The following is a 576716-nucleotide window of genomic DNA, read 5'->3' on the forward strand; positions in this document are numbered from 1 at the left end:
GGAGGCATGTCCCTCCCTTGTGGTGGTGGGAGGTGATTGGTGTGTCTGCTCATGCAGCCTTGTCCATGAGTCATCTCTTGTCCATGACTCATGGACAAGCCTGAGGCTGCTGCAGGAGTGGTTAGTGCCCCAGTAGGTATGGGGACCCCTAGTGGTGGGATTTGAAGAAGCTGTTTTCTTTGTTAAATATTTAAAACAACCATATTACAAAAGGTCATAAATTTTCATCAGTAACAACATATAAAAAGCTTTTGGACCTGACAGTACCCATTTAAGTGCCTTTAAAGAAGCCTTCTTGGCAAGCACATTTTTACTGGCCCATGCACCAGCACTGATCCATTGCTATAATGATTTTCACTTTCTATGTGATGGATTTTGCCATGGCTTTGGATGCAGATTAGCCTCATGCAATGAAGCTACTATATTCTGCATTCTCTCTTCCCAATGTTGCTTCTGTGTAGAATATTTGTGGAAACATGTCAATAAATTATATGGCATTTGCAAATCTGCGCATATAGACCACAATGTGGCTTCCTACTAAACATAAGAGTGCATGGTTTAGGAGCTGAATTCCTCTAAATTTGTTGCAGAATAGGAGTGGATTGTAAGGCCTAAATCTGTGTCAAAATGTGTCATATTAACATTCCACTATTTTAAGAAAAATTCCAATGGCCAGGAACAAGGGTAAAAAGAAAACTTTACCCATCAATTCCCTGCTGCTTCAACACTGTTGCCAACAAATTTTGGGGGTGAGTAAAGAATTTTTTTCATGTACTCAATGTACAGGGATGTACTTCTGCTGGGGGACTGTGGAGTGCTGAGTACAGTTTCTTTTCCATCTATTTCCCTTCGTCTATGCAATAAAAAAAAAGGATGGAATACCCTTTTAAGAATATGGTTAAACATAGTAGATTCCCTGTAAAAAATCTACAATGTTTACAGTAGCAACAAAGTGGAGAAGACTTTAAAATTATCAACCACGTGCTTTGGAAAAAATCTGTGTGGAAACGGACCTGTGGTACAGTTTTTATATCCACAGCATGTTAAAGGGGTTATCCAGGAGCACCACACCTGTCCTCAGATTGTGTGTTGTAATACTATTTGGCTCTGTTGACTTCAATGGAACTGAGCTGCAATACCACACACTACCAGAGGACAGGTGTGGTACTTTTTTTTTGGATAACCCCTTTAATTTTTTTGTTGGACCTGCTGTGAAGTTATTGAACCTGCTGTGGATTTATTGCAGGTTGCATTGATTTTGACAAAAAAGCCTAAATCTTTAAGGTATCTATTGAATATTCCACTGTAGATATGCTGTTCATCTTCTGCAAAATTCATATCCGCAGAAGTGGAATACATTTAGGGTTGGGGGGAGGTGGAGGCTTTTTGCATAGTTACATACATAGTTTATAAGGTTGAAAAAAAGATAACAAAGACAAAAACCTTAGGCTATGTTCACATGCTGAAATGTCCACATAGACATTCTGGGATGCTGGCATAATCTGCCGGCACTAGGACCGTGTGGGAATGTGCCATCTCATAGTCAACTATGCATTCTGTGCAGTCTCTGCACAAAGATTGAATGTGTTCATTCTGTAATGTCCCAGTACCGCATTTCATACGGTACTTATTTATCTATGGGTCCCCGTAGCCAGAGTCCCTAGGACTTAGTAATCTCTGTTAGTCAGTCCGCCCCTAGTCGCCTCTATTATAGTATATAGATTTCTAATTTGTCCATAGAATAATGTATATAGTATTATTTCTGTATATAAATGGTTAATTACCTGTTTCTATTAGCGTTGCAGGACCTGCGGGTCATGTGACAAGGTGAACTCTATGGTTTTAGCTTAAGGACCTTTGGAGGCCCTCTCACGTCAGTAATCCCATCATACCATGTACTGGTGAATGGCAGACGTTCGGACCAATCAGAATAGCCACGCCCCCTGCCCATATAAGGGAGCGGCGGCCATCTTCTCGCTCTCTTTCTCCTGGCTCTTGATGAGAGAAGATTTATATCGCAGTAATCACAGTGAGTTAGGCCTGAGCCTTGCGGCAACGGCTGAATGATCTAAATTATAGAGTGTGTCATCCCCTAAGCACTCTGCAGTATCACCGGACCCAATATTTCCCCTAAATCCGGACGGATGTGCACATCACTCCCTAAATTCAGAGACTACAAGTTTAATGCAAGGTCCGCAACTTCTGCCAGTTGCTAAGCAATCTAAGAACTGTTATATGAGACTGTTACTACGCATTGGATATTGCAAGCACTGCAGTAAAGTTATTCAAGTTCAAGTTCTATCTGCTTGTGGACCTTCAGTCATTTCATTGCACCTATCACTTCTGGGAAGGGCAGAGATAGGCCAGAACATAGATTCAGCATACCTGCCCTCACCCTGGCGTCACGAGTGACAGGGTTAATATTAACCCCTCATATACCAACACCATATCATCCCTACCACACACCCCCCAAGGGCTACTACAATTCTATGTGCGGACACGGAAAATGGAATTTCCTTGCCAGAAACATCTGTCACGGAAATCCCACCATGTGCACAGCGTAGCAGAATCCCATTGAATTCAACAGGACTCTGCTGTAGCGGAATCTCCGTGCCGGATTCCAATACCTCCGTGTGAACATGGCCTTACTGTGTTGATCTGGAGGAAAGAAAACTGTTATGAGGCAGATATCAATTGCCTAATTGCCTATAACCATAAATAACTTTTTTGAAGAAGATGGGAGGAAGTACCCTACATATAATCAGAAAGTAAATAATAATAGAATGTTATGAAGAGATATCTATATATGTTATCCATGGCTGCCAGGTTGCATCAAAAGCAAGAAGGCTGGTCAACTTATCATTTGCCATAATCCAAGGAAATTTTCGACCAAGGGGATAGACTGAATCTTTCAGCTCGACTCCTTGAACTTGTTTATTGAGTCTGCCATCACAACATCATGAGGCAGAGAGTTCCATAGTCTCATTGCTCTTACAGTAAAAAATCCCTGTCTTTGAAGACGTAGAGGATTCCCCTTGTCATGGTTACTGGCCTAGGTATAGAAATATCGCTTAACCCCTTAAGGACTCAGCGTTTTTCCGTTTTTGCATTTTCATTTTTTCCTCATCACCTTCTAAAAATCATAACGCTTTCAATTTTGCACCTAAAAATCCATATCATGGCTTATTTTTTGTGCCACCAATTCTACTTTGCAGTGATATTAGTCATTTTACCCAAAAATCCACGGTGAAAGGGAAAACAAAATCATTGTGCGACAAAATTGAAGAAAAAATTTCATTTTGTAACTTTTTGGGGCTTCCGTTTCTACGCAGTGCATTTTTTGGTCAAAATTATACCTTATCTTTATTCTGTAGGTCCATACGGTTAAAATGATACCCTACTTATTTAGGTTTGATTTTGTCGCACTTCTGAAAAAAATCATAACTACATGCAGGAAAATGTATGCGTTTAAAATTTTCATCTTCTGACCCCTGTAGCTTTTTTATTTTTCTGTGTATGGGCTGGCATGAGGGCTCATTTTTTGCACCGTGTTCTGAAGTTTTTATCGGTACCCTTTTTGTGTTGATCGGACTTTTTGATCGCTTTTTATAAATTTTTTTATGATATAAAAAGTGAGCAAAATACGCTATTTTGGACTTTGGAATTTTTTTGGCGCGTACGCCATTGACCGTGCGGTTTAATTAATGATATAATTTTATAGTTTGGACACTTACGCATGCGGCGATACCACATATGTTAATTTTAATTTTAATTTACACAGTTTTTTTATGGGAAAAGGGGGGTGATTCAAACTTTTATTAGGGAAGGGGTTAAATGACCTTTGTTAACTTTTTTTTTTTTTACTTTTTTTTTGCAGTGCTATAGCTCCCATAGGGACCTATAACACTGCACACACTGATCTCTTATGCTGATCCCTGCAAAGCCATAGCTTTGCATGGATCAGTGAGATAGGGGCTCGATTGCTCAAGCCTGTAGCTCAGGCTTGGAGCAATCAAACCCCGATCGGACGCCGCAGAGAGAGGTAAGGAGACCTCCGCATGCATCCCAGCTGATCGGAACATAGCGATTTTATCTCGATGTCCCGATCAGCCCGACTGAGCTGCCGGGAAGCAATTACTTTTGTTTTCAGACGCGGCGATCAACTTTGATCGCCGCGTCTGAAGGGTTAACAGCGCGCATCACAACGATCAGTGCCACACGCTGTTAGCCCAGGGTCCCGGCTATCGTTAGCAGCGGGGACAGACCCGGTATGATGCGGGGTCACGGCGTGACCCTGTTTTTCACACCGGGACCGGGCTCGGGGCGTACAGGTACGCCCTGAGTCCTTAAGAGGTTAAAAGATTTTAGTACTGTCCATTCATATATTTTTACATTGTTATCAAATCACCGTCTTTTCTCAGAACTAAATAACCCAAAGCTTGAGAACCTGTTTTGGTACTCTAATCCACATATTTCCACAATTATCTTGGTTGCTTCTACTCTGTAATCCCTCTACAAGGTCATTAATAAACATATTGAAAAGGAGTGGACTCAGTACTGCCCCCTGGGGTAAACACTGCTTGTTGGGTTAAGCAGATGAGATATGCTGGAGAATTTACATTTTCCCTATTCATGTCGTCTTTCCTGTGTAAATACAGTAGAGAAGAAGGCATTCAGTAGATTGGCATTTTCCTTATCCTCCTCCATTATTACACCCAGATTATTTTTAAGTGGGACAACACTTTCAATTTTAAGTTTCTTATTATTTATGTAGTTGAATAATATTTTGGTTTCTTTTTACGTTCTGTGACAATTATTCTCTCTGTTGTAATCTTTTTTGCTCCTTTTTTGTATTTTTACAGAATTTATTATTTTTCTACACAATTGTGAGAAAAATGTCTACTTGAAAAGTCACAAAAAGTAAGTCGCAAAAAAGGAACAGCAACAAATTTAAAATAAATATATAGTCTACATACAATGGTAAATTGCATGCATTGTGCGGGACAGGTGCAGCACTACCTGATTCTTTAAGAGGCTGTAGATTCTTAATGAATTAGTCAAATGTTATGGCTGCTAGAGCATTACTAAATAATGGTGTGTGAAACGCCAATCTTAAACCAACCCTTTTTTAAATTTAGCATATTAGCCTGTTCATCCCTAAAGTTTAAATAACAAATACAAAAAAAAAGCTTGCACAATTTAGTGCAGCTTTGATGCTGTGGAATTTGTAGCATTTCTGCAGCATGTGGCTATATCCTTGGGCCTTGTTCACATTGATTTCAGTGGGATTCTGCTGCACCGCGCACACAGCAAATTTTATTTTTCATTGGTTCAGCAGATTCTGCTTGGAAATACACTGCCATCTATGCATTTCTGAGTGGTCCTAGTGCCGGCTGAAAATTAAATGCAAATGTGCAGAATGTCCACCCATGTTTACCGGGCGGACATTCTGCACATTTTCCGCCATGTGAACATAGCTTTAGGGTTTCCTTCTCCGCTCAGAGGCAATACTTTGTCCCCACACAACTGCACATTAGTGAGATTGATATACCTATAAGCAGAAAAGTCCAATTCAGGGAAACACCAGCTGTAATTATACTATGCTGCGCTAACTCCCACACACTATGCAGAAGGTAATTAAAGTGCTCGGTGGTAAAATACATCTAGAATCTGCTGCGGGCTGCACAAAAAGTTCTGTATAAAACCAAAGTTAGAAAACAAATTTCATACATATATCATTGCGCTTAAAATATTATTTCTGATTCTGTCACAATGTTGCTTTTTATTTTATCAATCATCTGTGAAGCTCTCTGTGGAGCTGTCAGTCGCAGTAAGTACGCGCAGAGGGCCGCACCTGGCCGACAGGCTGCAATTTACATAATCATGTGCTACATGATGAATGTAATAAATGTGGAGAGGATCTGGCTCTTGAATTGGGTTTTTAGAGATTATATGTGCTTTCATCAGCAGGGGGCGATAATGAATAGATAAATATTTGCTCGCTAATGTAAATGAAATCTTCGCAAATACTGTATTAACCCATCTCCTCGCAGCTTAGTAGAACAACCATACGGCAAATGTTATTGACCAGAACAGAAATGTAGCTGTGAAACTCACGGATGAAAGAGCAAATATTACATAAGAGTGAACAGAACCCATTGGTTTTAGCTGGGCTGGTTAACTAATATGTATTTAGGTTTCCCAACTCTTCCTTAAAGGAATGTAGGGGAAAAGAAGGATTGGGTATGTTGGATATTAACATGCCTGATTCTTTGCTTCCGTATAAGTCACTGCTGGGGCTGGGTTCACATATGTCCGGCCTAAATCTTGACACAACTGATGCCATAGCTGATGACAACTTGGCATCTGGCATCTTTTGGTTTCTGGGCACTGGACAGAGGAACCCATCCTGTGCCCTCCGGCGTGTCCAACCATCCGTTGTCAAAATTGAGATGCTGGATGATTGTGAACTGTTCCATTCAAATGAATGGGATCAGTTCTAGCATCATTTTCCTTAGCATGCCGGAGGGAAACTTTGCTGGACGCCGCACATATGTGAACCCAGCTCAAGAGGGTTTTGATACTTGAGTCTCTTTGGCTGTCTGGGCATGCTGGGAGGAGGTGTAGATTTGCAACAGCTGGAGGCACACTGGTTGGGAAGCACTAGTCTAGATGAATAAAAAACTATTGAAGTATAATATATAATTGATGCTTAAAGGAGAACTACGGGATTGAAAAATGTATCCCCTATCCTAAGGATAGGGGATAAGTTTCAGATTGCGGGGGGTCTGACCGCTGGTACCCCCCGCGATCTCCCGTACGGGGCCCCGGCTCTCTGGTTAGAGAGGGTGTGTTGACCACCGCACGAAGCAGCGGTCGACACGCCCCCTCCATACACTGCTATGGGAGAGCCGGAAATTGCCAAAGGCAGCTCTCCCATAGAAGTAAATGGAGGGCGCGTGTCAGCCGCCGCCTCGTGGGGTGGTCGACACGTGCTCTCTATGCAGAGAGCCGCGGCCCCGTACGGGAGATCGTGGGCCCCAGCGGTCGGACCCCCCGCGATCTGAAACTTATCCCCTATCCTTAGCATAGGGGATAACATTTTCAATCCCGTAGTTCTCCTTTAAAGTTGCTTTTAATCATAGCTCAAAAATGCATAAACATAAGCACTGTATTAACAGGTTGGCCATTACCTGTATCCGTGACATGACTGACGAACAATGAAACAATAAAAGATAAGCTGCTTTGCATGTGAGTGCCATCTACGTGACTGTTTTATTTGAACTGTATTAATAGGTTCAACATACTAAAACACAACAAAGCATATTAAAAACACTACTGAGGTGCTGATAAATACATATTACTCCTTACCTCTTCGCAGGTTGAGATTAGAACGGATTGCAAAATCTTGGCTGATTTTTACTGTAAATTTCCCATTGAAATCTGCGACAATTCACAGTACATTAACCGCTTAAGGACCAGGGGTTTTTCTGTTTTTTGCACTTAAATTTTTTCCTCCTTACCTTTAAAAAATCATAACTCTTTCAATTTTACACCTAAAAATCCATATGATGGCTAATTCTACTTTGCAGTGACATCAGTCATTTTACCCAAAATTTTACAACGAAACAGGGAAAAAAATATCATTGTGCGACAAAATTGAAGGAAAAACAAAATTTTATAACTTTTGGGGGCTTCCGTTTCTACGTAGTACATTTTTCGGTAAGAATTACACCTTATCTTTATTCTGTAGGTCCATACGATTAAAATGATACCCTACTTATATAGGTTTGATTTTGTCGTACTTCTGGAAAAAATCTTAACTACATGCAGGAAAATTAATACGTTTAAAATTGTCATCTACTGACCCCTATAACTTTTTTATTTATCAGCATATGGGGTGGTATGAGGGCTAACTTTTTGCGCCATGATTTGAAGTTTTTAGCTGTACCATTTTTGTATTTATTGGACTTTTTTGATCGCTTTTTATTCATTTTTTCATGATATAAAAAGTGACCAAAAATACACTATTTTGGACTTTGGAATTTTTTTGCGCGTACGCCATTGACCGTGCGGCTTAATTATATGTTAAAAAGAGAATATCCACAGCACACATCCAATGGTGAAAAAATCAAAAGTGGTTTATTCCATCAAACAGAGTGTCCAGAACAACGTTTCAACCAGCTCTCCTGGTCTTTTTCAAGCTCAGTATATCTAGTGTCACACACATCTTATATAGGGGCATTCATCAAATGCCATCAATAACAATAATCATACAATTAGTGCAAAATTATACAAAATTACTCATATAAAAAATAACAACGTGCATACATTGTGTATATAAATATTAAATATAGAAAAAACGTGCAAAAATTACATGGATGTCATTCATGATCACAACCAATAGTGCTACATTACTTGATTGGACATTATTATATAAATCATAACGCCCAGGTGATGGTTAAAAACAATTAAAAACAAAATATACAGTGTCTATGGGAGCGCTCACTCACCGGTACATGATTAGGTGTTCCTGGCTTGTAAACATTACAAATGCGCATGTCTGTCGCACTATCTAACAAATTCGTCTCATCGGCGTCACGTCACATCCGGCCGGGGCCACCAATGCCGGAAGTGCATCATCCATCGTCATGGCAACAAACCAACTGCATACTGCGCCTGCGTGCAGTGTAGTATACTAATCTGGCGCACGCGCACATCGCCTGCATATGCGCGGCAGCCATTTAACTTAAGGGAAAGGTTCCATATATGAATACCATGCGTTCATGAGCGCACGGCGGGCATATTAGAGACTGGCAAATCTGCCCTTACTCCGCTGTTAGCCATAATCAGGGTATAGAGGCAACATGAGAAGGTAAGGTAAGTGTATTGGCTCGGTACCCGGCACAATGAAGTGTCGGATGCCCAGACATATACCCGGCATCTCAACGGTCACCATCAATCAAGTGGATATCCGGAGAGGTCAGGTTTACACTACCTCAACCCAATGACCCTCACGGTCACTACAAGTACAAAGTATTAACCCCTATGCATATGAGCAGAATTGTGCATGGACCAAATGAAAAAATAAATAAATAATAAATAAAACAAAAAACCTTCTAGTTGCCATGACACAGATGTGCACCACCCAGATTGAGGCTCATCCTCATGAATGTGACAACACCTCGATGATGTAAGTATCAACAATTTTATTAATGAGCAATATTACATCATAAATATATATCTTCCACTGTACTATCCGGTGAGCGAGGAGGTCTCCACATCAGTACACTATAAAAGGAACAAGAAAAAAATTGTTAATCAGAATATTAACACATTCATATTTATAGATCATACTGAGTATACTCAAACTGATGTACGAGGACATGGGCTACATCCTAAGGTACCTATTTCCCCACAATCCTAGAAGATATTTTAAAATCCACATTTAGACCCTTTGGTTTCAAACTATCCAGTTCAAAGATCCATTTCAGTTCACGGCGCTTCAATAATGCCTGTCTATCCCCTCCTCTCTTTAGTGGTGGGATATGATCCACAATCATGAATTTCAGTTCACTTTCACTATGTCCCAAGTCCAAAAAATGTTTTGGTACCGGGAGATCCATTTTCTTTTTTCGAATAGTGTACCGATGTTGGTTTATCCGAGTTTTTATGTCCCATGTGGTCTCACCTACATAGATAAGACCACATGGGCACCAAAGTACATAAACTACATATGAGGAGTAGTGTTGCTCACGAATATTCGCAATTCGAATATTATTTGCGAATATCGCATATTCGCGAATTCGCGAATTTCGCGAATATAGCGCTATATATTCGTAATTACGAATATTTGTTTTTTTTGTTTGTTTTTTTTCACAGTACACATCACAGTGATCACCCCTCTCTGCTTCCAGCTTGTGTGGTGTAAAGAAGGCTGTAATACTACTGTGTGAGACTGGCGTGCGAAAACTCGCATATGCGAAAATTAGCATATGCTAATTTTCGCATATGCGAATTTCACGTATGTTTATTTTGTATATGCTAATATGCATATATGATAGTTTTCGCATACGCGAATGTTCGCATATGCGAAAATAAAACGGGAATATAACGAATATGCGAATATTCGCGAATATATTCGCGAATATTCGCGAATTCGAATATGGCCTATGCCGCTCAACACTAATGAGGAGTTACAATTAAGATAGTACCTGATAGGATACTCAAGGTGTGTAATAGGGTGTTGGAATTTTTCACCTTTCACTAGATATTTACAGTTGACACACACTCTACACGGAAAGCAACCCTTTCTGTCCACCGAGATGTATTTTTGTGTTCCCCCAGTTTTTTTTGAAATATCAGCCACCACGAGTCTGTCTCTGAGATTTGTTGTCCTCCTGTATGACATCAAAGGAGGAAGAACAAATTCAGGGACATTCTCATATCCACTTAGTAAATGCCAATGCTTGCGCAAAACTTTTGCTATCATTGGTGACAGGTCATTATATGTACTTACAAATGCTATCCGTCTGCTTTGTGTCCTTATAGGTCCTTGTCCGTCTCTGCCAATTGTCACTCTCCGTCTCTGTCTCTCTAAAAGTTCATGTGGATATCCTCTTTGTCTGAAATTAAAGGTCATCCGGTCAAGAGCTTTGTGCAATTTATCAGGGGTGTCAGTAATCCTCCTTGCCCGCAGCATTTGGCTGTAAGGCAAGGAGTTGACCATAGCCCTTGGGTGGCAACTATCATACCTGAGTATGGTATTCCTGTCTGTGTCCTTGGTAAATAAGTCAGTTGTTAAATGTCCATTTTCTACTGTCACTAAAACGTCTAGGAAGCTGACCGATTGAGATGAATGTGTCAGGGTGAAACTTAATTATATGTTATATAGACATTATATAGACATTTCCACACGTGGCAATACCACATATGTAAATTTTTATTTTCATTTACACATTTTTTTTTTTTATGGGAAAAGGGGGGTGATTCAAACTTTTATTAGGGAAGGGGTTAAATGATCTTTATTAACTTTTTTTTTCACTTTTTTTTTTTTTTTTGCAATGTTATAGCTCCCATAGGGAGCTGTAACACTTCACACACTGATCTATTAGATTGATCAATGGTTTCTCATAGGAAACCATTGATCAATGATTCTGCCACTTGACTGCTCATGCCTGTATCTCAGGCACTGAGCAGTCATTCGGCGATCGGGCACCAGGAGGCAAGTAAGGGAACCCTCCTGCTGTCCTACAGCTGTTTGGGATCTCAAACAGCCTGCTGAGCTAGCCGGGGGTAGTTTAGTTTCAATTGCGACGCGGCGATCAACTTTGAAGCCCGCCTCTAAAGGGTTAATAGCGCGTGGCACCGTAGCAAACCTCCCCAAAGCAAACCTCTCCTGCTCTGAACAGTTCCTGACATGGACAAGGGTGTTAGCAGAGAGCACTGTGGTCAGACAGAAAAGAACAACTCAACTTACGCTGTAGTATACAGCAGCTTATAAGTACTGGAAGGATTAAGATTTTTTTATACAAATGTCAGTAGGCATCCCAGACCATGTTGGCGATCGCCGCAAATCGCTGATCAATTCAGATTGACAATTTGCGGCGATTCCGGGCTGATCTGTTCTCTGGTAAAAGGATAGGAGCGAGGTGGCCACCTCCTCCTGTCCCCTGCGACTGACCGGCGAATCGCAGGGCAGGTGCGAGGGGGGGGAAAGTTCATTTCCCCCGCTCTGCCCACCCCTAAAAGTCCGGGCAGAGTGGGGGAAGATGGCGGAGACGGCTGTGGAGGCCGTTGATGCGGGGGGGGGGGGGGAGGGGGGAATACCGGCAGCAGATTCCTGGAGGACACGCTGGGACCGGAGGCAGAAAGGAGGCGCAGAGAAATGGATGCAGCAGCGGCGACGTCAGAGGCAACAGCGAAGATCACTGTGAAGTGATCTTCACTGCTGCTTCTAGGGGTTTCAAAACTACAACTCCCAGCATGCAGATGACAGTCTTTGGCTGTCTGGGCATGCTGGGAGTTGTAGTTTTGAAACATCTGGAGGGCCACAGTTTGGACACCACTGTGCAATGGTCTCCAATCTGTGCCCCTCCAGATGTTGCAAAACTACAACTCCAAGCATACCCAGACTGTCCATGCATGCTGAGAGTTGTAGTTCGGCAACATCTGGTCCTTCAGATGTTGCCAAACTACAACCTCCAGTAATGCCAGACAGACATTGGAGGCACCCTGTTTTAGGAAACACTGCCGTAGGGTAATTTTGGTATCGGAGGCAAGTGTAATTCTTGCATCCGGGTCCGTCCCATGCAAATCCCTAATTAAGGCCTCAAATGCGCATGGCGCTCTCTCACTTTGGAGCCCTGTCGTATTTCAAGGCAACAGTTTAGGGTCACATATGGGGTATCTCTGTACTCGGGAGAAGTTGCCTAACAAATTTTTATTTTTATTTTTTTTTTGGGGGGGGGGGGGGGGGGCTTATTCTCCTTTTACCCCTTTATGAAAAGGTAAAGTTGAGGTCTACTCCAGCATGTTATTGTAAAAAAATAAAAAAAAAGAATTTACACTAACATGCTGGTGTTGCCCCATACTTTTAATTTTCACAAGAGGTAAAAGGAGAAAAAGACCCCCAAAATTTGGTACGCAGTACGGAAATACCCCATATGTGGACATAAAATGCTCTGGGGGCACACAACAAGGCTAAGGAGTGAGAGCACCATGTACATTTGAGGTAATTTGCACAGGGGTGGCTGATCGTTACAGCGGTTCTGACATAAACACAAAACAAAAGCACCCATATGTGACCCCATTTTGGAAACTACACCTCAGGGAACGTAATAAGGGGTGCAGTGAGCAGTGAAAATGGGATATTGTGAGCCTTAACACCCCACAGGTGTTTGAAGAATTTTCGTTAAAGTTGGACATGAAAATGAATTTTTTTTTATTTTTTCCCTAAAATGCTGGTGTTATCCCAAATTTCATTTTCACAAGGGGTATTAGGAAAAAAGTCCCCCAAAATTTGTAATCCCATTTCTTATAAATAAATATTTAAATACCCCATGTGGACGTAAAGTGCTCTGCTGGCGCACTACAATGCTCAGAAGAAGGAGCGTCATTGGGCTTTTGGAGAGAGAGAATGTGTCTGGAATTGAAGGCCATGTACGTTTACAAAGCCCCCATGGTGCCGGAACAGTCGGCCCCCCCACATGTGACCCCATTTTGGAAACTACACCCCTCACGGTACGTAATAAGGGGTGCAGTGAGCATTTACACCCCTCAGGTGTCTGACAGATTTTTGTAGCAGTGGTCTGTGAAAATGAAAAATGAAATTTTTCATTTGCACAGCCCACTGTTACAAAGATTACCCCTTGTGAAAATGAAAAATTTGGGGTAGCACCAGCATTTCAGTGAAAACATTTTTTTTTTTCATTATCTTGTCCAACTTTAGTGGAAATTTGCCAAACAACTGTGGGGTGTAAAGCCTCACTGTACCCCTTGTTACGTTCCTTGAGGGGTGTAGTTTCAAAAATAGTATGCCATGTGTTTTTTGTTTTGTTTTTCTTGTTGCTGTTCTGGCACCATCGGGGCTTCCTAAATGTGACATGCCCCCCCTCAAAAACCATTTCAGAAAAACTCACTCTTCAAAATCCCATTGTCGCTCCTTCCCTTCTGAGCCCTCTAGTGCACCCACAGAGCACTTGACATACACATATGAGATATTTCCTTACTCAAGAGAAATTGGGTTACAAATTTGGGGGGGGGGGGGGTTTCTCTCCTTTTACCCCTTGTGAAAATTCAAAAACTGGATCTACAAGAACATGCCAGTGTAAAAAAAATGAAGATTTTGAATTCTCTCTTTCACTTTGCTGCTATTCCTGTGAAACACCTAAAGGCTTAAAGGGGTTATCCAGGAAAAAACTTTTTTTTATATATCAACTGGCTCCAGAAAGTTATACAGATTTGTAAATTACTTCTAATAATTTTTTTAATCCTTTCAGTACTTATGAGCTTCTGAAGTTGAGTTGTTCTTTTCTGTCTAAGTGCTCTCTGATGACACGTGTCTTGGGGACCGCCCAGTTTAGAAGAGGTTTGCTATGGGGATTTTCTTCTAAACTGGGCGGTTCCCGAAACACGTGTCATCAGAGAGCACTTAGACAGAAAAGAACAACTCAACTTCAGAAGCTCATAAGTACTGAAGGGATTAAGATTTTTTAATAGAAGTAATTTAGAAATCTGTTTAACTTTCTGGAGCCAGTTGATATATAAAAAAAAGTCGTTTTTTTCCTGGATAACCCCTTTAACACACTTACTGAATGCCATTTTGAATACTTTGAGGGGTGCAGTTTTTATAATGGGGTCATTTATGGGGTATTTCTAATATGAAGGCCCTTCAAATCCACTTCAAAACTGAACTGGTCCCTGAAAAATTCTGATTTTGAAACTTTTGTGGAAAATTGGAAAATTGATGCTGAACTTTGAAGCCCTCTGATGTCTTCAAAAAGTAAAAACATGTCAACTTCATGAAAATCGAAAATAATCCAGCTCCGATGCAGATCGAACAAGTGCAGCTTTATTTCACATCACGCCAAAAGCAACAGGTACAAGTCGGAAATGACGCATTTCGGCCAGGTGCTGGCCTTAGTCATAAGGTCAAACGCGTCATTTCCGGCTTGTACCTGTTGCTTTTGGCGTGATGTGAAATAAAGCTGCACTTGTTTGATCTGCATCGGAGCTGGATTCTTTTCTATTTTCCTATTGTGATTGAGTATACGTCCACACTTTCTCCGTGCTCGATATCCGGACCAGGGGTGAGCTGGCTTTGCCTTAAATTATGTCAACTTTATGATGCAAACACAAAGTAAACATATTGTATTGTATAAAATTTATTTGGAATGCCTATTTTTCTTACAAGCATGGAGCTTCAAAGTTATAAAAATGCAACATTTTCAAATTTTTTACCAAGAAATGATGCAAGTATCGGCGAAAATGTTACCACTATGTTAAAGTAGAATAGGTCACGAAAAAACCATCTCGGAATCAGAATGAAAAGTAAAAGCATCACATTAAAGAGTTATTAAAGGACATGTCCGGTGCTCACTTTTCTTATTGTATCCGTTCCGGGCTGCAAAAAAAAAAGAAAACAAACTTTCTCTTACCTGCCTACGCTCCCCCGGTGCTCAGTTACGGGTGTTCGGTCCCCGGGCTGTATTCTTACTTCCTGTTAGCCCGGCACGTCACACGGAGCTTCAGCCTATCACTGGCCGAGGCAGGACATCGCTGCGGCCGGTGATAGGCTGAAGCTCCGTGTGACGTGCCGGGCTAACAGGAAGTAAAAAGAATACAGCCCGGGGACCGAACGACTGTACCGGAGCTCCTGGGGCGCAGAGGCAGGTAAGAGAAAGTTTGTTTTCTTTTATTTTGCAGCCCGGAACGGATACAATAAGAAAAGTGAGCACCGGACATGTCTTTTAATGCTTAAAGTGACAGTGGTCAGAATTGCAAAAAATGCCCGGGTCCTTAAAGGGGTACTCCGTTGAAAACCTTTTTTTCTTTTAAATCAACTGGTGGCAGAAAGTTAAACATATTTGTAAATTACTTCTATTAAAAAATCTTAATCCTTCCAGTACTTATTAGCTGCTGAATGCTACAGAGGAAATTCCTTTCTTTTTGAAACCCTGATGACATCACGAACACCGTGCTCTCTGCTGACATCTGCTGTCTATTTTAGCAACCATGCATAGCAGATGCATAGCAGATGTATGCTAAGGGCAGCATGGTGGCTCAGTGGTTAGCACTGCTGCCTTGCAGTGCTGGGGACTTGGGTTCAAATCCCACTAAGGACAACAATAAATAAAGCGTCATTATTATTATAATATCTTCAGCAGAGAGAACTGTGCTTGTGATGTCATCAGAGAGCATTCCAAAAAGAAAAGAATTTCCTCTGTAGTATTCAGCAACTAATAAGTACAGGAAGGATTAAGATTTTTTAATAGAAGTAATTTACAAATATGTTTAACTTTCTGCCACCAGTTGATTTAAAAGAAAAAAGGTTTTCACTGGAGTCTCGCTTTAAGGTGAAAATGGGCTGGGTCCTTAAGGGGTTAATACACCTTCCATCTTACCCAATTCCCCATACATTAAAACGATCAGCATGGCTGAACATTAATAACAAAAGTTAAAATCCAACATGTCCTGCTGTTCTCTTCCCTGATATCATCTGTCTGGGGAAAGGCCACCGTACCCTTTAGAGAGCCATCTGGTCCCACCAAAGTTGGTGGGTTTGGCTGACTTTTGACTAAGGTGGTTGGGGACCTCATGGGTAATTTCACAGTGGGTGGAAATGCTACATACTCACATAGCAGAATTTCCATGCAGAATCCGGGGAGAAAAAAATTCTACTTGGAAATTCTGCAATTATTAACATTGTGGTGAATGGAATTTCTGCTGTCCTATTCCCACAGCAGATTTTCTGCTACAGAATTTCCACTACATTCCGGATTCTGCAAAAACATTGAACTTGTCAATAGTTTTTTCAGAATTCCTCAGTAGAATCCCATTGAAGTCAATGGAGCTCTTAAATCTGTTCGGAATCTGTGTGTTGAGTGCAAGAAATTCTGCATAATTTCAGCAAAAAATTCCACACACATTCCACAACGGAATCTGCACAACTGGGAAAAATCCGCTGCCGGCTTGGCAGAAAGCAGTCTGAGTGGAAGCACAAAAATGTCATCGTGTGAACATAGCCTAAAGATTTGCACAGGTACCGTCCTCAGCATATTACAGTACTAATGGATACGATTTTACAGGTCACATCTAGGCGCTGCAGACTTTTTCCATGTGGAAATTGACACGTGCGGATTATAAAATCTACAGCCTGTTGGGAATTTTCACCACGGATTTCACCCCATTCAATGGCACAGGGATGAAGATCATCTTGACCCTGCAGCACAATCTGTATACAGCACATGTGGATTTTGCCATTCCCAGCTATTTGTCGTGAAAACCACTGCTGATTTTGTCGGAAGACAAAATCCTCTTTATTTGGACTTATCCTGAGTGTATGTTCACACATGCCTGATTTGTTGTTAAAAAAAAATTATGGGACTGTCCCATATATCAGAATGGTGTTTGCAAGAATCTACGCACAATACAAAACCCCATTTTAAAATGTACATTTACAGAAATTTCTAAAACAAATCTGCCAGGTGTGACACATGATCAGAGAAGGTTTCTAATGTCTAGATCAAGGATTCTCGACCCGGGTGCCTCCAGCTGTTGCAAAACTACAACTCCCAGCATGCCCGGACAGCCGAAGGCTGTCCGGGCATGCTGGGAGTTGTAGTTTTGCAACAGCTGGAGGCACCCTGGTTGGGAAACACTGGCTTAGATTTCAAAAATGCCCCAATTTGTTGACAGGAAGAAGAGATTTTGATATATATATATATATATATATATATATAGCTTCTTGTGAATATGATATATGTATGTATGTATATATATATATGTATATTTTATAATATATATATATATATATATATGTATATTTTAATATATATATATATATATATATATATATATATATAACAAAATACAGTATTAAAACATATTCACTGGCAAAGGCTGTCAAGATAATTTTTTGCAGTTTTATGGAAAAGCTTTCAATATGAAATGAACGTAGTGAACGACTCTCTGGGACCGCCCCAGCAGGCTAAGAGTTAACCCGGAGTCCTCTTCTGCGGTACCCAGAAAGACCAGCTCCACACTGCGCATGCGTGCAGCATCCTTTCTGCTTTTCAGAGCCCCGTAGGGATGCGGTGACGTCACAACCCATCCCTCCAGCTCCCCCCTCCTCCCTTCCCTCCCCAAATGCTGAGCTGAGGAGGCAAGAGGGAAACATGAGGATGGAGTGAGTGGGAGCAGGCATAGTCCTCCTCCTCCTGCACCCTCCCACCCACCTACCCATCACCTCTCAGCCTACCCACCATCTAGACAGGCAAGGAATCTCTACAGTGAGCAGCACACAGGAGAAGCAGGAACCATGCAGACATCAATGGAGTTAAAGAAATCCATTTCTGCCACCTCAGAGACAGACAAGCCAATGAAGAGATATGGAGCAGTGGAGGAGACTGACTGGAAAGCAGGGGGGCTGGGGAGAAGTAAGTACAGCTTCTTCTAATGATAAGCTTGCAGATAAGTGTAACACCTTGATACAGTGATATATATATATAAATATATATATATATATATATATATATATATATATATATATCCTGTTGTGTGTATCCAGTATGCATGGAACATACAGCAAAACTGCAGCTCTGATCTGTGCCCCCACACGCTGAGAGTGCCATTCTCTGCCCATCTGTTTTGCTCTGGTGTTCAAAAGATGCCAGGAGCCTCTTCACCCCCAGCTCTCTGTATCCCGGCTCTCAGCCCTGTGCATACTATAGGTACAGAAGTGCATACTATAGGTCAGTATTTCCCAACCAGGGTGCCTCCAGCTGATGCAAAACTACAACTCCCAGCATGCCCGGACAGCCGAAGGCTGTCCGGGCATGCTGGGAGTTGTAGTTTTGCAACAGCTGGAGGCACCCTGGTTGGGAAACACTGGGCTAGATAAAAAAAAAAATGCCCCAATTTGTTGACAGCAAGCAGAGATTTTGATATATATATATATATATATATATATATATATATATTTATATGAAGCTTCTTCTTGAGAATATGATATATATATATATATATATATATATATATATTATGAAAACATATTCACTATGCAACAGCTGGAGGCTCCCTGGTTGGGAAACACTGGCCTAGATTTTAAAAAAATTACCCAATTTGTTGACAGCAAGCAGAGGTTTTGAGATATATATATATATATATATATATATATATATTTATATATAAAGCTTCTTCTTGTGAATATGATTTTATATATATATATATATATATATATATATATATACACAGTATGAAAACATATTCACTAGCAAAAGCTGTCAAGATGCAGTTTTGCAGCTTTGCAACAGCTGGAGGCTCCCTGGTTGGGAAACACTGGCGTAGATAAAAAAAAAAAATGCCCCAATTTGTTGACAGCAAGCAGAGATTTTGATATATCTATTTATATGAAGCTTCTTCTTGTGAATATGATATATATATATATATATATATATATATATATATATGTATTATGAAAACATATTCACTATGCAACAGCTGGAGGCTCCCTGGTTGGGAAACACTGGCCTAGATTTAAAAAAAAATTACCCAATTTGTTGACAGCAAGCAGAGGTTTTGAGATATATATATATATATATATATATATATATATATATATAAAAAGCTTCTTCTTGTGAATATGATTATATATATATATATATATATATATATATATATATATACACAGTATGAAAACATATTCACTAGCAAAAGCTGTCAAGATGCAGTTTTGCAGCTTTGCAACAGCTGGAGGCTCCCTGGTTGGGAAACACTGGCCTAGATTTTAAAAAAATGACCCAATTTGTTGACAGCAAGCAGAGGTTTTGAGATATATATATATATATATATATATATATATATATATATATACACAGTATGAAAACATATTCACTAGCAAAAGCTATCAAGATGCAGTTTTGCAGTTTTGCAACAGCTGGAGGCCCCCTGGTTGGGAAGCACTGCTATAGGTGTATAGCTTGTGTGTGCTTTCATATACTGGGGTCTGTTAGTAATGTTTTCCATATACATTTCTCCACTGTTATACTAAAAGCCTCTTGTCAAGGTGATGCAGAGGATTATGCTGGGCATTGTGTTAGTGGTGTATTCAGCTAGATTATATATATATGTGTCTATACAGTCATATCCCTAATATTTACAGAGACTGTTTATATAACTGCTGATGTTACACTCTGTACATAGAATCTTTACTGGGTATTTTGTTCCTACTTTAGACTAGTAGAAGTGATGTTATTGAGTGAGTTATGCAAATATTTAGGATTACTGAATTAATTTAGTAAAGCGAATTAAAATGTGAAGTAGAGATTAACTAATAGATATGGCAGGACTTGGATTTAGTTGGAATTTAACAAAAAAAAATAAATGAGTTTGTTAGAATCCAAACTTTTTGTGTTTTGTTTTGGACTTGTTTCGTCCCTGCTCCTGTACACTGCTATTTGCATTATAGTTTCCCCTTACTATATTTGCCAGGCTGAGTGATCTGCACTAGAGATGAGCGAACTTACAGTAAATTCGATTCGTCACAAACTTCTCGGCTCGGCAGTTGATGACTTATCCTGCATAAATTAGTTCAGCCTTCAGTTGCTCCGGTGGGCTGGAAAAGGTGGATACAGTCCTAGGAAAGAGTCTCCTAGGACTGTATCCACCTTTTCCAGCCCACCAGAGCACCTGAAAGCTGAATTAATTTATGCAGAAAAAGTCATCAACTGCCGAGCCGAGAAGTTCGGGACGAATCGAATTTACTGAAAGTTCGCTCATCTCTAATCTGCACCTGATCTAGCTGTTCAGTATACTGTACAGGAGCAGGGACTCCTGTTTTTTTAGAGGAGTCCCTGTTCCTGTACATACTTTGCATGGACAACCATAAGGCTAGGTTCAGACTACGGAATCTCCTGGCAGAAAGTTTCCGTCCGGAGATTCCGAGTGCGGCCTGAATCAGCGCTAGGACCGTGCGGACACTGCAGTCTCCAATAGACTGCAATGTGTTCCGCGAGTATTTCCGCCTGACGAAAGAGCAACGCCATTCTTCAGGCGGAAATTTCCAAGCGGATTTTCCGTTCACAAATTCCGCTTCACAAATTCCGAAGTGTGAATTTGTGAACGGAAACCCATTCACTACACTATACATTTTAGCAAGCCGAATTTCTGCCAGCAATTTCAAAGCGGAATTGCAGGCGGAAATTCCGTAGCGTGAACCTAGCCTAAGGCATTTAGGGCACATCTGAATCTCAATCAGGAACCAAATCCAAAATGAATCTGGCTGTCTGATTCTCTGAGTCTGACCTGAAACAAATCTCTAGTTAGAAACTGCATTAGAAAATTAGACCCTATAGTTTGCCAACTTCACTTTGTTACATAGTTAGTACGGTCGAAAAAAGACATATGTCCATCAAGTTCAACCAGGGAATTAAGGGGTAGGGGTGTGGCGCGATTTTGGGGAAGGGATGGGATTTTATATTTCTTCATAAGCATTAATGTTATTTTGTTCCAGGAATGTATCTAATCCTGTTTTAAAGCTGTTAATTTTTCCTGTTGTGACCAGTTCCTGAGGTAGATGTTACGCCGAGCGCTCCGGGTCCCCGCTCCTCCCCGGAGCGCTCGCTTCACTCTCCCCGCTGCAGCGCTCCGGTCAGATCCACTGACCCGGGGCGCTGCGATTCCGCTGCCAGCCGGGATGCGATTCGCGATGCGGGTAGCGCCCGCTCGCGATGCGCACCCCGGCTCCCGTACCTGACTCGCTCTCCCTCGGTCCTGTCCCGGCGCGCGCGGCCCCGCTCCCTAGGGCGCGCGCGCGCCGGGTCTTTGCGATTTAAAGGGCCACTGCGCCGCTGATTGGCGCAGTGATTCCAATTAGTGTCTTCACCTGTGCACTTCCCTATATCACCTCACTTCCCCTGCACTTCCTTGCCGGATCTTGTTGCCATTGTGCCAGTGAAAGCGTTCCTTGTGTGTTCCTAGCCTGTGTTCCAGACCTCCTGCCGTTGCCCCTGACTACGATCCTTGCTGCCTGCCCCGACCTTCTGCTACGTCCGACCTTGCTTCTGTCTACTCCCTTGTACCGCGCCTATCTTCAGCAGCCAGAGAGGTTGAGCCGTTGCTAGTGGATACGACCTGGTCACTACCGCCGCAGCAAGACCATCCCGCTTTGCGGCGGGCTCTGGTGAAAACCAGTAGTGGCTTAGAACCGATCCACTAGCACGGTCCACGCCAATCCCTCTCTGGCACAGAGGATCCACTACCTGCCAGCCGGCATCGTGACAGTAGATCCGGCCATGGATCCCGCTGAAGTTCCTCTGCCAGTTGTCGCTGACCTTACCACGGTGGTCGCCCAGCAGTCACAACAGATAGCGCAACAAGGCCAACAGCTGTCTCAACTGACCGTTATGCTACAGCAGTTACTACCACAGCTTCAGCAGTCATCTCCTCCACCGGCTCCTGCACCTCCTCCGCAGCGAGTGGCCGCTCCTGGTCTACGCCTATCCTTGCCGGATAAATTTGATGGGGACTCTAAGTTTTGCCGTGGCTTTCTTTCCCAATGTTCCCTGCATCTGGAGATGATGTCGGACCTGTTTCCCACTGAAAGGTCTAAGGTGGCTTTCGTAGTCAGCCTTCTGTCTGGAAAAGCCCTGTCTTGGGCCACACCGCTCTGGGACCGCAATGACCCCGTCACTGCCTCTGTACACTCCTTCTTCTCGGAAATCCGAAGTGTCTTTGAGGAACCTGCCCGAGCCTCTTCTGCTGAGACTGCCCTGTTGAACCTGGTCCAGGGTAATTCTTCCGTTGGCGAGTATGCCGTACAATTCCGTACTCTTGCTTCAGAATTATCCTGGAATAATGAGGCCCTCTGCGCGACCTTTAAAAAAGGCCTATCCAGCAACATTAAAGATGTTCTGGCCGCACGAGAAATTCCTGCTAATCTACATGAACTTATTCACCTAGCCACTCGCATTGACATGCGTTTTTCCGAAAGGCGTCAGGAACTCCGCCAAGATATGGACTCTGTTCGCACGAGGCGTTTCTTCTCCTCGGCTCCTCTCTCCTCTGGTCCCCTGCAATCTGTTCCTGTGCCTCCCGCCGTGGAGGCTATGCAGGTCGACCGGTCTCGCCTGACACCTCAAGAGAGGACACGACGCCGTATGGAGAACCTCTGCCTGTACTGTGCTAGTACCGAACACTTCCTGAGGGATTGTCCTATCCGTCCTCCCCGCCTGGAAAGACGTACGCTGACTCCGCACAAAGGTGAGACAGTCCTTGATGTCTACTCTGCTTCTCCACGTCTTACTGTGCCTGTGCGGATGTCTGCCTCTGCCTTCTCCTTCTCTACTGTGGCCTTCTTGGACTCTGGATCTGCAGGAAATTTTATTTTGGCCTCTCTCGTCAACAAGTTCAACATCCCAGTGACCAGTCTCGCCAGACCCCTTTACATCAATTGTGTAAACAATGAAAGATTGGACTGTACCATACGTTTCCGCACGGAGCCCCTTCTTATGAGCATCGGATCTCATCACGAGAGGATTGAACTTTTGGTCCTCCCCAATTGCACCTCGGAAATTCTCCTTGGACTTCCCTGGCTTCAACTTCATTCCCCAACCCTGGATTGGTCCACTGGGGAGATCAAGAGTTGGGGGTCCTCTTGTTCCAAGAACTGTCTAAAACCGGTTCCCAGTAACCCTTGCCGTAACTCTGTGGTTCCTCCAGTAACCGGTCTCCCTAAGGCCTATATGGACTTCGCGGATGTTTTCTGCAAAAAACAAGCTGAGACTCTACCTCCTCACAGGCCTTATGATTGTCCTATCGACCTCCTCCCGGGCACTACTCCACCCCGGGGCAGAATTTATCCTCTCTCTGCCCCAGAGACTCTTGCCATGTCTGAATACGTCCAGGAGAATCTAAAAAAGGGCTTTATCCGTAAATCCTCCTCTCCTGCCGGAGCCGGATTTTTCTTTGTGTCCAAAAAAGATGGCTCCCTACGTCCTTGCATTGACTACCGCGGTCTTAATAAAATCACGGTTAAGAACCGCTACCCCTTACCCCTCATCTCTGAACTCTTTGATCGCCTCCAAGGTGCCCACATCTTTACTAAATTGGACTTAAGAGGCGCCTATAACCTCATCCGCATCAGAGAGGGGGATGAGTGGAAAACGGCATTTAACACCAGAGATGGACACTTTGAGTATCTGGTCATGCCCTTTGGCCTGTGCAACGCCCCTGCCGTCTTCCAAGACTTTGTTAATGAAATTTTTCGTGATCTGTTATACTCCTGTGTTGTTGTATATCTGGACGATATCCTAATTTTTTCTGCCAATCTAGAAGAACACCGCCAGCATGTCCGTATGGTTCTTCAGAGACTTCGTGACAATCAACTCTATGCCAAAATTGAGAAATGTCTGTTTGAATGCCAATCTCTTCCTTTTCTAGGATATTTGGTCTCTGGCCAGGGACTACAGATGGATCCAGACAAACTCTCTGCCGTCTTAGATTGGCCACGCCCCTCCGGACTCCGTGCTATCCAACGCTTTTTGGGGTTCGCCAATTATTACAGGCAATTTATTCCACATTTTTCTACCGTTGTGGCTCCTATCGTGGCTTTAACCAAAAAAAATGCTGATCCCAAGTCTTGGCCTCCTCAAGCAGAAGACGCCTTTAAACGACTCAAGTCTGCCTTTTCTTCGGCTCCCGTGCTCTCCAGACCTGACCCTTCCAAACCCTTCCTATTGGAGGTTGATGCCTCCTCAGTGGGAGCTGGAGCTGTTCTTCTACAAAAAAATTCTTCCGGGCATGCTGTCACTTGTGGTTTTTTCTCTAGGACCTTCTCTCCAGCGGAGAGGAACTACTCCATCGGGGATCGAGAGCTTCTAGCCATTAAATTAGCACTTGAGGAATGGAGGCATCTGCTGGAGGGATCAAGTTTTCCTGTTATTATCTACACCGACCACAAGAACCTCTCCTACCTCCAGTCTGCCCAACGGCTGAATCCTCGCCAGGCCCGGTGGTCTCTGTTCTTTGCCCGATTTAATTTTGAGATTCACTTTCGTCCTGCCGATAAGAACATTAGGGCCGATGCTCTCTCTCGTTCCTCGGATGCCTCAGAAGTTGAACTCTCTCCGCAACACATCATTCCACCTGACTGCCTGATCTCCACTTCTCCTGCCTCCATCAGGCAAACTCCTCCAGGAAAGACCTTTGTTTCTCCACGCCGACGCCTCGGAATCCTCAAATGGGGTCACTCCTCCCATCTCGCAGGTCATGCGGGCATCAAGAAATCTGTGCAACTCATCTCCCGCTTCTATTGGTGGCCGACTCTGGAGACGGATGTTGTGGACTTTGTGCGAGCCTGCACTATCTGTGCCCGGGATAAGACTCCTCGCCAGAAGCCCGCTGGTTTTCTTCATCCCCTGCCTGTCCCCGAACAGCCTTGGTCTCTGATTGGTATGGATTTTATTACTGATTTACCCCCTTCCCGTGGCAACACTGTTATTTGGGTGGTCGTTGATCGATTCTCCAAAATGGCACATTTCATCCCTCTTCCTGGTCTTCCTTCTGCGCCTCAGTTGGCTAAACAATTTTTTGTACACATTTTTCGTCTTCACGGGTTGCCTACGCAGATTGTCTCGGATAGAGGCGTCCAATTCGTGTCTAAATTCTGGAGGGCTCTCTGTAAACAACTCAAGATTAAATTAAATTTTTCTTCTGCATATCATCCCCAGTCCAATGGACAAGTAGAAAGAATTAACCAGATCTTGGGTGATTATTTGCGACATTTTGTTTCCTCCCGCCAGGATGACTGGGCAGATCTCCTTCCATGGGCCGAATTCTCGTATAACTTCAAGGTCTCTGAATCTTCCTCCAAATCCCCATTTTTCGTGGTGTACGGCCGTCACCCTCTTCCCCCCCTCCCTACCCCCTTGCCCTCTGGTCTGCCCGCTGTGGATGAAATTTCTCGTGACCTTTCCATCATATGGAGAGAGACCCAAAATTCTCTCTTACAGGCTTCATCACGCATGAAGAAGTTCGCGGATAAGAAAAGAAGAGCTCCTCCCGTTTTTTCCCCTGGAGACAAGGTATGGCTCTCCGCTAAATATGTCCGCTTCCGTGTCCCTAGCTACAAGTTGGGACCACGCTATCTTGGTCCTTTCAAAATTTTGTGTCAAATTAATCCTGTCTCTTATAAACTTCTTCTTCCTCCTTCTCTTCGTATCCCTAATGCCTTTCACGTCTCTCTTCTCAAACCACTCATCCTCAACCGTTTTTCTCCCAAATCTGTTCCTCCCACTCCTGTTTCCGGCTCCTCGGACATCTTCTCTGTCAAAGAGATCTTAGCTTCCAAAAAGGTCAGAGGGAAAACTTTTTTTTTAGTGGACTGGGAGGGTTGTGGTCCTGAAGAGAGATCCTGGGAACCTGAGGACAACATCCTAGACAAAAGTCTGCTCCTCAGGTTCTCAGGCTCTAAGAAGAGGGGGAGACCCAAGGGGGGGGGTACTGTTACGCCGAGCGCTCCGGGTCCCCGCTGCTCCCCGGAGCGCTCGCTTCACTCTCCCCGCTGCAGCGCTCCGGTCAGATCCACTGACCCGGGGCGCTGCGATTCCGCTGCCAGCCGGGATGCGATTCGCGATGCGGGTAGCGCCCGCTCGCGATGCGCACCCCGGCTCCCGTACCTGACTCGCTCTCCCTCGGTCCTGTCCCGGCGCGCGCGGCCCCGCTCCCTAGGGCGCGCGCGCGCCGGGTCTTTGCGATTTAAAGGGCCACTGCGCCGCTGATTGGCGCAGTGATTCCAATTAGTGTCTTCACCTGTGCACTTCCCTATATCACCTCACTTCCCCTGCACTTCCTTGCCGGATCTTGTTGCCATTGTGCCAGTGAAAGCGTTCCTTGTGTGTTCCTAGCCTGTGTTCCAGACCTCCTGCCGTTGCCCCTGACTACGATCCTTGCTGCCTGCCCCGACCTTCTGCTACGTCCGACCTTGCTTCTGTCTACTCCCTTGTACCGCGCCTATCTTCAGCAGCCAGAGAGGTTGAGCCGTTGCTAGTGGATACGACCTGGTCACTACCGCCGCAGCAAGACCATCCCGCTTTGCGGCGGGCTCTGGTGAAAACCAGTAGTGGCTTAGAACCGATCCACTAGCACGGTCCACGCCAATCCCTCTCTGGCACAGAGGATCCACTACCTGCCAGCCGGCATCGTGACAGTAGACTGTTCCATAATTTCACAGTTCTCATGGTAAAGAAGGCGTGTCGCCCCTTGAGACTAAACTTTTTCTTTTTCTTGTTAATTTATTTCTGCCCTGTGCTCCTAGTTAGGAGATACATCAGAGATTTCATTTTGGTGTCAGATTATTAGATTTTCTGGACTGTTGGATACTGGACTAAAGGGAATGTACCGCACATCTGAATGATATCATCTTACATACTTTTAGTCATGGAGGGTCCAATTTCATTATAAGGTTTTTATTAGGCATCATCTTTTAATGTCAAAAATGTTACCGTAGTGTAGTGCAGTGTTTCCCAATCAGGGTGCCTCCAGCTGTTGCAAAACTACAACTCCCAGCATGCCCGGACAGCCTTCGGCTGTCCGGGCGTGCTGGGAGTTGTAGTTTTGCAACAGCTGGAGGCACCCTGGTTGGGAAACACTGGTCTAGTGTTTCCCAAGCTTTTGCTCTTGAGCTGTAGGAAACTACCTCTCCTATCATGCCAAGATGGGAGTTGTAGTTTTGCAATAGCTGGAAAGCCACAGTACTGGGGACCCTGCCATTATTATTCTAACCATGCTGCCAATAAACAACAGAAACTTAATGGATCAGAAGCCAGCATGAGTGTGAAAGGAGCCTTAAAGTGTACCTGTCAGATCCAACAAAAAAACTTTTTTTTTCAATGTATCATTCAGTACCTAATCCTGACCATGTACATCAAATTTTTATGTGTCTAGCACCTTTTATTTATTTTTTATATTACACTTTTAATTTAGCTCAGTAGTCTGAATTCATCTCAAAGGGAAGGGGTGTGGCCTCACTGTGCAGGTCTCCGCCCCCTCCCTCTGTATGCGGTCTGCTCACATCTCCCCTGGCATTAACAAAACTACAACTCCCAGCCTTTCCTCACTGACAGTAGCGGGACACAAGCTGACATTGGGAGGATTTTCCTCCAGCTGTGAGTCCTGCGCTCACAGCTGTCAATCAAGGAAGTGTGTCCATGAGACAGGTGATGACGCATGGACACAGCAGGACTAGTTTGTGTCCAAGCAGGCAGAGGGGGCAGTTGTTTGACTGTTTTTTTCAGTATGAAATACTGAAAATTTTCTAATGAAAGCAATTGCAAAACCTATTGGTTATACATGCTTTACAACATATCAAAAGTTTTTGTATCTGACAGTGCCCATTTAAACAACATGTACTATTAGGTTCCAACAAGTTAAAAAAAACATGCAAAACATGTAAAAAAGATGTAGTAATACTGTACATACTGTAGTAATGTGCCCTATAATAGTGGCTACATGTAGTGACTATATGCAATGCCCCTTTACTAGTAGAATAAGCCTAAAAAAATAGACTCCAAATTAATAATTAAATAAACAAATGGATGAAAGAAATGGAGCTACTCAAAATATTGTGAATAAATAATGAATCTTTATTAAACATAAAGTAAAAAAAATGCATGATTAAAACAGGAGAGAATCGACATAGACAGGCGGCTTACCTGGGACATGTATATATCAGGGCATAAATAAAGTGCAAAACATACTAGCACTGAAAGAGATGATGTTTATAGCTGCTGAATGAGGTGAACTACTACAAGCTCAGGCTTTGTCCAGAAGACCAAGAGCAGAGGGAAAAAAGTGCAAGTGCAGAATAATGGGAAACTTAAATGGGAACCATACAGCAGTAAACAATAAATGAATACATACCTCAGTGCAAATGGAAGTACTAGAAGTCCCAGGATGTCGCCATCACTACACCTGTTTCGGTCCGCTGACCTTCGTACGGGGGTTTTAAACAACATGTACCTTAAACAACATGTACTATTAGGTTCCAACAAGTTATACATATCAAAAGTTTTTGTGCCAAAGGTCTTGTCCTGGTATTTTAGGGATCATATTTATGTCAATTTTCCATTTTATGCTGGGTAAAATGTAGTATTTTTAGACAAACTAGCAGTGGATCCAGATGACAGAAGATGCAGATCTTTGTATTCTAATTGTCCACTCTTGGCTTTATCTAAAAATACAGACCAAAATGCAACATGTAAAATAAAGCAGAACTGACGGCTCTCCTCTGCTGAACGCTCACACCTGTGCCCGGATTAGTCGGCAGTGTTCCCGGTCCTCACAATAGTGCAAAGAAGAAAGTATCCAGCGCAGGATCAATGCAACAGGTTCTTTATTACGGATCACATGGAATACACAGATAACACCAACGCGTTTCGGGTCAAGCTGGACCCTTAGTCATGACTAAGGGTCCAGCTTGACCCGAAACGCATTGGTGTTATCTGTGTATTCCATGTGATCCGTAATAAAGAACCTGTTGCATTGATCCTGCGCTGGATACTTTCTTCTTTGCAAAATGTAGCATGTGATCCCAGCCTCTCTCTTACCCTTTATTGCAATGGCTTGCGTCCTGTACTTTTTTGATCAGTGTATGGCATTACATTACATTGGTCCACTTTTACATACTTTTCTAGACTTGTGGTAGTTTTGCAGTTACAAAATCTTGCTGTCAAAATGACAACTTTCCCCAGTGTGATGACTTGTAAAGCCTACACAGCAGTATTGATACTGTACACATGGCCAAGTGTTAACTTCATTGACATTAACAGCAGTCCAAACAGCAGGGGGCTGACAGTCCAGAACAATACATCTGTCAAAGTGGAGAGCAATTTATTACAGAATAAAGACATGTGGAGGAATTGGTCTTAAAAGTGGTGTATAATTTTGCTTTTTGTTAGAAGGATTCTGAAAAAACATAATTGCGTTAACTTTCTGATCAGCTGTGATCTGCAGAAGAAACCTTGCTGCAGATGTCTGATTCCCCTGCAGCACCTCCACAGGGGGAAGGAAGCATTACATGATGCTCTTGGTAATAAATAGTTGTTTTATGCATTGGACAGTTGGGTCTCCCAGAGTAAGGGGTTTCAGTCACTATGGGGAAGATTTATGAAAACCTGCCCAGAGGTTAAGTTGCTGAGTCGCCCATTGCAACCAACCAGATTGCTTCTTTCATTTGTGAAAAGGCCTCTGAAAAATGAAAGAAGATTGGTTGCTATGGGCAACTCAGTAACTTTTCCTCTGGACAGGTTTTGATAAATCTCTCCCTATATGTTTCCCAAATGTGTGACTCTCCTTATAATTATTATAATAATAATAATATTATTGTTTTTATTTTAATGCTCTAATAGTATATTTGAAAAAGAAAAGTTTTCAGACAACTTATTTAATTTCCATTCCTATCTTCATGGTTGAAGTCCTCCACTCCTTGGTTAAACTCCTCCCCTCCTTGCTTAAACTCCTCCCCTCCTTGCTTAAACTCCTCCCTTCCTTGGTTAAACTCTATAGACGTGTCTTTTTTCAACCATACTAACTATGTAACTATGATGGCATATGGCTAGAATATGACATTACTGTATAATCAGTGTGGGTCCAACCTCTGGAACTACTTTTGATTGTGAGAACACCATTGCCATGTGCCCATCACTGGTTTGCCATGCATAGCCAAGTGTAGGGAAGAACTCAAAAGGAAATGCAGTGTTACATCAGTGCTATGTCCCCATGATTCTCATAATTAGTGGGGGTGCCAGGGTTTGGTAGCGGTAACAGATCCTAGTGATATAGCATAAGATATGAAATCCCCTGTGAACAACCCATATGCATCACGGGGCAACTACAGTGTTATCTGATCAGTCTATTAACATTTCCAACAATATATATTCTGAATAATCAGGTACAGGCTTTATAAGAAGAAAACCCACCTCATGACAACATGTGATGAAAATTCCCTTCGAAATAAATTTCATCAACCTGCAGTTGCCCATAATGACTATATGCTAAAGGTTCCTACAAAGTAACAGCTAAGAATTTTTATGTACAGTAGTACATCAATGTGAGCACATGGGGGGTATTTATCATTGGCTTTACACCACTTCAATGTTCTAAATGTCCCTGCCTTTTTTTTTTTTTCACCAAACCTATACCACCTAATGGGACATGTACAAGTGTCAGATGCCAGAGCCATTAAACCTCGTTCTGCAGCTCACTGGTTTCTATAATTGAGCAAAATGTATGCGCCATATTGATAAATTTGGAGCAACAGTGCAATCATGGCTTTTGTATCACATGTTGTTTATCTTGTACCTGTCATAATAATTGCGGGTAATTTTGATGATCAGTTAAGACTTCAGTAGGATTTTGAATGGACTGTGCCGGTTAAGTGTTATAGCTGGATTTATGCTCATGTTACATATTTAATCAGCCTATTTTGTGTAAATTCTTCTGATTCCTGTATTTGCAGCACAGTGAGTCATCCAGACATGGGATCAAACACGGTAATGAGAAACCATTAGATTAACACTTTACTTTACCAGTCATGAACAAACCCCTAACAGAGAATTATATCCTGTTGTGAAGCTAATTTCTAAGTGGTGGGAGGACTTTCTAGGCTGTTTCCACACTGTGTTTTGCAGTGTCTGAAAAAAAAGAAAAAATCTCCAGCTCACCAGTCCTTGTATACCCTTCAGACAGTACCTGCATGGTGTCAAACGCCACACAATATGCACATGATCACGTTATTGCGGGAATGTTTAGGGTGTACATATTTTGTACTCCTTGGCATTAGAGAAGGTAACGTCCATGTGGAAGGGTGTGTTATGCACCTGAAATGCGTTGTATGTTCCCTTGCAATAAGAATTCATCTGCTGTATTGTTTTACTATAAAGTGATAAAAGTTCTGTTTGGCAGTGTTCTGTTTGGCAGAAGCTTGCAATGTATATCTCATGTGGGTGCCACTTTATAGACATACAGTGCCATCCATTGCCTAAAGGCTCCCTTGTTAAAAAAAAAATGTATGCCTTGAAGTATAATTTTTTTTACTGGATGTGTTCGTATGCAATACAGCAGTCTTCTGCGCTATTCCAGTCAACAACCAAAAATCTGGATACCTGATGCATAGCTTTCTGATGGAGGCCAAAAAGACAATATTTTTGCCTTTTTGGGGTTAATGGGGGATACTGTACATGAATAGACTCTAAAAAATAGTCTATACGAAGGCAAAAAATTGTACAAGGCACCTTGAGATATGTTTTTTTTAATCACCTTCCCCTATGCATAGCGTTCATTTCCTAATAGTTAAGCCCCTGGGATGATAAGACAGATTTAGAAGATAGCATTTAACAAATAGAGTTGAACAGTATATTATTTTCTTAAGCCTGATCACCACTTTAGGGTATGCTTACCACTGCTGAAATTGTTCAGCGCAAAGAAAGAACATGTTCATTCTTTGTGCGGAAGTCTGCGAACACTGCATAGCCGTCAATGATGATGGCGCGGTGCCGCGCGGTCCTACAGCCGAAGCATTGTGGCGGTGGCCGCCAGAATGGAATCTCCACTCGCGGAATTCTGCAAGCGGAGATTCGGTTCATAATCCGTAGTGTGAACATACCCTTAGTGGTTTTATTTGTGTAACACAATGGAACCTCACTGATCATGAAGTGATGGAGATCCTAGCTATATGCCACCCTTCCTAAAGTGAGAATACCTCTTTAATGACTACAGTTTCTCCTCTGATATATTATGATTCTGATGCTTAGTTACATGAGTTGTCTGAATAGCCTTCCATAATGGGAGGTTTCCCCTTTCTTGGATCACCTATTGGTTGTAGCCATTATGTCCAGAAGCAGTATTTGGTGCTGCTTGGCCAAATATAGCCTTGCACAATAGATAAAGTGCAACCAATTATGGGTCAGATCTTCTCAATGATCAAAGTGCAAGTTGTGTCAGAAAACCATAGAAAGGCAACAGAATTGAAAGTTTTTTGTTTTTTTTAGCTGCGAGGCCTTTGGACAAGGAGAAGAATTGACTTTTTCTTATTTATACAGGTGAAACTCAAAAAATTAGAATATCGTGCAAAAGTTCACTTATTTCAGTAATGTAACTCGTCTGCAGAAGAAAGCATGAAGTGCTCCAAAATCTCCTGGTAGACGGATGCGTTGACCCTGGACTTAATGAAGCACAGTGGACCAACACCAGCAGATGACATGGCTCCCCAAATCATAGTAATTGGGGGGGGGGGGGGCGGCTTTGGGGTTTTCATGAGCTGTAACCATAATCATCACAATTATGACAAATCACGGCTTGAACTATCTTGCTCTCATATATTGGTTTCACCTTTTAAGTTGCATTACTGGAAGAAAAGAACTTTTGCACAATATTCTAATTTTCGAGTTTCACCTGTATGTTGATGAATATTTGTCCTCAAATATTCCTGAGCACTGTATGCAGAATGCATTTTCCTCAATTCTATTTGGAACTGAAGACACTTCCACAGTTCATTTTGCAGTGTCTCGTTGCCTTATTCCCCCATTTGACAAACATGCTTATAACTGCATCTGTTTGACCACCATAAGGCAGCTGTACATGGGGGATACTGACTGTTTTTGTTTTTTTTGCTTTATGCTTAGTGCAGTAGACTTCTATTTTATATAGAGGCACACAGTAAAAATGGACTGGGAGGCATATATTTTTCTGATATGGAAGCCTATGACCAACAGATGCTACTGTAAGCCAATTATGGCATCCATTAGAGTTATACACTAGAAAAGTATGAGAACCTCTAGCAGACACTGCAAAAATAGTGTGAACAGAGCCTAAAGCTAAGTAATTCCTTATCCAAAACACAAAACCTTAAGCCAATTTAATGGAAAGCCAACTGTCTTAAAGGGGTATTCCGGACAAAAACATTTTATCCCCTATCCAAAGGCATGAATGGAGGGGGCGTGGCATGACAGAGTAGACTAACCGACAGCTCACCTCCGCCACCTGCACCTGTGCACGGGCCTGATCAGCATCGTCCCTGACCACGTGTGTGCAGCAAACGAAAAAGGACGGTCCAGCTCAAGGTTGCAGGTAAAAGCAGTACTTTCTTTATTGGGTAGTATTCAGACAGAACAACAGCCGACGTGTTTCGGACCTACACCCGGCCCATGCCATGACTAAGGACCGGGTGTAGGTCCGAAACGCGTCGGCTGTTCTGTCTGAATACTACCCAATAAAGAAAGTACTGCTTTTACCTGCAACCTTGGGCTGGACCGTCCTTTTTCGTTTGGGGTGTGGCATGACGTCCGCATAGAATGCGGATGCTGCAGGGAGATCGCGGGGGGTTTCAGCAGCGGGCCCCCTGCGATCGGACATCTTATCCCCTATCCAAAGGATAAAATGTTTTTTCCCGGAATACCCCTTTAACCTCTTAAGGACCCATGACGTATGCGTACGTCATGAGTCCCGGTCCTGCGATATAACGCGGGGTCACACGGTGATCCCGCATTATATCGCGGTGGGCCCGCCGTCATAGTGAAGTCGGGACCCGCCTCTAATAGCGCGCGGCACTGATCGCTGTGCCGCGCGCTATTATCCCTTTAGCCGCGTGCTCAAAGCTGAGCCGCGCGGCTAAAAACGAAAGTAAAAGTGCCGGCTAGCTCAGGGAGCTGTTCGGGATCGCCGCGGTATAATCGCGCCATCCCGAACAGCTGTAGCACAGGAGGAGGTCTTCTTACCTTCTCCTGTGCTGTCCGATCGCCGAATGAATGCTTCAAGCCTGAGATCCAGGCTTGAGCATTCAATCGCCGAAAACACTGATTGATCCATTCCTATGGAGATGGATCAATCAGTGTAAAAGATCAGTACATGCAATGTTATAGCCCCTTATGGGAGCTATAATATTGCATAAGAAAAGTGTAAAAAAATCATTAACCCTTTCAATTATCCCTTCCCCTAATAAAAGTTTGAATCACCCGGCATTTCCAAAAATAAAAAAAACATTATGTAAATAATAATAAAAATAAACATATGTGGTATCGCCGCGTGCGGAAATGTCCGAATTATAAAAATATACCACTTTTTAAACCGCTCGTTCAATGGCGTACGCGCAAAAAAATTCCAAAGTCCAAAATAGCGCATTTTTGATCACTTTCTATATCACAAAAAAGTGAATAAAAAGTGAACAAAAATGGTACCGCTAAAAACTTCAGATGACGGCGCAAAAAATGAGTCCTCAAAGCGCCCTGAACACAGAAAAATAAAAAAGTTATAGGGGTCAAAAGATGACCATTTTAAACGTATACATTTTCCTGCATGTATTCATGATTTTTTTCGGAAGTGATACAAATTCAAACCTATACAAGTAGGGTATCATTTTAACCGTATGGACCTACAGAATAAAGATAAGGTATCATTTTTGACAAAAATGTACTGCGTAAAAACAGAAGCCCCCAAAACTTACAAAATAGTGTTTTTTCATCAATTTTGTCGCACATTGATTTTTTTTCCCGTTTCACCGTAGATTTTTGTGTAAAATGACTAATGTCATTACAAAGTAGAACATATTTAAGAGTTATGATTTTTTAAAGTTAAGGAGGAAAAATTGAAAATGAAAAAACGGAAAAAGCCCGGGTCCTTAAGGGGTTAAGAATGTTTTTGGGTTGTAGTTCTATCCATTAGTTCATGTAAACACATGGAGAACATATGAGACATGCCAACTGAATGCATGACCCTGTTCCCTTAGTGCTCACTAACATGGCATATTATGAAATAACCTGCACAGCATTGGTAAAATATTTAGTCACTGTTGCATTTTGTCATTTGGTGGATTCCTTTGTGTGTTTACAAGCTCTGAACAGTAACTTGTCTGCTGAGTGCGGAGATTTTCGGCATTACAGCTGTCACATACAATCTCACGCTGAGGACACTATGTAACAACAGCAGCTCCTTACTTCTATTAGCAGCATTCTGGGATTTGCTGGCCTCCTTTTCAAAATATTAACAGCTTTGCTGCAAATTTCACAAGAACATTATGCTTCAAATCTCATGGAAATGTTTGCTCTGTAGATATTTTGAACAGTGTGCCATGCATCCTACAATGGAAAATAGAAAGGAGACTATGCTGTATCCATTGGGTTGTCAGGTGGCTTGCCCACAGGGGGGCATGACTTCTAGTGTTTGTGTATCAATAATGCATCAAAAGACTATAGCCCAGACTCAGCAATCTGCTGGAGACCAAAACTGAATATATATATATATATATATATATATATATATATATATATATATATATATATATATATATATGAAAGCCTATAGCATCCAATCACAGCACAGGTTTCATATCTCAATGCTCTAGTAAAATGAAAGCTCCAACAGATTGATAAATCTAGGCCTATGTTTCCACAGTGTTTTTGCTGCTTTTTGAGCCATAATAAATGGCTGAAGAAGAAATAAAATAAAAATGGCTAAAAAAAAGTTGTTCTAGCAATGTCCTTGTCTTGGTGGGCAGAGCCATTCAAAACTTTACTATGGTGCCCAGCCTTTTATAGTTAAACCCCTGGGCCTACAAATGTGATGCTGTGCACTAGGCACAACGTTGTGCATCACTCTGGCCTAGAGTCTTAGGCTTTGTTCACACGGTGGAATTTGTGAGCGGTATCACCTGGGAAGATACAACTTGGAAATTTCACTGCAATTTCAATGGAATTCCGCTCCACTGTGCAGACGGTAGAATTCAGTGAATTTGGTATTCGCAGAAACAATGAACAGGTTCATTATTTCTGTGGATTCTACTCAGAAATGCATTGCCGTTGAGACGGCAGATTTCCAGAGCAATTCTGGCGCCAAAGGAACATGCAAATGTGCAGAATGTCACTCTGTGTTTTCTGGGCGGACATTCCACACATTTTCCGCTGTGGGAACATAGCCTAAGGGTCTATTCACATGGCAGAATGTCCGCTCATCCACCCCAATTCCACTTCCCCTTGTGTGGATTTTGTGCTGAATTGGTGCGGAATCCAAGCGGAAATTCTATATTGGGCTTTCATTTGAGGAGGAATTTCTTAAGTAGAATTCCGCTTGAGGAAATTCTGTTGTGTAAATAGAACCTAAGGGTTCCTTAAGATGGATATGAAGATTTTCTTCTGCATTCGAGGATGTAAAATCCACAGCATTTCTGCAGGGAAATCCACAGTGCCAAAACATTCAGATTTGTTTGACAAAACCTATTTAAATTCACACTTGCAGATTTTACTGCAGATGCAAAGATAATCTGTCTGCAACAATACATTTTATTGAGAAATATTTACTGATTTTGGCTCCCCCATTGAAACCAATAGAGAAAATAAACATGTAGCATATCCACCCAGTGTGAACATGTTCAAGTTTATTTTTCTTCAAAAGTATGGAGAATTCCATTTGACTAGCCCAGTTTTTTGTAAGGAATTTCACATATGAGTAGAGCTGATCCAAATACTGTAGTTATTCTGAGCTAGTTAGACATGTCCAGGAAACAAACTTACATTTCTTAAAGGGGCATTCCCATCTCCCCTTATGGCTTCCTGCCCCCCTCTGGACTGTTTTTGACTGCAGGAGATGTTTAGGAAGTCAAAAACAACAGAAGCCGATGAGTTATGCAGTTTACCTTACTCCCATTTATGGAGCTCCAGGAGTTATGTAAAAAGCATAGCTCATGGGGCTACACCGATTTTCAATGTGAGTAATCCAAGTAGTTATGCAAACCAACTCTGACCAAAGAGGGCCAGGAAGCCATTAAAGGAGTAGTCCAGTGGTGACTCAGTGGTGAATAACTTATCCCCTATCCTAAGGATAGGGGATAAGTTGCAGATCGCAGGGGGTCCGACCGCTGGGGCCCCCCCGCGATCTCCTGTACGGAGCCCTGACAGCCCGCGGGAAGGGGGCATGTCGACCTCCGCACGAAGCGACAGCCGACACGCCCCCTCAATACAACTCTATGGCAGAGCTGAAGCACTGCCTTCGGCAATCTCCGGCTCTGCCATAGAGATGTATTGAGGGGGTGTGTCGGCCGCCGCTTCATGCGGGGGTCGACACCCACTATCTGGCCGGAGAGCCAGGCCCCCGTACAGAGAGATCGCAGGGGGCCCCAGCGGTCGGACCCCCCGCAATCTCAAACTTATCCCCTATCCTTAGGATAGGGGATACGTTTTTCACCACTGGACTACCCCTTTAAGGAAAATGGGAATACCCCTTTATGTCCTTCCAATAAGATCTTCCTTCCTTAGACATAAAATAAAATTATATTGACTAAATTTAATTATGTACAAAAAAAAACATAAACTGGGCACTAGTACCAGTGCTTCAGTGAGTAAAAACATGCACATAACTGTTGTATTAGTAGTCAGGTAATTTTTGTTTAAAACCCAAGCTTTATGTAATGGCAGTTTCTACGTAGAGAATTTGGTTTCCAGCTACAGGCAGCTGTAAAATGTGACTGTTGTCAATGGCAGGACACATAGAGCATACAGCGCAGAATCGTTGTCAGAATGCTTATTTTCCAAGCATTTCAGTTATTGTAATGTATTAGAGACTGTTATATTAAACATTATTTAAACCGTGATAAAAAAAAAAAAATACTATATGGTTAAGTTAGTCCCTAAGAAATAAGCCTAGAGAGAGTACAGTGATCCCTCAACTTACAATGGCCTCAACATACAATAGTTTTAACATACAATGTTTTTTTCTGGACCATTGTAACTTGAAACCAGACTCAACATACAATGTTATGGACAGTCTAGATCTGTGAAACGTGTCAATGAACCAACCAATCAGAATGGGTATTCACTTGTAAAACCCCTGTATTACTGAAGCGTATGCACTAACTGGTGTCTGGTAGCACCCCCTACAGTACAGGGTGGTACTACATGTTCTGTACTACTCTTTGGGCCAGGGTTAGCTGCTCCTTTGGACACCAGGTGAGGGCGACTCCATAACTTTTTTTTTACGACATTGCGTGTACTGTACAGGACCCTGAAGAAGCTCCTGTCCTCTACATAGACCAGTGCTTCCCAAGCAGGGTGCCCCCAGCTGTTGCAAAACTACAACTTCCAGCATGCCCGGACAGCCTTTGGCTGTCCGGGCATGCTGGGAGTTGTAGTTTTGCTACAGCTGGAGGCTCCCTGCTTGGGAAACACTGACATAGACAGTGATTTACAGCTCCCAGCAGATCTTTCTTACTTTTATATGTAATGATTTGCTATATCTTTATTAGTTATTTTCTACTAGTAGTATTTACTACTTATTTTCCTTTCATTCTCACTTTTTCCTATTTTTGGATGACATATTGGTGGCTTCAGAACCAATTACCAGGTTTCCATAGAGTTCTGGTCTCAACATACAATGGTCGTCCTGGAACCAATTAATATTGTAACTTGAGGGACCACTGTAACTATTGACAACTCCACTCTGATAGCGTGTTTAGCCTAAAGACATTTTCACACGGCAGGATTTCCACGTGGAAATGGTGCGGAAGAATTCCACCGTAAAGTCTGCTAAAATGTACTGCCTAGTGATTTCTGTAGTCCCATTCAGACAGCGGAAATTATGATTTCAACATTTAGCCAAATTCAGCAGCGGAATCCCATTGAAGTCAATGGGGCTTATATTTTAGCAGAATTCCGTGTTCTGAGAACACATAAATTCTGCCACAATTCTGCCGTAATTCTACTGCAATTCTGGCTGTATTCTGCAATTCCTTTGCTGAACAGAATTTGTGTGGAATTATGAAAATTCCACCATGTTAACATAGCCTAATACTTCTCAAACTGTAATGCCGCCACGTCCGGTTGTCGATGAGGCATGGCAGGGGTGGCAGTTTTGATAAGGGATGCACATGCCTTTTTAATAGCCACGCTCATGTCTGATACGTATCATTATACTGGACTCAGGGGAGGATTTATTGAGGATAAATATTAATAATATTTGTCATTTTGGCAACTCTGTCCACTAGTTAGTTAGTAATTTCTTTTTTTTTTTCTTCTAAGAGTGATCACTCTTACCGTATATTTTACCATCTACAGAGCATATGAGGGCTTGTTGTCTGGGAAGTTTTTTTAAGGACATCCTTCATTTTACCATAAAACATAAAAAAATATTTTATTTATTTGCTTTAAATCTCCATATTTTGACCCCTATGGAGATAAAGCAAAACATGGCAGTGCTTTGGCAATTTATGGCCCTTTTTTTTTACACTGTGCAAACATGGGGTTTTGGTCCCCCATAAGATAAGCAGCCTTCCATAGTACTGTAAGTGACCCCTCTTTTAAAAGCTGACCACCCACACTATAATCCAATATATTGGGTTTTGTGAGGGTAAACAGCTGTCAGTTTTTCTTTAAATAACATTGTCACCTCCTCTAAAGGGTTAACCTAACAATACCATCCAGGTTTTTAAGAAGAAACAACAGGTACACTTTAACATTATGTTTTAATAGTTTGGACATTCCCGCAAATGGCGAGACCACCGGCCGCCAAGTTTAATCATCAGACCCCTACTATCACGCTGCGAGTGGTCCTATGAGTCTCACAAAGCACCGACATTACTTTAGATGCCGTGATCAGTATTGGTCATGGAATATAAAGGGTTAATGGTGGGCATCAGCATGATGTCCACCATTACTGGCAGGCCACAGCTCCTGTGTCTTGATTTCTTTAAAGGGGTACTCCACTGATTAACATTTTTTTTTTTAAATCAACTGGTGCCAGAAAGTTAAACAGATTTGAAATGTACTTCTATTTAAAATTCTTAATCCTTCCAGTACTTATCAGCTGCTGTATACTACAGAGGAAGTTCTTTTCTTTTTGAATTTCCTTTCTGTCTGACCACAGTGCTCTCTCTGCTGACACCTCTGTCCATTTTAGGAACTGTCCTGAGTAGGAGAAAATGCCCAAAACAAACCTCTCCTGCCCTGGACAGTTCCTGACATGGACAGAGGTGTCAGCAGAGAGCGCTTCCTGTGGAACACAGTAGCCAGGAGCAGTTGTGTGTGAAGCAGCTTTGGGTGTGTCCCTTTTTGTGTTTCTCCAGAGTTCCAGAGGCAGAGCAGGTGATTCACCAACCTTTCCCAGGGGTGTGGCAGGCTCCTTGGGAGAGTTTTCCCTGCATGGAGCCCCTGGCCTCCACTCCCCGTTCTTCCAGGCTGGCGGGGGGTGGAGAGAAAACAGCGACAGCCATTTTTCCGGCCGGAGGAAGAAGATCTGGCAGAGTCTGCAGCAATGCAGGCTCGGCTCCTCCGGCAATGGGTGCCAGCCAGAGATCCAGTGGAAGGAAGGCGAGGAGGCAAAGTATTGAGTTGTGGGCTGAGAGAGGGCCCGAAGAGTCCAGCGAGACCTACTGCTCCCGCATGACCGCACGGTTTGCGGAATACGACCGCTGCGGTAGGGAGCTTAGGTTGATGAGAGAGGACCTGCGTGGAGCCCAGAATCTGGCGTGCTCTGGGTCCAAAAAGAATAAACTGGAACTGAAAAAGAGGATTGCAGCCCTGAAGAAAGACATTGCAAAGATGGAGGAGAGGAGAGCAGAGATCCTGGAGGGAAGCGGTCTCTTCAGGGAGAAGATGGAGAACCGGGATCGGTTTGCCGCCATGAAATCCCCAGGTAAGGTGGAGGTGGATGATGGGGAGAGTAGTGGCGGTGAAGAAAGAGAGGATGGTGGTGTTGGTGTAAAGGAGGAGGAGGAGGTGGAGGAGAAGAAGTTGGAGGAAAGTGTACAGGTTGTGGAGGATGATGTATTGCCTGACCCTACTCCCTGTGACACCCAGACCACTAAGACTCAGGACAGCTACATAGAGCCGGCTCAGGTGGCACTACCGCTAAGCGATAGTGAGGATGATGATGTGGAGAGTGAGGCTGGGGGATTGCTGAGGGCTATAGTGATGCAGGAGTCCCCAGCCCACCTCCAGAATTTTACATTTGGTGATGACCAGTGTGATGACACATTAGTAAAAAGAAAGGCAAAAAACCAGAAGACCCAGGAAACTGTGCATTATGTGTTCCGTCCTTTCCAGCAGTCTGGGCCAGCTGCAAAGCTGATTCAGGCTGCTGGGTCCTCTAAACTGCCAGACTCCGTTTCTGTGGTGGAACAGAGCCAGCATGGGGGATACAGCATGGCGTCAGTAAAAGCTGCAGACGCAATAGATGTGAAGCCCACCCATCCTGCCGGTAGGGAGGGGCAGGATGGGCTCATGGTGGGCAGCGCGAGTTATGCCCCTGGGTGCTCGGGGGGCGGTTCCCCGAGTACTGTGGGCATTACCGGCACTGCAAGGCACTCCCCTGTGAGGGGGGGGGAGTGTCCGGGCGCCGGGATTATCCACAGAGCCTGTGAAGTCGGGTGAAGCAGGTGCTGGCGCTGTGGGAGGAGCTGGGGTGCGCCCGGTGGGGCAGTCCCAGAATCAGGATGTGATAGCAGCCATGAAGGAGAAGCCATCGGCGTCGACCCCAGCAGCGGCTAAGCCAGCACAAAGGGCTTTACTAAAGCCAGCCATACTACAAGTCCCAGCCAGCCCAGAATTTGTTAGTCAGGACAAGAATGTAGGATGTGATATTGATGGGTGTAGTAGTGTTGTGGGTGAGATGAGTGTATGTGGGAGTGTCAGTGGAGTGAATGTTGATGGGAGTGGTAATAGTATGGCTGGAAATAAAGAGGTTGAGAGTTGTGGTGTGAATGGTGTTGTAAGTGGTTCTGGCTCTGGGTCTGGTCCGGCTGCCCCCCCGGCAGTGACTGCTCCCAGGAGCTATGCTAATGTCGCTGCCGGGGGTTCAGGGGGGTCCCCGTCTCCGTCCGGCCCTGGGGGCCATTTGCAACAGCGCCTCCTGGAGGCTCTACGCAGGGGTGACAGGTCGATCCAGGTAGAGGGAAGGGGTGAGGTCGACCTGTCTTTCTGGATAGAGAGGCATGGTTTGGGGGCTTTTCGAGAGAGAAATGGGGAGGTGGTCTGGTCCCTCCCGACACCCGGGCAGGACAATAACCGTAGGAATGTGGTCCGTCTGATTTGGAGGGGCGAGGATGCGTGCCCACCTCGCGCAAAAGTGGTTGAGCTCCTCCTTCAGATGGAATTCAGGGCGAATGACATCTTTGCCCTGATTCACCCCTATGGTTCGTCTGAGTTTGACGTCAGTTTCGTTCGGCCAGGGGGTCTTGAACTCTTCTGGTCGAACTACGAAGTGGCGAAGAACGAGCCCGGCTGGCGGGATTTCGCCGTAAAGGCGATTTCCCGTCAGAACTCTGTCAAGAAAGTGACCGTTTTGACCCGTAACGAGTCGCTTTCTTGTTATGACATCATGACCTGGCTTGGTCGGTATGGGGATGTGACGGACATGCCCAAGAAAAACTTAGATGAGCACGGGATCTGGTCCGGGGCTTGGACGTTTTCCGTCAAACTCAAGCGTTCAGGGAGTACAGTTGCCCACATTCCGTCAGCCGCCTTCCTTGGACGTGATAGGATCCAGGTCTTCTACCAGGGGCAGCCTAAGGTCTGTCACAGGTGTGGCAGCCCCACCCACTTTAGCGCAGCCTGTACTGTGCAGGTCTGCGCTTTGTGTGGTGGGGTGGGTCATCTGGCCGCATCCTGTAGGCAGATCCGGTGCCACCTGTGTGGTGTCCTCGGACACCCTTTCAGCCATTGTCCTAGCGCCTTCGCCCGTGCAGCGGCCGCTCCGGCTGAGGAGAGCTGTGAAGTTGCCTCAGCTGGGGAGGGCACGGGCAGGGATGGGGGCGCAACAGGGCTAGTGAGGAGGAAAAAGGGCCCCGCCAAACTAAGGCGGGAGGAAAATCGGAGGAGGAGTAGGGAGCTGGAGAGTGCCCAGGTGGCGGGGGTAGCTCCGGCCCCTGCTCCTGAAGCTGGCCCTGTAACCACTGAAGCCCTGGAGGAGGATGTGCTGGATGAGGAGGTCAGGAGACTGCGCAAAAAGGAGGGCAATATGGCCGGCACTTCCGATTCCTCCCACTATGAAAGTGTGGATGAGGAGAGTGGAGAGAGGCCTAAAAAGAAAGACAAGGGCAAAAGGAAAGGGAGAAAGAAGAGGTCAGAGCCCTCTGTTCCCTGTACTACGGGCCAGGTCCAAAACGGAAGCCTGATTGCCCCCCCTCTGATTGACCTGTCAAACCGGTACCTCGTCCTCGATACCATCTCCTCCCCCTCCTTGGAGGGGGAGGGTGAGGGCGGGGTGCCTAGGGAGAAGGAGCCTCTGGGGGGAACTGGGCCCTGTCCTATTAAGGCTCCTTCCTTGGAGGGCAGGGCTAGACCAGGGCCAGACGTAGACGGGGATCAAATGGACCAAACTGAATCAAAAAAAAGAACTAAGAGTGGTCCGGCCCTCTCATCTTCTTCGGGGGATGAGGGGGCTAAAAAGAAGGGAAAGAAAAAGTAAAGGGTGTGGCCGTCTAATTTAATCACCCTGTATGGCGGCACTCACCCCATTGACGCTGGCATCTATTAACTGTGCCAGCATAAAGTCAGATACGGCTAAATTCGCAGCCTTTGATTTTCTCGGCCGTGTTGAAGCCGATATTTTCTTTTTACAAGAGACCAGGTTGTCAGATCTAGCCTCTCTGGTAAAAGCCAGAAGAGAGTGGAGGCGCGGTCCCTCCCACTGGTCTCTTGCGGCTGAGCCGTATAGTGGGGTGGCGGTCCTTTTTACCGCTCCTGTTGAATGCCGACGGGTTATTGAATTAGAAATGGGGAGGTGCCTGATCTTAGATGTCTTCATGAAGGGACAAGAGCTTCGGCTCATTAACATCTACGCCCCGCAAACTAAGCGGGGCCGTAAAGATCTCTTTATGAGGATTAAGCCCTTTCTTTTTACAAGTCGGCAAGTGATCTTTGGAGGGGACTTCAATAATGTCACGAGGTCCCAAGATAGGAGAGGCTCCAATAGTCCGCTGACTTGTGATAGTGTGGCACTGATTAGCATAACTAGAGAAGCTCGCTTAGAGGACGCCCACATCCGGAGCCCCTCGGGCCACGCGGGTTTCACCTATCATCAAGGTAGTCGCAGGTCTAGGATAGATAGGTTTTATTTAAAGGAGGAAGCCGTTTCTTCCGCAGTGTCCGTGGTTGAGGTGGAGTTCTCCGATCACTGTATGATTTTGTTTTCCTTGAATGTTTCAGAGACCCCCCGGATGGGTAAAGGTTATTGGAAGCTGAATTCGTCCCTCCTGGAGGAAGCGGAGGTAAGACAGTCCTTTGAGGATTTTCTTCAGAGTCAGGTACCTTTACTGGGCCTTTGTAGTAGTAAGTCAGAGTGGTGGGAGATATTCAAGAAGCGGGTTGCGGGGTTCTTCCGCCAGCTCTCGAGCCTCAGGTCCCTGAACAGGTACCGCTTGTATCAGGGTCTGAGGAGGAAACTCGAGCTCCTTGTCTCGACTGGAGGTAGCCGGGAGGATATCTCCAGAGTGAAATCCTTGCTGATGAGGTGTCAGTACGATAGGCACGCATCTTTGGTTTTTGAGAGGGATTTCGGGAAGTACCGCTCGCCCGACCCTTACAGAAACTGTAAGATGTCAGTGAGTAGTAAAGTCATTTCAGGACTGATTGATAGTACAGGATCTCTGAATCGGTCCAGATCAGGGATCTTGGAGGTCGTCAGATCCTTCTACTCGCACCTCTTGGGGAGGAAGGATCTAGATCGAGACAGGATGTCGGCTTTCCTGGCTGAAACCATTCCTGAGCCAGGGGTAGACCCTTCTCTTGATGTTTTGGCAGAAGAAATCAGGGAAGAGGAAGTGAGACTGGCGATCGAGGGGCTCGCCCCTAAGAAGTCGCCAGGTCCGGATGGCTTAACATCCGAGTGGTACAGGACCTTTAAGGAGTCTTTAGCTCCCCTCTTGACTGAGGTATTCAATGAGTGTTTCTCCTCGGGCACTCTGCCAAAGTCAATGAGGAGGTCAGCCCTGATTCTTCTGTCAAAGGGTAAAGATCCTAGCCGTATTGAGAATTGGAGGCCCATAGCTCTTCTCAATGTGGACAGGAAGCTTCTGGCTAAGATAGTGTTTAATCGGCTGGTGAAGTTTGCACCCCGGCTCCTTTCGGGGGCCCAGCACTGCTCTGTTCCAGGCCGAAGCACCTTAAGTGCTGTCCTTAGTGTCAGGGAGGCAGTGGAGCGGAGTAGTGCAGGTCTTTGGAAGGGGTACTTGCTGTCCTTGGATCAGTCCAAAGCATTTGATCGGGTGAACCACGAGTACCTCTGGTCCGTCCTCCTGAGATATGGCTTACCGAGTACTTTTGTTAATTGGCTTAAGATCTTGTATGCAGGGGCAGAGAGTTTCCCGCTGGTGAACGGGTGGTCTGGCCGCTCTTTTGAAGTGGGATCCGGAGTCCGTCAGGGTTGTCCTTTGAGCCCGCTTTTATACGTGTTCGCAATCGATCCCTTCGTCCGGAGGGTAGGTTGTGGGCCGTTGGCGGGAGTCGGGATGAGTCTGGCGGAGCCGGCTGTCACCCAGAGAGTGGTGGCGTACGCTGACGATGTCACTATTTTCGTCTCCTCGAGAGAGGAGGTCGATGTGGTGATGTCGGAGGTGGACTGCTACTCGGAGGCATCCGGGTCTAAGATCAACCGGGATAAGTGTGAGAGTCTCTGGCTGGGAGGGGGGGATCCCACGTTTGATCTCCCGGACACCCTCTCAGGGCCCCAAGAATCAGCAAAAGTCTTAGGCATCACATTCGGCCAGGATGATTATCCCACCAAAAACTGGGATGGTAAGCTCCAGGATGCCGCTCAGAAGGTGGACCAGTGGAAGGGTTGGTCTATGACCCTCAGGGAAAGGGTACACCTGATCAAATCGTACCTGCTCCCCTTGTTTATCTATCTGGGCAGCGTATGTATCTTGCCAGAGGCTTACTACACTAGGATCTACAGCCTGTTTTTCCAACTGTTATGGGGGAACAGGATGAACCTAGTCAAGAGGGAGGTTACTTACCGCACGAGGAGACTAGGGGGTTTATCTATGGTAAACCCTGTGGTGTTCTTTACGAACACCTTCTTGAAAGCCAACATCGCAAACCTCTGGTCAGAGAGGGCTTCTCCGTGGGTACTCTCCTGCAGGGAATGGTTTCGGCCTTTCTTCCAGGAATGGGAGAGAGGAGGGCGAGTGAAGGACCTCCGTACGCCCCATGGATATCTTCCGGCTTACGCTACCCCGACTCTGAAGGCGATACGTCGGTGGGGTCTGGGAGTGTGGGAGATCAGGACCCAGTCAAGGCAGTTCCTTGACAAACGGGTTCTGTTGACCCACTTCCAGAAGCCTCTGGCGCTCAGGGACTGCCCAGGTCGGGATCTGAGGGTGGGGTTGTATCTTTTGAACATGAAAAGGATCCCCCAGAAGTTTTGGGACTTGGCCTGGCGCTGCTTTCAGGGGAAGCTATATGTAAGGGACAACCTGAAGTGTAGGAACTCTGATGACCGGGGATGTCCCCGAGAAGAGTGCGGGGATACGCTGGAAAGCATGGACCACTTCCTGCTTCATTGTCCCTTTAATATAGGGGTTTACAACCGGGTGGGCGCTTCCATCGGCTGGAGTCAACTTGCCGGCCTTACCTATCCGGAGTGGGCTTATGGGGCATTCAGGTCCCTGGGTGGCCGAGACCGGGGCACTTTATTCTTAGTTAGTTTAGTGGTTAGGTACTACACGTGGAACGCACGGTGTTTAGTGTCAACCCAACAGAAAATCCTCTCCGAGGTGGAGGTCTGTAGGAATATCACCGGTGACCTTGGGAAGATTAGGTCTTTGGAGTATGGCAGTCTTGGTACCAGTAGGGCTTCTCTCCTATGGAGAGGTTTTTCTTTTGATGTGCCCTAGGTACTAGGCCCTTAAGGTGAAGTACCTTATTTTGGCCAGGGATAGTGTATATATCTTAGGGTGAGTATAGGGTCAGTTTCATGAAGGGATAGTGATAGGGTTAGAGGTTGAAAGGGAGAGGAATTTCAATTTAATTTTATCAGGATTGCCATCCTTCTTCCTGGTGGGGGGCTATGCATGTCACCTTAGCCTTTTGTTTTGTTTTCTATGGATGGATTGTAAAGGGCTTGCAGGCAGCCAAACTTGGGCCTTGTGGTTTTTGTGTATTGTATTGTTAATATTGCTTTGTTGTAGAATATGTATATATTGTTTTGTATATATTGGTCTGTTTACATTAGGTGGGTAGGGGTGTATTTTAGGTTGGGTGGGGGGTTTTTGGGGGGTGGTGGTGGTGTGTACCCAGGACTGGACTGTTGCAGTGGGTACTATTTTGGGGGTCCGGTATGGGTCAGTTGTGGACAAAAACTGTGACCTATGGACTCTGACTCATGTCCAGAGGGAGTGGTGGGTGATGGGATAGTTTAGTATAGGTTGGTTGTTTTTCTGTGTTATTAAGTTGTTTGTTATGTATATTCTGTATAATTTTTAATTTTTTTTTTTTTTTTTTTTTTTATATAATGTCATAATTATTTTGTGAGAAAGGCAGTCGGACCAGTTTTCAGTTATTATAGCATTGTGTTAAGAGTACACTATATTTATGTCTGTGTTTATGTTTATGTTTGTGTCCCAGTGTGGATTAGTTTTAGTTTGTGGGTATATGTATGTGTGTTTGGGTGGGGGTGGGGGGGTGGGGTGGGGGGGGTTGGAGGGTAGGGGAAGTTAAAAAACAAAAAAGAAAAAAAAAAGAAAAAATGTGTGTATGTATATATGTATGTATGTGTGTATGTGTATGTATGTGGATATGTGTATGTATGTATATATATATATATATATATATATATATATATATATATAGTATATAAAAAAAAGGAAAAGAAATATAGATGTATAAAAAAATAATATATATTTTGTTATCCAAGTTGGATTATTTTTGTTACGGCAGCTAGCCATTTTTTTTTTTTTTTTTTTTGTCTTGTTATTAGGGGGGGGGGGGGGGGGGGCAGTGTGGTTATGTTTCCTAGTTTGGATATTTTTAGTTTTTGATCCCAGCGAGGAAAGCTTTATTTATGTTCATTAGGTATGTGTGTGTGTGTGTGTGTGTGTGTTGGACTATAGTAGGTAATGATTTATTTATTTATTTTTGGTTTATCTGGGCTGGCCGGTTTAAGTTGTTATTTTGAGATGAATAGTTTGTTGTTATGTTCAGTTTTGTTAATTTTGTTACAGTGAAATTAACTTGTTTTGTGTTTTGTACTTTTATAATAAAAAAGAGTGTCAGCAGAGAGCACTGTGGTCAGACAGAAAAGAACTTCCTGTGTAGTATACAGCAGCTGATAAGTACTGGAAGGATTAAGATTTTTTAATAGAAGTCATTTACAAATCTGTTTAACTTTCTGGCACCAGTTGATTTAGAAAATAATAATAATAATGTTTTCCAGTGGAGTACCCCTTTAAGGACCTGCAGTACATCATGGTGCGCTAACATCCTAATGTATGCACCAACATGCCCATAGACTTTAATAGGCCAGATTTAATATGGCAGATTAGTCTCCTTTTGGCATACTATATGTTTCGCTCGGATATTTCTGGATCCTGCAATCCCCTACTATATTGAAAATTTTAGATTGTTATACTTTTGAGTACAGCTGTATACAAAAAATGTCAGATGTTTGTAACTATATGAAATTCCTTAATTACTTGAGAGAATGAGAAAATACTGATATATTGTATGCTTCACAGGAAAATTCTGACTTTTCCTGAGCAGACCTGCTTCTATTATGTTTATTATATTTGAATGAAACTCGAATTTGGCCTCAACATTGTGTAAAGACAAATACGATTTTTCCAACTCTCCACACTACTTGATACAATACCAACTTTTACTGTAGGGTAGGGTCAAGGAGATACAAATGTTTAACATGTTTTGTTTCTATGTTCACAGATGTTTCGTTCTTTGCATACTTCTATGTCTGCTACTGTTGGGTTTCGGTTGCATTTGGCTATGGCAATGCTCCAATTTTACTAGTAGTTATTACAATGAAACTGAATTAGCTGAGCAAACCGAAGCCAATGACATGATACAGTCCAGTGAAATTGCACTAGTTTAGCAAATTACGTGTTTTCTCTTGAGGTGGTGGGATACTTGTACAGACAGATCACATGATTTTTGAGGATAAACCAGCAATTGGGTTACAAGGCTTTCCTTACATTTCCATCTAAATAATGGAAAAGCATTCTAATGTACATAAAGAGGCATTGTCTTTCATCAAGTTACTAAATAGACATTGATGATGACAACAAAGATGCTTCCATATAGATTGCCACTCAGTTTTCCTGACCACTGAATGGCAAATCTGTTGCACTATACAGTGACCCCCTGACCTACGATGGCCCCGACATACCATCATTTCAACATACGATGCTTTTCTATGTCGGGGCCATCGCATAAATGGTTATCTGGCAGCGCAGACTGCTTCAGCTGCCACCGGATAGCCATTTACGGGGCCCTGTTTGGTCCGCTGACGATCACTTACCTGTCCTCGGGGCTCCGGCGTGTCCTCTTCGGGATCCCCTGCATTGTCAGCGCTCTCCATCATTGTCATCACGTCGCTGCGCATGCCGTCCCATCATCCAATAGGAGCGGCATGTGTAATGACTTGATGGCGGCGACGGAGAGCGAGGATGCCGGGGAAGCAGAGGCCTTGTCGGAGCGTCGGGGACACCCCGGGGATGCGGCGACAGCGATGGAGGGCGACATCCAGGGTAGCGGTGACAGTCCGGAGCGGCGGGGACAGGTTAGTATAACCTCCAATACCAGTGATCTTCAACCTGCGGACCTCCAGATGTTGCAAAAATACAACTCCCAGCATGCCAGGACAGCCGTTGGCTGTCCAGGCATGCTGGGGGTTGTAGTTTTGCAACATCTGGAGGTCCGCAGGTTGTAGACCACTGTCCTATACTTTACATTGCACGGATCCCTCAACATACAATGGTTTCAACAAACTATGGTCCATTTGGAATGGATTACCATCGTATGTTGAGGGACCACTGTATACAGAGATACATCCAACACAGGAGTATTTCCTCATAACTAGGCTCAACTAGGCTCATAACTATTGGAGCCCAAAGTGATGACCACTGAAACCAGTGTCAGGTTTTTACTAGTGGGAAATATTGTTTCAGACTTGCAGGATTCCACCTTATTTACTATGGGGATCACAGATATACAAGTCAGGAACATTTTCTAACCAACTTTTCCTAGGTGGAAATTTCCAGCCATTTATCCACAGGATTTTCTGTGAATTCAATAGTAAATAGGTATGGTTGTGAAACCACGCCCCTTTTTGGACTGACCACACCCCCTTTGCGGCAGACCATGCCCCCTTTTAGGCTTTTCACAGTGCAGTGTCGGGTTTGTCAGATTTTCCTGGCACACACTGGCGCAGACATGTCACAGACACTCTGCACCAAAATAACCCAACTGTCAGGATTCGGCAGGCTGGAGGTGGATCCTCTGTGTCAGAGAGGGATTGGCGTGGACCGTACCGGTGGACCGGTTCTAAGTTGCTACTGGTATTCACCAGAGCCCGCCGCAAAGCGGGATGGTCTTGCTGCGGCGGTAGCAACCAGGTCGTATCCACCGGTAACGGCTCAACCTCTCTGACTGCTGAGACAGGCACGGTACAAAAGTACAAGGCAAGAGCAAGGTCGGATGTAGCAGAAGGTCAGGGCAGGCAGCAAGGGTCGTAGTCAGGGGCAACAGCAGAAGGTCTGGAACACAGGCTTGGGACATACACAAAACGCTTTCTCTGGCACAAGGCAACAAGATCCGGCAATGCTGGGAAGGGGAAGTGAGGTTATATGAGCAGGGAGCAGGTGGAAGCTAATTAGACTGATTGGGCCAGGCACTTAGAGAGCTGGTGCGCGCGCCCTAGAGAGCGGAGCCGCATACGCCAGAACGTGACAGCCGGGGACTGGGACAGGTAAGTGGCTTGGGATGCGATTCGCGAGCGGGCGCATCCCGCTATGCGAATCACATCCCCGTCGTCAATGTCAGTGCAGCGCTCCCGGTCAGCGGGTCTGACCGGGGCGCTGCAGAGAGGAGAACGCCGCGAGCGCTCCGGGGAGGAGCAGGGACCCAGAGCGCTCGGCGTAACACCAACAAAAACTGGTCGGTTTCAGCTTAGTAAATGAGGCCCACGATTTGTATCCCAGCATTCCCAGAAACAGATTGACTAAGAAAGAACATGATGAAAAGAATTTAGGGCAGATACAGTAGTACATTTTTTTATACATACATGTCTCGTTTTAGCTTTTTTTCTGTCTATCTTACCTGAAGATTCTTTTGCAGGAGAATCAGTGTTTCTTTAAAATTGATACATCGAAATTGAGTGACTGTGATTACAATCTGTCTGTCTATTGCACTAATATTATCCTTCCCAATTAACAGAAATTTCCTCCTTAAAGAGAGATATCTTTATATTAGGGTATCTATAAGATTCTAGAATAGCACTTCTCTTGTGGTGCCACATCATCTGCTTAGTGTCCCAAAGATCTAATGAAACAGAAACACTGTAGTATACTATTCATTCAGAAGGTGGCAGTGAGGAGACATGCCTCTTGAAATGTATAGTGTAATATACAATAAAATGCATCACAGTGGGTACTACTTAAGTTTTTTTTATGTATAGCGAAACCTTTCCAAAAGGCCATCCCTTTGAGAAGACACCCCCCCTAAAAGACCAATTTTGAATGGTTGTCCCAAAGAGGGTTCACTGTATAATGTTTACCTGCATTACAGTGGTCCCTCAAGTTACAATATTAATTGGTTCCAACCTGGGAATTGGTTCTTAAGCCACCATAATGTCATCCAAAAATAGGAAAAAGTGAGGATTAAACTAAAATAAGTAGATAGCTAATGTAGATAAAGCAAATCCTTACATATAAAAGTAAGAAAGAGCTGCTGGGAGCTGTAAATCACTGTCTATGTAGAGGACAGGAGCTTCTTCAGGGTCCTGTACAGTACACGCAATGTCCTAAAAAAGTAAAATGGAGCTGCCCTTACTTGGTGCCCAAAGGAGCAGCTAACCGTGGCATAAGTAAAGAGTAGTACAGAACATGTAATACCACCCTGTACTGTAGGGAGGAGCTACCAGACAGCCAGTCAGTGCATGCACTGCAGTAATACAGGAGTTTTTACCAATAAAATGCCCATTCTGATTGATCAGTTCTTTCAGCCATTGACACTTTTCACAGATCTGGACTGCCCGTAGCATTGTATGTTGAGTCTGGTTTCAGGTTACAATGGACCAGAAAAGACCATTGTATGTTGAAACTATTGTATGTTGAGACCATTTTAAGCTGAGGGATCACTGTACTAGGAAAATGTAGTAATGAGTATGCAGTATCTATAAGCATAGTCTAGTATTTATAGAGGCACTGTCATCACAAAAAACTTTTTATATTTTGTAGACCTAATGATAAAATTACTTTCTTAAATATATTGTTATGTTAAAAAAAATGTCAATTTTACCTAAAAATTAAATTTCAAAATTGTCGCCACCAGGGGTCGCCTATCATTCTGCAGACAGACAACACTGTATTTGACTACATACTGGATACTGAAAACAAATTCACTGAAATTGCAACAGATAGCTGATTGTGACTGGAGCTATTAGGACAACGGTTCACAGAAGTAGAATAGTAAGCTCAGTTAAAACTTAACCTCAAATAATAAGTAGTGATAAGATAAGTAGTCCTCCAATAACAAATACAAATTAAATCAGGTCTAGATCAGACGGATGGAGTGCTCAGACAAATAAATGGGGCTCCAATACCATCACCTATCGCAACAATATTATCCTACAATATGCAACCTGTGTAATTAAACACTAGGAAGAAGTAAATAATCCCGACCCGTTCCCCTCCCCTCCAAAACAGATACAGTGGAGCAATACGGGGTTCATCAGGGGATACAGGAAGTAGGAAGAAATAACCAAAAATGATACAGCTGGTCAATAATCACTACAGCTACAATTAGATATAAGGTCCGATAAGGACCACTCACTCAGACCCAAAGTCCTTAAAATGGAGTGGTTGTCAGGGTAGCCACATGATGACGGCAGGTTCCTTCCTGGCAGGGCACCGGTATTCAGTATAGGACATTACAGTGATACTGGCTGCTGTGTCTGTGCAGGCATATCCTGCCTGCGAGCGAGAGCAGGGAGCGCGTTCACACACAGTCAGTGCAGGACATCCCGCATGTGAAGACAGAGCTTCCGACATGCAGAGAAGAGAGCCCTCCACTCACAGCCCTCTAGAACTGATACCGTTGTCTCTCCTCTGCCTCCGGGACACCCTCCTTTCATACAGGTTAGTCATAATGTCCCGGACTTCTCCTGGGGACAGAGGCTTCACCCAGTAGCATGTAGTGCTCGGCAGGAGGAGTCTCCTGCCAAGAGATAAGCCTTAAATGTTCCTGTGCACATGTGCAAACTAGAACTCCCACACAATCTTTGGCGGTCCAGGCATGCTGGGAGTTGTAGTTTTGCAACAGATGGAGGCAACACCGCCCAGGCTCGCTCCCGAGACTTAGAGACTAAAGCAGAGTATGGGCAAGAAAGGGACACGCCCTCTCCACAAAAGACAATCACAAATATATTTTGAGCAACAGAAAAAGAGTATTTGTAAGAGATATATAGGTCCTAGACACAGAAAAGTTATAAGCATGTGATTAGGTATTGAGTAACATATTGTCATCAAAAAAACGTTGTATATGTTGTTTATTAACCTTTTCTAAACAACTTTTTAATTGCATTTAATTAAAAAAAATTATATTTCTACATTTTTTTCCATTTCTAAAAAATGACCACTAGGAGTCTCCCTACATGTCCCGGCCGCAAGCCTCTCATAGAGTTTGGACTCATGCTGGCCTGGCATGAGTCCAAACTCTCATAGTGCAGCTGGGACACTGAAAAGCACAGTATAGCTCCCTGCCTGTCAATCAGACAGGCGGGAGCGAGCGCTGTGCCCACAATACAGGGCGCTCCTGACATGGCTGGCCGGTTCCTCCTCTCTGTATGGCACTTTCGGTGCTAAACAGAGAGGAGGAGACTCAGCAGCTGCCAGCCGGGCTGTGTCCTGACTCTTCAGTGCACACTCCCGAGAAGGAGCACAGCATAAAGGAAGAAGGGTGGAAGTGAGCGCAGGCAGGCTTCAGATGACATCGTGCCTGCTGGCCCAGGCCCCCTTCCTCCCTCACACATTGACTGAACACTGAGCAGCCATACAGGGATAAAATGAGGTACAAAGACGGGGTTTAAAAAAAAAAAATGCAGGATTAGTTTCAGGGACAGATTTGGGGGGTGGAGGGGGGATTAGGGACAGATTAGTTAATGATAGGTTCTCTTTTAGGGTCTATTCAGATGTACAGTATCCTGCGCAGATTTGATGTGCAGGATTTGTAACTGCAGATTAGAAGCAGAAAATCCTGCACATCAAATCTGCGCAGGATACTGTACGTGTGAACACATCCTAAAGGGGTACTCCTGTGCCCCAGTGGGTGACAGTGGTTGTGGCGTCAAGGCCACGCCCCTCCTTACATAATGCCACATCCCGTCCATTTATGTCTATGGAAGGGGGTGTGTCTGTCATCACGCCCCCTCTCATAGACATGAATGGAGGGGGTTTGGTGTGACATCACGAGGGTTGTGGCCGTGACACCACGACCATTATTGCCGGAACCTGGCGTTTGTTTAGAACATCGGGTGTTGCGGGAGTTTGTAGGGGGCCCCAGCGGCGGGACCCCTGCGACCAGACATCTTATCCCCTATCTTTTACATAGGGGATAAAATGTCTACCAGCAGAGCACCCCTTAAAACTGCTTTGTAATAAATAGAATAACATGAAAGAAAATGAAGAGAAATTGTTATTGTCCTAGGGAGAATTTTTGCTTTAATGGACTGCACCTTCCCATTGTGTACTAATCAGAGGAGACAATCTCTGTCCATATGTTCTATTATTGTATGTGGCTGCCATAGGGTGTCTCCTACAGACTCACTACAATGCAGTATTAAATTGTATAGTACTATATCTCTCCTGCATAAGAAACTGGGTAACTAAACGACTGCACACTGTTTTCCTTAAAGGGGTACTTTGCTGTTAGACATCTTATCCCCTATCCAAAGGGGTATGATGTCACGAGGGGATGGGCCGTGACTTCACCATGCCCCGTCCCCTGCACCGCTCATCAGCCTCGGAGAAAACTTAGCTCCGGGCTGCTGAGGTACCGGGCTGCTGCAGGGGGTATCACGAGGGTCCCCAGTGGCGAGCCCCCATGCAAACAGACATCTTATACCCTATCCTTTGGAGCAGAGTACCCCTTTAAGGATTAACAGAGGTGAGAGAAGAAAGACCTGCAACAATCAACTGTTCAACTCAAGGGAAACTTTATTCGAAGGAGAGATTTTTCCGGGCGGTACAACTTTTTTAAGAGCACCAATTTTGCTGATCGACGCTCATTTACAGATGGACCACATGAATGAACATTGGATCATTTGTGCGGCCCATTAGATTCATCATTGTCAACCATGCCCATTCACACAGGTGATATGTGTTCGATACTGATTATTTAAGCAGCCACACAAATAAATATTCACTTATAAATGTAATGCAATGACCATAATTTTGGCCACTTGTTGTGGTCTTTTGCACATATTGTAACATGATAGTCATACATTGAAAATTGGTCAATTAATTGCTTTGGCTGCTTGTAAATGGATCATTACCACATTGCCACAAACAGATAAAAAAAAAACAAAAAAAAAACATATGCTGTGCATTGTACTTCTCCATTAACAAAGCATTTACGATAATGGTCTTACACCCTAATTCACCCACCCACCAAAACACAGCTTTACTGCATTATATCAATGCTCGCTATTGATTTACCCTTTCCCCTTGGAACAGATTTTAATTAGAGCCATGCAATTATTTGTTCTACTACTTCTAGCTGATACCATAAAAGCAGCTGTATGTGCCTTGAGATACATGATCTGTGGAGTGAGGAGCTCTCTTTATAGGATTTACATGTTCACCAATGCATTCATGCTAAAGGCATTATTGATTATGACATTTTCTTGTTGAGCATAATTTCACCCTACATCATGTACATAACATATTCGATTAGTTATTGATGAATATGGAATAGATTCAAGCATACAAATTATTTGCAACTTTATAATCTAGATCAAGTCCAGTCCTCAAGACCCCCCAACAGATCATGTTTTCAGGATTTCCTTAGACTTTCACAACTGTGGTGAATCCTAATTATATCACCTATGAAAGACTAACGAAATTCAGAACACATGACCTGTTGGGGGGTCTTGAGGACCGCTCTTGAGAAACATTGCTCTAGATTGTAGTCACGGTCTGTTAGTGGCTAGTGATAAGCGGCATAGACCATATTCAAATTCGCAATATTTTGAGAATATTTGGATGAATATTCGTCCTATATTCACAAATTTTGCATATTCGTTCACTTTTTTTCCATGCGAAATTCATAATAAAATTTGCAAAATGCGCATGAGCGAATATATCTTTCAACCAACTACTTTCCTATTGGTTGCTAGGGATGTTGCAAACCTCTGGCAACTGTATTTGCATCCCCCTCATTGGCCCACAAGCTAAAAGCAGGCGAGGGATCAGTGTCCGCTGGAAGTGCCGATATTTGCATAATTTTCGCATATTCACGAATTTTCGCATATTCGCTTTCTTTGGACCACAAGCTGGAAGCAGGGAGGGATGATCACTTTTTATTTACACAGTAGACATCATTGTGATGTGTACTTTGAAAAAAAAAGAAAAAAAAAACATTCGTCATAAGGAATATAATTTGCCATATTCTAAATATTCGCGAAGTCATGAAGTGCCGATATTCACAGTAAAAATTTTCTATTCGTGCTCAACACTATGTGGCCACAATACAACTGTTGAATATTACCAGTATGTAAGTTTATTGTAATTTGTATATAATGTTGTGTTGTAATACACCAGAAAACAGCAATATTTTTAGTAATATTTAAATGTGCTGTTTCTAGTCATATATTTTTGGTCAGTGTACTAGTATAACTATGATTATGTGCCCCAAAACAGCAACACCTGACAAAGCGCTAAAGTGTACCTCCAAAGTTTCTAACTCGATCTTTAGCTCCTGCCAGGAAAACATAGTTTCATGCTGGGTGGTCAGTTTGCCGCTGTACAGAACACTGTTGAGACCTCACTTGGAGTATTGTGCGCAGTACTGGAGACTGTATCTCCAGAAGGATTTAGATACTTTGCAGAGAGTTTACAGAAGAGCTATTAGAACTAGTACACGGATTGCAGGATAAAACTTACCATGGAAGGTTAAAGGACCTTAACATGTATAGCTTGGAAGAAAGGTTTTCCCTTCCTTATCCTTGTTGGGGAGGAAAAGCAACAAAGGAGGAAGCTTTTGACCTCATATCCCATCCTCATATATTGTCCTCATATTCCATCCTCATATCCCATCCTCATATCCCGTCTTCATATCCCGTCCTCATATATTGTCCTCATATCCCCTGCTCATATATGTCGTCCTCATATATCGTCTTCATATCCCAATCTCCTATCCCGGCCTCATATCCTGTCCATATATCCCGTCCTCCTATTCTGTCCTCAGGTGGGACTGAGTTGGGATGAAGATATTGTAAGCCGAAAATAGAAGAAGACGTGGCTTTGTGGGAGTGATTTGCAAGCCAGACTCGAGTGCTCTCTCCCGATGACCCCATTGCTCTGTGATAAGAAATGGCGAAATACTTTTTGCCTCTAGCATTACGCCGCGCACTGGGGCCATCGGGAGAGGGTGCTCGCGGAAGGAGGCACTCAGGCACTGACCAAGCCTGAGAAGGGGCCCGCCACTGCCAGCATTTTCTTTAACATTGTGGGCCTTTTAAATTCAGCGCAGGGGCAGGGGCCGCAGCAGTGCCGGGAAAAGTGCAGAGAGGGACGCTCATGCCCCTCCCCCCCTCATGCTCCCCTGACGTGCAGCTGCAGCCCTATTAGGTGGATCAGGCGTTTTCTTTATTTCCTGCTCCATCAAAGAATCTGACACCCGCCCACGCCACTGCGAAGCTGAAGACTTCCCCTGCCCACCGCTGGTGCCTTCCATCTGGGAAAGTAACTTTCTGAGGTTGGGGTTCTGTGAGAGGTTAATGGCCAATTTACGTGTTTCCCAGCAGGGTGCCCCGAGTTGTTGCATAAGTACAAGTCCAAGCATGCCTTTGGCTGTGTGGGCTGCTGCTGTAGTTTTGCAACAGCTGGAGGCACCCTGCTGGGGAAACATGATCAATCTATCTGTCTTTCTATCTCTTTCATATCTATCTATCTATCTATCTCTTTCATAGCTATCTATCTATTTCATATCTATCTATCTAGTCCAAAAGAACAGCACATCCAGCTCTTAGTAACCAGGTATTTAGGTGCACTCCATCATATGGTTCCTGGTCAGGGAATCCAAGACTTCAATCCAATGGAAAGGATTGCAGCACACAGTGCAGTGTTTATTACATCCTCAGCATAACAACGTGCAATGTTACTGCTTGAAAAAAGCGGTGAGAGACCACAGAAATGTTGCACGTTGTTATGCTGAGGATGTAATAAACACTGCACTTTGCTGAAATACCTGTGTGCTGCAATCCTTTCCATTGGCTATCTATCTATTTCTTGGATAAATGCAGCACACCAAACAAGTATATCCGTGCAACTGTGATTTATTCCATAGTGTATACAAGAAATACTAGTGTATACATAGTGTATAGAAAAAAATAGTATTTTTTCAATACACTATGGAATAAATCACCGTTGCACGGATATACTTGTTCGGTGTGCTGAATTTATCCAAGAAATATTGCTCTGGATTGATTTACCACGATCCTATACCTGCGTGCACGCACTACTGATTGAATACTCTGGATGTGCTGCTTCTATCCTATCTATCTATCTATCTCATATCTTATCTATATCTATCTATCTCATATCTTATCTATCTCATATATATATATATATATATATATATCATATCAATCTATCTATCTATCTTTCTCATATCTTATCTATCTATCTATCTATAGATCTATCTATCCATCTAATATCTATCTATCTCATATCTATTTCATATCTATCTATCTAAAAGGCAGGGGCGGAGGCAGCACAACCAGGTATAATCCAGGATGTATTGGGGTGCAAAGCAGGAAAATAACACGGTCCCAATCGCAGACCATGAAAGTAGATCCAAAAAGAAAATAATCCTTTAACCCCTTGGGGACAGAGCCCATTATAACCCTAAGGACGGGAGCATTTTTTGCAATTCTGACCACTGTCACTTTAAGCATTAATTTTTTTTTTTTTTCGTGACATATTCTACTTTATGTTAGCGGTAAATTTTTGTCGATACTTGCATCATTTCTTGGTGAAAAATTCCAAAATTTGATGAAAAAATTGAAAATTTTGCATTTTTCTAACTTTGAAGCTCTCTGCTTGTAAGGAAAATAAACATTCTAAATAAATAATATTTTGATTCACATATACAATATGTCTACTTTATGTTTGCATCATAAAATTGACGTGTTTTTACTTTTGGAAAACATCAGAGGGCTTCAAAGTTCAGAAGCAATTTTCTAATTTTTCACAAAATTTTCAAAATCGGAATTTTTTAGGGGCCAGTTCAGTTTTGAAGTGGATTTGAAGGGTCTTCATATTAGAAATACCCCATAAATTACCCCATTATAAAAACTGCACCCCTCAAAGTATTCAAAATGATATCCAGTAAGTTTGTTAACCCTTTAGGTGTTTAACAGGAATAGCAGCAAAGTGAAGGAGAAAATTCAAAATCTTAATTTTTTACACTCGCATGTTCTTGTAGACCCAGTTTTTGAAATTTTACAAGGGGTAAAAGGAGAAAAAGCCCCCCAAAATTTGTAACCCAATTTCTCTCGAGTAAGGAAATACCTCATATGTGTATGTCAAGTGTTCGGCGGGCGCAGTAGAAGGGAAGGAGCGACAATGGGATTTTGGAGAGTGAATTTTGCTGAAATGGTTTTTGGGGGCATGTCGCATTTAGGAAGCCCCTATGGTGCCAGAACAGCAAAAAAAAAAAAACACATGGCATACTATTTTGGAAACTACACCCCTCAAGGCACGTAACAAGGGGTCCGGTGAGCCTTAACACCCCACAGGTGTTTGACGACTTTTCGTTAAATTCGGATGTGTAAATGAAAAAAAAATTTTTTCACTAAAGTGCAGTTTTTCCCCCAAATTTACCATTTCTACAAAGGGTAATGGGAGAAAAATCCCCCCAAAATTTGTAACGCAATTTCTCCCGAGTACAGAGATACCCCATATGTGGCCCTAAACTGTTGCCTTTAAATACGACAGGGCTCTGAAGTGACATAGTGCCATGCGCATTTGAGGCCTGAATAAGGAATTTGTAGTAGGGGTGAACTCGGTTACAAGGATGGGGCTTGTCTCCACCAAAACCCTACAGCACTGTTTCCCAAACAGGGTGCCTCCAGCTGTTGCAAGACTCCCAGCCTGCCAGGACAGTCTATGGCTGTCCGGCAACACTGGGAGTTGGGGTTTTGCCACAGCTGGAGGCGCCGTTTAGGAGACGTTTTTCATTTTTATTGGGGGGGCGATGTGTAAGGGGGTGTATGTGTAGTGTTTTACTTTTTATTATTTGTTAGTGTAGTGTGGTGTAGTGTTTTTAGGGTACATTCACACAGGCAGGGGTTCACAGTAAGTTTCCTTGTAGGAAACCCACTGTAAACCCGCCCGTGTGAATGTACCCTGTACATTCACATGGGGGGGGGGTGGGGGCCCAAGGGGGGGGGTGGCGCCCCAAACCTTCAGCTGTGGCAAAATGACAACTCCCAGAATGCACTGACAGACCGTACATGCTGGGAGTTGTAGTTTTACAACAGCTGTAGGCACACTGGTGGAGAACCACTTAGTTAGAAAACAGACTCTAGTTCAGTGATTCCAACCCATGTGCCTCCAGCTGTTGCAAGACTACAACTCCCAGCATGTACGGTCTGTCAGTGCACTCTGGGAGTTGTAGTTTTGCAACAGCTGGAGGCACACGGGTTGGAATCACTGAGTTAGGAAACAGACTCTAGCTCAGTGTTTCCCAACCAGTGTGCCTACAGCTGTTGCAAAACTACAATTCCCAGCATGCCCGTACAGTCAGGGATGCTGGGTGTGTAGTTCTGCAATATCTGGCCCTTCAGATGTTGCCGAACTACAACTCCCAGCATGCCTGGACAGTCTGGACATGCTAGGAGTTGTAGTTATGCAACAACTGGGGAAGAACAGTGGTCTCCAAACTGTAGCCCTCCAGATGTTGCAAAATTACAACTCCAAGCATGCCCAGACTGTCTAGGCATGCTGGGAGTTGTAGTTCTGCAACATCTGAAGGGCCAGATATTGCAGAACTACACGCCCAGCATCTCTGACTGTCTGGGCATGCTGGGAGTTGAAGTTTTGCAACATCTGGAGGGCTACAGTTTGGAGACCACCATATAGTGGTCTCCAAACTGTGCCACTTCAGATGTTGCAAAACTACAACTCCCAGCATGCCCAGACAGTCAGTGCATGCTGGGAGTTGTAGTTTTGCAACATCTGGAGGACCACAGTTTAGAGACCACTACACAGTGGTCTCCAAACTTTGACCCTCCAGATGTTGCAAAACTACAACTCCCAGCATGCCCAGACAGCCTTTGGCTGTGTGGGCATGCTGGGAGTTGTAGTTTTGCTGCTTTTAGAAGGCCACAGTGAAGATCACTTATTGCGATCTTCAAAGGAAACTTCTCCGCCGCACTTTCCGGCCGTCGCTCTTCCGCCTGTCGCTGCTGCTCCTGGATGCCGCCGCCTCCTCCGGTCCGGGTAAGCTGGGCCATGTCCCCCCACTCGCCGCCCGTGTTCCCCCCGCTCTGTACCGACTTTGATCGGTGCGCAGAGCGGGAGGAAATCAACTGTAACCCCCCGCCCCCCTCCTGCCATTGGTGGTCAGCCTGACCGACCAATGGCAGGGAATAGGAGGGGGTGGCAACATTGCCACCCCGCTCCCATGCTTTAGGCTGGTCGGAGATGTCTCTGACAGCTCCGATCAGTCTTATTTTCCGGGAGATCGGGTCACCAGTGACCCGATTTGCCCGGATCGCGGCAAATCGCAGGTCTGAATTGACCTGCGATTTGCTGCGATCGCCGATATGGGGGGGGGGGGGGGGTCTCAGGACCCCCCTAGGCATTGCCACGGGATGCCCGTGATAGATATCAGCCGGCAATATCAGTGATAGATATCAGCCTGGCGAGCGGCAGTGATCGAAAACACGGAGGGCGTATGCATATGCCCTTCGTCCCCAAGAAGTTAAAGGATAAAGTGCAAAACAAAATAGGTTTATTGACCCATGTGGACAATACAACGTTTCAGCAGTATCACATGCTTGAAATGGCAGTGTGATACTGCTGAAGCGTTGTATCATCCACATGGGTCAATAAACCTATTTTGTTTTGCACTGTATGGGTGTGCTGCAAGGATTTTCTTTTTGTATCTATCTATCTATCTATCCATCCATCTCATATCTATCTATCTATCTATCTATCTATCTAGCAATAAGAAGATGAACAGCACATCCAAAATAGTAAAAAAAATCTTGGTGGTGCACGCAGATATTGGAGCTGTGGTCAGGAGCTCACCGCTCATACAATCAAAAAAAAGGAGAAATCCGCAGCACACGAAATAAAGTGAAAAAACTTGTGGTTTATTCCAGACTGTTGAGACCCAATTAGCTCCTAGCAGGCTATAACTACCCCTCCCCCTTATTACAATAATTAATTAAATAATAACTGACACAACAACAATTTAACTTTTCCGTGGGTGGGGATCGGCCACAGCTTTATTTATAAAATTACTTATATAAATAACAATTTAACTGTAACAAAGACACCGATTGGCTTCTTACCAACCCGAGAGGTGCTGCCACACCGTCCTGTGTGGAGGTCTACCCCGGGTTGACCCCGCTTTCACCGTCTTCTTACCGCCAAGCTGTGACTTACAATAAACAGAGATACAAAAAGGGAGGGAGGGAGGGCAAAACTCCGGGTCCTGGGCAGATTGAGGGGGGAAGGGAGGCACCACAGCTATAAATACCCAGGGGAGGGCCCCTGAAAGCCCGGGAAACTATTGAACCCCTGATTGGTGCACTCCTTCCCCCCTACCCATGGGACATACCACTGTAGCCACTGGCAAGTTTTACAGGTGGGGGAGGGGGCTAAAACATTGCCTGTATATTTCTTAACCCCTTACTGCTCACCAGTCAGGGGGCAAGCTAGTTATGCACAGCTTGCCCCACCAGACTGTTGAGACCCAATTAGCTCCTAGCAGGCTATAACTACCCCTCCCCCTTATTACAATAATTAATTAAATAATAACTGACACAACAACAATTTAACTTTTCCGTGGGTGGGGATCGGCCACAGCTTTATTTATAAAATTACTTATATAAATAACAATTTAACTGTAACAAAGACACCGATTGGCTTCTTACCAACCCGAGAGGTGCTGCCACACCGTCCTGTGTGGAGGTCTACCCCGGGTTGACCCCGCTTTCACCGTCTTCTTACCGCCACGGAGGAGCCCAGTTAGCCCTACACTGGGCTCCGACCCCCACCCAAGAGATACTGGATAGCCAACACCTGGGGCCACCTCAGCCCCCCGGACACACACAACACATTTCCTCTCCAGGAAATCCGCTCAACACATTTCCTCTCCAGGAAATCCTCCCAACACATTTCCTCTCCAGGAAATCCGCCCAACACATTTCCTCTCCAGGAAATACACCCAACACTTTTCCTCTCCAGGAAATCAGAGGTACCTGCCGCCAGGACCATTTTTTTTTTTTTTTTTTTTCTTTTATTAAATAACTCGTGTGAACTCCACTCTCAGACTCGCCCATACAGCGAAGAGTGCCGCAGCACTCGTACCACCTTGTGGAAAGCCGCTCTCAAAACAAAAACACATATGGGAAAAATCAAAATGGGCAAAAATAGCAACACAACATGCAGATCGCCCGCGCCCCATGCACAGCGCTACCCTCTCCGGAAACCCAGCCACCTCCGCCGGCCCCGATACAAAAAGAGAGCAAATCCCGAACTCACAAAAACCCCATCCTATCAAAGAAAAGCCAAAACCCAAAACAGACAAAAAACCTGGAACTGAATAATCGGGGGCGGGGAGCAAAAGAAAAAGGGGGAGGGGCCCCACCACCGCCCAGGCAACAATAGGAGGACAATGGAAAAAACAGTCATCCGCGGACCCTCATGCAGCACAAGCTGCGTGACCCCGATCGCCTAAGCAGTCTCGGACCGACGGGCCTTTTTTTAAAATTTATTTAATTTATTTATTTTTTACTTTTTCCGTGAAACCACAAGATAGGTGCCCAAAAACACAGACACCCAAGTCCCATGGAAGGGGACGAGGAGAAAGGAAGTGCCCCATCCACATAGCCCCGAAAAAAGCTAACGCAAAACCTCGGATCAGAGAAAACGACGCAAAAGCGACAACCAAAAAACCCGACCCGCAGCCGCCGCCAAGCGACCCAAAAAACTGATAGGAAAAACCGGTCGCCGACAGCAAGGCCACCCACTCACGGGCCCAGCCCCGAGGTATACACCAACCGCAAAACAGAAAAGAAAACACCCCCGCCATGTGCCATGCGGCAACCGCACCCCACTGGATCGCAGCACAGCGGGAAAGCCACCCAATTTTTTTTTATTTTTATTTATTTATTTTTTTATTAGCAGGTGATTCACATGAACAGGTGAAGATACCCAGCGTCACATACTAAGAATGTTATTTGGATTCACGGAGAACACCGTCCAAATCTCGAACCTCCTTAGAGAGGTGACACAGCAGTTAACGTCCGTTAACACAACCTATTAAAACGAAATAGGAAATCAAACATCAGAGCCTCGTAAGGTTACCACAAGGGGCATTCCAGGTAAGAAAAACAAATCCCCTATCCACAGACCATTGGGAACCTCCGGGACCCTCCTCGGCTGTAGACATCCCGGCCTCCACACCAACACCAACCACTCGCAAGCGCCTTACCGTGAGTCGCAGGACCCACCAAAGCGGACCAAGAAATACACCACTCTGCACAATGACACATGGGCCAGCCACACAAGCAAACCTTCCAACTCCACCCAAGGGAGCAACCTCCGGAACCACTGCCAGAGAAAACGGGACAAAGCATCAACACCCAGTACCGACCCCAAGGAGCATAGCCCCAAAATAACTCGTAACTCCAAACAGCGAAGAACTGGGTGCAACAAACCGAGCACAGGAAGAAAGCCGAAAAAGAGATAATAGCAGAGACAACGCCCCGAATGTCAGACCGACAACACACCACGATCACTCAAATCACACCCTAGAAAAGAAGAAAAGTATCACCAAATTAGAGCGCAACCAAGCGCAAAAGAGTCCTCTTGAGTCTGGCGCCTTAGACCGCTCGGCCATGTTTTAGAGGCCACGCCAACCCACACAGTACCGTTACAATTCTAGAACATGAGCTGCTGAAGCAAGCACCCAAAGTCCCCACAACCAATACCAAGGGAAAAACGCATACAAAACCCAAGCATGGCAGAAACCCCCCGACTACTAAGACCCAGGGGTAAACCACCCCGCAGCACCACTGGGAAAACCAAACACCACACCAACAACCAACCAAACCAGCCACATCTGAGAACAGAGCAAGCTCCCCGTGAGCCGCAACCGGGGACTGAAAGCAGGCCTGTCCACTGCACAACTCACGAAAAACCCCAAGCAACCGAAACGTCAGCCCTTAGCGCACCCGGGGCACATATGCAGGGGCACAGACACCACGCACCCTCGGCAGCCAGAGACAACCTGGAGGAAAAAACTCCACCCAGAACCATAGTCCCCGTGTAACATTCAGTAAATTAGCAAGGACCGGAACCAGGGCACCTACAAGCCCAGAGGAAACCAAAAACAGAGAATTTATTTTTTTATTTTTTATATTTTATTTTTATTTTTTTTATTTATTTTTTTATTTTTTTAAACTATTGAACGCAATCACTCCCTAACCACAGGAAAGCAGCAGACCAACACCAACGCGGCATGCGGAAGCCATGCTAATCTTTACTGTATCGTTCCAATTATAACATACGTGCTGCCGAAGCGAGCACAAAATATGGAACACTTCACAAAGTTGCATGTCAGCCGTGCAGCAATAAACCACACCCCAACAAGCGTAGAGCACTGGAAAATCACCCTCCGGAATACCACCACGAAAAGAACTCACAAGGGTGGACAAACGGCTACTCAAGCGAAACCTATCCACTGAAGACTCAAGAAAAATCTACCCACCGCCACATCAGCTAAAGCACCCAGCACAACATACAGGAGTCGCAGCGGAGAGAGACTACAACCAAGATGGAGAGATAAACCAAACAAAGGGGGAGAAAACCAAAAGAAACAAAACCGTAACTCGGTGGCAACCATTGATCCAGGATAAGGAACAAGCCTCGGGAGCGAAGTCCGCCAAACCCCGGCCACCCAGAGTTTAAGGCCAAAAGACCACTCACCCAAGTGCACACCGCGCAAGATGAAACCCTACCAAAGCACCCCGTCAAGAAGAGACTTACCCAACTCACCACCAGAGACCAAAACAGACATACATCCATATCCGAGACCCAAACACAACAAACGCACGGGAACAAAAGGACGAACACTAAACAGAACGTAGCCATAAGCACACAAACCGGGGAAGGGGCCAAGCCCCACAGCAGAACACTCACCAATTCCAGAAGATGGAGAAGCACAACAGCTGGAGGGACCACTACACCACTGCCGCAGGCATGGGACAAGGCACGCTGGAGACCGCCGGGTAGCAGGCACTCGGCCGCCGCCCGAAACGGTGCTGGAAACCATGCCGGGAAACCAACAGTAGAGGACTCCGAGGCACTGTATGAGGCAGAGGAGGATGAGGGAGAACCACTGCGGGAAGAACCGAAACACCTACTCCCTGCAGGTGAGCAGAAGGTCCAAAAATAAATAAATAAATAAAAAATAATAAATAAATAAATAAAAACGCCGCCTCCCAGGGCCAGAGCGAGAGCGGCGACGAATAAGTCTATGCTCCCATCCGGCCCCAGAGGGGGAAGAGCAACATGAAATCAGGGGAGCACTCCCTACCCCTCCACGGGGGGCACTGGAGAGGCAGGAGGAAGAAGGACAGCAGCGGCAGCAGGGGGGGGGGAAGGGGGGGGTTGGGAACTTGGGACGGGGAGGTAATGGGGAGGCGGGGGGGGGGGGCCGTGGCTGCAAGGATATGGGGAGCACTAGAAAAGCAGGGGGAGATAAGGGGGGGGGGCGCTAGTGTGGTGGGGGTAAGGAGCTGGGTAAATGAGTGGGGACGATATGAGGGCTCATACAGTATGCGCTGTGATCTGAAGTCGTACGTGGTACCAGCGTCATTTTGATCAGATGATGAGATCACTGTTTATACATATTTACAGTACAAAAAGCGATCAAAAACACGCTAATTAGGACTGTGAAATATGTTTATTGAATTATTTATATTTGTAGCTATTTATGTATCGTATTTATTTAATAATTTATTATTTTTTTATTATATTTCGGTCATGTACGCACGTGGCGATACCAAATATGTGTGTGTTTGTTACAATATACAGTACTTAATTTATGTGCACACACACACATATACACATATACATATATACACATATACACATATACACACATACATATATACATATATATATATACATACATACACATACATATATACACACATATACATACAAACTTTTATTGAAAGGGTTAAACTTAACTGTTGAAATTTTTTTTTTTTTTTTTTTTTTTTTTTTTTGCACTGACATAGCTCCCACAGGCAGCTATGTCACTGCACTCACTGAACCTGACACTGATCACTTGCCATGTATGAACATGGCAACGATCAGTGCTAACAACGATCGATTGCTCAAGCCTGAATTTCAGGCTTGTAGCAATCAATCACGAGCGGACGCGCAGGAGGCAGGTGAGTGACCCTCCTGCTGCGTCCCAGCTGATCGGGACATCGCGATTTTATCGCGATGCTCCCGATCAGCCCGACTGAGCAGCCGGGATGCTTGCAATCGCCACGTCTAAAGATGCAATGCCGGACATCTGCCCGATCGGCGATGTCCGGCATAGCATGAGTCCTGGTTGCTAATAGCAACCGGGACTCACGGCTATGATGCGCGCTCGCCTTAGGAGCGCGCATTACAGCTGGGGACGCGCAAATGGACGTTAATAAATCTTTTGCGCAGGAAAAAAGGGGGGTTAAGCCAGCAGCAGCCACCCAGGGGCCGCCACCTCCAGAGACGGAGGGGACAACAGGGGGGGGGGGGACAACAGGGGGGACCAGAAAGAAACCAGAGCATGCTCATAAGGAGCATGCCTGGGGAGAGGGATGAAGGTACAGGCAGGGGAGAGGGCTCGGGGCAGGGAAGAGGGCAAAAAGAGCGGGTGGGACAGGCCGCACAGGGACTACAGGGGAAAGGAGAGCGGGACTGTGAGAGGTCCGCCAGCCTCCCGAACCCAACACCTGCGCAACAGGAGGGGAGGCCAGCTCAGCCACAAGGGAGCATGCCAGCCCTCACCCTCCTGCTCCATCCAGGCCATAAATAAGGGGCAGTAACATACCAACCAGCAGACAAAACTCCGGGTCCTGGGCAGATTGAGGGGGGAAGGGAGGCACCACAGCTATAAATACCCAGGGGAGGGCCCCTGAAAGCCCGGGAAACTATTGAACCCCTGATTGGTGCACTCCTTCCCCCCTACCCATGGGACATACCACTGTAGCCACTGGCAAGTTTTACAGGTGGGGGAGGGGCTAAAACATTGCCTGTATATTTCTTAACCCCTTACTGCTCACCAGTCAGGGGGCAAGCTAGTTATGCACAGCTTGCCCCACCATATTAAAAAGTGTTTTCACAGCAAGCTTTTTCATATGGAATAAACCACAAGATTTTTTCAATTTATTTCCTGTGCTGCAGATTTCTCCTTTTTTTGATTGTATCTATCTATCTATCTATTCATCTATCTCATATCTATCTATCTATTCATCTATCTCATATCTTATCTATCCATCCATCTCATATCTATCTATCCATCCATCTCATATCTATCTATCTCATATCTATCTACCTATCTATCCATCCATCTCATATCTATCTATCTATTCATCTCATATCTATCTATCTATTCATCTCATATCTATCTATCTATCTATCTATCTATCTATCTATCTATCCATCTCATATCTATCTATCTATCTATCTATCTATCTATTCATCTATCTCATATCTTATCTATCCATCCATCTCATATCTATCTATCTATTCATCTCATATCTATCTATCCATCTCATATCTATCTATTAATCTCATATGTATCTATCTGAAAAATTGCCCAGTTGCCCATAGCAACCAATCCAATTGCTTCTTTCATTTTGCAGAGGCCTTGTTAAAAATGAAAGAAGCGAGCTGATTGGTTGTGTGGTGCCAGGGTGTTGCAATGGTGTAGCAGGGTCTGGTGGTATTAACCCTGTGGGGTAAGGTGTTATTAACCCCTGATTAGTCGTGACGCCAGGATGTGATTGTTTCGGTGTAAGGTCCTGCCGACAACCAACCCAGAAACGGCAGGCAATAAAGGAATGTCCACAGCAGGAATTGTGAAAATAACTGGAACTTTTACTTGGAATTCTTATTGAACAGTCTTTACAAATATGCAGTTTCTCTAGAGGCAACCGGGATGCAGGATACCTCACAGGCTTGCTGGGACTTGTAGTATTGAGATGACTTATGCAGGCCACTGTGCTACTAATATTATTCTTGCGTTGAGTAGTAGTCACTAGAATTGTAGATAGAGCTTGATAACTCACGTTTTGAAGTGGCTGCAGGTTCTTTAGGCTTTGGCCTAGATGAGATGAATTTAGATAGTACAGGTATTGTCTTTCTTATGAATCCAGGAATCAAGAGAGAGAGTTTAGAGACTACAGCCTCTTATATACTAGGGGGGCTGGAGTAAAGCCCATTGGTTGCTAAGCCTGTGGTTCCTGTGCCCTATGGCACTCTGGGTAGTGTCACATGACAGTGGTTCACATGACTAACCTCTATACATTTGTAAAATGTTATGCATAATGAACAATATGTACACAACACATTTACAATGCATTAACAGAAGGTGAGCAAGGGGTGAACCCTGCAGGAGAGCCCTATGGACTGCAGAGACCCTAGAGGAGGGGGAGGGGACCTAGAGATGGTACAGGACCATGTCCTGTACTGCGACACCACAGTTGCTATGGGCAACTGGGCAACTTTTCCTCTTGACAGATTTTAATAAATCCCCCTTGGTCTAAGTATACAGGATTTGGTCAGTAACAGTATGGTGGCATTATGTATGTTGATAATATTCCTTCTTTCTCATTGAACTAAAGGGCTCTTGTTTTTCTTGTCCTGTTTTAAAATATGTTTTCATAGACAATAGCTCTGTGAGCGGAGCGAGCCACAGAAAGTGTGTGTGTGTGGTGGTGGTGGTGGGGGGTTTGTCGGCCTTGAGCTGTGTAAGGGGCTCCAAAATTTCTGATGGCAGCCCTGTTTCTGGCTGATCAGGGCTGCTAGAAAGTAGCAAAATGTATGCCTGAATAGTAATTATAAAGAACTTTGTCATCCTGTGATTAGTTTATGGGGGTACATATTCATGACAATTGCACTTTAAGCATGCATGGGGTAGGCATAGGGCTATCCTTCATAAAAGATAGGGCCAGGGACTAGTGATAGTATTCAGGATCTTGGGCAGACTAGATGGGCCAAATCTTCTGCCATATTCTATATGGGAGATTTATCAAAGTTGTTTATTTCCCGCATCATTATAGACCAAACTGTAGAGTGTTAGGCTGGTCTATTGTGTGCCTAATTTATCAAAAGGCGCACGGCTCTTGATAAATTCTGTGCACAGACTTCGGGATCTATGCTTTAGACTGTATTTAAAGGAGTAGTCCGGCGCGCACTTTTCCCATTTTTTCCCGTCCGGGCTGCAAAATAAAAGAAAACAAACTTTCTCTTACCTGCCAACGAGCCCCCAGAGCTCCGGTACACTCCGGTACAGGTGTTCGGTCCCCGGGCTGTATTAGTCTTACTTCCTCTTAGCCCGGCACGTCACACGGAGCTACAGCCTATCACCGGCCGCAGTGATGTCCCGCCTCGGCCGGTGATAGGCTGAAGCTCTGTGTGACGTGCCTGTCTGACATTTCAGCGTACTTTCAGCCGATGCGACTTGTCGCTGAAAAGTCTCATGATAAATTCAGCACCAATGCATTTTTCCGTCTAAAATAGACTAGAATGCATCATTTTCTGAAAATCCTCTAAAGCATAAGTCGCAAAAAATTCGCACATATTTAGACTACGACTTTCTGTGAGACAAATATAGATGGGAAAAACCAGTCTAAATCCTTTGATAAATCTCCCCCAATGTTTCTATGTTTATGCTGAAGAGTATTATTTTCTAAATAATTTTACTTATACTCATTTCTCCGCTCCCTGATGCCACTGTTCTCACAGAGCTTGGTCCAGTTGCACAGCACTTCCTGGGGCATGAAGAATTTAAGAATTGCCCACACAGCCAATTAGTGCCTGAGGTGGGACACTGCTACTCCATGGAATAACTATATAAAGTTTACATCAAAATATGCCACTTTCTAATGAACCTTTTGTATTAATTTATCACAGATCTGCTTGCCCTAGACCTATAAAGTACCCTTTGGAGATTTTAATTTCTAGAATATTCTATGACCACATTCTAAGCAAAAAACTATTCAGACCAATATCTATTTCATAATAAATGTTGTGTCAAGGGGGATGCATTGGTTTTAGGTTTTAAAATCAGTGGGAATACAAGTCAGCATGCTTCATGATGTATTCTACTCATATACCCTTCATCTGGAGTTTCCAACCAATGACACTCCAGTTGTTGCAAAACCTACAACGCACAGCTGACTGGGAGTTGTGGTTTCGCACCAGCTGAAGAGGCACAGGTTGGGGAGCACTACCCTGTGGTGTCAGAAATGCATTTTGGTTGTGTATGCCCTTTTAGGTTACCCTTTGGCCAGGGACGTGCACACATAGGGTTCAAAGGGGGCTTCAGCCCCTGCCCTTTTTCGCCCTTGCTTCTTTAATGCCCTTTTTTTATTTTTGCAAAACTGGTAGACAAAGTGAGTCTGCTCACTCTATAGAGGTGCTACTTCTCTGCAGGGGTCACTTGTATAGCCCTGGCACAAGCCGCCCCCCCCCCCCCCCTCCTGTTCTGTTGCTGAACGATCTCGCACAGTGTAACTTCCTGTCGGCTGAGTCTGCAGGGACCAGGAAGCACAAAGTCCTGCCGAACATCCAGTTACTGAAGTATTCCCTGCACCCAGCCAGCTTCCTATAAAAGAGAGTGTATTCATATATAGTGTGCAGATGTATTGTGTGAACATGTCTGTGAAGCCTTTGTGTATAGTGTCGTGTGTATGTACAGCATGTATATACACATGTATGGTATATGTGTGAGTATGTGTATGTAAGTGTGTATATGTATAGTATTTTATGTATGTTATATGCAGTGCTGTATCTGTCACTAGGCCAACAAGGCCCAGGATTGATGCAGCACTTATTGCAGTGTTGGTCACAAATCGCATGGCGCCCCTGAAGTACACTAATGTTTGTGTATATAAGTTTTTATATTTGTCTGTAATCAGTGTTTCCCAACCAGGGTGCGGCCAGCTGTATTGGCTGTCTGGCCATGCTGGGAGTTGTAGTTTTGCAACAGCTAGAGTCACCCTGGTAGTGAAACACTGATTTATGCATGTGTGTGTATTTATCAATGTCTCACAACCAGAGTGCCTCCAGCTGTTGCAACTGCTGAAAGCACTCTGGTTGGGAAACACACACACACACATATTTATATTAAGGGATGTGGGACTCCTATCACCCGACACCAGGGACATACTACTGGTGGTTGTAGTCGTGCTATTTTCCTTTACATACTGGTGGTTGTAGTAGAGCCATGTTCCTTTACATACTGGTGGTTGTAGTTGAGCTATGTTTTGGTGGAGGTGGGGGGTATGATTTTGAGGAGCTCAAGCATATAATGGCCTATAACCAAACCAGTGTTTCGAACCAGGGTGTCTCCAGCTGTTGCAAAACTACAACTCCCAGCATGCCCAGATGAGTTTTGCAACAGCTGAAGACACCCTGGTTGGGAAACTCTGAATCAAACATTCCCAGAAGAAAATAAAAGAAGAATAGAACTACAGAAGTAATTTTTTCACGTTCGTGTTTTCCTCCTCACATTCTAAAAATCCCGCTCCTAATACCACACATCGCCGATCGTGGCAATGTGCGGTATTAACCCTTTAGAAGCGGTGGTCAAAGCTGACCGCCGCTTCTACAGCGAAAGTGAAGGTATCCTGGCTAGTCAGTCGGGCTGTTCGGGACCGCCGCGGTGAAATCGCGGCGTCCCGAACAGCTTACAGGACACCGGGAGGGCCCTTACCTGCCTCCTCGGTGTCCGATTGACTGACAGGCAGGAGCAGTCAAGCGCCGATATCACTGATCACAGGAGTGTTAATACACGCCTGTGATCAGGATGAGAGATCAGTGTGTGCAGTGTTATAGGTCCCTATGGGACCTATAACACTGCAAAAAAAAAAAGGAAAAAAAAAGTGTTAATAAAGGTCATTCAACCCCTTCCCTAATAAAAGTTTGAATCACCCCCCTTTTCCCATAAAAAAATAAAACAGTGTAAATAAAAAAATAAATAAACATATGTGGTATCGCCACGTGCGTAAATGTCCGAACTATAAAAATATATCATTAATTAAACCGCACGGTCAATGGCGTACGCGCCAAAAAATTCCAAAGTCCAAAAAAGCGTATTTTGGTCACTTTTTATACCATTAAAAAATGAATAAAAAGTGATCAAAAAGTCCGATCAAAACAAAAATCGTGCTGGTAAAAACTTCAGATCACAGCGCAAAAAATGAGCCCTCATACCGCCCTGTATATGGAAAAATAAAGTTATATTTTTAAACGTATATATTTTCCTGCATGTAGTTATGATTTTTTCCAGAAGTACGACAAAATCCAACCTATATAAATAGGGTATCATTTTAACCGTATGGACCTACAGAATAAAGAGGTGTCATTTTTACCAAAATATTCACTGCGTAGAAACAGAAGCCCCCAAAAGTTACAAAATGGCGTTTTTTCTTCGATTTTGTCGCACAATGATTTTTTTTTCCGTTTCGCCGTGAATTTTTGGGTAAAATGACTAATGTCACTGGAAAGTAGAATTGGCGACGCAAAAAATAAGCCATAATATGGATTTTTAGGTGGAAAATTGAGAGGGTTATGATTTTTAAAAGGTAAGGAGGAAAAAAACGAAAGTGCGAAAACGGAAAAACCCTGAGTCCTTAAGAGGTTAAAATTGTCATCTTCTGACCCCTAAAAGTTTTTTATTTTTCAGCATATAGCGCGGTATGAGGGCTCATTTTTTGCGCCGTGATCTGAAGTTTTTATCAGTATCATTTTTTTTTTTTTTTTTTTCAAATCAAAAGGTTTATTGAAGTTTTTCATAAACTTTTACAGGCACGAAATGGAAAACAGTTCAAAAAGTAAGCAAGGGAGTGCCCTTTCACTCGGTAAATAAGAACAGTCTAAACAGAGTGTCTATTGGTTAGTAGGAGGAAGTCACACAAAAATAAATTTCTAGTATTAGAGCAATCTCACTCCGTGCAGAGTGGCCTAAGGCCAAGCGGCTGGGAGGCGACTCCCATATCGTCATTGTCTATAAGAAAGGAATGGGAGAAGAAGAAGAAGAAGAAACAAAAGAAGAAAAAAAAAAAGGGGCTATGTCAGGGGGAGCGGGTGGGAGGAAAGAAGGAGTGTGGGGTAAGGATGGAGGATGGAGGGGGGGGGGATATGTTGGAAAGTGTAAGGACCAGAGAGAGAAAACTATGGACTAACCTCCGAGCCCGGAACGACCTGGAAACTCCGGAGCACCCGGGTCTGAGCTGTCTGTCAGTCATGGGATCAAGGCGTCAGAATGTCCAGAGAGTGAGGAACGGTCAGCAAATGCAGCGGGACGTAATGGCATGGAGAGTAGTCAGTTACTGAGGTGTAGTGTTTCATAATCTGTGGAAGTAGCGAAGGTGATGCTACAGCAGCTACTACCACAGCTTCAGCAATCATCTCCTCCGCCAGCTCCTGCACCTCCTCCGCAGCGAGTGGCCGCTTCAGGCCTACGACTATCCTTGCCAGATAAATTTGATGGGGACTCTAAATTTTGCCGTGGCTTTCTTTCTCAATGTTCCCTGCACTTGGAGATGATGTCGGACCAGTTTCCTACTGAAAGGTCTAAGGTGGCTTTCGTAGTCAGCCTTCTGTCTGGAAAAGCTCTGTCATGGGCCACACCGCTCTGGGACCGCAATGACCCCGTCACTGCCTCTGTACACTCCTTCTTCTCGGAAATTCGAAGTGTCTTTGAGGAACCTGCCTGAGCCTCTTCTGCTGAGACTGCCCTGTTGAACCTGGTCCAGGGTAATTCTTCCGTTGGCGAGTACGCCGTACAATTCCGTACTCTTGCTTCTGAACTATCCTGGAATAATGAGGCCCTCTGCGCGACCTTTAAAAAAGGCCTATCCAGCAACATTAAAGATGTTCTGGCCGCACGAGAAATCCCTGCTAACCTACATGAACTCATTCATCTAGCCACTCGCATTGACATGCGTTTTTCCGAAAGGCGTCAGGAGCTCCGCCAGGATATGAACTTTGTTCGCACGAGGCGTTTTTTCTCCCCGGCTCCTCTCTCCTCTGGTCCCCTGCAATCCGTTCCTGTGCCTCCCGCCGTGGAGGCTATGCAGGTCGACCGGTCTCGCCTGACACCTCAAGAGAGGACACGACGCCGCATGGAGAATCTCTGCCTGTACTGTGCCGGTACCGAACACTTCCTGAAGGATTGTCCTATCCGTCCTCCCCGCCTGGAAAGACGTACGCTGACTCCGCACAAAGGTGAGACAGTCCTTGATGTCAACTCTGCTTCTCTACGTCTTACTGTGCCTGTGCGGATATCTGCCTCTACCTTCTCCTTCTCTACTATGGCCTTCTTGGATTCCGGATCTGCAGGAAATTTTATTTTGGCCTCTCTCATCAACAGGTTCAACATCCCGGTGACCAGTCTCGCCAGACCCCTCTACATCAATTGTGTTAACAATGAAAGATTGGACTGTACCATACGTTTCCGCACGGAGCCCCTCCTAATGTGCATCGGACCTCATCACGAGAAAATTGAGTTTTTGGTCCTCCCCAATTGCACTTTCGAAATTCTCCTCGGACTACCCTGGCTTCAACACCATCCCCCAACCCTGGATTGGTCCACTGGGGAGATCAAGAGTTGGGGTTCCTCTTGTTTCAAGGACTGCCTTAAACCGGTTCCCAGTTCTCCTTGCCGTGACCCTGTGGTTCCCCCTGTAACCGGTCTCCCTAAGGCCTATATGGACTTTGCAGATGTTTTTTGCAAAAAACAAGCTGAGACTCTACCTCCTCACAGGCCTTATGACTGTCCTATTGACCTCCTCCCGGGCACTACTCCACCCCGGGGCAGAATTTATCCTCTCTCTGCCCCAGAGACTCTTGCTATGTCTGAGTACATCCAGGAAAATTTAAAAAAGGGCTTTATCCGCAAATCCTCCTCTCCTGCCGGAGCCGGATTTTTCTTTGTTTCCAAAAAAGATGGCTCCCTACGTCCTTGCATTGACTACCGCGGTCTTAATAAAATCACGGTAAAGAACCGCTACCCCCTACCTCTCATCTCTGAACTCTTTGATCGCCTCCAAGGTGCCCACATCTTTACCAAACTGGACTTAAGAGGTGCTTATAATCTCATCCGCATCAGAGAGGGGGATGAATGGAAAACGGCATTTAACACTAGAGATGGACACTTTGAGTATCTGGTCATGCCCTTTGGCCTGTGCAACGCCCCTGCCGTCTTCCAAGACTTTGTTAATGAAATTTTTCGTGATCTCTTATATTCCTGTGTTGTTGTGTATCTGGACGATATCCTGATTTTTTCTGCCAACCTAGAAGAACACCGCCAGCATGTCCGCATGGTTCTTCAGAGACTTCGTGACAATCAACTTTATGCCAAAATGGAGAAATGTCTGTTTGAATGTCAATCTCTTCCTTTCCTAGGATACTTGGTCTCTGGCCAGGGACTACAAATGGATCCAGACAAACTCTCTGCCGTCTTAGATTGGCCACGCCCCTCCGGACTCCGTGCTATCCAACGTTTTTTGGGGTTCGCCAATTATTACAGACAATTTATTCCACATTTTTCTACCATTGTGGCTCCTATCGTGGCTTTAACCAAAAAGAATGCCAATCCTAAGTCATGGCCTCCTCAAGCGGAAGACGCCTTTAAACAGCTCAAGTCTGCCTTTTCTTCGGCTCCCGTGCTCTCCAGACCTGACCCATCTAAACCCTTCCTATTGGAGGTTGATGCCTCCTCAGTAGGAGCTGGAGCGGTCCTTCTACAAAAAAATTCTTCCGGGCATGCTGTTACTTGTGTTTTTTTTTCTAGGACCTTCTCTCCGGCGGAGAGGAACTACTCCATCGGGGATCGAGAGCTACTAGCCATTAAATTAGCACTTGAGGAATGGAGGCATCTGCTGGAGGGATCAAGATTTCCAGTTATTATTTACACCGATCACAAGAATCTCTCCTATCTCCAGTCTGCCCAACGGCTGAATCCTCGCCAGGCCAGGTGGTCTCTGTTCTTTGCCCGATTTAATTTTGAAATTCACTTTCGGCCTGCCGATAAGAACATTAGGGCCGATGCTCTCTCTCGTTCCTCGGATGCCTCGGAAGTAGAGCTCTCTCCGCAACACATCATTCCTCCTGACTGCCTGATCTCCACTTCTCCAGCCTCCATCAGACAAACTCCTCCAGGGAAGACCTTCGTCTCTCCACGCCAACGCCTCGGAATCCTCAAATGGGGTCACTCCTCCCATCTCGCAGGTCATGCGGGCATCAAGAAATCCGTGCAACTCATCTCTCGTTTCTATTGGTGGCCGACTCTGGAGACGGATGTTGTGGATTTTGTGCGAGCCTGCACTGTCTGTGCCCGGGATAAGACTCCTCGCCAGAAGCCCGCTGGTCTTCTTCATCCTCTGCCTGTCCCCGAACAGCCTTGGTCTCTGATTGGTATGGACTTTATTACAGACTTACCCCCATCCCGTGGCAACACTATTGTTTGGGTGGTCGTTGATCGATTCTCCAAGATGGCACATTTCATCCCTCTTCCTGGTCTCCCTTCAGCGCCTCAGTTGGCAAAACAATTTTTTGTACACATTTTTCGTCTTCACGGGTTGCCCACGCAGATCGTCTCGGACAGAGGCGTCCAATTCGTGTCAAAATTCTGGAGGGCTCTCTGTAAACAACTCAAGATTAAATTAAACTTTTCTTCTGCCTATCATCCTCAATCCAATGGGCAAGTAGAAAGAATTAACCAGGTCCTGGGTGATTATTTACGGCATTTTGTTTCCTCCCGCCAGGATGACTGGGCAGATCTTCTACCATGGGCCGAATTCTCGTATAACTTCAGAGTCTCTGAATCTTCCTCCAAATCCCCATTTTTCGTGGTGTACGGCCGTCACCCTCTTCCCCCCCTCCCTACTCCCTTGCCCTCTGGTTTGCCCGCTGTGGATGAAATATCTCGTGATCTTTCCACCATATGGAAAGAGACCCAAAATTCTCTCTTACAGGCTTCATCACGCATGAAGAAGTTTGCTGATAAGAAAAGAAGAGCTCCCCCCATTTTTTCTCCTGGAGACAAGGTATGGCTCTCCGCTAAATATGTCCGCTTCCGTGTCCCTAGCTACAAATTGGGACCACGCTATCTTGGTCCTTTCAAAATTTTGTGCCAGATTAATCCTGTCTCTTACAAACTTCTTCTTCCTCCTTCTCTTCGTATTCCTAATGCCTTTCACGTTTCTCTTCTTAAACCACTCATCATCAACCGTTTCTCTCCCAAACTTGTTTCTCCCACTCCTGTTTCCGGCTCCTCGGACATCTTCTCCGTAAAGGAAATACTGGCCTCCAAGAAGGTCAGAGGGAAAACTTTTTTTTGGGTCGATTGGGAGGGTTGTGGTCCTGAAGAGAGATCCTGGGAACCTGAGGACAATATCCTAGACAAAAGTCTGCTCCTCAGGTTCTCAGGCTCTAAGAAGAGGGGGAGACCCAAGGGGGGGGGTACTGTTACGCCGAGCGCTCCGGGTCCCCGCTCCTCCCCGGAGCGCTCGCTACACTCTCGCTACTGCAGCGCTCCGGTCAGATCCACTGACCCGGTGCGCTGCGATACCGCCTCCAGCCGGGATGCGATTCGCGATGCGGGTGGCGCCCGCTCGCGATGCGCACCCCGGCTCCCGTACCTGACTCGCTCTCCATCGGTCCTGTCCCGGCGCGCGCGGCCCCGCTCCCTAGGGCGCGCGCGCCGGGTCTCTGCGATTTAAAGGGCCACTGCGCCGCTGATTGGCGCAAGTGGTTCTAATTAGTGTGTTCACCTGTGCACTCCCTATGTATACCTCACTTCCCCTGCACTCCCTCGCCGGATCTTGTTGCCATTGTGCCAGTGAAAGCGTTTCCTTGTGTGTTCCTAGCCTGTGTTCCAGACCTCCTGCCGTTGCCCCTGACTACGATCCTTGCTGCCTGCCCCGACCTTCTGCTACGTCCGACCTTGCTTCTGTCTACTCCCTTGTACCGCGCCTATCTTCAGCAGTCAGAGAGGTTGAGCCGTTGCTAGTGGATACGACCTGGTCACTACCGCCGCAGCAAGACCATCCCGCTTTGCGGCGGGCTCTGGTGAAAACCAGTAGTGACTTAGAACCGGTCCACTAGCACGGTCCACGCCAATCCCTCTCTGGCACAGAGGATCCACCTCCTGCCAGCCGGCATCGTGACAATTTAGTACCTGTTAAGCTGTCAAGGTGCTCCATACCGTCAAAGTCCAAACAATAGTATCCACGGGCTGGTGTTTTACAAAAATACAGAGTTTTTTCTGCTAATAGGCCCTCATCAGTGCATACCGCATATGTACATCCAAGTATTGTACCATTTAGTAGCTGTCAAGGTGCTCCAAACTGTCAAAGTCCAAACAATAGTATCCACCGGCTGGTGTTTTACAAAAATACTGAGTTTTTCCTGCTAATAGTTAGGCATATTACTTCCCTCATCAGTGCATATTGCATACGTACATCCAAGTATTGTACCATTTAGTAGCTGTCAAGGTGCTCCAAACCGTCAAAGTCCAAACAATAGTATCCACCGGCTGGTGTTTTACAAAAATACAGAGTTTTTTTCTGCTAATAGTTAGGCATATTACTGCCCTCATTAGTGCATACCACATAGGTACATCCAAGTATTGTACCATTTAGTACCTGTTAAGCTGTCAAGGTGCTCCATACCGTCAAAGTCCAAACAATAGTATCCACCGGCTGGTGTATTACAAAAATACAGAGTTTTTTCTGCTAATAGTAAGGCATATTACTGCCCTCATCAGTGCATACCGCATAGGTACATCCAAGTATTGTACCATTTAGGACCTGTTAATCTGTCAAGGGCCAACATACTGTTTAAGGACAGCCGTAAGTAATCACCTGCTGCTGTTCTAGACAAATACTGTTTAAAAAGTAGTGTAGCGTATTGTAATACCCTCATAAACGCACTAAGTATGTCAGGCAGCGAAGTGCCAGGACGTGCACAGAGGAGTGACAGCGGCCTAAATACTTCAGGCAGAGTTGGCAGCAGACTTGGGGCGAGTGGCAGCAGGAGTCGCGGCGAGAGGCCTGAGCTCCCGTTATCAGCCAGCGGTCGTGTCTCCACCAGCAACCCATCTGCCGTCGTCGATTGGTTAACGTGCTCATCCACATCATCACAAGTGACATCTGACACCCCTAGTCAACAGTCAGTGGGTTCCTCAGACACAACCCTCAGTTGGCATGGCCCGGGAGCAGTCCGTGTCCTCCCTTTGCCTTTGTCCTATGCTGTTCCCTCTCCTAAAGAAGTATCTTGTGCTGTGGGTTCAGCTCCACTATTTACTGAGGACGATCCAATAGAGGACAGTCAGCAGCTACTGGACAGCCAAGAAGGGGAGGAGACATGCGCCGCTTGCTCCGCTAGGTGGCCAAGTAGTGATGCGGAGAGTGACGTGGGAGGCGGTGTTGCAAGTGTTCAGGGTCCTGAAGCAGACACTGTTGGGGAACCTGAGGAGGACATCAGTGACGTGCACACAACTGTTGATGATGATGAAGCCGATCGCAATTGGGAGCCGGGTGCAGAAGGGGCTTCATCATCATCAGGAGAAGAGAGTTGCAGGTTGCCCTTGAGGCAGCAAGGCGGTAGCACGGTTGGCAGTCAGCGTGGTGGCAGTAGTGGAAATTCAGGAGCCAAACGTGCCCGGGGGAGACCACCTGCTTCGCGGCAGCCTACCTTTCGGGGAGGTAGTGGAACAGGGGTTCCTGGAGACGGCGCCAGTAGCAGTCAATTAGTGCGGACTGCGGGTGGGAAAATCAGCTACTCGGCGGTGTGGAAGTTTTTCATAAGGCATCCGGAGGAGGTTCACGTAGCCACATGCAAGATCTGTCGGCAGAAGGTGAAGCGTGGCCAGGGTCCCAATGTCGGCACCACGGCCCTGCGTCAACACATGCTTCGCCACCATAAAGCAGCCTGGGAGAACCGTGGCTCCGATGTAGTGGTCCAGCCTGCTGCATCACCCAGTGGCCATCCGCTCCCTCCTTCATCCAGCCAAGGCTCCACCACCTCAGCCGAAGGGAGCTGAGTCAAACCCTCCTTCTGTCGCTCCTGCTTCTCCCGCTTTTAGTCAGCCATTCCACCAACAATCCATCGGCGAAGCCATGTCCAAGAGACAACAGTATGCGCCCACTCATCCAACGGCGCAGAAGTTGAATGTGCTCCTGTCCAAGTTGCTGGTGTTGCAGTCCCTCCCTTTTCAAGTGGTGGACTCTGCACCTTTCAGAGAATTGATGGCTTGTGCCGAGCCGAGGTGGAGTGTCCCAAGCTGTCATTTCTTTGCGAAGAAGGCAGTACCAGCCCTGCATAAGTTTGTACAAGAGAAGGTGGGCCAGTCCTTGAGCCTGTCGGTGTGTTCAAAAGTGCACGGCAGCGCCGACGTGTGGAGCTGTAACTACGGGCAGGGACAATACTTGTCTTTTACGGCTCACTGGGTAAATGTGGTTCCTGCATAGCCACAACAGCAACTTGGACAGGTCACACCGCTTCCTCCTCCACGCTCTCGCTCACAGGCAGTTACAGTGTGCGACGCCGCCTCCTCATGCTCCACCGTGTCCTCGGCCTCCACTGCACGTCCAAATCTCGGTGGCCATTCATCGTACCATGTGTGTAGGGCACGGCGGTGTCAAGCTGTTCTTCACATGGTTTGCCTTGGCGAACGTAGTCACACAGGGAAGGAACTGCTAAAGTTCATTCGTAAAGAAAACCGAGTATGGCTTACTCCACGAAATCTGGAAATGGGAACCATGGTGACAGACAACGGGAAGAACATCGTGTCCGCGCTGCAGCAAGAAAGTGTGAAACATGCGCCCTGCATGGCACACGTGTTGAATCTGGTTGTCAAGCACTTCCTCAAGTCTTCACCCCATTTGCAAAACATCCTGAAAATGGCAAGGAAACTGTGCAAGCACTTCAGCCACTCGTACACCGCCAAGCACACCTTCCTTGAGCTGCAGCGTCAGAACGGTATCCCACAACATAGTCTTATTTGTGACGTTGCCACACGTTGGAATTCCACTCTCCATATGTTGCACAGACTATACGAACAAAGAAAAGCCATCACCAATTTCTTAAGTACTCCCCTGTGTAACTTCAATGTGAACCAGTGGCAGCTCATACGTGACACCTTCCGTTTGCTGAGGCCCTTTGAGGAAGCCACATTATTTGTGAGTCGCCTGGATTACGCCATGAACGACGTAATTCCACTCCTACATTTCCTACAACAAATGATTGAAACCATGGCTGGTCACGGCAATGGAGACGTTGCGCCTATATCTCAAGGCTACATGAGCCCTGTGGGGGCTGAACTGGAGAAGGAGGATGATGAGGGGCAGAGCGGAGCACAGTTTAGGTTGGATGAGATGGCCGGTGTTTCTAGTCTTCGGACAGGAGAGGAGGAGCAGGAGCAGCCAGAGGAGCTGGAGGGTTATGAGGAAGTGGAGACAGAGGACCCTGACACACCGTGGCAGTATGCAGTGGAGATGGAGGCAGGTTGTCCCTCCGAGTCACTGGCGCAAATGGCACGATGCATGCTCAGTTGCATGCGTAGTGACCCCCGAATTGTCAACATTCGTCAGCGGGATGACTTCTGGATCTCCACCTTATTAGACCCTTGCTACTGTCCCAAAATGGGGGCCTTTTTTACACCCACTGAGAGGGAGGACAAACTGACCTACTACAGAGAGATTCTACATAGTCAGTTGGCTGATGCCTATCGGCCACATGGTCCATCAACTCGCAGGTCTGACTCGGGGGGCCCTCTTCCATGGCTGCTGAGGAGGGGAGGGGTGGGAGGAGCAGTACCAGCTCAATCAGCAGCAGCCTGAGTCTACAGTCGCTGATGAGTAGCTTTCTTCACCCGCATAGTGAAGCAACTCATCAGCAGCAGGTAGACATGGAGCAGGACCTGAACCAGCAGGTGGTGGCATACCTTGACATGGCCATGCCAACAACCATTGAAGATCCGCTGGACTTCTGGGCAGCCAAACTTGATTTATGGCCACAACTAGCAGAGTTTGCCCTGGAAAAGCTGTCCTGCCCGGCCAGTAGTGTGCCATCAGAGCGGGTGTTTAGTGCGGCCGGGGCCATAGTCACCCCAAGGCGAACTCGTCTGTCCACTAAAAATGTGGAGAGACTGACGTTTGTCAAGATGAATCAGGGATTGGTCAGCCAAGATTTCCAGCCACCAATGACAGATGGGTCTGAGTAGATTGACCGTGCTCCTACAACAAAATTTTCTCTATTATGGTTGGTTATGAAACCCTCTGGGGCAGACCTGGGCATTGTATGGCCCGCTTGCCACATACGGCCCTTTGATTGGCTCTGACCTGCCCGCGCTGACTGGGGGACAACTATGCTGCTTAATCTGGGGGACAACTATGCTCCTAATCTGGGGGACAACTATGCTCCTAATCTGGGGGACAACTATGCTCCTAATCTGGTTGACAACTATGCTCCTAATCTGGGGGACATCTATGCTGCCTAATCTGGGGGACAATTATGCTCCTAATCTGGGGGACATCTATGCTGCCTAATCTGGGGGACAATTATGCTCCTAATCTAAGGGACATCTATGCTGCCTAATCTGGGGGACATCTATGCTCCTAATCTGGGGGACAGCTATGCTGCCTAATCTGGGGGACATCTATGCTCCTAATATGGGGGAAACTGATGTTTCTGGCATTGGGCCTGTAATTTTTTTAAGTTTAGCAGTAGCTAAATACATGCTTAATGCAAATGTAAACATTGATCTTTAAATGTCAGGGGTTATGAAACCCTCTTGGGTACTGCGAATGACTGCTCCAGACTCATTCTGTGTCTTTCACAAACTACTTGCCTCCCTGGTGCCTCTGGCCTTGGGCCTTAAATTTTTGGATGTTTAGCAGTAGCTAAATACATGCTTAATGCAAATTTCAACAATGATCGTTAAATTCTCGGCGCTCTGCCAGGACTTTCTCCTACCCCGCCTGGGCCGATCCGAGGACCTCACTAACCAATCCAATCGGTTGTAGCGACGGGCGGTGTGTACAAAGGGCAGGGACTTAATCAACGCAAGCTTATGACCCTCACTTACTGGTAATTCCTCGATTTAAGGGTAAATAATTGCAATCACAGATCCCTATCACGAACTGGTTTCAGCGTGTAACACGCACCTGTCCTTGAAAGATAGTGACACGCTAATCCGTTCAGTGGAGCGCTAGTGCGGCCCAGGACATTTGAGGCCATAACACACCTGTTATTGCTCGATCTCGCAATTGATCGGGCAAGGTAAGGGGTTATTAAAGCCTCTTGGGTACTGCTGAGGCCTACTCCTGACTGTTCCTGGTGCAATGTATGGGGTAATTAAACACTCTTGGGTAATGTTATTGTTAAATTTACTGATAATTTTATCAGTAATAAAATTGAAATTTGCAAAATGCTAACCGTTACACAACAGAACGCTTGTTGCGTGTGATTTTTTAATGAAGATAAAAAAAAAATCCGGAGAGGTTTAACTCTACTTAATCATTTTTGGCGAAAAAAATCCTTTCGTGATCCGATCTTTTAGAGACAGATGCGCTTACACACATATGTAATAATTTTTTTTAAATAATTTCAAACATTGTGTGGTTTATTATTTTTGAGAAGAAAGTCTTTGGGTGGTCCACCGTCCTGCATTATAGAGTCTTCTGAAATGTTGGATATGCGCTTGTTCTTACACAAAGGTATACATTTTTTTTAAAAATGTATACAATTTTGTTGATTTTGGGGTGGATTGTGAAGCCCTGTGTGTACTGGTGCATCAGCCAACTCCAGACTGTGTCCTTCAGGCAATATATGGGCTCCTGATGCCGCAGAGGTGGGGCCTGGGTCTGGGAATTTAACATTTTTGGATAGCGGGTGCTACCTATGAGAAATCTTTGTCAAACATTTCTCATTTTGTGTTGTTTTTTGGGGGGGATTGTGAAGCCCTGGTGTGTAGTGTACTCGTGCATCAGCCTACTCCACGCTGTGCCATTACATAGTTACATAGTTACTTAGTACGGTCGAAAAAAGACATATGTCCATCAAGTTCAACCAAGGAATTGAAGGGTAGGGGTGTGGCGCGATATTGGGGAAGGGATGGGATTTTATATTTCTTCATAAGCATTAATGTTATTTTGTTCCAGGAATGTATCTAATCCTGTTTTAAAGCTTTTAATATTTCCTGCTATGACTAGTTCCTGAGGTAGACTGTTCCATAAGTTCACAGTTCTCATTAGTAAAGAAGGCGTGTCGCCCCTTGAGACTAAACTTTTTTTTCTCCAGACGGAGGGAGTGCCCCCTCGTCCTTTGGGGGGGTTTAACCTGGAACAGTTTTTCTCCATATTTTTTGTATGGGCCATTTATATACTTATATACGTTTATCATATCCCCCCTTAAACGTCTCTTCTCAAGACTAAACAATTGTAACTCCTTTAATCGCTCCTCATAGCTAAGATGTTCCATGCCCCATATTAGTTTAGTCGCGCTTCTCTGCACCCTTTCCAGCTCCACAGTGTCCCTTTTATGGACAGTTGACCAAAACTGAACAGCATATTCCAGGTGAGGCCGTACCAATGCTTTATAAAGGGGGAGTATTATGTCCCTGTCCCTTGAGTCCATGCCTCTTTTGATACATGACAATATCCCGCTGGCTTTGGAAGCAGCAGCCTGACATTGCATGCTATTCTGTAGTCTGTGATCTACAAGTACACCCAGATCCTTCTCTACCAGTGACTCTGCCAGTTTAATCCCCCCTAAGACATACGATGCATGCATGTTATTAGTACCCAGATGCATAACTTTACATTTATCCACATTGAACCTCATTTGCCAAGTGAATGCCCAGACACTTAGTCTATCCAAGTCATCTTGTAACTTATGCACATCCTCTATAGACTGTACCGTGCTACAAAGCTTGGTGTCATCTGCAAAGATAGAAACAGAGCTGTTAATGCCATCCTCTATATCATTGATAAATAAATTAAACAACAGCGGGCCCAGTACAGAACCTTGGGGTACACCACTAATAACCGGGGACCAACCAGAGTATGAATCATTGACCACCACTCTCTGGGTACGATCCATGAGCCAGTGTTCAATTCAGTTACAAACTAAAATTTCCAAACCCAAAGACCTTAACTTACCTGTCAGACGTCTATGAGGGACAGTATCAAATGCTTTAGCAAAATCCAGAAACACTATATCCACAGCCATTCCTCTGTCAAGGCTTCTACACACTTCTTCATAAAAGCAAATTAGATTGGTTTGACAACTTCTATCCTTAGTAAACCCATGCTGGTTATCACTTATAATACAATTATCCCCCATGTATTCCTGTATGTAATCCCTTATAAGTCCTTCAAACAATTTACCCACAATGGACGTTAAACTTACCGGTCTATAGTTTCCAATAGTTTCAGCCACTATATGGTGTCCTCATGCTGCCAACACCTCCACGCTGTGCCATTCAGCCACTTTATGGTGTTCTCATGCTGCCAACACCTCCACGCTGTGCCATTCAGTTGATGGTTGACAACATTTATTTGCATTCCCTTAACCCTGTTACTAAGACCTGGGGTAATGGTTTTCTGCTGTGAAATCTGGATGGTCTTGGTAATGTTTATGGATGGGGACCATTGAGCCATGGCGGAGTTCATAGTGATGGCCGGTGCGCTCCTCTTCAAGCTGATATTTTCCCGGGCGTCCATCAATTTTGGCGGTTTTACTGCAAAACCCACCTGCTGCTTTTTAGAATTCAACATCTCTCGGGCATCTTGCACTTTACCCTTTATTCTGAAACGTGCATCTTTGGCGACCATTTTCTCGCGGGCATCCTTCATGCCTAGCTTCAGACGGGCATCTGTCACGCCAATCTTCTGACGGGCATCAAACGTTCCCTGGAAACTTTTTTGCAGGGATGCACGTTTCAGAATAAAGGGTAACGTGCAAGATGCCATTGCAAGCCAGCTTGTCCTGGTATGGTATAGTAAGTTTTATCTTCCGAGGATGTCCTACATTTGGGGAAACAGGGTAATAAATTTGAAATTTCCAGAAGGATAACCATTACACAACGGAACTCTTGTAGCGTGTGATTTATTACGTAAAAGTTTACTAAAAAAATGCAAAGAGGGATTAATTCTGCTTCTTCATCCTTTTTGGTGAAAATTATGATTTTTGGTGGTCCACCGTCCTTAATTTTGGGGCCTCATCAACTCGTTCATTTGAGATTGTTTTTATAAAAAAAAATTTAAAAATCTTTGTCAAAAAATTATCATTATGTTGTTCTTGGGGGGGAGTTGTGAAGCCTTGGTGTGTACTCTCGAATCAGCCAACTCCAGGCTGTGTCCTTCATGCAATATATGGGTTACTGATGCTGCAGAGGTGGGGACTGGGTCTGTGAATTTCAAAATTTGGGATAGCGGGTGCAACCTATGAGAAATCTTTGTGAAACATTTCTCAAGGTCTTGTTTTTTCGGGGGGATTGTGAAGCCGTGGTGTGTACTGGTGCATCAACCAACTCCAGGCTGTGTCCTTGAGCAAATATATGGGTTACTGATGCCACTGTGGTGGGGCCTGCGTCTGTGAATTTCTATTTTTTGGGATATCGGGTGCTACCTATGAGAAATCTTGGTCATAAATTTCTAATTGTGTTGTTTTTTTGGTGGGGATTGTGAATCCCTGGTGTGTACTCTTGCATCAGCCAACTCCAGGCTGTGTCATTCAGGCAATATATGGGTTACTGATGCCGCAGGGGTGGGGCTTGGTTCTGGAAATTTCAAATTTTTGGATAGCGGGTGCTACCAATGAGAAATCTTGGACAAAAATTTCTCATTGTGTTCTTTTTGGAGGGGGGATTGTGAAGCCCTGGAGTGTACTGGTGCATCAGCCAACACCAGGCTGTGTCCTTCAGGCAACATATGGGTTACTGATGCCGCAGAGGTGGGGCCTGGGTCTGTGAATTTCAAAATTTTGGATAGCGGGTGCTACCTATGAGAAATCTTTGTGAAAAATTTCTCAATGTCTTGTTTTTTTTTTTGGGGGGGGGGGGGGGGATTGTGAAGCCCTGGTGTGTACTGGTGCATCAGCCAACACCAGGCTGTGTCCTTCAGGTAATATATGGGTTACTGATGCCGCAGAGGTGGGGCCTGGGTCTGGGAATTTCACATTTTTGGATAGCGGGTGCTACCTATGAGAAATCTTTGTCAAAAACTTCTCATATTGTGTTGTTTTTGGGGGGGGGATTGTGAAGCCCTGTGAAGTGTACTAATGCATCAGCCAACTCCACGCTGTGCCATTAAGCCACTAAATGGTATCCTCTTGCTGCCAACATGTCCACGCTGTGTCATTCAGCCACTATATGGTGTCCTCATGCTGCCAACACCTCCACGCTGTGCCATTCAGCCACTATATGGTGTCCTCATGCTGCCAACACCTCCACGCTGTGTCATTCTGCCACTATATGGTGTCTTCATGCTGCCAACACCTCCACGCTGTGCCATTCACCCACTATATGGTGTCCTCATGCTGCCAACACCTCTTCGCTGTGCCATTCAGCCACTATATGGTGTCCTCATGCTACCAACACCTCCACGCTGTGCCATTCAGCCACTATATGGTCTCCTCATGCTGCCAACACCTCCACGCTGTGTCATTTTGCCACTATATGGTGTCCTCATGCTTCCAACACCTCCACGCTATGTCATTCAGTCAATATATGGTCTCCTGACACTGATGCCACCACCAGGCTCTGTCATTGTGCTGCTGTGCGGCAGTGATTCTAAGAGCGATGCCGGTAATCTTCATGCTATTCTGAATGACAATATTATTTCACTACCCCAGCACACTTCATATGCGTTTTAGGACACAGCAAAGTGTTCTATACCCCTATAGAGGCTGTATGTAGGCTCGTAATAGCCTTATTTAATATTGATTCGCCGCAAACAAATTTGGATCGAAACTAACTTTTTCAGAAAATTCGGCGAATCGGCCGAATCGAATTTTTGAAAAGTTCGCTCATCTCTATTACCAAGCATTACTACCTGTGAATATAATGTGACCCATATCTGCCATCTCAATTACACACTCTTTTGCTGACATGCTTAGCATACACTGCATTAGGGGCATGTAACAGAAATAAATCTTGCTGATGTCTCGTAGGAATAAGATGTAAATACAGCAGATGTTAATGTCAATGATTGACTGCTGGCTTAAAGTCTACAAGGCAAGTGAAGCCCACCTCTGCCAACTCAACGCGCCATATGGCATTACATGCTTCAGCATCACATCCGGATCTCGGCTGCCAGCTCATGAATATAGGCAAGGTAAAAAACAAACCATTTCTGCACCGAGATTTGAGTCAGAACTATCAAAATTTTAATAAAATGTCTAAAAATATTGCTTTATATTGGAGTAAAATGTTACAAACTTTTGAGGCATATGCCTTCTTAATGAATTTTTATCATTTCTGGTTGTTCTTACTGCAGAAGTTAATATCTACACCTGGTTAAGGTGTAGATTGGTGCTATCTTTTTTTTGCGATTTTCAGATATAACAGTAAACATCTTAGACCAATTAACCCCCCTCCCCACTTTCAGTTTTAAAAAGTAGCAAGATGTGAGAGAAGTAAAAAAAAAAAAAAATATATATATATATATATATATATATATATATATATATATATATTAGTCCAGTAATGCAGATGCAAATCATAAAATGTTGCAGTATCTTGTAATACCTTTCTTATTGGACTAACAGAATTTTGTAGAGACAAGCTTTCGGGATTCCTCCCTTTATCAAGTCCAAAGCAAATCTTTTGCTTTGGATTTGATAAAGGGAGGAATCCCGAAAGCTTGTCTCTACAAAATTCTGTTAGTCCAATAAAAAAGGTATTACAAGATACGGCAAAATTTTTTGATTTGCATCTGCATTACTGGACTAATACGGCTACTCAAATTCACTATACATATATATATATATATATATATATATACACCATAATTGCCTCTGCTTGCTTTACAGTCCTTGAATGATAGATTTCTCCCTACACCCAAACAGGAAGAGATATATTAAAGGGGTACTCCGGCGCCAAGACATCTCATCCCCTATTAAAGGATAGGGGATAAGATGCCTGATCACGGGGGTCCCGCCGCTGGGGATCCCCGTTATCTTGCACGCTGCACCCCGTTAGAATCAGTCCTCGGAACATGTTCGCTCCGGGTCTGATTACTGGCGATCACGGGAGCCGGAGCATTGTGACGTCACTGCCCCGACCCCCTGTGAGGTCACGCTCTGCCCCCTGAATGCAAGCCTATGTGAGCTGCCCCCTGAATGCAAGCCTATGCAAGCCTATGACAGCTGTCACGCCCCCTCACATAGGCTTGCATTCAGGGGGCAGATCAGGCATCTTATCCCCTATCCCGCGATCAGGCATCTTATCCCCTATCCTTTGGAAAGGGGATAAGATGTCTTAGTGCCAGAGTACCCCTTTTATCAAGGTTAGTGAAGCAAAGAGAAGCTGCAGAGACCAACCTAATGGTTGGGGCACATGAAAGTGGTAATAGGTTCCCCTCAATAATTTCCCTTCAGTGTGTCTCTCTGGCACTCTAGTGAATATATGGAAGTCCATTTGAACTATATACTGAATCATCACTGCCTTAGGAACATTGAATCAAGAACAGTTGGTCCACCTTTTTGGTTGATCATGGCTGATCACAACATCAGGGAAAAGATTCCACAGTGTAGTGAACATCCTCCATACTTGTTGCTCATTTTCAGAGAAGTGGAAGGAGATCTTACAGTTCATCCAGCATATTCCTAACAGGTTCAATGGAGTTACAGTTTGGTGAGTTTGGGGGCCAAGGCAGTGTTTAGATTTCACTGTCATGTCCCTAGTGATCTGATGGCATGGTTGTCTATAAAGACCTTATAAAGATGTAGGTGCAAATGGTCAACCAAAAATTTACTATAGCATTCACCGAGAATTGTGGTATGATTGTTCTATGACACCACCACTGGCCTGTTAACCCCCAACAGTGCACACGTGAGATATGGCTTCACATTGTTTATGTCAGATACCGACTCCATAAACCAGGAAACAGAACCTGTCACTCCAGATGACTTTCTACCATGCATTGATGTCTTTCTGTGGTTTATGGAACTCATTATTTGTGAGTCATCAGGGGAAACATTGTCGGCCTTTGGCTATTGAACACCAGTTGATGGTTATTGTGGGAATGTGCCTTACTGATTGTTGGACTGAAAAAGAAAGAAGGAAGGATACGCTCCGTGGTGTAATATCTTCAGTACAGTGGGAAACGCTAATGTGAACTGCGCTTACCATGGGTGGCTGTACTGATGACCAAGTACAACAATGGTCTCTGCAGCCACTCCACATCCCAGTGTTGGAGGAATCTTGTCTGTTACTGACTGTTGGGCCAGTGTGCCTTCTATGGTACATTGTTGCTGAGACACCAAACGTGCCAGACAACACTCACCTCTTGCATCAACCACACATGTCCTGCTGCTGTGTGATCTTCGCAGATGTATGCATGATTCATCCAGTTTTGGTACACTGTTGATACTGTGGTTGAAGAGCAGCCAATAAGTGTGGCTGTTTCAGAAATACTGGCACCTCACCTTCAGGTCCCATGAATCTGCCAGTGGTTAAGGACACTCAAACCCCTACATTTACCCATGACTGGAAAATGATGCTCTCTTGTATGCACAGGAGAGTTGATATTTGAGTGTTGATCATGATGCACTCACACAATGTAGGATTGTATTATTGGTTACAAGATGTCAAGTGCCAGATGTTCACACAACAGCATTCACCTCTTGAATATGTGCACTTTCTGCTCCATGGTACCTGAGCAGAACTGAGGCAGAATCGCCGCTTGTTTCCGAGATGAAATGGCCGCTTATTTTCATGATGCTTACTTTCCTAGTGGAAATTCTGTGGAGAATTTCTGTACTGTGAATGAGTCCTAATACTGTTCTTCCGCTCCTTTTCTGGAATAAATGAACATTAAAAAGCATTAGTGTTAACCAGCAAGACCTAAAGAAGGCTTTCCTAGCAATGAAAAGCAGTTTACCTGATATTATTGTGTCATTGCACTGGCATTTTCAAATAACTAAAATGTGAATAAGAGCTGAAGAATAAGGAGAAACTGCTAAACAACACAGCACACTGACAAGTGGGAGCAGCCATAGTAGAGCAGCATCAAGGAAAATAGGCAAAGTAAAATTGACACAGAAGGAACTAAGTGAAAAGAGTTTGAACAAAAAAATAGATAGCGAAACTAATAATATAGAGATAATAATGAGCACATATAAAAGTAGTACTTTACTATAATAACCACATAATTTGATACAAGTGGCTTTAGTCTTTTCAATCTTGACTCTTGACTTTACTGTTAAAGAGATTAGACATGTGGATGTCATGAAAAGGGGTTCCATGCATGCCCTCAACGTTGATGTAATGTCCTTAAAACAAGTCAAAATGAGGCTCAGTAGTGTGTGTGGCCTCTTTGTGCTGTGTGTGACCTCCCCCCTTCATCCTCAGCAGCAGTGTTGGCAGCACTTATATGTCTATTTGCCAAAGACAACCTCTTTGGTTGACAATGGCAATGCCTGTTCTGAGTGCAACCTGTCTTGTAAATTTGCTGTATGGTCTTGTCCAGCTTGCTGCAGCTCAGTTGCAGGGTCTTGGCAATCTTCTTAAAACTTAGGCTATCTTTATGTAGAGCAACAATGATTTTTTCAGATCCTCACAGAGTTCTTTGCCATGAGGTGCCATGCTGAACTTTCAGTGACTATTAGAGAGTGTGAGAGTGATAACAACAAATTTAAGACACCTGCTCTCCATTTACACATTAAACCTCATAACACGAGTCACATGATATCAGAGAGGGAAAATGGCCAGTTGGGCCCAAATTGGACATTTTCACTCAGGGGTGTACTCACTTTTGTTGTCAAGGTGTAGACATTAATAGCTGTCTGTTGAGTTATTTTGAGGGGAGACACAACATTACACACTGTTATACAGACTGTGCACACACTACTTTACATTGCAGCAAAGTGTCATTTTCAGTGTTGTCTCATGAAATTATACAATACAATATTTTGTGCGAGGGGTGTACTCACTTATGTGAGATACTATGTAGGGGTTTGCACACTGCTTTTTTTTAAGAGCAAAGTAATAACAGACTTGTACTGCCCATTGAGTGCTTTTACTCCTTTGTTCCTTCAGTCAGTGGTGATCTGGAGACCAGCTGGACCACCATAGATGAAACTTTGAGGTGAATTTTTTTTTTATGTAGGTGACCTTTAAGAAATAGCTCATCACTCAGTTTTTAACCAATTTTTCTAAACATTATAAATGGAGGGCATATATATATATATATATATATATATATATATATATGAAATACAGAGACCAATATCAGATTGCTGAAGTCTGACTGCAGGTACCCCCCCTGATCATCTGATTTAAGGGGCCATGGCACTAGTCCAAGTGCTCACCTCTTAGCCAGCATAGTGCTGTACACTCAATGGTAAATGCAGCTGGTATTGTAGCTTGTCCCAGTCAATTAAATTGGAACAAGCTTCAATACCAGGTACAGCCATTACTGAACATACGGTGTCTGGTAGGTGATGAGTAGACTGCAGTGCTTGGATTAGTGGTGTGGCCCCTTTAGTCAGCAAATTAATAACCCCCCTCTGATATATTTACATAGTTATATAGTTCATAAGGTTGAGAAAAGACTAGAGTCCATCAAGTTCAACCTATAACTCTAATGAATCCCTACTGAGTTGATCCAGAGGAAGGCAAAAAAAAACTCACACTCGATTTAAAAATTCCTTCCTGACTCCAAATATGGCAGTCAGAATAAATCCCTGGATCAACGTTCTGTCCCTATAAATCTAGTATACATAACCAGCAATGTTATTACTCTCCAAAAATGCATCCAGACACCTTTTTGAATTATTTTACAGAGTTCACCATGACCACCTCCTGAGACAGAGAATTCCACAGTCTCACTGCTCTTACAGTAAAGAACCCCCGTCTGTGCTGGTGTAGAAACCTTATTTCCTCTAAACATAGAGGATTCCCCCCTTGTTAGTGATACAGTCCTGGGTATAAATAGATCATGGGAGAGATCTCTGTACGGCCCCCTGATATATTTATACATAGTTATTAGGTCGCCCCTAAGCCTTCTTTTTTCTAAACAAAAAAAAACACAATTCTGAAAATCTTTCTGGGTACTTTAGTCCTCCCATTCCCTGTATTACCCTGGTTTCCCGTCTTTGAACCCTCTCCAGCTCCACTATATCTTTCTTGTACACTGGTGCCCAGTACTGTACACAGTATTCTTTGTGTGGTCTGACTAGTGATTTTATACAGCAGTAGAATTATTTCCTTGTTGTGAGCATCTATGCCCCTTTTGATGCATCCCATGATTTTATTTGCCTTGGCAAACTCAAGAAAAAGGCATAAATATTTAAATCCTGGAAGACCCTTTAAAATGTGATACTACATGGTAATGCAACCATTTTTACTCAACGTCAAATGTAGTTTAAAAAAAAATATTCTTTCAAACCAAATAAAGAGGTATTCTTAAAATATGAAAGAAATAGTGAAATTAACACTAGGAATGAAGCCATGAAGTTGTAAATCAGGCTTTACATCTGTTACTACCAACTGACATTTATGCTTAGCTCTAAAATCGGGATATTGGATGGTGAAGAGTCAGCAAATCTGTAGTGTAGATTGCTCTGCAATTATTATAATTTTTTTTTTTTACAGATGTAACGTATGGTAATTGAACAAAGGCTATATATGGCGTATCACATGAGAATGAATTACTGTGCAACAAATGGTTTTTTTTTTATTTTTCAATAAAAGACATCAGTAACTTCTCAGAAAATGCCGACCATCTGTCATCTTGTCAGCTTGTTCTATGAATAACAAAGTTTTTCCAATAAAGCTGTTCTTGCTGTTGTCACTTTTGACAAACATGGCCACCACAAATAAGTAAATGTCTATATCTTTTTTTAAATTAAACATAATCACTATTTATTAAGCTGAAATACACTGCTCAAAACAATAAAGGGAACACTTAAACAACATAATGTAGCTCCAAATCAATCACACTATTGTGAAATCACACTGTCCACTCAGGAAGCAACACTGATTGACAATCAATTTCACATGCTGTTGTGCAAATGAAACAGACAACATGTGGAAATTATAGGCAATTAGCAAGACACCCCCAATAAAGGAGTGGTTCTGCAGGTCGTGACCACAGACCACTTCTCAGTTCCTATGCTTCCTGGCTGATGTTTTGGTCATTGTTGAATGCTGGCAGTGCTTTCACTCTAGTGGTAGCATGAGACAGAGTCTACAACCCACAAAAGTGGCTCAAGTTGTGCAGCTCATCCAGGATGGCACATCAATGCGAGCCGTGGCAAGAAGGTTTGCTGTGTCTGTCAGCATAGTGTCCAGAACATGGAGGCGCTACCAGGAGACAGGCCAGTACATCAGGAGATGTGGAGGAGGCCGTAGGAGGACAACAAACCAGCAGCAGGAGCGCTACCTCCGCCTTTGTGCAAGGAGGAGCAGGAAGAGCACTGCCAGAGCCCTGCAAAATGACCTCCAGCAGGCCACAAATGTGCATGTGTCCACTGAAATGGTCAGAAACAGACTCCATGAGGGTGGTATGAGGGCCAGACATCCACAGGTGGAGGTTGTGCTTACAGCCCAACACTGTGCAGGACGTTTGGCATTTGCCAGAGAACACCAAGATTGGCAAATTCGACACTGGCGCCCTGTGCTCTTCACAGATGAAAGCAGGTTCACACTGAGCACATGTGACAGACGTAACAGAGTCTGGAGACGCCATGTAGAATGTTCTGCTGCCTGCAACATCCTCCAGCATGACCAGTTTGGCGATGGGTCAGTAATGGTGAGGGGTGGCATTTCTTTGGGGGGCCGCACAGCCCTCCATGTGCTTAGCAGAGGTAGCCTGACTGCCATTAGGTACCGAGATGAGATCCTCAGACCCCTTGTGAGACCATATGCTGGTGCGGTTGGCCCTGGGTTCCTCCTAATGAAAGACAAAGCTAGACCTCATGTGGCTGGAATGTGTCAGCAGTTCCTGCAAGAGGAAGGCATTGATGTTATCAACTGTCCCACCCGTTCCCCAGACCTGAATCCGATTGAGCACATCTGGGACATCATGTCTCGCTCCATCCATCAACACCACGTTGCACCACAGACTGTCCAGAAGTTGCCGGATGCTTTAGTCCAAGTCTGGGAGGACATCCCTCAGGAGATCATCCGCCACCTCATCAGGAGCATACCCAGGCATTGTAGGGAGGTCATACGGGCACGTGGAGGCCCCACACACTACTGAGCCTCATTTTGACTTGTTTTAAGGACATTACATCAAAGTTGGATCAGCCTGCAGTGTGGTTTTCCACTTTGATTTTGAGTGTGACTCCATATCCAGACCTCCATGGGTTGATAAATTTGATTTCTATTGATAATTTTTGTGTGATTTTGTTGTCAGCACATTCAACTATGTAAAGACCAAAGTATTTCATACGATTAGTTAATTAATTCAGAACTAGGATGTGTTACTCAGTGTTCCCTTTATTTATTTATTTATGTTGAGCAGTGTATTTTTACTATCTGTGGTCATTCTGAAAAATAGATACAAACATAACAACTCCACAAGAGACCTCTGCCCCCCAACCAACTGTTGAAACATATTTAATGGGAACATCTGGTAGTACTGGTAGATAGAATTATCATTAATATAGAGGTGTAACTTGAAATTCCTAGACCTCAATTCCGAATCAGTAACAGGGGCCCCACCTACTAAGTTTTGTTTATAATAAACTGTGTCTTCTCATGTAGCAGAGAGGCCTTTGGGTAGTCACCTAAACTTAGGTGTGACTAACCTTTTTTTTCCCCCCTGACCATTCTTTGTACAACAGTGTGATTTGAAAAGGATGGTGCAAAATGATTGCCTCAGTACTCAACTTAAAGAACATAACACAAATTTATTAACATAAAAAGGTGCACTATCTGTCCAAGTTTTATCTATACACTTACTAAGTTCAGAATGATTTTCATTGGTGACATAGAAGATGCCTAGGTGGTAGTCCAGTTCCACCAATATATCCTCGGACTCCACTGTTTCAGTTATCCATTGTCAGGCTGTTCACATTCTGTGTAAATTAAGAAAGCCCAGCACCCACCAGTTTTGAAGAAAAGGTGAATATTTATTCATATTGTGTCAGGTAGCAGGACGCATTTTGGTGGGATGCCGAAATGCGTCATTTTACGTTACACTATGTGAATAAATATTCACCTTTTCTGCAAAACTGGTGAGTGCTGGGCCTTTCTTAATTTACATTGATCTCTTTTTGCCACATGCACCACCACCATCTACGGAAGTGCCGACCACTATGTTCCACATGTTCAGATTCTGTGGCTGGGGGATTTAGATAAAAAGTAGCCCCACAGAAAGAATTCACAGGGTGTTAGATCTGGCAATCATGGAGGCAAGTACAACATTGTTAAATCATTGTATTGGCGAACATCCAAATGGAAATGTGGAGTTGAACCATCCTGTTGTGGTATGAGCCATTTCTTTAACATAAGGTTGGAGTATCCAGTTACAGTATCATTGGCAAAAAAAAAAAGAAAGAAGATGCCATTTTGTTGAGTTCCTAATGTGCTTCATAAGGACAAATGGTTTATCTGAGCCCCAAATTCTAACGTTGTGGCTCTTGACCTTCCCACTGAGGTGAATGGTAGCATCATCACAAAATAACACATTGTTTTCCTTTTGCAATCCATTTTCCCTATAACCTCATTCTACCTCTCCCACAGGCAGAACACAGACGGTCCTGAAAGTACATCTGAAATCAAATTTCACTGGCAGTTTAATGAAATGGTAATTTGGTTCTCGAAAGAATGCAGGAAAACTTCAGGTTGTCCATGCATCATTGCATCAGACAGTTTAGCTCACAGCAAAATAAATATATTACAGAGTGTCTGGCATTGGGAAATCCTCTGGATTAGGAATGTGTGCACATGATGTTATAGAACTAGCAAGTTATGGCTTTAGGCATTCCTTTTACACCCTTCAAACATTCACCTCTATAACCTCTAGTAAAGAGCTCAATCATCTTCAAATATGTAATGTCATAGGTGTTGTACGCAACACTTCTACCTTTTTTAGTCCTGATAAGTAGGAAAAAACTTTAGTTATTTTTATAGCAGTTAGGACAAGAACACAGAAACCAAAGTTTTCTTGGAAATCAAAATCCATGAGTAAGGCTTCTTTCACACCACACTTATGAGTTGTCTGGTAGGTGTATACCTCGGGGGACTCTCTATTGGATACCTTTGCCTTATAGCTTTGATGGCACATTGACATTTAAGTGGCATATATCATACATAAATTCCCATGTTAAAAAACTTATACCACATGGTACATATTTTCTACTGGATCCTGCTCTATGGAATAGTGCAAAGGTGTGCACTAGCACTAGAAAAATGGAACCCCCATGAAAAGCATCTTGATGCCAAATTGACACTCAGGCGATTGGGGTCCATGAAAATGTTTCCTCTACAGGATGTAGCCATACACTATTGTTGGTCATTATATATTGGTATTCTGTTGCCTCAACTGTTGTTGAACATACTTTTTAATACAACTATAAGAAAAAAATTATTTAAATTGTATTCAGCATTTACTTTCTCTGTAAGTTTTACCAGAAAGACTGAAAAATTAGACTTAAAAATGGGTACAACCCTAAACCTAGGGATAAAATATTTGATTCCTAGGACATAACTTTTTGTTTGCAATATGAGCTTCTTTTGAACAAGTATAAAGCCCGCAGGGCTTCATTTGTGCGAGGGGCAGAAGTAATTATCGCTCCCTGCACTTCCAGGTGGGGCTTATTGGGAACAGGTGGGGGCGTGTGTATATAACCCTCCCCTCTCCTACAGGGGTGGAGCACGTGTCGTTTGTGGAATCTCTGCTTCCTGTGGCACTCTGGTGTGTGAATCTCCCACAAAAATCTTCAGAGCTGCTGCTCACGGTGCTGAGGCCTTGCTGATCATGAGTCTGGCTTGGGAGGTGCAGGCGAGGCATCCCTGGCAGCTCCGCTGGCTGTCTCATCTGGGGATGCTGTGTCTCACTCTGATTATAAGGTAATATAGGGCAGGTATGGTTCTGGCTGGCTCTGCCCGCAGCGGTAGTGGGGTCCAGGAGCGGCAAGCAGGTGAGTTAAATCGGTGCTGGGGGTCGCGTTGCCTCAGCATTTCGCGCAGCCCGCTAGCTGCCTCATGGCTGCATGCGGACCGCCCGCCACCCGCACAGCTACAATTGTCTATGCCCTTGGGACAGGTTGCGGCAGCTGCCCACCGCTCGTTAGGCGGTCCTGTCAGCTTGTCTGCTATCGTTAATCTAAAGTATAGTGCAATGCTCTGCGGAGGGTTGTTTCAATATAACTTTTGCTGTGTGCTGTGGTGCTCTGCGGGGTATACGGTGCCCTTGCAGTATACGGTACTGTGTAAGGCTCTGCAAAGGGTCTTGTTACAGTATATCATGTACTGTATAATGGTATAGTGCAGTACTCTGTAGATGGTCTCGTTACAATATAGTATACATGATATACAGTTATGGTGCAATGCTCTGCAGATGGTCTCGTTACAATACAGTATACATGATATACAGTTATGGTGCAATGCTCTGCAGATGGTCTTGTTACAATATAATATATACTATATACAGTGTAGTGCAATACTCTGCAGATGGTCTCATTATAAACAAACTTTATACAGTTAGTGCAATGCTCTGCAGATGGGATGGTTTCAATATAACATACTATATAGGGTATAGTGCAATGCTCTGCAGAGGGTCATTACAGTTAGCATGTGCAGTGTGGTGCAATGCTCTGCAAAGGATCCCATTGCTGTGTGTGGTGATGCAGTGCTCTGCAGAGTGTCTTGTTTCAATATAGTATACAGTAGGGTGCAATGCTCTGTAGAGATATAACATAGGCTACATCTAATTAAATAATAGTATACACAGTGTAATACTCGTTATTTGCACGATCATGGTATCCATACAGTTGATACGCTTGGTTTATAATGGGCATACACGCATTACTGGTACAAGGTGCACACGAGTAGAGCATCTTCACGGTTTGATAACTCCATGAGTTTCTTATCGTCCGTACTCTCATGGTTAATTCATACGCTTATGGCCACACTGCTCGTACGCGCATAGTGTATACAGTTTCATGTGATTATATTATTATACGGTACATATACTCACTGACGATATATTCACAGCATTTATACTGTGCAAACTCGTTTATGCTGTTCACCTCATGGTTATTCTCTCACTCGCTGGTGTTATACACGCTCCACAAACTTATGCTGTTCACATGTTCATGGTCTTACGTTCTTTCTATACCATGTTACGTTCATGGCAGTCAAACACCTCGTACTTATCACTGGTTCATACGCTCAAAGTGTCATTCGGTTCATATGTTAATGGTATTTCATACTGGTTACGGCAGTATACTACCTATGGCAATTATACGGTTCATACACTCATGGCAGTTATAGTGGTCACACGCTCACGGTTCTAAAGTTGTTCACGTTCACCGCATTCATACACGCAGGTTCATACGGTTCTCACACGTAGTGTCATGCTGTTTCGTGCGGTTGTGGCCACGCGCTCCTAGCTTGTTTACAGCATTATACTGCTCATAGTACTCATACCTCATAGCGTCATACCACATATTAATTCATAGCACTCATGCCGCACATGCGCTCGACGGTTATACTGCACATGTACTTGTAGCGTTTATACTGCACATACACATGGCCTACATCAGGCACATACACTTTTAGCATTGATACCGCAAGTATACTCATAGCATTATACTGCTCATTGTATCATACCACTATACACTCATAGCATTTATACCACATATACGCTCGTTGTATTCGTACCACAGACATGTTCACGTCATGTATATTGCACATATAATTGTAGCAGTACACTACACGGATATTCGTAGCATTCATTCTGTACATACGATGGTAGTAATTATTATGCAGACACGTTGTAGTACTTATTCTGCGTACATGTAGCATTAATTCTGTTATGTTGTCTGCACTAACATCCATAGCGTTTACTGCACATGGGTAATGGTATTTATTCTGCATGTTCATCCGTAGCGTCTACGGGTCAATGTCGGTTGCTACTGACTCGTTCAGAGCAATCGCATTGTTGTTTATTGTCATGACCTGACACATTCTCAGGTCAGATACAACCTCCTCGGTTGTATTTCACAACTACGTTATCAGTTAGTTATAGTACACATATTCAACTATCCGGCACAGGTACTCGTTCAAAGGGTGGTCATTCATTTTAGTGGCACTAATTGGCTGTCCAATACCCGGTCACCTGACTTGTTCCTTCAGGATCAGGGGTTGAATCGCGGTTGTTACTGACTCACAGTCAGAGCAACCAATTTCAGGAATACTCACAATGTTACCATGTTGCCTGACTCGCCACTGCTGGGCTCCGATTGCCCATAGCAACCCCAGCGGCGCCCCCCCCCCCCCCCCCTTTGTTTCTTCTTACCCTTCAGGCTCTCAGGGCATTCAAGTGGCCCACGGACTCAGTAGAGGGTCAGTGTAGCCACTGTCATTCAGTGGCCAGGTGCAATCATTATGATTTCATTTATGCAGTTTTCTTCGTGTCAACATCGAAGTTCCTAAGTGCTGCTAAGGTGTGTGTAGTTACTATCAGGGAATTGGTAAAAAAAAATAAAAAAATAAAGTTTGGTTTATTTTTCATGCATGTGTATTTGATTGGCCAGGTGCAAAAAACAAACAAAAAAAAAACCCTGGTTTCTGGCATATGTAAACTGACCGTTCCGGACATGTCCGCAGTACACTCATAGGGTCGGGATTTTTTGTTTTGGTGGCTTGGTACTGTCACGTCCTCAGAGCAGGCTGCCTTAAGTCACATGTTCCCTCACGTTTTACTCAAGTATTTCAAAGCCAGCATGCTACCCACTTTTCTGACTCTTCTGTAGATCAGTCACAGTCCCCATAAACACAGCAGCACACATTTGTTACTGACCCATCTTCAGAGCAATGCCACACAGTCGACTGGTTCTGACTCTTCTTCAGAGCAGTCTCAGGGTCTGGGTGGTGCACAGTACCACGGGTCACGCACACGTCCACAGAGCAGACCACGCAAACAACTAATTTGATTCCTTTCTCAAATAGTCTGGGTAGGGGTATCAATGCACATGCTTGTTGCTGACACATATTCAGAGCACGCCACGTAGTCTACTGTTCCTGACTCGTCTTCAGAACAGTCTCAGTTCTTTTAGTATTGTATCACATGCTTGTTGCTGACACGTCTTCAGAGCAGACCACAGTCTACTGTTCCTGACTCCTTTTCAGAACAGTCTCAGTTCATTTAGTATTGCATCACACGTTTGTTACTGACACGTCTTCAGAGCAGGCCACGTAATTCCACTGTTCCTGACTCATCTTCAGAACAGTCTCGGTTGTTAAGTATGTCATCCACAAACTTGTTACTGACACGTATTCAGAGCATGCCACATAGTCTACTGTTCCTGACTTGTCTTCAGAACAGTCTCAGTTCTTTAGTACTGTATCGCATGCTTGTTACTGACACATCTTCAGAGCAGACTATGTAATTCCACTGTTCCTGACTCGTCTTCAGGACAGTCTCGGTTGTTAAGTACGTCATCCAAATGCTTGTTGCTGACACGTCTTCAGAGCAGGCCCCGTAGTCTACTGTTCCTGACTCGTCTTCAGAACAGTCTCAGTTCTTTTAGTAATGTATCACATGCTTGTTGCTGACACGTCTTCAGAGCTGGCCACGTAGTCTACTGTTCCTGACTCCTCTTCAGAACAGTCTCAGTTCATTTAGTATTGCATCACACGTTTGTTACTGACACATCTTCAGAGTAGGCCACGTAATTCCACTGTTACTGACTCATCTTCAGAACAGTCTCGGTTGTTAAGTACGTCATCCACATACTTGTTACTGACACGTATTCACAGCATGCCACGTAGTCTACTGTTCATGACTTGTCTTCAGAACAGTCTCAGTTCTTTAGTACTGTATCACATGCTTGTTACTGACACGTCTTCAGAGCAGGCCACGTAATTCCGCTGTTCCTGACTTTTCTTCAGAACAGTCTCAGTACTTATACTACAGCATCACGTACTTGTTATATAATACGTTCCCGGAGCAGCCCACGCAAACCACTGTTCCCGACCCATTTCTCAGAATAGTCTTTAGGTAGGCGTAGCAACATTACATGCCTGTTGCTGACGCGTCCTCAGAGCAGACTATATGGTTGATTGTTCCTCACTTGTCCACAGCAGTCTCAGGGGCCGGAAGAAGAAAAAATCAGATTAAAGGGGTAATGTCAGTTGTTACTGACTCGTTTTCAGAGCAATTTTGTCTTTTGTTATATTTGTTATAACCTGACACGTTTTCAGGTCAGGTACAACCTCGTCTGTTGTATTTCTCGATTACGTTATCATTTCATTGTAGTACACAGATTCAACTATCCGGCATAGTTGCACGTTCTCTTTTAAGGAGGGTCGGCATTTAGTTGCAGATATATTGTGTATTTAATACAGTTACATGACTCATTTCTTTAGGATCGGGGATTGAATCGTGGTTACTGCTGTCTCATTTCAGGGAAATTGATTTTGACATGGTTGTGTAGGTAATCTGACACGTTTCAGATCGCTTTTACAAAGACCTGTTACGTTTACAGGCACGATGATTTCACACAGACCTGTCATGTCTACAGGCTCGATGGTTTCGCGGGGACCTGTGACGAGTTCAGGCACGACTGTGTCACAAAGACCTGTCAGGTCTACAGGCATGATGGTTCACCTAAACACTGGTCACGTCTACAGGTACGTTGCTCATGCAGGGAGCTGTCATCTGCAACGGGTCATTACTCCCAAGTCCAGTTGGGTCAGTACATTGGCTAGTTAGGTTTGTCTGTTGTTACAGTCTCAATCAGGTAAGGTGCCTTCATGAACCTTGTCAGGCGACATGATCCACACGGTCTATCAGGTAGATAGGTATTTTTTGTCATTTACCTATCAGTTTAGTTTTGCCTCATAAATAGCAGGGGATTGGTGCTTTTCAGAAGCTAGCCTTTCAGTGTCCATTTGAAGTAATGTCACAAGTAGGGATGGTAATAGGTATAGTTCAGTTAGTATTTGGCAGGGAATGTTATCATTCTCAGGTCGTTTCTTTACAGATGGACGTTACTACCACAGTTTCCAAGGTATGGTTACCACCTCTAGCAGTCACTAGTTGGTCGGGGCTACTCTCTCGGCACACTAGGTATAGTCTACTTCGGGTATGTGAAGATTGATGCTGGGTGTAGGATGTGTTATTTCAGGAATTGTATTTATCCTAGCATGGTTACTTTTTGCCCTCTATAGGCATACCCTCATTGCGCGGTTATGGCACAACTCAGATCGCTATGCTAGGGTAAGATCTTGTATAGGTATGTAGGCAATCTTTCCTGTCACTAGTACATGTATGGAGCCCTGAACACAAGTATAAAGCCCGCAGGGCTGCATTTGTGCGAGGTGCGGAAGAATTTATCGCTCCCTGCACTTCCAGGTGGGGCTTATTGGGAACAGGTGGGGGCGTGTGTATATAACTCTCCCCTCTCCTACAGGGGCGGAGCACGTGTCGTTTGTGGAAAACTCCCAACCCTCCCTTATTTTATTCCTTCACCATAGGGCATGCCCTCTATAGGCGTGCCCTCATTGCGCAGTTATGGCACAACTCAGACTGCTATGCTAGGGTAAGATCCTGTATAGGTATGTAGGCAATCTTTTCTGTCAGTATTACATGTATGGAGCCCCGAAAACAAATAAAGTAAGATGTCAATATGTCTGCCTAAAGTATTATTTATCATTATTTATTGTTCAAAATGACATCATTTGTAAATGCTGTAAAATAAAAATATATATACTCAAACAAAACAATACTGACAATCTGAGTCTTTGTTCACACACAGTATTTAAATCAGTATTGCTAGCCAAAACCAGAAGTGTAACTGACACAGAGTAAAACTATATTAGAAAGATGATGTCCCTTTGATAAAGCTAGTTTTAACTAGCGAAAAGTCAGGGCAGGCATCTGATTTTAAATACAGTTAGTGATCTCCATGACTGTTATAGAGACATTCTCTATGCCATAACAATAACAAAATAGTGGCAAACTGAGCAGAAGGAGAGCAAGATCTCTAAACAGCTATACAAAAGCAACACTGACTGATCTTTTTAATTTCACTGTGTATAAACAAGGAATTTCCTTTAACCCCTTAAGGACTGGGTTTTTTTTCGTTTTTTGCTCCTTACCTTTAAAAAATCATAACTCTTTCAATTTTGCACCTAAAAATCCATATGATGGCTTATTTTTTGCGCCACCAATTCTAATTTGTAATGACGTCAGTCATTTTACCCAAAAATCTACGGTGAAACGGAAAAAAAAATCATTGTGCGACAAAATTGAAAAAAAAAACGCAGTTTTGTAACTTTTGGGGGCTTCCGTTTCTACGTAGTACATTTTTCGGTAAAAATGACACCTCATCTTTATTCTGTAGGTCCATACGATTAAAATGATACCCTACTTATATAGATTTGATTTTTTCGGACTTCTGGAAAAAATCATAACTACATGCAGGAAAATTAATACGTTTAAAATTGTCATCTTCTGACCCCTATAACTTTTTTATTTTTCCGTGTATGGGGCGGTATGAGGGCTCATTTTTTGCGCCGTGATCTGAAGTTTTTAATGGTACAATTTTTGCATTGATAGGACTTATTGATCGCTTTTTATTCATTTTTAAATGATATAAAAAGTGACCAAAAATGCACTATTTTGGACTTTAGAATTTTTTTGCGCGCACGCCATTGACCGAGCGGTTTAATTAATGATATATTTTTATAATTCTGACATTTCCGCACGCGGTGATACCATATATGTTCATTTTTCTTTTTATTTACACTGTGTTTTTTTTTTTATTGGAAAAGGGGGGTGATTCAAACTTTTAATAGGGGAGGAGTTAAATGATCTTTATTCACTTTTTTTTTTCACTTTTTTTTTGCAGTGTTATAGGTCCCATAGGGACCTATAACACTGCACACACTGATCTTCTATGCTGATCACTGGTTTCTCATAAGAAACCAGTGATCAACGATTCTGCCGCATGACTGCTCATGCCTGGATCTCAGGCACTGAGCAGTCATTCGGCGATCGGACAGCGAGGAGGCAGGTAGGGGCCCTCCCGCTGTCCTGTCAGCTGTTCGGGATGCCGCGATTAGCCGCGGCTATCCCGAACAGCCCGACTGAGCTAGCCGGCCACTTTGGGTTTCACTTTTAGCCGCGCGGCTCAGCTCTGAGCGCGCGGCTAAAGGGTTAATAGCGCGCGGTGCCGCGATCGGCACTGTGCGCTATTAGAGGCGGGTCCCGTCTTCACTATGACGCCGGGCCCGCCGTGATATGACGCGGGGTTACACAGTAACCCCGCGTTATATCAGGAGAGCAGGTCCAAGGGCGTACCTATACGCCCTTGGTCCTGAAGGGGTTAAAGGATAGTAATAAAAAATCAGTTTTAGGGATAGACTATGTTCCAACTCAGTTTTTTGTTCTGCATCATTGCAGCAATTTTATTGGCCCGTTGTTTAAGCCATTTGATATGCAAAAATCAGCCCATAATGGGAGAGATTTATCAAAACTTGTGCTGGGAAACGTTGACCAAGTGCCCATAGCAACCAATCAGATTGCTTCTTTCATTTTCAAAAAAAACCTCTGAAAAATAAAAGAAGCGATCTGATTGGTTGCTATTGACAACTGGTCAACTTTTCCTCTGCATAGGTTTTGATACATTCCCCCCATGGTCTTGGGCTGGATTTGCACATAATATTTTGGGCCTCATTTTGATCCTTCTTTGGGTTTAGGAAATTGGTCTCCCGCCTGTCCCTGCCCCCTCAGGTGCCTAAATGTTATCTGCAACAGATTTTCCACTACAGAATGTCTTCCAAAGATTAAAACCACAGTGAGAAACGTGCAGGATCCCCAAACATGTAAATATACCCTAAAACTGCCACTGAAGCTTTTGAGCCAAACACAGAAGTGGATCCATGAGGAATAAGAAGGAGAATTGTTTCCTTAATATTTTCCATTCCTTTTAAATCCACTTCTAGTTTTGGCTTCAAAACTGTTATGGCAGTTTTACATAAAAACTGCTGTGTGTGAAAGCAGTCTTAATCAGATGATGTTAACAGCAAAATGGTAAGTAAAGTGTAGGATGGGTGGAGATTGTACCACAGGTGTGTAATGCCTAAGTACTTTTCAAACAATTGAAAAGTTCCATTTTGTACAATGATTTCGCTTCAGTTATTTCTCACCAGATTATATGCTATCTTTCGGGAGATATATAATTTGTCTTCAAGCACAACGTTTTCGAGATTTTCTTTAAGCTGCCAACATTTTTCAAGTGGCAGCTGCAGAATAAATACCATAATCACTGTGTGAGATGTATAACTACCTTCTGGTCAGGTGGATAAAAGAGTCAGATAAAGAAAATGTTCATGCATCCCCTTTATTTACGAAAAATTGTCTTTTACGCTTCTTTTCTTGAAAACCTTATGTCCTGCAGGTGTTTGCTTGTAAATCAAAAGCAGTTACGATACAAACATGTTTTACTGCAGACAACTGGCATGTGATGCACAAATGCATTTTTAGAGATACAAAAAAATAAAATACATGTCTTCCTAAAGTAACTTTGCTCATTTGTCAGTGACATTTCATAGAAGCATCAATTTAAAGGGGATAGAACTAGTGTGTATTTTAGGTCTGGGGTAGGGAAGAGTGCAACCTGGATTTTCCCCCAACCACTGTCCCTACCCACTTGGACAATCCACCATATATTGTGGCCCCCAACTGGATGACAGTCCCTACACCTACCTAAGTCAGTGATAGAATAGTTAGACAGTGAAATAAAAGTCAGACAAATCAGGTCAGCAACACACAGGCAAAGCAGTACCAAATCAACAAATGAGGCATTAATCATAAAACAGGCAAGAAATGAACAGAGCAGTGCAGTACAAAATCACAAACCAGAGAAGAGTCAGGATAGATAGTGGGTCAAAACCCTAGCAGTGTAGTACACAACCAGCAGACTGGAGAATGAGGAAGACAAAGGTGAGGTGACAGAAAGTCAGAATAATTACAAGGCAAAGAGTACAGAAAAAAGTGAGTGATGGGGAAAATCTCTATGACAGGCACAGGTTTGAAATCAGAACAGGTATATATCCCTAGCCTCTGGGAGGTATGAGTACCAGCACCAAGATAGTTGGTCTGGCACTCTCCTGATAGGCCAGCCCGCACAATACTCAGCGATGAGGGAAGCTGCTGGGCATGCTGAGAGAAGGATGGATATGGTGCTGGAGCCGGCAAAAACATAGGATTCTTCTCTGCACTTGGTTCTAACAGAAAAAATAATCTATTCAATAGCTGTTGCATAGCTACCAAGTTGTCATATAAACCCTATTGTCAGCAACACAATAAGGCATCATGTACACTGCATAGGTAAGGGCTTTGAACTTGGATAATAAAATAGCATGTAAAAACAAAAAGCAGTAAAACAGTACACTCATAGAACAGCACACCCGTTCAAAATGGAAGTAAGATAAGACAGAATTCCCCTTTGGGGGCACTGCTCACCTTGTTTTGTTGTGTATTAGTCACAACAACTTTATAAACTTTTTTTTTTTATCCCATAGTACTTCACGTGGTGCCACCTCCAGATATCAAATGGAATGGCTCAAACCAGAACGGTATGGCTTAATTAGGTACCTATCATCATGATGTGTTTCTAAGCCAAGTGTAGCCTCTTCCTCAGATGTCAGATAGCATGTAATTTCCTCTGATGCACAGCTCTGTCCGTATCCCTCTGGAGAAATTGACCCAGCACTGTTCATTGGTTCACATTGCCGTGTCAATTCCTCCACCAAACAGAGGAATACACACAAAGCAGTGCACTCTGGGCAGGCACATCTGAGGCACCCTGTGGGTGTCTTTCAGCAGAGGATCCGGAGCGTAAAATACACTGTGGATCCGCTCGTCTGAACGTACCCTTAAACTATGTTCACTACAGTATATTTTTTTTATAAGTTATAACATTTAATTCTGTATCAAACTGGACACACAGAGACAGAGTATGGACTTATATATTTGTGTGGGTGCTGAATAAGGGCTCTGTACAACTGGACACTTAGGCACCCTTCACATGGCAAAGTTCAGCACTCATTTGGACACAAATATGCGTACATTTTATGTTCAAATTAATGCATGTCCACCTGCAAACCACTTCTTGTGGATTTTATTGGATGACAGAATTATATTGCACATGATTTTTCAATGAACTGTTTTAAAAATAGCTGGCTATGACTAGCAGCCGGGACTGACCTGGTGTGATGCGGGGTCACGGCGTGACCCCGTTTTAAACACCGAGATCGGGCTCAGGACGTACAGGTACGCCCTGAGTCCTTAAGAGGTTAAGCAGAGAGCACTGTGGTCAGACTGGAAAGAACTATACAACTTCATGTGGAGCATACACAGCTGATAAGTACTGCAAGAATTAAGATTTTTATATAGAAGTAATTTACAAATCTAAAAAAATTGGGGTATGTGCAGCTCACAAAATAAATTAGTCGAGACTATATGGAATGTACTTACACCAAAAAAGTACAAATGTAAAATAATTTGTAGAGAGAAACCTACCTTTTTCTCTCTACAAATTAATTTACAAATCTGTTTAACTTTCTGGAACCAGTTGATTTGAAAAAATTGTTTTCTACCAGACTACCCAGTTACTGCTAGTTAGGGTAGGTTCACAACCACGTTTTTGCAATACAGTTTTTATCAGGTTTTTGATTAAAAAAAAAGATTCCTCGAAACCTGACTAAACTGTATCAAAACGTGTGAACAAAGTTTTATCTGTATACGGTTAAAAACCATATACGGTTTGAAAAAATTATTTCCGGTTGCATCTGTTTTTTAAGAAAAAAAACATATAAGTTTTGAACTTTTCACTCCATTATGAATAAAGTTTTACTTGTTTGATTGAAATTCCAAGAAAAAAAACTGCAAAGTCAAAAACCGTATGGTAAAAACTGGATGGAACCGTATGCACATACGGTTCTGTATGGCTCCCATTGACTCCCATGTTAAAGAAAACCGTATACGGGTCAATACATTTTCTCACCTGGACCAAAAACCGTGGTAGGTTTGAAAATCGGAGACAACCGTGTACAATATGGTGCATACGGTTATGAATGGAAAGTCTATGGCCACGATTTGCTGTACAGTTGCATACGTTTTTTTTTTTTTTTAAACTGTATCCAAAAACTGTGTAGAAAAATCATGGTGTGAACCCACTCTTACACATAAAACTATCTGGCATGGCATAGGACGGAGAAAAAAAAAAAAAAAAGTACATGTGAAGTTATCCTATAATTTTGTTGAATATTATATCTTTGGCTGGTAGCAACAAACGTACTGGTTAGTGGTTGACATGTCTGAATGTAAACACATCTGCTGTTTAATCTGACAGAATAATGTGACTAGGATATTGTGCTTGTGCACAGATTTGATTTAGTCATGGCCCAACGCTATTTGTTACAATGTCTCAGCTCATGTCAGATGTAAAGCCATCTGCCTACTCAAATAGACAATTAAAGTGAATAACTGTTCGCAAGAATATTTGTTTTAATACAGATAATAGCCGGCTTGTAAATGCCAGACAAAAATCATACAATAATGAGTCAGGGTAAACACAAACACCAGATAATGGCATTATTGCCATAATATTTCATTATTTTTATACAGTATATATCTAGTTGGTTTTCTGATTGTCCCAGAGGGCTTATGGTTATGAATGTTGATTTGCATGCTGCTAATCGAAACCTACTGCCAAGGAGGATGGGGAGGAAGATCTTAAGGGGCTTCAGATGCACCAACAAAATGTCTAAAGTTAGGGTATCTTAGGTTAGCAAATAAACGAAGCAAATGAATCCGGCAAATCACCTCAACCATAGGTATTCTATAGGAAGTGCTATTGCATGAAACCTACCGGTTCGTCACCTCTGAGCTTCCCGCACCATCCTGGAAATCCATAGCGGCCGCACCATCCTGAATACCTATGGTTGCGGTGATTTGCCGGATTCATTTGCTTCGTTTATTTGCTTATATGTGTTTCTGGACGTCCAGGCACCACTGTATTTTCAGCATTTTTTTGTACCGATTAATTCCATAGACTTCCATTACATTGCAGAATGAGACTGTGTTAGTTAGGTGTTAGTTAGGTGCCTCCTATTTTTGTCTTGCTTATCCTGGTATCTTAGGTTAGGTTTACATCACCTTTATGCACCCTGTTGGATGCAACAGGAATGTTTTAAAGATTAACTGCCCACTCTTTTGACAATTATTTTGCATCAGTTTGTATCCTTCTTTCAATTGCCTTTTAATAGGTGTTAATCCCTTCCTGGAGAATGATGGACAGGGAACATTCAATTGATCAGGTATTTCCCACAGTTCTCAAATTTACTACTGATGTAGATCTTCACTGGTTAGCTTACTGTGGTGCCATATGTAGACTCCCCTTTACTCACATCACATATGGAGTGTATACTTTTGATCCTAGCAATCTAGCACTAACTCCGACCATAGGCCACTGTAGAGATTAGTGTTTTGCAAACAGACCCTTGTTCAGCCTTATTCTCTCTGACGAAAATAAAAAAGCATCCTTACAGTACTTATCAGCTGCTGAATGCTCCAGAGGAATTTCTTTTCTTTTTTAATTTCTTTTCTGTCTTACCACAGTGCTCTCTGCTGACACCTCTGTCCATGTCAGGAACTTTCCAGAGCAGGATAGGTTTGCTATGTGTATTCATTCCTGCTCTGGACAGTTCCTGACATGGACAGAGATGTCAGCAGAGAGTACTTTGGTCAGACAGATAAGAAATTCAAAAATAAAAGAACTTCCTGTGGAGCATATAGAAGCTGAGAAGTACTGGAAGGATAAAGACTTTGAAATAGAAGTAATTAACAAATCTGTTAAACTTTCTGGCACCAGTTGATTTAAAAAAAAATGTTATCCACCAGGGTACCCCTTTAAATACAGTTATGCAATATGCAAAAACCTTTTTCCCTTAGCCACATAACAACGTCTTGTGGAAAGTAGCTGGACTATTGGTATTGTGACACTAAATATATACATACATATTTGGCATTGCCATGTCTGCAACAACCCTGCCAATAAAACTATTGCATTGTTTAACTAGAATGGTGAAATAAAGTTCTCTAAAATTACAACTGTTTGTTATTTTTTTAAATTAAATAAAAAGTGATACAAAAACAAATGTACCACTGAAAATGTCAACTCGTCCCTCATCATTTAGATTACTAGAGATCACAGCAGGCTGCTTCTTTAATTTGCATATGGTGGGAGTGTATACAAAAACAAATAAAATCTCTTTTTTGGGTAAATGTAAGTTTTCAGTAGATTCCCCTCTTGCTTTATTGTCATTGGAAATGTATACATTACCCACCTCCTGGGCTGTGTTCACATGTTCAGGTTTTTTATTGCAATTATTTATTACAAACCCAGGAATGGATCTGACAAGAGGCGAAGTCTCAGTCTTTTCTTTATATGTTGAATGTGTGAACCTGAATGTGTGAACAAAGCCTTGTAGATCCGATATCATACACAACTTAAAGGGGTACACTGCCCCTAGACATCTTACCCCCTATCCAAAGGATATGGGATAAGATGACTGATTGTGGGGGTCGTAAAATAGCATGGTAGAGTGCTGTTTGTCCAGTGGTAGTGACTGTGTTAGGGTATATTCACACATGTCATTTGTAGAAATTTTCACAACAAATCTGCCAATTATTTTAAATTTGGCGCCTAGATTTCTGAATGGAATATGGTTCTCCCCGCAGTGTTTAACTGTGTGCTATGAGATAGAGCTCCCCAGTCTGTCTCCACAGCACCCATCTCCGGATGAGATCCAGCGCCATAGAATCACATTCTACTGGGTCTCACGCTGTAGTAGGGTGAAATGGAGGTGGCACAGAAACCTCTGTCTCATAGCACATAGGAATATTTAACAGAGGGAATAGGGAGAATGATTTTAGGTGCTGAATTCAAGATGAAGGTGATTTAGACAAATGACTATTGGGCACAGTCCTGCCATTTGTCTAAAAACCTTTAGAGGTACATATTCATTTTATGTCTATCTCAGCATTTTCATCAGATTTGATAGCGAGAATAGTGCTGCATACCAATGTCCAAATGTGAACAAAGCCCAGACCTTGGTGTTAACTATAAATGTATCCTAATGGGTCATGTTATATTGTAGCAGATGTGGTCATGGATAATGTAAAAATGAAAAACTGAAAATGGAAACTGTGATATTAGTGCTTCCGACTGTTTTCATATCTTTAATGCATTATCAAAAATGGTAATCACATATTTTATTGCCACTTTTCCTCTGGTGCCATGTTCTGCTCCACTGACATCATATGGTACAAAAGACGTGTTTCAGCCCTCTTGTTTCCGACAGGTTGTGTGTCCTCTGCAAATGCTCTATGTGTGTCCGCTGTACGTCTATACATGGGAATTTAATTGGCTTCACTCATTTGATGCGTCGCATCAGACTCCAAACTGTCCTAGACCTAAACACAGATATCTATTTGCAGTCAGTATTTGTTCCTATATAGTCTATGATTTGCCTGCCCTGTACCCTAAAACTAGCCCCAAAGCAGTGACCTTGTGTACATTATAAAACATTAGATACAGATCACAGGGGCAGTTTGACAGGTAATTGATCTCTCAAGAAAACACGATGGTGAATTATTAGCTGATTGGCTGAACACAAAAGAGGGGATCCATAACTTTAAGATTATGGAAAGTGATTGTTTAACAGCAGTGAGAGATCATAGGAGATACTCCCATAGAAAGTGACTGAAAATCATTCCTAGCATGGTGATCTTATGTACTAGATTAATGTTCTGCCATTGAGCAATTCATTATCACTATGAACACCTTCACAGCCAATTCATTGTATTGCTCTTATCCATGTAATCTGGAGAATTAAGCAATGTTGCAAATAGCTTTCATTAAGCCTTCCAAGATTGGGCCAATTTTAAGGGTTTTTATTTTACTTCCTATTTTAAGAGACATAACTCTTTTTTTATTTTCCCATCCACAGACCCTTATGAGGGCTTGTTTTTTGTAGGACTCTGTTATAATACATAAAATTTTACCATGAAATGTAGAGATGTCATTTGTGAAGGTGTACTTCACAGTAAAACTGCCATTTTATCGGTCTGTATGATTACAACTATACCCATAATTAGTCAGTTTTTTGTACTATTCTACTTAAAAAAAAAAAAAGTTAAACTTTTTCCTTGCAAAATAAATATGCTTACAAAGTCTGATTCTGACCACCATAACATTTAAAAGGGTACTCCACTGCCCCAGCGTCCGGAACGTTTAGTTCAGAACGCTGGGTGCGGGGGTCATGACATCAAGGCCACGCCCCTCTTGACGTCACACCCCCTCAATGCAAGTCTATGCATAGACTTGCATTGAGGGGGCTTGGTGTGACGTCATGACCCCCGCAGCCTGTACCCAGCATTCGGAATTAAATGTTCTGGACCCTGGGGCAGTGGAGTACCCCTTTAAAATTTTCTGTAAGGTGTTGAGAGGCATATAATACATTTTATATATCAGTTTGCTTCCATAACATAGAAACATAATTTTATTCTCTGGTACAAAAAGTCAGAGATACATTGCCCCTGAAAAGATTGACAGTCAGGACTCAGCCTCCAAATCTCATTCCAAATTTGTGGCAGGTGTGAGATTTGAAACCAGTGCTTGTCTTCAAGCTTACTGTCAATGAAGCAGGGACAGGGATGGGAAGGAAAGCAAGGAGGCGTTCCAGCCCTCAGCCCTTCAGGGGCTTGGAAACGTCCCTTTGCACCAGAGAATTAAAATATGAACAGAATAAACACACACAGCTGGTAAACAATGAAAGAAATGTGGTCCTCTGTGATCAGCACACACTGAAATGTGGTCCTCTGATCAGCACACACTGAAATATGGTCCCCTGGCGAGTGTACATTTGATGCCAGCTGAGTTTGGTATTGCAGTTTATTCCCCATTACTCATATGTAACTGAACTGCAGTGAGCTGCAGTTAGAGGCACAACCAGTACTAAATGAACGGTGCTGTGCATGGTAACTAAAAAAGGGGGCATTTGGAGTGCTATAGCCACGTCAAAAACCTGCAGAGGACCTCAAAGTTAAAAAAAATTGTAAATTAAAGAAATATTAGAGAGGCTCTTATCTCCCAGACAACCTGTGACTCGGGCTGCCCAAATAACACCTGTACCCAAGGCGCCAAAAATTATACAAAATATATAGAAAAATTGGGGCTCAGAGTCATGAATATTAGATACAAATTAATTTATTGATAATAAGATATTCGTAATATTTGTGTCTTTTGACCCTCAGGGCCCTTGTGGGTCAGCAGAAATACACTGATATATTAAATAGTCTAAACATAAAATATTCAATGCATAAAATATGGCAAATAATTATTTAAAACTAATAAAATACATAAAATGAAAAAACTTTAAAATTATTTGCTAAGTGTCCACACAGTCTGTAGAAATAATGCAGGTAGATAATGTGAATAAATATCTCAGTTGCAGCAATAAATCCAGATGATTTAACTTCAATTATGGTGTCTGTAGATATTGTTTCTAACGGATACAGCGATTGATACAATAGTAACTGGGCAAAAGATGAAACAATTTGTAACCTTATATGAGTTTGTGATTCTAGTTCTCTGCACCGCGCGCTACTAGATACTTGGCGGTCTAAAAAAATGTGCAGCGCCGGTAATTATTTTTGGTTGCTACTGGTTACAGTATTTGAAGTGCAATATGGTAAAAGTTGGTACCTTTGTTGTATGCTGGGTTGGTTGCCGGACAGGTCCCAGTTTCCCAAGCAGTAACAGTGCTGCTAGAGACACGGCTGTCTCACAGGTATGCAGCATACCTGTGAGACATGTTTCATGTATCATGTTTTTGATGAAAAACGGATTCCTCAAAACCTGACAAAACTGTATCAAAATGTGTACAAATTTGAACCCGTATATGGTTTAAAAACGTATACGGTTTGAAAAATGATGTCTGGTTGCATCCGTTTTTTAAGAAAAAAAAAATAAGTTTTTAACTTTTCGGTCCATTAAAAAAAAAGTTTAACTTGTGTGATTGAAATTAAAAGAAGACTGTGCAGTTCAGATGGAACTGTACGCACATACGGTTCTGTATGGTTCCCATTGAGTCCCATTTTAAAAAAAAGTATACAGTTTAATATGTTTTTTCACCCGGACCAAAACCGTGGTAGACTACTGTTTTGGGTAAGGGTAAAAAAACAGACAAACCGTATAAGACGCAAAACGGACTAAACCGCATGATGCGTTTCACATACAGTTTACAATGTTAAGTCAATGCATACGGTTTTCTATACTGTTCTGCACGGTTTTTAACTTGAAACCGTATATGGCAAAAACTTGGTGTGCATGCACCCTTAGGAGAAGTTAGGGAATATAATCTGAGTTAGTTTAGAAAATATGATTTGTGACAGGTATTCTTTAAAGGATAGCTTTTTGTTTATTTGTGGAAACCTCAGCTCATTCAGGGATAAGTAGTCAAGTTATTGATAGCTATGTGTGCACATAGAAATGTGGTACCAATGAGGAGGATGGGTGTAGTAGTTGGGTAGTAGTCCCTTGGGTTATAGTGTCACTTATGGCAGGATGGTCTGGCAAACCTGATGGGTCCCCCTGAGGGGTGTACTAGTGATGTGTACAGCAAAACCACTGCAAACACGGTTAAAATGGGAAAACAGTATCCAGTTTTACTGAACTCCTCTAAATAATACAGTGTCATAAGACAGTAGTAGAGAATTCCAAGATTTCTGGTGAATCAATAGAGCTTGATCACAATTCCCTTTTTAACTAGCTTTACTTCTGGTTGAATCCATAGAGCTTGGTCACAGTTCCCTTTTTAACTATCTTTACTCTTTAGTATTCTTTACAACTTTTCAATGGGATTATGTTGCTCAGTGCACACAACAGAAAATTCCATAGCGGCACTTCCAAATGCGTTTCTAAATTCTAACAAATGAATGAACGTAATCATTCTTTTAGCGGAATGTGCTTGGAGAAGCCCATTAGTTAATAGGACTTTTATTTCTGATGTTTATTTTCATGGTAAAATTTCACTTAAAATAATTGCTGATTTCTGGCAACCTGGATCCAATGAGGAAATTTAGTGAGAATATTCCTCGTTTAAATTTCCTCAGTGTGCATGGGCCTTTAAAGTTGACAAATGTCTTCTCTAACCTTTGTTAGGATGCTCTTTGGACAGTATTTTCAGTGTTATAATTCCATTTCTGCAGCACAAATCTCCCTCCTGAAGAAATGTATCCATCTTTCAGCCTATGGTAGGACTTGATTATACCAGAAAATGAACTTTACAGTTTTACACATCCATGAGAAAGCATTGGCACTGTTAATTCCCCCCATCGCCAATTTGAATTTAGCTGACAACATTTCACTTTACCCTCAGCTATAATAAAGAATACATTCTCTCCTATACTGTTGCTTCTAGGAGAGAATATAGTGCATTTCAGAATCCCCATACAGTGCAACCTGGAGTGCTTCAGCTTCCACAACTTCATGGTCATAGTGTATTAGTTAGCATTGGAATCCTCATCCAGACAGACTCCACAGGAAGGCACTGCGAGAAGCAGTCAAGGGAGACTTTTACAGCGTGTCATAAAGAATGTCGCTACATTTTTCATTTCCATGATTCAGATGTCAAGTCAATTTCAAATAACAGCTCCCCTGCAGAATATGTATTCATCCTTAGTGAATAACTGTTTTGAAAATGTCTACAGGGCACGTATTAGATTTTCCCAAATCATCACAAAATAGTAATGAGGAATGAGAGCCAAAATCTCAGGCTAAAAGATTGATATAAACTCTTTCCCATGTTCCATGGATTCTTCGGAAATCTCCCAAGTCTTTGACAGTTGTGCCAAAGATGTATTAGTAGCTAAAGGACATGTTCACATTATGTACTTTTCCAGTAGCGGAAAAACATGGTGTGAGATATGTGTTAGTAATTCCAAGGAACATCTTGGGATTCCTCAACGTATTTACCAATCCCGACTGCTTTTTAATCACAGCATTGTGTACCAAAATACATGCCAAAAATTCAGTGTAAAAAACAGCCTTTACCCCTTAAGGACTCAGCCCATTTTGGCCTTGAAGGGTAACTCTCATTAAAATAAATTTTTGCTGTTGCACTCCTTATGGTAAATAAAAAATATTTCTAATATACTTTGTTTAAAAAAAAAATGAAGTTTTCTATGTTTTATTTGTGCTTAAAGGAAAACTGTCAGCATGTTCTCCCACACTAAACCCAACACACTGGGTTATAGTGTGGGTGAACAGGATTCCATAGAGGGGGTCACTTACTTAAATTGCTCCAGTAGGTCCTGAGATACAGACTTCCGTAGCTCCCTTGCTTCATTCAGAGAACTGGATGGCAGCCCCCCCCCCCTCCCCCCGGCTGGCCGCCTCTGCCTTCCTCTGTTTCCTCCTTATCCCACCTCGCTATTTGAATAATCATATTCTTCAACTTCACGTCCTAGTGATGTGGAGTCACCAGTCACGTGAGCGCAGCACTCTCTCGACAGAGCGCATGCTCCGGAAGATTTCATCAGGGATAATCTTCCAACACATGCACTCTGCCAAGAGATCGCTGAGCTCACGTGATTGGTGACTCCACATCACTATGATGTACAGTTGAAGAATATGAATATTCAAAATAGTAGGGGCAGTATGAGGAGGTGACAGAGGGAGGCAGAAGCGGCCAGCCAGGGGGCACAGTTCCCTGAATGAAGCAAGGGAACTTTGGAAGCCAGGACCTACTGGAGCAATTTAAGTAAGTGACCCCCTTTATGGAATCCTGTTCACCCACACTATAACCCAGTGTATTGCATTTAGTGTGGGTGAACAGGCTGAAAGTTTTATTTAAGGAGAGTGTGGCAGATATGTATTTTTAGTTTTGCGGATAATTAAAGAGAACCTCTCATGATCTTGTTACATTTTTTAATTCTCCCAGTTTACTGCCCCATCATGATAAACCACCCCTGCCTTTATTTTTGTTATTTGTTAGTTTTACACCTTGATATTGCTCTGTATTTTCTGCTCAGTCAGATTCACAGACTAGGAAAGGGTCTTCCCGAGCAGGCGTGACATCATCTGAAGCCATACAGGGTAGAACTTCCTCCCTCACTCTGCTACACACAGCCCAGAGCAGTTCAGTGTGAGGTGAGCTATGATTTGCTAAGGCTGCACACACACCCCTCAGCATTTCCTGATTTTGGACTTCTGCCAGGCCAGCAGGAGTCCAAAGTCTGTGCAAAGGATGGGGAAAATATGCTCTGGGCAAGTAGGGAGACACCTAGTTGCAGCTTTTTTTATTCAAACACAAATAAAACATAGGAAACTTCTTTTTTTTTTTTTAAGTACATTAGAAAGATTTTTTATTTACCATAAGGATTGCAATAGCAAAAATTTGTTTTAATGAGAGTGCCCATTTAAGCTGACATGAAGCCTTGTTTTCTTATTTTTAACTGTCCATTTATTAGTGAAAACAATTGTACCAAGAAAAACAGTGTAAGTAAACCATCAACAAAGACCAATAATTGCGTTCCTGTGTGTAAGTCTCCCCTCAAAAATTGCCCAGACTAAGTGTATGTTTTGCAACAGTACAAAGATCAAGTAAAAGAGATTGGATCCTCTCCTACAGGTTGTTTCCTCATATACCAGTTTGTCATTTGCAAACAATGATGTAGTGTATGCCTTGTGAACAATGGTTGTGTGTTAATAAAAGCCTTCTAACATGAGGCTTCAGATGTAAAATACATGCACAGAACTTTCTCTAGGACACAATGGGGGAGATTAATCAAAACCTGTGTAGGGAAAAAGGGGTGCAGTTGCCAATAGCAACCTATCAGATTGCTTTATTTTCAAAGAGGCCTGAGAAAAATGAAAGAAGCAATCTGAATGCTTGCACCACTTTTCCTCTACACAAGTTTTGATAAATCTCCACCAGAGCAAACAGATCCTGCAAAGAAAATAGCAACTCTAACCAATGAGGAATACATCACACCAATATATCATTAAGGGGGCACCAATACAATATTGTTAGGACTATGGAAGAGTAAATGTACTCTGTAAAATGTTTGTTTGTTTTTTGTTTGTTTTTTTAGTATTTCGGAGTTAATTACAGTGATCTATTTAGTTCATGTCTTCTGAAGACCTTTTCCATTTTTAAAGGGGTATTCCGGGACCAACGATTTTTTGAATATATGATGGAAAGTTGTTTCATTTACTAATATACATCTATCATTATGAATGCCCTTTCCTGACCACAGTGTACTCACCCCCCATTCCTCCTCAGATGTTCTATACTTTCTTTTTGATATGACTGTCCACGTTGCAGTGCTGGCAAGTTGACCCATTCCCACTCCCATCAAAATGTCATCATTCAGGGTTAGGCAACAATTTGCCTAAAGCCAACTCCCAGATGCTGATTGCATGATGGGAGTTGTAGGCATGTGCAGAGCTGAAGAAGCACTTTGAAGATTTTTTTTTTTTGTACAGAAAACACAGTGACAGAGTGACAAGAATGATGGTCGGGAAATCTTATATTTCTCCAAGGTACCGGACATACATAGCTACCAGGTTTCAGGAAGTGCATGTCTCATCTAGGGAAAACTGCATGAGAAATAGGAAATCCAGCATAGTTAGCACTCCTAACACAAAATAGCACCAAAAACAGTTTTTAACCCCATAAGGACTGAGCCCTTTTCCACCTTAAAGGAGTAGTCCAGTGGTGAACAACTTATCCCCTATCCTAAGGATAGGGGATAAGTTTGAGATCGCGGGGGGTCCGACCGCTGGGGCCCCCTGCGATCTCCTGTACGGAGCCCCGAAAGCCCGCGGGAAGGGGGCGTGTCGACCTCCGCACGAAGCAGCGGCCGACACGCCCCCTCAATACAACTCTATGGCAGAGCCTAAGCGCTGCCTTCGGTAATCTCCGGCTCTGCCATTGAGATGTATTGAGGGGGCGTGTCAGCCGCCACTTCGTGCGGGGGTCGACACCCGCTATCTGGCCAGAGAGCCTGGCCCCCGTACAGAGAGATCACAGGGGGCCCCAGCGGTCGGACTCCCCGCGATCTCAAACTTATCCCCTATCCTTAGGATAGGGGATACGTTTTTCACCACTGGACTACCCCTTTAAGGACTGAGCCCTTTTTCGCAATTCTGACCATTGTCACTTTATGTATTAAGAACTCTGAGATGCTTTTACCGATTATTCTGATTCTGAGATTGTTTTTTCGTGACATATTCTACTTTATTTTACTGGTAAATTTTCGTCGTTACTTGCATCCTTTCTTGGGGAAAAATCCCAAAATTTACATTTCCAAATACATTTTATATTGATTCACAAATACAATATGTGTACTTTATGTTGGAATCATAAAATGGACATATTTTTACTTATTGAAAAAATTAGAGGGCTTCAAAGTAGAGCAGCAATTTTCAAAATTTTCATGAAAATTGCAAAATCTGAAGTAACAGATGTTACAGAACTAAAACTTCCAGCATGCATAGGCAGTCTTGGCATGCTGAGAATTGTATTTTGGCAACAACTGGAGGGCTATCGTTTGGGCACCACTGTAATAGTGGTCTCCAAACTGTGACCCTCCAGATTTTGCAAAACTACAACTCCCAGCATGCCCAGACAGCCAAAGGCTGGGAGTTGCAGTTTGGCAACCACTAGAAGGGCAGCAGTAAATATTGCTTTACTGCCACTTTTCTTTTTCCTCCCCACCGTCGCCTCCCTACCTGCGCCGCTGATCTCCGATTTCTCCACCGATGATTGGCGGTCCCCACGGCATCTTGTCCTCAGGTACTAGCCGCCATCTTCTCCCCCGTTCTGCCCGACATCCAGGGGTGGGCAGAGCGGGGGGTTTCCATGAGAACCCGCTGTCGTGCGCTGCCATTGGTCAAAATTAATTTCTGACTAATGGCAGGGGATAGGAGGAGATCGCACCACTGCGACCTCGCTCCTATCCCTCACTGACAGCTGACAGCTCTGATCATCCCTATTTTCTGGGCGATCGGGTCACCAGAGACCCGATCAGCTCGGAATAGCAGAAAATCGCATGTCTGACTTGACATGCGATTACCTGCGATCGCCGACATGGGGGGGACCCCCCTCAGCGATGTACCGGGATGCCTGCTGAATGATTTCAGCAGGCATCCCGGTCCGGTCCCCGACCGGCTAGCGGCGGGACAGGAATTCCCACGGGCATATCCATACTCCCTCAGTCCTTAAGGACTTTAAAACGGGGGCATATGGATATGCCCGCCGTCCTTAAGAGGTTAAGCTTGGAATGTTATGGAATGTCAGGCAGATTAGTTGTGGGGCCTGTGCTTTCCTTCTTGTTCAGTCCAGGTTTTCAGAATAGCCCAAATCAGCCTAAATGCTGGAGACAGTTTATTACTGAGCTTTAAATAGGTGTAACTCTGTAGGCTGAGGCTGTGAGGAACTTAAACGGGTACTCCGCCCCTGGACATATGATTCCCTGTACAAAGGATAGGGAATAAGATGTCTGTTTGTCTGTTTCCACCTGCTTTCAAAACTACAACTCTCAGCATGCCTAGGCAGCCTTTGGCTGTTTGGGCATGCTGGGAGTTGTAGTTTTGCAACATCTGAAGGCCTACTGGTTGGGGAACATTGCCTTAGAAGTTACAGTAGGAGTAAAGATAGAGGTACAGGTACGCCCTTGCCACCTGAGACTTAAGACCTGAGACTTCTAAGGCTATGTTCCCCAACCAGTGCTCCTACAGATGTTGCAAAACTGGGGGCTTCAATTTCTACACAGTTCAATTTTTGTTAAAAATTACACCTTATCTTGGTCCATACGGTCACAAGGATACCGAACGTAGAAAGGTTTTATTTTATTTTACTACTTTAAAAAAATTATAACTACATGCACCAAAATTAGTATGTTTAAAATTGTCATCTTCTGACCCCTATAAGTTTTTTATTTTTAATCGGTACCATTTTTGTTTTGATGGGATTTTTTGATCGCTTTTTAGTCATTTTTTTATGTGACCAAAAATGCACAATTTTGGAATTTGGTATTTTTTTTACGTGTACACCATCAACTATGTTGTTTAGCTGACCTTATATTTTAATAGTTCAGACATTTACACACGTGATGGTATCACAAATGATAGATTTTTTCTTATTACTTTATTTAAAAAAAAATGGGAAAAGGGGGTGATTCAAACTTTTATTAGGGAAGGGGTTAATTCACTTTTATAAACTTATTTTTTACACTTTTTTTTTCTAGCCCCCACAGGGGCCTATAACATGCAATCTTCTGATTCCATATACTGATTAATTCTGTGCCATAGCATAGCATTAACCAGTGTTATCGGTGCTCTGCTGCTCAAGGTGGCTATGCAGGTTAAGAGCAGCAGCAGAAGACCAATCGGATGGCGAAGAGGGAGGTAAGGGCCCTCCCGCCGTCAACTCACCTGATCAGGACCCGCAATATCGTTGCGGATGTCCTGATCAGATCCACTGAGTTACCGTCACCGTTATCCCCGCATTTTAGAACCCACAACCCGTACCTGTACACCGTTCATTCTGGTGGGGTTAAAAGTGACCCAAAAGTCCCTTCTAAACAAAAATAGTACTGATAAAAGCAAATAAAAGAAGGAAAAAAGCAAATGGACCAAACTTCACACCAAACTTAAAAAATTGGCAATCTCCGGCTCTGCCATAGAGTTGTATTGAGGAGCGTGTCAGCCGGCTTCGTGCGGTGGTCAGCACGTGCTGCTTTTTTTCCTCCCTTTTTTAGTTTAGTTTCAATACACACAAAGGGAATAAACATGTGTATAGCAAAACACATGTTACTGCAATCCTTTTCTCTTACAAATACTTCATTTTCTAGAAGAATTTCAGGGCTGCCAACATTTACAGCCATGACTGTACAATATATATGGGGGTCAGAAGAGGACAATTTTAGGCATACTCATTTTGATTTAAAAAAAAAATGGACAATATTGGAAATGTATAGTTTTTCATTTTTGTAAATTTTTTTAAATCAAAATGAGTATGCCTAAAATTGTCCTCTTCTGACCACTATACTTTTTTTTTCCATATGCAGGGCTGTATGAGGATAATTTTTGCACTGTAATCAGTAGTTTTTATCGGTGCCATTTTTGTTTAGATGGGACTTCTTTTGGATCACTTTTAATTCGTTTTTTTTCTGCTATTTGATGTGACCAAAAAAATCTGTATTTCTGGCATTTGATCCGTGCGGGATCAAACATTATATTTCAAGATGGGTAGGAGAGAGAGCAGCTTCCAGTTATTGCTGTGTGTCTGTAGCTTCTAAAGCACTGGTCCTCACCCAATATGTCGGTTGCAAAATAACAACAGCATGCCCAGACAGGTTTTGGCTGGCTGTGCATGCTGGGAGTTGTAGTTTTTAAATATCTGGAGGCCCACTGCATTGGGGAACACTGCCTTTGCAAGATCATGCCTGTACCTCCTCACAACCATCTTTACTTGGATGGAAGCAGCCCTGCTGTTATAATCGGTGTGTTGGATAGGAGGTGATTATCTAGTTTCGTTTTTTTACCTTTATTTTAACCTGGCACAAAGGGGAGGAGGGTTGGAGGCTACCATACTACCTTCCTAAATACCTGTCTACCTAATTACCTAGTTAGCTACCTACCTAACTACTCGCCTGGGTACCTACCTGCCCTTTTACTATGCAGGGCACCAAGAAGGGAATTATTACAGTTTTGGGGACCTATAGATGGGGAGATTGTGTAAATGAGGGGAAGGCACTGGAAAAATGGAAAGAGTCTAACATATTTATCCTGCAGATGCTTAAGAAATGAGTTTTGGTTGGAAGAAGTTGTCATGGCAGTCTTCTCTGGACAGAGAAGAAAAAGAAAGAGGACGCTGCTGATCAGAAAATACATCACCTGGAGGTAACGGTAATCAAGAAAGTTCCTGGAGGGAACGATAATCACTTACATGGTATACAGATCCTGTGTACAGCCGGAATCTTCCTCTATATGGTCCTGTATATATTAACTTATTTGGTTTACAGATCCTGTGCGGTTCACTCCGGTCAGCTCATAGACATGCATTAAATACGGTTCCCCTTCATGGCGCCGCGATTAAGTCCCCCCCCCCTCCCAGCCGTATACGGGAACCGTAAGTACAAAACGTGGTTTGAACCCACCCTAAGTCTTCACAAGGTTTTCACACACTGTTGCTGGCATTTTGGCCCATTCCTCCATGCAGATCACCTCTAGAGCAGTGATGTTTTGGGGCTGTCGCTGGACCACGGGGACTTTCAACTCCCTCCAAAGGTTTTCTATGGGATTGAGATTTGGAGACTGGCTAGGCCACTCCAGGACCTTGAAATGCTTCATACAAAGCCACTGCTTCGCTGCCCTGGCAGTGTGTTTTGGATCATTGCCAGCCACGTTTCATCTTTAATGCCCTTGCTGATGGAAGGAGGTTTTCACTCAAAATCTTACGATACATGGCCCCATTAATTCTTTCCTTTACACGGATCAGTCATCCGGGTCCCTTAGTAGAAAAACTGCCCCCATGATGTTTCCACCCCCATGCTTCCCAGTAGGTATAGTGTTCTTTGGACGCAAATCAGCATTCTTTCTCCTCCAAACACGACGAGTTGAGTTTTTACCAAAAGGTTCTACATTATTTTTCATATGACCATATGGCATTCTCCAAATACTCTTCTGGATCATCCAAATGCTCTCTAGCAAACTTCAGATGGGCCCAGACATGTACTGGCTTAAGCACAGGGACACGTCTGGCACTGCATGATTTGAGTCCCTGGCGGCTTAGTGTTACTGATGGTAGCCTTTGTTACTTTGGTCCCAGCTCTCTGCAGATCATTCCCTAGGTCCCCCTGTGTGTTTCTGGGATTTAACCATTCTTGTGATCATTTTGACATCACGGGGTGAGATTTTGCGTGGAGCCCCAGATCGAGGGAGATTATCAGTGGTCTTGTATGTCTTCTATTTTCTCTAATAATTGCTCCCACAGTTGATTTCTTCACACCAAGCTGCTTGCCTATTGCAGATTAATTCTTCTCAGCCTGGTGCAGGTCAACAATTTTGTTTCTGGTGTCCTTCGACAGCTCTTTGGTCTTGGCCATAGTGGAGTTTGGAGTGTGACTGCTTGAGGTTGTGGTCAGGTGTCTTTTATAATGATAACAAGTATCAAACAGGTGCCATTAATACAAGTAACAAGTGGAGGACAGAGAAGACTCTTAAAGGGGTTCTCTTGTGCTAACACATCTTATCCCCTATCCAAAGGATAGGGGATAAGATGCCTGATCACGGAAGTCCCACAGCTGGGGACGCCTGTGATCATGCATCTTATCCCCTATCCTTTGGATAGGGGATAAGATGTGTAAGCACCAGAGAACCCCTTTAAAGAAGAAGTTACAGGTCTGTGAGAGCCAGAAATCTTGATTGTTTGTAGGTGAACAAATACTTATTTTCCACCATAATTTGCAAATAAATTATTTAAAAATCAGACCATGTGATTTTATGGATTTTTTTCCTTCTCATTAGGTCTCTCATTGTTGAACTATACCTATGATGAAAATTACAGGCCTATCATCTTTTTAAGTGCGAGAACTTGTACAATTGGTCGCTGACTAAATACTTTTTTCTCCCCACTGTATGCGTGAACAGTGTCATGGAGAATTAACTGCTATATGTGAATCCTAGTTATGATCCCTAGAATGAATGTAGTAAGCTACAGTGAGTAAACAGAGTTACATGTGAACAGTGGCATAAATGAGAGCATATTGATACGTAAAAGAATTTGTCATGCAACAACAAAAAAACTCAACTTTGATAAAAGAATAAAAGATAAACCTGGACCATACCTCCCATTGGAATTTTTAGTGTATATATCTTGTGTGTTTTTATACACTGTTTTAGCACTTTAGAGATGGAGTTTCACCTGAGAGACTACTTATACAATTATATAAGTAAGTGCAATATGATACAAGTGTGCTAAACCATAGATGACCAGTGGCGGCCTGTATATTTAGTAGTGTAAGTGGATATTTTTGTGGAACGTAATAAATGGTATATTTTATCGTATGGAAGGTCCCTATTCAAATCAGTGTCTATATTATATTAAGTCTTTGCTTCAGCCAAGTCTTCCTTCAGTGCTACAGCATTTTTGGATTCTGGATCAGCAGGTGACTATATTGATGCTTCTTTGGTCCACAAGTATCATCTTCCTCTTACTCGGCTTGCCAAGCCCTTGTTCATCTCCTCTGTTAATAGACAAAATCTGGACTGTATGGTTCACTTCCATACAGAATCTTTCATCATGCAAGTGGGAGTATTGTGTAAAGAAAAGATCGAATTCTATGTTCTGCCACACTGTACTTCAGAGATTCTTCTTGGCCTTCCTTGGCTGCAACGCCATTCTCCGCAACTGGATTGGAGAACTAGAGAGATTATTCATTGGGGACAATCCTGTCAAAATCTTTGCCTCCAATCAGTTAGTCTAAAATTGTTTCTCGTCCTCTTCCTTTACCTGGCCTGCCACCACCTTACCAAGATTTCTCTGATGTTTTTTTCTACAAGAAACAGGTTGAGTCTCTGCCTCCACATCGTCCTTACGACTGTCCTATTGATCTTCTGCCTGGTACCACTCCTCCTCGTGGAAGGATATACCCTCTATCGGTTCCTGAGACCAAAGCCATGGCTGAGTATATTCAGGAGAATCTCCAAAAGGGATTTATCCGTAAGTCCTCTTCTCCTGCTGGAGAGGCTTTCTTCTTTGTTGGATAGAAGGAAGGCTCACTCCGTCCATGCATTGACTACAGGGGACTTAACAAAATCACGGTCAAGAACCATTACCCTCTACCTCTTATCTCAGAACTTTTTGACCAAGGTCTTCTCCAACTTGGAGTTATGTGGAGCGTATAACCTCATTCGTATCTGCAAGGGAGATGAATGGAAAACGGCCTTCAATACTCGTGACAGACATTTTAAGTATCTCGTAATGCCTTTTAGTCTCTGCAATGCTCCAGCCGTTTTTCAAAAGTTTGTCAATGATATCTTCCGTGATCTTCTCTACATCGGTGTTGTCATATACCTAGATGACATCCTGATCTTCTCTTCCAACTTAGACAAGCATCATACTCATGTTCGTCTGGTTCTTTAGCGACTACGGAAGAATCATCTCTATGCCAAACTGGAGAAATGCCTGTTTGAGAAATCTAGTCTTCCGTTTCTTGGCTACGTCTCTCATCAGGGCGTGCAGATGGATCCAGATACATTTTCTGCAGTATTGGATTGGCCTCGTCCTTCAAGTCTATGTGCTATTCAACGCTTTCTGGGATTCGCAAACTATTATCGTCAATTTATCCCACATTTTTCATCCTTGGTTGCTCCAATTGTGGCTCTCACTAAGAAGGCATCTTATCCTAAATCTTGGCCTCAAGAGGCTATAGAGGCCTTCTCCCATTTAAAGTCTGCGTTTGCCTCTGCTCCCGTGCTGACCTGATCCAGAGAGGCCCTTTGCTTTGGAGGTTGATGCTTCATCTATTGGAGCGGGTGCCGTTCTTACTCAGAAAAATGCCAAGGGTAAGACTGTTACTTGTGGGTTCTTCTCCAAGACCTTGTCTCCTGCTGGGAGGAATTACTCCATTGGAGATTGTGAACTCCTCACTATCAAGCTAGCGTTGGAGGAATGGCAACATTTATTGGAAGGTTCTTCTCATCCGGTCAGCATCTACTCCGACCATAAGAATCTTCTGTACCTTCAGTCTCTTCAGTGTTCGAGCCCCCCCAGGCAAGGTGGTCACTGTTGTTTTCTAGGTTCAACTTCTTCAATCACTCGCCTTCAGCAGACAAGAACATCAGGGCTAATGCTCTCTCCGGGTCCTCTGATGTCATTGGTTTGGACTCCACGCCTAGGCATATTATTCCTCCAGACCGTTTGATTCCTGCCGCTCCTGCTGAAAATCAGCAAGTTCCTCTGGAAAAATCCTTTGTGCCCGCCAGATTGAGATGCAAGGTACTGAAATGGGGTCATTCTTCCTTGACAGCAGGTAATCCTGGTATACAAAAGACTACTTCTAATCTCCCGGAACTACTGGTGGCCCCAACTTGAACGTGATATTTCTGATTTTGTTCGTCCCGGTGAAACACCTGCCCATGACAAAACCACTCCTCAGAGACCTGCAGGACTCTTACAGCCTTTACCCATTCTGGATACTCCCTGGTCCCATATCGCCATGGATTTCATCATCGATTTGCCACCATCTCATAATAATACTGTCATTTGGGTCATTGTAGATCGGTTTTCCAAGATTGCTCATTTGATTCCTCTACCAGGTCTTCCATTTGCCCCTCAGCGTGCGAAATACTTCTTGTTGCATGTCTTTCATTTACATGGTCTTCCTCAGCATATCGTTTCAGATCATAGTGTGCAGTTTGTCTCTAAGTTCTGGCGAGTCCTTTGTAACCGTCTGGAAATCAATCTGGACTTCTCCTCGGCCTACCACCCTCAGTCACACGGTCAGGTGGAGAGGTTTAATCAAATTATTGAGACTTATCTTCTGCATTTTGTTTCAGCTCGCCAAGATGATTGGGTCGACCTTCCCCCTGGGCTGAATTCTCATATAATCATAAGGATTCCGAGTCCACGAGGTCATCTCCCTTTTTTGTTGTCTACAGACTCCATCTCCGTTCTCCTCTTCCTCTCCCCGTTTACGCTTACCGGGTTATGGTCCTGAGGAGAGATCTTGGGAGCCTGAGGAGAATATCCTGGACCGTGACCTTCTCAGGAGTTTTCTGTATCGTAAAAGGAGGGGGGAGACCAAAGGGGGGGGGGGGGGGGTACTGTTACATTATGCGCTCCAGCCGCCCACGCTGGCCGCGAGCACATGGTCCCGTTTCCTGCTGCCGGCGGGGCTGGCAATCGCATCGCGGAACGTGCCTGCATGCGAATCCCAGACCGTCACTCACTTGGTGCTTCTCCTGCCCCAGTCTCTGCCTCTCTGCTCTGGTGTGCAAGTCCCCATCCCCTAGGGCGCGTGCACTGGAGCTTTAAGATTTAAAGGGCCAGTTCGCCCATTAGTGAAGTAACATTTGTGGCTCATTGATAAATTCCTCCACCTCTCACACTTCCCTGCCAGATCTTTGTTGCCCTAGAGCCTTAGAGAAAGCATTCCTGTGTCTTGCCTTGCCGTGTATCATACATTTGCTCCGTGGCCTGACCTTGCTCCTTTGCCGTCTGCCTACTGACCATTTTCTACATTCCTGACTATGCTACTGTGCCACCTGCCCTGACCTCCTGCTATCCAGACCACAAGTTGCCTAATCCTACCTGTGCCTTGAATATCCTCAGCCACCTGTGGGGTCAAGCCATGCCAGAGTTAGCGACCTGGGTGCCGCCTGCCCCAGCAAGTCCATCCCGCTTTGTGTCAGGCTCTGGTGGAAACCAGCAACACCTTAGACTCCACTCTCTGGTACGGTCTGAGTCATCTACCACACAGGTCCAGCGAATCCACTATCATCTGTGTTCCAGTGTACTGAAATGTGAGTGTTACAATCACTTCACCCATTGAATCAGAACAGGATCCCTGTCATCACCTAACTAGTGATGTCAGGTCTCGGCCACACTGCATCCTGGGAAATACCCGAAACAGGAGTCATTTTGTATGTTGTTAAAAATGAACATCAGGAGTAAAGATCACATAATACGAGACCAGCCGTTAGAGACAAATACAGACACTATGTTATGAACTACACTAACTTTTCAGCCCCTGTGGCATAGTCAAATAAAAAAAATCCTGCAATACCCCTTTAATGTTGCCAACACTGACCCCTCGTCCTGACCTCACACACACAGCCTACTTCCCACAGTCCTGACAAATGCCAATCTTTGTGATGAGGAGCCTGTATTGTCATGTAAAATTGAGCGGTCCTGCCCCCTTTAGTCCCTTGCCTTGTATGGATCTGCCTTTTTCATAGCCACACCCAGTTACAATGCTATCCCCCCCAGATTTGTGGGGTTCCTACTGCCCTGTACTGGAGTAGTGAATATCCATCGTTTTTTGGGGGACCCTAACAATAACTAAAACTGCAGGAACGTATACCTGAAATTGTAGCAACTTGGCATAGACAGAAGATTGTACCCACGAGAAAGAATAAAAACCACTATGTAGACCATAAAGTTGAATAAAATTACTTCATTTTATTAGTAACACATAAAATTTCACATACAGCAATGGGCACAGAAAGACAGATGTGTGTACTGGGGAGGGGGGTATTACTCTACGGCACACAGATAAAAAGCCCTGTTTAGCATGCGTGCACTGAAAGTAGCAATTCAAAAAGTACATAATGGTAAGAAAAAATGCATAGTGCATCGTATAATAGTGGCTGTGATCATGGGTGAGCCTATACAAATATACAGCCTGATTATCACTCGTGCCCTGACTATATTGCACATATCCCTTAGGCCATACAACCACTGTTGTACTGAAAGTAAAATGAATAGTGCACACATGAAAAAAAAAATGTAAATGCAAGTGCAAAAAAGGGCACCATTGTGCATGGCACGGTGATTCCTTGCACCTCTTACAGAGACCTGATACAGGTGCGTGTCCTTGTCTCCATTGGCTCACTCCCATATATATTCTGACCCCACCAGTTGCCCTAAGCCTGTAAGGCGAAACCTGTCGGAGGTGTGGTGGGTAATTGGGACTGGGGCTGGGGGAATGCCACTTCTGGTTGTTATTTACTCTGCATTCTTTCCTTCCTCTAATTTCTGGAAGAACTTTTTTTGCATTTGCTGTTACATCTTTTTGTGTGCAATATTCACTTTACTCATTCAGTACAACAGTGGTTGTATGGCCTCAGGGAGATGTGCTATATAATGAGGGTACATGAGTGATACTCAAGCCGTATATTTGTATAGGCTCACCCATGATCCCAGCCACTATGCACTTTTCCTTACCATTATGTACATTTTTAATTGCTACTTTCAGTGCACGCATGCTAAACAGGGCCTTTTATCGGTGTGCCCATAGAGTAATGACCACCTCCCCAGTACCCACGTCTTTCTTTCTGTGCCCATTGCTGTATGTGAAATTTTATGTGTTACATGTGAAACGAATAAAACAAAGTGATTTTATTCTACTTTATGGTCTACATAGTGGTTTTGTTCTTTCTCTTGGGTACTATGTTGTTGTATGCCACTAGACCAGTGATGGCGAACCTATGGCACAGGTGGCACGCCGAGCCCCCTCTGTGGGCATGCGGCCACAGGCCCCCGTCACATTCCGGACATCCCTGTGTCCCGAAAGGTCATTTCGGGACACAAGGATGTCCCGGTTACCTCTCTGCGGCCCCGCGTTAGCTTTAAAAACGCAGGGAGCGCCGGGAGGTAGAGCACGCAGGGACGTCACTGACGTCCCGTGCGTGCGCCCGTTAAGCAGAGCGGAGCTTTGGGGAGGACCGAGGATGACGTGCGCATGGTAAGTGACCAGCGGGACGTCATCTTCGGTGTTCCGACACAGACATACAGCCTCCAGCCATACACTGTATATGGCTGGAGGCTGTATGTCTATGGGGGAACACTGCCTGTCAAATGTGGGGGAACACTGCCTGCCTAATGTGGGGGAACACTGCCTGCCTAATGTGGGGGGGAATTATACTGCCAACCTTGTGGGGGGAATTATACTGCCAACCTTGTGGGGGGAATTATACTGCCAACCTTGTGGGGGAGAATTATACTGCCAACCTTGTGGGGGGAATTATACTGCCAACCTTGTGGGGGGAATTCTACTGCCAACCTTGTGGGGGGAATTATACTGCCAACCCTGTGGGGGGAACTATACTGCCAACCCTAATGTGGGGGAACTATACTGCCAACCCTAATGTGGAGGAACTATACTGCCAACCTAATGTAGGGGAACTATACTGCCAACCTAATGTGGGGGAACTATACTGCACCCAATGTGGGGGAACTATACTGCACCCAATGTGGGGGAACTATACTGCACCCAATGTGGGGGAACTATACTGCCAACCTAATGTGGGGGAACTATACTACACCCAATGTGGGGGAACTATACTGCCAACCCTAATGTGCGGGGAACTATACTACACCTAATGTGGGGGAACTATACTGCCAACCTAATGTGGGGGAACTATACTGCCAACCTAATGTTGGGAACTATACTGCCAACCTAATGTGGGGAAACTATACTACACCCAATGTGGGGGAACTATACTGCCAACCGTAATGTGCGGGGAACTATACTGCACCTAATGTGGGGGAACTATACTGCCAACCTAATGTGGGGGAACTATACTGCCAACCTAATGTGGAGAACTATACTGCACCTAATGTGGGGAACTATACTGCACCTAATGTGGAGAACTATACTGCACCTAATGTGGGGGAACTATACTGCACCTAATGTGGGGGAACTATACTGCCAACCCTAATGTGGGGGAACTATACTGCCAACCCTAATGTGTATTCTGATTTAATTGCTGTGCTGGCACTTTGAGGGGAAAAAAGTTGGTGTGCATTACGGTTCGGGCACTGGGGCTCAAAAAGATTCGCCATCACTGCACTAGACCTAAACTTACAAGCATATGACTGTTTACTAGTCTTATACTTCCTAAATAGGTGATTTATAGACAGAAGATTACACACTAAAATCTTACTTTAGGCTGCTGCGGTGTCCCTTGCACACTTCAGACCTACGTCTGAAGATACTACAACCTGTACATTACATATAAATATGTCAAATGAGGACATAATATGCTGGTCATCCCTAAATAAAGCCACATATATTAGATAACTATATATGCTTATTTGTAAAAATTCACTGAAATATTGATTTCAGTGGACTCAACCTCACAGGGCCTACAGGTAGTATAGAACCATGTACCTGTATTGGGACATTACACATGGTCAAAAAGAAAAAGTTCTACGGGTAGGCAAAAAGAGTGAAAATTACTATATGAAAAGACACATAAAAGTCACCAAATATGCTGCTTGCGCCTGAACTGCGCCAAAACATAGACAAAAAAAAGGTCTAAAAGCAATGACAATTCTCCCCCATAGTTTTTAAAAAATGGCTGTTATTCCAACATAACACATTATTAGATTTTAAAAACAAAACTGCCATCTTTTATATCTATTTTCATTTTGTTTTCATTTAACATTGTGTGAACCATGCCTAAGACATATGACACATTTAGATAGTGATCAAACCCTTAAAAGCTTATTGCAATGTACAGATACTTTCAGGATCAAAATACACATTAGCTTGTAGCGTACAGTAGGAATCGACTGCCCTTGAATTCAATCAGTGATTGTGGGTCAATGCAACTTCGATGGTGTTATATATACAATTCACTAACTACAAAATGATGTCCTCACTTTCCCCAGCATTTGATTTTATTCTTGGCAACCCTCCACACCATTTCTTATCAGGTTGCATTCCTTTTGCCTGCACCAAATTGGGTAATCTTCTAATTTCTTGGCTATCTTCCTACTTCTCCATTAGAAAATGATCAACAAACAAGCAGAGAGAATTTCTGTATAGAATATGGAAAAAAGGAGGGGATTTTTTTAGTGGATTAATTCCTTAAAAAGGGACATATTGTGCAGAAACATCTGAGATATGGAAAATATAAAAAGCTATTTATTTGTGCAGCCATTCAAAGACAAATTGAAAACTGTTAAGCAACAATACAACATAGAGTTATCTGCATATTGTGTCATTTGGTCATTTTTTTGTACTGGAGTAGGCAATTATTAGGGATGTTTATAAAAAAAAAAATCTATATATATATATATATATTTATATATATATTTTTATATATATATATATATATATATATAAATATATATATATATATAGGGTGGGCCATTTATATGGATACACCCTTAATAAAATGGGAATGGTTGGTGATATTCCCTTCCTGTTTGTGGCACATTAGTATTTGTGAGGACATGGCTCCCCAAATCATAGTAATTGGGGGGGGGGGGGCTTTGGGGTTTTCATGAGCTGTAACCATAATCATCACAATTATGACAAATCACAGCTTGAACTATCTTGCTTTGCATATAATGAGTCACTCATATATTAGTTTCACCTTTTAAGTTACATTACTAAAATAAATTAACTTTGCACTATATTCTTAGTTTTTGAGTTTCATGTATAGATATAGATAGATAGACATATATGAATTTATAAGACCCAGGTTTAACAGTGGTTTTTACCATGCTTTTGCAAGTGCAAGGGTTTTCCATGATGGATTGTTCCATTTTGGGTTTTCAATCTCAGAACATTTGGTTCTTGAAGTGCACTCTAATAGAGAGCAATATAAATATTGTGTGTTTTGGGTGACTTAATACAAAGCTTAATGGATCGAAAAGTTCTTGTTACGCCGAGCGCTCCGGGTCCCCGCTCCTCCCCGGAGCGCTCGCAACATCCTCGCTACGGCAGCGCCCCAGTCGGATCCACTGACCGGGTGCGCTGCGATACCGCCTCCAGCCGGGATGCGATTCGCGATGCGGGTGGCGCCCGCTCGCGATGCGCACCCCGGCTCCCGTACCTGACTCGCTCTCCGTCGGTCCTGTCCCGGCGCGCGCGGCCCCGCTCCCTAGGGCGCGCGCGCGCCGGGTCTCTGCGATTTAAAGGGCCACTTCGCCACTGATTGGCGCAGTGGTTCTAATTAGTGTGTTCACCTGTGCACTCCCTATGTATACCTCACTTCCCCTGCACTCCCTGGGCTCTGGTGAAAACCAGTAGTAACTTAGAACCGGTCCACTAGCACGGTCCATGCCAATCCCTCTCTGGCACAGAGGATCCACCTCTTGCCAGCCGAATAGTGACAGTAGATCCGGCCATGGATCCCGCTGAAGTTCCTTTGCCAGTTGTCGCCGACCTCACCACGGTGGTCGCCCAGCAGTCACAACAGATAGCGCAACAAGGCCATCAGCTGTCTCAACTGACCGTGATGCTACAGCAGCTACTACCACAGCTTCAGCAATCATCTCCTCCGCCAGCTCCTGCACCTCCTCCGCAGCGAGTGGCCGCCTCCGGCCTACGACTATCCCTGCCGGATAAATTTGATGGGGACTCTAAGTTTTGCCGTGGCTTTCTTTCACAATGTTCCCTGCACTTGGAGATGATGTCGGACCAGTTTCCTACTGAAAGGTCTAAGGTGGCTTTCGTAGTCAGCCTTCTGTCTGGGAAAGCTCTGTCATGGGCCACACCGCTCTGGGACCGCAATGACCCCGTCACTGCCTCGGTACACTCCTTCTTCTCGGAAATTCGAAGTGTCTTTGAGGAACCTGCCCGAGCCTCTTCTGCTGAGACTGCCCTACTGAACCTGGTCCAGGGTAATTCTTCCGTTGGCGAGTACGCCATACAATTCCGTACTCTTGCTTCCGAACTATCCTGGAATAATGAGGCCCTCTGCGCGACCTTTAAAAAAGGCCTATCCAGCAACATTAAAGATGTTCTGGCCGCACGAGAAATTCCTGCTAACCTACATGAACTCATTCATCTAGCCACTCGCATTGACATGCGTTTTTCCGAAAGGCGTCAGGAGCTCCGCCAGGATATGGACTTTGTTCGCACGAGGCGTTTTTTCTCCCCGGCTCCTCTCTCCTCTGGTCCTCTGCAATCCGTTCCTGTGCCTCCCGCCGTGGAGGCTATGCAAGTTGACCGGTCTCGCCTGACACCTCAAGAGAGGACTCGACGCCGCATGGAGAATCTCTGCCTGTACTGTGCCGGTACCGAACACTTCCTGAAGGATTGTCCTATCCGTCCTCCCCGCCTGGAAAGACGTACGCTGACTCCGCACAAAGGAGAGACAGTCCTTGATGTCAACTCTGCTTTTCCACGTCTTACTGTGCCTGTGCGGATATCTGCCTCTACCTCCTCCTTCTCTACTAAGGCCTTCTTGGATTCCGGATCTGCAGGAAATTTTATTTTGGCCTCTCTCATCAACAGGTTCAACATCCCGGTGACCAGTCCCGCCAGACCCCTCTACATCAATTGTGTTGACAATGAAAGATTGGACTGTACCATACGTTTCCGCACGGAGCCCCTCCTAATGTGCATCGGTCCTCATCACGAAAAAATTGAGTTTTTGGTCCTCCCCAATTGCACTTCCGAAATTCTCCTTGGACTACCATGGCTTCAACGCCATTCCCCAACCCTTGATTGGTCCACAGGGGAGATCAAGAGCTGGGGTACCTCTTGTTTCAAGGACTGCCTTAAACCGGTTCCCAGTACTCCCTGCCGTGTCCCTGTGGTTCCTCCTGTAACCGGTCTCCCTAAGGCCTATATGGACTATGCTGACGTATTTTGCAAGAAACAAGCTGAGACTTTACCTCCTCACAGGCCTTATGACTGTCCTATTGACCTCCTCCCGGGCACTACTCCTCCCGGGGCAGAATTTATCCTCTGTCCGCCCCAGAGACTCTTGCTATGTCTGAATACATCCAGGAAAATTTAAAAAAGGGGTTTATCCGCAAATCCTCCTCTCCTGCCGGAGCTGGATTTTTCTTTGTGTCCAAAAAAGATGGCTCCCTACGTCCTTGCATTGACTACCGCGGACTTAATAAAATCACGGTAAAGAACCGCTACCCCCTTCCTCTTATCTCTGAACTCTTTGATCGCCTTCAAGGTGCCCACATCTTTACCAAACTGGACTTAAGAGGTGCTTATAATCTCATCCGCATCAGGGAGGGGGACGAATGGAAAACTGCATTTAACACTAGAGATGGACACTTTGAGTATCTGGTCATGCCCTTTGGCCTGTGCAACGCCCCTGCCGTCTTCCAAGACTTTGTTAATGAAATTTTTCGTGATCTCTTATATTCCTGTGTTGTTGTGTATCTGGACGATATTCTGATTTTTTCTGCCAACTTAGAAGAACACCGCCAGCATGTCCGCATGGTTCTTCAGAGACTTCGAGACAATCAACTTTATGCCAAAATGGAGAAATGTCTGTTTGAATGTCAATCTCTTCCTTTCCTAGGATACTTGGTCTCTGGCCAGGGACTACAAATGGACCCAGATAAACTCTCTGCCGTCTTAGATTGGCCACGCCCCTCCGGACTCCGTGCTATCCAACGTTTTTTGGGGTTCGCCAATTATTACAGACAATTTATTCCACATTTTTCCACCATTGTGGCTCCTATCGTGGCTTTAACCAAGAAGAATGCCAATCCTAAGTCATGGCCTCCTCAAGCGGAAGAAGCTTTTAAACGGCTCAAGTCTGCCTTTTCTTCTGCCCCCGTGCTCTCCAGACCTGACCCATCTAAACCCTTCCTATTGGAGGTTGATGCCTCCTCAGTGGGAGCTGGAGCGGTCCTTCTACAAAAAAATTCTTCCGGGCATGCTGTTACTTGTGGGTTTTTTTCTAGGACCTTCTCTCCGGCGGAGAGGAACTACTCCATCGGGGATCGAGAGTTACTGGCCATTAAATTAGCACTTGAGGAATGGAGGCATCTGCTGGAGGGATCAAAATTTCCAGTTATTATTTACACCGATCACAAGAATCTCTCCTATCTCCAGTCTGCCCAACGGCTGAATCCTCGCCAGGCCAGGTGGTCTCTGTTCTTTGCCCGGTTTAATTTTGAAATTCATTTTCGCCCTGCCGACAAGAACATTAGGGCCGATGCTCTCTCTCGTTCCTCGGATGCCTCGGAAGTAGAGCTCTCTCCGCAACACATCATTCCTCCTGACTGCCTGATCTCCACTTCTCCAGCCTCCATCAGGCAAACTCCTCCAGGGAAGACCTTCGTCTCTCCACGCCAACGCCTCGGAATCCTCAAATGGGGTCACTCCTCCCACCTCGCAGGCCATGCGGGCATCAAAAAATCCTTGCAACTCATCTCTCGTTTTTATTGGTGGCCGACTCTGGAGACGGATGTTGTTGATTTTGTGCGGGCCTGCACTGTCTGTGCCCGAGATAAGACTCCTCGCCAGAAGCCTGCTGGTCTCCTTCATCCTCTGCCTGTACCCGAACAGCCTTGGTCTCTGATTGGTATGGACTTTATTACAGACTTACCCCCATCCCGTGGCAACACTGTTGTTTGGGTGGTCGTTGATCGATTTTCCAAGATGGCACATTTTATTCCTCTTCCTGGTCTTCCTTCAGCACCTCAGTTGGCAAAACAATTTTTTGTACACATTTTTCGTCTTCACGGTTTACCTACGCAGATCGTCTCGGATAGAGGCGTCCAATTCGTGTCAAAATTCTGGAGGGCTCTCTGTAAACAACTCAAGATTAAATTAAACTTTTCTTCTGCTTATCATCCTCAATCCAATGGGCAAGTAGAAAGAATTAACCAAGTCCTGGGTGACTATTTACGGCATTTTGTTTCCTCCCGCCAGGATGACTGGGCGGATCTTCTACCATGGGCCGAATTCTCGTACAACTTCAGAGTCTCTGAATCTTCTTCCAAATCCCCATTTTTCGTGGTGTACGGCCGTCACCCTCTTCCCCCCCTCCCTACTCCCTTGCCCTCTGGCTTGCCCGCTGTGGATGAAATAACTCGTGATCTTTCCACCATATGGAAAGAGACCCAAAATTCTCTCTTACAGGCTTCTTCACGCATGAAAAAGTTTGGCGATAAGAAAAGAAGAGCTCCCCCCATCTTCTCTCCCGGAGACAAGGTATGGCTCTCCGCTAAATATGTCCGCTTCCGTGTCCCCAGCTACAAATTGGGACCACGCTATCTTGGTCCTTTCAAAATCTTGTGCCAAATTAATCCTGTCTCTTACAAACTTCTTCTTCCTCCTTCTCTTCGTATTCCTAATGCCTTTCATGTCTCTCTTCTTAAACCACTCATCATCAACCGTTTCTCTCCCAAACTTGTTTCTCCCACTCCTGTTTCCGGTTCTTCTGACATCTTTTCCGTAAAGGAGATACTGGCCTCCAAAAAGGTCAGAGGAAAAACTTTTTTTTTGGTTGATTGGGAGGGCTGTGGTCCTGAAGAGAGATCCTGGGAACCTGAGGACAATATCCTAGATAAAAGTCTGGTCCTCAGGTTCCAAGAAGAGGGGGAGACCCAAGGGGGGGGGTACTGTTACGCCGAGCGCTCCGGGTCCCCGCTCCTCCCCGGAGCGCTCGCAACATCCTCGCTACGGCAGCGCCCCGGTCGGATCCACTGACCGGGTGCGCTGCGATACCGCCTCCAGCCGGGATGCGATTCGCGATGTGGGTGGCGCTCGCTCGCGATGCGCACCCCGGCTCCCGTACCTGACTCGCTCTCCGTCGGTCCTGTCCGGCGCGCGCGGCGCTCGCGCGCGCGCGCCGGGTCTCTGCGATTTAAAGGGCCACTTCGCCACTGATTGGCGCAGTGGTTCTAATTAGTGTGTTCACCTGTGCACTCCCTATGTATACCTCACTTCCCCTGCACTCCCTCGCCGGATCTTGTTGCCATCGTGCCAGTGAAAGCGTTTCCTTGTGTGTTCCTAGCCTGTGTTCCAGACCTCCTGCCGTTGCCCCTGACTACGATCCTTGCTGCCTGCCCCGACCTTCTGCTACGTCCGACCTTGCTCTTGCCTACTCCCTTGTACCGCGCCTATCTTCAGCAGTCAGAGAGGTTGAGCCGTTGCTAGTGGATACGACCTGGTTGCTACCGCCGCTGCAAGACCATCCCGCTTTGCGGCGGGCTCTGGTGAAAACCAGTAGTAACTTAGAACCGGTCCACTAGCACGGTCCACGCCAATCCCTCTCTGGCACAGAGGATCCACCTCTTGCCAGCCGAATCGTGACAGTTCTGATATATTATCAGAGTATGATATATTTTCAGTACTGTTAGGCTAGGTTCACACAGTGTATTTTTAGACATATTCCATTGTAAAAATGCATCTGCAAAATCACGGACAAATTACAACTGTATTTTTAACATTTGCTCCGGGTCTGATTACCGGCGACCACAGGGCCGACGGCGTGTGACGTCACGCCTCCACCCCTGTGGTCGCCAGTAATCAGACCCGGAGCGAATACAATCCGGGGACTGATTATAAACGGGGTGTGGCGTGCAAGATCACGGGGGTCCCCAGCAGCAGGACTCCCGCCATCAGGCATCTTATCCCCTATCCTTTGGATAGGGGATAAAATGTCTAAGCCCCGGAGAACCCCTTAATTCCTTTAAAACACGGGGGTGAATGCCTTTTGGACCTGGTGATTTGTCTAATTAGATTTTTTTTGTAGGCGGCACTGTACTTCTTCCTGGGTCAGACTTGAGAAGCTGTAGTAAACTGTAAAACCAGAAACAGACATTACCGAAAATACAGAGCTGTATCTGTTAAGCAAAGAGGACACTGTACTGTGCAATACATTTGTAGTGTGCCATACATAGTGACTGTGTCTAGTATTGCAGTTTAATACCATTCACTTGATTTAGGATACGTTCACACGTACAGGATCCTGCGCAGGTTTGATGTGCAGGATTTGTAACTGCCGATTAGAAGCTGTGCTCAATCATTTAGTTTACATTGAATCTGCAGCAGAAAATCCTGGGCATCAAATCCTGCGCATCAAATCTGCATACATCTTAACGTACCCTTAAACAGGTAAAAGATCAAGAGCATGTGGCACTTTTTGGAGCCCCAAGAGTCAGACCCTACCAACCACTGTATGAATTATCATGAAGATAGGTTATTTTGTACCAGAAAACACCTATAAGCTATTGTTTACATTTTATAATACTTGGAATCAACACTGATATAGTGTTAATAGGCAGCACAGTGTGTGGGAATTTCTTTTAATGGCTTGCCAAATGTAGAAGGGTAATTTGCAAACTGTGTATTCACTCACAACTATTTAATAATCTCTGTATAATGCCTCATATTATAATCCACAAATATGCTATAAAATCAGAATACTTTACCTACAACAGAACAGGATGTTGGAACGTCTAATTTCTCTCATTTCAACGGATAAACAGCAATGGGAAATTGGATAAAGATGCAAGTGCAACCTAAACAGTATTACATCTGTCTCTGTACTGTGCCAGAGATGTTCATTATAAGGAAATCAGATTGGGGAAACAGTGTGTTGTATCATTAAAAAAAAAAAAAAAAAAAAAAAATCGCTGGGAACACCGGCTACAAAAAAATGTCCCAGAAAGTGTGAGGCACAGAACTGAATTAATATTTTTCCCTGCATATGTGGGAATGTGACTGGCATCAAGTGGGGTTGGTGTTAGAAGGGAGAAGTACTGTGTGTGCAAAAATAAATTAAGCATATTGTGTAGTCCGGAGATTCTTGACGAAATGTGTTGACTATATATGTATCAATATTTATATCCCACATGTAAATAACTTCTGGTGTAAAAGAAAACTGTCCAATGTAGTACTAATTTTAGGATTTAGTCAGCTTTGAATACTGACAACACTATTTAGCAGCTGCATAATGAATTGCTCTACGTTAAAATAAGTTTTTTTACGTTAAGAAATTTTGCAAAAAAATAATCATAATAATTATATATATTTTACCAATCCTGAGTTAAAGGGCTTATCCAGGTCTACAAATACAGAGCTGATTTCTTTCAAAAACAGCACCACACCTGTCCTGGTTATGTATGGTACTGCAGCTCAGTTCCATTCAAGTAAACGGAGCCTAGTTGTAATACCACCAAAACCCGAGGACAGGTGTGGTGCTGTTTTTTGAGGAAATTAGCTTTTTTCTATTACTGGATAACTTCTTTAAATGCTGTATCATAGACTGGAACTGTATTAACACTTTACAGGCTTCAGTGGTTTGATCTTCCAGTAGTCTCTGTTTTTTCAGTATCTGCACACAGCACACATAGTGGGCTAGTTGTGATACTATGTACTTTATGGCAAAATACATTAGAAGAAACTACATGCACCAATGTATTATAGAAACAGATACGATGTTGCCTTAAAAAAGGGCATGAATATGAATAGCTAAACAACTCCCCGCTGGACATAATTATGGTCTGATGCACACTATGCCGCCGAATGCTTTATACCCACGTTTGCTTATGTACCGATGTATGCGCCATTTTATGTATTTTTTTCTAGAGAATACCTCTGTAACACTGCATCAGACCAAACATGCCATGTTTATGTATATATGTGACAGAACATCTTCTATGCCTACATGTTAAATTGGTGCAAATGGTCTCAGACTTCTGAGGTACGAGAGGTTGTATGGAGCGGCTATATGCTCTGTGCCCGGTAGCAGACAGGGCCTATTTATTTCCAGGCTGAACAGAAGACTTGGGAAGAAAAAAAAATATTTTATTATTGTACATTGGCTTGTTTGTCCTATGGTTAAGCATTTATCTAATCTGTCTGTATAAATAGATCCTAATTGTGAGGTTTTGGCACCTGTTAGAAATGGAAGCCATTCTTATTTTCATTCCAGTCATATTTTAATGCATTCAGATGGGTTCTTCTGGTATTGAGAGTAATGCAGCACATGAACTGAATATGAGAATGAGCCTTCTGCAACATTTTCCAAATGTTCCTAATTTTTTTTTTTTATGTATAGGTGATTGGCATGTGAGGATTGATACAGTACAATCCATTGAATAAATGACTGATAGAGTAAAATAAACATCTAAATATTTTTCTGTCACATGCCTTATTTTTATAGCGATTCCTAAATTCACTATATAACAGCATAATGTATCAATATATATATATATATATATATATATATATATATATATATATATATATATATATATATATATATATTGTAGGGAACAGCTCACACGGTGAGGTCAGCAATGACAGTATTCACACAGGCAGTAGGTTTCAAATGTCCAAGAAGATGTTTATTTAAGTGATTTTCAGCACAAAGCACAGTGCAAACAAAACCTAAGCCGGCTCTACCTAAACATCAGGATACCTCACTATCCTACAGTGGGCCTAACGTCTGGCCCCAAGCAAACTCACAAAAGTGTCCATAGAATAAAGTTCCGACCTGGTAGGTTTTAGCTGCAGTCCTGTTTGTGGCTGTTTTTTCCTCTGTCTTTCCAGCAATCAGCAGCCACTCAACCTCACCTGAGGACACCTTGAAATAGGGAAACCCATAGTGGACTAGGGGTGTGGACTGGAGTATTCCCACATCCAACCTGTCCTCCAGTCCAGGAAATCCAGCCCATGAAACTTAACAAGAGAGCCATAGCAGACTATGTCCTGCTAAAGCAGCATACAACCTTCTGGATTATCTTTATTGTGCCTGGCTGAGAAAACCAGGTAAAATATACAATCCATTCAACACTTTCCCGTATGTACACTTTACCACATATTCCCCCCCCCCCCCCCCCCTTCTTCAGACCAGAGGTCTGGGGATTTATAGTTACCATACAGTACACCCTGGACAATGCATCCGTGTTCCCTTCTCTATGTTCCACTTTAAAACTGACATTTTGTAAGGAGAGAAACCATCTGGTCACTCTTGCATTTCTCTCTTTATTTTGTTTCATCCAGGCCAGATGAGCATGGTCTATCACCAACACAAATTCTCTACCGAGCAGATATTTCAGGGACTCCAATGCTCACTTGATGGCAGGACACTCTCTTTCCACTAATTTTCCTCTGGTGGGGTCAGTTTCCTACTCAGGTACATTACTGGGTGTTCTTCCCCATTTATCACTTGTGACAGGACTGCTCCCAACCCTGTATCAGATGCATCCGTCTGGACCAGAAACTGTTTGCTGAAATCTGGGGAAAGAAGCACTGGCTGTTCACACGGGGAAGACTTTAGGCTCTGAAAAGCCTTTTCATCCTCTGGGGTCCACTTTACCATTATTGACTTACCACCTTTTGTTAAGTCTGTCAATGGTGAAGCAATTGAGGCAAAGTTGGGCACGAATCGACGGTATCCGGTTATGCCAAGGAAAGCTTCACCTGTTTCTTTGTTAATGGCCTGGGCCAGTTCTGTATCGCCTCAATCTTATTGATCTGTGGGTCAACCAACCCTCTACCAATAATATGACCAAGGTACAGTGGTCCCTCAACATACAATGATAATTCGTTCCAAATGAACCATCGTTTGTTGAAACCATCGTATGTGGAGGGATCCGTGCAATGTTAAATATAGGAAGGTATACTCACCTGTCCCCGCCGCTCCGGACCGTCACCGCTGCCCTGGATGTTGCACTCCATTGCTGTCGCCGCTTCCCCGTGGTGTCCCTGCCGCTCCAGACTATCTCCAGTGCCCAGGATCGTCGTTCCTTATGGCCATCATCACGTCGCTGCGCACGCCACTCCTATTGGATGATGGGACGGTATGTGCGGCGACGTGATGACGACGATGGAGATCGACGGCGATGCAGGGGATCCCGAAGAGGACGGTCCGGAGAGCCGGGGACATGTAAGTGATCGTCACCGGAGCACACGGGGCACCTTAAACGGCTATCCAGCGGCAGCTGAAGCAGTTTGCTCTGGCGGATAGCCATTTATGCGATGGCCCCGACATACAAAAGCATCGTATGCTGATGCTGACTTCAACATGCGATGGCTTCTGAGAGGCCATCGTATGTTGAAATTATCGTATGTCGGGGCCATCGTAGGTCGGGGGGTTACTGTAATTTGCTTCCTCTAGACCCACTGCACCTTTCTCTGAGTTTATGGTTAAGCCTGCATCACTGATGGTGTCTAACGCAGTATGTACCTTACAGAGGTGATTTTTCCAGTCAGACGAAAAAATTACCACATTGTCCAGGTAAGCAGCAGCATAATCACGGTGTGGTCTCAAGATTAGATCCATCAGCCTCTGAAATGTAGCAGGGCCCCATGTAACCCAAATGGCATCACAACATACTGAAACAGGCCTTCTGAAGTGGAAAATGCAGTCTCCTCTTTAGCCTCCTCAGATAACGGTATCCGCCAATAACCCTTTGTAAGGTCAAGTTTTGTGATGTACCTTGCTCTCCCAAGCCTCTCAATCAGTTCATCTACCCGGGTCATGGGGTATGCATCAAATTTTGCGACCTCATTTAATTTTCTGAAGTCATTACAGAATCTCCACGTCCAATTGGGCTTTGGGATTAGCACAATGGGACTTGACCATTCACTAGTAGACTCCTCAATGACACCAGAGGACACCATGTGGTTGACCTCAGAGGACACTGCCTCCCTGCGCGCTTCTGGAATCCTAAATGGCTTTACATTTATTTTATCGTGAGGCTCAGTTTTAATATGGTGTTTTATTAGGTGAGTGTGGCAAGGTAGGTCAGAAAACCTCCCTCACCTCCTGCTTCTGGTGCACTGACAATGTCTCACCTATTGTTACTGGGCGAACACATAATTTAAATACATTACTGATAAAAAGTTTCATAATTTTTACAATGAAATGGCCCTTTTATACATTTTTAATATTGTCGGCTACATTTTAGGTCACTGCCCGCCCACATAAATTGGTCCCTGTTTAAAAATTAATAAAAATGTTGTTCTAAAAAATATAAATTTCGTTAAATACAATTTTTTTACATTCCTACTGCATCCTTTTTTTTTTTTTTTTTTTTGGTACCTAACAAATTCTTTAGCCCCTTAATGACAAAGGACATAAATGTATGTCCTGGTGAGGTGGTACTTAACGCACCAGGATGTACATTTACGTCCTATGCAGAACCGTGCACACAGGTAGGAGCAGGGTTGAAAGAAGAGCCGTGTGAACTGCGCTTTTACTTTTTAAAGCAGCGAGCGGTCGGGCAATAGGGCAGGGAGGGGGGTGATGGACCAGCCTGACAGGGGGAGAGATTTCTTTTAGGGGACGGAGCTGCACCCCCATATGGAGGAATGCAGCCTATGCCTGGCGCCAGGGGCAGACACAGACAGCAGAGCGCCTCCTATACTGACAGACAGACAACATTTTTATCATTACCATGACAGACCATAAAAGTTATTACAGTGCATTTATATCCAGTGATGCCCCTATATAAAGTCCTAATAATACAGCCAACATAACTGCTAACATTACCACTACAGACCATATAAGTGATTAAAGTGCAGTTACATCCAATGACTCTATTTTTTTTCTCCATCTAGCTCAGAGCATCATGACGATTTTTTACTGCCACAGCTTGTCTCTGCAGAACTTGCCAGACAAATATTTTAAACTGTGCGACTTTCTGACATCTATAGTTCACAATTAGAGTGGGTAGACAAGTAGCTAGGTCAATCCAGTAGGTAGATAGATCCTTTCTTGTAGTTTCCCCCATTACATAGATGCATCAGGAAGAGAGGTCACGAAGTAGGTGTGTTCCCCCTAGATATAGTTGCCCACTGTAGAACCCCTGGAGATAGTTACCCCCTGTAAGTAGAGCACCCCCCCCCCCCTCCCTTCACCCAGCCTGTCTGGGGATAAAAACCAGCCCTGGAGATAACTACATACCAGACCCACAACATTGTATAATTGTGCCTAAACCTAACAAGTAACCCACACAGGTTAAGTATAGAAAAACATAACTTTTCATGGATAGCAAGCCTTGACGGATCAGTAGTTGGTTAATGTTTGAAATACTGTTGTTTGAACCTTAATTGGATTACTCTAGGGTAAACCCCAAGCTTCAAAAATACTCTGTATATTTTTAAGCTATACATCTATATTTTATGGGATCACTTATTAGTGTTTCTCAATGTTTATATTCCACATATTATATAACTTAAGCAGCTGATGACTTCACGTTGACACCGAAACCAGTGTGAAAGCCCATACAGCTCTCAGTATCCTCAGATTAGTCATACACTCTGAATTCAGATTTATAGTGTGTATCTTAAACAGAATCCTTATTACACAATTTTAACTTGCACTAAAAAATAAATGTCTACTTACTACATGTTTTGCCACTATTCTGTGGCTTTCTAAAGGAGAAAAATGGACAGCACTTGATTTACATAAAATGCTTAATAAAATGTTACTATGCAAAGCATAAATTATTTATTTCTGTTAATCCATGTAAAAAAATATAGGGAAAATACAGTATGTTGTGAAAGGCTGGGTGAATGAAGCAAAAAGGAAAGGTCAAAATTATACTTTCAAATTTTAATATATTGTGGCCTATTAGCAATTTAATGTAATTGATAAGCCATAATCTTGCAAAAGCAGGTCACTGACATTTACATGATTTGTCAGATCATGTCAGGTAATAAAAAACTAAAGTTGAACCTGTTCAGAATTAACTTTTAGACAATTAAAGTCTTGTCTCTCCTGGTGGTTGTCTAAAAGGAAAGCAATGAATTGTAAAACAGTGTGTATTTGGAATGAGAGTGAAATTAGGGAAATAGTGTGTTTTTTTACCCCAATTCTTATTGTATCTTGAAGATACTGTAAAATATGTTGATGTGTTGTGAAAGGTGATTAGAGATGAGCGAATTCGATAAGTCGAATTCGCTCCGAATTTCATGAAAATTTTTTATTCGGACCGAATCCGAACTTTGACTTGATTCTAAATAACGAATTTCTTCATTAGCGACATCCCTGCAATCGCCCTGTATAATGTATTGATGCAAGCGGCTTTCTCCTGTGCTCGCATCTCTGCAATAGATAGGACGATCGCAATGGGTGTATTTTTAGGTAGTACTACTACTCCCAGCATGGAACACACTGTTCCATGATGGAAATAGTAGTACCTGTACTAATTGACAGATCGTCAGTGTCACTCCTGACCAGAGAAGAGTGGCCAGCCGCCCGCATCTATACATTATACAGGACGATCACATTGGGTGTCATAAATGACACTCGCTGCGATCTGTCTATTAATGCAGGTACTACAGCTCCCAGAATGGAGCAGAGTGTGCTCCATGTTGGGAGCAGTAGTACCTGCAGTTAAGGACAGATCACAGCAGGTATTACTCCTGACACCCGATGCGATCGTCCTATCTTCATGCGAGAAAGCCGCCCACCAGCTTCCATGCAGTGTGAACTGCAACTAGCAAATCCCCCTTAGCTGGTAAAACAGGTTGCCTTTAAGGCCAACAAAAAGGCAGCCTGGATTGTGGGGAATGACCCCCACCATGCACTTGGTCATTACCAGTAAGAGCCGTCCCGGATTGGCCTTCCAGCCATACTATGGCCATAGTGTCAGTCTGCATCGCAGCACAGACACTGAATGAATACCGGCTCTTACTTCACCAAAGCCAGGAGCCTTGGTGACACATATTGCCCATCCACCACGATACCTTTCACCTTCTCACATAGCCCCCCCCCTTTTGTTCAAGCCTGAGGGGGTGAACACTTGTACAACAGTGGACTCGTGATAGGGCATTAGCATTGCCTAGCAAACGATCAGCTCTGTGTTCAACCCTATACTTGAAGTTCTGTAATGACAGAAACCACATAGTGACCCTGGCATTTTTGTCCTTGGCTTGACACATCCACTCAAGGGGGGAATGATCCGTGACAAGACGAAATTTCCTGCCCAACAGATAATAGCAGAGAGACTCGAGTGCCCACTTAATGGCCAGGCACTCTCTCTCCACTATACTATACCTGGTCTCGGCCGGGGTCAGTTTTCGCCTGAGAAAGACAACGGGATGCTCTTCCCCGTTGACTTCCTGGGAGAGAACAGCACCGAAACCTACCTCAGAGGCATCGGTCTGTACCACAAACTCCCTTTTGAAGTTGGGTTTCACCAACATCGGAGACCCACATAGGGCCGACTTCAAAGCAGAAAATGCCTGCTCTGCCTGTTCGTTCCAACGCACCATGACGGACTTGCGTCCCTTCAGGAGGTTTGTTAAGGGTGCAGCCACCGTCGCAAAATGGGGGATAAACCTCATATAGTAACCCACCATTCCTAAGAATGACCTCAGTTGTTAGGTAGTGACAGGTCGGGGCCAATTCCAAATGGCTTCTATTTTGTTTACCTGGGGTTTGACAACTCCCCACACAATGACATACCACAGGTATTTGGTCTCTTCCAACCCTATAGCACACTTTTTGGGTTAGCAGTTAACCCGGCCTTCCTAAGGGAGTCTACCACTGCCTGTACTTTTGGAAGGTGACTCTCCCAGTCTGTACTGTGGATGATTATATCATCCAGATAAGCTGAAGCATACCGACGATGTGGCTGAAGTACAATATCAATGAGCCTTTGAAACATAGTGGGAGTGCCATGTAAACCAAAGGGTAATACCTTGTACTGGAACAAACCTTCTGGTGTGATAAAGGCTGTTTTCTCTTTGGCAGCCTCCATCAAGGGCACCTGCCAGTACCCTTTGGTGAGGTCCAAAACAGAAAAATACAGAGCCTGTCCTAACCTTTCACTAAGCTCATCAACTCGGGGGCATGGGGTATGCATCAAACTTGGACACCTCATTAAGTTTGCGGAAGTCATTACAGAACCGCAACATACCATCTGGCTTGTGTATTAAGACTATCGGACTGGCCCACTCACTCTTTGATTCCTCGATGACATCCAGTTTTAACATCTGCTGTACTTCCGAGATGGCTTGTCGCCGCGACTCAGATACCCGGTATGGTTTCAACCGTATTTTTACCTGGGGTTCTGTGACAATGTCATGGCGGATGACAGAAGTACGCCCAGGAAGGTCTGAGAACACGTCGGTTTTCCTACTCCCTGGCCTCCTGAGTCTGTGCAGGGGAAAGGCTGTCAGCAATTTTCACTGTGGCAACTGCTTCCCTCGCACCAGACTGAGGGACGGGAAACTCCCCCCCTAACAAACCTGGCTGGGGGCTATCATCCACACTAGTCTCCCTATCTTTCCAAGGTTTCAACAAGTTTACATGGTACACTTGCTCTGGCTTTCTTCGCCCGGGCTGGTGTACCCTGTACGTCACCTCCCCTATCGATCACTTCGTAGGGACCCTGCCTCCTGGCCAGAAATTTACTGTCGACCGTTGGTACCAGAACCAGAACACGATCTCCCGGCGTAAAATTCTGAACGTGAGCCTGGCGATTATAAACTCTGCTCTGAGCTCACTGAGCTGCCTCCATATGTTCCCTCACCAGGGGCAACACTGTTTCCATCCGTTCCTGCAACTGAGTGACATATTCAGTTACACTTTTATTCAGCATGGGCTGTTGTTCCCACACCTCTTTAGCTATGTCTAACAGACCACGTGGATGTCTGTTGTATAGGAGTTCAAAAGGGGCACTTCTGGCACTGCGAACATGAGATAGGGCAATAAAAGTTCCCAATTTTTTCCATCTCATGCCACCACCCGCTTCAACATATTTTTTAATGTTTGGTTAAACCGTTCTACCAGGCAGTCCGTTCGTCCGTTTGCGGGTGATACACGGAGGTCCATAGGTGTTTTCCCTGCAGTAACTTACTGAGCTCTTTCATTACTTTTGACATAAACGGGGTGCCCTGGTCAGTCAACATCTCTTTAGGTAAGCCCTCTTGGGAAAACATCTCCATTAGCTCCTTAGCTATGAGTTTGGCCAAGCTATGTCGCAGAGGCAGCGCCTCGGGATACCTAGTCGCATAGTCCATGACTACCAGGATGTGTTGGTGCCCCCTAGCGGATTTTGGCAACGGGCCTACCAGATCCATAGTGATCCGTTCAAATGGGACCTCGATAATCGGGAGCGGAACCAGGGGACTATGGTAATGTAGCTAGGGGCTAGTTATTTGGCATGTTGGGCAAGATTCACAATACCTCTCGACCTCTTTATACACACTGGGCCAGTAAAAACGCAGCAAAATTCAGTTCTGCGTCTTCTGCTGGCCCAGATGCCCCCCTAGAACATGTTGATGGGCTGTAACACCAGTCTCCGATATGCTTTAGGTACCACCAGTTGTTCCACATTTTCACCCAACACCTGATTTACCCGGTATAACATCCCCTGATGGACCGCAAAGCGGGGGTACATAGTATCGGCCCCGGTTGTTGTGGTGCACCTTCTACAATTAAGACATTCTCCCAGGCTCGAGATAGTGTCGGGTCTTGATGCTGTGCTGTACCGAAATTTTCTCTGGAGACATTGAGGTCTGCCAACTCGGGACCTGATGGCAGCTCCTCCACATCTCCTACCGTTACATGCAGTGGAGACGTCTCTGTCTCTTCCAGTGTAGGAGTAGTCACCCCAACTGTGGTTGCTTCCAACTCAGGTTCCCAGGGTTCTGGGGTCACCCCTGAGTAGGGCCAGTCTATTGGGGACACCCCTGCCTCCCAGGTCTGGGGAGCTCTTATCTGGGGCCACAAAGACACAAACCCTGGAAAATCTCTCCCAATAATCAGTATGTGTGGTAACTTTGTAGCCACGGTCACCTCATGAGTCCATCGGCTGTTTTGGGGTTGACACGGTCATCAGTGCTAGTCTTTGAGGTCACCGTGGATACACAATACCCCAGCCTGTCGTCCTGTGTAGTCCGTGTGCGGCACCAGGTTGGACCTCACTAGGGTCACCATACTCCCCGAGTCCAACAACGCCTCCACAACACAACCTCCCACCTTTCCCTGCGGAGGTGACCCGAGTTTCTTGCCCTGGGGATACCGGTGGCACACAGTCTCTGGGCATACAGGGACGTCAGGAGTTCATAGTTTATATCCATTGGTTCCTGCCGCTGGGGTCAATTAGCCCTAACATGTCCTGGTTCGTTACAGTCCCAACATAGCAACGGGGCAGGGTTTTTAGGGCTTTCCAGGTGCCTGGGCAAAGGTGGGGACCTCCTGGGTTTATCCACCCCTCACGCAGTTTTACGGTGGCCTCGAACCTCTCTACAAGGTCAACCATACCCAGTGCGTTGCTAGGGGACGCCTGGCCAATCCAGCTCTGGAGGGTGTAAGGTAGAGCCCTCCAGAACATATCAGCCAGGAGACGGTCCAGCATGGCAGTGGGACTCAGGACCTCCGGCTGTAACCACTTCTGCAGCCGCTGCAACAAGTCATAATATTGCGGCCAGGAAGGCTAAGGCGGCTTATATTCCCACTGCCTTACTCTCTGGGCCCGGACCCACATACCAAGAAAACATTTTTTTTTTCACTAAAATGCATTTTTTCCCCCAAATTTACAAGAGGTAATAGGAGAAAATTACCCCAAAATTTGTAACCCCATTTCTTCTGAGTATGGAAACACCCCATATGTGGATGTCAAGTGCTCTGTTGGTGCACTACAATGCTCAGAAGAGAAAGAGCCACATTTGGCTTTTTGAAAGCAAATTTAGCTGAAATGGTTTGGGGGGGCTGGCATGTCGAAGTTCCATAACAGCAAAAAACAAAACACATGGTATACTATTTTGGAAACTACACCCCTCAAGGCACATAACAAGGCATTACATTGAGCCTTAACACCCCACAGGTGTTTGACAACTTTTCGTTACAGTCAGATGTGTAAATAAAAAATGTCACTAAAATGCTGTTTTCTCCCCAAATTTACTATTTTTACAGGAGGTTATAGGAGAAAATGCCCCCCAAAATCTGTAACCCCATTTCTTCTGAGTATGGAAATACCCATTTGGATGTAATGTAAAGTGCTCTGTGGGCGAACTACAATGCTCAGAATAAAAGGAGCTTTTGTAGAGAGAATTTGTTTGGAATGGAAGTTGGGGGCCATGTGCGTTTACAAAGCCCCCATGCTACCAGAACAGTGGACCCCTCCCACCACCACCACCACCACTGTTCCAAAAATCTGTCAGACACCAGTGGGCTGTACATTCTTGTTACATTCTTTGAGGGGTGTAGTTCCAAAATGGGATCACATGTGGGGGGGTCCCACTGTTCTGGCACCATGGGGGCTTTTTAAACACACATGAACTTCAATTCAAGCCAAATTCTCTCCAAAAGCCCAATGGCGCTCCTTCTCTTTTTAGCCCTGTAGTGCGCCAGCAGAGCACTTTACATCCCCATATGGGGTGATTATATACTCAAAAGAAATGGTGTTATACATTTTGGGGGGCTTTTTTCCTATTACCCCTTGTGAAAATGAAAAATTTGGGATAACAAGCATTTTAGTGAAAAAAAAAAAAAAAATTTCAACGGAAATTCTTCAAACACCTGTGGGGTTTTAAGGCTCACTACACCCCTTGTTATGTTCCTTAAGTGGTGTAGTTTCCAAAAAGGGGTCACAAGTGTTTTTTTTTTGCATTTATGTCAGTTCCGCTGTAACGATCAGCCACCCCTGTGCAAATCACCACAAATGTTATTTTACAATAACATGCTGGAGTAGGCCCCAACTTTACCTTTTCATAAGGGGTAAAAGGAGGAGAAGACAAAAATTGTTAGGCAATTTCTCCCGAGTACGGAAATACCCCACATGTGGCCCTAAACTGTTGCCTTGAAATACAACAGGGCTCCGAAGTGAGAGAGCGCCATGCGTATTTGAGGCCTAAATTAGGGATTTGCATAGGGGTGGACATAGGGGTATTCTACGCCAATGATTCCCAAACAGGGTGCCTCCAGCTGTTGCAAAACTCCCAGCATGCCTGGACAGTCAATGGCTGTCCGGCAATACTGGGAGTTGTTGTTTTGCAACAGCTTAAGGTTCTGTTTTTTAAACAGTGCCGTACCTGATGTTTTTTATTTATATTGGGGGGGGGGGGCTGTGTAGGGGTATGTGTATATGTAGTGTTTTACTTTTTATTTTGTGTACTGTAGTGCAGTATATTTTTTAGGGTACATTCACACAGGCAGGGGTTCACAGTGAGTTTCCCAGTGGGCGTTTGAGCTGCAGTGGGAAATTTGCTGGATCTCAAACTTGCTGCTAGAAACTCGCTGTACACCCTGGCCCGTGAGAATGTACCCTGGGTGGGGCAAACCTCCAGCTGTTGCAAAACTACACCTCCCAGCATGCCCTTTGGCTGACCTTGCATTCTGGGTGTTGTAGTTATGCAACAGCTGGAGGCACACTGGTTGCAAAACACTGAGTTTGTTACTTAACTCAGTGTTTCCCAACCCGTGTGCCTCTACCTGTTGCAAAACTACAACTCCCAGCATGCATGGTCTGCCCTTTGGCTGACCTTGCATGCTGGGAGTTATAGTTTTGCAACAGCTGGAGGCACACAGGTTGGGAAACACTGAGTTAGGAAACAGACAATGTTTCCTAAACAGTGTTCCTCCAGTTGTTTCAAAACTACAACTCCCAGCATGCCCAGACAGCCACAGGGCATGAAGGAAGTTTTGGTTTTGCAACAACTGGAGGAGAACAGTTTGGAGACCACTGTGTAGTGGTGTCTAAACTGTAGCCCTCCAGATGTTGCAAAACTTCAACTCCAAGCATGCCCAGACTGCCCAGGCATGCTGGGAGTTATAGTTTGGCAGCATCTGAAGGGCCAGATGTTACAGAACTACAACTCCCAGCATGCCTGGACTGTCTGGGCATGCTGAGAGTTGTAGTTTTGCAACATCTGGAAGAGCACAGATTGGACACCACTGTCCAGCAATAGGCTGTCTGGGCATGCTGGGAGTTGAAGTTTTGAAACTCCTAGAAGCAACAGTGAAGATCACTTTACAGCGATCTTCACTGCTACCTCAGATGCCAACACCGCCTTCTCCACTTGCCTGCCGCTGCTGCCTCCTACACTTGTGCCTGCCGCCGATCCCCGGTCCCCACTGTCGTGCCGATCCCAGGTATGTGCCGTGGTCCCCCCCCCCCCGAAGCTCTCGGGATCCTCTTCCCTGCTCTGCCCGACTTCTAGGGGAGGGCAGAGCGGGGGAAATGAACTTTAACCCCCCCCCGCAGTCAGCTGAGACACTGTGATTGGTCTACAAGGACCAATCCAAGTGATCGTGTACCAGGACATCCACAGATGGTCCTGGGGGGGGGGCTTGCAGAAGTTGTCTCCCACTGGTGACAGCGGGACTTCTGCCAGTTAACCCATGCGATGCCGCGTATTGCCGGGATAACTGAATGACTTATATAAACGTCATGATGCACGAACTACCAGCATAACATGACATTTATATAAGTCATTGCGGGAAGGGGTTAACCACATTATGAAAATGCATTACTTATAAAAATTCACCGAGAATTTATCCAAATCAAATAGTTTTTTTATTTTTTATTCGGCGAATCAGCCCAATCAAATTATTTTAAATTCGCTCATCTCTAAGGCTAAGTTTCCAGGGAACAGCAAATAATTCAATATATGAATTCGCTATGAAAATCACCTTTAGGCTAAGTTTCCACTTGTTTTTTTTCTGGCAGTTTTTGGAAAACTGCCACTGCAGTTTTTGAGCCAAAACCAGAAGTGTATTCAAAAGGAATAGGATATATGAAGGAAGGACTTACACTTCTCCTCCCCTATGGCTCCACTTCTGACTTTGGCTCAAAAACTGCAGTGGCAGTTTTCCAAAAACTGCCAGAAAAAAAAACAAGTGGAAACTTAGCCTAAAGGTGATTTTCATAGCGAATTCATATATTGAATTATTTGCTGTTCCCTATACACTGGGTGTAAAAGCAACATGGTACTAGGGAATTCCAGCCTGCACCATGCTGCAGTTAAGAGGTAGCAGGGGCTGGCTCTTCTTAGGTAAGAGCTGATTGGTTCAGTGACCAAGTGATTGTTGTTGTTAAAGCGTACCTGTCAGATCACCCAAAATATATGTTGCTCAGTATCTCATCCTGATCATGTACATATAGGGGGACATTTATCATTGTTGCTTTGGTAAGCAAGTTCTGTAGGCATTTTTTTCTTGCTTTTGGTTTTGCTTATGTGTGACACATTTATTATACTATCATGGTGGGTTGATAAATTTGGCTTACATAAGCAAAAACCAATAAATCCCTTTTGAATACCATTTTTTTTAGCACACATAAGCAAAAACCAATAAATGACTTCAAAACACAAATTTGAAGCTTTGAAAAAAATGTGATATATATATATATATATATATATATATTTTTTTTTTTTTTTCCATTTCTTACCGCTTTTTTCCCCCTAAATGTACTAACTAATTTTTTTTCTTCTCATTTCAGATCTGTGTATCTTGTGGATTACTTTAGATTCAGGGGAGTACAGTGATCAGCATTTTTTTGGTTTAATGTTAATAAAAAGGTTGATGAGGACTTTTGGGGGAGTGTTTTTTTGGAATAAAACATTTTTTAAACGTGTTTTTTATTTTATTTACTTGACAGGCTTAGTATTGGAAGCTGTATTATAGACAGAGTCCATTACTAAGCCGGGGCTTAGCATTAGCCCCCAAGACAGCTAGCGCTAACCCCCAATTATTGCCCCGGTACCCACCACCACAGGGGGGTCGGGAGGAGCCGGTACCAACAGGCCCGGAGCGTCAAATATGGCGCTCCTGGGCCTAGGTGGTAACAGGCTGTCATTATTTAGGCTGGGGAGGGCAAGTAACAATGGTCCTCGCCCACCCTGGTAACGTCAGGCTGTTGCTGCTTGGTTGGTATTTGGCTAAAAATAAAAATAGGGGGAATCTTTTCTTTTCTTTTTTTTTTTTTGCATAAATAATTAATTATTTAAAAAATACCCCCCTATTTTTATTTTCAGCCAAATACCAACCAAGCAGCAACAGCCTGACTTTACCCGGGTGGGTGAGGACCATTGTTACTGGCCCTCCCCAGCCTAAATAATGCCAGCCTGTTACCGTCTAGGCCCAGGAACGCCATATTTGAGGCTCCGGGTCTGTTGGTACTGGCTCTTCCCGGCACCCCTGTGGCGGTGGGTACCGGGGTAATAATTGGGGGTTAGCGCTAGCTGTTTTTGTGGCTAACGCTAAGCCTCAGCTTACTAATGGACTCCGTCTATAAGACAGCTTCCACTACTAAGCCTGTCAAGTAAATAAAAAAAACACAACACCCCCACAAGCCCTCGTTAACCATTTTATTAACATTAAACAGATTTAAAAAAAAACGCTGGTCATCGAAGCAGTCCACCGAATCCGAAGTAGTCCACAGGATACACGGATCTGAAATGAGAAATAAAAAAAAGAAAAATAGGTTATTACATTTATTGTCACCCGCCCATGACTACAACTCCCAGCAGGCCCTTACAGTAAGGATATGCTGGGAGTTGTAGTGTGGGGGGGAAACAATCTCCCGCACCACATGACTACAACTCTCAGCATATCCCCACTGTAAGGGCATGCTGGGAGTTGTAGGGGGGCGGGTGACAAGCCTGTCACCTGCCCCCTGCCGCACAACTACAACTCCCAGCATGTCCTTACAGTAAGGACATGCTGGGAGTTGTAGGGGGTCGGGTGACAACTACAACTCCCAGCATGCCCTTACAGTAAGGACACACTGGGAGTTGTGGGGGGGGGGGGTGACAATCTCCCGCACCACATGACTACAACTCCCAGCATATCCTTACTGTAAGGGCCTGCTGGGAGCTGTAGTTGTGCGGCAGGGGGCAGGTGACAAGCACCCGCCCCCACCCCCCCTACAACTCTCCCAGCATGCCCTTACTGTAAGGACATGCTGGGAGTTGTAGTCATGCCAGCCAGGGAAGCGGGTGGTAATGCGCTCCACTCCCTGGCTGCAGTGATCAGAGATTCACTGTAATTTCATATTTCCTGCCGGGTCACGTGACACGGGACCCAGTGGGAACTATGAAACTACACCAAACTCCACGGCACTGTGGTAAGGAGCCTGTGCTGACATAATACTGCAGCCGCCCGGGACTCCCGTAGCCGGGCAGGAAGATGTGCAGAAGCCATCCCTGCCATCTCTCGGCGTGTACCGCAGTGCTGAGGGATGACAGGGACGGCACCTACACATCTCATGCCCGGCTGTGGGAGTCCCGGAGGGGCTGCTGAGTTATGCCAGCCCGGGCTCCTTACCAGGCGCTGCTGAGATAATAGTTGACGGAGCCCTTTCATCTGGCGGAGCCACGGTATCCGCGGCACCGAGGTATGTTAAAAGGAGCCCGGGCTGGCATCACTCTGCAGCCACCCGAGCTCCTCTGATTCTATCCCCGCTACCCTAAGATAATGATGGGGATGGGGACACTGCTGTACATACCCCCACCCCCCCCTTGTCTTCCACCCGACCGCGCCGCACATTGTCCCCCTGCTACAATACTACATCCCCCAGCATGCCCTCACTGTACGGACATGCTGGGAGTTGTAGTCTTGCAACAGGTAGCAGACAGATGGGAGATGTGCGGCGCAGGCGGGTAGTAGCTTTTTCTGCTCCATGTTTGAGCTGGAGTAAATTTAGTAAATTTTTAACCTTGTTGCGACTTTTTTGCGCAGTTGCGACTGTCGCAGTTAATAAATACCAGACTACCCGTAGTCCATTTTAAAATTCTTACTACGTAGTTAAGTTTTGGAAAACTTGCTTTTCTTGCTTTCCAGTCAAAATGTTGCACGAAAAATCGCGTAGTCGCAGGTGCGACATTTGTGCAACATTTTTAGTAAAAAAATTTACTAAATCGCTTGATAAATGTCTGTCATAATTTTTATGTGTCTATGACTATATTTCTCTCAGGTGATAACCACTCCCCCTCCCTCACTCTCCTCAGTCACTGGTACTGGTCTGGGGAGTGAGCATCTGTAACCTTTTCCTTTCTAGTTTTATGCTATACACACACACTGTGTGCTTACAGCTTTTGCAAAACTACAGCTCCCAGCAAGCCCACACATCCTTTGAGTTGTAGTTTTGCAACAGCTGGAGGCATATGATTGGTAAATCTCAGATTTACAGCAGTGCTGCTGCAGGCTGAGTTCCTCCTACTGTTGCAAAACTACAACTCCCAGCATGCCCACACATCATTTGGCTTCTTTCATCATCTGCTCACAGGCAGCAGTGTACTCCCGCCCCTCCCCCCCCTTCTCCTCACACAGGAGACTGTGAAGTAAACACAGACAGTGAGGGAGCTGATCAGAGCAGTTTTAGATCTGCAGACCTATCAATCATGAAGTGGGTCCATGACATAGGTGATGATGAGTGGACACAGCAAGGCTGGTATGTATCCCAGGAGGCATGAAGGCAGTTGTTTGACTGTCTTTTTTTTGTATGAAATACTGACATTTTTTTTAATGAAAGCAATTGCAAAACCTATTGGTTTTGCATGCTTTACAACATATCAAAAAATTTGTAGTCTGTAGAGTTGGTGCCCAAATGCTGAGCTGTGCTATGTAATGCTGAGTAAAATTGCTGGGTAAAGAAGTAGTGAGCAATGATAAGCAAAGGTAAGCTAGGGAAGCTTAAGTTGTGTCCTGAGAGTTAATGGCAAGCAGAGTGTGGTGCTCGGCCATGGGAGATACAGTGTATGAAGCTGTGAGGTGCTGAAAATGACTGCTGGTCTACCTCAGAGGAATGCTGTGTGCGGGGATTCTCACTGAGAGAACACATGGTCAATGGCCTCAGAGCACAGTTGAGTGTGTTATGGGCAAGCGGCTGTGGTTTAAGGATTGTGCCTACCCTGGAGAAGTGAGTGTGAGTAGCCTTTGAGGGAAAGCCATGAAGTCACAAAAGAGGAGTCTCCGTCAGACAAAAGCCTACTTAGGTCCTAGTCCAGAGCTATGGGGTCTTTGGGTGAGATTTATTAAAACATGTGGAATAGTTGACCAGTAGCACAGAGCAGCCAATCAGATTGCTTCTTTCATTTTTCATAGGCCCTTTTTCAAATGAAATAACCAATCTGATTGATTGCTATGGCAACTGGTCTACACAGGTATTGATAAATCTCCCCTTTTGTGCATATAACCATACCCCCCCCCACAAGGCTATGTTTATTGTATGCCTGTCTGAATTAAACTCTTTTCTCAATTCCTCTCTTCCCAGAGACCTTTTGGGCTAGGTTAACTCTGCCTTCCTTTTAAGATGGTTTCTACAATGAGTGTGAATGTGGGCTAACCATTTCAGAGCTTTCAGCCTTGTCTGTTAACAGACTCACATCTAACCACTGGCTTTCTAGGGGTCTCTGTGAGATGCTACATAATCAGCTGAATGGAGTGCCCGAATGACATAGAGGTTGTGTTTTTTTGTTGTGCCCCGACTGGATTAGGAGGCCTTTATGGGTGCAGGAGCACCCATTTGCTTTTTTGTCTTAGGGCATCTGTTGGGGATAGCAAAACTTTTTACATGAGATTTACTTTTTGTGTTTGTATGAGGTGATCTACATGGGGATCATCAACGGATACACTTGGCATGAGGAGGACACTGCAAATTTTCTTACACCACTCCTTTTTCAGATATGCCAGTGCCCCCATTATAGTCATAACAGTCAAAGTTAGTTACTCACTGCCTTTGCTTTACAGTCATGCTTCTTTACAGGTATTTTGTATTTACATAAGTTATTTTTTGTGATTTTTGACATGTTGTTTTGCTTAGTGTTCCTAAATTGCTGCAAAAAAGAATTGACTCCTTTTAAATAATCTAAATTACTGGGTTTAAAATTATATCATATAGAGTTATTATATGTCTGATAAGATTATTATTTCTCTTATAACATGTCTCATGTAGCCTATTCCTTTCTCTATAGATATATACATTTATAAATGATGACATGATAGCTAGCTAAATGAATGAGGAAGGAGAAAATAGCAATCTTGGCACTGCACTGCTAATGTCCGTTCTGATTGTGATGCATTCATAAGAGGTGTCTGCCAGCGTTGTGCTCGAGGTGCTCTTACACAGACAAAAAAAAAAAGGATTTGATACAAGTAAAAATAGTAGAAAACTGCAATGCAGCACTCACCAGGTTAGATGCATAAACGCTTTATTTTAAGTTCCACAGATCATGCACAGCAAAGGGATAGAGGGAAGGAAAATCACTGGATCTCCGCGGAGCTCGTGGGTATCGACGGTCCCATTTTGTGGTTAATCCGCTTGTACAGTGTCCATTTTAGGACAGGCAAAACACCGTCCCACCTCCTCCCTTCTCCCTCGGACCAATCTCCATCAGGCATCCCGCAACTCCCTCCTCCCTCCTTTGTCAGCCTAAAGTCTCTCATTCAATACTCTGTCATCCTAAAGTCTCTCATCGAAAACTCCGTCATCCTAAAGTCTCTCATCCAAAACTCTGTCATCCCTCAGATGAAAAACCTTCCTGCCGTGTAGCAGAGCCAAGTCAGTGTCGTCTCTCTGCTATACGGGTTCTGCTGTACATGCTATTCAATGTCGGCTCTACTATACAGTGCTGTGCAGCATCGGCTCTGCTATGCGGCAGGAAGTTGCGTCTGAGGGAGAATCGTCTGAGACATGACGGCGTTTTGGTTGAGGGACTTTTGGCTGAAGGATGACAGCGATTTGTATGAGGGAGAAGGCGGCACGCCGTTTCGCCTGAAGGAGGACGGAGTTGCGGCTGACGGCAATTGGTCCGAGGGAGAAGGCGAGATGCTGTTTTTCCTGACAGAGGACGGAGTTGCGGCTGACAACCGACAATGTCCTAAAATGGACACCGTACGCTTGGTCATGCATGGGGTGTTAACCACAAAACAGGACCGTCGATACCCACGAGCTCCGTAGAGCTCCAGTGATTTTCCTTCCCTCTACCCCTTTGCTGTGCATGATATGTGGAATTGAAAATAAAGCATTTATGCATCTAACCTGGTGAGTGCTGCATGATAGCTAGATAGATAGATAGACAGACAGACAGATTTATTTTTGGATTCAATAGTTCCTGCAGAAAATTTAATAAATAGAGACCTAATCTGAGAGCATGATATTGTAAATTTGCAGAAGGAAATAAGCTGCGTATCTGAACAATCTGCCAGATAAAATCAGTCCAGTCAGGGTGAAATTACAGGCTGCTTGGATGACTGGTAAAATGATGAATATTACAGGAGCTCTGTATTTGTGGCCATTATAGCAGCTCATGTAACTTTAATTAGCAAATGTGTGTTGGCAGCCAGCTCTCGCCCATGACGTAAAACATTGCTCCTGGTCCAGAACTGTTCAATTCACTCATGAGCTCCAGGTCACCAGTAAAAGCTTGGAGGCAGGCTGTTTTCTGTTGTATCTAAGAAATGTGCTTCATAAATTATTTTGGAAATTGAACGGAGAAGAAATAATCTAATGAGAACAGTTATATTGTTTGATAAATATAAAAAGGGAAAGGGGATGGCTCAACAGATGTTGAAAGCGGTTTTTAGTGAGTACAGGTATAAGGTTGAGTACCTAATACAATCTCCTTTAAGAAAAAGGAGGGTATTACCGTTCTCAAGCTAAATCCTGTAAATGTGTCCATATGTGTTAGTGACAATGGTTAGGGCAATGAGTGCTAAAGAAATGAGTTTAAAATTATTTATATTTATTATTTTATAAAAAATGCACATACATAAGTGCTTTATGTGTGGTGTCTGCAGGGCCCATGCAGATCACCAACAAAGCAGTGTACAATAAAAGTTTTTAAATAAAATCTAAAAGATATAGTGCAAAATATGTACACCGCTGGCTATGAGCCTGTATACTGTGGAGCTGTACGTATTTGCCGCAATGAGTATATATTGTGGAGTTTGTTAGTATACCATGTGTACCGCATTTGTTTTGCCGTTAAATGAGACTACTGGTGGTTAGCATATTTAAATATTCAGGTAAAATATGTAAAAATATGTAGTATATAAACCTCTTTTGTTGTGCCAACATTCAGGATGACAATTAAAATTTATAACATATAGCTCCTTCTGGGTAGACAATTTTCTGACACGATATAAGTCCTGGTGTCTGCAAAAAATGGAAGATGTCTTTGAGGTTGCTTAATAACATGTGTGCACACTAAGGTACACTAAGCCTGTAAATAAAGAAAGTCATATGGCATTGTATGCCAACTCCAGAAATGCTGTGGAGTAAAAGGACAGTAAATTCCTGTCTTCCGTAGAGGTTATTGCATCGGCGCTATGCGCCGTTCCTTATGAGTACGGAGAGAAAGTTCATGCATATATTTAGTGTGATGGATGTGCGCTGCTCACCCGATGCGCTAGTCCTTATGCATACGGAAGAAAAGTTATGCTGTATATACAGTTATTAGATGTGCGCTGCTTGCGCTGTTCACCCGATATCCTGATCTTTACAAGTGTGGAATAAAAGAGGGCAGGTGGTGGAGGTCTGTCGCTGGAAGTAGATAATGATGTTTACAGATGATGATCGCTCTCCCACTTATATGGAAATTCAATTGTGCTTCTTGATAGATATAAGTGGCTATGTGCTCCTGATATGGTGGTGTACTGAGTAACCTGTCTAGATGCGTTTCTAGACTTCCCTGGTCTCTTTTTCAGTAGCTGCTGATGAGTTATATTGTTTGACATTCATTTAGTCAGCTAGAGAAACTTTTCTCTTTTTTTTTTTTTTTTTTGTCTAACTGGGGACATTGACTGATACAGGTCATTCTTATATCTGCCGAAAGAGTTGCAGAACCCCAGCCAGGTGCCCCTTGGGGTTCTAACTAGAAGCCAAATGGCGTAAATTAGACAAAAAATGTAATAATAGGGAAGGGCTAAGAGGGGAAAGCTAGAGGGAGGGATGAGAGGAAAGGGGTTGAGGGGGAGGAATGGGACAAGGGCAGGGGATATTTCTTTCTATTGTGGAGGGCCAGGTAATAGGCAAGACTCAAAACTTTGTGTCGCGGAGTTGTCCCTGTAAATGCGGGACAAAGACACACAAAAGCATTCAATCAAGAGAGAGAGAGAGCGCACTTAGCAGCTCTGCACCTTGGAATTGCACTCATTGAGTCAAGGTCCGAAATAAATGATAATGAAAGTCATTGATGGAAAAAGTCTGGTTCTCTATTTGCATAAGATTGTTAACTTTGGAGTCCGACACCCAGAGACATGGAAGGAGCTGTTGTTTGTTTCAAAATTAAAGGGATGCAAGCTCTGGCAGACATGACCAGAAACCAGAGAAGAGACCTGTTGTACACTTTGTTGGCTATCTCACAGTAATGCAGTAGAAGGAGTGCAGGCATCTGCGCCACCGCAAGCCCAGTAACCCTGTGGATTACCTGAGAATCTCTTGCCCAGTAGGAGGAGAGAGTAGAGCACAGGGCCGGACTGGGACTGAAAATAGGCCTGGGCATTTTTGACTAAGCAGCCCATTTCGGTAATGGTTGTGACCATGTAAAGCCACAAGGGGTGGGGGCAATTGTCAACCATAGTTGGGTATAATAGGGTACATAACGGGGAAAATAATATATATATATATATATATATATATATATATATATATATATATACATACATACATATATATTTAGATATTTATTTTATATATTTATTTATATATACTTATATATTGAGGCCAATAGTACCAATAATACCAATACACAAGGAGGAATATTATCACCATACAAATGACCCTGATAGGTAGTTCTCTCCCATTAAGTAGTTAGGTTGCTCCGGTATGTTTTTTTACATCATGCAGCTACCCAGAGTAGGTAGGTGCCACCTGTAGGTAGATTGCCCCTATAGATAGCTGCCCCCTGTTGGCAGTAGCAGCCCCTATAGGTAGGGGTTACTCCCTGTAGGTAAATTCCCCTATAAATAGTAGTCCCTTGAATATAGTAGCAGCAGCCCCCCTATAGTTGGTAGTGGTAGTAGTAGTAGCAGCAGCAGACCCGCTTTAGGTAGTAGTAGTAGCAGACCCCATTTAAGTAGTAGTCCCCTTTACATAATAGAAGCAGGACCCTTTTAGGTAGTAGTAGCCCCCTTTAGGTAGTAATAGTAGCCCCTTTAGGTTTTAATAGTAGGCCCCTTTAGGTAGTAATTAATAGCCCCCTTAGGTCCAAAATTGCTGCTTTTCGGTCACATCCCATTCCCAATATTTTTTGTGGTTCACCGTACATTTTATGGTAAAATGAGTGATGTCATTACAAAGTATAATTGGTCATGCAATAAACAAGCCTTCATATGGGTCTGTGGATGGAAATATAAAAGAGTTATAGATTTTAGAAGGCGTGAAGTTAAAAACTAAATCGCAAAAATAAATTGGCCTGGTCCTTAAGGGGTTAAGGTAGAAAAAGGAGCCCCCTTTAGGTAGCAGTAGCCCCCTTAAGGTAGCTATAGGAGCCCCCTTTAGGTAGTAGCAGTATCCACCTTTAGATAACGATACCCCCTTTTAATGGTAATAAGAGCCCCCTTAAGGTAGCAATAGGAGCCCCCTTTAGGTAGTATAAGTAGCCTCCTTTAGGTGGCAATACTCCTTTTAGGTACTTATAGGAGCCCCCTTTACGTAGAAACAGTAGCCCCCTTTAGGGAGAAATAGTAGCCCTCACCTTAGGTAGAAAAAGTACCCCCCCCCCCTTTAGATAAAAAATAGTAACCTCGACCTTAGGTATTGATGGTATCCAAGATAAAAACTTCAAAAAAACATACGCACCTGGCTCCAGCGTAGCGTGTCCAATCTTCTGTCTTCTCTTCCGATCTGTGCTTCAACGGGATGACGTCACTCATGTGCTAGAGCGCAGAGCAAGGACTCTAAGGACTCTTGTTGGCTGCCTGCATATCATGGGCAGCCACAAGAGAGATTGACAGGAGGAGAAACCAATGGCTCTTTGCTCTGACAATTAGGCGAGCACCGCAATTAGCCATAGGCGTGTCCTTAAGATGCACTTAAAGTTAAACGTCTGCTGCACCAGCCAGTCATGTGGAATACCCGGCCCACCGGGCAAATGCTCCGTGTGCCCAATGGCCAGTTCAGCCCTGGTAGAGCATGACCAGAAATTGTGGAGAAATTAGCTATCAAAGGAACCACAGCACCAGCAGTTAAGGCACATATGATGCCAAATGGCATGAAGGCAGGTGGGCACCCTATACCACCTAAACAGAATTTTTGTGACCAGCCAGTCCTGTTTTGATTGAAAGTTACTCACCCTGACCCACTGGCTCTGAGCCATTGATTCCTCAACCTGTGGGAGAAGGGCAGGGTTACCCAAATCAGGACCATGGGGGAGCACAATAAGACCATTTTAGAGTGGACAAGGGACTATGCACACAGCATAAGACTAATGGTGGCATGTGACCATAGATCAGGATTCTCAGAGAACATATACCAGAGACAGTGGAGTGGACTGGGAGTGAATAAATGGTCAATGGACTACCAGGGCTTGGAAGCCTCATGGCGGCAGCAATCTACCACTCTAGAGAGAAGGGCGGATAGATAGTATGTCCAAAGATCAGGTAGGTCCACCACTCCTTCTGTCTTCAGACAGTATAAAACCATCCTCCTAAAGTGGGCCAGTGCCCCCTGCCTTGCAAAACAAAGTGATTCTGAAGAGAAACAAAGGTATGGAAAAAGGCCAGAGGAATGCACACTGGGAGGCATAGAAAAACTTTGTTGAAGACATAGAAACATTTTGGGAGAAAAATCATTTAGAAAATCGTGCATCTATTAAACCAGGTGAACGTTTCCCATGACCAGGCGGAAAGGTGTGTCTGAATAGCAAAGAGCAATGGGAAGTCAACTAGCCAGGTTAAAATCCAAGATGACTGCAAAGGTACCAAACCATAAGACAGAGAGAAACCAAATAGAAAGCCAAAGTCAGAAAAAATGTTCTCGAGAAGAGGGCTGGGTCTCAGGGAGATTGAATAGGACAGGGCAATAATAACTGCTGCTACAGATATTTCTGTTAGAGTATTAGTGGGTAGGTGCTGGACATCAGTAGTTGAAACAAGCCACTGCAGTAAGGAGTGTCTTGAACAAGCATGTATACAGGAAAGTATAACACAAGAAGTTCCTCTGCCTATAAGCCATTTCCGTGACCCTCCCTGTCATAACTGTGAATGGGATCCCAGCCAGAAGGACAGTCTCTGAGAGGAATATTAGCATGTGATCTGGTGGCAGAGAGAGAGGGTGAAGAAAATGTGAAAAAGTTGGGTAAACTAATGAAAATATGTTATATGCAACCAGTAATGGGAGGAAGGTTGCAGCCAGAAGTGTCGCGGAAAATTCCCAGAGAGAAGAAAGGATTATTAGTTGATAATAATCTGTTTTAAGACGGCAGAAGCATGGTTTAATACAGCAAAATTTGTGCACAAGGAAAATTGGTTAGAACAAGAAATAGAACAGGGGGATAAGAAGGTATATGTGTACCATAAATGTCTTAATGCTGATGAAATTCCCCCAACCCCCATCAATGTTTTAAGTCAGCCACCACACTATAATGGCAAACCAGGGTGGATATGTTTTAATTGTGGTGCCCAGAACGCCCTCTGGTGAGATACGTGTTATAGTTGTGGTGCCCATAGGCCACACCCAGTTTCCGTCCCCAGTTATGACCTAAAAACACCTGCCCCTTCCGTATCCGGAACTGGTGGCCATCTTGGTATACCCGGAAGTACGGGTACTCCTACTTCTGCCCCTGGCAGCCATCTTGGGTCACCCGATACTCCTACTTTCCCTACTTTTGGCCCCACCCCTGGCAGCCGTCTTGCTATACCCGGAAGGCCTACTCCCATGTATCCTGTGCTTAATCCTGATGGCTCCTACCATGTTCCTCCTACACTCATCCCACCCTCACTCTGTTAATGGGGGAGGAGGAGAAATGCTCAGAGGACAACAAGACCAATGTAGCTACCGGAGGGATAGAACCAGCCCTAATGCAGCCACCTCTAGTGGGCGTCTACGCTTCCACGAGGGTTGCCCTCATAGCAGATGCTCAAGCACCCGTGACCAGTCCCAAACAGCAGGTAGACCTGATTACACCCGGTTGTTTCGGCATGTCACCCTTCAATCCAGCCAGCCTTTCCAAGACCCCTATCAGAAATATCTTTTATACCCCAAGGCGGCTTGATGGACATGCACGGGGCAATGCCCCTCCTAATGCCACTACTATGTATATTACTTTTAACCCATCCCAAGCAGCTACCCTTGTATCTCAACTCCCTGACCAAGAGAAACAACCAATCCCCTTTTACTGTAAGATCAGGGAAAATCAACAGTCTTACTCTGCTTCATTTAAGGATCTACAGAGCCTATGTCAGATTAAGGCTGGTGATGCTTACTGGCCAATTATGGAACCGCATCTCCAGAGAGGAATTTACCCTGAGGAAACTACCTACCAATCAGGCACCTACTTCTTTGAGCACCTATTAAAATGGACCCAAGACAGATTAACAGATCAAGCAACTAGTGTCCATGATATTAGCCAAGACAAAGGTGAATCTGTTGAAAAATACTATGCCCAACTTAAGCAACTCTTTCGTGAGCTTGGATTTGACTCATCCAACAAATCACATTCACTAATGTTATCCTCTGCTGACACCTGATACCCTACTCTTAGTGGCAAAAGGCTTAAAGTCAAGCCAAGCTCTCACCCAGAAACCTGCCCCTCTTATGATGACTGGGGATCTCCCCACCCACCGGAAGCCGCCAGGACGGTACCAACTTGTAGTCTGCTACAACTGCCAGAAGCCTGGCCACTATAAACATGACTGCAGAACGCCAAGAAGATCAGGACCTCCACAAGGTCAATACTTAGCCAATTACCAATACCAACAACATAATGGGCCATATGGCACTCAAGAGCCCTCTGGATACTCCCGAAACCAAGGGCAAAGACCTACCCAAGATCATCTGGATCTGCTACAATAGGATTTGGTTAAGCCTGTGTCTCACTCACCTTCTATGGCAGTATCATCAACGAACATGGATGGCCCTCTGGCTAAAGTGACACTACCCATTGAAGGGCACCCTACAACCTTTCTTATAGACACAGGTGCAGCCAGAAGTGTAATTAGGGCCCAAGACCTGCCAACTGAATCTTTTCTCTCAAATATAGATTCGTCATGTGTAGGGGTTGATGGTGTCCCCTGAACAAATCCCCTCACAAAGCCTCTCCGCATAGCCAACTTCCTACTTGCCAGATTTCAGACACTTTCCCACTCAACCTGTTAGGAGCAAACGTTTTCTCCAGACTCCAAGCCTCCATTAAATTTAGCAAAGATAGAACTATATCCATCTCCTTCCCTCTAGAGATTGAGGATGTCTCTGCTCTATGCTCCATCCCGAACATGTTGGCTGTCCATAAAACCACCACCTCCACAATCCCATCAGATGTACTTGCCCGCATACCAGTCAGTCTCTGGTCAACTGGTCCAGAAGCCATTGGCAAACTTAAGGTCCCACCTGTCATGGTCACTCTCAAGCCAGGAGCCCCACTGCCTAGAAAACCCCAGTACCCACATAAGATTGCCCAATCTGAGGTTATCGGTAAACAAGTCCAGACACTGGTCAGCAATGGGGCTCTCATGCCATGCACCTCCCCCTGCAACACGCCCCTATTCCCGGTCAAGGAAAAAGCCAGCCAAAGGGGAACCTGAGAAGTACAGGATGGTTCAAGATATTAGAGCCATGAATGAAGCCACAGTACTAGACACCCCTATTGTCCCCAATCCCCATACTCTGCTGTCAAGGGTGCCCCTACTGCAAATTATTTCACGACCTCAGCAATGCTTTCTTTAGCATACCTTTGGATCCCAGATGCTGGTATGTATTCGCCTTCACCCACAAAGGACAGCAGTACACTTGGACTGTCATGCTCCAAGGATCTCAAAACTCACCCAGCCATGACTCTCATCCTATCCACCTGGCAAGAATAGAACCCATCCGTGGTACTTCTTAGCTATGTAGATGATCTTTTATGTGCTGATGACCTCCCATCTGCAGAAAAACATTCTGAAAGTCTCCTCTGTTACCTAGCTGACTAAGGCTGCAAAGGCTCAAAACAGAAACTTCAGTGGTGTTCCACCTCAGTTGTGTTCCTTGGCCACTGCATCTTACAAGGCACCAGACACCTTACTCAATACAGAATTTAAGCCATACAGGATATCCATGTACCAGCAAGACCCAAGGCTTTACATGCCTTCCTCGGACTGATCTCCTACTGTTGGTCATGGATCCCAGAAGCCTCTCTCTTTTGATGCAATCTCCCTAAGATGCTTTGAAGACAGATCCCTTTGACCTCTCTGAGGAGGCTATCTCAAGCTTCCTGAAACTCAAGGATGCCATCTCCTCAGCACCTGCACTTGGCCTGCCAAACTATGACAAACCCTTCAAGCTCTTTGTCTCTGAATGACAGGGACATGCCACTGTTTTTTTTTTTTTTTTTCAAGACCCAAGGAACATACTCTCGAATGACCCAAAGTTCAAGAAAAAGTGCAAACGTGTTACACAAAAAAAAAAGTGTTCAAAGGATGTGGTCTATCACAAGCCCTTCTCTGACAGGAGAAAGGCCCCCCAAGAAACCTTACCCTTCGCTTCCGGACCAAAAGGTGCCTGCAAGGTTCCAGGTTCGATGTCCCTTTTTGCTGAAGCTACTAAGGGACCACAAATGCTCCCGGCATCACCCTTGGTGTTAGCCAAGGTATCTGCCTGCAGAGCCGTAAACGGTCGGTACCCTACCCATGCAGGAGTACCCAGAGTTTTTGCAATGAGGTGAGGAACCTGATGGCCACACACATCTCCCCTAGACCACTAGGAGGGACACCTAGAAGGGCTACCGCATCCTAACAATCCTGTGAACACACAACATGCATAAAGTGACACAGTGAAAAAAAGAAAGAAATAAGTGAATGTGAGCAGGTATATGGCCCAGACATCCGTCCGGATCTATAAAAATTTCTCTGATCCTAGCCAGAAGGCCTGGAATCAAGAGGTGAGTGCCACAAGGTGAAGAGATCATGGTCCCCGTGCTTCCACTCGGTGAGCCAATACTCCCAGGGAGTTCCGGCACCTCAGGGTCACCACTCCCCAAGGCACTAAAGTACCTCGGCTCTAGACCCTCTCGGGGAACAGGTCATATCGGGGCAGCCGTCGAGCTGACTCCTCAGAACCAGCCTCGGAACGCCCTGGTACACGCCACTGGTGTCCTAGCCCAGTCTCACGGCAGCAGGACAAGACCTATTGGATATTACTCTTGCAGACTCAATGCTGTGGCCAGAGGATATCCATCCTGCCTTAGAGCTGTCTTAGCTGCAAAGGCACTCCTGGACAAAACTTCTGACCTAGTTCTTGGTCATGATCTCATTCTTCTGGCTCCTCATGACAACTTTGCAATTCTTAACCAAACTCAGCCAAAACATTTCTCCACAGCAAGACATCTCAGACTACAGTGCTCACTCTTGATACCTGACCATGTCACCCTCCTAAGATGCAATGTTCTTAACCCCTCCACCATTTCCACTTCCTGAGGGGGGAAATGAAGGTGATGAAGAGGATCAGGGTAACCACTCCAATGATTGTTTTGAGCTGATGAAGATGGAAACACACTTGCCATCTGTAAGTGAGACTTCACTACCCAATCCAGACCTCATCATCTTTGTGGATAGCTCAAGATTTGCAGACAAACATGGGAATTACCATACAGGATATGCTTTCACGACAGAAGATACAGTCCTAAAAGTGTAGGCCCTACCTCCTACTGTCTCTGCATAGGAAGCTGAACTTCAGGCCCTTATCATGGCATGCAAATTGGCAGAAGGCCAAACAGCGAATATATATACCGATTTGGCTTATGCGTTTGGTGCCACCCATAATTTTGGATTACTGTGGAAAACCAGAGGCTTACTGACAGCAGCACGAACACCAGTAAAACACAGCATGGCCATCAATAATCTGATGGATACCTTACTCCTCCCAACTCAAGTAGCAATTCTGAAAGTGAAGGCCCATGGTCAACTGAACTCTAGGGAAGCAAAGGGCAACAACCTAGCAGACTCTGAGGCCAAACAAGCAGCCAGAAACTCACAGGAAGTGAAAAGCAGAGTGGAGGACACCCAGACGTTGGCCCTTCAAACCCTACCAGTAGACAAATCCCAGTTGAAAGAACAAGAGGCAGTAAGACCTGAAGAAAAGGACATATGGAAACAGAAAGGAGCCGTGTTGATTAGGAATGGTCTTTTTGAAAATAACAGGAAGCCCTGCTTACCAAGAAGAATGTACCCAGCAGTGGTGCAGTGGGCACATGGAGCTGCCCACTTGTCAAAAACTCTCATGAATGCCTTAATTCAAAAGTACTACACAGCACCAGGAATTACACCACTAACAGACAACTACTGCAAGTCCTGTGCTATTCATGCAAAGTGCAACCCAGGCCGTATGGAGAAAACACCCCAGAAACACTTGGCCAGAGCACAATACCCGTTTCGAAGGATACAGATTGACCACATACAAATGCCAAAGGGCGGAAGATTTGAATATGCCCTTGTGGTGGTAGACATGTTCTCAGGGTGGCCGGAATCCCTATCCCCCTATGAGATTTTGTTTTGCACTGCCCCAAGATTAGGGTGTTACTATCCTCAGCAGTTACAAGTACAGTCTGATGCACTAACTAATTATGTGGCCCCATTATCAAGGGAGGTGACTAAAATACATGCCCGAGTGTTTTCTTCCATTCCAAATCCTGAAGCAGTTGCTGGGACTCACAAGCTATTATTGCCTGGTGATTGAGTACTAGTGAAAAAGTTTGTGAGAAAAAATCCTCTTGAGCCCAAATTTGATGGTCCATTCCAAGTTCTGATGACCACATCCACTTCAGTCAAGGTGGATCCACACTTCCTACTGCAAGAAGGTGCCAATGCCAGGAGACGAAGGAACCAGTCAAACCCAATCATGAAGATCATATATATCCTTTGTCTAGTATCAATGGCACTAGGCGGCCCAGAGATAGCCATAACTATGAAAAAGGGACGAATACAGTTCTGGTTTAATTCAGTAAATACCACTGTAGCCACATATGTTTTTAATACATGTGCAATGTTAGCTTGCCCGAGGGGAGCCAATCAATGGAAGTGGTATCGTGAAGGACATGGGGATGAATATGTCACTGGTGGCCCATGGGGAGAAGATTGCAAGTCCTGGTCCGCAGCGGCCTGGAATTCTGGGCCCCCATGGGGTTACAAACCTGAACAGTCCACAGCTACAGATAGCAAGGACAAGGAAGGTAGACCTTTGTTAGACCGCATGAAGTTGGTTAAAACAGGGCCCGATATTTGGCTAGCAATAAACATTCAGAATCCAGTTCCCAGTGATGCAGGGACTTATTTCCTTGGTTGGTGGTTTGGAGGGACTACCCAAGGTCACCAGAAAAGGTTTTAAATCAAGAATATATATATCTCAGGGGAATGAAGAGACCCTGATGCACCCTAATCCATTCTATAGAACAACATGTCCAGTCCTACAAGAAAATGGTAGCTATAGCAAATCCCACCTTCGTAGAAACAATGACCATAGAAACAAGATATTCAGATGTTAAACTTTGGCTTGAGTGGATGAGGTATACAGCAGGGAAGAGTAATAGAACCAATTGATATGTTTGTGGTAGCGCCAGGCCTGATCTAGGTACAGTCCCATTATGTTTGCCAGAACAAGCAGAGGAATGCTTCCTTAGCCTATATACGTATAGCTCCACAAATCATACAAATTGTGAATGGTGGAAGAAGGAATATCCTATAACCACCAAAACCCCTAAACTGGGAGAAGGTATCACCATTTACCCTGGGAACTATACTTGCTATTCCATCCCAGGTAACCAAGGCAGATTCATGGGAAAATTTACTGATGATTACTGTTCCTCATGTTGAGTTATTGATAAAACCAAAGTACAAGGCCATGTCCAGTCTCTAGGTGATATTTACTGGTTGTGTGGAGATATGAAGCTTAGAACCCGGTTAGAAGGAAACTGGACTGGAGAATGCACATTGACTAAAATCATTATGTCTGTGCATATCTTTAACCATGAACCAATAGCAGAACAAGAAACTCACCATAGGAACAGGCCATTGGAGTCCCAAGGAGGGTCCCAGATGAATTTAAGGCAAGAGACCAAGTAAAAGCAGGATTTGAATCTTTCCTGCTACCCCTAGTCACCATAAATAAGAATGTAGATTGGATGAATTATATCTATTACAATCAACAAAGATTTGTAAACTTTTCATTGGAAGCCTTCAAAGGACAGGCAGAACAGCTTAGTGCCACATCTACTATGACGTAGATGGCCTTAGATATGATCTTTGCCGAGAAAGTATGGGTATTTCAAATGTTTGGGGATACCTGTTGTACATACATTTCAGATTACACAGGACCCAACAGTAAGGTAACCATAGCCATAAAAAAGTTAGAAAGCCTTTCATTGGAACTTAAAAGAAATTCTGGAGTGTCAGCCTCCTGGGATCAATATTTTAATGGAATGGGGTTTGGCAAAAGATGTTGATTCAAATAGGAATAACAATTGTAACAATTGTTATCATCCTTGCATTTATCATCTGTTGTGTGCTGTCATGCCTGAAGAAGATGTGTGAAAAAGCCATGGACAATGGTTCTCCTATAATGACGAACCTCAACTATGAAGAATACCATGATGGACCATATACCCCATTACAGAAATTCCCGATTACAGAATCATTATATATGTAAGGGAAAGCATCTGAAAATCTATGTATAAAGTCTGTGGCAAGGGGGGTCATGGAATAGCCATGACTTATCTAACATACAGCAAGAAGAAAAAGAGTTGTAGAAGTACATAGGACAGATCAAATAGGACTACATGTTAGGGAAAGATTGTAAAAATAGCCATTTTAAGGGGGGAAATTGTAATGGATTTAATAAATATAATCATATATATATATATATATATATATATATATATATATATAGACAAAGAATAAGTCAGCCAGCACTTTAGTTGATACCAAACTATTATATGGACCTGGCCTACAGGTGCACGCTACTAGGCTAGATATACAGCAACAGAAGAATGCAGCAGCACACTGCCAGCACAAGGATATAGGTGAAACATGAAAATGCAGTTAAAACATGGAGAGCTATACAGCTATGGTGTAATAAATGCAAATGTGAAACTATGAAATAGTGAGGCACTTAGCTCGCAAATTTGTCTCCGCCGGCGGTCAAATAGCTTGGACCGTCCCACCGCGATAAGGTAGCCTCCTTGGGACGGACCCTACACTGTGAATATGCCTCTGTGTGAACAGTTCAGTAAGCATGGCAGGATCTGGAACATCCAAGACACCTTATATACACACCTGATAGAGGTGGGTGGGGTGCAAGGCCAACATGGAGGTAGCCACTCCCCCGTATGTGCAATACAGACAAAGAATTAGTCAGCCAGCACTTTAGTTGATACCAAACTATTATATGGACCTGGCCTACAGGTGCACGCTACTAGGCTAGATATACAGCAACAGAAGAATGCAGCAGCACACTGCCAGCACAAGGATATAGGTGAAACATGAAAATGCAGTTAAAACATGGAGAGCTATACAGCTATGGTGTAATAAATGCAAATGTGAAACTATGAAATAGTGAGGCACTTAGCTCGCAAATTTGTCTCCGCCGGCGGTCAAATAATATATATATATTATTGGTATAAAATGTCATATTTTACATCTGCTTAGTTCTTTTGCTCAATACTAGCTCACCTGATAGAAATCATAAGCCTTTCCTCCAGTGCAGCGTGACTATCAAGATTGAACTGTTTGCAGAGAGATAAGGTAATGTCAAAATGACATTTGGATATTTGGGGAGAAGTACAAGGTTAATAATTGCTTAGTGCTTAGAAGTCAAACTTGCGCATGACAAAAAAAACAATGTACACATATTTTAAACACACACACGCCACTAATAATTAATAATATGGGTGGTAATTTATGTTAATTCTGAAGTCTATATAAACCCCTGTGAAATGCTGTAATAAAGAGAAAAAGAAGGAAGAATTTCTGTACTGAACAACGTGTCAGTGTGTTATTCACTTAATTTGATGCATGCCTTAAATAATATTTGATTTGGACGGGAACAGATATTCACTAGGCCCTGAAGGAGAGTTCCACTTCAGTGCCCACTGACTGTATGCCGTAGAATTTATTCCTGCTCTATATGGGATAACAAACAGGGGTCAGACACATAGTTGTTTCATATTAACACACTTTCTCAAGGCTTTTTTTTTTTTTCTGGCTGGACTATAAATGGGGATCTACCTAACTATTATATGGGATCACCAAGGGTGCTTTATTACCTCATAAAACACTATACATGAAACTGTACCTACACCACATTTATTACATGGTGCAGGGTATGTGATAAATCTGGTGGTGATCACATTTCTTACTTTAGTACACTTTGTTCTGCCACTTTTTGTGCGACTTTTTATCCTGTGCGACAAAATGTGTGACTTTCTAATAATGCTGTTTGCAGTTAGTTTTGTAAGCCAAGTCAGGGCTGTTGTAGATTTGCGCCATAGTAAGGGCAGTTGCGACAAAAGATGCGACAAACTGAAAAGTCGCACATGATAAATTCCTTACCACTGCATGATTCCGACTAATATCACGACTGGGTATGTTCTTTTTGAAAAACCTTCTAAAGCAAAAGTCGAATTGAAAAGTCTCACAACAGCATTTGAGACAAACTGTGAGACAAATGTACACCACAATACCAGGATAAAACCAATGATAATTTCCCCCCATTATGTGTGGAAATGGTGAGAAGCAAGATTAAAGAACAAGTATATATATATATATATATATATATATATATATATATATATATACACACACACACACACAAATAATGAGTATATACACAAATAATGAAGCAGCTCCCTAGGCAGAGGAAGGGAAGCAATGTAGCCACTTTGAAGTTAACGACGGGGAGGCCTTTATGAGACGTGTAGTCCCACGAAAATATTGATTTTATATATGCGTTGTAATATAACAGAAAGAACAGTGAGACAAACAATAACAAGTAAAATGCATTTATGTGATATATAAGAAAATATACTCGTATCATATTATATAAAGACAGCGCAATATGGGCATTATTAGTAATGTAAAAGACCATCCTGTCTTTTATTAAGTCCATCCGGAACTCATGTGGCAAGCTTCATGGTCCAGAAATTTCTCGTGATAATACTTATTGATGGACTGACTCAGGTGCATGTCATTTGTATCAGCCTATTTCCTCTATTTAACCTTGAGAAACTCATGTTTACGATGAGAAACACCCGAAACGCGTGACTTATCAGAGAACATGTCACCTGTGAGTTCAAACCTTTCCCAATGAGGGCATTATTGCACAGGGTATCTATGCAGTGGACATGTAAATATGTGTGCATTTTTGAGAACCTGAGATTTTGAGCATCCAGGCATATACTGTAAGCTTAGTCACTCAGCCCTGGAAACAGTAAGCAGTTAATATGCACAAAAGGAGTTAAGCCTCACCATTCAGCTTCTTACATTGGGCGTTGCTATGGGATACAGATACAGTGCAGTAAGGTACTACTCAGTAGAGTGTACCTTACTGGGCTGTATCTGTATCCCATAGCAACACAAAAAGTGCTTAAAGCAACAGAGACTTACTTACAGTATTTCTGCTGTAAAAAAAATCTAAAAGGTCCACCTACTTGTCTGAATCAAATCATTTGCACATACCAACACATGTTCACCACTACCAAGAAACCTCAGTCCTCAGTCAAGGACTTTCCTAATTATGCAGACCCCCAATTACAAAAGTTTCAATGGCCCACAGGAGGAAATACAGGGTCAGCCAAACCACAAAGCTACTGTAACTTTTTTTTGAAGGACTTCTTGACGGACTACACCCCCAGCTGCCCTGAACTACTCCGCCTATACTCCTTGCGGGCACCAAAAGCTGACAAATTTCCCCTCATATTTCAAGTTTGTGAGAACTGTTAAAGGACTCTTTATGCTAAACTGTTTCAGGAATACTAGCAGAGAAATACATGATGAACAAATTTTAAAAGAAGCTACACATTCTGCATTATTGTTTGTATACTGAAGTTACGATAGCTGCAAACTGTCATGCTGATATGGCTTTTGTTGTGTTATTGATGCATAAATGAAATGCTCTTTAGTCCCCGACAGGATTGTGAATGTGTGTATTTACCATTTTAGACACTTTTCATGAGAGTTCTGTTTCTCAGTGGGCAGCATCACAGTGGACATATGTCTATACAGAGTCTACTTGGGCAACAAAGCAAACAGGCCTTGCAGCTAGGTCACCCGTGATCATAGAAAAGTCTAAAGCAAATCCCACAGCTAGTACTGGACCCAGTCAACCAGGCAGCTAACATGAAACACAAAGGAAGAAATAGATTATTGCTTGTCTTTATGTATGATTCAGCTTCCAACTACACCAAAATAGTTACTTTATGATGAGTCTGGGCACATACATAAGAAAGTGACCTATAACAATGTTGGCCAGACTACAGTATATCAGCATTAGAAATGAGCAAACTTTTGCAAAAAATTGACCACACTGGATCGGTCAAAACCTGTATTTTACCAATAGCCTATAAAAGTGTGCATACCACTATCGAAGAGCCCTAAAATCCCTATATAAGGTGACCTAGGAGAGTATCCAAGTAAAAACTATTTTTAATCAAAGTTATGGTAACATGTATGATTATGAGTAAATGGATGGTACCCGGTGGTAGTTAACAGCTTGTTTAATAACACACTGTGCAAGCAAATCTGGTATTATTTTTCAAAAAAAAAATTATAAAAAAATTTGAAATGTTCCCTTTTTGATGGCAGTTGTCTGCTAGTGTTTATATGCCCATGGACTAAACAGAAGAAGCTATGGCTTTTTACAAGTGGTCCAAAAATTATCCCTTTTTGGGAGTAGCAACAGGTTTTGTGTCTGCAAATTTAAGAAGCAATGGCTTTTACAATCTACTAATTTTTTCCCCATTTTAAAGGGGTACTAACAACTTATCCCCTATCCACAGGATAGGGGATAAGTGTCTGATAGTGTGCGGTCCAACCACTGGGACCCCTCGCGATCTCCTAACCGGCGCTCCGGCTCTCCACATGCACTGAACTGTGTCCACCACAGCACGAAGCGATGGTCGACCCACTCCCCCATGCATTTCTATAGGAGGTTCAGCTTGCTTATCCCTCATCATCGGCATACTATAGAATAGGGAGAGATCTAGACAAACAAGCTGGTTGTAAATAAATGGTAATATCACTGCATATAGGGTTCAGTTTTTTAAGTGCTAAAATGCCTTCAAAAATGTTACCAAGGAAGTCAGCTTTATTGAATCTGAGTTCACACTTATGGTTATGACTCATAAATAAGCACTTATAAACACATCACTGGGCCTGTGTCTAAAAAGACCTTGTTGGAAATAGCAAAAAGCAACATTGTTATTTCATTAACAAAGCTTTCTTATAGAAAGTATCATCTTGTAAAGGCTGTGGAGGCCATAACACCGTTATCTCAACTATTTACCCCCATAGTGGATGACTGAAAGACAAAAGTATATACACATTGGCCCGACATTTATCATTGTCTTTAGACTGTTTTTCGTGTCTACAAACGGTGCAAAAAAGGCACAAGCAGGGTTTATTTGCACCTTTTGGTTTACACATTTCTGGTGATTTTGAGCTGCAATCCACTGATTTTGGCAATACACATGATATGGAAGGGTTTCATGAACTGTGCCTTTTTGTGAAAAGGCGCAAAGCCACTGAAAAGTCTCTAAAACTACACCAGCCCAGACTTAGCTTAGCTTTTTGGTGTATGTGAAGACTGAAATTTCAGAAAATGTGACCTGCACAACATTTATCAAATGCTCTGTGACCATTTAAAAAATTTGGTGCTCCTACACATAATCAGCACACAAAAGAAAAGGTGTAAAAAAATGCTTCACTTACACCTGCAATGATAAATGCCGGCCATTATATTTGCCAGAGTCTTTTCGTATGTAGGTCACTTAACCCCTTCACGACCACGCACCAGGACGTACATTGTCGTCCTGGGTATGATCGCGAGCATCGGAACCGTGCTCACGTCATACACGGCAGGTTCTGGCTGCTAGAAGCAGCCGGGGACCCTCCCGTAATGGCCGACATCCGCGATCGTGCGGATGTCCGCCATTAACCCCTCAGATGCCGTGATCAATACAGATCACGGCATCTGCGGCATTGCGGTACTTGGATTGGATGATCGGATCGCCCGCAGTGCTGCATGGCGGCCGGAGGTCCCCTCACCTTGCTCCGGCCGTCTCCCGGGGTCTTCTGCTCTGGTCTGCGATCGAGCAGACCAGAGCAGAAGATCACCGATAATACTGGGCAGTGCTGTGTCCTATGCATAGCACTGCACAGTATTAGCAAATAAAGAATTGCTATAGATAGTCCCCTATGGGGACATAAAAAGTTGAAAAAAAAGTTGAAAAATGTAAAAAGTAAAAAAATGTGAAAAATCCCCTCCCCCAAAATTGTCCGTTTTTCCCATTTTTCCCCCAGAAAGCGTCAAATATATATATTTTTTTAAAACATATTTGGTAGCATGCGTAAATGTCCAAACTATAGAAATATAATGTTAATGATCCTGTACGGTGAATGGCGTAAACGTAAAAAAGTCCAAAAATGCAGCTTTTTGGTCACATTTTATTTTAAAAAATTAATAAAAATGATCTAAAAGTTTTATATATGCAAATGTGGTATCTTAAAAAAGTACAGATGACGGCGCAAAAAATGAGCCCTCATACCGCCCTATATACGGAAAAATGAAAAAGTTATAGGTGGTCAAAATAGGGCAATTTTAGATAACTGATTTTGTACAAAAAGTTTTAGATTTTTTTTTAAGCGGTACAAAAATATAAAAGTATCTAGCCATGGGTATCATTTTAATCGTATTGACCCACAGAATAAAGAACACATGTAATTTTTACCGTAAATTGTACAGTGTAAAAACGAAACCCTCCAAAATGTGCAAAATTTTGGTTTTCATTTAAATTTCCTCCCTAAAAATTTTTTTGGGGGGGTTCGCCGTACATTTTATGGTAAAATGAGAGGTTTCATTACAAAGTACAATTGGTCACGCAAAAAAAAAACCCTTATATGGGTTTGTAGATGGAAATATAAAAGAGTTATGGATTTTAGAAGGCAAGGAGGAAAAAACGAAAACGCAAAAAATAGAATTGGCCTGGTCCTTGAGGTGAAAATGGGCTTGATCATTAAGGGGTTAAAGTTATAGTACAACTGTCAGACATTCAGAAAATGAAATATCTAGTTTTTTGTTAAAGTTTTTAGTATTGTAGCTCTTGATTTTTCAGCAATTTCTCTGAGGATTGCATGAGCTGACCTTAATGAACTTTAGATTGTTTGGAAATAGCCTTTTAACACTTTTCAGCACCAATTGCTTCTTTAAGAGCATTGTTTATGTCGTTTCTTCTTTGCATTGTGTTAAAACATGCCTGAATGCTTCAAATCAGCAAATGACTAAAACCTCTGCTTTTGTAGAGGTTGTTACATTTACTGATGATCAATCAAGGGCATTCGATTAGAAGCACCTGGATGCAACTTACCCTTTTCATTTCTATTGAAGAAATAAGGGTGTACTTAACCCATTTGGGCCTTAAGGACGCAGACAATTTTATTTTTACGTTTTCGTTTCTTCCTCCTCGCCTTCAAAAAATCATAGCTCTTTTATTTTTTCATCCACAGACTAGTATGGGGGCTTGTTTTTTGCGAGACCAGTTCTCCTTTGTAATGCCATCACTCACTTTACCATAAAATGTATGGCGCAACCAAAGAAATACTATTTGTGTGGGGAAATTAAAAAGAAAACCGCAATTTTGCTAATTTTGGAAGGTTTTGTTTTCATGCCGTACAATTTACGGTACAAATGACATGTGTTCTTTATTCTTTGGGTCAATACGATTAAAATGATACCCATGATAACATACTTTTCTACTACTGTTGCGCTTAAAAAAAATCGCTAACTTTTTAACCAAATTAGTACGTTTAAAATCCCCCTATTTTGAAGGCCTATAACTTTTTCATTTTTCCGTATAAGCGGCGGTATGGGGGCACATTTTTTTTGCACCATTATCTGTACTTTTTTATTGATAACATATTTGCCTATATAAAACTTTTAATCCATTTTATATTAATTTTTTTGGGAATAAAATGTTATAAAAAAGCAGCTATTTTGGACTTTTAAAATTTTTTTATGTTCACGCCGTTCACCGTACGGTATCATTTACATTTTATTTTAATAGTTCCGATATTGACGCACGCAGCGATACCAAATATGTATATAAAATATTTTTTAACACTTTTTGGGGGTGAAATAGGGAAAATGGGACAATTTACGTTTTTATTGGGGGAGGGTTTTTTTCTAATTTTTTTGTACTTTATTTTTTTACTTTTATTTTTACACTTTAATAGTCCCCATAGGGGACTATTTATAGCAATCATTCTATTGCTAATACTGTTCAGTGCTATGTATAGGACATAGCACTGATCAGGGTTATCGGTCATCTTCTGCTCTGGTCTGCGGGAAGGCAGATCAGAGCAGAAGACGCTGGGAAGACAACAGAGGCAGGTGAGGGCACCTCTGTCTGCCGTGCTGGATGATCGGATCGCCGAGGCAGTGCTGCGGGCGATCCGATCATCCATTTTCATGACCGTGATGCTGCAGATGCCGTGATCTGTATTGATCACGGCATCTGAGGGGTTAAAGGCGGCCATCTGCGGGATCGAGGATGCCCGCAATTACGGGTGGGTCCCTGGCTGCGATCAGCTCCGATGCTTGCGGTTATGCTTAGGACGTAAATGTACGTCCTGGTGCGTTAAGTACCACCTCACCAGGACGTACATTGACTTCCTGCGTCTTTAAGGGGTTAAAGAGGTACTCTGGTGGAAAACAATTTATTTTAAATCAACTGGTGCCAGAAAGCTAAATAGATTTGTTAATTATTTCTATTAAAAAAAATCTTTATCCTTCCAGTACTTATCAGCTGCTGTTTACCACAGAGAAAGTTATTTTCTTTTTTAATTTCTTTTCTATCTGACCACGGTGCTGACACCTCTGTCTGTCTCAGGAACTATCCAGAGTAGAAGCAAATCCCTATGGCAAACCTATCCTGCTCTGGACAGTTCCTAAAATGGACAGAGGTGTCAGCAGAGAGCACTGTGGACAAACAGAAAAGAAATTCAAAAAGAAAAGAACTTTAGTAGTAAACAGCAGCTGATAAGTACTGAAAGGATGAAGATTTCTTAATAGAAGTAATTTACAAAACTGTTTAACTTTCTGGCACCAGTTGATTTAAAATAAATTGTTTTCCACCGGAGTACCCCTTTAATTTTTTACACTCAACTTCTGCATTTCGGTCTAGTTTTTGATGCATGCTATTACCAACCTGTTGTTTATGTGAGGTTGTATGACCAGATATTTTTTATGTCCTAGTATGTAAGAACATAGGGGGATTCATTTTCACGTGACAACAGAAACAGGTATAAAATAACAAAGAAAAAGCCTTGAACCTTTCCATGAAAATGTGCAACTTTTTTATGCCTTTACTTTTTAACTGGGAAGCATTGATAATTTCTTCCAAAGAGATCAGAGGTTGTATTTTCTTTTACTTATGACTGTATGCCTCATTAACAGTGCAGTCAGGCTCTCCTATGTGCCTGTCCCTACTGCCTGCTGTTATTGTACCACCAATGCTATAATGACCACAGTCAGAAAAGTAGCAGTTTCCCTTAGTACTGTTACTTTTTTGGCACCTGGGCACAGGTGCTACATGCTCAGTTCTGCCAAGGAGTACAATCACCCTAAGGCTAGATTCACACTGTGGAATTTCTGGGCAGAATTTCTGCCTGAGATCGAGCCAGCGGCACTAGGACCGCACGGACTACATTGCCATCCCCATAGATGGCAATGCATTTCTGAGCAGATCTCCCAAAAGATCCACCCAGATCTTTTGCATGCATTGCAGTCTATGGGGACAGCAATGCAGTCTGCTCGGACCTAGCACCACCGGCTCGGTCTCCGGCAGAAATTCTGCAGTCTTAATCCAGCCTGAGGGTCTATTCACACAGCAGAATTTCTGCTTGAGGAATTCCTCCTTAAATTATAGCCCATAGACTTCTATGGGATTCGGCACTCCCATTCACACTTCTGAATTTCCGCTTGCGGAATTCCACTAGCGGAATTCCGCAAGCAGAAATTCAGAAGTGTGAATGGGAGTGCGGTATCCCATAGAAGTCTATGGGCTTTAATACGAGGTGGAATTCTGCAATCGGAAATTATGCCATGTGAATAGACCCTTAGGCTAGGTTCACACTGCAAACTTTCTGGGCAGAATTTCTGCCAGAGATTGAGCCAGCGGCGCTAGGACCGAGCAGACTGCATTGTTGACCCATAGACTGCAATGCATTTCTGGGTGGATCTTTTGGAAGATCTGCTGAGAAATGCATTGCCATCTATGGGGACGGCAATGTAGTCCGTGCGGTCCTAGTGCCGCTGACTTGATCTCCAGCAGAAATTCTGCCCAGAAATTCCACTGTGTGAACCTAGCCTTAGGCTGGGTTCTTTTCATGCATTGTTAGTCTTAAAGCGGTACTCCGGGGGAAAACTTTTTTTTTTTTAATCAACTGGTGCAAGACAGTTAAACATATTTTTAAATTACTTCTATTAAAAAATCTTATTCCTTCCAGTACTTATTAGCTGCCAAATACTGCAGAGGAAATTCTTTCTTTTTGGAACACAGAGCTCTCTGCTGACATCACGAGCACAGTGCTCTCTGCTGACATCTCAGTCCATTTTAAGAACTGTCCAGAGTAGGAGAAAATCCCCATAGCAAACATATGCTGCTCTGGTCAGTTCCTAAAATGGACAGAGATGTCAGCAGAGAGCACTGTGGTCGTGATGTCAGCAGAGAGCTCTGTGTTCCAAAAAGAAAAGAATTTCCTCTGTAGTATTTAGCAGCTATTTTTTAATAGAAGTAATTTGCAAATCTGTTTAACTTTCTAGCACCAGTTGATTTAAAAAAAAAAAAAAACAGTTTTCCACCGGAGTACGCCTTTAAATAAATTGTGATGGCTTAAAAATATATGTTTTATTTGATTCAGAATATATTGTGACCTTTATTTATGTAATACGCCTTATATAATGAGAGAGATTATCAATCTTTATAAAAAAAATTAAAAAATGGGTGGCGGTGGGTGTTCCAGCAATATGGACTACACTATAACTTTTATCATGAATATCTTGTCTGCAGGTTTGACATTTGCGGTTTGCTGAGCATTTGAACTGCTCTTAACTATCCATAAAAGTTGGTAGACTAATATCTAATTAGTATAATATATATTATAATATATATATAATACATATTTTCCTTTTACTGTGATTGTTTTTGTAAAGCTGCATAATCTTATTTATCTCAAAGTTTCCCAGAATATAAAATACATGGAAAATTGTGTCCCAAAAAGATAATCCCTTATTTCCATGCGACTGGATTCCACACTGATACGTTTATTCTAGTTTGCAACTTAGAAACCTTGACACAAGAAACAGCTCCTAAAGGACATAAAGTCAGATGTTGGAGATATAGCTACCAATTGAACATATACACCTACAGGCGCCAGATGGCGCACAACAAAATCTCCAGACCAAATAATTATATAAAAGTAAAATACTTTATTGAAAATCACAGTTTATAAAATACACAAAATATAGTACACAAAGTGGGAAAAAGATAGTAGACGGGAATCCTGGGGTAAGACAAAACTGTACACCTCAATAGCTGTATGTCTGTGTAGACAAAGTGGGCTGCACGAAGTATAAATATCAATATAAATAGTACAGATAGTGATAAGAAATGTATGGCAGATGAATAGACCAACAAAAATGCCTGTAGAGTAAAAACAGGCTAAACAAGTAAAGTGCACAAAGTGCTACAGTACGAGAAAGCCAAGAATAAAGTATACTTGCAATGCAGCAAACAAAATCATGCAGCGGTACAGGACTTACCCCAGTTGGTGTGGAACTGGGGTAAGTCCTGTACCACTGCATGATTCTGTTTGCTGCATTGCAAGTATACTTTATTCTTGGCTTTCTCGTACTGTAGCACTTTGTGCACTTTACTTGTTTAGCCTGTTTTTACTCTACAGGCATTTTTGTTGGTCTATTCATCTGCCATACATTTCTTATCACTATCTGTACTATTTATATTGATATTTATACTTCATGCAGCCCACTTTGTCTACACAGACATACAGCTATTGAGGTGTACAGTTTTGTCTTACCCCAGTATTCCCGTCTACTATCTTTTTTCCACTTTGTGTTCTATATTTTGTGTATTTTATAAACTGTGATTTTCAATAAAGTATTTTACTTTTATATAATTATTTGGTCTGGAGATTTTGTTGTGCGCCATCTGGCGCCTGTAGGTGTATATGTTTATTCTAGTTTGGTGAAAGGCTTTGTTATACCACACATCACCCACCTGACATGTCAATTGTGCGCACCGTATATTAAAACCAATGTTATATGTAGTAACAAACAGGGGACCATTCCATACATTATGCTTATCACTATATGGCGAGATCCAGTGATGGCAGAGAACTGATTATGAGGTTATTTGTTCATTGCAGAAGATCTGAGATGCTGCACTGTGCTGTGAGTCATTTCTCTGCAGTACAGCAATGTCTCCACACTTGTCATTAGATAAGATACTTTTATCAGCAGGAGAATGGACAATGGTAAAGCCATTAAAAAGTTCCTTTTCAGAGGAAAAAGACGTTTTATGTTATTCCGCTCTTGAAGATTCAGTGTAGAAGTGTATACAGATAATATAGAGATTGCCTGTGCTTGGCATCCTTTGAAGTTTGCCTCAGTGTTCAGTGTACAGAAACCTTTTTATGTACATATAAGAAATTACACAACATTCCATACAAGATTGATCTGCCGAAACAACAAGAGATGAACTGAATGTATATAAATAGGCAACCATATATGATGTTGACAGTCATACTTTCATATAATAAGATATAGTCTAAGTCAGATGCATAGATTGCCCTACAGTGACATATTGCAATTCAATTGTTACACAAAATGTTTGTGCCTATAGGGATCAGGCATTATTTACTGAAGAACCCAACGCATTGACACATTACATAGTCAACGCAGCTTTCTGCTGGGACTCCTGTGGTTTCCCTTTAGATTACAGCTGATCATTGAGGAACTGATCAACTTGTTTTCTGTGGATTCTTCCAACAAAAAAGGATCAAGTGGACAGCCCCTTTAACTACAATGTTACGTCAAGCATGCCAAATTATAATAAACAAAAAGAAAAGGGGGTAAAGAAATAAAAAGACACTACCAGTATTGAGTTAAATTATTGTAACCACAAGTGATAGGAGTTAAAATTTGCCCAAGTTTGCATTTATATTTTCTTTGTGCTATATATATATATATATATATATATATATATATATATATACACCCATTTTTTTTATAATCAAAGCAATTTTTGAGCATTGTCCATTACAAGAGCAGTGCAGATGCTGTCTATGTAACTTGTGTATATAACTTATTGATTTAAGGACTGAATTCGGGAAACACTAAATTACTACCTTGTAGGTGTTTTTCTTTTGCTGCGTTGGCGTCTTTGTCCTAATATTTATCTTGTATGCGTAAATGTTCAGCTTGCAATACATTTTCTTGAAAATTGCTCATATTTTTTTTTAAATCACTGTTGACTTAAAAAAAATATTACAGCTGAATTAACATGACAAAACAAAAGCATGATTTGTTCTTTATACGGTTTAAAGTAAAGTGTAAGTGGCATCTATGCTTCAATGTTTTATGTCCTATATACCTTAACTCCTTGCATTAAAATTGTAATACATCTCCTGAAAAAAAATCTAAAATATACCTCTTAAGTAAATCTAATGGGCACATAACTCGGATTCCTTAAAGGGGTTATCCAGGATTTGAAAAACAGAGTGTAATGTCTGTTTTTCTGTATTTGTATTTTCTGCTTTGGGTCCTGTTCAGACATTGTTTTTGTCTGAACAGTTTCTGCGTTAATTCTCCCTGGTTTGGGAAGAGTTAATGTTTCCAGCCTATGGGATCCCGGGTGGGGTTATTTAGACCCTATCTCTGCTGGAACTCTCTGCTGGTTATTAGACATGTACTCTGACCATTTCTTGTTTATGATGTACCTTAGCTGTGTTTGACTGAGCACATATCCTGAGTTTTAACCGTGGTTATCTGTCTTGTTTGCTATATAGATTTTAGCCAGCTTTGTTTTAGTACATTTGCCAGGTTTTAGAATTTGTGTATGTTCCAGTGTTTGCTTGTATTTAGGATTTCTGTTTGCTCCTAGGCCAGTATCCTGATCACCCAGTGGAGAGTGCTCGCTGGCTAGGAGCCTATTTGGTTTTGGTATTGATGTCCTTCCATGCTTGGAGAGGGGTGTCTAGTGTGTTCCTTGTTCTGAGTCCAGTGTGAAGAGTGCTCTTGATTTCCTGACCTGCTTAGTATTCTGACATTCAGTTAACCCGTTCATCCCCTGCATCTCCTGGTTTTATCCTCATATCTAGTCTTGTTCATATTTTCATAGCTGCCGTTAATTTTGATTCCGGTTTCTGAACTGTATGTTAGTATGCTATATCCTGCCTTGTTTGTATTTATATATCTGTTTGTTGATTCCCTTATGTTCCTGTACTTTGTACAGTTCAGTTTGATTTGTTGACGTCAACGCAATGCACTTTAGCGCAAGGAAGGGACCGGTTCCAAGTTGTCGATCCGTCATTTAGGGTGGATGGGCAAGTAGGCAGGGAGAGTGGTTCAAAGGGAAAGTTTTAGTGCTTACTTCCCCCCTTCACCCCCTTTCATGACACAGAGCTTTTTTCTTTCACAAGACATTCCCTGTCTGTCTCCAGGTTGGATGTGGTTCTGCAGCTCAGTTCTGGTGAAGTGAATGGAGCCAAGTTGAAATACCACACCCAACCTGGAGACAGACAGGGAGCGTTTTTTGAATTAAATTAGCTCTGTTTTTCGATTCCTGGATAAATCCTCTATTTTAACACTATTTTTTTTATTTGCTTAGTTTTTCTTTTACAGCCTCAGCAGTTTGCTGTGTCAACTCTGTTTTCTCTATGCAATTGTGATTCTCTCCTGCAAATTGCCTATTCTCTATGTAACATTTCCTATTTAAGGGTGCGTTCCCACCTGGTGCATACGCAGCGTATTTCACGCTGCGCAAAATTTGCCGCAGCAGTGTGAAATACACTGCGTATTCCTCGCTCGCTATACACACAGGGCTTTCCGGCGGCAGCCCCATGTGTGTAGTGAGTTTTGGAGGCGGAGCCGCCTGTCACAATCACCGCCCCGCCTCCAAAACTCACTACACGCATAGTGCTGCTGCCGGAAAGTCGTGTGTATAGTGAGCGAGGAATCCACAGCGCATTTTCCGCTGCTGCTGCAAATTTTGCGCATTGTGAAATACGTTGCGTATACGCCAGGTGGGAATGCACCCTAACACTGAGCACTTTTCTTCCTGGAAGAAAGCTATTGTACTTTGCATTGTGAACTAGACAAGCTTTCCAATTAATGATTTTCGTATGTGGACTGCAATTTATAGTGCTTGCCCCATATTTACTTAACTGAATATACACTCAAGAGCTACAGCAATAAAAACACAATGGGGCACATTTATAAAGATTGTTGTTTTGCACCAATTTTATTAAATGTGCCCCATTGTGTTTTTATTGCTGTAGCTCTTGAGTGTATATTCGGTTAAGTTACAGCTCATGTTCCAAGCAGTGCTCCAGAACAGTAATTTAGCAGAGCATAATGAACTACAGATTATAATTTGGTGTTAAAGAGTAGGTAGGAGAACAATTATTGGCAATTATTAGTTCAGGTCTCAGCTATTCTGTTTTCTTAGTCGTTCACTCACAAGGTACATGAAGCATGTTTTAAACCATTTCAGCTTGCGCACTAAGCATATTTAAGAAATGGCATTGGTTTATTAAGTAATCATTCTTACTGTCACGTTGCTCACAATTTGCTACATGGAACAGTAAATAAGAGATATTTATTTATCTCAGTAGTTTCTATATCTAGAAATGAATGATGACTTAACCAGAAAGATAACATGTTTTCCTGTCTGCAAGACATGTTTCAACATATAGGGGGAGATTCATCAAAACCTGTCTAAAGAAAAAGTTGCTAAGTTGCCCACAGCAACTAATCAGATCACTTCTGAAAAGGCCTCTGAAAAATAAAAGAAGCCATCTAGACAGGTTTTAAAAACTCTTCCCCAATCTTTATAAATCTGACAAAATTGATGTATCTTTCCCTCTGGTCATTGCCATGTATGATTTGGAGAAAAGTTGGTGAATGCAATTTAGCTATTGAAAGTATATGGAGAAGTAACTAATTTGTGCGGCAGATGCCCTCTAGTACAATTACTTTACTTTGCACCGTTCACGAACTTAGGGGGTTCATTTATCATTCACTGCATCAGTGCAGAGTGGTAAAATTGTGCAATGTTTTTGCACAAGCCCGTATTTGTGCAAAGAATGTTGCACAAACTTGCAAGTTCTCACAAGATTGAGCTTGCACAAAAAGATAGCTTCATGTAGTTACCATACATTAGATAGCTCCCTTGAGTCTTGCGTTTTTGTTTCCCTCAGATAGCAATGGTCATTGCTCTGGTCATCTTCTGTGCTAAGAAACAATAAATTCAAACATGTTAGACTGGGTTCACATATGTCCGCCATCCGACATAGTTGAACTCAGCCTAGATTTCAACATAACTGGTGCCATAACTGATGACAATGTGCATCAGTTGTCATTAGTTGTATGGCATCCGACGTTCCCCGTCTGGTGCTATCCAGCATGTCCAACCATCCAGCTTAAAAATTGAGACACGGGGGGTGTGGCTTGCTCATGGCGGCGTGAGGCAGCATCTTCCTCCTGCTCCGCTTTCCTGCCCGCCAATCCAGCACTTACCTGACTCCTAGCGCTGATATCAGGCTCCATTGATGCCTTTTAGGAAGAAGAAAGCAGATTCTTCTACCAATGAACCCAGCTCCATCGCTCAGTATTTCTGCAGCCAGGCTAGTGTGGAGCATGGGCCTGTACTTTCCAAGATGGCAACGCCGGCCAGAGTACGATCCTCTCAGCGCCAAGCTGGCTGCAGCATTCCCTCCTCTCCACTGCTCTCTTATGCATCCCAGGGATCAATCTGTGAGGACTCTGAGGAAGAGGGTGAGTGGGACTTAACCCCTTAACCCCTTCAGGACCAAGCCCATTTTGGCCTTAAGGACCGGAGCGTTTTTTGCACATCTGACCACTGTCACTTTAAACATTAATAACTCTGGAATGCTTTTAGTTATCATTCTGATTCTGAGATTGTTTTTTCGTGACATATTCTACTTTAACATAGTGGTCAAATTTTGTGGTAACTTGCATCCTTTCTTGGTGAAAAATCCCAAAATTTCATGAAAAAATTGAAAATTTTGCATTTTTCAAACTTTGAAGCTCTCTGCTTGTAAGGAAAATGGATATTCCATTTTTTTTTTTTATTATTCACATATACAATATGTCTACTTTATGTCTGCATCATAAAATTTATGAGTTTTTACTTTTGGAAGACACCAGAGGGCTTCAAAGTTCAGCAGCAATTTTCCAATTTTTCACAAAATTTTCAAACTCGCTATTTTTCAGACACCAGTTCAGGTTTGAAGTGGATTTGAAGGGTCTTCATATTAGAAATACCCCATGAAAGACCCCATTATAAAAACTACACCCCCCAAAGTATTCAAAATGACATTCAGTCAGTGTTTTAACCCTTTAGGTGTTTCACAGGAATAGCAGCAATCTGAAGGAGAAAATTCAAAATCTTCATTTTTTACACTCGCATGTTCTTGTAGACCCAATTTTTGAATTTTTGCAAGAGGTAAAAGGAGAAAATTTTTACTTGTATTTGTAGCCCAATTTCTCTTGAGTAAGCACATACCTCATATGTCTATGTTAATTGTTCGGCGGGCGCAGTAGAGGGCTCAGAAGCGAAGGAGCGACAAGGGGATTTTGGAGAGAACATTTTTCTGAAATGGTTTTTGGGGGGCATGTCACCTTTAGGAAGCCCCTAGGGTGTCAAACCAGCAAAAAAATAACACATGGCATACCATTTTGGAAACTAGACCCCTTGGGGAACATAACAAGGGGTAAAGTGAACCTTAATACCCCACAGGGGTTTCATGACTTTTGCAAATGTAAAAAAAAAGTAAAAATTTTTACCTAAAATGCTTGTTTTCCCAAAAATGTTACATTTTCGAAAAGGGTAATAGCAGAAGATGCCCCCCAAAATTTTAAGCCCAATTTCTCCCGATTCAGAAAACACCCCATATGGGGGTAAAAAGTGCTCTGCTGGCGCACTACAGGTCTCAGAAGAGAAGGAGTCACATTTGGCTTTTTGGAAGCAAATTTTGCTTTGGAGGCATGCCGCATTTAGGAAGCCCCTATGGTGCCAGGACAGCAAAAAAAACCATATGGCATACCATTTTGGAAACTAGACCCCTTGGGGAACATAACAAGGGGTAAAGTGAACCTTAATACCCCACAGGGGTTTCATGACTTTTGCAAATGTAAAAAAAAAGTAAATTTTTTTACCTAAAATGCTTGTTTGCCCAAAAATTTTACATTTTTGAAAAGGGTAATAGCAGAAAATGCCCCCCAACATTTGAAGCCCAATTTCTCCCGATTCAGAAAACACCCCATATGGGGGTAAAAAGTGCTCTGCTGGCGCACTACAGGTCTCAGAAGAGAAGGAGTCACATTTGGCTTTTTGGAAGCAAATTTTGCTCTGGGGGCATGCCGCATTTAGGAAGCCCCTATGGTGCCAGGACAGCAAAAAAAAACACATGGCATACCATTTTGGAAACTAGACCCCTTGGGGAACATAACAAGGGGTAAAGTGAACCTTAATACCCCACAGGGGTTTCATGACTTTTGCAAATGTAAAAAAAAAGTAAAATTTTTTACCTAAAATGCTTGTTTTCCCAAAAATTTTACATTTTTGAAAAGGGTAATAGCAGAAAATGCCCCCCAAAATTTGAAGCCCAATTTCTCCCGATTCAGAAAACACCCCATATGGGGGTTAAAAAGTGCTCTGCTGGCGCACTACAGGTCTCAGAAGAGAAGGAGTCACATTTGGCTTTTTGGAAGCAAATTTTGCTCTGGGGGCATGCCGCATTTAGGAAGCTCCTATGGTGCCAGGACAGCAAAAAAAAACACATGGCATACCATTTTGGAAACTAGACCCCTTGGGGAACATAACAAGGGGTAAAGTGAACCTTAATACCCCACAGGGGTTTCATGACTTTTGCAAATGTAAAAAAAAGTAAAATTTTTTACCTAAAATGCTTGTTTTCCCAAAAATTTTACATTTTTGAAAAGGGTAATAGCAGAAAATGCCCCCCAAAATTTGAAGCCCAATTTCTCCCGATTCAGAAAACACCCCATATGGGGGTAAAAAGTGCTCTGCTGGCGCACTACAGGTCTCAGAAGAGAAGGAGTCACATTTGGCTTTTTGGAAGCAAATTTTGCTCTGGGGGCATGCCGCATTTAGGAAGCCCCTATGGTGCCAGGACAGCAAAAAAAAAACACATGGCATACCATTTTGGAAACTAGACCCCTTGGGGAACATAACAAGGGGTAAAGTGAACCTTAATACCCAACAGGGGTTTCATGACTTTTGCAAATGTAAAAAAAAAAGTAAAATTTTTTACCTAAAATGCTTGTTTTCCCAAAAATTTTACATTTTTGAAAAGGGTAATAGCAGAAAATACCCCCCAAAATTTGAAGCCCAATTTCTCCCGATTCCGAAAACACCCCATATGGGGGTAAAAAGTGCTCTGCTGGCGCACTACAGGTATCAGAAGAGAAGGAGTCACATTTGGCTTTTTGGAAGCAAATTTTGCTCTGGGGGCATGCCGCATTTAGGAAGCCCCTATGGTGCCAGGACAGCAAAAAAAAAACACATGGCATACCATTTTGGAAACTAGACCCCTTGGGGAACATAACAAGGGGTAAAGTGAACCTTAATACCCCACAGGGATTTCATGACTTTTGCAAATGTAAAAAAAAAGTAAAATTTTTTACCTAAAATGCTTGTTTTCCCAAAAATTTAACATTTTTGAAAAGGGTAATAGCAGAAAATGCCCCCCAAAATTTGAAGTCCAATTTCTCCCGATTCAGAAAACACCCCATATGTGGGTAAAAAGTGCTCTGCTGGCGCACTACAGGTCTCAGAAGAGAAGGAGTCACATTTGGCTTTTTGGAAGCAAATTTTGCTCTGGGGGCATGCCGCATTTAGGAAGCCCCTATGGTGCCAGGACAGCAAAAAATAAACACATGGCATACCATTTTGGAAACTAGACCCCTTGGGGAACATAACAAGGGGTAAAGTGAACCTTAATACCCAACAGGGGTTTCATGACTTTTGCAAATGTAAAAAAAAAGTAAAATTTTTTACCTAAAATGCTTGTTTTCCCAAAAATTTTAAATTTTTTAAAAGGGTAATAGCAGAAAATACCCCCCAAAATTTGAAGCCCAATTTCTCCCGATTCAGAAAACACCCCATATGGGGGTAAAAAGTGCTCTGTTGGCGCACTACATGTCTCAGAAGAGAAGGAGTCACATTTTGGCTTTTTGGAAGCAAATTTTGCTCTGGGGGCATGCCTCATTTAGGAAGCCCCTTTGGTGCCAGGACAGCAGAAAAAAAACCACATGGCATTACATTTTGGAAACTAGACCCCTCGGGGAACGTAACAGTGTTACAGTGAGTTCTTACACCTCACAGGTTTTTTGAAAAGTGGGCCTAAATTGAAAAATTAGATTTTTTTACACTAAAATGCTGGGGTTACCCAATTTTTAACATTTTCACAAGGGGTAATATGAGGAATTGGGTTACAAATTTTGGAGGGCTTTTTCCCCTGACTATAAAAATCCATCCACATATGGGGTAACGTGCTGGGCGGGCGCACAACAAGGCTCAGAAGTCATAGAGGTTACTTTGTATTTGTGGCCTATGGCATATCAGTAGCTGACGGTTACATACATTCCGAGGAAAATACAAAAATGAAACACCCACACGTGACACCATTACAGAAAGTACCCACCCTGAGGAATGGGTATAGGGGTAAAGAGGACATTTCTAACGCACAGGGGTTTCCTAAATTTATTTTCCAGGAATGGATGAAGGGTAGCTTTTGAAAATTGCAATTTTCAACCTATGCTCTGCTTCATCTTTTTGGGAACAACTAACATGTGACTCTGAATTGTCGCCTGGAAATACGACAGAGCTCAGCGAGAACTCTTCGCATTTGAGGCGGATGTTTGTTACGGACCTAACAGTTACATACATTCAGAGGAAAATACAAGAAAGGAACACCCATATGTGAGATTATTACAAACAGTACACCCCCTAAGGAAGGTGTATAGGGTGAAGTGGAGATTTGGAACAGATGGGTGTTCCCTTCATTTATTTTCCAGGAATGGATGAAGTGTACTATGGGGGGAAGAAAATTGCAATTTTAGAACTGATATGCCAATTATTTTCCCAGAATGATGACCCAGAGTACAGCCAAAAGTAAAAAGGATGCCCGCCCCAAACCCTATACTCTGAATCATCATTCTGGGAAGGGGATGTGTGGGGCCGTCCCTATTCTGTTACCTCAAATGCGCAACCCGCTCAGGTGGGGAGAGAGAGCGTTGCGCATTTGAGGCAACTGCAAACCTCCAATGCTGTTGACTCTGTGTCCCATGACCCATTTTTTAGGGGGAAGAAAAAAAAAAGATATTGGGGGTATTGAGAAAAAGGTTATTTTTTTTTTTTGGGGGGGGGGGGGGGGGGTTTGGTATAAAATTTGGAAGACAATGTACCCTGGACTGGTACATTGGAGTCGAATTGTGGGTAATTAAAATTAGGGCAAATGACGGAAAATTTAGTACTCCATGGAAGTGTGATACTCCCTGAAGCAGCCTATGCAGAGGCCCGGATGATCGGGGCAAGTGTCGCATTGAGTGGTGGTGTCCTTCCGAATCCCCCTCTTGCGACACACTCTGCATTTCTTCTGAGATCGTCCCTTCTTTCCAGTGTGGGGGATCACACATGGAAAGTGTTGGCCGGGGACGATCCGGGGACCTGAAGTTACAGAGGTGCTCTGACCCGCTCTTTGGCGGTCACCATAGATGAGGGCCTTTAGAACTTCCTCTTGGAACTCCAGGTATGTCCCTGTGTTGCCAGCGTTCTTGTACAGTACAAAAGAGTTGTACATGGCAACCTGTACCATGTAGACCGCAACTTTTTTGTACCATATCTTTGTTTTCCGCATGGCATTATATGGCTTGAGGACTTGATCAGAAAGATCAACTCCCCCCATATACCGATTGTAGTCCAGAATACAATCGGGCTTGAGGACCGGTCCCACGGTACCTCGCACAGGGACAGGGGTGCTGCCATTCCCATGAATTGTGCTGAGTATAAGGACATCCCTCTTGTCCTTATACCGGACCAACAACAGGTTATCATGGGTGAGGGCACGGGACTCACCCCGGGGGATAGGAGTCTGCAGGGAATAGGAAGGAAGGCCTCTTTGATTCTTCCGGACTGTCCCACAAGCGAGCGTGGATCTGGCGGCGAGGGATGTGAAGAGAGGGATACTAGTATAAAAGTTATCCACGTAAAGGTGGTAACCTTTATCTAGCAATGGGTGCAAAAGGCCCCAAACGATTTTCCCGCTAACACCCAGAGTGGGGGAACAATCTGGGGGTTCAATGCAGGAATCTCGTCCCTCATACACCATAAACTTGCAAGTGTACCCGGAGGTACTCTCGCAAAGTTTATACATCTTCACGCCATACCGCGCTCGCTTGGTCGGGATGTATTGCCGGAAGCTGAGTCTCCCCTTAAAGCTGATGAGCGACTCATCAATAGCGACCTCCCTTCCAGGGACATAGGCCTCCCAAAATCTGGCCCCGAAGTGATTGATGACCGGCCTGATTTTATACAGGCGGTCATACGCGGGATCAGTTCGGGGGGGACATGCCGCATTATCAGCATAATGCAAACATCTCCGAATGGCCTCGAACCGGGAACGTGCCATGGCCATACTGTAGAGGGGTGTCTGGTAAAAGACGTCCCCACTCCAATATTGCCTGACACTGGGTTTTTTAACTAGACCCATATGCAGCGCAAGGCCCCAAAAGGTCCTCATTTCGGCTGCATCGACTGGAGTCCAGCCACCGGGTCTAGCTAAAAGTGTGCCCGGGTTAGCGGCGACGAACTGTTGGGCGTACAGATTCGTCTGTGTAACCATTAGATTAACAAAGTCGTCACTGAAAAAATGACCGAAAAAGTCCTTTTCAGTGAACCCGGCGATGTTAATCTTGATTCCTGAGTCGCCAACAAACTCAGGAATCACGGGCTCGTGGTCCGCTGGCTCAGCCCAGACAAGTTCTCCGGTACGAGGTACCAGTGACCTTGGCAGGGGGGCTTCACTAGTATGAGCGCCAGGGGGACTCATACTAGCATGGGGCACAGGGTCAAGGGCAGAGGAGGTTTGCGGCACCGCACGGCGGCGTCTCCGCCGCCTTGGTGGCTCATCATCTGAACTAGATGATAAGGAGGACGATGAAATAAGGAAGGTGGGGTCTTCATCGTCCTCTGAGCCGCTCTCGGTGTCGGAGGCAATTATGGCATATGCCTCCTCCGCCGAAAACGCTCTGCGGGCCATTTCCCTACTCTAATGGGGATACGGGTATGTGTGTGTGTGGGGGGGGGAAACTTTATTGGTGTGTGTGCTGCGTGTGGTGTGGTGCGATACTACCTCCCTAACCCGCCCTAACCCGCCCTAACCTAACCTAACTAAACTAACCCGCCCTAACAGAAAAAAATATAAAATAAAAAGGGGACTTTTAAAAAAAAAAGGGGGGACTTCTAGCGCAAAAAAAACCCTGCGCCAAAAAAATAAGCGTTTATCTAATCAGTGGTGTGCGCACTGATTAGCGCTTGTGGCGGCAAGGGGCGCAGAAGTCAGAGGGGGGTCCGGCCACTCAGCCCAGAACAGTGGCTGGTGGCTTGTACTCAGACCCCCACACAAAAAACCCGAAAAATAAAATAAAAAAACGCTTAACCCCGGAAAAAATGCACCCGCCTGAACAAAAAAAAAAAACGCTGATCAGTGATAAATCACCGACAGCGGTGGGACAGGCTGCACACACAGGTACGGTCCGTCCACACAGTACACGCCTGCTACTGGTGGCACGGACCGCCTATGGGTGCAAAAAAAATACGCGTTAACCGAAAAAAGTGCCTTTACCACAAAAAAAACGCTGATCAGTGATAAATCACTGACAGCGGTGAGGCACGCCGCACACACAGGTAAGGTCCGGCCACACAGTACACGCCTGCTACTGGTGGCACGGACCGCCTATGGGTGCAAAAAAAGCGCTAGAAAACGCGTAAAAAAGCGCCGGCACCACAAAAAAAAACGCTGATCAGTACTACGGGACTGATCAGCGGCGGGTGGGCTTTAACAAACGGTGGCGGACCGCTCTTTTATAACTAAGAGGGTCCGCACACACGCTTAGGGAAAAAAGAAAAAAAAAAAAGATCTGCGCCAAAAAAAAAAGGCTGGCGGCAGACCGCAGCGACCCAGCAGGGCCGGGGTCACGCAGCTAAAGGTGCTACGGACCCACGGACACCCACTGAGGTACGCCGAAAAAAGAAAAAAAAAGAAAACTTTTTTTTTTTAACCCTAACCTGTCCCTACCTAAATCTAAAGCTATCCCTGGGGATTTCTGTGCCAAGGGGCCACAGAAAGGGGGCAAGGGGCACTTTTTTTTTACTGAGGGGATGGTGGGCAGCACGGGGCTCCGTCCTGCACACTAGATCTCTGTGGCCACCCCCCTCACAACTGTACTGAGGGGGGTGGCCACAATGCCAGCCCCCAGTACAGTACGGATGGTGATTGGTGGTGTATACTACACCACCAGTCACCATCTATATCCGGGTAACAGGGTCACACGTGACCCTGAGGACCCGGAACCGCTGCAGAACGCCGGTTAGTAGTTACCGGCGTCCTGCAGCGATCGCCGGTATAGGAGGTCCTCCGGACCTCCTCCGGCACACTGCCGGGATGTCTGCTGATAGAAATCAGCAGACATCCGGCTCCGATCCCCGCCCGGTGAGCGGCGGGGAACGGAATCGCAGCGCATCGCTCATCTGAATTGATGAGCGATGTGCTGCGATCGCCGACATGGGGGGACATAATGACCCCCCTGGGCGATATGCCGGGATGCCTGCTGAACGATTTCAGCAGGCATCCGGCTCCGGCGCCCCTCCGGCTAGCGGTGGGGGCCGGATTTCCCACGGGCGTATGGATACGCCCTCGGTCCTTAAGGACTCGGAATGCAGGGCGTATCCATACGCCCTATGTCCTGAAGAGGTTAAGGACCAAGCCCATTTTGACCTTAAGGACAGGCCAATTTTATGTTAGCATTTTCGTTTTTTCCTCCTCTCCTTCTAAATATCGTAACTCTTTTATATTTTCATCCACAGACTAGCATGAGGGCTTGTTTTTTGCGCGACCAGTTGTCCTTTGTAATGACATCATTCATTTTACCATAAAATGTATGGCACAACCAAAAAAATACTATTTGTGTGGGGAAATTAAAAAGAAAACCGCAATTTTGCTAATTTTGGAAGGTTTCGTTTTCACACCAAACAATTTATGGTAAAAATGACATATGTTGATCTGTACTTTTTATTGACACCACATTTTTGTATATAAAACTTTATTCATTTTTTTATAATTTTTTTTTAAAATAAAATGTGACAAAAAAATGTGGCAGCAATTTTGGACTTTTTTTTTTCTTACGTTCACGCCGTTCATCATACGGGATCGTTAACATTATAGTTTAATAGTTCAGACATTTAAGCATGCGGTGATACCAAATATGTTAATTTTTATGATTTTTTTGCACTTTTGGGGGTAAAATGGGAAAAAGGGACATTTTACATTTTTATTGGGGGACTGTATTTTTTACCTTTTTTTTTAACTTCTTTTTTTACTTTTACTTTTTATGTCCCCATAAATACTTTTCAGTGCTATGCATAAGGCATAGCACTGATCAGTGTTATTGGCTATCTTCTGCTCTGGTCTGCTCGATCTAGAGCAGAAGAAGCGGCAAAGGCAGATGAGGGCACCTCCATCCACCATGTTAGCTGATCTGATCCCTGCGGCCGTGCCGCGGGCACTCAGATCAGCATAAAATGTAGCCGCGCTACTGATCACAGCATCTGAGGGGTTAATGACAGACATCTGCATGATCGCAGATGTCGGCTATTATCAGCTGGTCCCTGGCTGCTATCAGCAGCCGGGACCTGACACACATGACCCGATCATCGATACGATGCTCGCGGTCATGTACAGGACGTAAATGTACGTCTTGATGTACGAAGTATCGCCGCACCAGAACGTACATTTACCTCCTTGGTCATTAAGGGGTTAAAATCCTACATTAAAGCTCTACCTACTAAGAAAGACTTTGAATGCTGTGTTCATAGGCTCGAAACCAGCTACAAGAGGGGGCAGGATTCTGTTAACCCCCTAAATGGGCACTGTCAGATACAAAAACTTTTGATATCTTGTAAAGCATGCAAAACCAATAGGTTTTGTAATTGCTTTCATTAGAACATTTTCAGTATTTCATATTGAAAAAGCCGGTCAAAAAACTGCCCCCCCCCCCTGCCTGCCTGACTAGTCCTGCTGTGTCCATGCATCATCACCTATGTCATGGACACACTTCCTTGATTGACAGCTGTGAGCGCAGGGCTCACAGCTAGAGGAGAAATCCTCCCACTGTCAGCTTGTGTTCCGCTACTGTCAGTGAGGACAAGCTGGGAGTTGTAGTTTTGCTAATGCTAGGGGAGATGTGAGCAGACAGCATATTGAGGGAGGGGGCGGGGACCTGCACAGTGAGACCACGCCCCCTCCTTTTGAGAGGAATTCAGACTAGTGAGCTAAATTAAAAGTGTAATAAAAAAAAATAAAGGTGCTAGACACATAAAAATTAGATGTACATGGTCAGGATTAGGTACTGAGGGATATATAAAAAAAATTTAAGGACCATGCCCATTTTGGAATTAAGGACCAGGCCAATTTTTTTTTTTATGTATTTTGGTTTTCTCCTCCTCGCCTTCTAAAGATCATAACTCTTTCATATTTCCATCCACAGTCCCATGTGGAGGCTTGTTTTTTGCATTACCAATTTTACTTTGTAATGACATCACTTATTTTACCATAAAATGGACAGTGCAACAAAAAAAAAAATTATTTATGTGGGGAAATTGAAAAGAAAATCACATTTATTCTGTTGGTCAATACGATTAAAATGATACCCATGATACATGCTTTTCTATAATTGTACTGCTTTAAAAAAAATCTCAAACCATTTTAACAAAATTAGTATGTTTGAAATAGCCCAATTTGACCACCTACAACTTTCTCAATTTTCCATATACGGGATGGTATGAGGGCTAATTTTTTGTGCCGTGATCTGTAGTTTTTATGGGTACCACTTTTGCTTAGGTTTTACTTTTTATACATTTTTTTTTAAATTTGGAATAAAATGTGACAAAAAAGCAGCAATTTGGGACTTTTTAACTTTTTTTATGTTTACGCCATTCACCGTACTGGATAATTAACAATATATTTTGATAGTTCAGACTTTTATGGATGTGGCGATATCAAATATATTTATTAATTTATCCCATAGGGAACTATTTATAGCAATCATTTGATTGCTAATACTGTTCAGTGCTATACATAGGGCATAGCACTGATTAGTGTTATCGGTCATCTTCTGCTCTGGTCTGCTCGATCTCAGACCAGAGCAGAAGACCCCTGGAGACGGACGGAGGCAGGTGAGGGGACCTCCGTCCGCTATTATGGATGATCGGATCCCGGTGGCAGCTCTGCGGGTGACCCGATCATCCATTTAAAGTACCGCACTGCCGCAGATGCCGTGAGATCTGAGGGGTTAATGGCGGACATTAGCGCAATTGTGGATGTCTGCCATTACCAGCGGATCCCTGGCTGCTGATAGAAGCCAGGACCTGCCGCGTATGACGCGAGCACCGATTGGGTACTCGCGGTCATGGTGGAGCGTAAATGTAAATCATGGTGCGTGAAGTACCACCGCACCATGACGTACATTTACATTGTTGTTAAGAAAATGCGAAATGCGCCATTTGGGTCAGCATATGGAAGAGCTAGATAAGCAACAAGAAGTGCTGCATGACAGATTAGATCTCCACCATAAAGTTCTGCAAGAGCATTCTGCTAAGATTCGTGATCTTCTCTATATGCAAGAGGACATTGAGAACTGCCATAGGCGGAATAATATACTGCTCCGTGGCATCCCTGAGTCTTTCCTCCTGCCAGATTTGGATCTCACAGCTCAGAAAATATTTGCTCTTCTTCTGGGGTCGGAGGAGCTGACTACGTTTGTATTGGATCATATTCACCGCTCACTGGGCTACAAGCCTCTGGATAATGCTCCACCACGTAATGTTATATGCCGGGTGCATTTTTAGAAAGAGAAAGATAAGATTATGGCTGTGGCCAGAGAGGGTGTGGTGGGGTTCGTATTTTCATTGTCTAGTCCATGCCCTCTAATCGGCTGGCACTGCTCCTATATTGGGTTGGCAGTAGTTGGGTTTGCCACTTTCGTTCGGGGTCTGTGGCCTCGGGTTGTTGGCCTTATCGTGATCGGTATATGTTTTCTTTAGTTGTTTTGTTTCTTTGTTCTTTTCTCTTTCGTGTTTCTCCTTTTTTCTGATGTAGGTCTTCTTTTCCTCTCCATCTTCCCTTCTTGTTCTTTCCCGTCCCCCCTTTCCCTCCCCCTCCTTCCCTACCTCTCCATCCCTTCCCTTTCTTCTTACCATACCATGGATGTCCTTTCCATTTGCTCTTTTAATGTAAAAGGTCTTAACCACCCTGAGAAGAGGCAGCAAATTTCCAGTTATCTCCAGCGTCATAAGGTCTCAGTAGCTCTCTTCCAGGAGACTCACTTTTGGACCTCGGCTTGTGATGTCATACGGGACCGCCAATATCCTGTTTGGTTTCATTCCACTAATGCCAAGTCCAAAGGTGTATCTATCGCCTTTCATAGGTAATTTCAGCCCTCTATTCTGAAGTGTTCTATTGACCCCCTGGGTCGTTATTTCTTTTTGCAGTTTTCCTATGCCTCCCGTCTGTTTACAGTTGCCTCTGTTTACTTCCCAAACCAGGTTCAAGTGGCTTTTGCCTCCTGAGTTCTTAGCATGCTGGATGAGTTCGCTGGATCTTCACAGATTATTCTTGGTGGTGACTTCAATTGGGTGTGGAACCCTGCCCTTGACTCTTCGACTGGTAAGTCTTCCCTGTCCTTTGCTGCACTCCATAGACTCTGCAAGGAACTCCTTGACTGCCTTATGGTAGATGTGTGGAGGGTGGTTCATTCGGATGTCAAGGACTTCACTTATTTCTCACCTCCACATAATTCTTACAGTCGTATAGATATGATTTTTGTTAGCCATTCCTTACTATCTGCTTCCCCCATGGCTTCTATTGATTCTATAGTATGGTCGTACCAAGCTCCGGTGGTCAGTGTGGTCATCGTGCCTTCTCGTGGAGACTCAATGACAACTTTCTCCGAGACACTTTATGTGCTGCTGAGGCGGGTCTATCTCTGAATTTTTGCAGATCCATCGATCTGACTCCATTACACCGCTTCTCCAATGGGAGGTTTTAAAATGCACGATCCGTGGTATTTTTATAGCTCATGGGACTCATCTGAAACAGGCTAATGGTCAGAAGTTGCGTTCCCTGTTTGAAATCTTAGCCTCTTTAGAATCCTCCAATAAGCATACTTACTTGGATGTGACTCGGTCTCAGATTTCGACAGTATGGACGCAACTGCTCAACTGTCTCGATCAACGGTCGCTGTGTCTCCGGGAGAGGGCGCATTGTGGCTGCTATGAATATGCCGATAAATGTGGCTTCTGGTTGTCCCGGGCCTTGCATCCCAAGACTTCCTCTTCCTATGTTCTCTCACTTAATTCTCCTACCCTGGGTAAAGTTCATGTTACGCACCATATCGTAGCTGAGTTTCAAACCTATTACCAGCCATTGTATAACATAAGGGGTAAATTTACTGATCTCCCCCCTTCTGCCATTCATAGTAAAATTGAGCAACATCTTGCTAAACATCGTCTCCCTTCTTTACCCCCTATAAATGGGATCACCTTGAAAGTCTGCTGGAGTCTGGGAAGTGTTGAAAGTCATCAAGGCTCTCAAAAATGGGAAGAGTCCTCGACCTGACGGCTTTACAGTCATTTCCATCAGATGTTCTCGGAGTTATCTCCGCCTTTATTGCGGGCATTCAACTCCATTGTGGACTGTGCTTCTTTCCCCACTCAGGCTCTATTGGCCCATATCACCGTGATTCCTAAGCCCAGCAGGGACCCCACTTATTGTAGCAATTATAGACCCATATCTCTCTTAAATCTTGGCATCAAGAGATGCTGGCTCTTCATCTAGGTCCCTTGCTCCCATCTTTTATTCATTTTTTTTAATCCACTGATCAAGTGGGTTGTGTCCTGGGGAGGGAGACTAGGGACAATACCCTGAAAAAGTTTTCCCTCATTCCACTGCCAGATCCTGTGGTCTTCCCCTCAGCTTGCTTTCTATCCAAAAGGCCTTCAATAGGGCAGGGTGGGATTTTTTAAACTTTAAACCTTAGCTCATTTAGGTATGGGTCCCCGTTTCCATGGACACATTATAGCTCTGTATGGTAGAGCCACGACTCAGGTTAAAGTGAATGGTGCCCTATCAGCGCCCTTTCCCATTCATAATGGGACGAGACAAAGGTGTCCCCTTTCCCCCCTTCTTTATGTCATTGTCATGGAGTATCTGGCTATGGCACTGCAGCATAACATTTCCATTCCTTACCTTTCTGCTCTTATAAGGTCTCTCTATATGCAGATGACTTGTTGTTATATGTTACTTCTCCCCATGTTTTTATTTCCGCGGTCCTGGCGGAGTTTGAGCAGTATGGGGACCTCTGTAATTTCAAAATTAATGCTCACAAATCTGAACTCCTTAATGTCTCCATGCCCCCTGAGCTCTTTGCTTGGATTTCTTCTCAGTTTCCTTTCTGCCCCTAGACTCGTTCTCTCCGATATTTAGGAAAACACTTGGTGGCTGACCTTAGCAGCTTGTTTAAGGTCAATTACTTACCCTTATTGTAGGATCTAGAGAGGATCTTTCCTCCTGGGGGGCGCTCCCGCTTTCTTGGTTCGGCAGAATCGCGATGGTTAAAATGTATGTCCTCTCGAGGCTCCTTTATCTGATGCAGACTCTCCCAGCCCACATACCCACCACCGCCTTTTCCAGACTCTGTTCCCTGATGACACGCTTTGTTTGGTCCCCGGAGTGTCCCCGTTTACGCTACCAGTTGTTGGTTCAGAATAGGGAAACTGGGTTGCCGGACTTTTGCATGTACTACAGGGAAGTGATTTGCTCCCGTCTTCTAGACATTTGCCACTACCAAGCAATGGGTTGGTCTTGAGATAGGTTTATCCCCTTTACACCTTGTTGCCCTCCCATGGCTTCCCCCTTCCTCCCGCCCATCAGGTTGTGCTCTCCCCTATCTTTCCAGGGTTTTGTTTTCTGTTCAGGATTCATTATTGGCTTCCCCTGTTATTTCTACTTGCCCTGGCCCCCTTACCCCCTTGGTTAGTAATTCGGCATTTTCAGCTGGCACTGATGAGTTGGCTTTGACGGGCCGTGAGCCGCCTGCAATTCTTTGGCTCCGGGATGTCACTTCAGGTACATCATTGTTACCCTTGTCCTCCTTCTCCTCAGTGCCACCTGGAAGCTAGTTTACTTATGAGAAGCTCAGGTATTATTTTTCTTCCCTATCCCCTAAGGAACAGCTTCTGAGACCCCTCACGCCTTTTGAACAGATGTGTGTTCTTTCCTCCCCACCCACCTCTCATACAATATCTGCGATCTATGGAGTGCAGCGGAGTGCGGTGGAGCAACCGGCTAATCCAGGTTTTCTTCTAAAATGGGAGTCTGATTTGGGATGTGAATTCGCTACCAAGGATGTATGTCATATGTTCCTGCTAACCCATAAAGCATTTATTTCTTCCAGGATTCAAGAACATAATTTCAAGATCTTATCTAGGTGGTATTGCTGCCTGGTACGTGTTCATGAGATGTTTCCATCTGCCTCGACCACCTGCTGGCGCTGTAATCAGGCAGTGGGCACATATATACATACATAGTGGGACTTCTCTCTTCTCTTACCTTTCTGGGATCTGTGTTTGAGCTCTATAATAAGGTGTCTTCTTCCTCCCTTCTGCCTGACCCTATGGTTGTTCTCCCTTCTCGGCTTCCGGGATCCATTCCCTATGCCAAGAAAGGTCTTCTGAGACACTTCCTGGGAGCTTCGCGGGCTGTGATCACTCGGCACTGGAAGTCTTCTGTGACGCCCTCCCGGGTGGAATTTGTGGAGACCTTGAACAGGGTCCACAGATTGGAGGAACTAGTAACCTGTGATTTGGATAAGTTTGATGTTTTTGTTAGTGTATGGTATTCTTGGGATAGCTTTTGGGAGTCTCAGGAATTTCTTTTGTGGGTGGATTCTCCCCCGTAACAGCCCTTTGTATTCCGGGATACGCCCCCCTTTATGGTGCGTTATTGTCTCGTTTACAGATGGGTCACTATTTTTATGTTGTCTCTCTGCGGACAAATACTTAGGTACTGATAGATTGTGGATGTTGGGAGTTGTGTAATTTTATTGTATGTGTTATAGTGGGGACTTGTGCTATGCCTTCGTAGTATCTGTACTGTTTTTGCTTCAGCCCTGCATGGCCCTATATGCTTTATCATTCATGTGTGACCTTCCGTCTGTACCATTTCATTGTTGTTCTCTTTTTGATTGTGTTTTTTGAAACTAATAAAAAACAGATTTGCCTTAAAAAATTGAGACACTGGAGGACTGTGAACTGTCCCATTCAAATGAATGGGATCAGTTCCAGCATCAGTTTCCAACCGGTGAATGCCGGAGGGAAACTATGCCAGACCCCGGACATATGGGAACCCAGCCTTAGTTGGAGCAGCAGAATTATATTTGGCTGCAGTTTATCACAGTGTATGTGCTGGAAACTCTACCAAATTGTGCAGCTTCCCTAATCCCTACTCTATTATCATTACAGGTAAAATGGCTTTGAAAAGCACAAAGCAAGCTTCTTGGGGTGTACAGACTTACTACTTATTACATCTTTTCCTATTTTTCTACACTACTGTGAGATGCCATCAAATGCTCCTATTAATCCATTGCTAATATCCTTACAGTCTCTGCCCTAATAACTCTCTCTAGTATGCTTTTTATTGGATAAACATCCTTATGTTTTGCTAATCTGTCCCTAATCCATTTATACTACCAGATCATTTCCACAGATCAGCTCTATGATCTACCCTTTATTTGTTTAATTTACTTGTTTTTAAACTTTAATATTGTATCTCTGTCCCATTGCTTTATTTTACATATTTACTGTCTAGGCTCTTTTATGTATTACAGTGTATTTTTTATATACCGTCCTACCTCTTTTAGCCTGTAGATTCGAAAATGTGTTGTATGAACAATTTGTCAAACTAGAGGTTCAGAGTAACAGTAAAATAGACACAGTACTACAGTATACCAGTGCTGCATACCCGTTGTTCTCACAATTGGTCCCAGAGTTTGAACTTTAAATAATAAGGTGATATGCTATCAGTTTATGACAGGGTTGCATTTTCATATTGTTCTACCCCAAGGGACCACAATATAACTTTTGCTTCATCAGTTACATATATAATGAATTATTTTTTGCAACATGAGTTGTAAATAGAGATGAGTGAATCTTAGAAAAATTAGATTTTGCCAAAAATTAGGTTCAATCTGAATTTATTCACAGCGAATCACTATTAAAAATGGCCATTTCTGGGCAACAGAGAGCCTCAGTAGGGGTGTAGAACACTTTGCCTTGCAGTAACACGCATAGGGAGTGTGCTGGGTTAGTGAAATAATACTGTTATTCAGTATGACATGCAGATTACAGGCGTTGCTATTAGAATCATTGTGGCAGCAGGGTCGAGAAAACATATGGCTTCACAATTGAAGAGATTAAAGAGATTTTTTTAATGTCAATTGAAGATTTTGAAGAAATTAATGAGTTTAACCTCTTAAGGACTCAGGGCGTACTTGTACGCCCTAAGCCCAGTCCTGGTGTAAAAAACGGGGTCACGCCTTGACCCCGCATCACACCGGGTAGGTCCCGGCTGCTAACGATAGCCGGGACCCTGGACTGGATTGTTGTGCCGCACGCTGTTAACCCTTCAGACGCGGCGATCAAAGTTGAACGCCGTGCCTGAAAACGAAAGTAAACGCTTCCCGGCAGCTCAGTCGGACTGATCGGGACATCGCGATAAAATCGCAATGTTCCGATCAGCTGGGACGCAGACGGAGGTCTCCTTACCTGACTCTGCGGCGTCCGATCATCGATTGATTGCTCCAAGCCTGAGCTACAGGCTTGAGCAATCAAGCCCCTATCTCACTGATCCCTGCAAAGCTATGGCTTTGCAGGGCTCAGCATAGCAGATCAGTGTGTGCAGTGCTATAGCTCCCTATGGGAGCTATAGCACTGCAACAAAAAAGTGGAAAAAAAAGTTAACAAAGGTCATTTAACCCCTTCCCTAATAAAAGTTTGAATTACCCCCCTTTTGCCTTAAAAAAAACTGTGTAAATAAAAATTAACATATGTGGTATTGCCGCGTGCGTAAATGTCCGAACTATAAAATTATATTGTTAATTAAATCGCACGGTCAATGGCGTACGCGCAAAAAAATTCCAAAGTTCAAAATAGCGTATTTTGGGTCACTTTTTATATCATAAAAAGCGATCAAAAAGTCAGATCAACATAAAAATGGTACCAATAAAAACTTCAGAACACGGTGCAAAAAAATGAACCCTCATACCGGAAAAATATAAATGTATACATTTTCCTACATGTAGTTATGATTTTTTTTCAGAATTGCGACAAAATCAAACCTATATAAGTAGGGTATCCTTTTAACCGTATGGACCTACAGAATGAGGAGTCATTTTGACCAAAAAATGCACTGCGTAGAAACAGAAGCCCCCAAAATTTACAAAATGAAATTTTTTCTTCAATTTTGTCGCACAATGATTTTTTTTTCCGTTTCGCCCTGGATTTTTTGGTAAAATGACTAAAGTCACTGCAAAGTAGAATTGGTGGTGCAAGCAATAAGCCATCATATGGATTTTTAGGTGCAAAATTGAAAGCGTTATGATTTTTAGAAGGTGATGAAAAATGAAAATGCAAAAACTGAAAAACGCTGAGTTCTTAAGGGGTTAATGTGCCAGCAGCATGAGGAGAAAACATGGCGGCACAATGACAGAGCCTGGTAATTGGAATGAGAAAACTTTCAATCCTTTTTTGAGGACCCGTTGGAGGGCAAGTCTGGTGCCAGCAGCCGCGGCAATTCCAGCTCCGATAGTGTATCATTTCTGTAGTGTATAAGTTGCTGCAGTGAAAAATCTCGTACTTATATCTTAAAATCGAGCTGGCGGTCCACCACAAGGCAAGCTACCACCTGTTCCAGCCCCTGCTTCTCAGCACCCCCTGATGCTCATAATTGAGTGTCCCGGGTGCCCGAAGCATTTACTTTGAAAAAATACTGGATTACTACAAGACCAATATAACAAGGAGATCACATGATGGCACAATGACAGAGCCTGGCAATTGGAATGAGCAAACTTAAAATCCTTTTTTGAGGACCCGTTGGTGGGCAAGTCTGGTGCCAGCAGCCGCGGTAATTGCTGCAGGGTAAACTATGAAAAAACCACCGCGAGGCGAGCTACCACCTTTTCCAGACCCTGCCTCTTAGCAGAAGAAACCCATCTCTTTTGTCAAAGTGTTGGTGTGCACAAGTAAGTATTGAGGATATACATTAGCTAAAACTTAACTTTTAATAATATACTTAGGATAAAATATATGGACCCAAATTTTTTTTTTAAATCAAACAAAAGGAAAGGTGTGCAAAAAATACCATGTGCCACCTACACCAAGTATTGATGTGATGCAAAAACCTCTAAAAGGTGGAAGGGAACAACATATGGTCCATTGTAACCAGTGGGGTAAAAACAGACCCTGTAAGGCCCTACTCTCGCCCTATTAATTCCCTTCTTGGCAAGTGTTACTTGTCCTAAAAAGGGCGGCCCCACACAGGAACCTCTCCCTATTTCCACCTAAGAACCCTGCTATTTCCCAGGGGTTTTAGGTGGAAATAGGGAGAGGTTTCTGTGTGGTACCACCCTTTTAAGGCGAGTAACACTTTCCTCTAAAGGGTGAAAGGGAACAACGTATGGTCCATTGTAACAGGTGGGGGTAAAAACTGACCCTGTATGGCCCTACTTTTGCCCTATTATTTCCCTTCTTGGCCTAAAAAGGGCTGCCTCACACAGGAACCTCTCCCTAGTTCCACCTAAAAACCCTGGGAAATAGCAGGGTTTTTAGGTGGAAATAGGGAGAGGTTCCTGTGTGGGGCCAACCTTTTTAGGGCGAGTAACACTTACCAAGAAGGGAATTAATAGGGCGAGAGTAGGGCCTTACAGGGTCAGTTTTTACCCCCACCTGTTACAATGGACCCTACGTTGTTCCCTTCCACCTTTTAGAGGTCTTTGCCTCATATCAATACTTGATGGTGTAGGTGGCAGATGGTGTTTTTTGCACACCTTTCCTTTTGTTTGATTTAAAAAAAAATTGGGGTCCATATATTTTATCTTAAGAATATTATTAAAAGTAACATTTTAGCTAATGCATATCCTCAATACTTACTTGTGGTCTAATGCGGAGGAATTTCTGTAACTGGGGAGCACCACCTACAATATTTTTTGCTGTATCCATATTTGTGAAGTGTTGGTGTGGCACCATGGTTAATCTAGTCTGATGCATCAGGCATTGGTGGGTGGAAATTGTCACGGAGCTGGATGTGGATCCTCTAACCTGTGTGGCTGATGATTCGGACCGTATCGGGGAGCGGAGTGTAAGATGTCGCTGTGGCAGGCGACACCCTGGTCGCTACCACTGGCTCGACCACACAGGTAGCTGGGCAAGGGGAGGTACCAAAGGATAAGGCAGTAGCTTAGTCAGACGTAGCAGAAGGTCAAGGCAGGCAGAAAAGGTGCGAAGTCAAATAACGTAGTGGGAAGATCTGGTTACACGGATAAAGCAAACAGGCAATATGGAATGCTTAATCTCAGGCTAGGGGCACTGAAGATCCGGAAGTGGGGGAGGTGCATTAACTTTATAATGTAGTGACAGGTGGGACAGTAATTATGGGCGTACTGGCCCTTTTAATTTCAGAGCTCCGGCGCGCGTGTGTGCCCTAGGAGACGGGGACCCACGCGCTGGAGCTGAGACACAGAGGAGGAGGCGGCAGCGGAGCATGGTGAGTGACTGGCTGGGATTCTCATGCGGGTGCGTACTGCGATGCAAATCCCAGCCCTGCCGGCAGACGGGGACACAGGGACTCTACGCTCACGGCCAGTCAATCCTGACTGATCCATAAGCAACTGTAGACTCAGGCTGCTGCTGATGGTGCTGGTACTGCTCCTGCCACCATACCCCTCCCCAGCAGCCATGGCAGTAGAATGTGAGTGCAGAGGACCCCCCAGTAAGACCTGCGAGGGGATTGACGATGGCGCAGATAGGCATTGGCCAACTGACTATGTAGGAGGTCTCTGTAGTAGGTCAGTTTGTCCTCCTTCTCAGTGGGTGTAAAAAAGGCCTCCGGTAGTGAGGGTCCAACAAGGTGGAGAGCCAGAAGTCATCCCGCTGCCAAATGGTGACAATTCGGTAGTCACTACGCAAGCAGGCGAGCATGCATTGTGCCATTTGTGCAAGTGACTTGGAGGGACCCCCTGCCTCCATCTCCACTGCATACTGCCATGGTGTGTCTGGGTTCTCTGTCTCGTCTTCCTCATCATCCTGTAGCACCTCTGGCTGCTCCTGCTCCTCCTCTCCTGTCAGATGTGTATAAAAACCACCCATATCTCTATTGCCCGTGCTTCACTGTCCCCCTCACCCTCCCCCTCCTCTTCCAGTTCAGCCCCCACAGGGCTCATGTGGCTGTGAGATGTAGGCGCCACGTCTCCAGTGCCCTGACCAGCTATTGTTTCCACCATCTATTGTAGGAAATGAAGCAGTGGAATGATGTTGTTCATCCCATAATCTTGGCGACTGACTAATAATGTGGCTTCCTCAAAGAGCCTTAGCAAACAGCAGGTGTCACGTATGAGCTGCCACTGGTTGACATCGAAGTTACACAGGGGAGTACCCCTATCCGCTTGGATCATCAAGAAATCGTTGATGGCTTTTCTCTGTTCAAATAGTCGGTCCAACATATGGAGCGTGGAAGTCCAATGGTGGAAACGTTGCATATCAGACTATGTGGGGGGATGCCGCTCTGACGCTGCAGCTCAAGGAGGGTGTGCTTTGATGTGTACGAGTGGCTGAAGTGCATGCAAAGTTTCCTTGCCATTTTTAGGATGTCTTGCAATTGTGTGGGACACTTTAGGAAACACTTGACAAAATTGAACACGTATGACTCAGGTTTCCTTGACACAGCGCAGACAGCATGTTCTTCCCATTGTGGGTCACCATGGTTCCCATTTCCAGTTGTCGCCGAGAAAGCCATGATCTGATTTCTTGACGAATCACTTTCAGAAGTTCCTCCCCTGTGTGACTCACCAAGGCAAGCCAGGTGAAGAACAGCGTGACACCGCCGTGCCTTGCACACATGGAATGCAGGAGGGGTACTGTGACTTGTCTGGGCAGTGGAGGCTAAGGACATGCTGGAGGATGAAGAGGCAGAGTCGGACATTGTCGCAGGGCCAATGGTGTGAGAGCATGGAGGCGGAAGCGGCGTGACCTGGCCAAGTTGCTGGTGTGGCTGTGCAGGAACCACATTTGCCCAGTGGGCCGTAAAGGACATGTATTGTCCCTGACCATAGTTACAGCTCCACACGTTGGCGCAGACGTGCACTTTGGTACACACCAACAGGCTCACGGACTTGCCCACCATCTCTTCTACATGTTTTTGCAGGGCTGGTACTGCCTTTTTCAAAAAGAAATGATGGCTTGGGACTCTCCACCTCGGCTGAGCACAAGCCATCAGTTCTCTGAAAGGTGCAGAGTCCACCATTTGAAAAGGGAGAGACTGCAGCACCAGCAACTTGGACAGGAGAACATTCAGCTTCTGCACGGTTGAATGAGTGGGCGCATACTCCTGTCTCTTGGACATTGCTTCGGTGATGGATTGCTGGCTGAAAGACTGATGAGAAGTAGGAATAGCAGGAGCATCTGGACCAACAGAAGATGGGTATGACACACAGCACCCTTCGGCTGAGGTGGTGGAGCATTGGCTGGCTGAAACAGGGAGCGGAGTGCCAATGGGTGATGCAGCGGTTGCTGCAGCAGGCTTGACCACCACATCGGAGCCACTGTTCTCCCAGGCCGCTTTATGGTGATGCTTCATACACAGGGCCGTGGTGCCAACCATTGGGACCCTGGCTACGCTTCACCTTCTGCCGACACATCTTGCATGTGACCATTTTAACATCCTCCGGATGCTTCATAAAAAAGACTGCCACGCCGCCGAGTAGCTGATTTTCCACCCAACAGTCCGCACTGACTGACTACTACTGCCGCCAACTCCGGGAACCCCTGCTCTACTACCTCCCGGGCAGGTAGGCTGCCGCGAAGCAGGTGGTCTACCGTGGGAACCTTTGGCTCCAGATTTCTCACTTCTGCAACCATGCTGACTCCCAACCATGCTACCACCTTGCTGGCTCAGGTGCTGCCTCACGGGCAACCTGCCACCTTCTTTCTGCACCCGGCTCCCAAGTGCGATCGGCTTCATCATCATCAAGTTGTGTCTGCATGTCACTGACGTCATCTTCAACCGTGTCTGTTTCAGGAGCCTGAACGCTCGTAACACCACCTCCCATGCCACTCTCCTCATCACTAGTGTTGAGCGTGAATATTCGAATTGTGATTTTTTTACCGCGAACATTGGCACTTCGCGATTTCGTGAATATTTAGAATATAGTGATGTAAATGATGGATATTCCTTTTTTTTTTTTTTTTTTTTTGCGAACATGGAAATGTAAACAATTATATGAGAATTTGCAAATATTCACGAATATCGGCACTTCCAGTCAGAGGACACTGATCCCTCCCTTCCTTTAGGTCAAAGATATAATCGTGCATGCGTACTATGCAAATTTCATTACGAATTTTCACAAAAAAAAAAGAATGAACTTAGCAAATATGCTAATTTCGCAAACATAGGACGAATATTCATCCATATATTCGCGAAATATCGCAAATTCGAATATGGCCCCTTCCGCTCACTACTACTCATCACTACTTACCCGCCTAGCGGAGGAAGCGGCGGATGTCTCCTCCACTTCTTGGCTGGGCAGTAGCTGCTGACTGTCCTCTAGTTGATCGTTCTCGCTGTATAGTGGAGCTGAGCCCACAGCATACAATACTTCTCTGGGGGAGGGAACAGCAGAGGACAGAGGCAGTTGGAGGATAGGGACTGCTCCCGGGCTATGCCAACTAAGGGTTGTGTCTGAGGAACCCACCAACTGTTGGCTGGGGGTGTCAGATGTCACTTGTGATGAAGTGGATGACCGAGTTTACCAATCAATAATCGCAGATGGGTTACTGGTCGAGACACGACTGCTAGCTGATACCGGGAGCTCAGGCCTCTTGCTGCGACTCCTGCTGCCACTCGCCCCTAATCGCTGTGTCCTCTGCCTGCGCCTGATGAATTTAGGCCTCTGCCACTCCTCTCTGCACGGCCTGGCACTTCTCTGCCTGCCATACTTGTAGAACTGCTGAGTGCGTATATTTTTCACTTATTTGCGGATAATACGCCCCTAAAAGGTTGTACCAGAAATAAGCGTAACTATCTAGTGCATAAGTGTTTTAGTACTTTTACACTAACTGCACCTATGAGCTTTAACCAGAAAAAACATAGAACTGCTGAATGCGTATATATTTCACTTATTTGCGGATAATATGCCCCAAAAGGGTTGCACCAGAAATAAGCATAACTATCTACTCCGTAAGTGTTTTAGTGTTTTTACACTTACTGCCCCCTGTGAACTTTAACCAGAAAAAACACGTAGAACTGCTGAGTGCGTATATATTTCACTTATTTGCGGAAAATACGCCCAAAAAGGTTGCACCAGAAATAAGTGTACTCTCTCACACTCTGAACTGTCCTTGCCTGTCTGTAGTGTTGCAGACTTGAGGTAAATGGATTATCTGCTGTGAAGAATAAGATCTGTATTGTGATTGTCAGTAACACACACTGTCTGCTCTCTGAGCTAAAAGTCCCAGAAATGCCTGTCTTCAGCAATGGCTGCCGAATATATAGGGCTGTGACATCACAGGGCTGGCTGCTGATAGGCTGCATGCTACCATGGGATTTAGGGTGATCCCTCCTACCCACCTTCCCAGAATTCCTTGCCCCATGTCCTCACGTGTAGCCGCCTTTTTAGATCCCCTGGCCCGCACAAAGTGGAGTTGATGAAGTGATTTGTTTTATCGAATAGCGGTGATATTCGGATTTGATACAAATTGAATTTTCCAGGAAATTCGGAACGAATTCGGATTTGACCGATTCGCTCATCTCTAGTTTTAAACATTTTTTGCATTAGATTTTAGATACGTCATTGGTAGTATAGTGGCCAGATTGGCACCCTAGTGATGTAATGGTAGGGTGCTGAAAGGTTTTCACGGTGCCCGTAAACCTCTGCTAGGCCTCAGTGGCTGCAGTGACAGATCTACTGATATAGCCAGGGCTAAAAAAGTGTTGGTATTGTTGGAATTGTACTGACCGTAATATAAACTTGGCATGTTATGGGTCTGAGTTATAAGGTAAGGAGAAAGAAAATGTAAGCCAAAAATCGAAACTGGGGGCGTTGGGGAGTGGTTAAAAATCTTTTAAAACAACAAGTACACTTTATGGTTCCTAAATGTCTTTTATACCCCCGCTTGTATATTATTCAATCATTTAGTGCAATTTGGTTTATATCATTTTTTATTTTTCAATGATCAGATCATTGTGCTTATATTTGGATGAAAACCTATTTAAAGGGGAACTCCAGAGGAAGAATTTTTTTTTTAAATCAACTGGTGCCAGAAAGTTATACAGATTTGGAAACAGACAGCTCGCTGTCTGTGTCAGGAACTGTCCAAAGCAGGAGAGGTTTGCTATGGGGATTTGTTTCTGTTCTGGACAGTTCCTGACATGGACAGAGGTGTCAGCAGAGAGCACTGTGGTCAAATTGGAAAGAACTACTCAACTTCCCCTGGAGCATACAGCAGCTAATAAGTACTGGAAGGATTAAGATTTTTATATAGAAGAAATTTACAAATCTGTATAACTTTCTGGCACCAGTTGATTTGAAAACATTTGTTTTCCTCCAGAGTACCCCTTTAAGTGTATAGATATGCCTAAAAAAAATATATATATATATTTCGCTCAGTTAACCTTTCTTGGAAACAAGGGGTATATATCAGGGCATCCAAGGCTACTGACCACAGGCCTTCTTTACACGGGTATTCCTACTTAAATGGTATTATATACCATCCACAAGAGTGTGAGATCCCAGGAAATCCAACTGCTGTGGATAGGGGATAAGATCATTTAAGTTGGAAGACCCCTTTAAAGCGGTACTCTGGCCTCAAGACATCTTATAGGATGTGGGATATGGGATATGATGTCTGATCGCAGGGGTCCTGCCGCTGGGGCTCCCATAGACTTGCATTGAGGGGGTGTGGCATGACATCAAACGGGCGTGGAGTCGTGATGTCATGATACTCCGGCCCCGTGGTCATGAGGCTTCAGACTCGGAGCCTTCAGCAGTGTGTGCAACTCACACAGGTGGGTGCTGCATGAGAGATTGTGGGGGTCCCCAGAGGCGGGACCTAGGGGATAAGATGTCTTAGGGCCGGAGTACCCCTTTAATGACAAATTGGTGATTGGCAACTGGCAAATTCACAGTACAGGATTATTAGTTTTTTTGTTATTATGTTAACCCCTTATGTACTCAGGGTTTTTCCGTTTTTGGACTTTTGTTTTTCCTCCTAACCATTAAAAATCATAACCCTTTCAATTTTGCATCTACAGACTCATATGGTGTTTTTTTTACATCAGACACATTTATAATGACTTCAGACACATTTTACCCAAAAATCTGCGACGAAACAAAATCATTATACGATAAAATTGAAAACAAACCTGCCATTTTATACATTTTGGGTGCTTCCTTTTCTACGCAGTACATTTTTCAGTAAAAATGACATGTTATTTTTATTCTGTAGGTCCATATGATTAAAATGATAACCTACTTATATAGGTTTGATTTTGTCGTACTTCTGGAAAAATCATAACTATATGCATGAAAATTAATATGTTTAAAAATGTCCTCTTCTGACCCCTATAACTTATTTATTATTCCGAATACGGAGATGTAAGAGGGCTCATTTTTTGCGGCGTGATCTGAAGTTTTTAGTGGTACCATTTTTGTTTTGATCAAACTTTTTGATAGATTTTTATAATTTTTTTATGGTATAAAAAGTGACCAAAAATATGCTATTTTGGACAATGTGTGCCATTGACTGTGCAGTTTAATTAACAATATATATTTTTATAGTTTAAACATTTACGCACACAGCGATAGCACATATGTTTATATTTATTTTTGATTACATAGTTGTTGTTTTTTATGGGAAAAGAGTGATTCAAACTTTTTTTTCATGGGAGTGATTCAAACTTTTATTAGGGAAGGGGTTAAATCACATTTATAAAAAAAAATGTACACTTTGTTTTTTGCAATGTTATAGCCCCCATAGGGGACTATAACATGCAGTACATTGATTGCAGACACTGATCAATGCTACACTATAGCATTGCATTGAATAGTGTTATCAGCTCTCCACTGCTCAAGCCTGGATCTCAGGCGCGGAGCAGTGAATTGACGATCGGACAACGTGGAGGCAGGTAGGGACCCTCCTCGTGTCCATACAGCTGATCAGGACACCTCGGTTTCACCACGGTGGTCCTGATCAGCCCGACTGAGCTGCCAGGAAGGTTTTACTTTCACTTTAGACACAGCAATCAACTTTGATCGCTGCGTCTAATGGGTTAATACCGGGCATTACTGTGATCGGTGATGTCCGGTATTAGCTGCGGGTCCCGGCCATTGATAGCCACCGGGACCGACCCAATTTGACGCAGGGTCACCGCATGACCCTGCGTTATATCGCGGGAGCCGGCGCAGGACATAAATATACATCCTGGGTCGTTAAGGATTTAAAGAGTACCTGTCATGATCTTGTTAACATGTTTTATCCTCCCAGTTCATTTCCCCAATAATGATAAACCCCCTCCTGCCTTTATTTTTATTATTTTTTAGTTTTCTTCCTTGATATTGCTCTGTATTTTCTGCTCAGTCTCAGTCAGATTCACTGGGAAAGGGTGTTACCCAGCAGGTTTGACATCATCTAAAGCCATACAGGAGAGAACTTCCCCCTCACTCTGCTACACACAACCCAGAGCAGTTCAGTGTGAGATGAGCTATGATTGGCTAAGGCTGCACCCCCCCCCCCCTCCCCTCAGCACTCCAGCCTGCATTTCCTGATTTTGGACTTTTGCCAGGCCAGCAGGAGTCAGAAATCTGTGAAAGAGATGGGGGGGGGGGGGGGAATGTGCTCTGGACAAGTAGGGAGACACCTAGTGGCAGCTTTTTTAAACACTCATAAAACATAGAAAACAAAGTACATTAGAAAGATTTTTTATTTACCATAAGGAGTGCAATAGCAAAAAAATGTTTAATGACAGTGCCCATTTAAGCATGTGTGTAAGCAATGACCTGTGAAGCTGCTCTCCAAGAATTGTACATGCAGTTCTGTCTAGACATGTGCTTTGAACGTGTGCTCTAATGCTAAGGCTATGGTTGGATGCTCCAATGACTTCACATGACTACATATCCATGTATTATGAAATAATATCTTGGATGCTTTCAGTCCTACCCTATTTTATCTGGAAATGCCCCTCAAACTTCATAGCAAATGCTTTATAGACAACTGGGCTAACAAATAGAGACAGTCCTAGCAGAATCAGGACCCATGGCAACTATGCAATTTGTAGGCGTCCAAATGTCTTAAGAAACAGGGAATCCATGTTAAGTTTTTTTTTTATAGAAGAGGATGTTATTTTCAAGAGTAACTAAAAGAAACTTAAAGAATGCATTGTAAGTACAAAACAAATGTAAATGAATAAAAATGAAAGGTTTAATGTGTTAATTTCATACTCAGCTGGAGATGATGCTTACTAAGTCATTTTGTGTTTCCGCTTACAAGAGGATTTGGAAAATTGGGCAATTACTACTCTAAGAACAGCAAATAATGCTTTCTGCTATTTAGATATAACAAATGTGCATCTGTATAAATATGTGTGGGCATATTGGTAACTAGGAGAGAACATTTCAAAATTCAGTTTTAAAGCTTTGAAGGCAGACGAATGTTCTTTAAAGTAATCTCTTCTATAAATACACAGGTTCTCTCATGGAAGATTGATATAATTGACATGTCAACCTTTCAGTAATGGATTTAAGGTGAATGAGGTACTTATGTGACATTAAGATTTGCGTCTATCAAACAAGGGCCCATTGAGACTTTTCAGCAAGCCGGCAGCAATGAATAGCGCGACGATAGAACAGATGTGCCCTTGTCGTTAAATAAATTGAATTTGCTTCTTTTAAGTATCTCTTCATACTAGATGGGTCATTGTTTCACAAAATACATGATTTATTCTTGTAACGTGTTATGCTTCTCTCCCAGGCCACCTTTAAAGAGATTTGAAAGATCAAACTAAGCTCTTCATTATGGTATAGTGTATTTCCACCCTGGACAGAAGGACCTGATGTTTTTTCTCCTCCCTAACTATACCCTTTATATCAGTTCCTGAGTCCCTTGTTTGCTAACATTGAAGTTACTTTGGAGCGGAGAGTTTTTCTGGTGGTCTGTAGCCGCCTCATGACTGAATTTACCGTATTTTTCGCCCTATAAGACGCACCGGCGTATAAGACGCACCCAATTTATAGGTGCAAAATCTAAAAAAATTAAGATTTTGAACCCAATAGTGGTCTTCAACCTGCGGACCTCCAGATGTTGCAAAACTACAACTCCCAGCATGCCCGGACAGCCGTTGGCTGTCCGGGCATGCTGAAAGTTGTAGTTTTGCAACATCTGGACGTCCGCAGATTGAAGACCACTGCATAGGAGGTAATACTCACGTGTCCCCGCCGCTCCGGACCTGTCACCGCTGCCCTGGATGTCGCTCCATCGCTGTCGCCTTGTCCCCGTCACTCCGGAACGTCTCTGCTGCCGGCTGGGTATCCTCGCTCTCCGTCGCCGCCATCACGTCGTTACGCACGCCGACGCACGTACGCGACGACGTGATGACGAGGAAGGAGAGCGCCAGCCATACAGGGGATCCCTGAACGGAGAAGACACCGACAAGGCAGGTAAGGTCCCTCCCGCTGTCCTGTAAGTACTAACACGGCTATTCAGTCGGGCTGTTCGGGACCGCCGCGGTGAAATTGCGGCGGTCCCGAACAGCCCGACTGAACAGCCGGGTTAGTGTCACTTTCCCTTCAGATGCGGTGGTCAGCTTTGATCGCCGCGTCTGAAGGGTTAATACAGGGCATCACCACGATCGGTGATGTCCTGTATTAGCCGCGGGTCCCGGCCGTTGATGGCAACAGGGACCGCCGCGAAAGGGGTGTATTCGCCGTATAAGACGCACTGACTTTTTCCCCCCAGTTTTGGGGAAGAAAAAGTGTGTCTTATACGGCGAAAAATACGGTACTCACTTGGCTGACGTAGAGAATAACTTTAGACTGCGTCTTATACGGCGAAAAATACGGTACTCACTTGGCTGACGTAGAGAATAACTTTAGACTAAACATGTACTTTTTGGTATAGCTAATAAAGGGCCTCAAGCATTAGTGTATGAAACAAGTATAAAAAAGTGAGAATCTGTGTATCATGCACAACCCCCTTAGGCACTGCATTTGTAAAAATATTGCAGTGTGCCTTTCATTTTATATATCCTCTCTATATCTTATATTCATAAATAATAGAAAGATGCTATTCTGATTTGACAACAATTCTGTTAGCTTTGTTACCATCACCTTGTTCCAAGCAAGGACAAAACTCTCTAAATTGGAGGTAATACCTTGCCCATTCAAAGTATGCATAGAAAAAAGATTTTTTTAACTTTGATATTGATGGCCCCTTATATTAGGCCATCAACATCAGATCATTGGGAGTCCAACTCCTGGAACCCCCTCACCTATCGATAGACTGAAGTAGCTGCTGCACTCTAGTGACTATCCTGTCTTCTTCCTTTATTGTGTACAAGATAGAGCGCTATATATGTGAATGTGTAATCAGAAAATTACCTATTGTTTAACCCCTTAAGGGAACAGATCATTTTGTCCTTGTGGACACAGCCAACTTTCGTTTTTGCATTTTTGTTTTTCACATTTTAAGAGACATACCGTATTTTTCGCCCTATAGGACGCACCGGCATATAAGACGCACCCAATTTTAAAGGTGAAATTGCGGCGTCCCGAACAGCTTACAGGACACCGGGAGGGACCTTACCTGCCTCCTCTGTGTCTTCTCCGTGCCGGGATCCCCTGCATGGCGGCGCTCTCCTTCGACATCAACACGTCGTCGCGCACCCCGTCCCGTCATCCAATAGGAGCGGCGTGCGTAGCGACGTGATGACGGCGACGGAGTGCGTGGATCCTGGGGAAGAAGACGTCCGGAGTGATGGGGACACCCCGGGGACGCGGCGACAGCGATGGAGCGACATCCAGGGCAGCGGTGACGGGTCCGGAGCGTCGGGGACACGTGAGTATTACCTCCTATCCAGTGGTCTTCAACCTGCAGACCTCCAGATGTTGCAAAACTACAACTCCCAGCATGTGTTGCAAAACTACAACTCCCAGCACAGCGTTGGCTGTCCGAGCATGCTGGGAGTTGTAGTTTTGCAACATCTGGAGGTCCGCAGGTTGAAGACCACTGGATAGGAGGTAATACTCAGTTTCCTGTTCTGTACAGATCATTCTCCTTCTTATCATCACTTACAGGATTATGGTGGAGTCACATTTGCCGTATTTTTCTGCATATTTTCTGAAGCTGATTTTGCTACCCATTGACTTGGTAGGAAGGTACGCAGCAGCAAATATGCAGCAAAATACGGCATGTGTGACCCTACCCTTACAGTGTAAGGGGACATCAGTAGATAGATAAGACAGCTTCTTCACAAAAGCTGATGCTCAGAGATCAGCCTCCCCTACTTGTTCAATGACCTCTGCAAAGGTCACAGAGTGTGCTTTGGAAACCATTTCCATACAAGTGAATAGGGTCTAGACCATACCATTGTGCCTATGTCCATAGGGCTTCCTATAAAGCATATCTCTAGATTCTGTTCAAACAGATGGCAAACTGCATATGATGCAATAAAAATGCAAAACAAAACAAACAAAACACATATTTCCTTTTTTTTATAACAGTTTTTTTTATTAAAGAATTTTTCTTTAAAACAGATATTTGAGAATAAGAAAATAAAAGTACATAGAATCATAAAGAGAGTCATTACATATTAAAAAGACCAGGTTACAATATGATAACATAGATCCGGCTGTAAAGATGTTGTGAAGTCCAGATTATTTCAGGTCGGCTCTGTGAGTATTTGGGGAAGACCCCACATCAGAGACATGAAGCTTAGATAAAAGCCGTTATCTAACAGATAATAAAGAATGAAGCGAGGATAATATGAAGTGCTATTAGAGGATACTAATAATATCTCTTGACTCCGGATCCATTACACCTCAGCTTATGGTCAATAATCCAGGCAATATGCAATGAAGAAGATGTAAAATAATGTAAAAAAAAAAAACAGGAGGTAAAAAGTTTGTAAGAGGTAGAAAGTTAATAGAGAAAAAGACAGGTAAGTATGGAAGATAAAGATAAAGGGATGGACAATTCCATATCTGGCTCTAATCAGTTAAAAATGATAGTAACTCCAAGGTCACTATTACACAATGAGCCCTTTTGCCATTGGGTTTTTATTTTAATGTCATACTAAAAAAAAATTCCCAAATATAAAAAAAAAAAATAATTGTCGTGTCATTATAAAAAATGCTCAAGTGAAAAATCTTTTTTGAAGACAAAGCTCAACTGGAAGGTGGAGAGTTCTATTATAAAAAAAAAACTGTCCAGTCTTATTTCAATTCTTCATCAATTAAAACCTTTCTTGCTGGCATTGAGGTCTAGTCTTGCTTTATTGTGTTAGTGATCCTCTATCAGTTAAGCATAAAAGCAGCGCCCAACGTTATTTTCTATTGGCCCCTAAATGTACTTACACATTAAAGTGGTTTGTAGCTGTTAGCACTAGGATGACAAAATATTCAATGTTGCATAACTTTGCATTATCCAGCGATAGGCTATTGTCTTGCTTGCTTCAGTTTTTTGGTTTGGATTTTGTTTTTTTGTCCACATTCCCTTTTAATTTACATTTGCCTATCCGATTTAAAGGGGTACTCCGGTAAAAAAAACTTTGTTTTTTTTTTTTTAAATCAACTGGTGCCAGAAAGTTAAACAGATTTTTAAATTACTTCTATTAAAAAAATCTTAATCCTTCCTGTACTTATCTGCTGAATACTACATTGTGGAAATTCTTTTCCGTTTGAAACACAGAGCTGTCTGCTGACATCATGAGCACAGTGCTCTCTGCTGACATCTCTGTCCATTTTAGGAACTGTCCAGAGTAAAACGAAGTCCCCATAGCAAACATATGCTGTTCTGGACAGTTCCTAAAATGGACAGAGATGTCAGCAGAGAGCACTAAGCTCATGATGTCAGCAGACAGATCTGTGTTTCAAAAAGAAAAGAATTGTATTATTCAGCAGCTAATAACTACAGGAAGGATTAATATTTTTTAATAGAAGTAATTTACAAATCTAAACCAGAAAAAATTGGGGCTCAAAGGTCAAGGATAGTGGACACAATTGGTAGGTAATTATAAAATACTAATAATTTATTAATGATCTAATAAGATATAGTTAAGTAGTGGTACCAGTGATTCACAGGGCCCTTGTGATATCACGGTATATACTAAATATATAAATGCAATAATTCAATAAATAGATGTGACCGTCACTAAAATACCAAATTCAACGTCATGTATGAATATTGCTGCTGAAGAAAAAACTGAGATAGTTTTGAAACGCGTCCAGCACCCCTGTAAAGGACCGTGTGACCACCATAATACCATCTACTGCCCTGTCACCACGCTGACTCAAACAGAGGCATATACCCGCTACCTAGCCTGTCACACGCGCGCCTCACTGCCACGAGGACGCCTCCGCCATCTGCACTTACCCAGCCATCGAAGCGCCTCAGGACCGTGATTGAAGACCCACCGCTACCTGATGCTGCAGGACCGAGACCGGAGGCCCTTCGCCACCTAACACATATTTAGTGTATACCGTGATATCACAATGGCCCTTGGAATCACTGGTGCCACTACTTAACTATATCTTATTAGATCATTAATAAATGATTAGTATTTTATACTTATCTACCAATTGTGTCCACTATCCTTGACCTTTGAGCACCAATTTTTTCTGGTTTAAATTCTATTATCTTTTTGCACCTTGGGTATAGGTGCCAATATTGGGTTGCCCAGGTCTATACTGGTATAAGCATAACAGAAGCCACTCCACCCCCAATTTTATTTTAATTTACAATTCTGTTTAACTTTCTGGCACCAGTTCATTTAAAAAAAAAAGTTTTTCACCGGAGTACCCCTTTAAATGGGATTATTTTGACGAATATGTGGAAGGTGCCATGCAGAATTTCAATTGGACTTTTTTTCTCCACAGGCTAATAATGGGTCCCTTTCTCATTCTGGTACTCATTTTGATCCTATTATGCTATTATGTTTTCGCTTTGCTTTGAGAAGAGGTATAAATATGACATCTTTCCATATGTGACACATGTTGTTGTCTTCCTTTCAGATCATCTGACTAATTCTGGCAGAGTACATGGAACGTTGTGAGATCTGCTGGCTCATTGTCAGCTCTGCCGTAGCATTTAATCATGTAGTCAGCACTAATAGGCAGATGATAAGCATGCTTTGTACATATGGAAATAACCGCAGATTTATGTAAACATATGCATCAGAAGGTGTTTGTTGTTTGACAGTATTACATTAAAGTCTTTATTTTGTTGAATTGCATTAAATGAAATAGATTTTGTGATCTTCATATACATTGCTATATTGGACATTCACCACTGGCTTTATAAGTTGGCTGTTAATGTAACATTGGGAAAAGAATGGTATTTGCAGTAGTTGGAATAATTTACAGTGGGTTATGTGAAAGCAATCTAATGCTGAATTCATATTACACATTTGTCTAAACTGTAAAGAATCTATAGGTAATTTCGTGACTTAGGGTTCTGATCATATCTGCATCATAGTTTCCCTTATTAATATCTGCTTCATAGTTTCCATTATTTCCAAAGTTTGCATCATAGTTTCCATTACATGGTGGACATTGGAAGTATTGGACATCCCCATCGTGCTCCATGGAGTTTCCCATGTTTTGACTGTAAAGTTAGTGCTACATGCAACTTCTGTCAAAAATAGCAGAGTCTGTGATGGAGGCTCCTACTGTACCCCCAGGTCCTGAAGAGCTTGTGGTGGGCTTGTGTTTGTAACTACACAGAGATGTATAAAATATGGGAAAACACTTATGTAGGCACACATGGAGTGGAGTGAAACTGTGCAAAAATTTTGCAAATAAATATATTTAAAAAACATACTCCAGCTAAGCCATATTCCCAGCATTTGTCACAATTAAACTGGCAACTGTCAGAACCTATAGGGTTAAAAGGTTCTTTGTTGTTTTTTGTTGCTGGTTTACTCCCGGCTGTCTGGACTGGTCAGCTGACCTTGATTAGAGCACCTGCTCTGGCTCCATATAAGCTGTCAGTCTACTCCCAGTCTTTGCCTTTTAAAGAGCTCAGTTTGTACTCCTAGCTAGCTTTCTACTGTATCTGTAATATCTGGCATTTTGACCCTTTGGCTCCGCTCTCTGACTCTTCTCTGGTATTAGCGATTTTGTACTTTGACAACTCCTGTGTTTTTTACACGGATAGTGGACTTTGACTTATTGTGTGAGTGTGTTAGTTTTGCTTCTGTTAGTTTGTCTGCTCCCTGTTATTTTTCTGTTATTTTCTTCCTTCATTAACAGTCATAACTAACTACACCTCATCTCTGTGTGGTGACATAGTAACATATAAGGTTGAAAACAGACAAATGTGCATTAAGTTTAACCTATATCCCTTTTGTGTCCCTACTGTGTTGATCAATAGGAGGTTGATGGCAATTGCCCAATACAGGGAAAAAAAGTTCCTTCCAGACTCCAATACGACAAATAGAAAAAAGCCATGGATCCACATTGTGTCCCTATAAATCTAGTATCCAAAACCTGTGATATTATTCTCCAGAAATGCATCCAGGCTTCTTTTGATCTCTTTTATTGTGTTCCCCATAACCACTTCCTCTGACAGAGAGTTACATAGTCTCACTGCTTTTACAGTAAAGAACTCCCATCTATGTTGGTGTAGAAACCTTCTTTCTAGCCATAGCCATAGAGGATGCCCCCTTGTTATAGATACAGTCCTGGGTATAAATAGGTCATGGGAGAGATCACTGTACTGTCCCCTGATATATTTATACATAGTTAATAGGTCTCCCCCTAAGCCTCCTTTTTTCTAAACTAAATAACCCTAATTATCTTTCTGGGTAATGTAGTGCTCCCATTCCTCATATTACTCTGGTTGCGCGTCTTTGAATCCTCTCCAGCACCACTATATCTTTCTTGTACACTATTGCCCAGTACTGTACACAGTATTCCATGTGTGGTCTGTACAGTGGTAAAATGATTTCCTTGTAATGGGCATCTATGCCCCTATTGATGCAACCCATGATTTTATTTGCCTTGGCAGCAGTTGCCCGACACTGGTCCCTACAGCTAAATTTACTCTTACCTAAAGCTCCTAAGTCCTTTTCCATGTCAATAGTCCCCAGTGTTTTCTCATCTAATACATAATCCCAGCCTGGATTTTTCTTCCCATGTGCATAGCCTTACATTTATCAGTGTAGTACAGAACCTTACATTTATCAGTGTAGTGCAGAACCTCATCAGCCCATACCTCCAACCTATCCAGATCCATTTGTAATAGTGCACTGTACTGTGCAGTGTTAACCATTTTACAGAGTTTAGTATCATCTGCAAAGATAGACACTTTACTACATAATCCCTCTACAAGGAATATATAAAAAAGAATAAGACCCATAACTGACCCCTGGGGTACCCCACTAGTAACAGTCACCAAAACAGAGTAGGTGCCCCTTAGTTGTTATGTCCATGCTATAAACAATGCAGACGAGTACCATCAGATCTTATTGACTTAAATGTGGTCCATCGGGTGTTTGTGATTTTAGAGGAGTTCAGCAAAGAAAAATACCAGACATGCAGTATTTTTTTCTCCACTCAGCACTTTTTGCGATGGAGTTCCCTTTAGTGGAGCTCAGCGGGGATGTAAAGAAGCCCGGGGCTCCACTGATTAACCATACATACAGTATGCCTTAATGAAGCAATAATGATACTAAAATGTAATAGGCAATTTGTTAAATTCTTTTAAGAATTGTCCCATCTTAAAACATTAAAATCACTTACAAGGCACTCTACAAATCTTTCTTTGGTGATGACATTTCAGGTGTTTCATTTCTGTTTTATGTTAAAACATTTTTTTTTTAAGTTTCCTGAGAGTAGTATTTCCAGAAACTTTGCCCCTCTAGTCCATGACAGCCTTGTCCTATTTGCTTGAATGGATGAATTACAATACCAGGCACAGCCTATAGACAAGAGTTGAACTGTTTCTGGAAAAATTTGAAACAATACTTTTTGTATTCTCAGACAACCCCTTTATATACGGCTTTCACGTGTCACATAGTACCTATAACTGCACTATGGTAATGTGATCACAGATGGCAAGAAATGAATTTTGCTTTATAAAGATGTTACTAATCTACCTTGCTTGTATACACAATAAAATATGAGATTATTATCGCGTATCTCCCTAATTGTGTATACTAGGGCCTTTACATTAAAAGGAACTACACAGGGATTCTGCGATATTGAAGGCATAATGCTAGAAGTAATAAGGGGCAGGATGTGTCAGTATAGCTAAATTATTTGGTTTATGGAAAACAATGTACGTTTTGCTGAGCTGGTGGTCTCTGTGTCTCCAACATTGTCCAATTGCATTAAGCTACTTCTGAGTTGTCTTGGTCTCCTACATGGGTAACAGATGCTAGGCAACAACCAATAATGGTAGCTATTACCGTGCCTATAGGGTTTGTCACTGAGCTTTGCACAGAGCTGACAGAGATGACATATATCTACATCTGAAAATATGCTGTTTAGGGACAACTGACAACCCTTATGGGTATTGTAAAGGTTATTAGTAGTGGTTGTCATGTAAGCATCTGTTAACGGGTAGAAGACATAAAATATAACAATAAAAAGCTGAGCATTTAAAGCCTTTGCCTGGGAAGCTGGAAGCAGTCAGTGAGCTCAGCATAGAAATGGTGCGGTTCAGTGCGTCACTTATGATGTCACTAGATGCACTACTGCAGCAGTTGTCCGAACAGTATGCAACTAATGACATGAAGGATGTTACACAGGGCCGCCATCAGGGGGGTACAGCCAGTACAGCAGTAAGGGGCCCTGGCTCCCAGGAGGCCCGGACCCCAGCTGCACCCCCCTGCAGCAGCCCCACACAGAACCGCTGAAAAGCAGTGTCCTGCTCCCAGAGGCAGACTGACGGTCGGGCACTTCCTGAGCCAGAGGGGGCTGCTGCTGCCAGACACATTTTGTCTTTACACCTGCGGCATGCGGGCCCTGTGATATCAGCGCAGGGGCTGCACTGTCTGCCTGGGATGAGAAGAGCAGAGAGGTCCGGCCCCGCCCCCCTCACACTATTGGTGGAGCAGGAGCACATGACCTTCTCCACAGACTGACACCAGCTCACCGAGGAAGCCTTCCAATACCTACAGCTGGGTCCTGCCCATCAAAGTAAGTAACTTTCTAGGAGGAGGAGGGGGGGGGGGGTCGTGTTGTGTGTGCAGGATGCAATTTGGGGATTATTGGGAGGTATATAGGCATTATCTCATGCAACAGATGGAGGCACCCTGGTAATTAAACATTGAGATAATGTCTATTTATCTCCATCTCATTGTTTCTTAACAAGGATGCCCCCCAGCTGTTCCAAAACTGCAAAACTACAACTCACAGCATGCCCACACAGCCAAAGATATGCTGGAAGTTGTAGTTTTAGCCAAACAACAATACGGCAAACAATAAGCGCCGTATGTAGGTCCCGGGGGTACCGATATATAGCCAAAAACAAAAAGACCCACAATACTAATATTATTTCAAAAAGTATAACAATCTTTATTAGACAATAAAAAACAGACAATTTAAAAATAATTAAAAGGCAGAGGATGACCTTACGCAGGAGACAACAAGTGCCAGTGGACCTGGTATGGGCGATGTAGGTATTCAGTCAAGAGCATACACAATGTAAGACTGGCACGGCTGCACACTTATAATATCGTAAAAATAGATATAATATCTAACATACATTGGTATAACATAGGGAGCAGCAATGCGATATAACAAACGTGAATAGGGACCCAAAATGGGTGATACCTAAAGAGACTACCTGTCATATACCCAAAGGCCAGGAACACCAAGCACCAACACCCCAAAGGGGTGTTCCTGGCCTTTGGGTATATGACAGGTAGTCTCTTTAGGTATCACCCATTTTGGGTCCCTATTCACGTTTGTTATATCGCATTGCTGCTCCCTATGTTATACCAATGTATGTTAGATATTATATCTATTTTTACGATATTATAAGTGTGCAGCCGTGCCAGTCTTACATTATGTATGCTCTTGACTGAATACCTACATCGCCCATACCAGGTCCACTGGCACTTGTTGTCTCCTGCGTAAGGTCATCCTCTGCCTTTTAATTATTTTTAAATTGTCTGTTTTTTATTGTCTAATAAAGATTGTTATACTTTTTGAAATAATATTAGTGTTGTGGGTCTTTTTGTTTTTGGCTATATAAGTTGTAGTTTTCAGTTGTAGTTTTCAAGCAACAAATGACATAGCTAGTGAGTATTTATGGTCACGCAGGACCAATACAATGATTAAATAGTTAAGTGCAAAAACATTATTATAAAACATGGTCATGCTGTGGGGGTATTATTCTCACATTTATACTGGTATTATTATTGTATAATTGGCCTCAGTACACAGGATTTGGTCAGTAACAGTATGATGGTAATATGTACAGTGATCATTTTCCTCCTTGTATACTGGTATTATTGGTAATATGGGTCTCAGTACACAGCATTTGGTCAGTTACAGTGATGATGGTAATATTTATGGTGATATTTCCTCCTTCCTTCCTCTTTAACCCCTTAAGGACCAGGCCATTTTACACCTTAAGGACCAGAGCGTTTTTTGCAAATCTGACCATTGTCACTTTAAACATTAATAACTCTGTAACTCTGGAATGCTTTTAGTTATCATTCTGATTCCGAGATTGTTTTTTCGTGACATATTCTACTTTAACTTAGTGGTAAAATTTTATGGTAACTTGCATCCTTTCTTGGTGAAAAATCCCCAAATTTGATGAAAAAAATGAAAATTTAGCATTTTTCTAACTTTGAAGCTCTCTGCTTGTAAGGAAAATGGATATTCAAAATATATTTTTTGGGGGTTCACATATACAATATGTCTACTTTATGTTTGCATCATATAATGTATAATATATTATGAGTTTTTACTTTTGGAAGACCCCAGAGGGCTTCAAAGTTCAGCAGCAATTTTGAAATTTTTCACAAAATTTTCAAACTCACTATTTTTCAGGGACCAGTTCAGTTTTGAAGTGGATTTGAAGGGTCTTCATATTAGAAATACCCCATAAAAGACCCCATTATAAAAACTACACCCCCCAAAGTATTCAAAATGACATTCAGTAAGTGTATTAACCCTTTAGGTGTTTCACAGGAATAGCAGCAAAGTGGAAGAGAAAATTCTAAATCTTCATTTTTTACACTCGCATGTTCTTGTAGACCCAATTTTTGAATTTTTGCAAGGGGTAAAAAGGAGAAAATTTTTACTTTTATTTGTAGCCCAATTTCTCTCGAGTAGGCACATACCTCATATGTCTGTGTTAATTGTTCAGCGGGCACAGTAGAGGGCTCAGAAGGGAAGGAGCGACAAATGGTTTTTGGCAGGCATGTCACCTTTAGGAAGCCCCTATGGTGCCAGGACAGCAAACAAAAACACATGGCATACCATTTTGGAAACTAAACCCCTCAGGGAACGTAACAAGGGGTAAAGTGAACCTTAATACCCCACAGGTGATTCACGACTTTTGCATATGTAAAAAAATATATATATTTTTTACGTACAATGCTTGGTTTCCCAAAAATTTTACATTTTGAAAAAGGGTAATAGCAGAAAATACCTCCCAAAATTTGAAGCCCAATTTCTCCTGATACAGAAAACACCCCATATGGGGTGAAAATTGCTCTGCTGGCACACTACAGGTTTCAGAAGAGAAGGAGTCACATTTGGCTTTTTGAAAGCAAATTTTGCTCTGGGGCCATGCCGCATTTAGGAAGCCCCTATGGTGCCAGAACAGCAAAAAAAAACACATGGCATACCATTTTGGAAACTAGACCCCTGGGGGAACGTAACAAGGGGTAACGTGAACCTTAATACCCTACAGGTGTTTCACGACTTTTGCATATGTAAAAAAAAATATTTTTTTTACCTAAAATGCTTGTTTTCCCAAAATGTTTACATTTTAAAAAGGGTAATAGCAGAAAATACCCCCCAAAATTTGAAGCCCAATTTCTCCCGATTCAGAAAACACCCCATATGGGGGTGAAAAGTGCTCTGCTGGCACACTACAGGTCTCAGAAAAGAAGGAGTCACATTTGGCTTTTTGAAAGCAAATTTTGCTCTGGGGGCATGCCGCATTTAGGAATCCCCTATGGTGCCAGAGCAGCAAAAAAAAAAACACATGGCATACCATTTTTGAAACTTGAACCCTCGGGGAATGTAACAAGGGGTAATTTGAACCTTAATACCCTACAGGTGTTTCACGACTTTTGCATATGTAAAAAAAATATATATATTTTTTACCTAAAATGCTTGTTTTCCCAAAAATTTTACATTTTTAAAAAGGGTAATAGCAGAAAATACCCCCCAAAATTTGTAACACAATTTCTCCCGAGTACGGCGATACCCCATATGTGACCCTAAACTGTTGCCTTGAAATACGACAGGGCTCCAAAGTGAGAGCGCCATGCGCATTTGAGGCCTAAATTAGGGACTTGCATAGGGGTGGACATAGGGGTATTCTACGCCAGTGATTCCCAAACAGGGTGCCTCCAGCTGTTGTAAAACTCCCAGCATGCCTAGACAGTCAGTGGCTATCTGGCAATACTGGGAGTAGTTGTTTTGCAACAGCTGGAGGCTCCGTTTTGGAAATAGTGGAGTACCAGACGTTTTTCATTTTTATTGGGGAGGGGGGTTGTATAGGGGTATGGGTATATGTAGTGTTTTTTACTTTTTATTTTATTTTGTGGTAGTGTAGTGTAGTGTTTTTAGGGTACAGTCGCACGGGCGGGGGTTCACAGTAGTTTCTCGCTGGCAGTTTGAGCTGCAGCAGAAAATTTGCCGCAGCTCAAACTTGCAGCCGGATACTTACTGTAATCCTCCGCCCATGTGAGTGTACCCTGTACATTCACATTGGGGGGGGGGGGGGACATCCAGCTGTTGCAAAACTACAACTCCCAGCATGTACGGTCTATCAGTGCATGCTGGGAGTTGTAGTTTTGCAACAGCTGGAGGCACACTGGTTGTGAAACACCGAGTTTGGTAACAAACTCAGTGTTTTGCAACCAGTATGCCTTCAGCTGTTGCAAAAGCTACAACCCCCCAGCATGTACTGACAGCGGAAGGGCATGCTGGGTCTTGTAGTTATGCAACAGCCAGAGGCATAATACTTTGGCTGGGGATGCTGGGGATTGTAGTTATGCAACAGCTGGAGACACACTGGTTTGCTGCTTAACTCAGTGTGCCTTCAGCTGTTGCAAAACTACAACTCTCAGCAGTCACCGACAGCCAACGGGCATGCTGGGAGTTGTAGTTATGGAACCACCAGATGCACCACTACAACTCCCAGCATGCACTTTAGCTGATTGTGCAAGCTGGGAGTTGTAGTTATACAACAGCTGAAGGTACACTTTTCCATAGAAAAATGTGCCTCCATCTGTTGCAAAACTACAAGTCCCAGCATGCCCATAAGGGAATGCTGGGAGTTGTGGTGGTCTGCCTCCTGCTGTTGCATAACTACAGCTCCCAGCATGCCCTTTTTGCATGCTGGGAGCTGTTGCTAAGCAACAGCAGGAGGCTGTCACTCACCTCCTGCTGCTGCTCCACGCCGCCGCCGCCACCGTCGCTCCTGGGGCCCGATCCCAACAGGAACGCCGGGGATCGGGGTCCCCAGCACCCGGGGTGCACGTCCCGCACCCACTCACGTCCTCCGTAAGAGGGGCGGAGCGGGTTGCGGGAGTGACACCCGCAGCAAGCGCCCTGATTGGTCGGCCGGTAATCCGGCTGACGAATCAGGGCGATCGTGAGGTGGCACCAGAGCCACCTCACCCCTGCTGGCTCTGGCTGTTTGGGGCCGTCTCTGACGGCCCCGATCAGCCAATGATTCCGGGTCACTGGAGACCCGATTGACCCGGAATCCGCCGCAGATCGCTGGGCTGAATTGTCCAGCGATCTGCGGCCATTGCCGACATGGGGGGTCATCATGACACCCCTGGGCGATATGCCCTGATGCCTGCTGAACGATTTCAGCAGGCATCGGGCACCGGCTCCGCTCCAGGTGGTTGCGGGGGGGCCGGTAAAACACATGACGTTCTCATACGTCATGTGTCCTTAAGGACTCGGAAATGGAGACGTATGAGAACGTCATGTGTCCTTAAGGGGTTAAATTAAAGGGCTCTTGTTTTTCTTGTTCTGTGTTTTAAAATATTTTTTTCATAGACAATGGGTAAGATAGCAGGCGGGCACTGGGGGCAGACTTGGTAGTGGGCTATGGGAGGGGGCCCAAGCCTTGAGCTGTGTAAGGGGCCCCAAAATTTCTGATGGCAGCCCTGCTTGTAGTTATAAATACTATGACAAGGTAGCACCAGAATCTGTTTTCTTCCAAAAGGCTTTGTGGCTTTTTATGGTGTAGCTTTGGTCAGAGAGGTCTGGTGTCAGTACTGAGATGATATGCCTTTCTGTTAAAGGAGATCTGCAGCTCTAGATACTTATCCCCTATCCGCAGGATAGGGGGTAAGTGTCTGATCGCGGGGGGTCTGAACGCTGGGACCCCTGCGATCTCCTGTACGGGGCCCCGGCACTGCCGTGGCTGTCCCATTCAGGATGATGCCACACCCGACATGCCCCTTCCATGAATCTCTATGGGAGAGGCTGAGATTCAGTGTCTGTGCATCCCCGCCTCTCCCATAGAGCTGTATGGAGGGGTACATGTCGTCGACCTCAGTGAGATCGACGACACACGCATTAGCCGCGCAGAGTCGGTGCAAAGCCGGATACCGGTACGGGAGGGTCCTGCAGACAGGTTATAAGTGTCTAAGACTGCAGTACTCCTTTAAGATAAGAACTCATGTCTAACTACATAGTAAATGACATTGACCATTCTTCTGCATTTTGTAGTTATGTGCTGCCACCTAGGGTATGTATTTTGTATGGCAGAGCTCCCCAACTTTTTGTAGTTGGTGATCTGCTTAACTACAGCAGGTGGTGTTATGTTAAAGTGGGTTATCCAGGAATAGAAAAAAAAGTAGCTGATTTCTTCAAAAAACAGCACCACACCTGTCCTTAGGTTGTGTGGGGAATTGCAGCTCAGTTCCATTGAAGTGAATGGAGCCAAGTTGTATCGAAAGAGTCTGTTACAGATGTGTGTGTTTGTTATTTACCTTTTACTCTAGTGGTCATTGTCACTGATAGAGTTGTGATGCCAGTACCAAGTGCTTGTAATGCTATAACTTCTCTAATGGCACAAATTCCTAATAGCATCTGGAAAGCCTCATGCAGGGGGTCACAGAACTATTGCTTGTATAATAGTAATAACACGCTGTCACTGTGTATAACTACATTTTTGCTGTACACTGTCAGCTGGAGTAATGGCTAGCAGCCAGTGTCAGCTATGATTCATAGCTGTGATAACACCTCACGTCTGATGTGTCCTGTCCTCTCATTATATCCAAGCATATGCTTCAAGACGTCTGCTTTGGAAATGCTGAAGACTTGTTTACCGTGAAATGCGTTACGTCAGTTCTCCTTGATCTCATCAGAATTCAAATATGTCAATGAAACAAATGTAACCTTTTAAGAAGTGGAGTAATTGTATAATTTTACCATAGTTTTCTACTTTGTGCATTTAGAAATCTGAAACTTTTTTTGTAGGGATGGAGGCATTACTAGAATGAATCAAATAATAAGCACATGATATGTTCTTCCAGTTAAACAGATGAAACAAAAATTTTATTTAAAAGATTCACAAAAGTTAAGGTATATTCAGATACATTTCTGACGCATTTTGCTTAGCCTGAGCAGATTTCAATTATGCGGGTCTTACAATCCTTTGCCGAGTTTTACATCACTGGCTCTTTGTAATGTCATAATCCACAATTATCCGAAAGATATCCCTGCACTAAGTAGAATGGTTGTGTGTGTAGGATTGCCTATCCAGTAGAGGCCCACTGTGATGTAGCAAGTGCATCCTTCACTGCTAGTTTCTCAGGCGCGTTGCTAAGTGCAGGGGTCACATGGATGTGCCTTGGCCAATCGGCACACTGTAAACTATAAATAACCCGCGCATGGTGACCGTGTTGCTTGTCAGCTATTAAATATAATATCGTATTTATAAGTCTAAAGTGCATAGAAACCTGGATGTTCTGTTCTGTCTAGCAAGGTGACATCGTACTGAAACATCAACAAGCAAAAAGATTGTGGTCACCCTGCTGTCACATGGAGAGTTGATACGCAAGTGCATTATTATAAGTGTATGTAATGATGGTGAAAATGGGAAAATATTGTGTTACTTTACTATTATTTCTTTTCACCTTTAGATCAACTTGACATAGTTTCTATGGCTGAAACAACTATGACACCAGAAGAAATTGAACTTGAAATGACTAAAATCCAGCGGCTTCGAGAAGTCTTGGTCAGAAGGGAATCGGAACTAAAGTTCATGTGAGTTTTTCTTATTTCCTGGCTACTCCAGTACAAACTTTAGATGCACAGCTTGGAAGTATTGAATAATATATGTGTACAATATGTTTATACACAATAATCCAGCACTATATATTTATATAGACCTGTATAACTTCTATTTGCTATAAATCCATTAAAAATAAAAATAAAAAAAGATTATAAGAAATATAAAAATAAGTGCAAATCACAGGAAAGACACACCCCAAAGATCTAAAATATATACTGTTACGGCTATGCTAATACATTACTATAGTGAAGTTAATTAAATGGAAAAAAATTAAATACAATTTGTAGTGTTGAGTTTCAGTCATTATTATCACAGTATGTTATATTATTTGATATTTCGCTTTGATATGGCTTGTTGGGAAAAAAAACATATTATAGATATGTGTAAAGTGATTATAACTCATCTGATCTAGAATTCATTTTACTAACTGTGTCTTGAAATAAACTTCAATACACTCTGCATGCAGATGGACTTTCCCCATAATAAAGTGTACTAGTGGTGACCACTCTTAAAGGGGTTGTCCAGAATAAAAAGGGTCTACTTTTTTCGTTCTACAGGGTCACACTGCCTTCCATGGGCCATGTCTGGTATTGCAGCTCAACTCCATTCAACTGAATAGTGATAAGCTGCAATACTTGTAAGATAATAAATAGATGTAGACAATAAGGTTATAAATAAGCCGCTTGCTTTGGAAATTATAGCTATATGCATATTACCACTGTTGCTGTGGGGTACAAGAAGGCAAATCTGGGGGTCACTGCTACACTAGGTGATATCCGGTTTAGAGAAATCCAAAGAGCCTGTGTGGGATCTAAAGAGTGTATGTATCAAAGAAGTCACCCTTGTTGGTGCTGTAATCTAAGTGGACATATATTCCCAAATACTGGTAGGTCTTAGATAATGATAGGTTCGGTTTATTATAAAATAATAAACCAAAAAGAACAGTGACAATGACGCATTTCAGAGGTGCAACTTCCTTCATCAGATTGTGAATGTATAGTATACAAAAAATCTGTTCTTCATATAACAACAAAGATGGCCCCAGGTAGGTGGGCAGTAGGTGAGAAGTAAGACCCATTCTGAGTTTTGCTGTTGGGCTGTATGATTTTGTGTCCAAATAATGAAAAGGGGATTTCCCAAAATGCATAATCCCTTATGTGTAATACATTATAAGTGACTTTCTTTCTTACTTAACATTCCATTCTAGATTTATTTCCAGTGTTTACAAGCACGTATAACTAAACTGCCAGCAGTTCCACACTTTTCTCATATATTGTACGCCCATTTTTATTGCTATAGTAATTATTTCAAGCAATTTCATCGAAAATACATTTTTAAGAAAAACTGTTCAGTGTAAGGCAGAGGAGTTTGATTAAAATCCTGATGTATGTCCTTTCAACAGATGTTAATATTAAATCCTTTAAAAACTCAGTGTTCTGACAGAAATTAAAGTTCAATTACCCTAGAAATTCTTTTGAATCTGAGAATGACACAGCTGACTGTGACTACACATGTTTAACATAACAGTCTCATATTGTCTGATCTTCATTATTTTATGACATCAAAGTCTTGATGCTCAAACAGATTAATCAAAAAACACTGGCATAAATTTACAATGAAATATTCAAAATGTTTATTTCTTTAAAAAGTAAAAGCAACATGGTGGTTTAGTGATTAGCACCGATGCCTCAAAGCCCTGGGGTCTTGGGTTTGGTCTTGACCAAAAACAACATATGCTGTAATGAAAATCCTATTAGATACTATCTACAGCAATAAAGAAAAATTATTGCAAAATTGGTTGCATTAAGGGGGTATTGCAGGTTTTACTTGACTGCTACAGGGGCTGTTATGTTAGTGTCGTTCTTAATATAGTGTGATTTTTGCCCTAATGTTTAACGGCATACAAAATTACGTCATAGTCTCAGGATTTCCCAGTTTGCAGTGCGGCCTGAGACATTACATCACTAGTCAGGTGTTCAAAGCAGCCTGTCTGCTCTAATGGGTGGAGCAACTGCTGGGTGGGAGGGAGATCATTCTGCAAGGAATTGTAGTTTTGCAACAGCTGGAGGCACCCTGGTAAGAAAACACTGATCTATTGTTTACAGCACAGCATGGGAGCTCAGGTGTGCTTTGATGGGTGAGGTGGCTGATATGTGGGAAGGAGAAAAGTGACCTCACAATTACAAACAAGGGATCATGGGACTTGTATTTGAGGGGAGGGAACTCCAACAGGAAATAGCCATTTCATAAAAGAATATGCAATCTTATGGTATACTTAGAACATAGCCATTTAACTCCAAGACAAGCATGGATCCTTCCAAAGCATGTTCATTACTGTCTGGCAGGTAGATACTTAACCCAATAACAACCATGGACATCAATGCTCGTCCAATGGCTGTTAACGGGTATGACGCAGGCTCCCGACTCGAGCTCGCGTCATACCGGCCGGCCCCCAGCTGATTGCTGCGGCCGGCTATTAAGCCTTTAGGTCGCTGCTGTCAAAGTTGATAGCGGCATCTAAAGGTGCCTATATCCAGTCCCTGGTGGTCAAGTGGGGTGGATCACCCCCCCCCGCAGCGTGATCGCCTGAGGGCTTACCTCTCCTGCTATGGCGGCTCCAGTACTCAGAATGATAGAGCCTGGCAGGGCCAGGCTTTATCAATCGTGAGCAGAGCACACAGATCAATGGGAATGTATGTCATCCCATTGATCTGTATGAGGAATCAAATGATTCCTCCTAAAAGTCCCCTAAGGGGACTAAAAGTGTAATAAAATTTTTTTTTTTAAAGAGTTTAAAAACACACACATTGGCCCTTATTTACTTAGTAAATACTGTGGAAAATAAATTGTAGGGAATTAAAACCCACAAAGAAACCTACACAACACTTATTTACCTAAGGTTTCACTACATTTTCCACTTTTCCTACACTTTACTCTTTTTTACACATGCTCTGATCTGTCTGGTTTTCCTCAGCCCACCACATTTTATGTGAAAACCTTAGTAAATATGTTGGGTTTTTGTGAAAATGTCGGGGACACGCTCCTTTTCGGAGACCACGCCCCTTTTTCCAGTGGCCACACACCTTTTTCGGATTTTCTTAGCGAAATGGAGAGTTAGTAAGGGTTTTTTCAATTCTGGCGCAAATTCTGGCGCAGACATATTTTCTGGCACAATGCGTCAGAATCTGGCGCACAACCTGACAAAACATGTCGGGTTTGCAATAGTAAATGAGGGCCATTAACCCCTTCCATATTAAAAGTTTAAATCACCCCCCCCCTTTTCCCAAATTCCATATAAAAAATATTTAAACATAATAAAAATAAACATATATGGTATTGCCGCATGCGTAAATGTCGGAAGTATAAAATATATCGTTAATTAAACCACACTGTCAATGGCGTACACACAAAAAAATCCAAAATAGCGTATTTTTGGTCACTTTTCATACCATAAAAAAGGAATTAAAAGCGATCAAATAGTCCGATCAAAACAAAAATAGTACCGATTAAAACTTCAGATCACGGCGCAAAAAATGAGCCCTCATATCACCCCATACATGGAAAAAGAAAAATAGTTATAGGGGTCAGAAGATGACAATTTTAAATGTATTAATTTTTATGCATGTAGTTATGATTTTTCCAAAAGTACGACAAAATCTAACCTATATAAGAAGGGTATAATTTTAATCGTATGGACCTACAGAATAAAGATAAAGTGTCATTTTTCCAAAAAATGTACGGCGTAGAAACAGAAGCCCCCAAAATGTACAAAATGGTGTTTTTTCTTCAATTTTGTCACAAAATTATGATTTTTGGGTAAAATGACTGATGTCATTACAAAGTAGAATTGGTGGCGCAAAAAATAAGCCATCATATGGATTTTTAGGGGCAAACTTGAAAGGGTTATGATTTTTAAAAGGTAAGGAGGAAAAAACGAAATTGCAAAAACTGAAAAACGCTTGGTCCTTAAAAGGGTACTCCGCCCCTAGACATCTTATCCCCTATCCAAAGGATAGGGGATAAGATGTCAGATCGCCACGGTCCCGCTGCTGGGGAGCCCCGGGATCCCCGCTGCAGCACTGCGCTATCATTACAGCACAGAGCGAGTTCGCTCTGTGCGTAATGACGGGCGATACAGGGGATGGAGCAGCGTGACGTCACGGCTCCGCCCCTCATGACATCACGGCCCGTCCCCTTAATGCATGTCTACGGCAGGGGGCGTGACGACCACCACACCCCCTCCCATAGATTTGTATTGAAAGGGGCTGGCCGTGACGTCACGAGGGGCGGAGCCATGACGTAACGATGCTCCGGCCCCTGTGTTGCCCGTCATTACGTGCAGAGCGAACTCGCTCTGTGCTGTAATGATAGCGCAGTGCCACAGCGGGGATCCCGGGGCTCCCCAGCAGCGGGACCGCGGCGGAGTACCCCTTTAAGGGGTTAAAGAGGCACTGTCATTATGAAAAACTTTTTATATTTTGTAGTACTACTGATAAGATTACTTTTTTCAATATACATTTATTTACTAAAAAATTTTAAATTAAAATAGCTGCCACTAGGGGTCATCTATCTTTATGCAGACAGACTACTCTGTATTTTGCAGCATACTAAATACTGGCCATAAAGCGTGTTGGTATCCAGTATAGGACATCACCACTGTACCACTGCAGCCTTCAGATGTTCCTAAACTACAACTCCTATAATGGGAGTTGTAGTTTTGCAAAGCTGGGGATACAATTTTTGTAAAACTCTGTTTTAGAGCTGTGTATTTTCCAGCTGTGTGCCTCCAACTCTTGCAAAACTACAAACAAAGGATGTGTGGGCATGCTGGGAGTTGTAGTTTTTCAACAGCTAAAGGCAACACTGCTTTAACACAGTGCTCTACAAATACTGCAGCTCCAGCTCTTGCAAAACTACAACTCCCAGCATGCTTAAACAGCCAAAGCTTTTTCTGACCCCTAAATTACAAAGAAGCTGATCAGACATTCATGAGCCTGTGAATGCTGAATGACACACATAGTGAGAGCTATGTTGATTAGCATCCATCTTTACTAGGAACATAGATAGAAAATGTATGCATAAAAACTACTGCACAGGCTCCAGACTCAGAGAAGATGAGTCACCACAGTGAGGGAGAGAGACGGACATGTCCCCTCCATAAGGCAAGAAGAAAAAGCAAGTGAGCAACATATAAATGCTATTTGTTAGGGATATATAGGTCCTAGACACATAAAAATGAACAGGATTAAGTACTGAGTAACATATCACTTTTTTTTTTTTTTTGGCATTATGACAGGTACACTTTAAATCCCCTTATGGTGGATAGCCCCTTTAAACCTAGGTTAATAAAATATCTCTCAAAAATATTGCTCTGCCTTTCATAATATGGGTGTCATAACTGGAAATATGATATTGGCACAATGACAAGCAATATTACACCACTTACTTGACACTATTATATGAAGAATATGGCAAAGCACTGTTTGAGCTCATGACTAACACTGTGCCAGGCACTATTTCAGGGCTCTAGGCCATACTGTATGGGCACTATACTATATATTTTTATTATATGAAACAAGAGATACTAATATTTTGACACTGTAGCTTCCATCATTGTATGTACACTGTGGATAGAGTAACAGATGGGCACAGATATAGGGTCAATAAAGGGGTTTTCCACCATAAGGTGATTTTAGTACGTACCTGGCAGACAGTATTGGACATAATAAGGAAGGATCTGCGCTAGATTTTTGTGGACTGGTATTTCCTGTTTGACTTTTCTTTTTGTGACTACAAAACCCACAATTCTATTTCCATTTTGATCTCTCTCCCAGCAAGGGATCGCTCCTCCCATTGAAGCAGACAGGCTCCCTGTCATCAGCTGACTAGTGAGTCTGGTCTCGGCCGCATTGCAACCTAGGAAAAATCTGAGACAACAGTAATTTTGTATGCTGGTAAAAGTAAATATTGGAGTTAAAATCACAGAAGAATTGTGAGAAAACCATCACACACAGGTACAGACACTATATTATGAACTACACTAACTTTACAACCCCTGTAGCATAGTCAAATAAAATAAAAACCTGGAATTCCCGTTTAATATAGGGGCACTGATTTATTACTTACATTAATTATAAATACACTACATGACAGCAATATTTGGAAATTTTATCTAGTTACAGTATCATTTGGTGCAATATGGCAGCATATGGATATAGGGATATTGTATGGTTGTATTATGTGGACACTATATGGAGTATTATAAGGGGACTAGCTGGATGTATTATTTGCACACAGTATGGCAGTTTCATGCACATGTCTTAATGTTGTATTGTTTGGGCATGTTATGATAGGTGAACACAAATTCTAGCTTTAGTTGCTTACATATCTAAGGCTAGCTCTGCATTTCGGTAATATATGTATTATATAAATACAATCTGGCATACCGTATATACTCGAGTATAAGCTGAGTTTTTCAGCACGATTTTTCGTGCTGAAAACACCCCCCTCGGCTTATACTCGAGTGAACTCTCCACCCGCAGTGGTCTTCAACCTGCGGACCTCCAGAGGTTTCAAAACTACAACTCCCGGCAAGCCCGGGCAGCCATCGGCTGTCCGGGCTTGCTGGGAGTTGTAGTTTTGAAACCTCCGGAGGTCCGCAGGTTGAAGACCATTGCGGCCTTCGACATCATCCAGCCCCCTCTCACCCCCTTTAGTTCTGTACAGTACTCGCCTCCACTCGACGCTGGTCCGGTGCTGCAGGACTGTCCGGAGAGGAGGTGGTCCGGTGGGATAGTGGTTCCGGGCTGCTATCTTCACCGGGGAAGCCTCTTCTAAGCGCTTCGGGCCCGGCCCCAGAATAGTCACGTTGCCTTGACAACGACGCAGAGGTACGTTCATTGCCAACGTACTTCTGCGTCATTGTCAAGGCAACGCCTCTATTTCGGGCCGGAAGCGCGTTGAAGAGGCACCCCCGGTGAAGATAGCAGCCCGGAACCACTATCCCACCGGACCACCTCCTCTCCGGACAGCCCTGCAGCACCGGACCAGCGCCGAGCGGAGGTGAGTACTGTACAGAACTAAAGGGGGGTGAGAGGGGGCTGGATGATGTCGAAGGCCGCAGTGGTCTTCAACCTGCGGACCTCCGGAGGTTTCAAAACTACAACTCCCAGCAAGCCCGGACAGCCAATGGCTGCCCGGGCTTGCTGGGAGTTGTAGTTTTGAAACCTCTGGAGGTCCGCAGGTTGAAGACCACTGAGGGCGGATGATGAGAAGAGGATGATGAAGGGGGGGTGTGGGATGATGACAAGAGGATGATGAAAGGGGGGGGGTGGGATGATGAAGGGGGGTGGGGATGATGACAAGGGGATGATGAAGGGGGGTGGGGATGATGACAAGGGGATGATGAAGGGGGGTGGGGATGATGACAAGGGGATGATAAAGGGGGGTGGGGATGATGACAAGGGGATGATGAAGGGGGGTGGGGATGATGACAAGGGGATAATGAAGGGGGGGTGGGGATGATGACAAGGGGATGATGAAGGGGGGATGTGTGGGATGATGACAAGGGGATGATGACAGATGATGATGATGAGGGTCTGGATGATGACAGGCGGTGATGATGATGAGGATGTTAATGACGGGTCTGGATGATGACAGGGGGGGATGATGTATTTCCCACCCTAGGCTTATACTCGAGTCAATAACTTTTCCTGGGATTTTGGGTTGAAATTAGGGGTCTCGGCTTATACTCGGGTCGGCTTATACTCGAGTATATACTTTGGCTACTTTATTGTGATTTGCCCAAAGCATTAGTCTGATTTGTAATGCCTTGTTAATTGACTTATCAGTCTCAATTGGTAAATAAAAAGCAAAAATCAAAGAGGTTTTAGGCTTCAGCAGCAAATGTGAATGTGTCTGGATTATTTTTTTATTTTTTTTAAAATGATTTCTCTGGGCTATATGCCCCTCCAAACAGGGGCTTGGGGGAATTTCATCATAAATATGGGAAGATGTTTACGAACCAGTGTGATGTAGGCGTTAGATCGTTAATGTAATAATATGATGTTTAAAATAAGATGATGGTTAAACGGATATATTAATGTTAAAACAAAATGAATTTAATAAACTATAATAAGTATAGATTTGGTTGAAGGAGTTACCTGGAGTCCAACAGTTAGGGGTACAGGGTGACTATATACAAATAATTCTTTGGTGTGCGCATGGAAGGTTAGGATGTGGAGAGTGGTATGAAGTATGGTGAAGATATGAGAAAATGGGGTAAGACTTTGAATACGTGAATACAGATCATCTGAGAGGGGTGATCTAAAAATGTAGAGGCTTATGTTGAAAGAAATGGGTCACTATATCTTGGATTTAAATGTATGTGTTCACTTATATATATATATAATTGTTTATAGCACATTTTTCTATAGCACATCTAATATGGATAACTTTGGGGGCTTATGGATTATAATGGGGTGCTTTAATGTGGGCCATTTAATAAGCTTTAACAGGGTAGGCCTACCTCAATTATTCTGTCAATGGAAGGTGAATGGTGATGTACTAATAGGTGATATAGTTTGTATAATTTGGGACGAATGGCATAACAGGTGTAATATGGTTTAAGGGGGATATAAAAGGTATAAGTGAGCTCAATATATGTATAAGTCTTTATGATAAGATGTATATAAGATTCTTGATAGAGGGAAACAGGTCTATGACCCAAAGGGGTACTATGTGTTAAGCATGCTAATAGGTGTAATATGGCTTAAGGGGGATATAAAAGGTATATGTGAGCCCAATATATGTATAAGTCTTTATGATAAGATGTATATAAGATTCTTGATAGAGGGAAACAGGTCCATGACCCAAAGGGGTAATATGTGTCAAGCATGCTATAGTTCCATCTGGTGTGTGTAGTGATTTGGCGAGTGCATTCTTTATAATAGGTTATGTTCTAAACATTGCTTTGAGATGTATGGGCTATATGATATTGATGTACTAAGGGGCCCAATAAGATATTGGAATATTAAGATGACAGCGCACTAAAGGGTTAAACAAGGTATTAGAGCATTAAGATGACTGTTATGATTTGATACCCATCTGTATTATAAATAGGATGATATGGTCATGATTGGATGCAGGGATCCTTGAGTATGTCATTACATGTAGTTTTCAGTATGGAGTTAAAGTAGTACTTGAACTCTGTATAAGTATATTATTATATATTCAATAAGATGCAATTTCTAGAAAGGATGCCTTATATAGAGATCAATATGTGTGAACTATGGGGATGATAACTATGTCTTCTTATACAGAGCCAAAACAGGGTTCCAGTTATGTTAATCGACATCCCCACATGGGTATAAAACAGCAATAAGATGTGATTTCTAAAAAGGATGCCTTGTGTAGGGATGAATATATCTGTGTGAACTATAGGGATGATAGCTGAGATGCGCATGCGTGGTAAAAGGGAACTCCGTTGTGTGGTAGAATGATGTGAGCGGATCATGGAGATATGAGTAGTGGTGCGCATGCGTGGGAACGTGATGTGAGGGCTGTGCTGTGTGACTGATGAGTTGTGATGGGTGTGAGCGAATGGAGACGCGCAGGGGCAGTGATTGCATATGAGAGACGTGTGTGTGGGACGCAGTTGTAAGAGAGTGACGGAGCGGATGTAGATCATGGAGCGGATGTAACCTTCTCTGTACCCGGAAGTACAAGCGGGTCAATGACCGGAGACGGGATACAATGGGCAAACAGGTAACTCCTTCACCATAATTAGGGTAATTATGTTTGGTATATATGGCAGAGACTAAATCAAGGAGGCACAACACCCCTGAGGAAGTTGCTGACGGGCAACGGAACGCGTGGGGTCTTTAGGGGGGCACCTGCCGTACTACTCCTCCATCTATTGTCCTCTACTACCAGTCCCCTGTGTTATATATTAAGGACATTCAGGTTGTATACATATTATTGGTGTTGTGGGGACAGGACTGTATTGATTTAACATTCTTGTTGTATGATAGGTTAATAACCTGTGTATTTGTGGAGGCAGGTGCCCTGGGTGGGGTTTCTCCCCTTCTTTTTGGTAGGGGGTTCCCCCCCCCCTCGTTTGTGCAGTGGCCAATTGGGCCTTTTTTAATTGGTTTTAACTGTATTGTCTGCTTTTTGTACTATTTATATGTAATAAAGATATACTTTTTGGATTACAGTTACTGTGGGTGTGCATTATATTGCGTATCTCTTTCTCTTTTTGTGTGTAGTTATTGTTATTTGGTACGCTTAATAGCACCCCTTTTGTTTATGATGCTGAGCCCGCCTGCTTTCTATATACATAGCAAATGTGAATGTGTCTGGATTATTTTTTTATTTTTTTCATTTTTTTGAGAGATTTTTCAAAAGGTTTAACTGGCTTAAATGTCACAAAGTAAGTAACTTTTCCTAATATATAAGTAAGGGTGGTTTTAGATGTGAAGACTGCTGCCTGATGTGAGCAACGATAAACCAGATCAGTGCTTGCTTCATAAGTCTGTGAATATTTATATTCATTTCCATATCATTTACTTAGCACTAGGTTGCACTATTATTAGTCAATAGCTCCACCTAGCGCTTAGTAGTGCCACCTAGTGCTAACTCTTAATGACACTCAAGTCAATCAAGAGTTAATTTAAGAGTGAATAGATGTCATCCATCCATCAATTAATAAATTGAGGAGTTCTATATAATAGATAACAGATAAGCTTGACACCTTCCTAAACATTTCTCAGACAACAAGGAATCAGTTGGGATTTTCCAGTCTATAAATTTAGCAGGTTGTCATCCAGACTTGACTCCCTAACACAGATGTACAGAAACTCATTGTTAATTCAAAGGCTTACAATTATTTAGACACATCTCCTCATGAACATCAGGCTGGTACTGTCTGAAACGTAAGGTCAAAGTTTGGAGACAGGAATGTACCATTACTACCCCCCTCTATCCCTCTTATCAGTAACAAGACAAAGACGTCTGAAAGGATTTCTGAAACTTGAGAAAATTCATTGCACAGAAAGATTCTTCTATATGAACACTATAGTAAACACACAAAGAACAGTTGCTATTGTTAAAATGGAGACTGATTTAATAATGATGTCTTTTTTGTGTCTCCAGTTGGTAGATAGCTGCTCACAATAGATAGTTGACAAAAGTAGGTCGATAGGTGCCCCCAGATAGAGTAAGGTGCCCCCAATGGAGATTGGTGTCCTGCAGTGCAGATACAGTATCACATAAGAGTCCATCACATTTTTGTAAGTATTTTATTGTATCTTTTAATGTGATGACACTGAAGAAATAACACTCTGCTGCAATGTAAAAAAGTGAGTGCACATCCTCTAACAGTGTGTAGTGTTGTGTCTCCTCAAAGTAACTCAACACACAGCCCAAACCAGGACACTCCGACCATGCTTGACTGTAGGCAAGACACCCTTGTCTTTATACTCCTCACATGGTTGCTGCCACACGCTTGAAACCATCTGAACTAAATAAGTTTATCTTGGTCTCATCAGACCACAGGACATGGTCCAGTAATCTGTGGTTTAGTCTGCTTGTCTTCAACAAAGTGTAAGTCAGCTTTCTTGTGCTATATCTTAAGAAAAGGATTTCTTCTGGGGTGACAGCTATACAGACCAATTTGATGCAGTGTGCGTTGTATGTTTCAAGCATTGACAGGCTGACCGCCAAACTATCAACCTCTGCAGCAATGCTGGCAGCACTCATATGTCTATTTCCTAAAGACAACCACTGGATGTGGCGCTGAGCAAATAAATGCACTCAACTTCTTTGGTCAACCGTGGCGAGGCCTGTTCTGAATGGAACCTGTCTTGTAATACCGCTGTATGGTTCTGCCCACTGTGCAGCAGCTCAGTTTCAGGGTCTTGGCAATCTTCTTATAGCCTAGGCCACCTTTATGTAGAGCAACAATTATTTTTTCCAGATCCTCAGAGAGTTCTTTACCATGAGGTGCCATCATGAACCAGTGACCAGTATTAGAAAGTGTGAGTGATAACACAATATGTAAGACACCTGCTCTCTACTCATAACTGAAGCCTCGTAACACTTTTTTTTGCCAGGGTTTAGACATTAATGACTCGGTATTGAATTATTTAAGGGGACAGCAACATTAAACACTATTATACAGACTGTGCACTTCTAGCAGAGTGTCATTTCTTCAGTGTTGACACATGGAAATATATAATAAAATATTTACAAAAATGTGAGGGGTGTACATACTTGTGTGATACTATATGTGCACCCCAGGATAGGGGGGATAGGTTTCCCCAGAAAGTATATAGTTTTCTCCAATAGGCAGATAGGGACCCCACCATGGACAGATAGGTACCCCCAGTGTAGTATGGTGCACCCCAGGATAGAGATAGGTGCCCTGTAGTGTACATAGATTCCCCCAGAATGAAAATAGGTGCCCCCATTTGTAGGTCCCCCTTCAGGTCCTATACTTATACCCAGGCCTGTCGCTACAGGACAGGCAAACCAAGCAATTGCTTGGGGCCCCGAGCTGGCTGGGGGGCCCCGAGCAGAGCCAGTGCTTGCCCGTCCTGTAGCGATGGGGCAATTCCACAAATCACCAGGGCCGGATTAACAATCGTGCTCTTGGAGTTTGAGCTCCGGGCCCCAGGCACCCAGTCAAATGAGGGCCCCCAAATGTCTGACATTTTTTTTAAAATAAACTCACTTGCAGCTTTGGAGTTCTCACCTCACCACAATCACGCTCCCCCCGCTGCACTTGGTATGTTCCCTCAGCCCGGACTCTTCTCTCAGCTGTCTGAGCAGGAGGAGGGGGAGGGGAGAGCACAGAGCTGTGAGGAAAGGAGACCGCAGAGGCTGTACAACATGGGGCCTGACTAAAGAAGGTGTCCCTGCATGTATATATGTGTATTAGCATGTGTGTGTGGATATATGTGTGTGTGTGTACATATGTGTATGTCTATGTACTGTGTCTGTGTATGTGTGTTACTACTGTGGATGACTATATCTAAAGTGTGTGTATCTATATCAGTGTTTCCCAACCAGGGTGCCTCCAGTTGTTGCAAAACTACAACTCCCAGCATGCCCAGACAACCAAAGGCTGTCCGGGCATAGTGGGAGTTGTAGTTTTGCAACCTCTGTAGGCATCCTGATTGGGAAACACTGATCTATTCTATCTGTGTGTGTATGGTGCATGTAATGTGTACAGTGTGTTGTGTGTATGATGCATGTACAGTATGTAATGTGTACAGTATGTGTGTGTATGGTGCATGTATAGTATGTAATGTGTACAGTGTGTTGTGTGTATGGTGCATGTACAGTATGTAATGTGTACAGTATGTGTGTGTATGGTGCATGTATAGTATGTAATGTGTACAGTATGTGTGTATGGTGCATGTATAGTATGTAATGTGAACAGTGTGTGTGTTATGTGTATGATGCATGTACAGTATGTAATGTGCACAGTATGTGTGTGTATGATGCATGTACAGTATGTAATGTGTACAGTGTGTTGTGTGTATGGTGCATGTACAGTATGTAATGTGTACAGTGTGTTGTGTGTATGGTGCATGTACAGTATGTAATGTGTACAGTATGTGTGTATGGTGCATGTATAGTATGTAATGTGTTCAGTATGTTGTGTGTATGGTGCATGTACAGTATGTAATGTGTACAGTGTGTGTGTGTATGATGCATGTACAGTATGTAATGTGTACAGTGTGTGTGTGTATGATGCATGTACAGTATGTAATGTGTACAGTGTGTGTATGATGCATGTACAGTATGTAATGTGTACAGTATGTGTGTGTAGGAAGCATGCATATAGTATGTAGTGTGCAGTATCTGTGTGTATGATGCATGTGCAGTATGTAATGTGTACAGTGTGTGTGTATGAAGCATGCATGCACAGTATGTAATGTGTACAGTGTGTTGTGTGTGTATGAAGCATTCATGCACAGTATGTAATGTGTACAGCATGTTGTGTGTATGATGCATGCACAGTTTGTAATGTGTACCGTATGTTGTGTGTGTATGAAGCATGCATGTACAGTATGTAATATGTACAGTGTGTGTGTGTGATGCATGTATAGTATGTAATGTGTACAGTATGTGTGTGTATGATGCATGTACAGTATGTTATGTGTACAGTGTGTGTGTATGATGCATGTACAGTATGTAATGTGTACAGTGTGTGTGTGTGAGTGTATGAAGCGTGCATGTACAGTATGTAATGTGTACAGTGTGTTGTGTGTGTATGAAGCATTCATGCACAGTATGTAATGTGTACAGTATGTTGTGTGTATGATGCATGCACAGTTTGTAATGTGTACAGTGTGTGTGTGTATGAAGCATGCATGTACAGTATGTAATATGTACAGTGTGTGTGTGTGATGCATGTATAGTATGTAATGTGTACAGTATGTGTGTGTATGATGCATGTACAGTATGTTATGTGTACGGTGTGTGTGTATGATGCATGTACAGTATGTAATGTGTACAGTGTGTGTGTGTGTGTATGAAGCGTGCATGTACAGTATGTAATGTGTACAGTGTGTGTATGAAGCATGTACAGTATGTAATGTGTACAGTATGTGTGTGTATGATGCATGTACAGTATGTAATGTGTACAGTATGTTGTGTGTGTATGATGCATGTACAGTATGTAATGTGTACAGTATGTGTATGTGTGAAGCATGCATGTAGTATGCAATGTGTACAGTATCTGTGTGTATGAAGCATGTACAGTATGTAATGTGTACAGTATGTGTGTGTATGATGCATGTACAGTATGTAATGTGTACAGTATGTGTGAGTATGATGCATGTACAGTATGTAATGTGTACAGTATGTTGTGTGTGTGTGTGATGCATGTACAGTATGTAATGTGTACAGTATGTGTGTGTATATAATGCATGTACAGTATGTAATGTATACAGTATGTGTGTGTATGATGCATGTACAGTATGTAATGTGTACAGTATGTGTGTATGAAGCATGCATGTACAGTATGTAATGTGTACAGTATCTGTGTGTGTATGAAGCATGTACAGTATGTAAAGTGTACAGTATGTTGTGTGTGTATGAAGCATGTACAGTATGTAGTGTACAGTATGTTGTGTGTGTATGAAGCATGTACAGTATGTAATGTGTACAGTATCTGTGTGTATGAAGCATGCACAGTATGTAATGTGTACAGTATGTTGTGTGTGTATGAAGCATGTACAGTATGTAATGTGTACAGTATGTGTGTGTGTATGATGCATGTTCTGTATGTAATGTGTACAGTATGCGTGTGTGTATGAAGCATGCATGTACAGTATGTAATGTGTACAGTGTGTTGTGTGTGTATATAATGCATGCAGTGGCGGATCCAGGGGGGGAAACGGGGCAATTGCCCCCCCAGATTAATCTCCCCATCACTATTAAGGACATCCCTATTAAGGACCTCCCATGCCCCTGTTAACCTTCTGCGGCCCTCGCAGGGACGTCACTCACGTCCCGTGCGTGCGCCCATTGGAAAGCAACGCGGAGGAGTGGAGCAGCGAACAGGACATGCGCTGGCCAGCATGGTAAGTGACCAGCGGCACATCAGCTTCAGTGCTCCGACCACCACTCTTCCAGTCCCCGGACCTACTGCTATGGTGGCCGGACCAGAGGAGCGGTGGTCGGAGCACTGAAGTAGGGCAGTAAACTGGCATACAGCCTCCAGCCATACACTGTATGGCTCTAGGCTGTATGTCTGTGGGGAACATACTACACCTAATGTGGGGTAAACTATACTGCCAACCTAATGTGGGGGAACTATACTACACCTAATGTGGGGTAAACTATACTGCCAACCGAATGTGGAGAACTATACTGGAGCTAATGTGGGGTAAACTATACTGCCAACCTAATGTGGAGAACTATATTGCACCTAATGTGGAGAACTATACTGCACCTAATGTTGGGGGACTATACTGCACCTAATGTGGGGGTACTATACTGCACCTAATGTGGAGGAACTATACTGCACCTAATGTGGAGGAACTATACTGCACCTAATGTGGGGGAACTATAGCCTAATGTGGGGAGAACTATACTGCACCTAATGTGGGGGAACTATAGCCTAATGTGGGGAGAACTATACTGCACCTAATGTGGGGAACTATACTGCATCTAATGTGGGGAACTATACTGCACCTAATGTGGGAAGAACTATACTGCACCTAATGTGGGGAGCTATACTGCACCTAATGTGGAGAACTATACTGCACCTAATGTTGGGGGACTATACTGCACCTAATGAGGGGGAACTAAAGCCTAATGTGGGGGAACTGTACAGCACCTAATGTGGGGAACTATACTGCACCTAATGTGGGGGACTATACTGCACCTAATTTGGGGAGCTATACTGCACCTAATGTGGGGAACTATACTGCACATAATGTGGGGGACTATACTGCACCTAATGTTGGGGAACTATACTGCACCTAATGTTGGGGAACTATACTGCACCTAATTTGGGGAGCTATACTGCACATAATGTGGGGGAACTATACTGCACATAATGTGGGGGACTATATTGCACATAATGTGGGGGACTATACTGCACCTAATGTGGGGGAACTATACTGCACCTAATGTGGGGGAACACTGCTAGCCTAATGTGGGAAGAACTCTGTGCACCTAATGTGGGGGGAACTCTGCTGCACCTAATGTGGGGGGAACTCTGCTGCACCTAATGTGGGGGGAACTGTGCCGCACCAAACGTGGGGGGAACTGTGCCGCACCAAACGTGGGGGGAACTGTGCCGCACCTAACATGGGGGGAACTGTGCCGCACCTAACGTGGGGGGGAACTGTGCCGCACCTAACGTGGGGGGAACTGTGCTGCACCTAATGTGGGGGGGAACTGTGCCACACCTAATGTGGGGGGAACTGTGCTGCACCTAATGTGGGGGCCTTTTATCGGCGTTCGCTCACGTCGCGCTCCCAGAATTCAAGGGCCAGCGTTACTACGTCCTGACGCCGGCCCTAGAGCGTGACGTGCTTATACCTGTATCTCCTCCTGTAGTTGTCAGTCTACAAGGCTTCCAACCCTGATGCCAACTACAGCAATACAACATGGCAGAGCTGCTGGGTAATGCTGTCCACTGTCCTGTCCTGCAGCACCAGTTATACCAAGACAAACACATGTACAGTGCAACATACTTTACTAAGTATACTCATGTATAAAGTCAAAACATGCAAAAATATTTTCTGAGCAGTGTTTCAGACGCAAAATTCCATTTAAAGTGACAGAACACTTATCTATAAAATGAAATATTCCTGCAAGGGAGAATTGTCAGCTCACCCACCTTACAAAAATACAATGTGTAGTCTAAGCTTGTCTCTTGGTGCCACTTGTACAGTTCTCTCTAATTCTAGCAGAGACCCTATATATATTCATACTATAGTCACTGATATATAACTCAAGCACATTCTTCAGTTCTAATGTAAAGTGACAGCTCTGTCTTAAGTTCTCAAGGGACAAGTGCAGTTTACACAACTAACTGTAGCATAGATGCTGCTGGGCAAGCTTACAGCCAAATGAGAACATAGGGATGAAATCAGTTTTGCTCTCAGACATTAAATAGAGAAAACAGAAATTAAAGGGGTACTTCGGTGGAAATATTATTATTATTATTTTTTTTTTTAAATCAACTGATGCCAGAAACTTAAACGGATTTGTAAATTATTTCTATTAAAAAATCTTAATCCTTCCAGTACTTATTAGCGGCTGTGTACTACAGAGGAAATTCTTTTCTTTTTGGTTGTGACAGAAAAGAAATCCAAAAAGAAAATAATTTCCTATGTAGTATACAGCCGCTAATAAGTACTGGAAGGATTAAGATTTTTTAATAGAAGTAATTTACAAATCTGTTTAACTTTCTGGCATCAATTGATTTAACCCCTTAAGGACTCAACCCATTTGAGCCTTAATCCCTTAAGGACGCAGCCCATTTGGGCCTTAAGGACGCAGACAATTTAATTTTTACGTTTTCGTTTTTTCCTCCTCACCTTCAAAAAATCATAACTCTTTTATATTTTCATATCCACAGACTAGTATGAGGGCTTGTTTTTTGCGTGACCAGTTGTCCGATGTAATGCCATCACTCACTTTACCATAAAATGTATGGCGCAACCAAAAAAATACTATTTGTGTGGTGAAATTAAAAAGAAAACCGCAATTTTGCAAATTTTGGAAGGTTTTGTTTTCACGCCGTAAAATTTACAGTAAAAATGACGTGTGTTCTTTATTCTTTGGGTCAATATGATTAAAATGATACCCATGATAACATACTTTTTTATTACTGTTGCGCTTAAAAAAAAATCGCAAACTTTTTAACCAAATTAGTACGTTTAAAATCCCCCTATTTTGAAGACCTATAACTTTTTCATTTTTCCATATAAGCGGTGGTATGAGGGCTCATTTTTTGCGCCATGATCTTTACTTTTTATTGATACCATATTTACTTTTAATCAATTTTTTATAAAATTTTTTGGGAATAAAATGTTATAAAAAAGCATCTATTTTGAACTTTTTTTAATTTTACGTTCACGCCGTTCACCGTGCGGTATCATTAACATTTTATTTTAATAGCTCAGATATTTACGCATGCGGTGATACCAAATATGTATATAAAATATTTTTTAAACACTTTATGGGGGTGAAATAGGGAAAATGGGACAATTTACGTTTTTATTGGGGGAGGGGGTTTTTCAAATTTTTTTACTTTTACTTTTATTTTTACACTTTAATAGTCCCCATAGGGGACTATTTATAGCAATCACTCGATTGCTAATACTGTTCAGTGCTATCTATAGGACATAGCACTGATCAGCATTATTGGTCATCTTCTGCTCTGGTCTGCGGGAAGGCAGATCAGAGAAGAAGACGCCGGGAAGGCAGCGGAGCCAGGTGAGGGGGACCTCCGTCTGCCGCGCTGGATGATCAGATCGCCGCGGCAGCGCTGCGGGCGATCCGATCATCCATTTTAGTGACCGCGATGCTGTAGATGCCGTGATCTGTATTGATCACGGCATCTGAGGGGTTAATGGCGGACATCCGCAGGATCGCGGATGTCCGCCATTACAGGCGGGTCCCTGGCTGCGATCAGCAGCCTGGACCTTCCGCGCATGATCCGGGCATCGCTCCGATGCTCACGGTTATGCTTAGGACGTAAATGTACGTGCTGGTGCGTTAAGTACCACCTCACCAGGACGTACATTTACGTCCTCAGTTGTTAAGGGGTTAAGAACATTTTTTCCTCGTCACCTTCAAAAAAAATCATAACTATTTAATATTTTCATCCACAGACTAGTATGAGGGCTTGTTTTTTGCGCAACCAGTTGTCTGTTGTAATGCCATCAATCACTTTACCATAAAATGTATGGTGCAACCAAAAAAATACTATTTGTGTGGTGAAATTGAAGAAAAAACGCAATTTTGCTAATTTTGGAAGGTTTTGTTTTCACGCCGTACAATTTACGGTAAAAATGGACTGTGTTCTTTCTTCTTTGTGTCAATACGATAAAAATTATACCCATGATTACAATTACTTTTCTATCACTGTTGCGCTTAAAAAATAGCACAAACTTTTTAATTAAATTAGTACGTTTAAAATCCACCTATTTTGAAATCCTATAACTTTTAAATTTTTCCGTAAAAGCGATGGTATGAGGGCTCATTTTTTGCGCCGTGATCTGTACTTTTTATTGATACCATATTTACTTATATAAAACTTTTAATAAATTTTTTATAAATTTTTTGGGGAATAAAATGTTATAAAAAAGCAGCAATTTTGGACTTTTTTTTTTTTCACGTTAACGCTGTTCACCATACGGTATGATTAAAGGGGTATTCCAGGCCCAAACTTTTTTTTATATATCAACTGGCTCCAGAAAGTTAAACAAATTTGTAAATTAAACAAGTATAGAGGGACTCGGCACCACCTGCTGATAGCACTGGAGGATAATGATCTATACTCGGTATACTGTGTCTTATCTTGCAATTGCTGGAGGGATTTCAGTGGTGCTTTACGTGTACAGTAAAGTCCATTCAAAGCATGTGCACCGGAGATATAGAGAAACGGAGCAACTCACCACACCGACCCAGGTATTCTTTGCAGGTGAAAATTTATTCCAGGATTTACACCACGGAAGACAAGCAGGGGAGAGTGGACAAAGGACGCGGGGGTATCCTCTCGGTTACGGGCCGTTTGGCGCCGAAGCGCTTTGTCAGACCGGGATCCCGGTATCCTGGAATAAATTTTCACCTGCAAAGAATACCTGGGTCGGTGTGGTGAGTTGCTCCGTTACTCTATATCTCCTATGCACAAGATTTGTAAATTACTTCTATTAAGAAATCTTAATCCTTCCAATAGTTATTAGCTTCTGAAGTTGAGTTGTTATTTTCTGTCTAACTGCTCTTTGATGACTCACGTCCCGGGAGCTGTGCAGTTCCTATGGGGATATTCTCCCATCATGCACAGCTCCCGGGACGTGACATCATCACTGAGCAGTTAGACAGAAAACTTCAGAAGCTAATAACTATTGGAAGGATTAAGATTTTTTTAATAGAACTTTCCGGAGCCAGTTGATATATATAAAAAAAAGGTTTTGCCTGGAATACCCCTTTAACATTATATTGTAATAGTTCAGATATTTACGCATGCAGTGATACCAAATGTGTATATAAAAAAAAAAATTACACTTTTGGGGGTGAAAATTGGACCGTTTACGTTTTTATTAGGCGAGGTGTTTTTTTTTACTTTTTTAAAAACTTTTTTTACTTTTATTTTTATACTTTAATAGTCCCCATAGGGGACTATTTATAGCAATCATTCAATTGCTAATACTGTTTAGTGCTATGCATAGAACATAGCACTGATCAGTATTATCGGTCATCTTCTGCTCTGGTCTGCTCGATCTCAGACCAGAGCAGAACACCCGTGGAAGGCAGTGGAGGCAGGTGAGGGGACCTCTGTCTGACGTTCTGGATGATCGGATCGCCGCGGCAGATGACCTGATCTGTATTGATCATGGCATCTGAGAGGTTAATGGCGGACATCCGCGCAATCGCTGATGTCGGCCATTACCGGCGGGTCCCTGGCTGCTATCAGCAGCTGGGACCTGCCGCGCATGACCCGAGCATCGCTCCGATGCTCGCGGTTATGTATAGGACGTAAATGTACGTCCTGGTGCGTTAAGTACCACCTCACCAGGATGTACATTTACGTCCTGAGTAGTTAAGGGGTTGAAAAAAATATATATGTTTGTTTTCTTTTAACATGGGAGTCAATGGGAACCGTACAAAACCGTATGTGCGGTTCCATCCGGTTTGCACCATACTTTTTTTTGACTTTGCACGTGCGCAGTTCACGCTGAAAGTTTTTTTCTTGGAATTTCAATCAAACAAGTGAAACTTTATTTATAATGCAGTGAAAATGTAAAAACATATACGTTTATTTTTTTACTTCAAAAAACTGATGCAACCGGACATTATTTTTCAAACTATATACGGGTTAAAATTTGTACACACATTTTGATACAGTTTAGTCCAGTTTTGAGGAATCCGCTTTTGATCGAAAACCTGATGCGGGAACTGTATTGCAAAAATGTGGTGTCAACCCAGTCTTACACAGTTTTGTCATCTTTATGCCACCTCTCGGTTAACGTACTTTACACTAATATTTTGCATCAAAACTGGCAAATGTTAGCACATTGTAAGGCACATCTGTTCCATTAAGCTATGCACCTTTCCTAAACAAGGTTTAGTGAGGCACAAGAAGTGTCTAAAACACATGGCATAATAAATCTAGTGCATATTCAATCATCTTCATCTTCAGCAACACAGAGAAGAGTGGGTTGTGTTGCTATATCAGTCTTATGGTAGCCATACTGAAGCTATACCAAATGTCAGTTTGGCCAACAGCTATCTCTCCCAATCCTTCCATACACGTGGATATTTAGTTTTGCCAAGCATTCATGTGTTCTAAATGGACAGCAGAGAGGTACGCTGCTGCCAGATGCCTGTAGCATATGTCTGTAAGAACAAAAGGAGCAGACGGCTGATATCCAAAATGCACACACATTGAATAGTCAGCAGGTCATACTTAAATTGTCCGGTTTGGCTAATTTATAATTTATATGGGGGCTCTTAGTAAATGTTGTTAGAAGGGAGAGATAACCAGACCCTGCTGATCTCTGGTGTGGAGCTATAGTGCTATAGTATACAAAACTGAAAGAAGGAAAACCAGCTCACCGCCCTGTAGAAGTCTTTTGAGGAGGAATTTCAAATGTCCCATAGGAAGCACGGAAATAATCCAAACCGCATATTTGGTATGAACAGGTCCTTAGAAAAATTGCAGATTCCAGCTCCCAAAAAAAAAAAAATCATTAAAAATAGGATGTCACGATGCCGGCTGGCAGGTAGTGGATCCTCTGTGCCAGAGAGGGATTGGCGTGGACCGTGCTAGTGGACCGGTTCTAAGCCACTACTGGTTTTCACCAGAGCCCGCCGCAAAGCGGGATGGTCTTGCTGCGGCGGTAGTGACCAGGTCGTATCCACTAGCAACGGCTCACCTCTCTGGCTGCTGAAGATAGGCGCGGTACAAGGGAGTAGGCAGAAGCAAGGTCGGACGTAGCAGAAGGTCGGGGCAGGCAGCAAGGATCGTAGTCAGGGGCAACGGCAGAAGGTCTGGAAACACAGGCAAGGAACACACAAGGAACGCTTTCACTGGCACTAAGGCAACAAGATCCGGCAAGGGAGTGCAATGGAGGAGACTAGATATAGCCAGGGAACAGATGGGAACCAATTAAGCTAATTGGGCCAGGCACCAATCATTGGTGCACTGGCCCTTTAAGTCTCAGGGAGCTGGCGCGCGCGCGCGCCCTAGAGAGCGGAGCCGCGCGCGCCAGCACATGACCGCAGGAGACGGGAACGGGTAAGTGACCTGGGATGCGATTCGCGAGCGGGCGCGTCCCGCTGTGCGAATCGCATCCCCAACGGCCATGGCAGAGCAGCGCTCCCGGTCAGCGGGACTGACCGGGAAGCTGCAGGGAGAAAGACGCCGTGAGCGCTCCGGGGAGGAGCGGGGACCCGGAGCGCTAGGCGTAACAGTACCCCCCCCCTTAGGTCTCCCCTTTTTTTTGTCCGGTGACTGCCTCCCCTGGGATGAGGACACCGGGAAGGAATGGATGGTTTCCTCAAAGGCAGGCAGAACAGCAGGAGTAGGAATGGGGAGGGAGGGCAGAGGGCGAGACCTGGCACGGGGCAGTGTGACACCAGGACGAGGGCCATGAGGGGACACAGAGGTTTGCCTGATGGGACTGGGAGGGGGGGAGAGGCATTTCCTGAGGCAGGCAGAGTCCTTAATGACCTTAGGGGGAGCGGATACAGGAGGAACCACAGGGTCACGGCAGGGATTACTGGGAACCGGTTGAAGGCAGTCCTTGGAACAAGAGGGACCCCAACTCTTGATCTCCCCAGTGGACCAATCCAGGGTTGGGGAATGGTGTTGAAGCCAGGGTAGTCCAAGGAGAATTTCGGAAGTGCAATTAGGAAGGACAAAAAATTTAATTTCCTCGTGATGAGGTCCGATGCACATTAGGAGGGGCTCCGTGCGGTAACGCACGGTGCAATCCAACTTGGCTCCGTTGACTGCGGAAATGTGGAGTGGCTTGACAAGACGGGTCACCGGAATGCGGAATTTATTCACTAAGGACTCCCGAACAAAATTCCCAGAAGCTCCAGAGTCCAGGCAGGCCACGGCTGAGAGGGGAGAGCTGGCTGAAGTAGAAATCCGAACAGGCACCGAGAGACGTGGAGAAGTCGACTTAGCATCAAGAGACGCCACACCCACGAGAGCTGAGTGCGAGCGTGCGTTTCCCAGGCGTGGAGGACGGATTGGGCAATCCACCAAAAAATGTTCAGTACTGGCACAGTACAGACAAAGATTCTCCTCCTTACGGCGATTCCTCTCTTCCAGGGTCAGGCGAGACCGATCCACTTGCATGGCCTCCTCGGCGGGAGGCCTAGGCGCAGATTGCAGTGGAGACTGTGGGAGAGGTGTCCAGAGATCTAAGTCTTTTTCCTGGCGGAGCTCTTGATGCCTCTCAGAAAAACGCATGTCAATGCGAGTGGCTAGATGAATGAGTTCATGCAGGCTAGCAGGAGTCTCTCGTGCGGCCAGAACATCTTTAATGTTGCTGGATAGGCCTTTTTTAAAGGTCGCGCAGAGAGCCTCATTATTCCAAGATAGTTCAGAAGCAAGAGTACGGAATTGTATGGCGTACTCGCCAACGGAGGAATTACCCTGGACCAGGTTCAGCAGGGCAGTCTCAGCAGAAGAGGCTCGGGCAGGTTCCTCAAAGACACTTCGAATTTCCGAGAAGAAGGAGTGTACAGAGGCAGTGACGGGGTCATTGCGGTCCCAGAGCGGTGTGGCCCATGACAGGGCTTTTCCAGACAGAAGGCTGACTACGAAAGCCACCTTAGACCTTTCAGTAGGAAACTGGTCCGACATCATCTCCAAGTGCAGAGAACATTGCGAAAGGAAGCCACGGCAAAACTTAGAGTCCCCATTAAATTTGTCCGGCAAAGACAGGCGGAGGCTAGGAGTGGCCACTCGCTGCGGAAGGGGTGCAGGAGCTGGCGGAGGAGATGGTTGCTGATGAAGTTGCGACTGAAGTTGGTGCACAATGGTGGACACTTCCGACAGCTGGTGGGTTAGATGGGCGATCTGTCGGGCTTGCTGGGCGACCACCGTGGTGATATCAGAGGCAACTGGCAGGGGAACCTCAGCGGGATCCATGGCCGGATCTACTGTCACGATGCCGGCTGGCAGGTAGTGGATCCTCTGTGCCAGAGAGGGATTGGCGTGGACCGTGCTAGTGGACCGGTTCTAAGCCACTACTGGTTTTCACCAGAGCCCGCCGCAAAGCGGGATGGTCTTGCTGCGCGGTAGTGACCAGGTCGTATCCACTAGCAACGGCTCACCTCTCTGGCTGCTGAAGATAGGCGCGGTACAAGGGAGTAGGCAGAAGCAAGGTCGGACGTAGCAGAAGGTCGGGGCAGGCAGCAAGGATCGTAGTCAGGGGCAACGGCAGAAGGTCTGGAAACACAGGCAAGGAACACACAAGGAACGCTTTCACTGGCACTAAGGCAACAAGATCCGGCAAGGGAGTGCAATGGAGGAGACTAGATATAGCCAGGGAACAGATGGGAACCAATTAAGCTAATTGGGCCAGGCACCAATCATTGGTGCACTGGCCCTTTAAGTCTCAGGGAGCTGGCGCGCGCGCGCCCTAGAGAGCGGAGCCGCGCGCGCCAGCACATGACCGCAGGAGACGGGAACGGGTAAGTGACCTGGGATGCGATTCGCGAGCGGGCGCGTCCCGCTGTGCGAATCGCATCCCCAACGGCCATGGCAGAGCAGCGCTCCCGGTCAGCGGGACTGACCGGGAAGCTGCAGGGAGAAAGACGCCGTGAGCGCTCCGGGGAGGAGCGGGGACCCGGAGCGCTAGGCGTAACATAGGAATAATGAAAACCATATAAGGTGAGTTATAAAAGCATAGCAGAAACTCCGAACCATATGGTTCTTAATCATGGCACTTTTAATCTTCATATTTTTTGGGGAACTGGAATCTGCAATTTTTCCATAGTGCTATAGTGCCACTCAGCCCATTTATAAGGGGAAGATGCAAGTGAGTTGTATAAAACGCAAATTTTGGCCATCTTTATGCCTTCTGCATCATTTCTGTAATAGTTAAAGAAATACTTATCCCCTATCTAAAGGATAGTAAGGATCCCCAGCATGACGCGGCGGCCGACAAGCCCCCCCCCCCCCCCCATGCATGTATCCCATAAAGATACATGGAGGGGGCGTGTCAGTCACTGCATCATGCGGGGATGGAACGTTCCCTTCATGCGGACTGCCGGGACCCCGAACAGGAGATCTTCAGATGGGGGATAAGTTATTTTCCACTACAGCACTCCTTTAACTTTTACAAAAATGGTGCAGAAGGCATAAAGAGGCCCAAAATTAGCAGTTTGTACATCTAATACACAATGGGGGAGATTTATCAAAGAAGTCCTGACACTTTTTTGGCTGTAATTTAGCTCATTTATGTTGCGCAGTGAGTATTTGCAACTTTGGCAAAAGTGAAATGCAGTGCTTCATTCTTGACTATGCAGTGGACGTGATTTATTAACTGCATCTTTTTTTAAAAAGGCACAAAAAAATGTGCAACGGTTAAAAAAAAAATAATAATTCATACCACGTCTGCCGTGCCTTAGTAAAGTGACATCCTACAACAAGTTCTGAGGGGATTTTTCGTTTGTGCAAAATGCAAAGCCTGTGCGCCATTTTCACGCAAGTAAGCCAAAACACAGCAAAAAAAAAAAAAAAAGGCTGTGAAGTGGCTGCACACAGACGCCATATTCTTTTAGCTAAGCAGGGACTTTGGTTTTCCAGTAACAACAGGTGTCCATGAAGCGTGCACTTACCTGACCGCAGATAAAAACTGTCAAAACTTTATTGATTCATTTAAAATGTGCCCAGGAGGTTGTATATAGAGTCCTGGATCAGACTAAGCTGACAGACTGGTGGAGAGACTTAGGCTGGACCTGGACTCTGTTTACCACCTCCTGGGCACATTTTAAATGAATCAATAAAAAGTTTGGACAGTTTTTATCAGCCATCTGGTGAGTGCAACCTACTTTTTTTTTTTACTTTCTTAGATTTTGCTCCCCCGTCAAGTATATACCTTATATATACCTGTATACCCCAGACCCTGTGTGATATATTACGGTAGAACCTATGTAATGGTGCCTGCCCTATCTTCTTTAAGCCGAGTATACTTGAAGCTTGTTTTTGTTAATTTGTTTAAAAATGAGAACATCTCGGATTAGATAGATTTTAATATCCTCAAAATGATTTCAACCCTCAAAGGTAAACATTTTCTTTGTTATAAAGACACTGATCTGGCTACCAAATATGAAATACTAAAAAGACAGGCAAAATGCATCTCTTACAATCTGTCCTTATCAGATTTTAATATCCTGAATGCATGCACAGCCTACAAAGATTATGTTCACTTTCCGCAGTAGCATTTTAGAGAGAACATTAAATTTTTTGTGCGCAACAAAAGAAATTTCACCATAGAAACACTTACATCACAATTAAGTCATCTGATCTAACCATCCCAGATAACATGTAGTCGGATTTGCATAAAATTATATATGAACAAATAATAAGTAGATTCTAATACTTGCAAGAGCAGTTTTTCATTGCATTGTATTATTTTTTCACAGGTCCCACACTGAAGCATACCACTTTCGTATGAAAGCACAAGAAGTGGCCAATAGTTGCAGTATTACTAGCAAAATCATGCCCCTGTATATGGTGTTGTGGTTCTTTACATGTCCACTCTTAAGGCATACCCATCTTTTCAAAAATTTAAAACCTACATATTGTTGTTGAATTACGTGATGATGCTGTTATTGAGCCCCTGAGACCCCCTTCATGGTGCACATCTATTTCTCATTCACTTCATGTCAAGGGGGTTCAACCAGAGCTGGGCTGTTTACCAGTAGTACACATACTGTTACTTTCTCCCTTACTTCTCTAGCCAATTACAGCACAACATACTCTTCTCTATGCTATGCCATGACATTGTGCTGCTGAAGAAAGTGCACTCTGCTGAATAGGCTGGCACTGTGCTGGACTGATAGGGAGAAAGAAGTCACTTTTCAAGGTGCTATCTGAGCAGGAATAAAGGAAACAACAGAAACACAACAAGAAAGGGGTACACTAAGCACTGAGGTGCTACTGCTGTTGCTAAAAAGCTGAAGGGACAAAGAGATTACACTGCAGCACTGTGGACATACAGCAGTACATACACTGCTATTTATACAACAGACAGAATTCAAAAGCTATTTGGGGGGTTAGGGATGAGAAAAGCCTTGATTCACCTCTGAGGAACAGTGTGGATCATCTTTAGCAGGCAGCTCAGCTTGTTGGTACTCAGCCTAAATCTTTCTCAGGCTCTCTATCTCTCTCCTGCACAGAACCCATGGTAAACCCCACCGACACTTTCTGTAATTTGCCCTGATCTAGCTTCGAATCCAAGTCTGCCACAAACATTCCATTGCGTTATTTCCATAGTTTTTACTGTTTAACAGAATCACAGCTCCATAGGGGTCAGAACATGGTGATGGACAGATTTGTAGTTAATTTAACTCCTCTTAAGGATGCAGGGCGTAACCTGCACGCCATGTGACTTCTCCCCTTCTATGATGCGGAGCTGATTAGGACCACCGCGGTAAAACCGAGGTGTCCCGGTCAGCTGAGAAGATAGCGGGAAGGCCCTTACCTGCGTCCTCACCATCTGATCGCTGATCTAATGCTCCAGCCAGCCATGGCTCCATGGCAGGCTGGAGCAATGAAGCACCGATAAAACTGATCAATGCTAGCATTGAAAAGTGCATGCAATCCAAGGATTGCATGTAATAGGGGAACTATTATATCAATGGGACTAAAAATAGTGTAAAAAAAAAAAAGTTAATAAATGTGAACTAACCCCATTCCCAATGAATGATTTATACCGCATGGTCAATGGCATATAAGTCCAAAATAGTTTGGGTCACTTTGTAAACCCTATAAAAATTTATATATCAAAACAAAAATGGTACCGATAAAAACTAAAGATCACAGCACAAAATATGAACCCTCACACATCCCTGTATACAAAAAATAAAAAAGTTATATGGTTCAGAAGAGGACAATTTTAAACGTACTTATTTTCGTGCAAAAAGTTATAATTTTTTTTTAACAGAAGTAAAACAAAAGAAATTTTTCAATTTTGTCCCAGAATTAATAATTTTTTTGTTTCCCATTGATTTTGTGGTGAAATGACTGATGTCATTACAAAGTAAAATCGGTAGCGCAAAAAACAAGTCCTCATAAAGGTCTGTAGGTCGAAAACTGAAAGCGTTATGATTTTTGGAAGGTGAGGAGGAAAAAACTAAACCTTTTTTTCACTCCTTAGGGAGTGGAAGTTTTTTTTTTTTATATTAAAACTAAACAAAAATGATTCAAATGGTTATAGTTGGAATCAGGGCCAGATTAACATAGGGGTGGATGGAACTGCTGCTCCAGGCCCCTACGTTTAAATAGGCCCAGCGAATAGCACGGGAGGCCCGCGACCTGCGCCGGCGTTAGGGCGGGGCAAACCAGGCAATTGCCTAGGGCATCCATCCCCCAGGGTGCCCCCTGCCAGCTGCTCAGCATAGGCCTAATCAAGCCTGGGGATGCGCGGCTGCCACTGTGCAGCCTGCAGGGGGCCCCCGTCACATTCTGGACATCCCTGTGTCCCGAAAAATCTGGATGTCCCTGTTACCTTTCTGTGGTGGCCCCCGTGTTAACTTTAAAAACGCAGGGGCCGCCGGGAGTTAGCGCACACAGGGATGTCACTGACATCCCGTGAGTGCGCCCATAACAACGGAGGAACGAAGCTGTGAGGAGGACGCGTGCCGGCTAGAATGGTAAGTCACCCGCACCAGCTGGCAGCATGTCCTCTTCGATGCGCCGACCAACAGTCCTCCGGTCCTGGGACCTACTGCTATGGTCTATAGCAGTATATTGTGACCCCGGACCGGAGGACCGGGGGTCGGAACACTGAAGTGGGGCAGTACACAGACATACAGCCTCCAGCCATACACTGTATGTCTGAGGGGGAATTGTACTGCACCTAATGTGGGGAACTATACTGCACCTAATGTGGGGAACTATACTCCACCTAATGTGGGTGAACTATACTGCACCTAATGTGGGGACTATACTGTACCTAATGTGGGGGAACTACACTGCACCTAATGTGGGGGAACTATACTGCACCTAATGTGGGGGAACTATACTGCACCTAATGTGGGGAACTTTACTGCACCTAATGTGGGGGAGCTATACTGCACCTAATGTGGGGAACTATACTGCACCTATTGAGGGGGGAACTGTACTGCATCTAATGTGGGGGAACTATACTGCACCTAATGTGAGGGAACTATACTGCACCTAATTTGGGGAACTATACTGCACCTAATGTGGGGAACTATACTGCACCTAATGTGGGGGAACTATACTGCCTCTAATGTGGGGAACTATATTGCACCTAATGTGGGGAACTATACTGCACCTAATGTGGGGGAACTGTACTGCACCTAATGTGGGGAACTATACTGCACTTAATGTGGGCGAACTATACTGCACTTAATGTGGGGGAACTATACTGCACCTAATGTGGGGGAACAATACTGCACCTAATGTGGGAGAACTGTACTGCACCTAATGTGGGGGAACTGTACTGTACCTAATGTGGGGAACTATACTGCACCTAATGTGGGAGAACTATACTGCACCTAATGTGGGGGAGCTATACTGCACCTAATGTGGGGAACTATACTGCACCAATTGAGGGGGAACTGTACTGCATCTAATGTGGGGGAACTGTACTACACCTAATGTGAGGAACGGTACTGCACCTAATGTGGGGGAACTATACTGCACCTAATGTGGGGAACTTTACTGCACCTAATGTGGGGGAACTGTACTGCCAACCTAATGTGGGGAACTATACTCTACCTAATGTGGGGAACTATACTGCACCTAATGTGGGGAAGCTATACTGCACCTAATGTGGGAAACTATACTGCACCTAATGTGGGGAACTTTACTGCACCTATTGAGGGGAAACTGTACTGCATCTAATGTGGGGGAATTATACTGCACCTAATGTGGGGGAACTGTACTGCACCTAATGTGGGGAACGGTACTGCACCTAATGTGGGGGAACTATACTGCACCTAATGTGGGGAACTGTACTGCACCTAATGTGGGGGAACTGTACTGCCAACCTAATGTGGGGAACTATACTGTACCGAATGTGGGGAACTATACTGCACCTAATGTGGGGAACTATGCTGCACCTAATGTGGGTGAACTGTACTGCACCTAATGTGGGGGAACTGTACTCTACCTAATGTGGGGAACTATACTCCACCTAATGTGGGAGAACTATACTGCACCTAATATGGGGGAGCTATACTGCACCTAATGTGGGGAACTATACTGCACCTAATGTGGGGACTATACTGTACCTAATGTGGGGGAACTACACTGCACCTAATGTGGGGGAACTATACTGCACCTAATGTGGGGGAACTATACTGCACCTAATGTGGGGGAGCTATACTGCACCTAATGTGGGGAACTATACTGCACCTAATGTGGGGAACTATACTGCACCTATTGAGGGGGGAACTGTACTGCATCTATTGTGGGGGAACTATACTGCACCTAATGTGAGGGAACTATACTGCACCTAATTTGGGGAACTATACTGCACCTAATGTGGGGGAACTATACTGCCTCTAATGTGGGGGAACTATACTGCCTCTAATGTGGGGAACTATATTGCACCTAATGTGGGGAACTATACTGCACCTAATGTGGGGGAACTGTACTGCACCTAATGTGGGGGAACAATACTGCACCTAATGTGGGAGAACTGTACTGCACCTAATGTGGGGGAACTGTACTGTACCTAATGTGGGGAACTATACTGCACCTAATGTGGGAGAACTATACTGCACCTAATGTGGGGAACTATACTGCACCAATTGAGGGGGAACTGTACTGCATCTAATGTGGGGGAACTGTACTGCACCTAATGTGGGGAACGGTACTGTACCTAATGTGGGGGAACTATACTGCACCTAATGTGGGGAACTGTACTGCACCTAATGTGGGGGAACTGTACTGCCAACCTAATGTGGGGAACTATACTCTACCTAATGTGGGGAACTATACTGCACCTAATGTGGGGAAGCTATACTGCACCTAATGTGGGAAACTATACTGCACCTAATGTGGGGAACTTTACTGCACCTATTGAGGGGAAACTGTACTGCATCTAATGTGGGGGAATTATACTGCACCTAATGTGGGGGAACTGTACTGCACCTAATGTGGGGAACGGTACTGCACCTAATGTGGGGGAACTATACTGCACCTAATGTGGGGAACTGTACTGCACCTAATGTGGGGGAACTGTACTGCCAACCTAATGTGGGGAACTATACTGTACCGAATGTGGGGAACTATACTGCACCTAATGTGGGAGAACTATACTGCACCTAATGTGGGGAACTATGCTGCACCTAATGTGGGGGAACTGTACTGCACCTAATGTGGGGGAACTGTACTCTACCTAATGTGGGGAACTATACTGCACCTAATGTGGGAGAACTATACTGCACCTAATATGGGGGAGCTTTACTGCACCTAATGTGGGGAACTATACTGCACCTAATGTGGGGAACTGTACTGCACCTATTGAGGGGGAACTGTACTGCATCTAATGTGGGGGAACTATACTGCACCTAATATGGGGAACTATACTGCACCTAATATGGGTAACTATACTGCACCTAATATGGGGAACTATACTGCACCTAATATGGGGAACTATACTGCACCTAATGTGAGGGAACTATACTGCACCTAATTTGGGGAACTATACTGCACCTAATGTGGGGGAACTATACTGCACCTAATGGGGGGGGAAACTATACTGCCTCTAATGTGGGGAACTATACTGCACCTAATGTGGGGGAACTATACTGCACCTAATGTGGGGGAACTGTACTCTACCTAATGTGGGGAACTATACTGCACCTAATGTGGGGGAACTGTACTGCACCTAATGTGGGGGAACTGTACTGCACCTAATGTGGGGGAACTGTACTGCCAACCTAATGGGGGGAACTATACTGCACCTAATGTGGGGAACTATACTGCACCTAATGTGGGAGAACTGTACTGCACCTAATGTGGGGGAACTGTACTCTACCTAATGTGGGGAACTATACTGCACCTAATGTGGGAGTACTGTACTGCACCTAATGTGGGGGAACTGTACTGTACCTAATGTGGGGAACTATACTGCACCTAATGTGGGGAACTGTACCAACATAATGAAGTGCTCCGTCTTCCAGGCAGCCTTAACCTGGCCCTGGTTATTATAGATCAACTATTATAAACATACAGGCCTATAAACAGATTACCTGTGCTGAGGAAGAGTGCTGCAGTTGCCCATAGCAACCAATCAGATCGCTTATTTCATTTCTCAAAAGGTAAGAAGCGATCTGATTGGTGGGCCCAGTGCAAGACTGTAGAGGAATAGTGCTGCAGTTGCCCATAACAACCAATGTGTAAAAACGGCTCTGATAGGTATTATAGCTAACTAGCTACCTACCTGCCTATTTACGTACCTGGCTAGCTACCTACATGGCTACCTACTTACCTAACTACTTACCCAGCAAGCTTACAACCGACCCAGCTACCTATCTAGCCAGCCAACAACCCAATTAAATACTTACCTACGTCACACTCTGTGTATCATGCTGTTTGCACATAATGGAAGTAAATGGTATTGCACTAAAACCCACAAATAGCCGCAACCCAGCTGTTGTGAAATGTCAACTTTAGGCCCACCAAAATGTTCAGCACCAGGCCCATGATGCTCTTAATCCGACCCTGGTTGGAATTATACTGACACAAAGAATAAATGTAGCATGTCAGTTTTACTGTACAGTAACTTTGTGCAAATACATTTATTTTTTAACCCCTTAAGGACCAAGCCCATTTTGACCTTAAGGACCAGGCCAATTTTATTTTTGCATTTTCGTTTTTTCCTCCTCGTCTTCTAAAAATCGTAACTCTTTTATATTTTCATCCACAGACCAGTATGAGGGCTTGTTTTTTGCATGACCAGTTGTCCTGCGTAATGAAATCACTAATTTTACCATAAAATGTATGGCGCAACCAAAAAAATACTATTTGTGTGGGGAAATTAAAAAGAAAACAGCAATTTTGCAAATTTTGGAAGGTTTAGTTTTCACACCGTACAATTTACGGTAAAAATTACATGTGTTCTTTATTCTGTGGGTCAATACGATTAAAATGATACCCATGATTATATACTTTTCTATTATTGTTGTGCTTAAAAAAAATCTCAAACTTTTTAACCAAATTAGTATGTTTAAAATCCTTCTATTTTGCCGACCTATAACTTTTTCATTTTTCCGTATAAGCAGCAGTATGAGGGCTAATTTTTTTTGCGCCATGATCTGTACTTTTTATTGATACCATATTTGAGGTTATAAAACTTTTATACATTTTTTTTTATAAAATGTGACAATAAAGTAGCAATATAGCTTATTTTTTATTTTTACGTTCGTGCCGTTCACCGTACGAAATCAATACCATTATATTTTAATAGTTCAGACATTTATGCATGCGGCAATACCAAATATGTGTATTAATCTTTTTTTTACACTTTATGGGGGTAAAATGGGAAAAAAGGACATTTTACATTTTTTTTAGGGGAGGGGATTTTTCAAATTTTTTTAACTTTTATTTTTTACTTTCATTTTTACACTTTAATAGTCCCGATAGGAGACTATCTATAGCAATCTTTGATTGCTAATACTGTTCAGTGCTATGCATAGGACATAGCACTGATCAGTATTATCAGTGATCTTCTGCTCTGGTCTGCTTGATCTCAGACCAGAGCAGAAGACCCTGGGAGATGGGCGGAGCAAGGTGAGGGTACCTCTGGCCGCCATGCTGGATGATCGGATCGCCGCTGCAGTGCTGCGGGCGATCCAATCAGCCATTGAAAGTACCGCACTGCCGCAGATGCCGTGATCTGTACTGATCACGGCATCTGAGGGGTTAAAAATTATTGGTTGCCATGAGCAACTGCACCACTCTTCCTCTGGACAGTTTTTGAAAAATTTCCCCCCATATGTCTATGCCCCTTCCAGGCATTAACAACTACTACTGCATGTCACTGGGCTGTAAAGAATGAGTGTCAGAAGTTGCCAAAACAACACCCTTCTCTATGATCACTAGTCACAACCAAACCTTCAGCTATTGGCTAAAGCTTCAGCACACTGATGTAAATATATCACATTTTAGTATATGCAAATATCTGACACTAAATCTATTAGTAAAAGTAATATAAAGAAATTATTCCAGAAGAACACTATATTAATTCCTCAGCAAAAAGAGGTTGATGTCACTCACGATTTGCAGTTAAAAATTCTTTATTGTAGTCAGGTCATCTCACAGATATGGCCGACGGGCCGTTTCTCGCTATAGAGAGCTTTCTCAAGACCATGGTCTTGAGAAAGCGCTCTATAGCGAGAAACGGCCCGTTGGCCATATCTGTGAGACGACCTGACTACAATAAAGAATTTTTAACTGCAAATCGTGAGTGACATCAACCTCTTTTTGCTGATTTATCAAAACTCTACCATAAGATTGAGCAAATATATGCCAATAAAGGATCATCACCATCCCTATAGGTGCATAGCAGTGCCGACCACTATTTCCTTCTATTGGACTATATTGATTCCTATTACACATCTGCATGTTTTTAGCTTTTACCTATCCTAGACAAGAGTTAAATTTATACCGCACGGGATGTGCTGGTGACCCATTTGAACACCTGGCATATTTGTCATTTCAGGAAAAACACAACATTTCTTTAGGCATATCTCTGGTGTTGACCTATGCGTCACAGACTTCGCCCCCACAACGTCTGGTTTGGCTGCCGATGATAATATGGTTATCAGACTTCTTCTTTCCCAAATTGCCCACATATTTTATTATGAAAGTTTATTTTGTTGTTCTGAACAAAATGAATCCTTCTAGACAAACATTGTATGTGTTTTATGCTATATGCAGTTATATGCAGAACAATGTAACCACCTGCCATACATCATAAGGATATTACAAACCCTTGAGGGGTTCAGTATGTATTTATCAGCTGCACAGTATCTGCTGCAATAATATTAAAAAATATATACAAATAAATAATAAGCCTATTTAATCCTATCGGGAGGAATTTACTATGAACAGCGTTTCACATGCCGGTCTTAAATGGGCACTGTCAGATACAATAACTTTTCATATGTTATAAAGCATGCAAAAACAATATGTTTTGCAATTGCTCTCATCAAAAAAATTTCAGTATTTCATACTGAAAAAGCCAGTCAAAAAAGGGGCCACTAAGGGTCCCCCTGCCTCCTGGGACACATACCAGTCCTGCAGTGTCCAGTGGTCATCAACACGTCATGGACACCATGAGTGATTGACAGGGCTGCAGGCAGTTCCAGAGCTGTTATGCTTGTTCCCAGCCCTCTGGGAGTCAGAGCAGAGTGAGGGAGGGGGAGGAGTATTCAAAGTGAGGAGAATAGAGGGACACGCCCCATGGCTCTGCATGGACAGAAACCTCATTGAGCAATGATAGCAAGTAAATAAAGGTAATTCTGAGAGGAATATAGGTCAGGATGAGATACTGAGAAACATATAACAGTTGATTTTGGGTGGGGGGGATATGACAGGTACACTTTAAGTAAACCCTTGCCAGTGAAAAAAAACACTAAGGCTGCCTCAGAAATCTAAGCCAGCTTGGAGCAGGCATAAATTTCAGCTACTATTTATCCTTCGGGTGAAACCATAACCCCTCTGCATCAAACCCTCCCCCCGACTTGGCAAGTGTGGTGCAAATCGGCAAAAAATTTTACCTTTTTGCCGATCTGCAATAGGCCCAGAGTTCAATAAGTTCCCCCAATACTGTTTGTAATAAAAGCTTTTTTTTCTACAAGGCTGGTTCCCAATTTTTGACAAAAAACCCAAACATGCGAAATAAGGTATTTGGTGCACTGGGGACATTCCCAGCCCCTTGGTGCACTCTTCTGTCCACCTGTCTCAGCCCTGTGCAATGCTGCCTTCATAAATATTCACAACAGAACAGCCTAACTGCCTGCACAGAACCTGCTCTCTATCTGCAAACATGCTGGAGGTGTAGGAACTGTGATGATGTCACAATCATGTGATCAGTACATGGGGTAGAGCTTAGTGGTGCAGTATAGAAGATAATGTGGATGTAGGATACTGTGATAAGAGCACATTTGAATGAAGGTCATATGTTCCGTTTATATGGCAAAACAAGGTGGACAGAAGAGTGCACCAAGGGACTAGGAACACCCCCAGTGCACCAAAGCGCTTCATTTTCAGATTAAAATTTTTTGGTAAGACCCAGGAAATGGGGCCACATAGGAAAGAAAGTTAAACAGCATTGGAATCACCACTGATGACAGATTCCCTTTAAAGTGCAACTGTCGTCAATTTTTAACCCCCCCATACTACTACCATTTTGTTACTGATGAGCATAAAGTAAATCTCTCCAAACCTTTATCAGCGATTTTCAGCATGTTCTAAGTTATGTAATCATTTTATGCAGCAGTCAGGCACAGTCGGATAGGTGTGGCTTGGGGTCCGCAAAGCCCCACTGCCGACATGCCTATGCTCGCTTTCAGGGCTGGAACCGCTGTGTAGCAAGACACAGTGGTCCACAGTGCATGCACCTCTCCCTGCCGGCTCTGATGTGCTGTATTGCCTGCAGGGAGGGGTGAATGCGCTGTGGACCGCTGTGTTTTGCTGCACAGCAGTCCCAGTGCTGAAAGTGAGGATAGGCATGTCGGCGGTGGGGCTTTGCGGACCCCAAGCCACGCCTATCCGACTGTGCCTGACTGCTGCATAAAATGATTATTTCACAGTTCCCATTTGATCTTCTTAGAAGACCTTTGGTATAATTGGTATAGACAGATAATCATATGGACAATAAAAGTTACACAGGATAGAGATTACATCCAGAGCTCATATTCTGCAAAATCATTCTACCTTTGCATTCATGTAAGTTGCCATTAGGTTAGATACCCTAGAGACAGGGCCGGTTTTACACTAAGTGTGGTCCTGGGCCAAAAAAAAAAGGGCCCCCAGATTGCGTGACCAAAGATCCCTATGTTGCGCTCCTGAATTGTGCTGCATCTCTGCTAATGTGAGTGAATGAGATTGCATTGCAAACCACAAATGACTGTGACTACAACATGACAAACCTAATAATTCCATCCAGGATGAATTTGTGGCTGTGGTAATTTGGGTTTTGCAATGTGACCCCATTTAATGCAAATCAGCTCAGCTCCCCCCACTGCAAGAACAAAGTGCACGGACAGCTGTGGAGCAACAGCAACATGTGAGGACACACGTAGAGAAATCCAACGCAAAACGGCATCATAAAATGTATGATCAGAGGAAAACACAGGGTCACAGAAAACCATACATTTTATGATGCTGTTTTAAGGGTTTAATAAACCACCTGAAAAGCAAGAACTGATTAGCGCTGGATTTCTCTACGTGTGATTCAGCATGATTCAATGACAACAACATGGCAATCTTTGACTGTACGACCCATTTTTGCCATGTAGCCCTAAACTAATAGTGTCACCTTTTTGTTCTTTATACAGTAATAGTCACTGCACACAGATAAACAGTGATCTTCTCAATGCTACCTATCAGTAATCGCACCCACATATACCATAAAGAAATGTTCACATGACGGAATGTCTGCACAGAGACATGCGGATATTCCACAAACTGCAGGGCACCGGCATAATATTCCGACTCTAGGACCGTGCAGGAATGCACCGTCTCATAGACAGCTATGCATTCCATGCGAGCTCCGCACAAAGAATGAACGTGTTCATTCTTTGTGCAGACACAGAAAAAGAAATTTCCCTGCCGGAAACATCTGGCACAGAAATTCCGCCGTGTGCACAGCGCTGCAGAATCCTGTTGAACTGAAATGAACTAAGCTGAAGCGGAATGTCGGTGCCAAATTCCAATGCAGAATCCGACACGGAAATTCTGACGTGTGAACATGGCCTAACAGTGATCTCAGTGCTGCCTATCAGTAATAGTGGCACATACACTATAACAGTGATCTCAGTGCTGCCTGTCAGTAATAGTGCCACTGCACATATACTATAACTGTGATCTCCTCAGTGCTGCCTGTCATAGTATATGTGTGCACTATTACTGACAGGCAGCACTGAGGAGATCATTGTTATAGTATATGTGGGCGTTATTACTGACAGGCAGCACTGAGGAGATCACTGTTATAGTATATGTGGGCACTATTACTGACAGGCAGCACTGAGGAGATCACTGTTTTAGTATATGTGGACGTTATTACTGACTGACAGCACTGAGGAGATCACTGTTATAGTATATGTGGGCACTATTACTAACAGTGCTGTCTGTCAGTAATAACACCCACATATACTGTAACAGTGATCTCCTAAGTGCTGCCTGTCAGTAATTGTGCCCACATATACTAGAACAGTGATCTCCTCAGTGCTGCCTGTCAGTAATAATGCCCACATATACTATAACAGTGATCTCCTCAGTGCTGCCTGTCAGTAATAGTGCCCACATATACTATAACAGTGATCTTCTCAGTAATAATGCCCACATATACTATAACAGTGATCTTCTCAGTGCTGTCTGTCACTAATAGTGCCTACATATACTATAACAGTGATCTCCTCAGTGCTGCCTGTCAGTAATAGCGCCCACATAGGCAGCACTGAGGAGATCACTGTTATAGTATATGTGGGCGTTATTACTGACAGACAGCAAAGAGATCACTGTTATAGTATATGTGGGCACTATTACTGACAGGCAGCACTGAAAAGATCACTGTTATAGTATATGTGCCACTATTACTGACCGGTAGCACTGAGGAGATCACTGTTATAGTATATGTGGGTACTATTATTGACAGGCAGCACTGAGGAGATCACTGTTATAGTATATGTGGGTACTATTACTGACAGGCAGCACTGAGGAGATCACTGTTATAGTATATGTGGGTACTATTACTGATAGGCAGCACTGAGGAGATCACTGTTATAGTATATGTGGGTACTATTACTGACAGGTAGCACTGAGGAGATCAGTGTTATAGTATATGTGCCACTATTACTGACATACTATAACAGTGATCTCCTCAGTGCTGCCTGTCAGTAATAGTACCCACATATACTATAACAGTGATCTCCTCAGTGCTGCCTATCAGTAAGAGTACCCACATATACTATAACAGTGATCTCTTCAGTGCTGCCTATCAGTAAGAGTACCCATATATACTATAACAGCGATCTCTTCAGTGCTGCCTGTCAGTAATAGTACCCACATATACTATAACAGTGATCTCCTCAGTGCTGCCTGTCAGTAATAGTACCCACATATACTATAACAGTGATCTCCTCAGTGCTGCCTATCAGTAACAGTACCCACATATACTATAACAGTGATCTCTTCAGTGCTGCCTATCAGTAACAGTACCCACATATACTATAACAGTGATCTCCTCAGTGCTACCTGTCAGTAATAGTGGCCCATATACTATAACAGTGATCTTCCCAATAGTGGCCCATATACTATAACAGTGATCTTCTCAGTGCTGCCTGTCAGTAATAGTGGCACATATACTATAACAGTGATCTTCTCAGTGCTGCCTGTCAGTAATAGTGGCACATATACTATAACAGTGATCTCCTCAGTGCTGCCTATCAGTAAGAGTACCCACATATACTATAACAGTGATCTCTTCAGTGCTGCCTATCAGTAAGAGTACCCATATATACTATAACAGCGATCTCTTCAGTGCTGCCTGTCAGTAATAGTACCCACATATACTATAACAGTGATCTCCTCAGTGCTGCCTGTCAGTAATAGTACCCACATATACTATAACAGTGATCTCCTCAGTGCTGCCTATCAGTAACTGTACCCACATATACTATAACAGTGATCTCCTCAGTGCTACCTGTCATTAATAGTGGCACATATACTATAACAGTGATCTCCTCAGTGCTGCCTATCAGTAACAGTACCCACATATACTATAACAGTGATCTCCTCAGTGCTACCTGTCAGTAATAGTGCCCACATATACTGTAACAGTGATCTCAGTGCTGTCTGTCAGTAATAGTGGCACATATACTATAACAGTGATCTTCTCAGTGCTGCCTGTCAGTAATAGTGGCACATATACTATAACAGTGATCTTCTCAGTGCTGCCTATCAGTAATAGTGCCCACATATACTATAACAGTGATCTCAGTGCTGTCTGTCAGTAATAAAGCCCACATCTACAATAACAGTGATCTTCTCAGTGCTGCCTGTCAGTAATAGCGCCCACATATACTATAACAGTGATCTCCTCAGTGCTTCCTGTCATTAATAGTACTCACATATACTATAACAGTGATCTCCTCAGTGCTGCCTGTCATTAATAGTACTCACATATACTATAACAGTGATCTTCCCAGTGGTGCCTGTCAGTAAAAGTGCTCATTTTATTCTTTACACAGAAATAGTTTTCCTCTTAATGCCCCACACTGTAATAATGCCCCTTTTGTGCCCCTTACTGTGTAATAATGCCCACCTTCATTCTCCTTACTGTACTACAGATCATGAAGCAAAAAAATAAGCCCACATGCAGCCCTGTATATGGAAAAAATTTGAAAATTCTAGGTCAGAAAAGGGCAATTTTAAACATACTTATTTTGTTAAAAAGTCTGAGTTTTTTAAAAGCGGTACAATTATAGAAAAGCATGTAACATGGGGATCAATTTAATCGTAATGACCCACAGAATAAAGAGAACCTGTCAAAGTGCACTGTGTAAAAACATAAATCCTTGAAAATTAGCATAATTGCATGTTTCTTTTCAATTTCCCTATAAAATAATATTTTTTTTAGTTCCGCTATACATTTTATGGTAGAATGAAAGGTGTTATTACAAAGTACAATTGGTGGTGCAAAAAAACAAGCCCCATATGGGTCTGTGGATGGAAAAAAAGACTTATGGAAAAAATCGAAATAAGCTGTGTCCTCTTAAAATCTTAAATCACCCCCCACAATATCTGTTACTGGTTCCACACTGGTTAGGCAGCGATATATGTGGTAACCCAGTACAGAAATCATGTGCTCTTCTGTACTCCTGCCCATCCTGTGTGGCCGATGCTGGTTAATGTCCGTCATTCAAAAATAATTGGAACATTTTCTTTAATGTGTACAGCTATCTGCTGATGGAAGGGCTCTGTTCAGGTAAAGATCTGTTCCACTTCAATAAGAAGGGCAACTGATTTGGTACCTCCCTGCTGTAAGATACCGTCTGCCAAGGAGTTGAAACCTCCTTTGATATGTACAGCAACAGCTGCTGAAGGAAGATTTCTAGCTGAGTGTCAGTTCCAGTTCTATAAAAAGGTTAAGGGATTTTGAACCTCCCTGGTGTAAGATACTGTCTTCCAGAGAGGTACAACCTTCGTTGATGTGTACAGCTCATTGATGAAGCAAAGTATCCGCCCACGGAAAGATTGAACCCACTTCTATAAGAAGGAAAATAGATCACGTACCTCCCTAGGGTAAAATACTGTAGTCTGGTCATTTGACTTGACCTTCACTGCTCTCCCCTGGATGTCTGGGTGCAATAGAATTAAGGATTTCTGAACAGATTTTATCTTTTTGATGTTGGTGGATAAAAATCTCTCTATCAGAGACCATGTCCCCTTTACCCTCTGCCCCCATATGGGATCTCCATCTTGTTGAGCATACACCGGTCACTATTTTCTTAGGACTTTGTGACTTTCCAGCCTTCCTTTCATGTAGGGAAACATAGTGATACCTGACCAGTGATAATGCATCAACCCCTTTGATAAACTTATGCAAAGTAGAAGTCCTAAAGAATGGATTGGAGGTGAAGCAGGTTTCCTTCTATGGAGTCAGTGATGCGCAGGAATGAAGTTAAAAGGCCAAATGAATGGTTTTTACATGAAAACCTTTCCAGTTTGATGAATCTCCACTGGTCTTATGTTAGGGTCAGAAGCCCAACTTGTGGTTGGCAGAGGAGGAACCACTACCACATTCTCTTTGGCTATGACCAACTGATCTCTGGGAGAACAGATTCCCTGTGGATGAGCCTTCTCCTCTCTTCTGACATCTGGAACATCTCTTGCTTTACTTATGGAAAACATTTCTCTTTCGTACCTTAAAAAGGACTCCCCATAGGGAAAAAAAGTTTTTTTTTTTAGAGTGGACATGGTGAGATCTAAAGATATCTCCTCCCTGCAGTAGAGAGTGCCATAGCACTGGCTACAAATCGTATTTGTTAAACAGACATCACATAAAAACAGAGGCCAGAGCAACTTGTTAGACATTTATGAAACTGTCATTTCTGGGTACCTCTCTATCAATGTCTTTCTTTATCTATAGGAGTAGGATCTGAGATTCTTTAGCAACAGTAAAAGAAAACATCCAGAACTCTTCTTAGAGCTGCCCCCCTCCCCCTACAAAGTCATCTGGTCTAGTCTAGGCTTTATCGCATTGTGACGAGAAAGAAGCATCTCTAAGTAAGATATGTGAAAGCCTTTTTGGAGGTTTGCAAAAAGCATCAAAAGCATCTAAAAGACTGTAAAACTGTGAGAAACAAGAGTCTTTCGTCTGATGAACCCAAGATAGAATTTTTTAGCGTTAATTCTTAAGCTTTGTGTCTAGATGAAACCAGGCACCGCTCATTATCTGCCCAATATCATCTCTATAGTGAAGCATGGTGGGGGCAGCATCATGCTGTGGGTGTGTTTTTTAGCGATTGGAGCAAGGAGACTGGTCAGAGTTGAAGAAAAGCTTAATAAAGTAGTACAAAAGTACAGAAATATTCTTAATGAAAACTTGATTCAGAGTGCTGTGGAACTCAAACTGTGCCAAACTTCCGACAAGACAATGACCCTAAGCACACAGCCAAGACAACACAAGAGTGGCTTAGGGACAATTCTGCGAATGTCCTTGAGGGCCCCAGCCAGAGCCCTGACTTGAACCCAATTGAACATCTCTGAAAATACCTGAAAATGACTGTGCACCATAGGCCCCTATCTAAACTAATAGAGCTTGAAAGGGTCTGCAGAGAAGAATATCAGAAAATCCCAAAATCCAGGTGTGCAAACCTTGTGGCATCATACCCAAAAAGTCTGGAAGCCCCTGCCAGGGCAAATAGGTCTGGTTGTTTTTTTCCCTTTGCTTTTCCAATACCTACTGGTGAACTCCTTTATCTATTATGTAGATAACTGGAGAGAGGAGTTATTGCAGCTTTTTTTTAGGAATAGAACAAGCAATGGGACCAACTGGTGCTGCCTCCCTCTCTACAGGTACCCTAAACAGCTGCATGGTCTGCCACTATGGTACAGTATGATTTATACTGAATATTTGCAGATATGTTTGTACAATACTTTATTGGATTCTTCAAGCAAGAGATGAATACAAATTTAGGAAATCCTCTCTTGACCAGTAATGATATTTGTTTCCACAGGAGATTCTTTATTTTCACAGGGATGTGGCTGTAACATTTGTCCATGTTAGTTGTTGTTCCCTTTTGTTGTCTTAAAGCATAACATTTACATTTTTTATTTTTTTTCAAATTACAAAATTACAATAATGCATTTCAAAATTCGCTTTTCACAATATAAATAATCCCACCCACACCCCTATCCCCCCACCCACTACCAGCTAGGATGCCTCATCCCATTTCTTCCACTCGTTTTCAACTTTTTGACCTATCTTTTTTCCCTGATAGTAAATAGCTTCAAATCTTCTCATTTGTTGAACTTCCCTCTGCCACTCAACCCAACATGGGCCCTGGGGAGCAAACCATCTCCTAAGAATAATTATTCTAGCTAATCCGAAAGCCTTTATCAGAACACTGTTCTTGCACTGCATCCTAAGTCCGATCCCTAGAATGGCCGTTTTAATATCAAAGCTTATCTTAGTACCCAATTTCGTTTCTACCATATTGTATACCCCTGTCCAAAAGGAAAACAGTTTTGGGCACCTTCCATATTACATTTCAGGCATTTAGAGTCAAGTCTTTTTCCTATCTTATACAAGAACCCCGGCATATATGGGATCCTATGTATCAGCTTTATCATAGAGGTTTTATGGTTCATATTGAGAGATGATTGGGAAATATTTATAAATACTTCCCTCCATTCTTCCCCATTGATCTGACCTACTACTTGCTTCCATTTATCCCTACTATTTGGAGGAAACTTTTCAACGGAAAATCTAACTAGGCCCTTATATAGGTTACCTAATACCTTTGTCGAGGAGGACCGAAGCCCAAACATATAGTCAATTAACTCATGTCTATTTATTGCCCATCTAGGGTTGTTCTTCTCCTTCTCAAAAGCGCTTTTGATTTGTAAGTATGAAAAGTATTCGCTCTGACTAATACTAAATTCCCTATTGAATGTTTTCCACTCTTTTAACGTGCTTTCTATCACAAAATCTTTAACTCTAATAACCCAATTTCTTTCCCAGTTAACATATTCCTTTAGTTTCATCATTTCTGGAAAATTTCCATTACCCCACATTAGTGTGTAGTGCATACTACCCTTAATCCCTAATAAACGTCTCGTGAATCTCCATACTTTATTAAACATATTACAAGTGGGGATTTTTCCCCTGAGCATACATCTTCCCCCTTCAATTAATTCCATAGTGCTATCCCCCCTAATACCTAATTTAGAAAAAAAAACTTTTAAAACATCATCTTCCTTTATCATGTATTCAATTTGTGCCGCTATATAATACAGTTGCATATTTGGTATACCCAAACCACCACTACTCAAAGGAGGACTCAGAAATGTGTGTTTCATCCGTGTTTGTTTCCCATCCCATAAAAAATAATTAATCTCACTCTGTATTTTATTAAAATGGTGTTCCCCTAACCAAACCGGTGCTGCTCTAATCACATGCAAAACCATAGGGAAAATAATTGTCTTTATCAGAGTAATTCTTTCAGCCATATTCATACGCAACTTTTTCCATATTTGAATTTTGTTTCTTACTTTCTGTCTCAATGGGGTAATATTCAACTGGGCAAACTCTTCTATATTTCTCGAAATCTTAATTCCTAGGTATTCCAGGGCCTTGTTTTCCTGCAAAACATGTATCACTCTCTGGCAGCCCTGGCTATCACCTGACAACATTAATAATCCTGATTTATTCCAGTTTATCTGAAAGCCAGAATATTTACCAAAATCCTTTATCAAATCAATAATGCTAATAAGCTTTCTTCCTGGATCTGTGACAAACAATACAACATCGTCTGCATAAAGCAGTATTTTCTCCTCCTCTCCCTCAACACCAAACCCATCAAACAAGCTGGAAGATCTAATCAACTGCGCAAGTGGTTCAATGAAGAGGGAGAAGAGGAGCGGTGATAGGGGGCATCCCTGCCTAGTTCCTCTCTGCAGCGTCACTACCTCCCGGGAAATAATATTAATATTAATTTTGGCTTTGGGGGATCTATATAGGGCCCTAAGCCCCTGTAAGAAGCCTTCTCCAAGATTCATGTTCTATTATTTTAAAGAGGAAGCCCCACTCCACCCTGTCAAACACTTTTTGAGCGTCAAGAGACAGGATGGAGTGGGAGCCCCCCTCACCCCTTGCCTGCATATTAAGAAAAACTCTTCTTATATTATTATAGATATTTCTTCCCTGCATAAATCCTTTCTGTTCCTTCCCTATTAGCTTATCCATCACTCGTTGCAAGCGCCTGGCCCAAATTTTAGCTAGTATTTTCTGGTCTGTGTTTAGGAGTGAAATTGGCCTAGAATCATCCATTACGCCACTTTCCCTACCTTTCTTAGGAATCAGTACAATGATGGCTTCAGCCATAGTTGGGGATAACTCCCCCCTACTCAAGGATTCATTATAAACCTCTAAAAGGTATGGCAGTAGCACACCCCCAAAACATTTATAAACTTCAAAGACCAGACCATCAGAGCCCGGGGCGGAGTTATGTACAAAGGACTTTAGGGCAGATTCCATTTCTCCTATACTAATCTCTTCCCCCATTTTCACCTTTTCTTCCTCGCTGATACTAGGGAGCCCTATTTTCTTCAAAAAAAATGTCAATTTCATCATCTGACACAATTGGGTTGCCACACTTGTTATTTCCTCCTGTTTAGTACATTCCCTACCCTCTTTATTTTTTATGCCAATAATTGTTTTTTTTCACTTTCTGATTAATAATTCCCATAAGTGTTTTGTTTGGTTTACCTGTTTCAACATATTGTCTCTGTTTCCTGAAAAAAATAGCGTGTTGAGCCTTCTCTAGGGCAATTTTACTGTACTTATTTACTGGGAAACTAGACATATGGTTCATTAGTCACTTAGATATCTGTATATCACAGTGCTTATAAGGCCAGAAAAAAGTGTCAGCATTAAGTCAAAAATCTTGCATTTACAAAGACTGTTAGGCTGTGTACATCGCGATACCCACGTCCCAGCTACAAAAGCATGAAGTTGTCATTTGGCTCAGGAATCTCTTTCTAAATGCCTTAATCTGTATTTTGTTATCATGTTGAAGGATGGGTGTATCATTGGTCACCAGCCTCTCTCCAGTCAGTTTGTTTGTAGAAAGTTTTGGAGGGCGGGGGGGGGGGGGGGGTAGGCGGTCTGGACTGAAAAATCATAGCAGTCTGGTCTAGATTTGGCCATAATACAAAAAAGCCTGTGCTTATTTCCCCTAGATTCCGTCAGTAAAATTAGACCTAGTCAGTAACCTGTTTCAGCTAAAGCCTGCTGCATTCAAAATAACAAAGACTTGCCTGTACCAAAGAACCAAGTACCATTTCAGTTGCTACAATCTTCTAACCCAAGACAGATCTGGATAGGGCTCTGGGTAGAGTTTCAGTAAGTTTGTATCAAGGGTCATCTCCAGTCCAGGCTGTGAACACTAATCTCTTTGTGGGCTTTCAGCCTGATTTGGTGCTGTGTTCAAAAACACTTCACAAAAGGTTCCTCCGCATATGCTCCACAATAGGATATCGTGCCACAAACCATGAGTTAAGTCTTCAAAGTCATCCAACCTGTGTAGGCTCTCCACAGTAGAGTTTGAATGAATTGGACTGTGCCTTACATCAGCAAAGTGTGAGGAGCACTTTAGCAGTATATCTGCTACCAAAGCTTTCTTAAAAGGGACAGTGACCAATTTCATACACAGCTACCTAAGAAACTGTAACTTTGTACCGCTGTGCCAAAGTGACTCATTACTTGTATTCTGCACAATGACTCTAAGTGAAAAGTATATTTGTTTGTATCTTTGTTAGCAAGATATCCCTGGTTCATGTGACACTACCCTACACTTGCACAATCCTCATCTGACTACGTCACCTATCCTTTTTGTGAGAACTACAGGTGCTGCTCTGAGACCTACCTTAACATGCTTTAAAAAAAAAAAAAAGCCTATTTTCTATATGTATGCACTGACTGTGTAAATTGCAGTTTCTTTTCTACCTTATTATCCTAGTATTTAAAAGGGGTACAGACAGGAGATAAATATAAAGCTTGATTTCCTTTACTTCTGTACTTAACCATATACACTCCTCAACATTGAAATTGCAACACCAAGAAAAAAAAAAGTCAAGGAATTATGGAAATCACAGGATCGGTAGACATGTTAATGATATGCAAATTATGAAAAAATGGAAACAACATTTTCAAAACATCTCAGTTTATTCAGAATGAGAATCATGCGCAGAAATGCACATACTTAATGCTCTACAGGTTCCACAGACAGATTATTGTAATGCTGAGCTGTTAGTGTACCTGGAATGAAGACTTGAAGGGTTGGCTACCAGACATTATGGTGTGATTCCCTTTTCTACAATAAAAATGCAACAAGGAGGACAAGCCATATGGCTATGGTGAAGAGCAAGAAATGGAGTCCCGCTTTTGTTTGAGATGCAATGTCAGCTGGAGATTGGTCTGGAGACCAGATGGAAAATGCCATAAGATGGCTTTCATAAGGATACCTCACACTAGTCCTGCTCCTGGGATTATGGTGTAATATGGCATAATGTACAATAGCTGGATACCTCTAATCTTTGTTCCAGGTACACTAAGGGTGCGTTCACACTGGGCAACTGAAGTAGAATGTCCGCTCAGGGAATTCTGTGAGTGGAGATCCCATTTGGCGGCCGCTGCTGAAATACTTCGGTGGTAGGACTGCGTGGCCCTCTGCCGTCACCACTGATGGCTATGCAGTGCTTGCAGACTTCCGCGCAAAGAATGAACGTGTTCTTTTTTGCGCAGAAAAATTTCAGCGGCGGAATTGTCAGCTACTGAAATTTCTCAGTGTGAACAGGTCTGGCAGAAGACCCATTCACACTGATGTTATTGTTGAGTGCGCGTAATTCTGCTCACTGAATTTTGTGGGGATTCCTCAGTGTGAACGAACCCTAACAGCTTGGCATTACATTGATTTGGTCATGAAACCAGTGGTATGATAATTTCTGCAAAGCATCCCAAGAGCTGTTTTTCAACACTTCTACACCAGACACGTTAAGTAATGCTACAGTGAGCAGCCTGCATGGCCTAAAGGTATATGTTCTGCTCCCCCCACCACCAAATAAAATAATTTATGGCATTCATGATATAGAAATATGAGAGGCTCAGATTACAGAACCTCAGCAATCAATATCCATATTCTATAATGAAAATCAGAGCTGTAAGGCCTACAGATAACGTGCTCCTTCAAAAGCACCAATATTCCCCCAATACATTGGCCATATAATGTGAGAGGGCCCCCATTGTAAAAAGATTATTTAATGGTGGTATGCTCACATGGTAGACAAAACTCTTCAAAAGGTGAACATATACTGTACATAGGGTACAGGTACCTCAGGTTTCCTCATGAAGAACGTGATAGCTTTTGGAATGCACTTATATATTGGTAGAAAATCCTGAAGTAATGGCGCAGCTGTTCCAAATTGAAAAAGCCAGAAGCTATGATGATGAAGTTCACTGGAAGATTTATTAAAAGGTTATTTGCATTCATAATGCATCTGCAGTAGGGCTTAGAGTCCAGAAACACGTTTTGCAAATATCCTTTTAATAAATTAGAATAAACTTCCTCATCTTCTTTATTTTGGAGTGACTTCGCTCGGAGTTCAGAATTTTCTTCTACTCTATGAGTTTATACCAACTCTCTGATATATGAGTTTATACCAATTCTACACAGGCTTTGCAGACGTTATAAGTGATTACTGTGCAGGAACATCCAATGGCTCTCAGATCGGGCTTTTCTTGTTGGATTTCAGCTGCACGCCCCTTTTGTTTTAGTGAAGATAAGCCAGCTTCAAAGATGTCTGACAGCGGCTAACCTCCCCTCTACTCATCAAGATCACATGGAGACTTGGCTGAGCCAAATGTTAATTTGTATGGTGAATAGTAGAGATAGCTGTCAGCCAAATGAACATTTGGCCCACAACTATTGAAGGTGTATGTGCACTTTAAGAAAAAGCCAGGACATAAAAATCCCCAAACACCCTAGTAGTGGTGCTTCCTTTGTCTATGGCATGTACATCACTGATTGTATCTCAGATGTTTTACCCAGTGAGAAACAGAAAAAGTAACTTTATATGTCTGAACCAACCAATGAATATACGGTAAATCATTCATTGGTAAGTTCAACAAATAATGACTCATTCAAGCTGAACTAATGGACCTCAGACTCTGATATATTTGATGTATTTGTTAGAATCATTTCTTATACATTAAGCTCAACAGTGTAATTTGTAGCAGATAAGACACTTCTGTCTTATAGTCCTATATCTCATAAAGTGAAGGCAGTAAACTGAATTGCAGAATTAATTTGTCCCAACGTCAGGATGTTCGTTCTGTTTTGTCTTACAGGATTGATGACATTCAGCTGTGCAAGGAAATTATGAGCCTGAAACAAGAACTGCAGAGCTTAGTGGATGTGTCGGGTAATTGCTCTGATTTGCCATAAAATCTAAATATGTACAATGTGCCAGTTGTAATTGGTTAGTTAAAGTAAATAGCTGTTTCTCCCATAATATCAAGCTCAAGACTGGAAAGTGACTCAGAGTTCTGATAATTTAATTAAAGAGATAGTATACATTAAACAACATTAGAAGCTGGTTAACATAAAAACATGGTTTTTAGTTAAAAATATGTTATTTCAACCTTCTTTGAACTGGATTTGCTCTCATGGATGTTCATTCTTTCATATGTAAATATTCATTTAAAAAAATTAAGGGTTCATGGACACAGATGGCGGTTGCCAGAAGTCCAAGAGGCCTGTATCTCTCAAACTGTGCCCCTTTTGTTGCCCTGTTGCCGGGATTTTTCAGCCAAAATCTTGACTGTTGCAAAATAGGATTTCAGGTCCCTTTAAATTGATCAATACAAAATGTTCCAACCAGCTATGCCACTTATGCCCAATATTAGTCATTCACATATTGCTGGGCTTTATAATTAGGACCAATACTATATGAAACCACCAGGGAGACTCCAAATATATTGTACACCAAGAGAAGAATGAGACATATTACCCATTAACACAAATTAAAATGAATCTTTATTGTTGAACCTGTTAAAACACATAATGAACACACATATACCATTTTACATGGTGGCACTAACCTGGTTTTCCATATCATTAAATCAACAAAAAGTATTACATACCTTCTGGGGAATATACTACGTACAGCACAAGAGAAGTATGTTGTATAAATACAAGAGGTGGAGATTTATCAAAACCTATGTAAAGGAAGAATGGTGCAGTTGCCCATAGCAACCAGATTTCTTTTTTTTTTTTTTTATTAGCTTTAACTTGCGGATAAATCCCCTTTTTAAAAATTTTCTTGGATGTACTCCGTCATGGCTTGTGTTTCCGGAGCAGACAGAGGATAGATTCTGCCCCGGAGTGGAGTAGTACCAGGGAGGAGATCAATAGGACAGTCATAAGGCCTGTGAGGAGGCAAAGTCTCTGCTTGTTTTTTGCAAAAAACATCAGCATAGTCCAGATAGGCCTTGGGGAGACCTGGTATGGAAGGAGCCATAGGGTTTTGACTGGCAGGACTGGGAGCAGACATAAGGCATTTTTTGTGGCAAGAAGTACCCCAGTTCTTGATTTCCCCGGTGGTCCAGTCAAGGGTAGGGGAATGGCGTTGAAGCCAAGGTAGTCCAAGAAGAATTTCAGAGGTGCAGTTAGAAAGTACCAGAAATTCAATCTTTTCGTGATGGGGTCCAATGCACATTAAGAGGGGTTCTGTGCGGTAACGCACAGTACAGTCCAATCTTTCACCATTAACTGAGGCGATGTAGAGGGGTCTGGCGAGACCGGTCACTGGGATGTTGAACCTGTTAACGAAAGAGGCCAAAATAAAATTTCCTGCAAATCCGGAATCCAAGAAGGCCACAGCTGAGAAGGAGAAGTTAGAAGAAGAAATCCGCACAGGCACAGTAAGACGTGGAGAAGCAGAGTTCACACCTAGAGCTGTCTCACCTTTGTGCGGAATCGGAGTGCGTCTTTCCTGACGTGGAGGTCGGATAGGACAATCCTTCAAGAAGTGTTCGGTACTGGCACAGTACAGGCATAGGTTCTCATTGCGGCGACGTGTCCTCTCTTGAGGTGTCAGGCGAGACCGATCTACTTGCATAGCCTCCACGGCGGAGGGCAAAGGAACAGATTGCAGCGGACCAGAGAAGAGAGGAGCCAGGGAGAGAAACCGCCTCATGCGAACAAAGTCCATATCCTGGCGGAGCTCCTGACGTCTTTCGGAAAAACGCATGTCAATGCGGGTGGCCAAATGAATAAGTTCATGCAGGTTAGCAGGGATTTCTCGTGCGGCCAGCACATCTTTGATGTTACCGGATAGGCTTTTTTTGAAGGTCGCGCAGAGGGCCTCGTTATTCCAGGACAAGAGTACGGAATTGAGAGTACGGAATTGGATGGCGTACTCGCCTAATGAAGAATTACCCTGGACCAGGTTCAGCAGGGCAGTCTCGGCAGAAGAGGCTCGGGCTGGTTCCTTGAAGACACTTCGAATCTCCGCGAAGAAAGAGTGTACGGAGGCAGTGACAGGATCATTGTGGTCCCAGTGCGGTGTGGCCCATGACAGGGCTTTCCCAGACAGAAGACTGACCACGAAAGCCACCTTTGACCTTTCAGTTGGAAATTGGTCCGACATCATCTCCAAATGCAGGGAACATTGCAAGAGAAAACCACGGCAAAGTTTAGAGTCCCCATCAAACTTGTCCGGCAATGAAAAACGGAGGCTGGATGCGGCCACTCGCTGCGGAGGAGGTGCAGGAGCTGGCGGAGGAGATGGTTGCTGAAGCTGTGGTAGAAGCTGCTGTAGCATCACAGTCAGTTGAGACAGTTGGTGGCCTTGTTGCGACTGCTGGGCGACCACCGTGGTAAGGTCTGCGACAACTGGCAGCGGGATCCATGGCCGGATCTACTGTCAGGATTCGGCAGGCTGGAGGTGGATGGGATTGGCGTGGACCGTGTCGGTAGGCCGGTTCTAAGTTGCTACTGGTTTTCACCAGAGCCCGCCGCAAAGCGGGATGGTCTTGCAGCGGCGGTAGCAACCAGGTCGTATCCACCGGCAACGGCTCAACCTCTCTGACTGCTGAGATAGGCGCGGTACAAGGGATTAGACAAGAGCAAGGTCGGACGTAGCAGAAGGTCAGGGCAAGCAGCAAGGATCGTAGTCAGGGGCAACGGCAAGAGGTCTGGAACACTGGCTAGGGATACACAAGGAACTCTTTCACTGGCACAATGACAACAAGATCCGGCAAGGAAGTGCAGGGGAAGTGAGGTAATATAGGGAAGTGCACAGGTGAACACACTAATTAAAAACCATGCGCCAATCAGTGGCGCACCGGCCCTTTAAATCGCAAAGAACCGGCGCGTGCACGCCCTAGGGAGCGGGGCCGCACGCGCCGGAAGAGCACAGACGGGGAGCGAGTCTGGTAAGCGGGTCGGGATGCGCACCGCGAGTGGGCGCGTCCCGCATCGCGAATCGCATCCCGGCTAGGGACATTATCGCAGCGCACCCGGTCAGCGGGTCTGACCAGGGCGCTGCGAACAGGAGAACACTGTGAGAGCTCGGGGGAGGATCGGGGACCCGGAGCGCTCGGCGTAACAACTTCAATAAGACATGTAGATAAAATCCTTGGAATAAGCGCCAGGCATGACGTGCTTCAGGTCATGTGACCTTTCATCAGATGCATCTGATGAAAGGTCATATGGCCTGAAACGCGTCATGCCTGGCGCTTATTCCAAGGATTTTATCTACATGTCTTATTGAAGTCTCTCCATGTCTACGATTTTGATGTGATGAAAATAAAGGTGAAGATCCGCTGGCATCTACCTGCTTTCTTCTTCTAGATTTGTAAATTACTTATATTAAAAAAATCTTAATCCTTACAGTACTTATTAGCTGCTGAATACTACAGAGGAAATTATTTTCTTTTTGGAACACAGAGCTCTCTGCTCACATCACGAGCACAGTGCTCTCTGCTGACATCTCTGTCCATTTTAGAAACTGTACAGAGCAGCATATGTTTGCTATGGGGATTTTCTCCTACTCTGCTGATATCTCTATCCATTTTAAGAACTGTCCAGAGAGCACTGTGCTCATGATGTCAGCAGAGAGCTCTGAAGTATTCAGTAGCTAATAAGTACTGGAAGGATTAAGATTTTTTTTAATAGAAGTCATTTACTCTATTACTTTTTTTTAACCAACTGGTGCCAGAAAGTTAAACAAAGAGTACCCCTTTAAGTCCTCTGTGGCTGCTCTGTCAGATCTACTATTATAGTCTGGCATTGGTAGACTGTAGTAGTGGATCGCAGATATGACTGTTAAAAGCAATGCAATAGAACTAGTGTCCTTGAAAGGTAATCAAACACTTGCTTGTACAATTCTTCTAGAGAGACTTAAAAAGTTTAATAAAAACTTCTTAAAATGTAAAGAAAAATATAAAGCAAAAGCCTCCCGAATATAGATTCAAATCACTTTACCTGGTATTGCCACATTAAAAAGTCACACAGGATGAATGCTATAAATGGGGGGGGGGGGGGGGGGGGGGATAATGCCAGAATTGTGTATTTGTTATTTATTGTTTTGATCATCTTACATCTCAGAAAATATGGAATAAAAAGTGGTGAACCAGTCTCATCTCCCCCAAAAAAGCACCAATGAAAACTATCGCTCACCGTGCTAGAAAAATAGCCCTCACACAGTTCTGCAGACAGAAAAAAGAAAAAAAAAAGTCGTAGGAGTCAGAATCTAGCGATTCAATGCAAAAGTAGAACAAAATAAAAATATACATTTGGTATGATTGTAATCATATTATTATCATACACAACAAATGGACAAGAGTGATGAGTGGGGGCAAAGCAGTACATTTTTCCCAATTTCACGCAACCCCTTTAAATGAATTGAATAAAGCCAAAATATTGTTTATTTCCACACGAGACACTGGCTTCATTTTCTCCTCCTTTTCAGAAAGTTTTTCTGTTTGGTTTTTACACTTAAATTTCAAAGGGTTTCAAACCTCTCGAGCACATTAAGCCTTAAACTGCCATCTAACAAATAAAGGAATTAATGTTCCATTGTTTGGCACAATCTGTCACTTATTTGTAATTTCACCATCGAGAGAGAGTCCTAACGTCTCTCAGTGGCTGCTGCAAATTCCTTAGGAATACAAAGAACATCATCTGGAAAATAACTACTCTAAAGTGTAGTGAATACAGGACAACGGAGCCAGAGGCGAATCCCATCCCACACATTCCCCAAACTGCGCACAACATCAAGCTGAGAAATGTCATGATTTTGTCTCATGTAGAAACTCAATGTAATTGTGTATGTATTAAAGGTTCATGAAGCAGTGTACAGTAATAGCCTGTAGACATTGCCGTAACCCTCCCCAGACTACCCAATAATACAACTTTATAGGTATGCCCAGTTTGCCTCACATTCAGGGTGGAAATCATGATCAAAAATAGAAAGTAAATAATGTATAATAGTCATAGTATTAATCTAGTTTTCTAATACCATATATTTACTTCACATTTCCTTGGGCTGTCTTATCTTACAGAGAAAAATAAAACAAATGAGCAGAAGAAACGAGAAGATGAACTCATTCAGAAGATTCAAAAGTTGGTACAGAAAAGGGATTTCCTCGTAGATGATGCTGAAGTGGAGCGGTTAAGGTAAGGGTCGTATTCGTCACAAGAAAGAAAATAGACAGACCAATGGTTTGAATAGGAATGATGGAATTGAATACTTTGTCTTAGGTTCTCCAAAAGATCTCCGCTGATCCATTGGGGTATCAATGGCGGTACATTTGTTATTTAATTATTGTCAGGGGACCTTTCTAATAAAAATTAAAAAAAAATATTAGCAGGGGGCATCTGCAAAAAAAAAACCAAAAACACCACCATAGGGTTTTTTCTTTTGGCCAAAGACCAGATGCTAGCTAGGAGTCAGTAGGAAAATAAGAAACGTGAGAAAAGGTAATGAGAAAAGGTAAGGGATAAAATGTCAACTATAACACAGATACTAATACAGTGGTCACTCAACATGCGATGGTAATCCGTTCCATCGTTTGTTGAAACCATCGTATGTTGAGGGATCCGTGCGCAATGTAAAGTATAGAACAGTGGTCTACAACCTGCGGACCTCCAGATGTTGCAAAACTACAACACCCAGCATGCCCGAACAGCCAACGGCTGTCCGGCCATGCTGGAAGTTGTAGTTTTGCAACATCTGGTGGTCCGCAGGTTGAAGACCACTGGTATTGGAGGTTATACTCACGTGTCCCCGCCGCTCCGGACCATCACCGCTGCCCTGGATGTCGCCTTCCATCGCTGTCGCCGTGTCCCCAACGCTCCGGCAAGGCCTCTGCTTCCCCGACATCCTCGCTCTCCGTCGCCGTCTTCACGTCGCTACGCACGCCGCTCCTATTGGATGATGGGACGGCGTGCGCAGCGACGTGATGACGACGATGTAGAGAGCCGACGATGCAGGGGATCCCGAAGAGGACGCACCGGAGCCCCGAGGACAGGTAAGTGATCGTCAGCAGACCACACGGGGCACTGTAAACGGCTTTCCGGTGGCAGTTGAAGCAGTCTGCGCTGCCGGGTAGCCGTTTATGCGATGGCCCCGACATACAAAAGCATCGTATGTTGATGCTGCCTTCAACATGCGATGGCCTCTGAGAGGCCATCGTATGTAGAAATGATCGTATGTCGGGGCCATCGTAGGTCAGGGGGTCACTGTACACACTAATTTTGGGGGAAAATTTCCACAAAAAAAACTGTATCTAGGAGAATAAAAAGGTTTTCTTGTGACATTTTCTGTATAGAAGCTGCACAATAGGTGTAATAATGAAGATCCTAATAGGATAGAAAGTTACCTTCAGTTTTCAGTCCTACCACTTCATACCATCCCATTGTGATATGAAATATATGTATACAGATACTCATAATTGCTGTTTTGTCATCACAGAGAAAAAGAAGAAGATAAGGAAATTGCAGACTTCTTACGCATTAAATTAAAGCCACTGGACAAAGTCACAAGGCCGACTGCCAGTAAGTTGTCACTGTGCCTTCTTCATATTTCTCATTGGTACTCTTACTGTAAGTGTCCAGGAATTAGAGAGTCCTAGATATCATGCACTGCATTGTAATGTAACACGTGATCCTTTTTGACTATACATGATATATATATGAGGACATTTCTACATTAACACACACAGCAAATAAATGCTGCACTATCCCCGGCAGCTTACCTCTGCCCCATCAGCCTGTTTGGGTATAGAGAAAGATCTAGCATTCAATGCTGATGGGGTAGGGACTGCTCTAATGACTCATGGTTCAGGCAGCATGAAAGGGATGTCAGGTTCCCTTCAGTGCCATGAGCAGTTTGTTATAGAACTGGACTTTGCAAACTAGTTGTGATTTTAACACAACGTTCAACCCATTCCTGACTATACATGAAAAATATATACTTATGCACTCCCAGAACTTATGCTTGGATCACCAAAAAAATCCCATCTGGAGATTCCATCCAGTTTTCTACATAAAAGCCATCCACGCTACTCGACCTAAGGGTTCACATCCATCTTGTCTATCTGTAACTTGTCTCCTCAGTATTATAGATAAATATGATTAACATAATATTTATAAAAATGATATGTAACCTTTGTATGATTGTGTTTCCTTTCTACATCATGCTGGAGTAATGTCAGTGTCTGTTTGATGCTACAGGTACCCCTCCTGAGAAGAAGGCTGAACTGCCACCAACTAAAACTTCTCTAACAAAAACAGGAATGGCTATCCTTAAAGATTGCTGTGGTACTACCCAATGCAGTGTCATGTAACACAGAGCCTCAAATCCAGTCATCTGAAGGCTCCTACAAGATGATGGGTTCCTTGACAGAGGGTTCAATGCATCTAGAATCCTGCTACCAAGAACTGTTCGTGCTGTAGATATTACAGTAACGCATTTACCAATAGTGTATCAATAGTGAATCCCTCGCTGTCGCATGGATCACTCAATGAGCATGTTTAAGAGGAGCGTGTATGTACCAAGATACCTGCATATATATGTATATAGGGTGGCCAGCAAACAGTACTGTTTTATACCAGCCTGAGTGATTACTTAGTAGAAATATCAGTCTGTGTTCTGGTCTCCTTTGAGAAATTAACATGCAGCGTTAGTCAAGACTGTGCACAGCCTATACGTGTGAGGCTGGGTTCACACCATGTTTTGTAATACAGTTCCCGTATACGTTATCAATTTGAAAACGGTACGGAACCATATTGAAAACAGTATGCATTGAATCTCCATTGAAAACCGTATGCCAAAAGATGAATCAGGTTGTGTCCGTTTTGTCAGTTTTTTCCCTGTACCCAAAACAGTAGCCTACCACGGTTTTTGGTCCGGATGAAAAACCGTATTGAAATGTATACTTTAACATGGACGTCAATGGGAACCGTATTTGCATACGGTTCCATCTGGTTTTCCCCATACGGTTTTTGACTTTGCACAGTTTTTTTCTTGGAATTTCAATCAAACTAGTGAAACTTTATTCATAATGGAATGAAAAGTTTAAAACGTATACCTTTTTTTCTTTAAAAAACTAATGCAACCGGACATCATTTTTCAAACCGTATATAGTTGAAAGCCGTATACGGTTTGAAAAATGATGTCCGGTTGCATCAGTTTAAAAAAAAAAAAAAAAAGTATACGTTTTTAACTTTTCATTCCATCATGAATAAAGTTTCACTTGTTTGATTGAAATTCCAAGAAAAAAAAAAACTGTGCAACCGTATACGGATTAAGATTTGTACACACATTTTGACACAGTTTAGTCAGGTTTTGAGGAATCTGTTTTTTTTTTAAATCAAAAACCTAATACAGTAACTGTATTGCAAAAACGTGGTGTGAACCCACCCTGACCTGGAAAAGGGCCCTACAACTTGTCTTTTTTCAGTATTTAACACTGCCATTGATCTTTTAAGATTGTCTGGCAGGAACAATAGCTAAACTCCTTACATGAAAATTACAATAGTTGAAGCTAAAAGGATGGATAACAATATTTACCTGCCTACATAAAATTATACACATGTAAAAATTATTATACTTTGTTTTAGTTCTTCAACAACTTCATCTTGCAGCACCACCTACAGGGCAGGGTGTTTATGGGTCTTAAGGCCATTGTTTTACTTTCTATACAGTAACAACCAAGAGGCATTTGATTTAATGATTCAAGCTTTGATGAAAACAAATGTCTAAATTAATAGTCTAGATCACATTTATGTAGTTGTTGAATTATAAATTATCATTAAATGTTAACCCATTGTATTAACCAGGCCAACTCGATATATCTTCATTCAAGTTGTAAAGGCATACACCAACAGGGCTGCATCCGCAACATTGGGCCTCATTTACTAATCTGAAACCGACCAGTTTTTGTCTGGATATTTTGGCACAGAGTGTCTGAGACATGTCTGCGCCAGTTTGCGACAGTGTGCGCCTGAAAAATCCAACAAACCCGACATTGCACTGTGAAAAGCCGAAATGGTGAATTATACTCACCGATAATTCCTTTTCTGGAAGTCTCCACGACAGCACCCATGAGATTATCTCCTCCTCCTGATTGGGACTGGAAAAAACACAGAGGTTAAATTCCCTACCCCTTCCTGTCCACACAAGTGTATTTATAAAGAACACCAAAGGAAAGGAAAAAAGTGCACCAAAAAACACTATAATAAAAAACCAAAGGGTGGGATGTATGGATGCTGTCATGGAGACTTCCAGAAAAGGAATTATCGGTGAGTATAATTCACCATTTCCCCCCACGTCTCCACGACAGCACCCATGAGAAATACCAAAGAATTTACTTAGGGAGGGACTACAGCACTGAGAACTTTACGTCCAAAGGCCATATCCTCAAAAGACAAAATGTGAACTCTATAATGTCTGGAAAAGGTATGAAGGTTTTTCCAAGTGGCAGCTTTGCAAATCTGTTCTACAGAAGCTCCAGCTCTCTCTGCCCATGATGAGGAAATTGCTCTAGTAGAATGGGCCTTCAATTGTCTAGGATGGGCTTTTCCTCTGGTCACATAAGCCTCTGAAATTGCGGTCTGAATCCATCTGGCTATAGAACTCCTAGAGGCTTTCTTGCCTCTATTAGGGCCAGCAAACTGAATAAACAGAATGGCCCTCATTTACTTAGAAAATCGGGTTGTAAGTCTATCTTGCTTTCTTACCCGACTGCTTTTTCCCCCTGGTATTTATTATTATGTCGCATCCTGTTTGTCGCACGTGGGTTTTGTTGGTTTTGGTTTCCAACTCCTCTGAGTTGTCGGGAAAAATTCCACAACAATTCAACAAATTCGGGTTGGAAACCTTTATAAATATGTGGGAAAGCTCAGAAATGTCAGGTTACGCCCCTTTTTCGGGTTTGGGAGAATCCACATCGGGTCCATCGGGAAAAAATGTCACATCGTGTCGCAGACTGGCGCACGATGTCTGCGACATGTCGCAGACAAAGATGCGCCAAAAAAAACCGACAAAAAAAGTCGGGTTTAGAATAGTAAATGAGGGCCATTGTCATCCTTCCTCCACTGGCTAGTTCTTTTAATGTAGATGAGGACACCTCTTCTAACATCCAAAAGACTATATGATTTTTCTAAGTCATTTTTTTGATCTGAACAGAAGGATGGAAGCACAATATCCTGTGATCTATGAAAGGTAGAGACAACTTTAGGGAGGAAGTTAGGATCAAGTTTAAAAATGATTTTGTCATCCAAAATTCTGATACAAGGCTCTCGGACAGAAAGAGCCTGAAGTTCACCTACTCTCCTAGCTGTAGTGATGGTGATTAAAGATAGTTTTGAGAGTCAAACATTTTTCAGAAATAGAATCCAGAGGCTCAAAGGGATCCAAAGGAAGAGCCACTAGAACTGTATTTAAATTCCACTGAGGACAGATATTTAAAGTCTTAGGTCTGAGTCTGCTGGACGCTTTAATAAACCTTGAAATCCACATGTTATCAGCCAATTTTACATGATAGAGAGCACTGAGAGCAGAAACCTGTACTTTGAGGGTACTAGGGGAAAGACCTAAATCAAATCCCTGCTGAAGGAAGTCTAGAATTTTAGGAATCACTGGAGTGTTGACAGAAAAAGTATCCCCACACCAAGAGATACATTTTTTCCAGGTTTTAGTATAGATTCTAGAGGTAGTATCTTTACGACTAGATAGAAGGGTATTTACTACCTTTTCAGAGAAACCTTCATTCAGCAGAATGGACTTTTCAATTTCCATGCTGTCAAGCTGAGGTTTTTGATCTGACGATGAAAGGATTGTCCCTGGGACAGAAGATCCTTTTGAAGAGGAAAGCAGATGGGATCCTCTACAGCCAGAGTCTTTAATAGAGAGAACCAGCTCCTCTTTGGCCAGTATGGAGCTACTAGGATTAGAATGCAATGATAGTTCATTAACTTCTGAAGGACCCGAGATATTAGCGGCAGGAGAGGAAATGCGTATCCCATACTGAATGTCCAATTCTGAGCTAATGCATCCACTGCTAGCGGAGAGTCCCTTGGATTTAGGGAATAGAATAGATCCACCTTGTGATTTCTCTTGGTTGCAAACAGATCTATTTGAAGAACCCCCCATCTCTCCGTAATCATCCTGAATGCTCACGGAGCTAGAGACCATTCCCCTGGGTCTAATATGTGTCTGCTCAGGAAGTCCGCCTCCAAGTTCCAGACCGCTTTGAGATGGACTGCTGAGATAGAAAGCACCTTGTTTTCTGCCCAAGAAAATATTTGATGCGAAATTGACTGGAGAGCTGTGTACCTTGGACCTCCCTGATGCCTTATAAAGGCCACTGCCGTCATGTTGTCAAAGTAAATGAGGATATGGCGATTTCTGCAGATCTCCTCTAACTCTTGGAGTGTCATCCATATTGCCAGTAGCTCTCTGAAGTTGGAAGATTTTCTCCCTTCTTTAAATTCTTCTTGAACGTCCACCATCTTAGATGGGTTTTTACTTCAGTGGGAATTATCACTCTTCTGTATAAAGCTTTCTGAGACTTGTCCCAAATGGCTAGGATCCACTTTTGTAGAGGCCTGGAGTGAAACTGAGCCCAAGCTACTGATTGGATGCATGATGTCATATGACCCAGAGTGGACATTGCTGTCCTGATTGTACAGGAATGGAGGCTTAGAAACCTGGAGACTAATGCCTGCAGTAATACCCTTTTGGAATCCGGAAAAAAGGAGGTCTGGATCCTTGAAACCAAAAGGGTACCTAGGAAATTTTTCCTCTGACTGGGAATAAGATCTGATTTGTCTAGATTTAGGATCCAACCCAACTTCTCGAGAATAAATATAGCTCTCTGTAAATGAAGTTCCAGCTGAGGAACTGAGTCTGCCACTATCAGTATGTCATCTAGATAAGGGATAATTAGAATAGACTCCTTCCTGAGAAGGGCAACCACCTCTGCTAAGACTTTGGTAAAAATTTGAGGCGCAGATGACAGGCCGAATGGGAGACAGACAAACTGAAAGTGGCGGACCCCGGACCCCCACTGAATGGCAAATCTCAAATATTTTTGGGAATTTGAATGGATGGGAATGTGGTAATATGCATCGAGAAGATCGATAGTCACCATCACCGCCCCCTCCTTTATTAACTGGACTGCAGACTTCACAGTTTCCTTCTTGAATTTTTTGTAAACCACAAATTTGTTCAGGGGTTTCAGGTTTATAATTGTACGGAACTTCCCATTTGGTTTGGAAGCCAAAAACAGGGAAGAATAATGACCTAGGCCCCTCTGAAGGAGAGGAACCTCCTGGATAGCACCCAGGAAGAGGAGGTCCCGAACACCCCTGAGAACAAATTTCTGGCTTTTTTGACTCTGCTGAGTAACAACATACCTTGGAGGGGGAGGTGATCACAACTCGATCCGGAGGCCCCCGAGATATTATCTCCACTATCCAGGGATTGGGAATTAGTGACTCCCAAACCGGGGCAAAATGGGAAAGCCTTGCCCCCACTGGCCTGGCGTCATTGCTTAGGGTTGGAAGAGGACTGACCAGGGTTAGTAAAGATATTTCTACCCCTACCTCCCTTCCTGTAAGACCACGTCCTGTTTTCCCTTTACCTCCTCTGAAGGAATGGTCTGATTGGGAAAAAAGACGAAAAGGAGACTTTTTAGGTTGGACCTTATCGAAGGGCAATCCTTTTTTATTGTGCTGCTTTTTCCAGAATAGAATCCAACTCTGGACCAAACAAAAATTTTCCATGATAAGGAAGGGAGCAGAGTTTACTTTTTTAAGCCACGTCTCCCGACCAAGATTTTAACCACAGTACAAGCCTAGTGGTATTGGACAAAACAGCTGTACGAGAAGCAAGTTTTACCGGTTCTGTAGAGGCATCTGATACAAATTAGATGCCATCTTAAGCAGAGGTAAGGATTCCAAAATCTGGTCCTTAGGGGTATCAGACTGGAGGTGGTATTCCAACTGATCTGTCACAAAGGGGACGTGGTCGGTCTGAAAGGGGGCGTGGTTTCACAACCCGACCGATTTACTATTGAATTCACAGAAAATCCTGTGGGTAAATGGCTGGAAATACCCACCTAGAAAAAGGTGGTCAGAAAATGTTCCCGACTTTTCCCAATAGTAAATAGAGATCAATCCTGCAAGTATGAAACAACTTTTCCCACTTGTAAAAATCCGACACTCTTAGTAAATGAGGCCCATTATGTTGGAAATGTTTTCAGGGTAGTTTAAGGACGTGCTCCCCTAATAACAATTATGTCAGAATATGGAAAAATGTTGGTTCATGATCATTTTGCATTCTTTGACTTAGGAAGAAACCAGGAGAAAAATCCTGTCTGTGGTTAACATCACTTGAATGCTACATTAACATCTATAAATGTGTAACCGTTGATTCTGGCATGGCATATAATTCCTTATGTTTTAAGGATCTTTAAAGGGGTACTCCGGTGGAATATTTTTTTTTTTTTTTTTTAAATCAACTGGTGACAAAGTTAAACAGATTTGTAAATTACTTCTATACATTTTTTTAAAATCCTTCCAGTACATATCAGCTGCTGTATAATACAGAGGAATATCTTTTCTGTCTGTCCACAGTGCTCTCTGCTGACACCTCTGTCCATGTCAGGAACTGTCCAAGGCAGGAGAGGTTTGCTATGGGAAAATGTTCCTGCTCTGGACAGTTCCTAACATGGACAGAGGTGTCAGCAGAGAGCACCGTGGACAGACAGAAAAGAAATTCAAAAATAAATCAACTTCCTCTGTGTTATACAGCAACTGATCAGTACTGGAAGGATTGATTTTTAAATAGAAATAATTTACAAATCTATTTAACTTTCTGGCACCAGTAGATTAAATATATATATATATATATATATATATATATATATATATATATGTTTTCCACCAGAGTATCACTTTAAGGGTCAGACAGATTGTAAGGGATGCTACCTCCAGTAGGTGGCACTGTAGAGCAAGTTCCTTTTCTTCTTGAAATAAGCTACTTTGCATATTACTCTGCAGTAATCTGCACAGAAACCCCATACAATGAAAAAGCCAGCATTCTTAAAAGCAGATTAAAGTTAAATAGCATCATTGTAGTAGTGATGAAGAGGTTTTCACTCCAGTACATAGGCTGTAGTGATACAAGGGAAATCTCACTTTAAGGGCAGGGTCACACGTGCTGTATTTTGCTGCTGTGTATTTTCCTACCCATTGAAGTCAATGAGTAGCAAAATATGACTTCAATAGCTGTTAAAATGTGCTTTGTGTTACCCAACCCTTAGATTAAGTTCACACTTGGTGAAATGGAAAAAACAAACAAACTGGCGGTTTATTTAAATCTACCGATGTGTTCTATTAAAGTCTATTAAAGTGTCCACCAGTGTCCTTTTTTGCTAAACAATTGGGGATATTTATCAAAACCTGTGCAGGGGAAAGTTGACTAGTTGCCCCTAGCAACCAATCAGATCACTTTTATTTTGAAATAAACATTGGTTGGACCACTTTTCTTCTGCACTGGTTTCAATATATTTTCCCCAATGTGTGCACTGATGGAAGCTTTTCCATAGACCTAGAACATATTAGATACAAAAAACTGCTGCTCTTATACCTATGTTATTTCATTTTACAACTAGCTGAGTACCCGGCGTTGCCCAGTTTTTCCTTCCTAATCCTTGTTGGAGAGGAAAATCAACAAAGGAGGAAGCTTTTGACTTCATATCCCATCCTCATATAATTGTTGTCATATCCCGACCCCATATCCCAACCTCCTATCCCTTCCTCATATGCCATCCTCATATCTCAACCTCCTATCCCATCCTCATATCCCGTCTTCCTATCTCTACCTCATATCCCGACCTCATAACCTGTCCTCCGGTGGGACTGATTTGTGATGAAGATATTATAAGCTGAAAATAGAAGGGGATGTGGCTTTGTGGGACTGGGCGTGATTTTCAAGCCAGACCGATGCACAAAAAGGGTAGATAATAAAAGGGGTGGGGCTTAAAATTTGAGCGTGTCTGTGAGATGGGGTGTGGCTTGCAAGCCGGATTGACACATTCACCAGGAGATGCGGAGCTTGTGGAGTAAGGTACTGGAAGTCCCATATACTTGCATAAACCCATCTTTTTTTTATATAAAGGTGTAGGTAAGGGTTTGTTTAACTATCATATCTTTTTATTTGACATATAAGTAATATGTGTACCATGTATTATTGAAATATCTCCAGCCGTACGGAAGTTATGTGGGAACATACATTTCCCATTGATTTGCATGGGACTTTAAACAAAAACCCAGACCCTCACAAATGGGGGTAGTTAAGGGTTAAATTAACTATCCTCTATTTTAAGTGGACATAAGTAACATGTGACCAAGTATTATCGAAATATCTCCAGCCATTTGTAATATTTCTCATAGACTTGTATGGGACTTTAAACAAAAACCCTGACCCTGGCAAATGGGGATGAGTAAGGGTTAAATCACCTATACTATGTTTGTTGTTGACATAAGTAACATGTGTGCCAAGTTTCATGTTAATATCATTAGCCGTTTGGACGTGATGCTGGAACATACGCACATACACACGTTGAGTTTTTTATATTTATATATATATATATATATATATATATATATATATATATATATATATATATATATATATATATATATGTGTTGACCTGAGCATTAGCTGGTCATAGATGAAAATACTTCTTACTAGAGATGAGCGAACTTACAGTAAATTCGATTAGTCACGAACTTCTCGGCTCGGCAGTTGATGACTTATCCTGCATAAATTAGTTCAGCTTTCAGGTGCTCCGGTGGGCTGGAAAAGGTGGATACAGTCCTAGGAAAGAGTCTCCTAGGACTGTATCCACCTTTTCCTGCCCACGGGAGCACCTGAAAGCTGAACTAATTTATGCAGGATAAGTCATAAACTGCCGAGCCGAGAAGTTTGTGACAAATCCAATTTACTGTAAGTTTGATCATCTCTACTTCTTACCAACGCAGAAACTACGATTTTTTTTTCGCATTTAGGAAATATAGAAGAGTTATATTCCTCACAGGAAACTGTTCAAATTGTGGGAAATATTGTGCACTTTTGCATTTCCCAACATTATCTTTTTGCAGTCCAATTATAGTATTTTCCTCTAATGATCAGAAACATTTTTCCATTGGTCAGAATTGATTGTTTTTAGTAACATAAAATTGCTTGGAACATTAAGAGTACGCTCAAACGCTCGTAACTAGCAGTGAGTTTCCCGGTGCAAGTTACACTACCATTTATTTCAATGAATCTGCTGGCAAATGGCAAATCTACCACTATTGCGGACTGTCCATGGACCCATACAAGTCAATAGTAGCGTAACTTGCAGTGAATAGCATTTCATTTTTTATTCACTGTGAGATAGTCAACCTTTTTATACATTTAGTATGGAGAAGGCTAGATTTAAAGGGGTAGTCCGCTGCCCTGCTTCGGAAGCTCCGCTCCCCAGCGTCCGTAAGTTTCTTGTTCCTAACGCTGCGTTCAGGCTTCCATGTTCAGGGCCGCCCTTTGTGACGTCATGCCCGCCCGGGCGGCCCTGGGCGGGTGTGACGGCACGAGGGGGCAGGCTTGACGTCACGAGGGGCGGCCCTGAACACGGAAGCCAGCACGCAGCGTTCGGAACAAGAAACTTCCGGACGCTGGGGAGCAGAGCTTCTGAAGCAGGGCAGCGGAGTACCCCTTTAAAGCGGAAGGGGATGCCTAACATCAAGAGAAGTCTGTATGCAGGACTGATTCACTGTGCATATTAAAAATACTATGATGTCTCTGAAGGGAATTGCTATATGAGAGTTTCTATACATGCTCCTGACACTAGGGCGAGCTAAGCATACATTGCTGCAGAGACTGCTCAGGGGAAGGTCTTCATAAAGCAGAGTGTTCATTGGAGGCTTGGACTTGAACACTACTGAAACCTGCACAAAAATCTGTGGGTAAAAAAAAAAAAAAAAAATAGCAGGGAACCTTTGGTGTAAAGACAAGACATCAAAAAATATAGACCACAAAAAATATAGGCAGGATATTAACCCAAACACACAAATTATATGGCATATTTAAAAGGGGTTTTCCAAGTTTAGTAAAAACGAGTTCATATAGTGAAAAAACAGCACCACACCTAAACTTAGGTTGTGTGTGGTATTGCAGCTGAGTTCCATTGAAGTTGATGGAGCAAAGTTGTGTTACCACACACAAGCATGGGTGTTGTTGTTTTTTGACTATATCAACTGTTTTTCTAACACTGAATAACCCACCAATATATATGTATAGAAAGTAAAGACAAAAGCAGAAGGTGCATACTAAGTGATGACTGTAAAAGGCCATTCTGTAAAGAATGGCCTTTTACCAGATAGTATTGCACACAGGGCACAACACCAACTTGGTCATGTTAAAAAAAATAAAAAATAAAGTGTGGTGGATCCACGCGGAAAGAAGGAACCTTGCTTGGGGACTTCTCCAAATAAAATCAGAAAGTCCATTGGACTTTCAAATATATATATTTCTAGTATAAATCAATTAAACTATGTTTTCCTAATCCTAGATAGCCCATTTAAAGGTGATTTTTAGGTTTATGGAGAGCTGCAGTAGTAGGATTCTCCTTTATCATTGAAGAGCTTTTATCTCCATTCTTAACTATCCAGCTGGGAATGTTAAATCCCAAGAATAATTCACATTATATATTAAGTCATAATGATTAGATCTGATCATTATAGGGCCTACATAACAGATGTCTGAGAAATTGGCCACCCTGTAAAGCCAGATTTAAATTTTTTATGTTTTTCCATTATTTTGTTGTACCATTGGCCTGAGAATGATAGTAACCTATACAGGGTTAATTCAGTTACTTTACAACATGCAATTCCAAGAAATAGGTGACCTTAACTAATTTTGTTTTTTAAAGGTATTTTAAACCGTTTCTTTACTCTGATTTTGAGAATATAATGCAAATATATTTTTAGCAGCGATACGTGTAAAATAAAGATTCCAAAACAATTTGTAGAATTTGTTTAGTATTTCCTTGGACATTGCAAAATCACTGTATGTGAAAGCAGTAGAATATTTATGTCTTAGGATCTGTTATACTGTGAAGTTCAGCCTGTAATAAATAAATTATTTGTATCTTTGTGGATTTCCAAATGGAATTATACATTTGTAAAATTTAAACACTGTGGCGGTTCATCTGCGGTACGTAGATGGCATTGAACAAAATTAAACAGTAGAAGTAGCATTTGTGTTCTTATACTTAATAAAGGAAAAAATAAAAATAAATAAACTGTTGTGATTCATTTATGAGAGCTTTGACTTTTTATGAATACAGTGGTCCCTCAACATACGATGGTAATTCGTTCCAAACGACCCATCGTTTGTCGAATCCATCGTTTGTTGAGGGATTCGTGCAATGTAAAGTATAGGAAGCTGTACTCACCTGTCCCCGCCGCTCCGCACCAGGTCCTCACCGCTCCCGCTGCTGTTCCAGGGGCTCCCGATGCTGTCCCGCTGCTCCGGTGTCTTCTTCGCGATCCTCCGGTGTCTTGCGCATCTTCTGCAGGGTCCGGGCCTCGCTTTCAGGTGACGTTATTACGCTGCTGCGCCGGCACGGTGTGCGTAGTGACGTAATAACGACGCCGGGAAGCAAGGCCTGGACCCTGGAGAAGACGCGCAAGACACCGGAGGATCGCGAAGTGGACCCGGAGTAGCGGGGATAGGTAAGTGAACCTGCCAGGGATGCTTAAACTGCTATCCGACAGCAGCTTAAGCATTTTGCGCTGTCGGATAGCAGTTAATGCGATGGCCCCGACATATAAAAGCATCGTATGTCGATGCTGACATCGACATGCGATGGCCTCTGAGAGGCCATCGTATGTCGATTTTATCATATGTCGGGGCCATCGTAGGTCGGGGGGGTTACTGTACATTAATGCAAATTTTTTTCATGCACACTGCAAAGGTGCTATATGTAATAGCGCCCTCATTGGGAAAGTTTTGGACTCACAGGTGATAGCTTCTTTTATCTGACTTGTTCTCTTGTCTGTTTTAATCCAGTCCAGGCCGCCATGATGACTCTCTCCAGCCATCTCTGCAGCATTGCTAGAAACAATTTGGGCTCCTCTCTTTTCTAACACCTTCCTCACCTCTATACAAACTCCCTATTTATAGCGTCAAAAATGGTAATGCCCTCCTTGGTGCCCCCACAGTAAATATGCACACAGTAATAGTGCCTCCTATTGTGCTTTCTACATAAAGGTTATGTCCCCAATAACGTAGGGTAGTAGTCCCCCTCCCCATAAAGTATACAAAAAGAAGGTTGCAGGAGCACTGTTGGTTAAAAAAAAAAAAAAGGAGGCTCTTACCGCACTTTTTGATCAAAACGTGTCCCCCATCTACCACAGGGAGGTGGTCACTCACTCTGCTCACCTCTGCTGGGGATATAGCCTCTGACTGACATGCAGGATCCATCAGACTAAAGACCTCCTGTAAACAGGGAGGGGTGCACGGCCATGGAGGGTTGCCACTTCCCCTTACATGCATTTCACAGAAAAATAACCAGCACAACTGCCTAATACACAGATGCACACCACTGTGGCATATACAAAGTATACATAAAGAAGGTTGCAGCAGCATTCTTGGTCAAAAAAGGGAGGCTCTTAGCACACTTTTACAGTGGAAGTAAAGTATGTATGTAGATCCCTCCTTTAGGTAGCAGAGCATCCACCACATGAAGTAGATAGCCTCCCAATAAGCACAAAGGCTAACCCCTACCACCTGCCCTTCCTCGCTAAATAGTGCTCCCTGCTCACAAAAAAAACACTGCTAATGACCTCAGCCCTGCCAAATTTCTGATTCAAGTTGACATTATCACCCTGACTAAAATGAGAGGTGGTGCGCAATGTAGTGTGATGACGTTTATTTAGAAGCTTAGATAGTAACAAGATCAGAACTGCTAACCTTTTATGAGCTTCAAAAACACATTGAGCAGCAGATAACCTTTGAGATGTAATTCATCAAATGTAGCCAGTGTAACAGCAGCAAAAATAAGGACTTCTGCTCCAAACATATAGAATACAGTATTTATTAAAGATATATATCCACCTAACAACAATACATTTTGGAATTCCCCCTTCATCAGATCATTAGGATTAACTAGCATTAAATGCTAGTTCATGGGTATAAATACTTCATTCTATATGTTTGGAGGATGGAGAAGTCCTTATATTTACTGCTGTTTTACATTATCACGGTGACACCACTATGAAACAATTACCCCTCAGATGCTGTGATCAATACAGATCAAGGCATCTGCAGCGCTGCGGTCACTAAAATGGATGATCGGATCACCCACAGTGCTGCCGCGGCGATCCGATCGTCCAGAACGGCAGACTGAGGCCCCCTCACCTGCCTCCACAGCCTTCTATGGGTCTTCTACTCTGGTCTGAGAAATAAATAAAAAAATAAGTAAAAAATACCCTCCCCAAATAAAAATTTTAATTGTCCGTTTTTCCTCATTTTACCCCCAAAAAGTGGAAAAAAATGTTTTTAATAAACATATTTGGTATCACCGTGTGCGTAAATATCCGAACTATTAACATATAATGTTAATTATCCTGTATGGTGAACGGCGTGAACGTAAAAAAAAAAAAATATTAAGTCCAAAATTGCGGCTTATTTTTATTTAACATTTTATTCCAAATAAAATTCCTAAAAAATGTATTAAAAGTTTTATATATGCAAATGTGGTATAAAAAGTACAGATCACGGCGCAAAAAATGAGCCCTCATACCACCGCTTATATAGAAAAATGAAAAAGTTATAGGTCAGCAAAATAGAGGGATTTTAAACGATTTTTTTCAAGCTTTATAATAGAAAAATATGTAATCATGGGTATCTTTTAATCATATTGACCCACAGAATAAAGAAAACAGGTCTATTTTACTGTAAAGTGTACAGCATGAAAACGAAACCTTCAAAAATTTGCTAAATTGTGGTTTTCTTATCAATTTCCCCACACAAATAGTATTTTTTTTGGTTGCGCCTAGAGATGAGCGAATTTACAGTAATTATATTCATCACGAACTTCTCAGCTCGGCAGTTTCTGACTTTAGCCTGCATAAATTAGTTCAGCTTTCAGGTGCTCCTTTGGGCTGGAAAAGGTGGATACAGTTCTAGGAGAAAGTCTCCCAGAACAGTATCCACCTTTTCCAGCCCACCGGAGCACCTGAAAGCTGAACTAATTTATGCAGGCTAAAGTCAGAAACTGCCGAGCCGAGAAGTCGAATCACTGTAACTTCGCTCATCTCTAGTTGCGCCGTACATTTTATGGTAAAATAAGTGATGTCATTACAAAGGACAACTGGTCGCGCAAAAAACAAGCCCTCATAATAGCCTGTGGCTGAAAATATAAGAGAGTTATGATATTTAGAAGGCAAGGAGGAAAAAAGGGGTTAACCCCTCAACCCCTTAGCGCATATGGACGTTTATGAATGTCAATATGCGCGTCCCAACATATAATGCGTGCTCACGAGGTGAGCACGCTTCATACCCGGTGGGTCCTGGTTGCTATAAGCCACCGGGACCCACGCTAATGCCGGACATCGCCGATCGGGCTGATGTCCGGCATTAACTCTTTAGACACGGCAATCAAAGTTGATCGCCGCATCTAAAAGTTAAAGTAAAAGCATCCCGGCTGCTCAGTTGGGCTGATCGGGACAATCGCGATGTCCCGATCAGCTAGGATGCTGCAAGAGGTCCCCTCACCTGTCTCCTGTGCGTCTGAACGGCGATTGATTGATCCAAGCCTGCAATCCAGGCTTGAGCAATCAACCGCCGATAACACTGATCCCTGCCATTGAATGCAATGGCAGTGATCAGTGTATTGAAACAATGTACTGCATGTTATAGCCCCCTATAGGGGCTATAACATTGCAAAAAAAAAGTTTACAAAAAAAAAAGTTATGAAAGATCATTTAACCCTTTCCCTAATAAAAGTTTGAATCACCCCCCTTTTCCCATAAAAAACCCCCCTGTAAATAAAAATAAACATATGTGGTATCGCCACGTGCGTAAATGTCCAAACAAAAATATATTGTTAATTAAACCACATGGTCAATGGTGCATGCGCAAAACAAAATTCCAAAGTCCAAAATAGCGTATTTTTGGTCACTTTTTAAACCATAAAAAAATTTATAAAAAGCGATCAAAAAGTCCGATCAAAACCATAATGGTACCACTAAAAACTTCAGGTCACGGCGCAAAAAATGTACCGCCCCGTTCGTGGAAAAATAAAGTTATAGGGGTCAGAAGATGACAATTTTAAATGTATTAATTTTCCTGCATGTAGTTATGATTTTTTTCAGAAGTGCGACAAAATCAAACCTATATAAGTAGGGTATCATTTTAACCATATGGACTTACAGAATAAAGATAAAGTGTAATTTTTACCGAAAAATTTACTGCGTAGAAACGGAAGCCCCCAAAATGGTGTTTTTTCTTCCATTTTGTTACACAATGATTTTTTTTATCCATTTTGCTGAAGATTTTTGGCTAAAATGACTGATGTCATTACGAGGTAGAATTGGTGGCGCAAAAAATAAGCCGTCATATGGATTTTTAGGTGCAAAATTTAAAGGGTTATGATTTTTAAAAGGTAAGGAAGAAAAAACGAAAGTGCAAGAACAGAAAAATGCTCTGTCCTTAAGGGGTTAAGGACCAGGCCCATTTTGGCCTTAAGGACCAGACCAATTTTATTTTTGCATTTTCGTTTTTTCCTCCTCGCCTTCTAAAAATCATAACTCTCTAATATTTCCATCCACAGACCCATATGAGGGCTTGTTTTTTGCGTCACCAATTGTACTTTGTAATTACATCACTTATTTTATCATAAAATGTATGGCGAAACCAAACAAATATTATTTATGTGGGAAAATTGAAAAGAAAACCGCAATTTAGAAATTTTTTGAAGGTTTTGTTTTCACGCTATACACTTTCCGGTAAAAATGACATGTTTTCTTTATTCTGTGAGTCAATACAACTAAAAAGATACCCATGTTATATGCTTTTCTATAATTGTACTGCTTAAAAAAAACTCAAACCATTTTAACAAAATTAGTATGTTTGAAAATGAGGGCCAATTTTTTGCACCATGATCTGTAGTTTTTATCAGGTTTTACTTTTTATTAATTTAATAATTTTTTGGGGAATAAAATGTGACAAAAAAGCAGCAATTTTTGGACCATTTATATTTTTTTTACGCTTACACCATTCAACGTACAGGATAATTAACAATATATTTTAATAGTTCAGACTTACGCACGTGGTGATATCAAATAGGTGTATTAATTATTTTATTGGGAAAAATAAAATGGGAAAAACGGACGGTTTACTTTTTTATTGGGGGAGGGGATTTTTCAAATGTTTTTATATTTTATTTTTTTTATTTTACACTTTAACAGTCCCCATAGAGGACTATTTATAGCAATCATTTGATTGCTATTACTTTTCAGTGCTATGCATAGAGCATAGCACTGATCAGTGTTATCAGTGATCTTCTGCTCTGGTCTGCTCGATCTCAGACCAGAGCAGAAGACCCTGGGAGACAGTCGGAGCCAGGCGAGGGGGACCTCCGGCTGCCATGCTGGATGATCGGATCCCCGCGGCAGCGCTGCGGGCGATCCGATCATCCAAAGTACCGCACTGCCGCAGATGCTGTGATCTGACTTCATCACGGCATCTGAGGGGTTAATGGCGATCATCCGCGCAATTGTGAATGTCTGCCATTACCGGCATTTCCCTGGCTGCCGGGACCTGCCGCGCATGACGCGAGCACCGTTCCGGTGCTCACAGTCATGGTGGAGCGTAAATGTACGTCATGGTGCGTTAAGTACCACAGCACCATAATGTACATTTACGTCCATGGTCATTAAGGGGTAAAAGGGGTATTCCAGGGAAAATTATTATTATTATTTATATCAACTGGCTCCAGAAAATTACACATCTTAATCCTTCCAATAATTATCAGATGCTGAAGTCGAGTTGTTCTTTTCTGTCTGGCAACAGTGCTCTCTGCTGACATCTCTGCTTGTCTCGGGAACTGCACAGAGTAGAAGAGGTTTGCTATGGGGATTTGCTTCTACTCTGGACAGTTCCCGAGACAGGTGTCATTAGAGAGCACTTAGAAAAGAACAACTCAACTTCGGCAGCTTATAAGTACTTAAAGGTTTAAGGTTTTTTAACAGAAGTAATTTACAAATCTGTTAACTTTCTGGAGCAAGTTGATATATAAAAAGTTTTCCTGGATAACCCCTTTAAGTACCGTGATGCAAGGGAATACCTGTATACCCTTTGTCCCCAACAGGTTAAAGGGGTACTCCGCCCCTAGACATCTAGACAGTGAAAGTTGTCACTCCCCCTCCCATAGACTTGCATTGAGGGGGCGGGGTGTGACATCACACGGGGCGGAGTCGTGACGTCACGATCTTACGTCCCCGTGGTCGAGATGGTATTAACCTGAGGGCCTCCAGCAGTTCCGGAAGCCGTTACAGGTGGGTGCCGCATGGTAGAATGCAGGGGTCCCCAGCGGTGGGACCCCCGCGATCAGACATCTTATCTCCTATCCTTTGGATTGGGGATAAGATGCCTAGGGGCGGAGTACCCCTTTAAGGAAATAGAGTAGGATCATTCTTGATGTGTTAGTAAAAGATTAATGCCTGAGTTTAAATGACTATTGAGGGAAATTTATGAAAACCCGTGCAGAGTAAAAAGTCGATTTTTCTGTGCTCATCGTAAAATTGCTTTCATTGGGGGACACAGGACCATGGGTATATGTTGCTGCCACTAAGAGGATAACACTAGGTAACAAAAAAGGTCGGCTCCTCCTCAGCAGGATATACCCGCACACTGGCACTGAGCTAATCAGTAGCATCACAAAGTAGGAGAAGCCAAACAAACAAAAAGGGATATGTCCGAAGGATACCAGGATGGAATTCCAAAGAAAACCCAGTCAACCAGAAAGAAACACCCAGACAATGCACCAATAAGTAGGTGGGGGTTGTGTCCCCCAATGAAGGAGATTTTATGGAGAGTACAAAAAACTAAAATGTATTCTCTCGTCGCTTCATTGGCCGGGGGGGGGGTCCAAAGTAGTTCCTTAGTGGGAAAAACAGCAGCTACAAAAAAAAAAAAGTCAGCAAGGTAATGTGGGGAGCAACCCCAGATCTCTAAAAACTGGAGCCCAGTATCGAACTGTCCAAAAATCCCAACAAACCATCTGGCACAGTCATGACCCGAAAGCAAGGCACCATCTCCTCGCAGCGACAGGATTCCAACAGCCAACCGGATCCATCAAGAGATGGTCGCTTCAGAGGCCGAAGGCCCTCACACCATTTTGATAGGAGAACAAAAAATCTCAAGGTGCCGAGAGGCAAAACCAACGAGGGTTAAACGCAGTTGGAAAGTACTGCGTCCCGACGAAGAAAGGTCAGCCAGTTCAGAGACCCATCAGAGCAAAGTAATCATGACGAGGAATGCCACCTGCCAAAGGAGAAAACATCTCCTCAAAGGGCTTGAAGGAGAGCCTGTAAGGCATCTGGCCTCAACAGGAGGTCCCAGGCTGGAGAGGGAGAATGACAGGAAGGAACTTCTGGGCACACCTAGCACGAAGGCCATGACCCAGAAAATGGAAACCTGAAGTCCCTGATGTCTGCTACCTGAGAGAACTGCGAGCATGACCCGCTTCCAGATCGCAGAGACAAGTGGTCCGGGAAGAACTAGGAAATAAGGTGCCACAGCCCATATTCCACCACATACGAAGATAGCACCTGCATGGACCTTAGGGAACAGTGGAGGTAGTTGGGACATGGGGTTCTGCCCATGCTAGAACTGTCAAAACTGCTGCTATGACTGATTTTCTGTAAAAACCATCTTTGTTGGCAAACCAAGGATGCCAAGGACACCAAGTTTGTCCAACAAAGCAGTAGGGTCTGTCAAAGCAGAAGGCTTAGAGAGATGGTCCTGGCCTCCTCTGGAGCCACCAGATAAGAGAGCGACACACCACAAGGGCAATCTGAACAAAATGATAAATAACCAGAGGTACCCTGGCGAGAAAGAAAGGCCTGTCTGTGAGGACAAAAGAAAAACAGTGCAAATGGCACCGCTGCCATGAAGGCCACTGTTATGCCCAACAGACACAGACTAACGGAGGGTGGATGGAAGAGCTAACAGAGTTTTGGATCTCTGCGGACAGACCGTCAGTCACTGGAAGAAATATCCAAGGAAGCGCTGTATGAATACACAGACCTAGGAGGGGAGAGGGTGACAGATTGGACCTGGATGAGGAGACAATCTAGCCAGAGCTAGAGTGTATGTGAAGAAAAGCCATGGATGCTCTCCAGGATCTGGGTGCAGGAGAGTGCCCCAATGAGAATGCTGCCCAGGTACAGAACCATTGACACTTTCTGAGAGTGAAGGATGGGCATGTTGTTGCCATGACTGTTGTGAAATCTTGGGGAGCCACCAGCAGCCCAAACAGGAGGGCTACAAAATGGAAGGGCCTGAGGACACCACAAAGTGCTGGAGGCCTCTATGGGAAGAAAGTAATGTGGCAGTTGGAAAACAAACAAAAAAACGCACAAAGATGGCACAGGACACCACCTATGCTACACTGCTCAAAAAAAAAATAAAGGGAACACTTAAACAACACAATGTAACTCCAAGTCAATTACACTTTTGTGAAATCACACTGACCACTCAGGAGGCAACACTGATTGACAATCAATTTCACATGCTGGTGTGCAAACGGAACAGACAACAGAGGGAAATTATAGGCAGTTAGCAAGACACCCCCAATAAAGGAGTGGTTCTGCAGGTGGTGATCACAGACCACTTCTCAGTTCCTATGCTTCCTGGCTGAGGTTTTGGTCACTTTTGAATGCTGGCGGTGCTTACACTCTAGTGGTAGCATGAGTCTTCAACCCACACAAGTGGCTCAGGTAATGCAGCTCATCCAGGGTGGCACATCAATGCGAGCTGTGACAAGAAGGTTTGCTGTGTGTCAGCGTAGTGTCCAGAGCATGGAGGCACTACCAGGAGACCGGCCAGTACATCAGGAGAAGTAGAGGAGGCCGTAGGAGGGCAACAACCCAGCAGAAGAACTACTACCTCCACCTTTGTGCAAGGAGGAGCAGGAGGAGCACAGCCAGAGCCCTGCAAAATGACCTCCAGCAGACCACAAATGTGCATGTGTCCACTCAAATGGTGAGAAACAGACTCCATGAGGGTGGTATGAGGGCCCGACGTCCACAGGTGGGGGTTGTGCTTACAGCCCAACACCGTTCAGGACGTTTGGTATTTGCCAGAGATCACCAAGATCGCAAATTCACCACTGGCACCCTGTGCTCTTCACAGATGAAAGCAGGTTTACACGGAGCACATGTGAGAGTCTGGAGACGACGTAGATAAAGTTCTGCTGCCTGCAACATCCTCCAGCATGACCGGATTGGTGGTGGGTCAGTAATGATGTGGGGTGGCATTTCTTAGGGGGACCGCACAGCCCTGTGTTTTCCAGAGGCAGCCTGACTGCCAATAGGTACAGAGATGAGATCCTAAGACCCATGTGAAACCATATGCTGGTGTAGTTGGCCCTGGGTTCCTCCTAATGCTTTTGATGCTATGGACTGGCCCACCCATTCTCCAGACCTGAATCCAATTGAGCACATCTGGGACATCGTGTCTCACTCCATCCACCAACGCCACGTTGCACCACAGACTGTCCAGCAGTTGGCGGATGCTTTAGTCCAGGTCTGGGAGGACATCACTCAGGATACCATCCACCACCTCATCAGGAGCATGCCCAGGTGTTGTAGGGAGGTCATAGGGGCACATGGAGGCCAAACACACCACTGAGCCTCATTTTGACTAAGGACATTACATCAAAGTTGGATCAGCCTGTAGTGTGGTTTTCCAATTTGATTTTGAGTGAGACTCCATATCCAGACCTCCATGGGTTGAAAAATTTGATTTCCATTGATAATTTGTGTGTGATTTTGTTGTCGGCACATCTCAACTATGTAAAGACTAAAGCATTTCATACGATTAGTTCATTCAGATCTAGGATGTGTTATCTTAGTGGTCCCTTTATTTTTTTTGAGCAATGTATTATTCACCTATATAAAACCTTACAACTGAGAATGTTGGCACCCTGTGAAATAATCTGGGTGTAATGGAGGAAGATGATAAAGAAAAAGGCCAATCTACCAAATTCCTTCTTTTCTACTGTATTCACACAGGAAATGCAATGAAGGACAACAAGAGTAGGGATAATGTAAATTCTACTGATAATCTCACCTGTTTGACCCAACAAGAAGTGCAGCACCACCTAAAGAACATAAAAACACACCTTATTCCTTCTATTTAAAGATTCTATTATGACAGGGATTGTTCCTCAGGACTGGCACTTAGCAAAAGTGGTAGCAATATTCAAAAAGCGGTCAAAAGGGTTCCTGGGAACTATAGGCCTGTAAGTTTAACATCTGTTGTGGTTAAGATTTTTGAGGGTTTTCTGAGAGATGCTATTCTGGGATAAATCAATGAAAAATAGCCTAACAACAAAGCAACAACGTGGGTTTATTCAGGATCGGTCCTGTCAGACTAATCTGATCAGCTTCTATGAGGAGGCCAGTTATAGATTGGACCAGGGTAAAGCTGTGGATGTCATATATCTGGACTTCTAAGGCATTTGATACTGTGCCACACAAAGGTTAGTACATAAAAGGAGGATACATTACTTCATTCATATTGCCATCAATTCTGATAAAATTTCCTGTGCCTTTGTAGCTCACACATACTCAAAACATCAGCAATCCACCACCATGTTTCATAGTAGTAATGGTATACCTTTCATGATAGGCCTTGTTGACTCCTCTCCAAATGTAGCGTTTATGGTTGTGTCCAAACAGTTCAATTTTAGTCTCATCACTCAAAATGACTTTGTGCCAGAAAGTTTAAGGCTTGTCTCTGTGCTGTATCAACAAATACCGGTGGACAATTTGCACTCATAATCCAGGAAGCTGCACATGGGACGTACCTGGACATTCCAACATGACAATGATCCAAAACACAAGGGCAAGTCAACCTGTCATTGGCTACAGCAAAATAAAGTGAAGGTTCTGGAGTGGCCATCTCAGTCTCCAGACCTCAATATCATTGAGCCACTCTGGGGAGACCTCAAAACGTGCAGTTCATGCGAGACCATCCAAGAATTTAGGTGAACTGGAGGCTTTTTGCAAGGAAGAATGGGCAGCTTTACCATCTGAGAAAATAAAGAGCCTCATCCACAACTACCACAAAAGACTTCAAGCTGTCACTGATGTTAAAGGGGGCAATACACCGTATTAAGAACTGGGGTATGTAAACTTTTCATCAGGGTCATTTGGGTAGTTTGTGTTGCGATTATGATTTAAAAAGAGTAAACACAGTTGTTTGACAATAAATGACTTCAGTCAACCATAAACAATGAGTGAAAGAAAACTTTGTGTTATCGGTCATATTCTCTGAACAATGGTTAAAGGTAAAGTGCCACCTAATTTTTTTTATTTTTTTTATTGTAATTTAAATACAGTGGTCCCTCAACATACGATGGTAATTCGTTCCAGATGACCCATCGTTTGTCGACTCCATCGTATGTTGAGGGATCCGTGCAATGTAAAGTATAGGAAGCTGTACTCACCTGTCCCCGCCACTCCGGACCAGGTCCTCACCGCTCCCGATGCTGTCCCAGGGGCTCCTGATGCTGTCCAGCTGCTCCGGTGTCTTCTTCGCGATCCTCCAGCTTCTTCCGCATCTTCTGCAGGGTCCGGGCCTCGCTTTCTGGTGATGTTATTACGCTGCTGCGCCGACACGGCGTGTATAGTGACGAAATAACGACACCGGAAAGCGAGGCCCGGACCCTGGAGAAGATGGAGAAGACGCCGGAGGATCGCGAAGTGGACCCGGAGCAGCGGGAATAGGTAGGCGAACCTGTCCGGGATGCTTAAACTGCTATCCGACAGCAGCTTAAGCATTTTGCGCTGTCGGATAGCAGTTAATGCGATGGCCCCGACATATAAAAGCATCGTATGTTGATGCTGACATCGACATGCAATGGCCTCTGAGAGGCCATCGTATGTCGATTTTATCATATGTCGGGGCCATCGCAGGTCCGGGGTTACTGTATTTAAATGCTATATACATTTTATTTTTTTTACATTCGTTTTTGTAATATTTCAATTTAAAAATGTGCTATGGGGGCTGCCATTACTAGAGCAAGTGTGCTGACGTCACTACATGACACCAGCACACTTGCTCTACGGCAATTCATGTACATAGGAAAGCAGGGACAGAGGACGTCAGGTTTACTTAGATTAGGGGCTTATGGCACACGCGCTGTAGCTTCTGCTTGCCGCAGCCAGGAAAACAGGGGGGGAAGACGGCCGCCATTTTCTTGAAGACAGGCAGTGGAGCGTGGGCGGTGTCATCGCTGAGGAGCCTTCCAGGAGCGGGACCAGCGGCAGAGGAGCGTGGCCAGGAGAGGGACCATTGGAAGAGCAGCGTGGCTAGGAGTGGTACCAAAAGAGCAGCGTGCCCAGGAGCGGGAGCAGGTTTGCTGCGGCTTTCTCCGCTCCCTGTTTGCAGTAACCGGAAGTGCTTGGAAAGCCAAAAGCAGCAGACGTGTGGAAGTTACGCAATTTGCGTAACTCCCATTGACTAATGGAAGTTACGCAAATAGCGTAGCCCTACCGGCTACTCTGTTTGCGTAACTCCGGAGTTACGCAAAAAGAGTAACCTGTAGGGCTACGCCGTTTGCGTAACTCCCATTAAAGTCAATTGGAGTTACGCAAATTGCGTAACTTTCCCACGTCTGCTGCTTTCTAACACAGTGGGGGACATTTACTAATCTAGTCTATTCTGGGTATGCTTATAGACCAGCGTATGTGGTAGTCTCCTGTCTATTGTGCTCCTAATTTATCAAAGGTCTCACAGCCCTTGATAAATTCTGTGCTCAGACTTCAGGGTCTACAGCTTAAACTGCATTTAGACCTGCTCCAACATGGTCTGACATTTCAGCGTATTTTGGGCAGATGCGACTTGTCGCACAAAAGTCGCACTTTATAAATTCAGCACCAATGCATTTTCCAATGCATTTCCGTCTAAAATAGACTTGCATGCATCATGTTCTAAAAATCCTCTACAGCAAAAGCCGCAGAAAAGTTGCACATATTTAGACTGCGACTTTCTGTGCGACAAATTTAGACAGAAAAACCTGTCTAAATCCTTTGATAAATCTCCCCCAGTGTTTTGCAACCAGGATCTTGCAAAACTACAAGTCCCAGCATGCCCAGACAGCTAAAGGCAGTCTGGGTATGCTGGGACTTGTAGTTTTGCAACATTCTGGTTGTAAAACACAGCTTCACACATACCTTTCCCAGGCTTCTGAATGGCACATTTCAGGTGCCTGGGAAAGCTGTGAAACACAGCTTTTCCAGGCACCTGAAATGTGCAATTCAGAAGCCTGGGAAAGCTATGTGTGAAGCAGTGTTTTACAACCAGAATGTTGCAAAACTACAAGTCCCAGCATACCCAGACTGCCTTTAACTGTCTGGGCATTCTGAGACTTGTAGTTTTGCAAGATCCTAGTTGGGAAACGCTGCTTTACACAATGTCACCCCTCCATGCCAGTGTTTCCCAAACCAGGGTGCCTCCAGATGTTGCAAAGCTACAACTCCCAGCATGCTTTAGCTGTCTGGGAGTTGTAGTTTAGAAACAGGGTGCCTCCAGCTGTTGCTAAACAACGACTCATGATTGGAGTAGTAGTTGAGGAACAGCGAGACTGCTAAAGTGGATGCTCGCTGTTGATAAATTGCAACTCCCATCATTCCTAGAAAGGCTGTCTGGAAATTATAGGGGGTGTAGTTTATCAACAGCTGGAGGGCCCCCTGTTTGGAAAACCTGATTTATGGGTGTTCTCCATAAATGTACTAACCAATTTTTTGTGTTTTTTTTTTTTTTTTCTTCTAATTTCAGATCGCTGTATGCAGAGGACTACTTCGGATTCGGTGGACTACAGCGATGAACAGCGTTTTTTATTAATAAAATGGTTAACGAGGGCTTGTGGGGGAGTTGTTCATTTTTAATCTACTTTACAGGCTTAGTAATGGAAGCTGTCTGATAGACAGAATTCATTTCTAAACCAGGGCTTAGCGTTAGCCCCAAAAACAGCTAGCGCTAACCCCCAATTATTACCCCGGTACCCACCGCCACAGGGGTGCGGGAAGAGCTGGTACCAACAGGCCCAGAGCGTCAAAAATTGAGCTCCTGGGCCTAGGCAGTAAAAGGCTGGCACTATTTAGGCTGGGGAGAGCCAGTAACAATGGTCCTTGCCCACCCTGGTAACGTCAGGCTGTTGCTGCTTGGTTGGTATTTGGCTGATAGTCGGTTTGGCGATAGTAAATGAGGGCCAATGTGTTCTGCTCATTTGAAAAATTGCAGTCTAGTCATGATTTGCCTACGCAAAGTTTTTTCAGATATCTACAGTTGCGCAATGCTCTTAAAGGGGTACTCTGCCGCTAGACATCGTATCCCCTATCCAAAAGGATAGGGGATAAGATGTCAGATCGCCACGGTCCCGCTGCTGGGATCCCCGCTGCGGCACCCCGCTTTCATTACAGAACAGAGAGTCCACTCTGCGCATAATGACGGGCGATACGGGGGGACGGAGCAGTGTGACATGGCTCCGCCCCTCGTGACATCACGGCCCGTCCCCTTAATGCAAGTCTATGGGAGGGGGCGTGACAACCACCACGCCCCCTCCAATAGACTTGTATTGAAAGGGGCGGGCCGTGACGTAACGAGGGGCGGAGCCGTGACGTAACGATGCTCCGGCCCCTGTACTGCCAGTCATTACGTGCAGAGCGAACTCAGCAGCGGGACCGCGGCGATCTGACATCTTATCCCCTATCCTTTGGATAGGGATAAGATGTCTAGGGGCGGAGTACCCCTTTAATGCTCAATTCCCAGTGGGAAGCCATTCTCTCTCTGCGTTCCCACTTATTGGGATTTTGAAGTCTCAGGGACCTAGGGGTATGGTGTCCATCCTTTATACGCATCTTATTCAGGTCAAGATTTCAAGATTGCCAATACTGCCTAGCTGACAACTGCGGTCATATCTCCCCTACCTTACTGGTGACGACTGGGAGGAGATTCTCTCCTTTCATGCTAGTTTCTCCAGCTGCCAATAACCTAACTATAGTGAATAATGTTCACTTGAATAAGTTTGTCACCCCCACCAGATTGCATAGAATGGGTCGCTCAGACTCCGAGGCATGTCACGGTTGTGGTGCTGCTAGAGCTGATTTCTGGCACCTCCTATGGATATGTATGTATGTATATCCTTTTGGATGGAAGTTCTGAGACTTCTTGCCTCCATTACACAGCCTTCCCCTCCAATGGATCCCCTAGTTTGCTTGTTTGGCGTTTTGAATGAGGAAGTGTGGACTCATCACGGATGCACGTTTCTCAGAGAAACCTTGTTTTTGGCCAGAAAGGAGATTGCTCTTAAATGGATGGACCCACGACCGCCTACGCTGTCTCAGTGGTATGCACTTGTTAACTCAATAATCCCCTTTTCTCACTTAGTATATAAGAATAGGAAATGCCCCGGTAAGTTTCTTTCTGTGTGGGGTACATGGTGCTCTTAATCTCTCACACAATCCACTCCTCAGGGCTCCTAGTCTTGAGATTCCCTTCATTATTTGTTTTGTTCTACACCCTTTTCAGGGTGGAATCCGTGGCTGATAACCCTCTGGGGGTCTCCAGACAGGTTCACCAGAAGGGGGCTCCAGTACCCTTGCCTGGGGGGGGGGGGGTTTGACTCCTAATACGAGCGGCATGGACGCTCATGCTAGTGTTGGCCGCTGGGTCACTATCATGGGGGGTAGCCTCCCCTGGTGGAGTCTCCACCGCAGTACAGGTGGATCATCATCACTGCTAGATGATTAGGAGGATGAGGAAGAACACAAAAGTAGGATCTTGCTTGTCCTCAAATGGCAGATTCGGAGCCTGAGGCAAGTAAAGCATAAAGAGTAAAGTGTGTAGTGTGTGTTTGGTGTAACTTTTATTATATAACTGTGTATGATTACAAATCACACACAGTTTAAAAAAATTTAAAAAAAGGCTGCAGCCAAAATAAAAAATAAAGTGGGGCCAAATGCAGCGCCCTGAATTCCTAATAGGCCCCGGGTTGCACTGCAAAATATGCGGCAGACCATTGAGGACCTATTAGGGGTCCTCCTACCTGTCCCTTTACTATGAAATCACACCCTGCACTATACAGCAGCACTTCAGCCCTGAGGGTCATAGATCTCGGCAGAGGGTGAGAGTATAACTTTCGCATTATTCCGTATACGGGGCGGTATGAGGGCTCATTTTTTGCCCCATGATCTGTAGTTTTTAATCGGTATCACTTTTGCTTAGGATTTACTGTATTCATTTTTTTTATAATTTTTTTGAAATAAAATGTGACAAAAATGCAGCAATTTTGGACTTTTTTTTTACGTTCATGCCATTCACCGTATGGGATAATTAACAATATATTTTGATTGTTCAGACTTTTACGTACATGGCGATACCAAATATGTTAATTTTTTTAGGCTTTTTTGGGGGTAAAATGGGAAAAACTGATTTACGTTTTTATTGGGGGAGGGGATTTTTCTAATTTTTTTACTTTTTATTTTTAAATTTTTTACACACTTGTAACACTTCCCCATAGGGGACTATTTACAGCAATCATTTGATTGCTAATACTGTTCAGTGCTATGCATAGGGCATAGCACTGATCAGCGTTATCGGTGATCAATGTCAGACCAGAGCAGAAGACCCCGGGACACGGACGGAGGCAGGTGAGGGGACCTCCGTCCGCCATTATGGATGATCGGATCCCCGTGGCAGCATTTAAAGTACCGCACTGCAGCAGATGCCGTGATCTGTATTGATCACGGCATCTGAGGGGTTAATGGCAGACATCCGCGCGATCGCAGATGTCCGCCATTACCGGCAGGTCCCTGGCTGCTGATAGCAGTCGGGACCTGCCGCAAATGACGTGAACACCGGTCCGATGCTCTCATTCAAGGCGGAGCGTAAATGTACGTCAGGGTGCGTTCAGTACCACGGCACAGTGACTTATTTTTATGTCCATTGTCATTAAGGGGTTATTTTTTTTAATCAACTGGTGTTAGAAAGTTGAACAGATTTGTACATTACTTCTATAAAAAATTCTTAATCCTTCTAGTACTCATTAGCGGCTGTATACTACAGAGGAAATTATATCCATTAGGATTTCTGTCACGACCACAGTGCTCTCTGCTGACATCCCTGTCCATTTTAGCAACTGTCCAGAGCAGCATATGTTTGCTACGGGGATTTTCTCCTGCTCTTCACAGTTCCCGACATGGACCGAGGTGTCAGCAGAGAGCACTGTGGTCATGACAGAAAAGAAAACCAAAAAGAAAAACAGAATTTCCTCTGTAGTATACGGCCGCTAATAAGTACTGGAAGGATTAAGATTTTTTTAATAGAAGAAATTTACAAATTAAGATCGCAAGTGAAGGAAAAAAAAAAAAACAACAAACAACGGCAAACTTGTGATTGCTTGCAAATAGTTTATTGACACACAAGAATTTGGTCCCAAAACACAAAATGACGTATTGGAGACTAAAAAATTGAAAGAAAAAAAAAATGAAAAAAGTTAGAACTAACAGTGCATAATTTTAATCCCAGACAGCTTCAAAAGCCTCCACAAAAAGTGGTTACTCTATTTAATTTGCAAATTAAACATTTATTCTTCCAAATAAAGGATTACACCAGCATCATAAGGAATTCTTTGATAGGAGTTTAAAAATTAAATACTAGACAATGTCCAATGTGTAGGAAGGCACGTTACCATCCGTACTGAAGTTGATTTTTTTTTATTAAGATGGCCATATATAAAGAATTCTCGGAGGGAAACTAAAATTCATAGCTGTTATCACAAGTATAATAACCTCTATGCTGCAAAGAGCTTTTGGATTACCCTGTAGAATGACATTGAGTTCCCACAGAGTGTTTCAGGCGACTTGTAGTTACATGCTATGAAACGATAACTGATACTCACAGCAATTGGAAACCTTGTTTTCCATCCACCTTATGAAAAACTTAATTCATGCATAAGGTTACACTGAATGGTTACACAACCAGAACTTTATTTAAAAGCAGACTTTAAAAAAAAGAAAGAATCTTATTCTGGACTTCATATTCTGAACCCACCACCATTACTAGAGGAACTGCCTTGGCTAGGACTCAAGCTTAGAAGTGCAGAAGCAGAAAACAATACAACATATACACACAGACACAATTCTTACACCTACACAGTAGCTACAACTTTCAGTTGGAAGTGGCCACATTTAAAAGATTCTTGTGCAAAATATAGAAGGTAAAACAACTTAATAGCCATTATGTAAAAGTACTTTAAGTTAGATGGCTATGGATCCTTCCATCTTCAAGTGTATTGCAAAGAACCCAACACAAAACAAAAAGGTAGAACCTTTAGTGGAAGGTTCTACAAGGAACCATCTCTCGCCTGGCAAATACAACCCATTGTAAAAGCCAGGTTAGCCTAGAAGGATTCTTATGCCTTCTGACACTATGCAGTCAAACAAAGTCCACTGGCTTTACTGAAAGTGTGGCCTCTCTCAAAAGCCACCCAGCAAGTTCTCCAAAACTCAAGGTTTCCAAAACCTAATTGTAATAAAAACATCTACAGACAGTTAAAAAGACAAATATGCCATTTCATCAAACCATCTCTGCCCCCGCATTTGCCAAGTCTTAAAAGAAATTTAAGCCAAATCAAGGTTCACAGAGAAAACCTTGACATTTCCACTTGTAGGCAATCCTGCTATTTCAGTGAAAATAGTACCATCTACTGAAGTTGACTGCTACATCTGCAATTGCCCCTTCTTCCATGATTTATGCATTTGATGCATAATAATGTATAAAGAAACCAGAAACCTACTTATGCAGAACATTACATCCTTCCCAAGACATGGTTAAGGCTACATTTCCCCAGTCAATACAAATCAAATGAAAGCACATTTGACTTTTTGAAACTCATCTGTGGATTACACTGGAAATAAAAGGAAAGCTGGGCCACAAGGCTGAACATGGGAGTTCTTCAGTGCAAAACAAAAGTTGACACTAATTTTTCCAGTTGTATAACTACCTTTTAAACGTCCCCAAAGATATATATGCAGTCCTCACAAGTCACCTGAAACAGCCCTTGACATAAATGAAGTCAATAAATAGAAAATTGAAGAGCTAAATGCTATTGCCTGAACATAGTCAACCCTACATCCTCAAGCTGTTTAGTTATTTCAGTGCCAAAAAAATTGAGAGGAGGGGAAGCCACGTGTAAGATTGTCACGGACACAGAGGATAGACCATGCCTGAAAAATAATACTGATGTAAGAAACCGATGTAAAAACAGTCTGCTATACAAAGTAACACCTAAGATGTGGGATTATACTTATGATGAGGCTTTGACGAAATAAAAGTGAATTAATTGTTTCACAAAAAACATTTTCCACTATTCTTCTGATGAAACCTATACAACAAGGTCTCAAAATCATACTACCAATGTCCAAAAATAAAAGCTTTTGAAGCAGCATACTATAAAGGTATAGGACCAAGAGTAATATGGTCCTTAAAGGGCACACGGCTTGATAAAGATTAACAAGGAGCTGGAACCCTGTGTGCCCTAGTGCAGCCATAAAGAAAAGAAAAAAATCATCTTACAATTTTGTTACAGGTGCAAATGAGAAGTTTGCAGCTAATCTGACTCTGTTTCTACTTTGTTTCTTGACTGGGCTTTCCAGTATTTCCTTTGAAATCTTTAACTCTGATGGGTCAGGAGAAGAAGGCTCTGCAGTCTTTTCTACACAGTTAGAAAGTGCTTTCTCACCCAAAAGTGAGTGGTTAGACTGTGTGTTGTGGCATTCATAATTCAGCAAGCCTGTGGAGTAAAACACATTAAATTCAAGTAAAATTATTTTACATACACAAGAAAAAAATAAAAGAAAATAAAGAAATAAAACCACACAAATATTCAGAAGTTGGAATTGGCAGTATAAGGTCAGCAAGCACAGGTCTTCATAGATGATTGCCCCCCATAATAAAAAAAAAAATTTCTCTCCATCGCAAAGTGTGTAGTCATCCTGCCCCCACCCTCCTCCACACCCCGCACAATATATATATGACACAGAGCCAGGAACTTAATTCAAAGCCCACAATTCAGTGTGTCAATCAAAACACTGCAGCTGGATGGACAACATGCAGCTACACTTCCAGGAGTACTTACCCAGCCTCAGGGTGTTGTCATTAAAGTTGTTCCACCCCCCCAACGACAAACTGTCTGCGCAATCAGAAGAAAAGGAAACTGAACACACCTTCGGACAGATAACTGAAATAGGTACACCAGAAAAAAGGGGGGGGGAGCTGTGTCCCCAAATGGATCCTTCGAGAAAAAGATTTTACGGTAAGCATAAAAAAAATCTCCTTTTCTCTATCAGCTCCATTGGGGGGACACAGACCATGGGACGTACCAAAGCAGTCCCTTGGGTGGGTAAGGAATCAGACAGGTGGATGGTTGGACCACCACAGTCTGCAACATCTTACAGCCCAGAGTAGCATCAACCGATGCGAAGGCATGAATCTGGTAGCACCGTGACCACGCGGACGCCTTACAGAACTGCAAGGCCGAAGCCACGTAGCGGAGGGCCCAGGATGCCCCGAAAAACGGGTGGAATGAGCCAAACACCTGAAGGGTGGGATCTTCCAGCTTGCAGCGGTAAGCTCCCAAAAAGAGCAGACCGGATCCACCGAAAAATGGTGGTCGTAGAAGCAGGTTGTCCTATACAACGACCTTCCGGAAAAACAAAAAAGGGGTCACACTGCCGAAAGGAAAGAGTGACTGAAAGATAAGTCCGAACAGCCCTCACCACAACCAGGTTGTGGAACAAATGCTTCCAGGGATGAGAAGGGGCTGGACAAGAGGCCAGTAGGACGATGTTCTCATTGAGATGAAAAAGTCAAAAACCATCTCAGGTAAGAAGGACAGACCTGGACGGAAAACTTGTCCTGGTATACCACCAGGAAGGGAGAAAGGTAGGAGAGAGCTACCAGCTCTGACACCCTCCTAACAGAGGTAAGAGCAATAAGGAACGCCACCTTCCGGGGAAGGAGGCGAAAAGAAATGTCCCTGAGAGGGTCAAAAGGGGCGTCCTGCAGAGCACCTAAGACCAAGTGTAAGTCCCAAGGGAAAAAAGGGGACTGATTAGGGGCAGCTTGTGCCACTCCCTGAACTAGGTTCGGACATGATAATTGAACGCCAAAGAACGTTGAAAAAGAATGGAAACGGCCGAAAGCCAACCACGACCGGAGAAAAAAGCTGAGTTTCACACCAACAGAAATAAGACCGCCAGGTATGGTGGTAAATCTTTGCAGAGGAAGGCTTGTGAGCCCTCAGCATGGTGTGAACCACTTGGGAAGAGAAACCGCGGGTCCTCAGAACCGCTGTCTTAACCGTCACGCCGTCAAAAGCAGAGACTGTAAATCGGGGTGGCACAGGAGACCTGATATAGGAGGTCTGGACGATAAGGAAGGTGCAGAGGTAAGTTGTACAGGAGCCTGACCACGACGACAAACCACGACGACAAACCACGCCTGCCAGGGCCAGTCTGGGCCAGTGCTGTGAGTTTCCTCAGGACCCCGAAAAGAGAGGAAGGGGAGGAAACAGATAAGGTAGGGCAAAGCCCGACCAAGAAAGAGGAACGCTTGGTTGTGGTGGGACATGCAGATGTCCACGCCTGGAGCGCCCCAGAGGTTGCAGATCACTGCAAACACCTCCGGATGTAGGGACTATTCGCCTTGGGCGGCTGAGGACCGGCTGAGAAAGACCACATCCCAGAAACGCCCGGAATGAAAAGCGCTGAGATGTCCGGAAACCTGAGTTCCACACAGAAGGGAATTTCTCGAGGGACCAAGGCCCCAGACCGTCCCGTCCTTGAAAACACCTCCCCAGCCCGACAACCAATTGAAGAGGTCGGTGATGAAACTGGGCAAATGGCATGGCCTTGACGGCCACTGCCAACCAACCCAGGACATTCATGCAAAAGCGAATGGAAACTGGAGCAGGGTGCCAAAGTCATCGGACTCTTGATAGGAGAGTCAGCCGATTGGTCGGCAGAGTTGAAAGAGGGCAGAGGCCGCGTCTAACTGGAGCCCCAGGAAAGCGGTTGGACTTGTCCCGAATGACCAACTAACCGAAGAGAGACAAGGTCTGGAGGTTGAGACTAAGACTCTCCAGGATCTGGGCCCTGGCTGGAACTCTGATCAGAAGGTCGTCCAAGTAAGGAATCACGGAAACAACTGTTGTCCGTAAAAGGAGGGCTATCAAAGGCGCCGGAACTTTATTAAAGGTCCGCAGAGAAGTGGCCAGACCGAAATGGAGAGCCACAATAGAAAATTACCGTCCGGAAATGCAAAGCGGAGGTACCACTGATGACCAGAACAATGAGATGTGGAGGCAGGCATCCCTGATATCCACCAAGGAACGAAAATTCCCCATGAACCAGGGACGCCAGCACAGAACGGAGAGACTCCATTCGGGATGGGAAGCAGAAGATGCTGGCTGAGATACTTGAGAACCAAGATTGGGCGAACAGAAGCGCCTTTCTTGGGGACCACAAAGAGGTTGGAAAACGTTCCCCTGAAGGAACCGGGACAATGAATGTGGGTAGTCCAGGCATCCCGGAAGAGTAAGAGGCGACCAACCACCCGAGAAAGGTCGGCGGGTGGGGGGCGACCCATCAGATCGAGGAAGGCCTACGGGTGCCTGATGGGGCCACAAAATGGCCTGAACGGATAGCCGACCGCCCGGCTGGACCCTTTTTTGGTACCCTGTGGTGGCACCAAAGGTCCGCAGAACCCGAAGGAGGACTTATGACAGAAAGCGGTTCTGTGAGCCGTATCCAGAGGTAATAAAGAACTCTTTTCCGCCCGACGCCTCACTTCTTGAAGGCGGCGTCCACATTCCAGGCTTTAAGCCACATGGAGGGACGGTGGCTACCAGGTAGCTTGTGGCAAAGGCAGCACAGTGGCTGCGTATGGAACAGAAAATCTCCAGCTGCGGAGCATCGGGAGGTAGATTAAATCAATCCTCCAGAGGGATCTTGAAGACTACCCTGGCGTTGGGAAACCATACTGAAAGGGCCCTTGACCCCCAGGCCGAAGCAAAAGCAGGAAGATCCTGCTGTTTCAAGGCAAAGTTTGCCAAAGTCTCCACCTTCATGTCAGCTGGATCTTGAAGGCAGCTGCATCAGCCAAAGGCCGGTAGGCGCCTTAGAGAGGCGGGAGACCCGCAGATCCACAGTTGAGACTAGGTCCACCGAGCAATGAGGTCCTTGGAGAAGGGATACCGCGCTTGAACCTTCTAAGTTTCCTGACACTTCTTGTCAGGGTGCCTCCAGGCGGATACCAGCAGGGCGTAAAATTCAGCGTGAGAACTGAAGGTCTTGGGTGCCGGTCGGGCACGAAGAAAAGGAGACTTCTGGGTCCTTTAAATGGAAGGTGTATCTTATGGCCGAAACCAATGAGTACACCACATCAGGCATCCAAGCATTCCTTTAAGTCGAAGGCCGAATCAGAAACCTCATCCGCAAGTTCTCCAGGTGAATGGGAACGAGGTGAGGCAGCCCTGGAAGAGGTCGGGCACAATGAGAGGAAACTTCTGGACCATGTCCGAAGTTCCTGGCTCCTTAGCTGGAAGGTGTCTCTTATGGCCGAAACCAATGAGTACACCACATCAGGCATATCCGTGTGGTCCTCTGAGTCGGAGGCCGAATCAGAAACCTCACCCACAAGTTCTCCGGGAGAATGGGAACGAGGTGAGGCAGCCCTGGAAGTTGGGCACTATTAAAAGGTAACTTCTGGAGCCACGTCCGAAGTTCCTGGGTCCTCTAGATGGAAGGTGTCTCTTGTGGCCGAGACCAATGAGATCACCATGTCCGACATATCCGAGTGGTCCTCTGAATCAGAGGCCGAATCGGAAACTGCATCCACAAGTTCTCCAGGTGAATGGGAACGTGTGAGGTGGCCCTGGAAGAGGGGGAGACTGACCAGGTACGCAGGTCTGGATAGCCAGAGCGGCGACCATGGGAGCGTCCTCTAGGGGAGTGACGCTTGCTACAGGGCGGAGTAACGGAGCGATGCCTGTGAGGGGAGCGCCCATGCCTGCCAGAAGACTCTGAGGAGGAGTCAGATGAAAAACACCCCCATGACGCTGCAAGAGCATCAGTATATGAGGAGAGTGGGGCCTCTCCAATGCAGTCACCACATAACTGGAGACCTGAGCAGAGTCAGATATAGACTGGGGGAGGGAGAGAACCCAGTCTGGAAAATTTTAATATATTTTTTTTTTTCAACCCACCGGGTCTGGTAGACAACCGGGTAGAATAGCAGGGGGGTCTGGGGGAGCAGGCAGAACAAGTGGTTCAGCAGAACCAGATATTTTTGAGATATAGCTTTTACAGATTTAATGAGTGGCTAACACTCCAGTTAACTGTTTAGAGGGAGCAAATGGGTTCAGCAGAACCAGGCATTTTGGAATTACAGCTTTTACAGACAAAATGATGAACTAACTCTCCAGTTGTCTGTGCAGCCCAAGTCTGTGACCCCAGGGCAGCTGCTGTGAGAACTCCCTTCTAGTGTAGACAAAGAAGGGAGAAATGCCGGCCAATAGCAAAAGAGGGGCGGGCCAGGAGCAGGGGCACTGCTGATTGGCCCCTGCCTCTCACAACACGCGCACAGCGCTGATTGGAGGCTAATTCACGCCTCTCAGAAGCCCCGACAACAGAGGGGGCGGAGCTATAGCGCCCTCAGCTTCTGACAAGAAGGTCAGTAATGGCTCCTGTCCCCGAGCGCACATGTCATTCGCATATGCGTTTGCGGGAAAGCGAGCGAGACGCCGCCGGCAGCCGACTGCTGCCGAAAACGAAAGTAAGCTGGCGCTTCATGCGCCCGCATAGTAAAAACGCCGCGGCTGTCAGCCGCTTAAAGAAACACACACACACACACACATCAGAAAGTGAAAAGTATAGTGCCCTCTGAATAAAGCTGTGCCCCAGTCCAAAAATGCTCCTGCTCACCCCAATTTTTTCAATAAATATAGAAAAAACCCTGTCCAGGCCAGCCCCTGAGAAAAAGTGGGCAAGAAGTGAGGGTCTCCAGAGGTTGCAATGCTGTACCTAGGAGAAAGGGAAAATATACTCACCTCTGTCAGAAGAACTTGCCTAATGAAGTCTTCTATGAGGTCTTCAGTCAGCTTTCTGTCACCTGCATCATGCAGAGCTACTATGTGCGAGCGAGGCGAGCCCCAGGTAGAACCCCAGGCGCTGACCTTTGGCGAGAGGGGGTTAACAGCGCAAATACGAAATGTCTGTGCCCCATCAATCGCAGTGGGGAGACCGTGAGCCGCAGTTCCTGAGTCCCCACCTGAAAACATGAAAGAAAAAGGAATAAAAAACTAACACATCCCTAACTAGGAAAATAAAACATAAGACCTGGTCTGGAGAGAACTCCAGACCATGTCCACCTCCTTAAGACACTAAGCTAAAACTGATTACCTCAGGTACCTGTGGGCGGGTATACCCTGCTGGGAGGATCCGACTTCTCTTGTTGCCATAGTGTTGAGCCTCCTAATGACCGTAGCATACACCCATGGTCTGTGTCCCACCGCAGAGGGTGCCTGTAGCAAGTTAACATTACGTAGGCTCAACGTCCAAAGTGTGAACAAGCAGAGCCTAATGGGACAGCCACCTGTGCCCGATATGCTGTGATTTTCCAGTGTGAAAAACTACAAACCTCCCAGTGGCATCTCAAGCACATTGCACAAACTATATAAATAAAAACACCTACATTTAGCATCTGCAAACTTACCAGAGAAATGTTCTTCAAACTGTATGAGGTCTCCAAACTCCTGAACAACTGGATCAGGATGCAACTGTGGAGATGGAAGGCATGAAGGAACAGGGCCACACAAGAGATCGATAGGTGAAGCGAGGCACAGGAGTTCTTTTTCGGTCTTATGACAAACTGGAAAATAATTACTTAGATGACCTTTTAAAATGACTTAGATCTGTAAAAAAATATAACTAGTAAGGATATATAAACTCACCCTTCATGTCATTCTTCATGTCATTTTTCAGCACTACAATTCTCTTATGTCCATGCCCCTTAATCCATACAACCTAAAAAAGTAAAATCATAGGATTGATCCTTACATAGACCTCAACATAAATTAACCATTTTACCCTAAAGCCCATTTAAAGTGTTTGTATGGCTTTTTTTTGGGTGCCCGGCTCGGGCTCCCTTCTCGCCTGCCTACTTCACACTTCCTCCTCATAGGGTCCGAACGCTATCTTCTGCAAAGGGCCACGGCTCTCCCGTGCAGGAGGCGTGCCGGCCACAGCACTCCATGTCGTTCTATGGGAGAGATGAGGAGGCAGCATTCGTGTGGATAGGGGATAAGTGTAATAACACTGCAGTTGTCCTTTAAGTTCACACACACAGGCATATATTACAGATGCATTCTGTGTCCATATTTTAGACAAGTCCTGTCCTGACTGCAGGTCTAATGAATCAAATGGAAAGCTGTAAGTTGAGGTCATCAATATAAATGCAAAACGGCATCTATTATGCCTGTGTGAAATTGGTATTAACCCTTTAGAAACGGCGGTCAAAGCTGATCGCCGCTTCTAAAGCGAAAGTATCCCGGCTAGTCAGTTGGGCTGTTCGGGACCGCCGCGGTGAAATCGCGGCGTCCCGAACAGCTTGCAGGACACCAGGAGGGCCCTTACCTGCCTCCTCGGTGTCCGATTGACGAATGACTGCTCCATGCCTGAGATCCAGGCAGGAGCAGTCAAGCGCCGATTACGTTGATCACAGGCGTGTTAATACACGCCAGTGATCAGCATAGGAGATCAGTGTGTGCAGTGTTATAGGTCCCTATGGGACCTATAACACTGCAAAAAAAAAAAAAAAAAAAAAAAAAAAAAAAGTTAATAAAGGTCATTTAACCCCTTCCCTAATAAAAGTTTGAATCACCCCCTTTTGCCATAAAAAAAAAATAAAACAGTGTAAATAAAAATTAACATATGTGGTATCGCCGCGTGCGCAAATGTCGGAACTATAAAAATATATTGTTAATTAAACCGCACCGTCAATGGCGTACGCGCGAAAAAATTCCAAAGTCCAAAAAAGCGTATTTTGGTCACTTTTTATACCATTTAAAAATGAATAAAAAGTGATCAAAAGGTCCGATCAAAACAAAAATCATACCGATAAAAACTTCAGATCACGGCGCAAAAAATGAGCCCTCATACCGCCCTGTTCGTGGAAAAAAAAAAAAAAAAAAAAAAAAAAAAAAAAAGTTATAGGGGTCAGAAGGACATTTTGAAACGTATAAATTTTCCTGCATGTAGTTATGATTTTTTCTAGAAGTACGACAAAATCAAACCTATATAAGTAGGGTATCATTTTAACCGTTCGGACCTACAGAATAACAAAGGTGTCATTTTTACCGAAATATGCACTGCGTAGAAACGGAAGCCCCAAAAAGTTACAAAATGGCGTTTTTTCTTCGATTTTGTCGCACAATGATTTTTTTTTTCCGTTTCGTCGTGAATTTTTGGGTAAAATGACTGATGTCACTGCAAAGTAGAATTGGTGATGCAAAAAAATAAGCCATAATATGGATTTTTAGGTGGAAAATTGAAAGGGTTATGATTTTTAAAAGGTGAGGAAAAAACGAAAGTGCAAAAACTGAAAAACCCTGAGTCCTTAAGGGGTTAAAAAGTATCATTACTGCCCACATTTACTACACTCACCTGTGGAATTGCACCCAATAGCTCCTCCAGGCTGTTATAGCCGTATTGCTTGGACTGCAAGACTTCCCCAACATACTTGCTGTACGCACTTGAAAATTCATGTAGGAAGATCTGCTGGTAGTGGTAAGTATGCAGCAATGATCGAACATTCTTTGCAAACAAATAAAGGGATGTCAACTGCAGGCAGTCTTCATTTAGGTCATTTGTTTGCACCTGCAAAAGGAACATTAAGCCAATTAATTGCTGACACATACACAGACTTTAAAAAGGGGACCAATCACCATTCTTAAGCTGCCCAAACCACACATCATTAAGGCGTGTTACTGGTGGCTTCACTTCGCTGCACCAGCCTTTATTTATAGATCTCTCCCTATAAGCAAACTCTCTCTTGGCTGGTTTGGCAGGGAGAATCCACTGTGGACCGCCCAGATAACTCACAGTTCAGGCAACAAGAATGAAACAACTGGGTTCCTTTCAAAAGGGAAAACGTCATTGTTAATAGTGGTGCAAAGTAAAACTAACTGTCACACAAATAATACAGCATTGTGACAGTGTGGAATTGCATTTTTAAGTACACCACTGCCCAATATGTTAAATGTATCAGAAAAAACATGATGTGTAAACAGGGAATAAATATGGGCAAAAGCAAAAACATACCTCAACCAAATAGGGAAGGCTTTTTAATAATTCGGTCAAGGACACAAATCCATATTCACATGGATTAAGCGGGACTCCATGGATACCTTCATATATATAACGCAGCTGGTTAACAGTAAGTAAAGACAAGTCATCCCATGACATGAGCAGAATTAGGAGCTGTGCAGTTAAGGAACGCAGTGACTTTCTGTTTATCAGCTGAATCTGCTTTCCAGAAGAAGTGTCTATTATCTGAAAAAGCAACCAGATGATACTATAGCATGCTTCTTTTAGCACCTTTCCACTTACTAACTTCAAATCATAAAACTTGAAACAAAAGCCAGAAACAAAAAATACAGTTAGAATACAAAGAATGTCCACAAGCATGACACTAGGTTTGATCCGTAACCACTAACACCTTGTGCTACCCATGACCAGTCTATAAAGCTCAACACCGCTGTGGTAGTACCATCCTCCCAGTGACTAAGAGATTTGATTGCAAAATGGATGTTGCATGACATTTTAAAAGGTTTGGTTACCTTAACAACATGGCATAGCTTTTGCATCAATGCTGGTACAGAGCTGACATCATAGTCGTGGAGCCTCAGGCTGTAGCCAAATGTCTTGCTATATTCAGTTAGCAAGTCAGGCATCATTAAGGAGGAGTCTTTCTGAGAGCGTAGAAGTTTTACAAGCTGCGAAGCTAAAGCTTTAATACGCTCCATTTCTGTCAGGGTCAACATTTTTTCCTCACCACATTCTAAAACCTACAAGGAGTCAGCAATGCACAAATATCAGACCCATAAGTAGGAAGTATAGGACTTATGTTTTGTGCAACAATAATATAACTGCAGCTAATGTGACCTGATGTGTCCCTATTCATGAAATTCTAATTATAAAATGCCGATGAGGACAGGAATAGGTTAAGTGTATAGAGGTCCTTGTTGGGTTTCTGATATGCCACAAACATTTGATGCATCCAGAGCCTGGAATAAGAACAGCAGCACATCTTATTTAGCCACGTATGAAGTCATAACATCAGCATTTATTTTCTGCAGAGTGTACACCGTAAACCTCCAATAAATAGCATAAACCTTTACATATGTATTTCGGGTACTGGGCCATTAATACAAGATTAGACATGCTTTTCCACTTACCTGTAAGACATCTGGTATGGCTTCAAAGAGGTCAATCAATTTGGTAAACCCGTAATATGTAAGTTTACACTGTCTGCCAAAATGGTGGTGATAGGACGGAATAAACTTATTAAATGGCATTCTGAAATGAGGCTGGTGACGCAACAAGTCTACCACTTCCTTTGAAAACTGCTTTGTCCTTTCGATCTCATCTGGGGTACGTTCTATGTAAAAAAGGAAATACAAATAAATAAACAACATTTTCCTGAGATTTAAGATAAACCAGACATTTTGGGCAGCTGGAATTTACTGTTCCTCTGTAGCACACTTTAGGGTATGTTCACACGTAGGCAGATTTGAGGCACAGGATTTCATTGTAAACTAAATGAGCACAGCTTCTAATCGGCAGTTACAAATCCTGCACATCAAATCTGCGCGGGATCCTGTATGTGTGAGCGTACCCTTAAACAGGGTTCCTTCGCAAGAGACAGAGGGAAGAAATTCAAGCCATCCTTCCTTCAAGAAGATGTATAACCAAAAATAAAAAATTTAATAAAAAAAAGTTATTCCCTAAATAAATGTGCGATTGCGGAGGGTCCGACCGCTGGGATCCCCCCCATGATCTCCCAATCTCCCGTAAGGGGCCCCGACTCTAGTAAACAAAGTTTCGTACAGAGCATGTCAGCTGGTCGAAACACAACCCCTACATTGATCTCTTTGGGAGAAACACGTGACACGTGAACACTGCCTCCACCTCTCCCATAGAAATGAATGGAGGGGGCGTGTTTCTACCAGGTGACCTGCTGTGAGCAAAACGTCACGCCCTGGAGAAGAGTCGGAAACATCTCTTCATTGAGAAGAGCCAGGGCCTGGTACGGGAGATCACGGGGGGTCCTAGCGGTTGGACCCTCTGTGCTCAGCAATTTATCCTCTATCCTGCAGATAGGGAACACCTTTGTTACCGCTGGACATCTTTAAAAAGGAGAAGGGAAAAAAAAAATGACAAAAAAGGACAAGCTTGAAGCAAAACACAATTTCTTCTTTCAGGCTGTAACTTTTATAAACCACCAAACACGGAATATGACAATGTCAATTTTGATGCCAGATGGTAGGATGCCAGATCATCCTACCATAACATGCATGGAAAAAGTAGCATATAGCACTTATGGGAAGTGCTGCCCACAGCAAGTACCATGGTTCTCTGCATACATGCACTTAAGGACGATGTACGTAAATGTACGATGCAATTGTACTTAGTGGACCAGGACGTAAATTCACATCCTGTGCTCGCATCATGCATGGCAGGTCCCGGCTGCGATCGGCATTCAGGGATCTGCCGCTTTTTGGTCACCTCACATTCCAGAAAAATGAAAGTGATCAAGAAGTCATATATGCAAAAGCGGTACCAATAAAATCTACAGATCACAGCACAAACAATGAACCCTCATACAGCCATGTATAAGGAAAAAAAGAGTGTTAGAGGGAGTCAGAAGAGCGATTTAAAAACATACTAATTTTGTTTAACCCCTTAAGGACACAGGGTTTTCTCCTTTTGTTTTTTCCTCCTCACCTTTTCGGTAAAAGTTACCCCTTATCTTTATTCTGTAGGTCCATACAATTAAAATGATACCCAACCTATATAGGTTTGATTTTGTTTTACTTCTGTTAAATAACTTTTTGCACAAAAATTGGTATGTTTAAAAAAGGTCCTCTTCTGACCCCTATAACTTTATTTATTTTTTTACTTTTCCATACATGGGCATGTATGAGGGATAATTTTTTTTTGCACCGTGGTCTGTATCCTTTAACAGTACCATTTTTGTTTCAATGGGCCTTTTTGATCGTTTAATACATTTTTTTATGGTGAACAAAAATACGCGAACAAAAATACGCGATTTTGGTGCAGTTTAATTAATGTTATATTTTTAGAAGGAAAGGAGGAAAACGCAAACACAAAAATGAAACTGGCTTTGTCCTTATATGGGTACTCTCATAAAAAAAAAAGTTTTATTAAAAAGATGTAAAAAAAAAAAAAAAAATGTTTCTAATATAATTTATAAAAAAAAAAAATCATGTTTTATGTGTTTTTTTTACGTTTGTAATCCTGGCCACTAGGTGTCACCCTATATGGGGCTCAGGATTACTTTTCCTCCCCTCACGTTCAGCACGTTCGGACCAACGCTGGCCGGGCAGCATGGCCCAGCGTGGTCCGAAACGCGTGTTCACATGAATGAGGAGAGGGAGATGCAAGGCAGGCGGGGATATTTAAATTTTGCGCGCTGCGCATGCACGAGTGCTATGCTCGTGCTCTGTCTGTTTCCTATACAGGCAGAGAGTGAGTACAGTGCTCGTTCGCGCACAGCACGCAAAATTTAAATATCCCCATTCACTGCAGCGCGCGAGGTGCAGGAAAGAGAGAAAAGACGGACGGAAGCGATCCCCGGCCAGGCTTCAGATGACTTTGTGCCTGCCAGGACCGCTCACTTTCTGTCCTCGCTAGATAGCTCAACTCTGAGCTCCTCCAGCCGTTCTAGATAAGGTCATTTTATGGGGATTTGGGCAGAAATAAAGACAGAGAAAGATGTAGTTCGTGTCAGGGACAGAAGGGGAGGGGGAATAGGGGAATTTAGTTTAGTGATAGCTACTCTTTAAATCGTACCAGTCAGATCCAAACAACATTTTTTTTATATATCACTCAGTACCTAATCCTGACCATGTACATCTAATTTTTATGTGTCTAGCGCCTTTATTTTTTATTACACTTTTAATTTAGCTCACTAGTCTGAATTCCTCTCAAAGGGAGGGGGCGTGGCCTCATTGTACAGGTTTTCGCTCCCTCCCTCAGTATGCTGTCTGCTTACATCTCCCCTAGCATTAGCAAAACTGCAACTCCCAGCTTGTCCTCACTGACAGTAGCGGGACACAAGCTGACAGTGGGAGGATTTTTCCTGCGCTCACAGCTGTCAATCAAGGAAGTGTGTCCGTGACGTAGGTGATGATGCATGGACACAGCAGAACTAGTATGTGTCCAAGCAGGCAGGGGGGATATTGTTTGACTGGCTTTTTCAGTTTGAAATACTGATTTTTTTTCTAATGAAAGCAATTGCAAAACCGATTGTTTTGCATGCTTTACAACATTGCAATAGTTTTTGTATCTGACAGTGCCCATTAAAGGCCAAAAAGGGCTAAGTCCTTAATGGGTTAAGGACCCAGCCAATTTTTTCAGATCGGCGTCAATCATAATTTGTAATGACATCACATATTATAACAATCACTGTTATTTTAGAACTGTGCAATTTTTGGTAAAAATTACCCCTTCTCTTTATGTGGGTCCATATGGTTACAAGAATACCCAATTTATGTAGGTTTTATTTACAACTTTAAAAAAAATTATAACTACATGTACCAAAATAGGTATGTTTGTTTAAAATTGTAATCTTCAGACCCCTATAACTTTATTTTTCCCCATACGAGTGCTCATTTTTTGTGCTGTGATTTGCAGTTTTTATTGGTATTTTTGTTTTGATGGGACTTTTGCTTTTTAAAATTTTTTTAAATGGTTTTATAGTATATGAAGTGACAAAAAATGCACAATTTTGAACTTTTTTTACGTGTACGCTAGGGATCGACCGATATCTTTTTTTTTTAGATCCGATATTGATAATCGGTGGAGGTTAGGGCCGATAACTTATAACGGTATGAGTTATCCGCCATTTATCCCCCTGCTGCAGATCATCGATTTAAAGCGGGCCCCGCCCCCCGTTACCAATAATTGCCGATACCAATAATGCCCAAAATCGTGATTATCGCCCGATAATATCGGCCAAACCGATAATCGGTCGATCCCTAGTGTACGCCATCATCCATGCATTTTAACTAACCTTATATTTTAAGAGAAAATCTGTCACCAGTGTCATCTGCACTAACCTAACGGTACTTACCTTGTCCCGCTCTGTGCAGGGGATCTCCGGTAATCTTCAGCTCTGGCCCGGCTATGGGCACGAGCGGAGCTTAGCGACGTCCTCGCTGCTGTTCTCTAGCAGCGGGACCAAGCAGAGGTGAAGTCACTAAGCTCCGCCCATGCCCAAAGCCGCTGCTGCTCTCTGCTGGGCCCCACTGCTAGAGAACAGCAGCAGTGAAGTCACTAAGCTCCACCCGTGCCCCAAGCCAGGACGGAGCTGAAGGGAACACAGGAGATTACCGGAGATCCCCTGCACAGAACAGGACAAGGTAAGTACTCGTGTTATCAGTGTCACCCGCACTACCTGTCAGTACCGACAGTTTAGTGAAGGGGACACTGGTAACAGATTTCTTTTAATACTTCGTACATTTATGCATGCAGCAATTTTTGATTACAGTATTTTTATGAAAGTGGGGAGTAACTTATTAGGGGAGGATCTTTTTCACATTTATAAACTTTTTGTATCACTTACACAATTTACTTTTTTTCGTCCCCATAGAGGGCTATACGATGCTATCTTTCGATTGCATGCACTGTTAACACTGATCAATATGGAGCCAAAGCTCAGCATTTATCAGTGCTCTGTTGCTCTGGCCTGTCAAGGCTGACTGGTTGCATCAGATCACCAATTGGACAGCGAGGAAGCACTTCTATCGTCATCTCAGCTGATGTGGACCCCTGGTATATTGGATTGAGACTGCTTCGCAGGGTATGAACACCTAACCGTAGGGATTCGCCAGTCTAGTGAGATAGTATATACACCTTAGTAAGGAAGCTAGTATAAGATAGGGTGAGCATAGTGAGAGACAGCCAAGTTCCAGAGCGGGACCGTCCTTTTTAGAATGAAAATTCCGCCTAGGCTTAGGGTAGCATTAGCTATAGGGAGAGACAGACTGCAAGGCCCACCAGTTGTCCCATCTTTATCCTTTCCTGAGCCATCTGGGGCTAGGGACTAAGATACATAGTGTATTTTATATTATACCTTAATATCTGATAATATGTTGTACCTTGTGGCATCATCTATATGTTGATTAGTGTGGATGGATACGGACTGTGTTATGTGCTTTATCAGATGTATCACAGGAGCCACTGAAGGGCTCATCCACACAGTTTTTGTGAGTGTTTATTTTGGTTTTGGTACCCCCTTTTTTATGGGCATGGAATAAAAGTTATATTTTATTAATCTGTGATACGGATATTGAGCTGCCGGGATTGTTTTCTTTACACTTCAGATGCCGATCAACTTAACCGTGGTATCTAAAGGGTTAATGTCTGTCATCAGCCTGACTGGCGATGTCCGGCATTAACCCTGGGTCCTGCCTGCTGATAGCAACCAAGACCCACGGGGTATGAAGCGTGCTCAGCTTGTGAGTGCACTTCAAACCCTGGTAATAGGACAAATACGCCCTGCATCCTTAAGTACCAGGACGCAAGGGTGTACCCATAAGTCCTTAAAAGGGGTACTCCAGTAAAAAAAAAAAAATATGTTTTAAATCAACTGGTGCCAGAAAGTTAAACAGATTTGTAAATTACTTCTATTAAAAAAATCTTAATCCTTCCAGTACTTATTAGCTGCTGAATACTACAGAGGAAATTCTTTTTTGTAAAGCAGAGCTCTCTGCTGATATCACGAGCATAGTTCTCTCTGCTGACATCTCTGTCCATTTTAGGAACTGTCTAGAGTAGGAGAAAATCCTCATAGCAAACATTCTGCTCTGGACAGTTCCTAAAATGGACAGAGGTGTCAGCAGAGAGCTCTGTGTTCCAAAAAGAAAAGAATATCCTCTGTTGTATTCAGCAGCTAATAAGTACTGGAAGGATTAAGATTTTTTTTTATTTTTTATTTTTTTATAGAAGTAATTTACAAATCTGTTTAACTTTCTGGCACCAGTTGATTAAAAAAAAAAAGAAAAAAAATAATAATTATTTTTTCCACTGGAGAACCCCTTTAAATGGTTAAAAGGGGTTCTCCAGGGAAAAATTTCAAATCTACTGGTTCCAGAAAGTTAGCTGCGGTATGCTCCATATGCTATGGGGATTTGTTTCTACTTTGGACAGTTCCTGACATGGACAGAGGTCTCAGCAGAGAGCACTGTGGTCAGACTGAAAGGAAATTCTAAATTAAAGAACTTTCTCTGTAGTATAAAGCAGCTGATAAATACTGGAAGGAGTAAGTTTTTTTTTTTTTTTATAGAAGCAATTTATAAATCTGTTTAACCAGTTGATTTGAAAAAAGGAGATTTAATACTTACCGTAAAATCTCTCTCGAAGGATCCATTGGGGGACACAGACCATGGGTGTATGCTGCTGTCTCTAGGAGGTATGACACTATGGCAACAAAAAAGTCGGCTCCTCCCAGCAGGATATACCCACCTCCAGGCCCTGAGCTAATCAGTTTTAGTACCAGAGCAATAGGAGAGGACCGACAGGTCAAGGAAAGGAGATGCGAATTGTCCGAGAACCAGAAGAAAAAAATTTAACTTACACACCCTCAGACAGAGAACTAAAGAGAAACCCAAAAGGGCGGGAGCTGTGTCCCCCCAATGGATCCTTTGAGAAAGAGATTTTACGGTAAGTGTTAAATCTCCTTTTCTCTATTGGCTCCATTGGGGGACACAGACCATGGGACGTACCAAAGCCATCCCTTGGGTGGGCAGATAGTCAGGCAGACGGCCGATCCACTGCAGCCTGCAGCACTTTACGGCCCAGACTAGCATCAGCCGATGCAAAGGTATGAACCCGGTAGAACCTCGAGAAAGTGTGCAAAGACGACCAGGTAGCCGCCTTGCAAATCTGCAAGGCCGAGGCTTTGTTCTGGAGAGCCCAGGATGCCCCAACAGAACGGGTAGAATGAGCCACAACCCTGAAGGGAGGAATCTTCTCCCTACAGCGATAGGCTTCCGAAATGGCAGACCGGATCCACAGAGAAGTGGTGGCCTTGGAAGCAGGTTGTCCCTTACGACGACCTTCCACAAGGACGAAAAAGGAATCACACTGACGAAACGAAGAAGTGATAGAGAGGTAAGACCTAACAGCCCGAACCACATCCAGTTTGTGGAGTAAACGCTCCTTAGGATGAAAAGGAGCGGGACAAATGGACGGAAGGACAATGTCCTCATTGAGATGAAAGGCCGATACAACCTTAGGCAAAAAGGAAGGATCTGGCCGGAAGACAACCTTGTCCTGGTTAATCACCAGAAACTGAGAACGGCAGGAGAGAGCTGCCAATTCAGACACTCTCCGAATGGAGGGGATAGCAACAAGAAATGCCACTTTAAAAGAAAGGTGGTGCAGGTACACCTCCCTTATGGGTTCAAAAGGTTCACCTTGGACACCCAGAACCAGATTCAAGTCCAAGGGGGAGAAGGAGACCCATAAGGAGGGGCAGCATGCGCTACTCCTTGAAGGAAGGTCCAGACATGAGAATTAGAAGCCAGAGGATGCTGGAAAAGAATAGAAAGGGCCGAAACCTGACCCTTAAGGGAACTGATGCAACAAAATCCCGACTGCAAGAAGGAGAGAAGACAGGGGATGGAAAAAGTAACAGGAGACAAGACCTGAGCTTCACACCAACGAAAATAGAACCGCTAGGTACAGTGGTAAATTTTTGCTGAGGAGGGCTTACGAGCCCCGAGCATGGTGCTAATGACTTGGGAAGAGAAACCGCAGGCTCTCAAAACCTCGGTCTCAACCGCCACGCCGTCAAATGCGGCGACTGTAAATTGGGGTGACAAAGAGGACCCTGAGACAGCAGGTCCTAACGAAGTGGAAGGCGCAGTGGAGTGTCGTCCAGGAGCCTGAACACGTCGGCGTACCACGACCTTCGGGGCCAATCTGGAGCTACCAGTATGGCGGGAACGTCCTCCGCTTTGAGCTTCCTCAGAACCCTGGGAAGGAGCGGAAGGGGAGGGAACAGATAGGGTAGGGCAAACCCCGCCCAAGGAATCACTAGGGCATCCACGGCTAGAGCCATGGCTGCCGAGCTGCAAGTCCCGGGACTTTGACACAAATGGAAGGATCTTCCGATTGTGCCGAGACGCGAAGAGGTCCACGTCTGGAATGCCCCAGAGGTCGCAGATCTGCGCGAAGACCTCTGGATGTAGGGACCACTCGCCGGGGTCGGCTGAGGACGTCCGCTTCCCAGTTGAACACACCCGGAATGTGAATCGACGAAATGGCCGGAACCTTGTTTTCCGCCCAGATGAGAATCTTTGTCACCTCGGCCATGGCTGCCGAGCTGCGAGTGCCACCTTGCCGATTTATGTATGTTACGGCCGTGGGATTGTCCGACTGGACGCGGACAGGGCGGGACTAAAGCAGGGACTACCAATGAAGAAGACAAAGAAGAATCGCCCTCAGTTCCAAGATGTTTATTGTAAGAAGGGCTTCCCGTTTGAGACCAGAAGACTTGAACCGTCCAGTCCCTGAACACACCGCCCCAGCCCGACAGACTGGCATCTGTTGTAACTACCTGCCAGTGGAGGGGAAGAAATGATCGCCCCTGAAGAAGAAGGGGGGAGCGGAGCCACCAGAGAAGAGACTGAGTGATCACACGAGGGAGAGCAATCTTGCGATCGAGAGACAGAGGAGATCTGTCCCATCAAGAGAGAATCGCCAGTTAAAGGGGGCGGTAATGAAACTGGGCAAAGGGTACGGCCTCCATGGCCGCTACCATCTGACCCAAGACTTCCATGCAAATACGGATGGAAACTGGGACCTGAGCCCGAAGGGAGCGGACTCCTGACAGGAGAGTCAGACGTTTGTCTGGCAGAAGGAAAACCCGGGCAGAGGCAGTGTTGAATTGAAGTCCCAAGAAGATCAGAGACTGGGTGGGAGAGAGGACAGACTTGTCCCGGTTGACCATCCACCCGAAGCGATCCAGGGTCTGGAGAGTGAGATCCACATTCTCCAGGGTCTGGACTCTGGTGGGAGCCTTGATGAGAAGGTCGTCCAGGTAAGGGATCACTGAGACTCCTCTCGACCTCAACAGGGCTATCACTGGCACAAGGGTCTTGGTAAAGACCTGAGGAGCAGTGGCCAGACCAAAGGGGAGGGCTACAAATTGAAAATGCCCCTCCGGAACCCCAAAGCGGAGGTACCGTTGATTGCCGGGAAATATTGGAACATGGAGGTAGGCATTTTTGATGTCCATCGAAGAAAAACTCCCCTTGTTCCATGGATGCCACTACCGAACGGAGAGATTCCATTCGGAAGTGGCGGATGAGAAGATGACGGTTGAGACGCTTGAGGTCCAGGATTGGCCGCACAGAACCGCCCTTCTTGGGGACCACAAAAAGATTGGAATAGAAACCCCGAAAACGTTCTCCTGGAGGAACGAGGACAATAACTCCCTGGAGAAGCAGGGACTGCAGAGCCTCCCGAAACTGCTTCGCCAGAGGAGGTGACCGGGGGGCCTGGGACTGAAAAAAAACGATCCCTCGGGAGGGAGGCATATTTGATTCGGTATCCGTTGGACACCACGTCCCTGACCCAAGAGTCCTGAATGTGTGTGGTCCAGATGTCTCGAAAAAGAAAAATCTGCGGGTGGGGGCATCACTTCATGCGGAAGTGGGTTTGTGGTTGCCCGATTTGGCCGCAAAACATCCGGAATAGTTGGTGTCCGACTTCCAAGACAGGCGCGCCCGAAACGAGGGAGCCTTCTTGTCCCGCGAAGGCGCCTGCCCAGACCCCTTATTGGGGTCAAAAGTCCGAAAGGAAGAGGATTTCCCTCTGGGAAGTAGAGCAAGCCTTATTTTGAGGCAACACCTCGTACCTCCCGTCGCCTCAGAGATAATCTCTTCAAGGCACTTGCCAAGACGACGGCCACCAGTAAAAGGAAGCTCGGTGAGAGACCTTTTGGAGGCGGCATCCGCATCCCAAGCCTTAAGCCACATGGAACGACGGAGGGCCGCTAGGTGACCCACAGCAAAGAGAGCACAACGGGCTGACTGCATGGAAGCTGTGCACAGAAAGTCCCCAGCTTTAGAGCATTGGAGAACCAAAGCAGACAGATCCTCTGGTGGGGATCCCGCCTGGATACCCTGACTGAGTTTAGAGCACCACACTGATAGGGCCTTGAACACCCATGCCGAGGTGAAGGTGGGAAGCAGAGAAAAGCCTGCTGCTTCAGAGGCAAACTTCGCTAAGGACTCCACCTTCTTGTCCGTCGAATCCTTGAAAGCAGCCGCATCTGCTAGCGGCAGTGTAGAGCCTTAGAGAGGCGAGAAATTGGTGGATCCACCGAGGGAGGGGAAACCACCTTAGAGACAAGGTCCTTGTCGAATGGGTAACGCACCTGAACCTTCTTCATTCCCGGGAACCTCTTGTCCAGATGTTTCCATGCAGATTCCAGAAGGGTGTCAAATTCAGCATGAGAGCTGAACCTTTGAGATCCTGGTTTAGCAAGATGAAAGGATACTTCAGGAGTCCCGTCCAAAGATCCTGGGTCCTCTAAGTGAAAGGTGTCTCTTATGGCCGCAACCAATGAGTTCACCGTTTCAACTGTATCTGAGCGGTCCTCTGAGTAAGATGCTGATTCGGAAGCCTCATCCGCCAGTTCACCAGGAGAATGTGAACGAGTGGAGGCAGCCCTGGAGGGGGGGGGGGGGGGGGCGACCCTGACCGGGTACACTGCTCTGGCGAGGCAGAGCGGCGACTTAGAGAATGTCCTCTGGAGGAGCGACGTTTGTGACCAGATGACACGGTCACAATGGAAGAGTCAGAGGATGCACCCCTAGTCAGCCATATACTGGGATAGGGAAGAAACCCAGGCTGGAGGGGCAGCCAAATCCACCGGAACTGAAAGAGCATCCAGGGGTACCAGGGGGTCTGGGGCAGCAGAGGAGCAGGCAGAGCAAGTGGGTTCAGCAGAACCAACCATTTTGGAATTACAGCTCTTACAGACAAAATAGGAAACTAACACTCCAGTTGTCTGTTTAGAGGGAGGAACAGTTCTGGGTACGGACATAACGAAAAAAGAACTCTCACCCGAGACTGTGTCCCCTGTGGCAGCTGCTGTGAGGAGAACTCTGCTCTGTGTAGATAGAGAGGGAGAAACAGGCCAGCCAATAGCCAGAGAGGGGCGTGCCTGGAGCAGGGGCACTGTCTGATTGGCCCCTGCCACCGAAAATAGTGCGCACGGCGCTGATTGGAGGATGATTTGCACCTCCAGTAAGCTCCGGCGGTCCTGTGGGCGGAGCTATAGCACCCCGGCCGCCAAAATGCCGAAGAAGAACAATAATAATTCTTGCCCCGAGCGCACATGTCAGCCGCATATGCGCCCGTGGGGAAGTGAGCGGGCGAGACATTCGCCAGCAGCAGTCTGCTGCCAAAAGCAAGTCGGCGCTTCATGCGCCTGAACAGTATAAGCGCCGCGGCTGTCCGCCGCATAGTAAGCGCCGCGGCTGTCAGCCGCATAGTAAAAACACACACACACACACAGGTGCATAATAATAAAGTGATCCATTCATTCCAGATATGCCACTGCTCGCCCCAGAATAAAAGATAAAGCCCCTAGCACAGGCCAGACCCTTAGACCCTGAAAGGTGGGCCAAAAACTGAGGGTCTCCAGAGGTTGCAAGTCAGCACCTAAGGGAGAAAATATATACTCACCTCAGTCAGAAGAACTTACCTAATGGAGTCTTCCGTGAGGTCTTCAGTCAGCTTTCGGTCACCTGTATCACGCCGAGCTACCATGTGCGAGCGAGGCGAGCAGGGAATAGGGGGACCCGGACCCATGAGGTACAACCCCAGGCGCTGACCGTTGTAGAGGGGGTGAACAGCGCATTTACGCAATGTCTGTGCCCCCTCAATCGCAATGGGGAAACCGTGAGCCGCAGAGTCCCCACCTGAAAACATGAAAGAAAAAAAAAAGAAAAAACGAACACAATCCCTAACTAGGAAAACAAAACAGAAGACCTGGTCTGGAGAATTCCAGACCATGTCCACCTCCTTCAGACACTAAGCTAAAACTGATTAGCTCAGGGCTTGGAGGCAGGTATATCCTGATGGGAGGAGCCGACTTTTTTGTTGCCATAGTGTCATGCCTCCTAGAGATAGCAGCATACACCCATGGTCTGTGTCCCCCAATGGGGCCGATAGAGAAAAATAGTTTTCCAACCGGAAAAGGCCCAAATGAGCTGTGACCTTAACGGGTAAAGGAAGAATCGTTGCAGACTTTTCTGCAACTGAAAAAGCATCTGACTAGTTGTTTTAGAGTTAACTGCGTGGATTTCTTCAGTTTTCATTCACATGAAAAGTACCAATGTAGAGACTTCGGAAATAAATCTGCATGTGAATATACAGAGGGGACGATTACACGCCTGTATTTTGCTGTATTTTTTTCTGCAGCTGATTTTAGTTCCCATTAACTTCAATATGTCATACATGTATACATAGCATCATAATTGGTATTCGATACCAAGACTGGGGGGTTTCAAGGTTGTCGGGAGTTGAATGGATCAGTTTATAACACACCATGATCAATGGTTTATCATACCTCGTTTGGGAATTGAGATCACAATCTCATTTTCTTGCTGAGAAACGCATATTGTGGTATCAGGTATCTCTGATACTATGTCAACCAACTCGCACACTCCATATTCTGTCACCTCCCAGTCTCTTGAAAAGCACCTGTTAAAGCAGAATAAGGAAGTAAACAGAAGAAGGGGGAAAAAAAAAAAAAAAAAAAAAAGGGAGGATACAGTAGGTAAGGGCTAGTTCACACAGCCATCTATCCCTGTTAATTCATGCCTGTTCGGCAATCCGTTTGATACTTTTGCAAACTGCTGTAAAAAAGGATCCCATTGAAGTCAAATTTTTCGATTATTATTTTTTTTTTACAGTCCTTTTTCACCCGTTTGCTTTCCATCTTTAATTTATTTTTTGCCGGAGAAAAGACAACGCATGCAGTTTTTTTCTTCTCCATCAAAAGAAACTGAACAAAAACAGATACAATAAATTTAACATTGAAGTCTATGGAAAATGGATAAGCCTTTAATGTCATCCGTTTGAATCAGTTTTTTCCAATCCGTTTTTGGATCAGTAATTCCTTCTGAGCATGCTCAGAAGAGATGTAAGGGGGGGAAAAAAAAACGACAAACTGACAAAGGATAAAAAAAAAACTGGTGCAAAAGGATGCCACATTTTTTTATTTTTTTTTATTTATTTTATAATAGTCTGTTAGGGTGCATTCACACCACATTTTTGCAATACAGTTCCCGTATCAGGTTTTTGATGAAAAACAGATTCCTCAAAACCATACTAAACTGTATCAAAACGTGTACAAATTTTAACCCGTATACAGTTAAAAACCGTATACGTTTTGAAAAAAGATGCATTGCATAAGTTTTTTAATTTTAAAAAAAGTATAAGTTTTTAACTTCTCACACCATTATGAATGAAGTTACTTGTTTCAAATTCCAAGAAAAAAAAAACTGTGCAAAGTCAAAATCCGTATTGTGCAAACCGGATGGAACCATACGCACATACGGTTCTCTACGGTTCCCATTGACTCCCATGTTAAAATAATAAAAAAAAATAAAACTGAATACTGCTTTACCACGGTTTTTGGTATAGGTGAAAAACCGTATTGGACTATGGTTTTGGGTACGCGAAAAAAATAAATAAAAAAGAATAAATATTAAAAAAAGACATAAGTGTACAAGACGCAAAACAGACGCATCCGTTTGGCATACAGTTTTCAATGGAGAGTCAATGTCTACAGTTTTCAATAAGGTTCCGTACAGTTTTCAAATTTAAAAATGTGTACAGGAACTGTATTGCAAAAATTTGGTGTGAACACACCCTTAAAATAACAGACAAATGCCATCCTGTTGCATCAGTTTGCATCCGTTTGTTAGTATGGTCTGTTTAGCAGCAATAACGGGAGAATATCGGTACGGGAGAGAACGGCCAAGTGAACATAGCCTAAGGGGACGAAACTAAAAGTGGAAGGACAGTTGTGGTTTTAATCTACATATGTGCCAGTCTTGGTGACATCAATTGAAAGCCTATGTCAATACACAGCATGAAGCTCTATATTCAGTCTAACTTACCAATGATAAGCTTGTAAGAACTCTCTTACAATGACCTGTTTACTGGCCTGGGACTTCAGGAGCTTTAAAAGATCTTGTGTAAACCGCTTCACCTGTGCTCTGTGAGTAAGGGTCAAGAAGCGTTTTGAGCCCATACCAAGGATCTAAAAATTTGAAATACAAATTAGGCAAAACACATACTACACATCCATAATGGCCCAGATTTCTCAAACTGATTAAGCTCTGCAGTGATTTGTCTATAGAAGCCACAGAATAGCACGCGATTCACTCATTTGTAAGAGCACCAGAGATGCCGAAGTACAGCACTCTGGTCTCTTCGACTGAGAATTAATGTAGCGCGTGCTGTCTCAAGCCTGCGCTCCTCTCAGAGTTAGGGCTCCTCCAGGAGATCACTGGGATCCCCCCACAATCAGACACTTATTCCTTATCCTGTGGGTAGGGGATAAGTTATATTACGCTGCACAACCCCTTTAAGATATGAAAGCTGAGTTCTGCAGTGATTTGCTCATAGCAATCAGCAGTCCTATCTTAATGAGGCAAATGAAAGCTGAACTATGAATGGCTGCTGTGGGCAAGTCAGAAGAGTTGTTTTAGATCGATTGATAAAATTGGGTGTGCGTTCACCAAAAGTAAACTATATATTAAAAAAAATAAAGCTACTCACTTTTTCAGAAGAAAATTCTTCATTTACTATAAATAACTGACAAATAGGTGCACCTTAGACAAGTGCTGGAAATGATCAAGGCATATTCACACCATGTAATGTTAAAGTGGTTCTCACTGTGTGGCAAAATACATGCAGTTTTACTGCTAATTGCTGTGGTTTTATTTAGCTTCTCCTGTGCATGCCAAGAAACTACATCAAATAACAGTAAAACCCATAAACTACACAGCGTACATACACCTTCATAGCAGGCTGAACATCTTACCATACAGCAAACCTAAATAAGACATGGACTACTAAACTTAAAGGGGTACTACCGTGCTGACAACTTATCCCCATCTAAAGGATAGGGGATAAATTGCCTGATCGCGCGGGGTCCCGCCGCTGGGGACCCCCGCGATCTCACACGCAGCACCCCGCTCTCATCAGGCCCCGGAGCTAACATCACGGCTCCTCCCCCATGTGACGTCACGCTCCACCCCCTCAATGTAAGTCTATGGCAGGGAGCAAGACAGCTGTCTCACCCCTGCCATAGACTTGCATTGAGGGGGCGGAGCGTGACGTCACACGGGAGCAGAGCTGTGACATCGTGATCACCGGGCCAGTCATCAGACCCGGAGCGGATGTTCGCTCCGGGGCCTGTTGAGAGCAGGGTGCTGCGTGCGAGATTGCGATCAGGCAACTTATCCCCTATCCTTTAGATAGGGGATAAGTTGCCAGCACAGTAGTACCCCTTTAAAGTGGTGGATATATGCAGCCAGAAACGAGCTGTCCTGTTAAATCATCAGCCTAGCAGTCCAAAAATGGTGTTTGGTTAAACATGCATCTTAACCTTATTCTAACCCCTTTCTGAAGACTAGATTTAAAGTAAATCATAAAAATGCCCACTACAGACAATAGTGAGAACAAACCATGCAGTCATTGAAGTTCGTACAGTGTCATTTGGGCAAAAAGAATCAGCCCATTTCTGTAATATGGTGCCCAAATAAGTTAACATGTAGATTACTAACAGACTACAGTCACATACCTGTAGAACATGTGGCACAGCCTCTAAAAGTTCCATCAGTTTGGAGTAGCCATAATCAGACACTCTGCACTGCTTAGCAAAATGATGATGATATGTTGGGATAAATTTAGAGACTGGCATTATGCAATATGGTTGATTTTTTAGCAGATCAATGACCTCTCGGCTGAATTGTATCAGCTGAGGATTGCCAACAGGACTTTTGGACCTCAACATCCAGGGATCTAAATAAAATTACAGAGATCGAATTATAAAAATACTCTAAATGCTCAAGCATCTTACATTAAAAAAATTATTGATGAAGACTGATCTGTGTGTTTATAGAAACAATGCATTTAAACCCTTCAGGACCAGGTAAATTTTTCATTTGTGTTTCCCCTTTTTCCTTCTGGCCTACTAATATCCATAACGCTAAGGCCAGATCACACAGTGGCATCATGGTTGGGACGGTTTAAACAGAATGTCAGTAAGTTTATGCTTCTCATGTGATAGCAGTATAACACAGGAACTTATGAGAATATCAGAACAGCTGCACTGAACAATATGAGTACCGCTGGCCAAACCTGGAATCTCCAGAGATTCCGTAGTGTGAACCTAGCCCTATATAGCTGTATTCTGACTCAGCATTGTGGTGCTGGCCTTAATTTGCACTGTGCACTCTATAAAAATTTCTATTTATGCATATCAAGAGACTGGCTGCACAAAAAGACGCAAGTAATCCAGCATTCAGTTCAGTGTCTGTCACTAGTGTATACTGCCATTGGTACATTACTAGCATGACCACTAGTATCAACACGTAGCTTTTAATTGGTACTTTGGGCAAGGAGTCCATTTTCTTTTAAGAAATTTGTGTATAAGCCACAGTGAAAAGGGAAGACAATGTAACACTAACCAGTATTTGGAGGTGGAGGTTTGTTGTGTATCCACTTTACAACCTTAACGCCATTTTGTGCAGTGGCAATATTAACACCTGGCACACAAGTGATCAGATGCTCCAGTGGCACTCCTCCTTGTCCTTCCTCCACTATATGCATGGCATTGAACTCTGCAGCATAGCAGTCAAGGAAGCTGTGGGGAAGGAAATAAATTAAAGTATTTAAGTGCGGGCAACACAACTATTGCTTTTAGGATACAGGTACACATTGCAGCCTTTGCACCAGTGTTTGCTGCTCAAAACCACATGCAATTTTCCATGAAGTCAGAACACTGTATGTTGCCAAAAAATTGATCACTTGCTTTCAGGATCTCTCTACAAAACCAGAAGTCGCCATGTCTCTATAGCTGCAATAATCAATTACAAGTGAAGTGCAGGTCAGACAGTGCTATGCTAACAGACTTCAGCCAAATTACTTGCAGTAGTTTAGAAAAGCAAAATCTGAATTCAGATTTAGAAACAGGTCTAATCTTGTTTTCTCAAATTTTGGGTGAAAAACACCTGTGTATTTACCTTAATAGGGAAACTGTGCCTTCATGAGACTGCAGGAGGCTATGAACTTGAGGGGCAAAGATTTTCAAAGACTGGATGACATATGGGATTATGTAAGTATCTGGATCAAAATCATGCCTGCTGAAATAGAACAGAGACCAATAAATACATGGACTCTTTTACCCTAGCACATGTAAAATACTAGACCAAACCAAATAACGTCATTTTACTTCATCCCTTAAGGGAGTACACCGGGATATAAAAACTTATCCCCCATCCTAAGGATAGGGGATACGTTTCAGATTGCAGAGGGTTGAGTACTCTAAGGACACAGCAAATTTTATTTTTGCATTTTCATAAAAATTTTTCCCCTACTCCATATGACATATGAGGAGGCTTTTTCACCTTTAACATTTATTTTACACCTTCTATGTCCCCATAGGGGACTATTTAAAGCCATCATTAGATTTCTAATACTGTTCAGTGCTATGCATAGGGCATAGCACTGATTAGTATTATTGGCGATCTACTTGGCTGATAGTATTATTGGCGATCTACTTGGCCGATAGTAACAAGAACCTCGTGCTTGTTTCATGTTTAGGACATAAATGTCCTGGTGTGTTAAGAACATGAGATGTAAATATACATCCTAGTACTGAAGAGGTTAAGGAACAAAACAAACATTACAGTAAAATGCACATAGGACATGTTAAAAATTACCAGGAATAACTTTGCAATATTTAGGAGCATTTTTAGAACAGCAGGCAAGATAGATTGCCAAAAGGGAGACAGACATCTGTGAAACAAGGACATTGTACCAAGTGTAACTAAAACTTGCCCCAGCACTCTTCCCAACGAGTTTCCAACATATAGCAAAACTCTAAGTCATAACTAAGAACTTTGCTATACACTAAAAACAACATGTTGGGATAAGCGCAGTCTGAGCGTATGTCTTGCTGTTTTTATGCAAAGCATGGAAATAAAAAGGACACTAGTTTGCTTCAGACCACAGCTGGATTTTTCTTCTTCTTATGCTAGACATAAATGCAGAGAGGTAATCAGCTCATCTGTCTACCGTGAGCAAGACTCCAGAGTCTAAATAAATAGAGAATTAAAAACACTTAGAATAAAAACCGGTGCACACGAAAAAGACAAAGTGAAAAAAGAAAAAAAAGAGATAGACCTGTTTCTGGCGGTTAGCTCTTAGTCATGATCAGCCAGAAACGTGATCACTTCTTTCTTTTGCTTTCATCACTTTGCTATGCATATGTGCCTGTATGATGTTTTACAGACTCCAACATTTTCTAGCATTCTACCAAATGTCGTAATTCACTCTTAGGTTTTACACATAACTCGTTGCAGGCGGAATAGCTGTCAACTTTAACCATAAAAGCAGTTAAAAATGTATATATTATAAAACTTCGGACTAAACAGTACATTACAAAAGAGTAATGCACTATGAATACTTGTCAACATGCTGGCAATAAACTGGCGCTAATTAACAGTATTACAGAGCAATTGGTGGAAGCTGGAGGATGGACACAGACATGGCAAATGAAATTTAATGTGGATAAATAGAAGTTTATGCACTTAAGCTGGAAATTTTTTTTTATAAATAATTATAATTAATAAAAAACAAAATACCAGCGTCAGGCAGGTGCTGCCAAAGCTAAGTCATGGGATGTATCAAGAGAGGCTCATAACAGGAACATAAACCACATAAGAAGTAGGTCCAAATTTGGTCACCCGTATATAAGGTCATGGCTGAATTAACCCCCTAAGGACTCAGGGTTTTCTGTTTTTGGACTTTGGTTTTCTGCTACTCACATTTTAAAAAATCATAACTCATTCAGTTTTCTACTTACAGACCCATATGAGGGCTTGTTTTATGCACTACCAATTTTACTTTGTAAAGACATCAGTCATTTTACAAAAAAAATAAATAAAAAATGGCGAAAAAATAGTCAGGCAAAGTAGAAAAAAAAAAAAAAACTACATTTTGTAACTTTGGGGGGCTTCAGTTTCTACGCATTGCACTTTTCGGTAAAAATTACACCTTATTTTTAGTCTGTAGGTCCAAAAGATTAAAATGATACCCAATTTATATCTGCTGGATTTTGTTTTACAACTGTTAAATTATATCATTTTGCACGAAAATTTTTACATTTAAAAAACTATTTTTCTGCATATGGGCTATAAGAGGGCTCATTTTTTTGCACCGTGATCTGAAATTTTTATCAATACCATTTTTGTTTTCATGGGACTTTTTGATCTTTTTTTATACAGTACATTTTTTAGGGTATACAAAGTGACCAAAAATGACGCAATTTTGGACTTTGGAATTATTTTTTTTACACTTATGCCATTGACCGTGCAGTTTAACTAACATTTCTATAGTTTGGACATAGCGCGGCGATACCAAATGTGTTCATAAAAAAAGGGAACGCATATAAACATATTTATAGCCCCCATAGGGGACTATAACATGCAATCTTCTGATTGCATACACTGTTGAATGCTATGCCATAGCATTGATCAGTGCTATCAGCACTCTGCTGCTCCAGCCTGGATTTCAGGGATGGAGCAATAGAGCGACAATCAGGTGCAGAGAGAAAGATAGGGACCGTCCTCGCATCCTCTCAGCTGATTGGGACACCGCGGTTGTCACACACCACTGAAGGGGTTTGGATACACCCCATGACACCACAAAACGCGTTTGGTGACCATTTCTGAGAGAAAGCGGCTATCTAGGCTTATCCCACAATCACAGAATGTTTTGTGAACGTCTTGGTGAAGTGTGGCATTGAGGCTGTTTACACCTGTGAAGGACTATTTGACATGAAAAAAAACAGGCAAGAGGGGAATATTTGCCATCCACCCTTGCTTACCAGGACTCTATACGCTTCTTACCTGCAATAATAAGAGTTTATAATTGCTCCAGGGAGCGCACGTCCCAAACACCATCAGACCGCCGCTGGCTGGAGCAAGAGCAGGAAGCTACAGACAGGAGCTGAACAGGACAATGTGGAACAGTGGGTGCCACGCAGTGCCAGGAACATTTATCTCTCCCGCAGGTCGGCCCACAAAGTACCGGTATCAACATTTGAAGCTCTTATAGTGGTGATTGACCTGGAACTTTGTTGGTCCTATAGATTAACAAGTCCTGATGCAGGACAAAATTGGGACATTTTTAAAGGTTGAATGCATTCTCTATAGGTGGAATCTAGTGTTGCTATTTGATTTCATATCCGTTGTGAACCATTCATGAATGCAAGCATCATATTCCATTTTATAGGTGGCATGAACTTATAAGCTATATTGTGCCAAATCTATATATTAAATGGGCAGTCAGATACAAAAACTTTTGATATGTTGTAAAGGATACAAAACCAATAGGTTTTGCAATTGCTTTAATTAAAAAATGTTCAGTAATTCATACTGAAAAAGCCAGTCAAACAACTGCCCCCCCCCCCCCCCTCTGCCTCCTTGGACACATACTAGTCCTGCTGTGTCCATGCATTATCACCTATGTCATGGACATACTTCCTTGATTGACAGCTGTGAGCGCAGGGGCTCACAGCTGGAGGAAACATCCTCCCACTGTCAGCTTGTGTCCCTGTACTGTCAGTGAGGACAAGCTGGGAGTTGTAGTTGTGCTAATGCTAGGGGAGATGTGAGCAGACAGCATATTGAGGGAGGGGGCGGAGACCTGCACAGTGAGGCCACACCCCCTCCCTTTGAGAGGAATTCAGACTAGTGAGCTAAATTAAAAGTGTAATAAAAAATAAAAGGTGCTAGACAAATTAGATGTACACGGTCAGGATTAGGTACTGAGTGATATATTTTAAAAAATATATGTTTTTTGTTGCATCTGACGAGTACGCTTTAAGTGTGTGAAAAGCAGTTTTAATATATGCCTATTTTGTGATCACCGCAAGAGCCCTGCGGAAGCAATTTTATTATCTATCCCACTTTTCTTAGTTTTTCATATTGTTTTTATATTGTGTGCTGCATCATCAGTATTAAATATAGGTTTTATGGTCCAGTAGGCACTAATCAATTATTCAACCAAATTTACATCACATACTCAGCCTTTTGACTGGCTAAGACATTGGACTGCTTTGCTGGTCATTTTTAAAATTTATAAAGCCACCCGAGGCCCCTTCCGGAATACTATAAGAGTTGCCAGCCATGAGCGCGCTTTCCAGGAGGGGCGAGCTACCACTGCTGCCACAGAATAGAGATGCCGGCCACGAGTGCAGATAGGAGACCGCCGGCACCATCAGCTGAAGCCAGCCGCGGACCCCTGCGCTGAAAACAGCACTGCCGTGCAACAGACGTCAGGAATGTTGCAACGGAGACCGGGTCGTAGCTGCGTTGGCCACTTTGGGAAAGGGGCTGCTGTTAAGCAGAGCAGCCACAGCACAGGGAACAGTGCAGAGAGGAGAGTCTGCTCAGAAAGAGACCCCCCCCCCAAACCCACCCATATTACAGAAATAAAAAGGCAGCGCATACCTCACAGAAGAGACAGAGGGAACCGTTTGGGGGAAGGACCATGTTCCGGATGCTGGGGAGCGGAAAAACTCTAAGCAAGCCTATACTCTATACACCCCTAGCGCGTACACGGGGGGAATTAGGCAGCGCCATGCTCCTGTCACCCCAACCTAGAGAAAATAACAAAGGAGAGAAAAACTAACTAGACAGAAACTAGGGGGGAAAAGAGAGCTCCAGACCTGTGTCTGCCTCCTACTGACACTAAGCTAAAACTGATTAGCCCAGAGTCAAGGGGCGGGTATATCCTGCCAGGAGGAGCAGACTTCCTTTTGTTTATTGCCCAATGTCAGCCTCCTAGTGGCAAGCAGCATATACCCATGGTTCCTGTGTCCCCCAAGTGAAGCGATCAAGAAATTGCAATTACCATTAGCATCATGGGGGGCTTCCTCTTGAATAACACAGTTAAGGTTAAACTTGAGGGACATTTTTTCAACCTTACAAACTATAACATTAAAATATAAAAATGTTATTTCATAATAAAAGCAACCGTTGTTATGAAGGTCAATAGCCCCTGCTTCATACCAGAGTTTCTTATTGGTGCAGTGCTGTATGCAGACAGGATCATGATATTCCAGCTCTTCAAATACCACAGGACTACAGGTTGCTGAGGAACCATCATGTGACTGTGAAGACCCTAGTGGACTTTGTCTTGCCTGAAAGCTTGGCAAAAGACACACCAATCTACCATTTCCCTGGTCACGAATGGTAACAGTGTCTGTTAATCTGTAGAGATCTGACACAATCAACTTGTGTCCAAACCTAAAAAGTAGAAAAAGCAGACACGTATTAAAAGTTGGGGAAAAATCTATATATTTCTTCCTAAAAGCTGTGCCTGGTATTGAACACAGATACAATTTCACGCTTCTTTAACATAATATCACACTTGTAAATTTCATTACAAAGATTGACATCATCCAAGTTTAAAGGGGTATTCCAGGCCAAAACTTTTTTTTATATATCAACTGGCTCCGGAAAGTTAAACAGATTTGTAAATTACTTCTATAAAAAAATCTTAATCCTTCCAATAGTTATTAGCTTCTAAAGTTTTCTGTCTAACTGCTCAATGATGAGGTCACGTCCCGGGAGCTGCGCATGATGGGAGAATATCCCTTGCATGATGGGAAAATATCCCCATAGGAGCTGGACAGCTCCCGGGACGTGAGTCATCAGAAAATAGTTAGACAGAAAACAGCAACTCAACTTCAGAAGCTAATAACTATTGGAAGGATTAAGATTTTTTTAATAGAAGTAATTTACAAATCTGTTTAACTTTCCGGAGCCAGTTGATATATAAAAGTTTTGGCCTGGAATACCCCTTTAAATCTATTCACTTCAAATTTTTAGTGATTTCCATTGGTGAGACAGCAGTTTAGGCAGCCTTCCAGTTCTGTCCAGACACATGCCAACATATCCTCGACCATAGACTGCACTGTTTCAGCAATGTGCTATCAGAGAGGTTTTTTTTTTTGGGGGGGGGGGGGGGGGGGGGGGGTTGGGGTTAATATTTGGCATTTGCAAAGGCCAGTGCAACATTAGGGAATTGTTCTCAGCGTGGCAAATCCAATAGAATTTCATTCATGTATTTCTGAACATCCAAATGGAAATGTGGAGAGGTGCCCAATCCTGCTCATAGAGCGACACCTGCCAAACGTAGCAGGTGACATAAGCCGTTTGTAAGGCTCCTTTCACACTACATGTTGCTCTGTTTTAAAGCCCCGTTATAATGTCCCATTAAGAAAACCCTTAAAAACGGCAGTTACAAAAGCCCATTTAAGTGTATGGGATTTTTAAATTATCCGTTATCACCCATTATAGCCCGTAATGAATAGCAGACGTTATTTGTGACAGTAGAAAAATGAGTGCATGTTACTTTTTTTTCTCCAGTAACAAATAACGTCAGTTATTCATTGCGGGCTATGGGTAATCAAAAAAATCCCATAGACTTGAATGGGATTTTGTAACTGCCGTTTTTAGGGGTTTTCTTAACGGTGCATTATAACAGGTCTTTAAAATGGAGCAACAGAGTGTGAAAGGAGCTCAAGAGATCATAGACTAATTATTGCACAGAAAAAGTTTATTTTGGGCAAATCCCTCATGTTCTGAGCAGCCAAATTTTAGCATTGGGGCGCCTGACCTTCGTACTTAGAAGAAAGGTAGCCTCATGGCTAAACAGCCTGTCACCGACAAACCGAAATGCAAAAGTTACCGCATTTCATTTTATCATCTGGATTCAGCTCCTTAATGAAAACTGTCAGCCAGTGCACCCACACTAAACCCAATACACTGGGTTATCGTGTGGGTGAACAAGAGTTTATACAGGTGTCACTTACTTGTCTGCCTCCACTGGCTGCTGTGTTATGCCCCAGTAAAATTCAGCTGTTTCTCCCCAGCAATCACGCTTTCAAGGCAGGGCCCCGGCCGGCCGGCTGCTGCGACCTAAGCCCGTCCCCTTACTTAGCATAATTATTATCTTCAAATCCACGTCCTAGTGCCTTAGTCGCACGCCCCCTGAGCAAGCTGCTCTGTCTGCAGAGCACATGCGCTGAATTTTTACCCAGCTCTCGTGTCCTGATGACGCGAGAGCTGTGCGTCAGGAGAGCCACTCTGCGCAGCATAACTGCGCGTGCGCCGGTCCTTCGCTACCCGGAAGTGGGGTGTAGCGAGTGTCCGGCACATGTGCAGTTACGCTGCACAGAGTGGCTCTCCCAATGCACAGCTCTCCCGTCATCAGGACGTGAGAGCTGGGTAAAACTTCAGCGCTGCGCCCAGGCGGCGTGAGTCCACATCACTAGGACGTGGAGTTAAAGATAATGATTATGCTAAGGGGGCGTGTTTAGGACACAGCAGAGGCAGACAGAGAGCGGGGGCCCTGCCTTGAAAGTGCGATGCTGGGGACAAACAGCGGAACTTTACCAGGGCATATCTCAGCGGCCAGTGGAGGCAGACAAGTGTACGGACTCCTATTCACCCACACTAAACCCAATACACTGGGTTATAGTGTGGGTGGACTGGCTGACAGTTTTCCTTTAAAAATAAAAAAAAACTTTCCCAATCTCTGAAAAGCTCTGTATCATACCTTTCCCCTTGTTCACATTGTGTAAGATCCAGCAGGAGAAAGTGGGCATTCCCCAGCAGGCACGACATTACTGAAGCCTGCAAGAGCTTTGCCTCACCATGCCCCGCATGCATTTCCTGAGTTTGGTCTCCTGCCAGGCCGGGAGGAGGCCAAACTAACTGTTTGACATGCAGAAGGAAACAGAACAGAGCCACCTAGTGGCAGTTTTTTCAATCACATTAAAAACAAAGGTTGAGAATTAGCAAAGTTTCTTATAATTACATAAGGAATAATATATTAAAAAGTTTAGTTTGGTGACAGGTAATCTTTAAAACACTTACTTTTTCTCATAGATTTCTGTAAACTTAAATAAAGGTAAGCAGCAAGCAGGAGCATCTTGCAGGATGGAAATCGCTCCAAAGCTGTGAGGGAAAAAAAAAAAAAAAAGGAGGGAAGGCCAAAAGGAGGGAGGAAAAAAGAAGAAAAAAAAAAAAAAACATAAGCTTGACTTGAACTGGACCACAGGTGCACAACTGACATTTTACGTCTGGCCATAGATATTGTACTTTGTTTATGAACTATAATTACCTTAGCAGCGAGAGGGATTTATTGGGCGCCCCTGTGGCCAACGACACCTGAATTCTCTTGCTTCCAATCTTGTATCTATGTAAACTGTTAACCGCACAGATTGCTTCCTGGAGATTCTCCATCTGTACTGTCGCCTTTAACTGATAGTCTGTATGAGGGCTGAGCTCCACATGTTTTAACTGAGAGAAAACAAAAATATAAAATAAAAGTAGGGGTCCACAGAGGTGCAACTATGTATGCTGACCTTGGAGTGGCTACTAAGGTGGCATACTATAAAATAACAGTGGGGGAGATTTATCAAAACCTGTACAAAGGAAGTTACCCAGTTGTCCATAGCAATTAAATTGCTTCTTTCCTTTGGCAGAGGCTTTGTTAAAAATTAAAGAAGCAAGCTGATTGGTTGCTGTGGGCAGCTTTTCCGCTGGATAGGTCTTCAGAAATCTCCCCCAGTAAGTGTACTGACTAAGACCAAAGATTTCCTCAACAGACTTCTGTAATGATCCCATTCCTCTCCTTTTAGGACCCTCAAAAAATAAATAAAAAATAAATAAAAAATACTGGAGGACCGTCTTAGATCAAAAGCAAGTAGACTGCATATGCACTGAGCTCATGACCATGAAGTGACTACCTACTTTATACAATCAGAGGTTACATTTCTAAATTGATAGTTTGTCTTTAGGATTGGTGGGGAACCAACTTCTGGGCCCCCTTCACTGATCAGCAGACTAAAGTGGCTGATGCACTCATGCAAGTGGTGCATACTCTTCACTTCAACCAAATACAGCTCTGTACACTGGGTAGTGGCTATAACTGTATTTGCAGTAAATAGGACAAGTACAATATCATGAACTGTGAACGCTCAGTGTATGGAGCTGTGCCTGATGGGGTGCGTTCACACTGCGGAATCTCCGCTTGCTGAATTCAATGAGCGGAGATTCCGTCTGGCGGCCGCCGCTGAAAATACTTCGGCACTAGGACCGCGGGGCACTGAGCCGCCACCATTGACATCTATGCAGTGCTCGCAGAATCCACGCAAAGAATGAACATGTTCTTTCTTTGCGCAAAACCATTTCAGCGGTGGAATGGTCCGCCACTGAAATTCCGCAGTGTGAACGGGTCTCGGAGACCCACAATAATGTTAAGTTCACACCGCGGAAATCCGCTTGCGGAATTCTGGCCGTGGAATTCCGTGGGAATGACTTAGTGTGAACGTACCCATAGGAGGTGAAAAGGCTGCAGCTCTTGCAGGTTCACTAAGTCTCCTTTAATCAGATGATTCATGGGGGTGGGTTCTCTAGAGTGAGGATATCCATCAAACTGGTGGATATAATAAGCATGAACTCAATTAAAAGAACGCCTATATAATAATTGTAATACCAGCAGTCATAGTTCTAAAACTGTGAAGCATTAAATCAAGAACCAAGACAAAATAAGGTAACTACCTTCCCATGTCTGGAAAATATGTCACGCAAAGTTTGCAGAAGCTCCTTCCTGGACCTCCTATAATCCAGATTTCCAATCTGAATTTCAGCACCATTAGCAAATGGATCAGCAGTACCAGTCTGAGTAGTCAGCAAGGGAGATGAGCAGTTGGATAGATTTGGGGACAAATTCCTTGGGAAGAACAAAAAAATAAATAAATACAAAAATTCCTTACATTTCCAAAAAGTTAAAAAATTGACAAAATTACCCTGAAGACCAGCCACTTTGAGATCTAACAGGACTATGTTGCCTTGATCCTGCCAATTTGCTGAAAGCAGATGGATTACTTATTTGAAAAGAGGTTTCCTCCCTCTCTGGTTTCTCCACAGAAGTCTCAGAAATAGTTCCAATGCCTGGGACCTCCCGCCTAGTTAAATAATAAGTAAAGCTAGCATAAATGACACTGTCAATCTAAAATTGTCAAAAATGGCTTTAAGACTAAAAGGAAAAGGTGGTTTAATAAGCAGAAAAAGACACTGAATTATGAATGTCTAAAAAGAAGTTTTAGGAGCCATTTTAGGTTTGAGGTAGATAGAACAAAGAACATACGGAAGATGTAAGCTGAAAGAAAGTCGTGGAAGAGAGTTTAAAAGGGAACTGTCAAATGAAGAAATGTTATATGTTGTACATCTTGACAAAATATTAACTTTTCTTAAATACTTCTATAAAAAGGAAATTTTTCTTATGAAAATCCCTGCTCAAAAAAAATCATGGCTTTGTCAAAGCTGAAGCACAGGCATAGACAAAATCCAGTAAGTGATGTGGGCTAGCACTCCCCTGTGCTACCCCTCCTGTCTGATGGCACTCCCCTGTGCTACCCCTCCTGTCTGATGGCACTCCCCTGTGCTACCCCTCCTGTCTGATGGCACTCCCCTGTGCTACCCCTCCTGTCTGATGGCACTCCCCTGTGCTACCCCTCCTGTCTGATGGCACTCCCCTGTGCTACCCCTCCTGTCTGATGGCACTCCCCTGTGCTACCCCTCCTGTCTGATGGCACTCCCCTGTGCTACCCCTCCTGTCTGATGGCACTCCCCTGTGCTACCCCTCCTGTCTGATGGCACTCCCCTGTGCTACCCCTCCTGTCTGATGGCACTCCCCTGTGCTACCCCTCCTGTCTGATGGCACTCCCCTGTGCTACCCCTCCTGTCTGATGGCACTCCCCTGTGCTACCCCTCCTGTCTGATGGCACTCCCCTGTGCTACCCCTCCTGTCTGATAGCACTCCCCTGTGCTCCCTCCCCATATTAGATATTTTTCTCTTATCGTACATGTAGGTCTAGGTTTACATTCACATTAATTGACCTGGTTACCGCAAAACTGAATGCAAGCACACTTGGATGAATCCGTTTCAGCACACTATCATTCTACATAGACGTATATTCTAACAGGAAACCATATAACAGATTGATCAAAGCGCAATTCTCTACCTAGTTTTAACGGTTTTCTCTTCTGTTCCAACACTTTTTGTTGTCACTGACACATGGCTGGAAAGAGAATTACCACTCTGACACAAAGAATTTAATTTATCTCCATTTTTCTTTCTCTCTTTATCTTGTGGATTTCCATTTGTCCGGTTAGATGCCTTAGACTGCATTTGGCACAGCTCCTGGGATAGAGAAAAAAAAAAAAACTAATAAAATTTAACAACAAGTGTATGTATGCAAATACATTGCTCCAAAAAATAAAGCGGGACACTTAAAAACAACACAATGTAACTTCAAGTCAATCACACTTCTGTGAAAGGACATTGTCGACTCAAGAACACCGATTGACAATTTCACATGCTGTTGTGCAAATGGAACAGACAACAGGTAGAAATTACAGGCAATTAGCAAGACACCCCCAATAAAAGGAGTGGTTCTGCAGGTGGTGACCACAGACCACTTCCCAGTACCTATGCTTCCTAGCAGATGTTTCGGTCCCTTTTGAATGCTGGCGGTGCCTTCACTCTAGTGGTAGCATGAGACAGAGTCTACAACCCACACAAGTGGCTCAGGTAGTGCAGCTCATCCAGGATGGCACATCAATGCAAGCTGTGTCAAGAAGGTTTGCTTTGTCTGTCAGTGTAGTGTCCAGGGCATGGAGGCGCTACCAGGAGACAGGACAGTACATCAGAAGACGTGGAGGAGGCAAACAACCCAGCAGCAGGACCACTACCTCCGCCTCTGTGCAAGGAGGAGCAACTGCCAGAGCCCTGCAAAATGACCTCCAGCAGGCCACAAATGTGCATGTGTCCACTCAAATGGTAAGAAACAGACTCCATGAGGGCCCGACATCCACAGGTGGGGGTTGTGCTTACAGCCCAACACCATGCAGGATGTTTAGCATTTGCCAGAGAACACCAAGATTGGCAAATTCGCCACTGGCACCCTGTGCTCTTCACAAATTAAAAGCAGGTTCACACTGAGCACAAGTGACAGACGTGACAGTCTGGAGACGCCGTGGAGAACGTTCGTTCTGCTACCTGCATCATCCACCAGCATGACTGGTTTGGCAGTGGGTCAGTAATGGGTGTGGAGTGGCATTTCATTGGGGGGGGGGGGGGGGGGGGTGCACAGCCCTCCATGTGCTTGCCAGAGGTAGCCTGACTGCCATTAGGTACAGAGATGAGATCCTCAGACCCCTTGTGAGACCATATGCTGGTGCGGTTGGCCCTGGGTTCCTCCTAATGTAAGACAATGCTAGACCTCATGTGGCTGGAGTATGTCAGCAGTTCCTACAAGAGGAAGGCATTAATGCTAAGGACTGGCCCGCCCGTTCCCCAGACCTGAATCTGATTGAGCACATCTGGGACATCATGTCTCGCTCCATCCACCAACGCCACGTTGCACCACAGACTGTCCAGGAGTTGGCGGATGCTTTAGTCCAGGTCTGGGAGAACATCCCTTAGGAGATCATCCGCCACGTCATCAGGAGCATGCCCAGGCATTGTAGGGAGGCCATATGGGCATGTGGAGGCCACACACTACTGAGCCTCATTTTGACTTGTTTTAAGGACATTACATCAATGTTGGATCAGCCTGTAGTGTGGCTTTCCACTGTGATTTTGAGTGTGACTCCATATCCAGACCTCCAAGGGTTGATAAATTTGATTTCAATTGATAATTTGTGTGTAATTTTGTTGTCAGCACATTCAACTAAGTAAAGACGAAAGTATTTCATACGATTAGTTCATTCATTCAGATCTAGGATGTGTTATATTAGTGTTCCCTTTATTTTTTTGAGCAGTGTATGAATCTCCAGGTGGAGTCAAGTGCTGCCATGCCAATACAGCATGGGAAAAAAGTTTTGTGGCCCAGGGCATCCTGTGATTAGGTGTTCCTAAGCACTGTTTGGTGCCACAAATGTGACAATGATTGCCGTAAATGTTGACACCCCTGAAATTTTTCAAGAAAATGAAGTATTTCTCACAGATAAGGATTGCAGTAACACATTCCCTTTGTGTGTATTGGAACAAGACAAAAAAAAAAATAAAAATGGTCTGGACTAAATTATTGGCACCTTTGTAAAATAGTGGAAAAATAAGATTGTTTTAAGCATGTGATGCTCCTTTAAACTCACCTGGGGCAAGTAACAGGTGTGGGCAATATAAAAATCACACCTGAAAGCAGATTTAAAAAAGGAGAGAAGTTCATTTAGTGTGGCATACACAGACACACAAAGCAAAGACTAAGCATGGACAACAGAAAGAAGAGAAGAGAACTGTCTGAGGACTTGAGAACCAAAATTGTGGAAAAATGTCAAGGTTACCAAGTCCATCTCCAGAGATCTAGATTTGCCTTTGTCCACAGTGCGCAACATTATCATGAGCTTTGCAACCCATGGCACTGTAGCTAATCTCCCTGGGTGTGGCCGGAAGAGAAAAATTGATGAAAAGGTGTCAATGCAGGATAGTCCGGATGGTGGATAAGCAGCCCCAAACAAGTTCCAAAGACATTTGAGCTGTCCAGCTGGCTTAGGGAGCATCAGTGTCAGCGCTAACTATCCGTCGACATTTAAATGAAACAAAACTCTATAGCAGGAGACCCAGGAAGACCCCACTGCTGACAAAGAGACAAAGCAAGACTACATTTTGCCAAAATGAACTTAAGCCAAAATCTTTCTGGGAAAAAGTCTTATGGACAGATGAGACCAAGATAGAGCTTTTTGGTAAAGCACATCATTCTACTGTTTACCGAAAACAGAATGAGGCCTACAAAGAAAAGAACACAGTACCTACAGTGAAATATGGTGAAGGTTCAATGATGTTTTGCTTCCTCTGGCACTGGGTGATTGAATGTGTGCAAGGCATCATGAAATCTGAAAATTACCAATGGATTTTGGGTCACAATGTACAGCCCAGTGTCAAAGCTCCGTTTGTGTCTGAGATCTTGGGTCCTCCAGCAGGACAATGACCCCAAACATACGTCAAAAAGCACCCAGAAATTGATGGCAACAAAGCGCTGGAGAGTTCTGAAGAGTCCAGCAATAAGTCCAGATATAAACCCCATTGAACACCTGTGGAGAGATTTTAAAATTGCTGTTGGGAAAAGGCGCCCTTCCAATAAGAGAGACCTTGAGCAGTATGCAAAGGAAGAGTGGTCCAATATTCCAGCTAAGAGGTGTAAGGTTATTGATAGTTATAGGAAGCAACTGATTTCAGTTTTTTTTTCTAAATGGTGTGCAATCAAATATTAAGTTTAGGGTGCCAATTTTTTGGAGTATAGTTCAAATACACACAAAGGGAATAAACATGTGTATAGCAAGACATTTGTTACTGCAATCCTTTTCTGTGAAAAATACTTCATTTTCTAAAAAAAATTCAGGAAGTGCCAACATTGACAAGACAGGGATGTGGTTAATATACTGTCATGGTCGTAAAACACTGGATACAGGTGTTAAAGTGTACCTGTTGCAGTGTGGACATTCCGGACGTGTGAACAAAGCCTTGGGTTGTAAGTTTGTCCTTAGCATTCTTTTCTCCCACCTCTTTCTATCAATAAACTGCAGTCCACTCAGACCAACTAACTTGACAAGTCTCTACAACTTGTCAAATTATTATTATTATTATTTTTTTTTTTTTTTAAAGGGACAGCATCCATTTAAATCTTTGGTACAGTAATTGCTTACCTGCAAACTTTTGACAATTGAGCTTTTGTTCGAGCCATGATTTGCCTTGTTTGCAGAACCTTTGACATTTAATGGTGGATCATGCTGATCTTTAGCAGTGAGGCACAGCTTTGTGTTCTTGTTAACTTTTTTGGGAGACTTCGATTTGTCCCCATTGGTGCAGCTAGAATTTTTTGCTTCCGTTACTTCTCGATTTTTAGGTGCAAAAGAAACTGTGATCCGGTTACCAAACACATCCTCGTTCTCCATGCGTTTCTGAGCTCGCTCTGCGCTCTCTTGATTGATAAAGCGGAGTATAGCACTGTTGCCTGATAAACTCATCACTTTTCCTCCGCAGTTATCAGAAAGGCGCCGGAGGCGGTTACTGATACTTTTTGCATCTCTGTTTGTTGGCAAGTTATATACATATAACAGAGTATGGCACTGCTGCAAGAGAGCAAAAAGGTGGGAAAAAAAAATAGCAAATTAGGAAAAAATATATTAAAATGAAGCCAAGAGGAGGATGGAAGAGCAAAACATACAAACAGAATCACTGAGCTTTGTGTCAGTATTTTACATGAGTATTTTTAAGCCAAAACCAGAAATCTGTTTAAAAAGTTTTAGAAGAGCAAATCCTTTAATTTAGTATCTGTTCTTCCCACTTCTAGCCTTGGTCTACACCTACAAGTTTAAATATTGCTGTTTAAGTGGCCTCAGGCTGGTTTTAAGACTACCACAATTTGGCTGCATTGGTCGCGTCTATATTACAGTAGGAAATGTTCTGGGTCCTACACTTGTCTAATTGGAATCCGATTCAGAGTGATCACTATGACCACCAAAAGAGCTTACCAAGCGCACTCTTCTGGCTGTGTGCTAAATCACAGACAAAAAAAAAAAAAACTTACAATGCAAGAGAGCAAAAAGGAGAAAAATAATGCATAGTGCATTCCAATAAAAGTGACACACATTGGTCTAAGCATAGTCCTTTGTCAAACATACTTGGGCAGAAAAGTAGATTTTTTTATGCTTACTGTAAAATCTGAGGATCCATTGGGGACACAAACCGTAGGTATATGCTCTTGCCACTAGGAGGCGCTGACACGAGGCATACAAAAAAAAATGTCGGCTCCTCCTGGCAGGATATACCCCGCCTACTGACCCTGAGCTAATCAGTTTAGACCCAAAGCAGTAGGGGGGAGACCGACAAAGAAAGAAACCGACAGGAGTCCGAGAGTATCAGACAAAAAAGAAACCGAAGAACACCCCTCGGACAAAAACTGAACCTTTGCCACAAACAATGGGTGGGTGCTGTGGATCCTCCGAAAGAGATTTTACGATAAATAAAAATAAAAATTTAAAAATAAAAAACACACACACACACACACACACACACAACTTTTTCGGTCAGTACCATTGGGAGACACTGTGGAACGTACGAAAGCAGTCCCAGGGGGAAAAAAAATAAATACCCAACAGAAACAGGCAGAGGACTGAGTCACTGCCACTTGCAACACCTTGCGACCCAAACCGGCGTCAGCCAACGCGAACGTGTGCACTTGGTAAAATTTAGTGAAAGTGTGTAAGGACGACCAGGCCTTATTGCTGAGAGCCCAAGAAGCCCCAACAGAACGCGTAGAATGCGCAGTCACCCGAAAAGGTGGGATCTTTCCCTTAAGACTGTAAAATTCCAATATGGCAAAACAGATCCACCGGAAATGGTCGCCTTGAAAGCCTGAAGACCCTTGTGACTACCCTCTGGAATAACGAAGGAGGAGTCACCCTGCCGAAAAGAGGAGCTGGCCGAAAGATAGTCTGGACATTGTTCGGGCTGTCTGGATATATGTAGGGAACACTCCTTAGCATTGGAAGGAGTCGGACAAAAAAAAGAACTAATGAACTACCCTCTTTGTTCATGTGAAAAGGGAAAACCACCTTGAGCAAGAAGGAGGGAGGAGGCTGAAAAACAACCTTGTCCTGATGAAGAAACATGAGGAGAGAAACAGGAAAGAGCCGCTAACTCAGAGACCCTCCTAATGGAAGAAGTGATTGCGATGAGAAAGGCGACCTTCCACGAAAGGATGCGAAGAGAGGCATCCCTAAGAGGTTCGAACGGAGCCTCCCTCAAAACACCCAGCACCAGTTTAAGGTCCCAAGGAGGAGTGAGAGACCTGAAAGGCGGCGCCTGATGGGCCACGCCCTGCAGAAAGGTGCGGACATGAGAATTGGAAGCTAAGTTACATTGAAACAGAATAGAAAGAGTCAACAGTTAACCTTTAAGAGAGCTGAGGGTCAAATGTTGATGTAAGCCGGATTGTAGAAAAGCAAGAAGACACGGAAAGGAAAACCCGACCGGGGGAAAAAAAAAAAAAAAAGACTGAGCCTTGCACCACCCACCTGAAATAAGCCTTCCAAGTGCGGTCGTAAATCCTAGCAGGGGACGGCTTCCATGCTCAAAGCATTGTGAGAATCACTCCAGATAAAAACCCGAGCTCTTAAAACTGGTTTCAAATGCCATGCCGACAAATGCAGTGACAGTAAACTGGGGGGGCAGAGAGGATCCTGGGAGAGCAGATCAGGGGGAAGTGGAAGACGCAGCGGTACGTCGGCATACCATGCGCACCATGATGGGAAGGCAAGCCTCCAGAGGATGAGACCAGCTACCCTGAACTGTCAGATCCCGAAACAGACACCCAGCCCTGGAGACTCACATCGGTCGTGATGACCTGCCTGTGGTGGGTGAAGGACCACCCCTGGAGAAGGAGGGGATAATTGAGCCACCACCGGACAGCCGGGGGCAGAAGAATCTGCCGATCCAGAGAACGGTGATTTGTCCCACCTATCCAATATAGCGATCTGGAGGGGGGCGATAACGAAACTAGGTGAAGGGAAACCCCTCCATGGCAGCCACCATCCGGCCCAGTACCTCCATGCAGAAACTAAGTGGAATTAGAGAGGGGCGCCGTAGGCAATGGACGCCCTGTTGCAGGGAGCGCCACTTGTCCAACGGAAGACGAACACGGGCAGCTGCAGTTTTGAAAAGGAGCTCAGAAATATTAGAATGGGATGGGGACAGGTGAGACTTCTTGGTTGATCACCCAACCAAAGGCGGCCAGAGTCTAACATGAGATGAAGGCTCCCCACGTTTTGGGACCGGGAGGGGGCTTTGATCATAAGGGTCGACCAGGTAGGTGAGAACTGAGATCCCCCGACTACGAAGAATGGCAATCACCGCCGGCATAACCTTGGTGAAAACCCTGGGAGCCGTAGCTAAGCCAAAAGGAAGAGCCACGAATTGGAAGCGACAGCGAAGCGGAGGAAACGCTGATGGGCAGGGAAAATAGGGATGTGGAGTGGAGGCCGCAAATGGCAGTTGAGTAACTTGAGGTGCAGAATGGGACGGACAGACCCTTCCTTCTTGGGAACGATGAAGAGGTTCTAGTAGAACCCTGAAAACGCTCCCCTCGCACTATCACTCCCTGAGAGGGGAGTGTACGTAAAGCAAAAAGCCACTGCCAAAAGAAGGGGATCGAGATGGACGGGATCGGAAGAAGCGATCCCTGGGGATGGAAGAGAATTCTATCCGATAACCATCTGAAATGACATACAGTACCCAAGAGTCCTGAACCAGAGACAACCAAACGTCCCGGAAAAGAGACAGGCAACCTCCCACCCGAGAAGATGACGCAGTTGGGGGTGCCCCTTCAGGAAGAGGAAGGTTTCTGGGTACCAGACTTGGCTGTGAAACCACCAGAGATGTTGTCTGGCTTCCAGGAAGTACGTGCCTTGAACGAAGGGGCTCTCTGATATTGAGAGTGCACCTGCTTGGAAATAATTTCTTCTAGCCACTTCCCAAGGAGCAAGTTAACTGTTAGAGATTTCTTCGAAGCAGTATCTGCATCCCACGCCTTCAGCCACATGGAGTGGCGAATGGCAACCAAATTACCTGAAGCAAAAGCCGTGCAACGAGTGGACTCAAAGACTGCTGAGCAGAGAAAGTCACCCGCCTGAGAGAGCTGGCGAGCAATATCCACCAATTCCTCCAGGGGAGCACCTGACAGGATGCCCTGGTGTAGTGGAGAAGCCCAAACTAAAACAGCCTTGGCCACTCAAGCGGATGCAAAGGCAAATCTCGCCAAGTTCTCAATCTTTTTGTCCGCAGGATCCTTTGCTAGAGGCAAAGCAGTAGATTTGGACAGAGGGGAGACTGGAGGATTAACTGTAGGTGGCACTGTCCACTTGAAAACAAGATCTGGAGGAAAGGGAAACAGAGCTTGAATCTTCTTGGCTCCCTGAAATAGTTTGTCCGGATGCTTCCAAGCCGCGTCCAACAAGGCGTCAAATTTCACATGAGAACTGACAGCCTTGGGAGAACGCCGAGAGCGGCGAAGAGAGAAACTTCCAGATCAGGATACGAAGTTCTTGGGTCCTCCAGATGAAAAAAAAAAGTGTCCTTGATGGCAGACACCAATCTGTCCACGATTTCAGACACTGCAAAGTGGTCCTCATGATCCGAGGTGGTTTCAGACCCATCATCTACTACTTCCCCTGGAGAGTGGGAACCTGCAGAGGTAGCCTTCGACTGAGTGAGACCTGGAACGATGAGTCAGAGACCTCTGACAATCACTCGAAAAATGGCCCCTGGAGGGGGGAAACTGCCAGTGAACTGGGGTAGAGGAGAGAGATCTACGGGAAAAGTGTATATCCCGAGTACGTGACTCTGGAGAAGAGCCAGAGGCAATCACCTCAGAACGCTTGCGAGCACGTTGGAATAGAGGGTCAGGAGATACTGAACGAGACTCCCTGGGAGAAGTATCCTTAGCCTAGCCAGTTCGAAAATAGACTGGGTAAGGGAAGAAACCCACTCTGGGTGAGGGACGAACCCCACGCATGCCAGGGTAACATCTTTACATACAGAATGGCACGCTTGGAGGAGCAGGTGGAATCAGTGGAACTACCGGGCAGTTTGGTCTAGCAGCCCACACAAGCATAGTATGTGACTAGGATCGCAGTCGCCTGTCTGTTTTCGGACATAGATGCAAGTAAAAGTAATCAGCAAAAATAAAATGGAGCAATCTCATGGAGCCATACGGTCCATAGAGCAGGAGAGAAGAGAGGAGGAGCTAGCAGTCTGTCCCAGAGGATGCCACCGCCCCAAGACGGACCCCATTAGAGAAAAACGACCCCAAAGCGCGTGTACCGAGACGATAAGTAAATCAGTGACCCCTGGTGCGCGCACAAAGCAAGCTTTAGCCAGCAGTGGAAGTGGGCAGGAGCTCCGCAGCATGTGGGTGGAGAGAAGACCCGGACCCAGTCACGGTCTATAGGAATCCCCATGCCCCTGCCGAACGCAGGCGAAAGTGAAAGTAATGGTCGCCGGCCGCAGCGCAGGAGTTGCGGCCGGCATCCCAGATAGAGAAAGCGCTGTGCCAGTAAGAAGTGCAGGGGAGGGAAACTACCCCGCAGTCCCAGCACTAAAAAAGAAACACCCTCACCTGTGCCCACATAAAATCTAATAAAAAAATAGATGAACACACCAACAGGAGATCCCAGAGATAAGGGGATCCCCACGGTATAATACAAAAATGGGGGGGGGAGAAATACTTACCCTGTATACCGCCATACTCTATGCTCCATGCCCCTTACCTGCATATGGGGGAACAGGTAGCGCCATCCTGCTGAACCCCCCCTTGGAAACAAGAAAATAAAAGGAAAAAAAGAATCTAAACCCGGCCCTAGTTCTAAAATAAAAAAAGACGACCAGGTCTGCAGAAATCCAGACCTGTCTGCCTCCTACTGACACTAAGCTAAAACAGATTAGATCAGGGTCAGTAGGCAGGGTATATCCTGCCAGGAGGGGCTGATCTTTCTTTGTATGCCTAGTGTCAGCGCCTCCCAGTGGCAAGAGCATATACCGACAGTTTAGGTGTCCCCCCCGATGGTACAGACTGAGAAAGCCAGCTTTTTTAGGATGCATTTTTTTTACTCAACAAACATTAAAAAGAGAATTTATCAAAAGCTGTGCAAAGGAAAGTTGACCAGTTGCCTATAGTAACCAATCTTAAAAAGGTCTCTAAAAATTTAATTGAATCTGTCATCAGATTTTACCATATAACAGGTGGCAACGCATTATGTTTGTAAATACAAGGATACAATGTTTGAAGGAGATACCCCTCCACCCCCTCCCCCGTAAGTAGTCCCCTGGGCAGGGGGATACACTCGCCTAGTCCCGCTGTAACCACAACCCCTCAGCATGATTGACAGCCCTGGGTACCACTCTGCTCCCTAAGTACACAAAGCAAAGCGATGACACTGGCCATGTCCAGTCTGTCAATCACGCTGAGGGAGCATAATTACAGCCGGAGCAGCGGGACTAGGAGAGTATATCTCCCTGTCCAGAGGGCTACTTACGGAGCTGACAGGGACACAAACTATTTGGGGGAGATTTATCATTGTCTTCCTTAAATTTTTTGTCTGTAAATTTGAAGAAAAATAAAATAAAAAATTGTGCAGCAAATTTTTGCAGAATTCCAAAATCAACACTTTCTGCAAAACTGACAAATGCAGTAAATTATTGACATTGCAGTGGAAGATATTTACCATGTATGGCAGGAACGTCTCTAGAGAATGGCGAGACAGAAGATTTTACCATATATAAAGCATTGCCACAAGTTATGTATGGTGAAATCTGATAACCGGTTCCCTTTGCATTTTTAAAAAGGTCTCCACAAAAAATTAAAGCAATCTGATTGGTTTCTATGGGCAACTGCTAAATTTTTCCTCTGCACAGGTGTTGGATAGAGCTTTCTATACAAGTTCATTTTCCATAAATTTTTAATGCTATCAGTCTTCTCCTTTTGGATGTTGTTGCCAGGATTATGGTCTATATTTGAGGTTTGACTATGCAGTTTTTATATTGTTGGGCCTTTTATCTACAAAAATTTATTTATTTATTTATTTATTTATTTATTTTTTTTCACAGACAGGTACACAAAAAATTTGGTGATTTTTCTTCAAAATTTCCTTTTAAAATGAGCACTGCTATATCCAAAAACTTTATATGTTACGGATGAAAGTAATACGGTTGTTTAAAAATGTAATATTGAATACATTTTTTTGAATATTTAACGAAAAATACTGCTCCTGATAAACCCACCACTAGAGGTCCCCATACCTACTGGGACACTAACTAGTCCTACAGCAGCATCAGGCTTGAACATGAGTCACGCCCCCTACCCCTGTTAGGATTTTTAACACTGTGAGCTAATGAAAAAAGAGGTATTTTTATAATAAATATAGAGGCATGAAAATTATATGTACATGGTCAGGAATATTTTTTTTATTCTAAAATCTCGAAGTTTTCATCACTAAGCCTGAAACTAAGCTTAGACTTCTTGTTCACCGTGATAAGGCGGAGGCTTGGCTATGTTCCGCAGACAGCAAGTGTTGGCATAATGTGCCAGTGCTAGTACTGTACAAGAATGCAGTCTCAGACGGCTATGCATTCCGTGCATAGTCAGCAGAAAGAGTGAACACTGAAAACATCTGGCACGGAAATTCTGCCATGTGCACAGCAAAATCCTGTTGAATGCAACAGGACTCTGCTGCAGCGGAATGTCTGTTAGGACATTGCCTTAAAGTGCAACTTTCAACCAGAATAGGCTTGTGAAGCTGCACAAAGTGCAGTAGGGATTCACAAGCCTATTCTAGCCATACCTGTGCTGATAAAGCAGGCTGCTGTATATAGACAAAAAGCTTTGTAATCCCTCGGAGTTTTCAAACAGTTGAAGGCCGATATGCTCCGGGGCCACACCGCCTCGCTCCAGCTTTGTCACGCTGTTGATTGATTGATTGATGCACAGGGTTTGCTGGCTCATGGCTGCACTGTTTTATTTCTCTTGCACACGTATCAACTGGCAATCAACTGTGCAACGTAAGTGGCGAGAGGTGGTGCAGCCCCCGAGCATAGTAGACCACCGGCTGCGCCTGTTTAGTCCGACTTCTGGAGGGATTACAAAGCAATGTATTGTGACTATACAGCAGACTTCTTTATACTCAGGTATGGCTAGAATAGGCTTGACACTGTGCGTGCAGCTTCACGAGCCTATTTTAGTTGACAGTTGCCATTTAACAACAATCTCCTGCAAAGCCTCATAATAAAGCAGCTGCATTAAATCGTATAAAGCAATGAGGCAATTGAAGAAATCCTGCAAATTTATTTTTTATTTTTTTTTACCTGTGGTTTTAAAGGAAGCCTGGGAGGAAGGTCTGTAATAAACTCTTCAAAAGGAATGAGCTCATGTGCATGGTGAAGCAATGCTTCAGAGGCTTGGTTCTTGTGCACAATTATGATATGGAAACCGTGGCGATGCCGCAGGTCACTTATTTCCAGAGCAAAGTTAACATCAGCTTTAAATAACGATATAAAAGTGATAAAAATAAAATAAGAAAAGTAAATTGTTGTCCACATAATGGCATTGTTAAAATATGATTTCTACATCAATAACTGCAAGTCACAAGTAGATGAGTATTTATTGTAGTTCCACTTACTGGAAACCAAAACCACAGTTGCTGGAGATGTGTGAGTGTCTGCAAATCTTCTCAAACTCTGTCTAAGTTTGTCATCTGCAGCATTCTTCGCTGTGGCATTAATGTGGGCAACAGTTACCTGTTAGGGACAAAAAGCGATCCTTTAAAAACAAACACACTTTTAGAGAACTGCTCCCTGTTGAGAATTTATATGCAATATAACACGCATTTTTTAGGCTAACATTCTTTGCCTAAAGTCTATCTGCGTGTTATATGCCGATAAGCCGCTGCAGTTCTATTATTTAAAGCGGGCGCTTTAAATCAATGAACTGCAGCGGCTTTTGCAGGTGCAGAGACCTGCCGTCGCTGCCTGATTCTCTGCCCCTGCTTATCCTGGGGTCCAAAGACTGCCGGCGCCGTTGCCCCATTGCCTCTCCCCATCCCCGGTTTTTCTGACCCCGCACAAGCCCCCAAGAAAGGCAGGGGGAGAGAGGCCGTCGCTGCCCGCTTCTCTCCCCCTGCCTTTCCTGGGGTCTATAGCCCTGCTGCCGCCGCCTCTCTCCCCCTGGCTATTGGCGCCCCTGCCCCATTGCCTCCCCCATCCCGGTTGTATAATTACCTGTTGCCGGGGTCAGGCCCGCGCTGCTTCTGGCCTCCGGTGTGGCGTCCCCTGCGTCGTTGCTATGCGGCGCAATGAAGAGTGACGTCACGTTGAAGAAGTCACTCGTCATTGCGTCTAACAACGCATAGCAACGACGCAGGGGATGCCACACCAGAGGCCAGAAGCAGCGCGGACCCGACCCCGGCAACAGGTAATTATACAACCGGGGATGGGGGAGGCAATGGGGCAGCGGCACCGATAGCCAGGGGGAGAGAAGGGGCAGCGTCGCCAATAGCCAGGGGGAGAGAGGCGGTGGCAGCAGGGCTCTAGACCTCAGGAAAGGCAGGGGGAGAGAAGCGGCAGCGACGGCCTCTCTCCCCCTGCCTTTCCTGGGGGCTTCTGCGGGGTCAGAAACAGTGTATCAGGGTATACACATGCACACCCTCATTTTACCAAGGATATTTGGGTAAAAAAAACTTTTTTTACCCAAATATCCTTGGAAAAATGAGGGTGCGTGTTATAGATCGGTGCGTGGTATACCCGATAAATACTTTAGTTTCTTAGGCTCCTTTCACACTGCCGTTGTCACACAGAAGAACAGCGCCCGTCAGAAAATCAGGGGAGACTAGAGGGAGAAAAATTACTGCAAACGCTGTATTTTTCTCCCACTGAGAAAAAATAGGCAGTTCAACAGGGCACAATGGCAGTGTGAAAGGAGCTTTAGAGAGGAAGCTAGGGTCGGTCTCAGAATTATGGTACAGGCACGAGTCAAAACACAAAGTCTATGTTATTACCTGACAATTGTTAAGTTCCTCAATCACTTCTTTGTTTTCTTTACTGATATCACATACACAGATAAACTCTGCTTCTCTGTGACCTTTAAAAAGCCGCTCACGAATCCGCTTTACTACACTGACTGCTGATCGGCCACAGGGAACAGAACAGTTTTCTATGTCCCAAAATACACCAATAGGTGGCAGATTTTCCTGCATCTGTCCAGCAAGTGACAACTCTGAGGATCCTGCAAATGTAATTATGGGGGGGGGGGGGGGAGAAACAGAACAGTGAGAATCCTTCAATGCAACAAAGTGAATTTCGCATATTGGATTACACTAACCATATTTTTGTGATGCTTTACAGAAATTCTTAGCAAGTAGAATTGTTGTTTTCTTCACATTTTCTTGTGTTCCACAGCCATTGCATACAGGAAGAGCAGCAGTCTGGGTATTTGGTAGTGGAATATTGGGCCACATTTTATTTGCATCAGCTACACCATTGCCTGTGGGCTGCAAGTAATAGAAACATTTCAAGTTAGCAAACCTTGTTTTAACCCCTTAAGGACCAAGCATTTTTCTGTTTTTTTGCACTCATTTTTACCTTCTTACATTTTAAAAATCATAACCCTTTAAATTTTGCACCTAAATCCATATGAGGGCTTAGTTTTTGCACCACCAATTCTACTTTGTAATGACATCAGTCATTTTACCCAAAAATCTACGGCGAAACGGAAAAAAAAAATCCTTGTGCGACAAAATGGAAGAAAAACACAATTTTGGGGGTGTCCGTTTCTACGCTGTACATTTCTCAGTAAAAATCACTATACTGTAGGTCCAGGAGGTTAAAATGATACCCTACTTTTACAGGTTTGATTTTGTTGTACTTTTGTAAAAAAATAACTACATTCACAAAAATGTATACATTTAAAATTGTCCTCTTCTGACCTCTAACTTTTTTAGCAATAGTATCTGCTCTGACACCATTTCCCCTATTGGGCATACAAACTAAAAAGGACAAAAGGATTTTAGAAAGTCAGATTGTTTATTCAAAGTATTCTAGAACACCTCTGCAGACATCAAGCCTGTGAAACAGATTTTCTCCTTCTGCAGATGAATTTGCACAGAAGGAAGGACCATTTCTTGTGATAAATTGAACTCTGAGACAACTCTAGGGAGAAAAGCAGGATCAGGTCTTAAAATAATTGTAAGATCTTCGTATAGGGTTCTCTAGTACATAGGGCTGCTAACTCCCCTGGCTGATGTCACAGCTATTAATAAGGCAGTTTTCTGGACTAAAATCTTCAGGGGTATTGAAGACAAAGGCTCAAAACATAGTAACAGTTTGTAAGGTTGAAAAAAGACCAGAGTCCATCCAGTTCAACCCATATGCCCAATGAGTCCCTACTGAGTTGATCCAGGGGAAGGCAAAAAACCCTCATACTAGAGGCAAAAATTCCCTCCCAACTCCAATATGGCAGCCAAAACAAATCTCTGGATCAACATGCTGTCCCTAAATATCTAGTATACATAACAAGCAATGTTATTCTCCAAAAAAGCATCCAGACCCCTTTGGAAGTCTTTTACAAAGTTCACCATGACCACCGCCTCTGGGAGAGAATTCCACAGTCTCACTGCTCTTACAGTAAAGAACCCCCGTCTGTGCTGGTGTAGAGGATGCCCCCTTGTTAAAGATACAGTCCTGGGTATAAATAGATCATGGGAGAGATCTCTGTACTGTCCCCTGATATATTTATACATAGTTATTAGGTCTCCCCTAAGCCTTCTTTTTTCTAAACTAAATAACCCCAATTCTGATAATCTTTCTGGGTACTGTAGTCCTCCCATTGCCCGTATTACCCTGGTTGCCTGTCTTTGAACCCTCTCCAGCTCCACTATATCTTTCTTGTACACTGGTGCCCAGTACTGTACACAGTATTCTATGTGTGGTCTGACTAGTGATTTGAACAGCGGTAGAATTATTTCCTTGTCGTGGGCATCTATGCCCCTATTGATGCACCCCATGATTTTATTTCCCTTGGCAGCAGCTGCCCGACACTGGTCACTACAGCTAAGTTTACTATTAACTAAGACCCCTTTTCCACGTCAAAGTCCTTTTCCATGTCAGTCGTCCCAAGTATACTCCCATTTAATATATAACCCAGTCTCAGATTTTTCCTCCCCATGTGCATTACCTTACATTTATCAGTGTTGAACCTCATCTGCCACTTCTCAGCCCAAACCCCCAACCTATCCAGATCCATTTGTAAAAGTGCACTGTCCTCTATTGTGTTTACCGCTTTACAGAGTTTGGTATCATCTGCAAAGATTGCTACATTACTATTCAACCCCTCTACAAGGTCATTAATAAATATATTAAAGAGAACAGGACTGACCAAGACTGACCCCTGTGGAACCCCACTAGTAACAGTCACCCAATCAGAATAAGTAGCATTAACAACCACCATCTGTTTCCTATCACTGAGCCAGTTACTTACCCACATTTTCTCCCAGACCAGTTCTACTTATTTTATGCACCAATCTTTTATGTGGCACCGTATCAAATGCTTTGGAAAAATCCAGATATACGACATCCAGCGATTGCCCTTGGTCCAGTCTGGAGCTCACCTCCTCATAAAAGCTGATCAGGTTAGTTTGACAGGACCGATCCCTCAAAGCCATGCTGATATGGAGTCATACAATTATTTGTATCAATGTATTCCATAATAGCATCTCTTCGAAAACCCTCAAACAATTTATGTACAACGGAGGTTAAACTTAACAGGTCTATAATTTCCAGGGTTACCTTTTGTCTCCTTTTTAAATATTGGCACCACTTTGCCATGCGCCAGTCCTGGGGAACAGTCCCTGTTACTATAGAGTCCTTCTATTACATTACTTAATTCTTTTAGAACTCGGGGGGTGAATGCAGTGGGTAGAACAAGCTTAAGATCCCAAGGAAAAGAAAGTTGCGGACAGGGGAACTGCATTCTGGTGACTGACTTAAATCTCACAATCCAGGGATGATAGCACATTTTCTGCCCATATAAAGCCCCTAGATCAGCTACCTGTACTTTAAGGGTAGCAGCCTTTAACCCTTTCTCAAGAACTTTAATACATTTTTTTTTTTTTTTTTTTTTTTTTTTTAAATACACACACACACACACACACACACACACGGATGAAGGCAAAATTTGGCTTATCCAAATCTAACTTGACAGAATCCGAAAACGAAAAATTTCTTCCAAATTCTAAAATAAATCTTTGAAGTCACTGGTTTTCCACTGTATTGTAAGCAACCAGATAGCTTCTTTCATTTTTAAAAAGCCATCTGAAAATATAAAAGAAGCAATCTAATTGGTTGCTTTGGGCACTTCAGCAACTTTTCCTCTGGACAGGTTTTGATAAATCTCCCCCATAGTCCTTAGACAGGAGAACCAGGCTCTTAGGCCAGAATGGGGCGATTAGGATGACTGTTGCTATGTCCTCCCTGATCTTCCTTATAACTCTGGGAACAAGAGCCAGGGGAGGAAAAGCGTAAACCAAGTCCCAATCCCATCTCTGGGATAATGCATCCACCGCCAAAAGGTCTGCCTGCTGGATTCAGGGAAAAAGTTTCTGACCTGTCTGTTGTGCCTGGTAGCAAACAGATCCACTTGAGGGGTTCCCCATAAGGCTGTAATCTTGTGAAATATTTTTGGATTCAGCCACCATTCCCCCTGATAAAATCAATTGGCGGCTAAGAAAGTCTGCCCTGGTATTTAGTTCCCCCTTTATATGCACTGCAGAGATTGATTTTCGATGGGATTCTGCAAAAGGACAGGACCTCTGACCCCTTCTTCCTATCCCCTGCCTTTTCTAATACATCTGAGAGGACCAAACTAAAAAGTTCCCCCACACAAGGGATGGCACATAACTTCCTTTTTGAGCCACTATACCCTGACCAATTTTTAAGCCAAAGCACCCTTCTGGCGGAATTGGTAAGCACTGCTGATCTGGCAGACAGTCTAACCGCATCAGAATATGAAACCGCAAAGAAAGCAGTTGCTTTTATCGTTGGAATCAAGGATAGAATCTGCTCTTTGCGCACAACATTCTGCAGATCTGAAGATAACTGGTCAACCCACAACAGCAGGGATCTCGCAACATTGGTACCAGCAACAGTAGGTTTAAGAGTAGTCCCTGCAGTTCCCCAAGCTCTTAAGAAAGTCTCTGCTTTGTTATCCATTGGGTCTTTTAAAGAACCTAAGTCCTCAAACGGTAAAAAACCCTTTCTGGAGACCTTAGAAATTGCCACAATCTCAGGAGGGTGATCCCAACACTTAGTATCAGACTCTGAGAAAGGATACTTCCTTTCAATGGCTCTAGGAATAAAAGATTTCTTGTCCGAAATCTCCCATTCCTATTTATCAACCTATTTATTATCTATTTTTTTTTTTTTACACTATGTCCCCACGCGGGACTATTTATATAAATCATAAGATTGCTAATACTGTTCAGTGCTATGCATAGGGTATAGCACTGATCAGTATTATCGGTGATCTTTTGCTCTGGTCTGCTGGAAGGCAGATCAGTGCAGAAGACCCCGGGAGATGGACGGAGGCAGGAGAACCAGGCTCCGCCATCTTGGCTAATCAGCCATTTTAAATGCCACACTGCCGCAGATGTGATCTAAATTGATCACGGTATCTGAGTGGTTAATGGCAGAAAGTGCGATTGCTTTACTGGTGGGTCAGCTGCTGCTGACAGCCGCCGGGACCCGCCGTAAATGAAGCAATCGCAGCTCCTGCGCTCACGGCACAGCCGCACCATAAATGTATGGCGCTGTGCACTACACAGCACCGTACATTTACGGCGCAGGGTAATCCGGTGGATTTATTTATTTTTTTTTTAAATCAACTGGTGCCAGAAAGTTAAACAGATTTGTAAATAATTTCTATTAACCTCTTAAGGACGCAGGGCGTATGGATACGCCCTGCATTCCGAGTCCTTAAGGACGCAGGGCGTATCCATACGCCCGTGGGAATTCCGGTCCCCACCGCTAGCCGGTTGGGGACCGGAGCCGGATGCCTGCTGAAATCGTTCAGCAGGCATCCCGGCATATCGCCCAGGGGGGTCATTATGCCCCCCCCCCCCCATGTCGGCGATCGCCGCAGATCGCTGGACAATTCAGTTCAGCGATCTGCGGCGATTCCGGGTCAATCGGGTCTCCAGTGACCCGGAATTACTGCCTGTTCGGGGCAGTCGCTGACGGCCCCGAACAGCCAGAGCCTGCAGGGGTGAGGTGGCACTGGCCTCACGATCGCCCTGATTCGGCCGACCAATCAGGGCGCCTGCTGCGGGTATCACTCCCGCACCGCCCCTCTTCCGGAGGACGTGAGCGGGTGCGGGACGTGCACCCCGGGTGCTGGGGACCCCGATCCCCGGCGTCCATGTTGGGATCGGGGCCCCAGGAGCGACAGCGGCGGCGAGGGACTGACCTGCGATGGAGCAGCAGCAGGAGGTGAATTACAGCCTCCTGCTGTTGCTTAGCAACAGCTCCCAGCATGCAAAAAGGGCATGCTGGGAGCTGTAGTTATGCAACAGCAGGAGGCAGACCACCACAACTCCCAGCACTCCCTTATGGGCATGCTGGGACTTATGGTTTTGCAACAGTTGGAGGCACATTTTTTTCTATGGAAAAGTGTACCTTCAACTGTTGTATAACTACAACTCCCAGCTTGCACAAACAGCTAAAGTGCATGCTGGGAGTTGTAGTGGTGCATCTGCTGGTTGCATAACTACAACTCCCAGCATGCCCGTTGGCAGTCAGTGACTGCTGAGAGTTGTAGTTTTGCAACAGCTGAAGGCACACTGGTTGTGAAACTTAGAGTTTTTTTTTTACCTAACTCTGTTTCACGACCGGTGTGCCTCCAGCTGTTGCAAACTACAACTCCCAGCAGTCACCTTACACCATGCACCGTACATGCTGGGAGTTGTAGTTTTGCAACAGCTGGAGGCACACTGGTTTTGAAACACTGAGTAAGGTCACAAATTCAGTGATACATAACCAGTGTGCCTACAGCTGTTGCAAAACTAAAACTCTCAGCATGTACAGTCTGTCAGCGCATGCTGGGAGTTGTAGTTTTGCAACAGCTGGATGTCCCCCCCCAATGTGAATGTACAGGGTACACTCACATGGGCGGAGGCTTACAGTAAGTATCGGGCTGCAAGTTTGAGCTGCAGCAAATTTTCTGCAACAGCTCAAACTGCCAGCGAGAAACTACTGTGAACCCCCGCCTGTGCGACTGTACCCTAAAAACACTACACTACCACAAAAAATAAAATAAAAAGTAAAAAACACTACATACACATACCCCTACACAGCCCCCCTCCCCTCCCCAATAAAAATGAAAAACGTCTCGTAAGCATTTTAGGTAAAACATTTTTTTTTATTTTTTTTTTTTTTTACATATGCAATAGTCGTGAAACGCCTGTGGGGTATTAAGGTTCACTTAACCCCTTGTTACATTCCCCGAGGGCTCTAGTTTCCAAAATGGTATGCCATGTGTTTTTTTTTTGCTGTCCTGGCACCATAGGGGCTTCCTAAATGCGGCATGCCCCCAGAGCAAAATTTGCTTTCAAAAAGCCAAATGTGACTCCTTCTCTTCTGAGACCTGTAGTGCGCCAACAGAGCACTTTTCACCCCCATATGGGGTGTTTTCTGAATCGGGAGAAATTGGGCTTCAAATTTTGTGGGGTATTTTTTGCTATTACCCTTTTTAAAAATGTTAAACTTTAGGGAAACCAAGCATTTTAGGTAAAAATTTTTTTTTTTTTTTTTTTTTTTTTACATATGCAGAAGTCGTGAATCACCTGTGGGGTACTAAGGTTCACATTACCCCTTGTTACGTTCCCCGAGGGGTCTAGTTTCCAAAATGGTATGCCATGTGGGGTTTTTTGCTGTTCTGGCACCATAGGGGCTTCCTAAAGGTGACATGCCCCCCAAAAACCATTTGACGCTCCTTCCCTTCTGAGCCCTCTACTGCGCCCGCCGAACAATTAACATAGACATATGAGGTATGTGCTTACTCGAGAGAAATTGGGTTTCAAATACAAGTAAAAATTTTCTCCTTTTTACCCCTTGCAAAAATTCAAAAATTGGGTCTACAAGAACATGTGAGTGTAAAAAATTAAGATTGTGCATTTTCTCCTTCACTGTGCTGCTATTCCTGTGAAACACCTAAAGGGTTAATACACTTACTGAATGTCATTTTGAATACTTTGGGGGGTGCAGTTTTTATAATGGGGTCATTTATGGGGTATTTCTAATATGAAGACCCTTCAAATCCACTTCAAACCTGAACTGGTCCCTGAAAAAAAAGAGTTTCAAAATTTTGTGAAAAATTGGAAAATTGCTGCGGAACTTTGAAGCCCTCTGGTGTCTTCCAAAAGTAAAAACTCATCAATTTTATGATGCAAACATAAAGTAGACATATTGTATATGTGAATAAAAAAAAAAAAATTTGGAATATCCATTTTCCTTACAAGCAGAGAGCTTCAAAGTTAGAAAAATGCAAAATTTTCAAATTTTTCATTAAATTTTGGGATTTTTCACCAAGAAAGGATGCAAGTTACCACAAAATTTTACCACTAAGTTAAAGTAGAATATGTCACGAAAAAACGATGTCGGAATCAGAATGATAACTAAAAGCATTCCAGAGTTATTAAGGTTTAAAGTGACAGTGGTCAGATTTGCAAAAAATGGCCGAGTCCTTAAGGTGAAAAAGGGCTCAGTCCTTAACCCCTTAAGGACCAGGCCATTTTATACCTTAAGGACCGGAGCGTTTTTTACAATTCTGACCACTGTCACTTTAAACATTAATAACTCTGGGATGCTTTTAGTTATCATTCTGATTCCGAGATTGTTTTTTCGTGACATATTCTACTTTAACTTAGTGGTAAAATTTTATGGTAACTTGCATCCTTTCTTGGTGAAAAATCCCAAAATTTGATGAAAAAAAATGAAAATTTTGCATTTTTCTAACTTTGAAGCTCTCTGCTTGTAAGGAAAATGGATATTCAAAATATATATTTTTTGGGTTCACATATACAATATGTCTACTTTATGTTTGCATCATAACATTTATGAGTTTTTACTTTTGGAAGACACCAGAGGGCTTCAAAGTTCAGCAGCAATTTTCCACAAAAGTTTCAAAATCGGAATTTTTCAGGGACCAGTTCAGTTTTGAAGTGGATTTGAAGGGTCTTCATATTAGAAATACCCCATAAAAGACCCCATTATAAAAACGACACCCCCCAAAGTATTCAAAATGACATTCATTAAGTGTATTAACCCTTTAGGTGTTTCACAGGAATAGCAGCAAAGTGAAGGAGAAAATTCAAAATCTTCATTTTTTACACTCACATGTTCTTGTAGACCCAATTTTTGAATTTTTGCAAGGGGTAAAAAGGAGAAAATTTTTACTTGTATTTGAAACCCAATTTCTCTCGAGTAAGGACATACCTCATATGTCTATGTTAATTGTTCGGCGGGCGCAGTAGAGGGCTCAGAAGGGAAGGAGCGACAAATGGTTTTTGGGGGGCATGCCGCATTTAGGAAGCCCCTATGGTGCCAGGACAGCAAAAAAAAAAAAAAAAAAAAAAAAACACACATGGCATACCATTTTGGAAACTAGACCCCTCGGGGAACGTAACAAGGGGTAATGTGAACCTTAATACCCTACAGGTGTTTCACGACTTTTGCATATGTAAAAAAAATATATATTTTTTTTTTACCTAAAATGCTTGGTTTCCCAAAATTTTTACAATTTTAAAAAGGGTAATAGCAGAAAATACCCCCCAAAATTTGAAGCCCAATTTCTCCCGATTCAGAAAACACCCCATATGGGGGTGAAAAGTGCTCTGCTGGTGCACTACAGGTCTCAGAAGAGAAGGAGTCACATTTGGCTTTTTGAAAGCGAATTTTGCTCTGGGGGCATGCCGCATTTAGGAAGCCCCTATGGTGCCAGGACAGCAAAAAAAAAAAAAAAAAAAAAAAAACACACATGGCATACCCTTTTGGAAACTAGACCCCTCGGGGAACGTAACAAGGGGTAATTTGAACCTTAATACCCTACAGGTGTTTCACGACTTTTGCATATGTAAAAAAATATATATTTTTTTTTACCTAAAATGCTTGTTTTCCCAAAAATTTTACATTTTTAAAAGGGTAATAGCAGAAAATACCCCCCAAAATTTGTTAGGCAATTTCTCCCGAGTACGGCGATACCCCATATGTGGCCCTAAACTGTTGCCTTGAAATACGACAGGGCTCCAAAGTGAGAGCGCCATGCGCATTTGAGGCCTAAATTAGGGACTTGCATAGGGTTGGACATAGGGGTATTCTACACCAGTGATTCCCAAACAGGGTGCCTCCAGCTGTTGTAAAACTCCCAGCATGCCTAGACAGTCAACGGCTATCTGGCAATACTGGGAGTAGTTTTGCAACAGCTGGAGGCTCCGTTTTGGAAACAGTGGCGTACCAGACGTTTTTCATTTTTATTGGGGAGGGGGGTTGTATAGGGGTATGTGTATATGTAGCGTTTTTTACTTTTTATTTTATTTTGTGTTAGTGTAGTGCAGCGTTTTTAGGGTACAGTCACACGGGCGGGGGTTCACAGTAGTTTCTCGCTGGCAGTTTGAGCTGCGGCAGAAAATTTGACGCAGCTCAAACTTGCAGCCGGATACTTACTGTAATCCTCTGCCCATGTGAGTGTACCCTGTACATTCACATTGGGGGGGGGGGGGGGGACATCCAGCTGTTGCAAAACTACAACTCTCAGCATGTACGGTCTATCAGTGCATGCTGGGAGTTGTAGTTTTGCAACAGCTGGAGGCGCACTGGTTGTGAAACACAGAGTTTGGTAACAAACACAATGGTGTTTTGCAACCAGTGTGCCTTCAGCTGTTGCAAAAGCTACAACCCCCAGCATGTACGGACAGTGGAAGGGCATGCTGGGTGTTGTAGTTATGCAACAGCTGGAGGCATACTATTTGGCTGGGGATGGTGGGGATTGTAGTTATGCAACAGCTGGAGACACACTGGTTTGCTACTTAACTCAGTGTGCCTTCAGCTGTTGCAAAAGCTACAACCCCCAGCATGTACGGACAGTGGAAGGGCATGCTGGGTGTTGTAGTTATGCAACAGCTGGAGGCATACTATTTGGCTGGGGATGGTGGGGATTGTAGTTATGCAATAGCTGGAGACACACTGGTTTGCTACTTAACTCAGTGTGCCTTCAGCTGTTGCAAAACTACAACTCTCAGCAGTCACCGACAGCCAACGGGCATGCTGGGAGTTGTAGTTATGCAACCACCAGATGCACCACTACAACTCCCAGCATGCACTTTAGCTGATTGTGCAAGCTGGGAGTTGTAGTTACACAACAGCTGAAGGTACACTTTTCCATAGAAAGAATGTGCCTCCAGCTGTTGCAAAACTACAAGTCCCAGCATGCCCATAAGGGAATGCTGGGAGTTGTGGTGGTCTGCCTCCTGCTGTTGCATAACTACAGCTCCCAGCATGCCCTTTTTGCATGCTGGGAGCTGTTGCTAAGCAATAGCAGGAGGCTGTCACTCACCTCCAACGATCCTCGCCGCGAAGGTCAGTCCCTCGTCGTCGCCGCCGCTGCTCCTGGGGCCCCGATCCCAACATTAACGCCGGGATCGGGGTCCCCAGCACCCGGGGTGCACGTCCCGCACCCGCTCACGTCCTCCGGAAGAGGGGCGGAGCGGGTTGCGGGAGTGACACCCGCAGCAGGCGCCCTGATTGGTCGGCCGGTAATCCGGCCGACGAATCAGGGCGATCGTGAGGTGGCACCAGTGCCACCTCACCCCTGCTGGCTCTGGCTGTTCGGGGCCGTCTCTGACGGCCCCAATCAGCCAATAATTCCGGGTCACTGGAGACCCGATTGACCGGGAATCCGCCGCAGATCGCTGGACTGAATTGTCCAGCGATCTGCGGCCATCGCCGACATGGGGGGTCATAATGACCCCCCTGGGCGATATGCCCCGATGCCTGCTGAACGATTTCAGCAGGCATCGGGCACCGACTCCGCTCCAGATGGTTGCGGGGGGGCCGGTAAAACACATGACGTTCTCATACGTCATGTGTCCTTAAGGACTCGGAAATGGAGACGTATGAGAACGTCCTGTGTCCTTAAGGGGTTAAAAAATCTTAAACCTTCCAGTACTTAGCTGCTGTATACTACAGAGGAAGTTCTTTTCTTTTTGAGTTTTTCTGTGTGACCACAGTGCTCCCTGCTGACACCTCTGTCCATGTCAGGAACTGTTCAGGGCAAGATAGGTTCACTATGGGGATCTGCTCCTGCTCTGGACAATTCCTGACATTGACAGAGGTGTCAGTAGAGCGCACTATGGTCAGAAAGCTATGACTTCACGGGGCCCCACACCGTCCCCTCCATGTATCTCTATAGTTGAGGTAAAGATGCAGCGTTTGTGCATCCCGTCTCCACCATAGAGCTGTATGGAAGGGCGTGGCATCTACCTCAGTGAGGTAGACAACAAGGGCATTAGCCGCGGCAATACGGGGGGATAATAAGGGTGGGGTGGGGGTCAAGAGAGCGAGATAGCTAAAATATCTAATTCTACATATACTCGCAAAATTAGATATTTTCTTTACTATATGTATAATTATTTTTAAATTAAATATAAAACAAATATAATTCCACACACGCGATTACATTATTTTTTTATTATATATAGTTAAAAAAAAATTTGAGAACACACACACACACACACACACCGTAACCGTATAAGTGTGAATACTAACCACCTGTGGATCAAACACATCGCACAGTGTGAACTGGTTATACAATGCACTTGATGGGGCCATTTGACGGATAAGCTTTTGGATATAAGCCAGTATTGAACACACTGGGCATATGTGCTACTGAATACTGTGCTGATATACACTGTGGACTGTGTGCTGTAGAATGCAAGTTTTTTTGTGAATTTCTATCATGTGAACAGTGACCTGATATTTTGAGACGAACATGTGCAGAATACTGGAGGATTTCTATATAGAGCGTGTAATCTCCTATAGTTGCAAAATTGACTTGAATATGATACACAGTTGTCAATTTGAAGGAGCGGATATGTGATAGTGTGAACTGTGGATTAAGAATTTACGGTCTTCTGTCTAATAACTGATTCCTAATACATTAATTATGCACTATGATCTATGTGGACAGCAATTTGGATCTACAATAGAATATAAATTATGCTGGAATCTTTAGTGATATGTTATCCTTGTATTGTGAAATATCGCCTCTAGTCTGCTTATGTGACACAGTTTTAAAGGTTCCCTCTTAGTTCTTTTTCTTTATACATATAATTATATATATATATATATATATATATATATATATATATATATATATATATATATATATATATATATACACATATATACATATTATATATACATATATATTATATATACATATTATATATACACACACGTTCTAATTATATAAAGATATAATTTTATGTGTGAGATATAATATATTTTAAAGTTTGTATATATTTTTAATAATTCAAAATATATATATATATATATATATATATATATATATATATATATTTAAAAATAATTATTAGAACAAATACATAGAGATCTCTATGAATGAATGAATATATAATATATACATATATACACACTGAAGTTGCAGCAGCACCGTTGGTGAAAAAAAAAATGGAGACTCTTAGCGCACTTTTTGATCAAAACGTGTCCCCCATCCACCACGCAGAGGTGGCCTAATTTGGATGGGACCCTAACACTCATTTCACTCACCTCTGCTGGGCATATGGCCTCTGACTGGGTGACATGCTGGATCCACTATCAATTTAATAACCTCCTGTAAAAAAGCGGAGGGGTGCCACTCTCCCTAACACACACACATATACATAAAATATATAACACATATACACACACACACACACACACACACACACACACACACCTGTAAATGTTGTATTTCTCACAGAAAAGAATTGCAGTAACATGTTTTGCTATACACATGTTTATTCTATTTGTGTGTATTGGAACAAAATAATAATAATAATAATAATAATAAATAAATAAAATAATAAAGAGGGAGAAAAAAAAAAAAGCAAATTGAATATAATGTCACACCAATCTCCAAAAATGGGCTGGACAAAATTATTGGCACCCTTTCAAAATTGTGGAAAAATAAGATTGTTTCAAGCATGCGATTCTCCTTTAACCCCTTAAAGGGGTACTCCGCCCCTAGGGGATAAGATGTCAGATCGCCGCAGTCCCGCTGCTGGGGATCCCCGCTGCGGCACCCCGCTATCATTACAGCACAGAGCGAGTTCGCTATGTGCGTAATGACGGGCGATACAGGGGACGGAGCAGCGTGACATAACGGCCCGTCCCTTAATGCAAATCTATGGGAGGGGACGTGACGACTGCCACGCCCCCTCCCATAGACTTGTATTGAAAGGGTCGGGCCATGACGTCTCGAGGGGCGGAGCCGTAACGCAACGATGCTCCGGCCCCTGTATTGCCCGTCATTATGTGCAGAGCGAACTCGCTCTGTGCTGTAATGATAGCGCAGTGCTGCAGCGGGAATCCCGGGGATCCCCAGCAGTGGGACCGCGGCGATCTGACATCTTATCCCCTATCCTTTGAATAGGGGATAAGATGTCTAGGGGTGGAGTACCCCTTTAAGGACTCAGCGTTTTTCGCATTTTCATTTTTTCCTCATCACCTTCTAAAAATCATAACGCTTTCAATTATGCACCTTAAAATCCATATGAAGGCTTATTTTTTGCGCCACCAATTCTACTTTGCAGGGACAGTCATTTTACCAAAAAATCCACAGCGAAACGAAAAAAAAAAAAATCATTGTGCCACAAAATTGAAGAAAAAATTTCATTTTGTAAATTTTGGGGGCTTCAGTTTCTACGCAGTGTATTTTTTTTGGTCAAAATGACAATCTTTATTCTGTAGGTCCATACGATTAAAAGGATACCCTACTTATATAGGTTTGATTCTGACCCCTGTAACTTTTTATTTTTCCGCGTACGGGCCGGGATGAGGGCTCATTTTTTGCTCCGTGTTCTGAAGTTTTTATCGGTACCATTTTTGTGTTGATCGGACTTTTTGATTGCTATTCATTTTTTTATGATATAAAAAGTGACCAAAAATACGCTATTTTGGACTTTGGATTTTTTTTTTGCGCGTATGCCATTGACCGTGCGGTTTAGTTAATATATTTTATAGTTCAGACATTTACGCACGCGGCGATACCACATGTTAATTTTTATTTACACAGGGTTTTTTTTTATAGGAAAAGGGGGGGGGGGGGGGTGATTCAAACTTTTATTAGGGAAGGGGTTAAATGACCTTTAACTTTTTTTTCACTTTTTTTTGCAGTGCTATAGCTCCCAAAGGGTTAACCGCGTGCGGCACAATGATCAGTGCCGCACGCTGTTAGCCCAGGGTCCCGGCTATCCTTAGCAGCCGGGGCCGACCCGGCGTGATGCGGGGTCACGGCATGACCCCGTTTTTCACACCGGGACCGGGCTCAGGGCATCAGGTACGCCCTGAGTCCTTAAGAGGTTAAGCTCACCTGGGGCAATTAACAGGTGCGAGATATATAAATAAAAAAAATATAAGGGAGAGAAATTCATTTAGTATTTGCATTGTGTGTCTGTGTGCGCGCCACACTAAGCATGGACAACAGACAAGAGGAGAAGAGAACTGTGAAAACTTGGCAAACAAAATTGTGGAAATATATCAACAATCTCAAGAATACAAGTCCATATCCAGAGATCTAGATTTGCCTTTGTCCACAGTGCACAACAACATCAAGAAGTTTGCAACCCATGGCACTGTAGCTAATCTCCCATAACATGGAAGAGAAAAATTTAATGAAAAAAAAAAAAAAAAAAAAGCGTCAACGCAGGATAGTCCAGATGGTGGATAAGCAGCCCCAAACAAGTTCCAAAAGATATGCAAGCTGTCCTGCAGGCTCATGGAGCAGTGTCAGCGCAAACTATCAGTCAACATTTAACCCCTTAAGGACCCGGGCTTTCTGTTTTTTTTTTTCATTTTCAATTTTTCCTCCTTAAAGAGTAGCTATCACTAACTAAAATGTCCCTATTCCCCCTCCCCATCTTTCCCTGACACTATCTACATCTATCCCTGTTTTTTTTATCCTATTAAATTATAAAAATACCTTTTTCCATTCCTCTTCGGTAGCTCAGAGTTGAGCAGTCTCACGAGTGCAGGAAGTCGGCGGGCGGGCCGGTGTGACGTCATCTGAAGCCTCGCCGGCCACCGCTTCCGCCCGTCTTCCTGTATGCTTTGCTCAATGTCGGGAGCGGACATACAGGCTGGGAGGGACGGCAGCCTCTGAGTCTCCTCCTTACGGTTTGGTTTTGCACGTGCCATACAGAGGAGGAGGAGAGTCTTAGAACGGAGCTGCTGTACTGTGCCCAAGATACACTGCAGCTCGCGCGCAAGTTATGAGGAGTGGGAGATGTAAGGGGGGGCGGGGATATTTAAATTTTGCGTGCCGCCGAGCACTGTGCTCGCTCTCTGTTTCCTATACATGCAGAGAGAGCTGTGAGCGCGCATTCCAGACCACGCTGGGGCACGCTGCCCGGCCAGCGTTGGTCCGTGCGTGCTGAAATTCAGCAATGAAAACTCAACCTGAGCCACTTAGGGTGACACCTAGTGGCCAGGTTTGCAAAGTGAAACATTTTTTTTTATAAAAAATATATTAGAAACATTTTTTATTTAGCAAAATCTTTAAAAAAAAAAAAAATTATTAAAATGAGAGTACCCATTTAACTGATCTTTAACACTGATTGATGCATCTCCCTAGGAATGGATCAGTGTTTTCGGTGATTGATTGCTCAAGCCTGGATCTCAGGCTTGAAGCATTCATTCGGCGATTGGACAGCGCAGGAGAAGGTAAGAAGAAGACCTCCTCCTGTACTACAGCTGTTCGGGATGCCGCAGCGATCCCGAACAGCTGCCTGAGCTAGCCGGGCACTTTTAGTTTTGTTTTTAGCCACGCGGCTCAAGCCTACAGGGTTAATAGCACGCGGCATTAGCGGCAGGTCCCGGCTTCCCTATGAAGCTACATTTGCCAAGACTACATTTTGCCAAACTTGAGTAAGCCAAAATCTTTTAGGGAAAGTCATGGAGACAGATGCGACCAAGATAGAGCTTTTTGGTAAAGCACATCATTCTACTGTTTACCGAGGTTCAATTATGTTTTGGGGTTGTTTTGCTGCCTCTGGCACTGGGTGCCTTGAATGAGTGCAAGGCATCATGAAATCTGAGCATTACCAATGGATTTTGGCACTGTACAGCCCAGTGTCAAAAAGCTTGGTTTGCGTTTGAGATCTTTGGTCTTCCAGCAGGACAATGACCCCAAACGTTTGTCAAAAAGCACCCAGAAATGGATGGCAACAAAGCACTAGAGAGTTCTGAAGTGGCCAGCAATGAGTCCAGATCTAAATCCCATTGAACACCTGTGGAGAGATCTTAAAATTGCTGTTGGGAAAAGGCGCCCTTCCAATAAGAGAGACCTGGCGCAGTGTGCAAAGGAAGAGTGGTCCAACATTCCTGCTGAGAGGTGTAAGAAGCTTATTGATGGTTATAGGAAGAGACTGATTTCAGTAATTTTTTCCAAAGGGTGTGCAACCAAATAGTAAGTTAAGCGTGGCAATTTTGTCCAGCCAATTTTTGGAGTTTGGTGTGGCATCATGTCCAGTTTACTCCACCCCCCCCCCCCTCTTTTTTAGGTTTATTTCCAATACACACAAAAGAGAATAAACATGTGTATAGCAAAACATATGTTACTGCAATACTTTTCTGTGAGAAAAACTTCATTTTCTTGGAAAATTTCCGGGTGCCAACATTTATGGCGATCACATATATAAAATTATATATTTAAATTTGAGTAGCCGTATTAGTCCAGTGTTGCAGATCCAAACATTTTGCAATATCTTGTAATACATTTTTTAATGGACTAACAAATTTGAAGTGACAAGCTTTTGGGATTCCTCCCTTTATCAAGTCCAAAGCAAATCTAAGCTCACAAGTAGAAGACACAGGTTACATCTCACAAATATGCAGGGGTTAAGACAATAGATGGAGAATTAAAGATAGGCCATAAATTGTCCTGCTGTAGTGACAGAATAAATAGATAAGGATGAGAAAAGGGAGGGTGGGAGGGGGAGCAGGGGAGAGACTGTAATTAAGCAGGACAAAGTCAGATGCAAAAGAGAATCCATTATAACACAGGTCATAAGAAGTTTTGATAGTGTGATAAGAAGCTCAAATCCACATTGTGAAGTGAAGTCTCCCAGGACTGTATCCACCTTTCACAGCCAGCCGAAGCACCTGGAAGCTGAACTAATTTATGCAGGCTTAAAAAGTCAGCAACCACCGAGCCGCCAGAATCGAAGTACTGTAACGTCGCTCATCTCGAGCAAAGATAAACACATCCTGAATGAATGAACTAATCGTATGAAATACTTTCGTCTTTACATAGTTGAATGTGCTGACAACAAAATCACACAAAAATTAATCGATGGAAATAAAATTTATCAACCCATGTAGGTCTGGATATGGAGTCACACTCAAAATCAAAGTGGAAAACCACACTACAGGCTGATCCAACTTTGATGTAATGTCCTTAAAACAAGTCAAAATGAGGCTCAGTAGTGTGTGTGGCCTCCACGTGCCCGTATGACCTCCCTACAACGCCTGGGCATGCTCCTGATGAGGTGGCGGATGGTCTCCTGAGAGATGTCCTCCCAGACCTGGGCTATAGCATCCGCAAACTCCTGGACAGGTGGATGGAGAGAGACATGATGTCCCAGATGTGCTCAATCAGATTCAGGTCTGGGGAACGGGCGGGCCAGTCCATAGCATCAATGCCTTCCTCTTGCAGGAACTGCTGACACACTCCAGCCACATGAGGTCTAGTATTGTCTTGCATTAGGAGGAACCCAGGGCCAACTGTACCAGCATATGGTCTCACAAGGGGTCTGAGGATCTCATCTCGGTACCTAATGGCAGTCAGGATACCTCTGGCAAGCACATGTAGGGCTGTGCGGCCCCCCCCAAAGAAATGCCACTCCACACCCATTACTGACCCATTGCCAAACCGGTCATGCTGGAGGATGTTATTGGCAGCAGAACGTTCTCCACGGCATCTACAGACTGTAACATGTGCTCAGTGTGAACCTGCTTTCATCTGTGAAGAGCGCAGGGTGCCAGTGGCGAATTTGCCCATCTTGGTGTTCTTGTGCAAATGCCAAAATCCTGCACTGTGTTGGGCTGTAAGCACAAGCCCCAACTGTGGACGTCTGGCACTCATACCACCCTCATTAAGTCTTTTTTTCTGACCGTTTGAGTGGACACATGCACATTTGTGGCCTGCTGGAGGTCATTTTGCAGGGCTCTACCTGCACTACCTGAGCCACTTGTGTGGGTTGTAGACTCCATCCCAGGCTACCACTAGAGTGAAAGCATCGCCAGCATTCAAAAGTGACCAAAACAGCCAGAAAGCATAGGTACGAAGAAGCGGTCTGTGGTCACCACCTGCAGAACCACTCCTTTATTGGGGGGCGTCTTTCTAATTGCCTATAATTTCCACCTGTTGTCTGTTCCATTTGCAATCAGTGTTGCTTCCTGAGTGGACAGTGTGATTTCACAGAAGTGTGATTGATTTGGAGTTACATTGTGTTTAAGTGTTCCCTTTATTTTTTTTAATATTATTATATAATATTAAAAAAAATAAAGGGAACACTTAAACACAATGTAACTCCAAATCAATCACACTTCTGTGAAATCACACTGTCCACTCAGGAAGCAACACTGATTGCAAATGGAACAGACAACAGGTGGAAATTATAGGCAATACATATACATACACACATACATCTATACATACATACACACACACACACACACACACACACACACACACACTTTCAGCACAATTTTTCGTGATGAAAATGCCCCCCTCGGCTTATACTCGAGTGAAAAAAAATAATACTACCGTGGGGGAGGGCCGGGGGGTTTGCCGGGCCATCCATCTTCTCTGCAGGGACCATCCGATTAATGACACTGCATTGACGCCGCCGCACAGGAACGTCCGTGCGCAGCAGACGTCCGTGACGTCAGGGGCGTCCCAGCGCGGCGGCGTCAATGCAGCGTCACTAGTCTGGGACCTCCCGGTGAATATGGACGACCCAGACAGGCTCACCCTCCCCACCAGAATGCGGACGGTCCCTGCAGCTACTAAGCAACAGTACCGAGAGAACTGGGGAAGTGAGTAGACAATGAGGGGGGCCTATATGATGAAGGGGGGGGTGGATATGATTTATTTCCCCTCCTAGGCTTATACTCTAGTCAATAAGTTTTCCCAGGTTTTGGGGGTGAAAGTAGGGGCCTCTGCTTATATTCGGGTCGGCTAATACTCGAGTATATACGGTATGAGTTCTGTATAATATTTTTTAATTAATTAAAAAGTAAAGACTATAATATATTACATACACACACACACATTAAAATTATAAATAGTCTCCCTTTCTCCCCCTCCCTCTTAGCATTCCCTGCTGCTCTATTACATTCTCTGCCTAACTTTAAAGCATACAGCCAACCATGGCAGTGCTAGTGATCACTGCTGTGCTGTTTCCCTCCCCCCACCCCCAATCTAGGTCTTTAACATCCAGTTTTAGCCTGGTATAGTCTGGGCAACAGTGCTCACTGCTTTGCAATCAAGATGGGGGCATTACTTAAAGCACAGCGGGAGGGCAATTCATTTTTTTTAAGTCCCCACCTCACTCTCGAAAGCTTAGCGGCAGAAGCGTCCATGGCCACGCTGCCAATCATCTGTGCCTCCTCTCTGTACAGAACCTTAACCCCTTAAGGACCGGAGGTTTTTCCGTTTTTGCATTTTCGTTTTTTGCTCCTTGCCTTTAAAAAATCATAACTTTCAAATTTACACCTAAAAATCCATATGATGGCTTATTTTTTGCGCCACCAATTCTACTTTGTAATGACGTCAGTCATTTTGCCCAAAAATCTATGGTGAAGCGGGAAAAAAAATCATTGTGCGACAAAATTGGAAAAAAAACGCTGTTTTGTAACTTTTGGGGGCTTCCGTTTCTACGTAGTACATTTTTCGGTAAAAATGACACCTGATATGTATTCTGTATGTCCATACAATTAAAATGATACCCTACTTATATAGGTTTGATTTTGTCGGACTTCTGGAAAAAATCATAACTACATGCAGGAAAATTAATACGTTTAAAATTGTCATCTTCTGACCCCTATAACTTTTTTTATTTTTCCGTGTATGGGGCGGTATGAGGGCTCATTTTTTGCGCCGTGATCTGAAGTTTTTAACGGTACCATTTTTGCATTGATAGGACTTATTGATCACTTTTTATTCATTTTTAAATTATATAAAAAGTGACCAAAAATGCACTATTTTGGACTTTGGAATTTTTTTGCGCGCACGCCATTGACCGAGCGGTTTAATTAATGATATATTTTTATAATTCGGACATTTCCGCACGCGGTGATACCACATATGTTTATTTTTATTTACACTGGTTTTTTTTTTTATTGGAAAAGGGGGGTGATTCAAACTTTTAATAGGGGAGGAGTTAAATGATATTTATTCACTTTTTTTTTTCAGTGTTATAGGTCCCATAGGGACCTATAACACTGCACACACTGATCTTCTATGTTGATCACTGGTTTCTCATAAGAAACCAGTGATCAACGATTCTGCCGCATGACTGCTCAGGCCTGGATCTCAGACACTGAGCAGTCATTCGGCGATCGGACAGCGAGGAGGCAGGAAGGGGCCCTCCCGCAATCCTGTCAGCTGTTCGGGATGCCGCGATTAGCCGCGGCTATCCCGAACAGCCCGACTGAGCTAGCCGGGAACTTTCACTTTCAGCCGCGCGGCTCAGCGATCGGCGCTGCGCGCTATTAGAGGCGGGTCCCGGCTTCACTATGACGCCGGGCCCGCCATGATATGACGCGGGGTTACTGTGTAACCCTGCGTTATATCAGAAGAGCAGGACCAAGGACGTACCGGTACGTCCTTGGTCCTTAAGGGGTTAAATAGGCATTGTCAGATACAAAAAATTTTGATATGTTCTAATAATGTTGATATGTTCTAATAATGTTGATATGTGCAGGGCTCACAGCTGGATGAGACATCCGCCCACTGTCAACCTGTGTCCCGCTACTGTCAGTGAGGACAAGCTGGGAGTTGGAGTTTTGCTAATGCTAGGGGAGATGTGAGCAAACAGCATACTGAGGGAAATAAAAAAGGTGCTAGACACAAAATTAGAGGTACATGGTCAGGATTAGGTACTGAGGGATATTTAAAATAAATTTGTAAGATCTGACAGGTACACTTTAAATTCTCCTAGAGCGAGTTAAGTGTCAATCTATATATAAACACCAGCAGACCATGAGCATAGTGCCCAAGGTCACACAAACCATTCATTCCATTCTCCACCCTTAAACTTTGCGTTTTGTAAACCCATTAGTGAAAAGAAATGTTAAAGTAATACTTAAAACAATGCAAGCGCTGTGTGTCACATTAACTTATTATTTCTTGCAGTGCAAGTGGATAAACACACTGCTGCAATATTTAAATAAAAAATAAAAAACTAAGCACATCTATATATTATATAAAACTGTGTGTGTGTCTGTGTGTTTGTATGTACAGTATGTGTGTGTGTGTGTGTGTGTATGTTCCAGCATCACATCCAAAAGGCTAAAGATATTAACATGAAACGTGGCACACGTTACTTATGTCAACAACAAACATAGGATAGGTGATTTAACCCTTACTCACCCCCATTTGTCAGGGGCCGGGTTTATGTTTAAAGTACCATGCAAATCAATGGGAAATGTATGTTCCCACATAACTTCCATACGGCTGGAGATATTTCAATACCTGGTACACATACCGAGGACCGGGATCCCACAACAATATATGAGAACGGGATATGAAGTCAAAAGCTTCCTCCTTTGTTTATTTTCCTCCCTAACAAGGATTAGGAAGGAAAAACTTGGCAATGCCGGGTATTCAGCTAGTACTTTCATACAGAAGAGCAATCACAGTGCAAGGGCTTCATTCACACAATGTTGCGTGCCCGGCCGGATGTCCGGGGAGTATATCTGCCCACATTCACTTATTTCTTTTTGTCTCACTGTCACTTTTTGCGTGTTGTGTGTCCACAGGATTTGTCAGGATGCGGTAGCCCTTCTGGGTGTCCCTCCTGGCGGTCTAGGGGAGGTGTGTGTGGCCATTAGGTTCCGCACCTCCCTGCAAACACCCCGGGTACTCCTGCTTTGGCAGGGTACCTACCGTTATCGGCTCTGCAGGCAGATACCTTGGCTAATGCCAAGGGGGATGCCGAGAGCATTTGTGGTCCCCTAGTAGCTTCGGCGAAAAGGGACATCGAACCTGGAACCTCGCAGGTACCTTTTGGTCCGGAGGCGAAGGGTAAGGTTTGTTGGGGGGCCTCTCTCCTATCGGAGAAGGGCTTGCGATAGACCACATTCTTTGTGCACTTTTTTTAGTGTAACACGTTTGCACTTTTTCTTGCACTTTGGGTGATTCGAGAGCACGTTTCTCGACTTAAAAAGAAAAAAAAACAATGTTGAGTGACTAGCCATACCAATACAGATGTAAGGACTCGGGAGTCCCTCAGAGATGGTGACCAACAAGCTGCCCGCCACATTTTATGTTACTCATCCTGTACAGCCCAGAAGTTTACAAGTCTCCCTCCACCAAGGTGCTGCAGCTGCCCGCACTTTTCTTCCTTATTAATAGCTCTGCTACAACTATACTATGTTACCTAGCTTCCTCACTATACTAACTAGATCTCAATGTAAAAGTTTTCTGTGGAGTATTCAACAAATAGAACTGATGAAAATTCGAAAATATTCTCCATTGACTACAACACTCTGCTGTCTGTCACTCAGTCACTGCCTAATTCATTCAACAATATGGGAGTCCATGCTCAAAAACTGTAGTTAATTGATGTCTTCTATGTAGGACAGTATCAAAACCCTTACTAAAATCTAGATAAGTGATGTCTACTGCACCTTCGCCATAATTTTAGTCAACCAAAAATTATTATTATTATTTTTTTTTTTTTTTTTTAACAAGACTAGTGTGACGTGATCTTCCTGAAGTATGCAATCACTTTGAGAAAGAAAAACTGTTTAAAAGCTGAACCGGTCATGACTTTTGTTACCTGAACCACAAATCCAAGATGTGAAGCAACTGGGGACTGCCCTGGTGACTCAGGGTGTATGGAGCATGAAAGGGATAAGTTCAGTGGTGTAGGGGACTACTTGTCCAAGGGACTAAAATGGAGCACAATCTACTTGTCCCTCATTACTATCCACTTGTCCTGGTACACAAAATAAATTGTAACCAATATATCATGTAAATAAGGTTTCATTAATTTTTTTGCACTTTCGCTTTTTCTTTCTCATCCAATAACCACCATAACTTTATTTTTCCCCTCTACAGACCCATATGGGGCTTGTTTTTTGGAGTACCAATTGGAATTTGCAATGACATCTTTCATTTTTCCCTTAGATATGTTCAGAAAAAAATAATTTAAAAAGTGAAAAAATAAAAAAGTTTAGCAAATTAGTGTTTTTTACGCCACCTTGTGGTCAAACATATTACTGTGATGCTGTAATCAGGCTGACCTAATGTAATACCAAATTTGTTTTCATTTTCATCATGTGTTACTAATTAACCCCTTCAGGACCAAGCCCATTTTGGCCTTCAGGACCGGAGCGTTTTTTTTGCACATCTGACCACTGTCACTTTAAACATTAATAACTCTGGAATGCTTTTAGTTATTCTGATTCAGACACTGTTTTTTCGTGACATATTCTACTTTAACATAGTGGTAAATTTTTGACGATACTTGTATCCTTTCTTGGTGAAAGATCCGTAAATTTGATGAAAAATTAGAAAATTTTGCATTTTTCTAACTTTGAAGCTTTCTGCTTGTAAGGAAAATGGATATTACGAATACATTTTTTTTTGTTTCACATATACAATATATACAATATGTCTACTTTATGTTTGCATCATAAAATTGATGTGTTTTTACTTTTGGAAGACACCAGAGGGCTTCAACGTTCAGCAGCAATTTTCCGATTTTTCACAAAATTTTCAAACTCACTATTTTTCAGGGACCAGTTCAGGTTTGAAGTGGATTTGAAGGGTCTTCATATTAGAAATACCCCACAAATGACCCCATTATAAAAACTGCACCCCCCAAAGTATTCAAAATGACATTCAGTCAGCATTTTAACCCTTTAGGTGTTTCACACGAATAGCAGCAAAGTGAAGGAGAAAATTCACAATCTTCATTTTTTACACTCGCATTTTCTTGTAGACCTAATTTTGGAAATTTTACAAGGGGTAAAAGGAGAAAATTTTTACTTGTATTTGTAGCCCAATTTCTCTCGAGTAAGCACATACCTCATATGTCTATGTAAAGTGTTCGACGGGCGCAGTAGAGGGCTCAGAAGGGAAGGAGCGACAAGGGGATTTTGGAGAGTACGTTTTTCTGAAATGGTTCTTGGGGGGCATGTTGCATTTAAGGAAGCCCTTATGGTGCCAGAACAGCTAAAACCCCCCACATGGCATACCATTTTGGAAACTAGACCCCTCGGGGAATGTAACATGGGATAAAGTGAGCCTTTATACCCCACAGGTGTTTCACGACTTTTGCAAATGTAAAAAAAAATATATAATAATTTTTACCTATAATGCTTGTTTTCCCAAAAATGTTACATTTTAAAGAGGGTAATAGCAGAAAATACCCTAAAAAAAATTTGAAGCCCAATTTCTCCCGATTCAGAAAACACCCCATATGGAGGTGAAAAGTGCTCTGCTGGCACACTACAGGTCTCAGAAGAGGAGTAGTCATATTTGGCTTTTTGAAAGCAAATTTTGCTCTGGGGGCATGCCGCATTTAGGAAGCCCCTATGGTGCCAGGACAGCAAAAAAAAAAAAAAAAAACCACATGGCATACCATTTTGGAAACTAGACCCCTCGGGGAACGTAAAAAGGGGTAATGTGAACCTTTATACCCCACAGGTGTTTCACGACTTTTGCATATGTAAAAAAAAAAATTTTTTTTTTACCTAAAATGCTTGTTTTCCCAAAACATCCAGCTGTTGCAAAACTACAACTCCCAGCATGCGCTGACAGACTGTACATGCTGAGAGTTTGTTTTGCAACAGCTGTAGGCACACTGGTTATGTATCACTGAGTTTGTGACCTTACTCAGTGTTTCAAAACCAGTGTGCCTCCAGCTGTTGCAAAACTACAACTCTCAGCAGTCACCGACAGCCAACGGGCATGCTGGGGAGTTGTAGTTATACAACCAGCAGATGCATCACTACAACTCCCAGCATGCACTTTAGCTGTTTGTGCAAGCTGGGAGTTGTAGTTATACAACAGCTGAAGGTACACTTTTCCATAGAAAAAATGTGCCTCCAGCTGTTGCAAAACCATAAGTCCCAGCATGCCCATAAGGGAATGCTGGGAGTTGTGGTGGTCTGCCTCCTGCTGTTGCATAACTACAGCTCCCAGCATGCCCTTTTTGCATGCTGGGAGCTGTTGCTAAGCAACAGCAGGAGGCTGTCACTCACCTCCAACGATCCTTCGCCACGCAGGTCAGTCCCTCGTCGTCGCCGCTGCTCCTGGGGCCCCGATCCCAACTTTAATGCCGGGGATCGGGGTCTCCAGCACCCGGGGTGCATGTCCCGCACCCGCTCACGTCCTCCGGAAGAGGGGCGGAGCGGGTTGCGGGAGTGACACCCGCAGCAGGCGCCCTGATTGGTCGGCCGATAATCCGGCCGACGAATCAGGGCGATCGTGGGGTGGCACCAGTGTCACCTCACTCCTGCAGGCTCTGGCTGTTCTCTGACGGCCCCGATCAGCCAGTAATTCCGGGTCACCGGAGACCCGATTGACCCGGAATCGCTGCAGATCGCTGGACTGAATTGTCCAGCGATCTGCGGCCATCGCCGACATGGGGGGGGCACAATGACCCCCCCTGGGCGATATGCCGGGATGCCTGCTGAACAATTTCAGCAGGCATCCGGTCCCCAACCGGCTAGCGGTGGGGACCGGAATTCCCACGGGTGTATGGATACGCCCTCGGTCCTTAAGGACTCGGAATGCAGGGCGTATCCATACGCCCTATGTCCTGAAGAGGCTAAAAAAAAAAAAAAATTTTTTATTACCATTTTCTGACCCCTATAACATTTTTAGTTTTCCGTATACAGAGCTGTATGAGGGTTCATTTTTGCGCTGTAATCTGCTGTTTGTATCGGTACCATTTAGTATTGATCGGACATTTTGATTTTTATCAGTATCATTTTTGTTTTGATTGGACTTTTTGATTGCTTTTTATTCATTTTTTAACCCCTTAATGACAATGGACGTAAATGTACGTAATGGTGACGCGTCATGCCCGGCAGGTCCCGGCTGATAGCAGCAGCCAGGGACCCGCCGGTAATGGCGGACATCCGCGATTGTGCGGATGTCCGCCAATAACCCCTCTGATGCCGTGATCAATACAGATCACGGGATCTGGGGTAGTTTGAATGGACGATCGGATCGTCCGCAGCGCTGCCGCGGGGAGCCGATCATCCAGCATGGCGGCCGGAGGTCCCCTCACCTTGCTCCAGCCATCTCCCGTGGTCTTCTGCTCTGGTCTGAGATCGAGCAGACCAGAGCAGAAGATCACCGATAATACTGAGCAGTGCTGTGTCCTATACATAGCACTGCACAGTATTAGCAATCAACTGATTGCAATGAATAGTCCCCTATGGGGACATAAAAAGTAAAAAAAAATAAAAATATTTGAAAAATCCCCTCCCTCAATAAAAATTAAATGTCAGTTTTCCCCCCCATTTTACTCCCCCCCCCCCAAAAAGCATTAAAATACACATATTTGGTATTGCCGCGTGTGTAAAAATATGAACTATTAAAATATATTGTTAATTATCCCATACGGTGAACTGCGTAAAAATTTTTTTAAAAGTCCAAAATTGCTGCTTTATGTCAAATTTTATTTAAAAAACAAACAAAATGAATAAAAAGTAAAACCTAAGCAAACGTGGTACTCATAAAAACTACAGATCATGGCGCAAAAAATGAGCCCTCATATCGCCCCATATACAGAAAAATGAGAAAGTTATAGGTGGTCAAAATAGGGCAATTTCAAACATACTAATTTTGTTAAAATGGTTTGAGATTTTTTTTAAGCGGTACAATTATAGAAAAGAATATAATCATGGGTATCATTTTAATCGTATTGACTAGAGGTGAGCGAACTTACAGTAAATTCGATTTGTCACGAACTTCTCGGCTCGGCAGTTGATGACTTATCCTGCATAAATTAGTTCAGCTTTCAGGTGCTCCGATGGGCTGGAAAAGGTGGATACAGTCCTAGGAAAGAGTCTCCTAGGACTGTATCCACCTTTTCCAGCCCACCGGAGCCCCTGAAAGCTGAACTAATTTATGCAGGAAAAGTCATCAACTGCCGAGCCGAGAAGTTCATGATGAATCAAATTTACTGTAAGTTCGCTCATCTCTAGTATTGACCCACAGAAGAAAACATGTCATTTTTACCGGAAAGTGTACAGCGTGAAAACAAAACCTTCCAAAATTTGCTAAATTGCGGTTTTCTTTTCAATTTTCCCACATAAATATTTGTTTGGTTGCACCGTACATTTTATGGTAAAATAAGTGATGTCATTACAAAGTACAATTGGTGACGCAAAAAACAAGCCCTCATATGGGTCTGTGGATGGAAGTATAAGAGTTATGATTTTTAGAAGGCGAGGAGGAAAAAACGAAAATGCAAAAATAAAATTGGCCTGGTCCTTAAGGCCAAAATGGGCTTGGTCCTTAAGGGGTTAATGTTATAAAAAGTGACTTAAAATAAGCAATTTTGGACTTTGGTATTTTTTTACGTGTAAGCCATAGACATTTACGCACAAGGCGATACAAGGTTTTTTTGTTTTTTTTATTGGGAAAAGGGGGGCGATTCTGACGGAAGGGGTTAAATGATCTTTATTAACACTTTATTTTCACTTTTTGTGCAATGTTATAGCTCCAAATAGGGGGCTATAACACTGCACACACTGATCTTCTACACAGATCACTGCCCGGCAATAGCCAGGCATTGATCAGTGTTCTCACCGCTCGACACCTTTACACTCTTAGTCGTCCCTTAGGGAACACTGAGAAGGAATAAATAGATTCCTCATACAGATTAATGAAGTTCTATAGAACTCCATTGATCTGTGTGATCTTTGCTCATTTCATTGAGCCTGCTCCAGGCAGGCTCAACCAAATACAGATCCACCTCTATAGTGGATTGCCCCCCCATGATTGCACTGCGGGGGATGGTTTTAAGACCCCTTTAGATGGCTGCTGTCAAAGCTGACAGCGGTGATCTAAAGGCTTAATAGTCGCCCGAGGCGATCGTCGCATGCCAACTATTAGAGGCAGCCCCCAGAGTACAGCAATCAGCTGGGGCCTCTGGGTATGGAGCGGGCACAAGTCAAGAGCCCGCTCCATACACCCTGAGCGCTGGCATCTCAAAATTAGAGTTCTGGTGTGAGGTGCGAACTGCATCCGTTCTGCACCTCACACGGGCCCTGCCTTCCCAACGTTGGGCTAAACGCATGAAAAGTTTACCTGCCCGGCGCTTCTTGTCCTGGGCGATAGGATTTCCACATCCCTGAAGTTTACATTAAAGCAAGTGATTTCTTATCCTTTCAACATGCCTTCACTTTATAAGGTTGGAATACTCAAAATATTTCTTTTTTTACATTAAAAAACAAATTACCCTTTAAAATCCACAGCAAGATCGCCAGGTGTGTAATTACCCTTAGGGACATAGCAAGGGCTACAATCAAATGGGTACTAGCAGATTAACAATGCCATCACTGCAAAGGACAGCCCATTCTTCCTTTTGAAAGATCCGTCAGTGTCACCGGCACTACCCATACATACAGAACTTTTTAAAGAGGACCTGTGTGCAGCTAGGGAACTGGAGTCAGCCCCATCTACTTTATGCAGCCCATGCAAAAAAAAAAATTCATTTTGGGATTAACATATCCCTTTAATGCTAAATGCTGTACAGTGCAATCTTCCATCCTTTTCTTTGTGTTTCTATTAACTCCTTTTTAGTATAAATAAAAACTGCAAACTACTGCAAAGCACTGCTGACCAATTAACAGGATCAGACCATTATATCAGTGGCAGCTGTATGAAAAAAAAAATTATATAAATTTTTTTTTTTACATAAACTAACCTTTTCCAAGCAGACATCGCAAAAGGAAGAGCCTTTGAGAAATACAGAAGGTGCTGTGTTCAAATGAAGAGAACTTGTGCAAAGACGTGATAACATTTCAGACTGTGCAAGATGTTCTTTTAGACGTAGTGTAGGCCCATTAGAGAAGTCTGTGTAAGGATAGTATCCAGGAGAAGTCCCAAAAGATGGAAGCTGAAATTTGTGAAGGTCACCGTGAAACTGGTTTAAACGCACATTCGTACAGCAAGGAACGGCATGAGGGTGGTGAAGGTGGCAGGGAGACAGACGTTTTTCCAAACACACATTCGAGCAGTTGGGTGTGTGGCTGCTGCACGGCCCTGATGCAGCCACATTTTTGTATGGACTTTCAGGAGGTAAAGGTAGACCTGGGGCTACCTGACAGGTAATTGTGCCAGTGACATTGTTGTCCAGAATAGGTTTAGTATGAATAAAACCACTCCCATTGAAACGAATATCAGATGTGCAAGAGGTGCTATTAGAACAAAGTGCACAACAGCTTACTTTGGATCCAATCTGAAGATGGATTGGCTTTATGGGAGGAGGTTGGATTTTGGAGAGTGGAAAGCTAGCTGTGCGAGGTTGGAGTGGGGGTGGGGGAGGTGGTATATCTTTCAAATCCACAGTAGGTCTAGGGGACGCCATGTTGTCATTCTGTAAGTAAAGAAGAGATTACTGCAAGAGACAAATAGCAAGCAACCAAATGACAAAGCTTCAAAAAAGGTGCTTACAACAATACATTTCAAAATATATATTATAATAAAAAATTTATATATATATATATATATATATATATATATATATATATATATATATATATATATATATATATATATATACACACACACATACATACATACACACACACACACACGATAAGAATTGTGATAAAAGTAAAGCGATCTAATGGAAACATGCTAGGATTACTAGACAGAAGTACCTGAAAAATAATCCCATCTTCCATCCACTAGTAACACATTAATAGGAAAATATACTGCTTCACCTAGCTAAAGGAGTATGTATCTAGCAGGGACATTATCTTACCGGAGTCTCTCCAGCAGCAGGTAATGCCTGATCAACAGCCGAGAAGCAATTTGAGAGTTTCCATAACCAGGGCTCAGCATCCTTATCTTGTCTCTGAAGCCAACCAACAGACTTGCTACAAAGGTTCACCTTCTCATTCCCCTCCATCATACAGCCACTTGCAGCACTTCAGCATCCTATAGGCCACCTTTCTTTCATTCTTCCTTCTGAAACAAACAATGGTCAAGGGCTTGAACATTTTATAGTTATTTACATGGAAAGGGACAATTTGTGATAGTTCTGTACAAGATAACCCCCCCCCCCATTCGACTTTAATATATCAGGGCGAGCGATTCTCTAAGCTGCACTGTGATGCAGCAGCGATACCAGATGCCTTGGGGAAAAGTAAATGATTTGCTTGTTTTTATGAAGGGATAGACTGTGCATCCATAAAATCAAACCTTACCACCAGAGTACCCCTTTAGGTGTCAGAACCTATTACAAGAACATGAGATACATTCTGAATGGCTGTGCAGTTTCAGATAAATTCTAGTTGTAACTGGCTTGGAAAGGTTTGGTGGTGATTGATGGAATTCGCACTTTACACAAATTGGGTCCTGGCTGAATTTTGGACTGGACTTGGAATGATTTCTCTGAAACTGCAGTCATTCACAGTGAATCCTTGTCAGGGGTGTGGAAATTTTATAAAAAAACTACTTGTCCATGGGACTAAAATGGAGCAAAATCTACTTGTCCTTCATGACGATCCACTTGTCCCGGCCAATTTTCGCTTTTATGCTCAAATTTTTTCCTCCTCGCCCTATAATAGCCATAACTACCTACTATAATGATACCTTTTACTTTTTCAATAACATTCTCTGAACGAAAAAAAAAAAAAAAATGTTATATTATATATATATATATATATATATATATATATATATATAAATATTTTAAGGGAAGTGAAATTGAAATAGTAAAAGATAATTTTACAGATTTGGTGTTTTTCTTTTCGGCGCCATTTACCTTGTGGTTGAGGTAACATGTTAGTTTTATACTTTAGGCGCCTGATTACAGCGATACCAGATTTGTATCGTTTACGTCATGTTTTACTAATTCTGAACTTTTTCAAATGTTTTTAATTGCCATTTTTTAACCCCTGTAGCTTTATTTTTTTTCCTGCATACCAGGCTGTATGAGGGCTCATTTTTTGCGCCATAATCTGTTATTTGTATCGGTACCATTTTGGTATTGATCTGACTTTTTAATCGCTTTTAACTTTTTTTTTTTCTTCTGGGATATTATAAAAATTGCAAATCTGTGGTTTGGTATTTTTTTTACATTTACTGTACGGGATACATAATGTTATATTTTAATAGGTTGTACAATTACGCACAAAGCGATACCAAATATGTTTACATGTTTTATATAGGAAAAGGGGGTGATTTGAACTTTTAACATGGAAGGGGTTAATGCAGCGGTCTTCAAACTGTGGCCCTTCAGATGTTGCAAAACTACAACTCCCAGCATGCCCGGACAGCCAACGGCTGTCCTGGCATGCTGGGAATTGTAGTTTTGTAACATCTGGAGGGGCACAGTTTGAAGACCACTGGGTTAATGTTTGTCTTTCAAACTTTTATCAAAACTTTTTTTTTTTTCTTTCACACTTTAGATTCCTCAGACAGATGAATAGAGTTCTATTGAACTCTATTAATCTGTGTGCTCTGTGATCCATTGATAGAGCCTGGTCCAGCCAGGATCTATCAATGACAGAGCAGGACAGGAGGAAGCAGAGGTAAGTCCTCCGGCTACCTCCATAGTGGATTTCCCCCTCGATCGCGCTGCGGGGGCGATCCACCCCACCAGGGAGCATTGACATGTCCCTTTAGACGCCGCTGTCCGCTTTGACAGCGGCGATCTAAAGGGTTAATAGCCAGCCGCGGCGATTGCCGCATGCTGGCTATTAGCGGCGGCCCCCGGCTACTGAGAACAGCCGGGGGCTGCAGAGTATGGAGCGGGCAGGAGTCCCGAGCCCGCTCCATACTTCCCTGTGAGCGCCGCATGCATCTCACCGTGCAGACGTGCCTCCTCCCCTCAGCTCTCCGAAGCTACAGCTGGGTGGAGTGAAGGCAGAGGACACAGGTCTGCACGGGGAGCAAGAAGCCACGCCCCCTCATCTCCCCCCCCCTGCACGTCTGCAGAGCAGGGGAGAGAAGACATACACAGCTTCTCATCTCCCCTGCTCTGCTTCGGAGGACACAGGCTGCAGAGTATTGAGCGGGCAGGAGTCGGGAGCCCGCTCCATACAGACTGCAGATCGCCATCGCACTTGTCAGGTCCGGCCCTGCTTGCCCGAAGCCGGGCTAAGGGCCGGACAAATTCACCTGCCCGGCGCCCAAAACGGCTAGTCCTGGGCGATAGGAATTCCACATCCCTGCTTGTGATAAGGGAGTCAGTCACAGACCGTGCTATCGGTAAGATTAGAAAGAAGCACATTGGCCCCGATTTATCAAAAAGTTTGTAGAGATTATTTTCCGGTATATTTGGTGCAACTCCGCTATTTGCATCCCATCGCTCATCTTGACATCTTTCTCACGTAGACTTTTTACTTTTCACTTCAACCTGATTTATCAACTGCGACTGTCGCAGATCTAGGCGCATCTGATTAAAAAGCTCCAGGAATCTACACCAGCTCCAGTATGGTTCTGCTTTTCTGACTACCTGATCACGGATCACACAGATTTACATCCCCACCTTATCTCCCACCCGCCCGCGCATCTCCCATCTGTCTGCTACCTATTGCAAGATTACAACTCCCAGCATGCACTTACAGTGAAGGAATGCTGGGAGTTGTAGTCTTGTAGATGGCGAGAGATATGCGGTGGGGGCGGGCGATGTAAATCAGTGCCCCGGTCATTAAGTGAGGGTAGCGGGGATTTAATCAGGCTGCAGAGTGGCGCCGTGAAGTTTTTGGAGTCCAATATAATTTCCCCATTTCACACTGGGTCCCGTCATTGGCCAGGACCGAGCAGCCAATCACAGGTCCCGGTAGGAAATTTGATTTTACAGTAGGGACTAAAACTCTGCGGCTCCGTTTTATGTTAAAAAGAAGCCCATGCTGGCATCACTCTGCAGCTGCCCGGGACTCCCGCAGCCGGGTGGGGAGATGTACAGGAGCCGTGCCTGCCATCCCTCATCACTGCGGTACACACAAAGATGGCAGGGACGGCTCCCAGACCGGCTGCAGTAGTCCCGGGCGGCTGCAGTGTTATGTCAGCCTGGGCTCCGACCACAGAGTTAACTGTCATTTCAAATTTCTCGCTGGGTCCCGTGTCACGGGACTCGGCGGGAAATATGAAATTACAGTGATTTTCTGATCACCGCAGGCCAGAGAGCAGAGCGCATTACCGCCAGCTTGCACAACTACAACTCCCAGCGTGTCCTTACAATAAGGACTTGCTGGGAGTTGTAGTTGTGGGTCAGGGGCGGGTGACAAGCTTGTCACCTGCCCTCTGCTGCACAACTACAACTCCCGGCATGCCATTACTGTAAGGGCATGCTGGAGTTGTAGTCATGCAGGGGAGGGGGGGGGGGGGGTAGGTTATAAGCTTGTCACTTGCCCGCACCACATGACTACAACTCCCAGCATGTCCTTACTGGGAGTTGTAGTCGTGCGGAATGGGAGATGCAAGGGTAGGTGACAATAAATGTATTGAACTGTTTTTTTTTTTCTCATTTCTAATCCATGTATCCTGTGGACTACTTTGGATTCGGTGGACTGCATCGATGATCAGCGTTGTTCTTTCAGTTTAATGTTAATAAAATGGTTAACACGGGCTTGTGGGGGAGTGTTCTTTTGGAATAAAACATTTAAAAAAAAAAGTGTTGTGCTTTATTTATTAATTTTATTTACTTGACAGGCTTAGTAGTGGAAGCTATCTTATAGACTGAGTCCATTACTAAGCGGGGGCTTAGCGTTAGCCACAAAAACACTAGCGCTAACCCTCATTACCCACCTCCACAGGGGTGCCAGGAAGAGCTGGCACCAACAGGCCCGGAGCATCAAAAATGGCACTCCTGGGCCTAGGCAGTAACAGGCTGACGTTGTTTAGGCTGGGGAGGTCCAATAACAATGGTCCTCGCCCACCCCGGTAACCTCAAGCTGTTGCTGCTTTCCTTGGTATTTGGCTGAAAATAAAAATAGGGAGAACCCTATGCGTTTATTTTATTTTTTTGCATAAATAAAATATTTTAAAAAATGAAGCATAAAAAAAAAAATAAAGGTTCCCTCTATTTTTTATTCTCCGCCAAATACAAACCAAGCAGCAACAGCCTGATGTTACCAGGGTGAACAAGGACCATTGTTACTGGCCCTCCCCTGCCTAAATAACACCAGCCTGTTGCCGCCTAGGCGCGCCATTTTTGACACACTAGGCCTGTTGGTACTGGCTCTTCCCGGCACAACTGTGGCAGTGGGTACTGGGGTAATAATTGGGGATAGCGCTAGCTGTTTTTGTGGCTAACACTAAGCCCAGCTTAGTAGTGGAAGCTGTCTTATAGAGGGAGTCCATTACTAAGCCTGTCAAGTAAATAAAATTTAAAAAACGCTAACACGTTGAAAATAGATTAATAAAACACTCCTCCAAAAGCCCTCGTTAAACATTTTATTAACAAACACTGGTCACCATAGTCATCCAAATCAAAAGTAATCCACAGGATACACTGATATGAAACGAGAAGAGAAAAAAATAAAAATAAATAAAAGTTAGCACTTTTTAGGGGGAGAAAAAAAGTTACAAAAAAAAAAAATGAGAAAAAAAAAAATATTATATATATATATTTTTTTTTTTTATTATCTCTCAAATCAAAAAATGTTGCAGTATCTTGTAATACCTTTTTTTATTGGACTAACAGAATTTTATACAGAAAAGCTTTCGGGATTCCTCCTTTTATCAAGTCCAGAGTTAATCTAAGCTCACAAGCAGAAGACACAGGTTACATCTCACAAATATGCAGGGGTTAAAGGGGTACTCTGCCCCTAGACATCTTATCCCCTAGGTCCCGCTGCTGGGGACCCCCTGGATCTACCATACAGCACACACCTGTAGAGGCTTTGGGAACCGCTGGAGGTCCTCAGGCTGAGTCCATCTCGACCACCGGGACGGACGATCCTGACGTCACAACGCCGCCCCTCAATGCAAGTCTATGGGTGGGGGCGTCACGATCTTCCGTCCCGGTGGTCGAGATGGACTCAGCCTGAGGACCTGCAGCGGTTCCGGGAGCCGATACAGGTGGGTCCCCGGCGATCTGACATCTTATCCCCTTTGGAGAGGGGATAAGATGTCTAGGGGCGGAGTACCCCTTTAAGACAATAGATGTGGCGAATTCACACTGATAGATATAGAGATAGATAGATAGATATATCTATCTATCTATCTATCTATCTGTGTGAATTTGCCACACAGAAGTTTACCACATCATGTTAAAGCATTATTCTGAATGTTAGATAAAAAAATTATAGTTAAATCATGAGTTATAGATAGCATGATGTGCTTTATTCAAGATATGGCATTAAAGGTAGAAAAGGCATGTGCAGAGTACACAAAAAGAAATGTAACTAAAATATGTCTGTTACATACAGTTTTTTTTATAATTTTATTGTGTATATATATATATATATATATATATTTTTTTTTTTTTTTTTTTTTTTTTTTTTTTTTAAGCACCACCAGTTGTATTAACGACATCACTCATTTTAGCACAAATATGAAATACTGAAAAATCCAGTCAAACAACTGCCCCCCCCCCCCACCTACCTGCTTGGACACATACTTGTCCTTCTGTGTCCATGCATCATCACCTATGTCATGGACACACTTCCTTGATTGACAGCTGTGAGCGCAGGGCTCACTGCTGGAGGAAAAATCCTCCCACTGTCAGCTTGTGTCCCGCTACTGTCAGTGAGGACAAGCTGGGAGTTGTAGTTTTGCTAATGCTAGGGGAGATGTGAGCAGACAGCATACTGAGGGAGTGGGCGGAGACCTGCACAGTGAGGCCACACCCCCTCCCTTTGAGAGGAATTCAGACTAGTGAGCTAAATTAAAAAAGTATTTAAAAAATTTTTTTTTAAAAAGGAGCTACACAAAAATTGTATGTACAATGTCAGGATCAGGTACTGAGTGACATTTATATTAAAAAAAAAAAAAAAGTTTTTGGTGGAACTGACTCGTACACTTTAAACTTGTCCTCTTTATCCCCCTTAAGGACTCAGGGTTCCCCCATTTTCATTTTTTTTCCTCATCACCTTCTAAAAATCATAAATTCTTTCAATTTTGCACCTAAAATTCCATATGATGGCTTATTTTTTGCCCCACCAATTCTCCTTTGCAGTGACAGTCATTTTACCAAAATATCCACGGCGAAGCATAAAAAAAAAAATGTAATTGTGCGACAAAATTGAAGAAAAATAAAATGCCATTTTGCCGCTTCTACACAGTACATTTTTCGGTAAAAATGAAATCTCCTCTTTATTCTGTAGGTCCATACGATTAAAATGATACCCTATTTATATAGGTTTGATTTTGTATTACTTAAAAAAAAAAAATCATAACTACATGCAGGAAAATATATACGTTTAAAATTGTCAGTTTCTGACCCCTATAACTTTTTTCCCCCCGTTTAAGGGCCAGTATGGGGACTTTTTTTGCACAGTGATCTGAAGTTTTTATCGGTACCATTTTTATACTGATCGGACTTTTTGATCGCTTTTTATTCATTTTCTCATGATATAAAAAGTGACCAAAAATACGCTATTTTGACTTTGGAATTTTTTTTGCACGTACACATTGACATTGCAGTTTAATTAACGATATATTTTTATAGTTCGGACATTTCCGCACACGGCGATACCACGTTTAATTTTTATTTACACTGTTTTAAGGGATTCAAACTTATTAGGGAATGTGTTAAATGATCTTTAGTAACTTTTTTTTTGCAGTCTTATAGCCACCATAGTGGCTATTACACTGCACATACCGATCTCATACACCGATCTTTGCTGTGCATTGACACTAGGGGTGTAAGAAAAAAAATCAATTCACTCGATTATTGCGATTTTTCATTTGGCGATACTGAATTGATTCCAAATATTTTTGAATCGATCCTTTTAGGTATGTGGAATCTGTATCTCACGACGCCGGGGACATGCAGTTCCGGGCAGGTGAGTTTTTTTGGCTCGTGCATGCAGGGCCGGACCCGACAAGCGTGGCAGCGCTCTGGGCGTATGGAGCAGGCTCCCGGCTCGTGCCCGCTCCATACTCTGCGTCCCCCGGCTACTGCCAGAATGCAGCGCTAAGCAGTCTGTATTGAGCGGGCTCCGGACTCGTGCCCGCTCCATACTCTGCAGCCCCTAGCTGTTTTCAGTAGCCGGAGGCCGCCGCTAATAGCCAGCATGCGGCTATCACCGCGGCTGGCTATTAACCCTTTAGATCGCCGCTGTCAAAGCTGACAGCGCCGTCTAAAGGGATCTGTGAATGCTCCATGGTGGGCTAGATCGTCCCCCGCAGCGCGATCGCGGGCAATCCACTGTGGAGGTAGCCAGAGGGCTTACCTCTGCTTCCTGCTGTCCCGTGGCCCTGTCATCCAGCCTGGCTGGACTAGGCTCTATCAATGGATTGCAGATCAATGGAGTTCAACAGAACTCTATTCATCTGACTGAGGAATTTAATGATTCCTCCTAAAAGTGCTTTTATAAAAAAAAAAAAAAAATTTAAAGTGTAAAAGACATTGTTTTTGACACAGAATCTGGATATATCGCGATATATCGTATCTTCATACGTGTATCGAGATACACCCCTAATTGACACGGCAAAGATCAGTGTTATCGGCGGTTAATTGCTCAAGCCTGGACGCGACTGAGGCAAGTAAGGGGACCTCTGATCGAGTTCTAGCTGACCGGGACATCCCGATTTCACCGCGATGGTCCCGATCAGCCCGACAGCTGCCGGGAAGCTTATACTTTCATTTTAGACATGGCAATGAACATTGAATGCCGCATCTAAAGGGTTAATAGCGCACGGCACAATACACTTCCCAGCATGCTCAGACAGCCTTCGGCTGTCCGAGCATGCTGGGAGTTGTAGTTTTGCAACAGCTGCAGGCACCCTGGTTGGGAAACACTGATCTACACACACGGGCTGCAGCTAACAATTATTTTAATAGATTAGTTTTCGATTATTTAATCGATAGGAAAAAAATATCAAAGTGCCAAAAAAAGGGGTTCAGCTGATTCCACTTGAAAAATTAAGTACAATATTAGAAGTTTCTAGCATGTGATGTGACCAAACCGCAGCAATTTTGGATTATTCCCCCCCCATATGCCGGTTATGAATGATCCTGTACAGAAACCAGGGTAAAGAGACTGCCGCATGGGTAACTGTCTGAACTATTAAAATAAAATGTTAATGATTCAATAATAAAAGAAAGAAGGTTGTTCAGCACTCGGGAAATGCAGGTAAAAACCAATGTTTGCTTTATTAATAATCTTCGGACAGGAATCAAAACAGAACCTCAGACGCGTTTTAGACCTAGGTGCAAAATGCGTCGGACGTTGTCCATGTTTTGATCACTGCAATGCTCTGCACATACCCCCGATGTGTATAGCAGTGTGTGTAGTACACACTATATACTAATACTGGCCCCACCAAGCTATTGCAGACTGTATTGAGAGAGACCCACGCCACCCGTCTGTCACTATCTCCTTTCATACTGGGAATATCCGCAGCCCAGCTGACAGTCGCCCCCTGCAAGCCCCGCCCCCTGTCATCAGGTCACTTACTCAGCTGTCCACTGCTGCTGGGGTTACTTATGCCCGCTAGTTGCAAGGATTGGAGAAGTAGTCCCGGAGCAGCTCCCTGATGGTCTCCAGCAGCTCCTGAGCTGTGAGCAGCAGCACCCGCCCAGCTCTGGGACTGGGGTCAGGTGCAGTTAACTTAAAGGGGTAGTCCAGTGGTGAACAACTTATCCCCTATCCTAAGGATAGGGGATAAGTTTGAGATCGCGAGGGGTCCGATCGCTGGGGCCCCCTGCGATCGCTATGTACGGGGGCCAGGCTCTCTGGCCAGATAGCGGTTGTCGACCTTTGCACGAAGCGGCGGCCGACACGCCCCGTCAATATATCTCTATGGCAGAGCCGGAGATTGCCGAAGGCAGCGCTTCGGCTCTGCCATAGAGTTGTATTGAGGGGGCGTGTCGGCCGCCGCCTTGTGCGGAGATCGACACGCCCTTTCCCAAGGGTTGTCGGGGCTCCGTACAGGAGATGGCAGGGGGCCCCAGCGGTCGGACCCCCCGCGATCTCAAACTTATCCCCTATCCTTAGGATAGAGGATAAGTTGTTCACCACTGGACTACTCCTTTAACCCCTTCATGACCCAGGGTTTTTCCATTTTTTGCACTTTCGTTTTTTCCTCCTTACCTATAAAAAAAAACATAACTCTTTCAATTTTGCACCTAAAAATCCATATGATTACTTATTTTTTGTGCCACCAATTCTACTTTGTAATGACATCAGTCATTTTACCCAAAAATCTACATTGTGCGACAAAATTGAAGAAAAAACACAATTTTGTAACTTTTGGGGGCAGTAAATTTTTCGGTAAAAATGACACCTTATCTTTATTCTGTAGGTCCATACGGTTAAAAGGATACCCTACTTATATAGGTTTGTTTTTATTGTACTTTTGGAAAAAATCATAACTACATGCAGGAAAATTTATACGTTTAAAATTGTCATCTTCTGACCCCTATAACTTTTATTTTTCTGTGTGTGGGACGGTATGAGGGCTAATTTTTTGCGTCGTGATCTGAAGTTTTTAGCGGCACCATTTTTGTAATGATATGACTTTTGATCGCTTTTTATTAATTTTTTCATGATATAAAAAGTGACCAAAAATATGCTTTTTTGGACTTTGGAAATGTTTTTGCGCATACGCCATTGACCGTACGGTTAAATTAATGACATTTTTATAATTCGGACATTTCTGCACGCGAAGATACCACATATGTTTATTTTTATTTACACAGTTTTTTTTTTAAATAGGAAAAGGGGGGGGGGGCGATTCAAACATTTATTAGGGAAGGTGTTAAATGATCTTTATTCACTTTTTTTGCAGTGTTATAGCTCCCATAGGGACCTATAACACTGCACACACTGATCTCTTACATTGATCACTGGTTTCTCATAGGAAACCAGTGATCAATGATTCTGCCGCTTGACTGCTCATGCCTGGATCTCAGGCACTGAGCAGTCATTCGGCGATCGGACAGCATGGAGGCAGGTAGGGACCCCCCGGCTGTCATGTAAGCTGTTCGGGATGCCGCGGCGATCCCGAGCAGCTCCCTGAGCTAACCGGCATTAGTTTACTTTCACTTTAGACGCGGCATTCAACTTTGAACGACGCGTCTAAAGGGTTAATAGTCCGCAGCACCGCGCTCACTGCCGCGCGCTATTAGCCACGGGTCCCTCGACCCGCTGTGACGAGGGGCCACACCGCGGCCCCACGTTATAGAACAGGAGCTGACCCATGACATACATGTATGTCATGGGTCAGAAAGGGGTTAAGGAGGCTGTGGCGGTTTGGGATTTGCAGATTCTGCATACACAGCGCCCACACCGCCTGCTGCAGCCTCATGACTGCCGGCGCACGGCATCCCTTTGTAACAAATCAGCCAATTATTCGATAATGGGATTCATCAACAACTAATCCAGTTATCAAATTTTATCGATAACATTGATTAATCATTGCAGCCCTACATTACACTATAACTGGGGCGCTGATGGAATAGCACAGGTCTCCAAACTGTGGCTCCTTCAGATGCTGCAAAACTACAACTCCTAGTGTGGTTCAGGAAGGGCTGTCCAGGAATGCTGGGAATTGTAGTTCTGTAACAGCTGGAGGGCCACAGTTTAGAGAGCAGCTTTCATGTTACCCCTGCCAGTTCCTGGGTATTTACCATGTCCAGTCTCAGCGCTGATTCCTGACAGGAGAGCTCTGATAATTGCAGCTATATGTCCCCGGGCACAGGGATAAACAACACCGCACCTGACACAGACAAGGTCACGGGACCCGGTGTAGTGTCACTTCCTAGTACTACAACACCCAACAGGTGCCGGGTCACTACAGATAACAGAAGCTTAGAGCCGACTGCCCCGGGACATCACCATGGTAATAACGTTATCTCCGAGGCTACCTCCAGCTCCCCTGGTATGTGTGGCGGTCGTCCGAGCACTCACCTGTCCCCCTGGTCTCCACAACGGCCCCCACTCACATCCTCCTTTGTGTCTTTTTCCCCTCACACTTCCGCTCTACAGCGGCGGCCACTGCTTTCTTCATTTACGCAGCACGCCCCGATGACGTCACGCCACGCCCCCCCCATCGTGCTGCCCGCCGTCCGATATTTGGAAATAAGAAGGGGGCGTGTCTGAGTGCGTTTGTTTGTTTGTTTCACTACACAGGATTTTTTTTTCTCTTCAATAAACTTTATTGCACTTCACATCCGGTTACAGACACATAAAATATTATACCGAAGTATTCCTACAGTCTATACATTTATCCATTGTTATTTCCGCCCTACCACAGTGTACCACAATAAGAGCTTCAAGGCGTCCACAACCGGCCTGTCTGTCACAGCCTCACCTCGTGTCCTCCCGCACGACATTCTATTTTCTATACTGACTAGAACGGTGACTGTATTGTTTTCCTTTGTTCCATCATGACGTGTTTACACAAACATCCGCTGAATGTGCGACTGTTGCCTCATAACTGTTCTTGTTTTAGTTGTCAATAAAGCTGTTACAAAACAGAGCGTTTTAAATTCCTGTTCGGCCCTTAGCGACGGCTGATTGATTCGTTTAGGTCACGTGGTAGGGGTAGTGTTAACCAATGGCTGTGCGGTGAAGTTTGAGTTTGTCTCGGGGCGTTTGGAGTGTTCGCTAGACGACGGCTGCGCTGTCCTGGTGGTGACGGTCCGGATCATAGGTATGTCCTGATCACCGGTGAGTGGGCCCGGCACCGGGCTGATGTGCGTCATCCTCGGCGGTAACGCTGCTGTATCTGACCCTGGTAATCTACATGACCGTATCATTGTGTGCTATGGCCTTCAGTAGCTGTGTGCTGCGACTGTCAGGGCTTGCTGAGACTTGTAGTTCTAGACATCAGCCTAAACAACTGTAACCTGGAGAGATGGCCCCCTTGTTTACTCAGCCCCTGATAATACTGAGTCTTTCACACCCACTGCAGTGGTCTTCAACCTGTGGACCTCCAGATGTTGCAAAACTACAACTCCCAGCATGCCCGGACAGCCGTTGGCTGTCCGGGCATGCTGGGAGTTGTAGTTTTGCAACATCTGGAGGTCCACAGGATGGAGACCACTGCCTATGGCATGCTGGGAGTTGTAGTTTTGCAATATCTGGAGGTCCACAGGATGGAGACCACTGCCTATGGCATGCTGGGAGTTGTAGTTTTGCAATATCTGGAGGTCCACAGTTTGGACACCACTTACTATGGCATGCTGGGAGTTGTAGTTTTGCAAACAGCTATAGGTCAACAGTTTGCAGACTACAGTTATATATATTTCACATTGTCAGGAACTGTTCACATTTGTGTCAGAGGATTGCAGCAGAGTTTATCCAAATAGTAGCAACTTGACCTGTCAAAACAGTGGAACCTGACTGGTAAGCCCCCCATACATACCCTCCATGGCTGGTACCTACATCCCAGGTGCCCCTTTTTTTTCCCCGTTTATCTGCTGATGATATCCCTGCATGACAGAGACAAACAAAGCCTGATGACCTCCATTGACTTTAATGGTGTCAGTCATTTTACTGGACATAGAACATCCCATCACTCATCAGATCTGCTTAAGTAGTCTGAGGTTTATGTTGTCAGGCAATAGATACAGGATGCGTTTTTCCTTCCTCTGCTGTCAGACGGTAGGGTGAGCCAAAGCCAAAAAGCGTCCTGTATCTGTTAGGGAACGACCGATACCGTGGAGGTTAGAGCCGATAGCCAATAACTTATACCTATATTCCGGTATGAGTTATCGGCAATTTACTGCCAATCCCCCCCCCCCCCCCCCCGCTGCAGATCATTGATTTAAAGCGGGCGCTTTAAATCAATGAACTGCAGTGACTTTTGCGGTGCCATAGACCGCCGTCGCCACCCACTTCTCTCCCCCTGCCTGTCCGGGGGTCCTGAGTCCTATCACTGCCACCAGCCCCCCGCCGCTCCGCGCCCCCTACCACCGTGCCGCACCGCACCGCCCCGGCCCCATTGCCTCCCCCATCCCCGGTTTTATAATTACTTGTGCCCGGGGTCCACTCTACATCTGGCTCCAGTGGCTTCCTCCTGAGCTGTCACTATGCACACTGACGGTGGCATCACGTCACTCGTCATTGCACACAGCGCAGGAGCCAGAAGTAGTGTTGACCCCAGGAACAGGTAATTATAAAACCGGGGAGGCAATGGGGCCGGGGCAGTGCGGTGGGGGGTGCGACGCAGTGGGGGGGGGGGCGGTCGCGGTGCTGGGGGGTAATTGCCGAAACCGATAATGCCCAAAATCGTGATTATCGGCCGATATCGGCCAAACCGATAATCGCTCGATCCCTAGTATCTGTCACCTGACGATATAAATAAACTTCAGACTACTTAAGCAGATTTGGTGAGTGCTGGGACTTTTTGTTTACATGTGGATTCGATCCACCATGAGCACCACCGCCCACAGAAGTGCCGACCTGTCCGTTTTACTGGACATAAAAAATACTGTCTGCTCTATTTTCTTGTCCAGTAAATTGAATAGTCTGTGACTACCCCCACTGATGCAGATGTGCACATCTCCTTAATGGGATCCATTGCTGCGATCTGTCATGTGATGCATCCTAAACTGATTTGTAGATCTGAACAGAGCCTTACAGTGTAACGGACCTTGTGTACTAGTAGGGCTGGGCGGTATGACCAAATATGTGTATCGCTGTATTTTTGTAACTTATGGCGGTTCCACGGTGTATAACTGTATTCCCCCCCCCCCCCCCCCAAATTAATTATTAGCCCAGCACTGCGCTGTCCCCATTGGGGCAAATACTCACGTCACCCGCAAGCGCTGCTCTCCCGTCCTCCTGTTTGTTGCGGCCGCCGGCGTTGACACTCTATAGCCGTATCCCTATGCCCGGGCTGCAAAAGGTAAACAAAAATAAACTTTAACGCATGTTCCGATGTTGGCCTTACGCTGGGGACATGAACGTCGGGCAGCCATCAGCCTATCACCGGCCGCAGCGATGTTCCGCCTCAGCTGGTGATAGGCTGAGCCCACTGTCATGTAAGAAGCCGGCTTCTTACATGACAGTTCGCTCATCCTATCACCAGCCGAGACGGAACATCGCTGCGGCCGGCGATAGGCTGACAGCTCTCTGACGTTCCATACACTAGGAAGCTGGTCCGGACAGACAGGGAAGGGGAGTTAAAGTTTATTCTATTTACCTTTTGCAGCCCGGGCATAGGGATACAGTATAGAGCAGTGGTCTTCAACCTGCAGACCTCCAGATGTTGCAAAAGTACAACTTCCAGCATGGCCGGACAGCCAACGGCTGTCCGGGCATGCTGGGAGTTATAGTTTTGCAACATCTGGAGGTTGAAGACCACTGGTATAGAGTGTCAGCGGCCGCAACAAACAGGAGGACGAGGAGGGCAGCGCTTGCGGGTGATGTGAGTAGTACCGCGATGGGGACAGTGCAGCGCCGGTCTAATAATTGGGGGGCAGAACAGCGCTCGCGGGTCACATGTGATTAGTTCCCCGATGTGGGGACAGCGCACTGCGGCTGATAATTCATTCATTCCCGAGGGGGAGGGGCCAAACCGGTATTGCGATATGGGTTAAAATTCATATCGTGCAGGAAATTTTTTTAGGTATTCGGTATGAACCGGTATACCGCCCAGCCCTATGTACTAGTACAGATCCTATGGCCATTTATTGTGACTCAAAGGGTGTCCTCATTTTATAATGTGATGGCTTATTGCTAGGATGTATAGCATCCCTTTATGAGCACTTGGGGCCCTAACCTATGTGTTTCCCCAATCCTAAGAACAAAGGGCTGAAGTAGTGCTGCACCCCTTGCACGTTGGCGTTAGTGGGTGTATAAGGGAACTACAGCAATACTTTATCCAAGTAAATGTGTAGTTCCCTGTATGGCCAGAGGCTGGGAGCACTGATGTGCAGGGGCCGAACCAGAGCCACAACCCCTTTTTATTCTCAGATCAGTGGGAGTCCACCATAGCCTATAATAACAATATGTTGTCGCTTTTTCCGATTGGAATACCTCTTTAATCAAAACATAATTATGAATTTTTTTCTAACTATCTGTTCTTCCAGGTTTTGCAGTATCAAGTGCTAATGGAATCGCCATTATGAATGATTTAGAGAGAGAGACCTTTCACTCATTGGAAGAAGAAAAAGAATATTGGAAAGATCTGGCAGCAAAATATAAGAAGTGGTATGTAGGCGGCTTAGGGAACACTAGTATAAAACGGTTGAAGACTGGCGGTTACAGATCTCTGATACACGTGATGGACATGCGTCTCTTGTTTTGTGTTTTAGTTCAGAGGATTCTCAGGAAGAACTCCAGGAATTCCAGGAGGCAAGTCGAGAATATGAGGCTGAGCTGGAAGCACAACTTCACCAGACCGAGGCCAGGAACAGAGATCTCCTGACTCAGAATAACAGACTGCGCATGGAACTGGAGTCCATTCGGGTAAGAGAAGAGCAGGACATACCAGCTACTGATTAGGACTGTTTAGTCTAATAAGTACACATAAATGGTTTTAAAATATCATCATATGGGTATGTTCACACATAAGGCAGCAATAATTCATCTTGCGGATTATATTGCTACCTGTTGACTTCCTTAGGTCTGCAGCAAATTTGCTGTGGATTTTCACATGTATAAGTGTGTGTACCCTAAGGCTGGCTTCTCACACAGTATTTTGGTCCTCAATTTAGAGTATATTTCAAGGGTCATGTACACAAGATGGCTGATTGACATGGCTGTAGCAACACTGCTTTAACAGTCTTATCAGTCATGTGCCTCCAGCTGTTGCAAAACTACAATTACATGATCAGGATGAGGTACTGAGTAAGGCTGCTTTCACACTATAAAATGTATCAGTTTTAATGATCCGTTAGCGGACTCAACTGTGATGAGTCTTTCTGAAGTTCTCTGGGAGGCTGGGGGCTTTTCCCCTGAAGTATGATCTGCTCCTCTCCTCCCCCACACCTCACCTGTCATGGGGGTCTGCACAAACATTTTTTTACATTTGCAAAGCCTACTGCCAAAATGCATTATCTATAGAACTCTAATGTAGCCATGTGTAACTATATGGTACAAGGACAGAAGAAAAACCTTCATTTTGTGCCAAAAATAAAGATTTTTACATCTTCACAGCTTTGTAACCAAAATGCATGTTTTTTTTTATAACCCTAAAGCAGGCATGTGAAACCTATATGGTGCAAATACACAAGAAATAAGTTAATAAAATGACCAAAGAGAAACCATTTTGCATATAAATAATAATTTATCACCTTTGATTGCTTGCCACTGTGCATGGAAATCCTCTTCTTAAAAGGGTATTCCATGAAAAAAATGTTATCAACTGGTTTCAGAAAGTTATACAGATTTGTAAATTACTTAATCCTTCCAGTACTTCTCCTGGGCTTCTTTTTGCTCCACAGGAAGTTATTTTCTTTTTTAATTTGTTTTCTGTCTGACCAGAGTGCTCTCTGCTGACACCTTTGTCCATTTTTAGGAACTGTCCATAGTAGGTGCAGAGCCCTATAGAAAACCTATCCTGCTCTGGACAGTTTCTGACACACAGGTGTCAGCAGAGAGCACTGTGGTCTGACAGGAAAGGAGAAAAACAAAACAAAAAACTTCCTGTGGATAACAGCAGCTAAGTACTGGAAGGATTACAAAAAAAATTTATAGAAGTAATTTACAAATCTGTTTAACGTTCTGGCACAGTTGATAAAAAAAAAAAAAAAAAAGTGTTCAGCGGAGTACCCCTTTAATGAAGTATATTAGGTAAATGCCTAGTTTTTAAGGAAGTATTAAATGGGGGGGGGGGAGTTGTTTCTAACAACAGTAATGTGTGTGTGTATATATGTATATGTATGTGTGTGTATATATATATATATATATATATATATATATATATATATATATATATATATATATATATATATATATATATATATATATATATATATATATATATATATATTCTTTCTGATAATAGGACATGTTTTAAAATGTGTTCCTTTTTCTTTTCTCTAGCAGTTTTGTAGACAGACTCTTCTACTTCCATAGTTGGCACAGTCAGACTCCTGCATTCTCCATGTTTTATAGCAAGGACTTTTTTTCTACATCATCCCCTATGCATAATTTACAGATGAACAGCCTTTGCTCACAGATTTCATGTACCTTTTTAACATCAACCTTAGCTAACAGACTATACAAGAGCATGCAATACAATAATGCTGACAGATGCTGTGGCAAAGGGAACAGAGTTACGTCCGTAACCTTATCGGGATTCATGGGAAGTATCTAGCGCTGGATGTGCAGGGAGTAAAATGCGGGCACTAGGGCTGATTTGAAAATTCTGTTTTGTTAAAAATTGTGATCTGAAATAGCTGATAATTCATCATTCAAGTGATGAAGCGTCACGTTTAGCTCCAAATGACAGCTTCATCTTTGATCATGTGTGCACAATAATGTTACCATAAATAAACATGGCTCCATATGGTATGATTATACTCCAAAACGAATAAATAAAAAATATATAGCCACAATATTTGCAAGGTTACTTCTTATTTTAGTAGTAACAGGAAAAAAAGTCTGCAGCCTCTCCATGTTTGTAGGATGTGTTATGCAAGACTTCACAAAAGGGTATTGTGCTGCAGCGATGCCCTCCTGAGATGGCACCAGCTGGCACCAAACAGAAGCACAGTGTAGCTGGGTTCTCTGCTGCTTGTTTTAGTTCTTGTTGCAGAGATGGGCGGTGGTCAGGTCTGCGTCATAACCAGGAGATGATACCCGCTATGAGCAGCTGACATGTCAGTAATGCCTGACATCAGAGATCGCTCAGACGTCCTTTATTATGATGTTTTAAATGCTGTGATCTGTATAGATCACAGTACTTAACCAGTTAATGCTGCTATTCCCTGGGTTCTAGTGGAGGGGACTATGGGCTGCTAGGGAAGCCTGGGGCCTTACCTCTGCTCCTCGGGCATCCCTGGTTACGGGATTGCTGAAGGCTGCCTTTGGCAGCCCTTAGCAGTTGAGCGCTGATAACATGGATCAATGTAATGCAACGGCATTACATTGATCTACAATCATGGCTGTAAATGAAGTATTTCTCACAGAAAAGGATTGCAATAATATTGTCCAGCCCATTTTTGGAGTTTGGTGTGACTATGTGAGAAATATTTAATTTTCTTGAAAAATTTCAGGCGTGCCAACATTTTAAGGCCATGACTGTATACTTTAATGTTTAGATCAAAAGCAAAGAGTGGCGGTACTCTATTTATAAAATTGTCCGAGAACTCTGCCCAGGTGATATCCTCATAACACCCACAAGTTAGAAAAAAGGCAAATGGCAGGTTCTCAAGGACTACTCTGTATGTGACATTGTGAATGAGAGTGGAATATAGAGTGGTTAAATGTTGACTGAGACTATAGGTGTGGGTCAAATAGGTTTACTTTGGATGTTAATAGATCTATATTAGCTGAATGTATGAGTGTTCTCGTGTGTGTATGTATTTGTGTGTATATATATATATATAATATAATTTTACAGTAGCTGAGTGTTCTGTAGTAAGAGGGGTTAATGGTAAGTGTATGAAAAAGGATCATATGCTAATGTCCAAGATGCAATGCAGATTTATTAGTCAATATGCAGAAATAATAGCGGGGGGGGGGGGGGGGGGATGCAGGATCCTTGCAATCCCCTCTGCTTGAAATACAAATCAATATAAATAAAATGATTACATATAAATGGTAATGCAGCAAACAAAATATAATAGGTGAGAAGTTATGTCACTGAGGTTTAGTCACCGCAACTTTCCAATGCTGGTTTGCTGAATTTCGCCTCGCGCTGCAGTCCTGCAAAAATCGTCCCACTGTTATAAAGTGAGTTACTAGCTGGTAACTCTACATACAATAGCAATTAAGTATCGTATCCACAGAGAGAGAGTTTGTAGCGTATAGAAGAGACAGTTAGTATGGCGATCACAGAGAAAGTTTGTAAATGCATAACCGGCCCGGCGACCATAGATAGTGGTAATAGCACACCGGTACTATGTACTGCTTACCTGTGATGTCCTGGTAGCGTTGGCGCTCTTTTAGTTCCGGTGACGGAGTCTGCCTTCCGACAGCCAGGTCACCCAAAGTTGCAAATGCCGCTTCTCAGGATGTTCACAAGCTGTAGTTCCTCGTGGGAGCACGCGCTCTGATGATGGTAGCGATACTTAATGACACGATGTCTCCTCAGTTTTGGGGCAGAAGTGCTGGTAAAGTATAGCAATGGTGCAGATAATGTTCTTTATGTGTAGGGTAGCTGGCTCAGACACGTTTCGGACCCTCTACTTTACCAGCACTTTGGCCCCAAAACTGAGGAGATATTGTATCATTAAGTATCGCTACCGTAATCATCAGAGCGCGTCTTTTTTTGCTGACCAGAAGTTCCTGGGCATTGTACAGCTGCCCCAGCAACTGGAGGGGCCAGCGCCAACTGCATCTCTCCATACACAAACCTATGCAGGAGGGCAGATTTGGTCTTAGACTTTAGGTAAAGATCTTGCAATTTGTCGTCTTTCAGGAAAAGTATGAGGAGCACCATGCGGCAAGCTACACCCAGATCTGTACACTAGAAAATGAGCTTTCCCAAACCAGAGCTGTCCGGGATCAACTACAGAAATACATTCGAGAACTGGAGCAATCTAATGATGACTTGGAGAGAGCTAAGAGGTTAGTGGCATCACCCCTTTTCCGGGTCACAGCTCAAGGTCCATATGATTTACAAAGATACCCAATTTATGTAGGTTTTATCTTACTACTTAAAAAAAAATATATATATTACATGCACCAAAATTAGTATGTGTAAAATTGTCATTTTCTGACTCCTATAACTTTATTTTTACACATACGTGGAGGTATGAGGGCAGATTTTTTTATTTTTTTTGCGCCACATTTTTTTTTAGGGTTTACAATGACCAAAAATACGCAATTTTGGACTTTGAATTATTATTTTTTATGTATAAGACATTGACCATGCGGTTTAATGAACATTATATTTTTATAGTTCAGACATTTACGCATGCAGCGATACCACATTTTAGTTTTTTTGGGAAAAGGGGGGTGATTCAAACTTATTAGGGAAGGGGTTTAATCACATTTATTAACTTTTCTATTTTTATTTTTTGTAACTTTTTTATTTACACATTTTTTATTTTTAGGGGACTATTACAAGCAATCTTCTGATTGCATATGCTGTTCAATGCTATTCCATAGCATAACATTGATCGGTGTAATCTGTGCTCAATTTCTCCAGCCTGCTGATGCTGCCTGGAGTAACCTAGCAACAATCGGTCGGCGAGGAGGCTTGAAGAGGTTAAAGCGTACCTATCAGATCCCACATAACAAAACTGTTTCGTTACACAGTGCCTCATCCTAATCATGTACATTTGTCTCCATCAACCGTAGATAGAATTACGTCACTCTCTGAGTGAAAAAAGTGATCCCAAGTTGGAGTCCCAATCTTTAATATAGCGTAAATGAAGACTTGGTACACTGTTTACGGTGAACACATCAATGTGAATTTTATTAAGCAATCCAAAATGGTAACGTTTCGGTCCAAATGAGGACCTTCTTCAGACCGGATTGCTGCGGAGGATAGGTGTGAATACAGAGGAACGGCTCTCAGCTGTGTTGCAGGTATCTGGAGATGCGACCTGTAGTCGCAGAGGTGTCTCCAGTCAGAGGAAGGTCCTCATTTGGACCGAAACGTTACCATTTTGGATTGCTTAATAAAATTCACATTGATGTGTTCACCGTAAACAGTGTACCAAGTCTTCATTTATGTTCTCTATCAACCATATTTCATAAAATTTAGCATATTACAGCTGCTTAATGTCTTTTCCATCTTGTCAAAGGTAGCGTGGCGTGTCCATCTCTTGCCTACACGGGGATTACTCCTCCCCCTTGCTCATGCTGCCTACAGCTTTTGCAAAACCACAACTCCCAGCATGCCCAGACATCCTTTGACTGTCCAGGCATGCTTGGAGTTGTAGTTTTGCAACAGCTAGAGGCACATGTTTGGAAAAACTCTGTCTTACAGCATTGTTGCTGCAGGCTGTATTTATCCTGCAGCCTTGTCCATCAGTCATCTCTTGTACATAACCCTTGGATACCCTCATGCTGCTGTGGGACTCATCAGTGTCCCAAGAGGTATGGGGACTCCTAGTGGTAGGATTTTCAAAGGCAGTTTTCCTTAAAAAGAAAAAATTACATTAAAGAAGTATATGAGAAAAACTGTTTTGCCAAGATGTAAAACATATAAAAAGTTTTTGATCTCTGAAAGTGCCCATTTTATAGAGATTCACTGAGCAGTTTCATTAACCCCTTCCCGTAGAATGCCTTATGTAAATGGCGGATTGTGCAGGTACTTCGCGCATCCCACCATTTATATAGGGGATTAAGTTAACCCGGTGATGCTCGGCATCGCACGGGTTAAAAGGCAGAAGTCCCGCTGTTACCAGCAGGAGACAACTTCTGCAAGCCCCCTCTGGACCATCTGTGGATGGTCCTGGTCAGCAATCGCTGTGGACCAATCGCAGTGCCTCAGCTGACGGGGTGTGAAAGTTCAGATTCCCGCTCTGCCCGCCCCCTAGAAGTTGGGCAGAGCAGGGGAAGAGGATCCAGAGAGCTGTGGGCGGGGGGGACCACGGCACATACATGGGACCGGCGTGACAGTGGGGACCCGCAGCAGGCACAAGTGGATCAGGCGGCGTTTGCATCAGAGGCAGCAGTGAAGATCACTGTAAAGTGATCTTCACTGCTGCTTCTAGGAGTTTCAAAACTACAACTCCCAGCCTGCCCAGACAGCCTTTGGCTGTCGGGCATGCTGGAAGTTGTAGTTTTGCAACATCTGGAGGGCCACAGTTTGGAGATCACTGTGCAGTGGTCCCCAATCTGTGATCTTCCAGATGTTGCAAATTTACAACTGTCAGCATGCCCAGACAGTCCAGGCATGCTGGGAGTTATAGTTTTGAAACAACTGGAGAACAGTTTGGAGACCACTGTGTAGGGGTGTCCAAACTGTAGCCCTCCAGATGTTGCAGAACTTCAACTACAAGCATGCATGGACAGCCAATGGGCATGCTGGAAGTTGTAGTAGTATGCCTCCAGCTGTTGCATAACTAAAAGTCCCAGCATGCCCTTCTGTCACTGCATGCTGAGAGTTGTAGTTTTGCAACAGATGGAGGTTTGCGCCATGTGAATGTACCCTAAAAACACTACACTAACACAAAATAAAGGGTAAAACACTACATATACACATACCCCTGCACAGTTATCAGCTCACAGGGGTCCGACCGCTGGGGCCCCCCGCGATCTCTCTGTACGGAGCCCGGGCTCGCTGGCCAGAGCGCGCGTGTTGACCACCGCATGAAGCGGCAGCCGACACACCCCCTCAATTCAGATTGCCGAAGGCAGCACTCCGGCTCTGCCATAGAGTTGTAATGAGGGGGCGTGTGAGCCGCCGCCGCTTCTTGCGGTAATCAACATGCCCCTTTCCCACGGGCTGCTGGGGCCCTGTACAGGAGATCGCGGGGGGCCCCAGCGATTGGATAGGGGATAAGGTTTTTCACCACTGGATATCTCCTTTTAAGGGATTAATATTGTAGTTTGTACATTTCTGCTTGCAGCGATCCCAAATATGTTGTGTTTTTTACTTTATCGTTTATTTTATTTGGAAAATGTGGGGGGGGGAATAGGGTTGATTTTTCTTACTTTGCTAGGAAGGGGTTTACTTATATTTACACTTTATTTTTTTTAAGAATATTTTTGATCCCTACAGGGCACTATTACAAGCAATATTTCGATTGCTAATGCCATAGCATTGATCATTATCAGGGCTCTACTTCTCCTGCCTAGCCAGACTAGAGAAGCAGAGCAACTATTGGACGGCACAGATGCAGGTAATATTAGCAGTCATATCAGCTGATCAGAGATGCGCCACTTTGCCACGGAGGTCCTGATCAGTCCCCTGAAGCATCTGGCAACAAAATTTTACAATTTTTAGATGCCGCAATAAACTTTCATAGATGCATCTCAAGGGTTAATGCCATACATCATCTTATGGGTGCTGTCCGGCATTAGCTATGGATCATTGTGGAAATTGTATCGCATGATGCCCGGGACATGCAGTTCTATATTTAGATGAGTTCTTCAGGCATTTTGCCCTGCTTCGGGCAAGCAGCGCTAAATGTCCGAAGAATTCACAATGACGGGGCAAACAGTCTTGCCCCGTCACTAAACTGCTATAGACCACAGCTGTATACTGCAGCCTATAGCGAGCCTTCCTGGTGGAGGTGCATGCGATGATTGACATGACGCAGACGTCCTTCGTGGCACATTCAATGACTTAATTCACCGCACGCTCCCCCGCCAGAAAGTCCCTGCAGGAAACAGGGAGATGTAAGTAGCGGTGAGTTACTTACTCAAACTTAGCTACTTACTACATAAGGGAGGACCTGCCTACCACCCGGACTAACCGATCTACTTGGGGGGTATAATTGTTTTAAATGGGAGCCCCACCTGCCGAGGGTCATACAGTCATGGCCATAAATGTTGGCGCCCCTGAAATTTTTCAAGAAAATGAAGTATTTCTCACAGAAAAGGATTGCAGTAACACATGTTTTGCTATACACATGTTTATTCCCTTTGTGTGTATTGGAACTAAACCAAAAAAAGAGGGGGGGAAAAAAGCTAAATTGAACATAATGTCACACCAAACTCCAAAAATGGACTGGACCAAATTATTGGCACCCTTTAACTTAATATTTGGTTCCACAACCTTTGGAAAAAATAACTGAAATCAGTCGCTTCTTATAACCATGAATAAGCTTCTTACACCTCTCAGCCGGAATGTTGGACCATTCTTCCTTTGCAAACTGCTCCAGGTCTCTCTTACTGGAAGGCGCCTTTTCCCAACAGCAATTTTAAGATCTCTCCATAGGTGTTCAATGGGATTTAGATCTGGACTCATTGCTGCCCACTGCAGAATTCTCCAGCGCCTTGTTGCCATGGGCTGTACAGTGCGACCCAAAATCCATTGATAATCCTTAGATTTCATGATGCCTTGCTCACATTCAAGGCACCCAGTGCCAGAGGCAGCAACAAAAAAAAAAAACCTCATTAAACCACCACCATATTTCACTGTAGGTACTGTGTTCTCTTCCTTGTAGGCCTCATTCCCTTTTCAGTAAACAGTAGCATATGAGACCAAGATAGAGCTTTTTGGTAAAGCACATGTCCAAAAGAAGTTTTCCCAGAAGGATTTTGGCTTACTCAAGTTAATTTTGGCAAAATGTAATCTTGTTTTTTTATGTCTCTGTGTCAGCAGTGGGGTCCTCCTGGGTCTCCTGCCATAGCATTTCATTTAAATGTCAACGGATAGTTCACGCTGACACTAATGCTCCCTGAGCCCGCAGGACAGCGTGACTATCTTTGGAACTAGTTTGGGGCTGCTTATCCACCATCTGCACTATCCTGCGTTGACTCCTTACATCAATTTTTCTCTTCCGTCCACGCCCAGGGAAATTGGCTACAGTGCCATGGGTTGCAAACTTATTGATGATGTTGCCCACTGTGGGCAAAGGCAAATCTAGATCTCTGGAGATGGACTTGTAACCTTGGGATTGTTGATATTTTCCCACAATTTTGGTCCTCAAGTACTCACAGTTCTCTTCTCCTCTTTCTGTTGTCCATGCTTAGTGTAGCGCACACACATACACACACACGATGCAAAGACTAAGTGAACTTCTCTCCTTTTTATCTGGTTTCAGGTGTGATTTTTATATTGCCCACACCTGTTACTTGACCCAGGTCAGTTTAAGGAGCATCACATGAAAGGGTGCCAATGATTTGGTCCAACACATTTTTGGAGTTTGGTGTGACGTTATGTCCAATTTGCTTTTTTTTTTTTCCTCCCTTTTTTGGTTTAGTTCCAATACACACAAAGTAAATAAACGTGTATAGCAAAACACTGCAATCCTTTTCTGGGAGAAATACTTCATTTTCTAGAAAAATTTCAGGGGTTCCAACATTTGTGGCCATGACTGTATCTATCTGGGGGCCTGTCTATCTACTTGGAAGCCCTACGTAATCATTAGGTAGGGCTCCCCAGTAGATAGGCAGGCCCCCAGATAGATATGATCCCCATCAGTGATGAGGGGCCATATCTAACTGGGGCCTATGTACCTACTGTGGAGCCCTACCCGATGGGAGTCATATCTATCTGGGGGTCTAACTACCTACTGGGGAACCCTACCTGATGGGGGGGGGGGGGGAGGGAGAGGGACGTAATCTGCGGGCCTTTCTACATATGGGGAAGCTCTACCTAATGGGGGCATAGCTACCTGGGGCTCTGTCTGCCTACTGGGGAAGCCCACCCTTCCTACCAATTATGGGGGAAAATATCGATCTTGGGCATTATTTACTTACTAGGGGAGCCCTACCTACCTGATGCAGGGATTTGCCTACCTGATAAAGAGACATACCTTCCTGAAGTGGAGACTACATACTTAATGGGGTGGACTTGCTTATCAGGGGCTCTATCCACCTAATGGGATGACATACTGGTCTGCCTATTAAGTTTCTATCAATTTACAGACTATTTTGGTTAAAATGATTTTATGTACCAGGACAAGTGGATGGTCATGAGGGACAAGTAGATTGTGCTCAGTTTTAGTCCCTTGGACAAGTAGTTTTTTTTTTTTTTTTTTAATTTCCATACTCCTTTTAATTTATGTATCCTTAAGGTGATAAAGGGAATTTCCCATATCATTAGGGGAGAATATATTGCTAGGATGTGCCATCACTTTATAATTCTATAGAGTCTGACCTCTGGGATCCCCTGGTATGTTCACACTATGGGATTAGCGAGGAAAATTGCCTCCTTTTTTTAATTCCTCTTGGAACCCGCACCTTTCTGCTTAAAATGGAGCAGAAATTATGTGAAATCGCCACAAACTGGATATAAGTGGCTAATAAAAAGGAAGTGAGACCCACCAACCATTGTCTCAGGAGTGACATGGAGCCAAGGCCTCCTGGGACTGTCATATGGCTCCATGTCACTGCTGAGGATGGGGGAAATGTGTTGGGACCAAAACATTGTTTTAGTCTTGTGGATATTTCTGCATGCGGTGATACCAATTATGTGGTGTGTTTTTTTTTTTTTTGTTTTTTTTTTGGTAGTTTTCTTAATTAAAAAAAAAAAGCGATTTTTGTTGACTTGTGTGTGTGTGTGTGTGTGTATTATTATTATTATTATTATTATTGATTATTCTAAAGTTCCCGTAGGAGACTTTTATATTTACTGCTTACTAACACCCCAGAAGTGTCTCCAACAACTTTGTGGCTGACATGATTCGTGGTACTTTTATCCGATTAGGATCTACCTTAGAAAAAACAGAACCATGGTTGTCAACGAATCCATAGGTAAAGTAGCGACACTTGAAGCTTTATACAAAAACTCCCCTACCTGTGATTTAGCAACTCAACTAGCCCAAGAGAGGACACACCTCTGACAGCATCTCTTGTTTTAATACAAAAAAGACCTAAGATCATCCAAGCTACACTTTTACATGCAGGACATCAAGCCAGATTCATTATTAGCAAAAAGTATGAATTGCAGGGTGACGAGCAGCTCTGTACTCCACCTATTCACTCAATCCCCAATCCTGTCCCAAGCTTAGTATTGGAGACTGCCATCACTGCTAGTCACCACCCCACTTCTACCCCACTATAATGTCTGATTGTGTGTGTGTGTGTGTGTGTGTGTGTGTGTATAGATACATAGAGAGAGATTACAGGACAGACCAAAAGTTTGGACACACCTTCTCATTCAGAGTTATCTTTATATTCATGACTATGAAAATTTTTGATTCACATTGAAGGCATCAAAACTATGAATTAACACATGTGGAATTATAGATGTAACAAAAGTGAAACAACTGAAAATGTCATATTATAGGTTCTTCAAAGTAGCCACCTTTTGCTTTGATTACTGCTTTGCACACTCTTGGCCTTCTCTTGTTGAGATCCAAGGGGTAGTCACCTGAAATGGTCTTCACTTCACAGGTGTGCAGGAGGAGGTGTGATGGTGTGGGGGTGCTTTGCTGGTGACACTGCAGTAATCAAAGCAAAAGGTGGCTAGAACCTAGAATATGACATATTTTCACACTTTTTTGTTAGGTCTATAATTCCACATGCGTTAATTCATAGTTTTGATGCCTTCAGTGTGAATCTACAATTTTCATAGTCATGAAAATAAAGAAAACTCTGAATGAGAAGGTGTGTCCAAACTTTTGGTGTGTGTGTGTGTGTGTGTGTGTGTGTGTGTGTGTGTGTGTGTGTGTATGTGTGTGTATGTGTGTGTATGTGTTTAATATATATTTATAAAAAATTATTATTTTTTTTTTTTTTGTTCTTTGTCATTTGGCACTCAACTGCCTATTTGTATTTGTACAAAATGTTGTCTATGGGTTCCTTTTTTATATATTCTTAAAAATAAAAAATAAAAAAACCTTGGGGGTGGGGGAATGTGGGTCAGGCGTGGAAATCTTTGGCAGATGTGGATTGGGGTCTAGAAGTCTTTCATTCTAAAATGACTATGTCCTAAAAGCCAGAGTCGTGCTTTCCTTGGGCCCCACCATGTGGTCAGGCAGCAGATTATGGCCTAAGTAGGGTTTTTTTTTACTGAATGGCACAATAAATATTGGCATGTGTTTTTTTTTTTTTTTTTTTTTGTTTTTTTTATTTAATTTTTTTTTTTTTTATGTGCTCTGTTTGAACCTGTTCTGTGTGGGTGTTTTTTTTTATTTTTTTATTTATATATATTTTTTGATTTTATTTTGTTCTTGAAGTACAGCAGCACCCTGTGTGTGCAGCAGACTCCTGACCTGAGCCCGCTCCATACCGCGTGGCCCCCAGCTGATTTTAGTAACTGGGGCCACAGCTAATATGCCAGCATGTGGTAATCCCTGCAGGCAACTATTAACCATTTAGATTGCCGCTATCAAAAATGACAGCGGTGTCTATAGGGACATAAATGCCCCCTGGTGGTCTAGTTGGGTGCATCGCCTGGGGGGGGGGGGGGTAGCCATAGGGCTTACCCCTCAGTCCAGGGGCTAAAAAGAACAAAAAATACGCATTAACCCCTTCTTGTATTAAAAGTTCAAATCGCCCCCCTATTCCCATTTTCCTTTTAAACATAAAAAAATTTATAAAAATATTTGGTATCATCTGTGTAATTGTCTAAACTATTAAAATATAACCATTATACATCCTGTACAGCAAATGACATAAATGTAAAAAAAAATACACCAACCCCCCCCACAATTGTGTTTTATTCTTTTTTTTATTTTTTTTAAATCCTATCCCAGAAAAAAATCATAGTATAAAAGCAATCAAAAAGTCCGATCAATACCAAAATGGTACTGTTACAAACAACATATTACGTTGCAAAAAATTTGCCCCCATACAGCCCAGTATACAAAAATAAAAAAGCTTATAGGGGGTCAGAAAATGGCAATTTTAGAATTATTTTTAAAATTGGTAAATCATGACGGAAACTATACAAATTTACCTAAAGTATCAAGACAGTGTGTGTTTGACCACAAGGTGAATGTTCTAAAAGAGAAAAAAGTTAGGAAAATTGGTATTTTTTTATTATTTTTTTTAATAATTTTTTGTTTCGGAGCATGCTATGGGGAAAAAAGTGTCATTACGAAGTAAAATTGGTCCCACAAAAAACAGCCCCTTATATGGGTCTGTGGATGGGAAAAAATAAGTTTATTGCTATTATAGGGCGAGGAGGACGGAGAAACTAAAGTACAAAAATTGGCCCAGTCCTTAAGCGGTTAAAGTATTTTTAGGTCTACCTCTTTTTAAGTTTCTATTAATAAAGACCTTTTTATCTACATACTATTTTGGTTGAAATACTTTCGTGTACCAGGACAAGTAAATTGTGCTCCTGTTTTAGTTTACACTTCATCTGGTCAGTTGCTTACTTTGTCTTAAAGGGCTTATCCAGGAAAAAACTTTTTTTTAATATATCAACTGGCTCCAGAAAGTTAAACAGATTTAGTAAATTACTTCTGTTAAAAAAATCTTAATCCTTTCAGTACTTATGAGCTTCTGAAATTAAGGTTGTTCTTTTCTGTCTAAGTGCTCTCTGATGACACGTGTCTCGGGAACCGCCCAGTTTAGAAGAGGTTTGCTATGGGGATTTGCTTCTAAACTGTGTGGTTCCCGAGACGTGTCATCAGAGAGCACTTAGACAGAAAAGAACAACCTTAACTTTAGAAGCTCATAAGTACTGAAATTAAGATTTTTTTAATAGAAGTAATTTACAAATCTGTTTAACTATCTGGAGCCAGTTGATATATTAAAAAAAAAGTTAATTCCTTTTAACGTCTGTTTTCCACAGAGCAACAATCATTTCCTTAGAGGATTTTGAACTACGTTTAAATCAAGCGATTGAGAGAAATGCATTTCTTGAAAGTGAACTGGATGAGAAGGAAAATGATCTTGAGTGTATCCAGAGGCTAAAAGATGAAACTCGAGGTAAGATGATGATGCCCAGTGTATGCTTGGGACCAGATAGTGCTCTGCAACTAAATTTGTATATTCACCTCTGATTGGAGTGTACTAGTACACTAACTGGAAGTAAAAGTAAAGTTTCCTATTTAATACAACGCCCTATTTGGGAGCGTATACTTAATAGCGAGGGCTGCCCCTAATTCAGTCAAGGAAATATAGAACTTCTCTGCTCTGAAGCACCACACTACATTCGCAACACATTGCTAGAAAAAAGTAGGGTTGGGAGGTTGCAAAAACAATGTGTCTATTTGCGCTGTGAACATGCTCTTAGACTCCAGCTCATCAAACCATCTAGTTATTTGGTGTCCAACCAGGGGACCTACTAAGACTACAGCAGCAGTGATCATATAGATGATTTAATTAGATGAGCTGCCTTAGGGCTGGGCGGTATGACCAAATATGTGTATCACAGTATTTTTTTAACTTACGGCGGTTCCACGGTATATAACGGTATTTTCTCACCACCCCCCAAATCATGTGACCCATTAATTGGGGGGGAAGCAGAACGAACAGCGCAGGCGACTCCACTAATCATAAGTGACCCACCTGCGCTGTTCTGCTTCAATTAATGGATCGCATGATTTGGGGGGTGGTGAGAAAATACCGTTTTATATGCCGTGGAACCGCCTGCGCTGTTCTGCTCCCCCCCCCCCCCCCCCCCCCCCCCACCACCACCAATTAATGGGTCACATGATTTGGGGGGTAGTGAGAAAATACCGTTATATACCGTGGAACCGCCTGCGCTGTTCTGCTTCCCCCCCCCCCCCCCCCCCCCCAATTAATGGGTCACATGATTTGGGGGGGGTGGTGAGAAAATACAGTTATATACCGTGGAACCGCCGTATGTCACGTATGATTAGTTCCCCGATGTGGGGACAGCGCAGCGCTGGGCTGATAATTTATTCCCAAGGGGGAGGGGCCCAACCGGTATTGCGGTATGGGCTAAAATTCATATCGTGCAGCCCAAAAATTTCGGTATGAACCAGTATACCCCCCCAGCCCTAAGCTGCCTATGTGTCAATTCACACTGTATGGCTTTTCTTATTTAGGGTAGAGTCACACGTGCTGTATTTTCCTACCTATTTAGGGTAGGGTCACACATGCTGTATTTTCTTACCTATTTTGGTACCTATTGAAGCAAAATATGGCACATGCGACCCAACCCTTAATGTGTATTAATGTTTTTGTGAAGAAATATTGCCATGAGGAGAAAGTGACCTATGTTAATGTCACGATCACACCCTATCGGTCCAACCAAGACGCTAGAGAGAGTGTGATGGTGCAAGGGTTAAAGCCGCCAGACCTCTGGGTATCCACTACTAGTCCCAGCAAGTCACCAAATTAACCCTTGGATAAACGTGTTTCCACCCGAGCTGCCTTCAGAAAGGTGAGCTCATATATTTAGAGATCAAAGACCATAGATGATTAATTAAACATTTAATCTGATAAAAGGTATCAGTGCTATATAAATAAAAATACAGGAACAAATGACATAGTTACAAAAATGTATAGGAGTTTAGCAAGTTCAGAAAACAAAAGATTAAGTTCTTACAGCAAGATGGTATAGCAGTTCCAAGAGAGTGAGTTTCAGCTGTTCTTAGGATTGTCTTGTCAGCTTGTTGCCCAGCATTTAACAACCAACTTTGAGTCTAGCATTGTTTTAAATAACATATCTGCTTTCTTGGGAGGGAGACTCAATTCCCCCCTCCCCTCTGGTCCCACCAGGGGGTCTTCTCTCTTCCTGGCCCCTTATCTGTTTGATTATATGATGGGACCAGAGTGCATGACTTCAAAGGAGATACCAAGACAGCCAGACCTCCAATAAAATGCAATACACAAAACAGTCTGAATGACCCTTCACCCATGTCTTAGTTTATACACAGATATAATTTATAATACACATATAGGATTTTAATAATCAGGCCTTGGGCCTGACAGTTAACAATTGAGTTACTTTTTTGTATATATGAAGTCTATAGGGCAGATTTATAACTCTTCAGCTAGTCATCAACTTGCCTTCTTCGATATTCTAATCCTATAGAGCAGTGGTCTCCAACCTGCGGACCTCCAGATGTTGCAGAACTAAAACTCCCAGCATGCCCAGACAGCCGTTGGCTGTCCGGGCATGCTGGGAGTTGTAGTTTTGCAACATCTGGAGGTCCGCAGGTTGGAGACCACTGCCACAGAGCTAGCAGCAGCACACAGGGCTGGGTGGGCCTGCTACAGTACTGAAATATATTGATAGAGCTGAGCTGGAATGAAGGATGAAACGGCACGTGGGGAGGTAAAGCAGTGTATTCCAGCTCCTGCATATGCGCCCGGACTGGATTTGGACTCATCCACATAATAGGCAAAAAAGGAAAATGTCAAGCGCTGACTCGTGGAAAAGGAACTTCTTTATTGGAGTAAAATAGTTGGAGTAAAACAACAAGGATTCAAATAACGTGACTTGTTTCGGCCCGTGGGGCCTTAGTCATACAAATGTTACAGATGCTTGGATCGTTTATATATGCAAGGGGGAGCGACAGAAACAAGATGTGACGTCACTGCACCACATGCACACATAATTATGTAGCCTCATTAAGGGTACGTTCCCACACGGCGTATTTGCTGCATATTTTATTTTCCCTGTTGAAGTCAATGGGTAGGAAAATACGCAGCACCAAATACGCAGCAAAATACGCCGTGTGGGAACGCACCCTCAAACATCAGGTGTCAAGTAATACGATACAAATCAAAAATACAAAACAAAATACCGTATGAGGGTATATCTAAAACCTTTCCTTTTTCGACTGATGATCAAATATAATGTATATGTGATATTTAGAATATAATGCATGTTTATAAAGAAACCGGACATAAGGGGAAAAAATGAAAGGGGATACATTATGGGAGAAACTGGAGAAATGCACTGACGGTGTGCATTATATATAGGGCGGGGGGGGGGGGGGGGGGAGACAAAAAAAAACTGGAATGCTTCTTTAATTTCCCCACTGGTGGTGCTGCAGGTTCTACCACATCTCACAGCTGGGGTTTTCCCAGAATATTATTACTTTTAAGTGCATTTTGCGAGACTCTGCCTGTGTTTTAAAACCAACATAAAAAAGTTTCTTTTCATAGAAAAAGATTTTGTACACCTATGTATTATATGGATTGGCCATTAGATTGCTACACACCCTTTTTAATTTCATGAATGTCATGTCTGTCTTCAGGCTATTTCTTTAGCCGCCAAAGTGGGGGGGGGGGGGGGGGGTTGTGGTGGAGGTTGTTGTTGTTGTTGTTGTTGTTGTGTTTTTTATTTTTTATTTTTTTTATTTTTTTTTTTATTATATAATTGTGTGTGTGTGTGTGTATATTGACCTTTTTAATCATATATGTTTTCCTGGCCGTTTTAGACTTGAAACAAGAGCTAGCAGTTCAGCAAAAGCAGGAGGTGCTAAAACGTAGCAAAAGCGGTATCCAAGAAAGTGAGCGTGTAGACACAGCCGTACAAGCTTCCATATCTGTACCGTCAACCCCTGTGGGTCACAGGGGGTCCATTTCTAGTGTGAGCACTCCAATGCAGTTCAGAAAAAGTAAGTAAACGGATATTAGACTACGTACCATACCTTAATTTCAGGGAACAGAAGGTGTTCTTGGTTTACACAATCAGCTAGAATGTATATTTTCTAATATGGGAAAAAAACACAATTTTTGTACTGATATATCTTGAAATTTACCATGCCTGACTTTTCCAAGAGTAGATAAGCCACTGCTTATGTGTCTGGCAGCCACGTATTGCCCTCTTCTAGCACATGTCCTAGGTTTTGTCTTTTTTCAATACCAACAGACAACCATTCACACCACTTTGGAGGAATCTTAAACTGCTGGAAATTTTTCGGCTGGAGAAGTTCTCCCCTTGGGAGATGGTGTGAACGTATACGCTGGCACGTATTGAAGGATGGTTCTGTTACTTTTAGTGACTTGCAGGACACGTTTAGACTCTCGCATAGGGTCTTCTACCAATACCAATATAATTAAACTCTGACATGCTATCTGGTCTGAGGGTGGTATGGCCATTACAGACCACTCGTTGTCTCAGGTGGGAGAGGAGGTTACACAACTGGGAGCGATCTCTGCTGATTATGCCTTTCTTCTTAGCATATTCCTTTCCTCCTATCCCCTCACAGTTCAAAAAAGGGGCAAAATCAGCGGAGATCGCTCCCAGTTGTGTAACCTCCTCTGCCACCGGAGACAACGAGTGGTCTGTAATGGCCATACCACCCTCAGACCATTGGATGGAGATGTGTGAGAGATGGTACCCTTTCTGTCTTAGTGATGCGCATCACCTCTCTCAGCTAGATCTTATCCAGAGTGTATAGAACCCCAAGGTTCCTGCATACTACTGGGGCACATCCTGACTCTTCATGTACTAGCCCCTAGACTCTGTTTACTTATATGCCCATGGTAAAGAAATGCACCACAACTGTCATTCAGGTACATGATATTGCTTTATTGTACATACTTCTGACACGGTGTACCTGAATGCTGTTACTAATTGTATGGTTTTTGCATCGTATGTTTGTTTTCCTACAAAAACCTTTTTTATAGCAATAAAAAAAGGATCTGATAAAAAAGCAGGCAATTTCTTTATCTTGCATTAGGTTTGATCAATACCACCCCCCCCCCCCCCCCCCCCACTCCCCTATTGTTATTCCTGAAGGGCTGAAAAATATTTAACAGAATAAACAAGTTTGCTTATTACTTAGTGTATTCACACCTTAATTTTGTATATTCCAGGTTTGGATGATGGGTATAGTGGTACACCCGCTAACGCCATCTGCAAGGATATCTGCATTAAACATTGTAGGGGATCTGCTAAAGAAAAGTTGGGGTAAGCAAGTTTTTTATTTAAACAGGCACGGTCGCTTGAAAGAACTTTGACCTGTTGTAAAGATGTGTGAAACATTTGATTGATCAGGTCTGAACGTTCAAACACGACCAATAGCTGCACCAAGTGAGACAAACTTACATTGAAAAGTCTTAACAGAGGTTCTGTATATCTTCTGTATGAGGGGGTTCAATGGTTGTAAATACGTTACAGGGTTACTAATGGGTACACACAGTACCTGGATAACACACATTTATAGACTCCTTATTACATACATAACTAGTAGTTAGATTGCCTTTTGGTTGCTATCTATCTTCAAGTGGGCATATTTTTATTTTGTATTTTTATTAAAGCATAAAGGTAATGATAAACTAGACACTTCCTTCTAATTCCAGTTTTTATTTTAAATTTTGGATATTTGAGTCTGCATTCCTTTCCCTCAGGCATTGGAGTCCAAGCTGGCGTCTTGCAAAAATTTTGTGTATGAACAGTCACCCAATAGACCCGTGGCACCATTGTTGGCTCATGTGAACAACACTAGAGAGTACAATGAAAATAGGCTCAGCATGCCTACTGTCGCCCCAGGGGGAAAGGGGTAAGTGTTGTGATATTTAAGTAAGAACTTTTTTTTTTTTCCTTTTGTAACTATTTGGATTAAAACTATTGTCCAGAATGGGATTAGGGGCTCTTTTTCTTTTTCTTTTTTTTCTTTCTTTCTTATAAATTCCTCTTGGATTATGCCCTGCATCAGACTTCCATTGACTTCAATGGATCCAAAATCCTGCAGAATTAGCTAGTAAAAGCTCATTAAAGTCAATGACAAAATTTTCTGCCTGCATACCATAGTGTGAACATACCCTAATTGTGCTGCAGTATACATAGAAAACTTAGTAAAATCTGACTAAAAGATCTAAAAACACTTCAGCAGCAATATTGTTTTTTGTTTAGGGGGAAAAAAAAAACTTTTGACCACAACTGGCACCAAAGAGTCATGAGTTCATAGGGAGGCAGAGAAGCTAAGGTGAAGAGCAGCATAAGGCCATGTTAACACAGCTTAAAGTTAGCTGCATATTTATTTCTCATTTGCTCTTGATTGGGGGGACACATACTGATGGGTATATGCTTTTGCCACTAGGAGGCGCTGACCCTAGGAGAAAAAAAGTCGGCTCCTCCTTGGCAGGATATACCTGCCCACTGGAAGTGAGGTTATCTGTTTTTTTAGCTAGGAGGCAAGACACCGGTCTGCGAGCTCCCCAGACCTGGTCTATTATTTTTGTTATTTTCTAGTTAAGTCTGTCTAGTTGGGTTCTTTTTTTTTCCTTTATTTTTCTAGGTTGGTAAACAGGAATGACAAAGGGGCATGGAACATAACAGTATGGGAAGTCAACCCCTTATCACCAACGGCCAGCGCCTGGAGGTTGTACCCTGGGTGCGGGTCACCCACTGCCCCTGCTCTCCTTGCTATGGCAGCCTGGCATGATGCAGTGTGGCCATAAGCTGGCTGAAGCAATCTGGGTGATTATGTACAACTACCCCCCCCCCCTTTCTGGCAGGCCTGTGGCAGGACTTAAGGGGGTTAATATTCTCGCTGGGTCTCCATTAGCGCAGTCACTTTGTAGACTGGTGCTTGTGGTTTGAGGATACGACAGTCCTCAACGGGGCAACCTCAGGGCCAGGGTCCCGATGTTAAGAGGGGTCTGGATCCTTGCCAGTAGTCTCTCCAGTCTAAGGGACGGGAGTTACGGCGGCCGTTCCTGTCTCAGGGCAGCCAGCGGCTATTGCAGCGGCTCCCTGTACATTTATGTGGCTGCAGATTTTCCCCTCTCCCTATTTTTGTCTCAGCTCTTCAGCTGGTCGTTTCTCCTCCGGCGCTGTGCTGGCCGATGGGAGCAATAATGGCAACAGGTAGCTCCGCCCCACTTCTTCCTGAGCTTGGAGCAGGAATCTGGAGGTTAACTAACGGGGGGTGTCCGAAGGAGTGACCCGTTGTAACCATACCAGTAAGCCAGACAGTGGTCTGTGTGGTTTCCTCCGCCACCTGTCATTTATCACATGCCTGATGTCTCTGCGGCTGGAGTTCCAGTACCCCACTGCTAGTGACACTGAAGTTACCTGGTGTGTCCTATGGACCCTATATGGGGCGATCGGGATAAAATACATGGCTCCCCAGCCCCCCTTGATCTCCCAGGATGGCAGGGATTCTATCTATGGCTCCTAGGCCTCCCCGCCCTCCCACCTGCAACAAAAGGGCACAATGATCGCCTAGCTGACTGCTGTCCCCTTTTTGCCAGCGCCTGGAGGTGTACTCGTTCAGCCAGACTGTTGTCTGCATGATTTCCGCCGCAGTCGGTCTCCCATCTCTGGGCTGCCGCATGCATGGCTGGGGTTTCCTGTACCTCACTGCTAGTGGGAATCTGGAAGAGGGTCCCCTGCAGGTACACGGGACTGATGAGTCAGCCAGACTTTCACCTGCCTGGACTCCTACACTACCAGGTCACCCATCAGATCGGCCGCACTCCAGTACCCATACTTTCTGTGGGAGGGTTTGGAGGAGTGACCCTGTGCTTTCAGGAATCCTTTACTAGTCAGCCAGACGGTTGTCTGCATGGTTTACTACTACCTCGGGTCACGTACCATACACTTCCCACACCATGGTGTAAGTTTAAGTAACCCACTGCCAAGGTGTGGTTCCAAGTGAGTGACCCCATGTTGCTCCATGGGCCTTGTACAATGCACCACATAGTAGTTCGCGGGGTTCCTCTTTGTTTTGGGCACTCTCCTAGACTGCTGTGGCATCTTATTTTCTAGGTCGGTCTTCCTGGTTCTTCGGGACTTAGTGGTGGTTTCGGTCTCGGGCATGTGTAGTGCTCCTTCCCACACTTCTCCATGATCCCATTTGTGGGGCATTCTTTCTGTACCGCTCTTCTTGTGTTGACATAGAAGTGTTTCTCCTGGAGCGTTTCTAAGATGTTGGGTTTGCTCCCCCTACAGGTGGTGATCCTCCGGTTTACAGGTCGGCCACTCTGGGTTTCCGGGGATGCTCCTTACTTTCAGTCTCCTCCTTCGGGGTCCATGTACTTTGGGGAAGGAGGGTAAGCCAATTGATCGGATTACACCAGTCGGGCCAATTTCGGCTGATGCGTGGATGTGGTTTCTTCCCGCTGTTCAGCCTCTCATTCTCAGAATCCGCTCTTCTCCCCAGGTGCTCACGCTGTGCCCCTGGGACAGTAGTTTTTGGAGCCTACAGTTTTTGGTTCAGATCTTCTGCACCATGCCTCTCCGGAGACGGTTCCCGTCTCCCTTCCTCTCTTTCTAGAAGTTTCTGGTCTTCACCTTGACTGGCTCTTCTTTGACTCAGGCATTTGAGCTCTCCCTGGCATTTTTTCGCCCTGTTCTCTGTATGGGGTTCTCTTGTCGTTCCCTTTTCCTTTTTTTGTTTGGCAACCAGGCTCTCCCTCTGTCTGGTTCTGTGCTTCTTCCTCCTTCCAGGTTGGTTGCGGCCCATCAGGTCTTCGAATTGCCCTCTTGTCGCTCTATGTTGCCTCTTGGTTTAGAGTCTCTTCTAAGGGCGGCCCCTTCCTGTTGCAGTCCTAGTCCATCTCCATGGATGTTGGGAACTGCCGGACACTCCGTTCCAAGCCTCCTTTGCCTTTTGGCCCAGGGTCTCGTCCATGAGCCTTTATGGCTGGCTAGGGTTCAGTCTCTGGACTGATTCCCTTCTGCTGGTGGTTGTTCTTTCTCACTCTGGGGACTGCTTTGGTATGTCCCATCAGTATGTGTCTCCCAATGACAAGCGACCGAGTAAAGGAGATTTTTTTTTTTTTTTTTTTTTTTTTTTTTTCTACTCGCCATAAAATCCTTCAGACATATCTCTTTGTTGGCTTCTCCTATTCTCCTACTGCTTTGTGACAAAACTGATTGATTACCTCACTTCCAGTGGGCGGGTATATCCTGCTAGGTTGGAGCTGACTTTTTTTCCTAGTTTCACCGCCACCTAGTGGCAGGAGTATATACCCATCAGTATGTGTGTCCCCCAATGAAGGCTACAAGAGAGATTTTACGGTGAAATCACTCACACAAACGTGGCTGCTGCTAAAAATGCGCTTACTGCTTAAAATGTGCTTGTGAAATATGGCCTAATTTTATGCTGTGTGAAGATAGCCGAAGAATAATGCCACATGATTTAAATGGGCTATCTAGTAATAGAAAAAGGATCTACTGTTAGTTTTTGTTTTCCTCTGAAACAGTAATGCCCCTATTTATGGTCTGATATTGTAATTTTTCCCAATTAAATTAAATGTATTATTATTATTTATTATTATACATGTGTATATAAAACAAGGCTCATTTCTTTCACCCCTTTTGTCCATTGGGCCATTAAAGTAATGAGTGGAAAGAGCTTAAAGAGGTACTCCACCCCTACACATCTTATCCCCTATCCTATCCCCACACCACTCCCTTCGGTGCCACATCACTTATCAGGCACAGACCAAAGTTTGCTCTGTCCACCGAATGACTGTAGTGCCACAGCAGAGATCGCAGGGGTTTCCAGCGGAGGGACCCCCGAGATCAGACATCTTCACCCCTAGACATCTTATCCCCTATCCAAAGGATAGGGGATGAGTACCCCTTTAATGGCCTAGTCTATTTACTCGTGATCTTTTACTCTTCTGTGCAGAAATATAAAGGCTATAAATGCTGCGTGCACTGATGTTTGTTTAAAATATTGTACCCCCCCCCAAAAAAAAACAGTTAAAGGTTCCCATTAAACACAAAACTTAATGCAATTTGAAGGTGTGAAGTTGTATTTGAGCACTAACATAGCTAGAGCTGTTACATTATGTTCTAATTCCCCTTAAATTTTAATGTATTGATTTCTAGGTTCATTAAGCGACTGGAGTTTGGATCATTGTCCCAAAATGTATCTGTCCAAGCCATGCAGTCTCCTCAGGGAATAGTCAAGATGATACTGTAGAGAATGTAGCACTATGGACTTTAACTTATTAATTTTTAGTGGCATTTTAATCATGACAAGAAATGGCATGGACTTTGTACAAGAGATGTAATGAAGACCTCAAGAACTATGATCCATTCGAGAATTTCAAGGGATCAGTAATGGTGGTCATGCACTGAACATTCCTCATTCACCTCGTTTTTTTTTTTTTTTCTTTTTATCAATGGTTTAACATTTGAAGAGATGGAATAAAGTATGTGACTTTCTGATGGTTTATGTATGTTCACAATGATAAAGGGACTTTTCTTCTTGAGAATATTGGCACTGTTGGGTTAAACATGTTTGAAGATTTATTCAAGTAAAGATGAAGGGTTTTTCTATTAAAAAAAAAAAAACACATTCCATACCCGTCCTTGGGATGGCCTATGAATGAGTGATTGTTAGGGGCTTGAACTCTGGGTCTCCCAACAGTCAGCGAAATGATGGCGCTGTGGTGATCTCTATAGAGCGTCAAGCTTTTTATTGTGAATCCAGACACGATGGGTTGTCTCCATACTGGATGAGGCAATAACTGATATCGAGCTATGATTTGCAGCTCCGCTCCAGTGGCTTATGCCGTAAGCACCAGAGCCCTTTCATTCTGTTGAGAGACCTGAGACCCCATCCAATGACACATTGATAGTTGAGCCATAGGACTATTTTAACATAATTTTTAATTTTTTTGCAATTGTTTTTATTTCACCAAGAGTACTTACTTTATAAAGACTTGCTAAGCTCCACCACAATGATGCCTGTACTGCATTGCTAGCTACAATGGATCTCCAGTTTTCTGCTTTTTGTAAAACTTTTATAGAGGGGTTCCTAACCTTGTTTAGACTTAAGGGGGTATTCCAGGCAAAACCTTTTTTTTTATATATCAACTGGCTCCAGAAAGTTAAACAGATTTGTAAATTCCTTCTATTAAAAAATCTTAATCCTTCCAATACTTATTAGCTTCTGAAGTTTTCTGTCTAACTGATCAATGATGATATCACGTCCCGGGAGCTGTGCATGATGGGAGAATATCCCCATAGGAACTGCACAGCTCCTGGGACGTGAGTCATCAGAGAGCAGTTAGACAGAAAACAACTCAACTTCAGAAGCTAATAACTATTGGAAGGATTAAGATTTTTTAATAGAAGTAATTTACTAATCTGTTTAACTTTCCGGAGCCAGTTGATATATAAAAAAAAAAAGTTTTGGCCTGGAATACCCCTTTAACATAAGTAGGTTACTTTTATATTCTAATCTTTGTTCACTATTTTCCATTTCTCTGTATGCACAACCCGCTATGAAGCGATGGATGTTTTTATTCCGGTTGTCATTGCTACATCTGCAGACATGTGTTTAATTTTTTTTCCCCATTATTCTTGACTAGATGTAATACAATAAAATGTTAGATAACTGCATTACCATCAATTCTTATATGGGATTAAAAAGCACATATAAAATGTTACCAATCATGTGACCACGGGTTCCAAAATGTTATTATGGAGGACTGGAATTGCTCATTGCAGTTGTGTGATTTGTTACTATAGATCACATGTCATCACGCAGGAACTTGTACACAGGATTGGCAAGTGAACAAGCAGAATGTTGGTGTGGAAAGTGTTGTAAGCCTATATAAATCGTGTGTACATGCTATGCAATGTGATAGTAAACTTTATGTATTCTTTACTAATTTACAAATGTGTTAAGGACATAGCCATGACAACCAGAATTATAATATCTAGTAACATAACATAAGGATAAAAGTACTTGATAATGGTGTTTGTTATTAGAGATGAGTGAACTTACAGTGATTCGATTCGTCATGAACCTCGCGGCTCGGCGGTTGCTGACTTTTGCCTGCATAAATTAGTTCACCTCTTCCAGCCCACCGGAGCACCTGAAAGCTGAAATAATTTATGCAGGCTAAAGTCAGCAACTGCCGAGCCGAGAATTTTGTGACGTATCGAATCACTGTAACTTCGCTCATCTCTATTTGTTATTGAGTAAAAAAAAAAAAAAATGTATGTATTTTTAATTTATTTCACAACTAAACTGCTTTATCTCTAAAGGTTTAGGACTCCTTTATATTCTGTCAGAAAGGGTTGTCTGGGACCTGTCATGGGTCGTATGTTCTGTAATCTCATTAAAGTTTGATTGACATCAAAAGTTAAACAGCGTCATCTTGTGATCTACCTTATTTATATAGCAAATCATACCTATTGGGGTATGTGCAAACATCCCAAATACACTGCACATGTCTTGTGGATTTCCCCAGTTAAAGGGGTACTCCGGCGCTAAGACATCTTATCCCCTATCCAAAGGATTGGGGATAAGATGCCTGATCGTGGGGGTCCCGCCACTGGAGACCCCCGTAATCTTTCACGCAGCACCCGTTACCATCAGCCCCCAGAGCATGTTCGCTCCGGGTCTGATAACTGCCGATCACGTGGCCGGAGTATTGTGTCGTCACGGCCCCGCCCCGTGTGACATCACGCTCCGCCCCCTCAATGCAAGCCTATGGGAGGGGGCGTGACAGCTGCCCATATGGCTCCAGTTACGGAATATAAAAAGCTAATGGGGATTAATGCCAAGCCAGAACTCTCTCTCCAGAAGGAAAGAGTATCCATCTGCAGACAGCTGTTTCGGGGTGCTTGCCCCTCGTCAGTACAGAGCAAGGTAAGTACCCTGAAACAGCTGTCTACAGATGGGTGCTCTTTCCTTCTGGAGAGAGAGTTCTGGCTTGGCATTAATCCCCATTAGCTTTTTATATTCCGTAACTGAAGTTTATACCAGGGAACATCGCCTGAAAAGGTGATGTAATGAGCTGATTTGCATATTCCCATGTGTATGTGTGTCATAAAATGTTGCAGTATCTTGTAATACCTTTTTTATTGGACTAACAGCATTTTGTAGAGACAAGCTTTTGGGATTCCTCCCTTTATCAAGTCCAAAGCAAATCTAAGCTCACAAGTAGAAGACACAGGTTACATCTCACAAATATGCAGGGGTTAAGACAATAGATGTGGAGTATTCACACTAAGATGGGCCATAAATTGTCCTGTTATGGGAACATAGACTAAATTAGATAAGAATGAGAAAAAGGGGGAGGGAGGGGGGGAGCAGGGGAGAGACTGATAATTAGCAGGACATAGTGAGATATAAGAGAACACAGTGCAGGTTATAAGAGAATACAGTACAGCACAGGTTATAAGAAATTTTGATAATGAGAGAAACTCAAATCCACATTAAGTCCCCTGTTTTTCGAGTCAAAAAACAGTATCATTTTGGCTTCAAATGTCTTTCTCTCTTGTGTGTTTTTTTTTGAAGTTCCCTCTCAGTATCTTGATTGTAAGGTCATGTATGGAGTGGCCTGTTTGGGTAAAATGGTGTCTAACTGGGGTGCAGTAGTCATTTTCTTTATGGCGTTTCCGTCATTGAGTTTCCGTCTGGTTTCACCAATGTAGCATCCCATGTCACACTCAAAATGGACTTCTCTATAGAAAGTGTGAACTTCCTGGACACTACTGTCACAATAAACAGGAACACACTACAAATGTCTGTATACAGAAAACCCACAGACCGATCCAGCTATCTACATAAATCCAGTTTCCATCCATCATACACAAAGAAAGGCATCATATACAGCCAAGCTACCAGGTACCATGGCATCTGCTCCAACCCTGATGACAGAGACCTGCACCTACAAACACTGTCTGAGAAATTCAAACAAAAAGGATACAAACCTAGGACAATCAATAGGAAAATACACTCCGCCCTTCAAACACCACGGGAACACCTGCTACAATACAGAGAGATACAACCATCACCACGCGTACCACTGGTAGCCACATACAATCCGGCCCTTGAAGAAATACACAAAATTATCAAGGACCTACAGCCGATATTGGCGGAAGATGAGATGCTAAAAGAAATCTTCCCTGAACCTACCAACTTGGCCTTCAGACAACCAAACTATTTAAAACAAAAGCTGGTCAGCCGAAAATTACCTACAGAAAGAACAGGCACAGACAATGAGACCAAACCCTGCACCAAACCTCGCTGTAAACTCTGCCAACATATCTGCACCAAGATGGAAGCCACCCACAACAACAAGACATATAACATTAAGGGACTATACTCCTGCACATCCCTAAATGTGGTCTACATGATACAATGCACCAAGTGTGACACAGGATGCTACATTGGTGAAACCAGCCGGAAACTCAACGAAAGGATGAACCTACACAGACATTCCATCAACCGCCATAAAGAAAATGACTACTGCCCCCCAGTTAGACACCATTTTACCCAAACAGGCCACTCCATACATGACCTTACAATCAAGATACTGAGAGGGAACTTCAAAAACACACACGAGAGAAAGACATTTGAAGCCAAAATGATACTGTTTTTTGACTCGAAAAACAGGGAACTTAATGTGGATTTGAGTTTATCTCATTATCAAAATGTCTTATAACCTGTGCTGTACTGTATTCTCTTATAACCTGCACTGTGTTCTCTTTTACATCTCACTATGTCCTGCTAATTATCAGTCTCTCCCCTGCTCCCCCCCCCCCTTTTCTCATTCTTATCTAGTCAGTCTATGTTCCCATAACAGGACAATTTATGGCCCATCTTAGTGTGAATTCTCCACATCTATTGTCTTAACCCCTGCATATTTGTGAGATGTAACCTGTGTCTTCTACTTGTGAGCTTAGATTTGCTTTGGACTTGATAAAGGGAGGAATCCCGAAAGCTTGTCTCTACAAAATGCTGTTAGTCCAATAAAAAAGGTATTACAAGATACTGCAACATTTTAGGATTTGCATCTCCATCACTGGACTAATACGGCTACTCAAATTTACTATATATATATATATATATATATATATAAGTCCAGATAAGAAGCAGCACTCCGGAGTACAAGAAATAGTGACTTTATTCACCCATTAGGCATATGCCTAATGGGTGAATAAAGTCACTATTTCTTGTACTCCGGAGTGCTGCTTCTTATCTGGACTTTGTTTAAGGAGGGTTTTGGAGTTTGAACCTGTTGAAGCGCAGCACCCAACCAGGACTTAAAGTCCTTGCTTTGCAGTGCCAGCCCGTTCCCCTTTTTATATATATATATATATATATATATATATATATATATATTAGTCATCATGTACCAGTCCTTTTAGTTCTGATTATGTCGTCGAGGTCTGGATCCATTATTTTTATTTATTTCTAACATGTGGTAGCCATCCGGGTGTACCTACCTGCATGCCACCATGAGGGATGATTCCGATTGGTCAGCAATGGAATGTGGGAAATAAGAGTGGAGTGGAAGAGCGGGCAGATGTGACAACTGGTGCCAATGCCAAATTTTTAGTCGCTTTAGCAACCTGGCACTTGTCAAGCACTGGTGTACATACATGACATTACTTATCCTGTATTGATACTTAATTATATCCTGTATGATACGTCAGAGCTGCACTCACTATTCTACTGGTGCAGTCAAACTGTGTACAATAGTGATGAGAGGATCAGGTTCCCTGAGGACATAGAGAGAGGAGCAGGGGGCCTGAGGAGAGTATATGGAGTAAAGAAAAGCATATCATTTGAAAAAAAAACAATAACTATATTAATTACAAACATGTCATTAATGTGGAGGTACAATTTTTGAAAATGGGGAAGAGGAACCACTACGCTAGAAGTAAACAATAAAGGTTAACACTGTATAACTTGTCACAATACGAAGAATAATCTTTTTGTGTTGAAGCCACAGTAGCCCCTTTAAGAACTCATGCATGAGGCAGCATTATGGATCTATGTAATCTCTGTGTTCATGCTGTTGAGACCACAAGATGGCATTGAATATACTCAGAGAGTTGCACCATTGTGGCCATGAGGAAAAAGGGGTTTGTTTAAAAAAAAAAAAAAAAACTGGCAAAATAAACTTACAAATTTACTATGTCTCCACATAAAATGTAGTGGATTTGAGCTCTGGAAAACTCCACAGCTCAGATCATGTGTAAAAAGAGCAAAATATAGGGAACATCAACAAATACGAGATACAATAGTGAATACTGTGGAAAATACCTGTTGGAAATAAAAATCCGCAAAGAAAATTCCACTCCACTCTTAGTAAATGAGGCCTATTGACTTTAAATCTAGGGCTACATGGTGACTTTGGCCATGGGTTGCACATCCTAATATTACCATGTTGCTTATTATTGTGCTACATTAATAAGAATAGGGTTGTGTTGTGACCCGTAAGTGACTCTAACCAGAAGTTCTGGTCTGGGCCTCTAGGTTTCTGACTCTTGGCTTGTTGCCAGTTAACCCTTTGTTTGCTGTGTTGGTACCTTTTTGCCTGGCTGTTCCATACTTGGATTGTTTGACTGTTCCTGGTGCCCCTGCATTTTGAATAGCGTAGGGACCATCACCCAGTTTGGGGGGGGGGGGGCATTTAGGGTGTGTAGTCGAAATAGGTAGGGACAGCGGTTTGTTTGGGTTAGCATCAGGGCTGGAGAGAAGAGGAGCATGAGAGTATAGGAACCTCTTCTGTCGCTTTCCTGTTGACGGACAATGATGTCTGGTATCGATTCCAATATAAATTATTTATTGCTAACTACTGATTAATTCAATAATAGTTTAAATGTATAGTGTGCAATGTATGCAGCACACATCTGGCGGTGGCCTTGCCTTTCTGAAGCCTATTTTGACTCTTTTTGTATTTTGTTGCAGTATTTAATAGGAATAATGAATACCTGAATTTCACGTGTTTGCTGAATACAGGTGCAAGAATGCAAATGTCATTCTCATGTATATGTAATGCTTGCCAAAAGTAAATACACACAGTGGTTCACTGTACCAGGTTGTATATTCCCATTGAAAATGTGGCACACATTGCACATCATAGCGTGTAATGCTGCATAAAGGCAGATAACAATAACCTATGTGTCACGGATCGGCAGGCTGGAGGTGGATTCTCTGTGTCAGAGAGGGTTTGGCGAGGACCGTGTCGGTGGACCGGTTCTAAGTAGCTACTGGTTTTCACCAGAGCCCGCCGCAAAGCTGGATGGTCTTGCAGCGGCGGTAGCAACCAGGTCGTATCCACCGGCAACGGCTCAACCTCTCTGACTGCTGAGATAGGCATGGCACAAGGGATAAGGCAAGAGCAAGGTCGGACGTAGCAGAAGGTCAGGGCAGGCAGCAAGGATCGTAGTCAGGGGCAACGGCAGGAGGTCAGGAACACAGGCTAGGAACACACAAGGAACGCTTTCACTAGGCACAAGGGCAACAAGATCCGGCAGGGAAGTGCAGGGGCAGTGATCAGATATAGCCAGGGAGCAGGTGGAAGCCAATTAAGCTAATTGGGAAGATTGGGCCAGGCACCATCATTGGTGCACTGGCCCTTTAAATCTAGAGAGCTGGCGCGCGCGCACCCTAGAGAGCGGAGCCGCGCGCGCCAGAGCATGACAGCCGGGGACCGGGACAGGTAAGTGACCTGGGATGCGATTCGCGAGCGGGCGCGTCCCGCTGTGCGAATCGCATCCCCAACGGCCATGACAGTGCAGCGCTCCCGGTCAGCGGGACTGACCGGGGCGCTGCAGGGAGAGAGACGCCGTGAGCGCTCCGGGGAGGAGCGGGGACCCGGAGCGCTCGGCGTAACAGTACCCCCCCCTTGGGTCTCCCCCTCTTCTTGGAGCCTGAGAACCTGAGGACAAGACTATTGTCCAGGATGTCGTCCTCAGGTTCCCAAGATCTCTCCTCTGAGCACTCGACTACAAAGGGTCCAAGATAACGTGGTCCGAGATACAAACTGGGGACACGGAAGCCGAAATACTTGGCGGAGAGCCACACAAAAACAGGAGGAGCTCTTCTCTTTTTTCCGGCAAGCTTCTTCACCCGGGATGAGGCCAGCATGAGGAATTTCAGGGTCTTTTTCCAGATGGTGGTGAAGCCCCGGGAAACCACATCAACAGCGGGCACACAAGAAGGCGTGGGGGTGGGGAGGGAGGGAAGAGGGTCAAGCCCGGCACGGGGCAGAGTGTCAACAGGACGGGGGCCGTGAGGAGGAGGCACAGCATAGTCCAGACAGGCCTTGGGGAGGCCAGGTAAAGGGGGAGACACAGAGGCTTGACTGACGGGACTGGGAGCAGACGTGAGGCACTTCCTGTGGCAAGAAGCACCCCAGCTCCCGATCTCCCCGGTGGTCCAGACAAGGGCAGAAGATGGGGTTTGAGCCATGGCAGACCGAGGAGGACTTCAGAGGAGCATTTGGGCAAAACAAAAAGTTCCATGCTGAAGAGCAGGGGTTCTGTGCAGTAACGCACAGTGCAGTGTAGAAGTAAATCTTCTTTCTTCCTGCGGCGAGTCCTCTCTTCAGGGGTCAGGCGGGACCGATCCACTTGCATAGCCTCCTCGGCGGGAGGCACAGGGGTGGTTTGCAAAGGATACTGTAAGAGAGGTGCTCCGGGCGGTGTGGCACATGGCAGGGCCTTCCCAGGCAGGAGACCACGGCAGAGTCTAGAGTCCTCATCAAATTTGTCCGGCAGGGACAAGCAGGGGTTAGGAGCGGCCGGTTGCTGCGGAGGAGTTGCAGGAGCCGGCGGAGGAGATGGTTGTTGCAGCTGCTGTGTCTGTGACTGAAGTTGCTGTATCTGCGGCAGCAGCTGCTGTATCTGTGACTGAAGTTGCTGTGTCACGGTGGTCAAGTATGCCAGCTGGTGATTTCGTTGGGAGATCTTTAGGGCTTGCTGGGCGATCACCGTGGAAATGTCGGCAAGACTTGACAGCGGCACCTCAGCGGAATCCATGGCCGGATCTACTGTCACGGATCGGCAGGCTGGAGGTGGATTCTCTGTGTCAGAGAGGGTTTGGCGAGGACCGTGTCGGTGGACCAGTTCTAAGTAGCTACTGGTTTTCACCAGAGCCCGCCGCAAAGCGGGATGGTTTTGCAGCGGCGGTAGCAACCAGGTCGTATCCACCGGCAACGGCTCAACCTCTCTGACTGCTGAGATAGGCATGGTACAAGGGATAAGGCAAGAGCAAGGTCGGACGTAGCAGAAGGTCAGGGCAGGCAGCAAGGATCGTAGTCAGGGGCAACGGCAGGAGGTCAGGAACACAGGCTAGGAACACACAAGGAACGCTTTCACTAGGCACAAGGGCAACAAGATCCGGCAGGGAAGTGCAGGGGCAGTGATCAGATATAGCCAGGGAGCAGGTGGAAGCCAATTAAGCTAATTGGGAAGATTGGGCCAGGCACCATCATTGGTGCACTGGCCCTTTAAATCTAGAGAGCTGGCGCGCGCGCGCCCTAGAGAGCGGAGCCGCGCGCGCCAGAGCATGACAGCCGGGGACCGGGACAGGTAAGTGACCTGGGATGCGATTCGCGAGCGGGCGCGTCCCGCTGTGCGAATCGCATCCCCAACGGCCATGACAGTGCAGCGCTCCCGGTCAGCGGGACTGACCGGGGCGCTGCAGGGAGAGAGACGCCGTGAGCGCTCCGGGGAGGAGCGGGGACCCGGAGCGCTCGGCGTAACACTATGTATGTAAAAGGGTAATGTTTTTCACCAGCTAGGGTGGAAATACAATGAAACCTCTTTGAGAACACCACCAAAATTGCGTTTGGTCTCTTAGGGGGTGATTTTCCTAAAGAATGAATAATAAATGATGCCATTGAAAATCTGTCACGGGAAATCGGGCATGGTTATGGGTTATGTTTACTAAAAGCAGTGGTCTTTTTGGAGAGTGTTCACCATATATACTATCTTCTGCTGCCATCTAGTGTGCAATAATAGTTTTATTAGTATTAGGAATTTTAAAGAGTGGCCGTAAACTATCAAATTTCACAATGTAAGAGGAATATGAGAATTGGGAAGCATACAGAATTTAATTTCTAACAAACCTAAAATTCTATTGATCAAATTGCATGTCATTCTGGTGATTGCTCAACTCAAAGGATGGGAATTGATTTAATAAGTATAACACAGGGACAATGCATTTTGGCACAAACCTGTGCCTACCTCAGGTCCACCAAATAGGCTGATGCTGGCTCTTGGAGTTAATGCCTGTGCATCCAAAGCGGTGTCTCAAGATTCCTGTCCGGTGCATCGCCAGTGGTCGTCCTTTCTTGCAGTAACACCTCTGTGAAACCCCCTTTTTCCTTTTCTTTTGTTGCCGCAAATGGTCATTGAGAGTTAAAAACATTAAGATCTCCATTCTAGGAACATATTATCAAATCAACTTATTCTAGGTGACCGATTACATGGAAGAAATTGCAAGGTGACTGACTATGAGAAGCAAAAAGTGGAATCACAGGACAGGTAAATGATATAATTATGAGTTACTGACTCTAGCTCTAGACCTGCATCAGTGTGATAATATGCTCCTGGCTCTGGACACCTAATATGATAACAGTAACATTAGAGTGTAAGAGAAATGTGGCATATCCTTACTGCTTCTCTCTTTTCATGTTAGGTTAATGTTACATAGGTTTCCACATACTGGCCTATAGGACCTAAGCATTGACAGACTGGCCTTTCTTGTTCCCTCTCATGTACAACTTCTTATACCCCTAATTTCTTACTGTCTACTCCATATGCTCCCTTCTTATGCCCTCCATACACCAGATTAATTCTGATAATCCCTCTATAAAAAAACAGATCCTCTTTCTCTTACTGCCTATTCCTTATGAGGAGCCCTCTTCCAGATTGCTCCTTACCACAAAGCATTTGTCCCACCACTCAAACCGGGCACTTCTTTCCTTACCCTTCAGTGCCACCCACTGATATCTCCTGGTCCACAGGACCAGCCACTATCCGCGCCAGAACCACTTTAAATTACCTTCCTACATGTTATTCCAACTTCCACATCTTGGAGTGGGATAAATGGTTAAACCATAGATGATACTAGAGATGAGCGAACTTTTGAAAAATTCCATTCGGATGATTCGCCAAATTTTCTCCAAAAAAAAATGTGGATCGATCCGAATTGATTTGTGGCAAATCTATATTAAAAATGGCTATTTCCTGCCTACAGAGAGCCTCAATAGGGGTATAGAACACTTTGCTTTGTTCTAACACGCATATGGAGTGTGCTGGGGTAGTGAAATAATACTGTTGTTCAGAATAACATGCAGATTACCAGCATCGCTTTTAGAATAACTGCCTCAGAACGGCACAATGACAGAGCCTGGAGGTGGAATCAGTATGAGGAAACAGTATGAGTGGAATCAGTATGAGGATCAGTATGAGTGGCTGAATGGCACAGCTTGTAGGTTTTGGCAGCATGAGGAGACCATATAGTGGCTAAATGACACAGCATGGATGTGGCTGAAGCATGAGGAGGTCATATAGTGGCTTAACCCCTTAAAGGGGTACTCCCACCCTAGACATCTTATCCCCTATCCAAAGGATAGGGGATAAGATGTCTGGTCTCGGGGGTCCCGCCGCTGGGGACCCCCGTAGTATTGCATGCGGTACCCACCTGTTTTTTGTGCGGAAGCGCTGGAGGGTCTGAGACTCCGATAGACTTGCATTGAGGGGACGGGTGTGACGTCACACGTGTGCGGAGTCCTGACGTCATGGACTTCCGTTCCCGTAGTCGCGACTCAGACCCTCCAGCGCTTCCGCACAAAAAACAGGTAGGTGCCGCATGCAATACAGCGGGGGTCCCCAGCGACGGGACCCTCGAGATCAGACATCTTATCCCCTATCCTTTGGATAGGGGATAAGATGTCTAGGGTGGGAGTACCCCTTTAAGGACGTCCCCGGTTTAAAAATACTTAAGGACTGAGGGCGTATGGGTATGCCCGTGGGAATTCCGGTCACTGCCGGGCGGGGACCTGACTGGGTTGACTTCTGATATCTATAGTGCAAACCCATGAGGGGGGGGGGGGGGTCCTGAGAGATACAGCAAATCACCTGTCAATTCAGACCAGTGATTATGGGTCAATCAGGTCTCTGGTGACCCGGTGACCCGTATAAAAAAAAAAAAAGGGTGAATGGGGCTGTCCGAGACAGCCCCATTTACCCTTACCTAGCAGGAGTGAGGTGGCACGGGTGCCGCCTCACGATCACGTGATTGATCAGTCGGAACGACCGACCAATCACGACCTTGCTGGGCGGTGATCAGGCCGGCGATCATGGCGGCGATCAGGGCCGGCGGGGATCTCCTACCTCTCCCTGGTCTGGCGCGGGTCCCCTCTGGTGCAGAATACAGCAGGAGATGAGGCCTGTTCACCTCCTGCTGTTGCTTAGCAACAACTCTCAGCATGCAAAGCCAAAGGGCATGTTGGGAGCTGTAGTTTAGCAACAGCTTGAATTCCAACTACAACTCCCAGCATGCCCTTTGGTAATCTGTGCATGCTGGGGGTTGTAGTTATGCAACAGCTGGAGGCAGCTCAAACTCTCAGCTCAAACTCACTGTAAACCACCCTGTGTGAATGTACCCTAAAAACACTACACTACACTACACTACACCTACACAAAATAAAAAGTAGAACAATACATATGCCACTACACAGCCCCCCCCAATGGAAAAAACAAAAATGTCTGGTACAGCACTGTTTCCAAAACGGAGCCTCCACCTATTGAAAAACAACTCCCAGTAATGCCGGACATCCACTGACTGAGTTTAGCAACAGCTGGAGACACCCCGTTTGGGAAACACTGCCGTAGGGTATTTTTGTGGCGGTTCCAAATACCTAATTTAGTCCTCAAATGCGCATGGCGTTCTCTCAGTTCGGAGCCCTGTCGTATTTCAAGGAAACAGTTTATTGCCACATATGGGGTACCTCCGTACTCGGGAGAAAATTTGTTACAAATTTTGGGGGGGATTTTTCTCCTTTTACCCCTTATGAAAAGGTAAAGTTGGGGTCTACACCAGCATGTTAGTGTAAAAAATAAAAAATGTTACACTAACATGGTGGTGTTACCCCATACTTTTAATTTTCACAAGCGGTAAAAGGAAAAAAAGACCCAATTTCTCCTGAGTACAGAACTACCCGATATGTGAGCGTAAAATGCTCTGCGGGCACACAACATGGCTCAGGAGTGAGAGTGCCATGTACTTTTGAGGTCTAAATTGGTGATTTGCACAGGGGTGGCTGATTTTACAGCAGTTCTGACTTAAAAGCAAAACAATAAATACCCAGATGTGACCCCATTTTGGAAACTACACCCCTCACGGAATGTAACAAGGGGTATAGTTGAATGTGAAAATGAAGAAAAAAAATTATTTTCACTAAAATGCTGGTGTTAACCTACATTTTTAATTTTCACAAGGGGAATAGCAAAAATGCCCCCCAAATTTGTAACCCCATCTCTTCTGAGTATGTAAATACCCCATGTTTGGACGTCAAGTGCACTGCACTACAATGCTCAGAAGAGAAGAGGTCACATTTAGCTTTTGGAAAGCAAATTTTGCTGAAATGGTTTTTGGGGGCATGTCACATTTAGGAAGCCCCTATGGTGCCAGAACAGCAAAAAAGTGGCATACTATTTTGGAAACTACACCCCCTCAAGGAACGTAACAAGGGGTACAGTGAGCCTTAACACCCCACAGGTGCTTGACAAATTTCCGCTAAATTTGGACGTTAAAATGGAAAATTTTATTTTTTTCACTAAAATGCTGGTGTTACCCCAAATTTTTCATTTTCACAAAGGGTAATTGGGGAAAAACGTTTCCCAAAATGTGTAACCCCATTTCTTCTGAGTATGGAAATACCCCATATGTGGATGTAAAGTGCTCTGCGGGCGAACTACAATGCTCAGAAGAGTAGGAGCGCCATTGAGCTTTTGGTGAGAGAATTTGGTTGGAATAGAAATGGGAGGCCGTGTGCATTTACAAAGCCCCCCGTGGTGCCAGAACAGTGGACCCCCGCATGTTACCCAATTTTGGAAACTACACCCCTTTAATAGGGGGTGCAGTTAACATTTAAACCCCACTGGACCACTGTTCTAAAAATCTGTCAGACACCTGAAGGGTGTAAATGCTCACTGTACCCCTTGTTACATTATGTGTGGGATGTAGTTTCCAAAATGGGGTCACATGTAGAGGGGGGGAGCCACTGTTCTGGCACTATGGGGGCTTTGTAAACACGCATGGCCTTCAATTCCGGACACATTCTCTCTCCAAAAGCCCAATGGTACTCTTTCTTTTCTGAGCATTGTAGTTTGCTCGCAGAGCACTTTACATCCACATATGGGGTATGTGCTAACTCTTTTTTTCCTATTCTCCCTTGTGAAAATGAAAAATGTAGGGTAAGTCATTTTCACATCCAACACCTGTGGGGTGTTAAGGCTCACTATACCCCTTGTTACATTCCGTGAGGGGTGTAGTTTCCAAAATGGGGTCACATCTGGGTATTTATTGTTTTGCGTTTATGTCAAAACTGCTGTAAAATCAGCCACCCCTGTGCAAATCACCAATTTAGACCTCAAATGCACATGGCATGCTCTCACTCCTGAGCCATGTTGTGTGCCCGCAGACCACTTTACGCCCACATATGGGGTAGTTCTGTACTCAGGAGAAATTGCGTTACAAATTTTGGGGGTCTTTTTTTCCTTTTACCGCTTGTGAAAATTAAAAGTATGGGGCAACACCAGCATGTTAGTGGAAACATTTGCTGGTGTAGACCCAACTATACCTTTTCATAAGGGGTAAAAGGAGAAAAAGTCCCCCAAAATTTGTAACGCAATATGTGGCCCTAAACTGTTTCCTTGAAATACGATAGGGCTCCCTATTTCCCTGTTTGGGAAATGCTGCTGTAGGGTATTTTTGGTATCGGAGGCAAGTGTAATTCTTGGATCCGGGTCCATCCCTATGCAATATTTGGGCCTCATGGTGCTCTCTCACTTCGAAACACTGTCGTATTTCAAGGCAACAGTTTAGGGCCACATATGGGGCATTTCTGTACTCGGGAGAAATTGCCTAACAAATTTTGGGGGCTTTTTCTCCTTTTACCCCTTATGAAAAGGTAAAGTTGGGGTCTACTCCAGCATGTTATCGTAAAAAAAAAAAATTTCATTTTTTACACTAACATGCTGGTGTTGCCCCATACTTTTAATTTTCACAAGAGGTAAAAGGAAAAAAGACCCCCAAAATTTGTAACGCAATTTCTCCTGAGTACGGAAATAACCAATATGTGGACATAAAATGCTCTGCGGGCGCACAACAAGGCTCAAGAGTGAGAGAACACCATGTACATTAGAGGTGATTTGCACAGGAGTGGCTGATCGTTACAGCGGTTCTGTAAACACAAAAAAACATAAACACAAAAAAAAAAACACCCACATGTGACCCCATTTTGGAAACTACACCCCTCACGGAACGTAACAAGGGGTACAGTGAGCCTTAACACCCCACAGGTGTTTGACGAATTTTCGTTAAAGTTGGATGTGAAAATGAAAATTTTTTATTTTTTCACAAAAATGCTGCTGTTATCCCAAATTTTTCATTTTCACAAGGCCTTTTACATCCACATATGGGGTATTTCCATACTCAGAAGAAACGGGGTTACATATTTTGGGGGGCATTTTCTTCTCTTACCTCTTGTAAATTATTGTTCTTTTTAATCAACTGGTGCCAGAAAGTTAAACAGACAAATGTAAATTTCTTCTATTAAAAAATCTTAATCCTTCCAGTACTTTTTAGGGGCTGTATACTACAGAAGAAATTATTTTCTTTTTGGATTTTTTAATAGAAGTAATTTACAAATCTGTTTAACTTTCTGGCACCAGTTGATTTAACCCCTTAAGGACCCAGCCAATTTTCACTGTAGGACCCGGCCATTTTTTGAACATCTGACCACTTTCACTTTAAGCATTAATAACTCTGAGATGCTTTTACCTTTCATTCTGATTCGAGAATGTTTTTTCGTGACATATTATACTTTATGTTAGTGGTAAAATTTTGTAGATACTTGCATCATTTCTTGGTGAAAAATTCAAAAATTTGATGAAAAAATTGAAAATTTTGCATCTTTTTTTTACTTTGAAGCTCTCTGCTAATAAGGAAAATGAATATTCCAAATAAATTATATATTGATTCACATATACAATATGTCTGCTTTATGTTTGCATCATAAAGTTGACATGTTTTTACTTTTGGAAGACATCAGAGGGCTTCAAAGTATAGCAGCAACTTTTCACTAAATTTTCAAAATCGAAAATTTTCAGGGACCAGTTCACTTTTGAAGTAGATTTGAAGGGCTTTCATATTAGAAATACCCCATAAATGACCCCATTATAAATACTGAACCCCTCAAAGTATTGAAAATTACATTTAAAAGGTTTGTTAACCCTTTAGGTGTTTCACAGGAATAGCAGCAAATTGAAGGAGAAAATTCAAAATCTTCATTTTTTACACTGGCATGTTCTTGTAGACCCAGTTATTGAATTTTACAAGGGGTAAAAGGAGAGAAATCTTCCTAAAATGTGTAACCCAATTTCTCTCGAGTAAGAAAATACCTCATATGTGTATGTCAAGTAATCGGCGGGCGCAGTAGACTGCTCAGAAGGGAAGGAGCGACAGTGGGATTTTGGATAGTGAGTTTTTCTGAAATGGTTTTTGGGGGGCATGTCACATTTAGGAAACCCCTATGGTGCAAGAACGTCAAAAAAACCACATGGTATACTATTTTGGAAACTACACCCCTCAAGGCACATAACAAGGGGTCCAGTATCACCATGCCTACTACCAGTCTTACTACAAAAATGGCTGCTGGTACTTGTCCTGGACGTGGGCACATGGCTGGTGCCCACAGTGCTGGTACTGCTATGAACATGCTTAATGGCAGAGGACATGGCAGGGGTGTTCTTTATCCCCTACTGAAACAATTAGACATTGGGGGAGATTTATCAAAACCTGTCCAGAGCAACCAATCAGATTGCTTCTTTCATTTATGAAAAGGCCAGTGTAAAATGAAAGAAGCAATGTGATTGGTTGCTATGGGCACCTCAGCAACCTTTCCTCTCGACAGGTTTTGATAAATCTCCCCCAAACTCAGAAAAATATGTTGTTGTTTTTTGCCCATTTGTTTACCACCTATACATGTGCCACATAAAATGGCATGGTTGAGAAAATTAGACAATGTGTTAATGTGGAGGGTTTTTTTTAGTGGAGGTTTTTCCACACCTACATATGTGTTCCATTAGCAAACACTAGCAGGATTGTGTCTGTGCTTAGACACCTGTGTGCAAATGTGACACACAGCTTTTGTTTGGACATCTCTTTCCCTTTACTGTACCATCTTTTTCCCCTCAGTGTAGGACACTTTACACCGATTTTTGCCTTGACAAAACTAATGCAGCCCACAATATATATTGCTTTTGTATTGTAGAAGTGCAGCTGTGCTTGGGCTCTAAACACACTGTCCCTCACAGTCAGAGATTTTCTCATGACCCTGACCAAACGAATGCAACTGCTTCATGTATGGTCCTTTGGTATTGTAGAAGGAACGCAGTACTTATCAGGGATTTGAACACACACTATCCATCACAAGGAGATGTTCAGCTCTTCCTCTTAAAATGGCCGCTGCAGCTGCGATTTATCTTGTGCCTTTGATCCCTATACTGCCCTCTTATTGGGTGAGAACTGTATGCAACCATTATTGACTAGCCTGATACCATCTGATCTTCCAAAGTATTCACGGTTACCCTAACATCATATCTGTGTCCCTCCTCTCTTCTATTCTCATATGGCACCCACGCCATGTTACCAGGTTTTTCCTTGGCAAACCTTGGTTTTAAGGGTTTGGTTCACTCAACACTATTCCTGATTTTAAGGGATTCTTTGATGACAGGGTTTGTTCCACAAGACTAGAGTTTGGCAAATTTGGTGCCAATATTTAAAAAGGGGTCAAAAAGTGATCAACAGCTCGGCATGGGTTTATAATGCATCAGTCCTGTCAGATTAATGTGATCAGCTTCTACAAGGAAGTGAGTTCTAGATTTGACCTAGGTAAGGCTGTGGATGTTGTGTATTGGGACTTTTTAAAGGCATTTGATATTGTGCCACATAAAAAGCTGGTGCATTAATTGAGGATCTGGGGACTAGGGAGAATGAATATATGTAAATGGTTAGCAACTGGCTCAATAATAGGAAATAGAGGGTAGTTGTTAATAAAACATACTCTTATTTGCTAACAGTTAATAGTGAGGTACCAGAGAGGTTAGTATTGGGTTTTATTTCAATATGTTTATTAATGATGTTATATTAAGATTATGGAGTATAATTTTAATAATTGCAGATAATACTAAGCTTTGCAAGGTAATTGTCACAGAAGAGGATAATATCACACTATTGAATAAATGGAGAAAGCTGGAGGTTAGGTCATAAAAGTTTAACCTGGGTAAATGTAAGGTTATGCACTTGGGATGAGCCATAAGGTGTATGTCTATGTAGTATAATAGTAAAACATTGGGTAAAGCCAACACTGAAAATAACTTGGGGATACGGTGGACAGTAAACTACATTTTAGTGACCATTGCCAGGCAAGGACTGCCAAAGAAAATAATCAAAGGATGCATCAAAAGAGATTCAGACACTGGAGGCAGAAACATAATTTTGCCTCTATACAAATCACTAATAAGACCGCACTTCCACAGTATATTATGCTCAGTTTTGGCACCTATATAAAAGAAGGACATTGCGGAACTGGAGAAGGTTGAGGTTGAGACTGGTAGGGGCGATCTGATCACAATGTACAAATATATAAATGGACAATAGACATCTTTGTCTTGATCATATTATCAATAGGCCAGTAACCATGACAAGGACGATCCTCTACATCTAGAGGAAAGAAGGTTTCACTGTCATCACAGATTCTTTACTGTAAGAGCAGTGAGACTATGGAACTCTGCCACATGATGTTGTGATGGTTGAATTGTTAAAAAGGGGCCTGGATGCCTTTCTTGAAAAATATAATACTACAAGCTATCGTTAATAGATTTCTGGAGGTGGGACGTTGATCCAGGGATTTATTCTGATTGACATATTTGGAAACGGGTAGGAATTATTCCCCTAGTAGGGAGTAATTGGCATCAGCCTCAAAGAGAAATTTTGCCTTCCCCCGGATCAACACAGTAGAATTAAGGGTTAAAGTTGATGGACTGTTGCCTTTTCTCAACCTTATGAACTATGTAACTGTGTAAAAAGACCAACCAAAAATGTTTGCAATAAAAACGAATTTTATTAGAGAAGCCAAATCCAATGTTATTGCATTTAAATAGACATTAGTAACACAGTTGGGTGGATTAAGTGGCCACTGCTGAACAAACTAAAGAAAAACTCAATAATCCTACCCCTAGAATATTAGTAACTACTACAGAGAGTCACTACTATGTACTCATGTGCTGTATAATTTTATGAGTGGTTGTGGCTTTAGCACGATCAGGGTGCACAAGTAAACAGTGTAATACATCTGAATTTATTTTAAAACAAATACATTTGATACATTTAACGGTGAACAGAAAGGCACTTGGTGCATGAAAAGTAAAAAAAATATATGTTTTTGAGAGAATAAACAATAGGTTGCACACTGGATCAAACAAGGATGTAGAACTGAGATAGAACATTTCCTTTGTGTCAACCAGTGAATGAAGGGGTCAAATAGTTAATTTCAATTATTACAGAAATTTCAGCTAGTTCTCATGAGTTGCACATCTGAACTGGGCAGACCATGGTTGGCTCTGCCCATGAGGAAATAAAAAGGTCAATTCTCCCTTACTGCACACCTGGGAGCTAAACCTTCATTTTAACCATCTAAGGGCAAGTCAGTGCTTGTGACAATCTCAGGTATACACTGTGACAGCTGCTGTGTGGAGAGTAGAAGTCTTTTTATTTTAATAGTGGTTGGACCTTCTGCATGGCTTCTGTGTTGCAGTAGTCGGACGCCATATTGGTGCATTTGAAATAGAACGAATTTGCTTCATTGCCAAGACAGCCTCCAACACTTGTCACCTTCTCATGGATTGAAGAGGGATAAATAAAGTTGTGATACAGTCTTAAGGCACGTGACGTGATAAGGAGTAGGATTATTCACTTGCTTTTGTTCCATTGTAATCAGCATCTCGTGATTCAGCATCTTCCTCAGACCCGTCAGCTGCATTTTCTACAGCTCTTCTGTTTCCCGCGGATCGTCTAGGTGGGGCAAATGAGGCTGGCTCATTTCCCCTCCTGTCAGATTCAAGAAGTATTGTTAGACCTGTTTTATTTTGGCAGCTGAGCTGGTTGTTGTACTCTCTGCTGCTAAAGATTCACCGTTTCTGAGTAACTGATCAGTAGTCTAAAATATTTAAAGGGATGTCAAATTTGCTTATCAGAAAAACTATGGAAACGAATTTCAATTATTAAAATGTGAATATAATCTGGTTACAAACAAATGCTATTCTTTGAATGATGAAAAGTTTTAACATTTTCTAATATACTTTTTGTGTTATTCAATAGTAGCCTTAAAACGCCTTCCCGATCATGTGATGGGTTTATAACAAGACTACTATAATATCTGTACTGTGCCTATTAAGAGCCATACACCCGCATGTCCATCAGATCCCAGGACAGAGGATTTTTGTAATCTTGAAAATTGTGAGCCGTGGATAATACAGAATGTATATAGGAAAATGTATAATGTTTCATTATATAATGAAAAGCTTTTATTTGCTTAAAATAGAATTACACCATTTATGTCCCATTTGGCCATTTGATAAGGTCGTAATAAGAGTGACCAGGGTTTGGTTTCTCTGGACCATTTCAGTAGGAAGAGGACTGTTCGTGAAGTCTAAATGCTATTTCAGTGGAGGACACACATGGTATTTTTAAAGAGAAACCCTCTTGTATTAAAGGTCCCACAAGGCCTATGTCTTATAGTAAGATTCTCTTTGTGGCCCACTGCAGCAAATCACAGCTCTGTTTTCATTTTACTAGAACAATTTGAGAAATAAATTCTGCATTCTGATTGGTTTCTTTTTGCAGAAAAGAGAATCTTACTATAAGTCAGCTAAATAAATTTCCCCAGTTTATTACTCATGTAAATTACACAAATCATTAAAAGATGAATATTTTTCACGGTAGACATTTCCTTTAAATATATGTATCTGTAACAGAGAAAAAGAAACAGATACATTGCATACACATCATATGCAGTTATCCTGTAATAAGAAGTGAATTAGTGTGAAAGTGAGCGCATGGTTGACAGTGACCTTAAATGGGTTAGCCCACAAACAAAAATGTAGGCTTCCTGGCCATCGCAGCCCGGTTGCAAATGCCTGCTATGGTCAGAAAGCTAAAAACAGCCTAGTCGGCTACCCTACAAAAAATATAGACAATGCTTTGCTGTTCACATAACTCCTTGAGCTTCTGATGTTGTGCCATTTGCACAGCTCTCATGTTAAGGGAGTTAAACGACTTGCAAAGACATCTGGTGGTTTTTGGCTCCCCAACCATCTTCAGTGGACCAAACAAGCTGGAAATGACCAGGGAGCATTTTTGTGGGCAAACCCATTTAAGTTACAATGTCCAGTAAGTTATGGCCATGTCCCAAAATTCATGTTCTGCATGCACTTTGTCTTTGGCAATGTTTATGTTACTGCATTGACCATGCAAAGTCTCTTTGATGCAGTTAATAATATGCAGTATTAGCAGGATGTCCTATTACTGTGACTTACCTATTTCAGTATATATGGTGGTATATATCCATCAAAGCCAAAATAATAGAATTTTCCTCATGCAGAATATAAACCTGTATGTCATTTCTCTGATTTTACAAGATACAGCTAACTAATAAGTAAAGTCTAGCATCATTAAACACCCTGGAGTATTTTAGATTTTTATAGTAGTCCACTTTTTAAATGGGATATATTTACATAATGGATACTTGGAGAACCCCCCCAAAAATGTTATTGGGCCCCCAATGATTTTTAGGCAACACATATCTCCTCCATTATAAACAGAATATATTAGGCAAATAAAAAAAGGTGAATCTGACCTTCCCTAAACAAAAAGCAGCTATTTCCCAGCCAGTTCATGCATTACACAACAGTGGGCATCATACACGCATAAGAATGCATTAGCCGTGTGATGCCGTGGTTGGGAAAGTGAACACTTGCTGACAGGTCCCTTTGCATTTTACAGATAATTGCTGAGAGTTCCGGCAGCAGGACACTCTCTGATAGGCTTATGGTCAATGGACTAGCCCCAATAAAAGGGAACAACGCTTTTTTTTTATATTATCATCTGTCTGAGAAATGTGTTTATACTTTTATATATTAGGCATGGGGGTTTTAAGAAACAGATTCTGTCTCTATAAAAAAAAAAAAGTATCAAAATGTTTAAATAAGGGTAAGCATTACCCAAACATATATGTGCAATATTCCTAATATACAGTAAATTAAAGCTTAGTTAATGATGACATATAGTGCTCATTATCATGCATGACGGACACATTCCACATGACAATGGAGAGACTAAAGTGTGTTAAGTTAGTGAAGTGCAGTATACGGTCTACAATATGTCCATATGAGTGTAGAACGTTAGTTTTTTTAATTCGCTCAGTTGTATCTCATGAATTAGATTGTATTCATACATAGATGTCCAAGCCTTCAGATTTTGCAGAAAAAGGGTGGATATTTGAAGACACATTGCATGTTCCATGCTGCCAAATTTTCAGTTTTTGGTTTTATTACTTATATTTTTTGTTTTATAATTTTTAGCTTGCAGTCCAGACATTTGTGGCATTTTTAGATAAGATCTGAGACATTCAATGTGTCTTTAAAAGGGGAATAAAGAATAAGTTAGAAATATGTCCAACTAGGAGGAGCTGCAAAATTGAAGGCATTGGTACCTGCTTAGTCATTGCGTAGTATCCTGTGTCCCTCTGCAATAGAAAGTCTGTAGCTGTTATACCATAACAAGAGAACTTCAAATCAAAGGTAACTAACATTGTAGGTTTCAAAAGGCCGATTAGCAAGTGGCACCCAAAGAAGAAACTCATATTGCATGTAAATCTTTTGTATAACTTCACTCAAACAACATTCTTTTCTAGGTTAAAGCTTAATATCTTTTACCATACAAGGTTATATAATGATATGATGTTAGATAGCTTTGGCACAGTATACTGGCAGACTCAACTCCCCTGATAATATGTCTAAGAAGGAATATGAGTGGTCAGAGTGTCAAATAATAAAAATAGGCCCTTAATGAAGGGTTTCTTTCTGCTCCCACACTAATGATAAAAGTGTCATAAACGGATAAAATATTATGTCAAAATAGACAATTATGGCTGACATCTATTGGTGAACACAAAGCCGACAAAGCTTATTTTAATGCATTCCTTACCAAAAGTGTAACTTGAAGCTATTGGGCCCTAAGCCAATACTTGCAACCTAGCTACCATGTGCCAAAAGTTGACAGGCGATTTACTTTATTAACCCATCAGGTTATACATTAGAGCAGATACTAATTGCTCAATGTCCCCAGATGCCATCTTTCATTGTTCCAGTGCAGGTTACAAAAATAAATGATTGTCGGCAAAATCTCCACTGACCCAGTCTGCTCTGTAATGGTATGGTTGAATCTCAATAACTACTTTTACTTGTCCCTAAGCTACATTATTACAAAAGAATCTGCATCATTTAATGACTGTTATCATGAAGCTGTTACTAGTTTTAGTCTTAGTCGTCTGTCTTGCAGCTTCAATCTGGCTTACTTTTTAATGTATTTTTCTTTAAACAGCTGCACCTTTACTACAGGATGGTAACTTTTCTCGTCACCTAATTTTTGCTTAGAAATATTAATTATAAAAAAATAAAAATAATAATAGTAAAAAAAAATATATAGGAACCAATCAACCATAACATTAAAACCACCTGCCCAAAATTGTGTGGGTCCCCATCATGTCACCAAAACAGCTCTGATCTAGACATAAATTTCACACTAAGACTTCAGCAGCAGATCCTTCAAGTGCTGTAAATTGTAAGGAGTGTACTTGACCTGCGACAATGTGTAGGCAGATGATATGTATCAAAGTAAAATCCACATGATGGCAGGACCCAAAGATTCCCAGCAGAACACTGCCCAGAGCATCTTACTAACTCTCCCGGGTTGTCTTTTTCCCATAGTATCCTGCTGCAATCTCTTCGCTAGGTAAACATAGCGCATGCAACCTGCCGTCCGTATAGGTCACCTTCTTCCAGTGCTCCATCGTCTCATTCCTCTGTTCATGTACCCATAAACGGCTCTTTCAGCGATGCACAGAGTTAAGCATGGGCACTCTGACTGGTCTGCAGCTACGCAGGAAAATATTGTGCACTGTTGGTCTGGCAATTTTCTTTCAAAGAAAATGTTTAAGCCATATGTGCTACAGTAGCTCTTCTGTGGGAATATATCAGAAAGGTTAACCTTCCTTCTCCACATGCATCAATAACCCTTGGGTGCTCACCCTTTACCCAGTTCTTGGACCACTTTAGGCAGATATAAGGCACTGCTTACCAGGAGCACCTCACAGGACCTACTGAAGATGTTCTGACCTAGACATTTTGCCATCACAATTTGGCCCTTGTCAACATCAATCAGATAATTACACTTGACCATTTTTTCTGCATTTAACACATTAGCTCCATGAACTAAATTTAGCTTTATGTACTTTATGCTTCTGCCTTCTGTATGCCACTCCCTGAAAAGTATAATTTCCATAAAATAAATAATAAATAAAATAAAGGTTTTTCCTTAATTTGTCTGTGTTTTTAATGTTATGGCTGAATGGTATATATGGCCAGCACCTAATTTTTAGAGCAATCACTTTCCATGCATATTTACTGTGTGGAGCCAACACATATAATGCTTTTACCTGAGTTTGCTCTTAAGTCCACTGAGTTCTCTTGTCAGCGTGTCATTGCTTTCAGTGGCCTCATCCAGCTCTCTCTGCAATTTCCTGCGGTTAGCATTGAGACGCTGTGTTTCTTCCTCAGCCTCCTCCAGCTGCCGCTTCAGTTGCTTCTGTTTTAGACTTGCCTTATCGGCCTAAAATTTGACAGAATTGATACATAAATATATTGCGTTTAGAACATATTTAGCCTAAATTGAAAATTTGTACTAAAGCATCTGCATGATATGGTGCCTTAGATCATAATCTGGCATGGAGCCACAAGGGTCCCTTAGGGGTTTAGTTTTTAAAGTGACGATTCAGCTCTGTACCAGAATCGTGCTCTGAACAGCTGCTGCAGTGCTTTAACCATGAGATATGGAAGAGACTGTACTACTCTTAGCCTCAACTGAAGTAAATTAGAGGACTTTTAAGGACTTTAGAGACTCCTATAGAGTGGGACAAAAAAGTATTTAGGCAGCCACCAATTGTGCAAATTCTCCCACTTAACCCCATAACGACAATGGACGTAAATGTACGTCATGGTGACGTGGTACTTAACGCACCATGACGTACATTTACACGCCGGCATGATCGCAAGCACCGGAGCGGTGCTCACGTCATGCCCGGCAGTCATCAGCAGCCAGGGACCCGCCGGTAATGGCGGACATCCGCGGGGATCCGATCATCCAGCATGGCGACCGGAGGTCCCCTCACCTGGCTCCGGCCGTCTCTCGGGGTCTTCTGCTCTGGTCTGAGATCTTGCAGACCAGAGCAGAAGATCACCGATAATACTGAGCAGTGCTGTGTCCTATACATAGCACTGCACAGTATTAGCAATCAAATGATTGCAATGAATAGTCCCCTATGGGGACATAAAAAGTGTAAAAAAATAAAATAAAATTTAAAATAAATTTTTTTTAAAAAATACCCTCCCCCAATAAAAAAGTACGGTAAAACGTCTGTTTTTCCCATTTTGTTAATCATCCCGTACGGTGAACGGCGTAAATGTAAAAAAATAACAAAAAGTCCAAAATTGCTGCTTTTTTGTCACATTTTATTCCCAAAAAAATTAATAAAAAATGTATAAAAAGTAAAACCTAAGCAAAAGTGATACTGATAAAAACTACAGATCATGGCGCAAAAAATTAGCCCTCATATTGCCCCATAAACGGAAAAATGAGAAAGTTATAGGTAGTCAAAATAGGGCAATTTCAAACATACAAATTTTGTTAAAATTGTTTGAGATTTTTTTTTAAGCAGTACAATTATAGAAAAGAATATAATCATGGATATCATTTTAATCATATTGACCCACAAAATAAAGAAAACATGTCATTTTTACCAGAAAGTGTACAGCGCGAAAACAAAACCTTCCAAAATTTGCTAAATTGCGGTTTTCTTTTAAATTTTCCCTCATAAATAATATTTGTTTGGTTGCGTCGTACATTTTATGGTAAAATAAGTGATGTAATTACAAACTACAATTGGTGACGCAAAAAACAAGCCCTCATATGGGTCTGTGGATGGAAATATAAGAGAGTTATGATTTTTAGAAGGCGAGAAGGAAAAAACGAAAATGCAAAAATAAAATTGGTCTGGTCCTTAAGGACAAAATGGGCCTGGTCATTAAGGGGTTAAAAAGATGAGAGAGGCCTGTAATTTTCATCATAGGTATACCTCAACTATGAGAGATATAATGAGAAAAAAAAATCCATAAAATCACATGGATTTTTAAAGAATTTATTTGCAAATTATGGTGGAAAATCAGTATTTGGTCACCTACAAACAAGCAAGTTTTCTTGCTCTCACAGACCTGTAACTTATTCTTTAAGAGTCTTCTCTGTCCCCCATTCATTACCTGTATTAATGGCACCTGTTTGAACTTGTTATCAGTATAAAAGACACCTGTCCACAACCTCAAACAGTCACACTCCAAACTCCACTATGGCCAAGACCAAAGAGCTGTCGAAGGACAACAGAAACAAAATTGTAGACCTGCACCATGCTGGGAAGACTGAATCTGCAATAGGCAAGCAGCTTGGTGTGAAGAAATCCACTGTGGGAGCAATTATTAAAAAATGGAAGACATACAAGACCACTGATAATTTCTCCCTCGATCTGGGGCTCCACGCAAGATCTCACCCCGTGGTGTCAAAATGATCCCAAAAACGGTGAGCAAAAATCCCAGACGACACAGGAGGGACCTAGTGAATGGCCTGCAGTGATTTGGGACCATAGTAACAAAGGCTACCATCAGTAACACACTACACCACCGGGGGCTAAAAACATGCAGTGCCAGACATGTCCCCCTGCTTAACCAGTACATTTAAGGGCCTGTCTGAAGTTTGCTAGAGAGCATTTGGATGAATGATCCAGAAGAGTATTGGGAGAATGGCATATGGTCTGATAAAACCAAAGTAGAAATTTTTGGTAAAAACATAACTTGTCGTGTTGGAGGAGAAAGAATGCTGAGTTGCATCCAAAGAACACCATACCTACTGTGAAGCATGGGGGTGGAAACATCATGCTTTGGGGCTGTTTTTCTGCTAAGGGACCAGGACGACTCATCCGTGTAAAGGAAAGAATGAGGCCATGTATCGTGAGATTTTGAGTGAAATCCTCCTTCCATCAGCAAGGGCATTGAAGGCATTGACGTGGCTGGGTATTTCAGCATGACAATGATCCCAAACACACCATCCGGGCAACGAAGGAGTGGCTTCGTAAGAAGCATTTCAAGGCCCTGGAGTGGCCTAGCCAGTCTACAGATCTCAACCCCATAGAAAACCTTTGGAGTGAGTTGAAAGTCTGTGTTGCCCAGCATCAGCCCCAAAATATCACTGCTCTAGAGGAGATCGGCATGAAGGAATGGGCCAAAATACCAGAAACAATGTGTGAAAACCTTGTGAAGACTTACAGAAAATGTTTGACCTCTGTCATTGCCAAGGGTATGTAACAAAGTATTGAGATGAACATTTGTTATTGACCAATAACTTATTTTCCACCATAAGGGTATGTTCACACTACGGAGTTTAAACGGAATCTCTGCTCGCAGAATTCCACAAGCGGAGATTCCATTCTGACGACCGCCACCTAAATACTTCGGCGGTATGACCGCGCAGCACTGTGCCATCACCACTGACGGCTATGTAAAGCTCACGGACTTCCGCGCAAAGAATGAACATGTTCTTTCTTTGCACGGAACAACTTCAGTGGTGGAATTTTCCGCCGCTGAAATTGCTCAGTGTGAAGGGGTTTCGTGGAATGTTTGTGTTCACAGCACGTCATTTCGGGAATTACGTAGTGTGAACATACCCTAATTTGCAAATAAATTCTTTAAAAATCAGACAATGTGATTTTATGGATTTTTTTTTCTCATTATGTCTCTCATAGTTGAGGTATAACTATGATGAAAATTACAGGCCTCTCTCATCTTTTTAAGTGGGAGAAATTGCACTATTGGTGGCTGACTAAATACTTTTTTGCCCCACTGTATCTTTAATGTGTTGAAATGAGTTTACCTGGTCCTTGAACTGCTCAGCCTGCTTTCTTTCATCTTCAACTTGCAGAAGAGCTTCCTTAAGCTTTTTGTCTTTTTGTTTTAATGATTTCAGTGATGCTTGTTTGTCCCTGAAATCAATGAAATAAATAACAATTATAAAACACTGATTTTGTAAGAAAATGTCAGAAGCTTCTGTTACAGCTTCAGCCCACTACAATATGTGGTTCTGTTGTGAAATGAACTACCATTACTAGCATGCAGATAACCAACATGAATACTTTATGTATGTTACTTTATGTAAGAAGTAAACATACATCTGTATGTGCCACCATTGTAGTACACTGAAGGTGATTTACTAAGACTGAATTGTACATGCCATCTCCATAGCATTCGCCAATTCATTAAAAGGCTAAGGCCTGTAATGAATGAGGTGTGGCTGCGCCTGTCCTGCATGCCGCACATAAAAATCTAGTACCAAGCTGGTTTACATTTCAGCTACAAATACAACAACTCACTGGCGTACATTGTAGTAAATTACATGTGAGGATAGGCCACACCCCTATTTACATCCCATCACGCCCCATTTTTGAAACAGGAACGACATAATAGTGAAAAAAGGGGGCAACTTTTGTACAACTAAAAAGCAGCTATAGAGGCATAATAAACCACCTCCACTATGTATAAGATAAAGGAAACTGTTATCCTTCAAAGATACTTGATAAAATGCATACTTGGCTTCCTGTTCTAACTGTTCCTCAAGCTGAGAGATCTTAGCTTCCAATGCAGTAATAGTGGACTTGAATTTGGACTTGACAGAGCCTTCCATTTCCTGCAATTTGCTCTTGAGTTCTTTGTTCTGCCTCTCCAGCTGCATGCGTGCACTCTCATTCTTCTGTGTAGTGCTGCGCTCAGCTGCCAGCTCATTGTTAAGTTGTTCTGCCTGCAAGCAAAAAGAGACAAATTCTATTAAAGCCAGTTCATCTATTATATAATGAAAGCCGTTGTCCTGATTCCTACCTGCTGCACTGCTTTCCTCATTCTGTCACTCATACCCTCCATGTTGCCTTGTTCCTCCTCCAATTCCTCCTCTAGCTGTGCAATTCTGGCTTCCAGGCGACGCTTGTCATCCAGGAGGGCGGATCTATTGGCATGAAATTATTGATCTTGTAAATTATGTACATTATTGTGATAAATGCTTAAATAATGTGTTACAACTTATTACGTTCCAGCTGTAAAACTACAGCTACCAGGTCATCTATGAAACCACTGGTAACTAAAGCATACTGGGAGCTCTCCCTAGTCTCATGACACCTGGTGAGACTCAGTTGGCAAACCACTAATGTACTGCAAACCTTAAGGTAATTAATCCTTCAAGTGTATTGGCGATGTTTCTGCTTCCACCAGCAAACTTATTGGTCGTTCAAAGCTGTCGGGTTACCTCTATTACTAGTGCTTTGGGCCATGCCCCCCCCCCCCCCCCTTATTGTGCTGCTGACCTTCCATTTTGTTTCTGATTCTTCCCTAGGGTGCTCATTCTCTAATTCTTAAAGGGACAGTAAGTGCACCCTACTTAGTCTTGGTATAGGCCACTGCCACACCTTGCCCACCTAGAGTTCTAGTGTTCTAGAAATGGTGTTCCATGTATGCATTTACAGTGTATGAACAACTTTTATTTTATTTTTTTACTTTGTCCCTGCTTGCTGCCCTGTACTATAATGTGCCTCCTGTATCTGACTGTGCTGTTTGCCTCTATCTAGACACCTCTCTGCCTAACCCCTTTGAGCTTGGTACCAGTGTCTCTTGGCCCTTAACGCCAACCACCACCTATACCAGAATCACTGCCAGTGGTAGCGCTTTAGTAGACCTCTACAGTGAAGTACAGATGCCATACAGGGTTAAAAGAGTGAAAACTAGGGGGTTGTGTATACAATGCCCTCTGAAGTAGCCCTAAATGAAACTGGTTAGGTGGAACAATGGAACCACACTTGCTGATCTTTACAGTAATGTTTAATATCTGTTTTGTCTTACTTTTTGGTCTTGAGGGCTTTCACTTACTTTCCTGATGCACTTCCTGCAAGTTCTTCTGAAAGTTCCTCTTTTTCCATCTCTGCTTGTTTTCTTGCTCTCTCGGCAGCAGCCAAATCCTAAAAGAGAAAACATAATCTATTAAATTTTGGGGTTATTTGTTTTTTTACAGGTTCATTTCTTTTCAATGTCATAACTGATCTGTTACCTCTTGTAGTTGTATAAGTTCTGCTTCTAAGCTCTTGGCCTTCTTCTCATTTTCTCTAGCAGTAGCAAAGATCTCCTCTCGTGCTGCACGAGCGTCATCAAGATCTCTCTGGAAGTCTTTCATCTGAGCCTAAAATATATACATAGATATGTTTTAAATTATTTATTTATATATTATTGATATTGATAGCAAGATGTGTGTAAGTGTAGAGTGTGTATTTCTGGTAATCACATAAAGTGATTGTGTATGAGTATGTTTGCAGCTTTATGCTGACCTGCAGCTTCCTCAGTTGCTTGATAGCTTCATCTCTGCCTTTGTTGGCAAAGTCAACCTGTCCTTCTAAATCTTTGAGGTCAACCTCTAATTTTTTCTTGGCTGCAGCTGCCAGTGTTCTCTGTTTCCGTTCATCTTCCAGTTCTGTTTCATACTCATGAACCTTAGAAAATACAAATAAATATTTAATGAAGACTACGCTATTGCTTTGATAACAAATAAATTGTTGCTAAAAAATGTATAACTATTAGCATTGCATTGATACATGTTGTCGATAATCTGTTAGTAACTGTATATTTACGCAGCTGTATCCATAGCCGGTGAATTCGATATTGATAGATAGTACAATGCATTTTTACATATTTCTCATTACCTGTTTGACGAGCTGTCTCCTCTTCTCCTCATTCTGCTCATCTCTAGCTTGTAAATCTCTTTCAAATTGTGCTTTAAGGGCCTGCATGTTGACTTCAAGTCTAAGTTTGGCATCTTCTGTTGCTTGAAGCTCATCTTCTAATTCCTCCAGCTGTGTCTTCATCTCTTCAACCTGTTGTTCAAGGGCTCGCTTTGATTTCTCCAAATCATGGACCTTAGTAAAAAAAAAAAAAACACATTTTTATCATTTTCTTTCAGAGTAATTTTGAATTGCACAATTATGAATATGCTAATGTCTAGAACAAATCTGACAACACTGCCGAAGCAATATATGTTTACATTTAACAATTTACATTACTTACATTCTTGCCTACATCATCCTTAGAGCTGACCAAGTCTTCCATCTCAGCCTTCAGAAGTTTATTGACTCTTTCAAGTTCTTCCTTGGACTGTAAGGCTTCCTCAAGAGTTCTGGCCAGTGATAACGCTTTAGTTTCTTTCTCTCTGGCTTCTGCCTCAGCTCTGTCTCTCTCATCTGCATATTTTGAAGATATATTTTTTTCCTCTGCCAACATCTGCCAATATAACATGAATAGTCAGTCACCTATCTATGAAATGATGACATGGTATAAATATCAGCCTGATGAATTGTGACAAACCTGGTCGAACTTCTTCTGCTTCTTCTCCAAGCTGGACACAAGTTGGCGCTGGTTGTCCAGGTCAACTACTAAGTCATCAAGCTCCTGCTGTAGGCGATTCTTGGTCTTTTCCAGTTTGTCATAGGCAGATGCTTTCTCTTCAAACTGTTGCGTCACGGACTCAATATCTCTTTGGAACTTTTTCTTGCCTTCCTCCATTGCTTCTATTGTAGCAGTAAATTCTTGCAGTTTCCTCTTGGAGTCTTGAAGCTAAAATGAAATGAACAAGTACAATATATTTGATAAATTCGCTAATGGCATTCTGTGTGTCAATATATATAATTTAGTTGTTTTTTTTAGCAATGTAAAACATAGCTAAAATCAAAGTTTAAATGCAGATATGTGTGTTCAATTTTGGAGCAATTGTACCACCACGGGTGTAAATATGGATTTGGCTATGAATTCACTCCTGTCCAGTACATTGGAGGGGTAAAAAAGCATCTAGATGACATTTTTAAAACCCTATAAAATATACCGTAGTGTTATTCACGGATTGTAGATTTCACCATCAAATCTGACATGTATCAACACATCCTTACTTTTAATTCCATCAAATATCATGTCATAGATCACTCTGAAATGATCCACACTGCTGCTTCTTGAAAAGCTTGCAGTACAAGGGTAGCTGTAGGCAATAAAAACGAATGCCTTAGAATACCTGAACATTCAGTGTGGAGATGTGGCGTTCAAGATTCTGCTTGGCCTCTGCTTCCTCATCAAGTTGTTCCTGTAGACTGTTCTTTTCATCCTCTATTTGACGGAGCTTGGTGGCCACATTCAACTTCTGACGAGTCTCTTCTTGCAGCAATTCCTAAAAAAATCAAGAATGTTAATATATGTATACATAAAAGATCACTGATTTATAGTAATTCCACTATTATCATTTTCCACACAAAATGACTTGCCTGACTGTCCTGGAGCTGCGATGACAAGCTTGCAACATCTTTGGAAAGTTTGATGGATTTTGATTCTGCTTCATTGAGTAGGACAGTGACATTTTCCAGTTCCACCTACAGATATATAAAAACTGTAATCAGAAAAGCAGCAGGGGTAAGAGTGACATCCAAAGTAAATTTCAACAATGTTCTGTACCTGTACTCTGTGGTTTTTTTCTGTCAGCTCGTTCCTGACCCGCTCTCCATCAGCATACTTAGACTGCAGCTCTTGTAATTGAACTTCAAGCTTCTTCTTCTTATGCTCTACATCTTGCTTGGCTGTATTTATAGATCTGATCTCTATTGTGAGATCTGAGTTCTCCTTCTCCAAAGCTTGTTTGCTCTTCTCCAAGTTGATTTTAACCTGGATATTGGAAAGATATTATATAATTGAGTGTCATTCTTATACATTTTCTGACTTGATACTGGTAATGAAATATTCTTACCCTTTTTACTTGCTCCAGTTGTTCTGTAATCTCTTCAACAGCTTGAGTATGCTTCTGTCTCATCTCTTGGACCTGGGCTTCATGGTTTCTTGTCTCCTCTTCAATTGCCCTCTTTAATACTGTAACCTCCTGTTCTCTCTTAGCTCTGTTATGAATTAGGCACATAATAAAGCATTATATACACACAACATACTAAATATGTAAGTATAATTTTCAATTAGCTATCTACAATTACGGATTCTAGTCAACCATAACTGACAATTGGCATATATTACCACATTAAAAGAACACTGAGATTTCATCAAGGGAAGATGAAGCTTACACGAAGAACTGTATCTTTATTATGTGAATAGTTATATAGCTACATTTGCAAGTATTACAACAATGACAAAACTAGCACTTTGTGACCTAACATTTATGATACTTAAATTTAACTTATTGAGTGGGCTAACCATTTGGACATTACAGCAGTGTCATGGTCAGTGGAGCCAATGCTTAGATAGTTACAGCACATCGATCTTAAAGGTGAATACCAACAATAGACCTTTATGGCATCACCTGGGATATGCTCTGATTGTTAGATGGCAAGGTTCCCACTATGGGTCTCCAATCTATTAGAGAATGGAGCTCAGTTACAGAATATAGGAAGTTGGGGGAGCCAGCAGTACTTTTCTTTGACCATTAATCTATTATAATGCAGTTTGTTAACACAACCCAACTGCATAATGATGTTAGTGGTTGGCAATGATCTGTGATGTCAAAGCCCTTGACATAATTAAATAGTTGGGCCTTATTGATTCTTTTTCTCTCTTATGTCTTACCGTGTTTCCCCAAAAATACACCCTACCTCGAAAATAAGCCCTAGGCAATACCTGGGCTGCAAATATTAAAAAACAAACTTTAACTTACCTTTGTCCTCCGTTCCCCCATTGCTAAGGAACTGGCGTCACTGTTCTCCGCTGCTCTTGCTGCTTCCTGGTGTTGGGACGTCTCAGAGCCTTCAGCCTATCACCGTCCGCAGCGATGTCCCGCCTCTGCCGATGATAGGCTGAGCCCACTGTCATGTAAGAAGTCGGCCGGGGGGCGGAAGGGACATTGGGGGGCAATGTATGCTGTTCAATGTACATACCGTAAATAAATAAGCCCTACCCTGAAAATAAGCCCCAGTGTGTTTGTTGTGACTAAAATTTATATAAGACCCGGTCTTATTTTTGGAGAAACACGGTAGCTGCTTTGTGCAACAGATAATATATACTGGGATTCTCTGACACACTCACCGGAGTTCTTGTTGCGTTGCTGTGCTGTCAAGTGTGTCTTCCAGCTCTGTCTTCAGTGCTTCCAACTCTTCACCTAAGTCTCTCTTTTGCTTCTCTGCCTTATTTCTCGCAGATTTTTCTGATTCCAAGTCTTCTTGAAGGTCAGAAATGTGACCTTCTAACTCTCTGATTTTTTTCAAAGCATTGTTTTTCTGGGCAAGTTCATCTTCCAACCTTAAAATCATAATAAATGGGGACAAATTCTGAACAATTACTCAGGTTGTCAAGAACAGCAGTAAAATTGATGTCTTCCCCGCTAATAATTAAAATGCTTCAATTTACTGTTAGAATATTCATTATCCACTGCTATACCCAGCTATAAAACAGCACACATCCTGGAAAGCTTCAATGCTCTACAACTACTATAGCATAAAATGTTGCCCTTCATTATCAGCCCTCTCACAATTGATCCTTATATAGTTTTAGCTCATCACAGTAACATTGTTCTTCTTGCCTGACCAGTTGCCTAAAAGGGTCACCTGGCAAGAGCTGCCTGGAGCTCCTCTTCTTTTTTAGCTAGTTGTTGCTTCAGCTCAGCGATCTGTGCTTGTAGTTCTGCAATTTGTTCATTAAGGTCATTAGCTTCTCCTTCCAGCTTTCTCTTCACCTTATCAAGTTCTTGTCTGCCTTTCTCTTCTTTCTTTAGACGGACTATAGGAAGGACAAAAAGAAGGTCATACATGATGATGCTGTGAAACATTGTTCCAAACCGCATCTGATCCTCTATCATAGCAGAATACAGGACCAGTGACTCCCTTAGATCTCAAAAGATAGAAACACAGTGCTCCCATATCTTCTTAGCTAGATAGCATTACTGGACAACAATCAGAGAGGGAAGATGGTGAAGCCCTTAAGTCATCAAGGTGATAGAGACCCCCAAAGCACTCCCTATAACCATTGCTCTACAGCAGCATATATGCATTTACCAATAATGCATAAATATACTATACTGACCTTCCAGTTCTGAGATCATAGATTCATGTTTATTTTTTAATTTTGTCAAATTCTTTGCTTTTTCTTCTTCTTCCGCCAAATTGGATGTCAGGTCGTTCACTCTATCCTCAAGCAACTTTCTCTCCTATTTTTTTTTTTTTTATAAAAAATTTTGTTATCCAGGGAAAATTTTACTTTATTATCATGTAAATCATTTCTTTCTAGGCATATACCTTAGCTAATTTGTTGTTCTGATCGTCCATTAAAAGAACATCATCTTCCAATTTTTTAATTTTGGCTTCTGCTGTCACTTTCTCCAGCTGGAGTTTCTGTCTGGCTGCTTCTTCTTCTTCTAATTGTTCCTCCAGGTCCTGAAGTGGAAACCATAACATCATGACACTTTACTAAATACATGGTTATTAGGAACAGTGATATTTTATATATTAGGGATCGACCGATTATCGGTATGGCCGATATTATCGGCCGATAATCACGATTTTGGGCATTATCGGTATCGGCAATTACCTTGCCGATAAGCCGATAATGCCCCGCCCCCCGCACCGCCCCCACCGCACCGCAACCGCCCCCCACCGACCCGCCACCACCGCCCCCCCGTGTCGCACCCCCACCGTAGTGCTGGGCGGTATACCGGTATGGATTTTTGCCCATACCGCTATACCGGTCGGGCCCCTCCCCCACCCTCCGAGTCAATAAAAAAATAAAAATAAAGTTACCCGTAATGGGGGTGGTCCGGGCCATCCATCCATCCTTCCTGTAGTGTCCGGCGCCATTCCGGGTGGAGGGTGAACCGGTCCGGGCTGTCCTTCTCCAGGGGTCCTCTTCTCCACTCCGGGCAGGCTCCGGCCTAGTACGCTGCATAGACGCCGCTACGTTGACATCAGGTGCGTCGCTGCGCACGGGCGTCACTGCGCAGCGGCGTCTATGCAGCGTACTAGGCCGGAGCCTGCCCGGAGTGGAGAAGAGGACCCCCGGAGAAGAAGGACAGCCCGGACCGGTGGACCCTCCACCCGTAATGGAAGGACACTACAGGAAGGAAGGATGGCCCGGACCACCCTGACAGGTAGGGGAGAGAAGCGGGTGGTGGCGGCGGCCTATGGCACCGCAAAAGCCACTGCAGTGCATTGATTTAAAGCGCCCGCTTTAAATCAATGACCTGCAGCGGTGTCGAGGGGGGATAAATAGCCGATAACTTATACCGGAATATCGGTATAAGTTATTGGCTATCGGCCCTAACCTCCACCGATTATCGGTATCGGCTCTAAAAAACCGATATCGGTCGATCCCTAATATATATATATATATATATATATATATATATGTATATATTAGACAAATGTATACAAATTTGTAGGTAAAGTTGCCCCCATTAATCCATTGTGTCAAAATCCCATTTTCAACTGGTACTTAACGCAAAATCCAGTTAGATCTTACTGTACCAATAGAAGACATGTTCTGAAGATGACAGAAATGGCAAGGGCCACATTACCTGCATTTGCTGCAACATCTTCTTCTTTTCTGTTTGTAGTTGTTGGTTGTTTTCCTCTTCTTCTTCTATTCTGGCTTCCATTTCATGAAGAATCTCTTCCAGTTCTTGTTTCTTGGCTTGCAACCGTATTCTCATCTCTTCTGCTTCAGCAAAAAGCTCAGTCTCAGCCTGAAGCTGTTCTTGAAGTTGATTCTTCTCCTCTGTCAACTAAGCATACACAATATGACCATATTTTAAGATTTACCCTAGTATAGTATAGTATAATGTTCTATAAATGTTTCATTAACTATATATCTGTGAAAACAGCTGATATGGCTGATTTCCATATACCTGAATATGCTTCATCTGAATCTCCTTCAATTCAAGCTCTGTTTTGTGGAACCTTTCACTGACTCTTTGAAGCTCTTCATCTTTGGCTTGCATTTCTTCTTCCTGACGGGTTACTTGCAGCAGAGGTTTCACCTATCATATATACAAGTATTAGAACTTTAACCTATATGCCTAACAATGCAAGTCAATATAATTTTACTAGATCAGATATTAAATGCTAGATATATATATATTAGATTTTTTTTTACATTTTAGAAGTTTACCTTAGTAAACAGTCTCCACCATTGCCAATTTCTGAGCTTCAGGTAGGCAGCACAATTTCTTTGAATGACTTTCATTGCAGTGAGTTGCTGCTGTCTCTTTGAAAAAGCCCTGTGAGTATGACACACATTTAGAATTCAAGACTATAACATAAGTAAATGCACACATAACACAAAATGGGTGACCTTAAAGGAAATCTGTCACCAGTGTCACCTGCACTAACCTGTCGAACCGACAGATAGTGCAGGTGACAACCTGTCGGTACCAACAGATGACAACGGTACTTACCTTGTCCCATTCCGTGGCGGGGATCTCCGGTAATCTTCTTTGTTAAGCTTCAGCTCCCGGCACCCAGCTTGGAGCACGGGCGGAGCTTAGTGACGTCACGGCTGCTGCGAGATCCAGCAGAGCAGCAGCAGCTTGGGGCATGGGCAGAGCTTAGTGACGTCACCACTGCTGCTCCCTGCCAGGTCCCGCTGCTAAAGAACAGCAGCGGTGATGTCACTTAGCTCCACCCGTGCCCCCAGCTGGCTGGAGCTGAAGCTTAATGGAGAAGTTTACCGGAGATCCCCACAACAGAACGGGACAAGGTAGGCACCGTTGTTATCAATGTCACCTGCACTACCTGTCTGTACCGACAGGTTAGTGCAAGTGACACTGGTGACAGATTTCCTTTAAAATTTTATTCTATTTGTTTTGCTCCATGATTGTAGCAGAACAAACAAATAATGATGGTGACAGATCAGATACATAAGGACACCAACCATGCCCAATGGACCCCACTGAATATTATAAAGTCTGTTGTGTTTCTTTCATGGTGTCACTCATTTAACTAGGCAATATAACACTGCATTCTGTGCTATTTTGTTTAACATTTTTATGGCATCTGCGAAAAAGACAGATGTGAACAGAGGACATTAGTGTGTAATTATTAAAGTTTCTTGTTCCAGACCTCTCCAACCAAATATGAGAATGTTGCTGAGTTAATACGGAGATTATCACAGTATAAATCAGCAGTTGCAAAGTCTAAGAGAACCCAATTCCACTGTCACATCTAACACAGCCAAACTATGAGGAAAGAAGGGAAGCTTGCAGGATCTAAAACGTTGTATGAGTGGCATGGGTGAATTAAACACATTTTTAGCTTACAAACATCTAAGAGCTACATCCTTCATTGTTGGGCTCATAAACAGCTTCATAATATGTTATTTGTGCTTTAATCCATTAACTGCTAAAGCATAGAAAATTACTTACTTTCTTGCAAGGTAACCACGACTTTGGGCTTGGAAAGCAATGATTATATCTGTGATCTTTAAGTCTCTTTCTTCTTCTAGGTGGGCAAGGACACCTGTCCTGAAGAATATCTTACTCTGGCCAACTCTGAACAGATTGGGGTCAAGTTCTAAGGCTTTAATCTGACAAAAACACACAATTGATTATTTTTTTTAAACATTTTTAACATTAACCACTGAAAACAACACATGCATGTCATGTTAAAATGATTCTAAGAGAAATTGAAATCTTTAAAGGAATACTCCGGGATGTAACTTAAAACATTTTTTTAGTTTCCCTGAATGCAACCATGTCCTGCCTCGGCTAGTGATAGGCTGAGCCGCAGTGAGACATATTGGGCCCTGGTACCAGGAAGAAAACCACTGCCACTCAGCCAATCACCAGCCAAGGCGGACATCACTGCTGCTGTCAATGAGCTGAGCCACAGTATGAGGAGTCAACCACAAAAAGCAGAAAGAAGACAGCAGTGGAGGCTGGGAGCAGGATACTGGAGGCATTGGGGGAGTGGCAGGAGATAAGTTCACTGCAGGTATTTTGGGCAGGTAAAAAAATAGCATTTTGGAGTACTCCTTTAACTAATCAAAATAAAATAAAAGGTTGGACTCATCTGCATAATAATATTAATAAAGTCTAATATATTATGTGGAAATTAACCCATAAATAACAGACCCTAGTGAAAAGTGATTGGGTACAAAGGTTACAAATATAAATATTCTTCTGGATTCTAAACAGTCATTACTGTGTCAGAGCCTGGGCCTGACGGAAAATCCTATGTTACCTCTGTTGGGCCAGTCTTACTATAAAACATGTATATCACAGAGAAGATGCTTTGTACACACTATGAAAGCTTTCTGTGTTAACTACATATAAACATATTTCAATTTTATTTGATTCATTTTATTTTTGTACAGCAACTCAAAGAAGAGAAAATGTCCAGCATCCAAGGGGTGGAGTAAAAACAGGGTCTTTCTTTATTGGAAAAGTTGCATAGACACAATAAAAATGCTTACGCATTTCACGCTTAGTCATAGAGTCTCTATGACTAAGCGAGAAAGCATGAAATGCGTCAGTGTTTTTACCGTGTCTATGCAACTTTTCCAATAAAGAAGGACCCTGTTTGTACTCCACCCCTTGGATTCTGGACATTTTCTCTTCTTTGAGTTGCTGTGCAGTGAAGCCAGAGGCAGGACCGGCAGGTCTTGGCACAGGTGTGGAAGTTTGGCTGGGTGAGCTGTTCCTACTACTTGATTATTTTATTTTTGTGCTCCATTTCATGTAAAATTCTGTGAATTTTGGAAGATAGTGGAGAATGTTTATCAAAAATGCATTCAAAGAAGAAGCGTCATTGCTCTTTGCAATCAGGATGCTGATTTCAATTTGCAAAGATTGGTTGCTACCGGTAATTATACTTCACTCTGGGTATGAACATACTGTCACGGTATTTGCTCTATACATTATTTTAGAATAAGCAACAAATACAAATGTATGTTAATAATAAACATAAACTCATATACAGGAAAGTACAAACGAGCAATATCATGAGATGGCCACATATTCAGTTACTTATATGTATTACTTACCATGAGCACACATGCCTGTTTACCATCCATAAAGCCTTTAGGGATAGATCCAGCAGCAAGGATTTCATATCTGTACAATGGATAAAAGAGAATGATCCCTTGTTCAGAAGTGAGTCACTTGCAATACAGTTAAAACAACAGACTGTAAATATATAACCCTGGAATAGGTCAGTGATTTATTGATTATTGTATTAACTTTTTTACTATCCCATGCTATTGTTTTGTGTTCTAAATGATGCTTTAAAGAGGACCTGTGGTTACTTTTTGGTTAAGAAAAAACAAGTGGCAATAAACTGTACAATCACAGTGGCTAATCACATGCCTGCTTTCAAAGTCCCATAACACACATAACTATGTAAAGATTACTGCCACTTATGTTTTTCAGGGTGAACATGTGTCCCCTTTGTGTTTTTCAGGGTGAGCACATGTCCCCTTTGAGAAAGATAGAAAATAAGTTAAAGAGTACCTGTCACCAAACTAAACTTTTAATATATTGTTCCTTATTTAATTATGCTATTTACTTGCTGTTAAAATTCACAACTTTTATATGTTTTTAATGTGATTGAAAAAATGTCCACTAGGTGGCTCTGTTCTGTTTCCTGTGCAAGTGACCAAACTCTGGAAGTGCATGCGGGGCATGGAGAGGCACAGCTCTCACAGGCTTCAGTGACGTTGCACATGCTGGGAAACGCCCACTTTCTCCTGCCGGGAGCTCACACGATGTGAGCAAGAGGAAAGGTATTATATAGAGCTTTTTAAAGCTCAGAAAAAAATTTTAAGGGCAGGAGGGGTGTTAGGAGAAGTTAGGGAATAGTAGTATAATAGTTAGTAGTTTAGAAAATATGGTTTTATGACAGGTACTATTTAACAATAGAATTACCTTTGACGGAACTCCTGGAAAACTATTCTGTTGGGGAATCCTTGACGACAAATTCTGATGCCTTCTAAGACACCATTGCACCTCAGCTGTTCAAGAACAAGATGGGCATCAAGTTTTCCTGACTAAAGAAATAACATTTCAGTTAGTTTCAGTTAGTTTAGTTCAGTTATAACATTGTAGACATCTTAGAAAAATGTGGGAATGCAAAAAAAATATTACCATACAGTCTAACACAAAACTGCATTTCTAAAGAGACACAAATCTTGGACTTATGTGCATAGAGTTTGTGGCCATAACCCTACATAAGTGTAAAATATGTACTAATATAATAAGATGATGCAATGGTGTGAGTAGCCAGCTTAAAGGAGTAGTTCAGTGAAAGATAACTTATCCCCTATCCAAAGTATAGGGATAAGTTATAGATCATGGGGGGTCCGACCGCTGGGACCCCCCCCCCCCAAGATCTCCTGAACGGAACCCGGCAGTATGCTGAAGCGACTGTTCCGACCCCCGAAGGAAGCCACGGCCGACATGCCCACTCCATGTATCTCTATGGGATACATGGAGGGGGCGTGTTGGCCACCGATCCGTGCGTGGGTCGGCATGCCCCCTTCCAGCAGACTGTCGGGGCCCCGTTCAACTGCAACTTCGGTTGCAACTGAATTCAATGTTCTGTCCACAGTACTGATATGTTTGGACCTCCTGAACAAGAGCCCTCATCTTTCAGCCAAGGTTTCAAAGAGTATTTCTTATTCTGGAGGACCTAAAATATCAGTACTATGAATTCTACTGGAACAACACAATTCTCCACTTTTCTTGCAGCCAGGTTCCCTCACAGCTGATTGCTGAAGGGCAAGCATCACAGGACTCTGTGATGTTAGGTACCCATATAATAAAATGGGATTATCCAGAGTGGACATACTGATATGTCCTTTAGTCTTGTAGAACATTGCGGCTTCCCTAAATTACTTAGGCCTTTAATGTTCAACAATATTCACTTAAAACATTTTTGGGGAATCTTATTAAAACTGATGCAGAGGAAAAGTGGACTAGTAGCCCATAACAACCCATCAATTTGCTTATTTAATTTCTACAAAGGCCTCTGAAAAATACAAAAAAAAAATTCAAAAAAACATACACTCATACAGCTACATAATTTCCAATAGGTATATAATATGCGTTTACCCGTTTTTCATGATTTGGAATGATACAACGAACAAAGTTTGGATTTGTGTTTCTCAGTGTTGTCATTAGTTTGCCCAATTGCTCCTTGTAAAGTTGGCCGACAGTACGGAACATGCCTTTCTTGGTTTTTGAAGCACTAGGCATGGAACTTTCAGTCATTTTTGCCATCTGATCCAACCCCACAATACGGTCAACTAAAAAAGATAATATTTTATATATTCTTTACAGTGGAACTGATGCAATGGAGGCACATCTACATAGTTTTCATCAACATTTTAATGGTTGTTCTGTTTTTCCATTTAAGTGAACACATCAAGCCACTTATTTAGAGACCAAAATTATGACATACCATCTTTCCATAGATCTGCAACAAATTTATCTGATGATTGGTTCAATAATGATGTTACATTGTCGTTCAAGGGGTCCATGTTCTTGGTTAGCCAAGAAGTGGCATCATAATCTACCTATAGAAGATAAAGTAAAGTTTTGGTAATGTATTTTTTCAAAACTTTGATGTTTTCAGTGCATTATATTATCCTATTTAAGTCATACTTTTCCGGCATAGTGGAGGAGGGTAAAGATAGTTTTATCCTTCAGTTGCTTGGTTTTTTGGAATTTAATATGGCTCCCTTGTTCTTGGATAAGTTTCTCCACAAATGAGACATCAGTGGCTTTGGGGAACCAACACTCTTCATCCAGAAGAGCCAATACACCAGGTGGGTTATTCTACAAACAGGCCGATAAAAAACAAAAAACAAAAAAAACAATCAATCAACTACTCAACACTTTCCTTTTTCTGATTTAGAATCTTTTTTAGATCTTAACAAATGACTTACAGGCCTCTCAATAAGCTCTATGCATGGCTGAAGATCTAGACCAAAGTCAATGAAGTTCCACTCAATACCTTCTCTTTGGTATTCCTCCTGCTCCAGAATGAACATAGTGTGGTTGAACAGCTGCTGGAGTTTTTCATTAGTGTAATTGATGCAAAGCTGTTCAAATGAGTTGACCTAAAATGTTAAAATGTATTATAATTAAAGAAGGAAAAATCTATGAGTATTGGAACATTTGCTACTAGAGTAACTGTTGACTGCACTTTATTGTCTTGACTGTGAAACAGTGATAATACTTGAGTACATTGAGTACCTCATATTTTAAGTGTCTTTAAATATTACCTTACCGCAAATATTTCGAAACCAGCAATGTCAAGAATACCCAGGAAAGAAGCTCCTTGTCTCTTGGTTTTATCGAGAGCTTTGTTGACCCGACTGAGCAGCCACAGGAAGAGACGTTCATAAGTGGCCTTTGCCAAAGCTTCAATTGCAAAGTCAGCCTAATTGTAGAAAAATAGTTGAAGAATTGAAGAGCTGATCAATCTCCAGGGAAAACAGTATTAAAAACTAACTATTTAAAATACTTTGAAGATGGAAAAGTGAAGGTCTGATATGTGAATTTTCTTAGGATAATCCTTTTAGGACTATCATCTCAAAATATACAACTTACTTTTATATTACTATCACAAATTGTACTGGTTTCTGCATATTTTGTGTGGTTCACCCCCTGACACAAAGTTGTGTCTTTGGTATTATCTCCAGCTCCCTGGCTCCAACCTTTTCCTCTCTCAACAATGCAGGAGGCTTGACTTGACCCCACCCCTTAAGTGATGTCAATACCTCTGACTAGTGCCTACAGCCTAAATTACCTTCTCCCAGTCATATACACATATACATACTGTATATAACTTAATTGGGATATTTAAGAAGAATGAGGTGTGTTTATTGCATGATGCCTTGTGCTGTGTTCACATATGGCATTTTATTAGTGGTCCTGTCACTGTGCCACATGTGTTTTGCTGCATTTTACAGAGAATGACCAACACCAGAATCTGCAGAGGTACTGGAACAGTACCAGTAATAAATGTTACATGCTCTGGTCCCTTGATGTGATTGTCTTGCTGAGCTGCAGCGTGCTATCATCAATGGAAGCACCCTGGTCCAATGTGTATTACTGCAGCTCAGCGAATCGCTGACTTACGTGGAACATCACTGTGGTCAGCAATTCTCTGAGCTGTAGTATGACGCATTAGGCCCATGTGCTTCCGTGGATGACAGTCACGCTGCAGCTTAGGAAGACTATCGAATCAGGGGACTAGAGCAGGACACCAGAGGCACCAAAGGAATGCTGAAGGTAAGGGCACATACATTGGGGCATTAGACATGCACCAGGATGATGGTGTAAATTTAAAGAAATTTCAACACTTGTGCAAAAGTTGTGCAAAAATTGTGGTGTAGCATTCTGGAGTAAAGTACGCCTACTAATGATTGGTCTAAACTTAAAGGCGATATCCATCAAAAATTTACTTATCCCCTATCCACAGAATAGGGGATTAGAAGCTGATCACGTGGGGTCTAACCACTTTGACCCCCTGTGATCTCCTGAATGGGCTCCAGCACTCAGTGAGAAGCCTACAGTATGTGCTCAAGTCATTTCTATTGGAGTGCCGAAAAGAGTACAGTACTCAGGCATTATTGGCACGTCCATAAAAATAAATGGAGCGTGTACCGTCTACCGGTAGAGGAAACGCTCTTCTCACAAAGAGAGCCCGAGTCACGTTCTGTGATCAGCTACTTATCCCCTGTCCTGAGTTCTCCTTTAAACTAGACTAAAGATCTAAAAGATCTAAAGATGAGCCAGATAAATTAAACACTAAACTACTACAGTATTGTACATTTTGGTAAATTTTTAGACTGTCTAGTCTAAGTAGGCATTGTCAATGTGTTAGACGGTGGGGGAGATTAATTTAAACCTCAGCAGAGGTAAAGTGGAGCAGTTGCCCACTTTGCATCAGTTTGCAGATTGCTTCAACTTTTAAAAAGGCCTGTGAAAAATAAAAGAAGCATTCTGATCCACTTTTCCCCTGCACAGGTTTTGACTAATGTTCCCCACTGTCTGTAAATCGAAGCCATTGGCCCAGAATTATCTGGCCCAAAAATCTGTCAAAAATAAAAACTGAAATGATTTTCCCATAGTAACCAATCACAGTTCAGCTTTCATATCTGAATGAGCTCTGGTAAAATGAAAGATGAGCTGTGATTTGTTCAATGTTGGCAAATCACTCCAGTTTTTGCCTCAAACGGATTGATAAACCTAGTCCATTGTGTTATTATATCATATTATTTTACACTGTAGCCTTTTGTGTTGAGGGCAAGTTGAACAGTAAAACATAACAGTAACATTCATAAAGAAGAATGATGGTCCCCATTCATTTTTGAGCGGAATGTAACTCAAGACCATCCCTGAAAGCTAAATGTGGCACACAAGGTACGAAAGGTTAGGAACTTCTGCAGTTGAGTGCTCATAGCTTAATAAATAGAGTTAAAGGTTGGCTCTTTGACAAATTGGGTGATTTTGTTTTAAGGTGATAAGCTTCTGTATCATATATCAGAAAAGTAATCAAGATAACACAGAATGAGTGGTGTATGAAACAGAAAATAAATAATCTTTAGAGAATAAAATTTGACATTTCTTACAACATATACAGTAGTGGACAGTAGTTATACACTCCCATTTCTCCCATTATAGTATATATATATTTTTTTTTCATGGAGGACTATGGTGGGTGAGATGCCAGACACCTCTAGTGGCAACCACCTTAAGGAGGAACCAAAGGTTTACAGTGACCAATTAATTGCCCCAACAGTAAACATATAAAGGGAAAATGTCAACAACTAATATATATATATATATATATATATATATATATATACCGTATATATATATATATATATAGAGAGAGAGAGAGAGAGAGAGAGAGAGAGAGAGAGAGAGAGAGAGAGAGAGAGAGAGAGAGAGAGAGAGAGAGAGAGAGAGAGAGAGAGAGAGAGATCAAGAATACACTCCCAATGTCTCCAGCTATAGAACTACAAGTTCAAAATCAAGAATATATTGAAAGTAAAATCAGGGAATCGTGTCCTTAAGATTAGCTATTTACTTTACCTAGTTTAAACTTCTCATTGTTGTGGAACAGCATTAAACCGTAAATGACTCGATTCATATGTACTCTTATAAGGACCATAGAAGATTTACATGCAAGTACATAAGTGTAAATTACTGCAAAGTTACCTGTTCTTTGGTTTGAGCTTTCTGCACAAGGTCTCTTCCCACTTTGATACGAGGAGTAAGAATGGACCTTGTAAAATCTGTTACATTGATTCCCATCAGATGGCAACATTTCTGGGCAGCTGAACAGCAAAAGACACCAAGAAGTCACCAAGTTGCTAGACAATTAGACATAGTCTTTTACTCTTTTTTATGTGTAAAATTGTCCCTAAATAAGTTACAGCAAGCTTTTTCAAGTTTTCACATTGAGCATTTGTGTGTACCACTGAAGTTGTTTTTTTATTTATTTATTTTTTCTTTGCAGTGGTCATCGATTTATTATTTGCAACTTTATGCACAATCGACAACATTTATGCATACCAAGTCTCACCACAGAGTAAACAGTGTCTATATCACACAATATTTCAAGTCCTCATTATCACTGATGCTTCTGTATACAGTTCATGAAAGGCAGTGTGACTTTTTGACAAATTTGACCCAACCGATTCAAAAAGGAAACCAGGATAAAAAACATGTACATCATGCACATCATGATAAATTCCCTCTGATATATTTTATTTATTACCACCATACCTGTGTCATCTGGCATGGAAGCCTGATCGGTATTCCTTTCTTTCTTGAAGACAATGTTGCCAAGCTGGAGGACTGATGACACCACCTTCATCATTGCTGCCATGTTGGAAAAAGAAAACATTTATTTCTAACTAGCTGAGTACCCTTCGTTGCCTGTTTTTCCTACCTTATCCTTGTGGGGGAGGAAAAGCAACAAAGGAAGAGCTTTTGTCCTGATATCTTGTCCTTAAATCCTAATCCTATATCCCCTCCTCATATCCCGACCCCAAGTCCCCTCCTCATATTTCAACCTCATATCTCGACCTCATATCCCATTCTCATATCCCATCCTCCTATCCTGTCCTCATATCCCGACCTCATATCCCGTCCTCATATTCTGTCCATATATCCTGCCCTTATGTCACATCCTCATATCTTGTCCTCAGGTGCGACAGATTTGTGATGAAGATATTCTAAGCTGAAAATAGAAGGGGACGTGGCTTTGTGGGACTGGACGTGATTTGCAAGCCAGACTGATGCACAAAAAGTTTAGAGAATAAAAGGGATTGGGCTTAAACAGTGGGTGTGTCTTTGTGAGATGGGGTGTGGCTTGCAAGCCGGATTGACACATTCACCAGGAGATGCGGAGCTTGTGGAGTAAGGTACTGTAAGTCCTATATACTTGCATGGGACTTGAAACAAAAACCCATCTTTTATATAAGGGTGTAGGTAAGGGTTAATTTAACTATCATATATTTTTATTTGACATATACAGTAAGTAACATATGTACCAGGTATTATTGAAATATTTCCAGCTGTACGGAAGTTATGTGGGAACATAGATTTCGCATAGATTTGCATGGGACTTTAAACGAAAACCCTGATCCTCACAAATAGGGGTAGTTAAGGGTTAAATTAACTATCCTATGTTTTTAGGGGACATACAAAAAACAACATGTGACCAAGTATTGTCGAAATATCTACAGCCATTTGGAAGTTATCCAAGTATATTTCCCATAGACTTGTATGGGATTTTAAACAAAAACCCCGACCCTGGCGAATGGGGGTAAGTAAGGGTTAAATCACCTATCCTATGTTTGTTGTTGACATATTAGTAACGTGTGCCAAGCTTTATTTTAATATCTTAAGCCGTTTGGACGTGATGCTGGAACATACATACACACATTTTTTCAAAACTTGTGTAGAAAAAGAGTTGTGCAGTTGCCCATAGCAACCAATCAGATGCCTTCTTTCATTTTTCACAGGCCTTTTCAAAAAGGAAAGAAGCAATCTGATTGGTTGCTATGGGCAACTCAGCAACTTTTCCTCTGGACAGGTTTTGATAAATCTCTCCCATTGAGTTTTATATATATAGATAAGTCAACATTTTCTCATTCTGATCTCAGTACTGACCTCAAGTATTAACATGGCAACTTAAAGGGGTTCTCCGCCCCTAGACATCTTATCCCTTATCCAAAGGATAGAGGATAAGATGTCAGATCGCTCCGGTCCCGCTGCTGGGGAGCCCTGGGATCCCCGCTGCAGCACCCCGCTATCATTACAGCACAGAGCGAGCTCGCTCTGTGCGTAATGACGGGCGATACGGGGGACGGAGCAGCTGGACGTCATGGCTCCGCCCCTCGTGACATCACGGCCCGTCCCCTTAATGCGAGTCTATGGGAGGGGGCGTGACGACCGCCATGCCCCCTCCCATAGACTTGTTTTGAAAGGGGCGGGCCATGATGTCTCGAGGGGCGGAGCCGTAAAGTAATGATGCTCCTGTATTGCCCTGTCATTACGTGCAGAGCGAACTCGCTCTGTGCTGTAATGATAGCGCAGTGCCGCAGCGGGGATCCCAGGGCTCCCCAGCAGTGGGACCGCGGCGATCTGACATCTTATCCCCTATCCTTTGGATAGGGGATAAGATGTCTAGGGGCGGAGTACCCCTTTAAGTTAGAGTCCTTCTATCCAACTGCTGATATAAGTTACTTGGTGTTCATTGAGAGGACCATTTAGACAGACCAATTGTTGGGAGCAAACAGCTGCAAAGTCCATACGACCAGCTGATGAACAAGCTTTACCTTCTTCGTCTGCTGATTGCTGGACTTTCTACATGGGCCAATGACCCATATGATAATGCCTCAAGTATGTAACCTATGATCCTTGAATAAAGACAAACATTCTTGTACTGGCTAAATCTTGTCTCTATGATCTGCCTTATCCTTTCTTCATGCAAAATTAGGGCTTGATAACAGTGTGGTGAACAGCTAGAATGCGGTCAGAAATTCCAGACCACTCAATTTTGCATATTATTATATTACCCACCGAAAAAAGAAAAAACCTTGCCAACAACAGCAAGTACTAGGTGCAAAGATTAAATAACACACCAAAGCAAAGAAGATGCACCACCGCAACAGATTTATATCAAAATATAAAAGAATAATCTTTATTTGATCACATATAAAAAATTAATACATATTTTAAAATACACATAAACAGTGAAAGAGAGCAGCACCAGATACATACACGTACAGGACGAGGGAGGCTATCCCACAGAGCATATATAAGGAATGGAACAGGTCAGAGATAGAAAATCATTGTGGCATATTAGACAAAATAGACAATATAAAGTGCAAGTATAATAGCTGATAAAGTCCTGAACACAAAAAAGTAAAGACGATGTGATAGACGGATGCCAAGCGTACCTATACGCATAGGTATGGTTGGCATCCCTCTATCACATCGTCTTTACTCTTTTGTGTTCAGGTCTTTATCAGCTATTATACTTGCACTTTATATTGTCTATTTTGTCTAATATGCCACAATGATTTTCTATCTCTGACCTGTTCCATTCCTTATATATGCTCTGTGGGATAGCCTCCCTCGTCCTGTACATGTATGTATCTGGTGCTGCTCTCTTTCACTGTTTATGTGTATTTTAAAATATGTATGAATTTTTAATATGTGATCAAATAAAGATTATTCTTTTATATTTTGATATAAATCTGTTGCGGTGGTGCATCTTCTTTGCTTCGGTGTGATATTATTATATTACTTTTCCTGCCAGCTCTAATTATGTTAAGATAAGAATAAAAGACTTTTGCTGTAGACAATATCTGAACTTCTCTACATTGTTCTGTCCACTGTACTATAAGGGAAGGGGTTAAAGCCTATAATATTCAAAACGCCAACCTTGATATTAAGGATGAGTGCTTCATATTCACAAGATTAGTTTAATTGGTGATTTTGGAGACTTCAAAGGCAAACGACTTATGGTAATTGCTACAAGTTTGTTAGGTTTAGCTCAAGATATTTTATGAACTTTAAAGCAGTTAGACAACTGCCTAACATGTGGCTATAATGCTCAAAGATGTGGCCCTCGATTCATTTCAAGATCAAGGAGTTATATTATACTATTCTATAATAAAATTTGAAGTATCTAGAGTCAACTCATTCGATCACTTGTTCATCATTCGATGAACTCTTACCTATCTGTTCCTCTTCATTGAATCCCATGATTTCCATGGCTTCCAAAGTCTCCTGGAACATGTCTGCATCATCCTGTGAGGGGACGGGCACATAACCATGGGAAAAGAAGGTGTAATTTGAAAAACCTTCCAGTAGTAGTTCCTCTGAAAGCCGAAACAGAAATGATATACCTTATTAGGGGGAGGAGGTTAATATTTTGCGTGGGTATTTTGTGGGAATTGGTGACTGGCACTGTTATGGTGTACTGCCCCACCAACAATTCCCAGTACTTATTTTAAGAAGGACAGATTGTTATAAACAAATGCCACATACCCTTCCATGCAGGCTTAGATCCTTGAAGCAAATAGTAAAATATGTGGAAAGTCCTCTCATCTTTAGCTTGCCGGATAGCACGCGATTTTTCTAGCAAATCTGTTCCATTATTAAAGACTCAAACATTGCCTCAATAGAAAACCACTTTTAAAGATAAATTGATGGAACACAAGCTGGAATGTAGTGCTTGTTTATACAGTGGCACATTGTGCCAAAATCCTATTAGCCCTTATAAGGAATGGCTTGCTACAATTTAACCTCTACATCAGACATTTCAGTGTAATCCATCCAGTGCAGCGGCCAATATTTAGGGATAAGTGACTTATTTATTCTATGTCTTATATGTACCACCTTTTCCTTGTACTGTTGTTTTAGTTACTCTTGATAGCAGTTAAAGTGTTTTTCCAATTATTACAAGTGATGGCATATCACTAGGATACAGAATCACATGTTGATCATTGGGACCTAACCTATGGGTCCTCACCAATCTTCCAAAGTAAGAAGCTGTAGTGTTACTTTAAAGGGGTACTCCGTCCCTTGACCTCTTATCCCCCATCCAAAGGATAGGGAATAAGATGTCTGATTGGGGGGGTCCCGCCGCTGGTAACTCCCGTGATCTCTCCTGCAGCATCCCCTATTATCTGGTGCACAGAGCAAGCTTTTCTCCATGCCTGATTACTGGTGATGCAGAGGGCGGGCCGTTACATCATGATCCTCTGACCCCTGCATCACCGGTCATCAGGCACAGAGTGAAGCTTGCTCTGTGCACCAGATGATAGGGGGTGCTGCAGGAGAGATTGCGGGGGTTCCCAGCCGTGGGTCCCCCGTGATCAGGCATCTTATCCCCTATCCTTTGGATAGAGGATAAGATGTCTAGGGGCGGAGTACCCCTTTAAGGAGTATTCCAGAATTTTTTTTTCTTCTATGATGCCAAGTTATAATACGGAGTAATAAGCTTTTATTAACTCCTTTGTGCACAGGACACACACCGAAAAGTGTTGTAGTGCAAGCCTTTTTATTGCTGTCAAAGACTGCTGCATTGGTTGAGTGGATAGCATTACTTCAGTAAATTCCATCCACCCTGCTATCTTCGCCCCCTGGAGACAATGTGACTTGTGAATATTGTCTCTGGCAGCATAGAATGCTGGGAAAGGTCAGAGACAACAGTAAACAAAAAATACTTGCACTACAGCACTTCCGGGTGTGGGTCCTGTGAATGTAATCAGGACAAATCAGTGCTAGAAGCATATTACACAGGATTATAACTTGGCATCATAGAAAAAAATCCTGGAGTATCCCTTTAAGTGCTGTAGTACCTTAAAAGATATTTCTTGCCCAGCTACACTTGTGGCCTGTAACCCTTAAATCAATGGTTCTTTGGAAGATGTGCAGCATATCTGTCATATGGTTATAGTATATTCTAGTGATATGCCATAACATTATATGATGGGGATGCCCCTTTAAGACTACTCAGGCCCCACATTAGGCAACACACAGTGTATTTTGCCTGGAATGTTCCTTTAAGATGTCACAGTTTTAAACCATATATAATAGAATATATTGGCTTGATGCTACATGCAGGATAAAATGGTACAGTATATAAAGAATTTCCAATTGACTAAGCAAGGTACAGAAACCAGGATTAATAACAATTAAATGCTTTGTAATAAAAAAAAAAAAAAGTACTTTAAATAAGATTTAACTAATTTTGTATTAAATGGCTTCTTACGATTTTAGATTTAAAAAAACTATCCTACAACTACAGGGTCAATGATTATGTCGTGAGATATGAAAAAGTTATGATATAATTCTAAGGAATATTCTGATTTAGGCTAGGGATGTACCACTTGAATTTAATTTGAAGAAACGTATTGCTTCCTGTCTCTGTAATGTATGTGGGGGACATTTATCATGCTCTTTATGCTATGTGTAAAATTGGCCCTAAAAAGTTGCAGCAAGCTTTTGCAACTTTTCACATAGAGAAATTTTTATACAACACAGCATTTATGTGTGTAAAGTAGAAGTTTTTTTTTCGCAGTGGTCATCGCTTTATCGTTCGCGACTTTTGTAAAAAGTCACAAATTTATGCACAATGGACCAAATTAATGCACACCAAATCTGACAACACAGTATAAAATTGTCTATTCTACACAATATTTCCAGTCATCATTATCACTGTGACTTCTGCATACAATTCATGAAAGGTCATTCAACCTTTTGATACATTTTTCACAGCCTTGTCAAATACACTGCAAGGAAAACCGGAAAAACAAAACATCCCACACTCCATGATAAATCCCCCCTCCACCCTTACTTAGAAACCAGCTTCCAGCTTTCATTTTTAAAATGGTCTCTAAAAAATGAAAGCTAGAATGTGATTGGTTGTTATTGGCAACTGCTCCACTGTTCCATTGCACAGGATAAATCTTCCCCCTTTGTGTTCATCTAACAGGCCACACTCTTTTGCAGCAGACCAAAAAGGATACAAGTTTCGATGTTTGCTCCAACAATGAATCCAGAAACATCAAAGTTGATACGAATGAATTTACCCTAGAAATATAACAGAAAGATAGTATAAAAAAAGGCGATACAAGTCCCCAAGATGACTACTGTTGAACCCAGCCTAGCAGACCACCCTGGCCCTTTGTCTTTTAGTCTTTGATACATATTAAAAGTTATCTTTTAATTGTAATACGCCTCTGTGACCACTTCTGTCCTCTTCTTGGCCTGATTTTTTGTTGGGATCTATTTGTGAATTTCTTCTTGGTAATTCTACTTCACCATGAAAAAAGGAATGACCAGTAGAGGCAACGATGGGAATAGGCATGGCATTTTTTTTTCTGTAAGCATCATAGTAAAAGCTAACAACTGGATTAAGGAATGTCTACCTACGTGTCTTCCTAACAGATCAGAAGGGACTATTTTTGGAATGATGTTTCAAATATGTTTTTCATTTTGCAACTAAAATAATTTTAGATGCTTGATCAAGTTTTTTGTTGATACTTACAAAGCGGGATGAGTTGTCATTTTTCACAGTTTTGGCGTTACCAAAAGCTTCAAGGATGGGATTAGCTTGAAGAAGCTGCTTTTCCAGCTCTCCCTGGAATTCATGGCAACCACATGTTATGAACAGAAATGAATAAATGAAGAATATGTATACATTCATGCAATTTAGGTTAAGGTTATAACCAGAAATATCTATAAAATATGAACTTTAATGGACAGTCAAAGGTTATTTACTCCTTTGAGTGAATTGCTTGATGTGCCGGTGGATTGCAATTTAAAATCTCTACTGTAGCATGAAGACTAGAGCAGCCGCTATCATACAGTAAGTACTGTAATGTTCGTAGATCAAAGACCAAGCACGGCATCTGCTAAGGATCATTACCAAGATGCCCTGATTGGACTTGGCACAAGTCCATAGATAAATGATTGGTATTCTTGGCAACAACTAAAATCAGACAAGACACATCCAGGATCTTCTTATCTTCTGGCTTACTGTATATATAGCTTTGGGCGATGTTATGAGGTAATGTACATCATCAAGCTTTAAAGCAGCTTAAACCTTATTCCTATTAATTAATGTTTGCTACTGCACTGTTTGCATTGACAAAAATGATGCTAAATGCAGCAATACTTAGCCTGCGACAGGAAAAAAATCAATGTCTTTGAAAAGAAATCATTGATTTGGCATGCACAGATACACAAGCCGTGCAATAAGAATATGAATGTGTACACAGCACGCCATGCAATTTGAAGGCAGAAGTAATTCATTGAGAAATTTAGGCACTTTTGCTAGTAGTAAGTTCATTTTTATTTTCTAGCACTCAATTTCTCAACACATCCTCATAATACATACTAAATGTAAGTATTTAACCATCAGCAAATAAAGAATTAGTTGTATATTCCCCACCTCATTGGGCACAATGATAGAGGAATTCTGCTATGTCATTACTTTGAAGGCATTACTCTTCGGCTGGGTTCACACTACGTTTTTGCCATACTTTTTTCAATCCGTTTTTCTAAAGAAAACCGTATGGCAAAAAAACGGATGGAACAGTATGGGGGAAAAAAAGTAAACCTTATGTGTTTTTAAACAGTATACTGTTTTTAAAAGTGCATATAGTTCCGTCAGTTTTTATAAAAAAAAAAAAAACCATACGTTTTAGAAAATTTTGTCCATTTTTAATGGGAGGGGTCTACGGTGGGGACTTTAGGGTTCAAATGCGCATGTGCAAAGTAAAAACGTAGACGTTTTTCACGTATGGAACCGTATACATGTGCGTTTCCCATTGCCGTCCATGTTAAAAAAAAACGTATGCGGTTGCATTACGGTTTTTAAACCGGAGTCAAAACCGTGGTTGACCACAATTTTGTCTCCGGTTTAAAAACCGTACTGCAACCGCATACGTTTTTTTTAACATGGACGTCAATGGGAAACGCACATGTATACGGTTCCATACGGGAAAAACGTATACGTTTTTACTTTACACATGCGCATTTGAACCCTAAAGTCCCCACCCTAGACCCCTCCCATTAAAAATGGACAAAATTTTCTAAAATGTATGGTTATTTTTTTTTTTTTATAAAAACTGACGGAACTGTATGCACTTTTAAAAACAGTATACTGTTTAAAAACGCATACGGTTTACTTTTTTCTATACTGTTCCATCCGTTTTTTGCCATACGGTTTTCTTTAGAAAAACGGATTGAAAACAGTATGGCAAAAACGTAGTGTGAACCCAGCCTCACTTAGAAACAATGGAGCATAGCTGCAGGGTGAAGCAAACGTGTAGGTACTGTGTTGTCCCAATGTGGGGACACTGTGCCAAACTGATAGCTAGGTTTGTCTTTACCCAAGGCCCAGATCCAGTGGCACACCCTTCCCACATAATTTGAAAAAAAAAATGTAATTAAAAAACTTTTTTTAACTGGTAATACAATGTTACACCATTGTTACACCAAAGTATTAAATGCATTCCCATTCGCAGAGGCAGGACTACAGCTACAGTTTGGATTGCCAAAAATACAAACCTAGTGGTGCTATATCACGTACATAAATATTATTTCTATACCATACACGTACATAGTACCACTAATCACAATTTACACAGGAAGATCATAGTATCGCAGGGGCTTCATGGTGAAATAAATGCTATTAATTATGCATTATCTACATAAATTGCCCCTTCATGCAATTTATATTGCAATTACACAATACTACATATATAAATACAATACATATAGGGGGGTATTTATCAAAGGATTTATGTGGGGGGTTTTTTTCACGTAACTTTGGCGCAATACTTTGGCGCAGTGTCTTTTTGCGCCAAAGTTTGGCGCATCTTCTCCACTGTCATTTTTACAACTTTCTCAAAAATCACACGGTGCTGTGTGTGATTTTAACTTTAGTCAGTAATTCATCATTTGCGCCAATCGATCTTTGGCGCAATTTTGCGCCTTTAGGGTTTTACACACTTAGCAATGTCAGAAAATGTAAAAGGTGTCAAAATACGTTAAAAAATTTTTTTGTGAAAGCAGCGACGCCTCCGGGGCTGCTCAATACTATCCTGCGACATAGTTGTCTCTGAGGAACCTTCACCCTCCGTTGAGCCAGCATTGGACATGGCCGCACAGGTTCAGGAAAGGTAAGCACTAAAGCAGTGGTCGCCAACCTGCGGACCTCCAGATGTTGCAAAACTACAACTCCCAGCATGCCCGGACAGCCAACGGCTGTCCGGGCATGCTGGGAATTGTAGTTCTGCAACATCTGGAGGTCCGCAGGTTGAAAACCACTGCACTAAAGCAACCAAAAAAAAACTACTCAAGTTGAAAATAAAATCCATTTCACATGGTGGCCATAAACCCCACAAAAGAAAATAACTCACGTCGCTTGCTGATATACTGCAGGAGGGACTCCGAAATGGCTGCTCTACAGGGTAAAATACGCGTCCTCTGTGGTGGTAAGTTCTGTGTAAAAGGTGCTGTGAACGGCTGATTTCAACATTTGAGCCAAAATTACTAACAACTTGCACCAAATGATAAATTTGGTGCATGTCCACGAAAACCAAAGTGAAAAAAAAAGGGTAAAAAGAAAGTCCATATAGAGCAAGATATAGAGCTGCTATAGAGATATATGGGGAGATTTATCAAAACCTGTCCACAGGAAACTTGGTTGCTGAGTTGCCCATAGCAACCAATCAGATTGCTTCTTTCATTTTTGAAAAGGCCTGTGGAAAATGAAAGAAGAAATCTGATTGGTTGCTATGGGCAACTGGGCAAGTTTTTCTCTGCACAGGTTTTGATAAATCTCCCCCTAATAGAGCTGCTGTAAGACAGAAGAGTGAGGTGGAAGGCAGGACTTCCTGAGATCATCTCTACCTGACTGTGGCGGAGGGGATTGGGTAGGCCGCTCTCCTCCCTAGGTCCCCAAAATGTGCTTGGAGCACCAAACCTTTACAATTCAGGCTCCTGTATGCCAAGCTTGACACATTTATAACTTCTGAAAGGCAACCAGCTGGCCATGTCTGCTTTCTATCATATTCATATCAATTGATCAAGGGCTGCAGAGATAGTAGCGGCACCTGGATCCCGTGCATGAGGCCACCTCACCATACAAAAGAGACACCAGTATTATCAATGGCATACGGTAGGTAGGGCCCTGATTTTCCATTGTTGCCCTGGAGCTTCAATTTACACCTCTGGAAAGAACATTTCAATCTCTTTTCACCATAGGCGCCTGCTAACTAAAAATAAATAAAGGCCAGTTAATAAGTCTAGGATCAATCCCTTTTTGTTATTTTCCCCTTTTGTCCCTGAACAGATAAGGATATGAGTGAATGTCCCACAAGCAGCAAGAAGCTGTACCATAAGTCACATGTGTCCCACAAGCCACCAGTTGGGATTGTTTCCTAAAATCATAACACCCTTTTCCTCTAAAAAAAATAAAAAAAAAATTAAACTCTGACCTAAGTTGGGGTAATAAGTAGTGGTTTTATAATGTAATCCATGGGATAACCCATCATGAGAGTAATGCAAGACACTTCCATTCCATATTAGCTTGAGAATATGCCGCAAATTGTGTGCAGTATTCACATACTCTGTTACCAGATTAAAATAATACTCTTTACCTGCAACTGAAGAGGTGGGAGCTAAGCCGGCAAACTAAGTATCCCATAGCCCAAGATTGGGGGCCATTTCATAGTTTCTATCTATACACACACAAGTGGAAGCTTTAAAGGGGTATTCCAGGAAAAAACATTTTTAGATATCAACTGGCTCCAGAAAGTTAAACAGATTTGTAAATTACTTCTATAAAAAAAAATCCTTAATCCTTTCAGTACTTATGAGCTTCTGAAGTTAAGGTTGTTCTTTTCTGTCTAAATCCTCTCTGATGACACCTGTCTCGGGAAATGCCCAGTTTAGAAGAGGTTTGCTATGGGGATTTGCTTCTAAACTGGGCCTTTCCCGAGACAGGTGTCATCAGAGAGGATTTAGACAGAAAAGAACAACCTTAACTTCAGAAGCTCATAAGTACTGAAAGGATTAAGATTTTTTAATAGAAGTAATTTACAAATCTGTTTAACTTTCTGGAGCCAGTTGATATATATATATATATATATTATATATATATATATATATATATATATATAAAAAAAAAGTTTTTTCCTGGAATACCCCTTTAACAGGTACAGAATTACTAAGATGCTGATCTACAGCCAAACTATGTAGTCTACTTTTGTGCTTCACAACTCGCGCTATATGGAGCTCAGAGTAAGTACTTTGTATCTCCCTTGATGTGCCTGTTTTGCCAATTATTTTGCTGCTGTTTTAGCATAGATCTTCAAGATGCAGCCATTTTGGGCTGATATACAGTTAAAAACATGGCCCAAAATACTGTGTTGAAACATGGCTGACCACTTGACTAAGCAGACAGAAGTTATGCACAGCCCCGTTTATCGACATGCTTAGCGCCCAAATATTTTCCACTTTCGGACGTTCATTTTTAAAGTGCTTTGTTCTATAATGTAGGAACTGAGAAGCCGGACCTCCAAAATATATTTCATGCAGTCTGCTAGATATATGTTAATATTCAAAAACAAACAAACGTTTGCAAGCAGAGTATCATGCAGTCATGCAGGGCACATCAAAAGTATCAGTATTAAAGGTGCACACTTTATTGCAATCCCACTACAAATTCACAGCAGGTCTGTAAAATGTCGACTTATGTTTGTTGATTTTCCAATTTTAAACTGCTGGTTCTTTCAGGATTGTTGAAAAGGTTAAAAATAGGTATAAAAACCACAAGTATGGCATGAGGTTTGACTTCTAAACAATGATTGTCAACCCCTTTTGTACAGATTAACTAAAATATGTTATTATTCTTATGGCAATATTTTAATTTAGATTTCATTTCTATTACATTATGGTACTTATTTCTTTAAAGTTTGTTTGGTGACCCTGTTTATTTGGTTGACAACCACAGTTCTGCACGAGTCAAAGCTCATTCATTTCACTCGTTTGTGTCAAACATAGGTGCTATTGTTGCATTTCATGTGTGATACGACATGATATCACCACCATCTCTACTCCACCATTGGTTCTGATTGTACAACAATAGCATGCAAATAACCACTCAGTGCTAACACACACTGCACAATCTATTTACTCACGTAAGCAAAAGACGGGCCTTGCTGTAGTTGAATAATGTAGTAAAACAAATGTCAGAAACAGATATGGCATACAATATACATTTTGACCCTGTTTTAATAAAGAATTAATAGAAAGAATAACATGGAGACAACTCTTAAGAAGAAAACAGTCCATTATAACATTTCAGAATGGACAGGTGAGAACTCCGGGAATTATGATACAAATGCTTTCTGGTAGTAGTTTTGCAACTCTATTCTGCTTATATTTCAAGGGACAAGGGAATATTCAATTTTAGTAACAATTAATTCTTACATGGGTTGTCCCATAAAGTAGTATGGACCTCATAGAGGGGGGGGCGGGGGGGTCGTCCAATCGCTTCATAATATGTCTTGCATTCCCAAATGGATAACTATATAATTATTATAACCAATATAACTATTCTATTTGTGGATCCAATCCATAGTGGACATCCACGTTTCAGATGTGGATTTCTACTGTAGTTTGTCTACATAAGATTTGCTTATGGGAATTTTTTGCTTTGGGAACGTAGTCGAAGTGTCTCTTATGTAAAGTATAGCCTAGCTTTTAGCACAGATTCAGTTATCATGTATTATTGTATACATTTACAGATTTGTACTTCAGTAATCAGGGAAAGCCGGGTAACAATACTTGTGGCAGCTGCAATAGGCGCTACACTGGTTGACAACCAACATGTTGAATTACTTGACTGATTTTAGAGGGACCATCCGTCCATCTTATGTGGCTTCCTGACTTTCCCCAAATGTCAGATATTGGGGGAAAGAAGAATGGGGCGTGTTGAATTTCAACTGCTTGATCCTTGTGTTCAGAGAGTTGAGCTCCCACCAGAGCTGTCTGGCAACAGCTTTCTGCCCTCTCCCTATTCAGAACGCATGTACATTGGGCTAAACCACACGTGTATGGGAGGATCCCTACCAATAGCTGTTGGCTAAAGAAGTATTCAGACAACATCTAGCTTAAATGTATGGCCAGCTGTAGATATAATTTAGGGAACATTTGACAGCTTAACATTTACTCCAACGATGCATGTTTATGACAGTGAAGTGTTTCTTGGTATCCAATGATATAATTTCTATATTGGGCCAAATAAAATACTCTTTTTGTATGTTCCTGAACCTCTCCATAAACAATTTAGAGCAAATGACGTTTAGAATGAGAAATATTTCACTCGATGCTGCAAGTGACATTGTCAACGGGACACACTTTAGATTGTGCCGGGTCACTACACAAAGTATATTAAACAAAGTCTTAGCTCTGCATAAACATGAATCGTGAAATGTAGCTGTGTATAATTCATATGTCAGTACTTGGCAGGAGAACAAATGACTAAAGCTGCAATGTTTCCTTTACAGACTCCACCCTTGTGGAGGGCTTGTTGAGTGATACCACACATGAGTAGCTTTGTAAAACACTGATACATTATTAATGGTCTGTACTTACAGTAATGGTGGTGTCTTTCTTTCCCTTGTGTGATGATGCAACCACTGCCAGGTACTGGATGACCTTCTTGGTATTCTCTGTCTTCCCAGCACCAGATTCACCTCTGAACAAGAGAAGAAAAATCTCATCTTAATCAGGGGAGTAGCTATAAGATGAGGTGCACAGTTAAAGGGGTACTCCGGTGGAAAACTTTTTTTTAAATCAACTGGTGCCAGAAAGTTAATCAGATTTATAAATTACTTCTATTAAAAAAAAAATCTTAATCCTTCCAGTACTTATTAGCTGCTGAATACTACAGAGGAAAATATTGGAACACAGAGTTCTATGCTGAATCACGAGCACAGTGCTCTCTGCTGACATCTCTGTCCATTTTAGGAACTGTCCTGAGTAGGAGAAAATCCCCATAGCAAACATTCTGCTCTGGACAGTTGCTAAAATGGACAGAGATGTCAGCAGAGAGCACTGTGCTCGTTATTTCAGCAGAGAGCTCTGTGTTCCAAAAAGAAAAGGATTTCCTCTGTAGTATTCAGCAGCTAATAAGTACTGGAAGGACTAAGAATTTTTTAATAGAAGTAATTTACAAATCTGTTTAACTTTCTGGCACCAGTTGATTTAAAATAAAAATTTTTTTTTACTGGAGTACCCCTTTAATAGTCACATAATCGGGCTCCTCTATCAGATTTTGGCCAGCTTTAGTTACTGACCATCATGTGTGTAGCCAAGCTAGAATAGATAGGTCAATCCCAGTTATGGAGGGAGGAAGCACTTTGAGAACCATCTGGCTTCTGACTAAATTACTGAAATGATAGGTGCTATAAATATGTATTGGGGCCAGTATCATTTACTGACCATTGTTTGTGTAGCAAAAATGGTATGGAAATCAGTCCAGTCCAAATCTGCATTATTTCAACCTATTCAGTATATTAAATCTGGTATAAACTACATCTCCTTTGCAGTCTACAACCCCCTTTTGTCACGTTTTGAATTTGGAAAAACAATATATATATATATATATATATATATATATATATATATATATATATTACTACTCGTGCTACATACATCAGTGTTTGCAGTTCATCAATGTTATATTGGTTTACATATAAAGCAGATTTTACTTACTTCTTATTGATACAAAGTCTTAATTATAATTAACATCTATATTCATAGAGAATGAAGGATAACAGTATTGAGATTGTTGTAACTGCTTCCTATTAAATTGGATCTGTGCAGGCAGCTACATATGTTATGTTCATTTTATTTAGTTGCCTCTAAAACCAAAAGAACTAATACTAAAGCTAGATTAATATAAATTAATATGAAGCTTCTTCAGTGGTCCGGAGTCATATGGCTAGACACAGTTATCTAATTATTGTCATAATTATTTGTCTCTATTTCCTCTAGTCTAGCTGTCAAATTGCATAATTAGCATGTGGAAATCCTGTACTCCGAGCAAACACATTACACCACTGTTAACCCAAGGTGACCTTTCATAGCTACAAGAATTTGTCATAGGCATTGGAAAAAAGTGTCTATAATAGTTCTCCTTAGTATTAAAGGGGTATTCTGGAATATATATATATATATATATATATATATATATATATTTAGCTCAAGGCTGCAAAAAAATAAAAGTTAAACTATACTTACCAACTCTGGTCCTCCTGCAGCTCCTGGTCCACAGACTTCCTGACCCTCAATCTTCCTTGCATGTCGCTGCTTCAGAGACGACACATTGAAAAAAATCTGCCTGTTCAGCCAAACACTGGCTAAAACAGGACACTGCTGCTGCCAGCAATTTGCTTAGTGGGCAGGTCCTGCTCTGAGGTGTCATCTCAGAAGCAGCTGAAGCTGGGAGCAGTGAGAAACCGGAAGTCACCAGACTGGGAGCTGTGGGGGAACCTGGTAAGTATGGTTTATTTTTTTAATCTTAGCAGCCACCCCCAGCAACATGTTGTAGATTTTTCAATCCCAGAATACTTGTTTAATTAGTAAAAAGTGTTAGAAATTAATAACTGTCTTTCCATAAAGTGCCAAGTGTAGGGTCTGAGGGGCAAGGCACGACTTCTATGTTTGGGGTTTTGAATCTTCTGTGCAAGACTCCACCTCCCAAACTCAGTCTATGCAACAGGCTTAAGGCATACATTTTCTCCTTGAGTATTTCTTCAATATGTATATTGTATTCATTCTTTAGATAATATCTGGTCCATATGGTCCATACATTTGAAAAATGTATATGCTTAGGAAGATATATTGTATGGTTTGATTTCATTGTGCAGTTAAGGCCTTTTGTACATTGCCATTGGGCACTGCCATATGAAGCTCCATCAGCAATTCCGCCAACGCGACAGGAGTTTATTAGAAAAAAAAATGGATTTGGGGCCCCCTGGTGCAAAAAAATAAATAAATAAAAAGTCGAACAGACCCAGAACAGGATGGAGCACAATGGCAATGTGGACACTGTCTAAAATGTATTTTATTTATAAAAGCAGACTGGAATAAATAAGAATCTATAGGTGTTCACATGGCATGTTCTTGGAGTGCCTATAAAAAAAAAAAAAAGAATGCACGTGCAGGCCCAATACTAGCAAAGAACGCCACTTTCAATTATAAGGAGCTGGTAGACTTTTTACTGGTATATGTAAATATCAGTGGTTCTGAACCAGTATAGGTATAAGTGAATAAATATTTATTCTATTTATTGTCATATTAATGTAGCTTCACTAAAAGTAAACCTAAATCTAAACTACAGCCAGGGCTTAAGATCAGCCCAAATAGATTGGGCACCTAGAGCTTGAACCCATCATCCCACACTTAGTGGATGAACATGAAGCTATACCTATTTTATTGACTAGGATGTCTAACTTGGATGTTATACAGCAATGTTATTTTGACACTTTTTGAGGCATGCTACTCCGTAGGGAAGACGCTGCATAGAGTACCATCTAAATTTAGACTATCCCTGAATACAGCAGGAATCCTTAAAAAATATGCTTATGAAAATAAATTGATAATATCTATTTTTCCACAATCCCAGTTTAGTAAGTGTTTTATTTATGAGATGAAGCCTTTGAACTTTTTAATCCACAATCAGCATGGGAAATCAGATGGCACAAGGTCCGGAGCTACCACAGCAATCCTTACCAGGGTTGTACAGGTCTATAATTTATTATAACAAATGCATTAACTATTACTTCACTAGGCAGTAGAGTTTCACGTTCACTTACGTTCAATGAAATTACCACTCAAAATTGCATTAAAAAGTGATCTACTAGAGGTGGGTTTTCTCAAAGAAATATGGGCAGTATGTATAATGTTACAGTTTACCTCAGTTTTCCTTAAAAAGGTCAATTATCTGGCTCCTGAATTTAATAAAGCTCAATCCAATATTTATTTTGTTTTATTGCAAATTAATATTTAAAAAGCATGTAAACTAGCATTTAAACATTGAAAATATGAGTTGATTAAAAGCTTAAAACATAATTTTATTACAATCACTTTTCTTTATTAAAAACAAGCAAGTTGTTGTCAGTTTTCCCCCGCTGCTGGAGAGAAATAGCTCCAAACATCAGGAAGAGAGGGGAAGGATTCATGGTGGGGTCCACCAAAAGGCGACAACTTATCAGAGGCCATAGGTGGAGTAAGAGACACCAAGGGAGCTTGGAGAAAAGAGAAGGATGATACTATGATACAAGTTGAGTGTTAAGATATAGGTACCCCAAAATACACTTATGCCACTAAAAACAAATTCCTCATATATGTATGTTGGGATGTGAAAAGATGGCATTTAAAGTGGGAGATCTTAGTACAAAGAAATAGTATGCAGATATAGAGTCCTCTTGGACAGGTATCTATCATTCCCCGTTCCAAATCTATTTATTGCATCCAAGAGGAAAGATTGCTAGTTCATAGCACATTATTCAGAGATGGCAGATCTGTCAGAGATAGCATCTGCTGATATACAGTTATGGCCGAAATATGTTGGCACCCCTGAAATTTTTTTAGAAAATTAAGTATTTCTCACAGAAAAGGATTGCAGTAACACATGTTTTGCTATACACGTTTTTATTCCCTTTTTGTGTATTGGAACTAATCCAAAAAAGGGAGGAAAAAAGCAAATTGGACATAATGTAACACTAAACTCCAAAAATGGTCTGGACAAAATTATTGGCACCCTTTCAAAATTGTGGAAAAATAAGATTGTTTCAAGCATGTGATGCTCCTTTAAACTCACCTAATTCAAGTAACAGGTGTGAGCAATATAAAAATCACACCTGAAAGCAGATAAAAAGGAAAGAATTCACTTAGTATTTGCATTGTGTATCTGTGTTTGCCACACTAAGCATGGACAACAGAAGGAGGAGAAGAGAAGTGTCTGAGGACTTGAGAACCAAAATTGTGGGAAAATATCAAGAATCTCAAGGTAACAAGTCCATCTCCAGAGAGCTAGATTTGCCTTTGTCCACAGTGCGCAACATTATGAAGAAGTTTGCAACCCATGGCATTGTAGCTAATCTCCCTGGGCATGGACGGAATTGAAAAATTGATGAAAGGTGTCAATGCAGGATAGTCCGGATGGTGGATAAGCAGCCCCAAACAAGTTCCAAAGATATTCAAGCTGTCCTGCAGGCTCAGGGAGCATCAGTGTCAGCGTGAACTATCCGTCGACATTTAAATGAAATGAAAGGCTATGGCAGGAGACCAAGGAAGACCCCACTGCTGACACAGAGACATAAAAAAAGCAAGACTACATTTTTCCAAAATGAACTTGAGTAAGCCAAAATCCTTCTGGGAAAATGTCTTGTGGACAGATGAGACCAAGATACCGAAAACAGAATGAGGCCTACAAAGAAAAGAACAAGGTACCTACAGTGAAATATGGTGGAGGTTCAATGATGCTTTGTTTTTTTTGTTTTTTGCTGCCTCTGGCACTGGGTACCTTGAATGTGTACAAGGCATCATGAAATCTGAGGATTACCAACGGATTTTGGGTCGCACTGTACAGCCCAGTGTAAGAAAGCTGGGTTTGCATCTGAGATCTTGGGTCTTCCAGCTGGACAATGATCCCCAAAAATATGTCAAAAAACACCCAGAAATGGATGACAACAAAGCGCTGGGAAGTTCTGAAGAGGCCAGCAATGAGTCCAGATCTAAATCCCATTGAACTCCTATGGAGAGATCTTAAAACTGCTGTTGGGAAAAGGCGCCTTCCAATAAGAGAGACCTGGAGCAGATTGCAAAGGAAGAGTGGTCCAAGATACCGGCTGAGGGGTGTCAGAAGCTTATTGATGGTTATAGGAAGCGACTGATTTCAGTTATTTTTTCCAAAGGGTGTGCAACCAAATATTAAGTTAAGGGTGCCAATAATTTTGTCCAGCCCATTTTGGAGTTTGGTGTGACATTATGTCCAATTTGCTTTTTTTCCTTCCTTTTTTGGTTTAGTTCCAATACACACAAAGGGAATAAAAATGTGATAGCAAAACATGTGTTACTGCAATCCTTTTCTGTGAGAAATACTTCATTTTCTTGAAAAATGTCAGGGGTGCAAACATTTACGGCCATGACTGTTCAATATACTGTACAATATACATGCAGATAAGTCATTTAGGTGGAATTCCCCTCAGCCACACATTGGCCGCTACTTGCCAGCTAACCCTAAGAAAGAAAATGCCAACTGCAGGGTACTCTGGAGACAGAATCTCCAGATAATGTGGAAAATGCAATAGCAAGAAAAAACTAGACAGAGCTTCTCATAGGGCAGTATGTATGCACAGTGTTGCTTCCCACATGTTGATTCCCACATGAAAGGACACATGCTCTATATATCCCTGTGTGTAATGGGATCTGCAACAAGCTTTGCGGATAGTACCTTTCAAGAAAACATCTACGTCCTTTTTTTTTTTTAGTTTTGGAATACTAAAGCCTTTTATAGAGTAGGCTGTATGGAGAAGTTTCTCTGGTTAAAAGGTTATAGTGTGGTCATTATGACTTTGAATTGCATTTCCTTTCTCCCAGGCAAAACGTGCCTATCACTTGGCATTTCATAAATATCCCTGTCTCTGTGGCCATATAAGGCATTATCTCTTCCTAATTGTCATACCAGGCTCTCAGGCGGTATTTGTAAATGCTCTCACACACTATGACAGCACTCAACATTTTCTGTATTGTGTGTGATGGATCATCAGTGTAAACTAGAAGAGGAGAAAGGGATCTACAAATTTAGGGATCATAAAATATAGTTCTAGTCTATAGCCATTCAGCATTAGTGTTGCTCGCGAATATTCGCAATTCGAATATTATTCGCGAATATCGCATATTCGCGAATTCGCGAATTTCGCGAATATAGCGCTATATATTCGTAATTACGAATATTCGCGGTTGCAGTACGGTTTTTAAACCGGAGACAAAATCGTGGTCAACCACAGTTTTGACTCCGGTTTAAAAACCGTACTGCAACCGCATACGTTTTTTTAACATGGACGTCAATGGGAAACGCACATGTATACTGTTCCATACGGGAAAAACGTATACGTTTTTACTTTGCACATGCGCATTTGAATACTAAAGTCCCCACCCAAGACCCCTCCCATTAAAAATGGACAAAAATTTCAAAAACGTATGGGTTTTTTTTCTGTAAAAACTGACGGAACTGTATGCACTTTTAAAAACAGTATACTGTTTAAAAACCCATACGGTTTACTTTTTCCCATACTGTTCCATCCGTTTTTTCCCCATACGGTTTTTGATAGAAACCGTATGCGGGAACCGTAGTTGAAAAACGTAGTGTGAACCCAGCCTAAAGAAGGCTGTAATACTACTGTGTCAGACTGGCGTGCGAAACTTCGCATATGCGAAAATTATGCTAATTTTCGCATATGCGAATTTCCACATGTGCTAATTTTCGCATGCACGTATTTTCGCATACGCGAAAATAAAACGAGACTATAGCGAATATTCGCGAATATATGACGAATATTCGTCCATATATTCGCGAATATTCGCGAATTCGAATATGGCCTATGCCGCTCAACACTATTCAGCATTGTCCACCTGTATAAACAAGAAAATATTCAAACCAACAGTTGGCTTGGAAGTATTTTCTTGCTTATACAGGCGGACAGTGCTGCATGGCTATAGACTAGAACTATAACGGACTTTGGTATATAAAGCTACAGGACTGTTAGCAATACAAAACAATTGCTGGATTATCAAATGCCGAATGGCACAATTGTGAAAATCATGATATTCATTTATATGCAGCAGTGTGTCTATTTTACTGAAATTTTACATTGTTATCTATACTGTCAATCCTCCCACAAGGGCCCTGTGAGAGGACAGTTAATTATTTATATTTTATGCAATTATTTCAATAAATTATATGTATATATATATATATATATATATATATATATATATATATATATATATATATTGTGATTGAAGCACGGTTCTATCCATTATTATTTTCTCATGTACCAGTAATAACTGGAACTGGACTTAACAGAGAGTCAGGCAGTGAAGAGTACAGCGGCACACTTTACCTGGCCACAGCCATTGTTTCAAGGGGGAGGAAGGGGGTTAGCACCAGAAGTTTAGTTAAATGATAGTAATACTTTAAGCAGGCACTGTCATTTGCAAAAAAAATATATACAGTGACCCCCCGACCTACGATGGCCCCGACATACGATAATTTTAACATGCGATGGCCTCTCATGCGATGGCAGCGCAGACTGCTTCAGCTGCAACCGGATAGCCGTTTACGGTGCCACGTGTGGTCCACTGACGATCACTTACCTGTCCTCGGGGCTCCGTCGTGTCCTCTTCGCTCTCCATCATCGTCATTACGTTGCTGCGCACGCCGTCCCGTCATCCAATAGGAGCGGCGTGCGTAGCGACGTGATGGCGGCGACGGAGAGTGAGGATGCCGGGGAAGCAGAGGCCTTGCCAGAGCGCCTGGGACACCCCGGCGACGCGGCGACAGTGATGGAGGGCGACATCCAGGGCAGCGGTGACAAGCGGTGACGGTCTGGAGCGGCGGGGACAGGTGAGTACAACTTCCTATACTAGTGGTGTTCAACCTGCGGACCTCCAGATGTAGCAAAACTACAACTCCCAGCATGCAAAGATTTGACCACTGTCCTATACTTTACATTGCACCGATCCCTCAACATACGATGGTTTCAACAAACGATGGACCGTTTGGAACGGATTATGTTGAGGGACCACTGTATAATGTTGATAATAGCATTATGGGGGAGATTTATCAAAACCTGTGGAAGAAAAGTTGACCAGTTGCCCATAGCAACCAATCAGATTGTTGCTTTTATTTCTCAGAGGCCTTGAAAAAAAAGAAAAAGAAATGATGTGATTGGTTAATTGAGCAACTGCCCATAGCAACCAATCACATAACTTCTTTTTTTTTTTGTTTTTTTAAAGGCCTCTGAGAAATAAAAGCAACAATCTGATTGGTTGCTATGGGCAACTGGTCAACTTTTCCTCCACAGGTTTTGATAAATCTCCCCCTATATGTTTATTTGTAATATACATTGGTTAAAAAGATTTAGTAGATTACTAACATAATGCATGTAATTTATGGTTCATTTATTCTATATCATAGACAACATAAATATGAATGGCCAGGGAATGAGGCCCAATTGTGCTGAGTATGCAATTTGTTCTTAGAGCTCTATACAGATAAGGGAGTCACGTATGTAAGAACTTCTGAATGTCGGATATTTAATCCATTACAGGAAAAGCTTTTTTTTTTTTTACTAATTATCTTGGTTTTCATAATAGGGCAGATTTATCGTGTTGTCATATAGTAAGATTCTTTTTGCTGCCCATAGCAACCAATCAGAGCAGCATTAACCAGGGCAATGTAAAAAATTAAAGCTGACCTGTGATTGGTAACTATGGGCAACACAGAGACTTTTGCTATAAGACAGCTTGACAAATCTCCCTAAATATTCTTAAAATTTTACTTAAAGGGGTACTCAGGTGGAAAACATTTATTTTTTTTTTTTAATCAACTGTGCCAGAAAATTTAACAGATTAGTAAATTATCGAAAGAAGGTAGGTAGCCAGTGGTAACGATGTAAAACTCTGCTTTATTCGGATCCTCATAAAACCGCGTGCAAGCGGGATTCAGCCAACAGACAACAATTACAGGTAAACGTGGACGCGTTTCGGGAATACACCCTTTATCTGGTGTTAAGATAAAGGGTGTATTCCCGAAACGTGTCCACGTTTACCTGTAATTGTCGTCTGTTGGCTGAATCCCGCTTGCACGCGGTTTTATGAGGATCCGAATAAAGCAGAGTTTTACTTTGTTACCACTGGCTACCTACCTTCTTTCGATTGCTTATGCTGGAGCATGTAGCCGTGTTGGGTATCCTGAGAGCTGAACATTCCTGTTTTGCAGATTTGTAAATTACTTCTATTAAAAAATAGGAAATTATTTTCTTTTTGGAACACAGCGCTCTCTGCTTACATCATGACCACAGTGCTCTCTGCTGGCATCTCTGTCCATTTTAGGAACTGTCCAGAGCAGCATATGTTTGCTATGGGGATTTTCTCCTACTCTGGACAGTTCTTAAATGGACCGAGATGTCAGCAGAGAGCACTGTGCTCGTGATGTCAGCAGAGAGCTCTGTGTTCCAAAAAGAAAATAATTTCCTATGTAGTATTCAGCAGCTAATAAGTACTGGAAGGATTAAAAAATTTTCATAGAAGTAATTTACAAATCTGTTTGAATTTCTGGCACCAGTTAATTAAAAAAATCCACTTCCACTGGAGTACCCCTTTAAACTTATTAAAACGTATTGGCTGTATAATTTTATGATTAAAATCTCCAAAAAAAAATTGCCACACAGTAGGAATACCATAGGTTTTTTACTTATGGAATACACCTACTAGAGTATAAAGCATCTGACTTAGCTATGGAATATAACATTGGTCAGATGCGTTATTCTTTATGCAGTATATTTCACAAGGGAAAAATTGTCATAGAGGAACAGGTGAAACATTTTTAGAGGAGTATTCCATCTTCAAATGTTATCCCCCATCCACAGCAGATTGGTAGGGTCCATCTGATAGACCCCCTTTAATCACAAGGATGGAGGACAATTATCACCCTGAATGAATGGAGCACACCATGGGGAGATTTATCAAAACCTGGACTGAGGAAAAGTTGCCCAGTTGCCCATAGCAACCAATCAGCTCACTTCTTTCATTTTAAACAAGGCCTCTGCAAAATGAAAGAAGCAATCTGATTGGTTGCTATGGGCAACTGGGCAACTTTTCCTTTGCACAGGTTTTGATAAATCTCCCCCCATATGTGCGCAGCCAGTACTTCATTTATTCTTTATGGGGAATCTAAACAATGCCGAACTTAGTGCTCTCCAACGTTCCATAGCCTCATAGATAATGAGTTCGGCACACACGGAATGCTTTGTTCATTTGGGGGAACTATTTTACTCCATTCTTGTGATCGGTGGGGGTCCCAGTTATTGGACCCCCACTGATCAGCTTGTTATCCCCTATCCTGTAAATAGGGCATAACTTGAAAATAATAGGAATATGAAACCTTAAGCATTCTGAGTAAATTGTAGATCATGGAACAATAATGCAAATTGGACTTACGTGCACAGAATGGACTGATCTTCACGGTCTGAAAAAGAAAAAGTATTACATATTAGATATAAAAGTATGTAGAATTATCTTCATATATGCTAAAATATAAGATCAATATGAAAAGCATGTAAAGGTGTCCACACAATTTAAATACTGACAACAGAAAAACATTTAGGGTAGGGTTACACGTGGCGTATTTTGTTGTGTATTTGCTGCTGCATATTTTCCTACCCATTGAAGTCAATGGGTAGCAGAATACGCAGCTGATTTTGCTTCCCTTTGACTTTAATAGGCAGGAAAATATGCAGAAACAAATACGCAACAAAATACAGTACGTGTGGCCCTACCCTTAGAGTACTTCAAACATGCGTATTTTGTTGCAGATTTTCTGCAACTGCTTCTGCTAACCATTGACTTCATTAGGTAGCAGACTCTTCTGGAGGGAATCTTTGCTGTTAAAAATCCACCGCAGACCCTACTTACTTCAATAGGGTCTGTGGCGGATTTTCCACAGGAAAGACTCCACTGCCAAAAATTTGCCGTGCACTGCGAGTTTGAAAGAAAATATGCTTGTGCGAACACACACACCCTTATACATTTTTTACTAGTTGCAGTAGTCTGGTGTCTTTTGTGCTGTATAGCCACACTGAGGTCATATCACAGTTTTTGTTAACTTTTGTTAAAATGATAGCAGAAACCAGTGGAAGGACTAAACCTGGCTATGGATATGAAAACTAATGCTCGTGTCTGTCCATGTTCCTAAAAGGGACACTGGACAAATTTATGAACATGGAGATTTTACATAACAGAAAGCTGGAGTAAGATGTGCTAGATGTATTAGGAGGCACCGACCTCTTAGTGCATTTGCTGCATCTTTGGTTGTCCATTCGCCACTGAATGGAAATTTATGCTACCCATGTAGAGCTCATGTAGATTTCAGGTATAATTTATGCCGGTTTCTGGCATAAATTACAGTAGCAGGAGGCTACACTCCCTGCCTCTAAGCCCTCAGCCACATTTACAGAAGGTACCACTGTGGGGCAATAAATCCCAAAGTTTCGAGCAAGGCATTGCTTGTGCAAAAGTGTGCAACTTTTGTCTGCCAGAAAACTGTCTTATAGCCTTCCTAAATCCCCCCCCCCCCTTTTTTTTTTTTTTTTTTTTTTTAATATGACAGCTAAAAGGGCATTTACAGTGCTCTAACTATATTAGGCTACTTTATTTTTTGTTTACAGAAAGGTGAGGCATTTTCCAAGTGCTATGGCCACTTTATTCTCACAAAATTGGGGGTTCGCAGTGGAATATCCCATATATATCAATATACCATCACAAGTTGGGAATTGCTTTTTAAAAGCTTCTGAAGATAACTTTAAGACTTGGACACAGGCTAAGCCGGATGGAACTTTTAATTCTCCATGGGGGGATGAGATCTTTTTTTTTTTTTTTTTTAGATCTATTTTGGTCTTGCATTTGTTTTTTCACCATGTTGTGCTTTTGAAAGAGGAGTTTCTTACTGTCACAGATGATAATTGTTTTTACATGGAAAATATTCACTGCAATGTAGCATTTTCCTGTCGGACATTACAGATGTGGTCAGAACTGTTTATTCTCATAATTGCAGAAAGTATAGCGTATATACTTCAGCTTGTATATGAAATGCAAGGCCATTACATCTAATTCATTTACTATATACGTTTCAGATTATGCTGGAGTTTTAGACTGTTTTCACACATCACAGATCCTTTGTAGTATTTGTTTGAATTTTTTTTTTTTCAAGAAGGACAGGAACAAATCGCAAAAAAGGACATCTCTTCCTAATGTTTTCCAGAAAGAACTAAAAAACAGTTGGACCTCCACTGATCTACCTCTATTACCAATTCAGGGTATATGCGATGAAAGCCTTTGGCTAGAATACTCTTTTAAAGGAAATCTGTCAGCTGGAATTCATGTTCCAAACTGCTGATACTGTTAGATAGCTGTAAAAATTTGTATGCACAGAGCAGGAACAAGACTTGAATACAGGGCTGGGTGCTGGAAGCTGAGCCCTGACAGTCAATCAAGCTAGGACAGGGATAGGAGGGGGAATGGGATGGCCTTCCAGTCCTAAGCATTTCAAAATTCCTCTTAATTCTTCTAAAAACTCTTTAAAAAAAAAGTAAGAGGTGTGTCTTCACATTCTGACACTGTCCAGTCAGCTGCTGAGACGGGAAGGGGTGGCGAGAGGAAAATCAGAATCCCCAGCCACTTACTGACAGGGGATTCAATTTCAGAAACTTAACTGGGGTCTGTGAGCCACACGCTGTGCCCCTGAATAAAAAAAGTCACACTTTGCACCCTGAATATTATACTACCACACTGAAACCTCTGAATATAATACTGCCACACACTGTACCCCTGAATACAATACTGCCACATACTGAACCCCTAAATATAATACTACCACACTGAAACCTCTGAATATATTACTGCCACACACTGTACCCCTGAATACAATACTGCCACATACTGAACCCCTAAATATACTACCACACTGAAACCTCTGAATATAATCCTGCCACACACTGTACCCCTGAATACAATACTGACACATACTGAACCCACGAATATAATACTACCACCACACTGAACCCTTTCTATATATTGTTACGCCGAGTGCTCCGGGTCCCTGCTCCTCCCCGGAGCGCTTGTGGCGTTCCTCTCTCTGCAGCGCCCCGGTCGGACCCGCTGACCGGGAGCGCTGCACTGACATTGCCGGCGGGGATGCGATTCGCATAGCGGGACGCGCCCGCTCGCGAATCGCATCCCAACTCACTTACCTGTCCCGGCCCCCGGCTGTCATGTCCTGGCGCGCGCGCGCCAGCTCTAATTTTAAGATTTAAAGGGCCAGTGCACCAATGATTGGTGCCTGGCCCAATTAGCCTAATTGGCTTCCACCTGCTCCCTGGCTATGTTACCTCACTTCCCCTGCACTCCCTTGCCGGATCTTGTTGCCTTGTACCAGTGAAAGCGTTTAGTGTTGTCCAAAGTCTGTGTTTCCTGATCTTCTGCTATCCATATTGACTACGAACCTTGCCGCCTGCCCCGACCTTCTGCTACGTCTGACCTTGCCTCTGCCTAGTCCTTCTGTCCCACGCCTTCTCAGCAGTCAGCGAGGTTGAGCCGTTGCCAGTGGATACGACCTGGTTGCTACCGCCGCAGCAAGACCATCCCGCTTTGCGGCGGGCTCTGGTGAATACCAGTAGCATCTTAGAACCGGTCCACCGGCACGGTCCACGCCAATCCCTCGCTGACACAGAGGATCCACAACCAGCTAGCCGAATCGTGACATATATATGGTGGCACTGGCACCAAAGGCAGGATTCCTGTGCTAGTGCCATACTGTGCCCCATATATACTGGACCGCCATATGCTGTACCACATCATGCACCAAGAATCATGATGCACCGACCCACACTGAAACACACCTCTGTCCTCTCTCCTCTCATTCCTGACTGACTGGCATCCTCCACCACGCTCCGCTGCACTCTGGTTTTGCTACTTTTTACACCCAGGTGTCATGTATTCATTTCTTAATGAAATAACAAAAGTTCTACGGAAAGACATTGGGGAGTACAATTATTCCCTAACACAGACAGGTGGGAAGGGCTCACAGATCCTCTGTTAAAAACAAAATAATGATCTCCTGGTGTCTGTGTAGAGTATCCAAGATCACAGGCATAAAGCCAAAACACCATATATGTGCATACTGTGATGTCTTCATGTACATGTACCAAAAAATGCCAATGTGAATGCCAGCAATGTTCTCAAATTTCAAGTCTTCTTCTACTTCTCCTGAGTGATTCCTTATGTCTGTCTCTCTGTTAATTACAGCATACAATACCACTTACACCATCACCGGAGTTCACACAGTGCAACATAATCTCATACCAGATACATTTGTAATATCACTGAGATGTTAGAATAACAAAATGGCTTATGCACGGCCGTTCAGTACTGCCATATAATTCTGTTGTGAAAAAATAAAATGGCTTCAAATATCACATGTTGCTGTCAAAGTCAGAGTCTTGGACCTAATGCACACCACAGGTGCTGTACAGCTGCAAATGGAGGCCACATGGTTCTTTAGTACATAGGTGTTCTTTTTAGAGCACCTTTGTAATATGACATCCAATGGAACCAGCCACAATCTTTCCATATGAATTTCTGACAAAAATCCTATATTTGCCTCCTTACAGGATTGGTCTATAGATTTCAATGGGTTCCATATCACTGTTCTGTACAGCTCTTCAAGCTAATGCTGATCGGATATAAATTTTGCTACAACCATCTCATATAAACACAACTGGATCTAAAATCCCCTTTTTGTATTCAATATGAAGGGGCTTTTTCAAGTTCAAATATTGTTTAACTTAAGTTCATGGTATGTAATTTTTATTTACGTTCTTGTGTGATTAAAAAACTTGAAATGTATTTGACTGTCCCATATATCCAAAAAGGACTTGGAGAAACCAATGCAAATGCAGCAGAAAAGAAATCCATTTAACCATATGGACCAGAAATTTGGCTTTAAGAGGCCTGATATAAGGACAGACAAAAGTGATCATGGTAAGAATGAAAAGTCTATGACTATGTAAGTGTCACGTACGCAGGGCCGGATCATCATTGGCGCTCATCAGTGGCGCACAATCCCGAAAAATCTTTTCAGGACACAAGGATGCCCCGGTTACCTCTCTGCCGCCTCGCGTTAACTTTAAAAACGCAGGGGCCGCCGGGAAGTAGCGCACACAGGAACGTCACTGACGTCCTGTGCGTGCGCCAATAGAAGAGCAGAGCGGAGCGGAGCATCGAGGAGGACGCGCACATGGAAAGTCACCACTCACCAGCATGTCATCTTCAGTGTTCCGACCACCGCTCCTCTCCAGTCCCGGGACCTACTGCTATGGCCCATAGGACTGGTGGTCGGAACACTGAAGGGGGGCAGTAAACAGGCATACAGCCTCCAGCCATACAGTGTAAATGGCTGAAGGCTGTATGTCTGTGGGGGAACTGTACTACACCTAATGTGGGGGAACTATACTGCACCTACTGTGGCGAACTATACTGCACGTAATGTGGGGAACTATACTGCACCTAATGTGGGGGGAACTATACTGCCAACCTAATGTGGGGGAACTGTACTGCACCTAATGTGGGGGAACTGGACTGAACCTAATGTGGGGGAAATATACTGCACCTAATGTGGGGGAACTATAATGCATGTAATCTGGGGAACTATACTGCACCTAATGTGGGGAACTATACTACAGGCAATGTGGGGGACTGTACTGCACCTAATGTGGGGAACTATACTGCACATAATGTGGGCAACTATACTGCACGTAATGTGGGGAACTATACTGCACCTATTGTGGGGGAACTATACTGCACCTAATGTGTGGAAATGTACTGTACCTAATGTGGGGAACTATACTGCACCTAATGTTGGGAGAACTATACTGCCAACCTAATGTGAGGGAACTGTACTGCACCTAATGTGGGGGAACTGGACTGAACCTAATGTGGGGGAACTGGACTGAACCTAATGTGGGGGAAATATACTGCACCTAATGTGGGGAACTATACTGCACATAATGTGGGGAACTATACTGCACGTAATGTGGGGAACTATACTGCACCTATTGTGGGGGAACTGTACTGCACCTAATGTGGGGAACTGTACTGCACCTAATGTGGGGAACTGTACTGCGCCTAATGTGGGGAACTATACTGCACCTAATGTGGGGAACTATACTGCACCTAATGTGGGGGGAACTATACTGCACCTAATGTGGGGAACTATACTGCCAACCTAATGTGGGGGAACTGTACTGCACCTAATGTGGAGAAACTGTACTGCACCTAATGTGGGGAACTATACTGCACCTAATGTGGGGGAACTATAATGCATGTAATCTGGGGAACTATACTGCACCTAATGTGGGGAACTATACTGCACGCAATGTGGGGAACTGTACTGCACGTAATGTGGGGAACTGTAATGTACCGAATGTGGGGAACTGTACTGCACCTAATATCATCATAATGAAGTGCTCCGTCTTCCAGCCAGCCTTAATCTGGCCCTGCATGTACGTACCTCTCGTTCTCACACACCCGTTATTGTAGTAATTTATGCCCATGTTTTAAAGATTACAAGAATCATTTTGCATTATGGATTTCCTTTTTACATTGTATACACCAGATTAATTTACATTTTGTATTATGATCATCGCAGTCGCGCCTTTTCATTACATTTTCATACATGTTTCTAAAGATTTATATCTGTGAATGACAAATCATTTATGGAACACCATAAAAAGCAAGAATCCTTCACACTCTTTCCTTCAATTCTGTCTAAGTTTCAAGTATATGTTGTTCCTGCTAGGAGCAATATTAATATGCATCACATAATCTGGTATGTATTTCAAGCAGTCACCACTAGTACAACAAAATGCTTTACAACAGATAGTCGTGTGTATAATCTATCTATGTCTATTTATCTTTCTTTATATCTATTTTTATATGTCTCGTGTTTTATATGTTATTAATCTTATCATATATGTGTTCTACATATCTTCCTATCATGTTTATATATCTGACATCTGTGTTACATGTTGTTCTTTAGATATTTAGACTTCACAAAATAGAATTTAGTATAGAAAATACAGTAAGTTAGTATCATACATTGGATGTAAGAAATCTTGTCACTAAGTCAAGTTTCTATGGAATTTAAACTGATGTAAGAATACTGCTGGCAGCATTAACAGGCTCCCATTCCTTCGGTTCTATAAAAAGCATTTGTACAAAACTAGGATAAACTGAGGGCAAAACTGTGTACACAAACTCTTTCTGGCTGTACACTGAGCCATCCATATGCTGCTTCATGGGATTCAGGCATCATTCATCCCAGGTGGGAATACCTCTGTAAGAATATGCTGGAACATATGCTCCTGTATAAATCTGAAAGTACACAGATATACTGTATTAGCCCAATGGGCAGTATACATTAGCCGTGTCTCTGACTACTAGCATATAAGAAAATAGGGCAATTGTATGTTGTCATCAGTTTTGTTTCTGCCCTTGAGATATAAAAATCAAACATGTCCTCTGTTCTACACACAACCCAACCCTAGAAGATGTTCGTGAAGACTCCACGATTTCCAGAAATGATAATGAATCAAGCTGTAAATCTGCAGGATGCCACTATATTATCTTTTCTCTCACAATGCTCTAGACTTTGAGAACAGCTACTTCTGCCTAATCTCAAGCATAATCTGACATTCATCTGATGTTCAGCTTTTGGCAGCTTTACCATAAAAGGAGATAAATAGACAGCAATAATGATCAGTCACTGTATATAAAGATCTTTATCATTCCCCAGACAACGTTGGGTATACAGTAGAAAGAATCCCTGGCGTTCGTAGTGTTGTCACTTAATTATATATTAGAATATGGATTCATGGACAAATCTCAGCTCACAGACCCTGTATGGCAATGCATAAAATCCATGTGATATTATATGATGTGTGTTGTGGAACATTAGGTATGCATATTTGTGGAAGTCATGGTATTCTCCCCAATAGGCAAAACTTTTCAGGAGAATGGCTGCATAATACAACACAGAATGGGGCATCACACAATTTCCAATTTTTACCAATTGGACACACATAGAGTTACAGTTTAGTCCCATAACACACCAAGTTTGGGACCCACAGAATAAAGCCCTAAAAATATATGAAAAACACAACATTGATGTATGACTCTCTGGCTTTGCAGGGTTCTCCAACCAGTCTCATTCTCTTTAATAGGGCAGCACTGCCTGCATAGAGAAGTGTCCACAGCACCTGTGCAGAATTAAAAGCATCAAGGGGACATCGCTTTACATCAGTTCTGCATCACCTTCATTTTCACAAACCATGGGGGTCCTAGAGCTTGGATCATAAAGCTCTATAACTAGTACAATAATTCACTAGTGTGTATAAATGAAAGTGCCACTCTAGGTTAAATGCTCCAGGCCAGAAAGCAGGGTTAAGAAGTCAGATGTGGCATGTTCCAGGACTCTCCTAAATTAAGAAATCTTGTATTTACTCATTTTGAGGTGTTTATTGCGTTTCGTTAATAAGTTTGATAACGTCCCAAAAATTTCTTTTTTTTCTTTGTAAAACTTTTCCCTCAAACATTATAGTTATGCTCATAAAAGTAAAAAAAAATGTAAGAAGGACCCACATGTCATCTATTTATACCCAGGCGTTTTGTTTGCCAAAAGTACAGCCTCTTCTTGATATAAGTGCTCTATTGTGTGCTGTTAGTACGAAAAAATCCCTCATACTGCCAAAGCCAGGACATCATTGGCAGCCCTTACTGCAACGGTAACTATCTTAATTCAAGACTCCTTCTTATATGCCAATTACAATGTAAAAAAGCTAACATCAACTTCAATTCACAATCTAGTATATGACATGAAATATCCAGATAAACTAAATCTGAGAAAGCGTCCAGCGTGATACAAAACACGTTCGTAATTCTGTAACTAATAATAACATAAAATACCCAGCTAAACTAAATCTGAGAAAGCATCCAGTGTGATACGAAACACGTTCGTAGTTCTGTACCTAATAAACCCGTGTTAAAAAAGTACTACTGTTGCCTTGGAGTCCATTGCTATATGGACATTATGACACTCCACTATAAGTGCTGTCTAATACCCATTCTTGTGGAAGAAGAGGATTCTTCTTAAACAGTTTATGGAATGTAGTCGGACTACTAAAAAAAATGGGGTTTTAGGGCACACTTGAAAATGGATATTGGGAAATTGGAAAATCTGATTGTCCAGGATATTATACTGTATTTCAAAGAAATGGTGCAGCAAAAGAAATGTCTTAAAAATAGAAGTCAGTGGTTCGGATTATTGGGTATTTTAGTCATAGAACAGGATGTAGTACACACATGTGGTAGAGAGAGATGAGGGAGAGATGTAGGGAGGTGCAGCCTTGACATTTGCAATATATTGCTTTGGTGAGGGAAGATAGGTTAGTAAGTGAATTACCGTAATAAAGAAGTGTATCAGTCATCTCCACAGTGAGAAAGCTGTGAGATTTTGAAGATGTTTTGAGCTACAGGTGGCTTGAGTATGCAAGTAATTCAATTTATGAAGAAAAGGAAGATCTGAGTCAGACATAATCCCAAAACAGAGGATTTGTGCATAGGAATTATAGTGATATCAGGTTTACGTAGGTTAGTACATGGGGGATACACAGGATTTAGTTTCAGATATATAGGACGAAATATTAAAGGGATTATCCAGGAATAGAAAAACAGAGCTAATTTCTTTCAAATTCTGTCCCCAGGTTGAATGCGGTATTAAAACTTGGCTCTAGTCACTTCAATAGAACTGAGCTGCAGAACCACGCCCAACCTGGAGACAAATGGGGAGCAGTTTTTGAAAGAAATTACCTCTGTATTTCTATTTCTGCATAACCCCTTTAAAGACAGCAAATAGTAACGTGATTTGAAGTGGTGCAGGGGTGATGTCCCAAGAAGAGGTATGCAACTGGGTATTAGAGATGAGCGAACTTTTTAAAAAATTTGATTCGGCCGATTTGCCGAATTTGGTTCTATCCGAATTTATTTGCAGCGAATCTATATTAAAAACGGCTATTTCTGGCCTACAGAGAGCCTCAATAGGGGAGTAAAACACTTTTCTGTGTTCTAACACTCATATGGAGTGTGCTGGGGTAGTGAAATAATACTGTTATTCAGTATGACATGCAGATTACAGGCATCGCTTTTGGAATCACTGCCGCAGAGCAGCACAATGAGCCTGGAGGTGGTATCAGTATGAGGAGACCATATAGTGGCTGAATGATACAACGTGGAGTTGTTGGCAGCATGAGGAGACCATATAGTGGCTGAATGATACAGTGTGGAGGTGTTGGCAGCATGAGGAGACCATATAGTGTCTGAATGACACAGCGTGGAGGTGTTGGCAGCATGAGGAGACCATATAGTGGCTTAATGACACAGCTTGGATGAGGCTGAAGCATGAGGAGACCATATAGTGGCTGATTGACACAGCGTGGAGGTGTTGGCAGCATGAGGAGACCATATAGTATCTGAATGACACAACGAGGAGGTGTTGGCAGCATGAGGAGACCATATAGTGGCTTAATGACACAGCTTGGATGAGGCTGAAGCATGAGGAGACCATATAGTGGCTGATTGACACAGCGTGGAGGTGTTGGCAGAAGCATGAGGAGACCATATTGTGTCTGAATGGCACAGCCAGGAGTTGGCAGCAACATGAGTAGACACTAGGGCTTCACAATTCCTAAGATTAAAAGATGAATTCTGAAATTTAAACTGAAGATTTTGGGTAGCTAGTGCTACCATAACAATTTTTTAGGCCCAGGCCCAGCAGCATCAGTTAACCATATATTGGCTGAATGACATAGCCTGGAGGTGGCTGAAGCATGAGGAGACCATATAGTGTCTGAATGGCACAGCCTGGAGTTGGCAGCAGCATGAGTAGACACTAGGGCTTTACAATCCCTAAGATTAAAATATGAATTCTGAAGTTTAAACTGAAGATTTTGGGTAGCTAGTGCTATATAACAACATTTTTATTCCCAGACCCAGGCCCAGCAGCATCAGTAAACCATATATTGCCTGAATGACACAGCCTGGAGTTGGCTGAAGCATGAGGAGACCATATTGTGTCTCAATGGCACAGCCTGGAGTTGGCAGCAGCATGAGTAGACACTAGGGCTTTACAATCCCTAAGATTAAAATATGAATTCTGAAGTTTAAACTGAAGGTTTTTGGTAGCAAGTGCTACCATAACAAAAATTTTATTCCCAGGCCCAGCAGCATCAGTAAACCATATATTGCCTGAATGACACAGCCTGGAGTTGGCTGAAGCATGAGGAGTCCATATAGTGTCTGAATGGCACAGCCAGGAGTTGGCAGCAGCACGAGTAGACACCAGGGCTTCACAATCCCTAAGAATAAAAGACGAATTTTGAAATTTAAATTGAAGATTTTGGATAGCTAGTGCTACCACAAAATTTTTTTAGGCCCAGACCAAGGCTCAGCAGCATCAGTAAACCATTTATTAGCTGAATGACAAAGCCTGGAGTTGGCTGAAGCATGAGGAGACCATTGAAATTTATGATTTTGAATTTTAAGATTTTGAAATTTAAATTAAGGATTTTGAAATTGAACTTTTAACTTTAAGTGTTAGTGTCCCGGGCCCTGGCGTGTGGATACAAAGGACCAAATCTAACAAGGAGTCACATGTCACATGGCAGCAAAATGACAGAGCCTGGAGGTGGCATCAGTAGGTGGAGACCATATAGTGGCTGAATGGCACAGCCTGGAGTTGGCTGAAGCATGAGAAGAGACCATATAGTGGCTGAATGAGACAGCCTGGAGGTGGCATCAGTATGAGGAGACCATATAGTGTCTGAATGGCATAGCCTGGAGGTGGCGACAATAGGGCCACACAATCTCTAAGAATGAAAGATGAATTTTGAAATTTCCATTGAAGTTGTATGGTACCTAGTGCTACCATAAACATATATAGGCAATGTCCTAGGCCCAGCAGCATCACCAAACCATGTAGTTGCTGAATGACACAGACTGGAGCTGGCTGAAGCATCAGGAGACCATATAGTGGCTGAATGACACAGCCTGGAGTTGGCTGAAGCATGAGAAGAGACCATATAGTGCCTGAATGAGACAGCGGTGAGTGGCAATACCAGTACCCAATGACGAAGGTGGGTGAAAAAAGTCTGATGACGAAGAATGTTTGTAACTGGGGAGCAGCGCCTCAAATCTGTTTGGCACTATCCATATTTGTGAAGTGTTGGTGTGGCACCATGGTCAATTTACTCTCATGCATCAGGCATTGGTGGTTGGAAATCCTGGCTGATCCATGCCTGATTCATCTTCACAAAGGTTAGTCTCTCCACATTTTTCGTGGACAGATTGGTTCTCCTTGGGGTGACTATGGCCCCTGCCGCACTAAACACCCACTCTGATAGCACACTACTGGCCGGGCAGGACAGCTTTTCCAGGGCAAACTCTGATAGTTTGGCTGCCCATAAGTCCGTCGGATCTTCAAGGTGTGTTGGCATGGGCATGTCAAGGTGTGCCACCATCTGCTGGTTCAGGTCCTGCTCCAGGTGTACCTGCTGCTGATCAGTTGCTTCACTATGCAGGTGAAGAAAGCTAATCATCAGCGTAGACTCAGGCTGCTACTGATGGAGCTGGTACTGCTCCTATCCCCCACCCCTCCCCAGCAGCCATGGCAGTGGAAGGTGAGCGCAGGGGGCCCCCCAATTCAGACCTGCGAGAGGATAGACGATGGTGCCGATAGGCATCGGCCAACTGACTACATAGGATGCCTCTGTATTAGGTCATTTTGTCCTCCCTCTCAGTGGGGGTAAAAAAGGCTCCTATTTTGTGGCGGTAGTGAGGGTCCAATGAGGTGGAGATCCAGAAGTCATCCCACTACCGAATGGTGACAATTCGGCTGTCACTACGCAAGCAAGTTAGCATGCATCGTGCCATTTGTGCAAGTGACTCAGAGGGACTCCCTGTCTCCATCTCCACTGCATACTGCCACGGTGTGTCTGGGTCATCTGTCTCGCTTTCTTCACAACCCTCTAGCTCCTCTGACTGCTCCTTCTCCTTCTCTCCTGTCAGATTACTAGAAAAACTGAGGGTTGTATCTGAGGAACCTACCGACTGTTGACTGGGGGTGTCAGATGTCACTTGCGATAAAGTGAATGACCGTGTTAACCAATCGATGACGGCAGATGGGTTGCTGCAGTGGTCTTCAAACTGTGGCCCTCCAGATGTTGCAAAACTACAATTCCCAGCATGCCCGGACAGCTAGCTGATAACGGGAGCTCAGGCCTCTCGCTGCGACTCCTGCTGCCACTCGCCCTTAGTCTGCTGCGACCTCTGCCTGAAGGATTTAGGCCTCTGCCACTCCTCTGTGCACCTCCTGGCACTTCTCTGCCTGACATACTTAGTGCGTATATGAGGGGAGTACAATGCGCTTCACTACATTTAAAACAGTATTTGTCTAGAACAGCAGCAGGTTTGTACTTTTGCCAGGACTTTCACAGTATCTAGGCCCTTGACAGATTAACAGGTACAAAATAGTACACTACTTAGATGTAGGTATGTGGAATGCACTGATGAGGGCAGAAACATGCTCTACAGTACACTTAAAAAAGTATCTGAGTACAACACCAGCCGGTGAGTACTTTTGCCTGGACTTTCACAGTATGTAGGCCCTTGACAGATTAACAGGTACACTACTTAGATGTACATATGCGGTATGCACTTATGAGGGGAGAAAAAGGCGCTACAGTAGGCCTAAAAACTCAGTATTTTTGTAAAACCCCAGCCATTGATTACTTTTGTCTGTCCTTTCACAGTATATAGGCCCTTGACAGATTAACAGGTACAAAATAGTACACTACTTAGATGTATGTATGCGGTATGCACTGATGAGGGCAGAAAAATGCGCTACAGTACAGCTAAAAACTCTGTATTTTTGTAAAACACCAGCCGTTGATTACTTTTGTCTGTCCTTTCACAGTATATAGACCCTTGACAGATTAAACAGGTACAAAATAGTACACTACTTAGATGTACATATGAAGTATGCACTTATGAAGGCAGATAAATGCTCTACAGTACCCTTAAAAAACATATTTTTGTAAAACACCAGCAGTACACAACAGTGCTGCAGCCAAAAAAAGCTGTCTACTAAACACAAAATTGCACTCTGTCAAAGACTATTAGGAATGGATTGCTGGGTATTACAGACTACTATAACCAGCAGATGATTTTTTTGGGGAACAAAGACACTGAATTGCACTGAAAAATTCTTCCTGCCTCCTCTGCTAAGGTTTATGAAGTTGTGCAGCTTGTTGAAATGTATGAGGCAACACACAGCTATATGCCCTCTCTGTAATACTATGCCGAAGAAAGTGACTGGGAGGTTCATGCCTGCAGCTGCAGTAAAGTTCCTTTTCAGTGAAAAAAGCACTGCTCTCCGTCCACAAGAATGCTGATGTGATTAGGAGGATGTTAAACGCTGCTGGACTGTGCTTTTCTCTGCTGTAACACACACACACAGGCTCTGCATGCTATGACCCTTCTGCAGTGTATTGTAATGAAGTGAGGAGCCGGAATTATGGCTGCCGATTATATAGGGCTGTGCCATCACAGGGGTGACTGGCTGCTGATAGGCTGCATCCGGCATGTGACAGAATCGTGTTGATATTCGCATTTGTTGTGAATCGAATATTTCCTGAAATTCGTAACGACAGCTTTGATTCGCTCATCTCTACTGGGTATCTTCAGCTTTGAGATGGTACTGTTGCCGTGTGCAACAGCAGCAGAAATCTTTCTCCAATCATTAAAGGGTTTCCCCATCCATATGTTGTAGCAAAACATCAGGAAAGAAGGGTAACAATTTAGTGCTTCCTTCTATGAGCAAAAGCAAAGTGCCTGTGGTCACATGGACATACCTAATCATCTGTTATCATGACCTGTATGTTTTAGCTGCCCAAAAAATAGCTTAATTCTAACTCCAGATTTAAACCCTTTAACTTCATTGAACTAGGAACAGGATTAGTCTCTGAATATACACAATGGGGGGACATGTATTTTGGTGCTTCACAAATAAATTAAGCTCCACCCATATTTGGTTAGCAGGATTTACTATAAGTCATGTGCCTCTTAGCAAATCTCATGGCTTCATAGCTACCATTGCACCCAGCGTGCAAATATATGTCACCTACGGTGGTGGTGTATGTCTGTGACTTTAGGCCTACTTTTAGACCTTCATGCCTACATCACGCCTAAACCCTTGTGCAAAACATACTGATGGCTGTGCCTGGTACTGCAACTTGTCTTATCCACGGAGCTGCAGTACTTGCCACCTAGGGGAGCTGATGTGCCAGTGTAACTGCAAGAGCCATGACCTCTTAACTGTGCTGATTGGAAGAAGTTCCAAAAGACTGGGGCCCCCTTTAATAATCAGTTAATGGAACAACAAAGTAACAATTTGGTCTAAGAGCTAAGTACCCATAACCATACTACACAAGTAAAATCCTTCTCTACAAATAACTACTGCTTTTAATAAAACTCAGCATGCAGACATTGTAAAGCAAGAGTACATATAGGACTATATGAATGAGATAAGAAATGCTATCTATGTGCAGTTAGCTACAAATCTCCCACATACTAGAAATGTAAAAATATAAGGTACCGAAAAATCACCAAAGTGTAATAAAAATATTAATGACTGCCATGAAGGAGAATAGCCTGTAAAAGAGAAAAAAGGAGAGACCAGAGGGAGGCGCCTCGTGTGATACCGTATGGGTAAGCAACATAAAAGATCGGGGGTCGGTTAAGACACACCCCTAGGTAGTGGCTGCTCACCTGAGAGCAAGTGGAAACTTGCGTGTCAACCCACAATGGGGTTACCAGAAGTAGCAAAGATGGTAGGACTGCTGCCAAGCCGAAGATCACAGGGGAGGAAAGACAACCAATCCTGATGAAACTTTGGCAAGTAGAACAACAAGACCCCAATAGGCGCTGCAGATTCCCATGAAGTAAACCAAACCAGAGATGTATTGGTAGTACAAAAACTGTTTGCTAATGAAGCTATTGATCTTGTTGATAGAGGATGACAAGGACCTTTTCTATTTGGCAATGAACAAACTTCCCTGAAGATGGCGCCGTATGAGATAAAAGACTTCCGCATCCCATTCACTGAATGGGATGCGGAAGTCTTTTATCTCATACGGCGCCATCTTGGACTTCTGACTTAACAATACTCAGCTCTATATGCAAGTTCACATTAAATACCTTTATGTAAACATCCACTCTTAAATACTCTTTTTTTTAAATATATATTAATTGATTAGATTAATTTCCTAAAGTGTCCCTGTCATGCAAAACCTTTGACAACTACTCCCCTTACCCTTGTGCAAAGGGTCAGGGGAGTAGTTGCCAGACAGTTCAGTTTTTAAAAGGGAAAGATTTATCAAATTATATTCAAAGGATCAGTGGAGTAGTTGTCCATGGCAACCAATCAGATGGCTTCTTTCAAATCCCTTTAAAAAGTAAAAGCTGGAATCTGACTGGTTGCTATGAGCAACTACTCCACTGATCCTTTGAATACGATTTGACAAATCTCCCCTTTTCAAAAACTGAACTTGGGCCTATTTTATTAACCTGCCTAAGGGTGCATGCACACCCCGTTTATGCAATACAGTTCCTGTAATCAGGTATTTGATGAAAAACGGATTCCTCAAAACCTGACTAAACTGTATCAAAAAGTGTGTACAAATTTTAACCCATATACGGTTAAAAGCCGTATACTGTTTGAAAAATTATGTCCGATTGCATCAGTTTTTTAAGAAAAAAATGTATATGTTTTTAACTTTTCACTCCATTTTGAAGAAAGTTTCACTTGTTTGATTGAAATTACAAGAAAAAAAACTGTGCAAAGTCAAAAACCGTATGGTGAAAACCTGATGGAACCGTACGCACATACAGTTCTGTACGGTTCCCATTGACTCCCATGTTAAAAAAAAACGTATACAGTTTAATACAGTTTTTCACCCGGACCAAGAAACGTGGTAGACTACGGTTTTGGATACGGGTAAAAAACTGGACAAAACCGTATGAGGTGCAAAACGGACTAAACTGGATGATCCGTTTGACATACAGTTTACAATGTTATGTCAATGCATACAATTTTCTATACAGTTCCATACGGTTTTTAACTTGAAACTGTATACGGGAACTGTATAACAAAAACGTGGTGTGCATGCACCCTAAAACAAAAGCCGTCAGTTTTTTTTTACCATAGCAACCAGCCACAGCTGAGCTCTGGTAAAAAGCTCTAGTAAAATGAGTTCTGAGCTGTGATTGGTTGCTATGTGCAAAACTAGACTATACAGGTTTCACACAGATTGATAAATGTGGGCACTTTTCTTCATATTCATCATCCACTAATCTACCTAAACCTTATTTTTCCATATTAGTAACGGTTATTACCATACCGGGGTAGTGCATCTATTGTTTTGGGATTATTTTTGCCTTTCCCTGTTTCCATATCTTTAGTCACCTGCACACTCATGTAACAAGGGCCTCTAAAACATTTCCAGAATTCACAATAAATTCTCACAATGAAAACAGCCTAAACATGTTCCCTGGTTCATTCTTGCCTTGATCATTTTAATTCTTTACTAATTGGTCTTCCTTCCTGCAAAATCTTCAATCTCCAGTCTATCCTGAATACAGAAGCCAGCCATATTCTTCTGTCCAGCCGCTACACCCTGTGACATTAATTGCCCGTTCATTATAAAATAAACTTTAGGGGACAATCCTCTGACTGGTTACAGCCAGCTGCCTATTTAGTCATACATTTCTTGAATAGAATAACAAAGCAAAGGCACGACAGATTTCTAACAACAGATTTTTCAGAATTACAGTATTAAAATGGGAAATACAAAAGGGCGACGGGTCCTCTTTAGGTATGCGCTAAAAAGGCATCTTCTTAAAGGGGTACTCCGCCCCTAGACATCTTATCCCCTATCAAAGGATAGGGGATAAGATGTCAGATCACGGGGGTCCCGCCGCTGGGGAACCCCGGGATCTCGGCTGCAGCACCCACCTGTTGCGGCTTCCGGCAGCGCTGGAGGCTCTCATTCTAACGCCTCACGACCACGGTGATGGGAGATCGTGATGTCACGACTCCGCCCCCGTGTGACGTCACGCCCCGCCCCCTCAATGCAAGTCTATGGGAGGGGGCTTGACGTCACACGGGGGCAGAGTCGTGACGTCACGATCTCACGTCACCGTGGTCGAGAGCCGAAGCCTCCAGCGTTTCCGGAAGCTGCAACAGGTGGGTGCTGCAGCTGAGATCCCGGGGGTCCCCAGCGGCTGGACCCCCGCGATCCAACATCTTATCCCCTATCCTTTGAATAGGGGATAAGATGTCTAGGGGCGGAGTACCCCTTTAAGAAGGAGAATGATACTTCATGAATTGACCCCTGACATTTAATTACTATTGTTCCTCAGGATCTCAACTCATCATTCAATAATATCCCCCATATGCTTTGCTTTGATGTACAGGATGTTATCTGTGACACTGGAAACATGTCCAGTGTTTGTAATCCTCTTGACACAATGGTGTGTTGTAATGCTATTAATGGATTAAAAAAGTTTTAAATTGAATGTTGAATCAAGATCTTCTCTTTCTGCAACATTTTTTCCCAATGAGAAAACAGCATGTACAATAATATTACCATGCCAATGATAAATAATATTGTAAAGTTTGTCTGATAGAAACAAGTGCTTGTGTCTATGGCGGCTCCTTATTATTTGTGTAACTCTTATCTCTAATTCTGGATTTGCAGATAGCAGGTATGTAAAGTATAGATTTCTGTCTGAGGAAATCATAGTGTATTGTAGTCTGATTTACTACCAGGGCTTGTTGTTTATTCAGGAGTTATTATATTTGGAGAGAATTTGTTTATAATAATTCAGGCTTTTTATTAGACTTTAAGGAATTTGTATAGAATAATTCAGATCCCCACAACAATCATTCAGAAAAATGCTTTACTATGATGCGGTGCTGCAGATGTTTCTAATTGTATAGCTGGTTCCTGTAATTCTAGATCGAGATAAAGAGCGACTGCCTTGTTGCCAGCTGTGTCTGCCGAAGGACATTACCAGATTTGGAAGAAAAACACTTCTTGTGATGTTGTAGAATAACAAATCAGACTGCTGGAGAAGGATAGAGACATGTAACTAACAGATTCTAAGTTAATAAAGAGGGTTGCACATGACGTCCCATTTACACATACAATTTTTGCACCATTCTGATCTTTCTGATCATAATAAAACAAAAACAATTTAAACAGAACCTATTTTCCCACCTACAACATCTGCAGAACCTCTTTATGAGGAGAAGGAAGCTCAATATACATTCAAACGTTACTGTCCTTAAAAACAACTCTTGACATGTCGATCAGATGCTGATCGCACCAGGTTTTACTATTGGACCCGCTGTGATCGCGAGTTGTTGACCGGAGAAGCATTGTGCTCTGCCCCTCGGATGGCCAATAGATCCGCCCATTTCTCTGCATAGACTTCTATCCAGAGAAATGCACAGATCTCTTGGCCAGCTGGAGATTAGGAGTGAGAGCCAGTTCAATCCACAACCTTTGATATGTCTGATCAATATGTTAAAAGCTACTTTTAATCACCGTAACGCTTTAAGCTCAATTTACCCTAAGACACAAAAGATTGGTAGATTGTGAATTATAAAAACCCCTATTGTAAATAATGAAGAATATTTTATTGGTCAACAAAAGTCCCATATAACATAAGTCACATAGTGTATAATGAATAACTGTGCATAGCACTGTATGTGTTTCCACATTATCAGGATGAGCAGAGAGTTCCTTCTGGTGCTTGTCTATGTTATCTCTTCATAACACAAGAACGAGCCGTAGAAGTGGTTTGCTAACAGGAAGACTCAATTGATCTTTCAGCAGTTACTCAGCAAACTGATAGTGCTAATAGTAAGAATATTAATAGAAATAGCCAATGTAAAAGCCAGTCAATAAAAACCAGTTTAGCATTTTTGTTTTTCACATCCAGCTCCTGAGCTACAAACAAAATTAACCTAGATATTTCATTGTTCTAACTTACATTTATTATATTTAGAAATTGAAAGTAGAACATAATAATGTTATTGATACAGTAATAGCAACAGACTATTTTCAGAGTTCATAATGAATGCACATAAAATAAAATAACGTTATTGAGAACGGTAATAGCACACAATTCCTTTTATGGTTGGCCCTTATTTCTATTATAAATTTTTAGCCTGGTCCAAAATAAACAGTTCTGACAAATGGAAACATGATGACTTAAAGTGATGTAGTTTCTGCAAATAAAATATAGTCAGTTTTCCAGTAAACTTGCTCCTGGTCAGAATCAAATGAATCCTTATAAGACACAGCTCTAATAAAAACTGTAGCAAGCCATACAGCTGTGTGTCAATGGAAAATGTTATAACTTTTCAATATACAAAATATAACTGGTATCAATAAAGGGGCAAGACATGTACAACTAAATTAGAATACATTCTGTGGAAGAGCTTACAATTGAACAATAATAATAATAATGATGATATAGCTCTTTTCTAAATAATTATTTAGCACACAGCTAACTTTTACAACTTAACATAGGCATAGTACATCATTTGGTCAACCATTCTTGTTGTTCTGTGTAAAATGTAGCTCCGCTCCTCTCCCCTGTTTCCCTGTGTGCTTTCTGGCTTCCCCATTAATAATATGGCATCCTATGGAGAAGCATGTTACCATACACATCTTTTTGCCTTTTCCACCGCGGCTGGATGCAACGCTATGAAGGAAGTAGAGTGACGTGTATGGTCACATGCTTCTCCTTAGGATGTCATGATATGGAGTTTAACACAGCAAGGGGATGCTAACAGTTTGAACTATGTAAGTAAGCGCCTTACAATGGGAGAGGATGCAAGTTACCTGCACAAACATCTTACTTATGGGGAGGCAAACCACCTGCAGGGCGTGCTATTTACAAGTGGTCCTACTACAAGGGGGGTCAAACTAGCTATCAAGGGGTCCTACCTGCTGGGGTCAAACTACCTGCAGGGAGATCCTACCTACAGGGGGGTTCTACTTACAGGGGGGCAAACTGCCTACAGGTGCTCCTACATACAAAAGGGGAAATACCTACAGATGGAGCTACCTACAGATGGTAAACTACCTACAGGCCAGTCCTACCTACAGGAGCAAGCTACCTACAAGCCAGTCCTACCTACAGGGACCAAACTACCTACAGATGGGTCCTACCTACAAGAAAAGCTACATATGGAGACAAACTGCAAAAGAGGGGGTTGATGTGCCCCACAGTACAAAGATTTTTGAGGTGTAGCCTAAAATGTTAGGAAACACTGTTCTATACAGTAAAATAAAAGCTACACTTAATAAGTTGAGTTGAGGAGATAAGTTTGAGGAGCTCTGTGGTCTGAGCTATTAATCTTATTGTTTATTTTGCTACACCATTAATTCCAGGCCTCTGTTCATATGAATATATATGTCTTACTATTAAACTTTGTCATTCATTATGGTCTTCTAGAATGCCTGTAAAAAGTGATGGCTGCCAACATTTTTTGATAAATTCTCTAGACAAAAAGAAAACCAAAAGCTTGGCAAACCTGCCCCTTATTACACAATGCTTATATCCCTTATAATACACGTAATCTCCTTTTTTTATAATATATGCAAAGTATTTTAAGCAATATAAGAATACCACCTGACACATTATGTTAAAATCATCTGAGTTTATAATAAGTAATTGAGAAATTTCCAAATGAGATTAAATAGTCATTATAACTAAATCCATTACCATATACAAACTTCTCCCCACCAAAAAAGGCAATGAATTCCATAACCACTGCTGACTTCACACTGCCTGTCATATATTTGGGAGGATGTTTTCTTGATGTCTCCACAGATTTGTGTGATACTAGGAACATGTCACAGATCCATACCTTACCCTATATATGTATCAGCATATGAAACGGTTTAGATTAAATTTACACAAGCCAGTATGCTGCAGATTTGTTCTGAATATTTTGAAAAAAAGTAAAATCTGTAGTGGAGTGGAGCATAAGGCAAGTGGATGACATTTTATAAAGAGATGGAGAAATTTTCCACATGTAACTTGACCTGCTCTTCGGATTTTAAAATCCATAATATGTTAATGTTGTTGCAGATTGATCACAGATTTGTTGAAGAATTGTGGGGGTCCCAGCAGGCAAACCTTTGCAATTAGACATGTTTTCCCCTAACCAAAGGATGTCAAGAAAATGGCTAATTCTCCATGGTAGATGGGATAGTTCCAGGCGCTCGAAAGGAACCTTTGCAAGCAGATCAGGTAGGAATCAGGTTTATCCCAAAATGCAAAACATTTCAAGGTAAAACAATAACCGCTTCCTCAGGCAGATGCCTGAGATGCCTGAGGAAGCGGTTGCTGTTTTACCGCGAAACACTTTACATTCTGGGAATTAACCTGATTCTTACCTGACCTGCTTGTGGAGGTTTCTTACGAGTGCCTAGAACTATTCCATCTATCCAGGAGAATTATCCATTTTTTATGTACCATCTTTGATGGGAAGGCAGCTGAAAGTCCCTGATTATTACCCCATATGCTTTCCTATGTTGTGCCGGGCTCGCATACAAACCTTGGTAAGCGCTAATTCGCATCAAGCATTTACTAATATTAGCGGTATTATGTTATGGAGCGCTTTTCATTTTCTTTTTAGCCATAGGATGTCTAGGACCCATTTAAGATGTAAATCAAAGGCACCCTTACCTAACCATTCTGAGATGTCAGAGAACTCCCCTCCTTTGAGAACAAATATTTATGTATATTTGGATTACATGGATTATCACAGTTCGCTCAGTATCCTGTAACTTATAATATAAACATAAAAACGTACAGTATTGCTCCACACCTAACTAGAAACATCAATGTTTTACTAAAGTAAGAAGAGCATTACCATAGGTACATAGCCTAAAAGGAAGTTCCCTGAACACTGGTATTTCCAAATAGTAGTTAATATTTAAAATCAAAATAAATTGCCCCAAATTGCAAAATTGATTTAAATGTAGAGACTTCGTTGAGCACAAAAATGGTAACTAGCAGTTCTGATGTATGATGCAGTTGAAACTGCATACAGCAAAGTTATGCTCCAGCTCTTTCTCGATGAGTCAGTAGGTTTTGTTCCTATTTCTATTTTTGCCATTCCATCAGGTGTTTTGGTATAGTGTAGGCAGCAGCACTGTATTTGCCATCAAAAATACAGGAATGCTGAATTGCCTCACTCTAGTTTAATGGAGTACATCTGGATTGAAGTGAACCAACAAAGACATTGTTAATGCAACGCCACAATAATAATTATAGGCCTGTAGTCTTTGGACCTGACAACATATAGTTTGCACTCAATAGGCTTACCTTGTAACATACTCCTGTATGCATTGTCTGCAATTGCATAGATATGAGGGGGCATTTCATGTCTTTTCTTGCCTTTGTACATGTCAATGATCTTCTCAGAATAAATTGGTAGCGATTTGTAAGGGTTGACCACAACACAAAATAGACCCGAATATGTCTGTAAAATAAAAAAAAGTGGCATATTAATTCACACGGATGAACTTATCAGGAATATGATTCCTAGAATATACTAAATGGCCCCTTGTAATCGTATAAACCAATGCAAGTATAAAAAAATGTAGATACATATTCACATTTACATCTGTAACACTTAGGCCATTCACCAGACTGAGCCTATAGTATTGTTATAAAAATGATTACGAAATATGAAAAAATTCTAATGCATATACAATTTAAGATAATCTTTTTGCATGTTAAATATTATTATATTATGCGTTGGTTATTATGTCTTCTGGCACCTGAGAGAGAAAAAACTTCACAGAAGGGTGCCGCGATCTCTATTGTCATGGCCATATAAGGAGAACAAAGCACATCTTGTTTAAAGCACTGGTATGTATGGTTTGCTTGGTATTTAGAAACAGAACATACATGGGAATATGTTTGTTGCGGGAGAACTGCACGATGAATGTCTTACTCTATGACGCAGATACTTTTTACTATTCCCATTATCCTACATAGCAAGGTTACATGCCACTGCATTCCAGTTATGCTGGGGTTTATTTCTCATCAAACCATGACAGTTTGTCTACAGATGGAGAAGTAGGATAAGGTACAACCTTACTTATTCCTATGTTCTCTTATAAGTAGCTGTAGTCACCATGCTAATCATGATATGATATCACATATCCAATTTGTAGCACTGCTATCTCCTTTTATAACAAAAGGGTCTCTGGGTCACCGCAAACATAAAGGCCCCAATGTGATTGAAGCCTCTGTACCCCAAGAACTATAACACACACAACTGTACAACTAGTGGGAACCATTAATGTTTTAAAGCGGAATTTTCAATATGCAATGCATTCATGTAGCATCATGGTGAAATCCTAGCAGGTTAATGATTATTAATGTGTTGTCTATCTTTGCAAAAATAACTTTTTTTTGGCTTAGAAAGACCATTTTCTAATAACCTGTTAGTAAATAGAAGGGATTCATTAATGTAGGGTATCCATTATTTAGGACCCTGAATTGTATTGTATAAATTGAATCATTCTGTAATGCCCTATTTCTTCTGTGGTGGAGCTGTAGGGAAACTGGACACTCACTGCCCATTTCTTGGGGCTTGCCATGGTGTGACATCCTGTGACCAGTTTATTATCAGAAGGAGATTATTTTAACAAAAATATGACTGCTCAAAGGGGGAAACATATTTTAAGTTTTTTTTTTAAGATTCAAAGTTATCGTGTATCCTCAACTCAGTGGTCTGCAATGTTCAGAAGCCCCACAGAGAATGAATGGAAAACTGGCCATGCTGATTATTCATTAGGTCAACTGTCCTTCATTCTCTGCATTGGTGGGAGTCCCAGGGGTTGCTCCACCGTTGATCAGCTAATTATTCTGTATGGATAGGGAATACATTTGGATCTTGGGATAACCCTTTTGGGACACATGAGTTGACTTTCTGGCCATGTATCAGCCACCATTTGTGGGAACACATATATATCATTGGAGATTACAGGATGTGAGAGTTGTGACTGTCCCCAAACCTCCTGGGAACTATTAGACTAAGGACCATTGGAATGTGAAAGAAATTGGAAGTTCCCAGTGTGCAACAGTAAGTATTTTTGATGATTAGTTCTCATCAATGCTCTGAGAGTAAATACATACCGCCCGATTCTCATTCATTTTTTTTATACATCTGGGCAGCATTAGACTGTGCATAGTAAGTTGTAGAATTTTTGGTCAGGAGAGAGACTCATAACTCATAACTAGTAACTATATAGCAATAGAATGCACCTGACTGTCCTTCATGTTTCTATATGTCACCATGTACATTTTTATGCACATTCTCTCACATATGAGTGCATCTATTCTCAAGGCTTGTCTTGCTGTACAATAACACACTTCTTTGTTTCCTGTTATTTATTTCTAACAAACGTTTCACTGAGTAAAGTCCTTATCTCCTTTATCAGAACATACGAGTTGGGCCAGAGATCCATGGCGTAGGGATAAGGATGTTACCTGTGAGTTGCTAGAGGATATATCATTAATTTAATAATACCAGCAGGCCTCAGACTACACAATACGTGTCTGTACTGATAAAACCTTCCAAAGGGGCAAAAACAATGTTATAACACCAGTGTAGAAAACATACTCATAGAAACAGAAACTCAAAGAAAATCTCAAGTTTGACATTGTAATGAAATATAATGATCAGCAAGTGCATGGTTGCTTAATTTGGACTTCCTTGCTATCTCTTTCTTAAATGTATGTGCAGCAGTCAGTAGAGTCCAATTTCTGAAACCCAAACAAAGGTTAAAATGAAGAGTGACCATCCCAAAAATTAAGATTAGGGTTTCCTGATTAAACAACTTTTTGACAGGTTCTCAATATGCTCTTCCTTCCTGAGATATGAGGGTTTATGGTTTGTCTGACAATTCTGGGAATCAGTCACATGGGCATGAATTTAATTTTAATAATGAAAGTATATATCAGGTGATAGGCGGCATTATACAGTCAGGTGGTGTGAATGTTGTACATTAAGGGGCCTGTATACCAAACACACAAACCTGACTGTGTAATCGTGCCCATTACCTAATATTTACTCACATTATTCAAGTTAAATTCACGCCCATTGACTCATACCCTGAATGGCCAGGCAAACTATAAACCCAAATATCTCAGGAACCGAAGGGCAAATTAAGAAACTGTAAACAAGTGTGTAATCTTGGCACCCTAAGCTAATTAATGATAATACAATCTCATTTTTGGGGGGAATGGCTTTAGGTCATCTTTAAATGGAATGTATTACCTAAAGTTTTTTACTATAGATACTGATAAATATTTGTTTCTTCCTATTTATTTTTATTGTCTGAATGTAGATAGTTTTTATTCAATTTTCTGTACATTATTGTAGGGGCAGCCATCCTGCCCATACTGCTTTTTACAGTATTGAGAGATATTCATTACATGGCCCTCGAGACTTGTACTTTGGAGAATACTTATTGGTTTGTATTAGGGAGTGTTATGGGCATGCTCTGTGAAAACAAAATGATTTCAGGATTTGAAAATTCCTAAAAAATATATTTTACATAAAACTGTAACTATTGATGATTTTCTGATGAGAGGTTCCCTGTAAACTCATTACCAGTGCCAGCAATATTCCACACAGACTGCTGCTGTATGTTCCTTTATACAACTTGACATCCATGCAGCACTTTTCTTTATGGATCAGCTGCTTAGCATGAACTAAATTCATTTAACGTGCTATATGGACATGTCTGTGTTAAATTAGACTAATTGATACAAACATAGGAACACCAAACAGTGTATATTTTTCTATTCATCACTCGATATTTATCAGTATTAGTAGACCAGTAAATTATTATTTTTTTTTTTATCTAAATGTGTAAAAATAATCTTAGACCCTATTATAATAGAGGTGATAAACAATTAAATGGTATGTCCTTATGTAAAACCTTAGCAATATAGATTGTAATCTATGTAATTCTTTCAACTGCAGCTAAGTCCTTCCTGCAAAAAAATCCTTCATTCCTCATGTACTGATCAAAGTAAGGACGAAAACTCATTTCATGGCCAATTAAGCTTGTCTGTAGTGTGGGAAGATATTTCTTAGATTTAATGTTAAACTTAGACATAATATAGTGCTTGATGAAGTGTCAGGCCTGTCGCCATATATGCAGTAAGAACCAATTCTCAGACAAGCCTTTACCCAGGTGACTTGGCAGACTAGATGAGCCCCTTCTGGCAATGGGGAATTCTGAACAGACAGTCCTCATTCCTGAACATGGGATTACAGCTCACAACATGCATTATTTATAGCCTCAAGATTCATATGTAATAGTCTTCTTTATATAGAATGGTCATTGTTATTGACACTACCTTACCGAATTAACAAAAATTATCATTATGCCCCAAGCTAAGCCCAACTTTTCTGCTTTAAAGAGCTCTAAAATACATGTTTGTCATATCATAGCTACATTCATTTTGTAAAATAGTGTTATAGGTGGCAATGCAAATTCTTAGTACTCTATAGACAAGACCTGTTGAAGCTGACAGCTCAGCTGTAGAAAGACTCTATCCTGGTCCTAAACATCTTCCAATACATTGGTACAATACATAGTTCACAGACACTTGTCCAGCTCACCAAAACCCCTCCAATGTGCACGGATCGGTGTCCAGCCAACACCCAATAGTGGAACAAAGAAGCAGTAGATCCAGCACTATTCTTTGCAGCTTTATTGTAACACAGCACTTGGATAAAATCAGCCAATACATCAAACGCGTTTCGAGCGCATGCGCTCTTTTTCGGTGATCACCGAAAAAGAGCGCATGCGCTCGAAACACGTTTGATGTATTGGCTGATTTTATCCGAGTGCTGTGTTACAATAAAGCTGCAAAGAATAGTGCTGGATCTACTGCTTCTTTGTTCCACCATTGGTACAATACATATATGAGTCTTTCTACTGCTCTTCTATAAATAAAAAATCTAATTTTTTATGGGCTCAGTGAATAAAAATATACTGTAGATTTGAAGCCAGCTACTGGGCGGTGTTTGGTATTGCCGGACAGCTCTAGTCCCCTCAATGGAGATGAACAACAATACCAGACATAGCCCAAGGATAAAAGTGGGTCTGTTGCTAGCAAAAAATACAGCATTTTCTTCTTACCGCAGGCAAAACATTTAACATTTTAATATTTACTTCCCTTACTAGCAAAAAAATCAGTTTTCCTGGAATTATGTACGAAGGGGTTAATTCTATAGTTCAGATCACTGCTGCCTCTTCCCATTTGTGTTAAACCAGCAAGAGCAGGAGAATGAAGGGATTCAGTAATCAATGCAAAGCATACAATATAGTGTATGCATCGTTACAAACTGGCATATGTAAAGTTAGCAGTGATGCATGCAGTACTGAATGCATCAGTGCTGACTTGTTTCTCAGCTTCAGAAGCAGTACAGTTAGTGACCACTGCCACATTCTACATAAAAAGGAGGGGGCAGCAGCGAGAATGTGATACAGAACATCCTATTGGATATAGGGGTAATATATTCTAGCAAAACTATATATATATATATATATATATATATATATATATATATATATATATCTTACAAAATAGTTTTCAGACCATTTCACTTTTTCACATTTAGTTATGTTGTGGCTTTGTACTAAAATGAAATAAAATAAAAAAAAGTTCCCATTATTCTGCACTCAAAACTTCATAATAAGAATGTGAAAATAAAACATTAGGTTTTTTGGCAAATTTATTAAAAGGGAAAACCAAACATTTTGCATTGACAAAAGTATTCAGACCCTTTGGTATGACACTTTAAATTTTGCACTTTGGGCCTCCTATTTCTCTTTAAGATGTTCTACGCCTTGACTGGTAAATTCAGTTAATTGGACATGATTTGGAATAAGAATGTATAAAGTCTAATAGCTGACCATTTATATCAGAGCAAACATCGAGCCATGAGGTAGAAGAAACTGCTTGTAAAGCTCAGCAAGAGTCAGGATTGTGTGGAGGCACAGATCTCTAGAAGGTTACAAAACAATTTCTGCCACACTGAAAGTTCTGCCACACTGAAAGTTCCCAATTCCTAAATGAAAGAAGTCTGGAACAACAAGAACTCCTCTGAGAGCTGGCTGCCCCACCAAACTAGGGTTTCTTTCACACTGCCGTTAGGATACCGCAGTGTGACGGCCATCTGGGGAGCCAGGGGGAATAGGTGGAGAAAAAATACTGCCTGTGCAGTCTTTTTCTCCCGCTACTGCCGTTACAAAATAACGGCTCCCAACAGACCCCATTATAGTAAATGGGATCCATTGGGGCCCATTATTGCCCTTTGTGCCCCGTCCCGATAATGGATGTTAGAGGCTGAAAAACCTAATGACCGTTTAAGGATGGGGCACAACGGCAGTGTGAAAGTAGTCTCTCAGTGAGAGAGATGACCAAGAACCTAATGGTCATTCTAGCTGAGCTTCAAAGATCCTGTGTCCAGATGGAGTAACTTTCAGATGGTCAACCATCACTGCAGTACTCCACCAATCTGGGCTTTATGGCAGAGGGGCCACAAAGAACCCTTTCCCTAGTAAAAGACACATGAAACCCACCTGATGTTTGCAAAGAAAAGCACCTAAAGGAATCTTAGCCTGTGAAAAACAAGATTTTCTGGTTTAAAGAAACCAAGATTGATGTTTTTGGCCTCAATTCTAGGTGTCATGTCTTACGAAAACCTAGTGACCACGCCCCCTCTCATAGACTTGCATTGAGGGGGCATGACGTGACGTCACAAGGGGTGTGGCTGTGACGTCACAACCACCGCCTCCTGCACCCAGTGTTATAAGCGAATGCCAGGTGCTAAAGGGGGGAGAGGGGTCCCAGCTGCAGGATGCCCACGATCAGACATCTTATCCCTGATCCTTTGGATAGGGGATAAGATGTCTAGGGGCAAAGTACCCCTTTATTTTAATCCTTTTTGCAGAATTTCTAATTCCAAAGCATGTGTAATTAATATCAATTTATGACCTTAAATATTATGACAGACCCTTCAATGCAGGTTGAGATGACAACTACAATAAAGGGTTAATCTGACCATAGACATGTGTGATATTTTATGGAATATATATTAAGTGACTAATTAGGGGTGGCTCCTCACCTGGGACCCCCACCTATCTGGGACCCTCAGCTCCAAAATCGATCATCTAGATCTGCCAGAATTGGCTATAAATGTAACATAATATTTGTTCAGGTGCTACTTTTTTTTTGCAATCTTATGTATTTGCCATGTGAGGTCTTATGACATTGTTTGGATAATGTTGTAACCTGATAGATTGGTGAAGCACATTGTAACTTTCAATCATTTGTATGATAATAGTAGTATAATATACAACAACTGTTAATTGTTACCACCATTATGTCCAAAATACATTCTTGAAAAGGAGCCCACTTGGAAGCTTGAATGTTAAAAATAAAGGGACTTTTGTTTATTCCTACAAAGTGTAGTTAAATGAGGATGATTCACCAAAATACCATTATGTACACAGAAGCATGTGTTCATATGCCTGGCATCAGGTCTCATTTAATATCATTTTTAAACTTTAGACAATGCTAATATTGAGTCATATACTAGATCAGTGAGCATTAAGTAGTTAAAGGGGTACTCCTGTGGAAAACGATGTTTTTTAAAGGGGTACTCTGGTGAAAACCTTTTTTCTTTTAAAGCAACTGGTGACAGAAAGTTAAACATATTTGTAAATTACTTCTATTAAAAATCTTAATCCTTCCAGTACTTATTAGCTGCTGAATGCTACAGAGGAAATTCCTTTCTTTTTGGAACACTGATGACATCACGAGCACAGTGCTCTCTGCTGACATCTCTCTCCATTTTAGCAACCATGCATAGCAGATGTATGCTAAGGGCAGCATGGTGGCTCTGTGGTTAGCACTGCTGCCTTGCAGTGCTAGGGACTTGGGTTCAAATCCCACTAAGGACAACAATAAATAAAGTGTTATTATTATTATAATAACATCATCAGCAGAGAGAACTGTGCTCGTGATGTCATCAGAGAGCATTCCAAAAAGAAAAGAATTTCCTCTGTAGTATTCAGCAGCTAATAAGTACAGGAAGGATTAAGATTTTTTAATAGAAGTAATTTACAAATATGTTTAACTTTCTGCCACCAGTTGATTTAAAGAAAAAAGGTTTTCACTGGAGTACCCCTTTAAATCAACTGGTGCCAGAAAGTTAAACAGATTTGTAAATGACTTCTATTAAAAAATATTAATCCTTCCAGTACTTATCAGCTGCTGTGTGATCCACAGGAAGTTGTATAATTCTTTCCAGTCTGACCACAGTGCTCTCTGCTGACACCTCTGTCCATGTCAGGGACTGTCCAGAGCAGGAGCAAATCTCCATAGCAAACCTCTCCTGCTCCAGACAGTTCCCATCACTCTACAACACAAAAAATGGCACCTACAACCAACTTTTCATGCCATGCCTATTATAACATATGGACACATTCAAGTCTGCTTTTAGAATGTTAATGTAGAGAAAAGCTATGTGTGAATATAGTTTAATGTGTATGACATTGAGGTTTGGGCATTTTGTTATTCTGCAAGAAAATACATTGTTATGTCTAGAGAAGGGGCAGAAGGGGCGGTATATGACTTCTATCTTTGCTGTTCTTTGAATTTATTTGATTTGTACACAGTCGACCTCAGGTTTATCAATTCCCTGTTCCTGCTACATAAACATGCAGAGGGTGGACATGCCACTGCAAAGGCCTAATGTTACTTTAAAGGGGTACTCCACTGGAAAACATTTTTTTTTTTTTAAATCAACTGGTGCAAGAAAGTTAAACAAATTTGTAAATTACAGTGGTCCCTCAAGTTACAATATTAATTGGTTCCAGGACGACCATTGTATGTTGAAACCATTGTATGTTGAGACCAGAACTCTATGGAAACCTGGTAATTGGTTCTAAAGGCCCAAAATGTCATCCAAAAATAAGAAAAAAAGTGAGAATTAAAGAAAAAATAAGTAGATAACTAATATAGATAAAGCAAATCCTTACATATAAAAGTAAGAAAGATCTGCTGGGAGCTGTAATCACTGTCTATATGAGTGTTTTCCAAGCAGAGAGCCTCCAGCTGTTGCAAAACTACAACTCCCAGCATGCCCGGACAGCCGAAGGCTGTCCGGGCATGCTAGGAGTTGTAGTTTTGCAACAGCTGGGGGCACCCTGCTTGGGAAACACTGGTCTATGTGTAGGACAGAAGCTTCTTCAGGGTCCTGTACAGAACACAATGTCCTAAAAAAGTAACATGGAGTCGCCCTCACCTGATGTCCAAAGGAGCAGCTAACCCTGGTACAGGTAAAGTGTACAGAACATGTAATACCTCCCTGTACTGTAGGGGGCGCTACCAGACACCAGTCAGTGCATACGCTCCAGGAATACAGGGTGTTTACGCTCATTCTGACATGTTTCACAGATCCGGACTGTCTGTACATTGTATGTTGAGTCTGGTTTCAGAAAAGACCATTGTATGTTGAAACTATTGTATGTTGAGGCCATTGTAAGTTGAGGGATCACTGTACTTTCAGTACTTATCAGCTGCTAAATGCTCCACAGGAAGTTCTTTTATTTTTGGATTTCTTTTCTGTCTGATCACAGTGCTTTCCACTGACACCTCTGTCCATGTCAGAAACTGTCCGAAGCAGGAGAGGTTTGCTATGGGGATTTTCTCCTACTCTGGACAGTTCCTGACATGGACAGAGGTGTCAGCAGAGAGCACTGTGGTCAGACAGAAAGGAAATCCAAAAATAGAAGAACTTCCTGTGGAGCATACAGCAGCTGATAATTACTGGAAGGGTTAAGATTTTTCAATAGAAGTAATTTACAAATCTGTTTAACTTTCTTGCACCAGCTGATTTGAAAACAATTGTATTCCACTGGAGTACCCCTTTAAACCATCTTTAGATCCTTTATTATGTTTTTTTGTCTGTACCTGTACCAAAAGAACATGTTAACATAAACTTAGCTGTTTTATTCTGCTTTGGTTCTAAGTTTGAATACCATCAGTGGAGATACCATATGTTTTCTAGTAAAACACAGTATATTTGACGTCTCTGTTGGAAGGACTATGTTACTATTCCCAGTATATCAGCATTATTCAGTATTAAGTATAGGTGCCTATATGGCACTTACCCCTATGTCTCTATGACTAGATTATAAATATGCATCATCAGTATACGGTTTCATCGTTTTTTTTTTCTCAATATAGATTTATTTTTAATATAATTTGGATTAAAAGTTAAGATTTAGGGATTTTTTTCAATTTATTATACTATACAGATCCCAATACTTGCTGTGATATCATACTCTGGTTGACAGTTTACTAGTCACCACAATTGGGAAACATAAACAGGTAACCGATAATGTGCATGGGGCCTTGTGCTCTACTATATCTCTTGTACTCAAACGTAATTCGGAAGTTAATATAATCCAAATTGGGAACATATATACACACACATATATATATATATATATATATATATATATATATATATATATATAATCTCCATTTATACAGCAAAATGTTTGATTATAATGGCTAATGGCTTAAAGTGGTAGAATAAAGTAGAGTAAAGCACAATGGCCCAGATTTATCAAACTGTGAGAGAAAAACTGGAATGATTTTCCCACAGCAACCAATCACAGCTCAGCTTTCACTTTACCAGAGCTTGTTAGCTGAGCTGTGATTGGCTGCTGTGGTAAAATCGCTCCATTTTCTTTCTCACACAGTTTGATAAATCTGGGCCAATATGTCAGACAAGAGAAGATGTTATCTACATTGATGTCTCCTTAGATGTAAACAAAAGGGGTAAGGATGTCAATGTCTCTTGCTTGCTTTCCACTAACAAACTTATATAAATCAGTAAAATAACTATGTAATTCTATAAATATGTTGACTTCAATGTAAGACTATTGGGGGAGATTTATCAAAACCTGTGCAGAGGAAAAATTGCATAGCAACCAATTGGATTGCTTCTTTCATTTTTCAGAGGTCTCTTTAAGAATGAAAGAAGCAATCTGATTGGTTTTATGGGCAACTGGGCAAATTTCCTCTGCACACTTTTTTTTATAAATCTCCCCCCTTTAAAGGGGTACTCCGCCCTAGACATCTTATTCCCTATCCAAAGGATAGGGGATAATATCTCTGATCACGGGGGTCCCGCTGCTAGGGACCCCCGCAATCTCCCTCCTCCCATAGGCTTGCACTGAGGGGCGGGGCGTGACGTCACGATACTCCGACCCCTGTATCGTGAGTCATCATGCACAGAGCAAACTTAGATCCATGCAGTGTTGACTTGGGAGGGTGCAGGAGAGATTGCATGGGTCCCCAGCAGCAGGACCCCCGTAATCAGACATCTTGTCCCCTATCCTTTGGATGTCTAGGGTGGAGTACCGCTTTAATTCTACAACTAACCTACAATTCAGGTCAAAACTAGAGAAGACATGGCAAACCATTTCATTGGTGTCTTAAACAATAGCTACTTTACAAGATTCATTATATAATAAAATCCTAGCCACTTTAGGAGAATCCCTGCTTATTGCACCCTTCTTCCTTAAAGGGGTACTCCAAAGGATAGAGGATAAGATGTTAGATCACGGGGGTCCCGCCGCTGGGAACCCCCACAATCTCCGGGCTGGCCGCGTCCGGAACATGGAAGCTTGAAGCTTCTGCATTCATGACATCACACCACGCCCCCTCCATTCATGTCTATGGGAGGAGGCGTGACAGCTGCCTCCTCCCATAGAGGTGAATGAAGGGGGTGTGGTGGCCAGTATCGCCAGTCATCTGGAGTGGAGTTTGCTCCGTGCACCGATTGATTGAGGTACTGCAGTGGAGATTGCGGCGGAATCCCCGCCATCTTACACCATATCCCGTATCCTTTGGATAGGGGATAAGATGTTTACAGTGGAGTTCCCCTTTAAATAGCACTACAAGCTCCATTAGGTTTTGTTGGTAACTGATGATGACTCCCAGTTGTAGTTCACTAAAGAGAAGTATTGAGAAGGATAGCTCAATGTAAATGCCACAAAATTTAATTTTATAGATATTGGCCCTCATTTACTATTGCAAACCCGACATGTTTTGTCGGGTTGTGCGCCAGATTCTGTCGCATTGCGCCAGAAATTCTGTCTGTGCCAGATTTTGCGCCAGAATTTGCGCCAGAATTGAAAAAACCCCGACTAACTCTCTATTTTGCTAAGAAAACCCGTGGTCTCCGAAAAAGGGGCGTGTTCCCGACATTTTCACAAAAAAACTAACATATTTACTAAGGTTTCCACATAAAATGTGGTGGATTTGAGCTGAGGAAAACTGACAGATGAGAGCATGTGTAAGAAAAGCAAAGTGTAGGGAAAGTGGAAAATGTAGGGAAACCTTAGTAAATACCGTGGAAAATAAATTGTAGGAAATTAAAACCCACATAGAAACCTACACAACACTCTTAGTAAATAATGGCCAGTGTATCATTTATATGGGGCATGTTTGTAAGCCGGTGCAAATGCCATTCTACAGGGAGCAGGAGGCTGAGCTTCAATCACTTTTTATATTTAAAGGTGTCACTTTTTACTGTAATGCTGTAGCCTTCTTCTTATCATCACGTCTCAGTTTAGTTGAAAGCTTAGTGGGGAGAATGTAAATTTTAAGATTTCAGGATATTTTTAAAATATAGACAGTAAAATGAAACATTTTAAGAAAAAAAACATCAAAAATTCTTTCAAAATATGTTGAACCTAATAACTTGATTTAAACATTAGATAATTTCATGATGACACATTCCCTTAAAGTCTTAGCAAATAAGGATGGAAAATATAAACCAAAAGGTTATGCTTCTGCCTCTTCTACTAGGTGGAATTGGGACAGGGGTTCATGGTTCTGGACACTGCTGAGATGAGAGCATAGCAATGTCTACCAGCACCATAAAAAGGAGTAGCACCATAAAAAGGAGTCCTATTTCGATGGTGAAAATGGCAAGCAGTAATACAGTTTAATATCTTTGGTCATTAGCCTGTATGCCCTTTTTTCATATCCAAAATACAGTTATACAATTCCAACAATCTGCAATGAACTTACTATCATGGTATCATCTGCCTTCAACTGAGAAACGTACATTTAATCAATGCACCTAACAGTTATTTCATGTATTATTCTACACTTCCAATGACTTACATAGATAAGGCCGGAGAAATATCTTTCTCTTAAATTGTGCAGCACAGAAGCTTCATTTAGGCAAGTCAGCTCTGCCATGTCCTCCACTTTGGAGAATTTGGGGGGGTTCATCTTTTGGACATCATCCTTGCTTATGGTCATTTTCTTTCCATTCTCCAATTCGATCAGAACTTCATCACCTTTCTCTTCCTTGATACTTGCAGCTTCAAATCCATGTTTCTCAGAAGGGACCCAAACCAACTTTTTGGCTGTCCAGTCTGCCTGCGCTGCAGGGCTGTTTATGTAGTCCTTGTCCAAAAAGAGGAATTTCTCATCCTCACTCATCACTTTTTGTGACATTTTGACTTAAAGGTCACCTATGGGGGATAAAAACGAAAAGCTTAATAATCATGAGGCAGCAAAAAGTAAAATCAGTCCTATCTATATATCTATCTATCTATTTATATGTCTAGACGCCAAACTTTATCTTCTTTACCATACCAGTTGAACTCAAGCAAAAGTAAAGAAAAGTAACCTGACTTTCTAGTTATGTTCTTCTTAATCAAACACTCAAACACTAATATTCTTTCTATTGACTTCTAATCTTGAATTTTGAGGTCTATTATTTTGGTGAGTGGTTAGGAGGGAAAAGAACAGGTGAAGGAAGGATGAAAAGACAAGATTAGAAAAGAGGAGGGGATTAGCACTCACCAAAGCCTGTTTTTTTTTTATAAGGAAACAATGAGCATACAGGAATAGGTGATGACAAAGATACATGGATAGGTTTGGCACATTGGACTATCTACAAATAATGCCAAAAATGGGGATAAGTTATGCCACCTAAGGAAGGATTTAAAGAAGCGGAAGGCCTATTACTAGGGTGTAGGCATTTAGGACTTATGATGCAAATATATATTTTGCAATGTAATATATATATGTATATACAGCCTCTACGTGCTAGGTGACTATGAAGCAAGCTCAAGTATATAGACTATGTCTGGTATATGGTCTGCTTTTTGGTTTTGGTAGCATGGGGGAAAAAAATTGTCATTGAATTGACATTTACATATGACCCAGTTTTGATTCAATCCTAGTGATATCACCACGTCTATGACCCAGCTTTGATTGATACAATGATATACTTGATCTCTAGATTTGAGCATAGTAAATGCAAAGGAAATCCAAAAAACAGCTGTCACCATAGAGGAAAGGCCTTTCAACTATTTGGGTTTTAGCACCTATGGCTTCTGTAATTTTTCTTTTATCCATTTCCATTATACAACGTTTTCCAGTAATTAGGTTCATTAGTGCACGGAAGGAACTGATCCTTGGAAAGCCCCTTTGAATTGCACTAAGTTCCCACCAAAGCAGAGGTCCTCTGACGTGACAATGAGGATGTTATCTGCAGGAGATCTGCAGAGGGGGAATGTAAAACATATCAGTATGTTTTCTGGCTCAAACACAGTTCAAAGCCAAGCTATTAACCCTGGTGATAACTAGCAATGTCATTGGCCTTTCTAAGTAAAATACAATCGAAACTGTTTCAATGTTTCATTCGCTAACACAAAAATAGATAAATACTTGGATGGAGAGGCCAAATTTATAAAATAAATAAATAAATAAATATAATAATGAGAAGAAGAAAAAAGACACTGTACATACAGTTTTCCAGCTTACCACTACAACAAACCCCAAAAAGGCTTGTTTGCACCCAACAGAGGTGGTTGGGAAGCAAAATCAGCTGAAGCGGGGAAGTTATACGATTTGCGTTACTCCCATCCACTTTAATGGGAGTTGTGCAAATGGAGTAGCTCTACAAGCTATGGTATTTACAGAATTTCTGGAGGGTTAGGTGGTAAACTGAATTTACAAGATGGGACTACCCCTTTAACTGGCATCTTATTGGCGTTAGTGTGTTTGTAATAGGGGATTTAAATGGTAAGTCCCATGAGGGTCAGGGACTTATGTGTGGACTATGTTATGGACTTATGTGTGTAATGGAAGTCTCTGTACTGCCCTACGGAATATGTTGGGGCTATATAAACAACAGAAAATAAATGAAAGGCTAGAAAAGTAGTGTGCAGTGGATAACTTTTGATTATCTAAATCCATATAACATAGTAGCATTATCTGCTCAATTTTTCTTCATACACCCCTGGGCCCCCAAAATAAGGATCAGTTCCCTCTTTCCCCCCAGCTGCATCTAAGGCATTTCTCTTGACAACGAGTCCCCTGCTCTGTATAAATAGCTGTCTGCAGATGGGTGACTCTTCGTTTTGGAGGAGAGCTAAAATGCACTGTTATAACAGAAATGGGTAGATTTTAGATATATTTCAAGTAATCGGTGAGTTCCAATAAATGAAATAAAAAATCCTTTAGAAACTAAATATGTCTAAGATACATTTTATGCTGAAATGCTATGAATATTATGATCATACACATAAATAGTTACATAATATAGATGTGTTAAAGCGAAGAGCTCTTCGCCAGCAGTGGTCCTTGGCTGATGTTGGTGCATGGGCCCATATAAGGTCATGTTACCCTGAAGACACGATAACTAATTCATAACAAATACCTTTTAGGGGAAAAAGTCTGTCTGAAGAAAGTACAGTAAAGCGTCAAGTGCAAAAAGTGAGATTCAATGCCATGCTGCACATTCCCATTATCCAGGCCAGCAGCGTGCTCTCCTATTGGATAAGCCTAAATTATCCACAAGGATGCTCAATTCCCAGCATAAGTTATGGTAAAGAAATGACTAACGCAGAGGGACAGGACCCTCGCATGCACTTATTTTCTGACGGATACATATACACAGCGTCAGTACGTTACATTACGTTTATACACACATAGGCAATAGTTTTGTTATAAGACTTTTTTTTTTTTTTAAGATAATTTAACTGCATAATAAATGGAAATATTATTAACCAGGTTACATAAATACTATCATTTCCCAAATTATTTCTAGGCTCTATGCAGGACATACCTGATCACTTAATGCACTTTGACATCCAATACAGAAGTGACACTTTCTCGTGATGTCATGCACTGAACTTCAAGGTTAACCCAACACAGTATATGATAACCAAGGGATAACCCCGCGACATACACAATGACACATTCAATACCGGCCTGACGTGTTCAACGTTAACCCATTCACTTCTCACTCTCTTTGCAATCTATCTATATACATTTGTACATTACATTCATTTGTAACCAGAATGCCAGAATATACTGAAATCTTATGGTCATAATAACAATAGTGCCTACTTACAGATATCCAATTACTTAAGCAGAGGTTGAATTGAAGACAGAGACTGGAACCTGTACAGCTCACAGCTGGGACAGTCCAAATTCCCCTTCAGTTTGACGTCCCTCTATATAGACTCAGCCATCTCCACAGTGGGAGGGATGGAGTCAGGGGAGAGCTGGAGGGAGGGGTTGGGAGCTCATCCTCTGCTTTTAGGTATGGGTTGTCTAGTGCACCTTAGTACGGTGCGGAATATACAGTAACCCCTGAGCTGCCATAGTGTTTTACCAGTGCTTGGGGTGGAGTATAGGTTATGCTATTTTTGGCTGAAGGCTTATCATTTTTTTTTTTATATATATATTCTGGGTACACTTGATTCTTTAAAACTTTTTAGATCTAACTTTTTATTACTAAAACAAATGAAATTGGGAAAAGTTGTAGTTAATTTACTTACGTTTATGTAAAAAATAGTGCAATCTGTGTTCATATTCAGTTACCAAGGGCTGATACGTTCACAGGTTGCAATGTACTTATAGCAGTGTTTCCCAACCAGGGTGCCTCCAGCTGTTGCAAAACTACAATTCCCAGCATGCCCGGACAGCCAAAGGCTGTCCGGGCATGCTGGGAGTTGTAGTTTTGCATCAGCTGGAGGCACTCTGGTTGGGAAACATTGGTCTATAGAACAGTCAATATGGATAAATGTGTGCATAGACCTAGCGGCCTCTATATCAATTAGGAATTTGGACACTAAGTGAACTCTGTAACATTACTGTTAATTCAGATGCAGCTCTGCTGAGGCTGCTTGGCAAATAGATACAGTACATATTCTTCCTATAGGATTGGAGGTGAACATACAGCATTATCTATGTACCTGTAGAACTTCTCACTCCATTACGTATTGCATTATTGGTATAGGATAGGATGATGGCTGTCATACACATCTGGATTGGAGCTGAAGGACATCCTACTCCCTAGTGGGGAGCGTATGATTCCCAGCCTGACCGACTATGCAGCTATAGATGGGGGCTTCCCATGCCTGTCCTGAGAAAGGAAGAAAAAAAAGCTCTATGATGATATGACTCCATCTGCCCAAATAAGGATACGGGAACTCTGTCTGCACTTTGTTCTTCTGTGTTAGGGGCTGTCTGTTCTCAGGGTAGAGAGAGAGGATGCTGGATGATTTCAAAGAAAGATGAGGCTTTTAACCCCTTAAGGACCAAGCACTGTCATTTTTTTCCTCCTTACATTTTAAAAAAACCTTTCAATTTTGCACCTAAAAATCCATATAATGGCTTTTTTTTTTGCACCACCAATTCTACTTTGTCATCAGTCATCAGTCATTTCACCCAAAAATCGATGGCAAAACAGGGAAAAAGAACATCATTGTGCGACAAAATTGAAGAAAAAACGCCATTTTGTAATTTTTTAAGGCTTCCGTTTCTACGCAGTATATTTTTCGGTAAAAATGACACCTTATCTTTAGTCCATACGATATATAGCCTACTTATATAGGTTTGATTTAGTCGTACGTCTGTAAAAAAAAATCATAACTACACGCACGAAAATAAATAAAAAAAACAATTAACTTTTTTATTTTTTCGCGTATGGAGCGGTATGAGGGCTCATTTTGCCGTGATCTGAAGTTTTTAGCGGTACCATTTTTGTTTTGATCGCTTTGTAATCATTTTTTTTATGGTATAAAAAGTGACTAAAAATACGCTATTTTGGACTTTGGAATTTTTTTGGGCATACACCATTGACCGTGCGGTTTAATTAATTATATATTTTTAAAGTTCAGACATTTACGCACGTGGTGATACCACATATGTTCATTTTTGTTTACACTTTTTTTTTTTATTAGGGAAGGGGTTAAATCACATTTACTAACTTTTTTTTTACTGTTTTTTTATGCAGTGATATAGCCCCCTCTAGGAGCTATAACATTGCATACACTGATTTCAGGCACTGTTCAATGCATTGCCAAAGGAATGCATTGATCAGTGTTTTCTGCACTTGATTGCTCAAGCCCGGATTTCAGGCTTGGAGCAATCAAATGCCGATCGGACAGCTGGGAAGAAGGTAAGACACCTCTCAGCTGTTGGGGATGCCGCGATTTCACTGCGGTGGGCAGGGCCAGATTAAGGATGCCTAGAAGACAGAGCACTTCATTATGATGGCCCCCCCCCCCCCCCGACAGTCCCCCTTCCCTTCCACTGAGACTTGTTGCAGGCCTGTCAAGTAAGGAACAGACTGAGACCAAAAATAGGCCTGGGCATATTAGACTATGTCGCCTTTTTTTAATTTATTTTTTGGTGGGTGTCACAGGAGTCAGGCCCCCGCTAAAATAAAATGGGCGGCATGGTCTAAAATCACTTCAGTTCAAGTTACTCTTTCCAGCTGTTGCAAAGCTACAACACCCATTATGTCTGGAGAGCTTCTTCCAGCTGTCTGTCTATCTTCTTCCAGCTAAATCTTCCTCTGTAAAGTTCGACGCCTGGACATCATTGGTTCCTGACTTTGCCAGCCGATCCTCATCCTCTGTATGAAGACAGCAATCATTATAACCCTTCAAGAGACTGTGCTTCCTAAATATAATACTGCCAAACCCTTTGTACCCTGTATATCATACTGCCAAACATCATGCCCTCTAAAAATAATACTACCACACACTGTGTCTTCCGCAGTGGGCACAGAGCAGCAGCATCCCATTGAAAACAAGCAAAATTCTGCTGGCGGAAGTTCGTAGTGTGGAAGAATTCCTAATTCCCCCAGACCCCTCTGCCCCCCCCCCCCAGACCACTAAGTCCTCCTCCAGACTCCTGCTCCCAGAGACCCCTAAGGCTAGGTTTCCCCCTTTTTTTTACCTGTAAAAACACAGAAAAAGTGCTACTGCTTTTTCCTGTGTTATGGTAATTTTTTGGCATTTTTTTTCTTGTGCTTTTGCCTTATCTGGAAACTTAACCTTAGTCCTCCCCTGGTCCTTAAGCCCCCCCCCCCCCCCTTCAACACTTCTGGTCCTTCTCCACTATTCCACTTTTCTGCACCCCCTAACCCCCCCCCCCCTCAGTCCCCTTCACACTCCTTTGCCCCCTTTACCAAACCCACACTAACCTTACCTCATCCCCCCCCCCCCAAACAACCTCATTTCAGCCCCCCATGCCCTCCTGGTCCTTTTCCACTGCACTTTTCTTCACCAACCCCACCCCCAGTTCCCCCACATTAGGTTGGCAGTACAGTTCCCCCTCATTAAGTGCAGTACAGTTCCCCCACATTAGCTGCAGTACAGTTCCCCCACATTAGGTGCAGTATAGTTCCCCACATTAGGTGCAGGTACAGTTCCCCCACATTAGGTGCAGTATAGTTCCCCCACATTAGGTGCAGCATAGTTCCCCACATTTGATGCAGTACAGTCCCCCCCCCCACATTAGGTGCAGTACAGTTCCCTCATATTAGGTGCAGTACAGTTCCCCCTCATTAGGTGCAGTACAGTTCCCCCACATTAGGTGCAGTACAGTTCCCCAACATTAGGTGCAGTACAGTTCCCCCGCATTAGGTGCAATACAGTTCTCCCGCATTAGGTGCAGTACAGTTCCCCCGCATTAGGTGCAGTAGTTCCCCCACATTAGGTTGGCAGTATAGTTCCCCCACATTAGGTTGTAGTTCCCCCACAGTAGGTTGCAGTTCCCCCGCATTAGGTTGTAGTCCCCCCCACATTAGGTTGGCAGTATAGTTCCCCCACAAGCATACAGCCTCCAGTCATGTACAGTGTATGGTTGGAGGCTGTAGGTCTGTGTACTGCCCCACTTCAGTGCTCCAACCACCGCTCCTCCGGTCCGGGGTCATGATGTACTGCTATGGCCTATGGGCCATAGCAGTAGGTCCCGGGACCGGAGAAGCGGTGGTCATTGCACCGAAGATGACGTGCAGGTAACTTACCATGTGTGCATCCTCGCTGCTCCACTCCTATGGGCACACGCACGGGACGTCAGTGACGTCCCTGCGTGCGCTACCTCCCGGCGGCCCCTGCGTTTTTACATTTTCACAGGAAAATTTGTGGGGAAAAAAATAAATGTAAAATAAATTACTTGGAAGCTCTGAACTATATGCCTCATCATCCCCCCAACTTAGATTTCCCTTGCTCCTCAGTTTGCCCCCCCTCCTTCCTCCCCTTTTATCAGCCCATATGCCACATTTACACACCCGCCCCCTTTCCCATGCTTTCCCCTGCTCATCATTCCCCCCTGCTCATCATTCCCCCCTGCTCATCATTCCCCCCTGCTCATCATTCCCCCCCTGCTCATCATTACCCCCCCTGATCATCATCCCCCCTGCTCATCATCCCCTCCTGCTCATCATCCCCCCTGCTCATCATCCCCCCTCCCCTGCTCATCATTTCCCCCTGCCAATCATTCCCCCCCATGCTCATCATTACCCCGCTCTGCCTCATCACCCTCCCCCTGCTCATCTCCCCTCCCCCACTCACAATCCTCCCCTGCTCATTGCTCCTCCCTCCTCCTGCTTTTTCTATTTTTCATATTTCCTTACCTGGCCGCGCTCAGCAGGCTCAGTCTCCTGCGGCTCCTCTGCATGGCGTCAGGGACGTCACTCATCATTTCTTGCAGCCGCCGTACTGCTAAACTTAAGCAGCCGGCACTGCAGGGAATGAGGAGTGATGTCCATGCCGTGCAGAGGAGCCGCAGGAGACGTCACTCGTCACAGCCGACGCATTACCTGAGCCTGCTGAGCGCGGCAAGGTAAGGAAATATGAAAAATTGAAAAAGCAGGGGGATAAGTGTCCGGGCCCACAGGAGCCACTGCTGGTCACTGTTTTAAAGTGGCCATGGCCGGGCTACTGATCTTTAACAAGCAGCCGGCGCTGCAGCCACTTTAAAACCCCCCCCCCCCCCCGGATCCGCTACTTAGCAGCCCGCAGGAGCGCCAATGATGATCCAGCCCTGGCAGTGGGCCTGATCAGCTCCGCTGAGCTAGTCAATATGAATTTCTCCTGTTTTAGATGCCACAATCAACTTTGATTGCAGCATCTAAAGGGTTAATATCAGACATCAGCCCGATCTGCAATGTCCGGTATTAGCCGTGGGTCCTGGTTGCAACCAGGACCCAGCAGTTACGAAGTGCGCTCAGCTTCTGAGCGTGCTTCACAGATCGGGAGCTGGCCACGGATGTAATTATATACGTACGTGGTAATAAAGGGGTTAAACATATAGGCTGACTTATCATATACTTTAGAGCTTTTTTTTTTCCTAGCGATTTCATCCATCACAAAATTTGGCAAATATCCATTCCGGAGAGGCCGGGCCACAAAGGTGCCACTGCCCTGCCATCCATACATACCGCTGTTCGGGTCCTCTTCCTCCACACGGCCTCCTCTTCTTCTCTTCCTCTGCGCTCTGGCATCTGATGACGTCACTTATGCACCAGAGTGCAGAGGGACGGTCATGCCTCTTGTGTCCACTGGCTTACTGTAGCCACGGACACAAGAGTGATTGACAGGATGAGGGGACAATGGCTCCTCAACCCTGTCAAACTTTTCACCGAGCGGCACATTTAACTGTAGAGGCCTCATAAGAGGCATTTACAGTTAAATGCAGGACATGTGGGGGCCATTCCGGGATGGCAGGACATCACCCCAAAAGCGGGAAAGTCCCGCCGGATCCGGGACAGTTGGAAGGTATGGGTTATGGGACCATTGTACTGTAAACTTAGTAGGAACAGCGGATGCGATGGACAATTAAACAACGTCCGAACGGAGACGCCGGTAAGTACGCAGCACGACAATGCTTCAAGGATCCGGATAAGCATTATCACGATTTAGGAAGCAGTAAAAAGGCAGGCTAAGGCAGGGCATTGCATTTCTTTACCTGAGGGAGAGAAATAAAAATGTCCGCCTACGGCACGGAGTCCGGGAAGGATAACAAGCAGTTTAACGAAATTCTGTAAAAAAAAGTAAGACCCTTCAAACATTATGCATTACACATAAATGACTGGAACATGCAAAGGTTATTTGTAACCTAAAATTCGGAAAATCAAATGTTACAATAAAGTAAAAGTAAAATAAAGGTAAAATAGCCTTTTAAAGAAAAAAAATTTGAGAACTTTTTACCATATCTATTATAATTTCCATTTCCCTTTCTGAGAAATTTCGATTCTTAGTACCTCGAGTCTGCATTAGAGATGTATTTGTAATGTCATCATCATTAACTTTGTCATCAACATTCTCCTCAGCGAACGAGTCCACCTCCATACTAGCAGTATGAAGGTTGGCAGCGGAAGATGAAGGAGGCGGCTCTGCCCTCTGTGCCCCAGACTGTGCCATTCACTTTCGTTCTGCTTAATTAATACACAGACTTTGAAGAAAGTAGATGAAAACAAGCAGACACTAATTTAATGAAGAGAAAATGACGTGAGGGGATTGCTGCGCATGCCGGGAATAAGGTGGTTTAAAGTTCAATATTCCCACCAAAGTAGTTGTGCGCGATATGTAACAATGTCGCTGCGCCATATTAATAACAGTGCACGAATGAAGCAAATGAAAGGTGGGAGCAAATAAAAGGTGGGAGAAAAAGCGTACTGGACACTATACTTGAAAAATGTCAGCCATAATGCCATAAATAAGGATCTCCTCCTTTTAAAGCCTTTAATGCTTAACATCCCTCAGAAGTAGTTGCATCCCTAAGTATAAACAAGTAAATCCCCTGTTACCTTAAGCACTTCTTTCAAGTCGGCATATTGTTGCAATCTCTTGTTTCGTACACAGGATTTTGTCTGTTTTTTTACTTTGGCAGGACATAGTAGTTGTAAGATGTTACATCAACTTTAAATGATATTGAAAAGGACTAGATGTCCTGTTTACATATGTAAAGTCATTTCATTTACTTTTTAAAGAAGGGTAAGAGAGTATCTTCATCTTTCCAGATGTTTTATTATTGCATATTTGTAATATTTTCATGGGCTATTTGATTTCCTTTGATGGTCATCATTGTCATTTCGAACACCTCCCTCCATTTAATAGCCTATGTGATTCCTAACATACAGTTCATCGAAACCTCTCCAAAAGACCACTTCTTTTTGAAACCCACCCCCTTACCCAAACTAGATTTTGTTTTACCGATTTCCTAGTCTACGATATTATTGTAAACCATTGTGCTGGCTCTTGGATGTTATCCCTTCTCCTCAGTTTAGTCATCATTCTTATCAGTATTAGGCCACTGCTTAGGCAAGGGCTGCTTTTGTGATGTAAATTCTGCCTTGCTGTGATGCTGATGCTGTTTTCCTTTCTGCTAACACAGCGCCTTGCAAAGCCAGGACATCAATAATCCCCTTCTTCAATATGCCATCTATAGTGCTGTACTGTAAATCATCCCCAAACACAGTGCTAATTCTGTTTAATGTACTTTCTTTAGCTCTATGTTATTGGCATAACAGAGGAGAGTAGGTGATGTCATGGGGCTGTGCCATAGAAGCAGGGGAAAGGAAGTACCCACGAGAGTACATCTGACAAACAGCCAAAATCTGGCCCCACCCCATGGAGGAGTGATTAAATTAAGAACTGGGTGTTATTATTCTCCTTTTCAATGAGGTATGTCTTTATACAGTCTGATATTGTCACATTAAACCATAATGATGTGATATAGCTAGCCATAGCAATCAATAAGAATTCTTCTCTTATTTCTTAGAAGGCCTTAGAAAATACAGCTAAGACCTGATTGGTAGCTATAAAACATCTGAGAACATATAGAGTAGCGAGAAGAACACTGTTGCTATCCAAAGGGAAACAACAATAGCTCAAACGTTGAACCATTTATTAAAGTTAGTATGTCTAATGTCAAAGGGTTTTTCAATTCCTAATAAAATATTCCTATAGGTCTGGAAATAGCAAAAAGAAAAGTTTGATCAAACCATGTGGTATCCATACTGTCATTACTGTATGGCCAATACGGTCATCTCACCAGAGACTCACTAAAAGAACAGTAGTTGTAGAAGAGCCCTTGTACACCTTATCCCTTCACATTTGATTAAATTGTCTCCTTCTTGAAGGCGGATTATGGAATTTAGAGATGTACCTTCAGCATGGACTGATAACAGCTTGAGGGTGTAGTAATATTTCACTCAATGCCATGAGGATTCTATTATGAATGACCCAAGCTCGCTAGACATAGGCTTTACTTTGCACAGGCAGATCCAGGCAAAACTATCAGCTCAGTAGGCATTCTGGCAGAGACAAACTCACTATACCTCTTACTTATTCCCTGGCTAAACCAGGACTAAATAGTTTAGTGAGAGGGCTGACTAATCCCTGAAAGGGACTACTACATTAAGGTATTCTAGCAGCTTCAATGGAAGCCTGTGTGGTAAAGAGTTTAGGCTCTACCTCTCATACACATAAATTTTATCCTACCAAGCAGCAGAGAGAATGTAAACCATTGCACATAAGTTAGCCTCAGTATATGATCATGACAAGCAATACAAGTACTGAGTCATGTGACCCATACTGGGTTAGGCACGAACAAATCTACTGCCGCAAACTCTTCAGTACTTCAGTAGCAACAGAATGGGTACCAGGATAATGCATTTGGTATTAACAATATTTTCCAGACTCATAGAGAAAATTTAACATGTTAGTTATGCTTCAAGGTGAATCCAAATTCCACATAAGAGGTTACAGAAATCTACACTACAAATTTTACACAAAGTAGGTACATCTGGAGGCGTATGTATGTATTATGTATGTGTGGGGGGTCCAGAGGCAGCGTGTGTATAAATTATGTATGTGTATGTACTGTATGCATGATGTATGAATGATGTGTGTGTATAAATGATAGATGTGTGTAAGCAAGATGTATATGTATGATGTGTGGAGATGTGTGTAAGCTAGAAGGATGTATGTATGATGTGTGGAGATGAATTATGCAGAGGGATCTGCAGGCGGCGTGTGTATGTATGATGTATGTGTATGTAAGATGTGTGTGTATGTATGTATTATGCATGTGTTGGGGGTGTTCAGAGGTGGCATGAATTGTACTGTATATATGATGTGTGTATGAATGATGTGTGTGTATGAATGATGTGTGTGTATGAAAGATAGATGTGTGTAAGCAAGATATATGTATGTATGTATGATGTGTGGGAGGGTACAGTGTATAGCATGGTTATTTTTGAGGGTTTATATTCAGGGGCACAGTGTGTGGCAGTATTATACTCAGGGGCACAGTGTGTGGCAGTATTATATTCAGGGGCACAGTGTGTGGCAGTATTATATTCAGGGGCACGATGTGGGGCAGTATTATATTCAGGGGTACAGTGTGTGGCAGGATTATATTCAGGGGTACAGTGTGTGGCAGGATTATATTCAGGGGCACAGTGTGTGGCAGTATTATATTCAGGGGCACAGTGTGTGGCAGGATTATATTCAGGGGCTCAGTGTGTGGCAGAATTATATTCAGGGGGGATGGTAGGGGGCAGTATTATATTTGGGGTACAGTAGGTGGCAGTATTATATTCAGGGGTGCAGTGGGTGGCAGTATTATATTCAAGGGGTACAGTGGATGGTAATTTTATATTCAGGGGATACAGTGGGTGGCAATATTATATTCAGGGGTACAGAAGGAGGCAGTATTATATTCAGGGGGTACAGTAGATGGCAGTATTATATTTAGGGGTACAGTAGATGGCAGTATTATATTCAGGGGTACAGTATATGGCAGTATTATATTAAGGGGGTACGGTGGATGGTAATTTTATATTCAGGGGATACAGTGGGTGGCAGTATTATATTCAGGGTGTACAGTAGATGGCAGTATTATATTCAGGGTGTACAGTGGATGGCAGTATTATATTCAGGGTGTACAGTGGATGGCAGTATTATATTCAGGGGATACAGTGTGTGGCAGTATTATATTCAGGGGATACAGTGTGTGGCAGGATTATATTCAGGGGGTACAGTATTTAGCAGAATAATAATGATTACTGTCTTCATACAGAGGATGAGGATCTACTGACAAAGTGAGAACCTATGATGTCCGGGTGTCAGACTCTGCAGAGAAGATGGAGCTGGAAGACGTCCTGACGTCTGGACCAGATGGAGAAGGAAAGAAAAGACAACAGAGAAGACGTCACTCAGGTCAGTGATATCATTGTGTTTTCTCCTGACTGTCCCATCAGAGCTGGAGTCACTTGTAAGTTCTGCAGGGATGATGGGTGATGCTGTACCCTAATCTATGGCTCTCCAGCTGTTGAAAAACTACAACTCCTATAATGCCTGAGGCTCTCTAGACATGATGGGAGTTATAGCTTTACAACAGCTGATTGGTGGGGGTCCCAGCAGTTGGACCCCCACCAGAAAATGGGCGTATTATTCTTCAATGCCTGTTTTGTCTGCCTGGCCCTGCCTGTTAGTCACTTAGTCAGGAGAATGCACAACTATATAAGTGACTAACAGGCAGGGCCAAAGGGACAAAGATATCAGTGATTACAGCACTGATGGGACACAGTCAGGAGAATACACAACTATATGTGTCCCATCAGTGCTGTAGTCACTGATATCTTTGTGCAGCTGAGTAAGGGGTCGTCTGGGATTGGGGAAGAGGGTCGTCAGGTGGTAGGGGGGCCCAGGGCAATTTTTTGCACCAGGGGCCCGTGGTTTCTAGCTACGCCCCTGGCCCCTATGTCTCATTTTGGACAGCAACTCACCTCTATGTCTCACTGCAGACTACTCAACCCTTATTTTTTAGCCTCTCTCATGCCAAAGGCTGTCTGGGCATGCTGGGAGTTGTAGTTTTGCAACATCTGGAGGGTCCCAGTTTGGAGACCACTGTGTAGTGGTCTCTAAACTGTGGTCCTCCAGATGTTGCAAAACTACAACTTTCAGCATGCACTGACTGTCTGGGTATGCTGGGAGTTGTAGTTTTGCAACATCTGAAGTGGCACAGTTTGGAGACCACTATTTGGTGGTCTCCAAACTGTAGCCCTCCAGATGTTGCAAAACTACAACTCCCAGCATGCCCAGACAGTCAGGGATGCTGGGCGTGTAGTTCTGCAATATCTGGCCCTTCAGATGTTGCAGAACTACAACTCCCAGCATGCCTGGACAGTCTGGGCATGCTTAGAGTTGTAGTTTTGCACCATCTGGAGGGCTACAGTTTGGAGGCCACTGTTCTTCCCCAGTTGTTGCATAACTACAACTCCTAGCATGCCCAGACTGTCCAGGCATGCTGGGAGTTGTAGTTCTGCAACATCTGAATGGCCAGATATTGCAGAAGTACACACCCAGCATCCCTGACTGTCTGGCCGTGCTGGGAATTGTAGTTTTGCAACAGCTGTAGGCACACTGGTTGGGAAACACTGAGCTAGAGTCTGTTTCCTAACTCAGTGATTCCAACCCGTGTGCCTCCAGCTGTTTCAAAACTACAACTCCCAGAGTGCATTGACAGACTGCACATGCTGGGAGTTGTAGTCTTGCAACAGCTGGAGGCACATGGGTTGGAATCACTGAGCTAGAGTCTGTTTTCTAACTCAGTGGTTCCCCACCAGTGTGCCTACAGCTGTTGTAAAACTACAACTCCCAGCATGTACGGTCCGTCAGTGCCTTCTGGGAGTTGTCATTTTGCCACAGCTGAAGGTTTGGGGCGCCCCCCCCCCCCCCCCATGTGAATGTACAGGGTAATCCACTTTTCCTCTACACAGGTTTTGATAAATCTCGCCAATAGTGTGTATTATGGCACACAAAGAGTTCCATTTTGCTCTCATCTGACCTCACTATATTCTCCCAGTATTTCACTGGCTTTTATTAAATGTTGTGCAGCAAACCTTAAACAAGCTTTAACCCATTAAGGACCCTTAACGTACGCGTACGTCATGACACCCTGGTACTTAAGGACCCATGACGTACACGTACGTCATGGAGAATTCCGGCCCCCGCCGCACGCCGGGCAGGGATCGGACCGGGATGCCTGCTGAAATCATTCAACAGGCACCCCGTGCAAACGCCCAGTGGGGTCATCAGACCCCCCCCCCCCCATGTCGGCGATCGCGGCAAATCGCAAGTGAATTCACACTTGCGATTTGCGCGATTCCGGGTCATTCCGGGTCTATGGTGACCCGGAATATAAGGGGGATCGGGATTGTCTAAGACACCTACGATCCCCCTGAAGGGATAGGAGTGAGGTGGCAGGGGTGGTCGCCAGAAGCAACGACCAATAGCAGATCGGGGGCGGGGGGGTCACTTTCATTTTCCCCGTCCTGCCCACCCACAATAGGCGGGAAAAAATGGGGAACCAAAGGGGACTGGGCGCCGAAGATCCACTTACCCATCCGGAGGCAGCGGGCGACTGAGATCGGCGGGCGATGATGTCGTGCAGCTGGATCCTACGGAAGCCGGTGAGTTGCCTAGCAACATCTGTAGGGTACAGTTTGAGACCACTATATAGTGGTCTCTAAACTGTATCCCTCCAGATCTTGCAAAACTACAACTCCTAGCATGCCCAAACAGCTGTTTGCTGTCTGGGCATGCTGGGATTTGTAGTTTTGCAACATCTGGAGGGCCACAGTTTGGAGATCACTTTGCAGTGTTCTCAAAAACTGTAGCCCTCCAGATGTTGCAAAACTGCAAATCCCAGCATGCCCAAACAGCAATCAGCTGTCTCGGCATGCTGGGAGTTGTAGTTGTGTACCTCCAGCTGTTGCATAACTACATCTCCCAGCATGCCTTTCGGTGATCAGTACATGCTGGGAGTTGTAGTTTTGTAACAGCTGGAGGCACACTGGTTTGAAAATACTGAGTTAGGTAACAGAACCTAACTGTCGGTTTACCAACCAGTGTGCCTCCAGCTGCTGCAAAAATGCAACTCCCAGCATGCACGGTCTGTCAGTATATGCTGGGAGTTGTGGTTTTGAAACAGCTGTAGGTGTTCCCCCCCCCCCCCCCCCCATGTGAACGTACAGGGTACATTCACATAGGCAGGTTTACAGTAAGTTTCCTGCTTCAAGTTTGGGCTGCAGCAAATTTTTCGCCACAGCGCAAACTCCTAGCGGGAAATTCACCGTAACCCGTCAGTGCGAATGTACCCTAAAAACACTACACTACACTAACACATAATAAAGGGTAAAACACTACATATACACCCCCTTACACTGTCCCGTCCCCCCCCCCAATAAAAATGAAAAACGTATTGTATGGCAGTGTTTCCAAAACGGAGCTTCCAGCTGTTGCAAAACAACAACTCCCAGCATTTCCAGACAGCCACTGACTGTCCAGGCATGCTGGGAATTTAGCAACAGCTGGAGGCACCCTGTTTTGGAATCACTGGCGTAGAATACCCCTATGTCCACCCTTATGCAATCCCTAATTTAGTCCTCAAATGCGCATGGAGCTCTCTCACTTCGGAGCCCTGACGTATATCAAGGAAACAGTTTAGGGCCACATATGGGGTATTTCCGTACTCAGGAGAAATTGCACTACAAATTTTGGGGGGCTTTTTCTCCTTTTACCCCTTATGAAAAGGAAAAGTTGGGGGCTACACCAGCTTGTTAGTGTAAAAAAATAAAACATTTTACACTAACATGCTGGTGTTGCCCCATACTTTTTATTTTCACAAGCGTTAAAAGGAAAAAAGACCCCCAAAATTTGTAACGCAATTTCTCCTGAGTACGGAAATACCCGATATGTGGCCGTAAAATGCTCTGCGGGAGCACAACAAGGCTCAGGAGTGAGAGTGCACTATGTACATTTGAGGCCTAAATTGGTGATTTGCACAGGGGTGGCTGATTTTACAGCGGTTCTGACATAAACGCAAAAACAGAAATACCCACATGTGACTCCATTTTGGAAACTACACACCTCACGGAACGTAACAAGGGGTATAGTGAGTGAGCCTTAAAACCCCACAGGTGTTTAATGAAAATTCTTCAAATGGTTGGAAAAATGAAAAAAGAAATTTTCCCTAAAATGCTGGTGTTACCCTAAATTTTTCATTTTCACAAGGGAAAATAGGAAAAAAGCCCTGAAAATTTGTAACCCCATTTTCTTCTGAGTAAGAACATACCCCATATGTGGATGTAAAGTGCTCTGCGGCGAACTACAAAGCTCAGAGGAGAAGGAGCGCCATTAGGCTTTTGAAGTGAAAATTTGTCCAGAATTGAAGGCCACGTGTGTTTACAAAGCCCCCATAGTGCCAGAACAATGGACTCCCCCACATGTGACCCCATTTTGGAAACTACACCCCTCACGTAATGTAATAAGGGGTACAGTGAGCATTTATACCCCACAGGTGTCTGACAGATTTTTGGAACAGTGGTCCGTGAAAATGAAAAATGTAATTTTTCATTTGCACATCCCACTGTTCCAAAGATCTGTCAAACACCAGTGGGGTGTAAATACTCACTGCACCCCTTATTAAATTCTGTGAGGGGTGTAGTTTCCAAAATAGGGTCACATGTGGGGGGGGGGTCCACTGTTCTGGCAGCACGGGGAGCTTTGTAAACGCACATGGCCCCGACTTCTATTCCAAAAATGTTTCTTCCCAAAAGCCCAATGGTGCTCCTTCTCTTCTGAGCATTGTAGTGCTCCAGCAGAGCACTTGACGTCCACACATGGGGTATTTCCACACTCAAAGGAGATAAGGTTACAAATTTTGGGGGGCATTTTGTCCTATTATCCCTCGTAAAAAAGCATTTTAGTGAGAAAAAAAAATTTACACATCCAAATTTTACGAAAAATCATCAAACACCTGTGGGGTGTTAAGGCTCACTGAACCCCTTGTTACGTGCCTTGAGGGGTGTCGTTTCCAAAATAGTATGCCATGTGGGGTTTTTTTTTTGCTGTTCTGGCACCATAGGGGCTTCTTAAATGTGACATGCCCCCCAAAAACCATTTCAGAAAAACTCACTCTCCTAAATCCCATTGTCGCTCCTTCCCTTCTGAGCCCTCTACTGCGCCCGCCGAACACTTGACATACACATATGAGGTATTTTCTTACTCGAGAGAAATTGAGTTACACATTTTAGGAAGATTTCTCTCCTTTTACCCCTTGTAAAAATTCAATAACTGGGTCAACAAGAACATTACAGTGTAAAAAATGAAGATTTTGAATTTTCTCCTTCAATTTGCT

The 576716-nt window shown here is 43.0% G+C and overlaps 4 protein-coding genes across 14 annotated transcripts in view; 2 read left to right on the plus strand and 2 right to left on the minus strand.

The window, feature by feature from the left end:
• Positions 1-17869: 17869 nt before the first annotated feature.
• Positions 17870-298558, plus strand: BMERB1 (bMERB domain containing 1). The gene is made up of 6 exons (XM_056536583.1): positions 17870-18158; positions 239378-239501; positions 290313-290386; positions 295533-295647; positions 296945-297027; positions 297706-298558. The coding sequence occupies exons 1-6, from the start codon at positions 18041-18043 to the stop codon at positions 297816-297818; spliced, it is 627 nt and encodes a 208-aa protein (XP_056392558.1). The 5' UTR covers positions 17870-18040; the 3' UTR covers positions 297819-298558.
• A 27666-nt stretch (positions 298559-326224) lies between these two features.
• Positions 326225-422647, minus strand: MARF1 (meiosis regulator and mRNA stability factor 1). Of its 6 annotated transcripts, none has more exons than XM_056536867.1 (25): positions 422321-422647; positions 410649-410854; positions 409587-410258; positions 380462-380630; positions 380139-380365; positions 378765-378882; positions 378451-378623; positions 370239-370664; positions 366557-366735; positions 365339-365497; positions 365091-365262; positions 363649-363827; positions 363402-363482; positions 360528-360764; positions 355473-355592; positions 354918-355093; positions 354029-354249; positions 352338-352480; positions 350780-350913; positions 338343-338545; positions 337207-337437; positions 336550-336762; positions 334839-334911; positions 334601-334756; positions 326225-328619 (listed from the first exon to the last, which is right to left on the minus strand). In XM_056536867.1, exons 2-25 carry the CDS (start codon positions 410796-410798, stop codon positions 328399-328401), a joined length of 4833 nt encoding a protein of 1610 aa, XP_056392842.1. In that variant the 5' UTR covers positions 410799-410854; positions 422321-422647; the 3' UTR covers positions 326225-328398. The 6 variants fall into 6 exon arrangements, with proteins under 6 accessions (XP_056392842.1, XP_056392841.1, XP_056392843.1 ...); XM_056536866.1 differs by having other exon boundaries at positions 422269-422647; XM_056536868.1 differs by having other exon boundaries at positions 422259-422647.
• Positions 421678-452639, plus strand: NDE1 (nudE neurodevelopment protein 1). The gene is given in 10 exon segments (XM_056536871.1): positions 421678-421849; positions 426048-426168; positions 426273-426426; positions 430547-430695; positions 440441-440577; positions 444009-444188; positions 445393-445418; positions 445420-445480; positions 445907-446078; positions 450365-452639. Coding segments are annotated over 10 exon segments (1251 nt in total). The 5' UTR covers positions 421678-421692; the 3' UTR covers positions 450459-452639.
• Positions 452640-469638: 16999 nt separating this feature from the next.
• LOC130283814 (myosin-11) overlaps positions 469639-576716 on the minus strand; it is a 138414-nt gene continuing 31336 nt past the window's right edge. For 2 of the 6 annotated variants that reach the window (XM_056533324.1, XM_056533325.1), the window contains 41 exons: positions 562466-562635; positions 558369-558724; positions 545445-545601; positions 522309-522336; positions 511668-511770; positions 504544-504636; positions 504023-504086; positions 501537-501635; positions 501224-501367; positions 497757-497852; positions 497187-497305; positions 494245-494397; positions 493901-494074; positions 493617-493790; positions 493414-493528; positions 493065-493258; positions 491880-492001; positions 491000-491069; positions 489381-489541; positions 488129-488237; positions 487866-487997; positions 487536-487742; positions 486262-486399; positions 486050-486173; positions 485575-485746; positions 485057-485269; positions 483780-483924; positions 483491-483697; positions 483304-483408; positions 483057-483209; positions 482360-482608; positions 482063-482275; positions 481702-481914; positions 481330-481491; positions 481056-481184; positions 480878-480966; positions 479840-479963; positions 479554-479762; positions 478842-478950; positions 475306-475478; positions 469639-470639 (listed from right to left, as the gene is read on the minus strand). In XM_056533324.1, coding sequence (XP_056389299.1) covers positions 470498-470639; positions 475306-475478; positions 478842-478950; positions 479554-479762; positions 479840-479963; positions 480878-480966; positions 481056-481184; positions 481330-481491; positions 481702-481914; positions 482063-482275; positions 482360-482608; positions 483057-483209; positions 483304-483408; positions 483491-483697; positions 483780-483924; positions 485057-485269; positions 485575-485746; positions 486050-486173; positions 486262-486399; positions 487536-487742; positions 487866-487997; positions 488129-488237; positions 489381-489541; positions 491000-491069; positions 491880-492001; positions 493065-493258; positions 493414-493528; positions 493617-493790; positions 493901-494074; positions 494245-494397; positions 497187-497305; positions 497757-497852; positions 501224-501367; positions 501537-501635; positions 504023-504086; positions 504544-504636; positions 511668-511770; positions 522309-522336; positions 545445-545601; positions 558369-558707 — 5922 coding nt within the window. In that variant the 5' untranslated portion in view covers positions 558708-558724; positions 562466-562635 and the 3' untranslated portion in view covers positions 469639-470497. Of the gene's footprint in view, positions 470640-473301; positions 473335-475305; positions 475479-478841; positions 478951-479553; positions 479763-479839; positions 479964-480877; positions 480967-481055; positions 481185-481329; positions 481492-481701; positions 481915-482062; positions 482276-482359; positions 482609-483056; positions 483210-483303; positions 483409-483490; positions 483698-483779; positions 483925-485056; positions 485270-485574; positions 485747-486049; positions 486174-486261; positions 486400-487535; positions 487743-487865; positions 487998-488128; positions 488238-489380; positions 489542-490999; positions 491070-491879; positions 492002-493064; positions 493259-493413; positions 493529-493616; positions 493791-493900; positions 494075-494244; positions 494398-497186; positions 497306-497756; positions 497853-501223; positions 501368-501536; positions 501636-504022; positions 504087-504543; positions 504637-507424; positions 507746-511667; positions 511771-522308; positions 522337-545444; positions 545602-558368; positions 558725-561618; positions 561738-562465; positions 562636-573917; positions 573954-576716 lie in introns of those variants that run through there. The other 4 variants (XM_056533327.1, XM_056533328.1, XM_056533326.1 and 1 more) reach the window with 4 other exon arrangements.

The sequence above is a fragment of the Hyla sarda genome, chromosome 8, assembly GCF_029499605.1.
Source record: "Hyla sarda isolate aHylSar1 chromosome 8, aHylSar1.hap1, whole genome shotgun sequence".
In the NCBI taxonomy this organism is placed as follows: domain Eukaryota; kingdom Metazoa; phylum Chordata; class Amphibia; order Anura; family Hylidae; genus Hyla; species Hyla sarda.

Coding starts and splice junctions, on each gene's coding strand:
- BMERB1 (XM_056536583.1), top strand. CDS start 18,041: ATGCAGACATCAATGGAGTTAAAGAAATCCATTTCTGCCACCTCAGAG. Junction 290,387..295,532: donor GAGCTTAGTGGATGTGTCGG/GTAATTGCTCTG, acceptor CTTATCTTACAG/AGAAAAATAAAACAAATGAG. Junction 295,648..296,944: donor GCTGAAGTGGAGCGGTTAAG/GTAAGGGTCGTA, acceptor TTGTCATCACAG/AGAAAAAGAAGAAGATAAGG.
- MARF1 (XM_056536867.1), bottom strand. CDS start 410,798: ATGATGGAGGGGAATGAGAAGGTGAACCTTTGTAGCAAGTCTGTTGGT. Junction 410,259..410,648: donor CTGCTGCTGGAGAGACTCCG/GTAAGATAATGT, acceptor CTTTACTTACAG/AATGACAACATGGCGTCCCC. Junction 378,883..380,138: donor AGGAACTTAACAATTGTCAG/GTAATAACATAG, acceptor TGTCCCTAACAG/GTAACTGTTGCCCACATTAA.